Source organism: Pogona vitticeps, chromosome 4 (assembly GCF_051106095.1).
Source record: "Pogona vitticeps strain Pit_001003342236 chromosome 4, PviZW2.1, whole genome shotgun sequence".
Taxonomy (NCBI): domain Eukaryota; kingdom Metazoa; phylum Chordata; class Lepidosauria; order Squamata; family Agamidae; genus Pogona; species Pogona vitticeps.
This window is the reverse complement of record NC_135786.1, coordinates 119,646,487-120,134,073: the sequence shown is the minus strand read 5'-3', so window position 1 is coordinate 120,134,073 and position 487,587 is coordinate 119,646,487. Positions and strand designations below refer to the sequence as shown.

Here is a 487,587-nt window from a genome sequence, read left to right as displayed (position 1 = left end):
GAATTTCAGATGGGAAAAGATTTGAAAGCATTCCCACCTTACAATGGATTGGGGGTTAGGGAGATCCAGAAGGGCAATTTTGATGCTTTGGGATAGATCCAGATTTTGCTCAGTGCATTTTGTGCTTCATCCAATTCAGGTTGTTGCTGGATCAGAACTGCTAACTTGCATTGGAAAAAAAATGAAATTACTGTTTGGTTTTTGTTTGTTTGTTTCTGCACTGATAAAGGTGAAATTTAAGGGCATGATGGACCCTGAAACATTTGTTTTAATAGGGGAAAAAAGGCTGAAGTGATTTGTTCCTTGGAACTGAATAAATTTGTAAATTCAGTTTGCTTCACCCTGGAAACAAATTTGGCCATTTCACTTCAATCCACAACTCATAAAAATAGGTCTGAATTCCACTTTTGGCCAAAGTAGATGCAAAGGGTTAGCCAATAATGTCAGAACCCCCTTAAAGGATCAAACCATTTCCCCATAACCAAATGTCAATAAAGTGTCTATTTAGAACCTGACACGCAGCCCAGGCCTATGCAGTTTTCTTAATCTTTCTTGTTTTCACTTCTGTGTTTCATTCTAGACAGTGACCTTTGCTGGAAATGTCTTGGAATCACACTTTAAATTACTGCAGTTGGGAAATATACATTTGTGTCCCAGAAAAACAAGAGTGCATGTTATAGCTGCTGTAAATCTGCTGTGTGGATGGACTTGTGCTAATTTTCATCCAAGGGGGAGATGGTAGCCTCCACTGGCTAGGAGAAGGACATTTGTTGGATTTCTGAGTGAAGAGGTATAGTGCAATATAATGCTTTCAAAGAGTGACAGGATTGTGTCCTGTGTATTAGGAGGTAGCAAATGTGTCTGGTCTCTGCCTGGCTCCAACTGAGGAGAACTTGGCAGGGCTCCTGTCTATGGCTGAGCCCACCTGTGGCACTGGTGGGTGCTGCAGACATGGCCATTTGCCTAGCAACAGGAGGAGAGGGCTGGAAAACTGAGAGAAAGGGGTAGGCAAAGAAGACAGAAGGGCATGCTGCATTAAAAGAAAAGGGGGGCAAAGAAAAGGAGGAGAATTCAGAGGCGAGATGAGTGTGAAAGGCAAGGGAAGACAACCAGAAGAGCAAGAGGGGAAGATGCTGGGTCTGTAAGGAGAAAAGGGGGCAGGTGGGCAGTGAGACAACAATGCAGGCTGAGTGTGCAAGACCAGAGAGATCTGCTGCTGGATGAGAGACAAGTGGGACTGAAGAAACTGGATGCTGCTCTTCCCTGCATTTTGTTAGACCTGTCCCTCAGGCCTTTCACTTGTTCCTGGTCCTGATTTCACTGCTAACTACCTACAAGCTGGTCCTACTTGCTGTATTTCTATTCCTGTTCCCCCTCATCTGTTGACCCCTTGAGGGTGATGTAACCTGGTTGGCCTGATGAAGGTGAAATGAAAAATGAAGTAAGGTAGCTGTCACCTTTCAAAGTTGTTTCTTCAAACAGAGAAGAAATAATTCACCAGGCAAATCCAAGACATGTCTGTTCAGAAATACTGTATGCCCTGCTGATTTCAAGTGGGCTTGAAATGTTCTCGCATCCTCACTGCAGCTAAAAAGAAAGGGACAGGGGGCTTGAAGATAAAAATTAACTAGCTGATTTACTCCATTTAAACCTTTTTAAAAAGATAACATTCTACCAACCAGTTATTTAGCAGGGAGAGGATGTGGATCCTGTACCTCCTCCCAAATATCAAAGCAGGATTTTGGCTTTGGAAAAAAAAAGTTGAAGAAGCTTAGCTGTGGGCCTGAAATTATGAATACTGTATCCAGCATCCATTTCTATACAGCCAATTCCACATCCCAGTATACATGCTCCAGTGAAGGAGACATGTGTTTGTCCCCTGACAACTCATATCCCGGATTGGCCTTTAATAATTGTTTGGAACTCTCACAGTTCGCTTTAAAAAAAATCTTTACCCCCTATTTCTAGCTTTTCCAGAAAAAAAATTCTGATTTTTTTAAAAAAAGATTTTCAATAATAATAATAGTAATAATAATGTGCCATCAATTCATTTCTGACATATGGCAACCCTTTTCAGGGTTTTCCAGGTAGAGAATATTCAAAAGTGGTTTATTCTGAAAACTACAGCTATCTCTGTCTAAGAAGCTGTGCCTGGTCCCCAACAGCAGCCATGGAACTTTGGGGACTTTAATATAAATATGTTATTTTGGAGCTACCCATGAGAACTGAGTGCAGAGCTTGAGGAAGGTGAATTATCATTGAAAACTTGTTCTGTTTTTTTGTTTTATTTTCTTAATGGTCAAATAAACATATGATCTATTCCTGCATTTGTATTGTTTTGAAGATCAATACAATTGTCCTGGTTTTTTCTTCTTCCTGAGTCTGCGCAGCTTGCTCAAAGTCACATAGGTTGGCTCTACTTGCAGGAGGCACAAACTCCCAACCTCTGACTCCAGAGCTAGGTATCTAAACAACTGAGCTCTCATTTCAAACCAGACATAAATTCAGAGTGCCCTATTCAAAAGGGATTCACACAATCAGGCTGAAGAGGTATGTATTTCAAATCCCTCTAAGTACACATCAGCCCACATTACTAGCTTATGCAAAAATGTGCAAGGTTTGATTGGCAAATCAATGACATAAGGGAACTCAATTTGAAAAGAAGAAGCTATAGACTAAATATTTCATCCAACACACACAAAAAAGAAAAAAGGTACAGGGGGAGTTATCAGCCGGTCTCAAATTATAAAGACATAGCAATTTCTAACCCTTTGAAATACTAACAGTACTATTTAATATTTAGTTAGTCATCTGGATTTTACAGTGTGTTACAATTATTACTTTATTTTTTTAAAAAGAACAACAGGAATAATACTGCTTTTCCCAACATTACAGCCAGCTCCACCCATCATCGATCTACAGTATCAAAACCTTGCATTGGAGTTTGAAGAAAACACTAGGCAATGACAATAGTACAAAATAAGCCATCTGAGGAAAAGAAATTAACAGATCAATTCATATCCATATTAAACAACCTCACAACAAATACAAGTTAACCATATTAATACAGCAGTACAGAATTTTGCAGAAATCATAATAATAAGAATAAAGTTCAGTTCCATAGAAATCTTTCTTCCCAAAATAATGAAAAAAACCTGACAGCTTATGGTGTTGTTGGGTGTTTTTTTTAAATTATTGACAATATTTCTTTATGTCACCACATACTAGATGCAAATGATGGGGCCAAAATCCTCATAATTCTCTTTCAGGCATATTAAGAATTTCAAGGTTATTTGGACAGTTATTTTCTTCAGGAAAACCTATTTTGAGATGAAACAACAGTTTCCTCTGCTTGCTGAATGACCCAACCTAAGCATGTGTGAACAATCACAGATTGACGGCACCCATATTCAAGGTGGTGGAAGTTATTATCTGTCAGCTTGAGAAAGGTTTGAAACAGAAGTGGACAAAACTGGAATGGAATCAACATTCTTGGAAATGATGGGATCAGCTACAGAGAGTGATATAGTTACTGGATTTGTAGTGAGGTGGAAAAAGCGTCAACTAGAAGTACAAACAGCAGCAACACAGACAGGTGGGGTAGGAAAAACTGCTGTGGCAACTGGGTCACCTTTGTTCATGTAATGATTTTTGTATTCTGCTCCTAAAGCTTAAGTACATGGGTCATACTGCTCAGAAAAACTGTCAGAATAAAGAACTACATTTTTAAAAGCACTACACAAAGAACCTAGTGTGAACTCAAAAAAGGTGGCAAAAAACACAGAAGACTGCCGAAAAGATTGCCTCTCTCTCTCTCTCTCTCTCTCTCTGTGCATTAAAATGAAGCTTAAATGTCTATTAAATGCAAACACTGTTGGGTTGTTTTATGACTAGCAATGGACCAAGGATGCAGGATCCTCTTGACATCTCCCAATGCCACAAAGTCTGCTTTTGATCAGAAAGATATCAAGTTTTAGAAATTCAGTGAATGGTACCCACAAAAAGAGTAACAATAACATCATAAGGAAACCACTCCAGCATTTCTGGAGGAACCAGGTAGGAAATCAGAAGTTTACAACAAGCAAACTCAGAAGTTCTTTGAGCAGAAATTTGACTAAACTGAGGGGAAAGGAAAGAGAAATTGTGCATGATAACATCACTAGACCTACAGGAAAGGCAGTTACATTTTGGAGAACAGACACATGGGCAGTGGATGTATGAAGGAGAAAAATGGGCAGAAGCAAAATGCTTTGTAAGGACAAAGAGAAATCTGGGAAACTTTCAACAGGGGTTCTGCGTGCACCTGGTGCTAGGAATGAGTTTACATGCTTAGCCAATTAATTGTTTAACTGACTCTTTCCCAACAAGGTGTCCTCCTGATGTGTTGGCAAACAACTTCCATGGTCTCCTGGAAACTATAATCCAACATCTCTGGAGGACAACAATAGCAATAATGTAAGTTAATCTGTTAAAAGCTGATTTAAAAGATGCTCCAATTAATTTGGTATCAGAATTCTAAAAATATGATAGGTAATTCTTTTTTTAGTACAAGTAAGTAGAAAGAGTGGCAACAGGAATGATCTTTTGGGAGCTCCCATCATCCTGTTCTACAGTTAAGTGAATACATTTTTCTAACATGATGTCTGGGCAACAAGGGTGTGCAACAAGGGTATGCATCATTATTGTGCTGGCAGAGCAAATCAGCATTCTACAAGGCAATTCTAAAAATGGGGGCAGCCCAAACAAAACATTGTAACTTTGAAACTGGACTTTGCTCTTGCTCTGTGACATATTTAGGGAAGTTATGGGGCAAAGGTTTTTTGTTATGATTTTTTTTAAGGAAAACAGTTCCCCTCTATGCAGAAGTGAACCTAAAATATTTTGAGATTTTAAATAGCTCATATAAATTGAAAAGACCAATCTTACTTATTTTTAAAGAGCTTTTTTTTTTCATTTGTAAAAGATCCAATACTGACCCTCAAAAAAGCTCTTTCAAAAAGAAAAAACAGCAACCACTTTATAATAAACTGAATATGCATGGAACACACTTACCTCCAAGACTGTTCCAAGTAGATTTATTGTTGCACCTTCATGTGCTAGGAGGGATTTGTTTGGAGGAAAATGAAAGGTCACAGAAAAAGACAGATTTTCTTTAAAAAGTGGGAAAAAGCATACTTAGTTTAAAGAAAGTAATGGCATGACAGTGCTTCAGAAAGCGACATTTTGCCATGTATCTCTGGGGAATTCACATATAGTTTTGTAAAATATATTCAAAGTATTTCTGCAATACATTTGGAAGCAATTCAGGCTGCTAGGGCTGAAATATTGATTCTCAAAAAAAGGCCCTAAAAAAAAAGAAAATTGTGACTAACTTATAAACTAGGCATCATGGAACAGGCTTACCAGCAAGAGTGTTCAATTGTTTTGTGTTTGGGTGAGAAGTGATTAACTGATGCAAAAAGGAGAACTTCTGAGATTTTTCCCTTCGTAAATGGTAGGGAGCACAAGAGGATATCCTGTAGACCACTGGGTCCCGAGATGTTCTTGAATTACAACTCCCAGAAATCCTGGTCAGCAAAGCTAGTGGTGAAGACTTCTGGGACTTTTAGTTCAAAAACATCTTGGTACTCAAAGTTGGGAACCACTGCTGCAGACCATCTTGATTGCTGCCATTGTTGTTGCCTTTTGCTATGTAAAGCCTGGCATCCTTTTTCCTGCTGGTAATGCAGACACAATATTGTGCAGCAATATCAGTCCGTTTCCTGGCATTTTAAATCACAGATACATATATTCTACATTCATAAACTGGAAGGTTTTTTAAAGAATTAAAACTGAAAATAAATATTTGTCCCAGGATCAATGTTTAATTCATTTGAAAGTTTATGATTGCTGCAAATAAAACCTTGCAATTCATTATCTGAAGCCTCTATAACAAAGTAATGGCTCTGCTTACAATATCCTATATCATCAGGGGTAACGAGCAGCAATTTGTTCACATATCCTGAACACTCAGCAGGATAGCTCATTACCAGTTATGATAGAGACTTAATTTCTGCAGAACCCTCCCTTTTGATTTGCCTCAAAAAATCTGATGGGCGTTGAACAGAATGCCACCTGCCCTTTTCAGTGCATCTGTTACTTCCTGGATAATTGGCTGCCTTCAAGATGCCAGTCACAAAACACAATTCCATCACTTCTAGCTTTTCTTATTGAAACAAACTGAAAAACACAAGCATTTAGGAGGTGCTCTCTGGGATGACTGCTGGTTATGTTCAGCAGCTAGTGTCAGTGCCGTGACCTGAAAGTTGAGAAAATCTGTTACCTTCTCTGGATTGTCATCCTTTGGAAGGAAAGCAAATAACTGATAATGTGTACCTTTTGCCTGGAACATTGGAAGCTGGCTTTTAAGCCTGCTCTGGCTCTCCTGTGGTCCCTTGGGGCCATATACCTTTCTTTGACAATTTCCCAGGTTTTATATGGGATTTCAGATGGGAAACATTACTTACTTGAAGAATTGCACAAACCACTAGTACTGGACACCACACTTCAAGAAGGATGTTAACAAATTGGAACAAGTTCAGAGGAGGGTGGCAAGGATGATCAGGGGCCTGGAAACCAAGCCTTGTAAGGAAAGGCTGAAAGAACTGGGCATGTTTAGCCTTGAGAAAAGAAGACTGAGGGGTGATATGATAGCACTTTTCAAATATTTGAAAGGCTGTCATACAGAAGAGGGGCAGGATCTGTTCTCAGTCCTCCCAGAGTGTAGGACACACAGCAATGGGCTCAAGTTAAAGGAAGCCAGATTTCGGTTGACTATCAGAAAAAAATCCTAACTGTAAGAGCAGTACAGCTGTGGAACCAGTTGCCTCAGGAGTTGGTGAGTGGAGGCATTCAAGAAAAACTTAGATAATCACCTGGCAGATATGCTTTGATTGTATTCCTGCATTGTGCAGGGGGTTGGACTTGATGGCTTTGTAATCCCCTTCCAACTTCAGTTTTCTAGGTTTCTATTTTTCTATTCCAATCACATTTTTCCTTTGCTTTGAACTTGCATCCACTCTTCTTTCTGCTGCTGAATTGTTCCATTCCAAAAAAGAGCTTCCTTTATTTTGTTGGCCTTGGTTATTGTATTTCAATTCTACTGGGTGTTGGGGAAGAACAGCCTGTTATTCTTTTACCCAGAGTGAAGCAGGGTTTTCTCCACATAACACACATATGCAGTTAAGCCTCCCCACATCTGTCTTCAGCAAAATCAGCACAGCAATTCCCCATCCAGAACAGCAAATACTGGGTCCCACATAATCTAGCAAATGTGAAAAGGCTGTTGATCATGTCAAACCATGTTAGCCAATGCAAAGAACATAAGCTTCTCTCTTTCTAAACAACACTGTCTTCATAGATCAGTCTGGTGTACTGAAGATCCATATATAAAACCCACCCAACGTGCATCTACAAACTCCCTGGTCTCCCCCCTGCTTCTGATGAAGTTCTTTGACTCCTTCTCTTGAGTCTGTTCAGTTTTCTTTGTCCCCATAGTCATTGTACAGGACAGTCAGTGTTTGCTCTTCACAGGTCTTCTTGAGGTCCTGGCTTAGCTCCAACCAAGTGAATCCATATGGCTTGATCTCACTGTAGCGGCAGGCAAGGAATTTGAGTGATGTACGCTGAAGACCAATCTTGGGCTCCTGTAAAAGGCCATGGCACCAGGCACTGAGGTCCCCAAGCTGGGATAGGATGAGGCCGGCTTTCCTGCAGAGGGTAGAAAAAGACAGTGCACCTGTGAATGAGTGTATCAGAAAGGAAATTGTAGTGGAAAAGATGGACACTGAAAGGTGGAAACAAGGAGAAGGAGGCAAATGAGATAGGTGGAGGCTCAACTGTGCTATCAAACTCCCATCGGTGACAAATACTCTATATCAGTGGTGTCCAACCTTGGCCCTCCAGATGTTCTTGGACTTCAACTCCCAGAAGCCTTCACCACCACCTCTGCTGGCCAGGATTTCTGGGAGTTGAAGTCCAAGAACATCTGGAGGGCCAAGGTTGGACACCACTGCTCTATATCCTCTCATCATATAAGGAGATGTTTGAGTCAAGTCACAGCCCAGCAAAGCAGGCAGCCTGCCTACTTTCAGATGTCTAGTTTACAAACTTGCCTGTTTTTTATTTGGTTATTGTTCTTTTTCTTGCAACTGCTATTGCTAGAAAATGACTTGAAAGGTAAATAGCTTTCTGAAGTTCAACAGTGCTGTTCTTCCCAGCTATCTCAATCTATAGCCAGACAACAGCCTCTGAAAGCCAAACCAGATGGACATCCCCCCCAAAATTATATTCCCCCACCAATGAAAGGATTGGGTCTACAGTGTGAGGAGAGGAGTCCAGCCTCTGCTCTCCCCAACAATTTTTCCAGTGAAATTTGTATTCTGAAGCTGTTCTCTGAGTAAACATACAGATAAACATGATTTCTCTGCCATAGCACACAACCCACAGTGTGTGTGTGTGTGTGTGTGTGTGTGTGTGTGTGTGTGTGTGTGTGTTTCATTGAAAAAATAAATAGGAAACAGAAGTTCCCTGGTGCTATATCTATAACCAAGAAGAATTTCAGACAGAGGTCTCCTGTCAGCAGCTAGAAGGTAAAAAGGTAAAGGTAAAGCTTCCCCTTGACAATTTTTGTCCAGTCGTGTCCGACTCTAGGGGGCAGCGCTCATCCCGCTCTTCAAGCCATAGAGCCAGCGTTTGTCCGAAGACAATCTTTCCGTGGCCACATGGCCAGTGTGATTTAGACACGGAACGCTGTTTACCTTCCCACCGAGATGGTACCTATTTATCTACTTGCATTTGCATGCTTTCGAACCGCTAGGTTGGCGGGAGCTGGGACAAGCAACGGGCGCTCACTCCATCGCGTGGATTCGATCTTACGACTGCTTGGTCTTCTGACCCTGCAGCACAGGCTTCTGCGGTTTAGCCCACAGCGCCACCACGTGGGTAGTTTGTACATATTCAATTTTTGTTCTTAACTGATTTTCCATGGTAAATAAGCAGTAAGAAAAATAATGGAAAAAGTAGCAGAGAAACAGGGGAGGGTTATGAGTGGACAACAGTGATTTATTTATTTATTTATTTAGTATTTATTTATTTAGCATCTACTCTGGGCGGCTCACAATGAAGTGGAATAAAAACAATCAAATAATATCAATTTAACAACAGTAAGAAAATCATTCAAGAGGGGAAAAAAGGGATAAATCAGGTGGTGACCGGAGGAACCTTCATATAATTCAGCAAGAGGGTAATAAAAACTGCATCTGGAACTACCCCAAGTGAGACTTCCCTAGGGATGCTAGATACATGGGTACCAAAAGGAGGACATAGAAAGACAAAAAAGAGGACAGAGGAGGGCGTATTGAATGTTTCATTTGAATTGTTCTGGATTAAACCCGCAATCAATACAAAGTTTTTAAAATAGCTGCCAACAACTGTCTCTTAGTGAACTGACCAAGAAACAGTCATGTTAAAATATAAAAATAAATTCAATGGAGGCTTTTTTCAAAATACCAAAAAACATTATTTGAACAGCCAATTGTACCCAAACCCAGCCCAGCCTGGCTGCGGGATCCCCCGGCCACTTGCACTCTGCACAGGCTCAGAGACAGCCTTGCTAATCTGGATGTCCAAACAAGGCTCTGGTGCAGGCAGGGGGAAAGTGGCACCGGGCAAAGCTAAACAAGGCAGCTTCCCCTCCCCTGAGGGTCATAAGTTCAAGGCTGGGAAGTGTGGGAGTTGGAGTCCCCAAAAGGGACTTTGAATATACACAGTCCGGCTGCTCGCCTTCCCATCGATGCGCTCAGGTGCTGCTTGCTCCTGCCTGGCTCAGCGGGCGGTGCTCCACTCGCGCTGCCTTTCTGGGCTCCACGTGGGCTGGGCGGGGATGATTGCTGAGCACCCGCGGTAGCAGGAGGGGGTGAGGGCTGCGCTCTGGCGCTGGCAGCAGCTACCTGGGATGGGTAGGTGCGGGGAAAGATGGGAAGGGGGAGTCCTTCCACTTCTCCCCCTCCCATCCAAAATTATAAAATATACAAAAGCCTGACATTTTAAAGGTTTTTATATTTGCCTGCCTGCCGGAGGACATGTCTTCCTTTTGCCTAATGTTTGGCAACCCTAGACTCCCCCAACTGCTTTTTGAAAAAAGCAGGAGAGAAAAGTCAGAGGCAGTTTGAGATCATTTAGCCATTGAAATCATTATTTCATTTAGTGAGATCACTGCAGATGATGGCAGCAGTGACGAAATGAAAAGATGAACAGAGACATCACCTTGCCAACAAAGGTCTGCATAATCAAAGCTATGGTTTTTCCAGTAGCGATGTATGGAAGTGACAGCTGGACCATAAAGAAGGCTGACCACCAAAGAATTGATGCTTTTGAATTGTGGTGCTGGAGGAGACTCTTGAGAGTCCCCTGGACTGCAAAGAGATCAAACGTATCCATTCTGAAGGAAATCAACCCTGAGTGCTCACTGGAAGGAGAGATCCTGAAGCTGAGGCTCCAATACTTTGGCCATCTCATTAGAAGAGAAGACTCCCTGGAAAAGACCCTGATGTTGGGAAGGTGTGAAGGCAAGAAGAGAAGCGGATGAGAGAGGATGAGATGGCTGGGCAGTGTCATCGAAGCTACTAACATGACTTTGGCCAAACTCTGGGAGGCAGTGGAAGAGAGGAGGGCCTGGTGTGCTCTGGTCCATGGGGTCACAAAGAATAATACATGACCTAACGACTAAACAACAACAAAAATAGGTGAAAGTTGTTGGAGGCTTTGGTGGATATCCATTTTTTTTTCTTTTGGATCCCAATATTGCCCGTGCTCCAATAAATTCTAAACACAGATTTTCAAATAAGTATCTGCAAAGTATGCTGGAACAGTGGAAAAAATGAGATGGTCATGCACACTGTAACAACAGTACCGTATTTTAGAGTAAGCACCCCATTTTCTATCTCACTGCTATCTAGATAAGCAGTGTAGGCAATCTAGTGATTAAACATAGGAATCTGCAAATTATTTGCCTTTTCAGCTACAAGACCAAATGATCTGCTCAGAACTGGAAGATCCAGCAAGCCAGTGTTGCTTCCAAGTTTTATTACATTCCCATAGAGACTTCTTAGAGGTGATGAAATGTTCATTTTCAAGTGGCACTGGCTGCTAATGTTTGATTCCCATCTGTCAACTCTAATTTCAGATAGCTTCTTGAAAAGGAAATTAGCTCTCTTGAATCCTTCCTGGCTGCTTTAAAAATCATGTCGTATAAACCAGAAAAAAAAGACTGCTTACCTCTAACATTTGTTCATGGAATGGTCATCTCTGCATTTACACATATGGATCTACTTCTGCACAGAGTTACCATCTGGAACCTTCTGGACTGAGTATAACACATGTGCTGGTGGGCTGCTCTTCCATTCAAAAGCAGGACAACACAATGGCAAAGCATCCATTAACAGTCAGTGCAAAAGGTGCAAGGAAGGGCAGATTATATGACTGCACAGATGTCCACTCAGAGAGTAAACACTATAGGAAAATAACCTGTTTTTCCTCTCTGTGGTCTTGTGCATTCACACATATGGGCAAATAGCCATTTTAATCTTCAAAGGCCTCTACAAGGCAGGCAGGTAGGCCCTGGAACTCACTGGAATACAAAAGAGAAGCTCTCCCGAAAGAAGCAGGCCTCCAAGATCTGATGTTGATACATTGGAGTAGGAGGAAGGTCGGAGGTTGAGATGACACAATTTGGGTAAGAAAACTTTCTGCAGAAATGCAGTGGAAGCTGTCATTGTTCTGCTGGAGTGGCTTCTTGGAGCATTTGGCAAGGGAGTCTTAACCAGATGGCATTACATCATGCCTGTCACCACAATCCATTTGGTGAAGTGTTGTGAGGAGACTTGTATTCTTTTCTTATGGACCAGAATGAGTCAAAATGAATGACAAAGAGTTACAAAAACAGAGTTGTTCTGTGTACATAACATGTGAATGCTGTTTTGATATCTAGTGCATGCAAGGTGTTTATCAGAAGGGCCGAAGCTGATGGATTAAGGTTGGAAGAACAATGTCTTGAGATGTGAAAGACTGAGATGACATTTGGGAGGAGTGTGAGGTCTGGTTGAATGATGACTTTGGATAACAGTGTACAGTTGGTTCACCCACGATGAACAGAGTTCTCATGCATGGTATGTTGTAGTAATAGCCACAGCAAAAGTTAATTTGCCTGTTACAAGTTTCAACAGGGGAAACCAGAGGCTCCAAAGGCAGCTCCAGTGAAAGGACTAAAGCTGTAAAGAATTTCCCACCTGGGAATTTTTCACCTCTGAGAACATGAAAAGGAAAAATATTGTATGGCATGTAGAGACAGGTAGGCTAATAACACAGCTAGATAAACTTTAATGGAGGAAAACAATAAATCTTTCTCCTACAAGGACTACAGAAACTGCAAAACTTAATAAAAGAGAACAATTTTATGAATTATAAGTCTGATCTGTTGCAGACTATCTGTGTAGGAGGTTATGTGTTGCTGGTATTCTTGCAGCAAGAATAATTGAATAACCATATCTACAGTAGGACTGGATCCTCTACTCCAGGGGTCACCAACCCCCGTCCGCAGCCCGGCGCTGGTCCGTGGACTTGCCAGAACTGGTCCGTGGACACAAGTCTCTGCCCCTCCCGCCACCCCAGGGAGGGGGGGTGTCGCACTCCTATCTGTTCCCGCAGCGACCCTTCCCTATGGGGAAGCCACCGCGTGGCAGGCCGCCTGGGAAGCGCCAACGGCCAGCCACCAGGCTTGGGGCCGCCCCACCCAGGGCGAGCGGCAGGGGGTGGAGCACGCACACGTGTTCCTACTGTTTCCTGCCCGGCTGACTTCCCAACCGGGAAAGGTGGGCCAGGCCGGGGCGCACGGAGTGCTGCTGCTCGTCTGCTTCTGAGGCTCCAGGGGGGCAGCTTCCCCACAGCCGCTGCCGCCGCATCACCCTAGTGTGGCTCACCTTCTGGGGCCTCCCATCAGAGCCTCGCTCCCACCTTTGCAGCGGCAGCTCCGTCGCTCACGGCAGCCCTTGCCTCCTCCTTCTCCAGCAGGGAAAGCATCCGCTGCTGCCTGAGCCCCACTTTTCCCTTTCTTGGCTCGTCTTGGCCTGCCTGTTTCTCTCCTCCCCTCCCCTGAGGCACCCAGACTCCCGCCAGGTAGGAGCCCTTAGCCGTCCCCACCCAGCAGCCCTTGGCTTCCCCCCTTCCACCCCCCACTGGCCAGAAGTTTCCCAAGAAGGCAATGCTGCACACCAGGAAGGCTCGCTGCCCCGCCCTTCTGGCCAGCCCGGGGGTGGGAAGAGCTAAGGGCTGCTGCATGAGGGCAGCTACCTCGTGGGAATCTGGGTGCCCCCCAGGAGGGGAGGAGAGGGGAGAAAAACAGGCAGGGAAGGGGCTACTTCCAGCTACTGCTGGAGCCCTAACCTGGGGGCAGGTGAACAAGCCGCGAGAGCACAGACAAGACCAAAGAGAATGAGTTTGTTTCTCTCCTCCCCTTCTGTGGGGCACCAGGATTCCCGCCAAAAGCAGGCAAACAAGCAAACAAAAACCCACCACCATCGCCAGCAGCACCACTCTGCTTTCCTTCCTTTCCCCAACCCCGCCCAGCCCCACTGCCAGGTGGGTAAGCTCTGCTGGCTTGGCAAGGAGGAGGGTGCAGGTGGAGAAGACCTCTTACCCTTGCCCCTTTCAGGGGGTTGTTTTCCCTCCTCCCCCATGCATTAAATGTTTTGGGGGGCAGGTGCGTTGGTTTGCCTCATCCTGGGGAAAAGCAAGCCCCTTTTGATATAGTGCCCTGTGCGGGGAGGGGGAAGAAAGTGTTGTGGCAGGGGAAGGAGCAACCTGATGGAGGAAACAACATGGCATGATACCCTTCCCCTCTCCTCTCCAGTCTTTGCTGCTGTTGCTCATGTGTTTTTGGTTCAGGGAGGTGCTTCCTGGTGGGTGGAGTGGGGGCTGACTGCTGCCGGCTTGCATGTATATTTAGGCTCCGGGCTGCAGCAGCAGTTCTGCACTTGCCCTGGGCCACCTCTTGCCGCCGCCGCTCTTCTCCTCTCGCCTTTCCTCCTCTCTGCTCCCCTCCCTCCCTCCGCTCTCCCTGGCCAGCAGCTCCATGCTAGCACCGCCGCCATCAGCAAGAGCAGGGTCGCTGAGGGGATCGGGAGGAGTGTGTGTGTGTGTCTGTGTGGCGAGGGGCAAAGGGATGGGGGGGAGAGATGGACCGCTCAGTGGGAGAGCGCACGTGCATGCTGTGCAAGCCTCCCTGCTGGGTGGGAGAGGCAGAGCCCCCTTTCCGCGTCCTGTGGTGGGGCCAGAGGCAGCCCGTCTCTTTTTGTGAAAAATGCTGCAGGGCAAGGGGACAGCCAGCAGAAAGGCTGCTTGGTTCGGATCGCCTGCATGGGAAGCTCTGGCAGGCGAGGGTTGCGCTGGGCTTCTTGCATGGTTTGCACGCTCCTAAATTGCACAAGCGCCGTGCTGCGCTGCTGTTTGTGCACGGGGGGGGTTTCCCCACCTTCACCAGCCAGTCCGCAGATGGAAAAACGTTGGGGATCACTGCTCTACTCAGTGTGTCTGGATGTGGAGATATGGGGATAAATAATCAGTCTCAATTCTCTGGATAAAACACTGGATCAGAGAGGCAGTCGATAGAATATTTTATAAGGCAGGCTGAAGATGGTAGGGGGAAACAATTTGGGTGGCCACCATAGAGGAAAGATATCACCATATGATCACTCCTAAGGGAGATGACCCTTGTGAGCAGAGGGAACACATCAAGATGTTCCCTGTATCACAGAAAGAATCTCCCAGGATGTCACAAACTGTTCCAACTTGGCTACAGCACTATTGAAGTATCCAGTTTCACGCTGAAATGAATGCATTGATTCAAGATCACCTTCACAACTCAATTAGTCTCTTAAGTAGGTGGCGATGAAGTTCTCACTCATGTTTGTGTTCATGGGATCTGCTGAATAGGCCTGCTGGATTGTTCATTTTATCCACCATATGCACTACAATGAGGAAGATTACATGGCAGAGGTATCAATGTCAACAACAGAAGGTGAGATCCAGCAGAATTTTGGATTTTAGAAGAGGCACCTGTGTTAAGCTGTGCTAGCATATCCGGCAAAAACAAAAGAAAAATAAAAAATAAAATTAAGAAGACAATAATGTTGTGGCACCTTAAAGACTAACTGCTAAGAATGGGACTATATGGCAACTATTTATACATGGCCCTAAACCAGAGGCTATATTTGGGCGCAATGACCTTTAAGATATGTTTATATCCAGTTCTTCTCCCCGGAGGCATTATTTGTAAACAATGACAATGATTGGTGGCCAAATTAATCCCAGGCTATAGATAATGAGCAGGAACAAGATATTACTGAGTGCCTCTAATCACCAGAGGGGCATGTGAGGTGGCACTGGTTAGTTAGAAAGGACATATAGCTGGGAACACAGCAGATAAAAAATATTTTAAATTTGACAGCGGCCTATGAAATCTTAACTTATTGGGACCATTGAGATGGGTGCTCAAATACAGTCTCTGGTTTGAGGTCATTTATAAATATAGAAATAGTTGGCATATATTTATTTATTTATTTATTTGATTTGATTTGATTTGTACCCCGCCTATCTGGACCAATGGACCACTCTAGGCGGCTTCCAACATAGTCCCACTCTTATGTCTGAGGAAGTGGACTTGTCCGTATCTTCTTATGCATCCTTCAGTCTCGAGAGACTATGGTAACATGCTCTGTATCAAGGACTTGGAACAGCATCTAGAATAGCTGAAAAGGCCAATTTGAGAGTGACAATCCCTTCCACACTGAAGACAAATACAATCTGTCCCCTGTCCAGCTCCCTGATTTTGCTTCTTCCAGGACTGCCTCTTTGCCTCGGCCTGCTGGACAAGGGTCTCTTCAAACTGGGAGAGGCTGTGATGCACCGCCTGCCTCCAGGCTGAATGGTCAGATGTCAAGGTTTCCAATCTGCTGAGGTCCATTCCTAAGGCCTTCAGATCCCACTTGCAGATATCCTTGTATCGCAGCTGTGGTCTCCCTCTGGGGCGATTTCCCTGCACTAATTCTCCATATAGGAGATCTTTTGGAATCCAACCATCAACTATTCTCACAAGCCCAAGCCAATGTAGACGTTGCTGTTTCAGTAATGTATACATGCTGAAAATTCCAGCTCAATCTAGGACTACTCTATTTGTAACTTTGTCTTGCCAGGTGGGGACAACACTTATGGAACGTGTTCGGCTTCCTCTCATGCTGTGCACAACGGGTCCAGGGCTCACTGCAGTACAGGAGTGTGCTCAGGACACAGGCTCTATAGACCTGGATCTTGGTATATGCCCTCAACTTCTTATTCAGTCATACTTTCTTTGTGAGTCTTGAGAACATGGTAGCTGCTTTCCCAATGCATTTATCCAGCTTGACATCTAGGGAGAGAGTGTCAGAGATCGTTGAGTTGAGGCACACAAAGTCACGAGCAACCTCCAATTTTTGCTTAGAGATGGTAATAGAGCAGGGGTCTCAAAACATTTGCGGCCCACCGGATGATAGTTTGTGGCCCCCAACTTGCCTGCCCCCCCGAAGCGCCCATGCGTCCTCTGCTGTCAAGAGTAAAAAAAAAGCCTCGCCTCACTCGCCGGCTCTCTCCCAAGACAGTGCCTCTTGCACCCTCCATCCAGAACTTCAGCCTGCCAGCCCGCCCACCTGTCTCCCGGCTGGCAGGCTGCAGTTCCAGATGGAGGGTGCAAGAGGTGCTGTCTTGGGGGAGTGCCGGCGAGTGAGACGCACTGCCGGCCCTTTTCTCCAAGCGCCCGAGCTATCACCGAGCGATGCCTGAGAGTGGAGCTTGTTCCCGGCCCGTCCTCAAAGAGTGCCTCTTCCAGGGAAGTGGCTCTCTGGCTCTCTTTGTCTCTTGGCACCCCCAGCACCAGCCCGGCCAGCGGCCGCCTCAGCACCTGGCAGTGCTTCCTTTTCTTCTTCCTCCTCCTCGTCGTCTTGCTTCAGCCACCTTGGCTCTGGAGGCTGCCTGGGCTCGCCTCGCAAAATTTGCTCCCCTGTCATAGTGGGGGCAGCTGCTGCTGAGTGCACCTTTTTTTGAGGGTGGCCCTCAGAGGAAGGTTGCCGGACCTCCATGTGTGCATCCACGTGCGCACCTGTGGGGGCCCTGCCCTGATCTGTTTAATTTTGCGGGTATCGGTGGGGGCTTTTCTCCTTTGGCAAGGAGAATTCTGTGAGGTTTTGTTAAAATTTTATGTCATGCCCTCCTCCCCCCCCCTGGGCTAGGCGGTCGCTGGCGCTTCGTCCCTTCTCTGCTTCTTCGTCCTGCTGCTGCTGGTGGTAGTGAAGAAGGAGCTGGAGGGGGTTGTGGCTGGCGATGAGGGCTCACGTGCCCCTCCTCCTCCTTGGAGCCCCAGCCGGGCTAAGGAAACTCCTGGGCGGCTTCCTCGAACTCTTGCTCTCCTTGGCAGAAAATCTGATGTGGCCCAGCCTCACCCAGACTGCCTCCAGCGGCTCCCAGGTAAATTGAGTTTGAGACCCCTGTAATAGAGGGAGGTGAGTTCATACCCTGGCCCATGACTTGTGTTTTCTTCAGGCTGATTGTTAGTCCAAAGTATTGGCAGGCCTTGCTAAAACGATTCATGTGTTGTTGGAGGTCTTCAGCAGAGTGGGCAACAATGGCTGCATCATTAGCAAAGAGGAGGTCCTGCATGCATTTCAGTTGGACTTTGCTCTCAGTCTAGAGAGATTAAAGAGGTTTCCATCTGATCTAGTCTGGAGATAGACACCTTCTGTTGCAGTTCCAAAGGTGTGCTTCAGCATGACAGCAAAAAAGATCCCAAACAGGGTTAGCGTGAGCACACAGCCCTGTTTCACTCCGCAGTCTTTAAGGTGCCACAATGATTTTGTCTTCTTTTTCTATTTTTTTTTTAATTTACATTTTGACAGAATTTTGGACTCTTTCCTCACATGTAATTGCGAAGGCTTTCACGGCTGGGATCTAACACAGCCAAAGAGCCTGAAAAATCCACAACAACCATCTTTCCTTACATGTTTATATCACACCATGACAGAATTATCTATAGTGATTCGGACCACAATACCAGCAAGTAGAGGAAAAATCCTTTGCAGACCTTGAAGTATGTTAGAATGTCTAGAAAGACAACCTGGTATTGAGCCTCTATTGGCGTCCATTTTCCTTTGGTACACGCCTCCCAAATGTAATTGGATGCATCTATCATTGCCTTCAGATGAGGCTGGAAGAAATCAGTGGCATGTGGTGGAATAGGTTAAGGGAGAAAATGAATGAGCGAGGAACTGTAAGCCAAGGTCATATCAAGCTGAGGATTAGGTTGTAATGTTGGAGCAGACAGAATTATAGAGATCTCATGTGGAGTCCTGTTAAGTGGAGAATCACAACAGTGGATCCTATGAGTCTGAGATGTCTATAAAAACAAATCAGGATATTCAATGAATATGCCTGATTCGTCAGATATTCATTGCTTCGTATTCTTGGAGTCCAGAGAGCCCAACGAATACGAAGCAACAAATATAACCCTTTAATATTCATCCCTTCCTTCCCTATCTGCTCATGCCTTGTGGATCAGTTGTTCCTCAAAGGCAGTGGGTGATAGCTTCAGTTGGGCTTTCCCCCTCTTTCTATGCCCTGGTGGTGACATAGGAAGAGGGGGAAAGGGATCAAAGCAATTCCCCAGCTACGCTGCCTTTGCAAAGACAGTGGAGTTGGGTGATGGCATCGCTTGGGCTTTCTCCCTCTTTCTATGCCCCAGTGGTGGCACAGGAAGAGGGGGAAAGGGATCAAAGCGATCCCCTGGCTCCGCTGGCTTTGCAAAGGCAGTAGGGCTGGGTGATAGCTTCAATTGGGCTTTCTCCCTCTTTCTATGCCCCAGTTGTGGCACAGGAAGAGGGGGAAAGGGATCAAAGCGACCCCCTGGCTCTGCAAAGATAGTGGGGTTGGGCAATGGCTTTGCTCGGGCTTTCCCTCTCTTTCTATGCCCCAGCAGTGGCATAGGAAGAGAGGGAAAGGGATCAAAGCAATCCCCCAGCTCCGCTGCCTTTGCAAAGAGAAAATACAGAGGAGGAAGAGTTGATGTGGGCTGATGAGACCATGGCTCCGATTCTTCCTCTGTTTCATAATCTGAAATTAAGTGACATGGTGAGTCAGTCTGAGCTTCTCTTCATGGGCTGAAGGCCCCTCTAGTGGAAGGCAGGGTGGTGTAATTGTGTCTGCAATCAGTGGTGCTATATGGATTACAAAGGCCCACAATGACTGTATGATGTTTGAGTAAGGTAAAGTTAAAGGTTCCCCTTGACAATTTTTGTCCAGTCGTGTTCGACTCATCCCCGTTTCCAAGCCACAGAGCCAGTGTTTTGTCCGAAGACAATCTTCCGTGGTCACATGGCCAGTGAGACTTAGACACGGAATGCTGTTACCTTCCCACCGAGGTGGTCCCTATTTATCTACTTGCATTTGCATGCTTTCGAACCGCTAGGTTGGCGGGAGCTGGGACAAGCGACGGGCGCTCACTCCGTTGCGTGGATTCGATCTTACGACTGCTTGGTCTTCTGACCCTGCAGCACAGGCTTCTGCGGTTTAGCTCGCAGCACCACCACGTCCCGGTTGATGTTTGAGTAGACAGGAATATTTATCAAGACTATGATTGGTATTGTGGTATTTAAGTGAATGTTGATACAGGGTTTGATTTGTATAGTTGCAGTACTGCTCACGGTGTCAAAATGGATGGTACCTGTAATGATATGTGTTTTTTAAGCTGTTTCTGTGTTTGTTACAATGGGTTTTGTAGTAATAAGATTGTCTTAATAGCATCCATATTGAATCAAATGTCTGTGTCTGTAGTAAGGAAATTTTACATGCTGTTTTCAACTGCATAATTCTTCGTCTTATCTAGTTGCTAAGATGAGCTGAAGAGCTGAATTCCTTGTAGTCATAATAAATCCTTGCACCTGCAAGATAACAACTGAATTTCTCATGAGAACTTGAGGCGGGACAAGACACCAGAAGGCTTGGTCCTAATTGATCTTCCTGTGGAGGAAGAAGGAGGGGGAGTTTTGACTGAGTAAGAGGGGAGAGGAGAAGTGAGAGACATGCAGTTTTCTCAAAATGGATTATAACTTTTGAATGGAGCCTTTTTGCCAGCATGGACTTTTGGATTACAACTGGGATCTAACCTTTCCTGATGGACTATGGACTCACAGGATACGTAAGAAAGACAACGCCTATGCATAATTCTAGCTTAGTGTGTTTTTCTTGTGTTATTTTTCTTAGCTGGAGTTTGTGGGGTGGTCTATCTGACTTGACATGGAAATGTTACTTGTGATGAGATGGGTTTTTGAGTTAAAATCTTTTAAGGCATATGGGTTTTGTAATTAAGAAATGAGCCAGAGAGGTTCCATCTTGTTTCTTTGTATAAAGTATCTTTGCTATGCTGACAAGTTGTTTTCTAGGCGAGCAGAGAGAATGTTATTCTGAAAGCCTGAGAAAGGACTCGGTGTGATTAGATAGATGGGAATTGTTGTGACTCTTTGATAAACCACAGAAAACCCAAATAACATCTGGTGCATATGGGAAGGAAGTCATGTGATGTAACAGGACTGTTTGCCTAGTAACGAACTCTGATTGGATGACATTGTGGGAAGGTGCGATGAGCCCTTGCCAGTTACTCTTGAAAAAGGAACTTTTTGCCTATGGACATTGTCTTTCCAAGACCGACCTTTCAGTCATTCGTGACCTACTCTTCAGCCATTTGGGACTTACCCTAATGTCTTTCGAGACAGACTGGTGGCCTACCTACATGGACTGGTTCCTATGCTTTGCTGGATTACTTTTGGACTTATGGGATTTTTCCTAAGGACTGTGCATGGACTATTTTCTATGGACTGTTCTATGGAATATTCTTTATGGACTTCTTTTCTTGGAATACTCCATATGGACTATGCTCTTGTAATTTTGTAAGGACTATGGTATATTTACTGGATTTTTCTTTTCTAAGGACTATGGGACATATAATGGATTTTTACTTTTGTTTAGGGGTTTTTATTCTATAGGATCACTGAGGACTATAGCCTTTTTATAACCTACTTGGATTATTTTGTGTTTACTAATGATTTGCTGGACTGGAACTGTTTTTATTCTTTTTAATGTTTTTTTGTGTTTTTTGTAAGGTTTTTGAACTCTTTTATATTTTTCATGTTTTCTTTGCCTCACTACATCTTTGTAACTAAACAGCACAATGCTAGTTTATTTGTTTTGGTTTAATTTGGCTTTGATACTTAGTAACATGCTTTTTCTTTAATAAAATAAAGATTATAAAACTCAATTGGTTTCCTGAACAGTACACTTGTCATAGGGTCATCTGAGAGTGCTGCCTCGGCCTAGCTTACTTAGAGTCCTGTCAGTGGTGCAAGTTAAGTCTAAGGACTACAAAGCCCACTTGACCTTTTCACAATAATATCTGAGAGTACCAGGGTGTTCTTATGTGGGCAGACCTGTGAGAAGGAGTGTTGTAGCATGGCTAGCTGAATTGGACTCTTTCAGCCCATTTTAGCATGTGCAAACTCCTGATTGCTCTCTGTCCAAGCTTACACGTGTGTTTTCGAACCCGTGTTTGCGACATTACTTACTGAATTTCTTTGCTATAATCTGAATTCTGTTTAGAACTATATTTCTTAATAAAAGCAATAATGTTTAAGATGACTTGCATTGGTCTCTTGTACAAACTAGCCTAACTAATTGGCCACGAATATTTTGCTACCATATAGAGCCCAGATTTTACTTGAGTGTTAACTAATGGATTGTCTGTGTTTCTTGCCTTTTCTTAACAAAAGGGATAGACTTGATGAAAGAGAATCAGTGAGGGGCCTGGCTGAGGTTTGGGCTCATCTTAGCCCCATAAGGACTGACTGAATCTCTGGAATCTCTCTGTCTCCGGCACCCCTAAATCTCCTTGGAGACGGGGGTAGCTTACAGTACCATCAGAGAGAAAATTGTGAGTATTGTCACTGGTATTAATATGGAGACTGTGATCAGGACCAATAGCCATTGGACCAAAACACAAATGTTTTGAAAAACTATGTCAGATATCCTACTAGATGTAGCCATAAATATACACCCCATAGAAAAGAATCATGTTATCTGTAGAAACTCAGACCTTCCATTTACAAGTGCACCAAACTGCATGCAGTAAATTTGCTTTGTCACTTGGATGAAAATCCAAGTAAATCAAGTATTTGTCTGTGAGTCCTTTGATACTCAATATATGTCACCACTTTTCACACACTGACCCATGAGCAGAACTATCCCTGTATCAGTTTCAGGCCAGTTTATCTGTTATGCATTTTCCCAAAAGAATTCTGGGAATCCTAGTTTGGGGAGAATACTGAAAAATTATGTTAGAATTCACCAATCCTGAGCATTTCCCAAGGAAAGATAATTATTATTAATTCTGTTTGAATTTACAGCCGAGATACACTCCAGTGCTCTCCTCACTCTACTCTTTTTTTCTGCTCTGCCACCATTCATTTCCGCCCCCCCCCAAAAGAAAAATACCTGCATGCAGGGAAGCTATGGATCTGTGCTTTTGTTCAGAGTGGCATGCTTCACATATTGCAAAAAAAAATTTCCATACAAGTTTCAACTATCACATTTTTTTACTTGTAGCATGAATAATTGAAATAGAAAACCCACTACCATATGACCACTTCTAAATTATTTAATCCAATGGATCAGATTCCCTTAAGACTTCATGTTTCTCTCTTGAACAAAAAGAAACTGGAACTCATTATCTTTAACAGGAGTTTATCCACTTGAACACTGCATCTCTACTTTCAACACTTCTGGTTAGGTTTACTTATCTGTATGATGTGCACTGTAATGAAGAAGTCAAGACTAAAGACAAATGCTTTGGCAATTCTGCCAAAATAAATGTTATGTCAGAATCCCCAATTATTATGCAGTATATCCAAGGAGCCTCTTACCGGGGTCCCAGTTCATCCTCACATCGCCAGGTAAACTCCCCAAAGCTCTCATAGTGCTGGTTGTAGTGATAGAGGACACGATGAAGACTTGTTGAGCCCAGGTCCAACAGGGTGTTATAGGCAGTTTGTTGCTCCTTTCCACTAGTGTAGCCATTAAAGAGGTTGTAGATCTTGTCTGCTATTTCTGAATGTAAATTAAAAGAAAACAGGTGAAACATTAATCTGTCCAATAAAGACTAATCTAGAGAATGCTTCGGGCCAATGTAGTAAAGTAGATAATGATGTACTAGGACTTGGGAGATCTAGGTTCAAATCTCTGCCTGGCCATGGAAATTCACTGGGGCTGCTAACAGTAAAACCACTCTTTAAATATTGCACATAACTTGAAAACCCTAGTAGAATTGCTAGAAGTCAAATGCAACTTGTTGGCACATAACAACAACAGAGCATCAGCAAGAATATCAGCTTTGTCTTGACACAGCATGATTTATAGTGAACAAAGGAAAAAAAAAAACAATATGTGGGTGGATAGCCACACATGGGAAGTGGGGCTTGGTGAGATCTAATGCTATAGTAAAAGCAAAAGAAGGATTGAAGCAGGGATTAGCCCTGACTCCACAGGCTGACCACCTCTGTGACAGTTAGAGCACAGCATTCTTAGTCCTATGTCCATGCACTTGTCTTCTTTTTCCCCTCCTCCTTTTCTAAGTCATTCTGGAACAGGTGATGCAGCACTTGATCTCAACTAAGTGCCTGCTGAGCATACAGCCTTGTCAACTTGACTAAGAAAATCCTTCACTGGAATGTTGATGTGCAAGCTCAGTCAAGGCAGTTACTGTCATGGAGTTGAAGCACTATGGGATATGTAATCAGACAAATGTAAGATGAAGTCAGACAGGTTCTGTATGAAGAAGATTTGAAAGACGATGTAATGCGGTTTTTCTAAGTGCTAGAGTGTTTTTCTGAAAATCAGTACAGCATGGTTTGAGTTAAAGGACCAAGGAACCCGTGAAAGACTCAACATTCCGAGCTAATTGGAGAAGAGATACAACACTTTGACTTTCATGGGAACTGAGAGAGGAGGAAGGTGTTATAGCCCCTAGAAGCTAATTGGTTAACAGCCATGAAGTTTCAAGAAGAAGGGAGGAGTTAGAGAATGTAGAAAATGGATGATGGGTTATGTGAAAGGAGTTCAGAAGTTCCATTCCATGATGATGGGAGAGAAAAAAAACTTGATGGTTTGAGCATGTGGCTTGAAGGAGAGAGCATGTAAGTGAAGAGAAAGAAGGAGGTGGGGCTAGCCCACCTTAGCCCAGCTTAGTAATGTTTATTATTTTAATGGTGATTAGTTATTTTATTTAAATGTAATAAATCTTGAATATGTTCTTTATGTTAAATCTCGAGCAATATAAACTGATTCTATGAAACTCTATTTTTCTAATAAAAATTAATTATAAAAATTCTTACAAACGGACTGGTCTCTTGAACAGCAGGGTCTGGCTAAATCCAGGAGGTGGAGAGGGCCACAAGCTAGCTATCTTTAAAAGTCCCACCTAACTGAGCTGTTGTGAGTTCTAAGGAATCACAAAGCCTATGTGTCTGTACTTGCAAAGTAAAGTGTTCTTTTAAGGTCAGACTTATCCAAGGGGCTTACACTTTGCACTGCTGAGGCCTTAGGCCTCAGTTCAAAGGTGGTAGGTAAGTAGCCTGTCGAACTCTCTGACTGAGTGCTAAGCACTCCTTAGGGAGGCCTGAGCATTACAGTTACCACGTGCTTGATCCTTCTCAAATAGGTTCACACTTCACTGTTCAATCCGCTCCTCCTTCTCAATGATGAAAATAAAGACTCACCTTGAGAAAGGAGGAAGATAGCAGATATAGGAGGACTCCTTAATATCTCATAGCAAAGAGCTGTCTGCAAGGGGTAGCAAATGGTTCAGAAAGTTAAGTCAAGGTGTGGAATTTTGAGTGTATAGAGTGCTAAAAAAATTTAAGGGTGTGTGTAGAAAATACAGCCCTGAAAATATACATTGTCCTTTAAAAATAAGGTTTGAACAGATTTATACTAAAAGTCACTGCAAAACAATCAGTCAGATCACCAGCTGAATATGGAAGCAAAGTCACTGTACAATAACATTGCCTTGGAAAAGAATTTCTTTCACCTGTCAACTGAAAGTGTTTACAACTTATAAAAAAAGCCCAAGCAAAGGAGATAATTGAAAAGGTATTAAAATAATTGGTTTATATTATGTAAAACATTGCAGTATGTTAATATGACCTGAAGGTGACATTTACTGATCCTGCAATTTGTTCTACCCTATTTTATTCTTTCAGTAATTTAATCTCAGGGAACTCTCTGGCCTAGCAAAATGTGAACCCCTGTTAGTCAAAATAATGACATTGTTATGGTGTCAGCTTGCCAGATTCTGTTTTACTGGAGTCATACTTTGCCATCCCCATAAAATAAACAGAAACTTCCATTATAAATTTGTCATCTGTATATTAAGTTCTAGTACGTTAATAAAACAGCAAAAAACAATTATTTACAATTGAAGGAAAATGTAAACATCTGACAGAAATATAAATATAGGGGGGCAAGAGACATATGCATGCAATTCCACATGCCACCACACCAGACCCACCCCAGATACCAACAACACTGATACCAGGAAGTGTCAGAATCTATGGAGGACAACATGGATTTTCCTCCATAGATTCAAACTGGTTTGGCTGGGTGAGCACTTAGAATAATTTTCTGTGTGTCATTATAATATGCTTAGAGGCTAAATATTACTCAAAGATAGAATATTTTTTACTTTTAAATGATGTCTTTTACAGATGTATTCTCTGCTTTTTAACTGTACCTTTTTTGGCTATATGTTTCTGCATTTTTAGAATGCACTTAAAACATACTTTCCAGTATTTTATTGTACTTTTTATGGTCTTGTATTTTGGATTGAATTCTGACAAGTATTTGCCTGCAACTAAGTTAAATTTTCATATATATTTTGGCATTTTTATCTACAGTTTTCCATAGCTGCAAGACTTTTGGGCGTTTTCAGCAATCTTCTCCCCTCCTATGACCTCTATACTCTTTATTCCTGGATGATGCTAGCAACCTCTTCTGTTATTTACATTGCATGAACATTTTCAATTATAAACAACAACAATGTTTGCTTATATATGAATGCCCGCAGGCCAGACTCTATGTCCTGCACCTGCAGCACCACCGTTACCTTGGGCCTTCACATCATCCACTACTGGGCAAGGGGTCTTCACTGTTACATCGCTTGACTGTGAGCGCCTTCCTGTGTTATCCACACCCCAGAGTGTGAACCTGGTAACAAAACAGAAAATTTTGCCATATAGATGCAGTGTCTGTCCAGACCACCTGAGCAACAGGGGTGCTACCTCCCAATATTCCTGGTGCATCTAAACTTTAACCTTTTTTTAAAAAGTGCCTTATTCAACTTTCTAACACATTGGTTTTCATGCCAACCAACTTATTTTAAGAGCAAAAGGAATGCCACAACGAGCTAATTAAAAATTGGCCTGACTTCTATTGACACACAAGACTCTTATAAGAACAGGACTGATTATGTCATCAGCCACTGGCTTTTATCTTGAATTAAAAGTTCACTATTCTGCCCTAGTGCTTCAGCTTCCAAGCTTCTCTGGGGATCCCTTTTGACCTGGCAGAGCCTTTGGGCATCTTGGGACAAGGAAGGAGAGACTTTAGGGTCAAAAAATTATAACTACTGAAACTGTCACCAAGACTGGGACTGGTGGTGGCAATTTTTGGACACCAAAGGTTCATCCACATCGCAAAGCACCCAAAGGCTTCCCTAGGTTGAAAGGATAGAATTCAAAACTTTTAATTAAATATAAAAAGCCATGGTCGATGATGCTTTCAGCATTACATGCTAACCAGAATTCTGGCCATTAGACTGAATCCAGACTTACTTATTTGTAGAATCAAAGTTATTGGATTAATTATGACTAGGTCAAGTCTAATTGATTTCAGTCAAATCATTGTTAAGTCTAATTCAGAGATGAGCAAAGCGCAGCCTTCTTATGTTGTTGGACTTCTACTCCCAGCATTCCCACCACATATGAAAATATGTGCCGGTTTTCTGGCATCCCCTCCAGCACAACATAGAGTAATTTTGATTTATTTGATTTCACTGGAATTAGATACCATCACCAAACAATCTTATAAAAATTCTCTTTAATTCTTATAGACATGGATTTCACTGTTCTTACATCCCATATTTTTTTCCATCCCTCTGTGTTTATCACTTCCCTCATATCATGTTCCCATAAAACTCTCAGAGGATCTTGTTCATCCTTTGCTTTAATTAATATTTTGTAAATTTTACTATACCTTTCAATGCTTTGTTTTCTGCTAGATTTTCCTTTGGTAATAACATTTCCTCTAATTTTGTAACTTCCCTATGTTTACAGTTGTACAATTTTTCCTCAACCAGTCTTTTATCCACCTCTCTAATTGCAACACACTGAACCATGACAATTTCTCCCATCCTAATATGTTTTTTACTTGCTCTTTACTCCCCATCCTTTCTACCTAATCCTTTAATTCAATTACTTTCTGCCTTCTTAACACACTTTCCAGATTTTTCAGATTCCTAGGAAAGATTTCCAGTTCACTCACTGGACATAATGGTGATATTAGTGGACTGAGCATATTCTTGTACTTATTCCAAATTAATAACATATTTTTCAAGAAAGGATTACTAATTATTTACCTCTATTTTTATTATATGATTTTAAAATAATATTTTCAAGATTTAGATCTAGCTCAATTGACTCCAAACCCCACCATATTAATTTTTTAGGATGTGCAATGATATCTCCGATATGTCTTAACTGATGAGCTACATAATAATTCTTTAAATTAGGAAGTCTCATCCCTCCTATCTTTTGAGCCTTATACCATTCTCTTAATTTTAATTCTTGCCTTTTTATCTCAGTTACAAAATTTATTAATCATAAATTGCAAATCATATATCTCTTCTTCAGGTAATTCTATTGGTAGCATCCTAAATAAAAAAATAATAATATTGGGTAAAATCTTCTTTTTAACCATGGCTATTCTGCCAAACCATGATAATTTGATATTCCTGTAATCTTCCAATTTATTCTTCATTTCACATTTCAATCTCTTGAAATTTTCTTCCCCTAATCTAGGTAGATTCTTTGGTATACGTATGTACTCCTAAATACTTAAGTGAATTCCCAACCTTAATATTAAATTTCCCCCTGAATAGATCTTTTTCTTCTTTATTATAATTAAACATCTTTATCTCTGATTTCTGCCAATTTACCTGTAGCCAAGTTATCTCTCCAAACTCTGAAAAATGTAATTTTACCCTATCCATCACTCTTAAGGGATTTTCTATTAATAAAAGAGAATCATCCACAAATAAACTAATTTTAGTCTTATCATTGGTCCTTATGCCACAGATTAAATTATCTTTCCTAATAGCATCCACTAATATTTCTATAACTATTGCGAACAAAATTGGGGAAAGGGGACATCCTTGTCTAGTACCCCAGCCAAGGGATATTTGTTCTTCTGTTAGACCATCATTTGCAATAATAGATGCAGTATTTGCTGAATATAATTGCCCTGTCACATCTCTAAAATTTTCCCCAAATCCTAATATTTCTATTATCATATTCAATGCTGGCCATTCCATGCAGTCAAAGGACTTAAAAATATCTAATGAAATTATACCAGCTTTCAATTTTTGCTTTCCTATTATGTGTATGCTATTTAGAATCTTCTTGTCAAATTGGCCATTTGTCTCCCTACTATAAAGCCACACTGATTTTCTTCAATATACAGTGGTGCCCCGCATAGTGAGGTTAATCCGTTCCGGATTAACCTTCGTTATGGGGAAACATCGCTATACGGAACGGGAAAACCCATTGGAACACATTAAACTTCGTTTAATGCGTTCCTAATGGGCACAAAACTCACCATTCTGCGATGTTTCCCTATAGCGGGAGCCATTTTTGCGCCCTCGGTAAGCGAGGGCAGGGCGCGAAAATGCTGCGCGGGGCCATTTCAGGTGTCCGGCGGCCATTTTGGAACCGCCAAACAGCTGATTCCCCACTCCAGGAGTCCAAGCATGGCTGGGAAACCGGGCGCAGGGCAGCTCCAAGCAGCAGCGGGGGCAGGGAGGGTGGGGGGGGGGTCCGGATGGATTCCAGTGCTTTGCCTGGAAGCCATCCAGATCCCCCTGCCCCCGCCGCCACTGGGAGCCGCACTGCCCGCCTATCCCAGCCATGCTGGGACTCCCTGGAACAGCGGAGGGGCGGGCATCTGGGCTTCAAACCACCGCCCCTCAGCTGTTCCAAAAGGCAGGGGTTTGGGCTGCACTGGCAGAATCCCTTCTCCCGGAACAGCCCAAACCGCCGTCTTTTGGAACAGATGAGGGGCGGGCGTTTGAGCCTCAAACCACCGCCCCTCAGCTGTTCCAAAAGGCAGGGGATTGTGCTGCACCGGCAGAAGCCCTTCTCCCGGAACAGCCCAAACCGCCGTCTTTTGGAACAGCTGAGGGGCGGGCGTCTGGGCTTCAAACCACCGCCCCTCAGCTGTTCCAAAAGGCAGGGGATTGGGCTGCACCGGCAGAATCCCTTCTCCCGGAACAGCCCAAACCGCCGTCTTTTGGAACAGATGAGGGGCGGGCGTTTGAGCGTCAAACCACCGCCCCTCAGCTGTTCCAAAAGGCAGGGGATTGGGCTGCACCGGCAGAAGCCCTTCTCCCGGAGCAGCCCAAACCCACACCTTTTGGAACAGCTGAGGGGCGGGCGTTCGAGCTTCAAACCACCGCCCCTCAGCTGTTCCAAAAGGCAGGGGATTGGGCTGCACCGGCAGAAGCCCTTCTCCCGGAACAGCCCAAACCGCCGTCTTTTGGAACAGCTGAGGGGCAGGCGTCTGGGCTTCAAACCACGGCCCCTCAGCTGTTCCAAAAGGCAGGGGTTTGGGCTGCACTGGCAGAATCCCTTCTCCCGGAACAGCCCAAACCGCCGTCTTTTGGAACAGATGAGGGGCGGGCGTTTGAGCGTCAAACCACCGCCCCTCAGCTGTTCCAAAAGGCAGGGGATTGGGCTGCACCGGCAGAAGCCCTTCTCCCGGAGCAGCCCAAACCCACACCTTTTGGAACAGCTGAGGGGCGGGCGTTCGAGCTTCAAACCACCGCCCCTCAGCTGTTCCAAAAGGCAGGGGATTGGGCTGCACCGGCAGAAGCCCTTCTCCCGGAACAGCCCAAACCGCCGTCTTTTGGAACAGCTGAGGGGCAGGCGTCTGGGCTTCAAACCACGGCCCCTCAGCTGTTCCAAAAGGCACGGGTTTGGGCTGCACTGGCAGAATCCCTTCTCCTGGAACAGCCCAAACCGCCGTCTTTTGGAACAGATGAGGGGCGGGCGTTTGAGCGTCAAACCACCGCCCCTCAGCTGTTCCAAAAGGCAGGGGATTGGGCTGCACCGGCAGAAGCCCTTCTCCCGGAGCAGCCCAAACCCACACCTTTTGGAACAGCTGAGGGGCGGGCGTTCGAGCTTCAAACCACCGCCCCTCAGCTGTTCCAAAAGGCAGGGGATTGGGCTGCACCGGCAGAAGCCCTTCTCCCGGAGCAGCCCAAACCCACACCTTTTGGAACAGCTGAGGGGGCGGGCGTCTGGGCTTCAAACCACCGCCCCTCAGCTGTTCCAAAAGGCAGGGGATTGGGCTGCACCGGCAATAGCCCTTCTCCTGGAGCAGCCCAAACCGCCGTCTTTTGGAACAGATGAGGGGCGGGCGTTTGAGCGTCAAACCACCGCCCCTCAGCTGTTCCAAAAGGCAGGGGATTGGGCTGCACTGGCAGAAGCCCTTCTCCTGGAGCAGTCCAAACCCACACCTTTTGGAACAGCTGAGGGGCGGGCATTTGAGCTTCAAACCACCGCCCCTCAGCTGTTCCAAAAGGCAGGGGATTGGGCTGCACCGGCAGTAGCCCTTCTCCTGGAGCAGCCCAAACCGCCGTCTTTTGGAACAGCTGAGGGGCGGGCGTTTGAGCGTCAAACCACCGCCCCTCAGCTGTTCCAAAAGGCAGGGGATTGGGCTGCACCGGCAGAAGCCCTTCTCCCGGAGCAGCCCAAACCCACACCTTTTGGAACAGCTGAGGGGCGGGCGTTTGAGCGTCAAACCACCGCCCCTCAGCTGTTCCAAAAGGCAGGGGATTGGGCTGCACCGGCAGTAGCCCTTCTCCTGGAGCAGCCCAAACCGCCGTCTTTTGGAACAGCTGAGGGGCGGGAGTTTGGGCTGCTCCCGGAGAAGCGCTTCTCTGCTAGCAGCCCAAACGCCGGACGGTCAGCTGTTCTAAAAAGCGAGCCTTTGCGCTGCTCCTGGGGAAGTGCTTCCCCGCGAGCAGTGCAAAGCCCATTTTTTTGGAACAGCTGACCAGCGGGGCCTTTGCCATGATCGTGGGGGAGCGCTCCCCTGCGATCATCGCAAAGGGAGTTGTCCCCATAGGGGCCATCGCAAAGCGATCGCTCTTGCGATGGACTTTAGTCAAAGTCCATCGCAATGCGATTTCATCGTTAAACGGAGCGATCGCTATGCGAGGCACCACTGTACTTATCAATATATTTATTCATCCTGTTTGCCAGTATTGCAGTAAATATCTTTGCATCTTGATTAATCAGAGAGATAGGTCTATATGCTTCCGGGTCCCTTAGGTCTGTATTCTTTTTTGCTATTAGTATAATTAATGAATGCTTCCATGATGCTGCAATTGCATCTCCCTTCATTATATTATTATAGAGAGTTTCTAATTTGGTTTCGGTCCCAAAACCAGCAAAATCAGGGAGCTGGACAGGGAACAGATTATATTTGTCTTCAGTGTGGAAGGGATTGTCACTCTCCTATTGGCCTTCTCAGCCACACTAGATGCTGTTCCAAGACCTCTATTCAAAGCATGTTACCATAGTCTCTTGAGACTGAAGGATGCCTAATCTAACCTTTGAATTTGGGTAACAGCATTGTTCTGAATGTCTTATAATACAATGGTCCTAACCAATCAGCTCATGATGTTTTGCCCCATTTTAACTTGTTAATTCTATTTCTTCCTTTCTTATAGGCTGTTCCATTAAATATCTATCTCCCTCTTCGAGTTTGGTCCCTAAATGTTTCTCAACATAATTCCTCACACTTTCTTTTGTGAGTGTGCCCTCTGTATATAATCTTTGATAAAATTCTTGGAAAACTGACAATTTTTTTTCATCAAGTTGCATGTTTTCCCCCTTCTGTCCTTAATTACTCCTATAGAACCCTTCAACTTCTTAACTTGTATGGCTCTTGTCAGCATTCTTGAATTTTTATTGCTAAACTCAAGAAATCTCTCTTTAAATATATTAATTTTTTTCTGAATCTTCTCCATCTCTATGTTCTCTAGTTCTTTTTTCCTTGCTAGCATAGATGCTAAAAGATTTTTATCCCTATTCCTTTTATATCTTAATTCCATTTCCTTTATTTCTTCCTCTATCTCCTTCATATGTTTGTCTTGTTGCTTTTTCAGTTTACACGATTCCCTAATATTTATTCTTCTCATGGCAGACTTCACACAAAATACCTTTACTGCAACTCTCTTGTTCATGAATAGGCCATAATTCTGTCATTTCTTTTGTTATTTTATTCACAATAACCTTTTTTGCAAAATGTTTGTATCCATCTTCCAGAGTCTAGCTTGCTTATAATCTTTTCTTATCTTAATATCCATATTCATTAAAGCATGATCAGATACCTTTATAATTCCTATTTCTGTATTAACCACTCTTGAAATCAAATCTTTAGATGCAAACATATAATCAATCCTAGAGTAGTTTTTATGAGGTGATGAATAAAAGGTAAATCTCTTTTCATCTGTCTTCATCTCTCTCCATATGTCTCTCAAGTCAGTTTTCCATATCATTCTATTTAGAGCGGTAATAATATTATTGATCTCTTCTCTAGTGGGGTTTGATTTATCTTTTCTTTTATCCATAACCATATTAAAATCCCTGGCCATTATTATATGGCCTTTCCTTATATTCCCTATTTTTCTTAACACTTCTTTATAAAAACTTACTTATTTGGAGAATACACAATAATTAGAGTACAGTGGTGCCTCGACTTTCTTTCTTTCCAAGCCTCAGAAGGGTCATGGAAGCTAGCGATTTTGCCCCCGCTGGCACCCCGGGGGTGGGTGGAGCCTCCGAAGGGTCCTGGAAGGCACTCTCAGACCCTTCCGATGCTTCCCCCACCCCAGGGGAGCGCTGTTTTACAGTATCCGCTCCATAAGACACACACACTTCCCCCCCCCACTTTTTTGGGGGGGAAGTGTGTCTTATAGAGTGAAAAATACGGTACTTATCTTTAATTATACAAGTCTAAACAAGATAAACATTACCAGATTTTCTTGTACTTCTAATACTCTAACCATTGTAAACCTAATACTCTAGCTTTGTGCATCTGGCACTCTAACCTTGTACTCCATAATGACCGCTTATATACACAAGTGTTTAAGGACTATGATTCCCAAAAGCCCAATACACACGGTGCTCAAACCTGGAAGTTACAGTCCAAGCTTGGGAGTCAGCATTTTATGCCAAGCCAATGAGTTTCCCTCGCACTTGCATAGCAATCAGCGGAGAAATCTTGATAACAAATAGAGTGGATGGGCCCTGTGAACATTCTTTTTAATGTTAACAACCCGTAACAAAATCTTTTCGGGGCACATAGTCTGCTTACATTAATGCATACACCTAGTACATTGTCATATTTTTAAAATCCTTCCCTTCTTTTCTCTTTTCCCCTTCTTCATTTCTTCTTTTCCCCATGTCCTCTGTTCTTTCTTTTGGGTTGATTTTTTTAAATTGGTGATTCCTACACAAATAATGCCAATCCTGGCAGAAAAACAATTGATGAGTTTGATTTTTATAAGATGGTAAAGTCCATACCTATTTGCAATATATTTATGCAAATCTAGATGCCTAGTAGTAATTTGCATGATACACAAATTAGGCTGGACATAGAACAGGAAGTGGGCAAAAGTGTCTTACCTCACTCCCCGTTTCACCTTTGCATATTTATAATACTAAAGTCATTCCCTCCCCACTCCCAAACGTAAGCAGGAAGAGATGTACATAGACTTAGTGGGCACCAGGGAGACTTCATGAATGCTTCTGTGCCCATGACTCCATGCTAATATTTTTGTTTTCTATGTCTTCTGAGTGGAATTCAAGTATTTCCTGTGGGTGTAAACTCAGCCTATTAAAATATGCAAAGAACAACACAATAATCCTATAACTTGCATCCTTGTTAGCCAATGGCTAAGATCTAAGTTTATTAAGTCAAGCCTTAGGACTGAAACAATGTGCAGACAAAGATAAGCAAGGATGAACGCCATGGCTCAGCAACACAGTAGTTCAATATTGAGTTTGAACAAGAATTCTGTGCACTCTGATAACTTACAAAGTGTGTTGTGGCATTTTTAGTGCAAGAAACTCAATTGCTGGTATTGTAACTTACATGTAAGTTGTATCAGGCTCCAAGCACCGAATGATCAAAGAGATGGTTGTGGACAGCTTGTCAGGCACCTGCGCCGGCATTGCACAAGGTGACTTGGCTCCAGAGATTATGTCATCCACAAAACTCAGCACTGTCTCTAGGGAAACAGGCAAACAGCCATTATCTGAAAATACTGATGAGATATGAAGCAAGGGATACCTAGAAAAAGGAAGCTGGCCAAGCTGCTTTGCTCTTCTGAGAGAGAGCCTGTATTCAGTAAGATAAATACTATTTTAAAAGCAACCTCCCCAAATATGTTTCTTTATTTCCCTGATTTCTACATTTTGCATGTATTTGTAGATCAGAGACCTATATCACATTATGGAGAAGTCTAAAAACTGGAGGACAATTGTATTCTGGTTCACAATTTACAAATTGTGAAGTGGGTGAATGCATCTTACTATGCAAAATTAATACATTTCTCCTCTCTCCCTAGTTGCTGGTGCATCACCTTGGGTGTGCTTCTTTTTGTAATTATGTTTCTTAAGAGATAGTTTAGAAGAGGGTAGTTTTGATTTAATGTTTAAACTGGGGCTGTTTTAATAATATTGTGATTACATTATTTTCAGTAGTAAAAGAACCACCTGAACTCACCAGTTTCCACCTTTGAATGATCCAGGCGGTCTGTGACCTTCTCTTGGCGGATGAGGTAATCAACAACCTGAACTCCAATTGGTGGCTCAGAGTGCTCCCACTCAAGAATGACAAGGGAGCTGCTGGGCTCATGAACAGTGGACAACCTCAACCTGCAGAAATAAAAGTGCAAAAAAGGCAAAGCAAAACAAAGTGTGCTGCTTAAATACCACCCCATAATTCTTCAAGCACTCTCTGGGCAAGTTAATTATGCAGGTTACACATTGCCCTCCCCCCCCCCATGAGCTGGGTACTCATTTTACCGACCTCGGAAGGAGAGAAGGCTGAGTCAACCATGAGCCGGCTACCTGAGATTGAACCCTGGGTTGTGAACACATTTTTTGGCTGCAGTACAGCAGTTTAACCACTGCGCCATGAGGCTCTTCTAGGTAGGCAAAAGGTGACCCATGGCAGTCAGGCACCTGGGTTCTTCTCTCCTGTTAAGGCATTTTTGCAAACAGGATATTTAAGAAAACAAATCCACACAGAGACTTTCAGCAAACAAAGCACTGAAAGAACAAAATAAATTCTGGGTGGAAATTCTCACAAAATATGTACAGTGGTGCCTCGCACAACGATTGCTTCATACAACGATGAATTCACAGTGATGGGTTTCTTTGAGGAATTTCCCCCATCGTTTAACGATGTTCTCTATGGGGGAATTTCACTTAATGATGTCCCTTTTTTGCTCCTGTAAAAGTGTCTTAAACTGTTAGAAACCTGTTTTAAATGCTTGCAAAGGCTTTCAATGGAGAATTTAAAAAAATCACCAAAAATTAACAACGACTCAGAACAACACCAAATTAAGGTTGCATAGGGGTCAGGAGGTGGGCTAACGATTGCAAGCATTTAAAACAGGTTTCTAACATTGTAAGACACTTAAAAATGAGCGAAAACGGACATCAGAAAGGACTTCAAAAGCACTGAAGCCAGCTTCAGTGCTTTTGAAGCTCTTCCGTTTTTGCTCATTTTTAAGTGTCTTACAATGTTTGGAACATGTTTTAAATGCTTGCAATCATTAGCCCACCTCCTGAACCCTATGCAAACTTAATTTGGTGTTGGTCTGAGTCGTTGTTAATTTTTGGTGATTTTTTGTTTTCTCTCTCATTGAAATGCATTGGACGGACAGTTCAATAGAGTTCAATGAGGGAAAGACAAAAAATCACCAAAAATTAACAACGACTCAGAACAACACCAAATTAACTTTGCATAGGTTTCAGGAGGTGGGCTAACGATTGCAAGCATTTAAAACAGGCTTCAAACAGTTTAAGACACTTTTACAGGAGCGAAAAGGGAGATCGGAAAGGGCTCTTTGATCTCCGTTTCCCTTTTAAAGCTCTTTCCGATCTCCCTTCTTTTCCCTCCAATGCTTTTCAATGAGAAAAAAAATCACCAAAAATTAACAACGGCTCAGAACAAAACCAAATTAAGTTTGCGTAGGTTTCAGGAGGTGGGCTAATGATTGCAAGCATTAATCTGTTCCAATTGGAACGGATTAACCGGTTTTCAATGCATTCCTATGGGAAATGGTGTTTCACTTAACGATGTTTTCACATAACGGTTTTTTAAATGGAACCAATTAACATCGTTAAGCGAGGCACCACTGTATTTGGAGGGGGATATGCACAATTTAAATGTAATTATTATACTTTTTAAAAAGAAATGCAAAGAACTAGACATATGATTGAAAACAAGAAAAACTGATACAAATTGGAAAAGAACTGATCTTTTCATCCTTAAGAAACACTCAGGTATGTCCACATACATTCCTCTATATTGTACAGAGCAAGGAACAAATATAATATAGAAACAATTAGCACTGCCATCTGATTCTTATTGTCACTCATAAGGAGTGGCAGTTTGAAATCCAAGAGTTTCATTATGTCAGTCACTAATTTTTTGCCTTTGTATTTTCAGATTTCTCTGCAACTTGCTGCAATATTTATTTGATCTTTATTTTTGTATTCCATCTCTCTCTCTGCCAGGGCAGCTCTTGATGTAAAGATATTTAAAACTTGGTAATGAAATACATGCATTAAATATAGCAAGGGCTAAAAACAGCCAACAGTAAAACATGATTTCTATTACAAGCACTGGGTAGAGAGAACATTAGTATCTGAATGCACATTTTGGTACAGATGCCAAAATGCACCCATCATTCTTTAGAGCAGCCATTCTCAATGGGGGCCATATGGCCCCTTGCAGGGCCTTGGCACATTTGAAGAAGGATATGGATTGGAGAGAATTCTTCATTCACCACCTTATAAGGTCCATTATGCGACTTCCACAATTGTGGTTTGTCCTATATTTATTTTACATTTGCTGTGACCAACAAAGACAAAGATGAAGATGAAGAAAAAGAGGAGGAGGAGGAGGAGGAGGAGGAGAATCGCTGCTTCAGAGGAAGAATGTTCAATAGGGGCTTCAGAATGTTTCTAGATATTTCTTGTTCTTTTATGTCCTGTCAAATCACTTCTGACTTATGGAGACCGTATGAATTAGTAACCTCCAAAAGGTCTTGTCATTAACACCCCTGCTGATGTCTTGCAAACTCAAGGTTGTGGATATGTAAGACCAATCTCAAGGTTGTGGATATGTAAGACCAAGAAGTGAAACTTTTAGACAAATGAATCGCTTACAAATTCCTACTTTTCCTTCCAGAGACTACAGTGACAACACAAGGAACAGGTTCGTTCTGCTCCTTTTCTAGGAAATTCCTTTCCCATGCATGTTGAATATCAGGTATGTTTCACAGTCTATAAAAAGCATATGAAACATGCCTCAGGCCCTGAGGGCTGTTGTATTAGCTTTATTCCTACTGACTGTCTTTTTTCAGTTGGTAGGTTTCAGGTGTCCAGATCTTATTCCTGACTGTTCCATCCGCAATGTTAATTGGTTGGCTGCTCTGGAATAGGTGACAGAGCACCCCTGTAAAACCACAGCTAAGCACCCTTTGCAGTATGGACATACCTAGCTAATGCGGGACTGCAAGCTGCCTTCCCTGGGTCTCAGCTCAGTAATCCTGACCTCTTCTGTTGCTCCTGCCTGTGCCCAGGTATGTTTGGATCAATGAGTCTCTGTGCTTTTGTTGTTGTTTAAGCTGCTGTACGGAGAGGGTGGATTTTCTGGGAGCAGCAGTGGGGAAAAAAAGGATTAAATGAACTCAGGAGTCCTAGGTTTGATTCCCTGCTTGTCAGTGGAAACTTACTGGGGAAGCAGAACCACTCCATAAATATCTCAGTTAACTTGAAAGCCCTGTTAGAGTGACTGTAAGTCAAGACTTGATCACACATACCAAAAGAACTCAAGTATATCAAATTTTGCTATTGTTTAATGTTTAAAATAAATTTCCATTCACATGATGCATTGGTAACATTGATTAATTTGGCCAGTGAATCGTTTTTCCCTACCTCACCAGCATGATTGTTTTAAAATGTACCTATCACTGTATCATTTCAATCCTCACTGTTTCAGCACATGTGAAGGTTGCTGTTGGTTTATTTACTTTGGTACAGTTCAGGTTTTTGGGTGCCATGGCCACTACATGACCACTGAACTTGTACAATGTTTATCAGTAAATTGCTTGCAGCAGGAGGAAGAGCAGCACAACAACAACACAAATGTTCAGAAGGAAACATTCTTCCCCCTCTTCCCTTGCAGGCTTAAGAAAAAAATGGGGAAAGAGGGCTTGAGCAGATAAAAGGGCACTTTCTTGCTTGGAACTGTTTGAAGGAGAAACAAAGAGGCATCGCAATAACGTCTACTCTCTCTGTTTTAACTCTGCTCATCACAATACTTTGCATGTCTTTTAAAATCTACTTCCTTTTCCCAATGCTGTTCAAAGGGGAAAAGAAAAAACAAAGCCAAGAACTGAGAGGAATAAATATGTAGGAAAATAAGGAAAAGGGGAGGAGTGAATAAAGGAGGAAAGGAAAAAGGAGAGGAGTGTTGACAGAGTAGCTGTAGTACAGGTACACACCAGGGGGCGATAACCAAAAGATCTTCCCTGAGATGATGAAGACACCAAGCACCAGAATAGTGTTGATAGCAGATGTATTATTTACAGAATATACAGGTATATTTACAGCTAAGTCTTTGTTCCCAGTCCCAATGTAAAGCACAACAGTTTCCGCAGAGTTTAGTGCATATATCAGAGTCAATGTCCAGCAAATAAGTTCAGTAGTCGTATACCATACGTTCCATCCAGGTAGCCAGAGTTCCTCTTCAATTCCAAGCTCGTAGACATGGCTTCCTCCAGGATTCTCCAGCACAGGAACATGACGACTCTTCTCCACAAATACACCACCCAGCATCACCACCACCAACCCACAGATTGTGTATGCTTGGTCTGCTAGTTTTATCCCAGTATTGACCAATCCTATGATTGCATTCACAGCTGTTCCCATTACCTCAGCTGTATACATTCAAGCTTTGCTTCACTTTTACAATACTGATCCTGACAATTACTTATTGTCATGTACAAAATTTGATTTAACAATTCTATCAGGTTTAGCCCAAACCTGTCAAACTCCTCCAATTGTTAAATCATTAAATTTGTTTACTTTCATATACATCATTAAATTGTTTTCATTATTACACATTATAGTACATTCACATTTTACATTCACTTCATTTCATTCCCAACATTGTACATGTTTTTTCATGTTTAGTGGGTCCTAATACTTTTGTCAAGCTGTCAGCAACATTTTCTCAGTCTCACAATATATCAGTTTGATTAGACCATTTTCTATACTTTCTTTCACATTTTGGTACCGTATGTGTGTTTTGACCTGCTTTTTACATTTGGAGAATTTGCCATTTGTATCACAGCCTGGTTATCTTCATTTACAGATATTGGATGCTTTAAATCTATTCCTAGATCCTGGGCTGTTTGTAGAATATGAGGTCTGTACAAAGTTCTGATAGAGCTGCATATTCAGATTCAGCTGATGAAAGTGATATAAACTTCTGTCTAGCTGTTTTCCAGTTAACTATGCTATCAGCTAAATGTACAGTCATTCCCAATGTGGACCTTCTTGTAACAATGTCATTCCCATAGTTTGCATCTGCATAAGCTGTTATTATCAATTCTCCCTTAGGTTCTAAATACAATTCCTTGTTTTGGGTTTCTTTTAAATATCTTCACACCCTTTTAGCTGCTTGCCAGTGTTTCTCATTTGGCTTACTCACATTCCTTGACAATAGGTTCACTGCAATAGATATATCAGGTCTCAACCATCTATTCAAATATAATAGACTACCAATCATTGATCTATACATATCACTATCACATTCAGGTCCTGTCACATTTTCTTTTTCAAATTCTACATTTATAGGAGTTATAGCACCCTTGCAATTTTCCATATTATATTGCTTCAGTAACTTTAGTATTTTATTTCTCTGTGCTATTTTAAATCCTTTATCATACCTCTTTATTTCAACTCCTAGTTTTTAGTTTCACCCAAGTCCTTCAATTTGTAATTTCTCTTCAACATTCTAATTATGTCATTGACAGATTTCTCATCTCTTGTAAATATGGCTATGTCATCCACAAATACCAAAATTATAGCTTTCTCATCCCTTTTGGTAAATAAACATGGATCTGCTTTTCCAGGTAAAAATCCATTACTTATGAGTGTTTTAGTAAAATGCTGATTCCTCTCATACCAACTTTGCTGCAGTCCATACAGGCTTTTCTTTAGTAACCAACATTTACCTTTTTTCTCTGTTTGGTGGTAACTTCATGTAAATAGTATGCTGTAAATCTGCATTCAGGTAAGCTGTTTCTATGTCCACATGCCTCAAAACTAGATTGTGTTTGGCTGCATATGCTAACACAAACCTCAAGGTTTCTGGCCTCAGAGCTGGTGCAAACACCTGGTCACAATCACTAGTTGTCTGAGAGTAACCTTTTGCAACTAGTCTTGCCCTGTATCTCAGATTGCCATCAGCATCCCTTTTCTTTTTAAATATCCACCTGCACCCAATAATTTTAGTGTCAGGAGGTTCCTGAATTTCTTCATATACTCTGAGCTGTTTTAGAGAATTTAGCTCCTTCTCTAATGCTTCATTCCACTTATCCTGCTCTTCCTTAGGCATCTTGCATATATCTTTGTAAGTTTCAGGTTCAGCTACATTTAAACAGTAATAGGTTTCAGACTGATATCTCTCAGGTGGTCTATGTTCCCTTGATGATCTTCTAGGCATCACATTCTCCTCCTCAGGAGTTTCCCTCTCCTCTGATGTAGAAGGTAATTCACTATCTGGCTGCAGTCCAACAGGTTCTGACTCTTTATTCCCTGTTCTGGCTGTGAGCTTTCCTCATCACTTCTTTCCCCATTCTCCTGCATATCATGTGTGTGGATGATGGTCTCTGGAGGCAAACTAATTTTGTCCCAGTAAGCATGTTCGTTAAATGATGCACTACTGCTAATGACTACTTTGTTAGTTTTGGGTAAACCAAATCTATATGCTTTTCTGTTTTGCTGGCATCCCAAAAAATACATTAGCTTAGCCTTCCTATCACCCTTTCTCCTGGTCTCCTTAGGTATATGCACCCATGCAGGTGACCCAAACACATGCAGAAATTTTAAATTTGGTTTTCTTCCTGTCCAGATAGTATAAGGTATGTTGTTAATCCCACTGTGCCAAAGTATGCTCAAATAGAAATTTGCGCAAAGAATAGCCTCACCCCAGTAATGGTCTGGAAGTCTACTTCCTCTTATCATAGCCTCTGCCATGTTTTGGAGTGTTTGGCCTCTTCTCTCTATAAATGCATTCTGCGTTGGAGTGTAAGGTGCAGATTTTCTATGAGATATCCCATGCTTTCTCAATATGGACTGGAATTTTGCATTTGTGAATTCAGTCCCATTATCTGTCTGAATCTGCTTTACTTTTCTGCCTGTCTTCCTTTCCACAAATCTCAACCACTTCTCAAATTCAATGTGTGTTGAGCCTTTGTGCTTCATCAAATAACAGAATCCAAATCTAGACTTCTGGTCTTGAATTGAAAGAATGTACTTTGCTCCTCCCAAAGATGCTCTTTTAGGGCCTATTAAATCTATTGATACTAAATCTAAAATGTTGTCAACTTTTATGTTACTGTGTTTTCTAACAGGAGCACACTTTTAGCCACTTGACAGTTAATGTATTTATCACACTGCCTTAAATTCACTCCAGTTGAATTCTCTATAGTCTTATGTAATGTTTTATAATTTGCATGCCCCAATCTCAAATGGCACAAGTGAATACAATCCCTATGAGGACATACATTCTCATAGACATTGTTTGCCTTTACACTGTTCAATCTATATAGATTGTTTCTGATATAGCAATTCATTCTTTTCTCCAGTAATAACACCTGTAGAATGTGCTAATAAATCCCTCTTTGGCTAATTGGCTAACTGATAATAAATTGTTTTAGCTTTGGCACATATAATACATCTATTGGCTGTGTTAAACATGGTGATTTTACTTTACCTTTGCCCATAATTTTGGCACTTACTCCATCAGCCAACATTACTTGCTGATCAAACACTGCCTTAAAATTAGATATCAGCTTTTTATCCTTACACATGTTAGTTGTTGCCCCTGTGTCAACAATCCATTCTTCTTTGTGGTGTTTGGTATTATAAATAGTCTCAGTCAGGTTTGATGCATCTTTATCACGTCATGGTTGTTTTCTTTCTTTCTTCTTAAATTTACATTCCTTAATTAGATGTCGTCTGGAACCACAGGAAAAACATCTCCCAGGTTGGATATTCGCAGCTGTGATCTCCTCCTCCCTAATTTCACTCGGTTTGTTTTTCTCATTAGAGGTTTTGCAGTCACGTAGTTGCTGGTTATCTTTTCTTTTCTTCTCCTCCTCCAGAAGTCTACTGGTCACACTTAATACTGTCAGTTCGGCTTGTGGAAGTACTTCTAAATTTGATACAAACTGGTCATATGTTTTGTCTAGTGAAGAGAGAATTATGAAAGCTTCCTGTAGCTCAATAAATGTTATATTTTTCTCTCTCAAGTCCATTATCATTGTTTTCATTAGCTCTAAATGCTGGAGCATACTCCCACCAGTTTGCAATCTGGTATAAAATAGCCTTCTTGCAATTTGGATTTGGCTTCCAACGCTGACTCGTACAAAGAGTCCCCTTAAATCCTCCCATGCCTTTCTTGCAGAAGTTTGGCCTCTAATATGGATTAGGAGACGGTCTTCTAGAGTCAACCCAATTATTGCAAGTGCTTTAGAATTTAGTTTCTTTTTTCTCTCATTCAGCACAGCTGGTGGATTCTCAACAATGTCCCATAATGATTCCTTCTGGAGCAGTAATTGGACTTTTTGTTGCCAAGTGGAGTAGTTATCTCCATTTAGCTTCCTAATACTCAATCCTGACATTAGCATCTCACTTGCCATTTTCACAGACTGCAGACAAAGCTGTTTTTACTCATTTCTGCTGCTTACAAACCTCTTGGCTCTTCCTTCTGGATTTACTCAGGTCAGCAATCTTACTGGTATCTTCCTGGGCCCATAACCATTGACAGAGTAACAGTAGTACAGGTACACACCAAGGGGCGATAACCAAAAGATCTTCCCTGAGATGATGAAGACACCAAGCACCAGAGTAGTGTTGATAGCAGATGTTGTATTATTTACAGAATATACAGGTATATTTACAGCTAAGTCTTTGTTCTCAGTCCCAATGTAATGCACAACAGTTTCCGCAGAGTTTAGTGCATATATCAGAGTCAATGTCCAGCAAACAAGTTCAGTAGTTGTATACCATACACTCCATCCAGGTGGCCAGAGTTCCTCTTCAATTCCAAGCTCGTAGACACGGCTTCCTCCAGGATTCTCCAGCACAGGAGCACGACGACTCTTCTCCATGAATACACCAACCAGCATCACCACCAACAACCCACAGATTGTGTATGCTTGGTCTGCTAGTTTTATCCCAGTATTGACCAATCCCATGATTGCATTCACAGCTGTTCCCATTACCTCAGCTGTATACATTCAAGCTTTGCGTCACTTTTACAATACTGATCCTGACAATTACTTATTGTCATGTACAAAATTTGATTTAACAATTCTATCAGGTTTAGCCCAAACCTGTCAAGCCTATAATTTGAATGGGTTATGTAGTCATGAAAAATGTAATATGGAACCAAAATGGTTCTGTGTAAGGCTGATTTTAAATGCTGGGAGTGTTTTCTGAAAAACTGTGAGAAAATTTCTCTGACTGAGATAGCAAGGACAAAGATAAGGAGACAAGACACTACATTCCATCTTAATTGGGACCAAGATTAGAGAAGAAAAACAACACCTGTGTTCTCAAGAGAAAGAAGGATGCAACAACCCTAAATCATGATTGGTCAACACCTCAAAGGATGAAGAAGAAGAAGGATGTGGCTTAGTTAGTAGAAAAATGGAGATTGTGCCATGTGGAATGTTTCTTAGTCTTTAGAGAGGCTTTGGGTCCTTTTTTGCCCTTTTCCTTAGTTGGAATAAGGGATTGAGTATGTAGGGAATGAGAGAAAGAAAGAGGGGGGCTTCATGCCTATGCCTACCCTGAAAAAAAGCTTTTTTAGAAGTTTAGGGTTTTTTTACTTAGCTGGAATTTGTTATTCCTTTAACTGCAATATTCTATGGGAATGTAATCTATGCTTTGCTTATGCATTAAACTGAATATCTATAAAGACTTTATTTTTCAATAAAAAATTATTCTTAAAAATCCTTAAGAATGGTCTTTTGAACAGCAGGTCTGCTGAACCTGCTCCCAGAGTGGTTGCAAGGCCACGAGATTGTTAATACCAGAGTCCTATCTATCTGAGCTTTAGTGAGTCTTCGGGAACTACAAAGCCCAAGTGCCTGTACTTGCTAAGTATAATTAAGTGCAGGAGTGAATCCTTTAGGCTAGACTTGCGGGAAAGGATCGGTGATACGCCCTAGCTGGTGTTACCAGGACTCAGCCCAGCTAAATAGGGAACCCAGACACCTGGACACTCTCTAGCCAATGAACAGCACTCCCTAGAGGGAGGTTGTTTCACGACAAGGAGGAGAAAAGGAAAAGAGGGGAAGAAAAATTGAAAATGGAGAAAGGAATCAGGAAGCAGAAATTTTAAAAAGAAGGAAGGAAGGAAAGGCTGCAAGTAACATATATCACCATGTGAACTAACAGTTGAAAGTGACAGGAAAATAGCAACATATCACTTATGAATTATTCTTTTAAAAAAGGAAAAACTTAGGGCAGCAGGGATCCAGAAACAGGTTGCCAAATGAATCGATTTACAGTATATCACAGAACTGAGTACATCCCCCCTCCCTTGTGACACTAACGGGTCTCATGACACCAGGGAAGAAAAATGGTTATTTCGGCCCAATTTGGACATTGTTACTTAAGGGTGTACTCACTTTTGTTGCCGGCGGTTTAGACATTAATGGCTGTGTGTTGCATTATTTTGAGGGGACAGCACATTTACACTGTTATACAAGCCGTATACTCACTGCTTTACATTGTAGCCAAGTCTCATTTCTTCAGTGTTATCACATGAAAAGATATACTAAAATATTTATGAAATGTGAGGGGGTGTACTCACTTCTGTGATATACTGTATATGAGATGGCATACTGATTGAACTGACAGCCATTTGAATGGGCTCTGTGATATATACAGTATACCATGGGACCATACACACAAGTAAATAGATACAAAAAAGGAGGAAAAAGAAATTATTCAAATAGTCCATGTGATCAGGCGCTATTGACTTCACAGCAGATAACAACCCTGAATGTAGTGCAGCTTGTACAAAAATTATTTAAAGCATGAAACCAGCAGTTTCTAGTCATTCCCAGATGAAGCAGGTAGGGGTGTAACATTGGAAAGGCAGGGTAATGACTCTGGGCACAACCAATCTCATGTATGTTTCATGAAGCAGGAACAATCAGCCTACAAGGCACTAGAGGAAATGTGAGATATTGATTTTCACTTGATAAATGCAGCCATGGAAGCCAAGGATTGACAGTGTCTCATGCCTCATTCACAAACTAACAGAAATAATACAAATGCAGGAACAGGTGGTACCTTTATTGGACAATTAAGAAAATAAAACAAAACAAAAAGCAAGAATTTGATGATAATTCATCTTCCTCAGACTGTGCATCTAGTTCTCATGAGTAGCTCCAAAATTATATGTTTATATTAAAGTACCAAAAGTTTCATGGCCACACTTGGGGGCGAGGTGTAGCTTCTTAGGTGGAAATAGTTGCAGTCTGGAGTCTGCAAGACACTTGTGGTGGAAGGGTGTGGTTTCAGTCCCCTCTTCAGCCAGTGGTTTGGAATGTATGACCAGTCTCTGTAAGAGTCAGCACTCTGCCCCCTTCCTTTCCTCCCTATTCCATCTTCGTTTGAAACTCAAAGAGTTTCTGTTTGGCTAGGGAAAATAGGCAAGGTAACAAAAGTAAGATAAACCTCCATCACAGTTTGGATTAAAACTTTAATTAAGTGAATTTGGCTGTTCTTAGTGGCTTAACTAAATTTTAAAACCCAACTCTGATGGAGGCTTGTCATACTGTTGCTACCCTGTCATTTCCCCTAGCCAGACAGAAACTCAATTATCTTGATATCTGTTGGGTGGTAAATTCTGCCAAGTATGACCATTCCTAAAAATTCCTGGCTTGTGTGGCTGATAATTTTCTCCTACAAAAAGTGGAGAAAAAGACTTGATTCTAACCAATAGAGAGCACTTGATGGAGGGAGTGCCGATAAGGGGAACTCTGGGTGAGAGTGACCATGTTCTAATAAAATTCTTGATTTCAAAGGAAACCAAAGCAAAGTGTAGACACACATATATGCTGGATTTCAAAAAAGCCAATTTTAACATATTCAGTTTAGCCTACCCTCCACTCTAAAAGTGGTGCTGCTGAATGCCGGGTCTGTTATCCAATAAATTCCAGCTTATTTATGATCTTATTCATACCTGGCGTGCATAACCGAAACTTGGATTAGTGGGGAAGGGGCTCCTTCCCTTGCCCTTGTCTGTCCTTCCAGTTATGCTGCCCAGCACCAGGGTAGACTGGAGGGACAGGGGGAGTGTCCATTGTATATAAAAACACCCTGGAGGTTACTAGATGCTCTGCTGTGGCAAAGCCGGGTCTGGAGACCCTCCACATGTCGATAGGGGCCAGGGATGGTATTGGGATTTTGCTGGGTTACTGTGCTCCCCACAACCTAGCCACCTCCCTACCACAGCTGGTGGACTTTGTCTCCACGGCACTGCTGGAATCCCCGAGGCTTTTGGTCTTGGGTGATTTCAACATCCATGCATGGGCCGAGTCATCTGGTCCAGCTTGTGAGTTCTTGGAAACCATGGCTTCCTTGAACATGTCCCAACATATTAACGGCCCCACCCATGAGGTCACATGTTAGACCTGGTTTTCTCCAACTGGAGTGAGTGTGGTCTGTTGGTGACAGACCTTGTGTCAGTTCCCTTGTCATGGATGGATCACCACCTGGTAAAATGTAACCTCTCAATGGCCCTCCCACCTTGCAGGGAGCAACGACCCATTTTAATGGTCTGCCCTCGAAGGCTACTGGATCCTATAGGACTCCAGGATTCCATGAGAGGAATTCCAGTTGAACTGGCTGGTGCTCCTGTCAAGGCTCTGGTTGATAGCTGGTTCACAGCAGCCACCAGGGCTGTAGACATGATCATTCCTAAACGCCCCCTCCAATGCAGAGCTCGGCCAGTGCCCTGGTTTAATCAGGAGCTACGAGCAATGAAGCAAACTAGGAGAAGGCTAAAGTGCATTTGGAGACAGAAACTGACGGATCACAATAAGGTAGGGTTGTGACTAACTGTTACCTTGCTAAGATAAGGGCTGCTAATCAAGCTCACCTTGCTAACCGGATAAGCGAGGCTTCAAATCAGCAGGCAGAACTTTTCTGTATAGTTCGCAACCTATCCGGAATTGGTTGAAGTGACGGGCCCCCCTCTAGTATCTCACCCGACCAATTTGCAGCATTTTAAAAATCCAAAGTGGAGGCCATCCGCCAGGAGCTTTCTCCTTTTTTGGATACAGTGGATCGAGCAGAGATGTCCAGCGCTCGGCCTTGCTCGGTAAGTTTTGATCTCTTTCAGCCTGTGATGCCAGATATTGTAGACAAAGCGCTTGACTGCTGTCGGGCCGCCACCTCATCCCTTGACCCTTGTCCGGCCTGGCTAATCAAAGCAGGCGTATAACAACAGAATGGGCCACAACAATAATTAATGGGTCTTTTCAGGAGGGCAGGGTTCCCCCCGCCCTCAAGGAGACACTCATTAGGCCCATAAGAAAGAAAGTGAATTTGACGGCGGATAATATTGGCAATTATAGGCCTGTCGCCAGTGTTTCTTTCATTAGTAAAGTGGTCGGGATGGTGTTGGCTGATTAGCTTCAGGTGCATTTGGATGAAACAAACGCCCTGGATCCATTCCAGTTGGGCTTCAGGCCACGCCATGGTACAGAAACAGCATTGGTCACCCTGTTAGATGACCTATTCAGGGAGGCCGACAGAGGGAAAATGTCTCTGTTGGTCCTCCTAAATATCTCAGCCGCCTTTGATACCGTTGACCATGGTATCCTCCTGGGGAGGCTCTCCGAGCTGGGAATCGGTGGACTGGCGTTGGCCTGGCTCCGATCCTTCTTGGAGAATCGTCTTCAGACAGTCCAACTTGGGGAGGGGGACTCGGCCCCGTGGAGCCTCAATTGTGGAGTTCTGCAGAGCTCGACCTTCTCCCCAATGCTGTTTAACATCACTATGAGGCCGCTGGGTGGGTTCATCGGGGGTGTGGAGCATCGTGCCATCAGTATGCTGATGACTCACATCTTTACATCTCCTTTTTTCCAACTACAGAGGATGCTGTTCTGTCCCTTCAGTGCTGTCTGCAGTCTGTACTGCAATCGATGCAGGAGAACGGGCTGCGGCTGAACCCGGACAAGACGGAGGTCCTGAAGGTAGGTGGACCCACTGTCAGTGGTTTTGGCAAACTCCTTCTCTTTTGGGGGGGTGACTCTCACTGTGAAGAATGAGGTTCACAGCTTGGGGATACATCTGGACCTGGTGCTCACCATGGAAACTCAGGTGGCATCAGTGGTCTGCACTGCCTATTTCCATCTTTGGCGGATTGCCTGGCTGTGTCCCTTTCTTGACGTTGGTGCGCTTCACCACCTTGGTCCATGTGCTCGTAATCTCGAGATTAGACCACTGCAATGCACTCTACGTGGGGCTACCTTTGAGATTAATGCAGAAACTCCAAATGGTGCAGAATGCAGCGGCCAGACTTCTTAGTGGGGTGAGGAAACATCAACATATTACTCCCACTCTGGCCGCATTGTATTGGCTGCCCATTCAATTCAGCGCTGATTTCAAAGTTCTAATGATCACATACAAAGCCCTAAACGCTTTAGGACCTCAGTATTTGGTGGAACATCTCCTCCCACCTAAATCTACTCGTATCACCCCATCTAGCCAGGAGGGGTGACTGAGGAGCCTAACGCCAAGAGAGGCCCGGAAAGAAAAAACAAGACACCGGGCCTTCTCAGCAGTGGCTCCCAGGCTCTGGAACACGCTCCCCCCACAAAGATTCATCTGGCCCCCTCGCTGGGCACTTTGAAAAACCAACTCAAGACCTGGTTATATAGAGAGGACTTCCCCCCGGGCACTATGTAACTTTCTCTTTTTCTCTATCTTTATCTACTTTGTTTTGTGTAAATGTTTTAAATTGTTATTTCATATTTATTGTTTTTATTCTGCGTTTTGTGAGCCGTCCAGAGTAAACTATGTCTAAATGGGCAACATAAGCCCAATAAACAAACAAACAAACAAACAAACAGTTGGCTCCAGAGTGTATTCAGAGGTTGATAATTCAAAGAGGGTGGAAACAGCAAATGGTTTACCCCAGGGCTCAGTCTTGGGCTGTGTGCTCTTCAAGATTTTTATTAATGACCTGGATCAGGGGGTGGAGGGAATGCTAATCAAATTTGTGGATGACACAAAATTGGGTGGAAAAGCTAATACCGTGGAAAACAGGAAAAAAATTAAAATCATTTGGATAGGCTGGAGCAGTGAGTTGAAAATAATAGAATGAAATTTAACAGGGGTGAGTGCAAAGTAGTGCATCTAGGAGAAAGAAATCAAACACAAAGTTAAAAGGGGGTACAGTGGTGCCTCACTTGACAAGGATAATCCGTTCCAGCAAAATCGCTGTGGAATGAAATCGTCATCAAGCGAAAGTAAAAATCCCATTGAAATAAATTGAAAACCGGTTCAATGCGTTCCAATGGGTGAAATACCTCAGCGTCCAGCGAAGATCCTCCATAGGGTGGCCATTTTCCAGTGCCTATAATGCGAGGAATCCGTCCTAAAACACAGCGGGGAGCCATTCTGCACAGCGGGCGGCATTTTGAAGACCTGACGATCAGCTGTTTTGATCGTCGTTAAGCGAAAAATTGGTTCCCGAAACAGGGAACTGATCATCGTAAAGTGTTTTTTCCCTATTAAACACCGTTTTGTGATCGCAAAAGTGATCGCAATAACTTCATCGTTAAGTGATTTCCTTGTCTAATGAGGTAATCGTCAAGCGGGGCACCACTGTACCTGGTTTCAAGTGAGAAGGCTCTTGAAGTCATTGTAGATCACAAGCTGAATATGAGGCTACAGTGTGATGTGGCTACAAAAAAAGAGAGCAAATGCTATTTTGGCTGCATTAACAGAAATAAAGTCTTGAAATTGTGCAAGGTACTAGTTCTCCTGTATTCAGCATTGATTAGGCATCATCTTAAGTATTGTGTACACTTCAGGAAGAATGCCAACAAATTGGAACAAATTCAGAGGAGGGCAACAAGGATGATCAGGGGGTTGGAAACCAAGCCCTATGAGGAAAGACTGAAAGAACTGGGCATATTTAGCCTTAAGAAAAGAAGTATGATGGCAGATATGATATCACTTGTCAAATACTTAAAAGGCTGTCATACAGAGGAGGGGCAAGATCTGTTCTTGAATATCCCAGAGTGCAGGACACAGAACAATGGGCTCAAGTTAAAGGAAGCAAGATTTCAGCTGAATATCAGGACAAACCTCCTAACCATTAGAGCAGTACTGCAATGGAATCAATTACCTCAAGAGGCATTCAAGGGAAATTTAGACAACCAGCCGGAAGATATCCTTTGATCTGTATTCCTGCACTGAGCAGGGAGTTGGACTTGATGGCCTTATATGGCCCTTTCAACTTCATTATTCTGTGATTCTATGAGTTTCAAGTGAAGGCAGAAAAGGGGGAAAGGAAGAGGGGCAGAGTGCTGGCCAGCTTTTGTTTAGAGTGATGGGTCATACATTCCAAACCACTGGTTGAAGAGGGGACTGAAGCCATACCTGTCTCCCACAAGCATCTTGCAGACTCCAGACTCCAGCTATTTCCACTGAAGAAACTACACCTGGCCTCCAAGAGTGGCCATGAAACTTTTGGAACTTTAATATAAACATATAATTTTGGAGCTACTCATGAGAACCTGAACTTTTCACCTGTTCCTGGCTATGTATTATTTTGGGGACTGTGCAGCCTTGTACTGATTTTAAATGAACTTTAACTGAAATTACATATCAAATATTTCCAGGTCAAACAGGATAACATATTGAAACATGTCAGCTCCATTATGAGTCTTAAAAGTGAAACAAAGCTAAATGTCATGACTATCTGAAGAAGACTCAGCAAAAGTGGAGTTTAGCTGCTTATTATTCAGCCATTAGTCTCCATTGATTTCTGGTTCTGGAAGATAAACTGCCACACATAATGCCAGCTGAGCTTATATTTCTAAAAAAGATATGTAGCAAGATTTCAGTTCTGTACGTTCATGGTAGGAGACACATACACAGGGTGTGGAAGGGGTGCACAGGCTGGAAGTCCATCAACACCGAAGGCACTTGAGTCACACCGACACCAGTCCTCAATAACATCCCCACTGCCTGAACACCACAGGGAACTCATGGTGGCCTCTTGCAACAGCTGGGAAAGAAAGAGAACAGAAAGGACAGGAAGAGAATCAGGAACATAACAGAAGCTTCTTGCCACTCAAAAGGGCTGAACTGACCTCACCCTCCTCACTGCCAGGATTGTTATTCTACTCATGAATTTAAAATTTAAAAAAAAAATTAAAAAAAAATTTTTTTGCTCATCTTATATGCAGCAGGGTGGTGGTTGCACAGGGAGGATGATCCACATTCTGCCATTTTTTTCATTTGGCTTCTTGATGCCCTCGCTTATATTTGGCTTCATGATATAAAAACACAGTCATGCAGCTTTGGCTGTGTGACTTGGTCAGTACAACCAAACCAAGCTCAGAGCAATGTTTTCTGCCCTCATGTCTGAAAAGGAGCAAGATGCACAATTGCTGATGAGCCCAGGAGAGATGAAAAGCAATTGAGAAAGTGGAAAATCATAATTTCTCTTCCTAAAGCCTTTTTTTTAAAATTTATTTTGCTGTTAGTCCTCATCTAGAACATTCAGTTCAACCATCTGGTGCATTGTATAGAGATGAGGAACACCCCACACAACCCATTAAGATTTTGTTGGACATCAGCCTAGCTCATCCCACACCATAGCCTACAATGGTTAGGGCTGATGAGAGCTGCAGTCCAAAACCATCTGGAGGTCCACATATTCCCCATTCAAATTGTCCTGCAATAAATGAAATACAGAAAGCTGGTCATACTCAGAGATCTTTTGAGACAGGCCCCTAGCTTGCTGCCATTCAGCCATCATCCCATGGACATGCTATGGCATTGTCCATAAGTCCCACTTGTTCTGCTGCTTGCCATTTATATTTCACATCACAGTTTTCCCTTGTGTTCAAACAATTTCACATACATGATCACACTACACTGGGTTAGGTTTGCGTTAATATTTTTCCCTACAGCAAGGAAAGGAAAGAGGTCAAAGGAGATGGTTGTTGTGGGTTTTTCGGGCTCTTTGGCCATGTTTTGAAGGTTGTTCTTCCTAACGTTTCACCAGTCTCTGTGGCCGGCATCTTCAGGGGACAGAACTCTGTGCTCTGGTGTAGTTGGCTTCGGAGTGCAGTATTTATGGCTGTGAGATAGGCTTTTGTCTTTTTCTGTAGATAGGTGATTAGTGTGTCTTGTTTTGGGTGTATTGCTGTGTTAAGGAGAAGAGATTATCTGTCACTGTGGTTGATGGGTTTTATTAGCTGGTCTTTTGTGCGTAGTGACCCCCTGTCCTTGTGGTTGGGTAGAGTTCGTCGACCTTTTGCACACTGTATTTTTGAGAGCTGGGAGCCAAGTTTTATTGAGCTTCACACTTTTTGTTGAAGTTCTGCTGGTGCTTGTGGATTTTAATGGCTTCCCTGTGCAGTCTGACGTAATGATTGCTGGTGTTGTCCAGTATTTCAGTATTTTGAAATAGAATTTCATGTCCAGTTTGTTTTGGGTCATGTTCAGCAACTGCAGATTTTTCTGGTTGTTTTGGTCTGCAGCATCTCTCATGTTCTTTGATTCTGGTGTGGATGCTTCGTTTTGTGGTTCCAATATATACCTGGCCACAACTGCAAGGTATCCGGTGTACTCCTGCAGTGGTGAGGGGGTCCCTTCTGTCCTTTGCTGACAGTAACATTTGTTGTATTTTTGTGGTGGGCTTGAATACTGTTTGTAGGTTGTGTTTTTTCAAAAGTTTCCCCATGTGGGGACCCCCTTTGATGTATGGCAGAAATACTTTATTTGTGGGTGGCTGTTTTTCTTCTTCAGTTCGGTGTTGTTTTCTTGGTTTGATGAATCTTGTGATTTCATTTTTGGAGTAGCCATTTGCCTGTAGGGCCCAATTCAGAATGGTTGAGTTCAGTGCTGAGAAACTGAGCTTCACAGTTCTGATTTGCCCGGTCTACCAGTGTTTTGATTATGCCTCTTTTTTGCTGTGGGTGGTGGTTGGAATTTTTGTGTAGGTACCGGTCTGTGTGGGTGGGTTTTCTGTAGACCTTGTGTCCCAGTCGGAGGTCAGTTTTGCGTAGGGCCATGACATCTAAGAATAGGAGTTGGCCCTCTATTTCTTTTTCCATGGTGAATTGTATATTTGGGTGGATGCTACTGAAATGGTTGAGAAATTCTTCCAATTTTTCTTCACCGTGACTCCAAATTGCAAAGGTGTCATCCACATATCAGAACCAGACTATGGGTGCGAGGGGTGCCGAAGCCAGGGCAAGTTTTTCAAAATGCTCCATGTAGAAGTTTGCTATAACCGGGCTGAGGGGGCTGCCCATGGCCACTCCATCTGTCTGTTCATAGAATTCTTTATTCCACTGGAAATAGCTGGTCATTAGGCAGTGTTGGAAGAGGGTCTTGATGGCTTCTGGAAAGATCTGCTGGATGAGTGTCAGGGTGTCCTTTATCGGTACCTTAGTGAACAGGGATACGTCAAAGCTGATCTGTCCCCAGGGTTGAGTTTTAGGGTGCTGATCTTGCTTATGAAATGTCCTGAGTCTTTGATGTAGGATGAGGTTTGTCCAATGTGGGCCTGTAGAAGGGTCACTAGGTGTTTGGCTAATTCATATGTTGGAGAGCTGATGGCACTTACAATGGGCCTGAGTGGGATTGAGTCCTTGTGGATTTTGGGGAGTCCGTATAGTCTTGGTGGGAGAGCTTCTGTCTTGCAGATTTGTTGAAGGACGTTGGGGTGCAGGGAGGAACTCCTGATCAGCATGTTTGTTTGTTTTGTGATTTTGTTGGTTGGGTCCCGTTTCAGTTTTCTGTAGGTGATGGGGTCTAGAAGTTCTCTGATTTTGTCCTTGTATTCTTCTGTTTCCATGATTACTGTGGAGTTGCCTTTGTCTGCTGGCAGGATGATGGTGTCTGGGTCTGAATTCAGGGACTTGATGGCATTTCTCTCCTTTCTGTTATGTTGCTTTTGGGGTTTTTTGCTTTCCGTAGGATCCTAGTCACTTCCCCTCTTACTTCCTCTGCTTTTTCTTCTGGAAGATTATATAATGCTGATTCCACGTTGGCAATTATGTCTTCCACAGGAATTTTGCTGGGTGTTACTGCAAAAATACTCTGAAGATGCCGGCCACAGAGACTGGCGAAATGTTAGGAAGAACAACCTTCAGAACACGGCCAAAGAGCCCAAAAAAACCCACAACCATTATTGGGACATACTCCCCAACTGTGCACAAGATAGCTTTAGCAATGGTTCTAAACCAGTTTTCTTCAAGCTACAGTGGTGCCTCAATTTACGACCATAATCTGTTCCAGAAGATGGACGTAACTCGAAATGGTCGTAAGTCAAAGCACCATTCCCCATAGAAAGGCACTGAAATGCAATTAATCCATTCCAGCCAAAGAAAAAAAATCACCAAAAAACACTGCAAGACTCATTGGAAACGTGATTAATCCCTTTCGGCTGAAGGAGCAGAGAAGAAAAGCAATCAAGCAAGCAAGACCCATTGGAAATGCACAAAAAACAAATGGAGCAGATCAGAAATGGGGGGAAAAGCCAAAAACCAAACCCCCAAGACCCATCGGAAATGGGAAAAACACTCCAAAAAGCAACAAAAGCCCCCAAGATCCAAACAAACAAGCCCCCCAAGACCCATCACAGCACAGAAACATAACCCCCCAGCTCAAAACCACGCTGCAAAAAACCAGAACAGTTTTTAAAAAGCAGAAAACAGCACCTTACCAGGCAGCCCAAAGCCTCCCTGCAAACACACACACACACACACACACACACACACACACTCACTCACTCACTCAGAAGCAGAAGGAGGCAGTCTGAAGCCTCCTCTGATGCACACTCTCTAACTGCTGGGGTGAAAGAGCTACAAAGAAGCAGCCTCATCACCACCTTTCCCACCTTTTTCCCTGCCTTTTTCTGTTCGTAAGTGGAAGCTCCGGTTGCAAGTAGAAGCAAAATTTTGCAGCCGGAGCTGGTCGTAACTCGAAATGGTCATAAGTAGGGACGTTCGTAAGTCAAGGCACCACTGTACAATGATTTTGGAGGCATCATTGAAAGATAAATGGAAAGAAAAAGAAAGATGTAGGATCTCAGCTATCTGGTTGAAGGCTGGGATTCTAAGGGCTAGGTAGGATTTACAGACCACTCACTGAAGATCAGGGAAGATCTACCAATTCCTACATTCCTCACAGCAGATGTGTGATGAAAATTCTACAGGGAAATTCACTATGCTAAGTATTCTGTATAAGGTGTAGACATTTACTATGTAACAAGGCACTGCATGAATCTCAGATTAAGTCTAAAACAGATTAAAACAAAATTCTTCTGCTGGAGTTTTGAAACTCATGGATCTGTCTTAAAGCAACATGTGCATACAAAAAGCATTATATATATAAAATCCAAGTAGAGCATCTGTGCAGAAAGAGCAGATGTCCCCTGTTCCACTGCAATACTGTTTCATGGCATGACTCTGTTCTACTCCATCTGTTTTCTCATTTAAGGTTTTTAAAACTAATTTTCAAATATCTTCATGAAAAGTTAATCAGTTTTTAGTCCTCATCTGGTCTTCCCACATGTAGGTTCTCATTGCACAAAAATATATGTTAGCACTTATTAAAACACAAAGTATTCCACCAACTTTTTTCTGCACCATTGCCTTGCAGCATCTGTTCTATTGGTCAGTTTGTTAAATTGTTTTTAGCCATTTTAATTTTATTTTTGGTTTTGCATTGCTTTTTATTGTAAAATATCAGAGTAGTGCCTTAGCACTAATGGGAGTGGTATACAAATCAAATTAATTAATTAATTAATTAATTAATACACTAACTAACTAACTAATAAACAAATAAACACACACACATACGTACGTACGGATGTACATATGTATGTACTTGTTATGTGATTTAATCAATATACAATTGTGTGTGATAAGAATGACAAAAGGTATACAAAACAAAACAGAATGAAAGTGCCAGCAAATCTGCATTATGTGCAATGAGCCAAAAAAGGGGTCAGAAGTCAAAAATGGAAGAATGACATTCACTCAAGTTTCAGTGCTGCTCTATAGACAAGAACTGCTGGATAGCTCAGAAGTTTGAGGATGTGGCTGCAGAGCCAGAGGTTGGCAGTTTACCTCCCCATTGTGTCTTCTTGACAGAAGCTGGGCTTGATGATCCCAAGGTTCCCTTCCAGCTTTACAGTTCTAGAACAGCTAATGTGGAAGCCCCAAACCCAGGAAAAAATTAACATGGAGAAAATGTCATCAGTACAGCCATGATGAATTCAGTATTAAAAAAAACCTAACACTTCCTCTTGTTTCAAGCCCACTTCCTAGTCCAGTTTATCTCAAAACATGAACTGGTAAGGAGAAGCCAGCGGCCTCTTTCTATCTTACTTGTAAACCCCTAATACTAGAATTTCTCCTTCTTTCAGGACCAAGACACTCACCTTCTGTGTCTGATTGTTAGTGACCAGCTCATAGATGGGTGCTGCTTTGGTGACCTCCAAGAGGATGGGTTCAGCCAGAGCATCTGGGCTAGAACTCACATGACATAGAGGACAGGATGATGGGCAGTGGCCTCTACTTTGACACTCCATGCGTACACCAGCTGCCATACGCTTGGTCCCTGACTCTGATAAGCTGGTGATATACTCTGGAAAAGTGAGGACCCTGGGATCTCGCTCACTCTCTTCAGACTCATCTGAGGGGGAATTACCTGCAAGAAAAATAAAGGAATAGAATCAAGTACAGGAGAGTAATGAGCTTTCATTAGGGAGTCAGAGAGGCACAAAATACCAAGGAAAGAAAAGAGAGGTTACTTACCTGTAACCATGGTTCTTCAAGTGGTCATTCTGTGAATTCACACAAAAGGGTTAACCCAGCACCAGCGTTGGTCCTCTCGGAACATTCTCGAGCTTTAAGAGAAAAGTAACAAAGTTTAAGGCTGCCTATACTGCACATGCTCCACCCGCCCAAACCTCAGTTCCATTTATCCGCCACAGGTACCTGAGCATGAGCTAGATACAGCCAGTGATAGATAGAGGGGAGGCAGGGCGGGATTGTGTGAATTCACAGATGACCACTTGAAGAACCATGGTTACAGGTAAGTAACCTCTCTTTCTTCATCGTGGTCTTCTGTGAATGCACACAAAAGGGTGATTAGCACGCTTACTCACCAGATGGTGGGCTGTCACTGGAGGACAGACGTCAACACCGCTCTCCCAAAACTTGTCTCCTTCTTGGCCCTCAGGTCTAGTCTGTAATGAGTGATGAAGGTGGAGACATTAGACCAAGTGGCAGTCCTGCAGATGTCAGGCACATCAACGCCACATAGTAGGGCAGTAGAAGAAGCTATGGCTCTGGTGGAATGAGCCTGAAGTCCTTCAGGTGGAGTCTTACACTGAAGCTCATAAGCAAGCGAAATTGTGGAGACAAACCATCTGGAGAGCATTGAAGACGATGCTGGGAGACCCTTCTTTTTCCCAAAGTGGCAGAGGAAAAGTCTATTGGATGACCTAAAGTCCTTGGTTCTAGAAACATAGAAGGCCAGAGCCCTCCTGACATCAAGGGTGTGGAGCATGCACTCGGTGTCATTTGCAGGTTCAGGGAACAGAGTGGGAAGCAGTAAAGGCTGGTTGAGGTGAAAGTCCGAGACAACTTTTGGGAGAAAGGAGAGATCAGGGTGCAACAGTACCTTATCCTTAAAAAACTGTAGAAAAGGTTGATCAGACGAAGAGCAGCAAGTTCACTCGCTCGTCTCACAGAAGTGATGGCCACAAGAAACAATGACTTAAGAGATAACATTTTGAGGTCACACGTAGCCATTGGCTCAAATGGAGGACGAGCAAGGGCATGCAACACTAACTGAAGGGACCACTGCGGAACTGGTGGTCGAATTGGAGGCCTCAGATTAGTAAGTCCTTTAAGAAAGGATTTAACTGTAGGATGGGAGAAAAGGCGTGACAAGGTGGAGTCCTTAGGCTGGAAGGAGATGATCCCAGCCAAGTAAACTTTAAAAGTGGAAAGAGACAACTTGAAATCAAACAGGTAATGTAAGTATTGTAACAAGGTAGAAAGAGATACAGGGGATGGTACAAGACCCCTAGCTTCAGTAAATTTTAGAAAACTTTTCCACTTATAACTGTACAGCAATGAAGTGGACTGCTTTATGGCCCGATCTAACACCTCCTTGATCTCGGGGAGATCCTCCATGCCATTAGATGCAGTGTCTCTACATCTGGATGGAACACTCTGCCTGCATCCTGTGACAAGAGATCGGGTAATGTTGGCAGTCTCTTGAACCCTGAGGACATCCTCATCAGCACTGGAAACCACACTTGCCGAGGCCACTATGGTGCTATGAAGATCGCCTGCACAGGAGAGTAACGAAGCTTCACTAGAGACCTCTGTATTAAAGGAAGAGGAGGAAACATGTAGAGGAGTCCCTGATTCCATGGTATCATGAATGCGTCCCCTAACGAGTCCTTGCCTAGGCCGGCTCTGGATGCATACTTGGTGCACTTGGCATTGCGATGAGAGGCAAAGATGTCTACAGTTGGGGTCCCCCATAGGTGACAGAGGTGCTGGAAGAACTGGGTATTCAGTTCCCACTCGTGTGTTTGACATGTGAGACGGCTCAGCTGGTCTGCCAACACATTGTCTGCCGTGGCCACATGTATCGCTACAGGAAAGACATGGTGCTGGTAGCACCACTCCCAAAGGTCAATGGCAAGGTAGAGAAACGATCCTCCTTGTTTGTTGATATAGTACATGGTCGTGGTGTTGTCTGTCACTAATTGAACACCATGACCCTCCACCATGGGAAGGAAAGCTCTTAAGGCCTTGATGACCGCTATGATCTCCAGATGGTTTATGTGGAGGTTCCTTTCTTGACTAGACCAGAGAGCATGAACCTTGTGCCGTCTGCAGTGTGCTCCCCATCCTGTCGGACTGGTGTCTGTTGTCACCTGCACAGTGAGCTGAAGTGGTCGAAAAGGCTTGCCTATCCTCAGATGAGGAGGATAGTTCCACCATTGGAGTTGTTGTGCAAGCTCTGGAGTTATGCGAAGGTGTTTCATCTGGCTGGCTGTCATGGAATTGAAGAGTGCCAGGAACCATGATTATAGGGACCACAGTTTGAGACATGCATGTGCCAGAGCTGGAGTGGTGGAGGCCATGAGGCCTAACAGATGTTGAACGTGTTTCGCCCTCACGCGGGCCCTTGGCCGAAACTTCTTGAGAGCCCTTCGTATTTTTTGAATTCGTTCCCTGGGCAGAAAAATTCGACCTCTGATGGCATCTAGTCGTGCTCTGATGTAATGCACTACCCTGGAGGGTTCGAGATGCGACTTCTCCCTGTTGATGGTGAGGCCTAGTTTTGGCAGTAACCGTAGAATGAATTTTGTGTCCTTCAGGGCCTGAGTCCTGGATGGAGAGACTACCAGCCAATCGTCTATGTAAGGGTAGATGTAGATGCCATTGAGGCGTGGGTAAGCTGCCACAGGTGCCATGACCTTTGTGAATGTCCTGGGAGCTGTTGAAAGACTGAATGGTAAGGCCAGGAATTGATAAATGGTTCCCTGGAAGATGAATCGAAGGTACTTGCGGTGGTCTGGATGGATGGTCACATGGAAGTACACATCCTTCAGATCCACCACCACAAACCAATTGTTTTTCTTTAGCAGGGGCAGGATGGACTCCAAGGTCACCATCCGGAAGCGTCTTGGATGCAGGTAAGTGTTTAGGATTCTTAGATCGAGGATAGGTCTTATACCTCCACCTTTCTTTGACACGGCGAAGTACTGGGAGTAGAATCCATTTTTTAGATCTGCGATTGGACAGGTTGAATGGCATCCTTTGCTAGAAGAGATAGAACCTCCTCTTCTAGAGCAGGGTCGAAAAACGTGTGACTTACAAACCCTAAGGGAGGAAATTCTATAAATTCCAGTTGGTAGCCAGATTGGATGATTTTTAAAATCCCACGAGTCGTTTGTAATGGTAGACCAATTTGCCAGGAATGGTTGAAGGTGTGTGGTGATGTGATTTCTGTTTGTGTCTATGACAGAGTCAAAGATACTGTTTGGACTTTTTGGCAGGTGGCTTACAGGATTGCCTACGCTGTGAATGCTGAGGACGATAACTGGGAGCAGATGAAGAATCTTGAGAGGACCTCTGTTGAGGTAAGTTCTTATATGGTCTGTATTGCTGTGAGGATTGTTGATATTGGAAGTAGGACTTTCTCCACTGAAATTTAGCATATCTAGGCTGAGGCTGTATTGAGTAGGATTTTGCCGTCTTTTTGGCCTTATGTAATTCTTCTAGCTGATTATCAGTCTTGTCATTGAAAAGTCCAGCGGCGTCAAAGGCAAGACTTTCCACTTTGGTCTTGACATCCTCCAGGATGTTGGCAGATCTCAGCCAAGCATGCCTGCGTATAGTGATTGCAGACATGAGAACTCTGGCAGCGGTCTCTGTTGCGTGCCGAGTCGACAACCTTTGGTGTTTTGAAACGGTTTGTGCTTCCTCATAAGAATTCAAGAAACCCTGTCTTACATCTTCTGGGGTCATTCTGAGACCAGGTAAAACTTTGAGCCAGAGTTGTTTCTGGTATGCCCCTAAAGCAGTTTGATAGTTTATGATCCGAAGGAGGAAAGAGATTAAAGAGTAAATCTTTCTTCCGATAATCTCTAACTTTTTACCCTCCTTGTTTGTGGGGATAACGTGTGACTTTCCAGTGGGCTTAGTACAACTGGTTTCGACGATTAGAGTTTGGAATAGGGTGCTTGAGAAGAAATTTCGTGTCGTTACTGTGGACATGATAGAGGTTTTCAGTTCGTCGAGAAACAGAGGGAGAAGTAGCAGGTTGCTCCCAAAATTCTTTAATAATGTCCATAATAACTGGTACAAAAGTAAGGCTTGGAGGTGGAGACCTCTCCTGGTTGATGTCTCCAAAGATAAGGTCTTCAGAAGGAGGCATAGGTTGGTCCACTTCTAACTTTAGTGCACGTGCTAGACATGAAAGCATTTGTGAATATGAAGAAAAGTCCTCTGATGAGGAAGAAACATGGGGGTCTCCGGTATCAGAAGGCACGACGTCACCTTCAGGAAGGTCCCCTTGGCAAGGCTGAGCTGGAGGGTCAGGATCAGAGTCCGAGGAATGAGAAGAGACTTCATCAGGGTCAGAGGAAAAGGCATCCCTGTTCCCTTTACGGGACCCACGTTCGATGTCATGTCTGTCCTTCGACGTTGAAGAGTGATTCTGTTGAGAGGTTGAGGGAACGTTCAAATCAGAAGGCGCAGGCACTGCTGGTAAAGGCACTGAAGCCTTAGGATGACGGGGTTGAGGAGAGTCTAAAAAAGATAAAACATAAATGTACGTGATTTTCCTATGTTTTTGACGTTGATCAGTCGAGGTCGAAGAGGAATCAGAGGAGCTCGAATGTCATTGACGTCGGTGGTGTTTCCTTGATCGAACCCTTCCCAAGTCATCTGAAGTGGAGGAACAGTCCCGACGTCGACGTTTCAATCGGCATCGATTGGAAGAACGATGCCTCCTTTTTGATGAGCACTTCTTACAAGGGGACCTCGACCTCGAGGGCGCTGAGGAGATTGAAAGAGCCAAGGACCCCTGCCCATGAGAAATTGGGCTCTGTGGGGCAGAAGTCAGGCCTGCGGTGGCTCCAGCAAGCTGACTCGGCATCGGAGAAGAGACGCCCTGCGGGATAACCGGCTCAGCTTGTCGAGGAGGCAGAGATGGTGCTGCCTCCGACAAAGACTCACAATCTCTCGAAGACTCCTCCAAAATCGGTGATGGTAATGATTCAGATATCGGAGAAAGCTGGATGGAAGGCTCCTTTGCTTTAACCGCAGCTTTAGTTTTTGTTTGCTTTGCAGGTTTAGGAGCTGGAATTGAAGTGGTATCCGAAGTCTTGCCAGATTTTTTAGACGGAGCAGACTTTTTTTGCCCGTCTTATAAGTAGATGGTTGAGGGGAAGCTGTGGACTCAGAACAAGGAGTAGCTGACGGTGAGGCAAGCTCCATGTCCGAGGGCTTGATGGAAGACAGTGTGAATTCCCACAGATGGTATTTTAGACGTTGTTGCCTGGCTTTCAAAGCCACCTTAGTAAAAACCTTACAGTGTTTACAGGATTTTGCCTTTAATAAGTGGGCTTCTCCCAAGCAAAAAAGGCAACGATCATGCCCGTCCTGGTGTGGTATCTTCCGATCACAAAGCACACAATGGCTGAAGGGGACATAAAGCTAAGAAAGTCTATAGAGAGCCGCTGCGAGGCGAAGGGGAAAAGGCGGGAAGTCCGAGGCAGCCAAATTCGAAGGGAAAACACTAAAGAAGAGTCCGTGAAAGAGAAGGTCTGCGTCCAGGGATATGGCAGTTCTCATAGTCAGTCCAGTCCAGTCGAAAAAGCACGAAAAATCCATGGAAATAGGTAGAAAAAACAGAGCTTGAAGCAAGAGGTTCCAAATTGCTAGGCGGAAAAATGGAACTGAGGCTTGGGCATGCGCAAGTATAGGCAGCCTTAAACTTTGTTACTTTTCTCTTAAAGCTCGAGAATGTTCCGAGAGAACCAACACTGGCACTGGATTAACCCTTTTGTGTGCATTCACAGAAGACCACGAGGAAGAACTTGTGGTTTTTAGCCATGTACAGGAACTTGGCATGGATTGATTGTTTTGTCTCCTGCCTTTCTCCTAGAACTGGGATCCAAGATGAAATTCATATTAGTGCCCATTTATACTACAAACTAGAGATGGAGATGAATATGAAAATGAATCCTGATTTCCAACTGTAACGGGCAGACATAACATCACATGTCCGTCACAGCTGGGCAGTGAGTCATCAGCCTATGGTGTGACGGAGGGTGGAACTTAAGGGGAGGACCTAGTATAAAAAGGGGGGTGAAGAGTGTGTGAGAGTTTTTGGAGATGAGAGTCTGAGCTGAGAGTTTAAAGTGATTGTTAGTTTTAGTGAGTGAGAGAGCCTGTCAGTGTGAAATAGTCTGTGTGAGCCAGTGTTTATTAACAGTGATTGTTTAATTGATTCTTCACCAGTGATTTACCATTTTTATTTCTGTAATCAATAAACCAAGTTTTTGTTTTTCAAAGTTACACTTGTCCTTTTATGATTTTTAAGGATAAGTTGGTGGCAGCAGAGGTTCTTAAAGTGAAGTAGCAACCACTCTGTGAAGTGTGAGGGTGGCTGTTACACCAACATATATCACAATTCATCATATATTTGCTGTTTCATATTCATCAATTCTGGAGACCCCAACAAATACGAAGTGATGAATATTTACCTGGTTTTATTTGTCAGTTCATTGATTCATCTACAGAGGAGTTGATTCACTAAGTCCACAATGATTCAATGAGCCTACTCAAGAGCGATTCATTATGATAAGCAGCAGGATCTCAGCCAATAATTTAATTTAAGTATGAGTGATTTCAGTGGAACCAAAGTCATGACTTATTTTTAACTAGATCAGCAGTTTGGTATGATTGTGGAAATCTATGTACACTTTAGGCACTTGTAATGTCACATGTAACAATGGTCTGGCTCTTCCATGGAAGTTCAGAACAATGATGCGTAAATGTCCCATGGTAGGAAATCCTAACAAGAAAAGGAGTCAAACAGACATGGGAGTTTCTAAAAAAGGGAATTCTAAAGGCACATCTACAAACAATTCCAACAAGAAAAAAAGCCTTTGACAAGATGCCTCATTATATTCTGATTAACAAGCTGTGAGCTGGATAGAACAAGTGTCAAGTGGATACACAGTTGGTTACAGAGTCATACTCAAAGAGTGCTTATCAATGGCTCCTTCTCAAACTGGGAGGAGGTAATAAGTGGGGTACCCCAAGGCTCAGTCATGGGCCCTCTGCTCTTCAATATTTTGATTAATGACTTGGATGGGGGAGTGCAGGGAATACTTATCTAATTTAAAGATGACATAAAATTGAGTGGAATAGCTACTACTTTGGAAGACAGGAGCAAAATTCAAAAAGATCCGGATAGGCTTTTGCACTGGGCTGAAAACAGGAAAATGAAGTGCAAAGTTCTACACCTAGGGGAAAAAATAAATGCACAGTTATAAGATGTGTAGTAACACTATCAGTGAGAAGGATCTCAAAATTGTTGATCAAACGCTGAATATGAGTCAACAGTGTTCGCGACGAACAGATAGGCAGGGTATAAATGGAATAAAATAAATAAATAAATAAACAGTGTGATGTGGCTGCAAAAAAAGAAAAATGCTATTTTAGAATGCATTCACAGAAATAGTCCCTAAATCCTGTGAGGTACTAGTTCTCCTCTTTTCAGCATTGGTTAGGCCTCATCTTAAGTACTGTTTTCAGTTCTGGACACTGGACTTTAAGAAGGATGCCAACAAACTGGAGCAAGTTCAGAAGAGGGCAACAAGGATCACCAGGGGTCTTGAAACCAACCCCTATGAGGAAAGACTGAAAGAACTGGGCATGTTTAGTCTTGAGGGGGGAAAAAGACTGAGGGGAGATATGATGACACTTGTCAAATACAGTGGGGTCTTGACTTACGAACGGCTCGACATACGAACATTTCGACTTACGAACCACTCTCATAGGAATATATGGACTCGACTTACGAACTTAGATTCGAGTTACGAACTCTTTTTTCCCCTTTTTTTAAAAGCTAAGTCATCTTAGGTTAGAAGGAAAAAAGAAAAAATATCCCCCTCTAGTGGCAGAAGGTGGAATAGCAGCTTCCCATTAGTTTCTATGAACGAAAAGAGCAGATACGGATTAAATGGTTTTCAATGCATTCCTATGGGAAATGCAGATTCGACTTAAGAACTTTTCGACCTGAGAACTGCCTTCCAATACGGATTAAATTCGTAAGTCGAGACCCCACTGTACTTGAAAGATAGTCATACAGAGGAGGGGCAGGATCTGTTCTTGATCATCCCAGAGTGCAAAACACCTAGTAATGGGCTCAAGTTACAGGAAAACAGATTTAGCCCAAATATCAGCAGTATAACAATGGAACCCATTACTTCAAGAGGTGGTGAGCACTCCAGTGCTGGAGGCATTAAAGAGAAAATTGAATAACCATCTGTCAGATCTGCTCTTACTTGAATTCCTGCCTTATAGGCCCTTTCCAACTCAGTTATTCTATGATTCTATGATTATATGAAAGCTGAAAGCATGAAAGGTTTTTGAACATGTACAAGCATGCACAAAAATACTAAAAACCAATGTTTCAAACATCACCAATATTTCACCTCTGCTTTTAAATACATCATGTGGTGAAACAATCCAGTAAGGCAACTAAAACCAGGTGAAGCCATGTAGAAAAGACTGTGTGTAATCAGGTGAACACTAGATGGTGCTATTAAATCATAAAATATGACAGCTCTGAAATCTATATTATATATGGAAAACATTGGTTCCTCCCAAATGGAAGGGGGGTGTTCTGCTCCCGAGGGCATGGCAAATTTCTAAAGGGGTGTAGGAGACTATGAGATTTTTGTTAAAAAAGTTCTGCTCAGCTTAAACAAAACTTTATGGTACATATTCTTAATATAATTTTGGTTTTCTCAAGAAAAAAATCTGCATGTTTTTAACTTTAATCAAAATTTTATTATTTGTTAAAAGGAGTCTGGATAATGGCAAAGAAGAGATGCTCTGTCATGACTATTAGTGAAAAATAAAAAAAAGAAGCAGCATATCAAGTTTACTTAGATATTTCCTAAATGTGCATGTAGACACCACAAATATAAATAAATTTAACGTGCAATCAAATAACCTTATGCGGGACTGTTACTGTTCCTTTTTTCATAATGGTCCTGCTACTCAGGAGTGAGCAGCAGCTTGACAAACAGAAATATAAAGTTGGTGCAACCAGGTGAGAAGAAAAGGCTAACAACACCAGCAAGTATCCCACATCAATCAAATACTGTCTGGTCCCTCAGTGTGGAACCTGTCTTGAATGGTGTTTCTGCCCTGTAACATCTGGCCTTTTTCCTGTTCAGATGAAGCCTCATAATCCTCCATATAGCAGGAACTAAGAAGAATATTGTTTAGTAGATATTCTGAAGTGAACCAACCTTACCCACATTGATGAATCTGAACACTTTAGAACACTTATCTGAATTTTTGCAGTGCAGTTTTCAAATCAAAAATTCAAATTTTAGAGATATTGCATGCAAAAATATATACAATAGATAAAGTTGAATGCAAAAATGCCTCTAGTCATGGAAAATTTATTAAAATGCATATATTAATGGACACTGCATATAATATATGTATGTTAGGGGAAAAGGAATACATAAATTAATGCAAATATTTATGTTGCATTTTTTAAAAAGCAGATAGATGTGGAAACTGAGTGAAACAGATTTATGAATGGTGAAACTACAAGTGGGATTTTATTCCACAGAGTAGGTGAAATCATGTATGTCACACAATCAAACATGTGATCAAGCACATTACCAGCCTTTATTAATCAGTTGCAATTTACTCCTTCAACTCAGTTGATTTCACTTATTCTGGGGTAAAATCTCAATAGCATTCTGGACACTGAATATATATGGCACAGGGGCTGAAGAAAACAGATGAAAAAAGCCATTTGACCATTTCTACTCCCTAGTCCCTTAACAGGGAGAAAGTGAGACTGCATATTCAGGTCTTCTGTAACTAAAGGAGCTTTGCTACATCCAGCATGGTGTAGTGGAAGAGTGATGGACTGTCAGGAAAATACAAGGTTTGTAATAGAAGAAACTGACATCTTAAACTGAATGTGTAAAGGAAGTTGTTAATGAGCCATATCGTATAGCTGTGTATAAAAGCTGAGTCATGCTGACTGGGCAGAAAGTTAATGTAATCATGTGAGATCACCTAGGATGAGGTAAAGTTACCTGATTGGTTCTTTATACCATATATTGTACATAGGGACACACATGTAGTGTGGAGAATTGTTAGAGGACATGCTATTGGAGTATTTTGGGAAGACTGTACATATGTAATAAAGCTTTGAAGAAGAAGCTGTTGTCTTGTGTTTTTACTTCTCTGTGAGGACCTTGGAGGCCAGTGGTAACACTGCTTTACTCAGCGCACCCTGATTCCTGATACAGGAGTTCTTGACAAGAAATTCCCTGACAAAGGTTATGGGCCCAGCACGCTGAGCAAGAGAGCATGTGAATCGCTGGTGAGTGATTTGTGGGTCCTGAGGGAGCAGTCCAGAAATGCTTTGAGCTTTCAGAGGTCCAGAGCAGGTGAGCGCCTTGCTTGTTTAAGCCCAGGAGGAGTAAGAGGACAGCTAGAGACAGAAGAAAACTAATGTAAAGTTCCAAAATGCAGTCTAACTCAGCAGCTACAGGAGGATTTCCTCTAGTGAAGTTAAATGAAAACAACTACATGTCACGGTAATTAAAAATGGAGATGTTTTTAAACAGAGAGAAAACATGGACTGTAGTTCATACTCCACCCGATGACTTTGAAGAGAATGAATTAATTGAAAGGGTGTTAACTAGTATTTTGTGCTTGGAGGACACAACCTCCAATGCCTTGTGGCTATACCCACTGATGGAAAAGGAATCAGGAGTTAACCTCGAGGCAAAATCCGGAGCCAGCGTATGGAATATAGTGTTGGCTTTGTGGTCAGAAATACTCTGCTGAGATCCATTGTTCCACCTACTGCTGGGAGTGATAGAATCCTGTCTCTACAACTCCACTGATCAGTGGGACCAGTCACCCTCACAACAGAAGTCAAAGGCAACTTCTACGATAATCTGGAAGCTACTATAAAAAATTCCCAAGAGAGAACCGCTGTTCATTCTAGGAGAATTGAACGCTAGAGTTGGTGCTGATCACAATTCTTGGCCCACTTGTCTAAGCCTTTTTGGCATTGGGAAGATGAACAAAAATGGCCAACGCTTGCTGGAGTTTTGCTGTTATTATGGTGTCAGCAACATGTTCTTTAATTTGTGTCAGCAGCACGTTCTTTAATATGAAGCTTCAACACAGAATTTCCTAGAGACATCCAAGATTGAAGCATTGGCATCAGCTTGATTTGATCCTCACTAGACGCTCAAGTGGTGTGTAGATGCTCTAGAAGGCTGACTGCTGAAGAATTGATGCTTTTGAATTGTGGTGCTGGAGGAAACTCTTGAGACTCCCCTGGACTGCAAAGAGAACAAACCTATCCATTTTGAAGGAAATCAACCCCGAGTGCTCACTGGAAGGACAGATCCTGAAGCTGAGGCTCCAATACTTTGGCCATCTCATGAGAAGAGAAGACTCCCTGCAAAAGACTCTGATGTTGGGTGTGATGAAGTGTATTTTTCTAATTAGAGATGGGTTATGTAGTCATGTTTTAACCATAGAGAAATCCATTTTGAGTCTGACACAGGCTAAGTTCTGGAAAATTACTAGTAGTTATTTTCAGCTTCATGTCGCTAACCTTATCGCTGCAGCTGGAGAGAAAAACACAGCAGAGTCAAAATATCTCTAACCTGAAGTATAAACAATTCTTTGGTGTTGGTGGGAAAGTAGGGCGTACCCTATGCTAATTCTTTCCTTCGTGATTGGTCGAATATGTCAGGAAGGGGCAGGTTGGAGAAATTTACAAGAGGTTGGAAAAAGGAACTCTGTGGGAGAGAGAGAAGGGAAGAAGAGAGTTATGGGTATCTGAAAACATGGCGTTGAATATCTTTGATCCAGACGAAGGAACCTGATTTAACAATATGGACTGCGTAAGAATATCGTTTGTTTTCCTTAGTTTATAGTTTAGATTTTGTTTTGTTTAATAATTTTTATAGAAGGTGCTGAAACGTTATGCTGTTGCTTAGAAATGAAACTGTAGAGAAATGTTTTCTTTGTTCACTTAAATAAACTCATGTTGCTTAATAATTGGCCTTTCTAGTCCTTTGAACAGAACAGTTTCCCTATAGATAATGAATTTGGCCTTACGTTACCAAAATTGAGTCATTGAACAGTAAAGATACGGTATTAAGTGGTTTCTTTTTAGTAAAATCGAAACAGATTTAAATGCAGGTTCTCCAAGAGTTCATGTCCCGGAACTGTGTTTGACTCAAGCAGCTAACTTCAATCGGGAGTGAAGGAAGCCTGGATTTTCCTGTTTCATGGTTTTTGATCTCATTTATGAGACCAATAACTCACATGGTGGCTGCGGTGTTACGATCCACGGGCCTGATTTACAACCTGATTTCAGTAGTGTTACACCCGTGCTTTCTTTTTACACACAGTTTGCTTTGGATTTATCCAGATGCTGTGGTAAATTGAAGCTGAGGGTCAGGCACGGACTGGTTTCAGTTTGAAACAGGGCAGCAACACAGCGTGGGTTGTCCTGCTAACTGTTTAAATATATTTTTTTCTCTGCTCTATTTTCTTTTCAACTGAAGCCCTGGCTGAGAAGGGTCAGTTGTGGGGGCGAATTCTGTTAAAGGACTAAGTGTAAATTTCTAAAGTGAGCTTTTTCATTGCTAAGCACAGCTAGGTCACGGCACCTTATCAGGGTTTTCAGGGGAGTTTTATGGCTGGCGGTAATTGATTGCCGAAACAGTGGGAGGTTTACAGCTCAGCGGCTGCAAGCAGTCAGCATGGCTCAGCATGTTACTGAGAGGAAAACTGGCCGGAGGAAAACATCCAGCGAATTGCGTTTGCTGATGGAGGAATCGGAGGTTGACGAGGAGCAATCGATTGTTGAAGATTCGGTTGAAGAATAAGACCAATTGGATTTACAAATTGGTGGGTACCCTCAGGAATTTGACCCACTACCCATTCCAAGCCGGAGAAATTCCAGAGGGCGAGCGCAGGAGCAACATCCCCAACCCCGACCTACAGAGGAAGCCGTTGGTGAGAATCCATCTGGTGTGGGGGGGCGTAATCCAACCACACCGATGCATGCGTCTGAGGAGTTAACCCAGCTGGTTGTAGATCTAGTGAGGACCCAAAAGGAGTTTGTTAACACTTTGAATCAGGCTGAGAAAGTAAAGACTAAGTGCAGAGAGCAGAAGGTGCAAGAGCTGCAAGAACAGAGAAAGGCTAAACAGGCAATTAAAGACTCTATAGCCAGTGTGGATAGGGGAAGTCTACCTAGATACCAGGAGGGCAATTGTGTGTTGAGCTTCCTTAAGAATTTCGAGCAATCTTGCCAAGATTTGGAGATACCTAGGGACTAGTACGTTAAGTTACTCCGTACCCAAGTTGCTGGACAATTGGCCACAATAATAGCCAAAGTGGCTGAGGAAGATTATGATTGGTCTGAATTAGTTTGGGTTATTAAACAACGATTTGGTTATACAAAAGAGCTACTGAGACAGAATTTTAGAAAAATCAAAAAACTGCCTAATGAGAGTTATGCAGCTTTATCTGACAGGCTGGAATTTTTAGGAGACCAATGGCTGGACTCTTTGAAAATCAGATCTGTAGCAGATATGAGAAAGGCATTGTTTATGGAGCAATTTATGAACTTGGTCCCTTTAGAGTTGAGAAGTTCTTTGCTGGAGAGAGAATTTAAAGACCTCCAATCCCTTGCGCTGAGGACTGACGAAATGTTATCGTTTAGGAAGCCTGAACCAGCACCTAGAGCCAGAGCAGAGGCGCCTAGAGCAGAGGCACCTAAGAGACAAAGCCAGCCTGATTTTAAAAAGCCTTACTATCAAGAGTATAGGCAGACTACAACTGATCAGCGCAGGAGTTTAGCTCCAAATCAAAGCAGACCCACTTTTGCTTGTTTTAAATGCGGTGGCCCTCATCTACAAAAGGACTGTGGACAATCTCAAGGACCCCCTAGTCAAGCTAGGAAGTCAGATGTTAGGACACCGGTACCTGCGCCACGCAAATCTAAGGGAGGCACACCCAAAGTATCTCTGGTAAGCCCTAACACCCCAGAGAGCCAACAAGTACCAACTCAAAGCCAATCTGTTATGGGTACAGTGCCTAGACAGAATCAACCCAGCGTGGGTACTACCGCTTCACTAACCAGTGATAGACAGGCAGCGGTAAACTACTATGTGCCTCAAATATTAGATGTTCGTGGAGGAGAAGAATTAGGAACTATGAGACAGTCTCCACAGGGGAAAAAGTATACCCTAATGGACCCAGGTTGTGTGATCCCTGAATCTCAGAAAGAATGGGCTATGAAGACTTATTCTGAGGAGGTGATTTTGTATACTGATGAAGGACAGGTGGTTTTAAATGCTTATAGTGATTCTGGTGCTGAACTTTCTTCCATATCCCGAAAATTTTTGCACCCAGAGCTGATTTTGGACAATTTAAGGTTACCCATTAGGACCTATGGTTCAGGAGAGGTGGGAGAACAACATATTCCTCTCGCGTTCAAGGAATTATCGTTCAAAAATTGGCTTGGTACTAAACTTTGCCTCACTCATGAGGGGAAACCTGACTTCTTGCTGGGAAATGACCTCACCTATTTGAATTGAAGCAGAGCCAAGAAGGTCTTACTGTTAAAGTGGTCACCCGTTCCCAAAGCCAAAAAGCAGAGACTGGGGGTGGTTCTGATGAAGCTGTCTCTACTACAAACTTAGAACAGCAGCAACATCTAGTGGCAGAACAAGGAAATGCAGCTAATACAGAAGCAGAAACAAAGGAATCAGTGCCTATGGGGTCAGCCGAGTTTAAAGTGAAGCAAATGCTGATCCCTCGCTAGCTTCCTTGAGAGCACAAGCAGATGACTATGCTCAAAACCCAATACCACAGCAAGTTAACTTTGTGTGGGGCCAAAATGGACTTTTGTATAGAGAATATCATCCCAAATCACACTTGAACATGCAACCCACACAACAGCTTGTAGTACCACAGGAATACAGACTGAGGATTCTTGAGTTAGCTCATGACAATCCATCTAGTGGTCACCAAGGTGTGCAAAAAACTTTAAAAAGAATTTCTCAGCATTTTTATTGGCCTGGTATTAACAAAAATGTGAAGGACTATGTCAGTTCTTGTGACTATTGCCAAAGGACTGGTTATCAGACAGATAAAACAAAGTCTGAAATGCACTTGATGGAAATACCTGATCAAGTTTTCCAGTGTTTGCAAATGGATGTCATGGGACCTTTTGTTCCAACTAAGTCTAAGAAGAAATACATCATTTCTTTCATCTGCCAAGCTAGTCGTTGGATCGAGGCCTATGCGTTGAGCAATCTAAGAGCTTCCACCATCGCACGCATCATCATAGACTTGTGCTCACGTATTGGAGTACCATCTCAGATAATTTGCGATCAGGCGGGGGCGTTTCGTAGCTCCTTAATGGACAAAATTTGTGAACTTAGTGGAATAGAAATAAAATTTAGCTCCGCCTATCATCCTGAAAGTCATGGGTTAATCGAGAGAGGTCAACAAACCTTACTGAGGATGATCAAGACCATGGTACAGGTGTATGGTAACATTTGGGACGATCTGTTACCATTTGCTTTATTTGCTTATCGAAGTTCTGCTCATACTTCTCTTGGTGGTTTCTCTCCAAGTGAAGTGGTATTTGGGAGGAATCTACAAGGACCTTTGGATTTCCTGAAATCTGATTGGGAAGGTGAGATTCATACTCTGCAAGCCAAAGTTCAAGCTATCAACTATTGGCCTATTCCAAAAACTAAGAAGCAAGTGCGTTCATTTTTAGGTGTAGTTGGCTATTACAGGAAATTCATCCCTGATTTCAGTGAATTGGCTACACCTCTGACAGAGCTAACTAAGAAGAGGCAGCCTGTCAAAGTTAATTGGACCCCCGAGTCCCAAGGGGCTTTTGAAACCTTAAAAGTGAAGATTATTAATGCCCCTATACTGGAATCACCTGATTTTGATAAGCCTTTCATTTTGCAAACTGATGCTTCAGAATTTGGATTTGGAGCTATTTTGTTACAGCAAGGGGAGGATGGGAACCTATATCCTATCTCATACTTCTCTAGAAAGCTCTTGGAAAGAGAGAGGCATTATGCAATCCTTGAAAAAGAGGCTCTTTCTATATATTGGTCTCTTAATCTTTTAAGACCTTATTTATGGGGGCGTAAATTTACACTCCAAACTGATCATAGAGCCTTAGTCTGGTTGCAAAAGATGAAGTCTCAGAACCAAAAATTGTTAAGATGGAGTTTAGCATTACAGGATTTTGATTTTGAAGTTCAACATATACCTGGGAAGCTAAATGTGGTAGCAGATGGACTTTCCAGGATGTACTGCGAAGATCCAGATGTTCCTGACCGCTAAAGAAGATGGAAGATGGTTGGAGTAGTTACTGTGGTTAATAAACTAACCTGCTTGTTTCCTTTTGTATATCTGAATGGAGTGCCAAAAGATTGTATTACTGTTATTGTTTGTTGTAATCCATATATAATCATTTACTTTTAGTTGTTTTATCAATTTACTTCAAATTAGCTCAGAATAACTGTTCTGAATTTAGAAGAAATTTAGCGGGGGTGTGTGATGAAGTGTATTTTTCTAATTAGAGATGGGTTATGTAGTCATGTTTTAACCATAGAGAAATCCATTTTGAGTCTGACACAGGCTAAGTTCTGGAAAATTACTAGTAGTTATTTTCAGCTTCATGTCGCTAACCTTATCGCTGCAGCTGGAGAGAAAAACACAGCAGAGTCAAAATATCTCTAACCTGAAGTATAAACAATTCTTTGGTGTTGGTGGGAAAGTAGGGCGTACCCTATGCTAATTCTTTCCTTCGTGATTGGTTGAATATGTCAGGAAGGGGCAGGTTGGAGAAATTTACAAGCAGTTAACTTCAATCGGGAGTGAAGGAAGCCTGGATTTTCCTGTTTCGTGGTTTTTGATCTCATTTATGAGACCAATAACTGACATTTTCATTTCTAAGCAACTACTTTCCCAAGTGGGCTTTCGAAAGCATGGCTAACACCAAGGCCAGTGGAGGTGATGGCATTCCAGTTGAACTATTTAAAATCTTAAAAGACGACACTGTTAAGGTGCTACACACAATATGCCAGCAAGTTTGAAAAACTCATCAGTGGACAGAGGAGTGGAAAAGATCAGTCTACATCCCAATCCCAAAGAAGGGCAGCGCCAAAAAAATGCTCCAACTACCGTACAATTGCACTCATTTCACATGCTAGCAAAGCTATGCTCAAAATCCTACAAGGTAGAGTTCAGCAGTATGTGGACTGAGAACTCCCAGAAGTACAAGCTGGATTTCAAAGGGGCAGAGGAATTAGAGACCAAATTGCTAACATGTGCTGGATTATGGAGAAAGCCAGAGAGTTCCAGAAAAACATCTACTTCTGCTTCATTGACTACACAAAAGCCTTTGACGGTGTGGACCACAGCAAACTATGGCAAGTTCTTAAAGAAATGGGAGTGCCTGATCACCTTATCTATTTTCTGAGAAATCTATATGTGTCACAGGAAGCAACAGTTAGAACTGGATGTGGAACAATTGATTGGTTCAAAATTGGGAAAGGAGTACGACAAGGCTGTATATTGTCCCCCTGCTTATTTGACTTACATGCAGAATACATGATGCGAAAGGCTGGACTGGATAAATACCAAGTTGTAATTAAGATTTCTGGAATCTTAATGCAGATGATACCATTCTGATGGCAGAAAGTGAGGAGAAATTAAAGAACCTCTTAATGAGAGTGAAAAAGGAGAGTGTAAAAATGGTCTGAAGCTAAACATCCAAAAAACTAAGATCATGGCCTCTGGCCCCATCACCTCCTGGCAAATAGAAGGGGAAGATATGGCGGCAGTGACAGAGTTTACTTTCTTGGGCTCCATGATCACTGCAGATGGGGACAGCAGCCACAAAATTAAAAGATTCCTGCTTCTTTGGAGAAAAGTGATGAGAAACCCAGACAGCATCTTAAAAAGCAGAGACATCACCTTGCCGACAAAGTCAAAGCTATGGTTTTTCCTGTAGTGATGTATGGAAGTGAGAGCTGAACCATAAAGAAGGCTGACCACTGAAGAATTGATGCTTTTGAATTGTGGTGCTAGAGAAGACTCTTGAGAGTCCCCTGGACTGCAAGGAGAACAAACATATCCATTCTAAAGGAAATCAAGCCTCAGTGCTCACTGCAAGGACAGTTCCTGAATCTGAGGCTCCAATACTTTGGCCATCTCATGAGAAGAGAAGACTCCCTGGAAAAGACCCTGATGTTGGGAAAGTGTGAAGGCAAGAGGAGAAGGGGACGACACTGGATGAGATCGTTGGACAGTGTCATTGAAGCTACCAACATGAATTTGACCAAACTCTGGGAGGCAGTGGAAGACAGGAAGGCCCGGCGTGCTCTGGTCCATGGGGTCATAGAAGAGTTGGACACGACTTAACAACTAAACAACAACAACATGAAGCGAAGGTACAGGTGGATGACTTATGGATTTATACCAGTGATAAGATTATACAAGAATGTATACCTTGAAAGCAGTAATGATTAAATGGGCACAAAATTTTGCTTACAATATAGATACTCTATAGATGATTGAACTCGAATGTGGAATGATTACTCTAAATGGCTTAAGCCAGTAAATATGAGAGAAAATGTCTTAAAGATGTTTTATAGATGGCATTTCACACTGGTAAAATTGGCAAAAATTGTGTCGGGAGCTAGTAACTCATGTTGGAAGTGTGATAAGCAACCTGGGACTTTTTTCATATGTGATGGACATGTGACAAAGTGAAAAGATTTTGGAGACGAATAAAAGATATTACAGAAGAAATAATACAACAAAAAGTAACCTTTAAACCAGAAATGTTTTTACTGAATATAATGCCAAAAATTGTTTATTAAAAAAATTAAATACATGCTGTTACACATATTTACAGCTGCAAGGCTGATTTGGGCCCAAAAATGGAAAAATCAGGAGAAGGTGGAGGAACTGATTAAAAAATTATTGGATGTTGCAGATATGGATAGCCTTTCAGAAGCATTACGTGAGAACCCAAGAATATACATTAAAGAAAGGTGGAAAATGTTCTATGATTAGAAACAAGTGTGAGTAGAGAATATAGCATATGTTATGGATTTTAGTATGGTGACACAGCCATAGAACCACCTTCCTCTTTTTTGGGGGGGATTGTTTGTTTGTCTTTTGTTGTTTTTTTCTTTCCCTCATCTATATTTGTCTTTTTGTGAGTTTTGTTCACTTGTGCTTCATGGATGTTATATGATGTAAAAAATAAAATAAAAAAATTCCGTAAAATAGAAAAAAAGATTCCTGTTTAACAAGGCAAGGCAAGTTCACCTCATGTGTTGTAAGTGTTCCTTATGGATTTGAGTGGCTTTTTCAATCAATTTTTTCACAGAAAAAACAATGGGGGATAATGCTTGTGACAGTTGCCCCACATCACTCCTGTCACTCACAGTCTGGTTCTCATTTGCATGAGCCTATGATAGGAATGGAGGGGCGGAGTCAGCGGAGAGAAAGGGGTTTTGGCAGAGGAGAGATAGGCAGAAAGGCAGAGGAGAAAGAAGCAGAGAGGGATAGAGAAATAGTCAGGGAGATAGTGGGAAGAAATAATAATAGAGATAAGCTGGTCAAGATAAATAGATAGAGCAGGTGGTAAAGGTGCAAGATATATGATATTTGAATGAGTTGATTGTATGAATTGTATGCATTGAATAAAGAACATCTGTGATTATAATTAAAGTTAATACCTTTTGTTACGGTAGCTTGGAAGCCACCTGTCCGTCATGTCTGTAGAGGCATGTCATCTGCCAATAGCGTGACGGAAGATGGGACATAAGGAGTGGAGCCAGTGTATATAAGGGGAGTGAATGGGTGTGAGTGCTTTAGATAGGGACTAGATAGGGACTAGACAGGGACCAGATAGGGACTGGTTAGGGACCGGTTAGGGTGTTAGGGTTTGTTCCTATTGTGAAGAACTGTGCTATATAGTGAGGGTCTGTGAGAGAGTGTGTGAGTGAGTGATACTTTATTATAGCGATTGCCTTATTATTTGAGTTATTAAAGTGATTTACCATTCCTTTTGTTGTAACCAATAAACACATGTTTTTAGTTTCAAAATCATTTATTAGTCTGAAGAGTCATTTGAGGGAATGGTTGGTGGCAGCGTGAATAGAGTGAGTGTGTGAGAGTGACGTGGTACCTCCTTTGTGACGTGTGAGGAGGCTGTCACACCTTTCAATAAATCCGTTCCACTGCTGGCAGTGAGGAAAAGGGGGGATGTCCCAATTGTTATCTGCTGGTGGGAAGACATAGTGTGAGCCCTTTGTTTGGGGAAACAAGCAGAGGTTATATGATAAACATCACAAATGGTGTCCAGTGGTAGGATACAAATCTGTTCCAGTAAAGTTTAAAGGGAATTTTTCTGAGTCAGTGGTACCTATATTAGTCAGAGTTCTGTAGCAAAGGAGTGGGTGACTCGCTAGAGCTTTTGTGGAACTTGGAGGACTAAAGATAGGGAACGACTCTGAGAGAAAAATTCTGGTTGAGGTTACCTCAGGATTTGAATAGACCCAGTGGGCTAACTTAGAATTGAAGGCTTTAAGAGTTAGGAGAGCGCGTGTGGAGTAAAATTGGAAGCCAGGGTCAAAACAGGTCTGAGGTGATAGGAACAAGCAGAGGCTTGGAGAAAAAATCATAATTTGTTTGGTGTCTGGAGGCAAGAAATGTTTCAGACCAATTAACAGCATCACTGGCGTGGTGCCAGAGAAAAAGTGTAACCATCCCTAGCTGCTGAGGGAGAGCTACATAGTATCTCAAAAAGAAAAAGTATTTTAAAAAGAGGCCTGACTGTCTCTCTGCAATGTAAACCAGCTGTTATCTAAATAAATACATATACATATGCCACCTAAATGAAGTAAAAAGCTAGTAATGGAGGTAATTAATCCTCAAGAGGCACAAGGTTTACTTCATGGAGGGAAATGGAGTTCCTCTAACTGTGGAACAGGAAGAGATGAAGGTGCCTCAGGGAGAGAAAGTGATCTAAACCAGTGGTTCTTAACGTGGGCAATAATGCCCCCCAGGGGCAATTTCATTTTTCAGGGGGGTGGTAGAATGAAAAGGGGCAGTGTGGGGACAGCGGAACAGAAGGGGGCGGTAGGGGGCGCTGGAGCAAGCCAAACCTGTGAAGGCGGCTGCAGCCACGGTGTTGGCAGTGGATCCAGTGCCGGCACCGCCAGACAATCCAGCTCTTTCTGCCTGCCACGTCTCTCCTTCCTCCCTTAGGGGAGCACCGAGTGTGGATTGGGTGGAAGGAAAGGGTCTCTCAGGTCCCCGTCCTCGCCCAGTGAAGCGCTGCCTTGCACCTGGGTGGCGAGGGAGAGACGAGCCCTGTTTGTCCGTCCTGCCTTCCCACCCACCTTCCCGCCTGTTGCAAGGGAAGCGCAGAGAGAAACGGGTCGGTTTGGGGTGGCGTGGCAGGATTTCTAGGGATGGGGCTGGCTTGGGTCATCCTGGGTGGGTGGGAATTTGGCAGCTTTTCTTGTTGTCCTGTTGTGGCTGGCTGGCTGTCAGGAGGGAAGAAAGTTCACCTGGCCAACATTAAATGGCTTTGAGGAACGTCAAACTTGAGATCTTCCCCTGTCTTCCGTGTACACGGATGTGATGTGCCACTATGTGTAAATCCTCTGGGAGAGAAAGCTTTCAAATTGAACTGAGAGCACTGAGGGCAAAATCCACACGGCTGTCATAGAGAGACAAGCAAACGCACTGCGGAAAGTCAGCCGCTCCCCATTCTCCCTGAACCCTGAGGATCCATTCAGTGAAGGCGAAAAGGGCAGCATGTCAGTGGCTTGAGTATAACAGTTTGTTCAAGAAGGGGGTGGTGGGGGCACTCCAAAAGGTTTAGACTACAACTCCCACAGTCCCCTGCCCTTGGCCCACCTTCCCGCCCATTGCAACAGAAGCGCAGAAAGAAACGGGTCAGTTTGGGGTGGCACATCATCTCTCATTGAGCTATTCAGCAGTTCAGTTGTTTATTGTTCTGTTGGGTACTTGCAAAGTTGTTTTTAAGGTAATTTGTTATGGATGTTGTAACCCTCCTCCCCCAAAGTAATTTGTGTGAGTAAATGGTGCAAAGAGTGTTAGTTACTCATTACTTTCTGACTACTGTAAAGTGATTGGCATAAAACTTGAAAATTCTTCTCAAAAACTTCTGAAAAGATAATGTGAAAATGTTACATTAAACAAGTTTCGTGTGTAGAAGGTTGCTTTGGTCAACAGACTTTTGCATTATTCTAACAATGCTCCTTGAATTAAAAAAAAAATTAAAACTGCTACAAGGCAGTAGACAACCCTAATTTGCTTCTCTATTTCCTTAATACAAAGTCTACTATCTACAGAATTTCTCTCTAACTCTCTAGCTCTGCTTTTTCAAAAAAATTATTTTGAGACCCAAGTGGGTTGCTATCTTGAATTCAGGGTTCAGACAGCAGCAAAGTCAATATTCCTTTCCTTTCAAACAAATTATTATTCTAAGATTCTCTGATTCTTAAAATTCTGTTAGGACTTGTAGCTGAAGTGACAAAACCAATTGCTAGCATATTATTGCCAGCAATGGCAATAATATGCCAGCTGACATATTATTGGTCAGTATGAACACTAAGTCTTTTGGTGAAACTAGAATGGGCCATTAATACATAGTCCTGGCTATGCTTTCATCAGGATGAGGCCAGAAGCCATGGAGACATATTATTTTTAATTGCCACCCTTTAGTATCAGAGAGTTTGTGGAAGATAAAGTGAAGCTTTTATCAAGCTGCATTTTTCGAGCTTTGGAATACACAGGCCTGTGTCTAGTAAGGATCATCTTGCTGGTTGAAGGAGAAATTAGGTTGCTTCCCTACCCCAATTTTCTTTCTTCTGTGCTGTCCTCATTCTCCATTGCCACCACACCAGGCTCAGTTACCCAACTCACACTTAACAGCAGATCTGAAGTGGTCTGCAAGAGGGAGGGGCATCACTGAAAAATGTCTCCTTCCCTCTTCTGAAAGGGAACAGTGCCTTCTATCAGTGGAGTGACTTCCACTGGATAAAAACCTCAGCACCCTTTTTTCATTTTCATGTCTTGTTTTGTGTTTTGCCCATGAGTGAGTGATTGATTAGGCATCCATCCTTCAGTCTCGAGAGACTATGGTTAACATGCTCTTTATGGAGGACTTGGAACAGCGTCTAATGTGGCTGAGGAGGCCGATTCAAGAGTGACAATCCCTTCCACGCTGAACACAAATACAATCTGTCCCCTGTCCAGCTCCCTGATTTTGCTGCTTTCGGGACTGCCTCTTTGCCTCGGCCTGCTGGACAAGGGTCTCTTCAAATTGGGAGAGGCTGTGATGCAACGCCTGCCTCCAGGCTGAACACTCAGATGTCAAGGTTTCCCATCTGTTGAAGTCCATTTCTAAGGCCTTCAGATCCCGCTTGCAGATATCCTTGTATTGCAGCTGGGGTCTCCCTTTGGGGCGATTTCCCTGCACTAATTCTCCATACAGGAGATATTTTGGAATCTGATGTCAAAGGGATCTGATGTTGAGCCATCAAAAACTACAGTGCCCTTGATTCCCCCATGAAAGGACCTGATGATGTTAAGGAGTCGAGGTGGACATCCAATCTTGGGAAGTATTTTAAAAAGGCCCTCCCTGCTAACCAAATCAAAGGCCTTTGTGAGATCTATGAAGGCCACAAAGAGTGGCTGTTGTTGTTCCCTACATTTCTCCTGCAACTGTCGGAGGGAGAATACCATGTCAGTGGTGGATCTATTAGCTCGAAATCCACACTGTGATTCTGGAAAGACTCTGTCTACAAGCACTTGGGGTCTCTTCAGCACAACACAGGCAAGCAACGCTGAGAAGAGAGATGCCAGGGTAGTTATTGCAGTCGCCCCGTCTCCTTTGTTCTTATATAGTGTGACGATGTTTGCTTCATTTTTGAATTCTTGTTGTGCTCTGTAAAACATGTTGTGTGTCTCTTTGTATTGTACTTTTTTAACGTGCACTCCAGTTTGATATTATATTTTGTTTTCTCAGTTTTATGGTTTCAATTTTTCGCTCTGATTTTTGTGACTATCCTTCTGTAAAATTTTTCTTCGTGTCTTTTTAACCCTTTTTATAGTGTGCATGAATAAGTATTTTCCACGAATCTTAATTTAATTTCAGAGTTTTCGTCTTGAAATTTTTAGTTCCTGCAGTGCAGTTTGTTTTTATGCCCTTTTTATATTTCTTTTTGCATCTTAAAATTCACTTGTAACTAAATCATTAAATGTTCCTGTTTTTTTTCCCTTTGGCCATTTCATTTTCTTGCAATTGAATTTTAATTTCAGGGGTCATTGGATTTAAGTGTCTTGAATAAATAAATAAATAAATAAATAAATAAATAAATAAATAAATAAATAAATAAATAAATAAATAAATAAATAAGTAAGATATTGCCGTGGGTAGGGGGCAATGATAACATCCTCAATGGCTCAAGGGAGCGTTTCTTTCAAAAAGGTTAAGAACCACTGATCTAAACTCTCAATAGTTTGAAAATAGGAGCCTTGTGGCGCAGTGGTTAAACCGCTATACTACAGCCAACACTGCGCTCACGACCTGGGGTTCAATCCCAGGTAGCGGCTCAAGGTTGACTCAGCCTTCTATCCTTCTGAGGTCAGTAAAATGAGTACCCAGCTTGCTGGAGGGGCAATGTGTAGCCTGTATAATTAACTTGTAAACCGCTCAGAGAGTGCTTGAAGCACTATGGGGCGGTATATAAGCAGCACACTTTGCTTTTGCTGTGAAAAATGGAGGTTGCTACAGGAATTCAACTTAAAGAATTAGAAATTAGAGAAAAAGCTAGAGCTGAGGAGCTAGCCAATTAGAATTGGAAAAAGATAGAGCCAGGGAAAAGGAAAAAGCTGAGGCTAGATAAATAGAATTATGAGAGAGAGAAATGGCATTTGAGCAGGGGAAAAAGACAACTAGAAATGAGAGAAAACGCTGAGCAAGAAAACAGACTAATGGAGTTAAAACAAATGGAATTTCAAATGGAAATGAAATGAAAAGATTAGAATTGGCTGCTCAAAACAATAATAGCAATAGCATTGCTGAGGGAAATCTCTCAAAATAGATCTAAAGAAATTTCCCCAATATAGAAAAGGTGATTGCCCAGAATCCTTCCTTCTTTCTTTTGAATGCACATGCTGGGATTTTGATGTGAAAGACGACGAAAGAATGATATTGCTGAGATTCCAAATAAGTGGCAATTTATCAGAACTGTATTCACAGATGCCTCTAGAGCAGGCCTGAGACGTTGAGGCTTATGGGAAAATGGTTTATTCAAGAATGCCATCAATGCAGAACACCTGGTGTGAAAATTTCACGCCCTGACAAAAAAGCCTGATGATTATTCTCAATTGGGGGCTAAATTAGTTCAATGTTTGGAGAAGTGGATGGAATGTGAGAATGTCACTTCTTTGGAACAATTGAAAAATGTGATTGAGTTGGAGCAATTTTATTCTATTTCACCTGGGGAGTTACGCTATTTCGTAAGAGACAAAAATCCTAAAAATATACTGGAAGCAAGTGAGAAGTATGGTTCCATAAGTGAGATAAGAAACCCCAGGTTCTCTGAGGTAAAAATTGGTGGGAAAATGTGGGATGACAGGAAAAGAGGGACCCCACCCAGTAGAGAACACCTCAGGAGTACCCAAGCGACTGGAAGTCATAAGGCAAACCCTCATCCCCAGAGCTGAGTCACCTGAAACAAAATAACTCTGAAGGAAAAGTTGGCAAGGCCCCATATTTCAAACCCAGAGGAAGTAAATTATGTTATGTGTGCAGAGAGAAAGGACACTTTTGGGCCCAGTGTCAAACCCAAAAGACTAGAGATGTTAACCAGCAAAAAGGGGGAAATTCCAGTCAGCTAAAGAAGGTATTTTGTGTACAGCAAAATGGAACTTCTAAAGAAGCAGTTGAAGCTTTAACCATAGCAACAGAAGTAACAGAGAGGCGAAAGAAACCAGAGCCTCCAATGGCTAGGGTTTTCCAATGCTTTTTGATAAAATTTTATTATTATTATTATTATTATTATTATTATTATTATTATTATTATTATTATTATTATTATTATTATTATTATTATTATTATTATTATTATTATTATTATTATTATATCTCGCCTATCTGGTTGGGTCAGGACCACTCTAGGCGGCTAACAATCATAAAATGAGACATTAAAATGTATAACAATTCAACTGACAAAAACATTACACAGAACAAAAAACACAATAAGAGAGGAAGGAAAGGGCATCAGGAATTATCTGATGGGAAGGCCTGCAGAAACATCCATGTCTTTAATTGATTCTTAAAGATACCCAGCGAGGGAGCCCCGCGAATCTCAGGAGGTAGATTATTCCAGAGGCGAGGAGCCACCGCCGAGAAAGCCCGATTTCTTGTCTTTTCCTTCTGGGCCTCCCTCGGCATTAGCCTCCTCAGCCTCACCTCCTGGCTCGCACGAGTGACACGGGTAGATCTTGGTGGGAGTAGGCGTTCTGCCAAGTATCGAGGCCCTAAACCGTTTAGGACTTTATACGTAAGCATCAACACTTTGAAGTCGATGCAGAATCGGATGGGCAGCCAATGCAATGCAGCCAGAGTGGGTGAGATACGTTGGTATTTTTTCACTCCACTAAGTAATCTGGCCGCCGCATTCTGCACCACCTGTAGTTTCCGCAGCAGCCTCAAAGGTAGCCCAACGTAGAGTGCATTACAGTGGTCAAATCTCGAGATTACGAGCGCATGCATCAAGGTAGTGAGCACCCCCGCATGAAGGTAGGACCACAGCTGAGCTATCCACCTGAGATGAAAAAAGGCGGTGCGGACCACCGACGCTACCTGGGATTCCATAGTGAGCGCCAGGTCCAGATGGATCCCCAGACTGCGGACCCCATCCTTGGCGGGCAGAGTCACCCCCCCAAAAGAGAGAGAGTTTCCCAAATCCCCAGCTGTGGGGGCACCTGTGATGATTTGTGTTTTTATGTGTATTAGAATGGGATATGTAGTCCTAAGATTGTCCCAATAGCATCCATCTTGATTTAATGTCTGTGTCTGTGGTAGGAAAATTTTACATGCTGTTTCAGAGAAGCTTCGTTCTCTGGTTATCTTGTTGCTAAGGAGAGCCAAAGAGTTACATTCCTGGTAGTCATAATAATTCTACCACAAGACATAACAACTCAAGCTCCCATGAGAAAGTTAGGCGGGACAACAAGACCCAGGAGGGGGTGTTCCTTATGAGGCATTCTGGGAAGGAGAAAGAAGTTGGTAGTAGTTAGAGAAGAAAAAAGATGGAGTTTGACTGAGAAAGGACAGACATGTGCTTTTTCCCAAAATGGATTATATCTTTTGAATGGAGCTTTTTGCCAACATGGACTTTGGATTACAACTGGAGTCTAACGTTTCCTGAAGGACTATGGACTATGAAGTCACAGGATACGTAAGAAAGACAACGCCTATGCATAATTCTAGCTTAGTATGTTTTCTTGTGTTATTTTTCTTAGCTGGAGTTTGTGGGGTGGTCTGTCTGACTTGATATGGAAATGTTACTGACTGAAATGCTTTACTATAATCTGAATTCTGTTTAGAACTATCTTTCTGAATAAAAGCAATAATGTTTAAGATTGCATGCATTGGTCTCTTGTACAAACTAGCCTAACTAATTGGCCACGAATATTTTGCTACCACATATAGAGCCCAGATTAGCCTGAGTGTAAACTCATGGATTGTCTGTGTTTGTTATTTCTTCTTAACCAAGGGGATGGACTTGAGGAAGGAAAATTAGTGCAGGGCCTGGCTGAGAAATTGGGCTTGTCTTAGCTCATAAGGACTGACTAATTTTCTGGAATCTCTCCTTCTCCGGCTTCCCCTTAATCTCCTTGGAGATGGGGGGTTGCTTACACCCTCAATACCTCCGTCTTGTCCGGGTTCAACCTCAGCCCGTTCTCCTGCATCCATTGCAGTACAGTCCCCAGGCAGCGCTGAAGGGACAGAATGGCATCTCCTGCGGCTGGTAGAAAGGAGATGTAGAGCTGAGTGTCATCAGCATACTGATGACACATGGCCCCACACCCCCTGATGACCCAACCCAGCGGCCTCATGTAGATATTGAACAACATTGGGGAGATAATCGACCCCTGTGGAACCCCACAACTGAGGCTCCACGGGGCCGAGATACTCTCCCCAAGCTGCACTCTCTGGGGGCGGTCCTCCAAGAAGGAACAGAGCCACGCCAATGCCAGGCCACCTATTCCCAACTCGGAGAGCCTCCCCAGGAGGACACCGTGGTCAATGGTATCAAAGGCCGCTGAGATATCGAGGAGGACTAGCAGAGACATTTTGCCCCTGTCAGCCTCCCTCAATAGGTCATCACACAGGGCGACCAATGCCATTTCTGTACCATGGCATGGCCTGAAGCCCGACTGAAATGGATCCAGGGCATCTGTTTCATCCAGGAGCGCATGAAGCTGATCGGCCACCACCCTCTCGACCACCTTGCTTAAGAAAGAAACATTGGCAACGGGCCTATAATTGCCAATTTCGTCCGCCGCCAAACTAGGTTTCTTCCTAATGGGCCTAATGAGTGTGTCCTTCAGGGCAGATGGAAAAATGTAACCAGAATCTTCTATGCAGCTCAGGAGACGTTATTTATGTTGATGATACTAAGTATCTAGCACTAAAAGATTCATGCTCACAAGTTACATTAGGCACTCAGATATATTCCCTAAGGAAAATATGTTAGACCATGAAAACATTTCTATTATAAAGGGATTGGAGATGAAATAGTGGTGCTACCCATGGTAAAAATACCCATAAGATATAAGGGATGGTCAGGAGTTTGGAAAGCAGCCATATCTGATCAAATTCCTGCCCCATGTTAAATAGGCCTGGATTTATCTGAGTATGTGCAGAGTGTTTTGTGACCACTCACTCTGAGGAATGGCAAAATGAAGCCACTGAGGACAACAATGAAAATTTTCCTGAAATAAAAGAAGGGAGTGAAATAGCTGATCTAGTTACCATGAGGAATCCTAATAATCCATCTTTTAGACAAGAACAAAAGGAAGACCCTACATTAACTGAATGCTTTAGATAAGCTAAGGAAGGGCCCCTGACCTCTGAAAACCCTGAAAGATTCTGTATAATAGAAGACATTATATAAGAGAGGTGCTAGTGAACCCTATGAGGGGAGGGGAAAGCATTCTCTGACAGCTGGTAGTACCTTACAAATATATATAGAGAATTATAGAAAAGGTGTATAAAGATGTATTTTCAGCCTGTTTAGGTATCTCGCATACTAAGCAAAGGATTGCTCAAAACTTCTATTGGCCTGGGATGGGGAAGCAGGTCAAGCTATATTGTCAGAGCTGTTACACCTGCCAAAGACAGGGTACTGGGAATGACAAGATAAAGGCTAAGCTGTGCCCATTGCCAGTCATCTCAACCCCTTTTCATTGATTTGGCCTAGACATAGTGGGGCCTCTACCTAAAGTTACCAAGTGGGGGAATAGATTTACTTTATCAATAATTGATTATGCCATAAGGTATCTGGAAGCTGTACCTTTGTGGAATATTGAAACAGAGACAGTGGCAGATACAATAATAAATTATATGTGTCACATGGGCTTCGCTTCTGAGATAATTACAGATCTGGGACCTCATTTACTTCCAAATTAATGAAAAGATTATGACATGTCTGTGGCATTACTCACATTACGTCATCCCCTTATCATCCCCAGACCAATGGTTTAGTCGAGAAATTTAATGGTACCCTAATGAGAATGATTCAAGAATATACAGCTGAGAATCCCAATGACTGGGACCATAAATTACAAACATTATTATACGCCTATAGACCTCTACCCCAGGAAAGTACAGGATTTAGCCCTTTTGAATTACTATTTGGACAAAAAGCTAGAGGACTCCTAGATCTACTCCTTCAAAACTGGGAGGAATATAGAGGGGGGATCCTGAGTCAGTTGTCCAATACATTGATGAACTCCTTGCAACAGTTGCTGGAAATAGCAGCACAGAACTTAAAGAGCAAGCAGGGAAAGCAAAACACTAGTATGACAGGAGGGCCAGGGAAAGAGTATTTAATCCTGGAGAAGAAGTGTTAATGCTGGTAGTACCTTTCAAATATATAGAGTGAATTATAGAAAAGGTGCATGAAGACATATTTTCAGCCCATTTAGGTATCTCACGTACCAAGCAAAGGATTGCTCAAAACTTCTATTGGCCTGGGAAATAAACTTCAATTAGCTTGGTCAGGTTCATTTAAAATGATCTCTAAAATGAGTGATGTGAACTATGTACTTCAGGAGGATGCAGAAGAAGGCAGAACGGTTGTGCACGTAAATATGATTAAGCCATATTATAGGAAGGAAAATTATGTTTTGTATGCCATCAAAGAAACGCCCAATGAAAAACCTGAATTACAGTATTGGGAAGGAAGCGGTGAACCCCAGTACAACCCTGAGGAAGTAAAATTAGCCTTACTCTATCACCAGAGCAACAAGAAGAAGCAAGAGCCTTACTGCTAAACTACAAGCAAATATTTTCTAATAAGCCTGGTGTAGCCAAGGGTGTAGTGCATAAAATAGATACTGGGAATGCACACCCCATAGCTGTCACTCCTTATCAGGTAACGGGGCCATATGTTGCCAAGATTCGTGGGCTTGGGCAGCCCCAATAGTGCTGGTAGATAAGCCAGATGGAAGCATCCACTTCTGCATAGACTACAGAAAATTAAATCACATCACTGAAACAGATACTTACCTGATGCCTCATTTAGATCAGTGGTTCTTAACCTTTGTTACTCAGATGCTTTTGAACTGCAACTCCCAGAAACCCCAGTCAGGACAGCTGGTGGTGAAGGCTTCTGGGAGTTGCAGTCCAAAACTCCTGAGTAACCCAAGGTTAAGAACCAGTGATTTAGATGACCTTATAGAGACCATAGCAAGATGCCAATATATCTCAAGTTTCAACATGACTAAGGGGTTCTGGCAAATTCCCCTAGACCCCAAAGATCAAGAAAAAAAAACACTTTTTATAGCCCCCTAGGCTTGCTCGAATTCTGGGTCATGAGTTTCGGATTAAGAAATGCTCCAGCAACCTTTCAAAGACTCGTGGACAAAACCTTATAGGGGCTTAGAGAGTTCATGGTAGCATACATGGACAATATTGGGATTTATAGCTAGACCTGGGAAGAGCACAAAATTCACCTTGAAACAGTGCTACAGAGACTACATGAGGCTGGCTTAACAGTTAAAGCAAGTAAGTGCCAACTGGAGAGCTCAGAATTAAAATATTTAGGCCATGTAGTAGGTGGAGGCTTAATCAAACCCCTTGAATCAAAAATAGAGTCTATTAACAATTGGCCCAAGCCAACATCCAAGAAAAAATAAGAACTTTTCTAGGATTAGCTGGCTACTATCGTCGCTTTGTGCCAAACTTTAGTGAGATAGCTGTCTAATCTAACCCACAAACGACAAGCTGAGAAAATCCAATGGATGGCCGACTGTAAGGAAGCCTTTAACAGATGGAAGACAGCATTGACTACCGGTCCGGTCCTGAAAGCCCCAGACGTCCAGTGCGAGTTTATAGTCTTCACGGATGCGTCCAATGTCGGGCTGGGAGCTGTGCTGAGCCAAGCTGACGATGACAGAAACCATCATCCTGTGACCTACCTCAGCAAGAAACTGCAGGCAGGTGAGAGGCATTTATCTACAATTGAGTGGGAGTGCCTAGCTATAGTCTGGGCATTGCAGAAACTGAGACCACATATCTGGGTAAGACATTTTGTACTATGCACTGACCATTCCCCACTTTTGTGGCTAAAGACTATTCGGGCCAATAACAACAAATTGATGAAGTGGGCCCTACTCTTGCAGGACTTCGATTTTGAAATTCACAATGTGAAATGAACCCAGAACGTGGTGGCTGACACGTTATCTCAAAAACTAGAGGACTAACAGATGGATGGGAAAAAGTGTAATGTTGTAATGCTGTAAGAAATGTTCTGTTTGTACACTAGTTTTGAGAAGTAATTAAACTGCAATATGTTCTTGAAAAAATGGTAAGTAATGGTATAAATGTAGAAGTAATGTGAGTTGTAATAATTAATGCAAATGGTTATTATAATTGTATTGATTGGTTTAAATGTTTAAAAAAGTATGTTTGATCTGCTAAACTTAGTAAGTGAGAGAACATCTAAAATAAGATATGTAGAAGTACTGTATAACGTAAATATATTGTGTTAAAGAGTGACATGATTTAATAGTTAACATCTGTAGCGGATTCCAAAAGATGACGTCATTCCTGCATGTCAATCAGAAGATAGAGCAGGAGGGGCGGAGTCAGAATGACAGTTAAGACAGATGGAAGAGACAGTTAGAGAGGAGAGGGAATAGGACAGGGATAGAGAGAAGTAGGGACAAGAAGTTTTTGAGAGAGTGTTAGGGTTTAGGAATAGATTAGAGGGGTTAGGAATGAGAATTGAACAGTTTACATCATATTGAACAAGCAGGAATGAATGCATGAGCATAATATGAATAATACCAGTGACTGAATACATGATTTAATATAATTGAATACCAGAACAGTTATATTTGATTCTCCTTATACTTTTTGTTCTTTAATAAAAGAAAGTTTGATCAAAACCCCTGATTCCTAAGTTCTTTGAGTAGCTCCTAAGTGTGTGGGAATTGTATTGGTATTAAGAGAATACCTGGTGGCAGCGAAAAGGGCATGTTCACCTTTGAGGAGCCCAAAGATATAAAGGGCGCAAAGGGAGATCACCACAACATCTTATTGTAATGATGGTTTGGATGAATTGTTCCCTGCAGATGCTGTTGTTCATCAGGGTCAACTATAAAGTTTCCCCCATGAAATAAACTTTTCCTAGGGGGAGGTATGTGACGGTTGCCCCACATCACTCCTGTCACTTACAGTCTGGTTCTCATTTGCATGAGCCTTTGAGAGGAGTGGAGGGGCAGAGTTAGCATAGAGAAAGGGATTTCGGCAGAGGAGAGATAGGCAGAAAGGCAGAGAGAAAGAAGCAGAGAGAGATAGAGAAATAGTCAGGGAGGTAGTGAGAAGAAATAATAATAGAGATAAGCTGGTCAAGATAAATAGATAGAGCAGGTGGTGAAGGTGGCAACATATATGATATTTGAATGAGTTGACTGTATGCATTGAATAAAGACCATCGAGTTAATACCTTTCAATAAATCAGTTCTGTTGGCAGCAACCTGACAAGTGTCTGACTAAAGTTCTTGAGGTATTGTGGATAAAGGAAATCCACTGGTGGTAGTGAGAAAAAGGGGTAATGTCCCAATTGTTATCTGCTAGTGGGAAGACATAGTGTGAGCCCTTTGGGGAAACAAGCAGGGGTTGCGTGGTAAACGTTACAGTGCTGAAGCGAGTGTGGCCTTTCAAGGTCCAGGGCTAGATGTGTATAGCCCCCAAACATCTGTAATTTGCCCATTCCTGACCTAGCTCTCAGCAACCAGCAGGTACTTGATAGCTTATTAAAAATTGCTTATAGTTTGTCTTCCCAATTCAACATCTACAGGAAGTAGTCTCATAACACAGAGTAGTTTAAAATGTTAAAATTGGGTTTCTTTGATTTTAAAACAGTTTGAAAAAAATAAAATCTTTTTTATTCCTGAAGTGTTTTTATATTTTTTTATTTTTAAAAAGGCTGTAAGTGCTGATAGTCTTAGCTTAAAATGTATTATATTTCAAAGATCTCATTATGGAATAGGGATTATAAATCTTAGTTTTTAAACTCTGATTGGTCTCCAGAGATACACAGATTAACAATAATATCATGAGTTCTGCCAAAGAAGATCTGGAATCTGAGGGGTTCATTACAGCTGAGGAGAATGCTGGGCAATCAGAATTGCAGGCAGCTAAATCACCACCAGATTCTCCTCCCCCAGTCGCCAGAGTGAGGGAGAAGCTTCGGCAAGGACTCATGACATGAAGATCCAAAGCCCGCATGAATGCTTCCCATAGAAACATCAGGTCAACCAGCCCTGAGTTTTAGCAGGATGAGGTGTTTAGATGACTGCTGTTGCTATAAAATCTGCACCCAGAGGCTTGCAAGTTTGTGGAAGCAACAAGTCAAACACTTTGGCTTGCATCCATGCCCCTGTTTATCCTGGACCCTGTTCTTTGGACCTCTGGCTTTGGACTCTGACTGCTGACTATGGTTTGTGCTTTGACATTTTGGTATCTGCTTTGCATCTTCTGAACTTCTGATATTGGACTGGTTTATAGGACTGTTGCCTATTGAAACCCCCTGGGAATGTGACATATGGAGCGCTCCAACACTGGAGGCATTTAAGAGAAAATTGGACAACCATCTGTCAGATCTGCTTTGAACTATATTCCTACACTGAGCAGAGGGATTGACTCGAAGGCCTTATAGGCCCCTTCTGTGCTTCTATGATTCTATGAGATGATATAAACCAGTCCTGATTAGAGATGGGGGTATTCATATTCATATACAAACACCCCCACACAGCTGGAGGTTAGGAGGGTCCGGCCCCCTGGGGCCGGACCGTCCACTCATGTGTCCGCACTGCCATCGGCTCCGTTCTCCCTTCCAGTCACTCCAGAGCTCACAGTCAGCTATCCACATCAGCCTGGCAGGGAGACTCATCTTCCCTCCTTCTGCCAGGAGTGGATAGTCAACCATGAGCTCTGGAGCAACTGGAAGGGAGAACAGAACCAGTGGCTGCTGCGGACACATGAGTGGACAGTCCAGCCCCCAGCTGTGTCGGGATATTCAACAGTTTCCTTAAGTAATGATTACTTCAAATTTGCAACCTTAGCTGCTATCCCTGTGCAACTCAGTAAAGGCAAGTTCTCTCTCTCTCTCTTTCTCTCTGGAAGTGTTAGTGAATATACTTTTGGTGGAGCAGGAATCACATTATTAAATCAAGTCTTTCAGAGTAATGATTTAAAATGTGTTTTGAATCATGATTTAAATTAACCCACCCTGCCACATGGGGATTATTCAGTGTGATATAATGGACAGAGTAGTGAACTGGGAATTGGAAGGCTTGAGTCTAAATTCCTGTTCAGCCATAGAAACTCAATGAGGATGTAGAACCACTCCTTAAATATCTCACTTACATTGAAAGCCCTGTTAGGGTTGTTATAGTTGGTTCTGGATTCATGGCACCTCACAACAACAACCTCCCTGCCATTATATATGTCACTTTATCCTATTGTGAAACTTTTCTTTAGAGCTGAAATTCATGGTCTCTTTGCCTTTTCAAGTTTAGGTTTTCTGTGGCTTTGTTTTCCCACCACTTTGTTTTCCAGCCTAAATATGCAAATAGTTTTTGCTAAGGCTGCTAGGAGCCAGTGCTCAGGCATACATTGCTTACCTTTTGCATCAAACTTCTCTTTTCTTAAAAACAATATCCTCCCTTTTATAAAGACCCAACATGCTACCATTCATAAGGTAGGGCTTTGGAGAGGAGTGGTTATGTTTCAACCTCACTTATGATTAGTTGCTTCCATTTTAAAACAGAAATGTTTCTTTGTAAAGACAGATTCTGACCAGTTCCCAAGTTGTATAATTCATTTTGAACATTTCTATGTCATCCTTTAGTAATCAGTTTCAGGACAATAAAAACAATACATATTAAACACAATAAAAGGCAAAACACAAGCAGCGATTAAACAAGTGTGCAAATTGGCAATTTATCATCAATCAGAACCCATGAGCTTCTTTGAGACCTGACAACAGAAAATCATTGGTTCCATAGCAAGTTTATTGTACAGACAGATGGCTGACACAGATGCAGCATGATAAAATACAGCAAAAAGAAATCTCTAGATGCCCTCACATCCTGTAAAGTCCCCCAAGTCCAACTGGGTGTGTCTCTCTTGAGGTGTGGGGCTGTATAGATGACTGGTCCCTCTCTCCTATAGCAGCACCCCGAAAAGTTTTTGTAGCTTAGCCTCACTACTTGAAAATGACAATAAGAAATGGAAGACAATAGACAACCTCCCACCCTCAAAGCCCCAATAAAGAAAGCTGTTATATACACAAATTGCTTCTCTGACCAGGTTAGCATGTTATCACTGACAAAACAAGCTACTCTTAGAAATAAACTCTATGCCACTTTCTAAATTGATAATATAGAAAGTGGCATAGAGTTTCTTCCCAAGCTTATGGCTTCTATTAACCTGGTCACATGACACTGATGAAACAGCCTATAAATATATTTCATAAAGCATATGTCCAGTCCAAGTGCAGTGGTCTCGCTAAGTCAGGCAGTATATTACACACACACACACACACACACACAGAGAGAGAGAGAGAGAGAGAGAGGAGAGAGAGAGAGAGAGAGAGAGAATCATACAACAGTGAAGTTGGAAGGGACCTATAAATCCAATCCCCTGCTTGATGCAGGAATACAAATCAAAGGATATCTGCCAGGTGGTTGTCTACATTTCTCTTGAATGCCTCCAGTGTTGGAGCACGGTGGTTGCACTGTCTTACTGTTCTAACAGTTAGGAAGTTTTTCCTGACATTCAATCAAAATCTGGTTTTCTGTAACTTGTGCCTGTTGTTGCATGGTTGACACTCTGGGATTATTCAGGACAGATTCTGCCCCTCTTCTGTATGACAGCCTTTTAAGTATTTGAAAAATGTTATCATATCACCCCTCTGTCTTCGTTTCTCAAGGCTAAACATGCCCAATTCTTCAATATTTCCTCATAGGGCTTGATTTCCAACCCCCTGATCATCCTTGTTGCCCTCCGACAGACAAACAGACAGACACCCTAAAAGAATCCCTACTTTGTCACAGCATCAGGTGCACAAGACTCAGGCCAGACAGGAACTCTAGAGAGAAAAGATGTTTTACAGTCCACAATGACACCTGCCTCCAATGGCCTCCAGCCTGTGCTGGTGATTCATCACATATCTAGGCAGACAGATCTGAGAGAGATCACTACCACAAAATAATTTCAGCCAGATTTACTGATAAAAGTCAAGGTGGTTTCCTCATCTAGGATCAGGTTTGAGATGGTAACTGTTTTACTCTATAATGTACTGGCACAAGGGCACTGCAAGGTGGGAGAGTGAGTTGACAAGGCAACTGAGGCACCCCGACTGTAGCGAAGTCCAGACAGAAGCACAACTTTTGCAACAGTGCAACTCTTATCCCTCTCTTTTGAATTGCCCTGCTCTCATGAAAGTGAAGCAGGAAAGAATATCAGAGACTTTCATGGTGTGGGCAAAGGTGGCAAGATTTTCTAGTTGGGGTACAGTGGAACCTCTACGTACGAACTTAATTCATATTGGAACAGTGTTCGTACATCGAAACGTTCGTAAGTTGAAGCAAAATTCCCTATAGGAATGCAATGAAAACCATTTAATCCATTCTGGCTCTTTTTTGTTCTTACATAGAGGCGCAAGTAGAGGCATTTGTTCCCATAGGAACGAATGCAAAGCAGTTAATCCATCCTCTACCACTAGGGGGAGAATTTTTTCTTCTTTTGACCTAAGATGAACTTAGGTCAAAAAAATGGCAGGAAAGGAGGGAGGGAGGAGGGAACCCCATTTAAACAAAACCAAGCACCTTTTAGCTTAAAAAGGGGGCAGGAGAACACCTTTTAAACAGAACACTTTTTTCCGTTCGTAAGTCAAAGCAAAAGTTTGTGAATGGAGCGGTTCGTAAGTTGAAATGTTCATAGGTAGGGAAGTTCGTAAGTTAAGGTTCCACTGTATTCACTTATTTTTTGAAAGTGTACATACATGACGTGTCTTGGGATAGCCAGCTTTCTCCCCCCTCCCCCCCAAGAATGCCCATGGGAAAATAGCTATAACACAACTATGTCATTATGAGTTTTGATGAGTGATAGCTCTGGCACTGTTTCCAGGTGAATCTCATCCAGGAAGAAGCCATCCTTCTACTTGAGGTTGAGGCAAGTGTTTTTTGTTAAAGAGGAAGAAAAGGGAAACTTGTTAACCTTTGGCCACCTCACAGAAATCAAGTGTAAACCCACTGGAAAATCCTACCACTTCTGACATTCTCCCCCACAACTTTCTTTTCCCATTTTAGTCTAGGTCTTCCCTTCCCCTGCAACTTTTCTTCATAAAGCTTGCAGAATGCAAAATGCAAAAGTTCTTCTAAGGCAGTAACGTTATTAGAGATGGAGTGGAAGAATGCTGGACAAGACTACATTGATTAGCACCAGAAAAATAATAAAACATATTGAGCTGCAAATAGTTGGGAACAAAAAATAGTATACAATATACTAAATCAGACATAAAATTATAAAATGAGACAATTCCTAATAATCCTGAGACAGCTCCTAATATCAAATAAATCAGATACAGCAGGACACAAATCTTTTAAATCATCACCCTAACAGCAAGCTGGTCAATCTGGTTCCTATCACAGTCCTTTCCAAAGACTTTGGGAGAAAGCAGAAATTTTGAAGAAAGATAGCTCTAGAAATTCATGTCAATGACATTTTAGTAAGGCAAAACTAGAGACAAAGGGCAGGAATCTGCCAACTACTGAGAAGAGAGAAATCCAACTGCCCTGGTAAATAAGGGGAGTTGGGAGGATATATTTTCACTCACTGCTAATGGAGTAGCTTGTGGCACAAATCAAAAGGCGGGTTCTCACTGACACAAGAACTTTGTGAAACAACTGACTGCAATCGAACAACAGGTGTTCTGGTGACAACAGTCTGACCTGCTTTTCAACCCTACTTCTCTATCCAGCATTTGCCTTTCTCTCACAATTACTAGCCATGTGCTCTTGCCTATCATTTCCTCCAGCCCTTTGTCATGCACTTCATTTTGCAAGTCCGCATGTTAGACAAAAGCCAGAATACATCCTTCAGAAGATTACAAGCAAACTAAATACAATTTATTCAAAAATAAAAACCTATTCACAAAGCCTTATTCAGCGTGACATTTGTTCTGAATGACATCTAGAGCCACTCTCCCCACAATCTACATGGGAAAATTGGATTATGATTAACTACACTGCTAAGGATCATCTAAGATCCTCATTCCAAGCACTCTGTTGACCTGACTTTCCTTCATTAAAACAAATTGCTTGGCCAAGGTCAGAGCAGTTTGTAGCAGCTAGAAATGGTTGCTTTGAAATACTTTTGTGAAGCTTTTGAACAATATTTAAACTTCCACTGCAATAGCTGGAGGTCATGTATTTTTAGAACACTTTCATTCCTGATATTCTGAGCATATGTTCTCTTGTGTTCACTTGCTATATTTTAATTGGTTTTTATTCTCAATTTAATGCCAACTGTTCTTACTGCCAGCATCAGCTGCTCAAGCTGAGATGGTGCCTTGTCAACTTTAGTGGTGTGTATGTGTGTGAGAGAGACCACACTTTGCCTCTCACTGCTTTCTGACCGCTTGCTGGGTCATTTAAAAAGAACTACCCACTCAAACCCATTGCTTATGATTATTTTAAACCAATTTCAAGCATTGACATCATCTGAGGTAGAGAGGTAGACAGGGTGTTTGACCACTGGCTTCTAAAAACGGTCAAGCCGACAAAATAGAACAGGCCATTTCTTTCATTAATGTGTCTTTCCTTGAGGGCCAGGTTCTCCAGCCTGTGGGGGTATCTAAAAAAAAGCTGAGCCCCTCACCCCCACAGCCTGCCCCCACCCCTTCCCACTGCTGCTTACCTTGTCCTGTTGCCCCCTCCTGCTCTGCTGCCGCCTCTACTAAAACAGAAGCTAGACCAGCAGAATGGTGGTTTCTATACCAACAGCCTAGCTGCTGGAACAGAGTTCCATTGCAAACAGCAGTGGGGAAGGCATCCTTTTGGGCAAAAAAAGCAGGGGCGGAATCCCTTCGGGGTGGGACAGGTGAGAAAGCCATGGGTTCTATAGGGGCCCCCTATGGGCAACAACAGACCTCTGGGACAGAGGTTATCTATCTGTAATGGAGAATAAACATGTTATATTCAGTGGCATGTTTTCTCTCCCCTCTGCCAAACTGAGAGATTGCCAGACCCTTTCTATTTTACAGAGAAAAACACAGATGTCTTGGTGAAGCCAGGGCTTCCTGAATGCTCACACAGCAGGACACCCTTTCCTCTGTAGAAGAGGAACAACCATTGCATCCAAGATAAAATATTAAGCTCTGCTTGTCAGTTTTGAGCCTCTGAGCTGCCAACCACTTTCAACTGAGAAGGGGGAAATTCAGAGTTCAGCTGAGTCTTATCCAGCTGCTGGTCATTTTGCACAGTTATTTCAATTAGGGACTGTGTAGAAATAGATGGATTTATGTATTAGCTTAGAGCAGTGGTTCTGAACCTTGTGTACCCAGATGTTCTTGGACTACATGTCCCAGAAATCCTGGTCAGCAAAGCTCATGGTGAAGGCTTTGGGGAGTTTTAGTCCAAGAACATTTGGGGACAGAAGGTTGGGAACCACTGGTTTAGACCAGTGGTTCTTAACCTTTGTTACCCAGATGTTTTTGAACTGCAACTCCCAGAAACCCCAGCCAGCACAGTTGGTGGTGAAGGCTTCTGGGAGTTGCAGTCCAAAACTCCTAAGTAACCCAAGGTTAAGAACCACTGGTTTAGACCATGGTGAAGAGAAGGTACATCAGGATCTAATCAGATTCTAGTGGTAGGGCACTAGGTGATCAGCAATTAATTTGCCAAAGATCAGCAAGCACTTCTGGTTCTCAAGCTGTGTTATAGTAGAACTATGGTTCAAGATGCTTTGACTACAGAGGGCAGATCCAGGAGCAGTAAAAGCAGCAGGAAACTGGGGCTCCCAGAAGACCTGTTGTATACTGTGAATCCAGACGTAGTAATGTAAATAATGTAAGAGGTTAGCATTTGTATTCTTACATAAACCTTTGTTTGTTTATCAGGGCAAACCATTAAGTTTCCCCTCCTAAAACAAACTTATTAAGGGGTGAGGAATGTGGTGTCTGTCCAGGTTATGAATGTTAATGTGGTATCTGCACAGACCAATGGCAGTGCTGGAGGGGCAGAGTCATGAGATATAAGAGACTCAGTAGGAGGAGGGGGAGAGGGTGTTGAGGAGTTTTAGGAAGATTGAGGAGTTTGGTGTGGCTTTGGAGATTGGGCAGGGGATAGGTGGTTGAGAGTGGACAAGGGAAAATGTTTGTTTAAGAGTTAACAACATTGCTTGTTCTGTCAACATTGGTAACAATAAACAATTTCTATTTGGTTCTTTAAAAATGACACATTGCCTGGACCTCTATTATTAATAATAAACAATGTTGATGTAATCAAGTGGCGGCAGCTGAAAGACACGTAGCTTGTGCCCTGTGTTTGGTGAAATAATCAAGGGATAAGAGGGAACATGACAGTTGAACATAACATAAGATAATAAGAAGAGCCTTCTGGATCAGGCCAAGGGCCCATCTAGTCCAGCTTCTTTTATCTCACAGTGGCCCCACCAGATTCCAACTAGATACCTGTCAATTGATACCCCTCCCCTGCATCTGACATTTTGAGATATATTCCTTCTAATCCTGAAGATTATATATGCCAATCCTGGCTTGTAACTTCCGATTGACTTTTCCTCCAGGAATCTGTCCAATCCCCTTTTAAAGGCATCTAGGCCAGGTGCCATCACCACATCCTGTGGCAAGGAGTTCCACAGACTAACAACACACTGGGTAAATAAATATTTTCTTTTGTCTATTCTCACTCTCCCAACACTCAATTTGATTGGATGTCCCCTGGTTCTAGAACTGTGTGAGAGGGAAAAGAGCTTCTCTCTATCCACTTTATGATAATTTGAATCATGACCACCCTCAGGCGCCATTTCTATAGACTAAGAGCCCCAAACACTGTCACCTTTCCTCATAAGGAGGTGCCACAGCCCAGTCATCATTTTAGTCATTCTCTTCTGCACCTTTTCCAATTCCACTATGTCTTTTTTGAGGTGTGATGACCAGAACTGGATGCAATACTCCAGGTGCTGCCTTACCAGTGTTTTGTACAATGGCATTATAATATTGGCTGTTTTATTTTCAATTCCCTTTTTAAAGGATACCTAGCATGGAACTTGCCTTCTTCACTGCCGCCACGCACTGGGTTGACACTTTAATCAAGCTGTCCATCAGCACACCAAGATCTCTTTCCTGATCCGTCATGGACAGCTCAGAACCCATTAGCTGATAACTGAAGTTTTGATTTTTTTTCCCCCAATGTACATTACTTTACATTTTCTTATATTGAAACACATTTGCCATTTTTTCCATCCATTCTCCCAGTTTAGAGAGATCCTTCTGGAGCTCTTCACAATCCCTTCTGGTCTTCACCACCCAGAAAAATTTCGTGTTATCTTGCAAACTTGGCCACCTCACTGCTTATCCTGATCTCCTGGTCACTTATGAACAGATTGAAAAGCACCAGTCCCAAGACAGATCCTTGGGGCACACCACTCTTCACTCCTCTCCATTGTGAAAATTGCCCATTGATACGCACTCTCTGTTTCCTGGTTCTCAACCAATTCTCAATCCATAAAAGGATTTGCCCTCTTATTCCCTGAATTTTCCTCAACAGCCTTTGGTGAGGGACCGTGTCAAATGCCTTCTGAAAATCCAGATATACTATATCCATTGGTTCACCTGCAACCATATGCTTGTTGACTTTTTCAAAAAATTCTAAAAGGTTTGTGAGGCAAGACTTAGACTTAACAGAAGCCATGCTGTTTTCCCCTCAGCAAGACTTTGTATGTTTTAAGATTTTATCTTGGATGAGGCTTTCCACCATCTTCCATGGAACAGATGTCAGACTAACCAGCCTGTAGTTTCCCAGGTCCCCTCTCCTTACTTTTTTAAAGATTGGGGTGATGAGGTACCCTTCAGTCCTCTGGCACTTTGGCTGTTTTAAGGGACAAGTTGCATATTTTAGTTACGAGATCAGCAACTTCATTCCTCAGTTGCTTAATAACCCTTGGGTGGATGTCATCTTGGCCCAGTGACTTATTGATCTTCAATTTATCAGTTAGGTCTAAAACATCCTCTCTTTTAACCTGTATCTGATTTAATTTAATAGTCAGGAGGGGCTGTTCAGGCAGCAGAATCTGCCCAAAGTCTTCTGTTGTGAAGACAGATGCAAAGAACTCATTTAATTTCTCTGCAATCTCCAAGTCCCCCTTTACCTCCCTTACCATCCAGAGGGCCAACTGCTTCTCTGGCAGGTTTCCTGCTTCTAACATTATTTAAAGAAGCTTTTATTATTCCCCTATATATTGCTGGCCATACGTTCCTTGAAATTCTTCTTTGCCTTCTGTATTATCTTCTTACTATTCTTTTGCCAGAGTTTGTGTTCCTTTTTATTTTCCTCATTTGGGAAGGATTTCCATTTACAGAAGGACCCCTCCTTCAAAGCCTCTCTAACATTAACCATGCCAGCACCCTCTTGGATTTAACTGAGCTCTTCTTTCTTTGTGGTGTACACTTCCACTGGGCCTCTACTACCGTTGTTTTAAACAGGCTCCATGCACTGTGGCGAGATTGGGTTCTTTTTATCTTCCCTTTCAACTTCTTTCCAACTAGTTTCCTCATCTGAGGAAAGTCCGCCCTGTCAGCAATCCCCCATCTCCAAGGAGATACCGGGGATGCCGGATAATTGAGAGATTCCAAAGTTTAGTCAGTCCTTTAGGAGCTAAGATGAGCCCAAGACTCTCAGCTAGGCCTGACTAACACTTCTTCCTCAAATCCACCTCCTTTATTAAGAAAAGCAACACACACACACACACACACAGACAAATCCATGAGTTTAAACTCAGGCTAATCTGGGCTCTATATCAGGTAGCAAATACACATGGCCAAATCAGAAAGACTAGTCTGTTCAAGAAACCAATGCATGCAATTCTAAATCATTACTGTTTTATTTAAAAAAGGATGGTTCAGAAAAGAATTCAGATTATTGCAAAGTAATTCAGTTAGAAACATTTTCATAACAAGGCAGACAGATCACCCTCACTACTCCAGCTGGAAAAATAAAATAATTAAAAGCATTCTAAACTAGAATAATGCATAAGCATAGTCATTCTTACGTTCCTGTGATTCCATAGTCCATGATCCACCAGGAAAAGTTAGATTCCAGTTATAAACCATTTTGGGAAAAAGCACGTGTCTGTCCTTTCTCAATCAAACTCCATCTTTTTTTCAACTCCTTACCAACTTCCTTCTTCTTCCCAGAATCCTCATAAGGAACACCCTGTGATGATTTGTGTTTTTATGTGTATTAGAATGGGATATGTAGTCCTAAGATTGTCCCAATAGCATCCATCTTGATTTAAAGTCTGCTCTGTAGTAGGAAAGTTTTTCATGCTGTTTCAGAGAAGCTTCGCACTCTGATTATCTCGTTGCTAAGATGAGTAGAGAGCAGAGACTTTCGTAGTCAAAATAATTCTGCCACAAAACTTGATAACAACTCTCAAGCTCCATGAGAAAGTTAGGCGGAACAACAAGACCCAGGAGGGGGTGTTCCTTATGAAGAATGCTGGGAAGAAGAAGGAAGTTGGTAAGAGTTGAGAAAAAAGATGGAGTTGGACTGAGAAAGGTCAGACACGTGCTTTTTCCTACCATGGACTGATGGAAGTCAACTGGATTTCATCTAGAATCAGCCTATGAAGACCCAAGACACGTGAGATGGACTGTGTTATGCTTTTTATTAGTTAGCATAATTCTATTTCTTTATTTTTCCAGCTGGAGTGGGGAGGGGAGTATTCCATTTGTCTTGATATGAAAATGTACCTACTGAACTATTTTACCATCAACTGAAACCTTTTCTAAAGCAAGTCTTTTCAATAAAGCAGTAATGATTTGATCTGCATGCATTGGTTCTGGTACAGACTAGCTGAATGTCTAATTGGCCATGTGTGTTTGCTACCAAAGATTTAGAGCCAGATTATTCTGAGTATAACTCATAGATTTGTCTGTGTGTGTTGCTTTCTTAATGAAGGAGATTGGCTTTTGAGGAAGAAGTTTAGACAGGACTTTGCTGAGACCTAAGTGGCTCTGCTCAGCAGTCAGAGGTTTGTCTGGATTTCGGACTCATCCCAGTCTCCGGCACCCCCATAAATCTCTTTGGAGATAAGGGGCTGCTTACACACCCCCTCCTGGGTCTTGTTGTCCCGCCTAACTTTCTCATGGAGCTTCAGTTGTTATCATGTTTTGTGGCAGAATTATTTTGACTACGAAAGTCTCTGCTCTCTACTCATCTTGGCAACGAGATAACCACAGAGCGAAGCTTCTCTGAAACAGCATGAAAAACTTTCCTACTACAGAGCAGACTTTAAATCAAGATGGATGCTGTCAAGACAATATTATGACAACATATCCCATTCTAATACACATAAAAACACAAATCATCACACGCCCTTCCAAAATCAAGAGGTTTTGTGTCAGATTTGCTTGACACTCTTCCCTCAATATGCATGGCAAAAGGGATTGCAGCATGGTTACTATTCTCTAGTGGCTCAGTGACATTCACATCCCTAACCATATCTTGTGCACCACACAATATTAAATCCAGAGTCACCTGTCCTCTGGTGGGCTCCTTGACAAGTTGCTCCAAGGCAGAGTCCATCTTCACTGGCCTTCTTCACTGCCACCAGCATGTCAAGAAACCCAGTTTCTCTTTCTTGATCCGAGCATGCATTGGCCCAGTGGATGTGATGATAATTGAAGTCCTCCATGATTACAATCCTATCCCTTTTTGACACCTCCCTGATTTGTCTCCTCATTTCAAGGTCCCCCTCAAGTTTTTGATCTAGAGGATGACAGCACACCCCCACTAAATGTTCCAGCTCACCCATCTTTGCTTGACTCTTCGGGCATTTGATAAAAGCACCTGTGTATGGGGTCCCCCCAAGAAGAGCTGCTTGTTTCTTTCTTTTTTCCCACAGCTTCTCCCTCCAGTGGACCAACTATCACATCCCATCATCTCCCAGTCCTAATTCCTACACTGCCTTGTGAGGGCAGAGCCCATAGAGTTGGCTAGCCGTCTTCCCCGTGGCCATCATTTAGCTGCAGTGGCTTTCCTTTCCTTTCCTTTTTGTTAAATAAAGAAAGCAACCTATTGACACAGCATGGTATTAGAATTGCACAGTGTCAATAAGAGAAACATTAAAACAAGAAGATGAAAATAAAGGAGGGAATTTCTCTTAATGTCACAACCCATCTAATATGACACAAGGTTGTCTCCTCAGTTAATGCTGCCCACAGCTCCATTTGGTTGAAAACTAGCCATCTGTGCAGGCTACACAATGGGAATGGGATAATTAGGATTGTACTGAATCGTGTGTGTGTATATACCGTATTTTTCGCTCCATAAGACGCACCTCTCCATAAGACGCACCTCATTTTTAGGGGAGGAAAACAGGAAAAAATATTTTGGCAATTTTGGCTGACTGGGCCTGCAGGGTGCGGGTGGGGGAGCCTCAGAAGGGTCCGAGAGTGACTAAACGCAATTCACCTGGAGTAGGAACTGGCAATGCCACTCCAGTATCTTTGCCAAGAAAACCCCATGAACAGAAACAAAAGGCTAAAAGATATGACGCTGGAAGATGGGACCCTCAGGTCGAAAGGAGTCCAACATGCTACTGAGGAAGAACGGAGGACAAGTCCAAGTAGCTCCAGAGCTAATGAAGTGGTTGGGCCAAAGCTGAAAGGATGCTCAGCTTTGGACGTGCCTGGAAGTGAAAGGAAAGTCTGATGCTACAAAGAAAAATACTGCATAGGAACCTGAGGAATGGCAAAATGAAGCCACTGAGGACAACAATGAAAATTTTCCTGAAATAAAAGAAGGGAGTGAAATAGCTGATCTAGTTACCATGAGGAATCCTAATAATCCATCTTTTAGACAAGAACAAAAGGAAGACCCTACATTAACTGAATGCTTTAGATAAGCTAAGGAAGGGCCCCTGACCTCTGAAAACCCTGAAAGATTCTGTATAATAGAAGACATTATATAAGAGAGGTGCTAGTGAACCCTATGAGGGGAGGGGAAAGCATTCTCTGACAGCTGGTAGTACCTTACAAATATATATAGAGAATTATAGAAAAGGTGTATAAAGATGTATTTTCAGCCTGTTTAGGTATCTCGCATACTAAGCAAAGGATTGCTCAAAACTTCTATTGGCCTGGGATGGGGAAGCAGGTCAAGCTATATTGTCAGAGCTGTTACACCTGCCAAAGACAGGGTACTGGGAATGACAAGATAAAGGCTAAGCTGTGCCCATTGCCAGTCATCTCAACCCCTTTTCATTGATTTGGCCTAGACATAGTGGGGCCTCTACCTAAAGTTACCAAGTGGGGGAATAGATTTACTTTATCAATAATTGATTATGCCATAAGGTATCTGGAAGCTGTACCTTTGTGGAATATTGAAACAGAGACAGTGGCAGATACAATAATAAATTATATGTGTCACATGGGCTTCGCTTCTGAGATAATTACAGATCTGGGACCTCATTTACTTCCAAATTAATGAAAAGATTATGACATGTCTGTGGCATTACTCACATTACGTCATCCCCTTATCATCCCCAGACCAATGGTTTAGTCGAGAAATTTAATGGTACCCTAATGAGAATGATTCAAGAATATACAGCTGAGAATCCCAATGACTGGGACCATAAATTACAAACATTATTATACGCCTATAGACCTCTACCCCAGGAAAGTACAGGATTTAGCCCTTTTGAATTACTATTTGGACAAAAAGCTAGAGGACTCCTAGATCTACTCCTTCAAAACTGGGAGGAATATAGAGGGGGGATCCTGAGTCAGTTGTCCAATACATTGATGAACTCCTTGCAACAGTTGCTGGAAATAGCAGCACAGAACTTAAAGAGCAAGCAGGGAAAGCAAAACACTAGTATGACAGGAGGGCCAGGGAAAGAGTATTTAATCCTGGAGAAGAAGTGTTAATGCTGGTAGTACCTTTCAAATATATAGAGTGAATTATAGAAAAGGTGCATGAAGACATATTTTCAGCCCATTTAGGTATCTCACGTACCAAGCAAAGGATTGCTCAAAACTTCTATTGGCCTGGGAAATAAACTTCAATTAGCTTGGTCAGGTTCATTTAAAATGATCTCTAAAATGAGTGATGTGAACTATGTACTTCAGGAGGATGCAGAAGAAGGCAGAACGGTTGTGCACGTAAATATGATTAAGCCATATTATAGGAAGGAAAATTATGTTTTGTATGCCATCAAAGAAACGCCCAATGAAAAACCTGAATTACAGTATTGGGAAGGAAGCGGTGAACCCCAGTACAACCCTGAGGAAGTAAAATTAGCCTTACTCTATCACCAGAGCAACAAGAAGAAGCAAGAGCCTTACTGCTAAACTACAAGCAAATATTTTCTAATAAGCCTGGTGTAGCCAAGGGTGTAGTGCATAAAATAGATACTGGGAATGCACACCCCATAGCTGTCACTCCTTATCAGGTAACGGGGCCATATGTTGCCAAGATTCGTGGGCTTGGGCAGCCCCAATAGTGCTGGTAGATAAGCCAGATGGAAGCATCCACTTCTGCATAGACTACAGAAAATTAAATCACATCACTGAAACAGATACTTACCTGATGCCTCATTTAGATCAGTGGTTCTTAACCTTTGTTACTCAGATGCTTTTGAACTGCAACTCCCAGAAACCCCAGTCAGGACAGCTGGTGGTGAAGGCTTCTGGGAGTTGCAGTCCAAAACTCCTGAGTAACCCAAGGTTAAGAACCAGTGATTTAGATGACCTTATAGAGACCATAGCAAGATGCCAATATATCTCAAGTTTCAACATGACTAAGGGGTTCTGGCAAATTCCCCTAGACCCCAAAGATCAAGAAAAAAAAACACTTTTTATAGCCCCCTAGGCTTGCTCGAATTCTGGGTCATGAGTTTCGGATTAAGAAATGCTCCAGCAACCTTTCAAAGACTCGTGGACAAAACCTTATAGGGGCTTAGAGAGTTCATGGTAGCATACATGGACAATATTGGGATTTATAGCTAGACCTGGGAAGAGCACAAAATTCACCTTGAAACAGTGCTACAGAGACTACATGAGGCTGGCTTAACAGTTAAAGCAAGTAAGTGCCAACTGGAGAGCTCAGAATTAAAATATTTAGGCCATGTAGTAGGTGGAGGCTTAATCAAACCCCTTGAATCAAAAATAGAGTCTATTAACAATTGGCCCAAGCCAACATCCAAGAAAAAATAAGAACTTTTCTAGGATTAGCTGGCTACTATCGTCGCTTTGTGCCAAACTTTAGTGAGATAGCTGTCTAATCTAACCCACAAACGACAAGCTGAGAAAATCCAATGGATGGCCGACTGTAAGGAAGCCTTTAACAGATGGAAGACAGCATTGACTACCGGTCCGGTCCTGAAAGCCCCAGACGTCCAGTGCGAGTTTATAGTCTTCACGGATGCGTCCAATGTCGGGCTGGGAGCTGTGCTGAGCCAAGCTGACGATGACAGAAACCATCATCCTGTGACCTACCTCAGCAAGAAACTGCAGGCAGGTGAGAGGCATTTATCTACAATTGAGTGGGAGTGCCTAGCTATAGTCTGGGCATTGCAGAAACTGAGACCACATATCTGGGTAAGACATTTTGTACTATGCACTGACCATTCCCCACTTTTGTGGCTAAAGACTATTCGGGCCAATAACAACAAATTGATGAAGTGGGCCCTACTCTTGCAGGACTTCGATTTTGAAATTCACAATGTGAAATGAACCCAGAACGTGGTGGCTGACACGTTATCTCAAAAACTAGAGGACTAACAGATGGATGGGAAAAAGTGTAATGTTGTAATGCTGTAAGAAATGTTCTGTTTGTACACTAGTTTTGAGAAGTAATTAAACTGCAATATGTTCTTGAAAAAATGGTAAGTAATGGTATAAATGTAGAAGTAATGTGAGTTGTAATAATTAATGCAAATGGTTATTATAATTGTATTGATTGGTTTAAATGTTTAAAAAAGTATGTTTGATCTGCTAAACTTAGTAAGTGAGAGAACATCTAAAATAAGATATGTAGAAGTACTGTATAACGTAAATATATTGTGTTAAAGAGTGACATGATTTAATAGTTAACATCTGTAGCGGATTCCAAAAGATGACGTCATTCCTGCATGTCAATCAGAAGATAGAGCAGGAGGGGCGGAGTCAGAATGACAGTTAAGACAGATGGAAGAGACAGTTAGAGAGGAGAGGGAATAGGACAGGGATAGAGAGAAGTAGGGACAAGAAGTTTTTGAGAGAGTGTTAGGGTTTAGGAATAGATTAGAGGGGTTAGGAATGAGAATTGAACAGTTTACATCATATTGAACAAGCAGGAATGAATGCATGAGCATAATATGAATAATACCAGTGACTGAATACATGATTTAATATAATTGAATACCAGAACAGTTATATTTGATTCTCCTTATACTTTTTGTTCTTTAATAAAAGAAAGTTTGATCAAAACCCCTGATTCCTAAGTTCTTTGAGTAGCTCCTAAGTGTGTGGGAATTGTATTGGTATTAAGAGAATACCTGGTGGCAGCGAAAAGGGCATGTTCACCTTTGAGGAGCCCAAAGATATAAAGGGCGCAAAGGGAGATCACCACAACATCTTATTGTAATGATGGTTTGGATGAATTGTTCCCTGCAGATGCTGTTGTTCATCAGGGTCAACTATAAAGTTTCCCCCATGAAATAAACTTTTCCTAGGGGGAGGTATGTGACGGTTGCCCCACATCACTCCTGTCACTTACAGTCTGGTTCTCATTTGCATGAGCCTTTGAGAGGAGTGGAGGGGCAGAGTTAGCATAGAGAAAGGGATTTCGGCAGAGGAGAGATAGGCAGAAAGGCAGAGAGAAAGAAGCAGAGAGAGATAGAGAAATAGTCAGGGAGGTAGTGAGAAGAAATAATAATAGAGATAAGCTGGTCAAGATAAATAGATAGAGCAGGTGGTGAAGGTGGCAACATATATGATATTTGAATGAGTTGACTGTATGCATTGAATAAAGACCATCGAGTTAATACCTTTCAATAAATCAGTTCTGTTGGCAGCAACCTGACAAGTGTCTGACTAAAGTTCTTGAGGTATTGTGGATAAAGGAAATCCACTGGTGGTAGTGAGAAAAAGGGGTAATGTCCCAATTGTTATCTGCTAGTGGGAAGACATAGTGTGAGCCCTTTGGGGAAACAAGCAGGGGTTGCGTGGTAAACGTTACAGTGCTGAAGCGAGTGTGGCCTTTCAAGGTCCAGGGCTAGATGTGTATAGCCCCCAAACATCTGTAATTTGCCCATTCCTGACCTAGCTCTCAGCAACCAGCAGGTACTTGATAGCTTATTAAAAATTGCTTATAGTTTGTCTTCCCAATTCAACATCTACAGGAAGTAGTCTCATAACACAGAGTAGTTTAAAATGTTAAAATTGGGTTTCTTTGATTTTAAAACAGTTTGAAAAAAATAAAATCTTTTTTATTCCTGAAGTGTTTTTATATTTTTTTATTTTTAAAAAGGCTGTAAGTGCTGATAGTCTTAGCTTAAAATGTATTATATTTCAAAGATCTCATTATGGAATAGGGATTATAAATCTTAGTTTTTAAACTCTGATTGGTCTCCAGAGATACACAGATTAACAATAATATCATGAGTTCTGCCAAAGAAGATCTGGAATCTGAGGGGTTCATTACAGCTGAGGAGAATGCTGGGCAATCAGAATTGCAGGCAGCTAAATCACCACCAGATTCTCCTCCCCCAGTCGCCAGAGTGAGGGAGAAGCTTCGGCAAGGACTCATGACATGAAGATCCAAAGCCCGCATGAATGCTTCCCATAGAAACATCAGGTCAACCAGCCCTGAGTTTTAGCAGGATGAGGTGTTTAGATGACTGCTGTTGCTATAAAATCTGCACCCAGAGGCTTGCAAGTTTGTGGAAGCAACAAGTCAAACACTTTGGCTTGCATCCATGCCCCTGTTTATCCTGGACCCTGTTCTTTGGACCTCTGGCTTTGGACTCTGACTGCTGACTATGGTTTGTGCTTTGACATTTTGGTATCTGCTTTGCATCTTCTGAACTTCTGATATTGGACTGGTTTATAGGACTGTTGCCTATTGAAACCCCCTGGGAATGTGACATATGGAGCGCTCCAACACTGGAGGCATTTAAGAGAAAATTGGACAACCATCTGTCAGATCTGCTTTGAACTATATTCCTACACTGAGCAGAGGGATTGACTCGAAGGCCTTATAGGCCCCTTCTGTGCTTCTATGATTCTATGAGATGATATAAACCAGTCCTGATTAGAGATGGGGGTATTCATATTCATATACAAACACCCCCACACAGCTGGAGGTTAGGAGGGTCCGGCCCCCTGGGGCCGGACCGTCCACTCATGTGTCCGCACTGCCATCGGCTCCGTTCTCCCTTCCAGTCACTCCAGAGCTCACAGTCAGCTATCCACATCAGCCTGGCAGGGAGACTCATCTTCCCTCCTTCTGCCAGGAGTGGATAGTCAACCATGAGCTCTGGAGCAACTGGAAGGGAGAACAGAACCAGTGGCTGCTGCGGACACATGAGTGGACAGTCCAGCCCCCAGCTGTGTCGGGATATTCAACAGTTTCCTTAAGTAATGATTACTTCAAATTTGCAACCTTAGCTGCTATCCCTGTGCAACTCAGTAAAGGCAAGTTCTCTCTCTCTCTCTTTCTCTCTGGAAGTGTTAGTGAATATACTTTTGGTGGAGCAGGAATCACATTATTAAATCAAGTCTTTCAGAGTAATGATTTAAAATGTGTTTTGAATCATGATTTAAATTAACCCACCCTGCCACATGGGGATTATTCAGTGTGATATAATGGACAGAGTAGTGAACTGGGAATTGGAAGGCTTGAGTCTAAATTCCTGTTCAGCCATAGAAACTCAATGAGGATGTAGAACCACTCCTTAAATATCTCACTTACATTGAAAGCCCTGTTAGGGTTGTTATAGTTGGTTCTGGATTCATGGCACCTCACAACAACAACCTCCCTGCCATTATATATGTCACTTTATCCTATTGTGAAACTTTTCTTTAGAGCTGAAATTCATGGTCTCTTTGCCTTTTCAAGTTTAGGTTTTCTGTGGCTTTGTTTTCCCACCACTTTGTTTTCCAGCCTAAATATGCAAATAGTTTTTGCTAAGGCTGCTAGGAGCCAGTGCTCAGGCATACATTGCTTACCTTTTGCATCAAACTTCTCTTTTCTTAAAAACAATATCCTCCCTTTTATAAAGACCCAACATGCTACCATTCATAAGGTAGGGCTTTGGAGAGGAGTGGTTATGTTTCAACCTCACTTATGATTAGTTGCTTCCATTTTAAAACAGAAATGTTTCTTTGTAAAGACAGATTCTGACCAGTTCCCAAGTTGTATAATTCATTTTGAACATTTCTATGTCATCCTTTAGTAATCAGTTTCAGGACAATAAAAACAATACATATTAAACACAATAAAAGGCAAAACACAAGCAGCGATTAAACAAGTGTGCAAATTGGCAATTTATCATCAATCAGAACCCATGAGCTTCTTTGAGACCTGACAACAGAAAATCATTGGTTCCATAGCAAGTTTATTGTACAGACAGATGGCTGACACAGATGCAGCATGATAAAATACAGCAAAAAGAAATCTCTAGATGCCCTCACATCCTGTAAAGTCCCCCAAGTCCAACTGGGTGTGTCTCTCTTGAGGTGTGGGGCTGTATAGATGACTGGTCCCTCTCTCCTATAGCAGCACCCCGAAAAGTTTTTGTAGCTTAGCCTCACTACTTGAAAATGACAATAAGAAATGGAAGACAATAGACAACCTCCCACCCTCAAAGCCCCAATAAAGAAAGCTGTTATATACACAAATTGCTTCTCTGACCAGGTTAGCATGTTATCACTGACAAAACAAGCTACTCTTAGAAATAAACTCTATGCCACTTTCTAAATTGATAATATAGAAAGTGGCATAGAGTTTCTTCCCAAGCTTATGGCTTCTATTAACCTGGTCACATGACACTGATGAAACAGCCTATAAATATATTTCATAAAGCATATGTCCAGTCCAAGTGCAGTGGTCTCGCTAAGTCAGGCAGTATATTACACACACACACACACACACACACACAGAGAGAGAGAGAGAGAGAGAGGAGAGAGAGAGAGAGAGAGAGAGAATCATACAACAGTGAAGTTGGAAGGGACCTATAAATCCAATCCCCTGCTTGATGCAGGAATACAAATCAAAGGATATCTGCCAGGTGGTTGTCTACATTTCTCTTGAATGCCTCCAGTGTTGGAGCACGGTGGTTGCACTGTCTTACTGTTCTAACAGTTAGGAAGTTTTTCCTGACATTCAATCAAAATCTGGTTTTCTGTAACTTGTGCCTGTTGTTGCATGGTTGACACTCTGGGATTATTCAGGACAGATTCTGCCCCTCTTCTGTATGACAGCCTTTTAAGTATTTGAAAAATGTTATCATATCACCCCTCTGTCTTCGTTTCTCAAGGCTAAACATGCCCAATTCTTCAATATTTCCTCATAGGGCTTGATTTCCAACCCCCTGATCATCCTTGTTGCCCTCCGACAGACAAACAGACAGACACCCTAAAAGAATCCCTACTTTGTCACAGCATCAGGTGCACAAGACTCAGGCCAGACAGGAACTCTAGAGAGAAAAGATGTTTTACAGTCCACAATGACACCTGCCTCCAATGGCCTCCAGCCTGTGCTGGTGATTCATCACATATCTAGGCAGACAGATCTGAGAGAGATCACTACCACAAAATAATTTCAGCCAGATTTACTGATAAAAGTCAAGGTGGTTTCCTCATCTAGGATCAGGTTTGAGATGGTAACTGTTTTACTCTATAATGTACTGGCACAAGGGCACTGCAAGGTGGGAGAGTGAGTTGACAAGGCAACTGAGGCACCCCGACTGTAGCGAAGTCCAGACAGAAGCACAACTTTTGCAACAGTGCAACTCTTATCCCTCTCTTTTGAATTGCCCTGCTCTCATGAAAGTGAAGCAGGAAAGAATATCAGAGACTTTCATGGTGTGGGCAAAGGTGGCAAGATTTTCTAGTTGGGGTACAGTGGAACCTCTACGTACGAACTTAATTCATATTGGAACAGTGTTCGTACATCGAAACGTTCGTAAGTTGAAGCAAAATTCCCTATAGGAATGCAATGAAAACCATTTAATCCATTCTGGCTCTTTTTTGTTCTTACATAGAGGCGCAAGTAGAGGCATTTGTTCCCATAGGAACGAATGCAAAGCAGTTAATCCATCCTCTACCACTAGGGGGAGAATTTTTTCTTCTTTTGACCTAAGATGAACTTAGGTCAAAAAAATGGCAGGAAAGGAGGGAGGGAGGAGGGAACCCCATTTAAACAAAACCAAGCACCTTTTAGCTTAAAAAGGGGGCAGGAGAACACCTTTTAAACAGAACACTTTTTTCCGTTCGTAAGTCAAAGCAAAAGTTTGTGAATGGAGCGGTTCGTAAGTTGAAATGTTCATAGGTAGGGAAGTTCGTAAGTTAAGGTTCCACTGTATTCACTTATTTTTTGAAAGTGTACATACATGACGTGTCTTGGGATAGCCAGCTTTCTCCCCCCTCCCCCCCAAGAATGCCCATGGGAAAATAGCTATAACACAACTATGTCATTATGAGTTTTGATGAGTGATAGCTCTGGCACTGTTTCCAGGTGAATCTCATCCAGGAAGAAGCCATCCTTCTACTTGAGGTTGAGGCAAGTGTTTTTTGTTAAAGAGGAAGAAAAGGGAAACTTGTTAACCTTTGGCCACCTCACAGAAATCAAGTGTAAACCCACTGGAAAATCCTACCACTTCTGACATTCTCCCCCACAACTTTCTTTTCCCATTTTAGTCTAGGTCTTCCCTTCCCCTGCAACTTTTCTTCATAAAGCTTGCAGAATGCAAAATGCAAAAGTTCTTCTAAGGCAGTAACGTTATTAGAGATGGAGTGGAAGAATGCTGGACAAGACTACATTGATTAGCACCAGAAAAATAATAAAACATATTGAGCTGCAAATAGTTGGGAACAAAAAATAGTATACAATATACTAAATCAGACATAAAATTATAAAATGAGACAATTCCTAATAATCCTGAGACAGCTCCTAATATCAAATAAATCAGATACAGCAGGACACAAATCTTTTAAATCATCACCCTAACAGCAAGCTGGTCAATCTGGTTCCTATCACAGTCCTTTCCAAAGACTTTGGGAGAAAGCAGAAATTTTGAAGAAAGATAGCTCTAGAAATTCATGTCAATGACATTTTAGTAAGGCAAAACTAGAGACAAAGGGCAGGAATCTGCCAACTACTGAGAAGAGAGAAATCCAACTGCCCTGGTAAATAAGGGGAGTTGGGAGGATATATTTTCACTCACTGCTAATGGAGTAGCTTGTGGCACAAATCAAAAGGCGGGTTCTCACTGACACAAGAACTTTGTGAAACAACTGACTGCAATCGAACAACAGGTGTTCTGGTGACAACAGTCTGACCTGCTTTTCAACCCTACTTCTCTATCCAGCATTTGCCTTTCTCTCACAATTACTAGCCATGTGCTCTTGCCTATCATTTCCTCCAGCCCTTTGTCATGCACTTCATTTTGCAAGTCCGCATGTTAGACAAAAGCCAGAATACATCCTTCAGAAGATTACAAGCAAACTAAATACAATTTATTCAAAAATAAAAACCTATTCACAAAGCCTTATTCAGCGTGACATTTGTTCTGAATGACATCTAGAGCCACTCTCCCCACAATCTACATGGGAAAATTGGATTATGATTAACTACACTGCTAAGGATCATCTAAGATCCTCATTCCAAGCACTCTGTTGACCTGACTTTCCTTCATTAAAACAAATTGCTTGGCCAAGGTCAGAGCAGTTTGTAGCAGCTAGAAATGGTTGCTTTGAAATACTTTTGTGAAGCTTTTGAACAATATTTAAACTTCCACTGCAATAGCTGGAGGTCATGTATTTTTAGAACACTTTCATTCCTGATATTCTGAGCATATGTTCTCTTGTGTTCACTTGCTATATTTTAATTGGTTTTTATTCTCAATTTAATGCCAACTGTTCTTACTGCCAGCATCAGCTGCTCAAGCTGAGATGGTGCCTTGTCAACTTTAGTGGTGTGTATGTGTGTGAGAGAGACCACACTTTGCCTCTCACTGCTTTCTGACCGCTTGCTGGGTCATTTAAAAAGAACTACCCACTCAAACCCATTGCTTATGATTATTTTAAACCAATTTCAAGCATTGACATCATCTGAGGTAGAGAGGTAGACAGGGTGTTTGACCACTGGCTTCTAAAAACGGTCAAGCCGACAAAATAGAACAGGCCATTTCTTTCATTAATGTGTCTTTCCTTGAGGGCCAGGTTCTCCAGCCTGTGGGGGTATCTAAAAAAAAGCTGAGCCCCTCACCCCCACAGCCTGCCCCCACCCCTTCCCACTGCTGCTTACCTTGTCCTGTTGCCCCCTCCTGCTCTGCTGCCGCCTCTACTAAAACAGAAGCTAGACCAGCAGAATGGTGGTTTCTATACCAACAGCCTAGCTGCTGGAACAGAGTTCCATTGCAAACAGCAGTGGGGAAGGCATCCTTTTGGGCAAAAAAAGCAGGGGCGGAATCCCTTCGGGGTGGGACAGGTGAGAAAGCCATGGGTTCTATAGGGGCCCCCTATGGGCAACAACAGACCTCTGGGACAGAGGTTATCTATCTGTAATGGAGAATAAACATGTTATATTCAGTGGCATGTTTTCTCTCCCCTCTGCCAAACTGAGAGATTGCCAGACCCTTTCTATTTTACAGAGAAAAACACAGATGTCTTGGTGAAGCCAGGGCTTCCTGAATGCTCACACAGCAGGACACCCTTTCCTCTGTAGAAGAGGAACAACCATTGCATCCAAGATAAAATATTAAGCTCTGCTTGTCAGTTTTGAGCCTCTGAGCTGCCAACCACTTTCAACTGAGAAGGGGGAAATTCAGAGTTCAGCTGAGTCTTATCCAGCTGCTGGTCATTTTGCACAGTTATTTCAATTAGGGACTGTGTAGAAATAGATGGATTTATGTATTAGCTTAGAGCAGTGGTTCTGAACCTTGTGTACCCAGATGTTCTTGGACTACATGTCCCAGAAATCCTGGTCAGCAAAGCTCATGGTGAAGGCTTTGGGGAGTTTTAGTCCAAGAACATTTGGGGACAGAAGGTTGGGAACCACTGGTTTAGACCAGTGGTTCTTAACCTTTGTTACCCAGATGTTTTTGAACTGCAACTCCCAGAAACCCCAGCCAGCACAGTTGGTGGTGAAGGCTTCTGGGAGTTGCAGTCCAAAACTCCTAAGTAACCCAAGGTTAAGAACCACTGGTTTAGACCATGGTGAAGAGAAGGTACATCAGGATCTAATCAGATTCTAGTGGTAGGGCACTAGGTGATCAGCAATTAATTTGCCAAAGATCAGCAAGCACTTCTGGTTCTCAAGCTGTGTTATAGTAGAACTATGGTTCAAGATGCTTTGACTACAGAGGGCAGATCCAGGAGCAGTAAAAGCAGCAGGAAACTGGGGCTCCCAGAAGACCTGTTGTATACTGTGAATCCAGACGTAGTAATGTAAATAATGTAAGAGGTTAGCATTTGTATTCTTACATAAACCTTTGTTTGTTTATCAGGGCAAACCATTAAGTTTCCCCTCCTAAAACAAACTTATTAAGGGGTGAGGAATGTGGTGTCTGTCCAGGTTATGAATGTTAATGTGGTATCTGCACAGACCAATGGCAGTGCTGGAGGGGCAGAGTCATGAGATATAAGAGACTCAGTAGGAGGAGGGGGAGAGGGTGTTGAGGAGTTTTAGGAAGATTGAGGAGTTTGGTGTGGCTTTGGAGATTGGGCAGGGGATAGGTGGTTGAGAGTGGACAAGGGAAAATGTTTGTTTAAGAGTTAACAACATTGCTTGTTCTGTCAACATTGGTAACAATAAACAATTTCTATTTGGTTCTTTAAAAATGACACATTGCCTGGACCTCTATTATTAATAATAAACAATGTTGATGTAATCAAGTGGCGGCAGCTGAAAGACACGTAGCTTGTGCCCTGTGTTTGGTGAAATAATCAAGGGATAAGAGGGAACATGACAGTTGAACATAACATAAGATAATAAGAAGAGCCTTCTGGATCAGGCCAAGGGCCCATCTAGTCCAGCTTCTTTTATCTCACAGTGGCCCCACCAGATTCCAACTAGATACCTGTCAATTGATACCCCTCCCCTGCATCTGACATTTTGAGATATATTCCTTCTAATCCTGAAGATTATATATGCCAATCCTGGCTTGTAACTTCCGATTGACTTTTCCTCCAGGAATCTGTCCAATCCCCTTTTAAAGGCATCTAGGCCAGGTGCCATCACCACATCCTGTGGCAAGGAGTTCCACAGACTAACAACACACTGGGTAAATAAATATTTTCTTTTGTCTATTCTCACTCTCCCAACACTCAATTTGATTGGATGTCCCCTGGTTCTAGAACTGTGTGAGAGGGAAAAGAGCTTCTCTCTATCCACTTTATGATAATTTGAATCATGACCACCCTCAGGCGCCATTTCTATAGACTAAGAGCCCCAAACACTGTCACCTTTCCTCATAAGGAGGTGCCACAGCCCAGTCATCATTTTAGTCATTCTCTTCTGCACCTTTTCCAATTCCACTATGTCTTTTTTGAGGTGTGATGACCAGAACTGGATGCAATACTCCAGGTGCTGCCTTACCAGTGTTTTGTACAATGGCATTATAATATTGGCTGTTTTATTTTCAATTCCCTTTTTAAAGGATACCTAGCATGGAACTTGCCTTCTTCACTGCCGCCACGCACTGGGTTGACACTTTAATCAAGCTGTCCATCAGCACACCAAGATCTCTTTCCTGATCCGTCATGGACAGCTCAGAACCCATTAGCTGATAACTGAAGTTTTGATTTTTTTTCCCCCAATGTACATTACTTTACATTTTCTTATATTGAAACACATTTGCCATTTTTTCCATCCATTCTCCCAGTTTAGAGAGATCCTTCTGGAGCTCTTCACAATCCCTTCTGGTCTTCACCACCCAGAAAAATTTCGTGTTATCTTGCAAACTTGGCCACCTCACTGCTTATCCTGATCTCCTGGTCACTTATGAACAGATTGAAAAGCACCAGTCCCAAGACAGATCCTTGGGGCACACCACTCTTCACTCCTCTCCATTGTGAAAATTGCCCATTGATACGCACTCTCTGTTTCCTGGTTCTCAACCAATTCTCAATCCATAAAAGGATTTGCCCTCTTATTCCCTGAATTTTCCTCAGCAGCCTTTGGTGAGGGACCGTGTCAAATGCCTTCTGAAAATCCAGATATACTATATCCATTGGTTCACCTGCAACCATATGCTTGTTGACTTTTTCAAAAAATTCTAAAAGGTTTGTGAGGCAAGACTTAGACTTAACAGAAGCCATGCTGTTTTCCCCTCAGCAAGACTTTGTATGTTTTAAGATTTTATCTTGGATGAGGCTTTCCACCATCTTCCATGGAACAGATGTCAGACTAACCAGCCTGTAGTTTCCCAGGTCCCCTCTCCTTACTTTTTTAAAGATTGGGGTGATGAGGTACCCTTCAGTCCTCTGGCACTTTGGCTGTTTTAAGGGACAAGTTGCATATTTTAGTTACGAGATCAGCAACTTCATTCCTCAGTTGCTTAATAACCCTTGGGTGGATGTCATCTTGGCCCAGTGACTTATTGATCTTCAATTTATCAGTTAGGTCTAAAACATCCTCTCTTTTAACCTGTATCTGATTTAATTTAATAGTCAGGAGGGGCTGTTCAGGCAGCAGAATCTGCCCAAAGTCTTCTGTTGTGAAGACAGATGCAAAGAACTCATTTAATTTCTCTGCAATCTCCAAGTCCCCCTTTACCTCCCTTACCATCCAGAGGGCCAACTGCTTCTCTGGCAGGTTTCCTGCTTCTAACATTATTTAAAGAAGCTTTTATTATTCCCCTATATATTGCTGGCCATACGTTCCTTGAAATTCTTCTTTGCCTTCTGTATTATCTTCTTACTATTCTTTTGCCAGAGTTTGTGTTCCTTTTTATTTTCCTCATTTGGGAAGGATTTCCATTTACAGAAGGACCCCTCCTTCAAAGCCTCTCTAACATTAACCATGCCAGCACCCTCTTGGATTTAACTGAGCTCTTCTTTCTTTGTGGTGTACACTTCCACTGGGCCTCTACTACCGTTGTTTTAAACAGGCTCCATGCACTGTGGCGAGATTGGGTTCTTTTTATCTTCCCTTTCAACTTCTTTCCAACTAGTTTCCTCATCTGAGGAAAGTCCGCCCTGTCAGCAATCCCCCATCTCCAAGGAGATACCGGGGATGCCGGATAATTGAGAGATTCCAAAGTTTAGTCAGTCCTTTAGGAGCTAAGATGAGCCCAAGACTCTCAGCTAGGCCTGACTAACACTTCTTCCTCAAATCCACCTCCTTTATTAAGAAAAGCAACACACACACACACACACACAGACAAATCCATGAGTTTAAACTCAGGCTAATCTGGGCTCTATATCAGGTAGCAAATACACATGGCCAAATCAGAAAGACTAGTCTGTTCAAGAAACCAATGCATGCAATTCTAAATCATTACTGTTTTATTTAAAAAAGGATGGTTCAGAAAAGAATTCAGATTATTGCAAAGTAATTCAGTTAGAAACATTTTCATAACAAGGCAGACAGATCACCCTCACTACTCCAGCTGGAAAAATAAAATAATTAAAAGCATTCTAAACTAGAATAATGCATAAGCATAGTCATTCTTACGTTCCTGTGATTCCATAGTCCATGATCCACCAGGAAAAGTTAGATTCCAGTTATAAACCATTTTGGGAAAAAGCACGTGTCTGTCCTTTCTCAATCAAACTCCATCTTTTTTTCAACTCCTTACCAACTTCCTTCTTCTTCCCAGAATCCTCATAAGGAACACCCTGTGATGATTTGTGTTTTTATGTGTATTAGAATGGGATATGTAGTCCTAAGATTGTCCCAATAGCATCCATCTTGATTTAAAGTCTGCTCTGTAGTAGGAAAGTTTTTCATGCTGTTTCAGAGAAGCTTCGCACTCTGATTATCTCGTTGCTAAGATGAGTAGAGAGCAGAGACTTTCGTAGTCAAAATAATTCTGCCACAAAACTTGATAACAACTCTCAAGCTCCATGAGAAAGTTAGGCGGAACAACAAGACCCAGGAGGGGGTGTTCCTTATGAAGAATGCTGGGAAGAAGAAGGAAGTTGGTAAGAGTTGAGAAAAAAGATGGAGTTGGACTGAGAAAGGTCAGACACGTGCTTTTTCCTACCATGGACTGATGGAAGTCAACTGGATTTCATCTAGAATCAGCCTATGAAGACCCAAGACACGTGAGATGGACTGTGTTATGCTTTTTATTAGTTAGCATAATTCTATTTCTTTATTTTTCCAGCTGGAGTGGGGAGGGGAGTATTCCATTTGTCTTGATATGAAAATGTACCTACTGAACTATTTTACCATCAACTGAAACCTTTTCTAAAGCAAGTCTTTTCAATAAAGCAGTAATGATTTGATCTGCATGCATTGGTTCTGGTACAGACTAGCTGAATGTCTAATTGGCCATGTGTGTTTGCTACCAAAGATTTAGAGCCAGATTATTCTGAGTATAACTCATAGATTTGTCTGTGTGTGTTGCTTTCTTAATGAAGGAGATTGGCTTTTGAGGAAGAAGTTTAGACAGGACTTTGCTGAGACCTAAGTGGCTCTGCTCAGCAGTCAGAGGTTTGTCTGGATTTCGGACTCATCCCAGTCTCCGGCACCCCCATAAATCTCTTTGGAGATAAGGGGCTGCTTACACACCCCCTCCTGGGTCTTGTTGTCCCGCCTAACTTTCTCATGGAGCTTCAGTTGTTATCATGTTTTGTGGCAGAATTATTTTGACTACGAAAGTCTCTGCTCTCTACTCATCTTGGCAACGAGATAACCACAGAGCGAAGCTTCTCTGAAACAGCATGAAAAACTTTCCTACTACAGAGCAGACTTTAAATCAAGATGGATGCTGTCAAGACAATATTATGACAACATATCCCATTCTAATACACATAAAAACACAAATCATCACACGCCCTTCCAAAATCAAGAGGTTTTGTGTCAGATTTGCTTGACACTCTTCCCTCAATATGCATGGCAAAAGGGATTGCAGCATGGTTACTATTCTCTAGTGGCTCAGTGACATTCACATCCCTAACCATATCTTGTGCACCACACAATATTAAATCCAGAGTCACCTGTCCTCTGGTGGGCTCCTTGACAAGTTGCTCCAAGGCAGAGTCCATCTTCACTGGCCTTCTTCACTGCCACCAGCATGTCAAGAAACCCAGTTTCTCTTTCTTGATCCGAGCATGCATTGGCCCAGTGGATGTGATGATAATTGAAGTCCTCCATGATTACAATCCTATCCCTTTTTGACACCTCCCTGATTTGTCTCCTCATTTCAAGGTCCCCCTCAAGTTTTTGATCTAGAGGATGACAGCACACCCCCACTAAATGTTCCAGCTCACCCATCTTTGCTTGACTCTTCGGGCATTTGATAAAAGCACCTGTGTATGGGGTCCCCCCAAGAAGAGCTGCTTGTTTCTTTCTTTTTTCCCACAGCTTCTCCCTCCAGTGGACCAACTATCACATCCCATCATCTCCCAGTCCTAATTCCTACACTGCCTTGTGAGGGCAGAGCCCATAGAGTTGGCTAGCCGTCTTCCCCGTGGCCATCATTTAGCTGCAGTGGCTTTCCTTTCCTTTCCTTTTTGTTAAATAAAGAAAGCAACCTATTGACACAGCATGGTATTAGAATTGCACAGTGTCAATAAGAGAAACATTAAAACAAGAAGATGAAAATAAAGGAGGGAATTTCTCTTAATGTCACAACCCATCTAATATGACACAAGGTTGTCTCCTCAGTTAATGCTGCCCACAGCTCCATTTGGTTGAAAACTAGCCATCTGTGCAGGCTACACAATGGGAATGGGATAATTAGGATTGTACTGAATCGTGTGTGTGTATATACCGTATTTTTCGCTCCATAAGACGCACCTCTCCATAAGACGCACCTCATTTTTAGGGGAGGAAAACAGGAAAAAATATTTTGGCAATTTTGGCTGACTGGGCCTGCAGGGTGCGGGTGGGGGAGCCTCAGAAGGGTCCGAGAGTGACTAAACGCAATTCACCTGGAGTAGGAACTGGCAATGCCACTCCAGTATCTTTGCCAAGAAAACCCCATGAACAGAAACAAAAGGCTAAAAGATATGACGCTGGAAGATGGGACCCTCAGGTCGAAAGGAGTCCAACATGCTACTGAGGAAGAACGGAGGACAAGTCCAAGTAGCTCCAGAGCTAATGAAGTGGTTGGGCCAAAGCTGAAAGGATGCTCAGCTTTGGACGTGCCTGGAAGTGAAAGGAAAGTCTGATGCTACAAAGAAAAATACTGCATAGGAACCTGGAATGTAAGATCTATGAACCTTGGGAAGCTGGATGTGGTCAAACAGGAGATGGAAAGAATAAACATTGACATCCTGGGCATCAGTGAACTAAAATGGACAGGAATGGGTGAATTCAATTCAGATGATTATCATATCTACTATTGTGGGCAAGAATCCCGCAGAAGGAATGGAGTAGCCATCATAGTCAACAAAAGAGTGGGAAAAGCTGTAATGGGATATAATCTCAAAAATGATAGAATGATGTCAATACGAATCCAAAGCAGACCTTTCAACATCACAGTAATCCGAGTTTATGCACCAACCACCAATGCTGAGGAGACTGAAACTGACCAATTTTATGAAGACTTACAACACCTTCTAGAACTGAATTAAGGAACCTTGTAATGATGGTGATAGAGGAGAGTGAAAAAAACGGTCTGAAGCTCAATATCAAAAAAACTAAGATCATGGCCACTGGTCCTATCACCTCCTGGTAAATAGAAGGGGAAGATATGGAGGCAGTGACAGAGTTTACTTTCTTGGGCTCCATGATCACTGCAGATGGAGACAGCAGCCACGAAATTAAAAGACGCCTGCTTCTTAGGAGGAAAGCGATGACTAACCTTGACAGCATCCTAAAAAGCCAACACCTTGCCAACAAAAGTCCGCATAGTCAAAGCTATGGTTTTCCCTGTAGTGATGTACGGAAGTGAGAGCTGGACCATAAAGAAAGCTGACCACCAAAGAATTGATGCTTTTGAACTGTGGTGCTGGAGGAGGCTCTTGAGAGTCCCCTGGACTGCTAGGAGAATAAACCTATCCATTCTAAAGGAAATCAACCCTGAGTGCTCATTGAAAGGACATATCCTGAAGCTGAGGCTCCAATACTTTGGCCATCTCATGGGAAGAGAAGACTCCTTGGAAAAGACCTTGATGTTAGGAAAATGTGAAGGCAAGAAGAGAAGGGGACGACAGAGGATGAGATGGCTGGGCAATGTCATCAAAGCCACCAGAATGGGTGAATACTTTATTATGATCAACAGATCAGATGTGAGCCACCAGAATGAATTTGACACAACTCCGGGAGGCGGTGGAATATAGAAGAGCCTGGCGTGCTCTGGTCCATGGGGTCACGAAGAGTCGGGCACGACTAAATGACTAAACAACAAAGCTTGATATCCATCAGCCGGCAAAGCAAGCCTTGGGATGAAGTCACACAAAATCTTCCCAAGCAATATCCTGATGAATCAACAGCCATCTTGTAATAATTGGATCATAGATCCAGTCAAGATTAATGGTTGAATTTGCACGACAGAATAAGAAGCCCACTTTATCATTGCAGATGGTGGAGTTGTCCTGTGTTTTAACCGTGTTCAGGGGTCTCCTCCTCTGGCCTTCTACATCTGGGATTTCTGAAAGCTAAAGGCACTATTAGGAAACAGATCTGGGACACAGTCCTCCAGCTCAGCAGAGTGTGGGTTCCAGATTACTCACAGCAAAATCACAAGAAGGTTTTCATCCCAGAAGATTATCTTTGTAATTTAGAACTCATTGGACATCAGAGAGCTATTACCCTGGCCCATTTCAATGCTGTGCCATCAGCCTTCAATGCTGTGCCATATGCATCTTTCCTTTAAAAAGATGTGTATGTACCCCTTAAGACTAACATTTTTGCCCTTACCAATCTGGCATGGTAGCAACTGTGGAAGACATCCTTTTATATTGTTCATTTGATAAGGATTCCCACAGTCCAACAGGGTCCTGGAAGGCACTCTTGGACCCTTATAACCCCAACAAAGCCTGCTTTGATGACACAAACATTTATTGGGGGTGGGGGTGGGGGAAAAAACACTGAAACCAAAGTGGCTCAAGTACTGGATAATTCCCCCGTTTCTCACCACCACCACCACCTCACTGCACTGATCCAGACATACTAATCAATTCAAAAATATATTTCTCTCACGTGGGAAGGGCACTCAGGTAGAAACACGGCTTTGTTTGAGGTCTTTTCACTCATTAATAAGACTGAATGTTTTTTTAAAGCCTGCAAGAAACCGTTCAATCAGAGCAACCCGGGGCTGGAAACAGTTTCAGATTAAAACCATTTCCCTGCTAAAAAAGAAGAGTCACATTGTGGTTTGTGCTTCCCCGTTTTAGCTCTTCCAGCTGTTTGAATGTGGATCCGTTTCCAACTGGTTTTCTGGGAGGGGCAAAAAGATGTCCCCAGAAGTCAGTCAGTCTCTCTCTCTCTCTCTTGCTCGCTCGCTCTCGCGCGCACTCACTCGCTCTTGCTCTAGCTTGCTTGCTTGCTTGCTCGCTCTCACTCGCTCTTGCTCTTGCTCTTGCTCTTGCTCTCGCTCGCGCGTGCCCGCACACACTCGCTCTCTCTGCTCCCCTCCACCACTCCTCACCTCATCCCGTCTAAAATGACCGTGCATGGGCGAGAGGGATGGGCAGCCACTCTAATTCCAACGCTGAGCAAGTGCATAAGGCAGCAGCTGGAGCTTTCAACACACTCCTGGGGCTGGCCAAACCACACACCCTTTTACCCAGTTGCCGCTGCTGCTGGGAATTGGCTCCGGGCAGCGGAGGGTGGGGGCGGAGAATTGCCCTATGTTGTATTGGGACTAGGCAGGATATGAAGGGCAGCTAGTCCTCAACTGGGGAGATGCACATCCCAAAGAGTTTGGGTTTTATTTTATTTTTCCCCACGAACCTTTCAAAAGGCTGCAAATGAGGCCAACCTGGGCGCTCCCTCCCAAATACTGCAGAAGGCAGGGGTCCCCCGGGAAGGCGGCGGCAACTATGGAATGAAACTTGGGCAGGAAGAGAAGGTGGCTCATTCTCTGCCCGGGAAGGAGTGGCGCGGAGGTTTACGCTGCCTTCTCAATCGCCCTGCCTGCAAGCTCTGGTTGCTTTAAAAACGGAAACTGGGCTTCCTGTTAAATGCCCCGTGTGCTCGGCAACCAACTATATTCCACCGCCACCCCGCCTCAGAAAGGTTCTGGAACCTGGCTATTTCACCCCCGCTGGCCCCGCAGGGGTGGGAGGAGCCTCCAAAGGGTCCTGGAAGGCACTCTCGGACCCTTCCGAGTCTCCCCCCACCATCCCCCACTGGGAACTGGGGAGCGCTGTTTTGCAGTATTCCTTCCATAAGATGCAGGCACTTTCCCTCCCTCTTTTTGGGAGGGAAAAAGTGCGTCTTATGGAGCAAAAAATAGGGCAGGTTGTTTTTTAAAATGATCAACCTGGGATTACCTCAGAAGATCTGCGTGTGGATAAAGGACTTTCTGACAGATAGGACACAGTCAGTAAGGATGGGATCTCACCATTTTTCTACCCTGGTACTAAGTACAGGAACTCCCCAGGGTTGTGTGCTAAGTCCCTTCCTCTATTCCCTGTACACACATGATTGCACCCCACTGTATAACACCAATGCAATTATTAAATTTGTGGATGATATGACAGTGGTGGGGCTTATAAATAAGAACAATGAGTCTGCTTATAGAAAGGAAGTACAAGGGTTGATACTTCGGTGTAAAGAAAATCATCTCACACTTAACATAAAAAAAGTAAAGAACTCATAATTGATTTTAGGAGGAAGAGAAGTGTACATTTACCACTGTATATAAATGACGAGGAAGTGGAGAGAGTTGGTAGTTTTAAATTTCTGGGTACTTACATCTCAGAGGACCTCTCATGGACTATAAATGCCAATATGCTAGTGAAGAAGGCACAGAAGAGGCTGTATTTCCTGAAAATGCTCGGCAAGTTAAATTTATCTCAGCATTTGCTTCTATCATACTATTGTAGCACCATTGAGAGTGTCCTAACCTAAGGTATTCTGGCATGGTTTGGGAGTAGCTCTGTAGCGGACAAAAAAGCTCTACAGAGAACCATTAAAATTGCCCAGAATATCATCGGGCTCCAGCTACCAACCCTGGATGACATCTTCACATCCCGCTGTCTGAGGAAGCCACACAACATTCTGAGCGACTCTTCCCATCCTGCTTATAACTTTTTTGAACTGTTGCCGTCTGGTAGAAGATATAGAACAATTAAGACTCGGACCACACGTTTTCTGAATAGTTTTTATCCCAGAGCTATAATAGCACTTAATAATGAGCTTAAAGACCACCAGTAGTGAAGAGTTAGTTGGACTGTGTTACTTGGCCTGTGGTGTAGATGTTTGTATTTGTAGTGGGGACTTTTAGTGGGTGAGGAGTGTTGGGGGATTTTTTAGTGGGTGGGGAGTGTTTGGGGAATTTTATGTGTGTGCATGTGTCTGGTTTCTGGGTGTCTGTGAATTTCATTGTATGGGTATACCGTGTATATACTTACAATGACAATAAATAAATAAATAAATAAATAAATAAATAAATAAATGCCATATTTTTCGCTCCATAAGACGCACCTCTCCATAAGACGCAACACATTTTTAGGAGAAGAAAACAGGAAAAAAATAATCTGGGAATTTTGGCCTGCTGGGCCAGTGGGGATGAGGGTGGGGGAAGCCTCCAAAGGGTCCGAGAGTGCCTTCCAGGACCCTTCATTTAAGATGACAGCATCAGAGCTGAACAAGAATATACTATTAAAGGGCATTAAATTAAATACAGTATATCCTCCTACAACTTCAACCAGAATTTCAGACCAACTGTTATTTAGTACAGCTCTCAAGTGGAGCAGAATAACAAATCACACAATTTGCTTTACCTTCTTTGAATGCCAAATGGAGACAGGTGTGATGAGATGGGATTTTGAGTTAAAATCTTTTAAGGCATATGGGTTTTGTAATTAAGAAATAAGCCAGAGAGGTTCCATCTTGTTTCTTTGTATAAAGTATCTTTGCTATGCTGACAAGTTGTTTTCTAGGCGAGCAGAGAGAATGTTATTCTGAAAGCCTGAGAAAGGACTCGGTGTGATTAGATGGGAATTGTTGTGACTCTTTGATAAAGTACAGTAACCCAAATAACATCTGGTGCGTATGAGAAAGAAGTCATGTGGTACAACAGGACTGTTTGCCTAGTAACGAACTCTGATTGGATGACATCGTGGGAAGGTGCGAGAAGCCCTTGCCAGTTACTCTTGAAAAAGGAACTTTTTGCCTATGGACATTGTCTTTCAAGACCGATCCTTCAGTCATTCGTGACACATGGGACTAACCTTTACTATACTGGATTACCTATGGACTTATGGGATTTTTCCCTAAGGACTATGCATGGACTATTTTCTATGGACTGTTCTATGGAATATTCTTTAGGGACTTCTTTTCTTGGAATACTCCATATGGACTATGCTCTTGTAATTTTGTAAGGACTATGGTACATTTACTGGATTTGACTTTTTTAAGGATAATGGGACTTTTACTGAATCTTTCTTTTTAGTACAGGATTCTTGTCCTACAGGATCACTGAGGACTATAGCCTTTTTATAACCTACTTGGATTATTTTGTTTTTACTAATGAATTACTGGACTGGAACTGTTTTTATTCTTTTTAATGGCTTTTTGTGTTTTTGTAAGGTTTTTGAACTCTTTTCTATTTTTCATGTTTTCTTTGCCTCACTACATCTTTGTAACTTACCAGCACAATGCTAGTTTATTTGCTTTGGTTTAATTTGGCTTTGATACTTAGTAACATGCTTATTCTTTAATAAAATAAAGATTATAAAACTCAATTGGTTTTCTGAACAGTACACTTGTCATAGGGTTATCTGAGAGTGCTGCTTCGGCCTAGCTTACTTAGAGTCCTGTCAGTGGTGCAAGTTAAGTCTAAGGACTACAAAGCCCACTTGACCTTTTCATAATAATATCTGAGAGTACCAGGGTGTACTTATGTGGGCAGACCTGTGAGAAGGAGTGTTGTATCTTGGCTAGCTGAGTTTGGACTCACTCAGCCCATTTTAGCATGTGCAAACTCCTGATTGCTCTCTGTCCAGGCTTACACGTGTTTTTGGACCCGTGTTTGCTGACAACAGGTGATAAAGAAAGCACTCATGCACAAGCTATGAAGTTTCCCCCAGAAATTAATTCTATCCCCCAGATTCCTATCAGAAAAATTCCCAAAATGGCACACAAATATGCTTCTGCTGGAGAGACTACTGGAGCTGTCCCAGCAAATACACTTATTACCAATATAGTACCAGACTCCTAAAGAAACAGAATTCTCTGGTGTGGTGGGAGAGGGCGGCTGGGGGCAGAGGGAGAAAGCACAACTGGTATTTATATGTTGGCTTTTTTTCCCTCTACAATTCTGTGTGCAGGAAACCAGGATGTTGCTGAAGACATTATTAGTAATATACAAGTGCTTTTGCGGTCACTGGAGAGAGAGAAAAAAAGAATGTTCATGGATAAAAGGGAAGTAAAGGAATGCTAAACTCAGACTACAGTACTAGAAATTTCATCAAGATGATGTATTCCCATCATGAATATATCCAAATATAGCTGGAGGTGGAAAATGCAAGTTTATACTATGAACAAAGCACCAAGTATAGCATGAACAAAAGCAGCCTATTTGGATTTAAACCTATTTAGAAAATGAGACTATATCAACTCAAATCCAAACACTTCACCAGAAGTGATATACAGACCATATTCTCCAATACCTATTGTCATGACAAACATACAGATTTACACTTCACTTTTACTTTGACACTGACATATTCCTTTAAAAGCAAGATGTTACCATTTATCAGTAAAAAGCACTAACTAGAATATTTCACACTCTCTAATAATCCATTCTACCATGTTTAGATGTATACTTTCTACATATTTCAAAAACCTCATTGGAAGATAGATTTTTCAGTCAGCTATACAGAAAAATCTATCTCACCCCTGGGCTACCCTGAGATACCAGAGAAGCCATACAAGCTTCTCTGCATAATGGCAATCCCCATGCCATACCCAACTGGTCTCTTTAACTTCTTCCTTGCCATTTTCACTCCCAATTCACCCTTCCACTTTCTTTTCTGCTGGACTCGCTAGGAATGAAGGGAAATGCTGAGCTTCAATTTTGCCTAGACTCAAACACATTGTGGTAACAAAGATTTGCCTCTTAATTCTGTTTCTACAAAAACTAGTTGCAGTCACCCAGAAAGTACTTTGCACAGGCTCAGAGGGAACAGACTGACCAAGCTTTGGAGGTCCCTAACTTAAACTGACATCTCAGCTTTCCCTTTTTAAAAAGGCTACAGCTGACTTCCCTTAAAAACTCACATCTCTTTAAAAAGCTTTCACACCTTAACTCTGCCACTCAGTCCCATTGTTTCCCATGGCTCTTCCAGATGTGGTCACTTTCAATGGGCCAGGCATTAGTCTTTGTACCAACAGACTCATCACTAAAGATGCACTTTATTTTGACTCAGAGGAGAGCAGCAGACATGCCATCAGCCACAAAGTCCCCCAAGAGCCACACTAAAGGTGAAGGGATTGGAGCTGGGGGGGGAGAAGAGGGAAAGAGTGGAAGGATTTGGGAACTGAGAATGAACCCACTTCTCATTTGTACTGTCAATGCAAACTCTTCTCCCGAGTACAAAGGAAGTCTTAAGGACGCCAACAACTAAGTTTAGAGGCTAATTCCCAATCGTGAGTGGTTGCAACCGGCAGCCCCAAGGGGGGTGGAGGAGGGTTTAAAGGCACAGCGCTCTGCAATTGTTGCAGGGCTTCCACTCAACTTGCCACAGCAGGCGCGACAAAGAGGCAAACCAGCTCCCTTCTCCTCTAGTTTTTGTCCTAGCAGCATGAGCCTCGCCAGCCCTTCTGGTAAGGCAGTGCTGGGCTCTCTCTGCCTGCCCATCTCCCTCTCCACACACTCGAGACCATCCAGCCAAAAAGCTGCCTCCCGGGAATTCTGCCTCACACCCCCTTCCCTCCAGCCCGCCCCTTTTCTCCCGCCAATGTGCCCAGGCAAAACAGGGACTCCTGCAACGTGGGGAGGTGCAGACCGGCCACCACTGCTGCTGTTGAGGGAGCAGCCGAACAAGTGCGGTGTGTCTGCGCAGCAGGCGAAACTCCCGAGACCCAGCAGTGCGAGCGAGTCTCTGAGTCTCTGCTAGCAAAGAGGATAGCTGCCGCCATCTGCCGAGACCCAGCAGTGCAAGCGAGTCTCTGCTACCAGAGAGGATAGTCGCCGCTGGCTCTGCCAAGACCCAGCAATTCGAGTGAGTCTCTGAGTCTCTGCTAGCAGAGAGGATAGTCCCCGCCATCTTCAGAGACCCAGCAGTGCGAGCGAGTCTCTGCTAGCAGAGAGGATAGCCGCCACCAACAACCCCTCCCTCCATTTTACCTTTTCCCGGTCATGGAATCCAACCAAAAAAGCCTCAAAAGCTAGCGATTTCACCCCCGCTGGCCCTGTTGGGGGTTGGGGGAGCCTCCCAAGAGTTCTGGAAGGCAGATTCGGACCCTTGGGAGGCTCCCCCCCCACGGGGCCAGTGGGGGTGAAATCGCTGCCTTTGCTCCATAAGACGCAGAGACTTTCCCAGGCACGTTTTGGGAGAGAAAAAGTGCGTCTCATGGTGCAAAAAATATGGTATGTATAAACACATGATTCATATATATATATATATATATATATATATATATATATATATATATATATATATATATATATATATATATATATATATATATATATATATATATACACACACACACACACACACACACACACACACACACACATATATGTATATGTATGTGTGTGTGTCTGTGTGTGTGTGTGTGTGTGTGTGTGTGTATAAAGTACAGTGGTGCCCCACATAGCGAGGTTAATCCGTTCCGGATTAACCTTTGCTATGGGGAAACATCGTTAAGTGGGACGGGGAAACCCACTGGAACAAAGTTTAATGCGTTCCAAATGGGCCCCAAACTCACTGGTCTCCGATGTTTCCCCATGTTGCGGCGGCCATTTTGTGTGTCCCGACAGCCATTTTGGGTGTCCCGGCGGCCATTTTTAGTGTTCCGGTGGCCATTTTTAGTGTTCCGGTGGCCATTTTGGGTGTTCCGGCGGCCATTTTGGTTGTCCGGCGGCCATTTTGGAACTGCCAAACAGCTGTTCCCCCATCGCAATGCGAGGATGTCCTCACATTAGCGATGGGGAAATCCGCATCGGTATGCGGATTCTTCGTTAAACGGTGCACTCGTTATGCAAGGCACTACTGTGTGTATATATATATATAAAAACCAGGAGCTCCTAGCACTGTGGCAGAAAGGAGCAGGACAGCTCTTTAAAGGGGCAGGATGGATCAATCTAAGCAGAAGTGTGTATGGATGCCACAATTTATTTCCCACCAAACTAATTTAGATCCCAACAGCAATCTGTACATCTATCTGGACAGCCCCTATGAAGGTTTAAACCTCCAGCCTAGGCTCTGGGTGTATGTGTGTGAGAGAATGCTTGCCAGCGATGTTGGCGATGGTATATGTGTATGGGAGGAACAGAATGGACTATGAAGGAATGTATGGAGAGAATATTTGTCAATTTACTTGGAAAGTGTTCTTTTTTTAAAAAAAATCATTCCCAGACTCCAAAATATGTGAACAAAATGGATAAATATTTATTTGACAAATAGGTTGGTGAATAAAGATTTAACCTGAAACAGAAGGGGGAAATGGTCACTCTCTAGATAGGGTAACTCTTGAAAGCTGGTTATCAGTGGAATTAGAGAGGCACGAACTAGCATATAGTCAATAGTGCTGGATCCTTGGCTGACATGTACGTGAACTCTGAGGGATGATCCTCTGGAAAAGTGCCATTCAGAAGGTACAACCCCAACTTGGAGGCTACCTTAGCCAAATACAGTCCTGCGAGGTTTGAGTATGAATCTTTAAAAAGCCTAGGGAGGGGGAGAAATGTATGAGAATCATCCAGATCACTAAAAAATTCCTTGTACTTAGATTCAAGATTAGTATCATCAGGGCACAGGCGTGCATTAAAATCTTCTAGGAGTAGCACCTTTGCCTTGGGGTGATCTACTAATAGGTTTGCTATATATGTCTCTAAAGAGCTCCAGGCTTCAGTTATTTGTAGTTTTAGAGTGAGGGGGGGGGGGAATATACTTTTATTAAAATTAGGCTATCTTCCCTACTTTCCAGGACTATTGCCATAGCCCTTGAGTCCATGGGAGTTTTTTCTTTACATTTGAAATTTAGGGTATCTAAGATTAAAAGTGCCAACCCTCCTTTCATCCTTCCTAGGCCCTCTCCCCTTCTGACTTTTACCCAATAATTGTTGTACCCTTGCAAGGTGATTTCTTGGTTGGTCCAAGTCTTTTGAATTGCTATAATATCAAATTTCTGGCGGTCAAAGGGATTATCATGTGAATTTGTTAAACAGCGAAACCACCCTGCAGCATTCCATGAGAGTATTTTAAGCGGGGAGATTAATATTTGTCATTCCGTTTTATCAATTGTATTTATACCCCACCTACCTGGTCAAACAAACACTCTAGGCAGCTGAGTAGGTAGTGAGTGATTGTGCCTCTTCCATGAGGATGTCAGTTTAGGCTTGGACGATGACAAAGGGACCGATACATGCTTCTTGTTTCAACCTCTATTTTGCAAAGAAGGAGGTTGAGAGGATTCGGAAGTAAGAGGAGCTCGCTTTTGTTGCTCGGTATGACACCGTTTGAAATGTGCTTGCCAGACAGAAGGGTAAAAAACCTGGTATGGCATCATCGGGAAAGGGGGAAAGGCCCTATACAGTGCCATAGGTCTCTGCGGGGAGACATGCTTCCTTTTCTCCGTTTATTTTCTGGGAGAAGGAGGGGCAGTTTCGGGGTTGGAAACTGAGATTTCAACTGCCTGCCCTGATGTTGGGTTGGAACGGGCCAAGGCCAGGCTGGGCAGGTGCGCAGCCAGGAAATGGCCAATACTCAGTGTTAGGCTCGATGTCATAGCAGAGACTATTATTTGCTGAACCTCCTCCTGATCAGAGGCAAAATCATGAGCGTCCCTCGAGGATTCCTCCAAAATGGAAGAGGGGAGAGATGGCTGAGGGCAGGAGGGTTCATTCATTTTCGGGGGTTTTGTTGCTGATTTTTTCTTCGAAGGAGGATCAAGCGGTTTAGTGGAGGATTTAGCAGACAATTTTGGCTTAGACATTTTCTCTTTTTTGTGCTTTATCCTTAGGTGGGTTGGAGACCGGGGTTTCAGGGGCAGTCTGAGCTGTAGGGAGTCTCTCGCCCGATGAAACAGGGGATCTTACCATTTCCCTGGAGGGGGAAGAAGGATTCATTGCAGTTTGCCAAAGGTGAGATCTAAGCCTCTGTAAGCGTTTGAGTGCCGGCCGAGTGAGATTTTTGCAGGCGGCTCAAGAATGAGTGGGGTGAGATTCACCCGGACAGAAAAGACACTGATTGTGAGCGTCAGAGAGAGAAATCTTATTAGAACAAGAAGTGCACCATTTGAAAGGAAACTGGTAGGCCATAAGAAAGGGAAGGGGGAATCAAAAAGGCAGGAAAAGGCAACAAAACAGAGTAAAAGAGAAGCAGATAGCTCCAACTGATTAGGAAAGAGTAAAGAAAATAAGAAGGAGAAAACAGTAGCCCTGAAAAGGGCCGTTTGGGCAATTAGCTTCAAAAAGGCTAAAGAGAAAGCTCAGTCTTCCAAAGGAGAACCATACAGCTTGGCGGAAAAAAGGAACTGCGGGGAATGGAGGGAGGGAGGAGCATATGCCTTGTGGGGGAATCACACCACTAAATTGTTACTTTCAGCTCTAGAATCTTCCGAGAACGTCAGCGCAGGCGCAGACAAGGCCCAAGGCACAGAGGCCACGAAGAAGAAGAACCTGATTTCTGACCTTTTTGCCCAGAATTAGCTTTGGTATAGCCTGAGAGTCCAGTCTTCTAGAGTCAAAGAATTGTCTACTGCCACTCTTATGTACAAATTGTGATTACCTCAGACCAAAATATATTGGCATTAACTCCTCTCAGCCAGTCTGCAAAAGCATATGTTGTGCTATGCAGAGAGCTAGGGGACAAGGTGAGCAAACAAATTCTAATGTCAAGTACACATGTTGGAACTGGAGTGAGATTGCATCTGACATAAGGGAAGAAGGAGCTACAAGTCATTGCCCATTCTAGGTCCTGCTGTATGCATGTTGCTGCCTGAAACAGGAAGTTCTCTGACATATGTAAGTATAGTAGTCTAATTTAGGGAATGTAGTACAGTTTCAGTAGCTCACATCCATCCAAGAGAGGGGAATAGGCTTAGTGAGAACTTAGCTGTTCCCCACCATGGGCCAGGCTATGTCACCAATGGAAGAATGAGTTCTGTTCTTTTCCTTGCCAGCAGTTTATCTTGACACCTTATTCTATGAATGGTATGACAGCAGTCTATGATAACTTGTTACAGAACACAGGTCTAAACAGAAGGGAAAAAAATCTGAGGACATGAGAAAACCTTAAATCTCAGCTCAGAGAGCAGAGGTTTGTGTAACCAAGTCTTATTATGAAGGCCCAGAGATAAATCTTTGTGTCTCATTTAATAAGACCATTTCTCTCCCACTGACTGTTGTCCATGTCTAAACATTTCACAAAGAATAGGCCTGGAGCCAGTGCCTTATTGAAAGAAACTCCCACAAAGAAAACAAGTCTTTTAAATTGGGAAGGGGGATGAGCAGCCTGAAAATATAGGGCTTTTCTTAGCCTCCCCATTATGCAGGAAATAGACCACTTTAGGAGAGCTTTGAATTGCTGTTTAGTAGGCTCCAGGGAGAAAGCAGCAGTGACAGAGAATGGTTCTTCTCTTGCAATTTTTCAATCGATATAAAGCTCTTGACATACACTGAGGGGGAAAGGATACAGAAAGAAAGCGAAGCAGAGTGTGGCAGGTGACAGGACTGAAAAGAGACTGAAATGAGAAATGCAGTACAAAGAAAAGAGAAAATGTGAGATCTAAAGAAACAGAGAGGTTATGAATGCTGTTGCTTGAAACATGAAAAGCAGAAAATGCTGCATGTTAGAAGTGCTTGATGCAGAGTGTTGATGGAGGCAGGTGGGCAGGTAGGATATAAGAAAAGAGTGAATTCAGGTACATCTCCAAAGCTAATGCAGGAGTAAATTCTACTAAGTAATGTTATACACAAAAACCGGAGCTGGTTTCAGCCACATGGAATGAGAGCTGAAGAGGACCTTTGCTGTTGCTGCTGCAATGCATCCTCAAGAATGCAATGTTTAACCCTGCTTAACCCTGCAGTGGTACAAGCCCTGAAATGCCCTTCCAGCGCCTGTACCACTAGAGGGTTTTCAGGCTATACTGTCATAGTAAAAATGGGCCTGGAATACCCAAAGGGGAATCAGTGAGCAGTAGGTAAGACAAGCAGGAGGGGGGAGTTTCAGGCGAGCAGCTGAAAGATTAAGCACCATGCTCTCTTCACTTCTTTGTTCTAGAGCATCATCTCTTGAAGGCACTTTTCAATTGAGAAGATGTTGCCCAGCCATTGTTTTACATGTTGCTGTAGAGTCACAAGTAGTTTGGGAAATCATTGGAAAATCATCTAGTTTAAATTTAGAATGGACAATCCATTAAGTGCCTCTGCCAGATATTGATCCAGCCATTCAAATACAGTATTCAAAACATAGGTACTGAAAAAAGTTACTCCTCTGGACTGCAACTCCCAGAATCCCCCAGCCAGCAGCTGTAGTCCAAGAAAGACACTCTCCAGTCTATGACAAAAACTATCAGTCTGTATGACTCTGTATAAAAACTGTATGAAGACCTTGCAAAATTGCAGAACAACATATGAAAGGCCAGATGTGTAACCCAGACCAAAAATGCAAGCACAATTAATATGCCCAGAACAATTCACAAAGGATATTGATATCACTCTAAAAGTGTTCAGAGAGGCATCCATGGATTCTTCACCTACACTTTATTGTTAAATAAGCCTGTGAGGTACATTAGACTGAGAGATTATCCCTTCAAAAGAGGTCCCAGTGAATTTAAAGCAGTCAGAATGTGTACCACACCTAGTTCTCAAATGAAACTCATAGTTGGAAGTTCAGGTGTTCTTACCACCTCAATGAGGTACTCAACATTTCCTACTGTAGTTCATGGGACAGCACTCACACTCTATCATAGAATTCTGAAACCATAAATTCAGTTTCCATACAAAAACATTTCCCTGCTAAACAGGTGGTAAAAGGTCTGCTTATTTTGAATTCTCTGGATGTCTGTCCCTCTGCCACTTTAAATGTGACTCCACTTGGTGGACCTTATGATTCTAGTCAAAAACCAACCACGTCCTCTAATCCTGAAGTGTTTCCATCACCAGTTTAGAAGACAATGGAGAATAGGAAGAGCTGAGTATGTGAGGGCAGGTATGGCCCATTAACTGCAACTCTGAGAAAAGTCTGACATTTTGCTATAGAAGGCATTCTGAGCTGCATGGAAGCAGACAACGTGTGTGACTCAACAAAAGAAAACTGAGATGCTGCTACTTCTTGTTAAAAAAAGGAAGAGGTAGTGTTGTGTGACCAGATAAATGGCGCCACAGGCAGGAGGGTTGTATCCTCATCCCCAACACCCTGGAATCTCTGATTTTGTTGTGCCACAGTAGCCATCTTATTTGGCCTGCTAGGGCAAACTGAACCTGTCTTGGGTACATGCTCCAAATATCCCAGCTGAATTTTGCCACTTATGGTCATAATGAAACAGTGAGGGTGTGATCTTATGGACATATATAGCTTGCAGTTTGGACTGCTTGTGGCACAGTCTGGTTTGAGCAATTTCCTGGCAATCACATGACACATAAGCAATAGCACTACCCCAATCTGTGCTCAAAGTGGATCATCTTGCTCTAGGAAAAGGGCTACTACTTCAGGGGACAGGCTAGAGTGATTCCCTGATGCCTTGAAGCGTTACTTTTAAGGGAAATTACTCCTGAGAAAGAACAAGAAAAAGGCTATGAGGTCCTCAAGATCACACAAACATAAGTATGGGTGATGTATTTTATTAGACCGCTTAAGAAATCAAGCAAATTGCAAGCTTTTGTGGAGAAAATTCCACTTCATCAGGCTTAGCATGAACCCTTCACTGCTTACAGTTCTGTTCTCGTTGGGCAATATGTTTCTTCCTTGGCATTGTGTTAACACACACCTGAATGCTACAGACCACCAAACTGCTAAAATTTTGGTTTTTATAGAGGTGGTCACACTTGCTGATGATCTATTACTCTAAGGCATTTGGTTCACAGCACTTGACTGCTACTTAGCCTCTTAATCCCTTAGGAAGCAGTAAGGGTGTATTTATGTTGGCTTTATTTTTGTTAACTAAATCATAGCATGGTGTAATATGTCATGTGATGTTGTTCCCCTGAGGTTATATTTACTTAATTTTCAGACCTGCTAAGGACCAGATGATTTTTATTGAGTTCTGATAACGTAAAACCATAGAATTCAAAGAGGGTGGACTTTCTTTTTCACATAACTATATAATGTATTCCTTGTATAGAACCTTTTTGGCAACAGAAGATAATTAACCTGATTTTTTTCACAGCTGGTATCTGCCATTCTCTGCAACTCTCTCTCTGAAGTTAAATAGAACAACAGCTGTAACCCTCCTACCTTTGCTGATGTCTTCATATTCCAGCCAGAGCTGCTTTTGAACCTGCTTGTTGGGATACCATATAGAACAGGACTCCTCAAAGCCATAGATAGCTTCCTGTATGTAGTGGTTGCCAAAGTGATCCAGGAGAGCCACAAAATCTCCTCGGGATGTAGCTCCATCCAGAGAATGAAGAGCATTACTGAATGCTGCAGAAGACAGAAGGACAGCAAATGGCAGTTTAAGATGGACAGGTAGACGGGACAGAGAAGGAGTGTGGCAGAAACTCCCTCCTTGAAAACACAAAGACTGATTCATTAAATTAGAAATATTTGCATCTAGCCTCCTGTTCTGATAGGGACTGACTTGTCCCCATGACAGCCAAAATCAGAATAAGTAGCAAATGCTTGGAGGGGTATAATACATCAAGCTCCCTTGGGTTCGATGCAAGGTCTGGAAGTGTACTGGTAGGACCTGAAGGCAACAGCAATTGGTTGATGTTTCTCTTGAGTGCCAGATACTCAGACAGTCCCTGCTCTTCCACATGGAGGTTCCATTTATCCATCAAGGTTATCAACATTTGACAAACATGTCTTCTATATTTATTTATTTGTTTAATTTATATGCCACCCACACTACCCAAAGGTCTCTATAGAAGGATGTAATCACTTTTTTTCAATTTATCCTTTTGCCATTGCCACACATTGTGCCAGTCAATTTTATGATTTGTCTAATTGTATGTCGTATGAAGAGCATGGAGTTCTGTGTCTAGTTATGCTGGTGATATGACCACAGAAACTATCTACGGACAAATGCTGGCTCTACGGCTTGGAGACAGGGATGAGGAGCAAGCCCTAGAGTCAGACACAACTGGACTGTTTCAAGGGGAACCAAATGAAGAAGCAAATTCTTATATCTGTTTTGAACCCACTTCTATGGATGACCATGATCTCAAGTTATAGTATTCAGTGAAAACGAACAACAAAAATTATGCTTGTGTGCTATTAATATTGTTTTAAAGGAACAAATATATTTCCTTAGCAACAGCAGGCTTTCACTATTCAGTTGGCTGTTCTTATAAAAACACTTGTGTCCAAAAGTCAAATTTTGATAAAGGTCAGTACTGAGCATATTTAATGCTACCATCAAGGTAGGAGACCAATACCAACTCCCCACCAACACCAGAAAGTGCAATTGTAACCTGCGTTAAAGGTCCTGCTGCTGAAATTTCAGCCCTACCTTAGCCCCCACCCCACCCCACCGACACCCCCTTCCTATTTAAAAAAAAAACCTTCTGCCTACCAGCCGCCGATCAGCTGATCGGCAGCTGATAGGCAGTCACCCCACACACAGCCATCCCACAGCCACCCCCACAGTCTACCCCCACCCCTTCTTCACCCTACCTTTTTAAATAACCCCCGCACAAATCGACAAATAACTTCATTATTCATCACTTCATGGGGGCAACTTCGTGCTTCATGAGTTGTCAACTTTTGACGACTCACGAAGCAGGACGACTCACCAAAATGGTGAGTTGTCCCCATCTCTAGTAAACACCTATCTTGTTCTACATTGATCATATGACTAAGGGTACTCAGGAGCTATAAGTACAAAGCTAGAGGCATATAGCCCTGGGAAGGAAATACCTTAATGTTTATATGCGTTTTTTTTTTTAAAAAAATCTCCTAATTCATGCTTCTTACAGCAATCTACAGATTAGAATACCACTATCACACTTTCTCAAATTTTGCAGATCAAAGTATGTACCAAAATGTATATAAAGTTAAAGTTAACATAATTCTAATATATATTAGAGTGAAATGCTTACTAAAATGCCATTTTTGTGAAGAAACACATTTGAAAAAGTTCTACAAGAATCCCATGTTGATGAATCAACAGGCTGATCTGTGTATCCCTGTCTTTGAAATCCAAAATGCTGATAAAATCCATGGGCTAAGTCAGGCCATGGGATGTTTCCAGCTATCAAGGTCTGGCCCAAACATGTTGCCTTTTTTTTTCTAGGTCTACTCTCTATTTTCTTGGGTGTGGAGAGAATTAGGAGGAATGTAGCCAGGACTGAGCCCTTTAAATCACCTTAACACTTTCCCTAATTAATCTCAGTGGTTGTTATAATCTTAAACCCACATCTCACATCTGAGGATGGATGTAACATACCTTGGGAGTTAGTCAGCTGGTTGAGCCGAACATGGTACATGACAGAACGCACATTCCAGTGTTGCAACAGGGGATATCCAGACACCTCACTGAAATTCACCATGCCTATGACAGGAAAGAAAAGGTAAACATGGCTTCACCAAAGGGAACCAGCAGATTCACAAAAACACACAGCCAAGGATTGTAGTGGAACCAGGGCTCACAGGGACAACACACTGGGACTTTTTAATTGGCTGGGATGACTAGCTGGGAATGGGGTAGGTTTTCCTAGCAAAAATATGTTATTGAGAGATGTTTCTGTTCTAGCACTAAATATTTGACTTAGCCTGGCCAGATCTCATTATTGCATTAGTGTCAGCAAATCAAAATAAACTGTGTATTACACCATGTAGCTGGCTGGATAGCCCAGCAGATTGAACCAACTGATTGTGGAGCCAGGAATCTGAAGCGGGACTCCCTACCATGCCTCCTGGAAAAAGACCCAGCCTATTTCGACTTGGAAAAACTACACAGTCCCAGAACATCACTGGAAGTAAAAAAATGATAAAATACTTCTGCGTACTTTGTAATTAGAAAATCTTGGGGGAAAACAGAATCATTATTAGATTATTTAATTATGTAATATGCTGCTGCTTCTGTGTATGAGTGTGAGTGGTGTGCTATACTTATACCAATGCCTGTTTTCAAAGAGGTTACTGTGTTCCTCTACTGCAGAAGAAACAAAGAATTCTCTGGCAGTGGTTGTTGTGGGTTCTTCATTGCTCTTTGGCCGTGTTCTGAAGGTTGTTCTTCCTAACGTTTTGCCAGTCTCTGTGGCTGGCATCTTCAGAGGACTGGAGTAGCACTCTGTGCTCTGGTGCAGTTTGTTTTCAAACTGAAGATGCCAGCCACATAGACTGGCGAAACATCAGGAAGAACAACCTTCAGAACACGGCCAAAGAGCCCCCCCCCCCAAAAAAAAACCCACAGCAACCATTAGATCCAGGCCAGGAAAGCCTTCACAAATGCAATTATCTGGCACCTCAAAGGCTAGGAAATCTATTAGGAGCTATCAATCTATTAACCTATCTGGAGGGGGGATGCGGATAGAGATGTAGATATGCATCAGTACAGCTTCCTCCGTTTTAGACTCACTGAGGTTGTGATTTGGGAAGAATCTGTAGTTAAAAATTTGCCATTATATCTATGCCAAGGGTCATGGGTATACACAGCATGTGGCAATGATGTGGGCTTGCAAGCTTCAATTATCCCCCTTGAAACAAAACTCCCAACATTTAGGAGTTCTAGGTAGGTAGTATAGTCAGATATCCAGAATGCTCAGTATGAGCTGCTGGGCGACTTTCAAGATTTATTTATTTGTTATTGGATTTTTATCCTGCCCTTCTAGACAGAAGTCTACTCACTGCGGCTCACAATATATTGTGCACAAACAAGTTAAAAACAACAATTAAAATCTACAATAATACTATAATCAAGATGGGAATAAACAACAAAACCAAGAAAAGTAAAAGTCAAGTATTGGCAGGAGGGAAGGCTTGCCTAAAGAGCCAAGTTTTTAATTGGCTCTTGAAAACACCCAGTGAGGGTGCCAGGCAGATCTCTGGCAGCAAGCTGTTCCATAGTCAAAGATGGCTGGGGAACCTCAGCTATGGAAAAAGGCTAAAGCATGTCACGTTCCCAGGGGATTTCAACAGGCGACAGTCCAATAAACCAGTCCAATATCAGAAGTCCAGAAGATGCAAAGCAGATACCAAAATGCCAAAGCTAGAACACAAACCATAGTCAGCAGTCAGAGTCCAAAGCCAAGGGTCCAGAGAACAGGGTCCAGGGTAAGTAGGAGAGTGGATGCGACCCAAAGCGTTGACTTGTTGCTTCTACAAGCTATCGATCAGGATAGGAGGCATGGAACTGTTGTACAAGGTCGGGGGTCTGTAAGTTACTTGCAGTTTCCCATGATCAATCCTCAGGGCCATAGCCCTCCCAGTCCACAAGGTACTGAAGGCCTCCCGGGTGGATTCGGGAGTCTAGGATCTGATGAACTTCGTATTCTTCCTTGCCATCAACCAAAATAGGTGGAGGTGGAGCCAGGGGTGGAGGTCAGGCAGGGTCCGGTGCTGCAACAGGGACAAGGAGGGACCGATGGAAAACTGGGTGAATACGGAGAGTGGCTGGGAGTTGTAACCTAAAAGCAACAGGCTTTATTTGATCTGTGATTAAATAAGGCCCCACAAACCAAGGGTCCAACTTGTGTGACTGGCCAGGTCAGCGTAGATAACAGGTGGAGAGCCAGACCTGGTCCCCTGGTTTCAGAGGTGGCCCTTCTTGCCGTTTTCTGTCAGCCGCTGTCTTGTAGGCATCTTTAGCTTGCTAAAGCTGCTCTCGGAGTAACCTTGGAGAGCCTGCAACTCACGTACATGAGTGTGAGCAGCAGGAACTCTGGTTGATGGCAGGACAACTGGGTAAAAATGAGGGTGGTATCCATAGGTGGCTGCAAATGGGGTCTGTTTTGTGGATGAATGTATAGCGTTGTTGTAGGCAAACTCAGCCAGGGGTAGCAATGTAGCCCAATCATCTTGCTGATAGCAGGTATAGCAATGTAGGTACTGTTCAAGAGTGGCATTAGTACACTCGGTCTGCCCATCTGTTTGAGGATGGTGCGCTGACGATAAGTGCACCTGGGTACCTAAACTGGTGTGCAAGGCTTGCCAGAACCGGGAGATGAATTGGGAACCACGATCCGAAATTAAGTCTGTTGGGAGTCTGTGTAAATGAAAAACATGTTGAAGGTAAAGCTGAGCTGTTTCAGGAGCTGTGGGAAGCTTGGGACATGGGACAAAATGATTGATATTGGTGAACAGGTCCACTATTACCAGAATGCACCCTTGTGACTGTGGGAGGTCAGTAATGAAGTCCGGAGATACTGTGTCCCAAGGGCCAGCTGGTGTGGGTAGTGGATGTAGCAGCCCTGGAGGTTTGGCTGGTATGTCCTTGGCTTGACAACAAACCTCACAGAAATTGACATAACAAGCAACGTCAGTGTGAACCCAGGGCCACCAGAACTCCAGTGTGAGTAGGTGCAGTGTCTTATATTGACCAAAGTGTCCTGCAGGAGGGGAATCATGGGTCAAATAGAGCATGTTGGCTCATCATGGTCTTGGAGGGACATACAGGCGCCCTGGGTGCAATAGGAGACCCTAGTGGTTAGCAAAGTCTTCAAAAGGGCCCCCCTGGAGTTCCTGCAAGCGTTGCTTGGCCCAGGGATCTTGACCTTGGCTGGCCTGGATTTTCTCAGCCAAGGACAAGCGGGTTGTAGTGGCTGCGAAGACTGAGGGTGATAGGATAGGTGCAGTTGGAGACTCTTTGGAGGGTGATACCGCATATTCCAGTTTGTGGGAGAGGGCATCAGCTTTCTGATTCTGGGTCTGTAGGATATAGGTAATGTGGAAGTCACACCGTGAGAAGAGGAGGCTCCACCTGAGGCGTCGGGCTGTCTGCAAGTGTTCCAAATTCCAGTGGTCAGTCAAAACTTGACGGGGTGATGGGCTCCATCAAGGTAATGCCTCCAGACCTCAAAAGCGGTTTTGATGGCCAGGAGTTCCTGCTCCCAGATGGTGTAGTTACATTCTGAAGGTGTGAACTGCTGGGAGTAAAAGGCGCAGGGCTACAGTGGCTGTGAGGGCTCCTGCCGCTGGGACAGCACTGCACCCAGGGCAACACTGGAGGCATCCATTTCCACAGTAAACAGTAGTTGGGGATCTAGATAACGCAGGATTGATTTGGTTGTAAAATGGGTTTTCAGGGTGGTGAAGGCATGGTCTGCCTCCGGAGTCCAAAGAAATGGCTCTTTGGGCCATAGGAGATGGGTCACATGCGTGGTTATGTCTGCATAGGCTGCTATAAACTGGTGGTAATAGTTCACAAAGCCGAGAAACTGTTGCACATCTTTACAGTTCTGGGGCTTCTGCCAGGTCAGAACTGCTTCTGTTTTCTTTGGGTCCATCTGGATCCCTTGGGGTGACACAATGTGGCCTAGGAACGCGAATTCCTGCAGGTTGAACTCACACTTCTCCTGCTTGGCATAGAGTCAGTGATCTCGTAGTCGTTGTAGGACCTGACAAACTTGTTCTGTGTGCTGAGTGGGGTCTCAGGAGTAAATCAAAATGTCATCCAAATAGATGCTCACAAAGCGATCAAGCAGGTCTCGGAAGATGACGTTCATGGACTGCTGGAAGACAGCCAGAGCATTGGTCAGGCCAAAAGGCATGACCAGGTATTCATGTTGGCCATAACGAGTCCTGAAAACCATCTTCCACTCGTTGCCTCCATGTATTCTCACCAAATTGTAGGCACCGTGGAGGTCCAGCTTGGTATAGACCCGTGCCCCCTTAAGGTGATCCAGGAGCTCACCGATCAATGGCAGGGGGTAGCGGTCCAGAATAGTTATTTTATTCAAGGCCTGGTAATCATTGCAGAGGCGGAGCTCTCCGCCCTTTTTTGGACAAAGATAATGGGTGCAGACGGGTGACATGGACAGTCGGATAAATCCCAGTTTCAGGTTTTTATCAAGAAAGGCCCACAAGGCCACGGATTCTGGTTCAGACATAGGGTAGATCCGCGTCACAGGAAGGGGTGCCTCAGCACCAAATTGATGGCACAATCATAGGGTCAATGTGGGGATAGCTGGTTGGCCCCCTTTTCCTCAAAAACATCAGCAAAGTCCCTGTATTCCGGAGGTATCATGGGACTGTCTGTTGGTCCTGCTGCAGCCAGTGGCCAGTGGAACCAGATGCAGACACGGATCCCTGAAGCTCAACTCCCCTTGTGCCGTCTACTAGGGGGTTATGCGTTTGGAGCCAGGAAAGTCCCAAAATGAGCGGAAAGTGGGGCATACATGGAATGTTGAATTATAGTTGTTGTTGTTGTTGTTGTTGTTGTTGTTGTTGTTGTTGTTGTTGTTGTTGTTGTTGTTGTTAATTTGATTTATATCCCGCTCATCTGGTCAGATCGACCACTCTGAGCGGCTTCCATAAAAAGTATACAATAAGCATAAAAATTTTACAAATAAACAGCACCACATATAATAACACAAAAAAAAAATAGATGAGAAGAAGAAAGAAATTAAGTGTTGACAGGAGGGAAGGCCTGAACATATTAGCTGACTCTTAAATGTGCCCAGCGTAGGGGCCGCACGAATCGCTGGAGGAAGGTTATTCCAGAGGTGAGGAGCCACCGCCGAGAAGGCCCGATTTCGTGTTCTTTCCTTCCGGGCCTCCCTCGGCATTAGGCTCCTCAACCTCACCTCCTGGCTCGTGTGGGTGATCCGGGTAGATCTAGGTGGGAGCAGGCGTTCCGCCAAATATCAAGGTCCTAAACCGTTTAGGGCCTTGTATGTAAGCATTAACACTTTGAAGTCAATGCGGAAACGGATGGGCAGCCAATGCAGCTTGGCCAGAATAGGAGAGATATGATGGTGTTTTCTCACTCCAGTGAGGAGTCTGGCCGCCGCATTCTGCACCACCTGAAGTTTCCGCGTCAGCTTCAAAGGGAGCCCCACATACAGCGCGTTGCAGTGGTCTAATCTAGAGATTACAAGTGCATGTACTAAGGTAGTGAGCGCCCCCGTGTCTAGGTAAGGACGCAGCTGGGCAATCCGCCAAAGATGAAAAAAGCCAGTGCGGACAACCGACGCCACCTGCGTTTCCATGGTGAGCATCGGGTCCAGGTGTACCCCCAGGCTGTGAACCACACTCTTCGCGGCCAGGGCCACCCCCCCAAATGAGAGAGAGTTACCCAGGCCGCCCACAACAGGGGCACCCACCCTCAGGACTTCCGTCTTGTCCGGGTTCAGCCGCAGCCCGTTCTCCTGCATCCATTGCAGTACAGCCTCCAGGCAGCACTGAAGGGACAGGACGGCATCACCTGCAGTTGGTACAAAGGAGGTGTAGAGCTGGGTGTCATCAGCGTACTGATGACACAATGCTCCACACCCCCTGATGACCCCACCCAGCGGCCTCATATAGATGTTAAACAGCATTGGGGAGATAGCCGACCCCTGTGGAACCCCACATTTGAGGCTCCATGGGGCCGAAACACTCTCCCCAAGCTGCGCTCTCTGGGGTCGGTCCTCCAAGAAGGAACGGAACCTGGCCAGAGCCAAGCCACCAATGCCCAACTCAGAGAGCCTCCCCAGGAGGATACCGTGGTCGACGGTATCAACGGCCGCCGAGATGTCAAGGAGGACCAACAAAGATATTTTACCCGTCGGCCTCCCTCAACAAGTCATTGTACAGGGCGACCAATGCCGTCTCTGTACCATGGCACGGCCTGAAGCCCGACTGAAATGGATCCAGGGCGTCTGTTTCCTCCAAGTGTGCCTGAAGCTGGTCAGCCACCACCCTCTCGACCACTTTGCTCATGAAAGAAACCTTGGCGACATGCCTATAATTGCCAATTTCGTTCGCCACCAAACTAGGTTTCTTTCTTTCTAGGTTGCTCCTGATGGTGTTGGATCTGGAGAATAATCGGATAGGTTTCCTGGGTCACCGGGCCAGACTGGAGGAGATGCCCATCTATGGACTCAACTAGGGTCAGGGTCTCTTTGTCCTGTACAGGGATCTGGTGTTGTTTCACGAAGGCCGTGTCAATGAAACAGCGGTCGGTCCCAGAATCAAGCATGGCATAAACAAACAGCCAGCGCTATCCGGTAAGCAAAGTTTCACTGGCACAAGGAATGGACCCAAGATATTAACATATCTTAGCTGAGGGGACTCAGCTAAGTGCCCCATGTCTGGGGGTCCACTCAGACATGGGGCAAATCTTTTACTGATGATGGTAGCACGGAGCCGGGGGTGCACTACTTGGCCAAGCAGCCGGAAGCGAAGTGTTCTGCTCCCCCACAGTACAGGCAGAGATTCTGAGAACGGCATCGGGTTTTTTTCCTCATGGGCTTAGAATTCTCTTGTCCAGTGCTAATGGGCGTTGGGGGTGGCTGCGAGGGATGGGAACCGCTCCATACTAGGTGTTGACTCTCTAGGCGGCCATCAATGTGAAGACACAGTGTGATTAGTCCTTGCAGCATATTGGGTTGGTCTACATGCGCCAGCTCATCCAGGATATCATCAGCCAACCCTTCCATGAGAGCTGCCTCATTCTAGAGCAATGGTGTCCAACCTTGGCCCTCCAGATGTTCTTGGACTTCAACTCCCAGAAATCCTGGCCAGCAGGGGTGGTGGTGAAGGCTTCTGGGAGCTGTAGTCTAAGAACATCTGGAGGGCCAAGGTTGGACACCACTGTTCTAGAGCAAGTCTTGAGCCTAGAGTCTGAACTTAGTGGAATACTGGGAAACTGAACCCTTACCCTGTTTCAGGACCCAAATCTTCCTATTGGCAGTAGCAGCTTGCAAGGGATTAGCAAAGACTGCTGAGATATGGTCCAAAAAGCCCTTGTAGTTGGTTAACAGGGATGAAGGAGCAAGGAGTAGAGGAGTAGCCCATTTAGCTGCCTGTCCCTTGAGAAGGCTGACTATGAAGCATACCTTGGTTTTGTCTGTGGGAAATTCTCTAGCGTGCAGCTCAATATACTGTTTACACTGTGCCAGGAATGCTGGGAACTCCTCCACCTTTCCTCCAAACTTTTCTGGAGGAATCACAGGGCACTTGACCTGGGAAGCAGCGTTGGCCTGGGATTGCAATTGTTGCTGCTGAAGCTGTGCCACCGTTTGTGTAAGAAATTGCACTTGAGTAAGTACAGCATTCAATTGACCAGAACCTTTGCTTGCTTCTCCCTCCATCTTGTGGAGAGAGTGTGGGGTGGAAACAATCTGTCATGTTCCCAGGGGGCTTCAACAGCTAACAGTTGAATAAACCAGTCCAATATCAGAAGTCCAGTAGATGCAAAGCAGATACCAAAATGTCAAAGCCAAAACACAAACCGTAGTCTGCAGTCAGAGTCCAAAGCCAAGAGTCCAGATAACAGGGTCCAGGATAAGTAGGAGCATGGATGTGAGCCAAAGTGTTGACTTGATGCTTCCACAAGCTTGCAAGTCTCTGGGTTCAGATTTTATAGCAACAGCAGTCTTCTAAACACCTCATCCTGCTAAAACTCAGGGCTGGTCGACCTGATGTTCCTATGGGAAGCATTCATGCGGGCTTTGGATCTTTGTGTCATGAGTCCTTGCCGAAGCTTCTACCTCACTCTGGCTACTGGGGGAGGAGAATCTGGTGGTGATTCAGCTGCCTGCGATTCTGATTGCCCAGCATTCTCTTCAGCTGTAATTAACCCCTCCAATTCCAGATCTTCTTCGGCTGAACTCATGACAAAGCAGAAGGAAGGGGGGAAGGGACAGCTGGGGAGAGAGAATCACTTGGTGATGAGCAGCCAGGAGCGAGATAAAAATGAGGGAAAACAAGGCTTTGAGAAGCTGGGCGACTGAAGAAAAAGGAGACAAGTCCTGAGTTGACACCCCAGAGGATTTGCTGCTTCCAGATGGAGCGGCACGTCTTTCCTCAGCTCGAAGGGCAACTGCCAACTGACAGCAGAGCCTTGCCCATCTGTCATCCTGAACAGGAAAGGAGGAGGAGGAGGAAGGGACAGGCTGGTCATCCAGAGCCTTCTTCAGGGACAGTATAAACCCTGTTATAACTGCAAATAAAGCTCCTACATGTTTAACTCCTGAAACTGAGCCCATGGAGTTTGTGCCAGAGAACCAGCCACTGCTAGCTCTGTAGCACCAGAGGCTGGCTGCACCCAGAGATAAAGAATCACACACACATGCACCATCATCCCTTACCTGGAACCAAAATTCTTGCAGTTGAATTCTGCTAAACAAGCTGGCAACGGGTATATGAGTGTACACTGCCCTTTCTTCAAAAGCCAACCTTCAGACCAATGTAATTCACATCAACATTCTATAGAGATATGAGATTCCTTCACTCCCACCCCATATAATACTAAGATTCAAATGTTCCATGGAAATGGGCTTGGTATACACAGCTGGTTCCAAGAGGACCTGGCAAACTGCAACATATAAGAGCCTTTCTTTACAGTTTGTGGTTTGTGCAGAATAAAATACATATTATTCCACTATCAGACATATAGACCATTCCTGTTTGGGTCTGCCTTGATTTTATTCAATTCCTCTGAGATTATGCTTGTTTCTTAGACTTTACAAACCTTGCTCCTGAAACAAGAAAAGCAGTCATGTGCTACATAATGGCCAATTACCTTCATTCTATTTCCCAAGTGACAGCAGCCCAAATTGCTTCTAAGCAGCCCAACTTCCCAACATGCTTAATTAGAAAAGATGCCTAATTAAATGTAGCCTCAGACAGCATACACTGCAATACAGGTGTGGGAGGAGGTAAAAAATGTGTGTAGGCAGCACAAGAAGGCTTTGTTTTAGAGTAGAAGCGAGGAAGAGAAGCACTAATTATACCAAAGAAAGGTCTGTGGGTCAGCAACTCTTCAGTAATTAAAAACATAACTTGAAAGGGAATTTGCTTATGCTTGGTTTTTTTTCTCTCTCTCTCTCTCCAACTTAGTCTCAGCTTCTGAAGATAACAAACTTCTTTTCCTTCCCTCTTTTTCCCCCCTCAAAGGTCATTCCCAAAGGCATGGCTCCACGATGTTAATTTCTCCACTAATTACATTTTTAATGAGCTGTCTCCATGCACACCAGAGTGGGCATTCAGTTATATGCTCCCATGAGGAACTTCCAGTTTTTAGCCTTTGTCAAGAGGTGTGGGCATAAAGGCACTGAGGAGGCTCAGGCCTGTGAAAGGCAGCTGGAGGGGAGGAGTCAGGGGTTGCTGTCTAGAAATCAGAAATGTTGAGTACCTCAAGCCAATGTGAAAAGGGGATGGCCCACCCCACCTTACACAGAACCTTCCACCTAATCATGACTCCAATCATACCACTATGATGGGGCAGGATCCCTAATGCCATGCCCTCTGACGCTACCATTTTAGGTTCTCTACCAATTCACTCAGTTGCTGATCCACACATGTACATGCATATGCATGGCATAATGAGCAGTAAAGCTTCATAACCATGCTCAAAAGCACCCAAACTAGCATGGTCTATTCAGTGTGATTTCATGTTCTGTCTTATTCAGACATGAGGAAAATACTATTTCACTACCATGTTGCATTAGCGTTTGATAGCTATTCTTTGAAGAAACCTGCCTCAAATAAACTGCTGCTACAAGATTGTGGAACAAGACTGTATATAAGATTGTATAGAACCTGAAAAAGATGACAGGTTAAACCACATTGAGCATATCCCAATAACACTCCTCCTTCTGAACTTCCTTTTGAGGTGTTGCCTCCCCATTAGGGTGTACATGTGTGAGAGAGACAGGAGGGAGAGAGATAAACAGAGGGGGAGAGAGGGGGAGAGGGAGAAACAGGTGGGCAAGCAGGCAGGCAGAGAATTTTGGGTGCTATCCCTCCATTTCAGGCAGCAGGTGGCAGATCACATCCATTGAGTGAAATGAAAAAGGTGATGCTTTTTTTTATTTGTGGGATTTTTGTTCCCTGATGAGGGAACATTCAAAAATGATATCTCCCATCTGATGTCTGAAGCTCTACAACCCACTCTACTATCTCAGGAGTCTAACAGCTCATTCTGATGCATTTGTACTGTAAATTAAGCTTAAGAAGTAGTATTTCATTGGGTTCCTGAACATTCATTATTTAGACCCAGCACATGCTGGAGGTGCTGCCGAGCTGAGGCTTCAGCAGCGCAGCTCACCTTTTGCCTCTCTCCCACGGATAGCGCAAGACCTTAAGGTATCACGATAGTGGCTGGAATAGAGGGGGGAGCACCAAGTTATTTAAGGGGCATTCCCCCCTTTAGCCACCCTCTTCTTTTTCTGGCATCGAGAGAGAAAGAGCTCCGTTGTTGGCTGTGAATTTGGATTGTGTCATCGAGGCTCGAGCATTCCTGAAGGAAGGGAGGGTAGCATCGGCTCCCTCCCAGGGTGCTGTTTAATTACTTATTAATTGTTGAATTAATATGAATAACCTTTGAGTGTGCGTTGGCAAAATAAACTCCAGCTTTACTCTCTGGTTAAATATTCATCATAGGCATCCTTCAGTCTTGAGAGATTATGTCCACTGATGGAAAAGGCTTCAGGAGTTAACCTTGAGGCAAAATCCGGAGCCGGAGTCCCAGAGGCAGTTCGTGTCATTCTGTCAACTCCTGCGACATTGCTGAAACCAGTTGTATTGGCTCTTGCCTTTCCATTTGACTATTTCAGTGACATGGAGAGGGGGGATTTGCTGCTTGGGTAACAGCCTATCCTCCAGCTTCGCGTACAGCGTCAAAACACTAGACGCTGTTCCAAATCCTCCATACATAGCATATTACCATAATCTCTCGAGACTGAAGGATGCCTATGATAATGAATTTGAATAAGTGACTACCGGCTGTGTGTAGGCTGTGAAGTGCAAGCGGTGGCAGTGGCGACTGTTACATACAGCACTGATGTTACCTGTCTGTCATGGGTTTGGAGGGAAAGTTCCATCCTATGGGGAGTGGAAGGCGGGACATCAGGAGGAGGGGCTGTACTGTATAAATATGTGAAGCCTGTGTGGTGAGACACACACTAAAGGACACACTGAGGAGATACTGAGAGACACTGGGTTGTGACGAAGCAGCAGCTGGGAAGAAGAAGCTGTTGTGGGAGTCTGTGTGTCAGACAGGGTACTACTGTGTGTCAGAGTACCAACCTGATAGGTTCAGGTGTCTGTTGGTTAGCCAGAACTGATAGGTTCAGGGTCTGTGCTTCAAGTAAGGTTCTGTGTGAACCAAACTGTATGCTTGTATGAGTGAGAATAAGCCACGTTACTTTATGTTATTCACCTGATTGTTTTATTTACCCTGTGTGTATTTAAAATAAACCTTATTCTTTTTATTGTTAAAAAATCCATCCCTGGTCTGTGTGACTTCTTACAGGGAATGGTTGGTGGCAGCTTAGTGTAACTGTGTGACATATCCCAGTAGGTCTGGGTTTGTCACATTGATTGGTGTCCAGCGTGTGGGATACGACTGGTCCAGTTGTCCAGCGGTCCAGCAAAGCCTTGGCAAGTGTGCCCAGAGCAAGGGGGGTCTAGTCAGGGACAGTCTGAGGCGCGTAGGTAATCTTCTAGGTGTACCTCACGGGGAGGTGCGCTAGTAGAAGAACGTGCCAACTGGGGAGACTTAGATTAAGGTGCTCTGAGGCAGCCTAGTTTTGGCGGGAAAAAGCTGAGGCAAAACTGCGTAGCAACAGTGAGCTAGCTTGCCAGCTGAGAGGCCCAGCAGAGGGGGGTAGGCTCTGACTCGATACTGTTGCAAGTAGTGCTGAAGAACAGCAGCAATCTCTATAGGAAAGCTGGTTCTGAGGCAAGAGGAAAAAAGTGGTCGTTTTATTTTGAGGCTTGACTTTTTAAAGCAGCCTGTTCTGAGGGGGGATTATGCCCTTGACTCGAAGCCAAGTAGCAGACATGAGTGAAGTGAAAGACCCCCAGATTGACCGAGGTTCTGAGGATGAATTTGGCTCAGTGCAGGGTGACAGCACAGGAGAGCAGAACCCAGAACTCAGAAAATTGATCCTAGCCCAACAGAATGAACTGAGGGTGAGGGAAATGGAAATCAGAAGAAAAGAAAGAGCTGAAATCAGTCAGGCAGAGGCAGATGCCAAGACAAGGGGAATGGACATGAGGATCAAACAGATGGAACTGAAACTCCAAATTAGAATGGTACAATTAGAATTGAAGTTCCTAAATAAGTTTATTAACAATTTATCAGTGGAAGAAATGTCAAAGAAAGAAAAGTATGAGGCTCAGGCCAGACAAAGTGAGCAAGATCTTGAAAAATATAATCAGCAAAAAGACATTAAATTAAAAGAAATCAGAGATAAGACGGAAGAAAAAGTAAAAGAGATAAAAGCTAGGGCTGAGGAAGAAATTTTACAGATCAGGGCTGAGTTTGAGGCCAAGCAAAAGGAGCTGGATTTGAGAATAAAAGGGAAAAGCCAGCAAGGGGGAGGGGCCCATGGTGAAGGGAAGCCCTCAGACATGAAACTAAGACCTCAGATTTTGGAGGGAAAACCAAAACAAGAGGAGAGAGAATCAAAATACACCAGAAAATGCTATTTCTGTCAGGGAAAGGGTCATCTAATCTCAGAGTGTGAGAAATTAAAGCAGCTAAAAGGAATGGTGCCTCAGGATTCTAGTCAGACCAAGCCAAAAGCTGTGTTCTGTGTCCAGAAAGAGCAAGGCTCAGTGTCACTGAGGGAGCCTGTTGCCATGGCTACTCAGTCTGGGACAGTTACATCGGCTGATCAGGCTGAGGAAAATGGTCCTCTTATAGAGGTAAAGCGCTGCTTGCTGGTGAAAACAGATTCTCAGTTGTTTGAGACAGCCGGGGTGGACGTAGGAATACTTGACCGTCAGTATAGGGGGCTGCGGGACACTTGTTCCCAGGTAACCCTGTGCCATCCAGATATTATTCCTAGGGAGTTTATAATCCCAAATGAGAGCATAAAGGTGGCAGGGATTGAGGGGCAGGTAATCTCTCTGCCAGTAGCAGAGGTACCTGTCAACTTTCAAGGCTGGAGGGGAGCTTGGCGGCTAGCGATTTCATCGACTCTGCCAGCAGCCGTGCTCGTGGGAAATGACCTGGCTGAACATGTGAAACGGGTGCTAGTGATTACACGCTCACAAGCCACCACAGGGACAGTTCAGGGGGGTAATGATGAGCCAGAGACGGAAGCAGAGGGGAGTTCAGAAGCTGTGGTGGAAACCTTAACCACAGACAGCAGATTTGGACAGGAGCAGAAGGCAGACGCCACTCTCCAAAAGTGTTTTGAACAGGTGACTGACGCCCAGCTAACACCTGAAACCCCAGTGAGATTTCTGGAGGAAAAGGGGATTTTATATAGAGAGACCCTGAGGAATGTCTCAAAAGGGGGAGATGGGATCAGAAGTCAGCTGGTGGTACCTGAAAAGTATCGCCCCATGATCTTACAAAGGGGTCACTCTGACATGTTTGCTGCACACTTAAGGGTGAAAGAGCCCCTTGATTTGATCAAACAAAATTGGGAGCAGATCACCCAGGATGACCCACAAGACGTTGTGACATACATAGACACCTTGATGAATGACCTAAAGAGAAATCTAGAGCTGGCAGCAGAAAACCTGCAAGCTCAGAAGGTCAGACAGAAAACATGGTATGACCACAAAGCTAGAGAGAGGCACTTTGACCCAGGGGAGGAAGTGCTTTGGCTTAGGCCCTGCAGAGAGAATAAACTGCAGCTCAAATGGGCAGGACCATATAGGGTCATTTCCAAGTTGTCAGACCTGAACTACCTAATAGAGCAGGAGGAGAACCAAGCAAGGAGGGTGGTTCATGTGAATGCCCTAAAACCCTACTACAGAGGGGAACAGAGGGTTTTATTCGCGATAAAAGCAGCTGAGAGTGAGGAAGCTGAATTACCCTTCTGGGAGGGTAGAGGGGAAGTAAAATACAACCCAGAGGAGGTAAAGATCAGTCCTGCACTCACCCAAGACCAGCAGCAAGAACTAAAAATGCTGCTTAGTAAATATCAACAGGTGTTTTCCAACAAGCCGGGGATAGTGAAGGGAGTGATGCATCGGATCCACACAGGGGATGCACCCCCGCAGGCAGTATCCCCATACCGAGTAACGGGACCCTATAGGGACAAGGTGCGGAAGGAGCTGGACGAGATGCTGAAGGAGAACATAATCGTCCCCTCTTCTAGTCCTTGGTCCTCTCCGATAGTCCTTGTGGACAAGCCTGATGGGAGCATTAGGTTTTGTGTTGATTACAGGAAATTAAACCGTGTAACCACTCCTGATGCCTACCCAATGCCCAGGCTAGACAACCTGATTGAAACCATAGGGGGTTGTCGGTTCATCTCATCATTGGACCTGGTAAAGGGATATTGGCAATTAAGAATTGATCCCAGGGATCAAGAAAAGACTGCATTTTGCAGCCCTTTTGGTCTCTATGAGTTTCGAGTCCTGAGCTTTGGTCTCAGAAATGCACCAGCCACATTCCAAAGGCTGATGGACCAGACCTTGGCAGGGCTCAGTGACTTTACAGTGGCCTACATTGACGACATAGGGATCTTCAGTAATACCTGGGAAGATCACCTGATACACCTGGAGTTAGTGCTGCAGAGGTTAAGTGCAGCAGGGCTAACAGTAAAGGCCAGCAAGTGTCAGCTGGGTAGCCCAGAAGTAAAATACCTGGGTCATATGGTAGGGGGAGGAGTGATAAAACCCCTGGAGGCCAAAATAGAAGCTGTTCGTGATTGGCCTAGACCCAACACCAAGAAAAAGGTCAAATCATTTCTTGGGTTGGTGGGCTACTACAGAAAGTTCATCCCGAGGTTTAGCGAGATTGCGGCTCCGCTGACCGATCTGACGAGGAAGAAGGCTGATGACCGCATCCCGTGGACCAGCGACTGTGAGGCGGCGTTCCAGAGGTTGAAGGAGGCGTTAATCAACTATCCTGTCCTGCGTGCTCCAGACTTCGGCCGGGAGTTCATCATCTACACCGATGCGTCTAACAGCGGGGTAGGAGCAGTTCTGTGCCAGGAGGATGAGAATGGTGACCAGCATCCAGTGTCCTACCTGAGTAGGAAACTTCAAAAAGGTGAGAGACATTTGGCAACCGTGGAGAAGGAGTGTTTGGCCATAGTCTACGCGATCCAGAAGGCCAAGCCTTACATCTGGGGAAGACATTTTGTTCTGTGTACTGACCATTCACCATTGCAATGGTTAAAGACAATGAAAACCCACAATAGCAAACTTATGAGGTGGGCTTTGAACCTACAGGACTATGACTTTGAAGTGAAGGTGGTCAGAGGGTCAGTGAACTGTGTTGCTGACGCCTTATCAAGGAGACCTGAAGAATGAAGACGGCGAAAGAACATGGACTATATGTGTATATAATGATGACAAAAAGTTAATGTACCTGTTTTCTGAATTTGGGTTTGTATGAATAAAGGTAAATTGATGTAATGTATATGGTAAATGTTTAAATGCATAATTGCTATGGTTAACTTAGAGTATAAGGATAAGTAAGTATTATATGGTATGTATAATTGTTGTTGTGTATTTTATTCAGGTTGTTTTTTGGTGAAAAGCACCTTAGCTTTCCCCCTACAAAACAACTTATAAAGAGGGGAGGTGTTACATACAGCACTGATGTTACCTGTCTGTCATGGGTTTGGAGGGAAAGTTCCATCCTATGGGGAGTGGAAGGCGGGACATCAGGAGGAGGGGCTGTACTGTATAAATATGTGAAGCCTGTGTGGTGAGACACACACTAAAGGACACACTGAGGAGATACTGAGAGACACTGGGTTGTGACGAAGCAGCAGCTGGGAAGAAGAAGCTGTTGTGGGAGTCTGTGTGTCAGACAGGGTACTACTGTGTGTCAGAGTACCAACCTGATAGGTTCAGGTGTCTGTTGGTTAGCCAGAACTGATAGGTTCAGGGTCTGTGCTTCAAGTAAGGTTCTGTGTGAACCAAACTGTATGCTTGTATGAGTGAGAATAAGCCACGTTACTTTATCCTATTTACCTGATTCTTTTATTTATCCTGTTTGTTATTTCAATAAACCTTGTACTTTTGTTTATTAAAATCCATTCCTGGTCTGTGTGACTCCTTATAGGGAATGGTTGGTGGCAGCATAAATACATGGTGGCATAAATACATGTGACTGGGATATGTCACAGCGACGTGGCCCACACCAGCCGTGATCAAGCATGAACGGGGCTTAATTTTTTTTTAAAGGGAGAGGAGAATAATCAAATAATATATATAACATTTATACAATTGTAGGCTTGGGGTCTCAGTGCAGGCCGCTGGATTGGGCAGCGGGGACTCGGCCTGGGCCTTTGAGTAGTGGTTAGGCGTGAGTGGACTTGATGCAATTCTAGGCCTCAATCATTACTAATTAAATCCATAGCCCCCCCCCCCACTTCTCTTTGTTCATAGCAGCTTTGAAGGTGGACCTGTGGAGGACTGGATTGATGACTAAACCCATATCACACTGCGCCCCAGAAACGGACATGACTGGACTAAATGTGAAGGGGAACCTTTACCTAAGAAGCTGCAGGACAGATGTCGCAAGTGCATTGACTTGCTGGGCAAATATGTATGGCAGTTACAGCTTCCTAGCTCAATGTTTTCTGGGAAAGGCTCAATACTTATCAGCACCCCCTTGTAGAGGAAGGTGGTGTGCCGGCATGTGACCCAATGAGTAGCATCAGAACAGCATTACCCGGGATTTGACATTCATGGAGTTCTTCGCAATAGTGGGAGCACTTTGGCTATGGGCTGAAGAGTAGTCAAATTCAGTAGTATGATTCTGGTGTAACAATCAGGTGGTTGTTTACATTATAAACAACCTTACATCACATTCAGAACAGGTAATGACATCAGTCAGGGCGTTTACATTACGGGCACTGCAGTTTAACATACTAGTGCATGCCTGGTATGTACCAGGTTTTGAAAATAGGATAGCTGAGCGGTAGAGTCCAAAAGATACCAGGGCCCACATATTGCCTCTGTCATTAGAGTTCATTTGTAGGCAGTGGGAGCTCTTGTGTGCTATGAAAGGGTCCTATTTAAAGTGGCATTATTATTGACTTTTTTGGGGCTCTTAGAATTAGTGAGGCAGATGCATCTCTGGAAAGAAAGACAAGTCTAGGCTAGCCCTGCAATGGCAGGGTGTTGAAGAAGGGAAGGTGCAAATTCTTATTCGGTGATCCAAGGCCAATCAGCTAGGCAAGGGTACCCAAATCACCCTAGGGCAGTGCAGCATGAATAACATCTGCCTTGTGAAAGCCTCACAGGCATATTTGAAGGTTAGGGGAGAGGACCCTGCTGATTTTCTTCAGCATACTGGTGGTGAAATATCAGTTTTGGAAACTGGGGGATTTAGCATTAGGCAGGGTAGGGTAGAGATCCTGAAGCTGAGGCTCCAGTACTTTGGCCATCTCATGAGAAGAGAAGACTCCCTGGAAAAGACCCTGATGTTGGGAAAGTGTGACGGCAAGAGGAGAAGGGGACGACAGAGGATGAGATGGCTGGACAGTGTCTGCGAAGCAACCAACATGAAATTGACACAACTCTGGGAGGCAGTGGAAGACAGGAGGGCTTGGCGTGCTCTGGTCCATGGGGTCATGAAGAGTCGGACACGACTAAATGACAACGACGGCGAGGGTAGGGTAGGAACAATGCAAAGAAATAGAGGAAAATAATAGAAAAGGAAAAACCAGAGATCTGTTCAGGAAAATTGGAGAAATTAAAGGAACATTTTGTGCAAAGATGAACATGATAAAGGACAAAAATGGTAGGGACCTCACAGGAGCAGAAGACATCAAGAAGAGGTGGCAAGAATACACAGAGGAATTATATCAGAAAGATTTGGATATCCCGGACAACCCAGATAGTGTGGTTGCTGACCTTGAGCCAGACATCCTGGAGAGTGAAGTCAAGTGGGCTTTAGAAAAGCTTGTCTAACAACAAGGCCAGTGGAGGTGATGGCATCCCAGTGGAACTATTTAAAATCTTAAACGATGACACTGTTAAAGTGCTACATTCAATATGCCAGCAAGTTTGGAAAACTCAACAGTGGCCAGAGGATTGGAAAAGATCAGTCTACATCCCAAACCGAAAGAAGGGCAGTGCCAAAAAAATGCTCCAAATACCATACAATTGCACTCATTTCCCACGCTACCAAGGTTATGCTCAAAATCCTCCAAGGTATGCTTCAGCAGTATGTGGACTGAGAACTCCCAGAAGTACAAGCTGGATTTCAAAGGGGCAAAGGAACTAGAGACCAAATTGCTAATATGCACTGGATTATGGAGAAAGCCAGAGAGTTCCAGAAAAACATCTACTTCTGCTTCATTGACTATGCAAAAGCCTTTGACGGTGTGGACCACAGCAAACTATGGCAAGTTCTTAAAGAAATGGGAGTGCCTGACCACCTTATCCATCTCTTGAGAAATCTATATGTGTCACAGGAAGCAACAGTTAGAACTGGATGTGGAACAATTGATTGGTTCAAAATTGGGAAAGGAGTATGACAAGGCTGTGTATTGTCCCCCTGCTTATTTGACTTACATGGAGAATACATGATGCGAAAGGCTGGACTGGATAAATACCAAGTTGAAATTAAGATTTCTGGAAGAAATATCAGCAATCTCAGATATGCAGATGATACCATTCTGATGACAGAAAGTGAGGAGAAATTAAAGAACCTCTTAATGAGAGTGAAAAGGGAGAGTGTAAAAATGGTCTGAAGCTAAACATCCAAAAAACTAAGATCATGGCCTCTGGCCCCATCACCTCCTGGCAAATAGAAGGGGAAGATATGGCGGCAGTGACAGAGTTTACTTTCTTGGGCTCCATGATCACTGCAGATGGGGACAGCAGCCACAAAATTAAAAGATTCCTGCTTCTTTGGAGAAAAGTGATGAGAAACCCAGACAGCATCTTAAAAAGCAGAGACATCACCTTGCCGACAAAGGTCCACAAAGTCAAAGCTATGGTTTTTCCTGTAGTGATGTACGGAAGTGAGAGCTGAACCATAAAGAATGCTGATCGCCGAAGAATTGATGCTTTTGAATTGTGTTGTTGGAGAAGGCTCTTGAGAGTCCCCTGGACTGCAAGGAGAACAAACCTATCCATTCTAAAGGAAATCAAGCCTCAGTGCTCATTGAAAGGACAGATCCTGAAGCTGAGGCTCCAACACTTTGGCCATCTCATGAGAAGAGAGGACTCCTTGGAAAAGACCTTGATGTTGGGAAAGTGTGAAGACAAGAGGAGAAGGGGACGACAGAGTATGACATGATTGGATAGTGTCATCGAAGCAACCAATATGAATTTAACCCAACTCCGGGAGGCAGTGGAAGACAGGAGGGCCTGGAGTGCTCTGGTCCATTGGGTCACGAAGAGTTGGACATGACTAAATGACTAAACAACAACAACAACAACAAGGGTAGGTCCAAGGTATGAGTTTTGGCTCACACTCCTTCAGAACTGGTGCAGCCTCACTGGGTTATACCTTGCAGGAAATCAAGTGTTTGGGTCAGTGATCTTCATCCAGTTACCGCAGATATATAAGAACACTCCCTGACGTCTAGGCAGGGGCCTGTTCTTGTTATATCTTCACAGGTCCCATAGGGTCAGAGAGACAGAGGCACATTGTGATTATCGGCCACAGCTATGTATACTGGGCAGAGTGTTATGCGGCTGCATCCCCATGGGGGAGCAATCTGGGTCTTGGAGCCAGACCACACGTTGCATGTAACGGGATGCGCGGCATGCTGTGGAGCCAGCTTTGCAGGGTGGTGGCCTTTGGCCAGTCTACACCAGATGTGTTGGTGGTACACCTTGGCGGCAATGATTTGGCCAGGCATCCTGGAAAGGCGCTGATCCTGGATGTTATACACAACCTGAAATGGTTGAAGGCCAAGCACCCGGCCATGCGTATTGTGTGGTTCACGATCATACCTCGATTGGTGTGGAGAGACGCCAGGTTTTTCCTCAATGTTAATACGGCACACAAGGGTGTTAACCATGAGGTCTGCAGAGCAGTCAGCTGTGGCCTTGGATTGGTGATTGGTCACCAGAGGATCTGACTGTATAGGCCTGAGTTTTTTCGAAATGATGGAGTCCATCTGTCCGATTTGGGTTTGGATGTCTTCCTGGAAGACATCAAGGGGGGCCTGCTTGTTGAGCTTGAGCGGCTCGATGGAGGGCATGGGATTAGCTGAGCTAGTCCCTATGCTGTGGCGGGTAGTGCAGAAAAAAAAAACATTTTTTCTGGTGAGTCTCACTGCAAATCAGGTAAGCTAACAGCCCATTGGACTTCCCAGCGCTGTGGATCATACAATTACAGTATTTGGGGGAAAAGACGGGCTGTACCAACATTCATCAAATAAAGATGGCTCGAGGTTCGGGGGTGGGCAAATTACAGCCAGCCGGGTTCTTGCTGTCTTCAAGACCACGAGAACCCGGGGCTGGGGACTCACCTATTTGTTGATTAAGTGGTATTTGGAGACCTCTGTGATTTACCTGTTTCCGCACTACAGCAGGCCTCCCTTTGCCAAAGGATAGCAAATTTGAATTACAATCAATAAAGTGTGGCCTGTGTTTTAACCCATACTATTTTGTCTTGCGTCTTTATTCCGGGGTTGGGAGGGCAATAAAATATCATGAAGGCTGGTTCACTACTCTTCATGCTCTCTATAAAAAGAAGGATCTCCAACTAAAATAGAATGGGAGAAGGGAAAAGAAAGTGGCACCAAATAAGTGTCAGTCAATGATCTGAGGTCCTTGGCAAATCACAAGTTGCTATGCTACAGAAATATACAGTTTTTAAATGTTATTGCAATCAGTAACAAAGCAGAGCTAGGACAAGTTACATTTTTATTACATCTCCTAGAATCTTGGGTGTTGAACCTAACAAAGGTTTGCTTTCTCCATTCTGCAGCATGGTGAGCTACAGGCAGTATTTCATCTATGACTCTAACATCCAGGCACCCTCCAGCTCTCTGCTGGCTTCCTCCTCCTGTGCTGCCCCCACTCCAACTTTCATTACATCTTTCTGCCCATGCTTACAACTCTAAACTAGGTACACACACATACCCATTTGTCATGCAAGTGTCTTCTATATCAGTGGTTCCCAACCTTAGTTCTTCGACTAAAACAACTTCCCAAAGTCCTCACCACTTGCTAGTCTGGCCAGGATTTCTGGGAGTTGTAGTCCGAGAACATTTGGAGACCCAAGATTGGAAACCACTACTATATACTATACCATGAGATTTCTTTTGTGCAGGGGCAGCCCATAATGTATCATATGAATTATTCTCTGAGAATCTTGGTGTGGTGATTACTTTACAAATAGGGAACTAGTACATCATGGAATTTGGAGACTATACTTCTGTTAAGACATCCTAAAGTCACATTTGCCCTTTTTTGCAACCACATTGCACTGCTGGTTCATATTCAGGATTTGATCTACAACAATTCCAAGATCCTTCTCATTCGTAGTATGACTGAGCCAAATATCCCACATCTTATAACTGTGCATTTGGTCCCCCCCCCCCGTGTAGAACTTCACAATTATCCCTATTAAATTTCATTCAGTTATTTTCAACCCAGTGCTCAAGCCTATCAAGATCTTTTTGAATTTTACTCCTGTCTTCTACTACCTTGAAATTGTGAGTCATCCAAAAATTGGATAAGTATTCCCTGCACTCCCTCATTCAAGTCATTCATCAAAATCTTGAAAAGCACTGGGTCCAGGAATGATCCCTGGGGTACCCCACTTGTTACCTTCTCCCAGTTTGAGAAGGAGCCATTTATAACCACTTTCTGAGCATGATTGTGTAACCAACTGTGCATCCACTTGATACTTGTTCTATCCAGCCCACAGTTAGTTAGTTAGTTAGTTAGTTAGTTAGTTAGTTAGTTAGTTAGTTAGTTAGTTAGTTAGTTAGTTAGTTAGTTAGTTAGTTAGTTAGTTAGTTAGTTAGTTAGTTAATCAGAATATCATGAGGCACTTTGTCAAGGTCTTTGCTGAAATCAAGATACATTACATCTATAGCATTCCCACCATCTACCAGGGAGGCTACCCAATCTAAAACTGAGATAAAATTAGTCTGGCAGCATTCGTTCTTCTCAAATCCAAGTTGGGTGCTAGTTATTACATCATTGTTTTCAAGGTATTTGAGGAGCGACTGCATTTGTATTGTTTTGAAAATCACATGTCCTTTTCTGATTTTTTTCATCAATTCATTATTGGCAAAGATTTGAGGTCCAAGCTGTGTGTTTGTGACTGTGCATTGTCCAAAAGAAACCATCGAAAGAACAATATATTTTTCTCTTCCAGAATGTAGAATCCCCTGAGCAGGGGATTCTGACCAGGGGATACTGAGCAGGGGATTCTGGGATCTGTATTTTTTAAAAAAGAATTTCTTGAACCCTTCTTTAGGACCAAGGATGACTTGTGAGGTATTATCCTGAGCATTACTGTAGTAAGCAACAAATTTCCATGCAGTCATCCAATGGTCCCTCTCCTAAAAAGAGCAACATTTCTATAGTTAAGCCCCCTCTGCTACATCCTTGAGAACAAAGAAGACTATGTTTTTTTCCCCAATCACGTTCACTTCAGCATATTCAGCTGCTGAGCATATTAAAGTGATTTTTCTCCCTAAAGTGATTATGGCACATACGGAGGACTTCCTTACTCAGCGCTTCCTGCTCCCTCATGTGCTTTCAGAGTAATGCTTTATCTGCTTATTTTGGTGAATAAAAATTCCTTTTATTCATTTTTCTAAAAATGTACTCTACCAGCCAAGAGAACCAAGGAAGGAAAATCCTGAGATAAAGGATAAAACTATTATCTTTTAAAAGTTCTTTTTCTTTAGTGATCTGCATTTCATTCAATTTTTCAGCAAACACAGAACTTCTCTCTCTTCTGCCCAACTAAACCATGCCATAGTTACACATCACTAATATTTATCCAGATTACCCCCCCTTAAGAAAAAGTTTCCTCACTATGAAAAGGCATTATAATCAAATGTTTCATATTACTGTTGGTGTTGTTCCTACCATATGTTAAATTTATTGGCTGCTTTTTAACCCCCACCACCCTCAGCATAGCTAATATAAACAATGGGTGAAGTCCTTTTGTTTAGTGTAAACTATAACAACTAGAGCAGGCCTATTTGAATCAATGGCATACTACTAAGGAGTTGGTTCACCAAATCCCCACAGATTGAATGGGCCTACTCTAGTTGTGACTTATAATGCTAAGCTATAGGATTTCAGCCTTTGTGCGATTTGAGAGGTCAAATGATGTTACATCTGCAACTGTGTCGCTCTTATCGGAGATAAGAGATCAGAAGGACAGGAGGAGACTCAGGCTGGGATCACTCACCAGTCAGAAAATCTGGATCAGGGGTTGGCTCAGAAAGTTCCTCTTGGCACTGGTTCTCTAGAGGAACAGTGGCCAACACTAGTCCATCTGGGAGCTGTTGTTCCAAACCACGAGCAAAGTTATTCCGCCTGTAGAAAAAGAAGGAAACAGAGAGGCTGTTCATATATCTGTGAAACCAAAAACATCCATTCAAAAACCTTGAGGGGTTAAGGTGGACTCCTCTCTAAAGGAGTATAGACAATATAATCAGTGTCAAAGAAGCCATCAAGTCATAGAAGTGCAAAATGCCCATGGTTCCCAGGGCATACTTTATGGCTGTAGCATACTTTATGGCTGTAGCATTTGATTAGAGTTCAGAAAAGGCACCTTTTGGGATTCAGTCTCGAGAACTACACAGCCTATGAACCTCTTGGCTGAGGAATTATGGGAAGTGTACTATAAAAATATAATTAGTCTAGCCTCTAGGAAGCTGTATGAGGGTGGAGTCATAGAATCATAGAATTGGAAAGGCCATGAAGTCCAACCCCTTCTTCAATTGAAGATCAAAGAATCATAGAATAATGAAGTTGGAAGAGCCCTACAAGGCCATCTAGTCTAATCCCCTCCTAAATGCAGGAATACAAATCAAAGGATATATGCAAGGTGGATATCTAAATTTCTCTTGAATGACTCCAGTGTTGGAGCAATCACCACCTCTTGAGGTAATTGATTCCATTGCCCTACTGCTCTAAAAATTAGGACATTTTCCCTGATATTCAGCTGAAGTCTGGCTTCCTGTAACTTGAGCCGATTGTTGTGTGTCCTGAACTCTGGGATGATCACGAACAGATCCTGCTCATTTTCTGTATGTGTATGTGACCAGCTCCTACCCAGGCTTCTTAAAAAAACCTTCCTTTAAAGCAGGGGTCTCCAAAGGATGGCCCGTGGGCCACATCCAGCCCACCTTGCCTTTTAATCTGGCCTGTGCATGCAGGTGGGCAAGAGTGTTTGTGTGTGTGCATGTGGGTGTGCGTGCATATGGGTGGGTGGGCAAGCAGACGTGGGATTGCCGTTAGGTGGGCAGATGGAAGGGCAGGAGGAAGGGAGGGAGAGTGGTGTGTGTGCAGGTGGGCAGGAGTGCAGGCAGGTGGGAGCATGTCCGTACATGCACATCCCTTCAGCCATTGAAAATATAAGAAATATATTATGTGGCCCTGTGGCTTCTGCCTAGGACATGAATATTCATAGGCTATCTGCATAGACCAATGGGTGTGCTGGAGGGGTGGAGTCATGAGATATAAGAGACTCAGCAGGAGGAGATAGAGAGTTGAGCAGATTGAGAGTTTGGAAAGTTTTGGGAATTTGGGTGGGAAGTGGCAGTTGAGAGTGGATGAAGTAGGAACTCGATTATTAATAATAGGTATTGTTGATGATATCAATTATTTAAAATCTTAAAATGATGCTGTTAAGGTGCTACACTCAATATGCCAGCGAGTTTGGAAAACTCAGCAGTGGCCAGAGGATTGGAAAAGATCAGTCTACATCTGGATCCCAAATAAGGGCAGTGCCATAGAATGCCCCAACTTGACCTTATCTGGATAAAACCGGAGATAAGGGTAATCATAATGCAAAGCTGCAGGTTTACTGGCACGATGAGCAGATGTGATAGCTGTGATGAGATGGGATTTTGAGTTAAAATCTTTTAAGGCATATGGGTTTTGTAATTAAGAAATGAGCCAGAGAGGTTCCATCTTGTTTCTTTGTTTAAAGTATCTATGCTATGCTGACAGGTTGTTTTCTAGGCGAGCAGAGAGAATGTTATTCTGAGAGCCTGAGAAAGGACTCGGTGTGATTAGATAGATGGGAATTGTTGTGACTCTTTGATAAACCACCGTAACCCAAATAACATCTGGTGCGTATGAGAAAGAAGTCATGTGGTGCAACAGGACTGTTTGCCTAGTAACGAACTCTGATTGGATGACATCGTGGGAAGGTGCGATGAGCCCTTGCCAGTTACTCTTGAAAAAGGAACTTTTTGCCTATGGACATTGTCTTTCAAGACCGATCCTTCAGTCATTCGTGACACATGGGACTAACCTTTACTATACTGGATTACCTATGGACTTATGGGATTTTTCCCTAAGGACTATGCATGGACTATTTTCTATGGACTGTTCTATGGAATATTCTTTAGGGACTTCTTTTCTTGGAATACTCCATATGGACTATGCTCTTGTAATTTTGTAAGGACTATGGTACATTTACTGGATTTGACTTTTCTAAGGATAATGGGACTTTTACTGAATCTTTCTTTTTAGTACAGGATTCTTGTTCTACAGGATCACTGAGGACTATAGCCTTTTTATAACCTACTTGGTTTATTTTGTTTTTACTAATGATTTCCTGGACTGGAACTGTTTTTATTCTTTTTAATGGCTTTTTGTGTTTTTGTAAGGTTTTTGAACACTTTTCTATTTTTCATGTTTTCTTTGCCTCACTACATCTGTGTAACTAACCAGCACAATGCTAGTTTATTTGTTTTGGTTTAATTTGGCTTTGATACCTAGTAACATGCTTATTCTTTAATAAAATAAAGATTATAAAACTCAATTGGTTTTCTGAACAGTACACTTGTCATAGGGTCATCTGAGAGTGCTGCCTCGGCCTAACTTACTTAGAGTCCTGTCAGTGGTGCAAGTTAAGTCTAAGGACTACAAAGCCCACTTGACCTTTTCATAATAATATCTGAGAGTACAAGGGTGTTCTTATGTGGGCAGACCTGTGAGAAGGAGTGTTGTATCTTGGCTAGCTGAATTTGGACTCATTCAGCCCATTTTAGCATGTGCAAACTCCTGCTTGCTCTCTGTCCAGGCTTACACGTGTTTTTGGACCCGTGTTTGCTCGCAATAGCAACGAGAAATGCTATCTTAAAGGTAAGTAGAAAGGTAAGGAGAAAGGAAATATCTACGAACAACTTGACCTTATCCAGATAAAACTGGAGATAAGGATAATCATAATGCAAAGCTGCAGGTTTACTGGCACAATAAGCAGATGTGATAGCAACAAGAAATGCTGTCTTAAAGGTACGTAGACAAAGATCAACTGAAGCTAAAGGCTCAAATAGGGCCTTGGTAAGTTGCTGTAGGACTACTGTTAAAGACCATTGAGGAGAAGGTGGGCTTTCATCTGGATACATGTAAGATAAAACCTTCAGGAAACACTTCAGAGTAGGGTGTCTGAAGAACTGAGCTGCTGGGGAAGTTTGGTAGTTGATAGGAAACAACTGCAGCAAGATAAACCCTCAAGGAAAAAAGAGAGAGGCCCTTGGTTTTAAGATGAAGCAGAAAACGGAAGATGGTGGAGAGAGGGGGATTGACTGAAGGCATTGTAAAGGCTTCAGTAAAGGATTGGAATTTCTTCGATTTATACAGATAAACTCTCCTAGTTGAGGGTTTCTTTGCCTGACAGAAGACATTCATCAGGGAGATAAAATCCTCCATGCTGCCAGGTGCAGAGTAGGGAGCTCCGGGTGAAGAATTTGAGCCTTGTTCTGCATGAGCAGGTGAGGCAGACAGGGCAGGTGATGGATGTCTGATGACAGACTGTGGAGAACCAGGAACCAAGGTTGTTGCGGCCACCATGGAGCTAATCAAGATAGCATTGGGTTTGTCTTCTTAAAGCCAGACTACTACTTTGAAGAGAAGAGGAAATGATGGAAACGGGTAAGTAAGGCTCCTGGGCCATAGCCTACAAATGCGTCTCCACGTGAGTGCTTGCTGACTCCTGCACGGCAACGTTTGCACTTCTGATTTGTCAGGGAGGCAAAGAGGTCAATGGTGGATGTGCCCCAGCAATTAATAATAATAATAATAATAATAATAATAATAATAATAATAATAATAATAATAATAATAATAATAATAATAATAATAATAATAATAATAATAATAATAATAATAATTTCTTGTCATTGTAAGTATATACACAGTATACCCATACAACGAAATTACAGAGAAGGAGAAAGACAGAGTGGTCTAGTTCCCATTTGTGAGTTTGGGATTCCTTGTGACTGAGATCTGCCAGATTGTTGTCTTCGCCGGCTATGTGTATTGCTGTGAGGTAGATATGATGTGACAGACACCATTCCCAGAGGTCAACTGCAAGATACAGGAGGCTTGGAGAATGAGTGTTGCCTTGTTTGAGAATATAATACATTGCTGTAGTGTTGTCAGTGGCAATTTGCACCATCTTGCCTGCAAGATGGTCTCTGAAAGCCTTACACACTTTTATCACTACTAACAGCTCTAGTTCACTGATATGGAACAATTTCTCTCTTTCTGACAGGCATGAATTTTTAGGGATTTGCAGTGAGTGCCCCAGCCTGTGAAGCTGGCGTCAGTAGTGACTTGTATTTGAGTACTTGGTTGTTGGAAGGGTCGTCCCATTGTAAGGTTTTGGGTAGAGTGCCACCAAGAAAGTTGGGTGGTGAGTTCCAGAGTGACCCATAATAGGGTGTGAGGAGGGTCTGTCAGTGGGTCGAAAAAAGAAAGGAACCATGCCTGGAGTGATCTCCTTTTGAGGCATACATGCTGTACTACAGATGTCATTGATGCCGTCGTGCCTAAGACACATTGAACTGTTAGTACGGGTATAAGCGCATGAGGGGTGAAGGTGCATAGCAGGGATGTCAAGTTGCATTGCTTGTCTCCTGGAAGGAATGCTCGGGCATGAGTAGAGTCTATGAGTGCCCCTATGTATTGAACAGTCTTGTGGGCTGTAACCTGGACTTTTGTATGTTTACAGCAAGGCCAATACAGTGGTGCCTCGCTTAATGAGTGCACTGTTTAACGACGAATCCGCATAGCGATGTCGCGATGTTTAGATAGGGAAAAACTCACATTGCGATGATCGGTAAGCGTTTCGCTTACCAATCTTCGCATTGCGATGTTTTTACAGCAGCTGATCGGCGGTTCCAAAACGGCCGCCGGACGCCCAAAATTGCCGCCGCAAGTGTTTTCGCGCCCTGCCCTCACTTACCGAGGGCGCGAAAATGGCGGCGCTATGGAGGAACATCGCTGAACGGTGAGTTTAGGGCCCCATAGGAACGCATTAAACTAAGTTTAATGCGTTCCTATGGGGTTTTTTGATCCGTTTAGCGATGTTTCTGCATAACGACGATTAATCCGGAACGGATTAATGTCACTATGTGGGGCACCACTGTATCGCGGAGAAGAGACAGTGTAAAGTGGATAGCTTGTTGTGCCTTGTGACAGGAGCAAGCTACAAGGAGCCAGTCGTTGTTGTATGGAAAGATGAGGATCTTGTGAAATCTGAGGTAAGCTGCCACAGGGGGCATGCATTTGGTGAAGACCCTGGGAGCTAGTGCAAGTCCAAAGTGGAGTCTCTTGAATTGGGAGGCTTGAGTTCTGAGCTGAAAGTGGAGGTAATGCTTATGAGAGGGGTGGAGGGATACATGGAAGTGTCAGTTAAATCTATGACTGCGAACCAGTCATTCTTCCGGAGCAGGGGAAGGATGGACTTGAGGGTCACCATATGGAATTTGGTGGTAATGATGTAGTGATTTAGCTCTCTGAGGTCGAGGATGGGACGGAGACCTCTGGGTTTCTTTGCGGACGGTGAAATAATGAGAGAAAAACTTCTGTCTATTTTATATACTGGTTCTATGACATCCTTGCAAAGTAGGGCTTGTATTTCATCTTGCAGAGTTTGCAATGGAGGTGTGACAGTGTGTGATGGCAGCGGGAGCTGATGGAACTGAATGTGGTACCCATTTCAGATGATGGAGAGGACCCAAGCATCCGTGGTGATGGCTTCCCATGCAGGTAAGTGTTTTCAGAGGGCAGCGGTAGAGATATGATCTGTTGTGATCTCAGCCGGCTGGATGTCAAACATGATGCTTAGTCTTGTGATCATTGTGCCTAGTCACAGTTTGTTGACGTGGTTTGGCCCTGTAAGGTTGTTGTTTGAAGTAGGGTGTATAAGAAGTTTGCCTATGAGGTTCCTGATGGAACGTCTGGTAGGAGTTGTAGGGGAGTCACCATTGAGTCTGCTGGGGACGTTGCTGGTATGAGGGGTAGACTCCCCAAAGTCTGGTGACTGATCTCTTTTTCTGGGCATTTTCCAAAATATCACCTGTCTCCGCATTAAAGAGACCTGTCCCATCAAAGGGGAGGTCTTCAATGCATGCTCTTGCATCTTCAGCAATGCCAGCTGTTCTCAACCAGGAAAAACACCAAAAGGCGAAGGAGGTAGCCATGGATTTAGCTTTGGTGTCTAGAGTATATCTGGCCAAAAGCATTTGTCATTTGGCAACTGAAAGTCCTTCTTGCTGGAATGTTTGAGCTAGAACCTTTTTGTCCTCAGGAAGTGCCTCAATGAAGGTGGACATATTGTCCTAGAGGAAGCGCTGATAGGTGCCCATGGATCCCTGGTAGTTAGCAACTCTCATGGCAAAGGCAGCTGAAGAATAAAGCCATCTGCCCATCGAGTCAGTTCTCCTGCTGTCTTTATTGGGCAGTATGAGGACTTGATGGTGTTGAGATTAAGATTGGGAAGCTTCGACAAAGATCAGGTTTGGGGCTGGTTGTTTTTGGAGAAAAAATGCTCCCAGATCATGGACCCGATAAAGGTTGTCTATGCACTTTGACACTGAGTTGGATGAAGCTGGTTTTGTCCAGGAATGTTCAGCAGTGCTACGTAGGGAAATGTGGACCGGAGCAGTTGTGGAGATTGGATTGTAGAGATGATCCACAGGTTCAGTTGTGGGTCTATGTATTTGAAGATGCAGGGACTTGACCATCCGCACCATCAATTGTGCATGAATTTGAAAATCCTCTGCTGGAGATGGAGGGTCGACATCTGCTAAATCGGACTCAGGTGAAGTCAGCAAGACGGCGTTTACGGTCTGTTCAGAATGGTCGACATTGTGTCTAGACTCCATGGATTGATGATCAACATCGATGTTGAGGGGCTGTGCCTCAAAATATTGGTGTTGATGTTGAGATGTCAATGTCGGAGTTGTGTCCATGGACATCAGTCGGTATTGAGGATTGTCCATGGGCAACGATGTCAATGGAACGTCCATGGGCAAAGGTTGATATTGAGGATCATTGATATCAGAGCCGGTCTCTCGGTGGTGACAAAATGGAGGCTTGATCAATGGTTGATATTGAGGATCATCGATATTGGAGCAACTATCTCAGTGGAGACAAAATGGAGGTTGTTGTCGAGGTAGTAAATGTGTTGATGGACCACATTGGATGGCTGTGGAGTAAATAGTTGCTGGTGATGCCAAGCGGGATGATTGATCCTGATCCACTTGGGCCAGGAAATAGCGGCCTACCGGAGCTGCAAACGCACTCTGACCCGAAGAATATGGATCGGCTGTTCTGGATCTTTTAGATGCTGGCTGATAGGCAGTCTGTAACCGGTGATGATGCTGATGGTGTAATTTGTTTTTCAAAAGTTCCATCTGCATCTTCTTCTTGATATGGGTGTCAGTAGAAGAAGCCAACTATCATGTTTCTTTTGTTTTCTGCCCCAATTATATTAATCCATATGCTTTCAGTGGGACAACCAAGCTTATTGTCCTGAATTTCTGTGCAGGGATATGTATTTTTGATAAACACTGCAACTCCATTTTTGATGAATTCTTCTTTTACTGAATATCCTTCAATTGCTGTGTTCCAGTCATGGGAATCATCCCACCAAGGTTCAGTTATCCCTATCAATTCATATTCACTCTCCTGAACTAGGACTTTCAGTTCTTCTTGTTGGTTTCCCATACTCCTGTCATTCGGTTATAGACACCGGAGACTGTGATCTGCAGCCTGCTTTATTTCTTACAATTTTAAAAAGATCATTGTTGTGTCCCATTAGAGATGCTCGGTCTATGTCTCTTTTTATACACAAGCCTTCATCTATGTTTACCTCTGGGTTTGCTTTTCCCATGCAGTAGGGAGTCTTCTACTACAACTACTTTTCTCTTTTTCTTTTTGTAGGGTGTGAGTTCAAGTGACTCTGTTTTGCTGAGCTTCAGCCCTTCTCATGTCCTACTGTGGAGTCTCCTCTGCATGCTGTCTGGCAGACTCTTCAAAAATCTGCAAGCTGTTTTGCAGTTTCACTGATGAAGAGTACCTTCTCCTTCTTTTGCTCCTAACTGTGGCACTTTTTCTTGATGCATCCTGTGCTATGTTTCTACTCTCCTCAGCATTCTCATCCACTGCTTTGTTTTGCTGTTCTACCACCTCCAATTAAATTTTTTTTCTTCCAAAGGTGCTACCAGTTTGCACTTGCTGCATGTGAATGCTGTGTTGTTTTCTGGCAAAAAGACAAACATTGCACACACCCTGCAGGTCACCACCACTGAAGTGTTTCTTCCTTGAATCCCTGTTATTTTTTGGCTTTCTTCTGTTTGTCTATCAGTGCCCTTTCCTTTGTGCTGTCTATCTCAAAGGCTGCTGGGAAAGTCCACTAACATATATATTATCAGTAGATTAAACATATTACAGAGAGAGAGAGAGAGAGAGAGAGAGAGAGAGAGAGAGAATCCAAATTAGGAAAAAAAACATTATTGGCCTCCCCCGCTGAACTCCTCTGTTAAACTCCTGTTTGCTTTCCCAGTTCACTTGCTCCTGTCCCTTCCCTCCCTGGGGTCTGACTCTGCCGTGCTCTGTTAGGAGTCAGCAAACTAAAAGGACTGCCTAGTACTCCGAGCTGCTGCTTACTGTCATCAGCAGTTATCAGGTGATGACCCTTTCCCTTAAGCTGAGCACACAATGCTTCTGAATGGTGCACTCCCAGGTGCTTCTCCAAGTCCCTTGCTGTTCTTGATTTTAATCCCTACCTCTCTGCCTTGCTCTCCACTTTTCTTTTGTCTCTGTCTCCAGTAAATCCTTTCTTTACTACCTCTCCCCCATCAAACTCCTGTTTTGATCTTCCTGTTATTTTGCTTCCTGGGGTTGGAATTAGTTTTATCCCTCTGTTAGGAGCCAGCAAACAGAAATGTGCCTTTATGTAGTCACCAGCTTTACCAATACTCTGTTTGTATCACTTGAAATTTCATAAAAGCCAATCTTGGAACCTCCATGTTCATTTTTCAACACATAATAAAAGTTCTATTCAGTCGAATAACACAATTCAGTGGAGAAAGGGCTTCAAGATACACTTTTCTAACCTCATAAAAACACCTCTGCTTCCCACCTCACACTGGTCTTAAATTATCTTTGGCCTTCTCTTTGAAATCAGATTATTACCCCATTGATTGAAAACATCCCTGGCTGATCAGAAAAAACTAGACTTGAGTATCTCCTCTCAGACAGGGATTATAAGATATCATACAAGGTACCTGGGTTCTATCTGGTGATTCTCAAGTTTCAGAAATTTCCCCATACTTGACTCTGGTATTGGCATGGAGGGTTTTGAATCGCTTGTATACTTGTTTGTTTCATACTTGTTGTATGCTTGTTTGTTTTATGTCTATGTTTGATGTTTTGCAATCTCGCATTGCAGAGATTGTGTGGATCTGGGTTGTCCACTTCTCTGTAGGAGAGGTCTAAGGACTGTAAATAAAGAATTGATTGATTACAAGTTGGCTTTTAAGGAGATCATCACCCCACTGATCAAAGAAAAAATAGACGTGAGATTTTTGATATAGACTCCAAGATCATTTATCAAATAGCCAGATTTTGCAATATTCAGGTCTCGGAAATTACATAGTAACTAGATACTAGATTTTAAATTGTGTTTTAAATGCCAGTTTTTTTATGAAGCACGGGGAAGGAGTGAAAATTTCTCTGGCCATGCACAAGAAGATATGAAATTTCTCTTTGTATGAGAGGATGCTGATAAGTATTGAGCCTTTCCCAGAAAAAAATGAGCTAAGAAGCTGTAACTGCCTCACTATTCTACATATTCCCCCAGGAAGTCAATGCACTTGAGACATCTGTCCTGCAGCTTCTTAAGTCCCTGCAAATAAAATTCTTCAGACTGCTGGTGTAACCACTCATTTGCAGCATTAGTTGCCTCCAGAACACTCCCAAATCGTTGTCCCTTTAAGTGTTTTTTGAGTTTGGGGAACAGATAATAGTCAGAAGGAGCCAGGTCGGGAGAATAGTGTGGATGGGACATCACTTGAAAGCCGAAGGACATCGGTTTTGCCATTGTTTCACCTGCAGTGTGTGATGAGGCATTGTCATGCAACAAGATGACCCCTTTGGAGAGCTTTCCTCAACATTTTTCCTTGATGTTTTGCTTCAACTTCATCAATAAAGCACAGTAATATTTTACATTGATGGTTTAACCCTGTTGGCGGTAGTCCACCAGCAGAACTCCCTTCTTATCCCAAAAAACTGTTGCCATTTGGTTCTGCACCGACCTTTGCATTTAGAACTTCTTTGGCCTGGGGAAACCACTGTGCCTCCATTCCGTAGACTGTTCCTTTGTCGCAGGATCATAACAGTAGATCCATGTCTTATCACCAGTTACCAATTTGCCCAGGAAATCTGACTCATTTCTTGCAAAATGTTCCAAAACAGCCACTGATGACTCCACACATGACTTCCTCTTTTGTTTGTATGTCAAAAGTTTGGGGATCCACTTTGTTGCCAGCTTTCTCATTTCCAAGTCATTGTGGATAATGGCACCAAATCTCTCATGTGATATTCTCAGATATGTAGCAATACTTTTGGCTAATATTCGGTGGTCCTCCATGATCATGTCATGGACGGCTTCCACATTTGCAGGCACAAAGACAGAAACAGGCCTTCCACTGGGTTTCTCACTTTCAACACCGAAATGACCAATTTTAAAATTGACAACCCAATGTTTAACTGTTGCATATGAAGTGCAGATCATCACAGGCAGAGCATTCACACTGTACCTGCTCTCAACAAGATGCTGGCCCATGTCTTTTAAGTTGCCTAATTGGATAGATTTTGCCCTACTGATTTTTTTGATATCTTGGAGTTTTAAAGTGTTCTCTAGCGGCACTCCCAGAAACTCTGAACTATACAGTTTTCTTCAACTGATTCCAAGAACTCAACATTTCCTATACATGTTTCCTTCCTTTACATGTATTTGTACAAGACATTAAGCTAGAGTTAGCTCTAAGCACATCAGGAACACAAGAATATAAGTTATCTTTCTTGTTTATGCTAGAAAAGCACTATGTACACCACAGTGCAGTGTATGGTGTATGAACTGCATATATTCCTGAGATTGCCAGTGCAACTTTCCAGACCACACTATGACAACAACAGCAACAACAGCAATAACAAACAACAATGAGAATTCTAAAAATAAAAATCACATATCAAAAATCTTTCAGAGTAACTGGTTATCAAAAGGTTGTTTCAGATGTGTGTTCGAGGTCCAAAATGTTTTTTTTCCAAACTAGAAGGGGCCAAATAATATCTCCAGTTTTGAGGAAAAAAGAAAAGAAAAAAATCAGCAACTTGCAACTTATGTGTGTATGAAAATTGGGTGGACGTGTTCCCTGAAACCCCGTGGCTGCCTATTCCAATGTATGTGGATACCATTCTACAGATAGAAACCAACAAGAACAGGCCTAGGAAGCAACAGATTCAGCACACACCTGTACAAGTAGATGCATCAGGACCATGAAGAATCAGTAGAGTAATCCTGATAGAACAGCTCCAATGTCACTTTTACCTGAATGCCCCCTTCAGCACCTGCCCAGGTGCCAGCTCATGGGTTTGATTGTTATAACCATAGAACATCTCCCCAAAAAGAGTCTGGTTCATAGGCAGTTCACGGCTATCTTCGCAGTCACCACCCTCTGGACAGGATTCAGAAATCAACTGGCATGATCGCCCATCCACACCTAGCTTGTAGTCTTCAATGCATCTGTTATAGGAGGGAATGTGAGTGAAATTATTAAAGCTTGTTTTGTGAGTCTTTCAGAGGGGAAGATACTTAGCCTTGAAGAATAAACCAGCACTGTTAATTGTAGCCATGTAAAAGAAGAGCCCACATGCAAATCATTTTATATCACCATATGGCTGAGAGAAGGCATCTCCTGTAATGAAGGTTAGATTCGTACTGTAGGTCTAACATAGCGATTTTCAATATTTTAAATCCCAGTCAACCACTTCCAAATTAACCTTTGTGTCAATCAAGAAACTCCTGCAAGTGGTGAAGAATTCTGGGACAGATCCTAAAGCATCCCATTCCCCAAATATAGATGTGTAGTGCTTGAATTGCCATCATCCTTCATCTACATGGTTAGTGAGCATGCTAACTGGGGAAGATTGGGGGTGGTAAATCAAAGCTTTTGGGAAGTACCAGGTTGGGGAAGACTGCCATAAAATATGCTATCAGTTTGTATAAAAACTAGAGAATGCAAAGCAATATGTGAAAACACCAGTTCACCTTTATAAATCCTCCCAGTTAAACTGAAAGATGTGCAGAGCAGAGCAGAACAGAAAAGTAACTGGGGGGAGGCTGTGCATTGCAAAACACAGAACATTCCAGAAAGGAAGATGCCAGTACCTTCAGGATGTGATCCAGCCTACTCCTTCATGGAAAGATGCACAAGAAATTTTGTGAGTTTAGGAATTAATGTATGAATACTCTCCTATTAGAAGGAATTGTGCTATATCATTATTATAATTTATAGATCAGTGAGTTAGAGATCTGGCTGCAAAACTAGAAGCTGGGGGAATGCAATTTCTCACCATGTGGCCTTAGGCAAGCTGCACAGTCCCTGAACTGGCCCAAGAAAGGAATAGTAAACCACTTTTTACAACTCTATACTTGGAAAACTCTGAAAAGGGCAATGATAATGATTTTCAGCCTATTAGTTTGAAAGGAAACTAGTAGAGATGAGTCCCAGAAAGGGATTCTGACATAGCAGGAGAATAACTGCAAGTGGTGCAATCTAGTTATGCTAATATGGGGAAGCAAGCATAGACAGATCTAAATATCAACAGAGGTTTAATAAAATATGAAAATTACTCCATCTTTCTAGAGGATGCTGGAGATAAGCTTTTGTGGAACTTACCCACAGAACATAAGGATATTGTATAAAGTAGGATCCTCTGGCAAAGGCACCATCTGCTGAAGACACAGCTGCTCACAACCACCATTGAATCCATCTGAGCAATCCACACCAATGTGGCGATCATAGCAGCCAGTGCCATCTTTCATGGGGCTGAGGCCTGGGGGGCACTGGCAGGACAGAAAACAGAGCAACACATCCAGAGTTAGTTACAGAAAGCCACAGAACTCCTGCTTCCTATTTCCTTCATTGCCACAAAACAACATTCATGAAAGACAATACAGTATTATAATCGCACCTCAACTGGCTGTGTTCCAATAATAATTTTATGATGACAAACCTCATTGCATATCACATCTGGGTAGCTCACAGCACTGTAGTTCATGAAAAAAAATCAATTAATATCCCATTGCTTCTTCTTTGTCAAAATCAACATTAGGATTTGTGCAGCCATTTCTTCTATTTCCTATTTCTCTTTCTTGAAACTGTTTCTTGAAACTCTCTCTCCTTCTTGTCTGTTTTGTACTGAGTTCTTTCAACCAAATAATTATCCAGCATCATCCATACTTCAAGCTCATAACCTCAGTAGTACCTTTGCCTCCTCTTTCATTCTCCCTGTTGTTAAATATGAATTGTTTTCATCTTTGTAATACATACACTGTTCATCCTTTCTTCTCATTTGATGCAGCTGAGTCTCTTGCTCTCTCTCATTATTTTTCACCTCAGGCTCTTTCAGACTTTCTTCCATGTAGTATTTACATCTTGTTTCTCAACCTTGATTCTTAAGTCTGCCCTGGTCTATGGATTTATATAGCTGCTTTCCAGACACCTGCTGCTCTGGACCACATGACAATGGCAATGGAGAGGAAGCACTCTGAAATTCAACGCTGATATGGCCAAGCCTGTGCCCTTGCCCCCTTTCTCACTGCTTCATAGTCCTCTAGGAACCAGGAGATGTACAGAGGGATTTGTACTTGGCTCATGTATTTAGGATGTAGCCCGAAGGGATTCTCAAGATCAGAGCTGGAGAACATGCCCCTCCAGATAGTGCTGGACTTTAAAACACCTCTCAGCCCCAGGCCATCATCACCATCAGTAATGATGAACATTGTAGTTCAAAAACATCTTAAAGACCACAAGTTTCCTAATTCTGCTCGTACCTGCATCTGAAAACTTGGAAGTACCTATAGTATCTCTAATCACTCTCAGGAAGAGCAGTGGGTTTGCCCTGAACTCCAAACTATATTCCCTTTGTATATTTGACAAAATGGCAGTACTTTTATTTATAGGGTCAGCTATGAAACAGATTAATCAAAAGCTGCTGGTTATCCAGGGACTTTTTACCAAACTTCCAAGCTTGTTTGAGCTTTGACCCAAGTAGCTGAACTCATAAACAAGTCTGACTGTAGTGAGTTAAAGGCCAGCTACTAGACTGGAGTCAAGGAGGTTTCCCTTTCAAATAGAACACTTTCTAGAACATAGCAAGGAGAGCTACTGACTGCTCTCTGATCTCTTTTGTGTGTTTCAACTCATATGGCATTAACAGAGAATGTGTTTCTGAAATGCTTCACCTACTCACTCTCACACATACTTCTGATTATGGAAGATCATGCTGCTACATGACACAGGTTGCTTATTGATACTAGTTCTGCAATTTCCAAAACAAATGGCTCCCTTTGGGCTCACTTGAATCTCATCCTGCCCCAGGTTGCGCCTCGCTCTTCAGTGCCAGCTGGATTACTGAAGCATAAAAACACTTAGGCATTTTTATGTGTTAGCACTCCACAAGCAAGCCCAGATGTTGGAAATGATAGCAAAGAGGCAAATGAGGAGCCTTGGGAGGCTGCTCAGCACCCATCCCCATCATAACTTCCCATCTGGCTGACCAGATTTGCTAGCACGTTGGGGGTTGGTAAGGGAGTGTGTGCGTCTTTATATGTGTCTCTGACTGATGTGACTTCATGGCCAAGGAGCCAGCATGGCACAAGAGCTTTGAAAAATCACAGAACTTAGCAGGAAAACTTTGTTTTACAGTACTGCCCCCATGTCATTCCCCATTCATTTTCATGGATCTTCCACATGAACATCTGTCAGAGGGCTGTTCCCTCAGTTTGCAAAATTGAAACAATAAAAGAAAACTGTGGCTTTGTATGGTGCTGCCTATGACTCAGCCTATGCCTCACTCAACTTGCCCCATTCACCAATGCACAAATTATCTGCATTGTATCACAAATATCACTCAGGTGATATAATAGCACAAATGTGGACAAATGGTGTACACTTTATTTCTGTCTGCTACCAATGTAAATGTGGCTTTTAATCTCACTGTTTTCTCTAGATATTGCACTTAAAATAAGTTAGGATGACATTTGGGTGCCTTTATAGTTGAGGAGTGAGAACAATATGAATGGGGTAAGGATGTGTTACCATGTCTTGCCATCACTGCTCCCTTCCTGGAAGATTCTAGCATGTTCTCCATAATTCCAAGTGAATACTTGTCAGCTATGAGATTCCAATAGCTACAACAATATAAATCCTTGTTTGGCCTCCTGTATGACATATAGGAGGGCCTGGCATGCTCTGGTCCATGGGGTCATGAGGAGTCGGACACAACTCAATGACTAAACAAAAATGACATATACAAGATCAACAAAAAATGTACTTAAGGCCTGCAAGAATCTGGAAAAATCATTGATGCACAATGGAAACAAAGATATTGATGATGAAGACTTGTGCTTTGAACTTATAGCAATAGCTCCAAGACTTCCAAAGTCTATGCCACCACAAGGAGTACTTCTCTTCATAGTGCAACAAAAACTCCTGGATAGTGTGCCTAATGTTTTTGTTGCTCTAAGGATCCTTCATTACACTTCCAGTGTCAGTGGCTAGCGGTGAACGCAGTTTCTCAAAGCTCAAGCTCATAAAACATATTTACACTGAACAATGTTGCTAAGTAGACTAGTTGGTTTGGCAGCTATATCAATTGAACATGCCGAAGCATCACCATTGACCTGAAGGAATCAGTGACAAAATTTACAAAAGAAAAGCCACGGAAAGTGAGATTTTGATGTGGCAAAATTAGAAACATTTAAGAGACATTACAGTTCATAGGAGTATTCAAAATGATTTGTGTGCTAAAGTTGTTTTGTATTTGAGAAAGAAAATTGAAGACTGTTCTATTGAAGAAGAAAAACAGCCACCCACAAATAAAGTATTTCTGCCATACACCAAAGGGGTCACGGACCACATGGGGAAATTTCTGAAAAAACACAACCTACAAACAGTATTCAAGCCCACCACAAAAATACAAAAATGTTACGGTCAGCAAAGGACAGAAGGAACCCCCTCACTACTGCAGGAGTATACCAGACACCGTGCAGTTCTGGCCAGGTATACATTGGAACCACAAAACGAAGCATCCACACCAGAATCAAAGAACATAAGAGACACTGCAGACTAAAACAACCAGAAAAATCTGCAGTAGCTGAACATGCCCTAAAACAAGCTGGACATGAAATTCTATTTCAAAATACTGAAGAAAACTACACCAGAGCACAGAGTGCTGTCCTCTGAAGGTGCCGGCCACAGAGACAGGTGAAACGTTAGGAAGAACAACCTTCAGAATACGGCCAAAGAGCCCCGAAAAACCCACAACAACCAACTGTTCTATTACTTGTTCTCTCAGTTTAAAAAAAATAAAAATTTAACAATTCCAACTTTTGTAGTTTCATACAATTTGTCTGTTTTTGAAAATTGGGGGGGGGGGGGAGCAAGTAGTTAGTCTTGCCTAGGGCACAAAAAAGCCTGGCATCGGCCCTGCTCGCAGCATGAGATCAAATCAGAGTAAGCAAAGTGATTCTGACAGTGTACTCTAGAATAAATGAAAAGCATTTCAATGACATCTTAATGTTTTAAGTGTATTTTTATATCTATTCTTTTCCTTTTTTTAATCTGTAGAATGCTATCATCCTTTTTAAAGAAAAGGGACTTAATGTGCTTTTTTAACTGCCACCCTCAAAAACTGTTAACAATTTTTAGTGTACCCTCTTTTGTTGTTTTGTATTATCTACGGTTCTTGTTTTTCACTTTTTTAAAAAATTAAGGAATCAGGACAAAAAAAACCCTTATAAATGATCAATTATCCTTGCAGGTTATGGCAGGTTTCAATACCATCAGTTTTCCTCACTGCATTGGGTGGTGGATGGATGTCATATTCCCATTCTCTTTAACGGTCATATTGGATACCCAGATATTGTGTATGATGTACGTATTTTAAAATCATAATTCCTGCGAAGGATGAGGCATGAGCGAACACTTGGTCCTGGGAATCCACATCTAACTCAATAATGTTCAGACTCCACTGATTATTTTAGCCAGCAGCACATATCCACAGTGACCACAGTGATGAAACCATATCCAGCAAAAGCCACTGAGGCACAGAGGATGTTCAACCCTATCTTTAATAGCATGCAATATTGTTGAACAAGCCTTTGGGAGGTTGAAGGAAAGATGGCACCAGATATCAACACATCTGGAAGTTGCACAGGAGAATTTTAACTCTGTTAATGCTTCCTGTGTGGTGCTGCACAATGTCTGTGAGTCCAAAGGGCATGTGGTCGTTGGTCACACTGAAAGTTCTGAAATGATCATGGATAGGCAGGCCCATCCTGCAGACCCACTTCATTTAACAGATTGGTAGAAAACTAATTGTATATTGCAGGACAGAAATGAATCATTTAAAATTACAGGACAGAATTTAGATAAATAGTAAGAATAATTATATAATCACATTATGAGCTTCACAAATTTGTGTCAGCATTGCACATTATTTACCAGCAATTACAGGCATTTTTACTGTAACTGCAGTAATGTAGGCCACTACAAGGCAGCCTTTGATACCGTCGACCACGGTATCCTCCTGGAGAGGCTCTCCGAGCTGGGAATTGGAGGCTTGGCACTTGCCTGGCTCCGTTCCTTCTTGGGGGACTGTCCCCAGAGAGTACAGCTTGGGGAGAGTGTTTCGGCCCCGTGGAGTCTCAATTGTGGGATCCCACGGGTTGATCATCTCCCCAATGTTGTTTAACATCTATATGAGGCCGCTGGGTGGGGTCATCAGGGGGTGTGGGGCTTCGTGTCATCAATATGCCGATGACATCCAGCTCTACATCTCCTTTTCACCAACTGCAGGTGATGCTGTCCTGTCCCTCCAGCGCTGCCTGGGGGACGTACTGCAATGGATGCAGGAGAATGGGCTAAGGCTGAACCCGGATAAGACGGAAGTTCTGAGGGTGGGTGCCCCCGTGGTAGGTGGCTTGGGTGATTCTCTCACGTTTGGGGGGATCACCTTGGCCGCGAAGAGTGGGGTTCGTAGTCTGGGCATAAACTTGGACCCAACGCTCACCATGGAATCGCAGGTGGGATCGGTAGTCCGCACCGCCTTTTTCCATCTTTGGCGGATTGCCCAGCTGCGACCCTACCTTCACACGGGGGCGCTCACCACCTTGGTACATGCGCTCATAATCTCAAGATTATACCACTGTAATGCGCTCTATGTGGGGCTGCCTTTGAGGCTGATGCGGAAACTCCAGGTGGTGCAGAATGCAGCGGCCAGACTCCTTACCGGAGTGAGAAAACACCATCAAATTTCTCCAACGCTGCCCGCTTTGCATTGGTTGCCCATCTGTTTCCGCGTCAACTTCGAAGTTTTAATGCTTACTTATAAGGCCCTAAACGGTTTAGGACCTCGATACTTGGTGGAACGCCTACTTCCTCCAAGGTCTACCCGGATCACCTGCGTGAGTTAGGAGGTGAGGCTGAGGAGCCTGATGCCGAGAGCGGCCCGGAAGGATAAGACACGAAACTGGGCCTTCTCGGCAGTGGCTCCTCGCCTTTGGAACAATCTCCCTCCTGAGATTCGTGCGGCTCCTACGCTGGGCATCTTTAAAACCCAATTAAAAACATGGTTGTTCATTCAGGCCTTCCCTCCAGCCATTTCTTGATTTTCTTTTCTTACTCTCCCTATTTTTTTGTTTTGTATTTGTTGCGTTATATTGTTTAATTTTATACTGGAAGCCACTTAGAGTGGTCCACTGGTCCAGATAGGTGGGGTATAAATCAATCAATCAATCAATCAAATAAATAAATAAATAAATAAATAAATAAATAAATCAGTCAATCAATCAATCAATCATAGAATCATAGAATCGCCATAGGGTTAGAAGGGACTTTGGAGGTCTTCTAATCCAACCCCCTGCCCAAGGCAGGAGACCTCAGACCATCCTGGATCTCATACCATCCGGGACAGATGGCTATTCAATCTTTTCTTGAAAACCTCCAGCAATGGGGCAACCACAATATCAGGAGACAAGCTGTTCCAGTGCTTAATGGTTCTCACCATCAGGAAATTGCTCCTTATTTCTAGGCTGGATCTCCCTCTTGACGAGTTTCTACCCATTGGTTCTTGTCCTACTCTCAGGTGCAATGGAGAATAAATCGATGCACTCTTCTCTGTGGCAACGCTTCAGATATTGGAAGACTGCTATCATGTCTCCCCTCAGTCTTCTCTTTGTTAAGGTAAACATACCTAGTACTTTTAGTTGTTCTTCATACAATTTAGCCTTCAGTCCCCTTACCATCTTTGTTACTCTTCTCTGCACCTCTTCCAGGGCCTCAGCATCTTTTTTGTATTGTGGTGACCAGAACTGGACACAGCACTCCAAGTGCAGCAGCACCAACACAGTAGAGTGGTACTATCACTTTTCATGATCTTGATGCTATCCCCCTGTTGATCAGCCTAGAACTGTGTTGGCTTTCTTGGCAGCTGCAGCACGCTGATGACTCATGATTAGGGAGTGGTCCACCAGGACACCTATCTGTGCCTCTGGTTTTTCCTGCCTAAGTGTAGGACCTTACTTTTCCTGCCACTGAACATCTTATTGGATAGGGCCCAATGTTCAAGTCTATCTAGATCATTCTGAATGTTGAGTCTATCTTCCAAAGTATTAGCAAGTTCCCCCAGATTTGTGTCATCAGCAAATTTGATAAGTGACCCTTCAATCCCCTTATCCAGGTCATTTATGAAGATGTTGAAGAGCATTGGGCCCAAGACAGAACCTTGAGAGACCCCACTGCACATTTCCCTCCATGTAGATGTGGTCTGCTTCTCACCACTTCATTCCTCATTGTCAAGTTCAGTGACTAGGGGTTAGTGTTCTGGGATTGGTCCTAGAGATTATCCTGCAGATTTAGTTTAAAGCTCTTTGGATGAGTTGAGTGAGATGTCTGCCAAACACATTATTCTCAGTTCTTGTGAGGTGAAGCCCATCTCTTGCCAGGAGCCCTTCATGTAGGTGGTATAACCCATGGTCCAGAAATCCAAAGTTTTCTTGACGGCACCATCCCTTGAGCTAGTGGTTTATCTCTGCAGTCCTCCTCTCCCTCATTGGATGTTGACTCTCCGTCGGAGGTACAGATGAAAATACCACCTGAGCACCCAGTTCTTTTGCTTTCCTGCCCCACTGCTCATAGTCTCTTGATATAGTATATCACAGAAGTGAGTACACCCCCTCACATTTCCTAAATATTTTAGTGTATCTTTTCATGTGGCAACACTGAAGAAATTACACTTGGCTACTATGTGAAGAACTAAGTATACAGCTTGTATAACAGTGTAAATGTGCTGTCTCCTCAAAATAACACAACACACAGCCATTAATGTCTCAACCGCTTAAAAAAAAAGTAAGTACACCCTTAAGTGACAATTTCCAAATTGGGCACAAAGTGCCAATATTTTGTGTGGACACCTTTATTTTCCAGCACTGCCTTATCCACTCCTCCATGATAACATCACAGAGCTGGTGGATGACCTTGCGCACCTCCACCTTCCGTTTCAGGATGCCCCACAGATGCTCAATATGGTTTAGGTTTGGAGACATGCTTGGCCAGTCCATCACCTTTACCCTCAGCTTCTTAAGCAAGGCAGTGGTCATTTTGGAGTTGTTTTTGGGGTCATTATCATGTTGGAATACTGTCCTGCGCCCCCGTCATGCTCTGCTTCAGTATGTGATAGTACATGTTTGCATTCATGGTCTCCTCAATGAACTGTAGCTCCCCATGACACTCCCACCACGCTTGACTATAGGCACAACACATTTCTCTTTGTACTCCTCACCTGGTTGCTGCCACATACGCTTGACACCATCTGAACCAAATAAGTTTATCTTGGTCTCATCGGACCACAGGACATGGGTCCAGAAATCCATGTCCTTATTCTGCTTGTTTGCAGCAAACCGTATGAAGGCTTTTTTTGTGCATCACCTTTAGAAGAGCCTTCTTTCTGGGATAACAGCCCTGGAGACCAATTTGATGCAGTGAGTGGTGTATGGTCTGAGCACTGACAGGCTGACCCCCCACCCCACCCCTTCAACCTCTGCAGCAATGCTGGCAGCACTCCTATGTCTATTTCCCAAAGCCAACCTCTGGATATGACAGTGAACACGGGCACTCAACTTCTTTGGTCAAGCATAGTGAGGCCTGTTCTGAGTGGAACCTTTCTTGTTAAACCACTGTATGGTATTGGCCACTGTGCTGCAGCCACGCCCTCCTGTCTTCCACTGCCTCCCGGAGTTGTGTCAAATTCATGTTGGTAGCTTTGGTGACACTGACCATCCATCTTGTCCTCTGTCGTCCCCTTCTCCTCCTGTCTTCACACTTTCCTAACATCGGGGGCTTTTCCAGGGAGTCTTCTCTTCTCATGAGATGGTCAAAGTATTGGAGCCTCAGCTTCAGGATCTGTCCTTCCAGGGAGCACTCAGGGTTGATTTCCTTTAGAATTGATAGGTTTGTTCTCCTTGCAGTCCAGGGGACTCTCAAGAGCCTCCTCCAGCACCACAAAAAACTGTTAAAAACTTGGCTTTACAACACAAATGGAAAGGCAGATTTTTTGCTGTCAGTTTAAACTGCCTTGTACACTGCTGCCACTTGAGCACAGGAGGCAGAGAAAGAGGTGGCCGGAGTGGCTGGGAGGCCCCTTCTGGCACTTGCTGCTGCCACCAGTGGGATAAAGGGGTGAAAGGAGAAGGTCCTATCTTCCTCCTCTACAAGCCTCCTCTGTGAAGAGCAGCAGCAGCAAAGCTGAGTCATTGCAGCTGAGCAGGCACTGTGCCACCCTACAAGAGGGTCATTTACTTTAGCACTGCCCCAGCTTACATTGTGATCTAGGACACAGTGGCCAGTTTCATTGCTGAGAAGCTGTGGCATGGCCCTTGTAGCCAGCCCGGAAGACCTGCAGTAGTGAAGCTGGGTCACTGTGACGAAGCAGGTGCTGTGCCACCCAGCTGATGGGTGCTCGAGCTGGGCTGCTGCATCCTGGACTGTAGTGCTGCTTCTTTGGGCTAGCTCCTGGGGCCACACCACAGCTTCTGGGCAGTGAAGCCGGCCATTGACTCCACTGCAGCAGCTCCAATTCACCACCCATCAGCTGGGCAGTGTGGCACCTGCTCAATGGCAGTCACCTAGCCTCCACTGCAATATAGGATGCAGTGATTGGTTTTGGTGCCCAGAAGCTTTGGCACAGCCTCAGAAGCTACTCCAGAGGAGCACTGGAAGCAAAGCTGGGTTGCTGCTGCAGCTGGGCTTCACCTGCCATCATCTGGGCAACTAGAAATGGTAACAGCAATTTATAATCATGACACTGACACCTATTGTGTGGCATCTTGTTAATAAAACTGGGCTCAAAGATGTGGGATTAGTCCTTGAAAAAGAAGGCTTTGCCTTGTACACATTGTCCTTTGTGGATTGTGGCATTAGTATAACCCTAAGATCCTTTAGTTTCATGGTTCAAATTAAAAGATTAACTCAAGTTGGGTATGGATGTAGTGTAGCTTACAGAATTTCGATGTCATAATTCAACATGCTGGAACTCTAAAGAATCCCCAAGCAAATACAGCCTAATCTTCATGCCCTCATTTACTCAAGAGGTTACCACATAACACTAAATTAAGAGTATACAAACCATACAACCAGTGGAATCCAATTTTCTGTCTGCAATGCAACGGAAATTCTTGCTACAGCCACCATTGTCCTTGGAGCAGTCCCGAACGGGCCCAAATGAATCCAGAAGTACCTCAAGGCTGTCAAAGGAGGAGGAAGTCATCAGCTCCTCTCTGCAATGGAGAAAAATACAATTTGTATAATAGCTTAAAAATTATAATTAATACAATATATTACAGTGGTGCCTCAACTTACAACCTTCTTGACTTATGACCAAATCGAGTTATGACTAGCTCTGGCTACAAAATTTTGCTTTGACTTGCAACTGGAGCTTTGAGATATGATCAGACAAAAGGTGGGGAAAAGGCAGGGAATTTAAATTGCTAATTGTTGGTCAGCGAAGAGGCTGCTTCTTTGTAGCTCTTTCACCCTGACAGTTAGAGTGTGTGCATTCGGAAGAGTCTTTGGACCTGGCGCTGCTTTCTGCTTCTGAGTGAGTACATACGTACAGGGTTTTGCAGTGTGGGTTTAAGCTGGGGGGGTTATGTTTCTGTGCTGTGATATATATTTTTTGGTGTGGGTTTTTTTCCGGCCCGAATGGATTAATTGCATTCCGATAGGTCTTGATGTGTTGTGGGTTTTGTGTGTGTGTGTGATTTCTTTTTCCGGCCCCAACACACTCCAATGGGTCTTGCAGTGTTTTGTTTTTTTGGTGTGTGTTTTTCCAGCCACAGCTTATTCTGATAGGTCTTGTAGTGATGTTTTGTTTTTTGGTGTGTGTTTTTTTTCAGCCCCAATGCGTTCCGATGGGTCTTGCTCTCTCTGTGTGTGTGCGTGTGTTGACTATTTTTCCCAGCCCCAGCATGTTCCAATAGGTCTTGCTGTGTTGTGTTTTGTTTAGTTTTTGTGATTTTCCCCCCGACCCCAACACATTCCGATGGGTCTTGCAGTGTTGTTTTGTGTGTTTTTTTGGTATGTGGGGTTCTTTTTTTCTTTCTTTTCCTTTCTTTCTTTTTTTCTTTTTTTGGGGGGGGCTGAACGCATTCTGATGGGTCTTGCACTGTTTTTTGTGGGGGGTTTTGGTGGTTTTTTCCTGGCTGGAACGGATTAATGGGGTTTCAATGCATTCCTATCGGAAATGGTGCTCTGAGTTACCACCAACTTGAGTTACAATCATCTTCCGGAACGAATTAAGTTTGTAACTCGAGGCACCACTGTAGTATTCCTGGGTAATATGAGCAGACAGATTTGTTGCACCAAATGTCATCTAGCCTGAGTGATTTAATTTTTTGAAAACTGAATTCTTAAATTTTAAATGGGATTTTTAAAAAAATATATATTGTAATTTTTTAAAAAACTAGATGATTACAGTTTTAATTTATAATTTAATTTAATTTAAAATGTCAAGGATTTCACTGCCAAGTAGAATGTAAATTCTAACTGTATATTTGAGACAATGTATTCATATAATCATTTTTTCCCAAAGTTTTGTAGATATGGTGGAACAACCTTTGGATTGGGCCTTAATTTATGGGTTTTTATAGCCTCTAGTATGGAGTATGGAGCGCAATCCTTCTGTGTCCTCATGTTCCCAGCCTAGAAAATGTAATCAGAATTTAAACCATATTGTCAGAGATACAAAATTTGAGAACAGTTATAATAAGAAATAACAGAGCTCCTAAGCCCTATTTTCCACTTCTAACTGAAGTAATTGCTAGAGTTTCCCTAGTCCAAATCGTGACATAATTCTGCAAATTCTTAGAGGTCCACTTAAAATATCTAGGATTGCTTTCAATAGTTTACTTAATCGGTGATGATTCCTTTACATGGCTATCTTAGGCTCTGACCATCTGCGTCTCTTTTGTTGACAGTCAACCCCAATCTTTGTCTCCAAAAGTGGACAGATTAACTTCTCCCATATGAACCTGCCCCAAATTATAAGATCTGTTTCATGGTCCTTTCCTGCTTATCCCTAGGTTGAATACTAGTAAGAGGCACCCCAAATATAGAACACTGGGACACCTCAAATAAAAATTAGCCATGCCAGGTAGGCTGGGGAAACACTCATTCTTGATGTGTCAACACTTATTTTTAATGGGCAACCGGTGGCTGCCACTTTAATTGGTCTCTTTTGATTTTAGATTACTCCTTTTTCATTCTTTCATTGAACTCTTGCTTATTTATCACATTACAGAGGTATTTAAATTGAAAACTGATTTGGTAACTTTGATTGGAAAGTGATATACATATATTACATATATATTAAAAAGATAATTGAACTACAGTGATCTTGATATATACTTTAAAGAAACCTAAACTACTATTATCCTCTCAATTTTTTCTTAGAAATGAAATTGACTTGCCAATACTTGCAATGAACTGCAGTTAGTTTCATAATGCATGATTTGTACAATGCAAGAGAAAACAGCCATAGTTGAAGATTAAGAAATAGGCAGGCTAGAGATAATAAGCTTCCTCACACTACAATTAGCCATCCTTTTAATGTTTTCTCATATGTCAAGCAACCAGTGCCAAACCAGGGCTATTGCCACAGGAGAACGGTAGAGCTGTAAATGAGAAATGGCATGTGCATAGAGCTTAGAACATATGAAATAACAACATCACTATACTTCATCATCCTTTAGGAGAGAAGCTCTTACACAGGCCCTTGACTTGTAAACCGCCCAGAGAATGCTTGAAGCACTATGGGGAGGTATATAAGCAGCACGCTTTGCTCTTTTGCAATAATCCTAATAATCCTGAAACTGCTGAGTTGGAAGGGATGCTATGGATCATCAAGTCCAGCCCCAGCCAAGGAGGCACAGAGGGGAATCAAACTCCCAGCCTCTGGCTCTGCAGCTGGATATTAAACCACTGAGCTATTCCTAAGAATTGTTAGCTTTTTAAAAGAAGAAAGTGGGGAAAAATGGAGGTTGCAACGCCCCAGGCTTGTTTTGGCAGATTTATTCTATTTTGGTCATCCTGGATTATCTCTTCCTGAGATACAGAGAAGGATTTAAAAAGCACCTAATCCCTTCTCTTCCTGATCTTTCATTTGCTCCTAGTAATGGAGCGAAGTCCTGAGCTGGCATTTGTCAACCTGACATTTGCCTCTACCATATTTTGTTATGCTTGTGTGATTTTTCTGACTTTTTCGGGATGCCCGCAACCTTTTTGTAGAACAGTCCACATTACAGGGCCACACATGTCTCCTTACCTTTCTCTGTCCCTTGCCTTTCTCTATCCCCCAAACTATTGGGCAGGAAGCAGCAGCAGGGAGACTATCCCTATGAGAGCAGTTAGAACACAGTCTCAGAGAAAGGTGGGGACTAGAGGAGCATGAATGCCATTCAGGTGGATAATGAAATTTGAATATGGAACAGGAACTAAGGGGCCAGCAAAAGACTATATGGAAAAAGAGGGAATTGAAGGAAAGACAGAGAAGCATCTATGAGGGAGGATAGCAAATGAGAAAGGTCATAAGCTATCATGGCTGGAGTCAGAGGACAAGGCAGTTTCATAAAATCTGGGAGATTCTTCTGCCACCTCTCCTCATTTGCCAAGAGCCCCCAGGTTCCACCTACCGGACCTCAACGGCATCCTCCATCACTGTCATGTCTGTTTTGCACTTGGCAGATGGATTGATAGCCAGTTCAGCAGGTGGGATCACAAAGCTCTTGCTCAGAGGCAGCCACATTCCTTCCCCAAGAGTGTAGGTGAATCTGGAGCCAGAGGAGAGGAAAATAATGTGCTGGTATATACAGAATTCACGTTCCTATTGATTGTGACTGATTTTGCAATAAATAAAGCAGGCTAATGTTAGAAGAGGTGAAAATCAAACATTTGAGAAACACAGCTACTGAGAAGGCCTTATAACATAGGTTTTAGCTCTTCGTAGGAGTTCGTAGTTTTAGAACTAAAACTGGTAGTCTTACTTGAAACTTTAAAAAAGATGTAGATATCCTTCAAGAATCTAAAACTGAAGCGCAACAAGAATCTATTAAGCTGAACTGGAAACAAACTCACTAAATGCATGGTGGATTTTGTGTAGTTCTGTAGAGCATGACTGACTAAGACTCTTAACCATTCCCACCCAACACAGCCATGCTGAATTAGACTGGCTTGTTTTCAGTGATGTCATCACACAGCCAAATCTGACTAGCCACATGGCAAGGTCATCATGCCAAGGAAGAAGGATGGTTCTGTTGACTGTGGCTAAAACCAAGAAGGTACAAGGTCAGTCACACATAGAAATTACCTCCTTGCATGCTGAAAAAGATCACTTGTGAATATTTGGTAGAACTTTACCTAATTCAGGCTGTACCCATAATATAAAAAATAAACAAGTGATAAGGAGAAGGGGTAGTGTATATGGCCACAGTAAACCTTACCTGAATATCTTGTCAGAAGGCTGTTCTCCCAGCACCAAATCAAATCCACGCTGGAATATAGTATATGGCCATGGCCTAGAGAAAGACAATGCCATAGCATCCATTAAATCTTCTATACTTTCGTAACAGTTCACACTTTAGACCCAATTCTTCTCAGCTTCACTGTTAGAAATGTCTTCCTTAGTATAAAACTGGGCCCAAAACAGATATGATGTTTGAGAATGTAGGAAAGAAAGACAGAATGACGATATGGAACCTCATTTTTTGTTTGCTTATTAAGCTTATGTTGCCAACATGCAGACTAAATCAGATAAGAAAAGACTTAAATCCAGGTTGTTTTTCCAGACAGCTGTACAAGGAATATGGCATCAATCTTCACTGTAGGGTGGTACTCCTGATTAGGGCTCCATTCATGGTTATGTAACATGGAAACAAGTTCATCATTAAGAAGTAATTTAACTTTCTTTGAAATATGGTTGTGATGTCCAAACATTGTGTTAGTAACTGTCACGCACCCCCAGTGACCCTTGTGTGTTTTGTCCCTCACCCAGGTTCACCTTTGGACTTGTTTTTTACCCTTTTTCGCTGCCCCCAGAGGATATTATCCTCACTATATCAATTATGAGTCTCACACTCTTGCTGCCAAATAAAACAAGGTTTATTTAAGGATAAATAAGTGAATCACAGAAGGAAAATCATGGATGTTCTATTATCATTCATTCATTAAACATGGATTTGATTACTTATAAGCTGGCTTGTACTCATTTACTTTAATCAAGATCTCAATAGTTTCTGATGGTCAATGTACTTCTAATTCTTTTTAACTCTTTAATATTCTCTAACTAACCAACTGTCCAATATCCTGTCTAAACACTTCACAGTCTCCTCCCTGTCTAAACGCTTCACCATCTTTTTCCTAACTGTCTCCCTGTCTTTCTCTAACTGCCTCTCTGGCAGTCCCAGTTCCCTTGACCCCGCCCCTCCTGTCCTGTCATAGGCTCCTGTACTAGAGCTCTAAAATGACTGACAGGAGTGATATGTGGGCTGTCCGCCAAAGTAACAACTCCCCAAGCACCAGACTGAAAAGGTGGAGTCATGGGCTCAGACAATGTACAGACCACTTTGGCAGCAGATCTTCTGCCAAAGGGGAAGTGTACACTGATATTTTCTTTCTGTGCAGAATCCTGCATGCAGCAGGATGTCTTTCATTGCCTCCCCAGTGCATTTTCCCCCCTCTGCGCACTAAATGAACAACTCAAAATTCAAAATGGCTCTTAAACTGACAACATATAGCAGTAGTCAAGCATCAGATACGAATGGATGACTGCTTCAGGTGGGAAATGAAGATTTTCTGTGGTATTCAGGAAAGTGTAACAACATTCAAGCAGTTTTGGTGTCAGTAAACAAGACAGATGATAATCTTTTAACAGAAGCCAGCACACATGGAAGGAGTATTAGGGTTTGAGACTTCCATTTCTCCTTCATGCACTTGAATTAGCCACAAAGAGATTTATTTATTTATTTAACTGGTAATAGCTGGGAACACAAGCTGATGCTTCCAGAATACAAATTGTATTTATTAGAAATCATAGCCAGGTGATGGTTGGAACCAGGATTCCACATTACATCGAAACACATAAAAAGAAACCTTAAATTGGCATTAAACCCTGAAGCTTTAGGATGATATTTTTTGACATCACCAAATATCATCTAGAAATTAAAGGCTGCTGAAAGGCTAATAGGAAATATAATAATAGTGTGATGCTACACATTATTAAGAGGAAGGTAGGAACTACATGTTTTCAGATAACTTGCAGTAAATGTTTTACCATGGGTTGTTTGCAAAGCAGAGTGAAAGTGCTTGAAACATCCATCCTGTTTTAATGTATGGGTTTATAAGTGACTGGATGGCAGCAGTGACACCCAAGGAGTGCAATGGTGGTGGCGGCAGTTGTGGGAGGGATCTCTCCTAGCATCAAAGATCCCTCTGCCTCTGCTACTGACCCCATTGCACTCTCCAGACTGTTGCTGCCCTGCCACCTAGTGGAAAAGCTCTCTTTCCTGGGTGACCTGTGTGATAAGCTTGGTTATGAAAGTTCATAAAATGGTTTATAGATGGGATTTGTAATCACAAAGTTAGCCAAAATGAATTCATCTGGTTTCTGTGTGTGAGTTGAGAGTGGAAATTTCCAAAGTTGTAGTTTGTTTTAAGATGTAGTTTTTCCTGAAGCTGGAGGGGAGGTCCGCCCCCTTTTTCTTTTTTGTTAGCTAGATGTTTTATTATTTTTGTTTGTTTCAGAGGAATTCTATCTCCTATCAATGGGGATGGGATTGGAAATTGTAAATATGCTTTGCTATGCTTTGCTTAAACTGATTTCTCTCAGAACTATATTTTTCTAATAAAAATGAATATGCCTAACCTCTGCAAGTTAGCTTCTTGAATAGACACAAGCTGTATAACAATTGGCTTATCCAAATTGATGTATTTTACAAGGTCACGTAACTTAACGCTACCAATTTGGGTCCAACTGATTTATGAGTGCTAGAAGGATGGAATTCCCTGGTACTCACGTGTGTGGCTTGGTTCTCAATGAAATCGGTCAGACTTGGTGCCAGAGTAAATTTTAGCTACCCTAAGGCAAAACTTACGGACCCAGTTTGCCTGATAAAGGAGCGATTTACTTTGGAACCTCTCTGCCCGTGGCTGAGCAATTTCTTAGGAAATTGACTTTGCTGGCAACCTGTGGAAAACTGGTGGCCAGCGAGCACCTTGGCAAGAGCGGTAGCAAGAGTGGAGGAAGGGCTCCCTGACCATCAAATATGTCACTGCTCCTGACACCACCACTGCTCCTGTCACTGCCATTGAACTGCCTGCTGAAGTTAAAGCCCTAGAGAGGAAGGCTATTTGGACCTCAGCTGAATCCTGATCCGTTGCTCTCTTTACTACTTCTCATAGGAATCCTTACTTCAGTTTAAAATGGTGCTTATTTGATATTTTAAACTACAGTAAAGCTAGCATGATGTGCAGGATTGAAACTAACTTCACATTCCACACTTTTTTAAGATGTGTAGTTGCAGGCTAAATTCAATGAATCTTTCACCTTGGTAAGTGAGTGAGGATATCAGCCAAAAACTCTGTATAAACAATATGTCATTTGGGTCTGGAGGTTCAAAGACAGTTCAATTCTGGGCTTGTCCAATGCTCTGTGAAAAAAAGTTAGATAACGTTCTGATGTATGGTTATTTCTCATTACTCATTAAAAATGAATAGCATTTTAAAAGAACGTGCAAAGATTATAAGGTGCAGCCAAAACTGAGTTAATTTAAGTCACCTGATCCAGTTTACTCCAGTTATAATATCTGATTCAGTTCCTTATCAACCTGAGGTAAGTTTACCCACTGTTGAGATGGGAGCCAGGGCATTAACAGTCTGAGCAGCAAGGTGGTCTGGGTGCCTCCCTATCTTTTTAGGGGGGCACTCTTTCCATTAAGAATGAGGTTTTTAGCTTGGGTGTGCTTTCATTCATTCGTTCGTTCGTTCGTTCGTTCGTTTATTTATTTATTTATTTATTTATTTATTTATTTAGGACAAATCACTATCAATGACATCTCAGATAGCATCTGTGGTCCAATCCACTAATTTCCACCTAAAGCAGATCGCCATACGTCCTTACCTTGACACCAAGTCCCTCACTGTGCTGATGCATGTGCTGGTAGTCTTGACATTAGACTACTGTAATGCCCTCTATGTGTGGCTGCCCTTGGGACTGCTACACAGACTGCAATGGGTTCAGAATGTGGCAGCCAAACTTCTGAGGGGTTAGAAAATATCAACGTATCTCCCCCCACCTGGCCCCTTTACACTGGCTTCCTGTTTGCATCCGTACCAATTTCAAGGTAATGGTACTAACCTATAAGGCCCTAAATGGTTTGGGACCTCAATATCTAACTGAAAGCCTCCTTCAAGTTAGATCTGCCCACCCTATAAGATCATCCAAGGCCGGTTACAGAGTTCTGACCACGAGAGAGGCCCGGAAAACAACCACTGGAAATCAGGCCTTCTCGGTGGTAGCGCCACAATTATGAAACTCTCTTCTGCCCAAAATCTGCCTGGCCCCTTCACTGGGCGTATTCAAAAAACTACTAAAAACCTGGCTATTTAGACAGGTCTTCCCGGAACAAACTACAGTGGTGCCTCGCATAACGAGCGCACCGTACAACGACGAATTCGCATAGCGATCCCTTTTTTGGGATCGCTAATGCGAAGGCATACCGGCAGCCCCAATGGGCAAAACTTGCATTGCGAAGATCGGTAAGCGTTTCGCTTACCGATCTTCGCATTGCGATGTCGGGAAATCAGCTGATCGGCAGCTCCAAAATGGCTTACTGAGGGCGCGAAAAATGCTGCCGGATGGGGGAAACTTCGCTAAACGGTGAGTACAGAAGCCATTGTAACGCATTAAACTAAGTTTAATGCGTTCCAATGGCATTTTGCGTCCTGTTTAGCGATGTTTCCCCATAGCGACAGTTAATGTGGAACGGATTAACCTCGCTATGCAGGGCACCACTGTACACTTTGATACAAAAGTGTCCAATAATATAACTACTATCATACTGCCATGCTCCATGTTCTTATATTTTTCTATGCTTTGGTATTTATTGTATTGTAATTTTCTCCTCACTGCACTTTATGATTTTTTATTTTCACCCTTATATATTGATGTTGTTATTTGCTATTTTGTTACTTTTTTGTTTTATGTTATTTGTTATAAACCTTCCAAAGTGACCTTGGCTGCCAGATGGGCAGTATGTAAATCAAATAAATGAATAAATAAATAAATAAGGAGACACCTCATTCAAGACAGTTATTTGAATTCAAGTTTTTGCAGAGAACATACTGGCTAAGTTCATTTAGTCCAAACTCTTGAAACACAAGCCTCCAAAGGCAGGACCAGGTCACTTGCAAGACTGTTGTGTAAGCACAGGGCTATGGTGTAACCACCACTCAACTGCTTTACACAGCAACAAGATGAAAGCAATACTGAGTAGCTCAAAGGAACTTTCAAAATTTGCTGGAGTGGGTGGGGGAATCTAAGGTACTTTAACCTTCATTTAACCTTCATTTTACAAAGACCTGAAAGCAATTGCCATCCCATTGGATTCCATTAAGTAAATTATTTATTGCTAACAAGCAGATTTTAGTCATCCTTCAGTCTCAAGAGACTATGGTAACATGCTCTGAATTGAGGACTTGGAACAGCATGTAGTGTGGCTGAGAAAGCCAATACGAGAGTGAAAATCCCTTCCACACTGCAGACAAATACAGTCTGTCCCCTGTCCAGCTCCCTGATTTGGCTGGTTTCAGGACTGCCTCTTTGCCTCGGCCTGCTGGACAATCTCTTCAAATTGGCAGAGGCCATGATGCAGTGCCTGCCTCCAGGCTGAACGCTCAGATGTCAGGGTTACCCATCTGTTGAGGTCCATTCCTAAGGCTTTCGGATCCTGCTTGCAGATATCCTTGTATCACAAGCTGTGGTCTCCCTCTGAGGTGATTTCCCTGCACTAATTCTCTATACAGGAGATCTTTTGGAATCGGACCATCAGCCATTCTCATGACATGCCCGAGGTAACGTAGATGTTGTTGTTTCAGTAATGTTGTTGTTGTTGCTTATCTTGCGTTGCTTTCAGAATTTTGTCTCTATATGTGGTTTTAATAAATCTAATTTGTACCTCTTTTGGGAGATGATTTTTTAAAATAAATACTGAAGATGTTCTTTTGGCCGCATCTATATTCCACTTAATTTCATCCTTCTCACAATTTGCTCAGTCTGATAGTAAATCAGTTGTAACTTTTAAGAGATCTTCATTTTGAGTTTCTGGTACATTCTGTATTCTCAAAATATGTGATGCATTCTCCTTCTGAATTTGAGTCATTGGTTTTTCATGTTGGTTTCGTCTGGTTTCAACTTTTCCTAAGTCCTTCTGAAGTTCTATTAATTTTTTCCATTTTCTTTGCCAATCTAACTGTCTTCTGTATTTCTTGATTTTGCTGTGTCATATCCTCTTTCATTTGCCCCAATTGTAAATTCTTGTCCTCCTGTTGTTTGGAGAGGTCAGACACTTTAATTTTCAGAGCTGAAATATCAGACTTCATTTTATCAAATTTTGTATCAAAATGGGCTATCTGTTGGCTAAGCATAGTGCTCATGAGCTTCTCAAAATATTCTTTCATTAATAAAAAATGAAAGGGTTTCTTGCATCAATCTCAGTGGTGTAGATTCTGGTGCCAGACTTCCTTACCCCGCCTTAGGTTTTGCAGCCATTTTTGTATTTTCAAAAAAGACCCTTTATATGACAGTTCTCCAATATTCTCCACTGATATCTGTTTCCCCCTTCTTATATAAACTACAACAATCTAGGACATTAGAAATATGGAAATATGGAAGGATATGAGAGCAACCAACAAATAGAGATCAAGCAACCAACAAATAGAGATCGCCCAATATACACTGAATCAAACAAAGAGTCAATGTTATTAATGAAGAGGGAAAACTTTCCTTGGCCACCTCCAAACGGGGAGAATATATCCTGAAAATAATAAGTATAGTAAATTTTACTCTGCTTCAAGGAAGCTATTTATGTCTAGATTTGACAAAGGGGGGGAAAAGAGACAAAAGTCAGCTAGTTCAGAGTTCTGGGCACCTTTCCAGAGATTGAGTAGAAAAAGTTAAGGGGAGATAAAGCGGAAAAGAAGCTCTTTGTCTCTTTCAGCATCGCCACAGAGTTTCAGGAACAGCAGGAAAATTAAAATAGCAACCCCCCCAAACTACTTTTCCAACTCCTGCCCCAAACATGCTCAACAAAAAAAAATCAAGAAGAAAGAAAAATAGAATTCCATCTATTCCCTTTTGTAATCCACAGAGGGATCGCTTCGTTTACGAGCAGCCTCCATTTTCTACTTTCATCTCTGTACCGGACATATTGGTTTCTTCAGGCGTAAATAAACTTCAGGTGGGTCTATGCATAATCTAAATGATTAGAGTTCGGAGACTGTTCAATAACATTCAATAATATCCAGCAGGTCTCTAGGAGGGAACTTTTCAGACAAATAGTTCAGCAATTCAACAGGCTAAAAGTCTCTTTTAATGAATTTCTGTGTTTCCTCATGTCCTATTCAGCTGTCTGCTTCTGAATTGCTTTCAATGTTCAGTCTTACAGCCTACTACTCCCACCCACCTACCTTCATGTATCAAAATGAATTTCCAAGTGTTCAGCTCACATGTATTAATAAAAATAAATTTGCTTACAGTGGTCTCTGTAAATCTGAGATATAATTGCGTATCCAATCTCCTCCAACCTTCTAGACTGCGTCAGTTTTTCAGACCTGTACGGAGTCCTGCTAAAGAGAATGCCAAATGTCTGGGATAGGGAGGTAGCTCAGGGCTCTTCCCCCCCTCTTCTCAGATGGCACTTCTCTTCTTTGGATATATTTTCCTCTCCTGGAAAATTTGATTAGGCTATCTCAAGCCTACAGAACTTTCATCAGCAGTTACAGTTAGAGAACTCTCATTTCCAACCTCCATCCATCTTGGCCCCACCTCCCTCCTCCCAATGCTTCGACCCTGGATGTCTCCAGGAAACTCTGCGTTGAAGCTTTGTAATAAGTACGTGTTGCTGACACAAAGACCATAATATCAGCAAAAATCCAGCAGGCATTGGCCATTTTCGTTTCTCTTTCCAATGACAAAACGGCCGAGACAAGTGGGCCAAGAATTGTGATCAGCAGCAACTCTAGCATTAAAGTCTCCAAGAATGAACAGCAGCGCTCTCTCGGGGATTTTTTATAGTAGCTGCCAGATAGTCGTAGAATTTTTCTTTGATTTCTGTTGTAGACGAGTGTTGGTGCATATGCAATAATGAGGGTGACCGGTCCAGCTGATGAGTGGAGCTGTAGAGACAGGATTCTACCACTCCCCACAGTAGGTGGAACAGTGGATCTCAGCAGAGTATTTCTGACTGCAAAGCCAACACCATATTCCCTGGTCTCATTCAATGGTTTTCCCTGCCAGAAGAATGAGAAGTTTGTTTTTTTGACGGATCCCGTGTCTGGCAATCTTGTCTCTTGCAGGGCAACAATGTCCATCTGCAGCCTACTCAGTTCCGTGTCCATGACAGCTCTCTTGTGCACGTTGTCTATTTCCTGCAGGTCATCAGAAATGCCAGGGGTCATTGTCCAAAAATTCCAGGTGTCCAACTTTAGGGCAGAAGTTTTCTTAAAACTGTTGCAGGGTTATCAATCTGCTTGTTGGCTTTCACCCTAAACCCCATGAGGTTAACAGACTGTGGCGAGGTAGCACCTTACTGGCTGTGGACTGCCCAGCCTAAGGTGGGCAGTAGCTATCTAGTGAGGTGCAATGACCTCTCCCACCATTGGAAGTAGCCCCTGGTGTCATGCTCTACACCAATCAAGCAAATACTTATAACTGGTAACTGCTACTTCCTGTGTTATTTCAACACGGTATGTGAAGCTGGAGTGTCCTCTCCAGAGCACAAAGCCTTGGTAAAATAATGTAGAGGACAGGCTGTTACCCAAGCAGCAAATCCCTCCTCTCCACGTCACTTAAAAAGTCCAATGGAAAGGCAAGAGCCAATACAACTGGTTCTAGCAACATCGCAGGAGTGGTCAGAACGACGTGAACTGCCTCTGGGACTTCGGCCCCAGATTTTGCCTCGAGGTTAACTTCATCAGTGGATATAGCCACAAGGCAGTGGAGGTTTGAAATTGGAATTTTCCTTCTCCTAGATGGGGCTGCCTTCCAAGGCTGATGAGCCTCACCTTCCCGGCATGCTCCCTAATAGTACAGAGATTAGAAACACAGGCCTCAAGCTGCCAGACCTTAATCAGAACATAAAAGCTTGAAGTACACACTGAGAATGCAGCGATATTGGGAGGCCTGCATTCACTTAGTTCATTAATAAGTGATTGGCATTCATGTTCTCAAACTCTGACTAGGTTTTTATACTAAAGACCAGCTGGCAAACTTTTAGATTAACTGAATTGAGTGTTTGGCATTAATTTTAATATCAGGAATAACATATACACTCTAAAAGTTCCTTTAATGCTGGTTTCTATAAGCCATCAACTTGTTCAAATCTAAGTAGTTTTCTTTTCTTTACATAAATGTGGGTTCTCAATGAAAACTATGTAGGGGGTCTTCTTTGAAATCACCTCTGATTATTTTTCTAAGATCCCCTTGGCCTGCACAGTTAGTAATCAATCTATTCTGAGGGACTTGGGGAGCTATAGCCCAAGAAACTTAACTTTCTCTTGCTCTACAACAGTAGTAGGAAGATGGTAGCCTTCATCAAACTCAAATTTGACAGGTGCCCCGCCCCTTTTTGGCACCTGCAAGTGGAAGGGGAGGGACTTCCGGCATCCAGGCTCGACCCAGGCCCCTTCCGGCGGAAGGGGCGGGTCGAGCGGTGACGTCAGGGGTTGTGGAGGTCCCCGTGGTCCTATAGGGGTCTTTTCCTAGAGTCCAGGTCCCCCATGACCCGAAGGTGGCCTGAGGATTGGTCCCCGAAGGGCTGTGCCACCCCCGCGGCCCTGTGGGCCAATGGGGAGCGGTTGAAGGGGTTTGGCTAGAAAAGGGGTGGCCGTAGGACATGTCCCGGCTTGCCCTAGGCCCTGCAGGGTGGGAAACTCCCCAGCGTTTGCTGGAACGCTATAACCGTGGTTCCGGGTCCCTTCTGCACGCGCTTGCAGCTCTTTGCAGAGGTCGTGTGGCTTTGGAGACATGGCGGACAAGGGAAACCAAACTCCCAAACACAGGATAAGGTTTGGCATGTGGATGATGAGGATGATGCACTTGATTGTGATTGTGGACACGGGCCAACCAGACACCTGGAAGCTGCAGGTGTCATCGTTTCAACAGAGAAACTGTCCTGAATGACTATATAACCTGCAAATATATCCTGTATTGCGTGTATTTCTACCTATACAGTCTGTAGAAGCTAAAATATCTGCCCTTTCTTCTGGCTATTCACAAATCAGCTATGAAATTTTCTAAAACAAGGTTTTGACCTGGGTTTTTTTTTTTGCCTCCCCCTAAAGAGAGGCTTCAGACCGCCGGAAGGGGCCTGGGTCGAGCCTGGACGTCGGAAGTCCCTCCCCTTCCGCTTGCAGGTGCCAAAAGGGGCGGGGCACCTGTCAAATTTGAGTTTGATGAAGGCTACCATCTTCATACTACTTACAACTCCAAGCTGAAAGAGTAAGTAGCTTTGTAGAGACACCAGCCACAACCACAAAGATGAAACCCTTTCACCCATCTGCCACAAATTAACCTGTATAATAAAGACCAGACTAACTGCTGGCTGAAATCATGGTGGCCATCAAGCACCAGCTAGCCTCTGCATTAGATGATCTTTCCTTATATTATAAGAAGAACCAGCTGAAACCAAACCCTTTAAAACACTGCACTTTCCACTTGAAGAAAAGAGAAGCAGAGAGGAACCTCCAAGACAGGTGGGAAGGTAAGATTTTGGAACAATGCCCTACATTAAAATATTTGGGTGTCACTCTGGATCGAACCCTAACTTACTAAAAACATTGTCTCCACACCAAACAGAAAGTTGGCATCAGAAATAGCATACTTAGGAAACTGGCTGGCTCAGATTAGGGTGCATACCCACAGACAATAGAAACAATAAGCTCTGTCCCTGTGCTACTCCACAGCAGAATAGGCTAGTGCCAGATGGCATAAATCAGCACATGCCAAATGGATCTAGCTGCCTGAAATCTACCCTCATTGAAAAAGTCTATTATTTGGCAAGCATTGCCCCTCCAAAAGTACATCAAGAGCACCAAACTCATCCACTTCATGGACACCAACCCCATAGACAATGGCTGAAACAGAGGAAAAGTTTGTACACATCTCTCAAAACTCTAAATACAGTGGTGCCTCGCAAGACAAATGCCCCGCAGGACAAAAAACTTGCAAGACAAATGGTTTTGGCAATGGGGTTGATGACTCGCAAGACTAATGTTCCTATGGCCATGCTTCGCAAGACGAATGTTTTCTGTTTTTTGTTCCTGCCTCACGTTTGCTGATTTTTAAATGTTTTTCTCTGATGTTTAAAAAGTTAAAGTTTTTTGATTGAAATTTTTGAAATTGTCTGCACAGTATGTATGGCTTTAAAGTGCACTTAATAAACCCTTTGTAAACCAAATTTGACTTTGTTCTGACCTTTTTTGCCCATAGGAACACATTAGTTAGATTTCAATGCATTCCTATGGGAAAACGTGTTTCACAAGATGAATTTTTCGCAAGACAACATTAACTGTGGAACAAATTAAATTCGTATTTCAAGGCACCACTGTATTAATCCAGAAGAGGTTAAGCTAAATCTATGGAGAAGAAAAACAACAACACAACATGCCAAATACATGAGTGCTGAGGAGTGTCTTCCACTGAGACAAGACTCTTGCTGGACCGTCTGGAAGTCATTTAATAGAATTTGAAGCAATATAGAATCAAAGAATAATCATGTGAAATGGGCTAGATACAGGACAAATTTTCTGTGACTGTGGAGAAATTCAATCAATACAGAACTTACATGCATGCAATTTCTGCTCCAAAATATGTACAAAAGGAGATCTGGCAAATAGCCAAGGCCATTTCTGGTCAAAAATAATCTAATAATCCCAACATTTTAATTTGCTTTTAATTTCACCGATATTTCACATATGTCCATAATTTTAAATTGTACAGAAAAAAGAAAGGTCCAGACAATGACTTTTGCCTCACACAGAAAGGAGTTAAGCGCAGGAAGATCCTTCAGATAAGCTTCCAGTGATACAGGACTGGTTAGAAACTATTTTGCAGAAGAGCCCCTCTAAACAGCATAGGCAGGCCAGAGTCCTGTCACTAGGATCTACTAAACTTTACTGTTGGTGTACTATAATCCTTCTCTGCCTAACACCTTACCCTGACCTCTTCTCCAGATTGGCAACTGAGAGGTCATACAATACTTCTCAAGGATAGAGGTCCAGACATACCCGTATTTTTTGCTCCATAAGACGCACCGGACATTAAGACGCATCTAATTTTTGAATACCAAAATTTTAAATAAAATAAAAATAAATAAACAGAGCAAGTCACACACTGGGACTGCAAAAAAAAAAAAAAATCACCAAAAAACAAAGCAACATAGAAAGATACCCCCAGCCCAAATCTACCCTCCAAAACCCACCCAGAACATTTTTTTAAGTAAAAAGCAGCACCTAATTTTTAAATACCAAAAAATAAAATAAAAATAAATAAACAAAGCAAGTCCCACACTGGGACTGCAAAAAAATTACCAAAAAACAAAGCAACATAGAAACATACCCCCAGCCCTAATCTACCCTCCAAAACCCACCCAGAACATTTTTTAAAAAAGTAAAAAGCAGCAGCTTACCAGTCCAAAGCCTCCTGGAGGTCCTCAGAAGCCAGCGATGATGGCGAGGGGGCCCCCCCCGTGGGGCCTTCGGAGGCCTCAGGAGGCCTCAGAAGCCAGCAATGGTGGCATGGAGGGGACAGTATTCGCTCCATAAGATGCATACACATTTCCCCCCAATGTTTTTGGGAGAAAAAGTGCGTCTTATGGTGCAAAAAATACGGTATATTAATGTATCTTGATACTGAAAATGTTAACATTACCAGAACTCTATCACTAAGCATATTCAATCAGCAGTGAAGTAAACCTAATGGTTGATTATGCTGAAATAACTTCAACCCCTTCAGTGTTGAGATAGATCAAAATATGTCTGTTTCTAAGTTACATTGGTCACTTTCTATTGTCAGTCAGCAGAAGCTGTAGGGCTTATTTGCACCTAGCTGATTGCTAGCCACAGATTTACATCAGAAATGGCCACTAAAAGTATCAGTTTTGCTTTGGTAGCCCATCTACCAAACTGAAGAAAATTCTCTACAGGAGAAGTTTATTTCTGGGAAAGTAGTATAATATCCAAATGAGAAAACTTATGTCCAAGAAAAGACAATCTGATTCATGCACAGCATATGGCTAAGGGCATCTCACACAATACTTTTGTAAAGCACACCCTTAAGGTTATTCTACACATTCCAAGAATTTGCCACCAGCTACAACTGAAGATGCAACCCAAGCCAATTCTGTTTTTTATCCCCAAATGTCCCTGTACAACGTGTATTTACAAACATAATGTTCACATTCATGCTATATTTTTATGTTTACATGTTTAAATAAAATTTGTGAATTGGGTAGTACAGGTCACCTATCATTTCATTCATTCATTCATTCATTCATTCATTCATTCATTCATTCATTCATTCATTCATTCATTCATTCATTCACACACATGCTTACCACCCCATCAGTGTCAAAGCACTATTCTGGGCAGTTTACAAGCAGTTAAGACAAACTACACACAGAGAGAAAAAACCCTAAATAAAACATAGATACAAAAGCATATTCTAAAGAATTAACAACCAATGGCACAGACCAGTTTCCAGACTGAAGCAGGACTGGAGGTGAGGCATTCAACTAAAGTCAACATGAAAGGCCTCATGTTTTTAATAGCCTCCTAAATGAATACAAGAAGGGGACCAGGTGAAGCTCCTCTGGGAGTTGGTTCTATGCTAACAAGCAAAAGGCAATTAATAGAAGAATCATTACAAAACATTTTATAAAAAATCCAGATACTTCCTCCCATTTTACTTAACACTTGTTAAATGCTGCTTAGCACTCTGGTTGGTTGGTACGTTTTTAAACTAAATTTACACTTTAGCACTGCCATTATGGTAAATGACTTTCCATCATGTCATCATCATAGACAGCGAATGAATTATATGCTGGACAGAATGTTCCCCAGCTATTACTATCCTTTTGGCAAGTCTCTGTCTCTCCACTTATCCTCCTATTGTGAGAATACACTGATTACATTTTGGGTTCAATTCTCAGTAATAAAGAGGAAAAAAGTAGATCTGAGAAGCCAGTGTGGGAATTGTGTTGGGATGGCTTCAAATGTTCACTTAGCCATAAGACCTCCTGGTGGAGCCTGTGATAGCTATTACCTTTACTATTACCTCAAAGTTCCATTGAGCTTTTAGCTTGCCCATTTCCCTCAAACACACTGAGAGAAAAAAGTCTTGCTCCTCCTTTGCTATCATTGCTTTCTCCACATGGAAATAAACATGTCTGGAGAGGTGCGGCTCCTAGTTGTAAGTAAGCTCTCCATGGGATGAGAATTCTGAGTTTCGAGGTTCTTTTTCTTGAGGAGAGGTTACACACCAGCAGTAATTAGGAATGTGAAATTCATGTGGCGTTTCTAAATCCTAATTATCCAAGCATTCCCCAAGCAAAATGCTGGGAAGCAAATGTCAGCAACCCCCCACCTCCAAGGAGATACCGGGGATGCCGGAGAATGGAGAGATTCCAAAGTTTAGTCAGTCCTTTAGGAGCTAAGATGAGCCCAAGACTCTCAGCTAGGCCCTGACTAACAATTCTTCCTCAAATCCACCTCCTTTATTAAGAAAAACAACACACACACACACAGACAAATCCATGAGTTTAAATTCAAGCTAATCTGGGCTCTATATCAGGTAGCAAATACACATGGCCAAAACAGAAAGACTAGTCTGTTCAAGAAAGCAATGCATGCAATTCTAAATCATTACTGTTTTATTTAAAAAAGAATGGTGCAGAAAAGAATTCAGATTATTGCAAAGTAATTCAGTTAGAAACATTTTCATAACAAGGCAGACAGATCACCCCCACCACTCCAGCTGGAAAAATAAAATAATTAAAAGCATTCTAAACTAGAATAATGCATAAGCATAGTCATTCTTACGTTCCTGTGATTCCATAGTCCATGATCCACCAGGAAAAGTTAGAGTGTAGTCGTGATCCAAAAGTTATAATCCATTTTGGGAAAAAGCACATGTCTGTCCTTTCTCAATCAAACTCCATCTTTTTTCTCCAACAACTTCTTCTTCCCAGAATTCCTCATAAGGAACACCCCCTCCTGGGTCTTGTTGTCCCGCCTAACTTTCTCATGGAAGCTTGAGGTGTTATCATACTTTGTGGCAGGTTTATTTTGACTACGAAAGTCTCTGCTCTCTACTCATCTTAGCTACGAGATAACCAGAGAGCGAAGCTTCTCTGAAACAGCATGAAAAACTTTCCTACTACAGACACAGACATTAAATCAAGAGGGATGCTATCAAGACAATATTATGACTACAAAACCCATTTTGGCATCTCATAAAAACACAAATCATCAAATGCCACCTCTGATTATCGTTAAAATTCAGAGCAGTTAATCTGATCTAATTTTAAGAAATCAAGCATAAGTAACTAAACAGTAATTCAAAGTAACTAACTGGTTATATATCAAAATTTGACTACAGATTCACTATTACAATACTGAAACATAACACACTGTTGAATACATTGTTTCAACGTTCAGGTTCATAAGAATCTTCACAGTACATTCTAGAAAGACCATCTGCCACAACATTCAATTTACTAGGAATGTGTTGAACTTCAAAATCAAAATCTTTCAATGCTAGACTCCATCTCAACAATTTCTGGTTCTGAGATTTCATCTTCTGCAACCAAATTAAAGCTCTGTGATCTGTTTGGACTGTAAACTTACACCCCCATAGGTAACATCTAAGTAAATTTAGAGACCAAAATATAGAAAGAGCCTCTTTTTCAGGTACTGCGTAATTTCTCTCTCTTTCCAAGAGTTTTCTAGAGAAGTATGAGATAGGGTGAAGGTTCCCATCTTCTCCTTCCTGTAACAATACGGCTCCAAGGCCTAATTCAGAGGCATCTGTTTGTAAAATGAATGGTTTGTCAAAATCAGGGGATTTCAGTATAGGTGCATCCATAACCTTAGCTTTTAAAGCATCAAAGGCACCTTGACACTCTGGTGTCCACTTTACCTTGACAGGCTGTCTCTTCTTAGTGAGCTCTATCAGAGCTAAAGCCAAATGACTGAAATCAGGAATGAATTTTCTGTAGTAGCCAACGAGGCCCAAAAACGAGCGTACCTGTTTCTTAGTTTTTGGAATAGGCCAATCATTAATAGATTGCACTTTGGCTTGCAGAGTCTGAATTTCTCCTTGCCCAATCAAATGACCTAAGTACATGACTTGCATCCATTGACATTTGCTGGCTTTGACTGTCAGTCCTGCTTGCTGAAGTCTGGACAAAACAGTTTCAATGTGCGACATGTGAGAATGAAAATCAGAACTGAAAATGGCAAAGTCCTCAAGATAAGCACTTGCAAAAGGTAAACCTTGTAAAAGTTTGTCTATCAACCTTTGAAATGAAGCACCAGCATTCTTCAAACCAAAAGGCAAACGTCGGAAACGAAAAGTTCCCACGTGTGTGATGAAAGCGGTCTTATCTCATGAATCTTCGGCCAAATCGAGCTGCCAATAAGTATTCTTTAGATCGAGAATGCTGATAAACTTAGCCTTTGAAAGATGTTCAATTAAATCATCCATTCTAGGTAATGGGTATGGATCTGGAACAGTAACACTGTTTAACTTTCTGTAATCAACACAAAATCTTACTTCCTCGAGAATTTCACCCAGAGCGTTACGTTTTGGCACCAGTACCACCGGAGAAGCCCAAGGGGAGAATGACGGTTCAATCACCCCCAAAGATAACATCTTTTGTATCTCTTGTTCAATCTGGATAGCATGATTACCAATTGCTCTATATGGGCTAGACCGTATGGGCTGGGCATTGTTCTCAGTAGTTATCACATGACTGATCAGATTGGTGTAACCTGGTTTATCTGCAAACACATCTTGGTATTGTTCTAAAATTTGAAACAACCTTTCTTTCTGATCAACGGTACCTGTTAAAACAAGATTATCAGACCATGTACCTGCATCTTGCAATTCAGTCAACATATCAATAGGTTCATTTGCAGCATGAAAATATTCAGCATGACATTGAAAAACCATTGCAGATCTATCTTTGTACAGTTTCAAACTATTGACATGGTAAAGAACAGGTTTCTTATTAGAATCCAACATTTTGACAAGATAATTGACATTTCCCAATTTTTGAACAATTTCACCTGGACCTTCCCAGACAACTTCTAACTTAGAAGGTCTGAGTGGGTTCAGAACAAGTACCAAATCACCCACAGAAAATTCCCTGTGTCTGGATCTCTTGTCGTGGAAGAACTTCTGACTTGCTTGAGCGTCCAACAAATTGTCTCTGGCCAACTCCTGGACAGCCAAGAGTTTCTCTTGAAGTTTTCTGACAAAATCAGCAACTGGCACAGTACTACTTTTAATCACACCTTCCCAATCGGATTTCAGGAAGTCCAATGGTCCTTGTAGATTTCTTCCAAATACCACCTTACTTGGAGAAAAGCCACCTAACGAAGAATGAGCTGAGCTACAGTAAGCAAACAAAGCAAAAGGCAAAAGTTCATCCCAAATGTTTCCATATTCTTGGGTCAATGTTTTAATCATCCTAAGCAAAGTCTGTTGACCTCTTTCCACCATACCATGAGATTGAGGATGATGGGCCGTGCTAAAACTGATGGTTATTCCACTTATCTCGCAGATCTTACGCATAGGTTCACTTGTAAAAGCTCCTGCTTGATCACAAATTATTTTGGATGGTACTCCAATACGTGAGCACAAGTCCACGATGATTCTAGCTATGGTGGTAGCTGTAAGGTTGCTAATAGCATAGGCTTCGGTCCACCTACTGGCTGAACAGATGAAAGAAATGATGTATTTCTTCTTAGATTTAGTAGGAACAAAAGGTCCTAGCACATCCATTTGCAAACACTGGAACACTTGGTCAGGAATCTCCATAATCTGCATTTCGGCCTTTACCTTGTCAGTTTGATGGCCTGTGCGTTGGCAATAGTCACAAGAACTGACATAGTCCTTTACAGTTTTTGAAATACCAGGCCAGTAAAAATGTTGAGAAATCATCTTTAGGGTTTTTTGTATTCCCTGGTGCCCACTACTCGGATGGTCATGAGCCATTTCTAGTATTCTCTGTCTATATTCAGTAGGCACAACTAACTGTTGAATAGGTTGGGCATCCAAGTTGGATTTGGGGAAATATTCCCTGTACAAAAGTCCATTTTCACCCCACAAAAAGCTAACTTGCTGATGCGCAGGACGTTCAGCATAGTTGTCTGCTTCTGTCCTCAAAGAAGCTAGAGTGGGATCATTAAGTTGTTTCAGTCTAAAGTCAGCTGATCCTGTTGGAGTCACATCCTCCATTTTAGTTTCAGTTGTAGCTGCATTATCAGGTTTGGTCACAAGAGGCTGCTGTTGCATAAGGTCTCCATCTGAGCTATCCTCAGTGGATTCCTCCTCCAGTTCAGGATCACGCATCTCCCTAATTTGAGAACGGGTGACTACCTGCATCGAAGCTGCATTTTGACTTTGCATGTGATCCAAAAAAGCAAGATCATTTCCAAGCAGAAAATCAGGTTTTCCCTCATGAGTTAGAATATGTTTGGACTCAGACCAATTCTTGTAAGTTACTTTGACATATGCCAAAGGGTCATACTTCTGCTCAGTCTCTTTAGACCCATAAGTTTTTACTGGACATCTCGGGTTATTCAGAATCAAGGTGGGGTCTAGCAAATGTCTGTTTATCGAAGAAATGTCGGCACCCGAGTCACAAAAAGCACTTAAAGCCATATCACCTCCAGGTGTGTGAAGAAAAACCACCTCAGAAAATGTGTGGGTTTCCCAGTCCCTTTGTGTAGTTGGTACTATGCAATCAGGATCCATAATGGAAAATTTCTCTCCTGATGCTGTCTCTTTTACAATTTCTGATGAAATTGCAGCTATTTGTAAGTCCAAAACTCTAGGCACATAGTGGTTTACTGCTGCCTGCATTCCACTGGCTTGCGAAGGGGTTACAGTTAAGTTAACTCCTTCCTGACTCTGTGAAGGCACAATGCTTGACTGATGAGGCACAGAAACTGCATTACTGGCAGCTGGCACTTGCTGAGTTCCCGCTGGCACAGAACTTATATACGCCATCTTGGGAGTGCCTGTTTTAGATCTGCGTGGAGCTGGGACAGGTGTTTTTCTAGCTGGCTCCTTAACTTGGCTAGCTGGCACATTCAACCTTGGGCAATCTCGTCGCAGACGAGAGCCACCACAGTCAAAACATTTAAGAGGCATTTTACTATGGCTAGGAGCTAGGCTCCTGCGTTGCTCAAATGAACTTTGCCTGGGCTCTTGAGAAAAAGGCTTTCTAAATTCAGACTGACTCTGTCTCTTAAGGACTACTGGTGCAGTCTTTACCCTAACAGCTGGTTCAGGCCTTTTAAAGGACAGAATTTCATCAGTTTTTTAAAGCAAGGGTTTGCAAGTCTTTGTAGTCTCTCTCCAACAAAGTACTCCTTATCTCTGAAGGCACCAAATTAAGAAAATGCTCCATGTACAACATAGTTCTTAAATCCTCAAAGGTACTAACGCCCAAGGAGCTCAACCACTGATCACCTAGATGTTCTATCTTGTCAGCTAGTGCAGAATAACACTCATTAGGCTGCTTTTTCAGTTTTCTAAAGTTCTGCCTCAGTATTTCCAAAGTAAAACCAAATTTTCTCTGCACCACGACTTTAAAAACATCCCAATCCCTTTCTTCATCAGACAATTTGGCTACAATGTTGGCAAGTTGCCCAGAGCACTGCGTAAGCATTAATTTAACATACCAGGCCTCAGGTATCCTAAGGTCTCTGCACGCATTCTCATAGTTTGATAAAAAAAATAAGATATCATCGCCATCATGGTAATAAGGTAGATTGCTTCTATCAACACTGGCTATTGAATTCTTAAACTTCTCTTTTTCCTTCAGCTCATAAACCAAATGCTCCACCTTCCTCTCTCTGTACTCCTTCAATAAACATTCAGAAATTTTTGATTATGAATAGATTGAGTGTGACAAGCAACAAAATCTGCAAACATCATTGTTAACTTATCCACTGGTGATAGACTCTTGTTAGGATCAGGCCCCTCAGCACCGGCTGCTGCTGCTGCCGCTGCTGTCCAATCAGAAATGTCCCTGGCTGGCACACCCTTTCGGATTGGAGTGCTGGTGTCCTCCATGTCCTCTGACTGCTCCATTTGCCTCAATTTAGACCAAGCTGGATCTATGTCAGATCCAAGCAGTTCCTGGATGTCCTCTGCTGGGAGCTTAGCCATTATGCTGCCCTTTTGTAATTCCCTTCTTAGTTGTGAAGAACCATAAGTAATCCTTTGCTTAGCTCCACTTTGAGTCAAGACGCTGTGCTCAACAGCCTCCAAAAGCTGTTGATGCAAGGCCTTCGTAGCTGTACTAACCAAAGGCAGTCTAGCAGATGCACCACCAATCTTAACTGTTCTCTGAGTCACGAAATGCTTTCCAGGTAATTCCAAGAAATCCTGGTTCTCAAACTGTTCCTCCATGCAAACTGCGTTCAAATCAGCAGCTGGTTACCAAAAAGAAAAATCCTTTCTCTCCAAAAAGCCTTTCAACTCTCCTGCCACTGCAGCCGAAGCGTTAGGGCGGGGGGGAAAGCCATAAAACCATAAATCTGTCTTGACAAAAAAAACAGATCTACCTGGAGCTTAAAGAAGTGTCTGCTGACTTGTATGAATATGCATCTCTGAATTCTCAGAACATAACATAACCATAAACACATACAGGATTGGTCTCTTAACAGACTTCGCCCGAGAGCTACGTCTTATCAATAAGACCCTTAGCTGAAAAGAAAAATGGAATTTAGCTGATTTATAGCCCTTCAAAGTAAACAACGTGGAAGAAATTCCTCTGCCAAGGCTTGGAATTTCTCAGCTGCGAAAAGCACATGCATCGAGATGCCTGCTGCTTTCAACTTAAGCAAAAGTAAACGCAATAAATCAAAGCCCGTGTTTCGTGTCACCGCTGCCAACCATGTCAGCAACACCCCACCTCCAAGGAGGTACCAGGGATGCCGGATGTGGTAAAAGCGTTCCTTAGAACTGCCTTTACACGAGACAGAGAGGGATTCAGAATGATCAGTCCCTATTGCCTGCAAAATCGGGTCCTGTAATTTTGCTCTAGGCGACTTCTCACTCCTTCACCCAAGTCTGTCTCGATTTTAAATAAATAATCTGGAAGGTCTGCTCTTCCTCTTTTATTACTTTAGGACCCTCATTTGGTAGCGTAATGTGGCCAGATCAAAACAATCCTAGTTCTAAAATATCCAATTTACTACAGTAGCTTGGTCTAAACAAGGAGACAGCTTACAGACAATTTGTCTTTTTATATTTTATTACAAAAGATATCATTTCAACAAGCTCATTTTAACGTCATTCAGTATTTCCAAATTATTTCCAAAATAACCCCCAGCCTTAGCCACCAGTCATTTCCTCTATAAAGTGAAAATAATGAACTGTCTAACTATATCTTAAATAAGCATTCTTACGCAATCTCAAAATAAAGTCCTGTCGGCTCCATTTCTCTCGGTGTCGTGTCTCTCCCTTCCATCTCTTCTCCGTCCTTCTCCCCCCGTCTCTCTTCGCCCATCTTTCTTAAATTAAGAAGTTATGTCCTTGTCCATCGGAGTTGAGATAAGATAAGGGTCAGCTTGCTCTTCTTAACTCTTTTTTTTTCTTTAGTTGGAGAAGAAGTGACCTTGTACATTTTTCTCTCTAATTAGCACCTGGACACAAGCAGATTTCTAGCTTTTTCGTTGCAGCTCTGAAATAAATCCTATGAAATACAACTCTATTCTATTTTCATAATCAAATTCATGACACCGGAGAATGGAGAGATTCCAAAGTTTAGTCAGTCCTTTAGGAGCTAAGATGAGCCCAAGACTCTCAGCTAGGCCCTGACTAACAATTCTTCCTCAAATCCACCTCCTTTATTAAGAAAAACAACACACACACACAGACAAATCCATGAGTTTAAACTCAAGCTAATCTGGGCTCTATATCAGGTAGCAAATACACATGGCCAAAACAGAAAGACTAGTCTGTTCAAGAAAGCAATGCATGCAATTCTAAATCATTACTGTTTTATTTAAAAAAGAATGGTGCAGAAAAGAATTCAGATTATTGCAAAGTAATTCAGTTAGAAACATTTTCATAACAAGGCAGACAGATCACCCCACCACTCCAGTTGGAAAAATAAAATAATTAAAAGCATTCTAAACTAGAATAATGCATAAGCATAGTCATTCTTACGTTCCTGTGATTCCATAGTCCATGATCCACCAGGAAAAGTTAGATTGCAGTCATGATCCAAAAGTTATAATCCATTTTGGGAAAAAGCACATGTCTGTCCTTTCTCAATCAAACTCCATCTTTTTTCTCCAACAACTTCTTCTTCCCAGAATTCCTCATAAGGAACACCCCCTCCTGGGTCTTGTTGTCCCGCCTAACTTTCTCATGGAAGCTTGAGGTGTTATCATACTTTGTGGCAGGTTTATTTTGACTACGAAAGTCTCTGCTCTCTACTCATCTTAGCTACGAGATAACCAGAGAGCGAAGCTTCTCTGAAACAGCATGAAAAACTTTCCTACTACAGACACAGACATTAAATCAAGAGGGATGCTATCAAGACAATATTATGACTACAAAACCCATTTTGGCATCTCATAAAAACACAAATCATCACAGCAAATACAAACTCCACTGAAATTAATGATTAATGAAGTACCATCCTCACGTTGGGGATGCAAGAAAGAAAGGGGGACATATCTGCATATGTGGTGGATATGTGAAATGGGGCAGAAGGAATAGGAACAATTTAATTCGTTCCGCGGTTAATGTCATCTTGAGAAAAATTCATCTTGCGAAATGCATTTTCCCATAGGAATGCATTGAAATCTAATTAATGCGTTCCTATGCACAAAAAAAGTCAGAACAAAGTCAAATTTGGTTTACAAAGGGTTTATTAAGTGCTCTTTAAAGCCATATATATTGTGCAGATGATTTCAAACATTTCAATCAAAAAAATTTAACTTTTTAAACGTCAGAGAAAAACATTTAAAAATCAGCAAACATGAGGCAGGAACATCTGCCTTCACTGAAACTGAACAGAAACAGTCACTAACAGTCCTTGGATTGTGCAAAACTCTTCAGAAAGCGCATTGTAAAGGGATGTACACATACAGAAACCAACAGTACAGAAACGTTTTGCATTTCACATTTTAAAGTGAACAAGTGAGGCTGAAGTCTCTAAACCACCAGGACCAGTGTTTTAAGTCAGGAAACCGGAAGCAGACAGAACTGTCTCCACATCACAGCAGCAGTCATTTATGTTCCCAGAGCTGCAGAGGGGCTCTCTGGCGATGGCCCAAATGATGGTCAACTGGGAGAAGGCTTTAAGGCTTGACCTTCTAGGAGGAAGAGGAGGAGGAAGAAGAAGGCATCTGGGCACCGCTGGTAGAAGCAGCAGGTTCCTCTTCCTGTCTTGGCCTCTTCGTGAGGAACCTTTCCATGGTCAGCTGCTTCTGCCACCTTTTCAGCATCCCTCTGAAAGGGGACATGATCCTTTCATCATATGTGTTTGAAAGGTCATATGCCAGAGCATTGTCTGGATGGTACCGCTGTGCTTGAGTCTGCCACTGTTCTAAGAGCTCCTACAGTTTAGTAGTGGACAGCTGTTCCTTGCCTGGCTCTTCTTCCTCTTCCAAAGAGGAAGCCTCTGTCTGCAGTTTGACCAGCTCCTGGGTGGACAGCTCCCAGTTGTGACCCTCCACCAGTTCACAGATGTCCTCCTCTATGACCTCAAGGCCCATGGTCCTCCCCAAAGCAACAATGTCCTCCATCACTGTTGACTCTGGTGCAGGCGCAGAAGCATCAGAGTCACTTGCTGCCACATAGTCTGGCCACAGGTTGTGCCAAGCAGAATTAAGATTTCTCTGGCTGATCCCGTCCCAGGCTATGGTGATCAACTTCAAGCAGCTGACAATGCTGAAGTGGCTCCTCTAGAATTCACACAGGGTGAGGTTGGTGCAATCAGTCACCTCAAAGCAGCACCTGAAAAGCTCCTTGGTGTACCGTTTCTTGAAATTGGCAATCACCTGCTGATCCATTGACTGGAGTACTGGGTGGTGTTAGGCAGCAGGAACATGATTTTAATGAAGCTGAACTCCTCTAACAAGTCTTCCTCAAGACCTGGAGGATGAGCAGGAGTATTGTCCATCAGGAGTAGGGCCTTCATCGGCAGGTCATTGTCCAGCAGGTACTCCTTGACGGCAGCGCCAAAACCCAGTCCACAAACAGGACACGTGTGACCCAAGCCCTAGCGTTGGATCGCCACAACACGCCCTTCACCTTGTGCTTCTTGAAGGCCCATGGGTTTCTTTGTTCACCTTGTGCTTCTTGAAGGCCCATGGGTTCTTCATCTCACCAGCAAGGGCTTTATCTTCAGGTCCCCACTGGCGTTGGCACAGAAGAGGAGAGTCAGACAGTCCTTCATGGGCTTGTGGCCAGGCAGCTTGGTCTTCTCTTGAGTGAGGAAGGTCCTTTTGGGCATCCTCTTTCAAAAGAGCCCAGTCTCGTCACAGTTGAAGACCTGCTGTGGAAGGCAGCCCTGTGTTGTCATGAACTCCAGGAACTCTGTGGCAAAGTCCTCAGCTGGAGGAACATCGGAACTGGCAGCCTCTCCATGCCTGACCACGCTGTGGATTCCAGCTCTGGTTTTGAAGCATTCAAACCAGCCTCTGCTTGCCTTGAAGTCTTCTGGCTTGACTGAGGTTCCTGGCTCTTGCTGCACGAGGTCTGCGTACAAGGCCTTGGCCTTCTCGCAAATGACAGCCTCAGTCACTGTGTCCCCTGCACGCTGCTTCTCTTGCATCCAGATGAGCAGGAACTTTTCCACCTCCTCCAGAACAGCTGGCCGGTTCTTCGCGATCCTGGTGACTCCCTTGGCTACATCTGTTGCAAGGATCTTCTCCCTCATCTTAAGGATTGTTCCGATGGTGGATGGGTTCCTCTGGTACTCCCTGGCAAGGTCTGTCACTCACATGCCTCCGTTGTGCTTCCTGATGATGTCCTTCTTCATCTCTAGAGTAATCTTCTCCTTTGCCATCTTCCCGGCCTCTGCAGAAGCAGCCTTCTTGGGACCGATGTCAACACAGCTGCTACGTTCATGAAAACAAAAGGCAATGCTTCACATCCACTTCCCACACACCTTCCCACCCCTGGCCAAAACTGCCCTGGACAAACAAGTGGCATAACACCCCCCCAACACAAGCTAAGCCCCCTACCTTTCCTCTGCAACTTACTAAAAAAATGGCATAACACCTCACAAGCTAAGCCCCCTACCTTTCCTGTGCAACTTAAAAAATTAAAATGACGTAACACCCCACCAACACAAGCTAGGCCCCTACCTTTCCTCTGCAACTTACAATTTTTTTTGGCATAACAGCCCCCCTCCCACCAACACAGGAGAACAAATGCACACCCTACCTTTTGCTGGCAAAAAAAGTTCTGAAAACCTTCAATTTCTCCAAAGACAGGATGCATCCACAACATAGACCACACCAAACACAGGATGCGCCCTCAACACAGACCACAGTTGCTTCTCTCGAAGTCAACCTTGGAACTGCACGTGGAAAAGTGAACCCAGGATGCATTGGGGAGGCTTTTTAAACCTCCTGGCACAATGCACAATGCATCCTGGGTATTAACAGTTGAGATTTAAACCAAAACAACAACAACAAAACAGAAAACATTCGTCTTGCGAAGCACGGCCATAGGAACATTCATCTTGAGAGTCATCAACCCCATCGCCAAAACCATTCATCTTGTGAGTTTTTCATCCCACAACACATTCGTCTTGCGAGGTACCACGGTACTTGGCACCAGTTAATTAGAGATATGGTTTATCATATGTTGGCAAAAAACATGTATGAATCAAAAATAAATTTACAAAAATTATCACCACAGAAAAAGCACAAAGATATAAGTAGTGATATATAACTGTGCAATCAATCTTCTGTTGTTTCGTGGTGCTATAAGACTGAAAGTTTTACTGTCCTGCTTTCCTACTTCCATTTATCATGGAGGCCCCTGGCTCATGAGGCTAAAAAACAGGGCCAAGCCAACCAAACTGGATGATCAGTGTCTCCTGTGTACAACAGGTATACAGTATGTGTTTTCTGGGCAGGAGGGCCCGTATCTAGTTGCCAGCATTCTAATAGCAGGTACCAGGTGATGGGGAAAGAGTTCTGTCTCTGGAATCTCCACAGAGATGCCCCCAGCTAAAGTGGACCACATTAGGCTAGATGGAGAAATCACCTGACAAGGCAGATTCCATGTTGCTTGTTCTCTGCAGAGGCAAACTCAAAGCACTTAGCTGCAGCAAGCAAGCTTTACCTATGGGATATGGGCATTTGAGGTTCTTTCTAAGAACACAAGAGTCCTGCAATGTCAGAGCAAAGGGCTACCTGGTCCAAATTTCTGTTCAGACAATGGTCAAACAGTTGTCTGTTGGAAAGCTACCAGTAGCACCTACGGGCAATTGCACACTCTGTAACACACTCATGTATGTATCATTCAATGATACATGGAGGTTTGTTGCCTCATGGTACCACAGGTGGCATACAGTAATCCTGAAAACTGCCATTAATGTCCTGACTACCATGAATATATATAATCTCATTTTAAATGTGTCCATTATGGTCACAATCACTACATTTTATGGCTGTGAATGCCACAATAATTGTGTGAGGAAGTACTTCCTATCAGTCCTGAATCTCCTACTTTTCACTTTCACTAGTGGACCCTGGGTGCTGATATTTTCTGCCTATCCACTATAATCACATGTGCCTACTTTATCATGCATATACCATGTGTACCACTCTTTCTGTGGTACACAGCTTGGGAATAATTGGACTAACAAGACAAGCATAGGAAGAGAATATTGGCAGGAAAGGGATGGAGAGAAGGAATTACCCATCAAAAGCTTAACAGGCATCAAACATAAGGACACAAGTATGAAGAAAGGTCAGGAGAGAAACTGAGATTAAAAATATTAATTATTGTAAGAGGAGGGCACTAGGCATGAAAGCAGGGTTTTGAAACATTAATGTTGGGTGCATAAATACAGCAAAAATGGATAGTAAGGAATAAAACTATGAAAACAATATGATACAATCATATACTTGTCTGAGTCTCATTGTATTCAGTAGGGCTTATTCCCATATGAGTGCATAACAGATTGTAACCTTAAAAACAAGTCAGCAGTGATTAAATTTAATGCCACAAAGAAGAGGGAACAAGGGAAAGAACCACATAAGGAAAACAGATGATCATAATAAGAAAGGGAAAAGCAGAAAAATATTAAAAACTGATCAGAGAGGCTGGCAGATGCAAGTAAGAATATTGCAACAGTCAAGTCTAGATATTAAAGAAAACGGATATGTGTTTTTGCAAAATAACTGTTAATGACCAGGCATGGTCAAAGTCATGTTGCAGCCTGAGGCAGAGAAGCAAATGGCATTCATCCCCTACCCAAATCAAGTACAGAATATAAAAGACAGATGGTAGGGCCATCCCTAGTTCATAATGAAAATGAGTCCACCAAATCATTTCCTGCTGCTTTCCATTCCTGCAACAGGCAGCCCTTACTAATATGGGGGGAAATTGTTTAGTTCATAATTTAAACACAGGCTCTAATTCTTTTGCTTAGTGTAGTAAATTGCTCTAGAGAAGGCCCACTGAATCAATGAGGATTTGGTGAGTCCACTACTCCATAAGTTCCATTGATTCAAATGTGGCAACTTTTAACTATGACTTATAATGCTAAGGTAAGTCACAGTTAAGTAAGCCCATTGGAATCAATGATACTTACAGAGGAGTTAATAAATGCCCATTGATCCAAGGAGTCTACTGCAGTGCAATTTACTGGGGTAAGCAATAGGATTTCAGCCATCATTTACACTTCAGAAACAGATAACACAGACTGGTGTTTCATTACCCTTCTGTTTTGTATTTTTCAACATTTTATCTTGTACTTTGCTGCTCTAAAGGCTTCATATGCTGTGAAAACAATTGTATATTAAAAAGCATATATATACTGTAAAGAGAAATTGTGGTTTATATATTTTCTTGGGGGGGGGGAGTGCATATCTGAGGTGCAGTAGCCAGAACTCTACTTCATATACCACATCTGTCAATGTGTGATATTGTCATTTGCTTTTCTATTCCTTTCAAAAAACAACAACAGCAAAATAGCATAGAATTTGCTCTTTTTACTACATATGCACACTCAGGAGATATTTTCATCAATTTCAGTCTCTAAATGCTTTTGCTGCTTAGCCAAACAACAACAACAACGAAGCTGGCAGGGCCACTAACATACCAGCGGTGGGTGGGGGAATTCTGGGAGCTGCAAGTTTTCTAAGACCTGGTCTTCCTCCATCAGTTGCTCATTCATTCATTCATTCATTCATTCATTCATTCATTCATTCATTCATTCATTCATTCATTTATACCCTGCCTATATGGACCACCGGACCACTCGAGGCTGCAGCCTTTTAAAGCTTTTTCATTACAGAAACACAGAATTCCATTTTATGTCCAATTTGGTCACTCAGATTGTTCCAGTGACTTGGAATGAGGTGACTGATTTATAGATATGGCTCTTTAAACTCATAAAAACCTATCCTATATACAACTTCTAGCCCATGCACATCACCAAGGGCACCTTGGAATGTGATCTGTTTACAGAAGGGGTCAGCATTTTGCAGCCTCCTATGCAATTTTTACAGCCTTTGCTGTTCATATTTGCTGCTGCTACTAAAATCATTGCCAAAGCTGACAATGTTACTACAGCCAAAAGATGTAACAAGTATTTGCAAAGGCTTTTATGTCTGGTATCTAATGGTTGTTGTGGGTTTTTCGGGCTCTTTGGCCGTGTTCTGAAGGTTGTTCTTCCTAACGTTTCGCCAGTCTCTGTGGCTGGCATCTTCAGAGGACAGGAGTAGCACTCTGTGCTCTGGTGCAGTTTGTTTGGGGGTAGAGTATTTATGGCTGTGAGATCAGCTTGTGTCCTTTTCAGGAGATGGGTGATTATGGTGATCAGTGTTTTTTTTGGGTGGGTGTATTGTTGTGATAAGGAGGATAGTGTTGTTAGCTGGTCTTTTGTGTGTAGTTTTGTGTGTAATGATGGGATGACAGAACTGATAGCTCTAAGCTGAGGCACTAGACAAGGTTGCCCTCTTTCCCCAATTCTGTTTTGTTTGATTATTGAAATGTTAGGAAATTGAATAAGGAATGATAATTTAATTGATGGTATGGGAGAGAATAATAAAATAAAGATTATTTATTTTGCTGAATATTCCCTTTTGAAAGTAAAAAACCCATTAGAAAGTATGGATAGAATTAAAAATCATTTAGAAACATTTGGAAAAAATAACGATTATTTGTAAATTGACAAAAATCTGAAATAATGTTATTTGATCATAATAAACTAGAACAAGAAAAGTTTGCAGTTTTATTTTAAGAAAGTCTCTAAAACATCAAAGATATGGGATTTGAAAAGTTAACGAAATATGGATCTCTTATGTATTTTGGTTTACTTTTTCTTTTTGTTTTGCCTACTCTTTTAATGATTGTTGGAGGAATTTCCCCCCATTTCCTTTATTGTTGCCTGGAGCACCTGCCTGACTTCCTGCATGTCACCTGGTAGACTGCCTATACAATTGGACTGAAGCTACCAAAATGGTGGAAGGGAGACCTGTTCCCAAATTCCCCATATTTTGGGAGTTTGGATGGGGCAGGGGGTTGATTATTTTTTCCCTTAGTAAATGTGTCTGTTTTATTTTGATTATGATCATGACAATCACTTCTCTTTCTCATCTGTACTATATGTCCTGCTGATGAATTGAGAAAGATGGTGATATTACGAGAAATTGGAAGAGTAAACCACTATTATTGACTGCATTGGTTTGTGGATAATTGATTTTTCTTTCTCATGTACTGTGTTGCTGCCACCTGTTAGAATTGAGAACTGTCTGTTGTCTTATCCCTGATTTTCTTGGGAGGGTAGGTAGGTGGAGATTATTTTTGAAGATTCTATAGGGCTTAATTAGCTCTAGCACCAGAAACTAAAATAGGAAAAACAGAAAAGAAAAGACCTAAAAGATGTGCGTATTTCAGAGTGTACCAAAAGAACCCAAAATAATCTAAAAGAGGTGACCCCCCCGAAAGACCCCAATAAACAGAATGAAAGCTTTCCCTTGAACATCTCTACTCCCAACAGTTCAAATGTGTCTGACAAATCAAATAGGTTGAGCACTTCAGAGATATCACCACTAAGTGGAATGGAAGATACAAGCCAGGTATAGTTACTGGCCCAAATAATTTTTATTTAGTTATGCTGGTTTAGCATAAATGCATAACTTTTGAAGTGAATTCCCCTATGTTAAGAAATCACAGCAGACATTATCAGCTGCATATTGATTTTTATGACTAAGCATGTAACTAATGATGTCCACAGTGATTTCTTATCTCAGGACTATTTGCCTCCAAAAGTTACAATCCCGCTTTATGATCTGTTCCAGAATTTTGCCTGGGATTGATGTCAGGTTGACTGGCCTGTAGTTCCCAGATTCCTCTTTTTTGCCCTTTTTGAAGATAGAGATAACAACCTCCAATATGCAGATGATACCACTCTGATGGCGGAAAGTGAAGAGGAATTAAAGAACCTCGTAATGAGGGTGAAAGAGGAGAGTGCAAAAAACGGTCTGAAACTCACCATCAAAAAAAAAAACACCACCTAAGATCATGGCCACTGGCCCCATCACCTCCTGGCAAATAGAAGGGGAAGATATTGAGGCAGTGACAGATTTTACTTTCTTGGGCTCCATGATCACTGCAGATGGAGACAGCAACCATGAAATTAAAAGACACCTGCTTCTTGGGAGGAAAGCAATGACAAACCTTGACAGCATCTTAAAAAGCAGAGACTTCACCTTGCCAACAAAAGTCTGCATAGTCAAAGCTATGGTTTTTCCTGTAGTGATGTATGGAAGTGAGAGCTGGACCATAAAGAAAGCTGACCGCCAAAGAATTGATGCCTTTGAATTTTGGGGCCGGAGGAGGCTCGTGAGAGTCTCCTGGACTACAAGGAGAACAAACCTATCAATTCTAAAGGAAATCAACCCTGGTGCTCAGTGGAAGGACAGATCCTGAAGCTGAGGCTCCAGTACTTTGGCCATCTCATGAGAAGAAAAGACTCCTTGGAAAAGACCTTGATGTTGTGAAGGCAAGAGGAGAAGGGGACGACAGAGGATGAGATGGTTGGACAGTGTCATCGAAGCAACCAACATGAATTTGACACAACTCCGGGAGGCAGTGGAAGATAGCAGGGCCTGGCATACTGTGGTCCATGGGATCACAAAGAGTCAGACACAAATAAACAACTAAACGATGACGATGAAGATAGGGACAATACTGGCCCTCCTCCAAGCATCTGGCACCTCACCCATTTGCCATGATTTCAAGAAGATAATGGATAGCTGTTGTGGCGTTCACCCTTGTGCCCCTTTTACTTGACCTTTAAGCCTCAGAGCACACGAAGGCAAACACTCCCTTCTTTTACACTTGCTGCCACCAGGTGATCTCTAAATCACCATTACTTCAGAAAGATTCAGGTCCACACTTCAAGTTCTTTTAAATAAAACTTTGGTTTATTTATTACTGAGATTCATAAATATCTTCAGTAGCTAATCACTCCTCAGAATTTCCCAAACTCCACACTCTGTTACTCTGTCTGGCTTTTCTCTCCTGCCTGACTCTTATATTTCTCTAACTCACTCCATTATGATTACTGATTGACTCTGACTCTCTGCCTCTGACTCTTATAGCATCTCTCTTGGCTCCGCCTCTCAGCAACATGGATATGCATGAACCATTACATAAAACATGAACCATAGACCTAATAATTGGGGAACGCTACAGCTGTTCTGAGAGTTCTTCAATCATTTCCTTCAGTACTCTTGGATGCAGTTCATCCAGCCCTGGAGATCTGAATTCATTCAAGGTGGTAAGGTATTCCTTGACAATTTGTATATCTGTCTCCAGCTGAAATCCCTCCCCCGTTGCACTTCCAGTTTGTTTGGAAATTCATAGTCTGTCCTATGGGAAAAGACTGAACTAAAATAGGAATTGAGCACCTCTGCCTTTTCTTTTTATCATTTTTCCATGTCCATTTTGGAGCTGTGCCACTATGTCTTTTGTTTGTCTTTTTGCTACTCCCATACCTGAAGAACGCTTTTTATTGCTTTTAGCATTTCTAGCTAACCTCAGCTCATTCTCAGTTTTTATCCTCCTAATGCCACCCCCCCAGGGGGACGTGGTGGCGCTGCGGGCTAAACCACAGAAGCTTGTGCTGCAGGGTCAGAAGACCAAGCAGTCGTAAGATTGAATCCACGCGACGGAGTGAGCGCCCGTTGCTTGTCCCAGCTCCCGCCAACCGCCAACCTAGCGGTTCGAAAGCATGCAAATGCAAGTAGATAAATAGGGACCACCTTGGTGGGAAGGTAACAGCATTCCATGTCTAAGTCGCAGTGGCCATGTGACCACGGAAGATTGTCTTCGGGCAAACACTGGCTCTATGGCTTGGAAACGGGGATGAGCACCGCCCCCTAGAGTCGAACACGACTGGACAAAAATTGTCAAGGGAAACCTTTACCTTTACCTTTTAATGCCATCCCTTCATTTCCTTGCTACTTGTCTGTAATCCTTCGTGGCCTGGCCTTCTTTCCACTTCCTGTACATATCTTTTTTTGGTTTTAAGGTCCTCCCTGAGCTTTTTGTGAAGTGGCATTGGCCTTTTTTGCTGCCTCCCACCTTTTTTCTTGTTGGAACTGTTTGTAGTTATGTCTTTAGAATGTCTTTTTTTTAGAAATTCCCACCCTTCTTGGGCTCCTTTCTTGTTAGGATCTCCTGCCATGGAACCTTACTTATCCTTATTCTGAGATTAGTAAAATTGGCTTTTTAAAAATCCAACAGAAGTGTGCGGCTACACTCTGCTTTCGTTTCTTTTGAAATCAAGAATTCTAGAAGGACATGGTCACTCTTGCCTAGAGTTCCCCTTACTGCCACTTCACCCACCAAGTCATCTCTGTTGGTCAGAATCAAGTCAAGTATTGTACCCCCAGCCAGTTCAAATTGGACTTCTTTTCCCTGATCTGTTTTTCAACTGATCAGGAACAACTGTTTGAATTAAGCTTCAATTTGCTCATCCACGTCCATTCCATTAGTGACCCTAGACACTGGTTTTGAACTAAGACAGCTTCCTCAGATTTGGATAGAACACAGAAAGAGTTGGATGACATCAGCATAATGATGGCACTGAATTCCAGTACTCCATATAATCTCTTCCAGTAGTTTCATGAAAAAGTATGGAGGACAGAACAGAACCCCAAAGGCCAACAGTGATAACATTGGGCAGGAGCATCCCAGCACACTCCCTTCTGATTTTGGTCCTCCAAGAACTGGAGCCACCACAAAATAGTGCCTCCATGTCACATCTCAGAGAGGGTGCTTAGAAGGGACCCATGGCTTCTATAATGTTCTGCATTGCCAACAGGGACACAATTTCCTGTCCAATTCTCAGTGTAGATCACCCACCAATCACCAAAACTATATCTGACCCCTAGTCAGGCTGAAATAGATAATCTGATTTATCCAGAGATCCTTGGCACTGAGAAGCCATCACATACTCAAATCTCTTGTCTAAGAATGCAATGTTGGAGATTGGCTGATAGGTATGATAACATTCAGCAATGTTCCTACTATTGCCTCTTTTAAGTCAGCCAATATCCTGTCTTGATGTAAGGAGCAACATGCTCTCTTGGCCAGTGTCCCCAGTAACCTTTATAAGTCAGAAAGTTAATGGATCTTAAATGAATGGTTCTCGCCACTCTACATGTCACCTCCATCAGACAGGATAATGGGATAACCAAGGACTAAAAAGGGATCACATCTCTAGCGATCCTGTCCAAATTCACAGGCTGTAGAGACTGTGGGGTATCTCTCATCACTACACAATCAAGGGCCAAACTTTCATCCACCAAACCTGTATCAAGTACAACATCCAAATCAGAGGAGATCCAAGTGAGGGTGCAATCAGCTGGGCATTTGTCCTGCTGTTTGATCCAGGCTGGGGACTGACTGGTTTGCTCCATCTTTTGGTGACCACATGAAATATATACCATCATGAACCAGCCCACTCCTAATCAATACATACTGTGGCATTCACCCAGGTCATGAATATTCATATGCTATTTGCAGAGACCAATGGGAGTGCTGGAGGGGCGGAGTCACGAGGTATAAGAGACTCAGCAGCAGCAGGAGGAGTTTAGATAGACATAGAGAGGATTCTAGAGATAGAATCATGGTTGGTATGTGGGATCTGAGACACAGAGCCTCATGGATCCACCAGATTTTTACATAGGATTCTCCCCAAACTGCTGTCAAATCATAGGGTCCATCTATGTCCACAGACTACAACACAGAAACCACAGATCCTGCAGCACATGGCTTTGCTGTGGTGCAAAAACATCAATTTAAGGCATGGATTCTCATTGATCAGCAGGATTTTTATATGAGATCTGCTTCAAGCCACTGTCAAATCATAGTCCCCCATCTTTACCTACAGACTGAACAGTGTTGGGAATAATCCTACATAAAAATCATGTGGATCCATGAGGATCCATGCTTGGGGACCATGTTTTTGTGGTCTGGGGATGATCCTGCATAAAAATCATGTGGATTCCTGTTTTAGCACAACTGCAAAGCCACATACTGAAAAACCCATGATTTCTGTGTTTCCATCTGGAGGTACAAATAGGATCTGTGATTTGACAGTGGTTTGTGGAGAATCCTATATAAAAATCATGTGGCTCCATGAGGATCCATGTTTTTGTGCCATTGCACAGCCATGCACTGAAGGAGCCATGATTTCTGAGGTGTAGTCTGTAGGCATAAATGAGATCTATCATTGGACAGAGGGTTAGGGACGACTGCATCTAAAAATCATATGAAATCATGAGGATCCATGCCTTATATCCATGTTTTTCTTCTATTGAAAAGCCATGCACCAATGGATACCTGAATTGTCTCTTGTAGTCTGCAGGCATATATGGCGTCTATGATTTGATGGTTGTTTGGCAAGGATCCTTCATAAAAATCATATGAAATCAAAAGGATCTTATTTTTTTGATCTGGCTTTTACCTAGACCAGTTCTGAGGGCCAATTTGTTTGGCACAAGGGGAAGAACTGTAGGTGGGACAAAGGAAGCAGATTCTTCCTCATGCCTTTCTTGCTCTCCCTTCTCAATTTACTCATAGCAACAATTTCTACCCCTTTGTATTGTGAGATGGTAGATAGTATCAGAAGCAGAAATTTGAGCACCAGCAGTAACCAGGGTGGCAGTGGCAAGATTTGCAGGGAGGAGGCTGACAAGAAGTGGCCATTGTCTATCTCTCCCCTCTGGGGGGGTGTATGCAGAGGTGAGAGCGTGAAAGAGTTGTCTGGGGCTGGGATGCAGAGCAGGTGAGCAGTCAGGGTGAACACACACAGAAGTGGACAAGGGGAAATGAGAGAGGGAAGGGGTTCCACTCATGAAGGGTGAGCCAGCAGATCAGCCCACCATTCCCGCCCCCCACAAAATGATGAACCTGGATGATTGGACAGCTGGAAAAATAAATATCAAAAATAATTCACCCACTACATACAGCGATTTAAAATCCCATGTAGTCTCCTGCCCCAATAGAAAGCACAGTTTAAAATCAAATTATAACTTGTCCCATTAGGATGCACACACTAACATGAAGACCACATGACTACCACATGATTTTAAACCGACTTCAAATGCCCTGATTCAGCTCTTGATTCATTTCAATATTATAACCATGCTCTCATTTTAGTTAAGAATTTTCAGTCATAGGCTCTCTCTAACATCTATTTATGGACTAGGATCTTTTGTACACATATGACTATAGACCTTCCTCAGCAAGAGTCCACCAAAAAGTAACATTTTTCTCCTGTAATTAAAAAGAGCAAGCAAATGTATTCATGACTATTAAGGTCTGCTTAATAATGAATGATACATGTTCAATAAATATTTAAAACTTCATTTTTAGGACCTAAGAAGATGTAGCATCCACCCTTTGTTAGGTATAAGTCATGAAACCGCTGGGAGAGGTCATCAGGAGGTTTGGGCTGAGGAGTCAGCAATATGCTGACAATACTCAGCTCTACCTCTCGTTTTCCATCAATCCAGGTGAGGTGGTTTCTGTGCTGAACTCGTGTCTGGACCTGATAATGGACTGGATGAGGGTTAATAAATTGAAACTCAATCCAGACAAGACGGAAGTGCTGTTAGTGGGTGCTTCACCGGACAGGTTGGAGGGCCATTTCCCTGCCCTGAATGGGGTTACACTCCCCCTAAGGGACAGGGTCCGCAGCCTGGGGGTGCTCCTGGGCCCCAGTCTAACTTTGGAAGCCCAGGTGGACTCGGTGGCCAGAGGCGCCTTCCTTCAGCTGCGGAAATTATACCAGCTGCGGCCCTACCTGGCCGAGCGGAGTCTCATGACAGTTACACACGCACTGGTAACATCTGGTATTGATTATTGCAATGCACTCTACGTGGGGCTGCCTTTGAAGACGGTCCGGCGACTGCAACTGGTCCAGAATCGAGCTGCGCGGCTGGTGAGTGGTGGAGCCGCTAGAGATCACATCAAGCCGATTCTGTTTAATTTACATTGGTTACCAGTTGCTGCCCGGGCCCAATTCAAAGTGCTCGTTTTGACATATAAAGCCCTAAACGGCTTGGGCCCTGGATACCTGAAGGACCGCCTCCTTCCATATGAACCTACCCGGCAGTTAAGATCTAGCCAGGGGGCCCTTTTGAAAGAGCCATCCCTTAAGGAGATAAGAGGGAGGGCTTGTAGAGAAAGGGCCTTTTCAGCAGCTGCCCCTAGACTATGGAATGCCCTCCCGACTGAGATTCGTCTGGCGCCGACGCTGATGACATTTCGGCGCCAGGTCAAAACCTTCCTGTTCCAAATGGCTTTTAACTGAAATAACATCAAATGTGGGTCTGATGGCAATTTTTAGAATATATATTTTAATTGCATTTTAATTATTTTGCCCTTTTATTTTGTCTTTTTATTGTATTTTAAATGCTGTAAGCCGCCCAGAGACCTTCGGGTAGTGTGGGCGGCATATAAGTTAAATAAATAAAATAAATAAATAAATGTATTATTCATGTTCTAGGCAAATGTGGAGAGGCGGAGCCAAGAGAGAGAGAGAGGTTAAAAGGCGGAGCCTGAGAGGAGTTAGTCAGTCAGGAGTGAGTCAGTGAGTTAGTCAAAGTCAGAGAGGCAGAAGAGATAGAGATTGAGTTAGAGACTGGTTAAGATAGATAGAGAAGGTGAAAATTATATGGCAAGAGAATACAGTCATGCCCCAGTTGACGATTACCTAGTTAGATGAGGAAATCGCTTAACGATGAAGCTTTTGCAATTGCTTTTGCAATTGCAAAACGGTGTTTTATTAGGAAAAAACCGCTTAACGACGATTTGGTTCCCTGCTTCGGGAACTGATTTTTTCGCTTAACGATGATCAAAACAGCTCATCGTCAGTTCTTCAAAATGGCCGTCCACTGTGCAAAATGGCTCCCCGCTGTGTTTTAGGACGGATTCCTCGCATTACAGGCATCGGAAAATGGCCGCCCTATGGAGGATCTTCACTGGACGCTGAGGTATTTTGCCCATTGGAATGCACTGAACCGGTTTTCAATGCATTTCAATGGGATTTTTACTTTCGTTTGACGACGATTTCGTTCTACACCGATTTTGCTGGAACGGATTATTTTTGTCAACCGAGGCACCACTGTAGTATGTGTGATGAACTTGTTTATGAAAGTTAAATAGTGATTTGCTTTATGGGTACAAAGTTAGTCTGGAAAAATCCTTTTGATTTCTGTGTGTGAGTTAGAGAGGTAAAATTTCCAAGGACGGTTACTTTTGCAGTTTGCAAACTCTGTGCAAACTCTGTGCAGCTCAAGGTGACCTTTATATTGTAACCAAGCAACTATCTTAGCCCAGAAGGAGCAAGGACATAACTCTTTATATAAGATTCATGGGAAGGAGAAGAAAAAACAATTCCAGCATGAGAGGAGAGGAGGTTTTCCAGCATGGAGAGAGTTAGAAGATGGACGTCAGAAGAACTTTATTTTTGGAAAGGACAGTAAGACTGACTTCTACCTAATAGAATCTACAGTTTTGTTGAAAATGTAGTTTTACTGGAATTGGAGAGGTCAGCCTTCCTCTAATTATAATAGTTAATGGTTTGTTATTTTCATTTTTTATAGAGGAATTCCGTCTTTTGGTGATGGCTGGGGTTGGAAATAATTGATAGGTCTTGTTTTACTTGCTTAAACAAATTTCTTTCTAATCTTTATATTTTTCTAATAAAAATATAAAAATGCTAAATGTCTGGAAGTTGGCTTCTTGGATAGACCATAAGCTACAATAGTTAATTGGCTTATTTAGGTTGATATGCTCAATACGGCCACGTTTACTTAATGCTATCATTTGGGTCCTACATATTAAAGAGTGCTAGGAAGATTAGATTCCATAGAACTCCTGTAAGTGTTTTTGTTCTTTCTTAAATCGGGTCAGACTTGGGAGAAAGAGTGTTCAGCTGTCCTAGGGTAAAATTAATGGACCCGTTTTGCCTGGTAAAGGAGCTGATAATTCTGGACCCTCTCTGTCTCGTGTAAAAGCAGTTTCTTAGGAAACTTGGCTTTTAGGACAGTATGCACATCTGAAGAACCTCTGTGATTAATTAATTGGCTTCACTTCCATAAATAAGTTTTGTTTGCATTCACCATACAAGTGTCTGTTCAAACATCATTTATTTTGTGGATTGAGCTAATCCACTGGTGGCAGTGAAAGAAAAACACGACTGGAAACTTTGTGAGGGCACAAAATATAGGTGCCTCAAGGAGGTGAACATCACAGAAGCATATCTCCTTTTCAGATTTGTTCTAATTGTAAAACCCTGCAAATTGAAAAAATATTGCCAAAGACAGCACAGCATGTTAAACTAGTAAATCCATAGTGGGAAAGAACACATTTAAGGTACATTTTTATTAATGAACCAGGGGTGCAGGGAATGCTTATCAAATTTACAAATGACACAAAATTGGGTGGAATGGCAATACCCTGGAAGACAGAAACCAAATTCAAAATGAGCTTGATAGGCTGGAGCACTAGGCTGAAAACAAATTCAACAGGGATAAGTGCAAAGTACTGCACCTCAGAAAAAGAAACAAATTGCACCATTACAAGTTGGTTGATACCTGGCTCAGCAAAACTATGAGTAAGAAGGATCTTGGAATTGTCATAGACCACAAGGTGAATATGAGCCAACAGTGTGATGTGGCTACAAAAAAAAAGGCAAATGCTATTTTAGGCTGCATTAACACAAGTAAAGTTTCCAAGTTCTGCGAGGTACTAGTTCTTCTCTATTCAGCACTGGTTACTCATCTTGAGTACTATATCCACTTCTGGGCACCATACTTCAGGAAGGATGATGACAAATTGGAACAAGTTCAGAGGACAGCAGCAAGGGGGCTGGAAGCCAAGTCCTATGGGGATAGACTGAAATAACCGGGCATGTTTAGCCTTGAGAAAAGAAGACCGAGGGTACATATGAGAGCACTTTTTGAATACTTGAAAGGCTGTCATACAGAGGAGGGGCAGGATCTCTTCTCCATCATCCCAGAGTGCAGGACATGCAACAATGGGCTCAAGTTACAGGAAGCCAGATTTCAGTTGAATATCAGGAAATCCTTCCTGTTAGAGCAGTATGGCAATGGAATCCATGACCTTGAGAGGTGGTGAGTGCTCCAACACTGGAGGTATTCAAGAGAAGCTTAGACAACCACCTGGCAGATATCCTTTGATCTGTATTCCTGCATTGGGCAGGGGGTTAGACTCGATGGCCTTGTAGGCCCCTTCCAACTTCATTATTCTATCATTCTATAAACACAAAGGAACAAAAAACAACAGAGAAAAACAGTGGTGGCACTTTTGCACATAGCACCTGCTTAACGGACATTGGCTAGGAAATTGTCCACTGCTTTCTGTATAACTGATTTGCATTTGATTACAATTTTGTCTCAACTATACTGTTCACTGTACAATCCAGGAAGAGTTCATGGACTATTTTATGCAAAGAACAAGCTCTCCCCCTTTATGTGCTCCAGAATCAGCACAATCCTACATAGCTCTCTGTTCATTCACAATCTCTGGCCTGCATTTTCTCATCTCCTGTGCTGCCTTTAATTGCTAAATTGGCTTTAAAATGAAATTCTGAGAAGAGTCTGGAGATAAGAGAATGAGCCAGCAGCCCCTTCCTAGGCCCCAGTTCAAAGGAATATCTGTTTAGGGCTGGGAAGCAAATGGCAGAGACTTAACATGCTTCTGCATCAGTCCTCTGGTGCATAAGGACACAGCAGGGGTTGCTGGGAAACAGAGTCTTTGATGATCCACTCTCCTTGCTGTGAAGACTAATGACTTCAAAAAAGGCATGCTATCACTGATAGGAGTGCACTGAAAGTGCAATTAGAGAAGAGAAGTAAAGTTTTTGCCCATGGCTCTAAAAATAAATTGCTCTTTGCATTGGAGAATTTTAAGTAGGATGGATGGAAAGAGGAGGAGTGGGGCAAAACTCAGCAGAGCACAGATAATCCTTTGCCAAGGGCTCCTCCATGGTTGCCATCTCTCGAGACCTGGAACGTATCCCAAATGTTTGGCAATTGCGACTGGTGGGGGGAGTCTTGGCACTCCAAATCTTGGCTCTGCATTGTACCTGCACAAGCAGACACGGCACTTGGCTGTTATGGTCATCAGCGTCCTGAATGAACCCTTTCTTTATACCATCTCAATTTTTCTCTTGTCATTGTCCATTATAGAACTGAAGTCTTTTTCATGGTAACTGACTTACACTACATACTTCTGTCCGTACAGCATTGGATGGAGGCAGAAATATAGCAAGATATGGACAAGAGAAAAGAAATTTACAAAATCTGTTTACTGTTTAATTATAGCTGGGATGAAAATGAAAGAGCTAAAACAAGGCTGTACAACAGCAATGCATAGACTATAGCCCTCTGCAGACTAGTATCTGCACAGGAGTCCAAAACGACTTAAGTATACTGTCCCCCATATATGGCCAGACCCAATTACTGCTGCCACCACACATCGCTCCTCAAACACATACATACCCTTTTTTTATTATGGTATTGTATAGAGCAGGGCTATGGGCAGCTAAAAAGGTTCTGCACTCTGCTTCCACCCTACACAGATCCGAATTATGGCTTTCAACTGTGGTTTTAAAGCAGCCATGGTCTCAATCATGTATGCAACGGGTGTGTGCTTGTTCTTAGAAGCAGGCTGGAGGTGCTAAACCCTTCTTCCCACCCTGAGTTCACCTCTCCACAGTTCATCCCTGAATGTCACTAAGAGTGCAATCAAGTAGAGAAACAGGTTGCATATTGAACGGCATTTGGAATGCTCTGGTGCAAGCTATTTTTCTGGCAATCACACAACACAGGAGATTGTGAACCAGCCTGACACTGGGACTATATCTGGCTAGGAGAAAAGTGCCCAAGGAATGTGACTGCAAAGAACTACACAGCAAAAGGGGGTATGGATTCTGAACGCATCACCAGTGCTTTTGCTACCAAATCTAGCTCTCTCTGTTTTATATTAGACTGGCAAACCCTGGTGCTTGAAATCAATTCATTGCCCATGTCTCTCCTTTCCTTTACCCAAGCTTTTTCCCCACACAAGTCTTTTTTTCTTTCTTAATCCACTGCAGTATTCACCCCAATGTTTGTAAAGATATTGAAGGAGAGTGGGATTTGTAGTCAATGAGGACAAGAGAAAATTGAGTCTGTTAGGTTTCAAAGTGACATGACTAGAAGACATTGGAATGTGGTAAAGACTGAGAGTCTGTTTTTCCTAATTTACAGCTAGGCTGGTACAGAGTGAATCCTGATAAGCATGCAAGGTCAAGGAGGCCTAGTGTGAAGACCCAGGCCTCCAGTCTAATTGGGAAGGAGATAATGCACCTGCATCTCCATGAGATGGGTGTAGAAAATATGGAGGAGAAGGGATGTTGGGAGCTCTCTCTTAGCTTATGCCAAGCTGAAAGGGGAATTCCTGATGGATTGCATTATGTAGCTGGATGCTTACAGAATGTAGAATGGTAAGAAGGAGGAGGGGATTAGCCCACCACAGCTTAGATCTTAGAGTTTCTTGTTTTTAATGAGAAGTAACTGCTTTATTTAACTATTGTAACCTTTGAACATGTTATTATGCTACTGCTTAAGCAAAAGAAATGTTTCTATGGATCTTTATTTTATAATAATAAAAAACCTCATTGAGGACTAGTCTCCTGGACCAGCAGGGTTTGGCTAAATCCAGAGGAGTGGAAAGGCCATTAACTGGCTACTATAGAGAAGTCCTATTTAACTGAGCTGTTGTGAGTTCTGAGGAATCACAAAGCCCATGTTCAAGTACTTGCAAGGTACTGAGTAAAGAGCTTTTCAAGGGTCAGACTTGTCTATGGCACAAATGTTATGCACTACTGAGGCTTGAGGACTTACCTCAGTACAAAGTGATAGATTTGGGGCCGAAGAGACTCTCTGACCGAACGCCTTACTCTCCTTAGGGAGGTTTGGTCACTCACAATGTTTACTTCCATTCATAGCAAACGGAGCTTCCTTATATCAATTTCGTAATTACAGATAAAAATTTCACAATTACATTTGTCATGAGATGGGATATTTGGTTGAGAACTTGTACTGAAGATGGGTTATGTAGTAGTGAACAATGTAAGAGGGATTCCATATTGGTTCTCTGCATAGATGATTTCTGCAATGCTAACAAAATATCTGCTAGTAGGAGGATGGGAGAATGCTCTTCTGAAGGCCTGAGAAGAACATTCCACGATAAGAGAGATGGACTTTGTTGTGGCTTATTGCAGACCACCAAACCCAAATAACAACTGTTACCCATGAGAAAGAAATGGAGCAGAAAGTCAGGAGGTAAAGAAGGACTGTTTACCCAACGTCGTACCGTGATTGGATGACACCGTGAGAAGAGGAAGATAAGGGATATGCCAGCTAAGCTTGAAAAAGGAACTTTCACCTATGGACATGGTTTAGTTTGATCAGTACACTATGGATTATTAGGATCAGTACAATATGGATTAGTTTTTAGAGAGATGTGATTATTAGCAGTAGTAAAATTAATAGAATATTTCTTTTACAGGATTTTTCTTTTTACAGGATAATGATGGACTTTGGACTTTTACACTTATTTGGATTATTTTCTTCATTTTGCTTTCCTTATGAATTACCTTTTTGGATTAGAGGGGAGGCATCTGCCTTTCTGCCTTCCTAACCAGTTTTTTACTTGATTTCTTAGACTTTCGGAACTTTTGCTATTTTAATACTTTTATATTTTTCATGGATTCATTACAATTTTGTAACTAACCTGGAAAATGATCATTTGCATGCTTTAGCATAAACTGACTATTTCTTTATGGAATTTTCTATTTTCTTTAATAAAACAATGATTATAAAAATCAATTGGTCTCTTGAACAGTAAGCTGTCCTAGGTCATCTGTGAGGGTATTGCCTCAGCCAATTTTACTTAATGAGTCCTAACCTGTGGAACTTAGTATGTCCAAGGACTACAAAACCCACATGGTTTTCTATCTGAAATATCCTAAGGTACAAGAGTATTCTTTTTAGGGCAGACTTGTATGAGGGTGTTGTGCACAGGCCTTGCTGGGGTTCCAGGACTCACTCCGCACCATAAGGGTGTGCAAACTCCCAATTACTCTCTGTCCGCCGATTAGGTAACTTCTAGGGGGGACCTGGGTCATTACATTCAGCCATGGTTTACACTTAAAACAACATCATTTTAAAAGGACAGTTATGTCAGGTAGCAAATTTGTACAGAATTTCATGCTTTTTGATCTTACCTTTTCAGATATCTTTCTGGATAAATAAACACAGAAATGTTTGTAGGGGTGTGGGGAAACCTAGTTTAATCCCATAGATGGGCTGCCATCATAGATAATTTAGGTCATAGTGGTAGTCTTGGGAGATTCTAGGCCTCTGATGCAGCAAGATGAATAGGTGAAGCCCTGAGAAGGTACAGGTGATCTTTGGGTAGACGAGGAGAACAGAGGTGATACAGGTTAAAATAATGCCACTATTTTGCTACAAGATCCTCAACCTTGTTGGACACATTTTTCAAAACATATTCATTTCTTTTTAGGCTATTGTTATAGAGTAATGCTTTATCTTTTTTTTTCCGTCTCTAAATTATTCTGAGATAATTGGTGAACTTCTGAGAATTGCAGTCCCCAATTTTTTTTTAAAAAAAAAATCCTCACAGCTGGTCACAGAGATGCAATGGTTCCCACCCCAACACTTTTCACTTAATTTCACAACTTGGAAATATTATTCTTTTTAAACTTACAAACATTCCCTACCATACACCCCTCCAAATCCCCCAGTCATGGCTACTGGTCAATTCTGAAAATGTAAGCTCCTAAAAAGTGAGGTTTACACGCTCTAGTTCCTCCCCCTGAGACAGAGACCTGAGACAAACATGAATCAGGTAAGGAATATGATAGTATCACAGCTTCACACCATCCAATATGTCAATGAGATGAAGCCAGTGAGATTAGAGAATATTCCTTGTCGCAGGGCAATGAGGCCAGTGGATCCCAGATAGATTTTCCTGGCACTGAAGATGTCCTGATGCCCTTAGGAACCCCCATCCATTTCCCCATAACCAAGAGAGTGGAGGGACATACAGAACTTCAGGAAGAGGGCATTAATTGTCCAAGCTTCATCCCAGGGGCCATTTACAGCCTGACGGATGATAGTTTGTGGCCCCAGCCTTGCCTGCCCCCCCACAAGCGCCCACACATCCTCTGCTGTCAAGAATAAAAAAAGCCTCACCTTATTTGCTGGCTCTCCCCCAAGACAGCGCCTCTTGCACCCTCCATCTGGAACTGCAGCCTGCCAGCCAGCCCACCTGTCTGCCAGCTGGTAGGCTGCAGTTCCGGATGGAGGATGCAAGAGGTGTTGTCTTGGGGGACAGCCAGCGAGCAAGGTGCACTACCATCCCTTTTCCCCGAGCGCCCGAGCCGCCACCGTGCAATGTCTGAGAGAGGAGCTCGCTCCTGGTCCATCCTCAAAGAGCGCCTCCAAGCCGCCAACAGCAGCTGCCGCCACCTCTTCTTCCAGGGAAACAGCTCTCTGGCTCTCTTTCTCTCTCAGCACCCCCGGCAGTGCTTCCTCCTCCTGCTCGCAAAGTTTGCTCCTCTGTCATGGTGGGGGTAGCTGCTGCTGCTCAGTGTGCCTTTTTTGCTGGGGGCCCCTCAGAGGAAGGTTGTCAGACCTCCGTGTGTGTGTGTGTATGTGCGCGCGCGTGCATGTATGCACGCACACATCTGTGGGGCCCCCACCCCATTCTGTTTAATTTCATGGGTACGAATGGGGGCTTTTTTCCTTTGGCAAGACGAATTCTGTCAAGTTTTTTTTAAAAAAATTATGTCATGCCCTCCCCCCCCCCGGGCTAGGCAGTGGCCGATGCTTCCTCCCTTCTCTGCTTCTTCGTCCTGCTGCTGATGGTGACGGTGGTAGTGAAGAAGGAGCCAGAGGGAGTTTTGGCCTGCGACGAGGACTCGCACACCCCTCCTCCTCCTCCTCCTCCTTGGAGCCCCAGCCGGGCTAAGGAAACTCCTGGGCAGCTTCCTCAGGCTCTTGCTCCGCTTGGCGGAAAATCTGATGTGGCCCAGCCTCAACCAGACTCTACCTCCAGCGGCCCTCAGGTAAATTGAGTTTGAGACCCCTGGTCTAAAATCATCCAGCCAACTCCAGGAAAAAAACAGAATGCAGAGTATTAATTTGAAGCTCAACACATTGTACATGATGCCACTTAAGTAACTTATATAAATTGTAGATATCAGCCCAAATCCTGTTGTGTAGCTTCACCAGTGAAGATCTAACTGAGTGTGTGGGAAATTGTTCAAATTAGAACCTAATCACTGAGACAGCTTATGTACTAAGGAAAAAAGGGTTCTAGCCTGCTGGCATACATAGGAACGTTAAGTATAGATTAATTATTCCTTCATACCTTTTAGGCACACTATCGTAATCACAGTCATGGTGGTTACAAATGTCAATGGAGAGCAGAATTGGAATTTCCCCTTTACCCTTCCTCTGCAGGTTTATGACTGAAGTGGGGATTCTAATCCATGTTAATTAATGGGAGTAGCAGACCAGCAAATGTAATTAAATCAACATGCAGTGTAGTCTTACATGAAGCCAGACAAGCACCATAACATTGTGTTGCTGATGGTTAACTCCACAGGCTTCCTGTTCTCTGTCACTCCCCCACCCCCACAATGCCCAATGACATGGCTTTGGTAAGTGAGACCAGCAGTTTGAAGCTCTTTTGAGATACTAGCTTGTTTGGGTAATAGCAACCATAGTATTGCAGTTCAGATACAAGGAGAAATTATAACATTATCCCAGGACATGTTAGATCAATACAAATGAGGAAGGGAGAGGCAGTTTGCGCAAAGACTGTGATTGTTTTGGCTTAGCCAAGGTGGCATGTGCATCTATACTGACAATATTGTGGTGACCGGAACTGGACACAGCACTCAAAGTGTGGCCTCATCAGTGCGGTATAGAGTGGTATGATCACTTCCCATGATCTTGGTGCTATCCCCCTGCTGATGCAGCCTAGAACTGTGTTGACTATTGTCAAGCCAGGTACCTATCCAGTACCTGCACATCTGGTTTTCCTGCCTAAGTGCAGGACCTTACTTTTCCCACCAATGAACTGCATCTTATTGGATAGGACCAAATGTTCTAGATCCTTCTGAACATTGAGTCCATCTTCCAATCTTCCAAAGTATTAGCAATTTCCCCCCAGCTTTGTGTCATTAGCAAATCTGATGAGTGCTCCTTCAATCCCCTCATCCAGGTCATTTATGAATATGTTGAAGAGCACTGGGCCCAAGACAGAGCCTTGAGGGATCCCACTACACACTTCCCTTCACATAGATGTGGTTCCATTCAGGATTACATGTTGAGTGCAGTTGGTCAACCAGCTGCAAATCTATGTGGTAGCTGCACTGTCTATCCCACTTTGTTCTATCTAACGCAGAAACAGGTTGTGGTCTACCTTATCAAATGCCTTACTGAAGTCTAAGTATACTATATCCACTGTGTTTCCTTGGTCCTCTAATTTAGTCACTTTACCAAAGAAGGCAATAAGATTTGTTTGGCATAACCTGTTCTTAACAAATCCATGTTGGTTTCTAGTAATCGCCTTGTTATTTTCTAGGTGTTCACAAATCTGCTGCTTGATTATTTTTTCCAGAATTTTCCCAGGTATTGATATCAAGCTGATTGGTCTGTAGATTCCTGGATCCACTTTTCTCCCTTTTTGAAGATTAGAACCACATCAGCTCTTTTCCAGTCCTCTGGCAGTTTCCCCGTGCTCCAGGACCTCTCAAAGATTTCATTCAGTGGTTCCAAGATCACATCTGCCATTTCTTTTCATACTCTGGGATGTAAACCATCCAGTCCAGGAAACCTGAACTCATTCAAAGCAGCTAGGTGTTCTTTTACCACTTCCTGACCTATTTTGACCTGCTTCCTTTCCCCTGTCTCCCACAGTGCTGCTTTTGACAGGGTGGACCAATTGTTCCTTTTGCATTAATACAGATGCAAAAAAAAAGCAGGTCTGCTTTCTCCCTGTTGCCTGTCACCTTCTTGTCATCTTCTCCCACTAGAGGACCAACCATTTCCTTGACTTTCCTCTCGCTCCTTATGTGTTGAAAGAAACTGAGTCTTAGCTCATTCTGAGCCTTAGCCTTCCTGACTCCATCCTGACTCCATACAGTAATAAATCGGTCACCTCTATACTGTACCAATGATCTGTTACTACCTACAAATAGTAAACAGTTCCTCAGAATTCTAGTTAGCAAATAAAAAACAACAAAAGAAACCCTACAGATTCACTAACTGCATGGTATGCACCTACCTTGCAAGGCTATCACTACACATACAGAAACTGAGATTATTGCGCAACTAGATCCAATCTAATAGTGATGTCATATTCATTAGACTATAAAACTGAGCCTAAACAAACCAGTTTCTACAACTTTTTTCCATAAAGGAAACAAGCACTGTCCTCTGTGCTCTGCCACTAAGAAGCATCTCCAGTACTGTTCAATTCTTTAAGGAAATCAGTTAATGTAATTGTATGCCAACACGTCTGAGTCCATGTATATGAGAAGATAATGGTATAATTTGGTGACTCTGAGCATGCACAGTGTCTCTCTCCATCTCAACACCAAGCAACCACAGTTCCCCAAGGTACTCTTAGGATGGATATGAAGGGTTTCCAGGAACAAAGAACCAGACAATCTTGACTCCCAGCCTGCCCACTCTAAAAATCAAACATAAAATGTTTTTGCAGAGTCTGTGTATGGCAGTGGTTCCCAAACCTTTTGCACTAGTGGCTCCTTTGATTTATAGGCCACTGGCCACAGCTCCCCAATAAAATATTTAGGTGTGATGGGGGGCGGGTAGAAGAGAGAGAAGCCCAGCCTGAGTAATACTTCCATTTTACATCCTGAAAATAATTTATAATTATAGAATGTTGCAAAGTAGTATACTAATAAGATTGAGTTTCACCTCTCCCTTCTCCCCCCCCAACCAAAGTATTGTACTGGGCAGCTGTAGTCAGTGGCCAGTAAGGAGCTTGGTGGGGGAGCTGGAGGAAAAGGAAGGGAAGGAGCAGGGAGGCAAAGAAAGGGAGAGAGGGAGGGGTAGCAGGGGAATGAATGGAGGGGAAAGGAGGTAGTTTGTGCCACCAGAGGAAGTGGGTGTATGGCTGGAGACTAGCAGGATGTGGCCAGCAAGAGACAGGCTTCGAGGAGGAAGGAAAGAAAAAGATAAAGCAGAGATCTGATGGGGAGAGAGAGCAAATGGTGCAGCAAGAGAAGGGAAAACATGGGGGAAATAATGAAAAAAGCCAAATGACCCGGTTGGGAGGGATGCATGGCAGCAGTGGCAGCAGCCTGGATTGCAGAGAAGGCAGAGGACTGAAATAAATGGAGGGAAGGCAGAAAGGAAGGCAAGAGGGAGGGGAGGGAAAATTGAGTAGAAGGGTGGGCAGAGAGGCAGCTGTGGGAGTGAGTCAGGGGACAGAACGGCAGCTGGAGGAATCCCTTACATAACCAACCAGGCTGCCCCCCTCCTCACCCTCCATTGCTCTTGTAGAGCAAAATGGCTGGATTGGGGCTTCCTCCACTCTATCTTCAAACTATTAATTTTCAAAAAACTATGACATAAACATAAATCACATAAACCAAAATACAAATTAACTGTGTTGTCCACCACCATAGATGGGACCTCTTGCAATAATCTTCTTTTTCCTCCATCTATTCTTCTTCTTTTATTGTCCTCTTCTCCAGAACTGCGTTGATTCTTGAATTGGAGCTTCCCCTTTTCCTCTTGTTAACACATATTCCAAAAATCTGCCCCATATATCATAAAAAGTGTTCTTTTTCAACTCTCCTTTCTTAACCTTTAAATTACAAGTTAGCTTATCATTTATAGCTCTATTCCATATTCCATATTTCAGCATATATATTTCGAGATGACCAGATAGGCGGGGTATAAATAGAATGAATGAATGAATGAATGAATGAATGAATGAATGAATGAATGAATGAATGAATAAATAAATAAATAAATAAACCATTCATCCATTCAAAATTCATATTTTGATTTCCATTGCCTAACTACTATTAGTCTAGCTGCTGTTAATAAATTGGTAATCAATTCTTGAGTCATCTTATCATATTCCACATTCTCAAATACTGATAACAAAGCAATCTCAGGATTAAATTCTATATTTTTTCCACATGTGTAATTTAATTCTTTAAAGATTAGTTTCCAAAATCTTTGTACTTTTTAACGTTCCTACCACATATGAAAATATGTACCAATTTCCTTCTCACATTTCCAACAGACATTCAGATAACTACCATTACTCTGCCTCAAGTCTAGTTGGTGCAGCAGCAGCAGCAATGAAAGGCTGGGCAGGGGCAGTGTGGGAGACAGCAGAGGCAGCAGTGGTGACAGCATGCGCACAAGCGAGAACAAAGTGCTGGACCTGCAGAGTCATCTTGCTGCTGCGGCCTTCCCAACAGCCCTTGAAACGGTTTGGGAGGACGGGAAAGGGGCAGGATGGTGGGGGGGAGAGGGGGCAAGGCAAAGCTGAGGGGAGGTGTGATGAGTGCCAACGAAATCTTCCCCTCTCCTCAACCAACTCTTCATCTCCACAGTGCACCTGTAGAGGTTTGATGGCACCCCAGGTTGCTGCAACACAGTTTGGGAACCCCTGGTGTATGCTGATGCCATCTGGATGCTCAGCAATGGGCCATCCCTGGCCTCACCTCCCTAAAAAAAACTTGCTGGCTCAAGTTAACTTCTAGTCCAGAACATGCCACTGCCTCCCATCAGAACTCTGTTGGTTCCTGCTCTAGTGATGGGCTGCCTCTCAACCCTTACTAGCTTTCTGCCCATGGCATTTATAAGACAAGAATAAGTTCCCAGGAAACATTCTTAAGGGCATGCTACGTGTCATATGACCAAAACACCTACCCTTGGTTTGTGCCCCATTCATTCCTGATGCAGAGATGTTTGTGCACTGGATCCTTCATGTAACCTTCATAACAAAAGCATTCGCCTAGAAGTAGAGGAACAAACAAGAACAGGAAAGTGAATGAAAGTGGAAGTCAACTCAGGGCAGAAAATGTGCGTCTGAGGTGGAATTCATCATTTCAGGAATTGTTCGGAATGGAACCAGAAGAAACATAGGGCTTTTATACAAGTCTACAGTGAGGCTGCATTTGGAATACAGTGTATAACTCTGGCAATTTCATCTCAAAAAGGATATTGCTGAGCTGGGAAAAGTACATAAAGTAGCAAACAAATTGATCAAACAATTTGAGGAGCATGAAATGGCGTCTGTGGATTTCTAGTGTAACACTTGTGCCAGTGGCTTAATGAGTACATCTCTCTTCTACTGCTTCCAAACATAAGGAATTAAGACAAGAAGGTCTGTGTTCTAATTTGACAAAGGGACTCCAATTGAAACTCCTTACACAGCGAGTTATAAGGCTACTAAACAGGTTGCCAGTAATCTTACTTATAACCAATGTTCCTTCTAATTTTTAACCATGCAACTCCACCCCTCTTCTGTGTTGTGACCAGAACCAAAGGGGCTGGAAATACTCACATGGTGAGGGCAGTGTGTGCTTACACCTTAGAGGGAACCTTGCTTATAATTAAACTGCTTAATACATCATTTTATTAAAATTTTATAAAGCCAAATATATATTTTGTTAGAAACCTCTCTCAGATTACAGAGACAGGGCCTTAAGAGGGTCTGCATGCTGATTAGTTCTTAGGCCTTTTTAAAAACTTAGCAACTAGCATTACAAGCCCTTTCATCTTTAATTCATAAAGGAAAAAACTGCAGGCTTAAGCACATATAATACAGTAATAGTTAATAATTATGTCCTGTTGAGTCTCTTCCAATTTACAGTGACCCTGGCCAGGATTTCCTAGGTATGGAGCAGAGATGGGGACTCATGACTCACGAGTCACAGTTGAGTCCAACTTAAGTTGCACTGGTGACTTGACTCACACTTGACCCACAGGTTTTGGAGGGACTCGTGACTCAATTTGTGACTCATCCGTTTGTCTGAGTCATTTTGTCAAGTCCCTATGGGCCCACACCCCCACCACCATTGACCTACCTGTGGCCCCAGCCATTATCTTCAAAGGTAGCAGGTGCGGCTTTCATTCCTGGAGCCAGGCTGCTATGTGCACCCACACATATGCTGGCCAGCTGACAGGTTGGTGCATTCCCAAAGACAGTGGGCTGGCTCCGGGAATGGAAGCTTGGCCTGCTGCCTTTGAAGATGGCAGCAGGTGTATCAGCAGTAGGTAGGCTGATGGCAGGGGGGCAAAGGCAGGGCCAATGGTGGTGGTAGTAGGGTGACAGGAGGCCCAAGTCTTTTGGGTCCCAGTCCCGAGTCTCAAGCCTCAGGGGGGCAGGGCAAGCAACCTGAGACTTGGACTCGAGGCTTGGGACTTGGTACCAAAAACTCACATTCAGACTTGGGACTCGGATCCCAAGACTTGCCAGTATAGAATACCCAGAAGTGGTTTACCAGTCCCTTCTTCTACTCTAGGATTTTGCAGCTTGCCTAAGGTTACAGGGGTTGGCTCTTCCAATGGATACTCAATTTCTAACCTCTGGCTCCATGGCTAGCTATTTCAACTCACTAGCCATATGTAATAGGAAATGAATCCACTGAATATAATGGGACTTTCTTCTGAGTAAGCACACAAAGCCTCACTGCCTGTGTGGTGCATTCTGGACATGTGTAAAAGAAATGTATACATTGCATACAAATGTATGCTGCCCAGAGTAGACCTTTGGTCTAGATGGGTGGAGTAGAAATCAAATAAATAAATAAATAAATAAATAAATAAATAAATAAATAAATAAATAAATAAATAAATAAATAAATAAATAAATAAATAAATAAATAAATAAATAAATAATGCAGGATTTAAAAGTGGATATAAAGACATGTTTCTTCTCACATATCATTAAAATGAAATTGTTTGGGAGCTGGTACAAGGCTAAGAAAGACGTTATTTAGACAATGTATTGGAATTTAATGCTACAAGATACATATCTTCTCACCTTTCCACCATTCAGCCTAAATAAACACCTATTCAGGGAGTTGTCCTGATGAATACCTCATTCTCCAATTATTTTTGAGGAAACAACAATACATGCTTCTGTTCATTTCTTCTATATCTGTGCTCTACATATTTAATGGCAGCTGAGTCTCAAGCCTAGAAAAGTTAGTTATAGGTGGGGGAACACCCCTCCCTAAAGTTGCTAAACTGTTATCTGATTCTACAGTAGTAGAGAACACTCTCCTGGATGACATCACAGCTGCTTCTGAGAGGAGCCGTGGATACCCAATTCTTCCTCTTTCTCATAGTGATAGGGAGCTAACTTCAAAGCCTTTCTTTGGGCCAATCCTAATGGCATTATGTAACTATTGTCCTATCTGAACTGTCAACTACCTGTATGTCAGGATATTGTAATTTTTGTAGGCCTGAACCTGGATTAAATGTGTTATTAATGAACTGCCATTATGAACAGATGTGTGACTGCTGAGTCACTGTGACTGATGAAGAGATGACGCAATGTCTGAAGATGAGATGATACCCAGGTGCAGAAGATGATGTAATGTGTCCTGTGATTGGACTGAAGAAGCTTTGTAAATGTATATAAGAGAACAGTGTGTACATATCTTTTTCTTCTCTCTCTATCACTTGCTGCTATCCTCTATTCCGGTTTGTCTGATGATTGCCTGCTACACCAAAGTGCTGCCTGTCTGTATATTTGTACATTTTGTATAATACACCTGTCTTGCTAAAGAAGAAGAACGTGTCAGTGTCTTCAATTAACTCTGCATATTTTCCTGTCGATAAACCAGACACTGTATAATGTCAACTATCTGTGAGCTTGCAAGGTTAATACAAGAGAGTTCTCCTGGGGGCATGGAAGGTCTTCTTTTTCTAGTCGCCCATCAGGAGCACTGTTGGCAGATGTCCGACAAAAGGACGACATGTCCTCCTTCTCGGGCTAATGTCCTCCGTCTGGCAGGCAAAGCAAAAAAACTTTAAAATGTCCGGATTTTGTATCCCCACCCCCTGTAGCCGAACCTCAAACTGGAAGCCACCTCTCCCTCCTTCCTCTACTTGCCCTCCATCCCTCATACCCTTCTCCCCGTTTCTTCTGTCTTGTAACACAGATGCTACAATTTCTATTACTCCCAACCTCTCTTCGTCTCTCTTCCCACACTCCCCCCGCTCTTCACCCTCCCATTTCACCTCTCTGGCTTAACAAAGCAGCCATTAGATGAAACACCTGCAACTCTTCCCCCTCCAATTGCATTCCTTCCTGACATGGCAATCTCCTGAAATGATTAACTGCATTCCTCAGATTCTCACTTGTGTTTTTTCTGTGGTTCCTAATGAAGGAGATAGAAATCGTGAGAATTCACATGAGGGAAACTCAGTAAACAGCACCCCAATTCAAAACACCCAAACAGCTACTATTAAAAGTGTCCCTATTGAACCTCCTGGTCACCAATTCATTACAACTAAAGGGGTATTCCCTCTTCTTCCTCAGAACTTCAAAACAGCTGTTAAAAAGCACTTCAGAATTTGGCAGCAGCGCACAGCTAGAATCTAGATACAGAAAAGATAAAATAGAAGGTTTCTATTCAGAACAAACGACATTTGATATATTTTTATTAGGCTCAAAAGATAAAATAATTAAGAAAATGTATAATTTGTTAGAAAATGCAATGAGATGGTTAAAGAATGTATGATTAAGTGGGCATAAAATATAGGACATAATATTGATATTGATCAATGGTTGCAAATATGGAAAAATAATACAAAGCTTACAAAATCGGTTAATTTTAAGGATAACATATATAAGATGTTTTATAGATGTCATATGACTCCAGAAAAATTGTTGAAGATGTATACAGATGTATCAAATGTCTGTTGGAAATGTGAAGCACATGTGGGAAGCTATTATCATATGTGGTGGACTTGTAGAGTAGTGAAACAATATTGGATAGGAGTGCATACTGTGTTACAACAAATATTGCTTTGTAAGGTTCCATTAACCCCAGAATTGTTTTTAGTGAGTATGATACCAGATAATATCAATAAAGCAAAGAAGTATATAGTTATATATATAGCCACCCCAGCCAGAATTCTCTATGCCAAAATGGGAAAAGTCCAGTGGTACCGAAGCAAGAAGTTCTTATGGAGAAGATAAGGGAAACGGCAGAAATGGACATTCTATCAGAAGTGATGAAGGACTGTCCTTTACAAAAGGCGAATGAAAGATGGGGCATTCTACAAATGATTAGAGTCACCAGACAGTGCTTGAATAACATAGATTAAAACATGAACTAAAATCTGGAAGGCAGAAAATAGTAGAAAAGCGGAGTTTGAATTCTGATATTGCAATATGAATAGAATGGATGTTAGTATAGTTTTGTTTCCCCTCCCCTCCTAACCGCAACCCTTTTTTCCCTTTTACCTTCTGTATCCCACACCCTAACCCAAGTTATCAAAACAATTAAAAAAAATTGGCAGCAGCACATCATAATGAATCACTGACTGCAAACACTGTAGGTCTCATCCTACAGACAGACTGGCCAGTACAAGACAGGAAAGTTGCCAACTGCATCTCTATGGGTGCTTCAAAATGTGGTTTGTCTAACTCAAACTTCATTCCACATCACTATCTTAAGAACTGTTTGTTTGCAATTCCAATGGCATCACAAGACAGGAAAAAATCTGATTTTACAGTCCCTGTGTACAACAGTTCCCATTCTCAACACCACTGCAAGGTCTTGCCACAGGGAATGTGGTATGCCGGTTCTCTGAATCTAACCATAGAACAATGTTGTCTGAAAAACCCTGAACTCCTTGGCTATCATTCCATGGATCAAACTTTAGTGACAAGTCAATTTCTCTCTGCTTCTCTTTCTGAGTCTGTGACTAACTGCTTTCAGAAAACAGGTTTTTACATGGTTCCAGAGGAGGTACTAACAACATCTCAAAATTTTTATTTGGCAAACAACATCATGGAAACTACATGTTACATGTTTTTACCAGAACTACACAATTCCATCTACAAACTTACTGCAGAGTTAAAAAGCCTCATGGCAACCTGCATTTACTCTGTACCGCTCCTTATCAGAAGTACAGTTCAGCTGCCTCCTCTCAAGGTCACTGCCATGACTCATTGCCTTGATTTTTTTAAACACTTCTTCAGAAATGTTTATAAAACTCTGACTGCCATAACAGGCCTTGTGGTCAATAAATGCCAACATACCAATTTACAGACTGTGAGTGCTTCTGCTGTTACTTACCTCTTTCCATGACTGGCTCACTGCCTAATCACACTGCTTTTTCAGATTGCATTCCTGACATGCACTTTAATCCTTTTCTGACCTTGGAAAACTTTCCTGCTGTTAAATCACAACTTTTTTTACAGCTGACATTCGTAATGAACTGCGGGTGTATTTCAAAACAACAAAAACCTTGCGCAGACTCCTTTCCTCATCTTCTGTCTCTTGACAATAATTTCTATTTCCGCCAGAGGGCTACACTAGACTTTTTTCCTTTTGATGATGTTCAAGGAATAGATGCAAGCCTAAAGAATACCATTCACTTTCTTGATTTCTCTTCAATTTCTCCAGCTTAAGTCCCTTTACAGGTGGTGGTGAAAGAAGAACCATACTCTTTTGCATTTCTCCTTGCTACTCAAATGAAAAACAGAGGAACCAGATTCAAAGATTTCCATCAAGGGTCCATAGCATTGTTTCCACTAAAATCATTTAACTGTCTCTGCAGGTCAGCGCAAGCTGTTGCCAATAGAGAATCCTATGGAATGGCTGCTGGAGATTTATAAGCAGCCCACTGACCTTTATTTGAAGGGTTCTTTTCATTTATTAATCTCAAATTGCAGCCAAGCTGCTTTGTTTACTCCCACAGGTCCTTTGTGGATTCCAGCTCAGTACATGAGGCCTTATCGTGGAAAGGATGAGCTGGCATTGCAACCTGCAGAACCCCATTCCAGATTTCCACCCAGTGATGACCCTAGAGTGAGACCAGATGGCAACACACCGTCGCAAACGCCCAGCCAGACCTGAGGGCACTCAGCCAAAAATCACTTGGGGAATGCTTATCTCTCAGTTCTGATGCGAAGCATAATCTCAGCTGTCAGAACATCCCAGAGACTCCTGAAACATTTCTTGCAGCAATAATTTCTCAGATAAATGCTAACTCTCTGATGCTCCTCTGCTGTTTCCTCATTCTTGGAACTGTTCCAGTAGGTGTCGCAGAGGCTTGAGAAGATCTGCGTGTGCATCTGCAATTAAATGTCCGGGGAAAATTAGCCAACATCATGAACGTTTCTCACTTTTGCCTGCAGGAGGCATATGCCATGCATGGTCTACTGGGAACTTGGTTAATTCCTGTCTGTAAGGAACCATATGACATTGCTAATCATACATCGTTGGGTCAATGGTTTAACGCTACTCTCGTTAAGTACACTAATTCTCATGAATGGGGGCAAATAACAAGAACGCTATCCATTGATGCTTTCTCTCTTTACACTCCTTTTGTAGCAACCAATGAAAACACCACTTGTGCTAGAGTAGTAAACTGCTCTTCTGACAGATGTGTCACAACCATGAAAGCCACATGGAATTGCTCACATGCTGTCAACATTATGTACAGCTGGGCACACATCATCCTGCCACCAGGCTGGTTTTTTACATGTGGTCAACATACGTTTAGCTACATTCAAGCCAATCTGTCAGACACACAATGCTGCCTCAGTAGATTAGCAATCAACTTAATGCAACATTCTGCTTTGCAGAACGCCTTGCCTCAGCTGAGACTGGAAAACTTATCTCTTGATAGTACCTGTAATGGTAAAGTTACTCTGTTATCCAAAGCAGAATATGTTTCACTGGCCACATCACTTGTTGGTGTTCCTGGCCTAGCTGTTCATAATGCTCGTACTCTTGCAAACATTGCGTGCACCTTAGCTAAGACCATTAACCACACTTTCATTGCTATTTCCCCACTGAATCAGGAACATCAACTACGTAATGCTATTTTAGACAACTGTGCAGCATTGGATTATCTCATGTTGTGCAATCATATGATGATGATGATGATGATGATGATGATGATGATGATGATTAATTTGATTTGTACCCCGTATATCTGGACCAATGGACCACTCTAGGCGGCTTCCAACATAAAATTTAAACAATAAACACAGCAAGTGCAGAAATAATACAAAACAATTATAATATACAGTGGTGCCTCGCTTAGCGAGGTTAATCAGTTCCGGATTAACCCTCGCTGAGCGAATCCATCGTTAAGTGAAATAAAAAAGCCCATAGGAACGTATTAAAACTGATTTAATACGTTCCTATGATATAATAATATAATTTATTGTCATTGTAAGTAGATACACAGTATACCCATACAACGAAATTCACATGAACGAAATTCACATGAAATTCACACTGTTCTGCGAGTTTCCTCCATTGCGGCGGCCATTTTGGATGCCTCGTTAGCGAGGCAAAACAGCGGTCGCCATTTTGTTTTAGCGGCGGCCGTTTTGGAACCGCCGATCAGCTGTTCGCTATGCTTTGATCGCGTCCGCGCGATCATCGCATAGCGAAAAAAGCCCATAGGGGCCCTCGCTGAGCGAACGCTCCAGCGACGGCCCGGGACCCCTCGTTGTGCGGTTTCATCGCATAGCGAAGCGTTTGCTATGCGAGGCACCACTGTAAATAGAAAATCAAGAATTGACTGGAGGGAAGGCCTGAGTGAAGAACCATGTTTTTAGTTGGATTTTAAAGATGCCCAGCATAGGGGCCACGCGAATCTCCGGAGGGAGATTGTTCCAAAGGCGAGGAGCCGCCGCCGAGAAGGCCCGGTTTTGTGTCTTCTCCATCCGGGCCGCTCTCGGCGTCAGGCTCCTCAGCCTCACCTCCTGGCTTGCGCGGGTGATCCGGGTAGACCTTGGTGGGAGTAGACGCTCCGCCAAGTATCGAGGTCCCAAACCGTTTAGGGCCTTATAAATAAGCATTAAAACTTTGAAGCTGACGTGGAAACAGATGGGCAGCCAATGCAATGCGGCCAGCGTTGGAGAAATATAATGGTGTTTTCTCACTCCGGTAAGGAGTCTGGCTGCTGCATTCTGCACCACCTGAAGTTTCCGCATCAGCCTCAAAGGCAGCCCCACGTAGAGCGCGTTACAGTGGTCTAATCTTGAGATTACGAGCGCATGTACCAAGGTGGTGAGCGCACCCGTGTCAAGGTAGGGTCGCAGCCGGGCAATCCGCCAAAGATGGAAAAAGGAGGTGCGGACTACCAACGCCACCTGGGATTCCATGGTGAGCGTCGGGTCCAAGTGTATGCCCAGGCTACGAACCCCACTCTTCGCGGCCATGGTGACTCCCCCAAACATGGGAGAGTCACCCAAGCCACCTACCACGGGGGCACCCACCCTCAGAACTTCCGTCTTGTCCGGGTTCAGCCGCAGCCCGTTCTCCTGCATGCATTTCAGTATGGCCTCCAGGCAGCGCCGGAGGGACAGGATGGCATCACCTGCAGTTGGTGCAAAGAAGATGTAGAGCTGGGTGTCATCAGCGTACTGATGACACGATGCTCCACACCCCCTGATGACCCCGCCCAACAGCCTCATATAGATATTAAACAGCATTGGGGAGATAGCTGACTGCTGTGGGACCCCACATTTGAGGCTCCACGGGGCCGAAGCACTTTCCCAAGCTGCACTCTCTGGGGGCGGTCCTCCAAGAAGGAGCGGAACCAGGCCAAAGCCAATCCTCCAATACCGAACTCAGAGAGCCTCCCCAGGAGGATACCGTGGTCGACGGTATCGAAGGCCGCCGAGATGTCAAGGAGGACCAACAGAGATGTCTTGCCGCTGTCGGCCTCCCTCAACAAGTCATCATACAGGGCGACCAATGCCCGACTGAAATGGATCCAGGGCGTCTGTTTCCTCCAAGTGTGCCTGGAAATGGTCAGCCACCAGCCTCTTGACCACTTTGCTCGTGAAAGAAACGTTGGTGACAGGCCTATAGTTGCCAATTTCGTCCGCCGCCAAACTAGGTTTCTTTCTTATGGGCCTAATGAGTGTCTCCTTGAGGACAGAAGGAAATCTGCCCTCAAGGAGAGACCCATTTATTATTGTGGTAGCCCACTCTGTTGTTATCGGCCTGGCAGCTTTGATCAGCCAGGCTGGACAAGGGTCCAAGGAGGAGGTGGTGGCATGACAGCGACCAAGCACCCTGGCCACAGAATCAGGCATGACAGGCTGAAAAGTGTCAAAGGTTACTGGACAAGACAGAGCGCTGGACATCTCTACTCGACTCGGTTAGCGAAGAATGATATACATGCAGCCTTTACCTTATTCAGGTAAAGGTTAGTTGCGACCCTAACAGCTATCCAATTATAATCCGTCGGATTCTTCCTCCATCTACGCTCTAGCCTTCTCCTAGTTCGCTTCATTGCTCGAAGCTCCTGGTTAAACCAGGGCGCCGGGCAAGTTCTGCGCCGGAGAGGACATTTGGACGCGATCGTGTCTATGGCCCTGGTGGCAGCGGTGGACCAGCTGTCAACCAGGACGTCGACAGGAGCGCTAGCCAGGTCAGCCGTAATCCCTCTCATGGCATCCTGGAATCCAACCGGATCCAGTGGTCTTCGAGGGCGGATCATAGAAATAGGTCCCTGCTCCCTGCGAGGGGGAGAGCCACTGTGAGATTACATTTTATCAGGTGGTGATCTGACCATGACAAGGGGACTGACACTAGATCCGTCACCATAAGATCAGGCTCGCCCCAATTGGAGGAAAAAAAACAGGTCTAGCATGTGACCACCCATGTGGGTGGGGCCGATGACATGTTCAAGGAAGCCATGGTTTCCAGGAACTCAAAAGCTGGCCCTGAAACCTCTGTCCCCGCATGCACGTTGAAATCACCCAAGACCAAGAGCCTCGGGGATCCCAACAATGCCGCGGAGACAAAGTCAGTCAGCTCCGGTAGGGAGGTGGCTGGGTTGCGGGGAGCGCAGTAACCCAGCAAAATCCCTATACAGTGGGGTCTTGACTTAAGAACGGCTCGAGTTAAGAACATTTTGACTTAAGAACCACTCTCATAGGAAAATATTGACTTGACTTACATACTTAGATTTGAGTTAAGAACTAAAAAAAAACCACGTGGGAGGCAGGGAAAGTGCAAAATTTGAACTTTCAGTTAACTGTTGGCCAGTGAAAAGGGTGCCTGTCTGCTTCCTCACTCCTCCCAGCGTTTAGAGAGTGGACTGGGAGACAGTCTTCAGACTGCCTGGTACTGCCTGGACTGTATTTTCCCTGCCTTCCCTGAACCTTTCTTGACCTAAGAAAAAAAGAAACAAAATATCCTCCTCTAGTGGTCGAAGGCGGAATAGCAGCTTCCCATTAGTTTCTATGGACGGAAAAGAGCAGATACGGATCAAATGGTTTTCAATGCATTCCTATGGGAAATGCAGATTTGACCTGAGAACTTTTTGACTTGAGAACCGCCTTCCAATACGGATTAAGTTCTCAAGTCAAGCCCCCACTGTACCATCCCTAGCCCCTATTGACACGTGGAGTGCCTCTAGACTTGGCTTTACCACCGAGGAGCGCCTAGCAACCTCTAAGTTGGATTTATAAACAATGGCTACTCCCCCCCGCCCCTCCAGTCTACCCTGGTGATGGACCGCATAACCGGGCGGGCAGATGAGAGCCAGGGGAGGACCACCCTCCCCATTAAGCCACGTCTCAGCTTAATGGGCTGGCTACCTCGGTACTGAGGGGTGGTCATAGTGTCAGAACAATGAACAGCCTTTAAGCATCCGTTCATTGTTCTTCTAACACGAGTAGGGACTGCGCCAATGCCATATCTCCCTCTACCCGTGATCACAGGGATGATAAAATGCCCCTCAGTGGGCGAACAGGCCTTCCACTCCATGTCCAATGAAGGAAAAGAAAAAGAAAAAGAGAGAGAGAGAGAGAAACACCCAATCCCTAAGTTAATAAAACAAATATATACTATAAAATAGAAGAAATACAAAAACAATAAAAATCCCAAATGAAAGCCACCATGTGTATACAATTAAAATAAATTTTAACAGATCACGTGCTAAAGCCCCACATATAATCCTGGTCCTCTCTTCTCCTCCACACAACTTTGTCCATTCAATAATGTCAGTTTCGATGTTATTTTGGAAGTTATAAAAACTGATATTAGAGGTGGCTTGAGAATGTTATTCGTGGACCTTGACTCAGAGTTCTCAGTTCTGAGCATAAAGGTGAGCCAAGTTGTTTCAGTCACTTGCCCTACCCATCCCGTATGCGGGGGTTGAGCGCCGCTGCAGGTGTTCCAAAAGAGGGGGAGTGAGCGAGCCAGCTCTAGCGAAGGTCCCGTCCCCTCGAGATCCAACATGGCTTCTGGCTTTTAGAGCCTCCCTCCCCTCCCAGCCAGGTGGCTGGTGTTGCAGAAGGGGTGGGGTAGCCCAAAGCAGCAGCAGCAGGGTCCCAGTCCTGAAGGCCGAGGGAGTGCAGACCAGAAATACTCCAGACACGGTCACTCACCCTGTGCCTGGGGACGGCAGCTATCACAGGCAACTCCCCCGACGGCAGGAACGCTGGTCTATCAGGGCCCTGGCACATGCTTCCGGCTTTTAAAGCCTCCCTTCCTTCCCAGCCAGGTGGCTGGTGTTGCAGAAGGGGTGGGGTAGCCCGAAGCAGCAGCAGCAGCAGCAGGGTCCCAGTCCTGAAGGCCGAGGGAGTGCAGGCCAGAAATACTCCCAGACACGGTCACCAGCGTTCCTGCCGTCGGGGGAGTTGCCTGTGATAGCTGCCGTCCCCAGGCACGGGGAGAGTGATCGTGTCTGGGAGTATTGGTTGTGAATCCTTTAATAATCTCTGTTGCTTCAATTTATCTGACAATAGTCATGCAGTAAACAATCAGCTTGCTCAGCTGAAACAGCTTGCTAAGAACGTACAACAAGACATACTTCCTTCCTGGTGGGACAGCTTATGGTCATGGCTTCCCAACTTCAGATCGCTTCGCACTGTATTAATGTATGCAATTATAATTTTCGCACTCCTTGTAATTTGCTGTTGTTTTATTCAATGCATTCCAACCTTTTTTTCAGTAATTACTGCTTGTTGCAAACCTCCGCCTTCTGGCCTTTGTAAAAAGGACTTATATGTACTCCATAAGCATATTAAAGAATATATACCTTTAATTAATAAAAAAGAAAAAGGGGAAATGTGGGGTAACGCCCCTCCCCAAAGTTGCTAAGCTGTTGTCTGATTCTACAGTAGTAGAGAACACTCTCCTGGATAACGTCACAGCTGCTTCTGAGAGGAGCCGTGGATACCCATTCTTCCTCTTTCTCATAGTGATACTATGGGGCCAATTCTAATGGCATTATGTAACCATTGTCCTATCTGAACTCTGTCAACTATCTGTATACTGTCAACTATCCATGAGCTTGTAAGGTTAATAAAACAGAGTCCTCCTGGGGGCGTGGAAGGTCTTCTTTTTCTAGTTGTCCATCAGGAGCACTGCTGGCAGACATCCTTGTGTGTTTGTGGCTGACTTCTTTAATTTCTCTCTCTAAGACTATTTGCTATCCTAATTATCTGGAGATTGCCTAACTATCAGAAGATACTGCCTAACTAACTATCAGAAGAGCCTCGTGGCGCAGTGGTTAAAACGCTGTACTGCAAGCTAAAACTGTGCTCACGACCTGGGGTTCAAATCCCAGGTAGCCGGCTCAAGGTTGACTCAGCCTTCCATCCTTCCGAGGTCGGTAAAATGAGTACCCAGCTTGCTGGGGGGCAATGTGTAGCCTGTATAATTTAAAAAATTGTAAACCGCCCGGAGAGTGCTTGTAGCGCTATGGGGCGGTATATAAGTCCAATAAATAAATAAATAAATAAATAAATATAAATGTCAGCCTTCTCATTTCATGACCCTACAGTTATGTGCCATCAGGTCAGAAACAAATTGTAGCAACCTTAACAGGGCTTTCAAGGACAGTTAGATATTTAAAGAGTGGTTTTACCAGTTCCACTCTCCCAGCGAGCTTCTATGACCAAGTAGACATTTGAACCTTGGTCTCCAGAATTCTAGTCAATCACTCTATCCATTACATTACACTGGATAAAGCCCAGGATAAGCACTGCATGTATGTATTTCTAATGCTCTGATTGTGCTGATGCAAAAGAAAAAGTCTGTATTTGTTAATTAGGGAACAGTAAACTGCATGATTTGGAGCAAAGAGTGGTCGTAACTGACTAGATAGGTGGGATATAAATTCAATAAATAAATAAATAAACATGTCTAAAATGTATATTTAAATATGTTCACTGATTCCACACAACCTAAACCTTTCTTTTAAACTATCAATATTATATTAAATTCAGTTGCTTTTACTGTTGCTGAATACTCTGTTGATGGCAGATTTGTTTAGCTTGTGGAAGGACTGAATAGCTGTTTAACACAGTCAGAACCATTTGCTTACTGCCAGAAGATACCGCTGAAAGTGTCAAAAAATTAATTAATATGAGGTGTTTTCCATGATGGAGATGAGATCGGAGGCTTGGAAAAACTGTATCCTGATAACACCAGTCTTGAGAGAACTGAGAATAAGACTGCACAGGAAAAAGAAAGGCACCTTGAGCTTTCTCTGAATACTGAGGTAATACATTGAATATTCCTTGTATTTGTTTGGATTCCTTTGAAGAAACCTAATCAATTGTATTAGTACTGGTTCAACTAAACATTTTATTATGTATGTATATGATGCTGATGGGCTCCACAGATTGTTTGCTGACAATAGTGTGGAATATATGTCTCTGACTCTTATGTGCAAATTAGGATGGTGGACTGATCCAACAAAGCTTGGAGTTCACCTGTTGCCTCACAAGGGGATTTTGGAAGGGACTGTTCCCCAAATGCTTTATTGCCTCAATTTGCTTTGGAAAAGCTCCTTTTCTGTTCTAATGACATTCATTTTGTGCATGGTTTGGAAGTATCCGAGATGTCTTTTTCTATTCTATCTTTCAATAGCATTCAACAGACTCTTACACACAGCAGTAGGCAATGTGTATTTGAGTACATTGAAGGATAGGGTGAGGAAATAAATAAGTTTAGAAGCAAAGTCAGACATAATGTGTGACAAACTCTGCCCTATACATTTCTGTCAGTCAGCTGAAAAGCTTTTAGTATCATATTGATGAACTTCAAAGCAGCCTTTTCCTGGCTCACAATTCAAATCTTTCCCTCCATAACAGAACAAAGAACCAGACATTGTCTTTGTGAGTGAAAGATCAAGTCTAAGTCTGGATCAAGTTCCCATTGCTACATTTTCTGAAAACAACCAGGGTCTGCAAGACAATCAGGTCATCAAACAGCCAAAAGAACAAAAAGCTCAACAGAAGCTCTTCTCTCTTGTTTAAAAAAGCCCACACATATTTTTTTCAGAACCTGGGAATTTAGAAATATCCTCTGTAAGTGTGCTCCATGCCCTCCTTCTGAGAGGCTTGTTGGCATTGGCAGCTGCTATGGCAGATGGCTGTGAATAAATGGGATGCCAGTTCTCTAGTAGAACACAGACATGGTCAAATGAATAACTTACACTTGCAAGAGGGAAAAGAGATGCCTCTTTGGAGCACGAGCAGAAGAGAATGGGTCTGACCCATCTCAGGAGACTCAAATTTTTAAATGAAGGGGTTCAGTCTGCTAGCACATAAGTTGTGCCTGCTGAAAAGGGTGACAGGTTTGTTTTTAAAAAGCTCAGTCTCAGCCTCATAAATGTGTCTGTACTTCACATATATAAAATTTAAGGTTTTGTTCCCAATATCTCCAGTTACAATATCTCTAATAGCAGAAATAACTTTTTGTGAAGCTGTCATAAGTTCAGCCGAAGAAGATCTGGAATCTGAGGGGTTAATTACAGCTGAGGAAAATGTTGAGCAATCAGAATTGCAGACAGCTGAATCACCCACCAGATTCTCCTCCCCTAGTAGCCAGAGTGAGGGATAAGCTTCAGCAAGGACTCATGACAGGAAGATCAGAGGCTTGCATGTATGCTTCCCATAGGAACATCAGGTTGATCAGCCTTGAGTTTCAGCAGGATGAAGTGTTTAAATGACTGCTGCTGCTGCTATAAAATCTGCATGGAGAGGCTTGGAAGTTTGTGGAAGCAACAAGTCAACACTCTGGCTTGCATCCATGCTCCTGCTTATCTTGGACCTTGTTCTCTGGACCCTTGGCTTTGAACTCTGACTTCTGGCTACAGTTTGTGTTTTGGCATTTTGGTATCTGCTTTGCATCTTCTGGACTTCTCATACTGGACTGGCTTATTGGACTTTTTCCTGTTGAAACGCCCTGGGAACGTGACAGAAGCCTGAAGGACAGCAATTAATATAATTTAACATAGTAAAGGCTATTTCCTATGTTCATGTGACTTATGGTAACACCATGTTGAGAGAATTATGGGGAAACCATCTTGTTTGAAAAAGTCTTTACAATCAGTAGAGAGCCTGTAGAACTTGGTAACATTCTCCTGATTCTCAGTCACACAACCAAAGACAAGCCCCATTGATCCCACAGAAATAGACCAACATTCACATTGTACCCCCTTACCTGTTTCAGGGTCACACTCATGTTCACAGGGGTCAAGGAGTCGTCGGGCACATAAGTCCAATGCCCAGGGCCCGCTGGAGTTTTGCTGAGAGAAAAGAATCACCTGGGCAGGGTTTAACCAGTCACTGGCATCCAATTGGCTGCCCTCTAGCAAGATAAACCGGCTTCCTGTAAGGTACATAAAAAATGGAGACTTGTTACATTATGAAAAAACTGCCTTTCAAAGGCTTGTGTCTCCACCCCAGCTCATGTAAGGTCTATATCATCTTTGAGTTGCCCCATGCCCCTTTGCTCTTTATGTTAATATCTGCTCATTATTATTAATTCCAAAAACAAAGCAGGAAAAAAGTCTATAAAATGACTGAGCATTTTGAAAAATGTAGGCTTTTGCAGTTTAAATTTCATGTGCAAATGCACCTCAAGAATTGTTCTTCTTAGATCATTTCCAAGTCCAGATTTTCTTTACAAATAACGTTGTGTCCTCCAATTAAATAGAAAGCACAAAACATTTGCTATCCAGTTGTTCATTTATTAAGTAATATCAGTATGGCCTATGCCTGGTAAAGTCATGGCCACCCAGCACATCCTTCCCAGAAGGAAGCATTTGTTCCTAAACTACAAGAAGCTGCAACCAGCTCTTTAAAAGGAAGGGGGGGGGAATCTGTGACCAATAAGCAATATTCTCCCCTCTAGTCACATCTTAGCACCAAGAAAGTTTGGTTTTAAACTCTGCAGTTCCCATTCTCCTGCTTATACAGAAGCAGCTACTTCTCTCCAGAGATGTGGGGTCTCTCCATTATACTCCAGAAATCATTGGGAATGGTTATGGTTTCTCAGAAGTACTTGTCCCAGAAAACTAACAGGCATGCTGGACTGGATCCAAATCAACATCACGGTCCCAGTCATGCAGCAATGGCACCATTTGTGTGTGCTAGGCTGAGGTACAAATGGCCTTTCCTGGAAAATGAAGCCTTCCCTACTTTGCCCCTTTACATCACTTTTTGGAGGAAGCTGGGATAGCAGGCATACTTCAGACACAGCCTGAACATCCCAGCTTGAGCCTTGGCCATAGATGCTTTCACACAAGTCTCCTGCAGGAATCTTAGTTCTTTTCACTTTCTCAATAGAATCTCCAAACTTCTCTGGCCCTGTGTATATTGTACTAAGAGTGTGGTTGCATTATACATTTATAACATTTTGGCATGATCTTAACTACCATGGCTGTGCCCTATGAAATTCTGGAATTTGTACCCTGCTGATACCCTTAGGTTTCTCTTCAAGATTGCTTTTGTGTACTCCTGGAACTACAGCAAGGCAGTCTTAATATCTCACCAAACTACAAATAAAAGAATTTCACAGGATGGAGCCATGGGCCAAAATCCAAAGCTGCACACAGGAAGGAAATGAGTAGCATTTCTCCCCTCTTGTAGGCTCCCCTTCATACAACTAGGTGCACCATTGATCTCATGTCTGGCTTTACAATCACTGCAAGATCAGGCACATGAAGGAGAGCCTGCCAGAAGCAGGAAATGCTTACATCATGACTCCTATAAGAATCATTTCACATGTCTCATAAGACAGTTCACATGGGAGGAACAGACCAAGCTGATGACACAGCTAGTGACACTGATGAGTGTCATGATAGTCTTGCTTACATAGCTCCTTGGTGAAATCACTGAAATGGCAAAGTGAATAGCATTCTGGCCATTGCAATTAAAGTGGCATCAAACTGCTATAACTGTATAGTCTAGATGTGATACAAGTTGGCTTCGATGAGAAGATGTAAGTAGCCAACAAATCTGAGGCTGAAAGCTAGCCAAATTGCCTGTCTGAGAACTCCAGTGATTTTTTAAAACACACACACAAACATACACACATATCTAAAATGTTTACTTTTGCTGTCTCCTTGTCCTGACCTGGTTTCAAACAGGCCAATTTGCTTTACAGGAGATCATCTATATGCATGAACATGCACACACACAACCTCTGATACTGATCTAGCAGAAGGTGAAGAAGGATAGCAGGTAGAACTGGTTTACCATCAGCAATGAGATGCTCTGGAACATGCAATATTATCTTGACCACAAGGGGGCAGTTTACATGGGAGGCACAGACCAGGCTGATGACACAACTGGTGACGCTGATGAGTGTCAGGGTAGTCTTGCTGACAGGGCTTCTTGGTGAACCCACTGAAATGGCAAAAGCGGGGAGGGGAAAGAGGAAGAAGAAAGTCTCATCATGAGATAGGCCATGTGCCACCTAACACAACTATAGACCACAACAAGATTGAAACAAAGCAAATTAACCTCAGGGGGAGAGTTAATGGAATTAACATGTAATAAACAAATTATGCAATTTGTTGGAGGTGTAGCCTACCCCATTCCAAGCTCAGAATGAATGACAATATACTGTACTAATTATTGCACTCTATGCTGCCCTGTGTCTCGCTACAATCAGAATTGTAAAAATATAATACACCAGCTCTGGAAGATGCACAAGCCAAAATTTGTTGGTGCATTTAAAATTGCAATTCTATACCCATATATTTGACGGTCAGAATTAATGAATTCAATGAGACTTACATCTGAGTAGGCACATAGTGTAATAATTCTAATATTCTGGGAAACCTCCTTCAGGCAAAAATAATATATGGTGGCCAGAATCCTCTTGGTTATTTAGGCTGACATGAGTACACTGGCATGCATTTAGTTAATGAGTTGGCACTTAATCAATCATGACGAAGTACACAAGACTTGACTAGATGCAATTTGCCAGTGCACCCGACATTAGTGTAAATAACCAATAGGTTTCTTACCAACATGATCAGTACAGTGTGATCAATACCATATCAATTACATACATTAAATTCTGTGGGAGAATCTATCCTTGAATATTTTCACTTTATTCATGCAGTGAAGAAAATAACAGGACCTTTGTTATAAGCCTCATATTATTCATGAGCACCTAAATCTTTCTCTTGCTCTATTTATAACAAAAGTAGTAATATCACAAATAAATGGTGTCAGAATTCACATATATTATTTGCATATTACTGACAACACCATGTAAAATATTATTTCCATATATCGTTAAGGGTTTCAGACTGAAACGTACTTGCTTGCCTACGGCCAACTGAGTCTTTGGTAGACATAAAATTGAACTCAAGATCTTCTACTCCGCACATTCTTAGCCATTAAGATACATGCCTGTCAGTTGTTCCTATCTCTAAACTTAAAAATCTAAACTTAAAAATCTTTTATATATATATATAAACCCACCATGACACAAGAACTATGAAGCTGCTTTCATTTCAGCCTGCCTTTCTTCAAGGCCCGGTTGGTCAATTAACTTGGTCCAGAAGAGACAAATAACCAGCAAAAAGAAGAGAAAGATGTATGGAAGAAAAATCCCTGGATTAACTCTCTGTCCCTATAACAGGTGCTTCACCAATGCGATGGGAGAGAGAGGCTGGCAGGACTAACCAGAAATAAAAGCACAAAGAATTCTGAACAGCGTGGCTAAGCCTCACGTGATGCTGGCTATCTGTTTGCTTGCATTTCCAACAGTACCACTGGAGCAGCTTTGCACCAGTAAGCAACTTCTGGGCTAGAAGTGTGTTCTTTCCCTCCTCTTCAAACTAGAACAAACACAGCTGTTCCCCACTTATGAGGAGAATTTTCAGACCACTGTAGAAGCAGTAGGTGGTGGAAGACAATGGAAGTGAGAGTTATGGAGGTTGGCAAGGAGATACAGAGACACTGAGATGATATGCAAATTCAAGAATAGGTGATACCTTTACAGACCACTTAAAAATCACCATATAATATGCGAGCTTTCATGGATAAAGATGTGGCTTTCGTAAGATGAGACATAGAGCCAGGGAAGCATGGAGAGAAAGGTAGGGTCAGGTATATACCCAGAGGATGCATCTGAGTGACCTGGATGTGTCCTGTCTCTTCAAGGCGGAAAACATCTAACATATGGACTGAACTTTACCATTTGCCTCAATTGCTTTGATTTACAAATAGGATGTATAATTTCCAGAAGCAGTGTCAGCTGGCAGACTGTACCCTAAGTTGTGACTAAGAACAGCAATACCCCTCATTACTAGCCCACAAATACAAGCACTGCAAGCTCCTTGGGGTAATTAATGGCAGTTTATAGAGTGTTTCACTTCACCCACTCCCTCCAAACTGGATCTATCACTGTCTCTGACATGCACTTCTGAGTGGCAGCCTCTATCCATGTCCCTTGGGCATCAGGGCATCCTGCCATCTACTATCTCTGACAACCCATATGGTGTCTCAGCAGGTCAGGAGCAATGCTCAAATATGCAGGAAGTACAACACAACACAACTTGAAGTCTTAGACAAACTCATACTTAGCAGCTTTTAATTCCTGACCTGGGCTATAGGAGATCTGAAAAGCATGGATTGTATGTGTGTGTGTGTATTTTAGCCAACTGCAGGGAGGCTCTCTTTTTGTATCAAAACTGAAAATACAATATGTTGCTTAAAAATATTCAGTTTAAATTGCTGAGTTTCAAACCAAATGAGTAGGGGAAAGGGTTTTCTTCCAAAAAACCCAAACAATCCCAAAATCGAAAACAAAACAGCAGAACGCTTTTGTTTTTCTGTCTGCATATGTGCTGAAGAAAGGCTTGGATTATAAATCTACCACTTTTTAATCCACTCAGTTATGAGACAACTGAAGCTGAAAGTTAAATCCTTCTTCAAAACTCACATTAGACTTGACTCCCAAACAAGGCAAAGCACAAGTGCAAAAAACTTTGCTTCATCCCTTACAATCCTTCCTTCTCTCCCAATCCACACTCCTCCTGATCCTTGCCTCAGTTGTTCAGTGTGAACAGGAAATCTATTTGCACCTGTTTAAAGTACTGCATACATTGGCAACCAACAAGAGCTCTTGAAAATCCTTCCTAGAGCCTGTAGCAAAGATCCATTTGACTTTGGGGCAAGAGAGAGTGACACCTCATCAAGCTTAAAGAGTTCTGCCTGTTTTCATTTCCCTGCCATTTTCCAGAATTTACTGCATGCCCCTTTAGTCTCTCGGTGTTAATTCTTCTACATGCTTGACCTACATTGTTCACTGCCATATTTATTTTATTCCTTTTGCTTTCTTGCTAGCATCTATCTATTATATCTATATATACATATATGTCTTATTTTCAGGAAAAGAAAGATATTAACCAATGCTAAGGAAAATTCAACTATAGTTTCAGAGAGAGAATAAAATGGCAGCAGTGCTTTCCAAGGATTTACACTGCAACTCTCATGGGAACTACTTGTTGGAAACAAAGAGCACAGATGCTGGCTTTCTGCCTGGGCAACATTTCCCAACCCAACAGACTTCTTAATCTGTGTCATGCACAATTCCTTTTCCCCTAGTTCTGAAACGGAGTTTAGCACGCAGATGCACATATAGCCTTGTTTCCATTGAACAAAGGCTGGTCACTTCAGGGCCAAAACAATCTAATCAGTTTTTGTCCTTTTCACAAGAATGTCTAAGCCTGTTTTAAGAAGCATCAGCGGAAAATCAAGAAGTCACCAGAGAATTCAGTTCAAGGAAAAACCACCAATAAACATCTCTGCAACAGTCAGATGTGACCTATTATGATCTGAAAAAAAAAAGTTTTCTTTTTGGAAGGTGTTTATTAACGTAGTCCAAAATGCTGTTGTGTACATTATGCCAGTGTAAGGGTAATCATCCTCTTCATGGATTGCTGCCTTGTTGTGGCAAAGGGGCTTGAGTAATTCAGAGAAGCTATGGGCTATGCCGTTCAGGGACACCCAAGACAGACAGGTCATAGTGGAGAGCTCTGACTAAACACAATCCACCTGGAGCAGGAACTGGCAAGCCACTCCAGTATCTTTGCCAAGAAAACCCCATGAACAGAAACAAAAGGCTAAAAGATATGATGCTGGAACATGAGCCCCTCATGTTGGAAGTCATCCAACATGCTACTGAGGAAGAGTGGAGGACAAGTACAAGTAGCTCCACAGCTAATGAAGTGGTTGGGCCAAAGCCGAAAGGATGCTCAACTGTGGACGTGCCTGGAAGTGAAAGGAAAGACCAATGCTGCAAAGGAAAATACTGCATAGGAACCTGGAATGTAAGATCTATGAACCTTGGTAAGTTGGATGTGGTCAAACAGGAGATGGCAAGAATAAACATTGACATCCTGGGCGTCAGTGAACTAAAATGGACGGGAATGGGCAAATTCAATTCAAACGATTATCATATCTACTACAGTGGTGCCTCGCTAGACATAATCTGTTCCACTGAAATCGCTGTTTAGCGAAATAACTGTCTAGCGAAAAGCATTTCCCCATTGGAATGCATTGAAACCTGTTTAATGCGTTCCAATGGGGAAGAATCATCATTGTCTAGTGAAGACCGGCCATAGGAAAGCCGCTTTGCGAACCACCGATCAGCTGTTTAAATCGCTGTCTTGCGAAGCTTAGGTCCCGAAAACACCTGTTTTGCGAGTGTGAAGGGAGCTGTCTAAATCGTCGTCTAGCAAAAATCAGTTTGCGAAGCAGGGACCAAACATTGTCCAGTGAAATTCCCCCATAGGAATCACTGTTTTGCAAATCACTATAGCGATCGCAAAAAGTCAATGTTTAGCGAAAAAACTGTCATGCGGGGTAACTGTCTAGCGAGGCAGCACTGTATTGTGGGCAAGAATCCGGCAGAAGACATGGAGTAGCCCTCATAGTCAACAAAAGAGTGGGAAAAGCTGTATTGGGATACAATTTCAAAAATGATAGAATGATTTCAATACGAATCCAAGGCAGACCTTTCAACATCACAGTCATCCAAATCTATGCAACCAACCACCGGAGCTGAAGAGGCTAAAATTGACCAATTCTATGAAGACTTACAACACTGACACCTAATTAAGATGTTCTTCTCATTATACGGTATGGAATGCTAAAGTAGGGAGTCAAGAGATAAAAGGAATAACAGGTAAGTTAGGCCTTGGAGTTCAAAACGAAGCATGGCAAAGGCTAATAGAGTTTTTTCAAAAGAAGAAGCTGGTCATCACAAACACTCTTTTCCAACAACACAAGAGGCAACTCTACACATAGACATCACCAGATGGGCAATACCGAAATCAGATTGATTATGTTCTCTGCAGCCAAAGATTAAGAAGCTCTATGCAATCAGCAAAAACAAGACCTGGAGCTAATTGTGGCTCTGATCATCAGCTTCTTATAGCAAAATCCAAGCTTAAACTGAAGAAAATAAGAGAAACCACTGGGCTACTCAGGTATAATCTAAAACAAATCCCTTATGAATACACAGTGGAAGTGAAGAACAGATTTAAGGAAATAGATTTGGTGGACAGAGTGACTGGAGAACTATAGATGGAGGCTCGTAACATTGTACAGGAGGCAGCAACAAAAACCATCTCAAAGAAAAGGAAATGCAAGAAAGCAAAGTGGCTGTCCAATGAGGCCTTACAAGGAGAAGGGAAGGGAAACAAAATGCAAGGGAGATAGGGAAAATTACAGAAAATTGAATGCAGACTTCCAAAGAATAGCAAGGAGAGACAAGAGGGCCTTCTTAAATGAACAGTGCAAAGAAATAGAGGAAAATAATAGAAAGGGTGTGAAGGAGAGAAAGAGAGTGAGCCGTCCTCCACAGTCAGAGGAGCAGAAAGAGGAACTGAGTGTGTGGAGGGCATATTAGTGAAGGTTGAGCCAGATGATAGGGAGGGACAGAAGCCTAGAGAAGTGTGTTCGACTGACGAGAGAGGGGAGGAGCTTGATTTGATGATATGGGAAGATATAAATGAGGATGAAAAAGCGGGAAGTTTTAGAGTTGTGAGAAGTGAGCCGGCTGATAAGAAAGATAGATCAGTGCAGACGGAATGGAGTATGGGCCAGGAGAGTTTCCTCAAACTGCTTAAAGAATTCCCGAACTTACAAGTGGATGGAGGATTACTGCCGGGACCTCCAGATTTCTTCGCGTGCGGGCAAGAGGTAGATCCCCTGGAATGGACTGTGATGGTTTACCCCCGGCAATCAGTGTGGGGGGAGGAGGGTGATCCGTTCCAGTCCCTCTTTACTCCAGAGTCAGCGGGAGGGGGACTGGGCGAGACACCCCTGTTGTGGGATGGTTTGCGCAGTCAGGACCACACGGATTCGGCCTATGACCGACCGGGAGCGATTTGGGCCAGCCTCCCCAATAAGAAGAAAAGATACAGAAATGAATACACAACTTTGGAGTTATAAGTTGGTACCAGAGTTAAGTTTAATGGACCCATTCAAGCCAGCTGAGTTACGTTTATTTACCAATAAAACGGATTCTGTTAGAAAAGAACAACAGCCTCCTGTCCTTTTTCCCGCTCTGACCACGGAACCGCCCATGGCAGAACCAACCCGTATTCACAAAGGGGGAAAAGAGAGATCTGTTCAAGAAAATTGGAGATATTAAAGGAACATTTTATGCAAAGATGGATATGATAAAGGACAAAAATGGTAGGGATCTCACTGAAGCAGAAGACATCAAGAAGAGGTGGCAAGAATACACAGAGGAATTATACCAGAAAGATCTGGATGTCCCGGACAACCCAGACAATGTAGTTGCTGACCTTGAGCCAGACATCCTGGAGAGTGAAGTCAAGTGGGCCTTAGAAAGCCTGGCTAACAACAAGGCCAGTGGAGGGGATGGCATTCCAGTCAAACTATTAAAAATCTTAAAGACATAAGAAATTTATTTGTCATTGCGCTCACAAGTGGGTGCAACGAAATGAGATGACACTATTAAGGTGCTACACTCATTTTGCCAGCAAGTTTTAAAAACTCAGCAGTGGCCAGAAGATTGGAAAAGATCAGTCTACATCCCAATCCCAAAGAACGGCAGTGCCAAAGAATGCTCCAACTATTGTACAATTGCACTCATATCACACGCTAGCAACGTTATGCTCAAAATCCTACAAGGTAGGCTTCAGCAATATGTGGACCGAGAACTCCCAGAAGTACAAGCTGGATTTTGAAGGGGCAGAGGAACTAGAGACCAAATTGCTAATATGCACATCTACTTCTGCTTCATTGATCGCGCAAAAGCCTTTGACTGTGTGGACCACAGCAAACTATGGCAAGTCCATAAAGAAATGGGAGTACTTGACCACCTTATCTATCTCCTGAGAAATCTATATGTGGGACAGGAAGAAACAGTTAGAACTTGATATCAAACAACTGATTGGTTCAAAATTGGGGAAGGAGTACAACAAGGCTGTATATTGTCCCCATGCTTATTTAACTTATATGCAGGCTACATCATGCGAAAGGCAGGACTGGATGAATCCCAAGCCGGAATTAAGACTGCTGGAAGAAATATCAACAACCTCAGATAGGCAAATGATACCACTCTGATGGCAGAAAGTGAGGCGGAATTAAAGAACTTCTTAATGAGGGTGAAAGAGGAGAGTGCAGGAAATGGTCTGAAGCTCAACATCAAAACAACTAAGATCATGGCTACTGGTCCCATCACCTCCTGGCAAATAGAAGGGGAAGATATGGAGGCAGTGACAGATTTTACTTTCTTGGGCTCCATGGTCACTGCAGATGGTAACAGCAGCCACGAAATTAAAAGGCACCTGCTTCTTGAGAGGAAAGCCGTGACAAACCTAGACAGTATCTTAAAAAGCAGAGACATCCCTTGCTGACAATGATCCACATAGTCAAAGCTATGGTTTTTCCAGTAGCGATGTATGGAAGTGAGAGCTGGACCATAAAGAAGGCTGACCACTGAAGAATTGATGCTTTTGAATTGTGGTGCTGGAGGAGACTCTTGAGAGTCCCCTGGACTGCAAGGAGAACAAAACTATCAATTCTAAAGGAAATCAACCCTGAGTGCTCACTGGAAGGACAGATCCTGAAGCTGAGGCCATCTCATGAGAAGATAAGACTCCCTGGAAAAGCCCCTGATGTTGGGAAAGTGTGAAGGCAAGAGGAGAAGGGGACAACAGAGGACAAGGGGGTTGGACAGTGTCATTGAAGCAACCAACATGAATTTGACCAAACTCTGGGAGGCAGTGGAAGACAGGAAGGCCTGGCGTGCTCTGGTCCATGGGGTAGACTGTGTAGCTCACATAGTTGCCTTGCAGATGTCAGAGAGGTCCACCCCTCTGAGGAATGCAGTGGAGGAAGCCACAGCCCTGGTTGAATGGGCCTTCACAGTGCGTGACAGAGGCGTGTGTGCTAGTTCATATGCCAGTTGGATAGTCAAGATGATCCACCGAGAGATCGTCTGGGATGTTACAGGTGCTCCCCTGGAATGACCTTGATAGCTGACAAACAGCCTATTTGAAGTGCGGAAGGATGCGGAGTGAGAGACGTAATAGGATAGTGCCTGCTTGACATCCAGGGAGTGCAGAGAACACTCAAGACATGAAGTTGGTGCAGGGAAAAATGTATAGAGAACAATAGGCTGGTTCGAATAAAAATAGATGGCCACTTTAGGTACAAAGGAAAGGTCTGGATAGAGGATGTTACCTGATCTGGGCGAAACTGAAGAAAAGGAGGGTCCACTCTAAGAGCAGGAAGCTCTCCTGCCCGATGTGCAGAGGTAATGGCAAGGAGGAAGGCAGTCTTCAGGGTGAGGAGTTGTCAGATGCCGTAGCCAGGGGTTCAAATGGAGGCCTCATGAGGTGATTAAGCACGAGTTGACCACTGTGGGGTGGGAAGCTTGTAATCCAGGTGCATGTTCTTTAAGCCATGCAGGAACTGTTCGAGAGTGGGATGGCAGAACAAAGTTGCTGCTTCTGAAGAGTGTGGCACCACTATTGCTGGCATATAAACTTTCAGTGTGGAATGAGACAGGCCAAGCTGGAAAATATGGAAGAGGACCTGGAGGACTAAATCGAGAGAGGTTGGCTGCACAGGTAAGTGGTGTGAGGATGCAAATGTGCAAAAGACTTTCCATTTGTAGGACTACATTCCTGTTGTAGAATGTTTCTGCGCATGGATTAGGACGTCGGCTACAGAAAGGGTATCATCCATCCCGTTAAGTGAAGGGAGTCCAGATCCGGGTGGAACATTCTGTAGTGATGCAAGGTCAGAAGGTGAGGGATTGCCAGGAGTCTAAGATACTCCACTGGCCAGGGTGGAGAACCACAGCTGGCGACACCACCAAGGGGTGATGAAGATGGTGTTTGCATTCCAGTCAGGAGCTTTTCGAATGCCTGAAAAGCCTTAGAAACCACAAGCAATTCCAGGTGTTTGATGTGGAGACGGGTCTCGGCCGCAGACCATAGGCTATGGACAGTCAAGTACCCCGAGTGCACACCCCAGCCAGCCAGATTGGCATCCGTGGTCACCTGTACTGCCAGAGCCAGAGGGCTGAACGACCTCCCCACCAAGAGGTTCAACCGATGACCCCACCAGGTCAACTGTGACCTCTAGCAGCTTGGATGGGGGACTGAACAGAGGATTAAAGAGAGAGAGGTACCATGCCTGTAGGAACCTCATTTTCAGCTGAGCATGCTGGACTACCATCATGGTAGAGGCCATGAAGCCCAACAGATGCTGAGTTTGGTGGGCCAATACCATAGCTCCCGGGAGAAAAGAACTTAACATAAGCTGGATCTTTGCTGTCTCGTCTACTGGGAGAAATGCATGGCCCAACAAGGAGTTGAGCGGTGCTCCGATATAAGATAACAGTTGAGTGGGCTGTGGTGTGGACTTCTGCAGATTGACCTGGAGGCCTAGGGCCAACAAAAGAGAGTCTTGTTCAGCCAGGGCGTGAGGTAAGGGAACACTGTGATACCCTGCAAATGAGGATGTGCTGCTGCCAGGGCTAAGCACTTCATGAATACCCAAAGGCAGTTTACAGCCTGAAGGGGAGGGCTTTGAATTCATAGGCCATCCCTTGATAGAGAACCTTAGAAAGCGGATGGATACTGATGAACCAATCGTCCCACCTTAGCATCTGGATAATGCTGTCGAGGAAGATCATATGGAAACATCAGTGAGTGATATAAGAGTTTAAGGGATGGAGGTCCAAGATGGGGCATAGGCACCCTTCCTTCTTCGGAATGGTGAAGTAGCGAGAAAAGAAGCTAAGTGCGATATCTGGGTTGTGAACTTGTACAATAGCATCCTTTTGAAGCAGGGAGTCAACCTCCTCCTCCAACGGGGGAGAGGGGTTGGTGATCTTGAGCAACCCTGTCATAGGAGGAGTGTCTAATTTGATAGCGTAGCCCCTGGCTATAATTGTGAGAACCCAGGAATTGAAGTGATGGTCTGCTAGTTGCGGAAGGAGGTCAAATGAATAGAAGGGTTGATTGCTGCTGGTGGGTAGGAAAAGTCAAAGGCCCTACCTCGGTTTTCAGTCAGGGTGATGCGTTTGTTGGCAAGGGTGCTATTTGCCTGCCGCCAGAAGGGCATTGATGGAAACCTGGAAGCCTGCAGTCTTTGATGGTCCTGAGAAGATTTGTAGGGGTAAGGTTGGCGCCAGGTATTTCATGAATGGTACTGCTGGTTGGTATATGACCTGGCTGTCTTCCTGAGCTTCAGCAAGTTGTCCAAGATCTTGTCCGTCTTGTTATCAAACAGACCTAACCCATCAAAGGGGAGGTCCTCGATCCTGGACCTTGTGTCCTCTGAAATAACTGCTGAGCATAGACAAGCATGACGGCATAAGGTCACCACCGTGGCTATCTGCTTTGAAGCAGCATCCACCACATGCTGAGCAGCTATTTGTTCTTGCCATGCCAGCACCATAGCTTCCTGATGGCATTTGGAGTTGCTTCCAAAGCTGACAAAGCCTTGTTCCACAGGTGGTGATGATATGCCCCAATCACTGCAGAATAATTCACCACCCTCAGGATAAAGGAAGCTAAGGAGTAGACTCGACAGCTGAGAATGTCCCGCTTCCTCCCCTCCTTGTTGTTCGGTGTTGACACCAAACAGTTCCTAGCCCTGTGTGGTGTTGACCACGGAGCTGGGGAGAGGATGTTTTGACAGATAATCCGTGTTGTACACATGCATTTTGTAGAGGTTCTCTACCCTTCTTGGTATTTGGTGGGACATAGAAGGCTTCTTCCAAGATTCCCTCACAAGTTTCAGGGGCAAAGAGATAAATGCAAGGCAAAGAGGAGGGGTTTGGTCCTGAATGATATCCTCATAAACTTTATCCACATCCTCTACCACCAGTTGATCAATGGCCAGGTCTATCACTTTTGTAATCCAGCGGATCAGCTGCAAGAAATACGAGTAATCCTCCGATGGAGAGGGTGGATGGTTCTCAGCTACATCCGAGCCCAGGGTCGAGACTTTCAGTGGAGATACCTTGTCGATATCAATATTGGAAGCCTCCAACTCAGTGTCAAAGTCATCGGGGACATGCTCAGGGGATGGTGAGAGGGCATCCTGGTGGGCCTCTGGTCAGTACATTTTGGGCGACATCAAATGATCTGTCCTATTCTCCCGTTCAGGCCTCTGAGGAGGCAAAGCAGGTGAAGCTGAAGGTTGGGAGGCAGAATCCGGCCAAGAATGATGGCTTGAAATCTCTTCGACTGTGCTGGGGGTAGGAAGTCATCTGGGAGGGCTCTCTTGGTATACCTCCTGTAGCGAACAGCCTGGCCTCACCTGTCTGTCACAGCAGGTGAGAAAGAGTGAAGAAAGAGCCAATGAGAGGACGGAAGGCGGAGCCAAGGGAGAAGGGAGTTGGATATAAAGACTGGTGTAGGGAGTCTGAGAGAGATTCTGGTAGGGAGAGACTGTGTGAAACTTAAAAGTGAACTAAGAGTGAGTTAGAGATCTGTAAGAGCCAAGATTGAAACTGAGGGTTAAAGTTATAGGAGATTTGATTCAAATACAAGTGATTGGCAGCCTATGATTTTTCTCTTGAATATTAATCATATATTAACTTCCCTGATCTAATAAATGGCTTAAGTTTTAAAAGCACACATGTCTCCATGATTAAATGGTATTCAAGCAGTAAAACCTGGTGGCAGCAAAGAAGGAAGAAGAACAAGAACCTTGTGAAGGCCTGGGGGGATAGGGGCTTGAGAGGAAATCACCACACCTCCATTACACCAATTTGGGCCAGTAATCCTCTAGGTAAAAGTAGCGGTCAGCAAACTGTCAATACCAGGGGGACAAAGGCAATGGTGAAGGAGAATACAGCCCATAATAGCAAAGCGCCGGTCAGTGGTGATAGTATGACTTGGGCTTATATGGCACAGCATACCTGGTGAGTATCGGGCTCAAAGGCCTCAGCCTCATAGTGATAACGCTGGTCGTAATGCCAAGCCCTCTGCAATCCATGATGTGTATAATAATAATCTGAAGGAACTGCCCAATACCGATAAACATTGGGCTCGGCTGGAGGCTCTAGACGGTGAGTCTTCTGTTTCCTCTTTCTAGGAGCCTCCGGCAAGACAGAGACCAGTAGTGACATTGACACCCATCCTGATGACGAGCCCGGAAGAAAACACGGGCTAACCTGCACCAACTTCTGCACCTCAGCCGAGGTATCTCCCCAGTCTGGAGACTGACAAAGTTGTGGGGATGGCGTGATAACCTGCCTCAGGGGAGGAACTTCCTCATCTCCAGACAGTATGCTGAGGCACACCAACTCATGCTGCAGTCGATAATCGCCGACCGCGAGGCCTTCTCTGAAGGCTTTTTCTTCTTCGATGCTGAGGCCAAAGACGGCTTCGGTATCAATGCTGGCATGGTCGACCTCAAGCTCAAGGAGGATGCATGTGACTTTGCTGCCATTTTAAATATTTTTTGAGAATGGCCGGCACTTGAAGAAGGCTCCAAAGAGCGGGCTTGAGAAGGTTCCATGGCTGGTTCTGGGAGGGGCAAAGAGACTTCTCCCACAGAAAAGAGCGAAGGCACTGAAGCCTTAGTTTAAGCGCCGGCTTTGTAAACTTTTTACAAGCTGCACAAAGGGCCAGCTGATGCTCTTCTCCCAAACAAAACAGGCAACAAGAGAGGCTGTCTGATAAAGTTATCTTTTTCGGGCAGGTTTCACACCACTTGAAGGTGGCCTAAGTAGCCATAAACAAAAAGCACAGAGCACGGGTATGAGGAAATATACTGTATTTTTCAGTGTATAAAATGACACTTTTTCCTAAAATAATTAGAGGAAAATTTGAGGGTTGTTTTATATATGGGAAGCAGTTGTGTGCGTGCTTGGGAGCCTCTTGCTACCACCACTGCCTCATGACTTGTCCCCTCCAGTGGCTGAGGCAGCAGCAGCAGGAGGAGGAGGAGACAGAAAAGGAGGCAAAGTAGCATTCGCACGTGCTCAGGTGCGTCTTGCTACTGTCTCCCCCGCCTGCCTGATCACCATCTCCAGTGGGACTCACGGGCTCAGCTCACATCAGCATCTTGTCCCCTTTGGTGGTGGAGGCTGCAGGAGGCAGAGGCGAAGGAGCAGTCACACGTGCTTAGGTGCCTCTTGCTGCTGCTTCCCCTGCCTGCCCAATCACCACCTCCCGTGGGACTGATGGGCTCAGTTCACGTCACTGCCTTGTTTCCTCCAGTGGTGGAGGCAGGCGGAGACAGAGGTAGAGGCGGAGGTAAATAAGCACTCATGAGCGCTTGGGCACCTCGTCCTGCAGCTGCTGCCGGATCACCTCTCCAGAGATTGTCTCCTTAGGGCAGGGGACAAGGCGGTGAGGTGAGCTGGAGGTGAGCCCCGGCAATTGCACTGGAGAAGGTGATCGGGTGGGCAGCAGAGACAGCAGCAGCAGCAGGAGACGGAGGTGGAGGAGCAGTTGCCCATTAACTGCTCCTCCGCCTCTATCAAGGGTCAAAATTAAGGGGTCGTTTTATACATTGGGGGGTCGTGTACATGGAAAAATATGGTAACTCAGTTTTATGCTTCTTGTTTCACTCATAGGTCCAAGGCAGTGTCAAAAATCTGAATCAAAAGTCCAAGAGGTCCAAAGGTAAGTTGTTCCGAAATGGGAATAATTTTAGCTCCAAAGCCAAGAAGCTGCTGCAGTGGCAATGAAAACGGCACTGAGGCACTCGGTGCCGGGGCCAGGGTTAAGGGTAGCCTGTGGGAGGTCCCGGCACCATGTGCTTAAGCTCTGGAATTTTCCGAGGCTGCTCTGTGCAGGTGCACTAAAATCCATTAGTGTGCATTCACAGAGACAACAAAGAAGAACCACCAGATTCAAAAACCCTCAATGTGGCAATCATCTATACTGTAAGACATCACATTTAGCAACCAGCTTTTAAACATACTAGTTTAAAGGAAGCAAAACTTATTCTTTAAATATTTAATCAATGCCCTCCCCAGTCCTTTCCATGGCTTGGTTTCTCTATAACAGCAATTTCCTTGACACTACAGAATAAGGTGCCTTAGGGATCCTATAAAATGCAAGGAAAAGAGACAGGGCTTGGGTTTCTAAGAACTCATCCAGACAGCTCATGCAGAGAGAAATCTATCACAGAAATATGTTTATTGGTCTGGAAAAGATGATGGATCATGTTGGCTCCGCTGGGAGCCCTTTTTGAGAGAGGGCTTCAAATAATTTAAGCCTTACATTGTGATATTTAGTTACATCTACATTTATCCAGAACAGTGGCTTTAACAGTTTCTACCTTGAGGAAATCCTTTCTGCATCAATTCATTACTTAAAAAAACAATGAGCAGAATCCCCCATTTCTCTTTCCATGGAGTTTTGGCAGAGAATGCAAGAGGAATGGAAAGCACGCTCCATTGTTGACATCTGGGGGGGGGGGGGAGATATCAGCACCATTGTCCCAGGGAGAGAAAATACCCCATAACCATCATGCCTTTTCTAACAGCTTCTAACAAGAACTTAGTGACCATTCAAACAAAAGCGAGCCAGGCACATAGCCAGCACACATAAAGGCCAACTTGGCCTTGAAGAGTCAGCAGTGCCTTTGGAAAGACTTCTGGCCCGTGTGTCTTTTGTCTCATTGTGCTTGCTATTTCCTGGTCACTGTAGCCACATACCCCTGCTTCGCCGCCTGCTCCTTGAAGGGTCCGTGTAAAAGGTCAGCTGAGGATCATTGTCTGCTTCTGTGCCAGAATCCCCTTCAGGGTTCAGAAATGCAGAGCCAGCTACATTGAGAAACAGAAAGGAAATAGTTGCCAAAATGAGCTGTAAGCAAGTTCTTGCACCCACTTGCCATATCATATAGCTGTGCAATAAAGGTTCATACTACCGTATGTACAAAACGTGGTTACTTAAATTACATACTGTATTTTACTAGTCTTACGTACGAGCATACTTTCAAGTAACCTTTTGTCTGCCAACCTGCATGATACATACAATTCTGTGCTTTTGGTTCCCTCCATTCTTTTTTAAAAAGAACAGCTGCCACAGAAAGGCACATGAAGATGGGTTGCATAACTCTTCCTCCATGACATTTTTCAGCTCGGGAGCTAGGGGGTTTTCTTGCCACTGATTGAAAACATACAGGACTGCCATACATTTTCTATATCTTTTCCTATGTAGGTGCCAAAGTGCAAGGGAAAGGAATTTGGAGCTAAGAGATGGCAAAAAGGAAAAGGAAAACATTTAAGCAGTTATCTGTGTTTGCTTGTCCTCCACTCACACCTTGCCTATATCGCTTTGGGCTAAAATAAAAGATAGAGGTGATAAATTCACTCACTTTGACATGGAGATGGAACCTTGCACTCTGGTAAGAAAAGGCAAAATAAAAAGGGAAAGTTCAGTAATGCTATGAGCCAAACCCAATTTATTAAGAGAAGGCCAAGATGTGGATGTACTCTAGATATTACAACTGTATACACAGACCATAATGGGAACAAGATCTAATATGCTGACACAGTACCATCAATAATACTAATAACACTAACTAATACTAAACCTAAAGCTGGGCTCATCACTATATTTAGCAAAGTACATGCCGAGAAAGGGTCTCAGGGCTGTAATTAGGGTGGAGCAAGTGGGGCCTTGCTCCAGGGTACCAAAATTTAGAGGGCACTGAAATCTAAAGGTGAATTCACTGGTGACTGTTAGAAAAATAAATAGCAACACCTCCCAGCCCTATACATTTTTCCATTTTTAAAAGCATAACCTTTCTGCTTCTTTTGGGGTTACACCATGGTTTCTTCCTCCACTTTCATAGATGGCTTGTGACCCTGGCTCATGACAGAGAGGGTAGGAGATGGTGCTGTTTCCCTCAGGTGCCAGACTGACTGATCTACAGCTCCAGAAGTTCTGTATAGTGTAAGCAACCTAGTGTGCAAGTGTCAGTGGAAACATAACCACCACTATTTGAAAGGACAGTTAGTTTTGCTCCAACCAAAAGACATAGCAGTCCTCTTAGTATCCCCAAAGTGTACCTCTTGATGTAAAACTTGAACTTAAAATGTGCTGGTATCCTTCCAGCTAGTTTATACATATACAAGAAAATCTATAGCACAATCTATTCAAGAACTAATTTTTATGTATTTATAAAACAATTTCATGTCTTGGGTCAACACCTAATTCCAAGGAGGTCACTTCAGTTCTAAATGCTGTAGGTGTCTGGTGTCTGTAATAGACTGGATGAGGATGAATCAGCTCAGACTTAGACAAGACAGAGATGCTTCTGGTCACTTAAAAGGCTGATCAGGGACTAGGGTTTCAGCCATATGCTGGATGGGGTTACACTTCCCTGAAAACACAGGTTTGCATTTGGGTGTACTCCTGGATTCACCCCCGTGCCTGGATGACCATGTCTCAGCAGTGGCAAAGAGTGCATTTGCAAAGTTAAAACTAGTATCCTAACTGCACCTATTCCTGGAAATGAGTGAACTGGCTATGGAGAGATATTCCTTAGTTACATCCTGCTTGGATTACTGTAATGCACTCTACATGGGGCTTCCTTTGAAAGGTGTTTGGAAGATTCAGTAGGTCCAGAATGCCACCACTACATTATTAATCGGGGCTGGTTATAGGGATCACATAATGCCTCTGTTACAACAGCTTCAATAGGTGACAGTCCATTTTTGGCACAAGTCAAAGTACTGGTTTTGACTTATAAAGTCCCAAACAGCTTGGTTCCAAGCTATTTTAAATACCACGTTTCCCTTTATGAGCCTGCTTGGGTTTTAAAATAGAGTTGGTGGTATTTGTATATGAATACCCCCACACAGCTGGAGTTAAAGAGGGCGTCCACCGCTGCCGGCTGGCCCTGCTCTTCCTTCCCATCGCTTCAGAGCACCTGATCAGCTAGCCACTCCTGGCAGAAGGAGGGAAGTTGAGTCTCCCTGCCAGGCCAACAAGTGGCTTGCCAACTGGGCGCTCTGGAGCTATGGGAAGGAAGAGGAAGGGCCAGCCGGCAGTGGTGATGCCCTCTTTAACTCCAGCTGTGCTGGGGTGTTCATATTTGTATACAAATACCCCCATCTCTATTTCAAAATCATTAGAGCAGTGGTGTCAAACTGTGGCCCTCCAGATGTTCTTGGCCTTCAACTCCCAGAAATCCCGGCCAGCAGAGGTGGTGGTGAAGGCTTCTGGGAGTTGAAGTCCAAGAACATCTGGAGGGCCACAGTTCGACACCACTGCATTAGAGGATGCTTTCTCCTGGTCCTACCACTCTCACAAGTGTTTTTGATGGGGACATGGGAAAGGGTCTTCTCTGTTGCTGCCCCCAAGCTATGAAACTGCTTCCCATGGGAGGCCAGGCTGCCCTCCCCCATACTATTCCACAAGCAGACCAAAACCTTTCTCTTCAGGCAGGCTTTTTCTCAGTAACTGGGTTCCAAAAAACATGACATTTTAAAAAAAGTTTTATGTTAATATTGTAATCTACCATGGGTCCTCTTGAAGAGAAAGGCAGGATATAAATGTTCTAATGAACTAATAAATAATAACTGAACATAATTATTTTATAGATAGGAACATGAAACTGAAAGTGACATACTTGAAGCTACTAGGTCAGCCTTCAGTAGTTCTAAGTAGACATGGGGAATGAATAAAAAAAGAAATTGCAGTATTCATCAGAAATTGCTGATTTGTGTAATACTCATCACTTTGTATTTGTCAGTTGTGGAGGCCCTGACAAATATGAAGTGATGAATATTTACCCTTTTTATTCATCCATTCATTGGCTCTGGGCCCAAAGAGCAAGCTAGGGTTTTGGAACTGTTGAGATTTTGATATGAATATGTATTAAATGTAAATGTTGTACAGTTGAAAATAAAATGGCTGATTTTACCTGAGTCATTGTACTGATTGTATTCATGTGTAGTTACCAAGGTTTGAGACTTAATGTTGTACAGCTGTGGTACATGCTGAAACTTTGTGTAACTGAAAATGATGTAATGTGTTTTCTGACTGGTCTCAGAACTGTACGTAAAGTCAAGTGTAAAGGGGACATTTTATTTGCTGTAAGTCAGATCAGTTATTTCCTATACTATGTGTTGTATCATATCATGTTATGCTGCCAGATGAATGTCTATTCTCTATGTAAATAGACTAAGTTGATATTTTACTCTCTCTATGTCATAGTGTCTATGCATACTAATACCTCCTTACTCTGCTAATGTTCTGAGAATACACATTTAACCAAAATTCTCAACAGTAATGGCTGTTCCAGCAGCCTAGTTTGCTCACTGTTATTATTGGCCCACTAAACAGCTGTTCAGCAGGCCCACTCTCTCTGCCCACACAGCCCACCCCCGGCCCCTTCTCACTGCCCCCTGACACCTCCCTACCTTGTCTTGTCACAATTGCAACTGCCATCGCTGCTGGCAGAAAGGAAACTGCCATTTCGATGGGCTAGCCTGGCCTCTTTGCTTCTGACCATGGAAGCAGAGAGTCTGTCTGCAGACTTGTGCCTGGCTAACCTGCTCTCTCTGCCTAGTGGCCTGGCTACCATGGCCTCTCAACCTCTGATCAGCACCTTGCAGAGTCAGAGAGGCCAGGCTTTCCTGCTGGAACTGCAGCTTCAGTTCCAGTGCCCTTGCCACCAGCAGACCAAGGTAAGGAGGCAAAGGAAGGCAGTGGGAAGGGGGTGGGGGCACAGGCTGTCTTAAAAAAGATGAACTGATGAACCAATTCATGGTTCATTGGAAATTCCTGGGGAAATTTGCGGGTCATGGGTTTTGGCGGTAACAATTTGGGACTGTTACTACTTTAGAAAAGGAACCTTCTGCTATTTCATTCCCCCACAACTGGGCATTGTTATGGAATTACATGGGAATGATGGTGTCAAAAATACTATGCTACCAAACAGGCTTCAGTAACCTTGCTAAAGCTAAAAGGTTCTTGGTATGATGGATGGAAAAATTATGTATGGATGGGGAAAACTATGCCTGCATGGCAAAACTATGTTTGCTACCTTGACATAAAGAAGCAATGGTAGATGAGGGAGGGAGGGAGGAAGAAAGGAAGAAAGAAAGAAAGAAAGAAAGACCAATACAACACATTCAATACTTTCCGCACCAATCACAAAGGCAATCTTAACCAATTAGTGAACTTTTGAACCATCAAAGCAATTCCACAGACACTTTAGAACAGGCTTGTCCAACCTGCGGCCCGAGGGCCGCATGCGGCCCAGGTCAGCTCGTAATGCGGCCCAGTGCAATTTTTTTATTTTAAAAGAAATTCCAAAGTTTCAAGTTACACTGCCGGCGCTTGAGGCCGGAATGTGGCCGGGGCATGTCCGGGAGAGAGGGAAGGAAGGAAAGAGTGGGAGGGGAGGGGACGGGGGGCTGCGTGACTGCATTGCGCCATCCCCGTCAATAGGTGGACCCCCTCCCGGCCCCATAAAGCCGCTGGAGTCGAAGCTGGCAGCCTATGCTGTCTGAGATCGGAGCTGCCAGTAAGCGTGCTTGGAGCGGGGCTGCGGAGGACGGCTAGGACTGCCCCCCCATGCGGCCCAAACCAAATGTATGTGCGGCCCAAACCAAATTTTCATCTTCTAATGTGGCCCAGGGAAGGTGAAAGGTTGGACACCCCTGCTTTAGAATGATCCCAAGATAGTAGGGGAAAAACCAGGGAAAAGGGAAGCCTATTTTGAAAATCTTTAGCCAGTAGCCATGCTGGCTGAGGAATTATTTGAGTTGTTGTACTTTAAAAAGGAACTTTTCCAAGCCTTTGATTTGAGCACTGGTGAAAAAGTTGCAACACTTTAAAAATAATAAAAAAGCAGAACACATGAACAGCTGAAATCTGAAGAAAACTAAACAGGGACAGCTGCAAGGTATGGCTGTAAGGTGTGAAGGCATGATCAGGAGAAACAAACGTATAAGGAAATATCCCCAAGTGACATGAACATACATTCATTCATTCATAGGCATCCTTCAGTCTCGAGAGACTATGATAACATGCAGATTAGCACACACCAACATGGTCCTTAAACCTAAACCAACACAGTCCTTTTGCGTTTCTCAACAGCTCCCAGCTAGTCCTGGGAATCCTAGGTCTATCAGAACACTTCTCAGAGGCCCATGTCTGAGACTGGCACTCTCATCCCCACAATGCCTCATCAAAAATCTCTGGACAGTACCTCGTGACTTGTTATTGATCCGCTTGCGCTGGCTGCTGGAGGTATGAGACAGCAGTGTAGCCTGCTGATGGTTGGAATCCACAGGACTAGTGGCGATGATGTTATCCTTGTATTTGTTCATCAAGGACAGCTTGGCATTGTCACTTCCTGAACAGGAAGAATTTAAGGCAAAAACTTTAAGAAAAGGAGACAAAAAATGGGAGAAAGGGAAAGAGAAAGAGAAGGGGGAAAAGAGAGAATATTCATTTCCAGCTACATTAGGGTCATCTCTAGAAGTTAATGCAGTTGGCAATAGGGGGTGAGAGCCCAGTGCTGTAATTCACCATTAACACTACCAGAGCAGATTCCCTTTTCTACCCCTCCCCTAGAAACAGACATTCCCCCTAGTAACAGCAGTAAAATCAAAAGGATCGTCTGATCTTAAAATAAGAGTCACTCTAAACATAGTCCCTGTGGAGAATGCAATAGAAAAATTGAACAAGCTATGGAATGCTAAGACACTGCAATTGAGATTTATCTTGGCTTTCTCATTGCTCTAGATGTTACTACTGTATGATTGATTCTAAAAGATAGGAAGAATCATAAAATCACAGAATTATGAAGTTGGAAGGGGCCTATAAGGCCATCAAGTCCAATGCCTGGCTTAGTGCAGGAATCCAAATTAAAGCTAATCTGACATATGGTTGTTCAATTTTCTCTTTGGTACTCCAAATTTCGGTGACCATTCCCTGCTATTGTTCTGGACACCAACATCAAGCCAAGAAAAGAAAAAAAAGAGGACAAGATATGTGTGACATACATGAAAAGTTGGCCCCATATGATGGGTTGACAGTAAAAGTGAATTGTAGGTATAGAAGCACTGAAGAATAATGACCTAAATGCAATACCAATGCCTCAAACAAATCACACATAACTCTACAAGTACACACAAACTGAGACTATGCCCCACCTGGCGTAAGATCCATGCCCGACTTTTCATTGCAGCCCTGTAGTGAGTCCAGAGTTCTGGTAACCTGGCTGGCAAAGTCTTCGCCGCCATTCATGCATTCTCTTTGCAGGTGGTGACGCAAGTCAGTAATGTCATACTCATAGCCATCTAGGATAGGGGTCTCTCGGATGCTCAGAGTCCCACTTGAGTTGTGACCCTGTACCCGGGCATTTCGGAGGCTCTCACGGCCATGGCCTCCAATCAGCACCGAGGGGATATAGTGAATTTCATTGGCTGCCTCTGCACTGGCACTCTTCTGGGGTTGGGGCACTCGTCGTCGCTTGCACCAACGTCGGCGTGTGTAGAGGATCATAACCAGGCATAAGATGGAAAGCAGCAAGGCAATCATACCTCCCTATGGAAATAAAAATGGCACAGATTTCATATAGCTTCAAGAAAAGGCACTGAATAATTCCAGTGCAGGTGAGAAGTTATGTATTCAATTCAGTTACACTTCCAGGATATAGGACTCAAGAGAGTTTGGCTCCTAGGCAACTTCGCCTCAGGCAAAGCAAGATTCCACTACTCAAGGCTTCAGAAGAAAGCATGGACACACCTGATTCTGAAACATAAAAAGTCATAAGGAATTCAACAAAGCTTTGCACAATTTGTAGATAAAATTTCAGTAATGACCATAGCATGGCTTAATTTAGCAGTTATCACCACAAGACTAGAGTTAGTGTGCTCAGCACCACTGCAATAAATGGGAACCATAGTCATCAGCTATTCCCACTGACTCCCAAGAGCTCTGTGAAGAAAAGTCTCCTGCTGGATTGTGCCTTCAATGCTAATTAGATGACCAAGAGTAGATTTTCAGATGTGCCCCCCTGGGCATCAGGAATATATAAAGGACTGCTTGATGCTTGAGCTGCCAAATTAATTAGTCTGATATTTGGAATCAGTTCCTATAATGGCCATGCTGTTGGAGCCAGGCCCTTATGAATCCAGTACTTCACAATACAATTGAGAATAGCTCTTACAACTTTAAACTTCCACTTAATATATTCTCAAGCCCCTTAAATATAACTACATTATTTTTATACCCATCAGTCCAAGGTCCAAGTGGAAAACAAGCATTTCATCCCAATTCTGTGGAATGAAGGATTCCATTGAAGCTCAAGACACAGGTTAAGAGCACAAAAGTATATCAAGTTTCTTCTAGCTCTACAAATATGCTGAGGGGTGGGGGCAGGTGGCAGGTAGCAGGAAGCCAAAGCTAAGAGAAAAATACTAGCCAAGATTGACAGATGAAGAAGACATAGTCCCTAATTTCATGGGCAAAAACAGTGACCAAGAAAGGATCAAAACAAAGCAGGAAGAACGTGCTGATTGGAGGTAGCATTTATGGCCAACAGGATCCAGGCAGTTGTATCAGACCCTATGAAACCCACATGGAAAAGAGGTTCCAATTAGATAAATTGTATGATCCTCTAAAATAGAGAGGTTACTTATCTGTAACCATGGTTCTTCCAGTGGTCCTCTGTGAATCCACACAAATGGATTTACTGCCCCTGCATGGGACTTCTCAGACTATTCTAGAGCTTAAAAGACATAATTAGTAGGACGTTGCCCCGTGGTGTGCATGCTCCATCTGCCCGTTACCTCAGTTACGAATGTCCGCCGCTGTCAAAGCTCTGAATTCCACAAAGCTCAAGTCAACATGTGATGGGCAGCAGGGAGGCTGGGTGGTATGTGTGGATTCACAGAGGGCCACTTGAAAACCATGGTTACAGGTAAGTAACCTCTTTTTCTTCTTTATGGCCTCTGTGAATCCACACAAATGGGTGACTAGCAAGCTCACTTACTGGAAGAAGGGCCATCACACCAACAACGAAGTCAGCACAGCTCTTCCGAAACTTGCTTTCTTCTTGGCCCTGACATCAAGACGATAGTGTGACACAAAAGTCGAGGGTGTAGACCAAGTGGCTGCTTGACAGATGTCAGGGACTTCAATGCCATGCAACAACGCTGTAGACGTTGCCATCGCTCTAGTAGAGTGTGCCTTTAGCACCTCTGGTGGAGTCTTGCCTGCCAATTCATAAGCCAGCGTAATGGCCGAGACAATCCACCTCAAGAGAGTCTGTGAGGAGGCAGGAGAACCCTTTTGTGGGCCATGGAAGCAGACAAAATGTCTTGGAGACAAACAAAAGTTTTGGTTCTTGAAACATAAAATGCCAGGGCACAACGAACATCAAGAGAGTGGAGCATGCACTCAACGTCAGAAGATGGATTGGGGAGAATTAGAGGCTGATTAACGTGGAAATCAGAGATCGCTTTTGGAAGGAAAGACACATCTGGGTATAACACAACCTTGTCAGAAAAAAATGAATATAAGGGGAATCAGCTCGAAGAGCAGCCAGGTTGCTTCCTCGACGTGCAGAGGTTATCACCACAAGGAACAATGTTTTGACAGAAAGCAGTTTGAAATTTGCAGAAGCCATAGGCTCAAAAGGAGGGTGAGTCAGTGCACAGAGAACGACCTGAAGAGACCACTGAGGAAGTGGAGGTCGAACAAGTGGAGGCATATTTCGCAGTCCTCTTAGAAATTTCTTCAATGTGGGATAAGAGAACAAACGGGAAGCTTCAGAACCTTCAGGCTGGTAAGAAACTATTGCAGAAATATAAACTTTTATTTATTTATTTATTTATTTATTTGATTTATATCCTGCCCATCTGGTATATGTATACCACTCTGAGTGGAATGGGCTAAACCTTGGCCAAACAGGTAACAAAGGAACTTAAGGAGGATATCCAAGGAAACTGGAACCGTGGGTAGATTATGTGTTTTAGCAAATTTGATAAATGAGTTCCATTTGTAGGAATACAATAATTGAGTGGATGGTTGCCTCGCTTTATTCAGGACTTCAGCCACTTTGGGAGAATTCTCCACTGTGAGGTGCAGAGAGGTGAGGTCAGGATGGCAAATCCAACCTTCCTCCTGAGTGAGTAGGGAAGGTTGAAGTGGTAACCTGAGAAATTTGGAGGTCATGGTCCTGAGAGTGGTGAACCATAGTTGACGAGGCTACCACAGTGCTATTAATATGGCATCTCGATCCAGCTGACGGATCCTGATTAGCATCCTCTGGATGAGTGGAAAGGGTGGAAACAGGCAAAGTAGAGTGTCATCCCAATCCACCATGAAGGTGTCGCTTAGGGAGTCTTCTCCTCTTCCCGCTCTGGAGCAGTATCTGCTGCACTTGATGTTGCTTTGGGTGACGAAGACATCTAGGCCTGGCGTCCCCCACCGACTGCAGAGAAGAGCAAAGACGCTGCCGTTGAGTCTGGCCCACTCACGAGTCTGACAGCTCAGATGGTCGGCAACCTCGTTGTCTTCTGTAGTGACATGAAGAGCCACTGGGAAGATGTGGTGATCATAACACCATTCCCACGGCTGGATCACTAGATAAAGAAGATGTAAGGAGTGGGTACCACCTTGTTTGTTGATATAATACAGGGTGGTCATATTGTCCATGATGACTTGGACCCCGTGGCCAGCTATCACGAATTGGAAAGCTCAAAAAGATTTGATGACTGCTAACAGCTCTAGTTGATTGATGTGTAGCAGTTTTTCTGAGGTTAACCACAACCCGTAGATCTTTTGATGACCGCAGTGTGCCCCCCATCCCGTCGGGCTGGCATCTGTTGTGACTTGTCCGGTAAGTTGGAGAGGCCTGAATAGGTGGCCTACCAGGAGGTGAGGGATAAAAGTCCACCAGATTAGTTGATGAGCCAACTCTGGGGTCACTGGAAGATGCTTGATGGTCTACCAGAGGGTTGAACTGGGACAGGTACCATGCCTGTAAAAAGAGTTGCAGGCTATTTTGGATGAAACCAATGCCCTGGACCCATTTCAGTCGAGCTTCAGGCCACACCACGAGACGGAAACAGCACTGGTCGCACTGTTGGATGACTTATTGAGGGAGGCTGACAGGGGCAATATGTCCTTGCTGGTCCTCCTCGACATTTCAGCAGCCTTTGATACCGTCAACCACGGTATTCTCCTGGGGAGGCTCTCAGAGTTGGGAATCGATGGACAGGCATTTGCCTGGCTCTGATCCTTCTTGGAGGACCGTCCTCAGAGAGTCCAGCTTGGAAAGAGTGTTTCGGCCCCATGGAGCCTCAACTGTGGGGTTCCACAGGGTTCAATCATCTCTCCAATGCTGTTTAACATCTATATGAGGCCGCTGGGAGGGGTCATCAAGGGGTGTGGGGCTTTGTGTCATCAGTACGCTGATGACACCCAGCTCTACATCTTTTTCACCTTCCTCAGTGGATGCCGTCCCATCCCTTGAGCGCTGCCTGGAGGCTGTACTGCGGTGGATGCAGGAGAATGGGCTGAAGCTGAACCCGGGCAAGATGGAGGTCCTGAGGGTGGGTGGCCCCTCCATCTGTGGCTTGGGAAACTCCCTCTCTTTTGGGGGGGTGACTCTCACCATGAAGAGTGAGGTTCGCAGCTTGGGAATACATCTGGACCCGGCGCTCACCATGGAGACCCAGGTGGCATCAGTGGTCCGCTCCGCCTATTTCCATCTGCGGAAGATTGCCCAGCTGCATCCCTATCTTGATGTTGGGGCGCTCACCGCTCTGGTCCATGTGCTCGTAATCTCAAGATTAGACCACTGCAATGCACTCTACGTGGGGCTACCTTTGGGGTTGTTGTGGAAACTTCAAATGGTGCAAAATGTGGTGGCCAGACTTCTCACTGGGACGAGAAAATACCAGCACATCTCTCCCATCCTGGCCGCCTTGCATTGGCTTCCCATTCATTTCCACATCCACTTCAAAGTGTTAATGATGACTTATAAAGCCCTAAACGGTTGAGGACCTGGATACATGGCGGAGCGCCTTTTCCCACCTAGATCTACCCGAATCACTCATTTTAGCCAGGAAAGATTGCTGAGGGGCCTAATGCCAAGAGAGGCCCGGAAAGAAAGAACAAGAAACCAGGCCTTCTCGGCAGTGGCCCCTCGACTATGGAACACCGTGCCGCTGGAAATCACCCTGGCACCCTCGCTGGGTGTTTTTAAGAGTCATTTAAAGAGCTGGCTCTTCAGGCAGGCCTTCCCTCCAGTCAATACCTGATTTTATTTTTTCTTTAGCTTTCTCTCATCTTGATCTTCTAATTTGCAGTTTAATTATGTGATTGATTTATATATACTTGATGATTTTATTTGATTATATTTTATGTTTTATTCTTCTTTGTAAGGCACCCCAAGTAGACTCTGTCTAGAGGGGCGGGGTAGAAATCTAATAATAAATAAAATAAATAAATAAAGTTATAATCTTTAGTTTTGCATGCTGAATGATCAATGTAGTTGATGGCATGTGACCTAATAGGTGCTGTGCATGGTGAGCGGTGACTGTGCTGAAATGCAAGAAAGGGCGAATGGCATGTCTTAATTTAATTATTCGTTCTGGAGGGGTAAACACTCTGGCTGCAACAGAGTCGAGATGTGCTCCGATATAATCTATGGTTTGAGATGGCTGCAGATGAGATTTCTTTTGGTTCACTTGTAGTCAGAGCTCTGCTAAAGCCTGTAGGATGAAGGCCGCATCCCAACCAATCATCTATATATGGGAACACTGTGATGTTGTGAAGATGAAGCTATGCAGTGACAGGAGCTATGCATTTTGTAAATGTCCTTGGAGTGGTAGACAGGCCGAATGAAAGGGCACAGAATTGGCATGCAGTGTCCATGAAGCAGAATCGAAGGTATTTGAAATGATCTTTGTGGATTGAAATATGGAAATATGTGTCCTGAAGGTTTATAACCACGAACCAATCCCCTGGTTGAAGAAGAGGGATGACTGATTCAAGGGTGACCATGTGGAAATGCCTTGGAAGGATGTAAGTGTTCAGCAGACACAGGTCTAAGATAGGATGGAGTCTCCCATCCTTTTTGGGCACTGTGAAATAGTGTGAGTGGAAGCTGTTCAGAATGTCCTGGGAGGGCACCTTCTGAACAGCACACTTCTGAAGAAGGAGCCAAACCTCATCCTCTAGAGCAGGTATGTTGTAGGTCTGACATGACTGAGAGAAGGAAGTTCCGTGAATTCCAGCAGGTAACCAAAATGTATGATGGGTAGCATCCAAGTGTCCTTGGTGATAGTGGACCACTTGCTGAGAAAGGTTGCTAATCGGGGGTGATGATGATAGACTGGTGGAGGAGAGCCAAAGGTATTGTTTATTCTTCCCCATAGGTCTTCAGAAACCTTGCCTATGCTGAGCTGGGGCCTGAGATCTGAAAGGCGGAGCAGCGGAAAATGGTTGAGTGAAGCTGGACCTTTCATGAACTGGAGGTTTGTACTGGCGGTAGGGATGTTGGTACGACTGATGAAATGTAAATTGCTTGCGCCACTGATTGCGCTGTACCTGGGTTATTGTTGGATGGTATGAGATTGGGTTGTCTTGCGGATCTTATGAAGGTTCTCCATTACCTCATCGGTTTTCTTGTTGAAGAGGCCCAATTGTCAAAAGGTAAATCCTCAATATGTGTCCTAGCATTGTCTGTGATCGCAGGTGATCGCAGCCACGCATGTTGCCTAAGGGCGATAGAGGAAGCCATAGATTTTGAGGCAGCGTCAGCCATGTGTCAGAAAGCCAGGTGCTGCTGCTTGGCTAAAGTAGTGGCTTCTGACATCTTATGGCAATGGAACAAATTACAGTGGTGCCTCGCACAGTGAGGTTAATCCGTTCCGGATTAACCCTCGCTGTGTGAAAACATCGCTGTACGGATCAAAAAAAGCCATTGGAACGCATTAAACTTAGTTCCAATAGCAGCTTTACTCACCGTACAGCGATGTTTCTCCGATGGCCGGCAGCCATTTTCGCGCCCTCCCCTTGCTTAACGAGGGCGCGAAAACGCTGCGCACGGCCATTTTGGGGCTTCTGGCGGCCATTTTGAAGCCACCAAACAGCTGATTGGTGGGTCGCAAAGCAAAGGTCGGTAAGCGAACCGCTTACTGACCTTCGCTCTGCGATTTTGAGCCATAGGGGCCGTCGGTGTGCGATCGCATTTGCGATCGCTAGAACGGCCCCGTTGTGCGGATTTGTCATTCTACGGTGCACTCGTTGTGCGAGGCACCACTGTACCTTGAGAGATGGTGAGTGCTCCAACACTAGAGTCATTCAAGAGAAAATTAGACAACCACATGGCAAATATCCTTTAATTTGTATTCCTGCATTGAGCAGGGGGGTTTGGACTCAATAGCCTTATAGGCACCTTCCAAATTCTATGATTCCATGAATTTTTACTCTAATAATTCAGTGCCCAAGGGGAATTTACATTTTTCTTCCCTATTCCTTTGAAAGAGATATGGTACCTGAGGTATATTCATACGTGAAATATGGAATAACACTCAGAAGCTGTGTATCAAATTTGGCTCTGAAATCTTGGTGGTTAAAAAAGACCACAGTAAAAATGAACATGTCCACTTATATGTATAGCGAGAATGCCAAACAAGCAAGTAAGCTGCTTTGCTCTTTAATTATAATTTATGTTCTTTCATTGTAAAGAAGAGAAAGAAGAAAACAATTCTTTTAATAATTCTATAAAATTCTCTTGAATACCCACATTCTTTACTGCCACCCACTTGTGATCAGGATTATTTAGAAACACAAAGTTAGTGCTGTATGGCAGTTGATGACATTAGAAAAATGCAACTACAATTATATAGTTCTCTTGAAATTGCAGTCTGATCCAGAAGGAATATTTAACATCAAAGGTCACCTTCAGGTGCACTCCAAATTTAGTGAAGCCTCACACACACACAGGCTTTCCTTGTCTGACTGGTACAAGTCACAGTGGGTCAAACACTGTCACCTAGCAACTGCTCATTACACTTTTAAAAATGCAAATATTCTCCTGAAATGCCACACATTTATTTTGGACCAAAAATTACCACCCACGCAAAACCAATATGAAACCCAAATGCTCTTCTCATTCCACCAGTAATCTAAAAGAACCAGTGTGGATGGTTTCCTTGATAGTTCCAGAAAAATAATGAGTTCCTTGTTCTTTGTGAACCAAGTTACTTCCGTAGAAGTCTCAAAACTATGTACAGCAAATAATCATGCTCCACTGAAAGCAGATATGTCAGCTGCTGATAGTACCGTTTTTAAGAGTGTGAAAGAACACTGGTTGAAATACACATAAACTTTCTTCAACAGAGAAACCCTGGACCCTGCACAGTTGATCTGCTTTGTTCCCAAGCCTTAGAAGGGAAGCAGAAAAACTAGGAAAATTATCAGTAGAAAGAGCAGAGAGATGATAAATTCCAAAGCAAATTATGAATGAAGAACAATAGCTGGAACTGGAAACCCTCAGAGACAGAAGATGAAAGGAGGATCTGACAGCAGTTCTCATGTACTATCTGAAACTCTTTCTTTAAAAGGCAGGCAGGCAGGCAGGCAAACACCTACTGGGGATCAAGAAGAAAAGAACAGGAGCAATAGCTTCTCAGGTAGCAGTTAAACTACTATCTAATATGTAGATAGCAGTTTTTCTCAGGTGCTCCAAGTGTTTCATGTCCATTATTTATCACTTTTTTTAACCCTGTCCTTCCTACAATGTGTTCAGGGCACTGTATGTAGCTTTCCCACTACCACTTTGTCCTCAAAACAACCCTACAAGGTAAGTTAGGCTGAGGGCAAAACTTGTTCTGTTAGGTGGACAACCTAACATTGTGTGCTGTGGTGTTGCATATTTTCTAGGAAGAACACATTGGCCTGTTATAATATAATAATAAATAACAGTGTGAAGTCATTTCAGGATTTTCCAGGTAGAGAATACTTAGAAGTGTTTTACCATTCATTCCCTTCTTCTGGGGGCACCCTGGGACTGGGCAGCTTGCCCAAGGTTACACAGACTGGCACTATTCACAACAGGCACAGTGAGGAATTGAATTCCCAACCTCTGGCTCCACAGCCAGATATGGGCCAGTATTATTATTCCCATGTTACAAATGGGAAAGGTGAGACTGTGAGAATGGTACCCATCTCTAACAAGTGGGAGCAGCACAGAGAGAGAGAGAGAGAGAGAGAGAGAGAGAGAGAGAGAGAGAGAGAGAGAGAGAGAGAGAGAGAGAGAGAGAGAGAGAGAGAGAGAGAGAGTCAGTAACAATCCTGAGTGCCACTGCTGCTAAAAAGCTTTCTGCCTCTCAAGGAAGGACCCAGCCTACATCTCAGGAGTTCTATCACACAGTCAATAGGCAATTACTGGGACAAAAATTCTCTAAATGCTCTTGGCAGGGTGTTTTTGTTTTTTTTGCTATTTCTTAAATTTTTCTCCAGGAATAATCAAAAACAAAACATGAGGGGGAAAAGTCAGCTGCCAGTTAGTAATATAGGAAAGATATTAAAGTTCTCATTAAGGCAGGCTTCATTAAACAGCCCCATCCTCGATATCAGTGCTGATGACACATTGTCTCCAGCTAATTATCTTCTCCTGGAAAAAGGAACTGTAAAATTCTGTAACATCACTTAAAAAAAGAAAACTCTACTTTTCCAACATTTTTCTTTTGTTTCCTTTCCTCATTCTCTGAAGTTTCTCTAGGCCTGTGCCTTTACCTCCCCCTCCCCATATACACCTCCAACTTGCTCTTCTAAAATGTTTCTGTGATGAAATCAACCAGGATAGTAGGGTTGTGAGAAGAAACTTTTCTTATAATGAAAGGTTTGCACCTGCAAAGACACTCAGATCCATATACACTAGAAAGCCAAAATTTGGCTGCAGATGAACTTTGGGCGTTTTGCAAAGCTTGGAAGCAGCTAAAAAGCCATTAGAATTTAAAAAGCCAGTCAAACCTGTTTCCCAAGAGGTAAAACAGGTCTATCCCAGTAACACCAGGAGGCCAGCCACTTCAGGTCCCCCTTTAAAGTGTTATTTGTGTGGAGGGGACCATCTCTGAGGAGACTGCCCTAAAGTCGCTGCTCAACCAAGCCAACCACCTAAAACTCCAGCCAAGCTGCCTGTCCCTGCGCACACACGCCAGACGCAAGTTGAAATTTCTCAGTTACCCAGCGAAAGAAGGAGACCCATTCACCAATGAGAGACTTCTGCCAGAATGGATTCAAGCAATGTACTCAAACCACCAGGCTTCACCAGCACCAGCAGCCCAAAAAGGAGTTAATCCCTTACAAGCTCAGAGGCAAGCAAGCGGAGACAAAGAGGCCAGATTGGTTCAGTGTCCCCTGAATGAAGTTTCAGAGGCACGAGATGCAATGCCACTCAGGCGGAGTTAAAGTCTACCCAGGCTAACTTCAAAGGAACAAAAGATAATTCAGAAACCCCTCAGGCAGAGCAGCCTCTCCTTTCCAAACTGGTTTTGCCAGATGAAAAGCAAGCTGCATTGCCTGAGGAGGCACAAGCCATTCCTTCGGACATTGACTGCTCAGAGGGGGAAGAGACTGTTATTCAGACGATAGGTACAGATGAATTCAAAAAACACCAAGAACTTGACCCTTCTTTGACAGCCCTAAGATCACAGCAAGTGTTGAGTCAGAACAAAACCGTAAGTTTTTTCTGGGGCCAAAATGGGCTTCTGTATTGTCAATTTGCCCAAGATTCTAGGATGGATGTAGAATTGTCCAAGCAACTAATTGTCCCTAGAGAATATCGACAGCGGGTGATAGAATTGGCCTGTGGTACCCGTTTTTCTGGACATCAGGGATGCAAAAAGACTTTACAGAGAGTTACTCAGCATCTTTACTGGCCAGACGTAGCAAAGAATGTAAGGGATTTCGTTTCTTCCTAGGATGTATGCCAAAGAGTGGGGCACCACACTGATAAAACTAAAGCAAGAGTTCAGGCAACTCCTGTTATAGGTGAAGTTTTTGACTGTCTTCAAATGGACATTTTGGGACCTTTCTTGCCTTCTAAATCACAGAAATGTTTTATTATCACATTTGTCTGTCAAACTAGCCAATGGGTAGAAGCTTACCCTATTGCTACTATTTCTGCTAATTCCATTGCCAAAGTGTTTCTGGAGATTTGTGCAAGGATTAGAATTCCATCTGTATTGATTTGTGACAGAGCTTGTGCTTTTAGAAGCGAGCTGATGAGAAAAGTCTGTGAAATTAGCAAAATAAGAATAAATTTCAGTGCCTCATATCATTCAGAATCCCATGGATTGGTGGAGCACACTCAACAGACTCTGCTCAAAATGATTAAAACTTTTGTTCAGGACTTTGGGAGAGGTTGGAACAAAGTTCTCCCTCTGGTCCTCTTAGCTTACCAAAATGCACCTCATGAGGCCTTAGGCGGACTTAGCCCAAGTGAGGTGGTGTATGAAAAAAAATTGTATGGACCTTTGGATTTGTTGAGAGCTGACTGGGAAGGTACCATCTAGTCCAGTTCATTGTCTGTTACTGATTTTATGTATAATTTACAAGTGAAGCTGAGAGCTATTCAGGAAATGGCTAAAGAAAATATCCAGCAGGCCCAGGCTAAGCAAAATTATTTTCATGATCGTAAATCAAGGCACAGAGAGTTTGAAGTGAGAGATTCTGTTCTCCTCTTGAACCCACTCAGACCAAATAAACTAGAGGTTTCCTGGGAGGGCCCAGGAAAGGTTTTACAATGTATTGGGACTTTGGAACTATTTTGCTCAAATACCTGGTTCTGGAAGAAAGCCTATTATTTATCTTGTCAACAGCCTGAAACCCTATCGAGACAGAGCAGCTGTAATTCTGAAGTGTCAAGCTGCTTGTATTAGGCCAGAGCAGGAACCTATGGACATTTTGTCTGATTTGGAAAATGCTAGAAATTGGCTGGACAAATTTGTTCTTTCAGGTACTCCTGAGGAGCAGGAGTGACTTTCTCAAATTCTGGAACAATACCAAAGTGTTTTTTTCTGACAAACCTCGTTATACTAAATTTGGTTACTCATGCTATTGATACTGGTGAGAGCTGGTTCCTACAGGGTTATGGGGCATCATGCTGTGCAGATTCAAAAGGAGATTCAAAAGATGTTGGAATTAGATGTGATAGAACCAGCAATGCTGCATGGGCCAGCCCTATTGTTATTGGGCCAAAGAAAAATGCTTTGGGACAAGTTTTGGATGGGGTCAGATTTTGTGTGGACTACAGGAAGCGGAACAGCTTAACAGTTCCTGATCTCTACCCTTTACCTAGGATGGATGACCTCATAGAATGCTTAGCTAGCTCCTGGTTCATAAGCGTATTGGATCTGAGTGCTTGTTATTGACAAGTTTCTCTTGAAGAAAAATTGAGAGACAAATCCAATTTCATAAGCCACGTGGGAATTTGTCGTTTCAAAAGATTGCCTTATGGAATGAAAAACGCAGGAGCAACTTTCCAGAGGATGATGGACAAACTGTTACATGACTTACCCTTTGCTTCTGCATATTTGGATGACCTAGCTATTTTTAGCCCTAATTTTGCTACACATGTCTCACATTGAAACTGTGTTGTGTAAATTGCAGAATGCTGGTCTGACAGTCAAAGCCAGCAAGTGTCAGTGGATACAAGGAAAAGTTTTGTATTTGGGTCATTTGACTGGACAGGGGGAAATTCAACCCTTGGAGGCCAAGATAGAAGCCATTCAGAACTGGCCTAACCCTGCTTCAAAGAAACAGGTTCAATATTTTGGGGCTTAATTGGTTACTATAGGACATTCATTACTAATTTCAGCGATTTGGCTTCACCTTTGACAGAGCTTACTAAAAAATGAATGCCTGTCAAGATAAAATGGACACCAGACTGTCAGGGGGCATTTGATGCTTTAAAACAGGCTTGTCCAACCTGCGGCCCGTGGGCCACGTGCGGCCCAGGTTGGCTCATAATGCGGCCCAGTGCAATTTTTTATTTTAAAAGAAATTCCAAAGTTTCAAGTTACACTGCCGGCACTTGTGGTCAGAATGCAGCCGGGGCACGTCACAATGGTGGGGGGGGGGGGAGAGGGAAGGAAGGAAGGAGAGGGAGGGGAGAGGGTGTGTGTGTGAATGCATTGTGCTGTCCCTGTCAATAGGTGGACCCCCTCCCATCCCCATAAAGCCACCAGAGTCGAAGCTGGCAGCCTCTGTTGTCTGAGATCGCAGCTGCCAGTAAGCGCGCTTGGAGGCCCCCCATGTGGCCCAAACCAAATTTATGTGTGGCCCTAACCAAATCTTCATCTTCTAATGTGGCCCAGGGAAGGTGAAAGGTTGGACACCCCTGCTTTAAAAGCTATAATTGTTTCTGCTCCTATTCTGAAATCATCTGATTTTGACAAGCCTTTTGTCTTGCAGACTGATGCTTCTGATTGGGGATTAGGAGCTGTGTTGTTGCAAAAAGGGGGTGATGGGATTTGTCATCCAATTTCATTTTTTAGTAAGAAGTTACTAGCCCATGAAAGAAATTACTCTGTTCCTGAAAAGCAAACCTATTCAATTCTTTGGTCACTTCAGCATTTATGCCCATATCTTTGGCGGTGCAGGTTTACCCTGCAAACTGACCATTGTGTGTTAATTTGGTTGCAAAAGATGAAATCTCATAACCAAAAATTGTGTTGGAGTTTAACTTTACAGGATTTTGATTTTGAGGTTCAGCACATTCCTGGGAAGCTGAACGTTGTCACAGACAGCCTGTCCAGGATGCATTGTGGAATTTCAGATGTGGCAGATGGTTGAATAAGTTATTTTTGATTCACTGGTTCTTGAGCATAACCAGAGTGTTATTCTGTTTTATTTACTAACATGACTGTTTTCTATTTTTCAGGTTCCTAGAATTGCTTAACCCAGAGTTCTATATTCAAATGCTGCTGTTAGAACGTTTTCTACCTCGATGCTTTGCTAGTTAGAATGCATAATTAAATTTTTTGCATTTATTTTATTATGTAATTTTAACACAGAGTTAGTAGTTACTAGGCCAAAATATGTAACCCAGCTTGTAGTCAAACATGTAGGCTTAAAAATAACCCTATATTTTTGAAATTCAAAGGGTGTCATGTCATGATGATGGGATATATAGTCAGAGAAATGTAAAATGGAGTCAGACAGGTTCTGTGTGGAGATGATTTGAGAGACATTGGAATATGTTTTTCTAAGCATCATGAGAGTGTTTTCCTGAAGACCGTTACAGCCTGGATCAAGATTGTGTGAAGGCCGAATTGTGAGGCCCATGGAAGACTCAACATTCCAAGCTAGTTGGAGAAGAGATGAACAACACCTGGACTCTCATGGGAACAAGGGAAGGAGAGAGGTGGTACAATTGGTTAACAGCTGGATTTGCCATGAAGAAGGGAGGAGTTAGAGAATGTAGAAAATGGACAATGGGTTATGTGAATTGTGATTCAATGTGATTCAATAAAATGGAATATGATTCTGATGGTTCATGTGTTGATCTGGATTCAATTCCATGAAGAAGAGAGGATATAAGTAAGGAGAAAGAGGGTGGTGGGGCTAGTCCACTATAGCCCACCTTAGTTTAGCTTTTTAGTTTTTATTATTTTGAATGGGAAATAGTTATTTCATTTAACTGCAATGATCTTTGAATATGTTCTTGATGCTAATGCTTGTGCAATATAAACTGATTCTATGAAACTCTATTTTTCTAATAAAAATTAACTATAAAAATTCTACAAAAGGACTGGTATCTTGAACAGCTGGGTCCGGTTAAATCCAGGAGGTGGAGAGGGCCACAAACTAGCTACCATTTAAGAGTCCTACCTAACTGAGCTTTAGTGAGTTCTAAGGAATCACAAAGCCCATGTGCCTGTACTTGCAAAGTACTAAGTAAGAATAAAGTGTTCTTTTAAGGTCAGACTTGTTTAAAGGGCTTATGCTACACGCTGCTGAGGTCTTGGGACTTGCCTCAGCACAAAGGTGGTAGGTAAATGGCCTGTCAAGCTCTCTGACAGAATGCCAGCAGCCCTTTAGGGAGTCCAGTGCATCACATCTATTATCAGATGTTTCACTTCAAAATTATTCTTTCAATACAACGCTACCTCAAGAATGACTGATAATTAAAGAAGAGCAATACCCTTAGATTGGAGGGCAAATTGCATACTCACCATGACCGAGATGTGAAGAATTCTTAGCTCTTCTTCTGCTGATTCACTCTGGGGTTCCTCTGTGGGTTCCAAGCCAGGCAGGCTGGGAGTGCCATCTTGATGATGGATATGAAAGAGCAGTGTGCCATTTTCTAGCCATTGCTGCCTCCAACGCACTAACGGGATATCTTCTGTGTTGCCTGAAATCTCTGTGGACAAGGAAAGAAGATCAATGCAACCCACAAAACAAATGAACAGCCTCCTAGCCCCCCCCAACATCTTTCCCGAATAATACCCTGTTTCCCCAAAAATAAGACCTAACTTGAAAATAAGCCCTAGTATGATTTTTCAGGATGCTCGTAATATAAGCCCTACCCTAAAAATAAACATACAGCACTGATGGTACCTGTCTGTCATGGGTTTGGAGGGAAAGTTCCATCCTATGGGGAGTGGAAGGCGGGACATCAGGGGGGAGGAGCTGTACTGTATATATATTTGGAGCTTGTGTGGAGAGTTGGAGTTGGAGTCTGTGTGTCAGACTGAGTACAACTGTGTGTCAGTTAGTACATACCTGATAGGTTCGGGTTTCTATTTAGGTAGCCAGAACTGATAGGTTCAGGGTCTGTGCGTTACCTTAAAGGGTTCAGTGGGAACCAAGCTGTTGTATGTGTGTGATTGGGGTTATGCCACGTTACATTATCCTATTTACCTGATTCTTTTATGTACCCTGTTTGTTGTTTCAATAAACCTTGTTCTTTTGTTTAGTAAAATCCATTCCTGGTCTGTGTGACTCCTTATAGGGAATGGTTGGTGGCAGCATAAATACATGGTGGCATGCTCCAGTAGGTCTGGGGTTGCCACATTGATTGGTGTCCAGCGTGTGGGATACGACTGGTCCAGTTGTCCAGTGGTCCAGCAAAGCCTTGGCAAGTGTGCCCAGAGCAAGGGGGGTCTAGTCAGGGACAATCTGAGGGCGCGTAGGTAATCTTCTAGGCTTACCTCACGGGGAGGTAGGCTAGTGGAAGAACGTGCACACTCGGATTGGGGGGACTAGATTAGGGAGCTCTGAGGCAACCTGTTTTGGCGGGAAAGGGCTGAGGCAAAACTGTGTGAAGTAACAGTGATCTAGCCTGTAGGCTGAGAGGCCTAGCAGAGGGGGTGGATTCTGCCTGGCAACAGTTGCAAGTTGGTGCTGAAGGAACAGCAGCAGTCTATAGAAGGCTGTTTCTGAGGCAAAAGGAAAAAAGTCGTCGTTTTATTTTGAGGCTTGACTTTTGAAGGCAGCCTGTTCTGGGGGGATTATGCCCTTGACTCGAAGCCAAATGGCAGAAATGGGGAAAGTGAGAGAACCACAGGGAGACCAAGGTTCTGAGGAGGAATTTGGCTCAGTGCAGGAAGAGAGCACGGGAGAACTGACCTCAGAACTCAGGAAAATGCTCCTAGCCCAACAGCATGAACTGAGGGTGAGGGAAATGGAAAAAGAAGAAAGATTAGAGAGAGAAAGAATGGCGTTGGAAAGGGAAGAGAAACAGGAAAGGGAAAGAGAGAAACAAAGACAATTTGAAATGGAAAAGGAAGAGGAACAGGAAAGGGAAAGGGAGAAACAAAGACAATTTGAGTTACAAAAAATGGCGTTTGAGCTGAAGAAGCTGGAGATAATGAGCAGAAATGGGAATAACAATAATAATGGGGGGAACCCAGGGAATGGGGAAGGCAGCCTGTCTAAAACTGACCTGAAGAAATTCCCTGTGTACCACAAGGGAGATTGCCCTGAGGTGTTCTTTTCCCTCGTGGAAAGAGCGTTTGTAGACTTCTCAGTAAGGGAAACTGAGAAGATGACCATTATGCGATCTTTGATCAGTGGCAGCCTGGCAGAAGTCTATGCAGAGATGCCAGTGGAACTGCTGAAAGACTTCGCTGAGTTTAAAAAACTGGTGTTTGCCCGACATGGGATAAATGCTGAACAGCTGAGGCAAAGATTCAGGTCACTCACAAAAAAAACGGAGCAGACTTTTACCCAAGTGGGGGCCCAACTGGTGAGGTTGCTAGAGAAATGGCTGTCTCAGGAGGGGACAGAGACCTTCCAGCAGCTCAAAGACCTGATAGCGCTGGAACAATTTTATTCAGTCCTGTATGGGGAACTAAAGTTCCATGTGAGAGAGAGGAAACCTAGAACTGTGACAGAAGCGGCAGAGATCGCAGATTTTATTTACCAAACAAGGAAGCCCTTAGGTGCTGAGGGGAAATCTGTGGGTAAGCCCAAAGAAACCTACAGCAGGTACTCTCAGGGACCAGGGAAAAACCAGCAAGGGGGAGGGGCCCATGTTGAAGGGAAGCCCTCAGACATGAAACCACCAAGACCTCAGATTTTGGAGGGAAAACCAAAACCAGATGAGAAAGACTCCAAAAACAGCAGAAAATGTTATTTCTGTCAAGGAAAGGGCCATCTAATCTCAGAGTGTGAGAAATTAAAGCAGCTAAAGGGAAATTTGCCTCATGATTTGAGTGGAACCAAGCCAAAAGCTGTATTCTGTGTCCAGACAGAGCAAAGCTCCTTGCCACTGAGGGAGCCTGTTACCATGGCTACTCACTCTGGACCAGTTACATCTGCTGATCAGGCTGAGGAAAATGGTCCTCTTGTGGAGGTCAAGCGCTGCTTACTAGTGAGGACAGATTCGCAATTGTTTGAGACCACAGGGGTGGACGTAGGAATACTTGACCATCAGTATAGGGGGCTAAGGGATACTTGTTCCCAGGTGACCCTGTGCCATCCAGACATTATTCCTAGGAAGTATATAATCCCAAATGAGAGCCTGAAGGTGGCAGGGATTGAGGGGCAGGTGATCTCACTGCCAGTAGCTGAGGTACCTGTGAGCTTTCAAGGCTGGAGGGGAGTTTGGCGGCTAGCGATTTCATCAACTCTGCCAGCAGCCGTGCTCGTGGGAAATGACCTGGCTGAACATGTGAAACGGGTGCTAGTGATTACACGCTCACAAGCTACCACGGGGACAGTTCAGGGGGGTACTGAAGAGCCCGAGGTGGAAGCAGATGAGGGTAGTCCCGAAGCCGTGGCAGAAACCTTAACCACGGACAGCAAATTTGGCCAAGAGCAAAAGGCAGACGCCACTCTCCGAAAGTGTTTTGAAAAGGTGACAGACACCCAGCTAACACCTGAAACCCCAGCGAGATTTCGCGAGAAAAAGGGAATTTTATATAGAGAGACCCTGATGAATATCTCCAAAGGGGGAGATGGGATCAGAAGTCAGCTAGTGGTACCTGAAAAGTATCGCCCCATGATCTTACAAAGGGGGCACTCTGACATGTTTGCTGCGCACTTAGGGGTGAACAAAACACAGCAGAGAATCACACAAAATTTTTACTGGCCTGAAATAGGGAAGCAGATCAAGGAGTTCTGTAAACAATGTGATGTGTGTCAGAGGCAGGGGAATAACCATGACAGGACCAAAGCGAAGTTGTGCCCTTTGCCTGTGATTGACACCCCGTTCAAATGTATAGGAGTGGATATTGTGGGACCTTTGCCCAAGGCCACAAAGAGGGGGAACCGGTTCATTCTCACCATTGTGGACCATGCCACGAGGTACCCCGAAGCCATTCCCTTGACTAACATCGAAACTAACACAGTGGCAGATGCCTTGGTGGGGTATATGTCCAGGATGGGATTTGCCTCAGAAATAATCACAGATTTGGGCACATCGTTTACATCAAAGCTCATGAAACGGTTATGGCAAATCTGTGGAATTAAACACAAGGAAACCACTGCCTATCACCCCGAAAGTAATGGGTTAACGGAGAAGTTCAATGGGACTCTGATGCGCATGATTAGGGCTTACTTGGCAGAGAATCCAAACAATTGGGACCAGAAGCTGCAATCCCTTTTGTTTGCTTATCGATCAGTGCCACAAGCCAGTACCGGGTTCAGTCCGTTTGAACTTTTGTTTGGGAGAAAAGTAAAAGGTCCACTTGATTTAATCAAACAAAATTGGGAGCAGATCACCCAGGATGACCCACAAGATGTTGTGACATATATAGACACTTTAATGAATGTCCTGAAGAGAAACCTAGAGCTAGCAGCAGAAAACCTGCAAGCTCAGAAGGTCAGACAGAAAACCTGGTATGACCAGAAAGCCAGGGAGAGGCACTTTAACCCAGGGGAGGAAGTGCTTTGGCTTAGGCCCTGCAAAGAGAACAAACTACAGCTCAAATGGGCAGGACCATACTGGGTCATTTCCAAGATGTCGGATCTGAACTACCTTATAGATCACCTGAAACACCTGGAGATAGTGCTGCAGAGGTTACGTGCAGCAGGGCTAACAGTAAAGGCAAGCAAGTGTCAGCTGGGTAGCCCAGAAATAAAATACTTGGGTCACATAGTAGGGGGAGGAGTGATCAAACCCCTAGAGGCCAAGATAGAAGCCGTTCGTGATTGGCCCAGACCCAACACCAAGAAAAAAGTCAAATCATTTCTTGGGTTGGTGGGCTACTACAGGAAGTTCATCCCGAGGTTTAGCGAGATAGCGACTCCGCTGACCGATCTGAGGCGGAAGAAGACTGATGACCGCATCCCGTGGACCAGCGACTGTGAGGAGGCGTTCCAGAGGTTGAAGCAGGCGCTCATCCATTATCCAGTGCTGCGTGCTCCCGACTTCGACCGGGAGTTCATCATCTACACCGATGCGTCTAACAGCGGGGTAGGAGCAGTTCTTTGCCAGGAGGATGAAAATGGTGACCAGCATCCAGTGTCCTACCTGAGTAGGAAACTCCAGAAAGGTGAGAGACATTTGGCAACCGTGGAAAAGGAGTGCCTGGCCATAGTCTACGCGATTCAGAAGGCCAAACCTTACATCTGGGGAAGACATTTTGTTCTGTGCACTGACCACTCACCACTGCAGTGGTTAAAGACAATGAAAACCCATAATAGTAAACTTATGAGGTGGGCTTTAAACCTGCAAGATTTTGACTTTGAAGTGAAGGTGGTCAGAGGGTCAATGAACTGTGTCGCTGATGCCTTGTCAAGAAGACCCGACGAGTGAAGACGGCGAAGAAACCATGGACTATGTATATTTTGGGGACCAAAAGTTAAATGTACCTGTTTATTGAACAGGCTTGGTTTGTATTAATAAAGGTAACTTAATGTATTGCAAATATTAATGTTTAAATGCATAAATGATATGTTTGACCTAGAGTGAGTAAGTATGGGATTGTGTTATAATGTATAACTGTTTTGTGTTTTGATCCTGGTTGTTTTTTTGGAGAAAAGCACTTTAGCTTTTCCCCCGCAAAACAACTTATAAAGAGGGGAGGTGTCACATACAGCACTGATGGTACCTGTCTGTCATGGGTTTGGAGGGAAAGTTCCATCCTATGGGGAGTGGAAGGCGGGACATCAGGGGGGAGGAGCTGTACTGTATATATATTTGGAGCTTGTGTGGAGAGTTGGAGTTGGAGTCTGTGTGTCAGACTGAGTACAACTGTGTGTCAGTTAGTACATACCTGATAGGTTCAGGTTTCTATTTAGGTAGCCAGAACTGATAGGTTCAGGGTCTGTGCGTTACCTTAAAGGGTTCAGTGGGAACCAAGCTGTTGTATGTGTGTGATTGGGGTTATGCCACGTTACATTATCCTATTTACCTGATTCTTTTATGTACCCTGTTTGTTGTTTCAATACATGTTGTAACCTGCGAGAGTAGTGCTATGATAGTAATGGGAGCAGGATACAAGATGGACGGACGGACGGACGGACGGACGGACGGACGGATGGTGGGTGTTCATGTTAAAAACTGCAGATTTTAACAATATACCTGCCTTATCTTCACTGTACAACCCAGCGAGGAATGTTGGAACAGGGGCAGTTAACAGCTGTTAAAGCTGACATCAGGGTAATGGCCAGGTTTTCTAAACAATCTGCCAGGCACTTGGCATTTCACATTCACCAAGCATTTCACATTGGAGAATGAGAAATAGAGAACATATCCATGCAGGCTAGGTTAAATGGACAATTGAGGTGGGATGGAAGGATGCATTAGACAGATGAGATGGACTTAAAGCTGTTCCTGGAGGTTAATTTGTTTAAGTGCTCATTATCAACAAGGCAGGCAGGGCAAAGAGAATGACATATTATTTTAACAAATACAACCTTGTCACATGGAAGCAAGATGGGTGGTAGTCCATTATCTATCCAGAGGGAAAACGTGAAGGCTAGCTTTTGGTACATTTTTCACTTCCACATTCCAAATAAGCCCATTAACTTTTTGCAATTTTCTCTGAACAGACTAATATTAGACAATATGGTACTAGATATCATAGTAACTCTAGTTTCTACTTCTCATGACTGGAAACAGTGGCTGTAATCCTCTTACATTTTTACACCTCTGTTAACATAATCTATGTAAATCTCAGAGACAAATTTCTGCATGTTAAGACATAAGCATGCATATTTGCCATTGCCCTTTGAGTTGTAATGCTTACACTGATTTTTTACCTTGCAGCAAGTTGGCCAGAAGATTTATATTGATTTCATTATGCCAGATAATGTAATTGATAGGATTCTGGCCAATGTTTGTAAATATGCAGGCATCATTTACAAAAATGTCCCAGAGTTCAGAGTTGCAGAACTGAGCTGCTATATTCCTACATGGCAGCCCTAACTCTTTCGTGACCTCTTTCCCATGAAGACAAAAATACAATTATGTTCTCTTGTTAGTGTTACTTTTGACATTAATATGACCCTGCTGAATCAAAAACTCTATTATACTTACTATATCATCATCAACATCAACATGTGCCAGCAAGTCAATTCTACCTTATGGTGAACTTTTCCAGGGTTTTCCAGGTAGACAATACTTAGAAGTCATTCACCATTTCCTTCTTCTGGGGTGCTCTGAGACTGTGCAGTTGCCCCTGGCCACACAGGTTGACTCTACTCACAGGAGGCACCATGGAGAATTGAGCTCCCAATCTCTGGCTACACAGTCAGATACCTAAACCACTGAGCTATCCAACCAGCTCCCACTATAATCTCCTCTAAAACCAGGCAATTCAACCCCCCCATCTTTGCTCCAGTCTTTCCAGCATTAACATACTGCTACATGCTGCAGCACTTTACCAAACTATGCTATGCTCATTGCTTAATTTCACATCGGAAAATGAGAAATAGAGAGTTCACCTACATTTAATTCTGATTATTTGAGTTGTCATCTATAAATTCACACATTTGGGTTTAATTGCACCTGCGCAGAGGTCCTCAGAACGTTCTAGAGCTTTTGAACACATTCCCCAGAATGATTCTCCTTTATGTGCCTACTCTGCCCAGCTTGGAGAGCCACTCAGTTCTTACAAAGGAGGCAGCCGTCAAAATAGAAAACAGAAATATGTGATGGACAGAGGGAGAAAGGGTAGGGTGTGTGAATTCACAGATGACTACTCGAAGAACCAAAGTTACAAGTAGGTAACCTCTCTTTCTTCTTCATGGTTTCCATGAATCACACACTTGAGGGATTCACTAGATACCTTACTGGCTGGTGAGACATCACAGAAGAACAGAAGCCAGTACAGTTCACCCAAATGTCACGTTCACCTTGGCCCTGACATTGAGCCTATAATGAAGTGAAATGCTCTGTGAATATCTAGCAGCATCTAACACCTCTGAGGACTGTGGAGATGGATATAGACCTGGTTGAGGGTGCTCTAACAGGGCCTGGTAGAGACTTGTATGCAAATTGGTACACCAAAAGGGATGGTATTGATCAGCCATTTAGAGATTGTCTGAGAAGAGACCAGGAGAACATTAGCAAAGCCATGGAAGCTGAAAAAAAGTCAGTTGGATTTGCGAAAGGCTTTGGTGCAAGAACAAAGAAGATGAGGACATAATGGACATCCAAAAAGTGCAAGGAACGTTCTAAGTCTGTGGAAAGCAATGGAAAAAAAGGTGGGTAGAATGAGTGGTTAGTTTAATTGGAAATCAGAAAGAACTTGAGGAAGAAATGTGAGGTCTGGATAGGGAGTGACTTTATCCGGGTGGAACTGGAGGAAAGGAGGGTCAGCTAGTTCACTCGCTCATCTAGCAGAGGTGATGGCAACTAAGAAAAGGGTCTTGAAAGGAAGCAGTCTCTCATTATTAGTTGCTAGTGGTTCAAAGGGTGGACAAATTAGGCAATAGAGAACTAGTTGTAGTGACAACTGGGAAGGTGGAGGCATATGTTTGGAATATACACTCCCCACCCACTAAAAGTCCCCCACTAAAAATACAAACATCTACACCACAGGCCAAGTAACACAGTCCAACTAATTATTCACTACTGGTGGTCTTTAAGCTCATTATTAATTGCAATTATAGCTCTGGGATAAAAACTATTCAGAAAACGTGTGGTTCTATATCTTCTGCCAGAAGGTAACAGTTCAAAACAAATTATAAGCAGGATGGGAAGAGTCTCTCAGGATGCTGTGTGACTTCCTCAGACAGTGGGATGTGAAGATGTTATCCAGGGTTGGTAGCTGGAGCCCGATGATATTCTGGGCAATTTTAATGGTTCTCTGTAGAGTTTTTTTGTCCGCTACAGAGCTACTCCCAAACCATGCCAGAATGCCATAGGTTAGGACACTCTCAATGGTGCTACGATAGTAGGACAGAAGTAAATGCTGAGATAAATTTAACTTGCCAAGCATTATCAGGAAATACAGCCTCTTCTGTGCCTTCTTCATTAGCATGTTGGCATTTATAGTCCATGAGAGGTCCTCTGAGATGTAAGTATCCAGAAATTTAAAACTACCAACTCTCTCCACTTCCTCACCGTTTATGTACAGTGGTAAATGTACATTTCTCTTCCTCCCAAAATCAATTATGAGTTCTTTAGGTTTTTTGATGTTAAGTGTGAGATGATTTTCTTTACACCAAAGTATCAACCTTTGTACTTCCTTTCTATAAGCAGACTCATTGTTCTTATTTATGAGCCCCACCACTGTCGTATCATCCGCAAATTTAATAATTGCATTGGTGTTATACAGTGGGGTGCAATCATGTGTGTACAGGGAATAGAGGAAGGGACTTAGCACACAGCCCTGGGGAGCTCCTGTACTTAGTACCAGGGTAGAAGAATGGTGAGATCCCATCCTTACTGACTGTAGCCTATCTGTCAGAAAATCCTTTATCCACATGCAGATCTCCTGAGGTAATCCCAGGTTGATCATTTTAAAAAACAACCTATTTGGTAGAATAGTATTAAAAGCAGAGCTATAATCCACAAACAACAGCCTCGCATAAGTTCCCTGTTGTTCTAAGTGGCTCAATACAGTATGGAGTACAATGGACACAGCATCATCAGTAGATCTATTTCTCCTGTATGTAAATTGCCATGGGTCCAAAGAAGGTGGAAGACTAGCCTTAATGTAATCCAGCACCAATCTCTCAAAACATTTCATCATAACAGATGTTAAAGCTACTGGTCTATAATCATTGAGAGATACCTTAGCTGACTGCTTGGGGACTGGCACTATAATAGATGTCTTCAGGCAAGTGGGGACAGAACACTGCAACAAGGATAGATTGAAAATATAAATACTTATGAATTATTAAAGAAACATCTGTAATTAATAAACCTGTTTTAAGAAAAAGTGAAAACTGAATGGACCTTCATCTTTCCTAAGTACATTGATTTAGTGATCAACTAGTGGCAGTGTGTGAAAAGGTGTTTGGTTTGCTTTCATGTGCTCTGTTTGGAAGAGAAACAGGGGCCACGAGGTGCAAACGCCACAATGCTGTGATGAGATGTGTTTTTATGGGTAAGCCTGTCTCAATAGAATCCATTTTAAATTAGGATTTCTGTGTAGTTTCTGAGATGAGCCACAGCGGCTATCTCTTATCTAGTTGCTAAGGAGAAACATTCCTGGTTGCCAAAGCATTTCGGTAGCTCTCGTGGGAATATGGGGCGTGACCTGTCCAGAAGTTTCTTGCCCTTGGGAACTCTGGGAAGAAGAAGAAGCGACAGAGAAGAGAGAGAGTAGAGTGTGTTCCATCATGGATTACAAATATTTTTCCTCTACCATGGACTGAGGGGAAACACCTGGATTGCATCTACATCAGCTTGTGAACCCAGGACACATGAGATGGACTATGTTACTCTTTATATTAGTTAGCATAGTTTCATTTCTTTATTTTTCTAGCTGGAGTGGGGGAGGAGGTATCTGTGCCTTGTATTGAAAATGTACCAACTAAACTGTCTTACAAACATTTGGTTTCTTTACTTTAACAACTTTTAATAATAAAACAGTAATGATTGATTTCTATCTAGAAGCATTGTTTCTTGTTCAGACTAGCTGAAGAATATTAATTGGCCTTATGTGTTTGCTACCAAAGATCTCTAGAGCCCAGATTAATCTGAGTATATCTCATGGTTATGTCTGTGTTGGCTAGTTGGCTTAAAAAAGGAGTGTGGCTTTTGGAGAAGAAGGAATAGACAAGACCCGGTTGAGATCCCCTGGGCTCTACTCAGCAGTACTGTGGTTTGTCTGTCTTTCGTATCCATCCCATTCTCCGGAACCCCCCGAAAGTCTCCTTGGAGATATGGGCGGTGTTCTCGCATGGTGGCAGCGGTGGGACGGAACGCGTGCTTTAGTGTGATTTATGGTGTTTGCTGTGGAAGTGAAGCTGCATGCATTTTTCCGGAAGCCTTGGCTGAGGGAGTGCGTGCATGCTGACAGGCTGTAAATTAGCCAAATTGCTTTTCTCTTTCTAGCTAAGGATCTTACAGAAAGAATTAGCTGCAGCGAAGTCTGTTAAGAAGCAATGCTCAGATTTTAACAGACATTAAAATCTGTTTAATTTGGCTATGAGTGGGCATTTTCAGGCAAGGTAGCGATTGCCTCTTTTGAAGCTCCAGGTAGGGCTGTTTAATGGCTTGCCCTCACCCTACAGTTTAGGCTGCAGGGGTGGGGAGAGGATATTTCCTTTTGGAATTGATTGGCGTTGGCATTGGATGTGGCTTGTATGGAAGGAGACGACTTTTTGCAGTTGCCTAGTCAGCGGTTTGTGACTCAGAGAACAGTTAAGATTGGAGGGACATCTGCTGGTCAGTCTGGAATTACAGTAAAGAAGGCTTTACACTAGGAGATTTTGGAAGCAGTTGAGCACAGCGTTTTGACTCGGAGCGGACCTAAGCAAAGGGTCAGTTACAGTTCTCCACAGCTACGAAGGGAATTGCAAAAGGGCAATTTGATGGCTGAGTTACCACCTGAGGAAGAGGACCTTGCCTCTGATTCAGATCAGGCTGAGGACATGGAGGATACCAGCACAGGGGAAGTGCCAGACAGGGGAAGGCCTGATGAAACAACAGGAGCAGTAGCAGCAGCAGGTGCTGCAGGGCAAGACCCTAATCAGAGTTTGTCAGCAGTGGACAAGTTAACCCTGATGTTTACTGATTTTGTTGCATGTCACTCTCAATCTATTCGTAATCAGGACCTGTCTGAGAGATTACTAAAGGAGTACAGACAGATGAAGATCACAAATCTAGAGGCTGAAAGGAAGGAAAAGGAAGCTTTTAAAAAATCCATAGCTAGGGTTGATAGAAGTAACCTGCCTTATTACCATGATGGCCAAGATGTCTTAGCAGTTTTGGAGCTATTCGAAAAATCGTGCAGAGACCTTAATATTCCTGAGGACTGGTATGTTAAGTTAATACGTACTCAGTGCAGTGGTCAGCTTGCCAACATTGTAGCTAAATTACCTGATGAAAGAGTGGAGTGGCGTGTTTTTAGAGAGGCAGTGAAGAAAAAATATGGTTTTACTCCTGAGATACTTCCTCAGAACTTTAGAAAAATCAAAAAACAACCTAATGAGTGTTATTCTGCATTGGCTGATCGGTTAGAGCAACTAGGAGATCAATGGTTGGACTCATTAGGCATTAGAACCTTCAAAGATTTGAGAACAGTGATGTACATGGAGCATTTTCTTAGTTTGGTACCTACAGAGATAAGGAGTACTTTGTTGGAGAAAGAATTCAAAGACCTGCATGCCCTGGCCTTAAGAACTGACGAGATACTTTCCTTTAGGAAGCCTGAACCAGCTGTTAGAGCAAAGACTGCTCCAGTGGTCCCTAAAAGACAAAGTCAGCCTGAAGTTAGAAAATCTTTTTCCCAAGACCCCAGACAAAGTTCTTTTGAACCACGAAGAGCCTAGCTCCTAGCCAGAGTAAAACACCTCTTAAATGCTATGAGTGTGGTGGCTCACATCTGCGACGTGATTGCCCAAGGTTGAATGTGTCAGCTAACCAAGATAAGGAGCCAGTTAGAAAAACTCCTGTCCCAACTCCACGCAGAAATAAAACAAGTACTCCCAAGATGGCGTATGTTAGTTCTGAGCCAGTGGGAACTATACAAGCGCCAGCCACCAGTACTGCAACTTCTGTGCCTAACCAGTCAAGCATTAGGCCTCCACAGAATCCAGAGGGAGTTAGCACACCTGTAACCCCTTCTCAAGCCAGTGGAACACAGGCCAAGGTAAACCACTATGTGCCTAGAATTTTGGACTTACAAATTGCTGCAATTTCATCAGAAATTGTAAAAGAGACTGCATCAGGAGAGAGGTTTTCTGTTATGGACCCTGAATGCATAGTGCCAGATGCGCAGAGGGACTGGGCGACCCGGTCATTCACTGAAGTAGTCTTCCTGCACACACCAACAGGCGATATGGCTTTGAGCACTTTTCGCGACTCGGGTGCCGACATTTCTTCGATAAGTCGACAGTTTCTAGACCCCACCTTGATCCTGAACAACCTGAGGTGTCCAGTAAAAACTTATGGGTCTAAAGAGACTGAGCAGAAGTATGACCCTTTGGCATATGTCAAAGTAACTTACACGAATTGGTCCGAGTCCAAGCATATTTTAACTCATGAGGGAAAACCTGATTTTCTGCTTGGAAATGATCTTGCTTTTTTGGATCACATGCAAAGTCAAAATGCAGCTTTGATGCAGGTAGTCACCGGTTCTCAAAGTAGGGAGATGCACGATCCTGAACTGGAGCAGGAATCCACTGAGGATAGCGCAGATGGAGACCTTACCCAACAGCAGCCTCTTGTGACCAAACCCGATAATGCAGCTACAACTGAAACTAAAATAGAGGAGGTGATACCAAAGGGATCAGAGGACTTTAGACTGAAGCAACTTAATGATCCCACTCTAGCTTCTTTGAGGTCACAAGCAAACAACTATGCTGAACGTCCTGCACAGCAGCAAGTTAGCTTTTTATGGGGTGAAAATGGACTGTTGTATCGAGAGTACTACCCCAAGTCCAATATGGATGCCCAACCTGTACAGCAGTTAGTGGTGCCTTCTGAGTATAGACTAAGAATTCTAGAAATGGCTCATGACCATCCTTCTAGTGGGCACCAAGGAATACAAAAAACCCTCAAGAGAATTTCTCAACATTTTTACTGGCTTGGTGTTTCTAAAACTGTAAAGGACTATGTCAGTTCCTGTGACTTTTGCCGACGAACAGGCCATCAAACCGACCAGGTGACAGCCGATATGCAAGTTATGGAAGTTCCCGACCAAGTGTTAAAGTATTTGCAAATGGATGTGCTAGGACCATTCGTTCCTACTAAAACCAAGAAGAAGTACATCATTACTTTCATCTGTTCCGCTAGCAGATGGATAGAAGCCTATGCTATTAGCAACCTTACAGCTACCACCATAGCTAGAATCATCATTGACTTGTGTTCACATATTGGTGTACCATCCAAAATCACTTGTGATCAAGCAGGAGATTTCACAAGTGAACTCATGCGTAAGATCTGCGAGATAAGTGGAATAACCATCAGTTTCAGCACGTCCCATCATCCCCAATCCCATGGAATGGTGGAGAGAGGTCAACAAACTTTGCTTCGGATGATTAAAACGTTGACCCAAGTATATGGAAACATCTGGGATGAACTCTTGCGTTTTTCTTTGTTTGCCTACCGTAGTTCAGCACATTCTTCACTAGGTGGTTTTTCCCCAAGTGAGGTGGTCTTCAGAAGAAATCTACAAGGACCATTGGACCTCCTAAAATCAAAATGGGAGGGCGTGGTTAAAAGTAGTACTGCCCCAGTTGCCAATTTCATCAGAAAGCTTCAAGAGAAACTCTTGGCTGTCCAGGAGTTGGCCAGAGACAACTTGATGGACGCCCAAGCCAGCCAGAAGTTCTTCCACGACAAGAGATCCAGACACAGGGAATTTTCTGTGGGTGATTTGGTACTGGTTCTGAACCCACTCAGACCTTCTAAGTTAGAAGTTGTCTGGGAAGATCCAGGAGAAATTGTTCAAAAATTGGGAAATGTCAACTATCTTGTCAAAATGTTGGGTTCTAACAAGAAACCTGTTCTTTATCATGTCAATAGATTGAAACTATACAAGGATAGATCTGCAATGGTTTTTCAATATCATGCTGAATATTTTCATGCTGCAAATGAACCCATTGATATGTTGTCTGAATTACAAGATGCAGGTACATGGTCTGATAATCTTGTTTTAACAGGTACCGTTGATCAGAAAGAGAGGTTGTTCCAGATCTTAGAACAACACCAAGATGTGTTCTCAGATAAACTGGGTTACACCATGTGATCAGTCATGTGATAACTACTGAGAACAATACCCAGCCCATACGGTCTAGCCCATATAGAGCAATTGGAAATCATGCTATCCAGATTGAACAAGAGATACAAAAGATGTTATCTTTGGGGGTGATTGAACCGTCATTCTCCCCTTGGGCTTCTCCGGTGGTACTGGTGCCAAAACGTAACGCTCTGGGTGAAATTCTCGAGGAAGTAAGATTTTGTGTTGATTACAGAAAGTTAAACAGTGTTACTGTTCCAGATCCTTACCCATTACCTAGAATGGATGATTTAATTGAACATCTTTCAAAGGCTAAGTTTATCAGCATTCTCGAGCTAAAGAATGCGTATTGGCAGTTAGATTTGGCCGAAGATTCACGAGATAAGACCGCATTCATCACGCACGTGGGAACTTTTCGTTTCCGACGTTTACCCTTTGGTTTGAAGAATGCTGGTGCTTCATTTCAAAGGATGATAGACAAACTTTTACAAGGTTTACCTTTTGCAAGTGCTTATCTTGATGATGTTGCTATTTTCAGTTCTGATTTTGATTCGCACATGTCTCACATTGAAACTGTTTTGTCCAGACTTCAGCAAGCAGGGCTGACAGTCAAAGCCAGCAAATGTCAATGGATGCAAGGGAAAGTCATATACTTAGGTCATTTGATTGGACGGGGAGAAATTCAAACCCTGCAAGCCAAAGTACAAGCTATTAATGATTGGCCTATTCCAAAAACTAAGAAACAGGTACGCTCGTTTTTGGGCCTAGTTGGCTACTATAGAAAATTCATTCCTGATTTTAGTCATTTGGCTTCGCCTCTGACAGAGCTTACTAAGGAGAGACAGCCTGTCAAGGTAAAATGGACTCCAGAGTGTCAAGGTGCCTTTGATGCTTTAAAAGCTAAGATTGTGAATGCACCCATATTGAAGTCCCCAGATTTCGACAAACCATTCGTTCTACAAACCATTCGTTCTACCCTGCGTCTTTATATAATATAGGGTGTTGTTGTCCATAGCAATCTGAACAACATGGCTGAAGATTAGAGGGTCAAAAGTTTGAAAGGCCTTTCTGGTGGCCAAGATTTCTAAGTGGTTGATATGTTCCCTCTCAGCGTGGGGCCATAGACTATGAATTTTGTGGTGTTTGCAATCAGTTTCCCTCCCATGGGACATTAGTAGTGACCTGAATGTCGAGATGAAGGAAGTGGAAGGGTCTTCCCACCATTAGATTGGAGATGTTGCTCCACCAGTTGAGTTGGGCAGCAAGCTCCTCAGGCACCTGGAAGAGTTTGGATGAATGGTCTCATGTAGCATTGAATTAGGGTGAGGAACCATGCCTGATGGGATCTTATTTTGAGATGAGCATGTTGTATTATCAATGTGGTGGAGGCAATGAGCCCCAGCATGTACTGTGCCTAGTGAGCTGTGACAAAGGTCAGTGGTTAGAAGCACAGGAGAGACGTGTGAAATTTTCAATTCGCTCCTGAAGCAAGAAGTATCACACTCGATGTGAGTCTAGCTGTTCTCCTATATAGAGGATGAATAGAGATGGTTGGAGGAATGATCTGAAGAAGCTGATTTGAAGGCTGATATCTACCAGAAGGAAAACAGTAAAGGTGACATTCTGTGTTACAAACAGCTATGATGTCACCTGTCCTTCAAGGTTTAGGCTGGAGTGTTAACATCCAATGGTGGTCGGAAGGCGGGACATCAGGGGGAGGAGCTGGGATATATAGGGGTGTGTATGTGTGTGAGGGTCAGATCAGGATCTGTGAGTGTTGAGATGAGATAGTGATCAGATTGTGTGGAGATAGGAGTCTGTGTGAGCTAGAGCCTTTCTTTATGTGATTACCTGATTTATTTGTTATACCAATCTTAATGTACCAATCAATAAACTTTAGTTATTTTGTTTGAAATCCATTCCGGCCTGAAGATACTTATTGCAGGGAATGGTTGGTGGCAGACTACCAGAAGAGTAACAGTGGAGTGATGTAGCGACCTTCCTTTGTGAGGTAGAAGGAGGCCGTTACAAAAATTTGGTGGCAGCTTGTGGGATACGAAGAGATCCAGTGAAGCCTTGGCTGAATCGCGCCCAGAGCAAGGGTATTTTAGTCAGGGACATCCGATTGGATGCGTGGGTGACCTTCTAGGACTTGTCTCAAGGGGAGAAAGTCTAGTAGAGGGGCACTGAAACTCAGACTGGGGACTAAGATAGGGAAGCTCTGAGGTGACCATCTTTGTGGGAAGAGTGATCCAAAAGGCAGAGGCTGTGGTGGGGCTGGACTGTCCTGAGTTTAGTGGAACTCTGAGGGGACAGAGCGGAAGCCAAAAGACAGCAACGCTGAGGGAACTCTCCATTTAGACAGCAGAGCCTGAGGAGAGGCAGAGCTGTGTGAATTAAGATTGGTACCAGAGACAGAGTAAAGAGAATTCACTCTGTTTAGTAAGAGGCCTAGCGAAAGGGGCAGGAGCCCAGTTACTGTTTCTATCTGTCAGTGCTGGAAAGGACAGCGACAGTATATCTCACAGACTCAGAGAAAAAAAATAGTGTTCTTTTAAACTGAGGCTTGAAAGTAGAAAACAACCTTTTGGGTGAAAGATTATACCCTTGACAAGGAGAAAAATGACTGAACAAAGCCAGTTTGAGGAGGCAGTTGTCTCTGAGGAACAGTTTAGTGAGGAGGATGGAAGAATTCTCTCAGTTCAGGAGAAAGGGGCTTCAAGTGAAGAATTAGGAGACCTCAGGAGAATTGAGTTAGCGCAGGCTCATGAATTGAGAGTGAGGGAAATTGAGGCACAAATAGAAAGGGAAAGAATAGAAAAAGAGGTGCAAATGGAGAAAGAAAGACTAGGAATAGAGAGAGCACGAATGGAAAGAGAAGCTGAAAGAGAAAAAATGGAAATGGAAGAGAGATTACAGAGAGAGAAAATGGCATTTGAGCTACGCAGACTTGAGTTGATGAATCAAAATAATAAGAACAATATGAATTCAAGTACTGTTGAGGGTCAATTGTCAAAAGCTGACCTAAAGAAATTTCCAGTCTATAAGAAGGGAGATTGTCCCGAAAGTTTCTTTTCCCTTTATGAGAGAACGTGTACAGATTTTTCTATAAAGGAGTCAGAAAAAATGACAATTTTGAGATAATTAATTAGTGGAAGCCTGGCTGAGGTGTACGCTGAAATGCCTATTGAGTTAATAAAGGATTATTCTGAGTATAAAAAGCTTGTATTTGCCCGTCATGGCATCAATGCTGAACAGCTTAGGCAAAGATTCAGATCACTCACCAAAAAACCAGATGAAACATTCACACAGTTAGGAGCAAATTTAGCTAGATATTTGGATAAATGGTTGGCACAGGAGGGAGTGCAGACATTTCAAGAATTGAAAGATATTATAGGGCTAGAGCAGTTTTATTCTCTTCTACAGGGGGAATTAAAATTTCAAGTCAAGGAAAGGCAGCCTAAAAACTTGAAAGAAGCCACAGAGATTGCAGATTTTATAACACAGATCAGAAAACCAATATATTCTGAGGGGAAAAATGTGAGGAAGACAGGGGAAAATTATAATAGATTCTCTCAGGGACACGTTAGGAGCCAGCAGGGTGGAGGTAGCCATTTTGGAGGGAAGCCCTCAGAGCAGAAACAACAGAGACCACAAAATTTGGAGGGAAAGGGAAAATTTGATGAGAAATACTCTTGGAACAGCAAAAAATGTTATTACTGCCAAGAAAAAGGACATTTGGTCTCAAATTGTGAAAAACTAAAACACAGGAAGGAAAATTTACCTCAGAATATGAGTGTAAACAAGCCAAAAGCTGTTTATTGTGTTCAGAAGGAACAGAGAACTCCCCCGCTGGAAGGGACCGTTGCCATAGCAACACCAGCACCACTTGATACAACAGCTAAGTGCTGTGATGAAAGTATCCCTCTGGCTGAAATAAAACACTGTCTTCTGGTTAGAACAAATTCTCAACTTTTTGAGGCAGCTGGAGATAATATTGGGATTTTTGATCATCACTATTTAGCCCTAAGGGACACTTGCTCACAGGTGACCTTGTGTCATTCTGATATCATACCCCAGGAGTATATATTACCTCAGGAGAGTCTGACAATCAAAGGAATAGGGGAAGAGTTAATCGTTTTGCCAGTAGCTGAAGTTTTTGTGCGTTATAAAGGATGGCAGGGAAATTGGAGAGTGGGGATTTCTTCGCAACTGCCAGCTGCTGTTCTTGTGGGAACAGACTTGGCTGAACATGTTAAGAGGGTGTTAGTTCTTACACGTTCACAAGACCAAACAGAGACAGCTAAGGAAGTTACTGATGTTCAGGAGGTGAGAGAAAATGAGGGTAGACAAGAAGCAGAAGCAGTTACACTTGAGTTACCTAAAAGCAGTATATTTTCACTAGAACAAAAAGAAGATCTTACTTTAAAAAGTTGTTTTGAGAAAGTGACAGGAGTGCAGTTAACCCCTGAAACTCCAGAGAGGTTCCGCATCAAGCAGGGAATATTATACAGAGAGACACTGACAAATATCTCAAAAGGGGGAGATGGGATTCGAAGTCAGATAGTGGTGCCTGTAAAATATCGCCAGATGATCTTAGAAAGGGGGCACTCTGACATATTTGCTGCACACTTAGGAGTAAACAAGACCAAGCAAAGGATCACACAAAACTTTTATTGGCCTGAGATAGGGAAGCAAATTAAAAACTTCTGCCAAAGATGCGATGTTTGCCAGAGACAGGGTAACAACCGTGACAGAACCAAAGCCAAGTTATGCCCATTACCCGTGATCTCTACTCCATTTAAATGCATAGGTGTGGACATTGTAGGGCCATTGCCTAAGGTCACAAAGAGGGGAAACAGATTTATTCTCACTATTGTGGACCATGCCACTAGATATCCTGAGGCTATTCCCTTAAGTAACATAGAGACCAACACAGTAGCTGATGCCTTAGTAAGTTATATGTCTAGGATGGGCTTTGCTTCAGAAATAATAACAGATTTAGGAGCATCTTTTACTTCTAAGCTCATGAAACGATTATGGCAAATCTGTGGGATTAAACATTTAGAAACTACCGCCTATCATCCTCAGAGCAATGGGTTAACTGAAAAGTTTAATGGGACCCTAATGAGAATGATCAGAGCTTACTTGGCAGAGAATCCAAACAACTGGGATCAGAAATTGCAATCACTATTATTCGCTTATAGATCAGTGCCACAAGCCAGTACAGGTTTTAGCCCATTTGAACTTTTATTTGGGAGGAAAGTGAAGGGACCACTTGAGTTAATTAAACAGAATTGGGAACAGATCACAGAAGATGATCCACAAGATGTAGTTACCTACATAGACACGCTAATGAATGACCTGAAAAGGAATTTAGAGTTAGCTTCAGAAAATCTACATGCACAGAAAACTAGACAGAAAACCTGGTACGATAAAAAGGCGAGGGAAAGACAGTTTAGCCCTGGAGAGGAGGTACTTTGGTTAAAACCTTTCAAAGGGAACAAGCTACAATTAAATTGGGCAGGACCATATAGGATTATTTCAAAAATGAATGACCTAAACTACATTATTGAGGAAGAAGAACACCAAGGCAGGAGGGTAGTTCATGTTAATGCTCTGAAACCTTACTATAGGGAGGAACAGAGAGTTTTATTCGCAATGAAAGCTGCTGATAGGGAGGAACATGACTTGCCTTATTGGGAAGGTAGGGGTGAAGTTAGGTACAACCCAGAGGAGGTGAGAATCAGCCCTGCCCTCACCCTAGATCAGCAGAGAAAACTGAAATCGCTAGTTACCAAATATTATAAGGTCTTTTCAAACAAGCCCGGGTTAGCTAAGGGAGTGATGCATAGGATCCATACTGGAGATGCACCCCCGCAGGCAGTAACCCCATACAGAGTAACAGGACCATATAAGGACAAGGTGCGCAAGGAGTTGGATGAAATGCTCAAGGAGAATATCATTGTACCATCTTCTAGCCCTTGGTCCGCTCCGATAATTCTGGTTGATAAGCCGGATGGAAGTGTTAGGTTCTGTGTTGACTAAAGGAAACTAAACCTTGTGACCAAACCTGATGCTTACCCTATGCCCAGACTGGACAACCTGATTGAAACTATAGGGGGTTGTCGATACATCTCTTCATTAGACCTAGTTAAGGGTTTTTGGCAGGTGAGGATTGATCCTAGAGATCAAGAGAAGACCGCTTTTTGTAGCCCTTTCGGTTTATTTGAGTTTCGAGTCCTCAGTTTCGGCCTAAGGAATTCGCCAGCCACGTTCCAAAGGCTGATGGACCAGACTTTACAGGGCTCAGTGATTTTACAGTTGTGATGATTTGTGTTTTTATGTGTATTAGAATGGGATATGTAGTCCTAAGATTGTCCCAATAGCATCCATTTTGATTTAAAGTCTGTTCTGTAGTAGGAAAGTTTTATATGCTGTTTCAGAGAAGCTTCGCTCTCTGGTTATCTCGTTGCTAAGCTGAGTGGAGAGCAGAGAGTTTCGTAGTCAAAATAATTCTGCCACAAAGTATGAAAACAACTGAAGCCCCATGAGAAAGTTAGGCGGAACAACAAGACCCAGGAGGCATTCTGGGAAGAAGAAGAGTGAGGAGAAGAAGAGAGAAGAGAGATGGAGTTTGCCTAAGAAAGGGGCAGACACGTGCCTTTCCCATAATGGACTGGTTTTCATCTAGCATCAGCCTTTGAAGACCCAAGACACGTGAGATGGATTGTTTATGCTTTTTGTTAGTTAGCATAGTTTCATTCCTTTATTTTTTTAGCTGGACTGGGGGAGTGGTGTGTTCCGTTAGTCTTGAATGAAAATGTACCTACTGAAATATTTTACTATCAACTGAAACCTTTTCTAAAGTAATTCTTTTTAATAAAAAAAACAGTAATGATTGATTTCTATGTAGAAGCTTTGTTTCTTGAACAGACCAGCTGAATGTCTAATTGGCCACGTGGGTTTGCTACCAAACTTTCAGAGCCAAATCATTCTGAGTATATCTCATGGTTATGTCTGTGTTGCTTTCTTAATAAGGAGATTGGCCTCTGAGAAGAAAATTTCTATGTAGAAGGAAGAAAATTTAGACAGACTTTGTAAATTGGCTAAAGTGGTTTAACTGTTTATGAATATGGGTTTGTTGAAATGTTGTTCTGTATATGTATATGGAAATGAGTTGTGTGTAAGTATTTTTTGATGAACAGAACAATTTAAGTGTATGTTGAATATTGATGATAAGTATTTGAAATGGAAGAAATGCTGTAATGTGTTGTGATGTTTCAGAGTGAAAAGATGATTAATGTGGTAAGTATTTGGGTAATGTAATTTTATGGAAATGTGTTGACTCTACTCCTAGTTGTTTTGGGAGAAAAGCAATCTAGCTTTCCCCCACAAAACAACTTATAAAGGGGGGAGGTATGTTACAAATAGCTATGATGTCACCTGTCCTTCAAGGTTTAGGCTGGAGTGTTAACATCCAATGGTGGTCGGAAGGCGGGACATCAGGGGGAGGAGCTGGGATATATAGGGGTGTGTATGTGTGTGAGGGTCAGATCAGGATCTGTGAGTGTTGAGATGAGATAGTGATCAGATTGTGTGGAGATAGGAGTCTGTGTGAGCTAGAGCCTTTCTTTATGTGATTACCTGATTTATTTGTTATACCAATCTTAATGTACCAATCAATAAACTTTAGTTATTTTGTTTGAAATCCATTCCGGCCTGAAGATACTTATTGCAGGGAATGGTTGGTGGCAGACTACCAGAAGAGTAACAGTGGAGTGACGTAGCGACCTTCCTTTGTGAGGTAGAAGGAGGCCGTTACATTCTGTTCTGCCTTTAACTGAGAATCTTGAATTAGCCAGGCATCTATGAAGACAGTGATGTTGTGAAGACAGAGGTATGCAGCAACTGCAGCAAGACACTTTGGGGCAGTGTACAGTCCAAAGAGAAGGGCTTTGAACTCGAATAATGTGTCATTGAGTGCAAACCTTAGGAGTCTATGGTGGTCAGGTCATATACTGATGCGCAATTATGCATCCTTTAGGTTGATGACCATGAACCAGTCCCACTTCCTTAGAAAAGGAATGATGATTTCTAAAATTACAACATAAAAGTATTTGGGCTTTATATAGTAACTGAGGTCCCTGAGGTCTAGAATGGAGCAAAGGCCCCCATCAAACTTGGGACTGTGAAATCATGGGAATAGAAGTCGTTGTGTCCTTGAGAAGTAGGGGTGTGATTTCCTCTTCTAATACAGAAGATGTGTTATGAGCCTTTAAAAGCCCATGAGTGAGAGGGTAGGGAATTTGATTGCATCGTCTAAATGAATTACAGAAAGGACCCAGGAACTGTTATTTGTTACTAGATTGAGAGGTATAGAGATAATGGTTAAATTGCCGCACTGTGGCCAAAACTGTGCTCACAACCCGGGGTTCAATCCCAGGTAGCTGACTCAAGGTTGACTCAGCCTTCTATCCTTCTGAGGTCAGTAAAATGAGTACCCAGCTCGCTGGGGGAGGGCAATGTGTAGCCTCCATAATTAACTTGTAAACCACCCAGAGAGTGCTTGAAGCACTATGGGGCGGTATATAAGCAGCATACTTTGCTTTTTAATATGGTATGTGGGGCTGACAGGAGGTGAAAGGGACAAATTTGCCAATGAGAAGAATCAAAGATGTTGTTTTGTTTTCTTTCAGGTCACCTGGAGGAAGGTTGGCAGAACTGTTCGTTGTGGGTTTGTTGGCAGTAGAACTGAGAAGAGGAAGAAGGAGCTGGGTTCCTTTGTCTGTAGGTTTGCATTGTTGATAGGTGAAAGGGCGGCAACATTTAGTATGGGGTGGTGGTGGTGATAATACTGTTGATTATAGAATGATATACCCTTAGTTGTTTTTCTTATTTTGTCACCCATTCTGAAGAGGCCAACACTATTGAAAGGCAAGTCCTTGATATGTGACAACTGTGCTCAGTCTTTGTCAACAAAGTGGTCTTTGTTGCTACACAGCCCCAAGAGGCTACCCTGTGTTAACAGTGTCATTTTTATCATGTTTAGGATTCTGGTCCCAGGAAAGGCAGGCTCAGAGCCAGCACAGAAAAGGCTTTTTCCCTGCTAGTGCCAGTTTAACAATTGTCACTGATGAATGAGATCTGAAAGCAAATCTACTTCAACTCAGACAGAAAGCTCTAACAGAGAAGCTTTTAAATATATCAATATGCCAAATAAAAAGAAAGATGGGAAGCTGATTATCCTTACTGCAGCACATTAATTTTTCTTTCTGGAAGGGAGGGAGGGTGAATCTGTCAAAGGGTCCAAAGATCAGAAATTCTCAGTGACTGAGCAACGTCAGAGACTTTGGAGGTTAATCAAGCATGCTCCAGACATACAAGAATTGGATAATGTCATAAATCTGTCCACGTCTCAAGGAAATGGGGGCAATTAAACCTGCAGGTGTGTATAGTTGTCAAATTGATAATCTATATAAATCAGCAAGGTCTTGAAGGTGGCAGGCTGAGTACGGCTGAGAAGAGGAGATCACTCTCCTGTGGAAAGGAAAGCACTGAGAGAAATCCATTTCACCTTCACCTTCTACATTCATGGCAATCATTCTGTCAGCAGCAGTGTATGCCAGGGACTTAAAGGAACTGGTAGAAAACGATGACAAACATCAGACAAGGAAAAAAAAAACCAAAACAACAAAAGACAAAAACATTGATGCAGCTTGAAGAATAAGTGCTATATTTTTATTTATTTATTTATTTATTTATTTATTTATTTATTTATTTATTTATTTATTCCTTCCTTCCTTCCTTCCTTCCTTCCTTCCTTCCTTCCTTCCTTCCTTCCTTCCTTCCTTCCTTCCTTTCATTCATTTATACCCCGCCTATCTGGTCATTGCGATCACTCTAGGCGGCTTACAACACAAAATACAAGAACCATATAACAAAGGAATTTTTACACAATTTAAAAATTCTATAAGATGGGAAGCAAACGAAATAAATCATAATAGAGAAAGCAAGGGAGAGAGTCAGGAATTAACTGAGGGGGAAGGCCTGCCGAAACAGCCACGTTTTTAGTTAGTTTTTAAAAATACCCAGCGAGGCAGCCGCGCAAATCTCCAGAGGCAGATTATTCCAGAGGCGAGGAGCCACCGCCGAGAAGGCCCGGTTTCTTGTTTTTTCCTTCTGGGCCTCCCTCGGCATCAGGCTCCTCAGCCTCAGCTCCTGACTCGCGTGAGTGACACGGGTAGAACTAGGTGGGAGTAGACGTTCTGCCAAGTATCAAGGCCCTAAACCGTTTAGGGCTTTATACGTAAGCATCAAGACTTTGAAGTGAACGCGGAACCGAATGGGCAGCCAATGCAGCACAGCCAAAATAGGAGAAATGTGATGGTATGTTCTCGCTCCACTAAGGAGCCTGGCCGCTGCATTCTGCACCACTTGGAGTTTCCGCGTCAGCTTCAAAGTTAGCCCCACATAGAGCGCATTACAGTGGTCTAATCTCAAGATTACGAGCGCATGCACCAAGGTAGTGAGCGCCCCCACATCGAGATAGGGTCGCAGCCAGGCTATCCGCCAAAGATGGAAAAAGGCAGTGCGGACCACCGATGCCACCTGAGTCTCCATGGAGAGCGCCGGGTCCAGATGGGTCCCCAGACTGCGGACCCCACTCTTTGCGGCAAGGGTCACCCCCCCAAACGAGAGGGAGTCGCGCAAGCCGCCATCAGTGGAGGCACCCACCCTCAAGACCTCCGTCTTGTCCGGGTTCAGCCTCAGCCTGTTCTCCTGCATCCACTCCAGTACGGTCCCCAGGCAGCGCTGGAGGGACAGGACGGCATCACCTGCAGTTGGTGTAAAGGAGATGTAGAGCTGGGTGTCATCCGCATACTGATGACACGACGCTCCACATCCCCTGATGACCCCACGCAGCGGCCTCATAAAGATATTAAGCAGCATTGGGGAGATAATCGACCGCTGTGGAACCCCATAATTGAGGCTCCACGGGGCCGAGACACTCTCCCCAAGCTGAACTCTCTGGGGACGGTCCTCCAAGAAGGAATGGAGCCAGGCAAGCGCCAGGCCACCAATTCCCAGCTCGAAGAGCCTCCCCAGGATACCGTGGTCGACGGTATCGAAGGCCGCTAAGATGTCGAGAAGGACTAACAGAAAAGTTTTTCCCCTGTCAGCCTCCCTCAATAGATCATCGTACAGGGCGACCAATGCCGTCTCTGTTCCGTGGCGTGGCCTGAAGCCCGACTGAAATAGATCCAGGGCATCCGTTTCTTCCAAGAGAGCTTGAAGCTGATCGGCCACCACCCTCTCCACCACTTTGCTCATGAAAGAAACATTGGCGACGGGCCTATAATTTCCAATTTCGTCCGCCACCAAACTAGGTTTCTTTCTTATGGGCCTAATGAGTGTTTCCTTGAGGGCAGAAGGAAACCTGCCCTCAAGGAAAAACCCATTTATTATTACAGTGGCCCATTCTGTTGTTATCGGCCTGGCTGCTTTGATTAGCCAGGCCGGGCAAGGGTCAAGGGAGGAGGTGGTGGCTCGACAGCAGTCAAGCACCTTGGCCACCGAATCAGGCGTGACAGGCTGAAAGGTGTCGAAAGTCACCGGGCAAGATGGAGTGCTGGACATCTCTGCTCGACTCACTGTATTCAAAAAAGGAGAGAAGTCCCGGCGGATGGCCTCCACTTTAGATTTTAAAAAGGCTGCAAACTGGTCAGGTGAGAAACTAGGGGGAGGCCTATCACCAAGACCAGTTTCGGATAGGTCGCGCGCTATACAGAATAACTCCGCCTGCTGATTGGACGCTTCGCTTATCCGGTTAGCGAAGTAAGTTCGACAAGCAGCCTTTACCTTAGAGAGGTAAAGGTTAGTTGCGACCCTGACAGCTATCCAATTATAATCCGTCGGGTCCTTCCTCCACTTATGCTCTAGACTTCTCCTATGTCGCTTCACAGCTCGGAGCTCCTGGCTAAACCAAGGCGCCGGGCGCATTCTGCGACGGAGAGGGCATTTAGGTGCGATCATGTCTACGGCCCTGGTGGCAGCCATGGTCCAGCTGTCAACCAGAGCGTCAACAGGAGCGCTAGCCAGGTCAGCCGTGACCCCTCTCATGGCATCCTGGAATCCAACCGGATCCAGTAGCCTTCGAGGGCGGACCATGAAAATAGGTCCCTGCTCCCTGCGAGGGGGGAGAGCCACGGAAACTTTACATTTTACCAGATGGTGATCTGACCATGACAAGGGGAGCGACATGAGGTCGGTCACCACCAGACCACACTCCAGTTGGTGGAAAAGACCAGATCCAATGTATGGCCACCCACGTGGGTGGGGCCGTTGACATGTTGGGACATGTTCAAGGAAGCCATGGTTTCCAGGAACTCAAGAGCTGGTCCGGACTTCCGGCTTGACGTCGTGATGATACAGTCCAGGGAGACAGAGCTCTGCTCCCCGAGACTGCTTTTCAGCATGCTAGGGAGCCCCAAGGGGCTTAAGTCACCCCGGAGAGGTGACGAGCGAGGGGGAGATACCTGTAGATCACGAAGATAATGGCAATTGTCTTCGTTTGATCCAGGAAACTCCCCAAACCAGCAGGAGGAAAACAAACCGCTTGCTTGCTAGCAGTTTGTCCAAGTCATCGGCTGCCGAAGAAAAACAGCACTAAGTTTTCGATATTTTACATCGTGTTATCAACCTGGGTGAGACTATTTTTCTTCCCCTTTTACTAACTCTATCAACATTCCTGACTAAAATAACTCCTTAAAAGAAAGAAAGATTCTAAGCCGTCCCCTAGCTGGTGAAAGGAAGCGGCGACAGAAGAGAGGAGCGGTCCGCTGCTCTGAAGGGGAGGCTAAGAAGACACGGCAAGTCTATCCTATTGAACATTAATCTGTATTTGTTAGAAACTCTTCGAAAGCAATAGAGGGGAAATAACGGGTGTTTTTTTGGACCTAATATTGCAAATGGAGATCAGGAATCATCTTTCCAGGCATTAAAGAGTGGACGCAAACTCTGAAACTTTGTTGTGTCTAAACAGTGGAAGTGGCGGTGAGCCCAGATGAAGAGCAACAGTTATCTCTTACGATGACCTTGGCTTAGCTAAAACTTTTAAAGCCTGTTTTTTTTCTGTTTGCCTTTTGGACCTGCAGCTTGGATTAATTACAGATGATTACAGACAATTAACTCTTGGATTACAAATAATAAACCTGATGGCTTTCAGATCGAGCTGGATTTACAATTAAAAACTCTAGATCATCTGGTCAGATTTGGATATATACGTTGAGAACTGGACAGTGGGAATAATCCTTGAAACTTTGTTATATCAAATTGTAAAATTGTAAAGCTAATAGTTTGCTTAGAATATAGAGCTGTGATGATCAGGTATTATTGATGCCCACTGAATATAAGGTATTGCTGATATAATGATATACTGACAATATTTGAATACCTAAAGGGTGGAAAAGATAGTGTAGTAGATCAATGGAACTTTGGAGGGTTGGTCTGATATTTGGGGGAAAATATTCATAATGAGTCTACCAAATTTATCTAAAACTGTTAAAAAAACAGCCTCTGCACCATCATCTGGGCCTCCCAGTCCAGTAAAGCAAAGGTCTATTGATACAATGTTATTTCAAGAAAAATTTCAGAAAGATCTACAAGCAACACTCCAAAAGATTCAAGATACAGTTGTATCGCACCAAGAGGAGACAAAGAAAAATCAAGAAGAATCAAGTAGAAACCATGAAGAAGCCAAGCTCAATCAACAGAAATTGGAAGAGAAAATGGATAAAATCAATGAACAGATCGGGATGATGAATACGCAACTCCAAGATATTCAGCAAAATTCTATAAAGAACCAACAAAGAATTGAAAAATTGGAAAATAAAGCAGAAGAAACAGAGAAGAGACTGGATGAACTGAAAAGAGAAAACCACAAACTTGTTCAGGATAATAAAAATTTACAAGACTCAATTGCAGTGATGGAGATGGAAAGAGTCTCAAACATTCTTAGATTTCAAAACATACCAGAAGATAAACAGGAGGACTTACCAGAACTGATGGCAACCATTTTGGCAGAGGCACTGGGAATTGAAAAAGAAGAGTTGGAAAGTGAGATAGACCAAACATATAGATTAAATTCAAGCTATGCGAGAAAGAATAGAATACCACGTGAAGTACATGTAAAGTTTGTGAAAAGATCGACAAGAGATGAAATACTGCGAAAGGCCAGTGAAGAACCAATACAGTACCACCAAAAGGAAATTGTGGTATTGAAACAGATACCTTGGAGAATAAGAGAGGGGAGGAAACAATATCAATTTTTGACCACTAAATTGATTAGGAAAGGAGTGAATTTCAGATGGCTGGTACCTGAAGGGATCCTGGTCAATTGGAACTCAAGAAGACACAGACTTGACTCCATCCAAAAAGCAAGAGAATTCCTTGAAAGACATATAACCTTCCTTGAAGAAGAAGCACAGGGACAAGATATAAATGAAGGAGAAAGTAGAAAGAAGAGAGAGAAAACACCAGAAGAGGAGAGTGAGCTAAGTGAAGAAGAGTCAGAAAAAGGATACTGAACAAGATTTGAACAAAACACAAAGAGAAAAAAGGAACACTAGGGCAGTAAAACCTAAATACAAGTAAACAAGATGGAGAATGAAATTGGGATCTTCTTAGTGAACATTAACGGTTTGAACGCACCAAGAAAAAGAAATCATGTTTTTTCAAAACTAAAAAAAACCAAAGCAGATATAATTTGTCTTCAAGAAACACACATCAAACAACAGCATTACAAATATCTGATCTACCCGAAGATTGGGAAGCTCTACTACTCAGCTGCACAACAAAAGAAAAGAGGAGTAGCTTTGTATGTGAAAGAAAAGTTAAACTCTAAACATATCTATTCTGATGAAGAAGGGAGAATCTTAATGGTAGAAATAACAATAAATCAAAAAAAGGTCTTGATGATAGCAATATATGCACCTAATAGTAAACAAGAAAAATTTTATCGTAAGTTATACAAAACAATATTGGAAAAAGAATACCAAAACATCTGCATATTAGGTGACTAATGCAATTGTAGATGAGAGATTAGATTATAAAAATGGCAAAAAAGGGAAAAATGGAAGGAGAAGACTGCCAAATCTTTTCTTTCAGATGGCAGAAGAACTAGGACTACAAGATATATGGAGAGAAACAAATACTAAAAGCTCTCAATTTACCTTCTATTCAAATAGACATAAATCCTGGTCGAGAATAGATATGATCTGGCTATCCTCAGAATTAAAAACTGAAATACAGGAAGTAGAAATAGAAACCAATATTTGGGCAGGCCATAATCCAATGAAAATGCAGTGGAAAGGAGAGAGAAAAGAAAAGACAAGATGGACTTTAAATCAGGAAATTTTGAAGGATAAAGAATTTGTGGAAAGAACTAAAAAAGAAATGGAACTCTTCTTCAAAGAAAATAAAAAAGAGGAAACATCCCTGCAGACAATCTGGGACACAGCTGAAGCATACTTCAGAGGATTGGCCATATCATATATAGCCAAGAGGAATAAAAGGAAAAATCAACAACTTACAAAACTGAAAGAAGAACTCAAAAAACTGGAGCTAGAGCTACAAAAAGAACCGCAGAAGAAAACTCTTAAAAACCAGATGGAGATAGTGAAACATAAATTAATAGAATCAGAAGAATTAGCACAACAAGTCAAAAGAGCTAAACAAAAATTCTTCGAGAATGCCAACAAACCTGGAAGATGGCTATCCTATAGATTGAAAAAAGAAAAACAAAAAAGACTGATAACGAAGCTACAAGATCAAAACGGAGACCTCCAATATAAAAAAGAGCAAATAAAAAATAACTAAAGAATATTATGCTAATCTCTATGACACTCAAGAAGTTTCTCTTGAAAAGATAATACAATATATTAAAAAAGCAAATCTCCCTAAAGTACCAGAAAACATTAAAAATCTCCTAAATGAGAAAATAACAATGATGGAAGTAACGGAAGCAATTAAAAAACAAAAAAATGATAAGACTCCAGGACCAGATGGATTACCAGCGGAATTTTATAAATCCTTCCAAGATATAATAAGCTTACCAATAAAAGAGGTCTGCAATGAAGTCCTACTAGAAGCTAAAATACCCAAGACATGGCTAGAGGCATATATCACGTTAATACCAAAAGAAGATACGGACTCCACACATATAAAAAATTTTAGACCAATATCACTGTTGAATGTGGACTATAAAATCTTTGCAGTAATTATAGCGGAAAGACTGAAAAAGTTTTTAATGGAGTCCATCCACTCAGACCAAAACGGATTTTTGCCAAAAAGACAACTAAGGTATAACCTAGGGATAATTTTGGACATATTAGAATATTATGAGGTACATTCAGAGAAGCAAATGGCATTAATCTTCTTGTATGCCCAAAAAGCCTTTAATAATGTGAACTGGCAATTTATGATACAGCAAATAAAAGCTATGGATTTTGGCAAAAACTTTACAAATGTAATTGAGACAATCTACAATGAACAAATAGCTAAAGTAATTGTAAATGGTGAACTGACGGATAATATTAATATAAAAAAGGCACAAGACAAGGATGTCTGCTCTCTCCATTGCTATTTATATTAACTCTGGAGGTATTAAATAGGAATGTGAGGAACGACCCAGAGATTAAAGGTACCAAAATAACGGACGAGAGCTACAAACTACAAGCATTTGCAGATGACTTGGTGTTTATATTGGAAGACCCATTGGAAACAACATTGAGACTACTGGACAAAATTGATGAATTTGGGAAAGTAGCAGGATTGAAGATAAAGAAAAAACTAAAGTTATAGTGAAAAACTTAACAGCCAAGCAAAAAAATCAACTCTCAAAGATATCAGATTTACAAATAGTTTAAAAAGTTAAGTACCTAGGAATATATTTAACTGCTAGATGTGTAACTATAAAAGAAGATAATTATATGAAACTATTTAACCAAATAAAAATAGATCTAGAAAAATGGAAAAACTTACAACTATCACTATTAGGAAGAATTGCAACAATCAAAATGAACATTTTGCCAAAGCTACTTTTCTTGTTCCAAACAGTGCCAGTGAAAATAGAGAAGAAATATTTTGACGATCTAAACAAAGTGATACTACAATATATTTGGCAAGGGAAGAAAGCCAGAATCAAACTAAAAATGCTCCAAGAATCCAAGGAAAACGGAGAATTTGGTTTACCGGATTGGACCTTATATTACCAATCATCTGCTCTAACTTGGCTGAAAGAATGGATTAGCCTGAAAAACAAGAGACTTCTGTATTTAGAAGGACATGATCTACAGTTGGGGTGGCATGCCTTTTTATGGTATCAGAAAGCCAAATCTCATAGGTATTTTCAAAACCATTATATTAGAAACTCCTTGTATATAATATGGGAAAAAATAAAAATGAAAATGTACACGAAAATACCAGGATGGGTTTCACCCATAGAAGCATTTGTTCATCCCAACCTTTTGAATGTTAGAAAATTTTTGACTTATACAGATATTTTAGACAAAGATAGGCAATTAAAGCCAAAACAAGACCTTATAGACCAGGGGTTAGATGCATCGTGGTGGTCTATAATGCAAATACAATCAAGATATGAACGGGACCTAAAAATGTACGATTTTTATAAAGAACAGACAACTTTTGACCAAATAATGTTAACATCAGATGACAAATTAATTAGGAAAGTATATAAATACCTTCTAAATTGGAAAATGGAGGATGAACAGGTCAAAGAAACGATGGTTCAATGGGCAAAAAATTTTGGGCACAATATTGACTTAGAAAAATGGCAAGGGCTGTGGTCTAGAAACTATAAGATGACAATGGCAACATCTTATAAAGAGAATCTATATAAAACGTTTACCTTCTGATAGATTAGCTAAGATGTAATCTAACAGGTCAAGTAAATGTTGGAAATGTGATTAAAAAAAATTGGAACCTATTATCACCTCTGGTGGACTTGTGATAAAGCAAAAAAATTTTGGTACAAAATACATACATGGCTTGTTAAAATAATCAAAAAACATGTAGATTTTAGGCCAGAGCTCTTTCTGTTAGGTATAATACCAGAAAGTGTTGATAGACAAAATGTGTATTTAATACTGCATATTCTAACAGCGGCAAGGATTATTTATGCACAGTACTGGAAAAATGAAGGAACACCTACGGATGAAGAAATAATTAAAAAAATATTGGACTGCGCCGAAATGGACAGACTAACACTGAAAATTAAAGGAAAAGAAGATACAAAATATTATCAAACATGGGACTTATTCTATCAATGGTTAGAAGGATGTTGTATAGATTAGGAGTGTAATGTGTGTAATAGTTGTTTTACAAAGGATTATAAGCTGTACCCTGGTGACATGATGTTAAACCAATATGGATGGATTTATATAATTAAAAAAAGTTTTTTAAAAAAGAGCTGGTCCGGTAACCTCTGCCCCCGCATGCACGTTGAAATCACCCAAGACCAAAAGCCCTAGGGATCCCAACAGTGCCGCAGAGACAAAGTTGGCCAGCTCCGGAAGGGAAGTCGCTGGGTTACAGGGAGCGCGATAACACAGCAAAATCCCAATTCCATCCCTGGCCCCAATCGACACGTGGAGTGCCTCTAGACCCGGCCTTACCACCGAGGAGCGTCTGGTAACCTGTAAACTGGATTTATACACAATGGCTACTCCCCCCCCCACCCTTCCAGTCTACCCTGGTGCTGGACGGCATAACCGGGCGGACAGATGAGAGCCAGGGGAGGACCCCCCTCCCCGCCAATCCACGTCTCGGTTATGCATGCCAGGTCTGCATCCTTCTCCACAATAAGGTCACAAATTATCTGGGATTTATTGGACACAGACCTGGCATTCAACAGCAGCAGGGATAGAGTGGAAGGCTGGCTGGGCTGGCTGCCTCGATACTGAGGGTTGGTCACAGTCTCAGAACAATGAACAGCCTTCAAACATCTGTTCATTGTTCTTCTAACACGAGTAGGGACTCCGCCAACGCCATACCTCCCGTTACCCGTAGTCACAGGGATCTTAAAAGGTCCCTCACTGGGGGGCAGGCCTTCCAATCCATATCAGGGAGAGAGAAGGGGAAGGGAACAAAAAGAAAAGAAAAAAGGAAAAGGGGGAAAAAAGAGAAAAGAGAAAAAACCAATTTACAAATAAATACAAAATCAAAATACCAAAATTAACAGAAAACAGTGCGATCAAATTATATAAATTACTTAATATGCATATAATAAAAATACATAACCCAGTTGTAGTATAAACTTAGTAACAATTAAATTAAAGGTTTCCCCCTTTCTATTCTTTTCCTCTGTTTCTTTGCACTCTTCATTTAAGAAGTCCTTCTTGTCTCTCCTTGCTATTCTTTGGAATTCTGCATTCAATTTTTTGTACCTTTCCCTATCTCCCTTGCATTTTGTTCTCCTTCTCTTCTCTACTATTTGTAAGGCCTCGTTGGACAGCCACTTTGCTTTCTTGCATTTCCTTTTCTTTAGGATGGTTTTTGTTGCTGTCTCCTGTACAGTGTTACGGGCCTCCATCCATACTTCTTCAGGCACTCTGTCCACCAAATTGAGTTCCTTAAAACTGTTCTTCACTGAGGCCTATACCCTGCTACAATCTGGAGATGCCAGCTCTGTCCTCACATGTACTCTGGCAGTACAATTACAGGACCCAACAGTGCCACACATAACATTACAGGCATTATTATTTGTTCCTCTGTTAATGTGATCCACGCCAGAGGTCCCCAACCCCTGGTCCATGGACCGGTGCTGGTCCATGGGCTTCCTTGAACTGGGCCGTGGACACAGATCTCTGCCCCCGTACATGCACACACAGGCATGTCATGCTTGCAGAGGGAAGTGCTGTGCTTGCGGAGGGGCATGTCATGCTTGTGGAGGGGTGTGTCACGCTTGTGGAGGGGCGTTACATAACAAGTATCCAGAGGGAGTCAGCTGAAATAAAATATATGAATATGTTTGATACCCACCTCAGAGGATTAAATACTAGTAAAGGATTCTGAAGCCATTACAAAGTATAAAATATTACAATAATTACGTGGCATTCTGCTGTTACAGTGGTACCTTGCAAGATGAATGCCTCAGGCAATGAAAAACTCGCAAGACGAAAGTGTTTTGCAAGTTTTTTTGGTGCCCTGCAAGATGAAGATATCCATAGGAATACATTGAAATTTAATTAATGCGTTCCTCAGTGGAGCGCGAAGATACCATCACATTTCTCCTATTCTGCATTGGCTGCCCATTCGGTTCCGCGTTGACTTCAAAGTTCTGACGCTTACATTTAAAACCCTAAACAATCTGGAGATGCCAGCTCTGTCCTCACATGTACTCTGGCAGTACAATTACAGGACCTAAACGGTTTAGGGCCTCAATACTTGGCGGAACGCTTACTCCCACCCAGTTCTACCTGTGTCACTCATGCAAGTCAGGAGGTGAGGCTGAGGAGCCTGACGCCGAGGGAGGCCCGGAAGGAAAAAACAAAAAACCGGGCCTTCTCGGCGGTGGCTCCTCACCTCTGTAACAACTTACCTCCTGACATTCGCGCAGCTCCCTCACTGGGTATTTTCAAGAAACAACTGAAAACATGGATGTTCAGGCAGGCCTTCCCCCCTTCCCCCTTCCCCCTTTCCACCTAATAATTATTCTTTTTTCTTTCTGCTACAATATACCCTGTTTCTCGCCATCTTTGGGGAAAAATTATTCTATCTTTTAATTATGCAAATTATGTTATGTTTGTGATATGTTATTTGTTTAATTTTTTAGTGTGTGTTGTAAGCCGCCTAGAGTGGTCACAATTGACTAGATAGGTGGGGTATAAATGAAATAAATAAAATAAAATAAAATAAAATAAAATAAAATAAATAAATAAATAAATAAACCAGATATCTGCTCAAGAAAATTGGAGCTATTAAAGGAACATTTTGTGCAAAGATGGACATGATAAAGGACAAAAATGGCAGAGACCTCACAGAAGCAGAAGACATCAAGAAGAGGTGGCAAGAACACACAAAGGAATTATTGTGATGATTTCTGTTTTTATGTGTATTAGAATGGGATATGTAGTCCTAAGATTGTCCCAATAGCATCCATCTTGATTTAAAGTCTGCTCTGTAGTAGGAAAGTTTTTCATGCTGTTTCAGAGAAGCTTCGCTTTCTGGTTATCTCGTTGCTAAGATGAGTAGAGAGCAGAGACTTTCGTAGTCAAAATAAACCTGCCACAAAGTATGATAACAACTGAAGCTCCATGAGAAAGTTAGGCGGGACAACAAGACCCAGGAGGGGGTGTTCCTTATGAAGAATTCTGGGAAGAAGAAGGAGTTCTAAGATGGAGTTGGACTGAGAAAGGACAGACATGTGCTTGTTCCCAAAATGGATTATAACTGGAATCTAACGTTTCCTGGTGGTTCATGGACTATGGAATAACAGGAACGTAAGAATGACTATGATTATGCATTATTCTAGTTTAGAATGCTTTTAATTATTTTATTTTTCCAGCTGGAGTGGTGGGGGTGATCTGTCTGCCTTGTTATGAAAATGTTTCTTAACTGAATTACTTTGCAATAATCTGAATTCTTTTCTGAACCATACTTCTTAATAAAGCAATAATGATTTAGAATTGCATGCATTGGTTTCTTGAACAGACTAGTTTTTCTGATTTGGCCATGTGTATTTGCTACCTGATATACAGCCCAGATTAGCCTGAGTGTAAACTCATGGAATTGTCTGTGTTTGTTGCTTTTTCTTAATAAAGGAGGTGGATTTGAGGAAGAAGCGTTAGTCAGGGCCTAGCTGAGAGTCTTGGGCTCATCTTAGCTCCTAAAGGACTGACTAAGCTTTGGAATCTCTCCATTCTCCGGCATCCCCGGTATCTCCTTGGAGATGGGGGATTGCTGACAATTATACCAGAAAAATCTGGATGTCCTGGACAACCCAGATAGTGTGGTTGCCGACCTAGAGCCAGACATCATGAAGAGCGAAGTCAAGTGGACTTTAGAAAGCATGGCTAACAATAAGGCCAGTGGAGGGGATGGAATTCCAGTTGAACTATTTAAAATCTTAAAAGATGATGCTGTTAAAGTGCTACACTCAATATACCAGCAAGTTTGGAAAACTCAGCAGTGGCCAGAGGACTGGAAAAGATCAGTCTACATCCCAATCCCCAAGAAGGGCAGTGCCAAAGAATGCTCCAACTATTGTACAATTGCACTCATATCACACGCTAGCAAGGTTATGCTTAAAATCCTCCAAGGCAGGCTTCAGTAGTATGTGGACCGAGAACTCCCAGAAGTACAAGCTGGATTTCGAAGGGGCAGAGGAACTAGAGACCAAATTACTAATATGCACAGGATTATGGAAAAAGCCAGAGAGTTCCAGAAAAACATCCACTTCTGCTTCATTGACTATGCAAAAGCCTTTGACTGTGTGGACCACAACAAACTATGCCAAGTCCTTAGAGAAATGGGAGTGCCTCACCACCTTGTATACCTCTTGAGAAACCTATATGTGGGACAGGAAGCAACAGTTAGAACTGGATATGAAAGAACTGATTGGTTCGAATTTGGGAAAGGAGTACAACAAGGCTGTATATTGTCCCCCTGCTTTTTTAAGTTATATGCAGAATGCATCATGCAAAAGGCAGGACTGGATGAATCCCAAGCCGGAATTAAGATTGCAGGAAGAAATATCAACAACCTCAGATATGCAGATGATACCACTCTGATGGCAAAAAGTGAGGAGGAATTAAAGAATCTTTTAATGAGGGGTGAAAGAGGAGAGTGCAGAAAATGGTCTGAAGCTCAACATCAAAAAAACTAAGATCATGGCCACTGGTCCCATCACCCCCTTCTATTTAGCTTCATTTATTGGAAAAATATTTTTAGATATTTTTAATAATATTTCTTCCAATCTCTGATGTTGACACAAAAGGTAACATTAAATGTTTTGAAAACCTTTTTATTTATTTATTTATTTATTTATTTATTGAAAATGGGAGTTGAGGTTTGGTGACATTACACTCAGTTGGAAAATAAACACCTACAGATGTATGGTGAACCCTTTCCGCTAAATGTATATGATTTTCAGGCATATTAAATGTGCACAACCTTTTTGGGGCATTATTAGATAAATTAGCTGTGTATTTTACTTTCTTCTTCTTTTCTTCTTTTAAATTTTAAATAAGACTGAGTTGTAGCTCCCAGGAGCAGTATGGCATTTTGGGACTATCTTTGCCCTCAACATAACTGTGAAGATCCCTTGGAAGGATGTTGTTTCCAGAGGCATGCCTTAGAGGGCAGATATGGCTGCCCTGCAGATGAACACACACACACACACACACACACTCCCCCCCCCCGCAGAAATATGCTGTATTATCATGTAGCATCAATTCTAAGTCATTTTGGCTGGCTTCTTAAAGTGACAAAACAGCTCCCTGACAGTAGCAGCTTCACAATGTCTGAAGGTTTTTTTTAAAAAGAACAGGAAATAGCACCTACTTACTTTTTTAACATTGAGAATAACTCCTGATTTTTTTTTTGTCCCCTTCTGGAGCATTGCCTTTCTGCTGTTCTCTTCTAGTCCAACTTCCTGGAAAAAGTCCCTTATGATTCCAGCAGCACTTTGGAAGGAAACCCCAAATATACCCATGTGCATGAACGTGTACACACACATTTCTGTGTTGCCTGTTGATTTGTTTAACACTTTATCTTGGAGATATCAGTTCAAAGGTAACTTTGTCTTCTGATGTTTTATAAAACAAGTATCTGCTATCATTACAATTAGTCTTTTCCTGTATTGTTTAACCTTGTTATCTATCTGCTTTACCACAGCTGTTCAAAAGTTGTGCTGGTGTGTGCAGAAGACCCTAGAGTCCTCTGGAATTCTCTTTGCTCCCCTTGGAAAGAAACAAAAAGAATCCAGCCACAGACAGGTGCACAGGAGAAGGAAGGCAGGGCAGAGACTTCCTTTTAGCAGCTGTTGTTTGTACTATTAGCATGCTCCATTTCAGTCCCTGTTGAAGCTTCATTAATTCCCTGCATAAAGACAGAGCACGCACAAGGTAGCATTTGTCATAGGACTTTCAGCAACTTTGGCAGTGTTGTAGCACATGTATCTTGACAATCAGGCTGTAAAACAAAATAAATGCACCCATTGTTTTGCAGTAAAGCACATCACTGAGCACAGAAAGATAATGTTTCAAATCACTGATGCATTCATGTGCAAAGTTACTTTCTGCACCCCCCTTTGAACTGAATGAGAGCTTCACAGAATCAAAGAAGGAAGGAGTGAGGATATGGGAGACCAAACAGTTGCATACCAGTTATGTGGATTCTTTGAAGCAGGCCTTGACTGACAAAATGGTGAACAAGTATTTGCTATTTTTTTCAAGTTCATAATAAGAGAAGTGCAATTCTGAACCACTATTGCTCAGTACCATCATTAGCCACCTAGAGTGGTCGTTTTGACTAGGTAGGCGGGGTACAAATAGAATAAACAAACAAACAAACAAACAAACAGAAGCTGGCGTTGAAAGCAAGCATGCTAACATGTAGCCAGATAGAAAAAAGTGTGCATTGCACCTCTGTGGGGAAAAAGTTAGGGAGATTTTCCTGACCTTTTTAGGAAACAGGTTTCACAAATATAGGGCAATCACTATAAATCAGGGTGACAAACGTGTGGCTCACTGGATGTTGCTCTTGTGGTGTAATACATGCATTTGTTACTAGTATGATTACAGAGGAGTGGCCTTGTTAAAATGGTGGTGTACTATAACTCAGCCCAAGTCTTGGTTCGTGGTTCTCTGTTGTGGATGTTGAAGCAATAGTGAGCTGGACAAGAGGACAGAGTCTTTGGTATTACAGGAGGTAGCTTGTTGTTTTTGTATTCATGGTACTAAAAAGTTAGCACTATAGTTACTCTTTAGAAATGTAAAGGTAGGAAATTACTTATTAAGTGATATAAATATAAGGTCAATGTTCGACTTTTCTGGGACTACTTTCTAAAAGTTACTTTCCAAGCTCTTGTATATATACTAATCCCACCAACCCCTGCAACTGCTGCTGCATCACATGTAATTCCCACATTCTCTTCTAATTATGCGATACTAGACAACCATGGCTGTGATGAGATGGGTTTTTGAGTTAAAATCTTTTAAGGCATATGGGTTTTGTAATTAAGAAATAAGCCAGAGAGGTTCCATCTTGTTTCTTTGTATAAAGTATCTTTGCTATGCTGACAAGTGTTTTCCAGACGAGCCGACAGAATGTTATTCTGAAAGCCTGAGAAAGGACTCTGTGTGATTAGATAGATGGGAATTGTTGTGACTCTTTGAGAAACCACAGTTAACCCAAATAACATCTGGTGTGTATGAGAAAGAAGTCATGTGGTACAACAGGACTGTTTGCCTAGTAACGAACTCTGATTGGATGACATCGTGGGAAGGTGCATTAAGCCCTTGCCAGTTACTCTTGAAAAAGGAACTTTTTACCTATGGACATTGTCTTTCCAAGACCGACCTTTCAGTGATTCGTGACCTACACTTCAGCCATTTGGGACTTACCCTGATGTCTTTAGAGAGAGTTTGGTGGCCTACCTACATGGACTGGTTTCTATGATTTGCTGGATTACTTTTGGACTTATGGGATTTTTCCTAAGGACTATGCATGGACTATTTTCTATGGACTGTTCTATGGAATATTCTTTATGGACTTCTTTTCTTGGAATACTCCATATGGACTATGCTCTTGTAATTTTGTAAGGACTATGGTATATTTACTGGATTTTTCTTTTCTAAGGACTATGGGACATATAATGGATTTTTACTTTTATTTAGGGATTTTTATTCTATAGTATCACTGAGGACTATAGCCTTTTCATAACCTACTTGGATTATTTTGTTTTACTAATGATTTCCTGGACTGGAACTGTTTTGATTCTTTTCAATGGCTTTTTGTATTTTTAATAAGGTTTTTGAACTCTTTTATATTTTTCATGTTTTCTTTGCCTCACTACATCTGTGTAACTAAACAGCACAATGCTAGTTTATTTGTTTTGGTTTAATTTGGCTTTGAATATTTAGTAACATGCTTTTTCTTTAATAAAATAAAGATTATAAAACTCATTTGGTTTCCTGAACAGTACACTTGCCATAGGGTCATCTGAGAGTGCTGCCTCGGCCTAGCTTACTTAGAGTCCTGTCAGTGGTGCAAGTTAAGTCTAAGGACTACAAAGCCCACTTGACCTTTTCACAATAATATCTGAGAGTACCAGGGTGTTCTTATGTGGGCAGACCTGCGAGAAGGAGTGTTGTAGCATGGCTAGCTGAATTTGGACTCTTCAGCCCATTTTAGCATGTGCAAACTCCTGATTGCTCTCTGTCCAAGCTTACACGTGTGTTTTCGGACCCGTGTTCGCGACAATGGCCACATACCATATTTTTCTATTTATAAGATACCCCGATGTATAAGACGACCCCCACTTTTCTAACCCCAAATTAGAAAAATTGATTGCTGCTTTCGCTGACAATTCATAAGCCCGGGGCTTATCAAAAGGAGTGGGAAAGCAGTGGTGAAAGGGCTGCAGGATCCCTTTGACCACTGCTTTTCCCCTCATTTTGCTAAGCCCTGTGGAGAGGGAAAACAGGGGGAAAGCGGGGGGGAAGCAGCGATCAAAGCCCAAAAGGATCACTTTGATCCCTTCCCCCTCCACTTGTTTTTGTTCTCTCCTCAGCTTGTGTTTGTGTTTAGTCGTTTAGTCGTGTCCGACTCTTCGTGACCCCATGGACCAGAGCACGCCAGGCCCTCCTGTCTTCTACTGCCTCCCGGAGTTGTGTCAGGTTCATGTTGGTTGCTTCGCAGACACTGTCCAGCCATCTCATCCTCGGTCGTCCCCTTCTCCTCTTGCCATCACACTTTCCCAACATCAGGGTCTTTTCCAGGGAGTCTTTTCTTCTCATTAGATGGCCAAAGTACTGGAGCCTCAGCTTCAGGATCTGTCCTTCCAGTGAGCACTCAGGGTTGATTTCCTTTAGAACTGATAGGTTTGTTCTCCTTGCAGTCCAGGGGATTCTCAAGAGCCTCCTCCAGCACCACAATTCAAAGGCATCAATTCTTCGGCGGTCTGCTTTCTTTATGGTCCAGCTCTCACTTCCATACATCACGACAGGAAAAACCATAGCTTTGACTATTCGGACTTTTGTTGGCAAGGTGATGTCTCTGCTTTTCAAGATGCTGTCCAGATTTGTCATCGCTTTCCTCCCAAGAAGAAGGCGCCTTTTAATTTCAGGGCTGCTGTCTCCATCTGCAGTGATCATGGAGCCCAGGAAGATAAAATTTGACACTGCCTCCATATCTTCCCCTTCTATTTCCCAGGAGGTGATGGGACCAGTGGCCATGATCTTAGTTTTTTTGATGTTGAGTTTCAGACCGTTTTTTGCACTCTCCTCTTTCACTCTCATTACAAGGTTCTTTAATTCCTCCTCACTTTCTGCCATCAGAGTGGTATCATCTGCATATCGGAGGTTGTTGATATTTCTTCCGGCAACCTTAATTCCGGCTTGGGTTTCTTCCAGTCCAGCCTTCCGCATGATGTATTCTGCATATAAGTTAAATAAGCTGGGGGACAATATACAGCCTTGCCGTACTCCTTTCCCAATTTTGAACCACTCAGTTGTTCCATGACCAGTTCTAACTGTTGCTTCCTGTCCCACATATAGGTTTCTCAGGAGACAGATAAAGTGGTCAGGCACTCCCATTCCTTTAAGAACTTGCCATAGTTTGCTGTGGTCCACACAGCTTACTTCTGTGTATAAGACAACCTTCAATTTTTAGTCTAAAGATTTTAGACAAAAGTATAATCTTATACACAGAAACATATGGTAATGTATCGGATTATGTCACAGAGCTACATAGCCTTACAACTTTAACTATGCACTGGTATTGCTAAAGATGTATAGATCCCACAAGAAAGAGAAATGCTTCTGACTCTGGCCCTATGACCAATTCCAACTAATCAAATACCAAGGATCCTTGAAAATGCTGAAGAAGATTATCATTTTTCATTTCAGATGAATTTTTTCATGAAACTGCTCACACTGACTTTGGCTGTACAGTCGCATCCCATTCAAATACTGATAAATATTACTCTCTACTTACTATGTTAATTGGTTTTGAACTAGAAAATTCACGTTTCCTATCACCTGTAAACTCAGTTCATGCAGTGCGCATTCTCTCAGCTTCTTCCTTACTCTATGTAGGTGATAAATAATAGCATTCTATTTTACAAATGTATGATATTTATTTATTTATTCATTATTTATTTATTAAATTTATACCCCACCCCTCTAGACCATGTCTACTCGGGTCAGCTTACAACATAAAAATCAATATAAAATATATATAATAATTAAAAATACAATTACTATATTAAGACAATTAATTTAAGAAAAAATTTTACTAAGATGGGATAGGATAAGGAAAGAAGAAATAAAAACACTTAGCTGACTGGAGGGAAGGCCTGCCTAAATAGCCAAGTTTTTAATTGTCTTTTAAAAACACCCAGCGAGGGTGCCAGCCGAATTTCTGTTGGGAGGGCGTTCCAGAGCCAAGGGGCCACCGCCGAGATGATTAATGATTTGTAGGATATGATATGTATATGAATATATATATATGTAATATGTAATATATATGATATAATATATTGATGTAACATGCATAAAGAATGACATATGTTGTTGTTGAAAGTGGGAGTGATAGTGATGATGATAAACAGATAAATAAAAATACTACCATTATCTCTCAGACATTAGGAACAGACTGTTCTGCTTCTTCCCTCCCCTGTTCCTGTTTCTTTTGTTCTCCACTAGTCTGTACCGCTTTCTCTCTGCTTACTGCTGTCACATACACATTTGCCTCACCAGCCTGCTACGGGCTATCCCTCATTTCTATTCTTTCAAAATAAGGTCCAGCATACATCAATCAGAAAGTGAAACTGACTTGTGTCACTACAATGAATCTCCCCAGCAGATGGCTGGTGTAAAATCACAAGCTGTCAGTTGTCTAGCTGCCTTCAGCACATTAGCAAACAAAGGGACAGAAACAAAGTTGATGAGAAGCAAGGTGCTGGACTTGAGACCTAGTTTGTGACCATAAGATCACATATTTTTGCTCTGCATTAAATTAATCTATCACCATTGCCCAGATCCTATACAGGGATGGCCATGTTTATCCAGTTTCCTAGCCTTGTCACATCTTGTACCCCTGTTTTGCATGCATCTGCAACTTTTTTTTAAAAATGCAATATGTATGCTCAAATATGCATCTTAAGGTACATGCCTTTTCCATCAAAATTAACCTTAGCACATTTAAGCAGCTATGAACTGCAACGCTTCATTCAAAGATGTACAAAATATGTTGGATAGGTAAAATGCACATCAGTTTGAATGATGCAGATAGGAACATTTTATGTTGAAATTCACAATAGTTGAATTCTACACTCACTGCTAATTCTACATGAATGAATCTTTTTTCATATATTTCAAAAGAACCATTAGTATCACAGAAAGACAAATACATAGAATTAAAGGACAGATAACATTGAATCTGAACAATGAGAGCTATGTCAGGATATTAAAATTGTCTGCCTCCTTTCCACTGCTCCCTTCTGCCACCAGTTATTTCAGATGAGCCTTAAATCAGCATTATCAAAGGCTCTGCCAAGACAATTTCTATAAGCACACAACATCACTCCTACCCGGGTAAATTAAGGCTAGAGTACTAAGATCTTGGTTAGCACAGAATGCAGGAAGGTGTTTTAGACTCTGTTGTACTACCAACGACATCACTAAGAAAACATAAAAGAGATTGTGGACTAGAGAGCTCACTTATTCCACTTGGATTATGGATTAATTTCAGCCTTCAGATCAGACCATTTAAAATTAAATCAATTCCAAATTAGTTCTAGGGTTTGAGGGGATCTAACAAACTCCAGGTAAAACACAGAATGGCAGAAAAACAGGCTTTGGGACAAGCTTACCACAATAGACATGGTCTAGAGGGGTGGGGTAAAAATCAAATAAATAAATAAATAAATAAATAAATAAATAAATAAATAAATAAATAAAATAATCAGAGAAGTAATAAGAAAATACGAACAACAGGCAGCCATTTCTGAAACTTCCATTACTACTGGCTGTATTGGTTCTAGCAGGCTCAGCACACAGAAAACAAGATCTCTCAGTCACTAAAACATCTGTAAGGGCTCATTAGCATTCTAGCAAGGGCCAACAAGTTGAAAGCACATGCTGCTTTCTTGAAAAATGCTGACAAGCATCAAAGACCTTCATATTTTTCTCTCTTTTTTAGGGATTGTTCCAAATTTGGGAAAGAGTTTGACATTTCATAGTATGAAAAATACTGATCGAATAACTGCTTCCTCTGCTTCTAATTTGTCTCCCAGAGGCAATAGTACAGATATGTATATTAATTAGAATACATTAATATCTCATCATTCTACTGAAAATACAGTATTCAAATCATCTGGTTTAAGCTTGAATTTTGCTATGAGAAGCTGATGATCAGAACCACAATCAGCTCCAGGTCTTGTTTTTGCTGACTATATAGAGCTTCTCCATCTTTGGCTGCAGAGAACATAATCAATCTAAGTCTTTTATTTGATCAGGGAAGTAAATAAATGATGAATATTCATAGGCTATATCACAGGCTGCCAATCACTTGTATTTGAATCAAATCTGATATAACTTTGAAACTCTTCTAATCCTCTGTTTCAATCTAGGCTCTTACAGTTCTCTAATTCACTTTCCAGTTACACACAGTCTCTCTCTCCCTGATCTCCTCGCAGACTCCATCCACTAACCTTTATATCCAGCTCCCTCCCCCCTTGGCTCCGCCTTCCATCCACTCATAGGCTCCTTCTTTAATGTTCTGTGGTGACGGACAGGTGAAGGCAGGGCCATTCGCTACACACCTTCCCCCTTAAAATGTTGTTTCATGGGGTAAAACCTATAGTGGTTTACCCTCATGGACAATGAGGCACTTCAATGTAGTACACCATCAACTTCACAACATTACAATCAAACCTTACTGCCTCTGAACATATGTAATAATTAAACAACTTATATGCTTGTTATACATTAAACCTTGTGATTCAGCTACTAGTTCAATTACAATACACACCACTTCAATCAGATACACAGGTGCCTATTCAATAAAATCACTAAACATTTTTAATACTCTAATTGCTGGAACTGCCCATGTGTTTGTGGCTTTGATTGTTCTGACAATTCTTTAACTTTTGTGTGCAGGATGTTATCTGCTTCTAGTATTCCAAGTTATTTATAATTTTCATCACCTGATAGTGATTTCACAATATTGCCATTTTTAAACTCTGTTTCATCTAGTTTTTGGATCTTGCCACATTGTATAGACAGAGCTGCACATCTGTCAATTCTAAATTTCATTTGAATATCTCCACTAAATATTTGCACTTTGTTTAGTAGTGATTCTATCTCCATATAACTTTTTGCATATAGTTTTAGGCCATCCATGTACAACAAATGATTGATTTTTATTGCTTGTTTTGAAAAATGGTTACCCGTTCATCATCCTCATCCTCATCCTCATTTGCAAATGACACCAATCTGAAATAGGTAGAGATTTTGTATATCTTGGTTCCATCATCAATCCAAAGGGAGATTTTCTCAAGGCTAAACATGCCCACTTCTTTCAGTCTTTTCTCATAGGACTTGGTTTCCAGCCCTCTCATCATCCTTGTTGCCCTCCTCTGAACTTGTTCCAATAGCATCCTTCTTGAAGTGTAGTATCCAGAAATTGACACAGAACTCAAGTTGAGGCCTAACAAGTGCCAAATAGAGGGGAACTAGTACCTCAGAGGATTAGGAGACTATATGTTAATGCAGGCCAAAATAGCATTTGCCTTTTTTGTAGCCACATCACACTGTTAGTTCATATTTAGCTTGTGATCTCAGATACTTCTCACTTGTAGTATTGCTAAACCAAGTATCTCCCATCTTGTTACTCTGTATTTGGTTTCTTTTTCTTAGATGCAGTACTTTTCTCTTATCCCATTTGATTTTCATTCTGTTGTTTTCCTCTCAGAGCTCCAGCCTATCCAAATCATTTTGAATTTTGTTTCTGTCTTCCACGGTATTAGCTATTCCTTCCAATTTTGCATCATCTGCAAATTTGATTAGCATTCCCTGATTCCCTCATCCAAGCCATTAATTAAAATGTTGAAGAGCGAACAGCCCAGGACTGAGCCCTGGGGTGCCCACTTGTTATTTCCACCCAATTTGAATAATCATCTTCTGGAGCCAACTGTGTATCAACCTGACAGTTGTTCTATCAAGCCCACATCTCGTTAGCTTGCTAATCAGAATATCATGCGGAACTTTGTTAAATTTTTTTGGTGAAGTCTAGATATACTATGTTTACAGTATTCCTTCTATCAGAGATGTTACCTGATCAAAAATGAGATCAGGTTAAGTGGACAGAATTTGTTCTTCACTAATCCATGTCAAGACCATGGATTAGTGCATTATTATTGCATTGTTTTCTAACCCAGCAAGATCCTAATGCCATCTGTAGCCCCAATCGTCCGCCTCCCTCTTCTTGGGGGACCGTCCTCAGAGAATACAGATTGGGGAGTGTGTTTCAGCCCCGTGGAGTCTCAATTGTGGGGTTCCGCAGGGCTCGATCATCTCCCCAATTCTGTTTAATATCTATATGAGGCCGCTGGGAGGGATCATCAGGGGGTGTGGGGCCTTGTGCCATCAGTATGCTGATGACACTCAGCTCTACATCTCCTTTTCATTTAATTCAGTGGATGTTGTTCTGTCCCTTGAGCGCTGTCTGGAGACTGTACTGCAATGGATGCAGGTGAATGGGCTGAGGCTGAACCCGGATAAGACAGAGGTCCTGAGGGTGGGTGGCCCATCCGTTGGTGGTTTGGGAAACTCCCTCTCTTTGGTGTGGGGTGACTCTCACTGTGAAGAGTGAGGCTTGCAGCTTGGGGGTCCATCTGGATCTGGCGCTCCCCATGGAGACCCAGGTGGCATCAGTGGTCCGCTCTGCCTATTTCCATCTGTGGTGGATTGCCCAGCTGCTATTTTGATGGTGGGGCGCTCACCACTCTGGTCCACATGCTTGTAATCTCAAGATTAGACTATTGCAATGCACTCTACATGGGGCTAACTTTGAGATTGATGCGGAAGCTTCAAATGGTGCAGAATGCGGCGGCCAGACTTCTTAGTGGGATGAGAAAACATCAGGATATCTCTCCCACACTGGTTGCTTTGCATTGGCTGCCCATTCATTTCCGAAATGATTTCAAAGTTCTAATGATGACATATAAAGCCCTAAATGGTTTAGAACCTCAATATTTGACGGAACGCCTTCTCCCACCTAGATCTACTCATATCACTTCTCACAGTCAGGAGGAACAGTTGAGGGAACTTACTCCGAGGGAAGCCCGGAAAGAATGAGAAATCGGGCCTTCTCGGCAATGGCCCCTTGACTATGGAATAGTATACTGTCTGCGATTCGCCAGGCTCCCTCGCAGGGTGTTTTTAAGAGTCAACTTAAGAGCTGACTCTTCAGGCAGGCCTTCCCCATTGTCAGTACTTGAGCTTTACTTCATATTTTAATTTTCTGTCTTTAATTTTTCATTTCATCGCTTTTCCATCTTGAGCTACAATATTATTACTATGCTTAAATTGTGGTTGTATTGAGTGTTTGAATTGTTTTAATTCTATTTTGTTGTAAGCCGCCCAGAATAGACTATGTCTAGATGGGCGGGATATAAATTCAATAAATAAATAAATAAATTCCTCCTTTTTGCCCTTTTGAAGACTGGGACAACCTTTCCCCCTCCTCCAATCATCTGGCAGCTTACCCATTTCCCACGCTTTCAAGAAAAGAACGGATAGCAGTTCTGAGAGTTCTTCAGCCAGTTCCATCAGAACTCTCGGATGCAGTTCATCCAGCCTTGGAGATCTGAACTCGTTCAAAGTACTAAGGTATTCCTTGACTATTTGTTTATGAATTTCCAGCTGCAGTCCTGTCCCCTCCTGTGGGAAGTCATTAGCTACATTCCATTTCAGTGACTGCACACACTCCTGGCGGAGAACGGCGGCTCTCAGCGGGTGGGGTAACCTCTCATTCTTCCCTTTTGCTTAGAGTTAGAGCATTAGATCAAAGGGTTTCTCCGGCCAATCCTAGTGGTGATTAGGTAACCAGTATCCTATCTGAATTCCCACAACATACTATTTAACTCTTGCTGTTTTAATAAAAAGAGTTCTCAAGGTGTTGCCCGAGGCTCCGCTGGCTTGGACATCTTGTCAACTTCTTTGCATATTCTTTGAAGGCTAATTGCCTTCCCTTTGTTCCGTGATCACCTACATCTGGTGCCCAATGTGGGGCCATCAAACAAAGCCATAAAACAGAGGCTTTAAACGGACTTTTGAAAGGGAAATCAACATTGCCCGAAGCAATCAACACAGCTTACCTCACCCAGCACAGGTTTCAGACACATCTTTACATCCTTTCTAGGATCCCGGTGAGTATTCAGTTAAAAAATAGACATGGGAAACTCCCTTTCACCACTTCAAAAAAGACATTAAAAGGATTTGATTTATCTACTTCACAGCGAGGGTCATTCTGACATTTCTGACTTAATAGAGGATTTATTGAGAGAAATAAGTACTTTTTGTTCATGGTATCAGGAGGCAGGAAGCTTTAAGCTTTCAGATTGGGATAAAATGGGAAATAAGCTTCACAAGGACCCTGTGGGTTCAGTAAAAATTCTCCACACATGGCATCTTTGCTGGGATGAGATTCAAAAGATCACAAATCCTTTGTTAACTCAGTCATTAACTGATCTTCCAACAGCTCCTCAGATTTTGCCACCCTCCAGGCCACCTGATCTCCATGAAAATAGAAAGGGTCTCCCCACTTACGCAGCTTCTGCTGCTTTTCCTACAGTCCTTTCTCCTGTTTCTCCTTTCCTTTCTCCTCCACCCCCTTCCCTCTCCCCCCTCCTCACTCAGTGTCACGTTCTCAGGGGCTACAACAGCAGAGTCCGATAAGCCAGTCCTATGTCAGAAATTCAGAGAATGCAGAGCCGATATCCAAATACCAAAGCCAACTCACACAACGTAGTCCAGGGTCAGAGTCCAAAGCCAAAAGGCACAACTTAGTCCAGGGTCAGAATCCAAAGCCAAGGGTCCAGAGAACATGGTTCAAGATAGTCAGGAGCAGGGATGCAAGCCAGAGGTTTGACTTGTTGCTTCCATGGACTTTCAGCCATCTGAGACCTGTTTATATAGTAAAAACAGTCCTTGAACTGCTGGAAGCCTTTTCATCCTGTCAGAACTCAGGGCTACTTGATCGGATGTTTCTGCAGGCAGCCTTCAAGCGATCCTCTGACGTTTTCATCATAAGTCTTCCCTGAAGACTTATGATGAAAGGGCCCTCAGCTATCTACTGGGGTAGGAGAATCTGGAGGCAATTCAGCTGTTTGTGTTTCTAATCACTCAGCATTCTCCTCAGCTAGAGTTAACCCCTCAGGTTCCGGATCTTTGGCTGCACTCATGACACTCAGCAGTGCACCAAATGTTATCTGATGGTATAAGGTAAAGGTAAAGGTTCCCCTTGACAATTTTTGTCCAGTCGTGTCCGACTCTAGGGGGCGGCGCTCATCCCGCTCTTCAAGCCATAGAGCCAGCGTTTGTCCGAAGGCAATCTTTCTGTGGTCACATGGCCAGTGTGATTTAGACACGGAACACTGTTTACCTTCCCACCGAGATGGTATGGCCAAAGGCAATTCAGGGGACCTTGCCGATATCTTCCCCCTTATGTCTGTTTGTCCTGTGGTTTGTAACAACCAGGGACACTGTGTTCATGAAAACTCAAGTGAAGGTAACTCAGTGAATGCTACCTCAGTTCAAGAAATCTGACCTGCTACTGTTAAAAGTGCCATTCATGATTTAATCACAGCCGAGGAGGTCAACTAACAATTCCCTCTAGTTGTCTCTAATTCTCTAGCCAATTGCTGAGACAAAAAAGACCTTCACATAGCCCCAGAAAAGATGCAAACCACACCTCCATTTCTTTATCTAGGACACAAATTGTTGCAAGCTACATCTTCCCTGTTCTTACCAGAACTAAAAACTCCATCTCAATTTACATTAGTACAGTTGCAACAGTTCTTTGGGCACTTAAATTGGGCTCATCCATTTTTGTGCCTTTCTACCCACGAATTGCAGCCTTTGTTTAATGCACTCCGGGGACTTCAGTCTCCTGCTGACTCCATACCCATCACCAAGGCTATGAAACATGCCATACATCAAATTAATGCAGCCTTGTGACGTACCTTGATCAATCACATTCCTTCTATTGATCCCTTGCAGCTGCTTATTTTGAACACTCCCTAATTGCCTACTGGGTTGTTGTGCAGCCTGAAATCTGTCAATGCCATTGCTATAGCAGAATGGCTTTATTTACCGAACACCTCCCCCAAAAAATGTTTACTCTAAATGCAACTACAGACCTTGTAATCAAAGGATGCTATCATGCCACACAACTCACAGGTTGGGATCTTCTGTGTTGTTACTTGCCTATTTCCAAAGCTGACCATGATCATTTAATGTCTACATCACTAACTTATCAGATTGCTTTTTCAGACTATATTGGTGACATATGTTTTAATCCTCCTAAAGACCCTCGCTTAGCATTTATTCAGCAAGTACCCTTTCGCTTTCCCTCTCTTTTCTCTGCTACTCCTCTCCCTGATGCTCTAACTATTTTTTACCGATGGTGCACCTACCAGAGGTGTGGTTACCTTTCAGCAACCCCCAGGAACCTGGAAAACCCTTTTCACTTGTACTCAAATCTCTAGTCAACGTGCAGAATTGGCGGCTATCGTTCTTACCTTTCAAATGTTTCAAGATCAACCTTTAAATCTCACTGTAGACACTAAATATGTATTTAACCTTCTCACTCATCTCTCACATGCCTATTTTTCTCCTGCTCTTGATGTCTTACTTTCCCTGTTTCTGACCTTAAAAAATGTTCTTGCTGCCAGATCAAAACCTTTTTTGCAGCTCACATTCAATCTCATACTGGATTTCAAGATGCTATCTCAGAGGGAAATCATTGTTCAGACTCTGCATTTGCATTCCTTATGTCCCTTCTTTTCCAATCCTATTGACAGCCATTCCTTTTTTCATCAGAGTGCTAAACAACTCCATAAGCAATTTTCTATTCCGCTTTCTCAAGCTCGAGACATTGTCTTCTCCTGCTCTTCCTGTTCCATGTTTTCCATTTCCTTTCCTTTTGATGCCGTTAACCCACTAGGAACAGGTGCTAATCAGCTTTGGCAAATGGATGTCACTCATGTTCCTACTCTTACGCCTCTTTCTTATGTTCATTTAACTATTGATACTTATTCAGGATACATCTGGGCTATCCCTCTTCACGGCAAGGCCTCTCGCCATGTCATACAGCATTGTTTACATACATTTGCAGTTATGTGCCTGCCTCAAGCCTTAAAAACAGACAGTGGCCCTGCCTATACCTCTCACGCTTTTACCACTTTCTGCAATGAATGGGACATTTGACTTTCCAATGGTATTCCCTATAGCTGCACAGGACAGGCTATTGTGAAAAGAGCACATCACTCTTTTAAATTTCTCTTTGCAAAACAAACAAAAAACAGAGGGATCAAGCCCCAAGATGTTCCAGATATAGTATCAATAGCATTGTTTATTTTAAATCATTTATCTGTATCTGCAGGTCAGCATAATTTGTTGCCAGTAGAGAAACACTTTTGCAAAGAAATCCCCATGGGAACGGCTGCTGGTGACTTATAAGCAACTTCCTGACACTCAGTCGGAGGGTCTAGCCCCTATACTAACATGGGGTTGCAGCTATGCTGCTGTGCTTACTCACACAGGTGCTTTGTGGATCCTGACTTGGTGTGTGAGGCCTTATCGTGGAAAGAATGAGTTGGCATCACAACCTGCGGGACCCCATTCTGGAATTCAATCTAGCGATGACTCTGGAGCAGAACCAGATAAAGTGTGCATCGTCGGAAGCGCCCGACCAGACCTGAAGGCACTCAGGCCAAAGTTACCTGGGGGATGTTAAAGACACTGAGTGCTGATGCAAAAAGAACTCTTAAGCCAGCAGCAGATCCAGGAGACTCCTGAAACTTTTCTAGCAGCCGTTGTCTCACAGCTGAATGCCAAGTCTGTGATGCTGTTGTGTTGTGTTTTCATTTATGTAATTATGCTCTTCATACTCTTATAATTTGCTGTTGTTTTATTCAATGTATAACAACCTTTTCCATAACAACTACCTGTTTCAAAGCTTCACCTTATGGCCTTTGCCAAAGAGTTTTATACATGTAATTCACAAATATATGAAAGAATATATGCCTTTGCTTATAGGCAAGAAAAGGGCCCTTTTCTTGAAGAGGAAGCTGAGGCAAGAGGTAAGCTCTGTTTTGGCAGCACAATTTATTTGGGGAGGTATTTTCATAGGCTGACCTTTCCTCTCACTGACCACATAGTCTGAGGGGGGGGGTTAGATTTAAATGAGCATGAGCAAAAGTGCGCGCCTAATGGCGCATGAAATTCTCTGACTCTATTTTTTACTCTAATCTAATAAATAGGAAAGCCAAATAGCATTGCATACACCTGGGGGGCAGGAAAGTCTTAGGGGGTAGGCCATACTTCCGTACTATTAGGGAGCAGGCCGGGTAGGTGGCGCTCTTCAACCATGGAAGGCAGCCCATCTAGGAGAACGAAAACTCTGATTTCAAACCTCCACTGCCTTGTGGCTATATCCACTCATGGAAAAGGCTTCAGGAGTTAACCTTGAGGCAAAATCTGGAGCCGGAGTCCCAGAGGCAGATGTGTCATTCTGGCAACTCCTGTGACATCGCTGGAACCAGTTGTATTGGCTCTTGCCTTTCCATTGTGCTATTTCAGTGACATGGAGAGGGGGGAATTTGCTGCTTGGGTAACAGCCTATCCTCCATATTACTTTACCCAGGCTTTGAGCTCTGGAGAGGATACTCCGGCTTTGAATACAGCATTGAAACAACACGGGAAATAGCAGTTACTGGTTAGAAGTCTTTGCTTGACTGGCATACAGCATGACGCCAGGGGCTACTTCTGATGGTGAGAGAGGTCACTGCACCTCACTAGGTAGCTACTGCTCGCCTTAAGCTGGGCAGCCCCTAGCCAGTAAAGTGCAACCTCGCCATAGTCTGTTAACCTCACGGGGTGCGTGGGATTTAGGGTGAAGGCTGACAAGCAGATCGATAACCCTGCACCATTCAACAATCATAAGAAAACCTCTGCCCTAAAGCTGGGCACCTAGAATGTATGGACAATGACTCCTGGCTTTTTTGATGACCTGCAGGAAATCTATGACGTGCGCAAGAGAGCTGTCATGGACATAGAACTCAGTAGGCTGCAGGTGGACATTGTTGCCCTGCAAGAGACGAGATTGCCAGAAATGGCATCTGTCGAAGTAGAAAAAATCTCAAACAAACAGCAACAGAGCATGGGCAGAGTTCCTACTCCAGTCCTCTGAAGATGCCGGCCACAGACTGGCAAAACATCAGGAAAAACAATCTTCAAAACACGGCCAAAGAGCCTGAAACACCCACAACAACCAAAAAAATCTCATTTTTCTGGCAGGGAAAACCATTGAATGAGACCAGGGAATATGGTGATGGCTTTGCAGTCAGAAATACTCTGCTGAGATCCATTGTTCCACCTACTGTGGGGAGTGAAAGAATCCTGTCTCTGCAGCTCCATTCATCAGCGGGACTTGTCACCCTCATTAGTGCATATGCACCAACAATGTCTTCTGCAACTGAAGCCAAAGACAAATTCTATAATCATCTGGCAGCTACTATCAAAAGAATCACCGAGAGAGAGCCGCTGTTCATTCTCAGATACTTTAACACTAGAGTTGGTGCTGATCACAATTCTTGGCCCACTTGTCTAGGCCATTTTGGCATTGGGAAGATGAAAGAAAATGGCCAACACTTGCTGGAGTTTTGTTGTTACTATGGTCTTTGTGTCAGCAACACATTCTTTAATACAAAGCTTCAACGCGAAGTTTCCTGGAGAGAGCTAAGATTGAAGCATTGGCATCAGCTCAATTTGATCCTCATTAAATGCTCCAGCCCTTTGACATCTGTAGTGAAACAGGGCTGTGTCGTCATGCTGACCCTGTTTGAGATCTTTTTTGCTGTCATGCTGAAGCAGACCTTTGGAACTGCAACAGAAGGTGTCTATCTCCAGACTAGATCAGATGGAAAGCTCTTTAATATCTCTAGATTGAGAGCGAAGACCAAAGTCCAGCTGAAATGCATGCAGGAATTCCTTTTTGCTGATGTTGCAGCTGCTGTTGCCCATTCTGCTGAAAACCTCCAACAACTTATGAATCATTTTAGCAAGGCCTGCCAAGACTTTGGATTAACAATCAGCCTAAAGAAAACACAAGTCATGGGCCGGGGCAAAGACTCACCTCCCTCTATTACCATCTCCACACAAGAATTGGAGGTTGTTCATGACTTTGTGTAACTTGACTCAATGACCTCTGACACTCTCTCCTTAGATGTTGAGCTGGATAAACACATTGGCAAAGCAGCTACCATGTTCTCTAGACTCACAAAGAGAGTATGGCTTAATAAGAAGCTGATGACATATACCAAGATCCAGATCTATAGAGCACGTCTCCTGAGCACACTCCTGTACTGCAGTGAGTCCTGGACCCTTTGTGCACAGCAGGAGAGGAAGCTGAACACCTTCCATATGCGTCTCTGACGAATTTTTGGTATTACCTGGCAGGACAAAGTTCCAAACAGAGTAATCCTAGAATGAGCTGGAATTTTCAGCATGTATACATTACTGAAACAGCGACATCTACATTGGCTTGGGCATGTTGTGAGAATGGCTGATGGTCGGATTCCAAAAGATCTCCTGTATGGAGAATTAGTGCAGGGAAATCCCCAAAGGGAGAACACAGCTGCGATACAAGGATATCTGCAAGCAGAATCTGAAGGCCTTGGGAATGGACCTCAACAGATGGGAAATCCTGACATCTGAGTGTTCAGCCTGGAGGCAGGTGGTGTGATAAGCTTGGTTATGAAAGTTCATAAAATAATTTACTGATGGGATTTGTAATCACAAAGTTAACCAAAATGAATTCATCTGGTTTCTGTGTGTGAGTTGAAAGTGGAAATTTCCAAAGTTGATTCCTAGCTGTACATCTGTACTGTCCAGCATGGTCTTATCACGTAACTAAGCAACCTGGCTAGTACAGAGTGAGGAAGACTAAACAACTTTCCCTGGGCCTCATGGGAACAAGAAAGGAGGAGATTCTACCACAAGGGAGACGGAAGATGGATGCCAACATACAGGACTTGGCATGGACTATCTAATCCAAAGGACAGTAAGCCTGAGTTTTTCCTATTGAGAAAGTTTACTTTGGATTTTCCAGAAGCCTGATGGAATGTTGTTTTGATGATGGACACTAGGACTTGTAGTTTGTTTTAAGATGTAGTTTTTCCTGAAGCCGGAGGGGAGGTCCGACCCCCCTTTTCCTTTTGTTAGCTAGATGTTTTATTATTTTCGTTTGTTTCAGAGGAATTCTATCTCCTGTCAATGGGGATGGGATTGGAAATTGTAAATATGCTTTGCTATGCTTTGCTTAAACTGTTTTCTCTCAGAATTTTATTTTTCTAATAAAAATGAATATGCCTAACCTCTGTAAGTTAGCTTCTTGAATAGACACAAGCTGTATAACAATTGGCTTATCCAAATTGATGTATTTTACAAGGCCACATAACTTAACGCTACCAATTTGGGTCCAACTGATTTATGAGTGCTAGAAGGATGGAATTCCCTGGTACTCACGTGTGTGGCTTGGTTCTCAATGAAATCGGTCAGACTTGGTGCCAGAGTAAATTTTAGCTACCCTAAGGCAAAACTTACGGACCCAGTTTGCCTGGTAAAGGAGCGATTTACTTTGGAACCTCTCTGCCCGTGGCTGAGCAATTTCTTAGGAAATTGACTTTGCTGGCAGGCGGTGCAGCACAGCCTCTCCCAATTTGAAGGTACCCTTGTCCAGCAGGCCAAGGCAAAGAGACAGTCACGAAAACAGCAAAATCAGGGAACAGGACAGGGGACAGATTGTATTTGTCTTCAGTTTGGAAGGGATTGTCACTCTCAAACTGGCCTTCTCAGCCACACTAGACACTGTTCTATGACCTCTTTCAGAGCACGTTATCATAGTCTCTTGAGACTGAAAGATGCCTAATCTTACATATAGCATTCCTTCTGAAATTCATTGGTATGCTCTAGTAGCCAGTGTATAGTTGTAATATAATCTCTCGTGCCTCTTTATTTAGGTCATCTATTTGATTTCTGTAGAGGCTATTTGCTAATGTACCACGTTACCATAGTCTCTTGAGACTGAAGGATGCCTAATCTAATGCCATCCTCATAAAACAACACAGTTTAGCTTATGATTCAGGATAAATGGGAGAATAATGCTAATACATTATTGACATCCAAAAATGAAAAAGATGCCCAGCAATCAAGAAAGGCTTTGTTGCTGGGCAAATCACTATATTTCCATAACACAGTAGCTAATACTCCAGTTTGAAATTTAGTATGGAACAATAATATGCACTGAGAGACAAACAGGGATGGTGTAACCCTGTTGATATCCCTGAACTTCTCAGCATTTGATACCATTAGTTACAGGATCCTTACAGTAGAATTCAAAGGACAGATTGTAGTGTTTTCATTGATTCCTGACCAATTGAACTGCTAAGATAGTACAGTGGACCCTCGACTTACGCGTGGCTCCACTTGAGAACTTTTCGAGGTACGGACTTCTCCAGCCACAAAATTTCCCATCGACTTGCGGCTGGAGAATTGACCTATGGACCGGAAGGGGGAGGCGGGAAACGTGCCAAATTCAAATTTGGCACTTTCCCTGCCTCCCCCATCTGGTCTGTAGACCACCGATCATGGCTCCGGAGGCCTTCCAGGGCTTCTCCGCCGCCATGGGAGGCCTCTCAGAGGTCCCTCCACCGCCGATCGTGCCTCCAAAGCACAATCAGCGGCGGGGGGGGGGCCTCCAAGAGGCCTCCCATGGCAGTGGAGAAGCCCTGGAATGCCTCTCGGAGGTCCTCCTTGCTGCCGATCGTGCCTCTGTAGGCCTCCCAGGGCTTCTCCGCCACCATGGGAAGCTTCCCCTGGTAGGCCCGGTCTACTAGGCTTTACCTGGTGGTAGACTGGGCCTACCAGGGGAAGGCTTTCCCTGGTAGGCCCAGTCCACCCTGGGAAAGGCTGCGTTGGTGGGGGTGGGGGACTTCCAAGAGGCCTCCGGCAGCAGCAGGGAAGCCCTCGGAGATCTCGGACAGTGGCGATGGCGGCAGTGGGGGACCCCTGGAAGGCTTCAGACTGGTAAGGTGCATTTATTTTCATTTTTTGTGTGGGCGGTATTTTTTTATTCGGCTGGTTATGGATTAATGGGTTTTCAATGCATTCCTATGGGAAATGGACCCTCGACCTACAGACTTTTCGACCTGCGGCCACCGTTCCAATACAGATTAAGTCCGTAGGTTGAGGGTCCACTGTACTGGGGGACCAACACTCTTCCCCTAGTCCAGTGGCCCATACCAAGCTGGGATCCTATGGATTTCATTCTGTCCCTCATGCTATTCAGGATTTAAATGAAACCACTGCATTTATCTGCGGAGTCATGAATCACTCTTTGGCACCTGCAAAGGACTGGATGAGGCAAAGCAAAGTTAAATGTAATCTTAAAATGACAGAGTTACATTTGGTAGCTGAAGCACCTGATTTCAGATTATGTATACAACGTATCTTAGATGGTAATGCACTCCCCTTAAAAACCAACTTCATTTCTAGATCCAGCATTCTTGTCAGATGCATGAGTAACCACCTTCACGCCATCATGTGGATTCGATCTTATGACTGCAGGTTTTCTGACCTTGCAGCAGAGGCTTCTGCAGTTTAACCCGCAGCGCCACCATGTCCCTTAAAAAGTAAGGAAACCCCCCCAAGACCCATCAGAAATGGGGAAAAATGTCAACCAACAAATAAACCCCCGAAGAACCATCACAGCACAGAAACATAACCCCCCAGCCCAAAACCACACTGCAAAACCCTCCCAGAACAGTTTTTAAAATGCAGAAAGCAGCACCTTACTGGGCAGTCTGAATCCTCCTCCGATCACACTCACTCTAACTGCTTAGGTGAAAGAACTACAAAAGAAGCAGCCTCTTCAACTACCAATGGTTAGTAGTTTGAATTTCCCATCCTTTTTCCTTGCCTTTTTCTGTTCGTAACTGGAAGCTCCAGCCGCAAGCTGAAGCAAAATTTTGTGGCCAGAACTGGTCGTAACTCGAAATGGTCGTAAGTCGGGACGTTCGCAAGTCGAGGCCCTGCTGTATTTGTATATGAATACGAATACCCCCATCTCTATTGTGCCGTACTCCAAGGGACCTGTAGTAGTGGACTCCAGGGCATCATCCAGTTAGTATGTCACTATTTCATCCTTCCTGCTTTACCAACTGAGAGTGGTCAACCTACTGCTGCAGCACTGGGCAACACCAATAGCTTTCTACACGATCTCAATGGCATGTGCCACAAAGGAGGCTGCCCCACCCTCACCAGCGTCAGCACCTGTCCTCCACTGATGTTTTCTTTCTTCCCAAGAAAGTGGAGGGGGAAAGCACTTTCCTTGCTAGAATGTGGAGGGAGAAAGCAGGAATCAAAGTGCTTTGATGATTCCTGCCATCCCCCTTCACTTTTTGCGAAGAAAGTGGAGGGGAAAAGCACTTTCCTTGCAAGAAAGTGGAGGGGGGAAGCAGGGATCAAAGCGCTTTGATCCCTCTCCCTCCATGTATAAGATGACGCTCAATTTTTAATCTAAAGGTTTTAGACAAAAGTATCATCTTATACACAGAAAAATATGTTAAATATCCCTCTTTCACAGTGGTGCCAGTTGCTCTGTTATCTGGGCATTCAATTGCTACAGAAATGCTTTCCCCAGAAAACAAGAAAAGTTTGTGGCTCAGTCTTGAAGACGCTGATGAGGGGCGGGACATTCCCCAGACTCACAATGGCTCAGCACAGAGCCTTGATGACCTCCTTGGATGGTTTCAGAAGTGCCATGACTGGAGCTGGAGTGGCTGGAATCCCTATCTCTACCTCCAGAGCTACCTAGTGAAGCATGAGTCACTGGTCCATGGAGTGCCTCAGTGTGACATATGTGCTGTTTCACCTGGTGTCCACTGTACACAAGGTGCTGCTCTGGAGCACCTAAATCCTCCTGCTTCTCAGGCAGCAGGCAACTGTGCAAGAAGTAGCTGATAGGAAGCTCATGAAGCTCCTTTGCCTCCTTGTCATGGGTTGGCTTCTTTGATCTCAGAGGCAGAACATGCTTTACCACAAGGTGAAGGTTGTGAGCAAGATATATGCTGGTTTTCCAACCCTGCAGCCTCTGGATTACCCATCTGTGCAGAACCAGAGAGAAAAAGAGAGGCTCCTTTATCGTTTGCTCCTGTGGAGGGTGAACCAGCTTCAGTGCATGAAGGCATCTCACCTGCCCCTACCCATTAGAGGTGGTGCCTGCTGCTGCCTTACAGTGTAGATTTGCCTTGTTCACTTTCCTCAGCCTCCTCCACCTATACCATGGCATAGGTATGACTGTAGCACCAGCTCATGTTAGAATTGCTAAGGTGGCTCAGACCTATCCCTCTGCTCACTTGGGTCTCTCACAGGTTGCACACAGAAAAACAGTGGTCTGCTTCATTCAACTGGGAATGCTTCCAGATGCCAAGAGCCTCCTTGGGGCCACAGGCAGCAGGAGGAGCAGCTGTTAACAGATTCTTCCCCCACCCCCTTACCAGTCTTTTGATGCCTGGTCCCTGAATTTGATAATATGGAAGTAGACAAAGTCCACTGGTTTGTACACCTCCTTCCCAGAACCTTTTTGCCCAGCTACTGTATTTTTCTGTGTATAAAAAAACAGTTTTTCCTAAAATCATTAAGAGAAAAAATTGAGGGTCATTTTATATATGGAAAGAGATGGAGGTGGAGGAAAAGTAGCAGCCGCGCTCGGCCACCTCTCACAGCTGCCCAGTGACTGCTGCCACTGCCGCCCGATTGCCTCCTCCAGTGTGACTGCCAGGACTCATCTCCAGCTCACGTCACCACCTGGTCCCCTGCCTGAAGGGTGCCCATGTGTGGTGCTGGAGGAGATGATCCAGCGGCGGGGGCAGCAGCAGTAGCAGCAGGAGGTGGAGATGGAGGCAAAGGAGCAGCCACGCTCAGCTGCTGCCCATTGACTGCTGCCACTGGTGGATCACCTCCTCCAGCACCACTCGCGGGCTCCCTTTGGGTAAAGGACAAGGCCGCAACATGAGCTGGAGGTGAGCCCTGGCAAGTCGCACTAGAAGAGGTGATTAGGCGGCGGAGGCAGCAGCAGCAGGAGGCGGAGGAACAGCTGCGTTGGGCTGCCCCTCATGGCTGCCCATTGACTGCTTCTCCACCTCCAGCAAGGGACAAAATTAGGGTGTTGTGTTATATATTGGGGGCTCATATGTACAAAAAAATGTGGTATGTCTCTTACTAGGCCAAACTTCAGAACTCCAGTGCACAGTACAAAAGAAGAGAAACCCAGTGCACAGAGTCTGGCCAGACAAAGATGCTCCTCCAGCCCAGCACCAACGTAAGTGCCAGTCCTGCAGACAGAGGAAAAAAGGAAAACCTTGCTTACCCACCCACCAATTCAAAAAGCAGACAGCAAGCCAGGCAAGCGTAAAATACGGCAGAGAGTCCCTTTCTGGGTCCAACAGCAGAATGGAGGAAATTCAAGGAAGGCAGACAGCAGTCCATCCCAATCCCTCAGTCCACACATACACGCACAACAGAAACTCAAAATAGTTGCTGAAACTCACCAAAATATACATCTGCCACAGAATAAATTAAATACAGAACTACTACCATAAAGCGATCAGGGAGAAGCACCTCTTCCTCCAACAGAAGCTATCTAGCAAATAGCAACAATACAATCCCCAATTCAACTTTAAACAGAATAAAAGTAAAATGTGTGTGTTTGTATGTGTAATTCTGTAACACACACACACACACACACACACACACACACACACACACACACACACACACACACACACACACACAAAGGGAAAAGGAAGCACAATACATCTCCCTCCACCACACACAGACTGGGGAAATAAAAATAGAAATAAAAGCCCCCAACCTCAAATCCCTACATAGGAATTGGAGGTTGGAGAGATTTCTCTCCCACAACCATTTTGATGTTGATGTCTTCAATTCAGCAGCATAGGCAGCAGTCCATCAGGTCAAGGGTAGGCACTCCAGGCAAAAATGAAGAAATTTGGAGACAGCGGCGGGGGAGGGAATCCCTGAATAAATCAATAAAATAGTGTAAAAAGGAAGAGAAAGTGTGGAATCCAAAAGGGAAAAAATTGAGAGAGAGTGGTCAAGGAGAACAGGACAGGAACTGCCTTAGCATACCAAACTTATCACCAAGTAGCAAAAGAGCTGCAATTTCAGTTTTCCAGGCCCTTTTAAAGAGTCAAACTTCTTCCTCCTCTCCTTCCAGGATGTTCTCTGAATCCTAATTAGCAGCTAACAACCTTTGTCCCAAGACTTATGATGCTATATTAATGAGTTGCAATATCAATGAGGCAGTTTTACATATTTCAAGCAAAAGTAATTGGAATGATACCTGAAATTTTTATGATACTTTCTTTCATTAAACCAGATGATTGGGATTTTAAAAACTCTCTTTTGGAAATTAATGAAAGACTCCAAAACCAAAAGGAAGTTTTTCTATGTTTTTCTCATTTAGATTAATCCAAAATTCCCATCCATCACAAATACTCTGGAGATAAGGACTGGAGAGGGTGAATGCATGCTCTATGACTTGTAGAAGAGATATCTCCCTGTACCATAGGGAGAGTCCCCTACATGCACTGCATGCTCTAAAATTCCTTTCCCTGCACTCTATGTTTTATCCTCAAGTCTTTTAGAACCTTATTAGCATAGTATGGGGAGGCTTCATGAAGAGTAGTGAAATAAAATAGACCCTTTTGCCCCTCCTAAAATGTTATCTTCTTTAAAAATCTTGAACCGCACAAGAGAACTATTATTGAGAGTCAAGGATGTACTGTAACATTTCATTGCAGAAACCCAAATAAAATTTTATTTTTATTTAATATTATTAGTGAAAATAATAATGGAAAAAACTGTAATGGTAATAAGTGACATTTGAGTCTAGTGACTTGCATAAGGAGTTACTTCTAAAGAAGTAGCTTTCTAAACTGAAAGCATCCCCATAGTCTTACAGTAGTCCAATCTGAAGGTAATTTGGGCATAAGTGACTGTGACAAGTTCTGTCTTTCTCAGGAACAATTATAGCTGATGAGGCAGATGAAGTGGGGGCAGGTGGTTACTCATGCGTCTGACAAGAATGCTGGATCTAGAAATGAAGCTGGTTTTCACATATATTTTACATTTAATTTTTTCCCAGACTTTTAACACAGAATTCCTTATTACCGTATTTTTCGCACCATAAGACGCACTTTTTCCCCACAAAACAGGGGGGTGGAAAGTCTGTGCATCTTATGGAGCGAAGAAAACAGATTATATTTTCCTGTTTTCTTCTCCTAAAAAATTGGTGCATCTTCTGGAAAGGTGCGTCTTATGGAGCGAAAAATACGGTATATTTCTTTCAAAAAATTTATGGGTTTTAGTCCTTCCATACCATAAAAAGGCGTGACAGCTCCACCTGGACATTGAGCGTGTCCTTCTAAAGTCATGTCCTTTTAAATATAATATTATTTTGTTTTTTTAATTTTAACCATTCTTTAATCCAAATTAAAGCGCTCGCTTGATAATATAAATTCCAATTTGGCAGACCAAATCCTCCCCTTTCTTTTGCATCTTGTAGTAGTTTATGTTTGATTATGGGTGTCTTCTTTCTCTTCTAGTTTAATTGGTAAATTCTGGAAGAGGAAAATTAATTTTGGAAGAATGTTCATTTTCACCGTTGTGATTTTACCTAAAAAAAGATAATTGTAATTTCTCCCATCTTGCCAATTCTTGTTTTATCTGCTCAGAAGGTTTTCCATAATTATCTTATTTCAATGAGGAACATCCAACGGTCAAATTAATTCCTAAATACTTTACTTTCTTTGCTATTTGGATTTATGTGTTTGATATAAGTTGGGTCTTTTGTTTTTGGGTTAAGTTTTTGGTTAAAATTTTTGTTTTTTCTTGATTCATTTGTAGTCCAGCTACCTTGTCATATTCCTTAATTTGTTGGAGTAAAATTGGAGCTGTTTCTATTGGGTTCTCTAGAATAAAGACCAGATCATCCGCAAATGCTTGGAGTTTATAGATTTCATCTTTAATCTTTGTTCCTTGTATTTCTTCATTCTCTCTAACTTCTCTATTCAGTATTTCCAATGAAAGAATAAACAACAATGGGGAAAGTGGGCATCCTTGTCGTGTTCCTTTGGCAATCTCAATTTTGTCTCTTCCTTCTCCATTTACAATTATTTTTGCTGTTTGTTTTGTATAAATTAATTTTATCATATTTAGAAAGTTTTGTCCAAAGTTCATCACCTCCAGTTGTATCTTCATAAATTCTAAATTTAAGTTATCAAAAGCTTTTTGAGCATCTGAGAATAAAATAGCCATTTGTTTTTCCAGATGTACTTCATAGTATTATTGAATATCTATTATTATTCTTATAGTATTCTTTAATTGTCATTTTGGGAGGGTTTTTTTTCAATTTCTGATGGGTCTTGGGGGGTTTCCTTGTTTTTTAGGGGGTTTTTCCCATTTCTGATGGGTCTTGCACAATCTGCTTGCTTTTTTGCTTTCCTTTCTTTGCATTTCCGATGGGTCTTGCACGATCTGCTTGCTTTTTGCTTTGCTTTCTTTGCATTTCTGATGGGTCTTGCACAATCTGCTTGCTTTTTGCTTTGCTTTCTTTGCATTTTCAATGGGTCTTGCACACTTCGCTTGCTTCCCCCCCCCCCGTTCGGCTGGAAGGGATTAATTTTGCAGTAATTTGGGGGGGGGGGTGATTTTTTTTTCTTCAGCCAGAATGGATTAATTGCATTTCAATACATTCCTATGGGAAATGGTGCTTTGACTTACGGCCATTTCAAGTTATGACCAGAGTTCTGGAGCCAATTAAGTTCGTAAGTCGATGCACCACTGTACCCCATACAGATGGACATAACTAGGGTCCAGCCCCCTGGGGCCGGACCATCCACTCACCTTCTGCTGTTGCTGCGGGCTCCGTGCTCCCTTTCTATCACTCTGGAACTTGCGGTCTGTGAGCCACTCCTGGCAGGAGGCAGGAGGACGAGCCTTGCTGCAAGGTCGAAGAGTGGCTTGCAGATTGTGAGCTCCAAGCGATAGGAATGGAGCCCCCTGAGGGCTGGACCCTCGTTATGTCCACCTGTGCAGGGGTATTTGCATAAGAATATGAATACTCCCAACTCTACTGCACAGAGAGGAGGTAAGTGTGACTAGCCTCGCTGAAGTTGCCATAGAGTGGCTGTTTTGCCCCCCCCCCCAAAAAAACAGCATGGCGAGAAAATGCATCTATTCTGTTGCTGAGGATGTCCTAAGCTGACAGCAGTCATGGCTTATGACAGAGTGGAAGAGCGGTTTTCCTCAACGTCAGTCTGCTTCTTTTGGGCTACCTCACCCTCCCCACACAGTGAAAGAATGTAGGTAAGTGGCCACCACCACAACTGCCAGTGCCAAATGCTAAACAGGGAGGACAGAATAAGGAAAAAGTCCTTCTCAGTGCCAAAGTCTCTCAGCCTTTCTAAAGGAATAAAATAGACTTCCAAAACAGTAAATGTTCAGAACAAGGAAATGAAAAGTTTCTGCTTGTAAATAGGAAAGGTATAATTTTTACACACCAAAATAATTAGTTTCTTTAGAAAATAGAAGACTGCACTGAAAGAAAAAAAATCCCATGATAAATAGGAGATTTACTCATTTTGGACCAAGAAGATAGGTAGTTTGAGAGAGGGGTCAGGGAGGCCATACATGTGCATATAGAAAATCCCTCACTCAGCAGGGATGGAGGCCTTAGATACAATCTGTCTCCTATTTATCATGCTGCCCTTTCATCCATCCCCAGAAAGATTAGGACCACACACACCAGAAAGATTACTGTTAACTACTGTTAACAATCCATGACAATGGGTGGAGAAGGACTGCAGAAGTGGCATTATCCCTCACCCTCAGTCCTTTGTCCTTCTAATAAGCCTAGTCAGACCAGGGGGAAGTGAAACCAACATGGAGAATATATCAGGGATCTCCTATCAACTCTCCTCACACTAAAGCTACTTGGATGAGTAGTGAAATGTTTCAACCTACCAAAAAAGAAGTCCAGTTTCCATGACTCAACTTGCAGATAACCTCACCTATATGACAGACACACGTACTTCAAAATTCTACAACTGAAGATTGGATGATAACAGGCTGCACATTTCTGATAATAAAATATCATCAATAGGGCAATGAAGGCAGTGATTATTGACCATGCCTTCCAACAACATGACTGGTAGATTTTTTTATTATAAAAGTAATTAGTAGTTAATATATAACAATGAACGTAAAAATGCACAGAATAGAATATATTAATATTTGAGCAGATATGAAAAAATAAGTCTTAAAAGGTAACTGTAAAAAAAGGGGGGTGTCTTGTGCCAACCAGAGAGTTAAACAAGAAAGCAAATAACTGCCTTTGGCTTCTGTCAAATCCTGTTTCAAACATGTAAATTGGATTTGGAGATGGAGGTGAAAGGAAATGCGACCCACAGGGATCTGCACTCCACTGCAGAGTTAACAGAGATGACGGGGAGGTAGACTGAGTGGGTGATGTGGACAATTGCTGACACGTGTCACGTCTCACTGCCTCCGGCAGAAGCAGAGCACTATGTAGCTCTAATGGAGACACACAGAGTGTAAATGCTTTTGCTGCCTGTCAGGATAATTAGCAGCAACAAGCAGGACTAGAAATGTTGAGAAGTGACAGGTTAGCAAGTCCGGCCAACCAGGAGCAGTACCATTGCTCCTCATATCATTCTAAGAACCATGATTCTACCTGCCTTGTTTCTAATTATATCATGCAGATTTCCACAATAGTTTCTCTGCAGCAAAGGAAGAACAACTTTCACCAAAAGGAACATGAGCGGTGGTCTCTTTGCTGTGGCAGTCTAAGAACATAACAAGAGTCTTGTGGGAACGCAGTAAACAGGCTTACCTAATCCAGTATTCTGTTCTAAGCAGTAGCCAATCAGATGCCTCTGGAAGGATTTTAATTAGCATGTTGAAGCATTAACTCATCAGCACCTGTTTATGCTAAGCATCTGTCTTTGTATTATCTGTGTATTATTGTTTGTGGGGCCACCTAACTTAGAGGAGGTACCAGGAGAAAGTTTATCTCTGCCCCCCACACAGTCCCTCAATCCAATCTGGATTTGGTCTTCCAAAGTCTTATCACTCATCATGTTGTGTCATCCTTCACTAATGTAATCTGCACTAGCAGCATCCATTGCTAGATCTTGCAGCAGTGACAAATGCCATAAATGCACCTGCACAGAGTCTTATCTGGAATCTTCTAGAGCTCAGTAACATTTGATGGGAACCCTGTCTCAACTGCCCTACACATGCCTACGCATGCCCTAAAACATATCTCTCTGTGTTGATATCTAAAACCAAGGGAAGTAAGTGTGACAGAATGTAGAGAGGCAAGTATGAGTTCACAGACAAACAACTGAAGAACCAGTTACAGGTAAGCTACCTATCCTCCTTCTTTATAGTCTCTGTGAATAAAACAAATGGGTGACTGGCCAACTCACTTTATCAGAATAAACATAATACCAGTAAAAATCAGAACACAGTACAACTAAAGTCAACATCCCCCTGAGCTTGAAACTTCAGTCTATAGAGAGACACAAAGGTTAGTGGGCAAGGCCCTGTAGCTGCTTTGCAGATATCAGGTGAGAGAAATCCTTGAGAATTCAACAGAAACAGTGAGAACACAAAGGACCAAATCTTCTTGTCTAGTTACACTGGCATAATAGAAACAACAAACTTTGGGAAGTAAACTACCTCAAGTTAAAAAATCTCTGTACGCTTTATCTGTTGCATACTGAATTGTGTGACTCAGCATGCAAAATACTGTATCCATAGAGCTTTCCTACCCTGAGGCAATTCTGCACCATTTGCATTGCTAGGCAGGGAGACTTTGGCCACAGAGTAACTCTCCTGACCAACAACAGAGGAAGAGAGCCTCCAGATAATTTTGTCTTCAAGCAAAATGTGTGGCACTTGTGATTGCAAGCCAACACAAAGAGGTCCAATGAGGGAAAAGGTGATTTATCTTTGGGCGATCCATAGATACTTATAATAATTTTGCAACTGATAGGTGGAGACCCTATAGGATAACCCCCTTTACCTACTTGTCAGCTAATAAGGATTTTTCTGTACTTTATTTCCTTGTGGTTAAAAGGCTTGTCACACTGTTGTCTTAGGGTCCCTCGCTCTGAGAGACCCGGGAGATATCACTCAAAATAAACAACACTTGTTCTTAATCTGCTGAGTATGTGTGTGGTCAGTCGCAACTGCCTGACTGTACAAGAGTGTTTCAATACTCCCATATCTCTTATATCTGGCTTACAGAATGGTGGTAAATGCGAGCAGCATTTAAATTGGCTTGAGGAGGTGATTCCAAAACCACTTTTTATCACCCCTCTGATGACTGACTGAACGAGATTCTCAGGTTGTGGTTGATCAATGGGGAGAGATGACGTGGTTGCAGACCTCCTTGCTGGCATCGTTCCTGTTTGAACGTGGAGCTCTCCTGACGTGTCTAGTCCACCAGAGGGCCTGACCCGGGATCTCCTTCTCAGACTCAACAGACAACCCACCTGCTTGAGGGACCATTGGCTCTCCAAAGGTGGTGGTGGTTTTGGTGAGTATTCTGACACCTGAAAAGATCTTGTTTTGGGGGCTTGAATCTGAGATTGTGTGTTCCACAAATATTCCTGGGGTAGTCCAAGGTTCCTCCGTCTTGATATCGGGAAGGGAGACATGAACTTGGAGCTAGGCTTTGCAGCTGATGAGCTGCAGGACCTCGGAATCAGCACCCCGATATCCAGGGCAGATACCCCTACCTGCATGAGTGTGTGATTGTGGTGCGATAGCTGCATTTGGAATCCATTAGAGTGAGGACAATAGAGAAAGCTCAGCCATGGGAAATGAGTATTCTTCCCGCAGAGCCTCTAATGAGGGGGGTGGTCAGACCCCTTTGGAAATAGTCTCGAAGCATTGGGACTAGGGAAAGGAAGGAAGAAGGAGGAATTGGTTTGGATGTGCCAAACAACATGGCCATTTGGCAGGATCCAGGGCATCCCCAACTGGCTGCTGGAGGGAACCTTTGATGAGTTGACCATTAGTAATCATCTGGATTTTTTCAGATACGTAGGCCCCGAAAGGAACTATGATGCATTCTACATGAAAGTGTTTTTAGATGCTGTTCAACACTGTAAAGGGAACAGGCTCTTCTGAAGGGAGAGATGGAGGTTCAGGTGATGGGGATGGAAAGTTAAAGGTCCCAGAAATTGTAGGGTCAGGCAAAGAGACAGTCCCTGAGTTGAGAACTCTCCTACCCTCACAGCTGTCAAATCTGCCACCCCCATAATCCAGATATAATGCTGGAGGAAAGGGCGCCCCTATACCTGAGGACCCCAACGTGTCCATCAGGAGAAGACAAAGTGCCCCTATATCCAGTGGCTCCAACATGTCCACCAAAGGAAACCCAGTTGGAAGGCACAGTTCTACCCCTTCAACTGGAGGCAAGAGCATTCGTAGACCCAGTCACCCATAACACAGCATATGAAAATACATACTAATACAGGTCATGGACACCCATAGAACTACTTCAACTAAAGGCTCTAACAGGAACCTTTACCTTCAATCCTCAATGAGTTACAGCTGCACTGGAAAGCTTGTTCAATACCCGCTTCGTCGCCTGGGAGGATGTTAAGACTGCCCTACCACTAATTCTCAATGAAGTGGAGAAACAGTCAGTTATAGAAAAAGCTAGGAACCATGTGGCATATTTGAGAATTGCAAATACAGTAATCACTTCCCAACCCCGGAGGAGATGGTCCCATGGCAAATACCACCTCCCATAACCTGGGATCCAAATAATAGACACCCTATAACCCAGGCCTTCTATGGGGGTGAGGTAGCTATCCGGATGTTCATCCAATGCATAATAGCTGGTCTCAAGAAGACAGCAGTCCCTAAAAATTGGTGGGACAAGGTTGAGGAGATCTGGCAGGGTGAAAAAGAGGAGCCCAGAGGGTTTCTACAGAATCTGAGAGATGGGATCCGAAAACATACCTCTCAAAGTCCAGATGACCCAGGGACCATACTGCTAATACGCCACCTTTTTATGACCCACTCTGTTCCTGACATAAAGCGGAAACTTTTAAAAATGCCAGGAGCTATGGGACAAAACATCTCTGACCTTCTAGCTGAGGCCCAGAAAGTATTTCAAGCCCGGCCCGTAGAGAAGGAAAAGATCAAGGCTAAAGCTATGGTCATGGCTGTCCAGATGGCCAACCAAGCCGAACCCCCAGCACAGAATAAAGACAAGGGTGGAAGTGTACGGAAGGGACCATGAACACGAGAGAAAGAGCGCATCTCTGTGGCAAAGGGCCAGTGTTCCCATTGCCAAGGTTTTGGCCACTGGAGGGCGCAATGTTCTCAAAATATCAAAAAGGGTGATAAAAGGGACAGGAGACAAGAAAAAGGAGCCTACCACAATTTGGAAGAGGAGTCAGAGGCAGACAAAGGACATACCCACGGTGCCTCAAATAAAATTATGGGTAGGAAATAAACTCAGGACATTCTTGATTGACACAGGAGCTCAATTTTCTGCAATATCGAACCCAGTTCCACATAGAAAAATAGACACAATCACAATCATAGGCACTACTGGAACACAACTGGCCTCCTGGCTTAAAGAGGTTCCCTGTGACCTGCCCGGGGTTTCTGATACCCATGCAGACTTCCTTTTGTTGCCTGAGGCATATACCAACATAATGCGCCGGGACTTACTGTGCCGCACTAGAGCACTGACAGATTGCCAAGAGGATGGCCAAATTTTAGTGACTTTCAGGACTCCATTGGACTGTTTGAGAGGCCTGGCAGAGATGCAGGCCCCCGGTGGGGGGTCATACACTGATGTATTCCATAAAGGCTGAGGATCTAGAAGGAGTAGATCTGGGAGTCTGGGATACGGGCCACCCTGGCTGAGTGGTGACAGTAGTCCCTATATATGTTCAGCTCAAGCCAGGAGCAACCCCAGTCCAACTTCATCAATACCCAATTAAACAAGCATTAGCAGAAGGATTGTGCAAAACCCTGTATGACTTGCAAGATGCAGGTGTCTTGGGAGAAGTGCAGAGCCCCTGGAATACCCCAATTCTGCCAGTCTCCAAGAAGGACGGAACTGTGAGATTGGTTCATGATCTCAAGGAAGTCAAAGCTGCTATCCAGGACTTGCCCCAATTGGTTCCTGATCCATATCTACTCCTCAGTAGTTTGGGGCTGGAGAGAGCCTGGTTTACCGTCCTGGATCTAAAGGACGCATTTTTCTGCATCCCCATAGATGAACCTAGTTCTCAGATCTTCGCTTTCACATGGAAAGATGCTTCAGAAGATGCTCCCTATCTCCTTAGGCTGGAAGCGTCTTCCACAGGAATGGAAAAATTCCCCTGTGTTGTTTTAGCAGGCCCTGGCTAGGGACCTCAAAGATTGGAGGGTCCCCCAGGGAGGTGCCCTTACTCCAATACATGGACAACCTGCTGCTAGTCTGCCCAGACCAAGAACAGTGTCGGGACTTGACTGTGGATCTTTTGAACTTTTCAGCTGAGAGGGGGTATTGAGTCTCAAAGAAGAAGGCCCAAATTGTAGAAAGAAAAGTCCAGTTCCTAGGCCATGACATTTCTCAGGGCTGCCGACGTTTGGCACCTGAGTGAATTGAGGCCATTCAGCAACTCCCCATTCCCATAACCCCAAAAGAACCGAGGTCCTTCTTAGGATTAGTGGGCTTCTGTCGCCTTTGGATTTGGGAGTATGGGACATACACCCAACCCCTGTACAGAATATTGCAGGCAGCAGAAGAAGACCAGGCTCCCACTCTGCCTAGCCAGAAAGAAGTGACAGCTGGAGTAAGGAAGCTGAAAGCCTGTCTTACAGAGCCCCCAGCACTCTGGCTTCCAGAAATCGGAGGATCTTATAGTTTGTACACAGATGAGAAACAGGGTGTGGCACTTGGAATTCTAGTCCTCCTCAAGTCAGCAGGGCCAGGAGTGATAGGATATCTCAGTAAACAGCTTGATGGCACAGCCAAGGGATGGCCAAGCTGTCAGTAAACAGCTTGATGGCACAGCCAAGGGATGCTGCATTCATCCTGGTCATTAAAGTTGACTATGGGAGGCAAGTTGGAAGTTGTGTGACACCATGCCATCCAAAATTTGCTAGAATCCCATGGCCACCTCAGGGAGGTTGCTCAAAGTCCAAGCTTTGCTGCTAGAAACAGGAGGTCTCTTTGCTTAGGACAGATAGGTGGAACCCAGCCACATACCAACAAGCACATGGACTCTCTGATAAGGCCGTTGTCCAAACCCCACACGATTGTCTTGGAGCAGTGGATTTGCAAACCAAAGCTCGGCCTCACCTCAGAGACGAGGAGTTAGATTTCAGTGACTATGTCTGGTTCTCCAATGGTAGCAGCTTTGTGGAAGATGGGGTAAGGAAGACAGGTTGGGCAGTGGTTGAAAAAAGGGGGGAAGTGGTGCTGTCAGGAGCTCTCCCGGCATGTTGGTCAGCACAAGCAGCGGAGCTATCTGCTGGTGTCAGAGCCCTAGAGACTGCCGAAGGAAGAGCTCTGACCCTCTATACGGACAGCAAATATCTCTGGAGTATTTTGCATGCCCATGGTCAACTGTGGAATGAAAGAGGTCTGCTCACTACTGTAGGAACCCCTGTCAAACACAGCAAGCTCATCCAACACCTCCTCCATGCTGTTTGCTACCCTGGTCACTTAGCTGTTATACACTGTAAAGGCCACCAGAGGGGGACTCTACCACAGCAATTGAAAACCGTGCTGTTGATGCAGAAGCAAGGCAGGCAGCAGCTGGAGACCAGGTGGAATCCCCAGTCCTCTTTGTAGGCCTGGACCTTCCGGAATCCCCTTCGTATAGTGAGAAAGAGTAACAATGGGCAAAGGAGGGACACCTGACTTGCCAAGATCAGTGGTGGGCAGACAGCAACACCTGTTCGCTGGTCCCCAAAGGGATGATCCCCTCCTTGATCAGGAAACTGCATGAAGAACAACACTTAGGGGAGGAGAACTTGATAGTTCAATGGAAAAAATCTTTTCTCACCTAGGTACTGATATGGCTCATCTTGAGAGGAATTGTAACATCATGTTTGGCATGCCAGAGACATCAACAAGTTGCATGAATTAGCCACTCATATTACTCAGGATAAAGGTTTAAACTGGAGCTGGCTGACCAACTGGATTCCAAATCTGGGGTGGTTAAGGACAGTGTTTGTGAGATTTGTATTCCTGAACCTTTGTATATTTTTTTACCTGCTGCTGTATTCAATTGTTACCTTTATGCAAAATCTGTATTCGAAGCAAAGTTCACAAGACAGCTATTTTTGAATCAGATAAGCTACACCATGAGTTTATAGAGCTTGCCTTAAGGTTTGTGGCAGAATGCCCATGTCACTTCTGTCTATCATAGCTGAAGCTCAAGCACAGGAGCCTATGAGCAGACAGGAAAGGTGTAGTCAATTAGACAGTTAGACAGAGGGAGACAGAGAAATAAGGGGGAGTTGATGGAGAGTTAGAGAGGAGAATAGAAGAGTTGGAGAGTGGAGAGAGACTGAGAATGAGAATTGTGAGGGAGATAAATTGAATAGTCAAGATAAAGAGATAGAGATTATTAATGAGTTGGTTAATGCGAATAGGTAAATACAACACCTGAATAAACAAACGTGTAATCAAATACAAGAAGTTTTAATGAGTGATCCTACATAATGATAAAGGAACATCTGTGTAGCGGATTTCAAAATATGACGTCATTCCTGCATGTCAATCAGAAGATAGAGCAGGAGGGGCGGAGTCAGAATGACAGTTAGAGGGTTGGACAGCTGGAAGAGACAGTTAAGGACAGTTGAAATGAGAGAGGGATAGAGAGAAGTAGGGACAAGAAGATGTGGAGAGAGTGCTAGGGTTTAGGAATAGCTAAGAAGGGGTTAAGAAAGGAATATTGAAAGAGTAAAAACATATTGTACAAGCAGGAATGAACACTTAAGCATAATACGAGAAACACCAGTGATTGAATACTTAATATATGCATATCTGACCCAGTTATATATTTGATTCTCCATATGATTTTGTTCATTAATAAAAGAATATTTGATCAAACCCTTTGATTCCTAAGTTATATGCTCCGCTCCTATGTGTGTGGGAATTGTATTGGTGTTAAGAGAATACCTGGTGGCAGCGAAAAGGGCGTGTTTACCTTTGTGGAGCCCAAAGATATAAAAGGGCAACAAGGGGGATTGCCTTGGAGAGCGGAGAGAGACTGAGAATGAGAATTGTAAAGGAGATAAACTGAATAGTCAAGATAAAGAGAGAGATTATTAATGAGTTGGTTAATGCGAATAAGTAAATACAACGACTGAATAATCAAACGTGTAATCAAATACAAGAAGTTTTAATGAGTGATCCTACACAATGATAAAAGAACATCTGAGATCTAAATACCAAAAGATAAATAAACAAGTTATATTGGCAGCATGTGTCTGCTGCATATATGGTGCAGTGTGGGTGAGAGATATTCACCATGGTGGCAGCAGAAGATGAAACGTATCCAGAGAGTGAACCTTGGTTTGGGGAAAACAAACCTGGAACACTGGGTGGAATGTCACAGTGGTTACTAGCGGTGGGATACGATTAGATTCCAGTAAGCAGAGGTAAAAAGAGAAATTTTCTAAGGTATCTAGTAGTCAGGGAGGTTTGTTGTGAAGGAGTGGTTAACTCTCTAGAGCTTTTAGTGAAAAGCTTAGTAGGGAGACGCAGATCTTGGGAGAGACTAAGAAAGGAAAAGACTCTGAGAAAATATTCTGTGGCTTGAGGTTACCTCACAATTAGATTGGAAAGACCAGTGGGCTAGCTTTAGATCCCAAGCTCTAAGAAGGGAGCGCTGAGGGGACAAAAGCAGGAACATATCTAAGGTGACTGAAACTAGCAGAGGCTTGAAAAAAAATTGAATATATATATATATATAAATAATCCTGAAACAGTTCGGTGTCTGGAGGTAAACAGATATATTGTCTCAGACCAAGGAACAGCGTGGCTCGGTGCCAAAAGAAACAGAGTAGCAATCCACGGCTGCCAATGGAGAGCTACAGAGTAACTCTCTAACCCAGAAAGAAAAAACATTTTAAATAGAGGCTTGACTATCTCTACAGAATTAACCAGCTTATGCAAATCAATACACATAAACATGCCTCCTAATCGAAGGAAAAAGGTGGCAATGGAGGTACTAATCCTCAAGATTTACCTCATGAAGTGGAGGAAAATGGAGTCCCTCTTGAAGTATCTGAACATGAGGAGACCCAGGAAGATGATGCCTCAGGGGGAGAAACTGTTTTAACCTCTCAGGGGTTTCAGAAATGGAAATTACAGCAGGTATTTAAATTAAAAGAATTGGAAATTAAAGAAAGGGCTAGGGCTGAGGAAAAAGCTCAAGAATTACAGCTCAGAGCAGAGGAAAAAGTTAAGGAACTACAGCTCAGGGAAATGGAAATGAGAGAAAAAGCTTGGGCTGAAGTGAGACAAATAGCATTAAGAGAAAGAGAAATAGAGTATCAAATGGAAATGAAAAAGTTAGAAGTAATGGCTCAAGATAGTAACAACAATAATAATACAAATCCTGAGGGAAATTTCTCAAAATTAGACCTAAAGAAATTCCCTCACTTTAGAAAAGGTGATTGCCCCGAATCATTCCTTATTTTGTTTGAGCATGTATGCTGGGATTTTTTGATGTGAGAGGGGAAAAATGAATGATTGTGCTAAGGTCTCAGATAAGTGGAGATTTAGCAGACATTTATTCCCAAATGCCCTTAGATCAAGCCAGAGACTATGAGGCTTACAGAAAATTGGTTTTCTCGAGGTTTGGGATCAATGATGAACAGCTGAGATGAAAATTCCACACACTGACCAAAAAGCCTAAGGAATCCTACTCTCAATTGGGGGCAGATTTGGTTAGATGCTTAGAGAAATTATTAGAGCAGGAGAACGTCACGTCACTAGAAGAAATGAAAAATATAATAGGGCTAGAGCAATTTTATTCGATCCTACTTGGGGATTTGAGATATTTAGTCAGAGGCAAAAAGCTCACAAAAGTACAAGAGGCAAGTGAAACTGCTGACTATATAACGGATATAAAGAACCCTAGATTCTCTGAGGTAAAAATTGGCGGGAAAGTGTGGGATGACAGAAGGAAAGGACCAAAAGATTGCCTCAGGAACAATCAAGCAAGCAGAAGCCATTTTAAAGGCAAGCCCTCAGATCTGAGTCACCAGAAATATAAGAGCTTTGAAGGAAAGGGTGACAAGTCCCCATATTTCAAACCCAGAGTCCCTAGAACATGTTATGGGTGTGGGGAGAAAGGACATTTTATTGCTCAGTGCCAGACCACCAAGAATAGAGAAGTTGGGCAGCCCAAGAAAGTATATTATGTACAACAGAAGAGAGCTAAGGAAGACATTGAATATGTTGCCATGACAACCCCAGTGACACAAAGGCCAGAGAGCCAGCAGGAGGAGCCACCTATAGTTTGGGTAGTTCAATGTTATTTTATAATATATGATCAAAATCTTCTGCACGGTTCAGTCGATAAGATTTATGTTAATAATATCAAATATCTTGCTCTCAAAGATTCATGCTCATAGGTGACAGTGTGTCATCCAGTGATCATACCCAAAAGAAACATGCTGGAAAATGAGACCATTTCTATTAAAGGGATTGGAGCTGAAATAGTGAAGCTGTCATTGGCAAAAATCCCCATAAAATATAAAGAGCAGACAGGAAATTGGGTAGTAGGCATATCAGATCAAATTCCTGCACCTTGTTTAATAGGCCTAGATTTATCAGAGCCTGTACAGAGTGTTTTGGTAACAACTCGCTCCCAGGAAAGGCCAATTGAAGATACTGAAGAGAATATGAGGAATCCTGAAATAATAGAAGGGAATGAAACAGATGAAACAGCTGATCTAGTTTCTATGAGGAATCCTAGAAATCTGTCTTTCATAAAAGATCAAAAAGTAGACCCTACCTTAAATGAATGCTTTAAACAGTTTAAGAAAGGGCCCCTGACCCCTGAAGACCCTGAAAGACAGTGTTAAGAAACACCTATTGTACAGAGAAATACTAGTGAACCCTGTGAGGAGAAGGGAGAATATCCTCAGACAACTAATAGTACCCTTCAAATACAGAGAAAGAATTATAGAAAAGGGACATAAAGATCCATTTGTGGCTCATTTAGGGATCACACATACAAAGCAAAGAATAGTCTCAAAAATGAGTGAAGTGAATTATATAATTCAGGAGGAGGGAAGTCAAAAGTGGTTCATGTAAATATGATCAAAACTTATTATAGGAAAGAAAATGTCTTATATGCCATTAAAGAAGTGGACAACAAAAACATGAATTACAATATTGGGAAGGAAGGGGCGAACCCCAATATAACCCTGAAGATGTTAAGATTAGTCACACTCTAATGCTAGAGTGACAAGATGAAGTGAGAGCCTTGCTGCAGAAATACAAGCAAGTCTTCTCAAATAAGCCTGGTGCAGCAAAGGGAGTAGTACACAAAATAGATACAGGAGATGCACCTCCTCAAGCTGTTGCATCTAACAGAGTAACAGGGCCATATGTAACCAAGGTTCACCAGGAACTAGATGAAATGTTGAAAGAAAAAAATAATTGTTCCTTCATCTAGCCCTTGGGCAGCTCCAACAGTACTAGTGGATAAATCATCATCCTGTAACTTACCTCAGTAAGAAACTGCAGGCGGGCAAGAGACATTTATCCACAATTGAACGGAGTGTCTAGCAATCGTGTGATCGCAGAAACTCAAGCCATACATATGGGGAAGACATTTTATACTTTGCACTGATCATTCCCCACTTCTGTGGCTGAGAACTATAAGGGCAAATAACAACAAGCTGATGAGATGGGCTCTACTTTTGCAGGACTTTGATTTTGAGATTTGGAGTGTGAAAGGAATTCAAAACATGGTGGCCGACAAATTACCTCAGAGACCAGAAGACTGACAGATGGAGAAGAAGAAAGATGCAACTTGAAATGTTATATAAAATGTTCTACTTATGTATAAGTATGAGAGGTAATTCAAAATGTAATTTCTATATCAATTAATGGTAAGTAGAAAGAAAAGTAACAGATTTGTATTAAGTAAAGTGTAAGTAATGCAAAGGTTGATTAATATAATTTAAATGTTTAAAGTAATAAGATTAACGTGCGTTAAATAGTAATAAATAATTACAAGCATGCTTAGATACTTTATAAAAGAGGAAGAATATAAATATTGCTTAAAACAGTAACTGATAATCATATTGGAACAATGTTTGAGATAAATTGTTTGTTGCTTCATACATTGTTCATTAGGATAAACTACTATAAGGTTTCCCTCAAGAAACATCTACTTCTGCTTCATTGACTACGCAAAAGCCTTTGACACTGTGAACCACAGCAAACTATGGCAAGTTCTTAAAGAAATGAGAGTGTCTGACCACCTTATCCATCTCTTGAGAAATCTATATGTGGGACAGGAAGCAACAGTTAGAACTGGATATGGAACAACTGATTGGTTCAAAATTGGGAAAGGAGTACGGCAAGGCTGTATATTGTCTCCCTGTTTATTTAACTTATATGTAGAATACATCATGCGAAAGGCTGAACTGGAGGAATTCCAAACCGGAATTAAGATTGCCAGAAGAAATCTCAACAACCTCACATATGCAGATGATACCACTCTGATGGCAGAAAGTGAGGAGGAATTAAAGAACCTCTTAATGAGGATGAAAGAGGAGAGTGCAAAAAATGGTCTGAAGCTCAACATCAAAAAACTAAGATCAGGGCCACTGGTCCCATCACCTCCTGGCAAGTAGAGGGGGAAGAGATGGAGGCAGAGTTTACCTTCTTGGGTTCCATGATCACTGCAGATGGTGACAGCAGCCATGAAATTGGAGAAATTTTGCAGGAAATCAACCCTGAGTGCTCAATGGAAGGAAAGATCCTGAAGCTGAGGCTCCAATCCTTTGGCTATCTCATGAGAAGAGAAGATTCCCTGGAAAAGACCCTGATGTTGGGAATGTGTGAAGGCAAAAGGAGAAGGGGACAACAGGATGAGATGGATGGAGTGTCATCAAAGCTACCAACATGAATTTGACCCAACTCCAGGAAGCAGTGGAATACAGGAGGGCCTGCTGTGCTTTCATCCATGGGATCACGAAGAGTCAGACATGACTAAACAACGAAAAAACAAGTACTGTATATGGATAAGGCATCTGCAGAACTCTGTAGAGGTGAATGAGAGTTTTTTTAAAAAATCCACATGTGCCACAGAGCCCATCCTACATCCAAAAGCAGAGTTGCACTTTCTGAAAAGTCAGGGGAAGTGAGGGAAATGAAAATTGGTCAGGGAACGTGTGATTAAAATATATTCAAGCAGTGGATATTTGACCTGCTGCTGCAAGAGCATGATCTGTTCTTCTAGCAACTGGAATAGAGAAGTAGCAGAATACAAGTAAAATGTAATAATGTCCTTTCCGAGCAATACCTTTTTCTCAGCACCACCCCCAGTAACCAGCCTAATGTGTTTGTTTAGCTCCCACCTTGCATGATTTCCAAGGTCTGCCTGTACCATTTGCAAAGCAAAGCTAGTTTAAATGTTTAGCAAGATGCTGTGAGCCAGATATAAAAGATCTGGGAGTGCTGAAACACTCTTGTACAACCAGGCAGATGAGATTGACCACACACATACTCAGCAGACTAAGAACAAGTGCTGTTTATTTCGAGTGATATCGCCAGGGTGTCTCAGAGTGAGGGACCCCGAGAAAACAGTGCGACAAGCTTTTATGCCTTTTAACCACAAAGAAATAAAAGTACAGAAAAATCCTTATTCACTGACAAGTAAGTCAAGGGGGTTATCCTATAGGGTCTCCACCTATGGGACAGCAAAGGGGCAGGTATTTCTAAGTATTCAGGAGGCAGCTCCCCTACCTCTGGGTTTCTAACTAACTTGGAGCAAGCCGTTTCTCGGAAAAGTTTCAAGAGGAAATCAGGTAGACAGGATATTCATGGTCGGCCGATATAAACCGCAAGCTAGCAAGTAGATACTTTCCTAGCACCAAGCAAGCTGGTACTTTCCAAGCACCAAGCAAGCACAGGATATTCGTGGTCAGCCGATATAAACTGCAGGCTAGCAAGCAGGTACTGCACCAAGCAAGCTGGTACTTTCTAAGCTCAGAGAGCCAGAGAAAAGCAAACTATTTCTTATATTTTAGCACAGGCAACCCTTTTAGAAGAATGCTGGTCTGGGGTCTCGTGGAAGCGTCCTTCAGCATCTTGCGTTTTCTGCTCACAGATTTCCCCCCTTTAGGATGCTTTCACAGACCCCATAGGCTGCTGTGACGTTCCACTGTTCCCCGTTTGTTGTTGCAGCCCTGTCAGGTGAGGAGGGAAACTACAGGGGATACCCTGATAGAGGACACCAGGGCTATAGAGGAGGACAGGTAAGAGGCAGAAGGGGCTACCACACATCCTCGACAGGGAACAAGTGCAGGGCTTGCCACCAGGAAGGGCACTGGGCCAACTCATGCCCTAAAAGGAAGATCAATCATATCATATTTGTCATCAAGAGGGACACTGGGCAGATTCCTGCCCCCAAAGGGGATGGCGTCCTCTGGGCCGATGCCCTCCCTAACCATCTGCTCAAGAATTTGCCTTGAAGAAGAGAAGGAAGTCTGACAGGGCCCTGGGGTATTCCGTCTCCCACCCGGAGACCCTGTGGTGGAATGAGGAGTGGGCGGTCAGTCAGTCCCCTTCCTTATAGACACCGGGGTCACTCATTCGGTCATTACCACACTCCCTCCCAGAAGAGGGTGTCCCACCCGCAACGTAATTGATGCGTCTGGTGGAACGAACCAGGTACCTGTCCTACCCCCCATGGAAGTTCGAATCAAGGGCTGGACCCTTGATCACCAATTCCTCTTTATAGAACACTGCCCAGCTAGTCTGTTTGGGAGGTACCTCCTTATGAAATTAGAAACGAAACTTACTTACTTACTTACTTACTTACTTACTTACTTACTTACTTACTTACTTACTTACTTACTTACTTACTTACTTACTTACTTACTTACTTATTTTATATGCCGCCCACACTACCCAAAGGTCTCTGGGCGGCTTACAGCATTTAAAATACAATAAAGATATGTAACAATTAAAATACAATTAATATATATATAAAATCGCCATCGGACCCACAGCTAATATTATTTCAGTTAAAAGCCTTCTGGAACAGGAAGGTTTTGACCTGGCGCCGAAATGTCATCAGTGTCGGCGTCAGACGAATCTCAGTCGGAAGGGCATTCCATAGTCTGGGGGTAGCTGCCAAAAAGGCCGTTTGTCTACAAGCCATCCCTCTTACCTCCTTGAGGAATGGCTCTTTCAAAAGGGCCCCCTGGCTAGATCTTAACTGCCGGGTAGGCTCATATGGAAGGAGGTGGTCCTTCAGGTATCCAGGGCCCAAGCCATTTAGGGCTTTATATGTCAAAACAAGCACTTTGAATTGGGCCCGGGCAGCAACTGGTAGCCAATGTAACTTATACAGAATCGGCTTGATGTGATCTCTAGCAGCTCCACCACTCACCAGCCGCGCAGCTCGATTCTGGACCAGCTGCAGTCGCCGGACCGTCTTCAAAGGCAGCCCCACGTAAAGTGCATTGCAGTAATCTATACGGGATGTTACCAGTGCATGTGTAACTGTCATGAGACTCCGCTCATCCAGGTAGGGCCGTAGTTGGTATAGTTTCCGCAGCTGGAGGAAGGCGCCTCTGGCCACCGAGTCCACCTGGGCTTCCAGTGTTAGACTGGGGTCCAGGAGCACCCCCAAGCTGCGGACCCTGTCCCTTAGGGGGAGTGTAACCCCATTCAGGGCAGGGAGATGGCCCTCCAGCCTGTCTGGCGAAGCACCCACTAACAGCACTTCCGTCTTGTCTGGATTGAGTTTCAATTTATTGACCCTCATCCAGTCCATTATCAGGTCTAGACACGAGTTCAGCACAGAAACCACCTCACCTGGATTGGTGGAAAACGAGAGGTAGAGCTGAGTGTCGTCAGCATATTGCTGACTCCTCAGCCCAAACCTCCTGATGACCTCTCCCAGCGGTTTCATGTAGATGTTAAACTTGAATTTGATTCGGAAGGCTGCCACGTTACTTTTGGCAACCTGCTTTCCTTATGACTCTGAAAAATCCCCCACTAAAATCCCCTCATGAAGACCAGCTTTTGGTTCAGGTTACCAACAGGGTTGTTCCATGGCTTTGGACAGATGGCATATACAGTGGCCACAGACACTGATGTGGATGAGGTGTGACCCTTGCCACTGCAAAGTTCAGCTCAAAAAGCCAAATTGGTTGCTTTGACCCGAGCCTTGACGTTGGCTCGTGGCAAGAAAGTTAATGTTTATACTAACTCCCACTATACCTTTGGAGTGTTGCATGCCTTTGGAGGACTTTGGAGGAAAAGGGGATATAGGACAGTAGAAGGAGAGGAGATCAAACATTTGAAGGAGGTACAGGCTTTGCTTGCGGCAGTACAGCTGCTGGCCAAAGTGGCTGCGGTATATGTAAAAGGACATGGGAAAGAAGAGGATTTGAGAATTCAGGAAGGAAACATGTTAGTGGATGAGGTTGCTAGAAGGACAGCGGAGGGGAACTCGGGGCCTGAACTAGCCTTGGCTGTTCTCTTGGCCCCAGCAATCAACTTGCATGCCCCTCCCCGATATACCAGAAGGGAAAGATGTAGGACCCTTGAGAATAAGGGCACCAAGGGAGACAGTGGCTGGTTTTACACAGTTAATGGCAAGCTGGTCCTCCCAAAACATCTTACCCGGCACTTCATGTGGGAACTTCACAGGCACACTCATGCTAGCCCTTAGGTTATGCTGGATAGTATCCATCCATGGGCTTCTGGCCACAGGCTTACATCCTTGGTGCAAGATGTGGCCTTGGTCTGTGAGGTATTCTGTAGGAATAACCCTCAAACTGGCATTCGCAAGGGCCCGATGGGTTCGCAACCAGGTGCCCAGACAACTGTGTCTACACAAGTCTCTGAGCTGAACCCAAGCTGGTGTTATAAATATTGTTTGGTTTTTGAAGACACCTTGATGGGGTAACCCGAAGCAAAAGAGATTGTCCAGGTCTTGTTTAATGACATTATTCTCCACCACGGAGAAGGCTGTCCTCTGATAATGGCCCCCATTTTGTTGCTGATGTTTTCATGGAGGTTTCCACATTTCTGGACATCGATTGGAAATATCATGCGTCCCACAACCCGCAGTCCTCTGGGCAAGTGGAATGCCTGAACCAAACTTTGAAATCACATTTATGCAAATTGTCACAGGAAACAAAGCTGTGGTGGATCGATCTGCTTCCCCAATCCTTGCAAATTGGCAATCAGCCCCTACAAAGTGATGTATAAGAGACCCTTTGTGGTCACTTCCATTGGTAAGCATGACACAGCGGCGCCATTAGGGGGTGGGGAGGATTTGCATAACTATTTGCTTAGAATCTCCTTACTCCTACAGGAGAATCACCAGCTGCTTCTTGAAAAGGACTTACAGATTCTTGACCAGCTGCTCTACCCCTTTGAGCCAGGAGATTGGGTCCACACCAAGTCTCTGTCAGATGCCCTGCTTGATGAGAAGTGGAAAGGCCTGTTCCACATCATACTCATCACCCTTCTCCTGCACACAATCAAAGGACTTGCTGCTTGGGTCCACTACACCCATGTGAAATGCACTTCCCCTCCCTTGCCGCTGCTCCACCCTGTAGCGTTCAGCCCTGCCCTCACCTGTCCGTCACAGCTGAGCAGTGGAAAAGGAGCCAATGAGGGAACGGAAGGTGGTGCTAAAGCGGGAGGGGCTGGGATATAAATGGCGATGTATGGAGCATGTGGGGAGATTCTGAGATTTGTGAGTCTGTGGGCCTGTGAGCCAAAAAGTCAGTGAGAGTAGGGTTCTCTGTGTTAGTGAGTTCAAGAAGTGAGAGATATTGATTAGCAACTTGTGATTTACCTATTTTATTTTACTGATCTAATAAACAAGTTTAAGTTTCAAAGTCTCACTGAGTAATTGGTATTGAAAGTGAAATATTGGTGGCAGCAACTTGTGAAGAAGAGTGAGCACTTCCTGGAGGCCTGAGATAATAGAGGCTTCAGCGCGCTTGCAACATAAACTGGTGGCAGCGGTGGGATACGTACTTGATCCAGTAACACCTTGGAGTAGAAAGGTTCCCAGAGCAGAAGAATATTTTAGTCAGGGAATCTGAGTGGAAGAGTGGGTCAATTCCTAGAGCCTCCTCAAGGGAAGAAGGCTTAGTAGGAGGGCTCTGAAACTCAGATTGGGAGGCTAAGATAGGGACAGGCTCTGGGGAAACCATTTCTGGAATGAGTTTACCCCAAGCAGAATCTGTGACCGGTTGGCTAGCTTGTCCTGAGCTCAAAGGATAGTTCTGAGGGGACAAAGCGAAGGCCAAGGGCAGATAAGCTGAGGGGGCTCAAGTCAGCTAAAACTGTGAAAGGTTGAAGCTTTTATTTAGGGTTATTTGGTGCCTGAGGCAGGGAGAGAAACTCTATCTTTGGTGAAAGGCCTGGCTGGAAGACAGAGGCCTAGACACAGTAGCTTACCAGTGGATGAGTGCTGGGAAAGCAACTATATAACACAGACTCTCACTGAAGAAAAAAAGTGTACTTTTAAATTGGGGCTTGAAAACTGAATAAGAAGCCTAACATGCCTTCCACACGTGGAAAGAAGGCTGAAAAAGTGCCTACTGAGATGGCAGTTTGTTCAGATAAAGAAAATGGGGAATCTGAGGAAGAAATTACCTCAGAAAAAGAAATGGAGACCTCCAGGGGGAAGGACTCAATAGAATTCAAAAAGTGGAAATTGGAGCAAGCTCAAGCACACGAATTCAGGATGAAACAAATGGAGGTAAACATTAAACAGAGAGAAATGGAGCTAGAAAATGAGGCCAGATCTGAGGCAAGAGAACTAGAAATAAGACACAGAGAAATGGAGCTAGAAATGAAGGCCAGATCTAAGGAAAGAGAACTAGAGAAAGAGAGAATGGCATTTGAGATTAGAAGGCTGGCGCTGGCAGCTCAAGCTAATAATAACAACAACGATGGCCGATCTAATTCTGAGGAGAGACATATGTCCAAGGCAGACCTTAAAAGATTCCCAGTATTTAGAAAGGGGGATGACCCTGAATCCTTTATGATTATGTTTGAGAGAGCATGTGAGGATTTTGAAGTAAGGGGATCTGAACACATGATGGTGATGAGGTCTCAAATTAGTGGAGGCTTCGCGGACATTTACACAAAAATGCCAGTGGAATTAATAAAAGATTATGATGAGTATAAAAAGCTAGTTTTTGCTCGATATGGCATCAATGCTGAGCATTTGAGACAGAGGTTCAGGGCTCTGACAAAGAAACCTGAAGAGTCTTACTCTCAGTTAGGGGCAAACTTGACCAGATATCTGGACAAATGGCTTTTACAGGAGGGAGTTGAGACAGCACAGGATCTTAAAAACATCATTGGACTTGAGCAGTTTTATTCACTCCTACCTGGAGAACTGAGGTATCTAGTCAGGGACAAGAAACCCAGAAATTTGCAAGAGGCGGGGGGAGGCCGCTGATTTTATTTCCCATAGTAGAAAACCAATCTTTTCTGAGGGAAAAGTTGTGAGGAAAACTTGGGAGGACACAAATAAAAATCCCAGAGGGCAGTTTAAGAACCAACAGAAGGTTGGGGGCCATTTTGTAGGTAAGCCCTCACATGCTAACCAGATCAGAAACCAGAATTTGGAGGGAAAAGGAGTTAAGAGCTCTGGTAATGATCAAATGAACTTTAGAACTTGCTTTCGTTGTGGGGGAAAGGGCCACATTTCAACCCAGTGTGGTAAAAACAAAGAAGTTGGCCCACAAAAGGGAAATTTGCCTAAGCCTAAAGCTGTATACTGTTTACAGTAGGACCAGGTTAACACTCAGAGGGAGGAGTTAGGCACCATGGCAACCCAGGCTGAGCTCCCTACACAAGCTGAGAATATAGAACCAGATCTTCCTGTGGCAGAAATTAGGCATTGTTACCTGATTAAAATGAACCAAGAGCTTTAGAAAACGTCTGCTGATAGTATTTATATTAATAACAATAAATATATGGCTCTGAAGTACTCATGCTCTCAAGTAACCTTATGTCATCCTGATATTGTCCCTCAGGAATACATGTTGAAAGGGGAAAGCATGACTGTTAAAGGGATTGGAGAAGCAGCTGTTACTCTGCCAGTCGCTGAAATACCCATCAGATATCAAGGGGGGAAGGAAAATGGAGGGCTGGTGTAACTGCGCAATTGCCAGCGGCGGTTTTGATTGGGATTGACCTCTCTGAGCATGTGAAGAGAGTTTTAGTACTGACTCGTTCCCAAAAGGAAAAGGAAAGGACAGCTGAGGAAAAAGATGAAATTCCTGTGGAAATAATGACAGACAATGACTCAGACCCAGCTGAGTTAATACAGTTTAGTAATCCCCAAAACAATACATTTACTCAGGAACAAAAGGCAGATTCCACACCAAAACACTACTTTGAAACCATTACTGAAGAACCATTAACCCCTGAAAGACCTGAAAGGTTCCTGATAGAGAAGGACCTCTTATATAGAGAGTTCTTAAGGAATCCCAGGAAGGGAGGAGAAAATCTTCAGAAGCAGTTAGTGGTTCCTTTAAAATATCGTCAGAAAATAACAGAAAGGGGACACTCAGGCGTATTTTCTGCTCATTTAGGTACAGTGGGGTCTCAACTTACGAACTTAATCCGTATTGGAAGGTGGTTCTTAGGTCAAAAAGTTCTTAGGTCGAATCTGCATTTCCCATAGGAATGCATTGAAAACCATTTAATCTGTATCTGCTCTTTTCCGTCCATAGAAACTAATGGGAAGCTGCTATTCTGCCTTCTGCCACTAGAGGGGGATATTTTTTTATTTTTTTCCCTTAGGTTCAGGAAACCAGGAGGAAGGCAGGGAACAGTTTGCAAAGCACTTTAGAAATCTTTTTTTTAACGAAGCCAATTTTAAATCATGTTTTAAAGCATGGCAGGCTTTTTAGGTGCTGAGCAAGCCTCCCCAAGCCTCTTCAGAGCCAGCCCATCAGCTGATAGGCGGGAAGAGGAGGGTGCAGGAGCGGGGGAAAATCACAAAATGGCTGCCAGGCTCCCTTCTGGGTGTCGGCTTTTAGCTGTTTCCTGCTCTTTTTCTTGCTGTTTGGGGGCTACCAAGGCCTGGTACGTGACTTCCTTTTTATTTATTTTTAAGTTTCTGACCCTTTTTTCCCCTCCAGAAGCCTCTAAGGGGAGGGAGGGGGGACTTTTTTCCTGTTCATAACTCGAGGGAAGTACGTATGTCGAGTCCTTATTTCCCCTATAGGGCGGGTTCGTAAGTTGAATTGTTCGCAAGTAGAGTCGTTCGTAAGTCGAGACCCCACTGTATTACTAAAACTAAACAAAGAATAGCACAGAATTTTTACTGCCCTGAGATGGGGAAGCAGATAAAAGATTTCTGTCAAAAGTGTGATGTGTGTCAAAGGCAGGGGAATAGCAATGATAAGACTAAAGCAAAGCTATGCCCTTTACCAATTATTTCTACCCCGTTCCAACGCATTGGTCTGGATATTATAGGACCATTGCCCAGTCACCCAAAGGGGGAACTGATTTATTTTAACCATTAATGATTATGCCACACGGTACCCTGAGGCTATTCCTTTGAGGAATATTGAGACTCATACTGTGGCTGATGCCTAGCTTAGTTATATGAGCCATATGGTGTTCGCATCTGAAATAGTTATTGACTTAGGATCATCTTTTACATCAAAGCTCATGCAGAGATTGTGGAATCTTTGTGGGATTAAACATGTCACTTCCACCCCCTATCATCCACAAACTAACGGCCTTGCGGAGAAATTCAATGGAACCCTCATGCGCATGATTAGGGCCTACTCTGCAGAGAATCCTTACAATTGGGATCAGAAATTACAACTTCTGCTATATGCTTATAGGTCTGTACCCCAAGAGAGCACTGGGTTCAGTCTTTTGAGATTGTTTGGGAGAAAAGTGAGGGGACCCCTTGACTTACTCAAACAAAGTTGGGAGAAAATACAAGGATCTGATCCTGAAAAAGTGATTTCATATTTAGACAACCTGATGAACACTCTAAAAAGAAATTTGGAGCTGGCTGCTGCAAATTTACAGGGGCAGCAAAAGAAACAAAAAGTCTGGTATGATAACAAAAGCCAGAGAAAGAAATTTCAATCCCGGAGATGAGGTGCTACTGCTAAGACCTCTCAAAGGGAATAAATTACAACTAAATTGGGCAGGACCATTCAGGATAATTGCCAAAATGAATGAAATTAATTATGTCATCAAGGAGGATGGAGAACCAGGCAGGAGAGTGGTCCATGTGAATATGATCAAGCCCTACTACAGGGAGGATAACATGGTGCTGTTTGCCATGAAAGAAACAGACAATGAAAAACATGACTTACCATATTGGGAAGGAAGGGGGAAAGCAAAATATAACCCTGAAGATATCAGAATTAGTCCTTTATTTTCCCCTGAACAACAAAACGAAGTGAGGGCCTTGGTAATGAAATACCAACAGGTCTTCTCCAGCAAACTAGGGTTGGCGAAGGGAGTGGTGCACCCCCACAAGCGGTCACTCCTTATAGGGTTACTGGGCCATATGTCGATAAGGTGCGCAAGGAGCTGGACGAAATGCTAAAGGAAAACATCATTGTTCCTTCATCCAGTCCATGGGCTGCTCTTATAGTGTTGGTGGACAAACCGGATGGCAGCATTCGATTTTGTGTGGACTATAGGAAGCTGAACCATGTAACCAAGCCGGATGCATATCCGATGCCCAGATTAGACGGCCTAATAGAGACAATAGGGGGATGTCAATACATATCCTGCCTAGATCTAACGAAAGGGTTTTGGCAAGTGAGAATAGACCCCAAAGATCAGGAGAAGACAGCCTTCTGTAGCCCTTTTGGTTTATATGAGTTCCATGTCCTGAGTTTTGGATTGAGAAACTCACCAGTAATATTTCAGAGACTCATGGACAAAACGCTGCAAGGGCTTAGCGACTTCACAGTGGCTTACATTGATGATATAGGGATCTTTAGTCATACCTGGAAAGATCACCTGTATCACCTGGAGACAGTGCTGCAGAGAGTGAAAGCAGCTGGGCTAACAGTGAAAGCTAGCAAATGCCAGCTGGGTATCCCCAAACTGAAATATTTAGGCCATATAGTAGGGGGAGGTAGAATTAAATGCCTAGAAGCCAAAATTGAAGTTATTAGCAACTGGCCTAGACCCACCACCAAGAAAAAGATCAGATCTTTTCTAGGGTTAGTTGGCTACTAGAGGTTTAATACCCAGATTTAGTGAGATAGCCGCTCCTCTATCTGACCTAACACGCAAGAGATAATAGAGGCTTCAGCGCGCTCGCAACATACCCCCCTCGCCATCTCAGCATAAGCGGAAGCCAAAGGACCAGTGGACTGCCACAGGATTGGACAGTCTTTGTTTCCTCTTTAAGAAGGTGACTACTTAAGTGGACTAATAAACATGCATGCTTTCTCTTTCCGCTCTTTCTCAGACTATGGACTCAGTGCTTATTGCAAAGGGGGGAGGGGGTTGATGATGATACTATGGTTAAGTTACACCAGGAGGTCATACAACATGTGTCACTCCCCACTTGTTGGATTTGTAGCTTTTTCCCATTCCACGATCGTCTTGGACTGTCGTCTGGGCTGGTACCCCTCACCATGGATGATTGATATAACATTCTAGGAGACTAGCATTTCCCCTTTTTTCCTTAAAGGACCCCAACAATATAGAGCCATATGTTTTAAGAATACTTTGGGGTGAATGTAAAGCCTCGATGTTTGAAAAAAAAAATAATTTGACTTTCGTATGGGACAGTCATGGGTGGATGTTGGATCAAGAACCCATCCCCTTTTTAAACCATAGTCATAATAGTACTAAATATACTAAATATACTCTGTATTCCCTATTCCTCCAATACCCAGAAGGAAGGCAACAGCCAAAAGCTCTAATAGTTATGGCTCTTTACATTTTGCAATACACCACGCCAGTCCACCTTGAATCTGGATTTTGCTGATTGTGTGCCTTAAAAGCTCTTAAAATACTTCCATCAACACGGGAAGGTGTATGCACTGTTGGCCAGGCTATGGCCAGGCAGCATGCACTACCAGCCTCTCTCAGCCATGCAATGTTATTCCCGAACTACCCAATGTCCCTCCAGGACTTTGTCTAAACCCTGGAAATGGCCTTTTTCTGTTTGTAAGTGGAAGCTCCAGTCGCAAATAGAAGTAAAAATTTGTGGCTGGAGCTGGTTGTAACTCGAAATGGTCGTAAGTATGTCATGACACCACTGTATTGATATTATATTTAATTGTTATTGGTTTGCTTGTTTGTATACTTGCAAAATTTACCACTGTCTGTACCACTTTGTGTTCCTCTTGTACTACGCCTGATGTCACCTCTGCCATTGGGCATGGGGCAGATTTAAATTCAGCCATTTTACTACACTATTGTCAGAATTTTAAAAGGGGAGAGTGATACAGGGTAAAGATGAAACTACATTTTAGAACTGACAAGGCAAGAAGATAAAGTACAGGCCTTGGAAAGACCTAACCATGAAACATTCACACCTCAAAAGTATTTACGGCTGATATAGAATAACAATGTAACTCTTCTCCTTTGCTCAACCACCTTTTTGATGTAACAGATGTCCCACCATTGGAATGCCTGTAGGAGGAAGCCAGCAATGATTGTTGTAACATTCACAAGTGATTCACAGTATTGAAGGCCATATATCAGGACCCAGGAGGAAAACACATAAACATACCAATAGATAAGGGGAAATGGATACTCTTGTCCCCAGACTTTCAGGCCCATCTTGGACACAGGTCAAGGAGAAATGGGGGCACAATATGCATATTTACATGTAACCAATAGATTAGCTTAGTTGGCAACATTTGCCCAATGAGGGACTGGATCCAAAGTTGGGATAAAGGTAAAGGTAAAGGTAAAGGTTCCCCTTTTTTGTCCGGTCATGTTTGACTCTAGGGGGCGATACTCATCCCCGTTTCCAAGCCATAGAGCCAGCATGTGTCCGAAGACAATCTTCCGTGGTCACAGGGCCAGTGTGACTTAGACACAGAACGCTGTTACCTTCCCACCGAGTGGTCCCTTTTACTTTACTTTATTTAGACTTATACCCCGCCCCTCTAGACAAAGTCTCCCTATTTATCTACTCGCATTTGCATGCTTTCGAACCGCTAGGTTGGCGGGAGCTGGGACAAGCAATGGACACTCACTCCGTCACGTGGATTCAATCTTACAGCTGAAGATCTACAGACCTTACAGCACGGAGGCTTCTGCAGTTTAACGCGCAGCACCACCACATCCCTTGAAAGTTGGGGTACAAATGACCAATAGAATTGTAGCATTTTATGACTCTTTCTCTGCATCAATATAAAATGTATGTACCTTATATGTTCGGGGTCTTCTCTGCTTTTAAGGGAAGTCCCAGCTGACCTTTCTTGCTCTTTGCTATTCAAAGTAAATTTGGACCTTTGGTTCAGCTGTTGCGTCTTTGCCTGATTCCTTGCCGGAAAACTGAGACCCGGAACTGGCTGGTAACAAGACCATGCAGGAGCGGGACTAAAACTCAGACGGACTGAAACTCAGCCAAGCAGAGGTACTGAACCTACGCCGTATAAAAAGACAGGAGTAGTTGTAACAGGAGACTTCCTACTGAATGGATGGAAACTGAAGTATGCCGGGAAGATCTATGGATCCACCAGTTGTACTGTTTCCCTTGAAAACAGATAAGGGATCTGGAAGTTGAGTCATGGCAACTGGATTTCATTCATCTTAGGCTGAAACATTTCACTACTCATCCAAGTAGCTTCTTCAGTCTGAGGAGAGTTGGTAGTAGATCCCTGATATATCCTTCATGTAGGTTTCAATTCCCCCTGGTCTGAATAGGCTTGTTAGAAGGACAAAGGATTTGGATGAGGGATAATCCCACTTCAGAAGTCCTTCTCCACCCATTGTCATGGGTCATTAACAGTCTTTAACAGTAGTCTTTCTGGTGTGTGTGGTCCTAATCTTTCTGGGGATGGATGAAAGGGCAGCATGATAAATAATAAGGACTGGAAAGAATGTGTTTGGCCACAGCATGAAGCACTTCATCAGGAGGGCTTTCAACTGAATTGGAAGGGGGAAGAAAAGGAAGCACAGAGTTAAAGATAAGTGAATCCTTACTCCCAATAAGACTCAACTGGAATTTAACTAAAAGTTGGTGGGATTGCTCCCCTGATTGGAATACAGCAATTGAATGATATAATTTGTTTAAAAAGAACACTGAGAATGGAAAGGGAGGTGGAGTTGCAGTAAAAAATACACATCTCTGAAGAGAAATACAGGAGGAGGAGATTGGCTGTACCATTGAGAGAATCTGGATCAATCTAGTTGGGGCAAAAAACAAAAGGAGCATCAAGCAGAAGATGTGGATGAAACTTTTGGGAAAAAAATGCAAGCATGTCAAAGAGACATTATGTAGTAGTGATGGAGATTTCAATTATCCTGAAATCTATTGAGAGGCAAATTCTGCCAAGTGTGGTCCTTCCAAGAAATTCCTGTCTTCGGTGGCTGATAGTTTTCTCCTAAAAAAAGTGGAGAAAGAAACTAGAGGACTATCTATCCTTGACTTGATTGACCTGATTTGATTAACCAAGTTGTCTCTATTGGTTAAACTTGGTGGAGGAAGTGGCAATAAGGGGAACTCTGGGTGAGAGTGACCATGTTCTAATATAATTATTGATTTCAAAGAGAACCAAAGCAGAGTGTGTGCTGTATTTCAAAACAGTGAATTTTAACAAACTTAGGTCAATTGCATGTTAGGTAGGAGATCCTGACAAGAAAAGGAGTCCAAGGAGGGTGGAAGTTTCTAAAACTGGAAATTCTAAATGCACAAGTACAAACAATTCCAACAAGAAAAAAAAGTGAGACAGCAAAAAAAACAGACCAGCGTGGCTTCAAAAAAAGCTCAGAAAGGACCTAAGAACAAAAAAAAAAGACACATATAGGAAGTGGAGGGAAGCCCAGGCCACTGAATATAGACAAGTAGCAAGGAATTGCAAGGATCATATTGGAAAGGAAAAAGCTGAGAACGAGCTGAGGCTAGCTAGAAAAACTAAAAGCAACAAAAAAAGCATTATTCAGATACGTGCATAACAAAATACAGTGGAGTCTCGACCTACTTATGGACTTTTCGACGTACGGACAGCTCCAGCTGCAAAATTTCGGATCGACTTGCGGCCGGAGCTTCGACGTACGGACCGAAAAGGCAGGGGGAAAGGGCGGGAAATTCAAACCGTTGGTGGCAAAGAGGCTTTAGCTCTTTCGCCCCAACTGTTTGTAAAAGGGAGGCGATGGGAAAGCCCAACCAGAGCAAGTGAAGGGCAGTGCAGCAGCGATGGGGAGAAGGTCTTGCTCCCCAGCTGGGGAAGCCTATTAAAGAGAGACTCCCTAGCCATTGGTGGGAACCCACCTCTCCCCCCCTGCTCAGCGCCCAATACCGATGGATTTCCCCCGTGGCTGGGCCTCTTACATGCAGGTGAGTTCTCCCTGGCTTCCATCACCGCTAAGGGGAATCTCCTGCCGCCCAGGGGCTCTTCGGCGCGGTGGTAACCGATGCCGGCCAGCCCTCGCCCATGCTGATGGCTATAGGCACACTGGTGTGTGTGTGGCCGCCGCAGGAAGAGCAGCGGAGAAGCTGCAAAGCTGCCCGGTGGGGGGAAAAGCCCTGATCGGCTCCCGCCTTTCTCGCCCCCCCCCAGCTTCTCCACTGCTGAAACCACCATTGGGGCAGCCCTTTGGGAGAAGCCAGGTGGCAGGAAAGAAAGGCAGGAGCCGATCCAGCCTTTCTCCTCCAGCGTGCGGCTTCTCCCGAAGTGCTGCGCCTGATGGTGGTTTCAGCAGTGGTGGGGAGAAAGGCAGAGGGGGTGGCCAGGCTCGGCTGCCAGAGCCTTGGCCCGGCAGTGGGGGTTAGAATCCAGGAGGCCTTCTGGCAGCAGCGGTGCAGGTAAGGTTCTGCTTTTTGCTTTTTTAAAAACTTTTTTTGTCTTTTGCAGGGTGGGATTGGGCTGGTGGGGTTATGTTTGTGTTTGTTTTGGGTTTTTTGCAGCCCTAGGGGCTTGCAGTGTTTTAGTTTTGGGGGGGTATTTGTTTCCTGTGGGTCTGTGCTGGGTCTGTGCTTAAATGTGCTGGGTTGCAAAGACTGGGCTAAGATGTGAGTTGCAGACTCCTGCCTGTCTGTGTTTGGCAGATTGTCTTCTCCCACCCAGATCTACCCGAATCACCCGCCATAGCCAGTAGGGACGGCTGAGGGGCCTGATGCCGAGAGAGGCTCGGAAGGAAAAAACTAGAAACCGGACCTTCTCAGCGGTGGCCCCTAGGCTGTGGAATGCCCTCCCAACAGAAATTCGGCTGGCACCCTCGCTGGGTGTTTTTAAAAGACAATTAAAAACTTGGCTATTTAGGCAGGCCTTCCCTCCAGTCAGCTAAGTCTTTCTATTTCTTCTTTCCTTATCCTACCCCATCTTGGTAATTTTTTTCTTAAATTAATTGTCTTAATTAATATAGTAATTGTATTTTTAATGATTATATATATTTTATATTGATTTATATGTTGTAAACCACCCAGAGTAGACATGGTCTAGAGGGGCGGGGTATAAATAAATAAATAAATAAGTAAGTAAATAAGTAAGTAAATAAATAAATAAATAAATAAATAAATAAATAAGTAAATAAATAAGTAAATAAGTAAGTAAGTAAGTAAGTAAGTAAGTAAGTAAATAAGTAAATAAGTAAATAAGTAAATAAATAAATGTTTTTGGTGATGAATTCTGTGGGTCAGGCATTCTGGCTTGCAAAGACTGGACTAAGATGTGAGTTGCAGACTCCTGCCTGTCTGTGTTTTTGGTGAAGAATTCTGTGGGTCAGGCATTCTGGCTTGCAAAGACTGGGCTAAGGTGTGAATTCCAGACTCCTGTCTCTGTGTTAAAACATGGTTTAAAATTGGCTTCGTTGAAAAAAAAAATTCAAAAGTGCTTTTAACACTGTTCCCCGCTCCCCCTCTCCTTTCCTGAACTCTTCTTGACCTAAGGAAAAAAGAAAAAATATCCCCCTCTAGTGGTAGAAGGCGGAATAGCAGCTTCCCATTAGTTTCCCATTAGTTTCTATGGACGGAAAAGAGCAGATACGGATTAAATAGTTTTCAATGCATTCCTATGAGAAATGCAGATTCGACCTACAAACTTTTCGACCTGTGGACCGCCTTCCAATACGGATTAATTACTTGTCGAGACCCCACTGTACAAAGAAAAGAAACAGTGGTTCAGCTACTCAATGAAGATGGAAAAATGATCAGAAGACAAGGAAAAGTCAGAAATGCTCATTTCCTATTTTAGCTCGGTCTTTTTCCAAAGGACAGACTATGAACTTCTGGACAATTGTAAAGTACAGGTGGAGAAGTCAAGATCACAGCTAGAGATTGATAAACAAATAGTCAAGGAATACTTCACTACCTTGAACAAGTTCATATCTCCAGGGCCAGATTAACTGCATCCAGCAGTACTGAAGGAGCTGGCTGAAGAGGTCTCAGAACCACTAACCATTATTTTTCCTGAAATCATAGGAAATAAGTGAGCTGACAGATAATTGGAGGAGGGCTAAAGTTGTCCCTATCTTCAAAAAGGGCAAAAAGGAGGAAACAGGGAACTACAGACCAGTCAGTCTAACAACAATTCCAGTGAAAATTCTGGAACAGATTATTAAACTGTCACCATGTAAGCACTTAGAAAACAATGCAGTAATAACTAGAAGCCAACATGGATTTGTCAAGAACAAATTCTGCCAGACAAACCTGATCCCATTTTTGATCAAGTAACCTCTCGGATAGACAGAGAGAATGCTGTAGACATAATATATCTTGACTTTGGCAAAGCTTCTGACAATGAGGTCTAGGGAATCCAGCCATGGCTGAGGTAGCCGCCGTGGGTCAGATCCAAGCCGCGGGGGGGAGGGAAAAAACGGATAATCCGTTCCAGTTGGAACGGATTAACCGGTTTTCAATGCATTCCTATGGGAAATGGTGCTTCACATAACAATGTTTTCGCATAACGGTTTTTTCCTGGAACCAATTAACATCATTATGCGAGGCACCACTGTATCTACATTTTTTTCTGCACTCTCCGTTAAAGAGGTATGCTCAGTCTGAGGAAGTGGACTTTATACATCAAAGCTTGCAATCTGTTAATTTTTTAGTGGTCCAACAGAAGGTATTACCCAGTTCTGCATTTCTGTAAAACTGAGGAATCACATGGTTTTTCCTTCTTCTTTGGCACAGTTTTGTATCAGTTTTTTCCCAGTAAAATATTATATGCAACCTTGTACCTGAGCAGGCATCGCCTCTTTCCTTTTAGACAATTCCATGTTTTAAGGGTATCTCTGAAAAGCATTTCTCAAAAGGAAACAGATGTACATCTAGAAATACACAACAATGACTCTGGCTAAAGACCATACCTGTTAAGCACCCATAATTTTCTCAATTCAACTGAGAAATTCAAGGGAGCCATGACCACATGTACTGTTTCTTTTTCCCAGGACAACTGTGCAGTGGCAATACATTGGATCTCAGTTTTAATTCTGAAAGGAAGGCTTGCCCCTTTTCACTCATATACTGCTTTTTTCAGCATAAATTTACACACCCACGAACTCTAAGCTGCTCTTTGCTCTGCTAGAGAAAAGCAAAGATGCTGCTGTATGTTTTCCTCAACATGTCACCAACATCTTGCAAGAGATTTGGTTTGAATAGTGCAAGGGAAATGGTTAAATCCTCCAATAGCACCACACCCCAACCCCATTCATGCCCCCACTCTGCTATATACACAGATGGCTTGCTACAGATTGATTTAAGAAGGCATCAGGTGATTTAATCACATATCTCCTTTCATTTCAGCCAGTAAAGGTAGGAATAGTGCTCCCTATAAAAACTCAAGGCCACTACAGGACTAATCTATGGTTTCCTTGCCACCCTATTCAGAATGCTGCCTCGACTTACGAACATCCCTACTTACAACCATTTCGAGTTATGACCAGCTCTGGCTGAAAAATTTTACTTCTAGTTGCAACCGCAGCTTCCACTTACGAACAGAAAAAGGCAGGGAAAAAAGGTGGGAAATTCAAACTTCTCACTGTAGGTGGCGACGAGGCTGCTTCTTTGTATCTCTTTCGCCCCAGCAGTTAGAGAATGTGCATTGTCATCAGAGGCTTGGGACTATCTCCTTCTGCTTCTGAGTGTGTGTGTGTTTGCAGGGAGGCTTCGGGCTGCCTTGTAAAGTAAGGTGCTGTTTTCTGATTTTTAAAAACTGTTCTGGGTGTTTTTGCAGCGTGGTATTGAGCTGGGGCATTATGTTCCAGGTGGGTTCCTTGCTTTTTGGATTCCCCCCATTTCCGATCTTGACCGATCTGCTTGATTGCTTTTTGCTTTCTCTTGTTTGCATTTGCAATGGGTCTTGCGCAGTTGATTGGTTTTTGGTTTGTTTTCTTTGCATTAGATCTTCAACGCTTGATTGCTTTTTGCTTTCTCTTGTTTGCATTTGAAATTGGTCTTGCACAGTTGATTGCTTTTCTTCCCTCCCCTTCAGCTGGAAGGGATTAATTGCATTTCCGACTGGTCTTGCAGTGATTTCTTGTCTGTGTGTGTGTGTGATTTCTTTCTTCGTCCAGAATGGATTAATTGCATTTCAATGCATTCCTATGGCAAATGGTGCTTCAACTTATGACCATTTCGAGTTACAACCATCTTCTGGAATGGATTACGGTCGTAAATCAAGGCACCACTGTATAGGGCACATGAACAGATTGAATGGACCACTATAATTAAGGAACAGATTACTCACTTTCTAAATGTTGTCTCTCTGATGGGGCTGATACAGCAATTAGTCTGCTCATTAACATGTATGAACTCAGGACCAACAAGGGCTGGCCCTCCAATGTCAGGATTTCCCAATCACATTTCCCAATCCTGTCTACATCACAACACCATCCATCTGTCCAACACTAATCAGTTCTCAAATGAAAATAACAGTTGCTGTGTCCACCCAGTGTCCTTTGGTTTATTTTCCCAAAACCACAAGTCCACCCTCACCTCATGCTGCCACCAGGTATTATTCCCTCAATACCACATAGATAGATCTTGGACACATGCTGCCAATACAACAGATTTATTGATCATATAGCTGTTATGCAAAGCACAGATGTTTAGGATTATGCATGAAATATCATTTGATTTCACTTTGGTTTGTGTATGTTCTTTTTTCACTTTTTACAATATTCTTTGACAATCTGTTTATTCTCTATAATTTAGAAATCTTTCCTATTCTCTCAATTCAATCTCCTAACTCTCTCTCAATACCCTATCTCAAACCTCTTTTTTCCAACTCCCCCTCTCTAACTGCCTGACTAACTGTCTAACTGTCCTCCTGGTTCCGCCCGCCCCCGTCCTCTCATAGGCTCCTGTCCTTGAGCTCACCATGATGGACAGGCGTGATGTGGGGGTTCCACCACAACGGTGTTCTGAGATCCTCATTGAATAAAGATGTCAAAGACCACAGCTTCAGAAACAGGTACTCATAATTAGCTATCTCTGGTCCAAAACTTTATTCTAAAGTCATTACCACACCAGAGAGATGACTGCCTGCAAGATCAGTAGCGGAGAACTAAAACTGCACATATCAAGATTATCTTCAGGAACTGCACAACACACATGGCCATTTAGATCCTCCCCTGGGAAACAATCCTGGGAAACCTAGGGGAAACAATCAGAGGAAATCCAAAGAAGAGGATTATCAAACCTTTAGGTACACTGGAAAGCTGAACTGGAACTATTTGGCTTTGCTGTAACTGATTCACATCCTGTACCATGTCTGAAATCACAATCAGTGCCCACACAGGGACTGTGGATTGTTTCAGGAGCTCACTGTTCAAAGGGGCTGTGATACAAATTGCATTCCAGCCCACAGCCTCCCTTCTTTCTTTCCTTCCTTAGTTGATGCCTCTTCGAATCCTGTTATGGTTCCTTGCAATGCCACTTAGTTTGTTCCAGAAAATGTGGCAGCATTCTAAAGTTCTTGTTAATGTGTGAACAGATGAACACCTACCACTGGGATGTTTTTCATTTCATCTGGGTTGTTTCTTTTTGGTTCATATTTTGTTAAAAATTTTGTATATTGTACAGCAGTGCCTCACTTAATGAGCGCACCGTTTAACGATGAATCTGCATAGTGATGCATTTTTTGCGATCGCTAATGCAATCGCATCGCGATGTTTAGATAGGCCAAAAATCGCATTGCGATGATCGGTAAGCGTTTCGCTTACTGATCTTCGCATTGCGATGTTCTAAAAACAGCTGATCGGCGGTTCCAAAATGGCCGCCGGAAGAATTAAATGGTCGCCCGCTCCATTTTCGCGCCCTGCCCTCACTTACTGAGGCGGCGAAAATGGTGTCTGGATGGGGAATCTTCGCTTACCGGTGAGTTTTCGCCCCATAGGAACGCATTAAACTCCGTTGGGGTTTTCAGTTCCGTTTAGCGATGTTTCCGGATAGCGACGTTAATCCTGGAACGGATTAACGTCGCTATGCGGGGCACCACTGTATATGTATCAATCACCCTGCCTTAGCTCATGTATGAGATTATTTGCATGCACCATTGGGAGTTGTTGGGAGGCGGAGCCAGACAATCTAGAAGGGAGGGGTGAGGCAGATAAGAACAGTTAGAGCATCAGTTGGAGTTAGATAGTAGGAGAGTCTGAAGTGAGAAGTCAGTTAGAGAGTCAAGAGTTAAGGGAGGCAGTTGAGAGTGTGGAACTTATAGAGTTAAGTGTGAAACAAGTTATTACAAAACTACTGAATACTTTAAAGTCTTTGAAGAACCTGTTTGTGTGAACTGTATCCAATAAACCTTTTTAAACTTTACACGCAGTATGGACCTCCATCTTTCTAAATAAATATTGTTGACAGAGATCAACTGGTGGCAGCGTAAAAGAGAACGTGGCGTGGGCCTCAGGCTAGTGAAATAATCTGGGGACCCGTAAGGGGCACGTCACAGTATATACACATTCGATCTAGCACTGATACAGGCAAGGATAAGCATGGTATTCTATTTAATTTTATACCTTGTTTGACACCTTTCCCCATTTCTCCATGAATTTTACACTCCACTACAGCAATGCATAAATACACTTCTATGGATGTTGTCTTGGGAAGGTGGTTAGTGGATCATTACTGTGATGATTTGTGTTTTTATGAGATGCTAGAATGGGTTTTGTAGTCATAATATTGTCTTGACAGCATCCATCTTGATTTAAAGTCTGTTCTGTAGTAGGAAAGTTTTTCATGCTGTTTCAGAGAAGCTTCGCTCTCTGGTTACCTCGTTGGTAAGATGAGTAGAGAGCAGAGACTTTCGTAGTCAAAATAATTCTGCCACAAAACATGATAGCAACTCTCAAACTCCCATGAGAAAGTTAGGCGGGACAACAAGACCCAGGAGGGGGTGTTCCTTATGAGGAATTCTGGGAAGAAGAAAGAGGTTAGTAAGGAGTTGGAAAAAGATGGAGTTGGACTGAGAAAGGTCAGATACTGTATGTGCTTTTTCCCAAAATGGATTATATCTTTGGTATGGAGCCTTTTTGTCAACATAGACTGATGGAGGACAATTGGAATCTACCTGACCTGTTGGACTACGAACTGGGAAATCCCTGGAAACGTGAGAATGACTGTGCTTATGCATTATTCTAGCTTAGAATCCTTTTAATTATTTTATTTTTCCAGCTGGAGTGGTGGGGGTGATCTGTCTGCCTTGTTATGAAAATGTTCCTAACTGAATTACTTTGCAATAATCTGAATTCTTTTCTGAACCATCCATTTTTAAATAAAACAGTAATGATTTAGAATTGCATGCATTGGTTTCTTGAACAGACTAGTCTTTCTGATTTGGCCATGTGTATTTACTACCAGATATAGAGCCCAGATTAGCCTGAGTTTAAACTCATGGATTTCTCTGTGTGTGTGTTGCTTTTCTTAATAAAGGAGGTGGATTTGAGGAAGAAGCGTTAGTCAGGGCCTAGCTGAGAGTCTTGGTCTCATCCTTAGCTCCTAAAGGACTGACTAAACTTTGGAATCTCTCCATTCTCCGGCACTCCGTATCTCCTTGGAGATGGGGGATTGCTGACATCCAGGATCCTCCACCTTGGATAGAATAAAGAAACCACATCACAGAGGAGCGTGCACACAGACAGCAGCAGAAGTGTAGAAGGGAGGGGGTACAGTGTAGAGCAGCCTCATCAGATGACCTGCTTGGCCATATGAGTGTGTATGTGCACACTCTCACACCTCTTCCCTAGCACTACTGCTGTCTGGGTGTTCAGACCAATTTGTCTCTATTGTGGTCCTGCAAGAGGCTAGCCCGTGTACAAGGGCTACTCTTTAAGTTTCTGACACCCAAGATAAGAGAAGCTGAGTTACAGGGCTTAGAGAGAGATGGGGAGGTAACAGAGTTGGCTTGAATACTGTTCTTAGACGGAGTAGCCGTTGTTTACAGAAATACCTTGTAGGTTACGAGGCGCTCCTCGGTGGTGACGCCAGGCTTGGAGGCCCTTCATGTGTGGATTGGAGCCAGAGACAATATTGGGATCTTGCTGGGTTACCGTGCTCCCTGCGACCCAGCCACCTCCCTACTGGAGCTGGCGGACTTTGTCTCCGCGGCACTGTTGGAGTCCCCGAGGCTTCTGCTCCTGGGTGACTTCAATATCCATGCGGAGGCAGAGTTTTCCGGTCCAGCTCTTGAGTTCTTGGAAACCATGGCTTCCTTGGATATGTCCCAACAGGTCAACGGTCCCACACACATGGGCGGCCATATGCTAGACCTGATTTTCTCCACTCAGTGGAGTGAGTGTGGTCTGATGGTGACTGACCTGGTGTCAGTCCCCTTGTCATGATCAGATCACCACCTAATAAAATGTAACCTCTCAAAGGCTCTCCCTCCCTGCAGGGAGCAGGGACCTATTTTAATGAAGCAAAACAGGAGATGGCTAGAGTGCATTTGGAGAAAGGAACCAACAGGTTATAATAAGATAGCTGTCAGGATTGTTACCTGGCTAAGGTAAGGGCTGCCAGACGATCACACTTCGCTGACCGGATAGGCGAAGCTTCCAATTGGCAGGTGGAACTTTTCCGCATAGTTCGCGATCTATCCGGAATTGGTCTGGGTGATGGGCCTCCCACTAATATCTCACCTGACCAATTGAGCAATTTTTAAATCAAAAGTGGAGGCCATTTGCCGTGAACTCTCCTTTTTAAATACAGTGGATCAAGCAGAGATGTCCAGCAATCCACCTTGCCCGGTGAGTCTCGATTTCTTTCAGCCTGTGATGCCAGATTTGGTGGACAAAGCGCTTGATCACTGTCGGGCCACCACCTCCCAACAGCCATCAAGCTGTGGTGGGCGGCATCATGCCACCAGTATGCTGATGATACGCAGTTCTATATCTCCTTTTCACCTACTTCAGTGGATGCCATTCTGTCTCTTCAGCGCTGCCTGCAGACTGTATTGCAATGGATGCAGCTGAATGGGTTGAGGCTGAACCCGGACAAGACAGAGGTCCTGAGGGTGGGTGGTCCCTCCATTAGCAGTTTGTGTGACTCCCTTTCTTTTGGGGGAATGACTGTCACCGCAAAGAGCGAGGTTTGCAGCCTGGGGATACATCTGGACCCAGTGCTTACCATGGAAACCAGGTGGCGTCCGTGGCCCACTCTGCCTATTTTAATCTACGGTGGATTGCCCAGCTACAACCATATCTTGATGGGGGGCCCTCACTACTCTTGTCCATGCACTCATAATCTCGAGATTAAACCATTGTAATGCGCTGTACGTGGGGCTGCCTTTGAGGTTGATGTGGAAACTTCAAATGGTGCAGAATGTGGCAGCCAGGCTTCTTAGTGGGGTGAGGAAATATTAGCATATCTCCCCAACTCTGGCTGCTTTGCACTGGCTGCCCATCCATTTCCGCATTGACTTCAAAGTGCTAATGATGACGTATAAAGCCCTAAACGGTTTGGGACTTCGATACTTGACAAATCGTCTTCTCCAATCAAGATCTACCCGAATCACCCAGCATAGCCAGCAGGGACGGCTGAGGGGCCTAATGCCAAGAGAGGCCCAGAAAGAAAGAACAAGAAACCGGGCTTTCTCAGCAGTGGCCCCTCGGCTATGGAACAGCCTTCCAACAGAAATCCATCTGGCACCCTCACTGGGTGTTTTTAAAAGCTATTTAAAATCTTGGCTATTTAGGCAGGCCTTCCCTCCAGTCAATTAACTGAACCTTAGTCTTTATCCTTTTAAACTATTTCATCTTAGCTATGTTTTAAAATAAGTGTCAAATTATGTTTTAAATGATTTTATGATATTTGTTATATTGTGACATTTTTATTATGTGTGTAAGCTCTCCTGAATAGATTTTGTCTACAGGGGCGGGGTAAAAATCTAATAAAAGTTAAAAAGTAAAAAAGCTGCCTTGATTGTGGCAGGAGGTGTGTGGTGTGAATTTAAAAAGCAAGCAAGGGGGAGAAAGAGAAAGAGAACACAGGACTCCGTGATGCTGCACTCTCTTTTTGCAATATATACACACTTGTCTACTCATATTGTCTGAGGAAGGGGGGTCGTAAATATGGGGAAGACTAGTAATCACAACCCAGCAATAAAGTGACAGGGTGAACTAGTGCTAGTCTCATCTATGTAATAATTTTTTTAAAAAATAGATGATGGGATCCTGAACATCATGTCCCAATGGTCTATGGCATTGAAACACCACCTACAGAAAGACACACACCATCTTTACAAGATCACATGGGGAAAGGCCTGTTTGTGGCGATTTCCTCCAAAGCCCCTATCCCCCCAGGCCTTCACGAGGCTTTCATTCTTCTTCTTTCTTCACTGCCACCAGGTATTACTGCCTTAATACCATTTAATCATGGAGACATGTGTGCTTTTAAAACTTAAGTCATATACTGTATTAGATTACGGAAGTTAATATATGATTAATATTCAAGAGAAAAATCACAGGTTGCTAATCACTTATATTTGAATCAAATCTGCTAAAACTTCAAAACTCTATTAACTCTCTGTTCCATTTATCGTTCTTACAGATCTCTAACCCAGTCTTAGTTCACTTTTAAGTTCCACACAGTCTTTCTCTACCCGAATCTCTCTCAGACTTCATACACCAGTCTTTATATCCAGCCCCCTCCCCCCTTGGCTCCACCTTCAATCCACTCATTGGCTCCTTCTTCACTGTTCTACTGTGACGGACAGGTGAGGGAAGGGCTGTTCACTACACTGTTCAATTCATTTCAGTTTGAACAGGTAGAAGCACCCAGTGGTAGAGAAGAAAAGCCATGGTGGGAGCAAAAAAGGACCAGGCGGATTTGAATTAGCCTTTGCATCATGCAGGAATTTAAAATCAATCAGTTCCACCCATTTTATATACAGAGCAAATTCTGCAGTCTTTGACGGTTTGTTGGGCACTTTATATAGAAGACAATTCATACTCAAAAGAACATAAGAATATAAGAAGAGTCCTGCTGCCCATCTAGTACAGTTTCCTGTATCTCACAGTGGCCCCACCGGATGTCTCTGGAACCACATGAGACAATACCCCTTCCCTGAATCTGGCATTTTGAAATACCTTCCTTTTAAGCCTGGAGATTATAAATCCCCATCATGGCTTGTAACACGCGGTTGACTTTTCCTCCAGAAATCTGTCCAATCCCCTTTTAGGCCAGATGTCATCACCACATCCTGTGGCAAGGAGTTCCAAAGACTAACAACATGCTGGGTAAAGAAATATTTTTCTACCCCGGACGTTCTCGGACGCCTGGAAGTCCGAGAACGGCTGGGGAAAGCGGTGCGGGGAGACTTCAAGCATCGGGGACAGGGTGGGGGTGGATCGGGAAGCTTGAAGCCTACCCGTGCCGCTTACCCAGGCCGTTCTCGGACTTCCAGAAGTCCGAAAACGGCCTGGATAAGCGGCGCGGGTAGGCTCCAAGCCTTCCCGATCCCCCCCACCCTGTCCCCGATGCCGGCAGCCTCCCCGCACCGCCTACCCCGGCCGTTCTCGGACGCCTGGAAGTCCGAGAACGGCCTGGGTAAGCGGCGCGGGTAGGCTTCAAGCCTTCCCGATCCCCCCCCCACCCTGTCCCTGATGCCGGTAGCCCACCCGCGCCGCTTACCCCGGCCGTTCTTGGATGCCTGGAAGTCCGAGAACGGCCTGGGTAAGCTGCGCGGGTAGGCTTCAAGCTTCCCGATCCCCCCCACCCTGTCTCCGATGCTGGTAGCCTCCCCGCGCCGCCTAGGTGTCCGAGAACGGCCGGGCTAGGCAGCGCAAGGAGGCTTTAAGCGGCGGGGACAGGGGGGATCGGGAAGCTTGAAGCCTACCCGTGCCGCTTACCCTGGCCGTTCTCAGACTTCCAGAAGTCCGAGAACGGCCTGGGTAAGCGGCACGGGTAGACTTCAAGCCTTCCCGATCCCCCACCCACCCTGTCCCCGATGCCGGTAGCCTCCCCGTGCCGCCTACCCCGGCCGTTCTCGGACGCCTGGAAGTCCGAGAACGGCTGGGGAAAGCAACACGGGGAGGCTTCAAGCGGCAGCTGCAGGGTGGGAGGGTGTCCACACCCAGCCTCCCTCCACGGCTTGGATTCAAGCCTTGGGGGGAGGCTGGGAGGGTGGTGGGATTGGGATGCCTTTCAGGCATCCCGGGCTTGGATCCCACCCGCCGCCGGTTACCCTTGGGTAACCGGCGGCGGGTGGGATCCAAGCCCGGGATGCCTGAAAGGCATCCCAATCCCACCACCCTCCCCCCGCGGCTTGGATCCGAGCCGCAGCGGCTACCCCAGCCATGGCCGGACTCTAGGGAGTCCAGCCATGGCTGAGGTAGCCACCGTGGGTCAGATCCAAGCCGCAGAGGGAGGGAGAAAACCGGATAATCCGTTCCAATTGGAACGGATTAACCGGTTTTCAATGCATTCCTATGGGAAACGGTGCTTCACATAACAATGTTTTCACATAATGGGGTTTTTTTTGGAACCAATTAACATCGTTATGCGAGGCACCACTGTATAACATTTACTTAGACACACAGTTCTGAGCCACATTCTGTCTTGCTTAGTGGCTTGGTCATCAGCAGTAAAGACTAATTAATGGATAATAAAGATAATCTAGAAATGTAACACTTGGTCCATAAACACTTGTTTTCAGAAGCTGCCTTCAGTGCCAAAACTTCAGTGCTGGAACATACAAGGAGTAACAAACAATTCCTCTGAACATATGCAGAACGACCATTTATTTCTAGAGCTAAAATACTGTCCCTAAGTGCATTCTAAATGTATGTTGCATACTTACTGAGTATGCAGAAAAGCCTTATACAGTGGTGTGATAGAGCCAGCTCACAGCATTGAAGCCATAAGACTCTCTGAATAGCAAGGGCTATGGCATCACCTGAGCAGACACACACACACACGTGCACATACACTAGCTTTCCTGACCCCTCTGGGCTTAGCTGGAAGGACACAGAGAGTTATGGCAGGAAATCTGTTAGACAAGCCTACTCAGGCTAAGTTCCACTGAATTTCATAAGGCTTATCTCTGAGTAGGTTCACACAAGATTGCAGTGTAAATGATTTGGAACTTAAAAGACTGCAAGTCCTCTTTCCTAGAGGTATGTTCCATCCATTGAAAGGACTTAAAGATATTCCATTGAATTTCTTTCTGCCTCTGAGTGTGGCTTCTTTCCCATCTCCTTGAAGCTGTTCTTTTTCTATCTCTTCTGTGTGCCTGTGTCTTTTGTCTGTGTCTGTACGTTTTTCTCTTTGTGACTTCTCTCTTAGCAAGCAATCAGATGAGCATATAGTTCTCTATCTGCTTCATTTTTGGTGCAGTTTGATCCACCCTATTTTCTGGTGGCCACCAGTGTTTTATGAGTGATCTGACCTGCCCATTTTGCAAATTATTTGCTCCTTTTTGACATGCTAGGGTTGCAGTTTATTTTGTGTCATTGGAAGCACTCCTGCTTACCCTGTTCTGCAGTTTGTGTGATTGTTTAATTTGCTCCAAAATAGAGCTGTGGACAGCATTCTTTTCTGTGCCAACTATGTGACATATGCAGGGGGTTCTGACTAGAGATGGGGGTATTCGTATTCATATATATGAATACAAATACCACCGCACAGGTGGACATAATGAGGGTCTGGCCCCATGGGGCTGGACCTCCACTCACCCATCCGCTGCTGCCACTGGCTCCGCGATCCCTTCCTATTGTTCCGGAGCTTGCAGTCGACTAGCCGCTCCTGGCAGAAGGAAGGAAGATGAGCCTCCCTGCCAGGCTGACGAGTGGCTACTCAACGACAAGCTCCAGAGCAATTGGAAGGGAGCACGGAGCCAGCAGCAGCAGGGGGCCGGACCCTCATTATGTCCACCTGTGTGGGGGTATTTGTATTTGTATACAAATACCCCCTCTCTAGCTGTGACAGTAGAAAGGATAGCAAATAAACCCTCACTTTTATTTCCTCTTCACACATTTTTAAAAACATACTCCTATACAGCATGGTTTAAGATATAAGGAACTATCCATGCTAGTTTGTTGTTTTACTATAGTGCTATATCACTAATTCAATTAAACAAAAAAGGGACGTTGCTGTAGCCCATGGAATGACAGCAGTGACAAAAGGTGAGGAAAGGGAGGGGAAGAGGTGTCACTCAAAAGGGGGAGAAATTGGAGTGATCTGAAGTGCTATCTGGATCCTTCTGTGAGAATGGAAGGATTGCTCAAGTGCAAGATGAAAAAATCATACCAAAGATAACAGCCTTTTAATCATGACCAGATCACTCCAGATTTCTCTTACATCCTCAGCCTCTTGCTTTCCACCTCAGTTCCACTTTCCGGCTGTGTTTCTCTTCCTGCCACTCCTCCCTTTCTCTTTATGCTCTCCCTTTAGCTCCTCTTTTTCTCTCCCCTGCTGTGGCTCTTTCTCTTTCCCTCCCTTTCTCTCTGAATTTCCGGTCCTCTCAGACATACTTTCTGTGGTTCCTCATTCTCTCCCTCCCTGTGCCTTCTCCCATACCCACAAAATATGGCTCCTCTTTCTTAATCTTTCTCTCTATGTCTTCAGTGCAGCCCCCCTTGCAGCTATTGCTTCTCCCCTCCTGTGGTTCCTCTCTCCCTGTGGAACCTCTCCACACACACAAACCATCACACACAAAAATACACACATACAAATAAACACACAGAGTACTCCTGCTTCTTGCCCTTTCTCTCAATAGTTCCATTCCAATTCTCTCCCTCTCTTTTTGAGGCTCCTCATTCAATCTCTATGACTTCTCTCATACTTTCTCTCTCAATGGGGCTGCACATGATCTCTGTGTCTTTCTGGCTCCCGCTGTCTCCTCATGGTCTACTCAAGAAGTCTAGGTAAATTGGTACAGAACACTTCAATAAGCATGTGTAGACAGAATTTTGGAAAGATTTTCCATATACAACAAACATTTTTAAGGTTGTGTATCTTCTAAACAACAAGATGAATCAATTTCAAATAAAGAAAAAAAAAGCAAGCAAAAATATTTTCTTTTCAGGAAGCAAAGTTAGATGTTTGAAATATAACCACATGCCTGTAAATAATGGTCACAAAAAGTTGAGGGGCAGGAGCAGGGAGACAACCTTTTTTAAAAAAAAATTAGAACTGCAAATATACTTGTCCAAATGTCTCCCAAGTTTGACATGAAGTAAGCCTGTGAAGTCTCCTTCATGGATTGTTGCCTTGTCATGACGAAGGGGCTGAAGTAATTCAGATAAGCTAATAAGAGCCTGAAAAACCCACAACAACCATTAATTCAGATAACCTATGGGCTATGCTGTGCAGGGGCAGCAAAAGAAACAAAAAGTCTGGTATGATAAGAAAGCCAGAGAAAGAAATTTCAATCCCGGAGATGAGGTGCTACTGCTAAGACCTCTCAAAGGGAATAAATTACAAATTGGGCAGGACCATTCAGGATAATTGCCAAAATGAATGAAATTAATTATATCATCAAGGAGGATGGAGAACCATGCAGGAAAGTGGTCCATGTAAATATGATCAAGCCCTACTACAGGGAGGATAACAGGGTTCTGTTTGCCATGAAAGAAACAGACAATGAAAAACATGACTTACCATATTGGGAAGGGAGGGGGAAAGCAAAATATAACCCTGAAGATGTCAGAGTTAGTCCTTTACTTTCCCCTGAGCAACAGGGGAAAAGGGCCTTGGTAATGAAATACCAACAGGTCTTCTCCAGCAAACCAGGGTTAGCCAAGGGAGTGGTGCACAAGATTGACACAGGGGATGCACCCCCACAAGCGGTCACTCCTTATAGAGTTACTGGGCCATACGTCGATAAGGTGCGCAAGGAGCTGGACGAAATGCTGAAGGAAAACATCATTGTTCCTTCATCCAGTCCATGAGCTGCTCCTATAGTGTTGGTTGACAAGCCGGATGGCAGCATTCGATTTTATGTGGACTATAGGAAGCTGAACCATGTAACCAAGCCGGATGCATATCCGATGCCCAGATTAGATGACCTAATAGAGACAATGGGGGATGTCAATACATATCCTGCCTAGATCTAACGAAAGGGTTTTGGCAAGTGAGAATAGACCCCAAAGATCAGGAGAAGACAGCCTTCTGTAGCCCTTTTGGTTTATATGAGTTCCGTGTCCTGAGTTTTGGATTGAGAAACTCACCAACAACATTTCAGAGACTCATGGACAAAACGCTGCAAGGGCTTAGCGACTTCACAGTGGCTTACATTGATGATATAGGGATCTTTAGTCATACCTGGAAAGATCACCTGTATCACCTAGAGACAGTGCTGCAGAGAGTGAAAGCAGCTGGGCTAACAGTGAAAGCTAGCAAATACCAGCTGGGTATCCTCGAACTGAAATATTTAGGCCATATAGTAGGGGGAGGTAGAATCAAACACCTAGAAGCCAAAATTGAAGCCATTAGCAACTGGCCTAGACCCACCACCAAGAAAAAGATCAGATCTTTTCTAGGGTTAGTTGGCTATTACAGATGGTTTATACCCAGATTTAGTGAAATAGCCGCCCCTTTATCTGACCTAACATGCAAGAAGAGTGCAGATAGTATCCAGTGGACCAGCAGCTGCGAGGAGGCGTTGGTGAAGCCGAAGGAGGCATTGATGACCAACCCAGTCTTAAGAGCTCCAGATTTCTAGCGCGAGTTCACCATCTTCACCGATGCATCCAGCACCGGGTTAGGAGCCGTGCTGAGCCAGAGGGACGACAGCGGAGAACTTCATCCCATGGCGTACCTGAGCAAAAAGCTGCAGGCGGGCGAGAGACATCTCTCTACCATTGAAAAAGAATGTCTTGCAATAGTGTACGCTCTTCAGAAACTCAAGCCATATATATGGGGGAGACATTTTGTCCTGTGTACTGACCATTCCCCATTATTATGGTTAAGGACCATAAAAGCCAACAACAGCAAACTGATGAGATGGGTCTTGATTCTTCAGGACTTTGATTTCGAGGTACGCGTAATTAAAGGGACTCAAAACGGTGCTGCAGATGCCCTCTCAAGAAGACCCGAAGGCTAAATACGAAATAAAAGGACTCTAGTATAATGGTGAAAGCAATAAAATGTTCATGTACACATTTTTAAATGTTGTATGCTGTGTATTCAAAAGAAATTATATGTAAGTATTTTAAATGTTATGGTATGTTATTAAGTATGCACCTGTATAGACAATTGAAGTGTTGAGGCATGTAATGGATCTAGTAACTGGATTGCAAAGTTAAAGTATAACATGCAGGTAAGATGTTGAATTATTGTTTATGTTCAAATGTGATAAGTTTGAGTGTAAGGTTGTGTAAATGTTGGGGTAAGTTTGAGTGTAATGTTGGGATGATGACATATTGTAAAGCTCCTCGTTGTTCATGAGGGTAAAGCACTATAGCTTTCCCCCATGAAACAGCTTGTTAAGGGGGGAGGTATGTAGCGTTCAGCCCTGCCCTGACCTGTCCGTCACAGATGAGCAGTGGAAAAGGAGCCAGTGAGTGAATGGAAGGTGGTGCTAAAGGGGGAGGGGCTGGGATATAAATGGAACTGTATTGAGTTTTAGAGGAAGATCGGTGAGTCTGTGAGAGAGCGAGACAGTGAGGCAGTGAGAGTAGGGTTCTGTGTGTCAGTGAGTTCAGCGAGTGAGAGAAATTGATTAGCAACTTGTGATTTACCTATTATATATTACTGATCAAATAAACAAGTTTAAGTTTCAAAGCAACACATGTCTCAGTAAATAATTGGTACTAAATTGGTATTGGTGGCAGCAACTTGTGAAGAAAAGTGAGCACCTCCTGAAGGCCTGAGATAATAGAGGCTTCAGCGCGCTCGCAACAGCTGCAAAGAAAAATATTGCATAGGAACCTGGAATGTAAGATCAATGAACCTTGGTCAACTACAAGTGGTCAAACAGGAGATGGCAAGACTAAACATTGACATCCTGGGCGTCAGTGAACTAAAATGTACGGGTATGGGCAAATTCAATTCAGATGGTTATCATATCTACTATTATGGGCAAGAATCCTGTAGAAGACATGGAGCAGCCCTCATAGTTAAAAAAAGAGTAGGAAAAGCTGTATTGGGATACAATCTCAAAAATGATAGAATGATTTCAATACAAATCCAAGGCAGACCTTTCAACATCACAGCAATCCAAGTTTATGCACCAACAACTTCTGCTGAAGAGGCTGAAATTGACAATTTCTATGAAGACTTACAACACCTTCTAGAACTGACACCAAAGAAAAAAATGTTCTTCTTATTATACGGGATTGGAATGCTAAAGTAGGAAGTCAAGAGATAAAAGGAAAAACAGGTAGGTTTGGTCTTGGAGTCCAAAATGAAGCAAACGCTAATAAAGGTTTGTCAAGAGAACAAGCTGGTCATCACAACCACTCTTTTCCAACAACACAACAGGCAACTCTAAACATGGACATCACCAGATGGGCAATACCGAAATCAGATTGATTATATTCTCTGCAGCCAAAGATGGAGAAGCTCTATACAGTCAGCAAAAACAAGACCTGGGGCTTATTGTGGCTCTGATCATCAGCTTCTTATAGCAAAACTCTAGCTTAAACTGAAGAAAGTAGGAAACACCACTGGGATAGTCAGGTATAATCTAAACCAAATCCCTTATGAATACACAGTGGAAGTGAAGAACAGATTTAAGGAACTCGATTTGGTGGATGGAGTGCCTGTAGAACTATGGATGGAGGCCCGTAACATTGTACAGGAGGCAGCAACAAAAACCATCCAAAGAAAAGGAAATGCAAGAAAGCAAAGTGGCTGTCTAACGAGGCCTTACAAGTAGCAGAGAAGAGAAGGGAAACAAAATGCAAGGGAGATTAGGAAAGTTACAGAAAATTGAATGCAGACTTCCAAAGAATAGCAATGAGAGACTAGAGGGCCTTCTTAAATGAACAGTGCAAGGAAACAGAGGAAAAGAATAGAAAGGGGAAAACCACAGATCTGTTCAAGAAAATTGGAGATTAATATTTTTTGCAAAGAAGAACATGATAAAGGACAAAAATGCTAGGGATTTGACACAAGCAGAAGACATCAAAAAGAAATGGCAAGAATACACAGAGGAATTAAATCAGAAAGATCTGGATGTCCTGGACAACCCAGATAGTGTGGTTGCTGACTTTGAGCCAGACATCCTGGAGAGCGAAGTCAAGTGGGCCATAGAAAGTATGGCTAACAACAAGGCCAGTGGAGGTGATGGCATTACAGCTGAACTATTTAAAATCTTAAGAGATGATGCTGTTAAGTGTTACACTCAATATGCCAGCAAGTTTGGAAAACGCAACAGTGGCCAGAGGATTGGAAAAGATCGGTCAACATTCCAATCCCAAAGAAGGGCAGCACCAAAGACTGCCCCAAATATCGTACAATTGCACTCATTTCACATGCTAGCAAGGTTATGGAGAAAGCCAGAGTTCCAGAAAAAACATCTACTTCTGCTTTATTTACTACGCAAAAGCCTTTTACTGTGTGGACCACAGCAAACTATGGCAAGTTCTTAAAGAAATGGGAGTGCCTGACCACCTTATCAATCTCCTGAGAAATCTATATGTGTCACAGGAAGCAACAGTTAGAACTGGATATGGAACAACTGATTGGTTCAAAATTGTGAAAGTACAACAAGGCTGTATACTGTCTCCCTGCTTATTTAACTTATACGCAGTATATATTATGTGAAAGGCTGACTGGATGAATCCCAAACTGGAATTAAGTCTGCTGGAAGAAATATCAACAACCTCTGATATGCAGTTGATACCACTGATGGCAGAAAGTGAGGAGGAATTAAAGAGCATCTTAATGAGTGTGAAAGAGGAGAGCGCAAAAAACGTTGTGAAGCTCAACATCAAAAAAACTAAGATTATGGCCACTGGTCCCATCACCTCCTGGCAAGTAGAGGGGAAAGAGATGGAGGTAGAGTTTACCTTCTTGGGTTCCATGATCACTGCAGAGCCATCAATTTGCTGACAAGGGTCCGCATAGTCAAAGCTATGAATTTTCCAGTAGCGATGGATGGAAGTGAAAGCTGGACCATAAAGGAGGCTGACCGCCAAAGAATTTATGTTTTTGAATTGTGGTGCTGGAGGAGACTCTTGAGAGTTCCTGTTCTCTTACTCATTCACATTGTGGCTTGTTTTATTTTATTTTATTTTATTTTATTTTATTTTATTTTATTTTATTTTAATTTATTTATTTATTTATTTATTTATTTATTTATTTATTTAATTTATATGCCGCCCACTCTACCCAGAGGTCATTTTAACAGTTGTTGCAAGCTATCTTTTATATCTAGAATGGAAAGGTAAAGTGTATATGTTTTTAACAGTCAGCAAACATACACGGTATATGTTATGGTAGAGCTCATGTATATATATCCCAATACAGTGGTGCCTCGCTTAACAAGCGCACCGTTTAACGACAAACCCACATAGCGACACGTTTTTTGCAATCGCTAATGCGATCGCATTGCGATGTTTAGATAGGCTAAACATTGCATTGCGATGATCAGTAAGCGCTTCACTTACCGATCTTCGCATTGCGATGTTTAGAAAACAGCTGATCGGCAGTTCCAAAATGGCCACCGGGTGCAAAAAATGGCCACCCGCAGTATTTTCGCGCCCTGCCCTCGCTTACCGGGCAGCGAAAATGGCGGGAATCTTCGCTTACCGGTGAGTTTTTCCCCAATAGGAATGCATTAAACTCCGTTCCTATGGGTTCCCCCCCCCGCATAGCAACGAATCTGGATAGTGACGTTAATCCTGGAACAGATTAACGTCGCTATGCCGGGCACCACTGTATAACTAAGATGTAACAAGCTTGGTTGTTGTGGGTTTTTCGGGCTCTTTGGCCGTGTTCTGAAGGTTGTTCTTCCTAATGTTTCGCCAGTCTCTGTGGCCGGCATCTTTTCCCTGTTTCAGCATCTCAGGAAGTCATCTATAACATTCTGGTAGGTTTTATTTATTAATTAATTTAATTGGTTTGCGTTGGAACAACACAAAAAAAACAGAAGGAAAGTCAAATCTGATACAATCCCACACAGAAACCCAAAAATACACTGTCTAAATCGTAAGAAATTATTGCTTTTCAAGCATATGATGCTCCTTTAATTTGTATTTAGACACACCTGTCACAAGTAAGAGGTGTGGGCAATATAGTAATCACACTTGCAAGCACTTAAGATGGAGAAAAGCAGACAACCTTCATGGTGTGTAACACTGAGCATGGTGAAAAGAATGAAGTGTAAATGTCTGTGGATTTGAGAGAAAAAATTGTGGGAAAACATTGACAATCTCAAGGCTACAAATCCATCTCCAGAGATCTTAATGTTTCTGTGTCCACTGTGTGCAATATCATCAAGAGGTTTACAGCCCATGGCACTGTAGCTAACCTCCCTGGATGTGGATGGAAGAGCAAAATTACTGAAAAATTACAACGAAGGGTTGTTTGAATGGTGGTTACAAAAGCCAGATTAACTTCCCAACAAATTCAAGTTGACCAGCAGACACAGGATATAACAGTGTCAGCTCGCACTATCCATCACTATCTGAATGAAAAGGGACGCTATGGTAGGAGACCCAGGAGGACACCACTGCTGACACAAAGGGATAAAAAAGCAAGACTGGAGTATGCCAAAACTTATGTGACAAAAACCACAATCCTTTTGGGAGAATGTACTGTGGACAGATGAGACAAAAGTAGAGCTTTGTGGTAAAGGACATCATGACACTGTTTATAGAAAAAGAAATGAGGCATTCAAAGAAAAGAACACATTCCCTACAGTCAACCATGGTGGAGATTCAAAGATGTTTCGGGTTGATTTGCTGCTTCTAGCACTGGATGCCTTGACTGTGTGAATAGTATCATGAAATCCAATGATTACCAAAGAATTTGGGGGTGCAACGTAGTGGCCAGTGTCCAAAAGCTGAGACTCCACCAGAGGTCATGGATCTTCCAGCAGGATGATCACCCAAATCACACTTCAAAAAGCACTAGAAATGGTTACAAAGAAAGCTCTGGAGAGTTCTGAAATGTCCAGCAAAGAGTCCAGATCTGAATCCCATAGAACACCTGTGGAGAGATCTCAAGTCAGCAGTTGGGAGGAGGCATCCTTCAAATTTGAAGGCCCTGGAGCAGTTTGCAAAACAGGAGTCATCCAAAATTCCAGTAGAGAGGTGTAAGGAATTCATTCATGGTTACAGGAAGTGATTGATTTCAATTTTTTTTTCCAAAAGGGGTGCTACCAAATATAAAGTTAAGGGTGCCAATAATTTTGCACCCTTAACATGTACCCTAGGCATATTCCTGCTATTCTCATGTTCTAACAGTAAACTCACCCATCCTACCCGTATCTCATCAAGATATATGGGATATTCTTCAATGGGTGAAGTGGGATGAATGGTGAGATAAACCAATAGGATTAAACTAGATGCCTGCAACCCATCAGCTTCCATTCAACACCACTACAGAAAAGTTAGATAACCTAATGCTGCTCCCTAGTTTAAAATCTTTCCTTTACTCTAATTTTTAACCTGACTTACCTACAGGGTGAATTTGATTTAAATCAAATTGATTTAAACCATTTAAATCATGGTTTACATTCTAAAAAATCAGATTTTTTGATTATTTAAATAAGATAAAACTGACTTTTTAAGTTTAAATTAATTGCTTTCTTTAAAAATCCACTCTCCTTACCTAAAACTAAAATAAAACAATTTATTTATCAAAAAGGACCAATGAGAGTAAAGAAGGAATCAAAACGAGAATTCATACGCATACAATATAGAAAGGTAAAGATCTAATACAATGTCTTTTTTCTGGCAGTGACCTAACGACTTCCCACACCCTGCAATATTTCAAAGATAACACCTTTTCTTATAAGAAACATTACTACCTAAGGTTTCTCCATCTGCTGAGATGTTCTATTCATAGGAGGTACTAACCAGTAGTATTTTATTAAACTAAAAATAAAAGTTTTTAACTGTTTTAAATGTAAGAATTCATAATAGTTACAAGTAGAGGGAGGATTTCTAAGCCAGTTCACATTTTCTCTGCAACCTACATTTGAACTCATAAGCAAGTTCAAACATGTTTATGAGTAATCTGGTCTTTCTGCCCATACTACTCATAAACATGTTCAAATCCACCCATAAATTCAAACCTAGGTTGCAGGAAAAAATATGACATTTGTGCAAGTGGAGGGGACAGGATTGCAGCTGAAGATTGATAAACATATAGTCAAGGAGTACCTTACTTCTTTGCACAAGTTTAAATTTCCAGGGCCAGATGGACTGCATCCAAGAGTACTGAACGAAGTGGCTAAAGAATTCTCAGAACTGCTGTCCATTATTCTCTTCAAATCATGGGAAATGGGTGAGGTGCCGGATGACTGGCTAATGTTGTCCCTGTCTTCAAAAGGTGAAAAAAAGGAACTTGGGAACTACAGACAGTATGCAAGCACCTAGAAAGCAATGTAGTAACAACTAGAAGCCAACACAGATTTGTCAAGAACAAATCCTGCCAGATTAATCTGATCTCATTTTTAATTGGATACCCTCTCTAAAAGACAGTGGGAATGTTATAAACATAGTATATCTTGTCTTTAGCAAAGCTTTTGATAAAGTACCATGTTATATCTTGATCAGCAAGCTAACTCAGTGTGGGCTGGATAAATCAACTGTCAGGTGGATACACAATTGGTGACAGAATCGTACTCAGAGGGTGATGATTAATGAATGGCTCCTTCTCCAACTGGGTGGAAGTAACAAGCGGGATATCCCAAGGCTCAGTCCTGGGTCTGGTGCTCTTCAACATATTTATTAATGACTTGGATGGGGGAGTGCAGGGAATTCTTGTCAAATTTGTGGATCACACTACATTGGGTGAAATAGCTAACACCCTGGAAGACAGAAACAGAATTCAAAATGATCTGGATAGGCTGGAGCACTGTGCTGAAAATAACAGAATGAAATTCAACAGGGATAAATGCATAGTTTATCTATGAATACCTAGGAAAAAGAAACCAAAAGCACAATTAAAAATATAGAGGATACCTGTCTCAGCAATACTACAAGCGAGAAGGATCTTGGAATTCTCGTAGATCACAAACTGAATATGAGCCAACAGTTTGATGTGGCTACAAAAAAGGCCAGTGCTATTTTAGACTGTGTGACGGTTGCCCCACATCACTCCTGTCACTCACAGTCTGGGTCTCATTTGCATGAGCCTATGAGAGGAGTGGAGGGGCGGAGTCAGAAGAATATAAGAAGGTGGCAGGGAGAAATAGAATAGGTAGAGAGGGAAGCAGAGAAAGAAGCAGAGAGAGAGATAGTCAAGGAGATAGTGAGAAATAATAATAATAGAGGTAAGTGGTCAAAATAGATAGAGCAGGTGGTGAAGGTGGCAAGATATATGATATTTGAATGATTTGATTATATGCATTGAATAAATAACATCTGTGATTCTGATTAAAGTTAACCCCTTTCAATAAATCAGCTCTGTTGGCAGCAAACTGATAAGTGTCTGGATAAAGTTCTTTACACGTTGAGAATAAAGGAAATCCACTGGTGGCAGCAAGAAAAAAAGGGGGAATGTCCCAATTCTTATCTGCTGGTGGGAAGACATAGCGTGAGCCCTTTGTTTGGGGAAAACAAGCAGGGATTATGTGTTAAACATCACATTAACAGAAGTATAGTTTCCAAATCCTGTGAGGTGCCAATTCTCCTGTATTCAAGCAAGCAAGCAAAGTAAGTTTATTGCATGGCACACAGGCCATTGCAACATACATCAGGTAAAACAATATAAAACAATATAAACAATATAATATAGTCCATTACAATATAATACAATAGAATATTAAAAGCCATTTAAAATCGAATCAAGTTGATTTCTATTACAGCACAAACTCTTAATATCTAAGGAGAGGCAAAGGCGGATGGAAGACATTAACCAATGCCAGCAGCAAGTACTTATCACAAGAGGAATAACCCCAAAGATACAGTTACTTAAGTATTGACTTAATTGATAGAACTGCCTTTACACGAGACAGAGAGGGATTCAGAATGATTAGTCCCTAATGCCAGCAAAACCGGGTCCTGTAATTTTGCTCTAGGCAACTTCACACTCCTTCACCCAAGTCTGTCTCGATTTTAAATAAACAATCTGGAAGGTCTGTTCTTCCTCTTTATTACTTTAGGACCCTCATTTGATAATATGGTAATGTGGCCAGATCAAAACAATCTTAGTCAAAAATATCCAATTTACTACTGTAGCATGGTCTAAACAAGGAGACAGCTTACAGACAATTTGTCTTTTTATATTTTATTACAAAAGATAACATTTCAACAAGTTTATTTTAACGTCAATTAGCATTTCCAAAATAACCCCCAGCCTTAGCCACCAGTTATTTCCTCTATAAAATGAAAACAATAAAATGTCTATCTTAAATAAGCATTCTTACGCAATCCTTTTGATTAAAGTTCTGTCGGCTGCATTTCGCTCGGTGTCGTCTCTCTCCCTTCCATCTCTCCTCCGTACTTCTCCTTCTTCTCTCTCTTTGCCCATCTTTCTTAAATTAAGAAGTTATGTCCTTGTCCATGGAGTTGAGATAAGATATGGGTCAGCTTGCTCTTCTTATCTCTTTTTTTTTCTTAAGCTGGAGAAGAACTGACCTTGTACATTTTCTCTCTAATTAGCACCTGGGCATAAGCAGATTTCTAGCTTTTTCGTTGCAGCTCTGAAATAAATCCTATGAAATACACTTCTATTCTATTTTCATAATCAAATTCATGACAGGGGTAGGGGATAAAGATTTCATTTTTAACAATGAAGAGATAAACTGTGCCCTTTGGAAAGTGACAAATTTGTCTCTGTCGGAAAGTAGGATCTTAAGCTTGTCTTGTTCAGAATTACTAGAATGTTTTTGTAAAGTAGGATTAAGTTTTTCACAATAGGTCTCTAATAGTGGACAATAGAAAACTGCATGTGTCAAATTCTCCACTGATTTTTGATCACAAGAACAAACTCTCTCGTAATATGGAATTTGTGTATAGCATCCTAATAAACTGGCTAGTGGCAACATATCAAAACTCATTAAATCAGTAAAATAAAATGGAAGATTTAAAGGCAAAGGTAAAATGTTCTTGTATAACGTGGCCATTTTTAGGGTGCCTAACAATCCTAAAACAGTTTTAACCCAGTGGTCGGACAATCTCTGTTTCAGTAAAAGTTTTGAAGTGGGAAGGCCAAGGTGTCTCACATACTCTTCAGAGAAACCAAGCTTAGCAGCTAGATGCAGTACAAAAAGTTTCCATGATCATCTCCCCATATGATGTTAATAAAAATTCTGACTGATGAACAAAATGTTCAGACAGTAGTTACAGTTGTGTTCAAAATTATTCAACCCCCAATGCTGTAAAGGGGTTTAGGGACTATAGTGTACATTTGGAATTGTATTCAGAATGAAATCCTACAAGGACGTTTTAAAGAACCAAATGCAACTAAAATAACATCAATTGTTTATGTAATACAGTAGTAAATGTTTCTTTTGTGGTTTCTTCATTGCCACAATTATTCAACCCCTTAAAGACTACCACTCTGAAGAAGAGAGGTTCATTCAGGTGTTTTCGATCAGGTACTGAAAACACCTGTGGATGTCACCGAGCACCAATCAAGCATAATAAGCACCAATTAGGCAGCTTTAAAAGGACTGTGATACTCAGCTCCTTCTAGACATTTACTGGTGTGGTTACAAACATGGTGAAGTCAAGAGAATGGTCCAGGAAGACAACAGAAGAGGTGATTTGTCTTCACAGGAAGGGCAATGGCTATAAGAAGATTGCAAAGAAGTTAAACATACCAAGAGACACCATAGGAAGCATCATTCACAAATTCAAGGCAAAGGGCACTGTTGAAATGCTACCTGGTCGTGGAAGAAAGAAGATGCTGACTTCGACTGCTGTGCGCTACCTAAAGCATAGAGTGGTGAAAAGTCCCCGTGTGACTGCTGAGGAACTGAAAAAAGATTTGTCAGATGTGGGTATAGAAGTTTCAGCTCAGACAATAAGGCGCACACTGCGTAATGAAGGTCTCCATGCCAGAACCCCCAGGCGCACCCCCTTGCTGTCTCCCAAGAATAAGAAGAGTCGACTGCAGTATGCCAAAAGTCATGTGGGCAAACCACAAAAGTTGTGGGATAGTGTTCTGTGGACTGATGAAACAAAATTAGAACTGTTTGGGCCCATGGATCAACGCTATGTTTGGAGGAGGAAGAACAAGGCATATGACGAAAAGAACACCTTGCCTACTGTGAAGCATGGCGGAGGGTCAATAATGCTTTGGGGCTGTTTTGCTTCTGCAGGTACAGGGAAGCTTCAGCGTGTACAAGGTACCATGAATTCTCTTCAGTACCAGGAGATATTGGATGAAAATGTGATGCAGTCCGTCACACACCTGAGGCTTGGGAGACGTTGGACCTTTCAACAGGACAATGATCCCAAGCATACCTCCAAGTCCACTAGAGCATGGTTGCAGAGGAAAGGCTGGAACATTTTGGAGTGGCCATCGCAGTCACCAGACTTAAATCCGATTGAGAACCTCTGGTGGGACTTAAAGAAAGCAGTTGCAGTGCGCAAGCCTAAGAATTTGACTGAACTGGAGGCTTTTGCCCATGAAGAATGGGCGAAGATACCCGTAGATCGCTGCAAGACACTTGTGTCAAGCTATGCTTCACGTTTAAAAGCTGTTATAACTGTAAAAGGATGTTGTACTAAGTACTAAGACTGAATGTCACTTGGGGGTTGAATAAAAATTAATAATGATGTGAGCACAGAAAAGACATTTGTGGTTATTTCATTATAACCTTAAGGTTATATTTCTCTGACCTACAAGTGCCTCTTTCATGTAAATGTAAGCAAGATGACTGAATGATCAAAATCAATGTCAAAATGGCCAAAACATTCAATTTCAGTGGGGGTTGAATAATTCTGAACACAACTGTAACTTATTAACTTATAGTCTAATGTCATTATTTATGTCATTATTGACATTAGTACCAGTTCTAATCTAAGAAACACTGAGGGGGCTGAAGGGGGGACTGTCAGGATTAATCGAGCAAATTTATTTTGGATTACTTCTAGGGAGGTTAGGTTTCCTTTTCCCCATATTTCAGCTCCATATAGGATCTGGGGAAGTACAGTGGTGCCTCGCAGGACAAAAAACTCACAAGACAAATGGTTTTGGCAATGGGGTTGATGACTCGCAAGACAAATGTTCTTATGACCATGCTTCGCAAGATGAATGTTTTCCATTTTTTTGTTCCTGCCATATGTTTGCTGATTTTTAAATGTTTTTCTATGGTGTTTAAAAAGTTAAAAAATTTTATTGAAATTTTTTAAATCATCTGCACAATATGTATGGCTTTAAAGAGCACTTAATAAATCCTTTGTAAACCAAATTTGACTTTGTTCTGACTTTTTTTTGCCCATAGGAACGCATTACTTAGATTTCAATGCATTCCTATGGGAAAACGCATTTTGCAAGACGAATTTTTCACAAGAAAACATTAATCGCAGAACGAATTAAATTCATCTTGCGAGGCACCACTATAGCTTGCTTTTGTAAATTTCACGGATGGGTGGGACCAAATGTCCTCCTTTAGTTAGCTCTTTCAAATTTCTGCTTTGCAAAGTCAGTTTGAGCCACGCAGGAGCCTGACTGGTGGAACATCATACCCAAATGTTTATAATGAGTTACCTGTTCTACATTCTCCCATCCATTGACCATTTATGAGTCTGAGGTCTTCTGTTGAAAACCATAATTTTGGTTTTCTCATAGTTGATATTATGGAAAATTTCCATACAAAAGTTACTAAATTGTTTCATAATTTTCTAAGTATTCAGCACTAGTTAGGCCTAACCTTGAGCATTGTGTCCAGTTCTGGACACCACACTTCAAGAAGAATGCTGACAAACTGGAACAAGTTCAGAGGAGGGCAACAAGGACTCAACACATACCAGTCTAACTGGAGAAAAGATAACGCACCTGCATCATCATGAGAATTATGGGTGGAGAGTTGTGTTACGCCTCTTTGAAGCTAATTGGTTTACAGCTATGAAGTGTCAAGAAGAGGGAGGTGTTAGGAATGTAGAAATGATGGAGGACAGGAGGTGTTAGAGAGCTTCTCTTAGCTTATGCCAAGCTGGGAGGAATTCCTGATGGATGGAGAAATGTTTACAGAATGTAGAATGGTAAGGAGAAGGAGGGGTGGGAATAGCCCACCATAGCTTATATATATAATATTTCTTGTTTTAATAAGAAATAACAGCTTTATTTAACTATTGTAATTTTTGGACATGTTTTTATGCTACTGCTTTTGCAAACAAACTGTTTCTATGAATATTTATTTTCTTAATAAAAATAATTATAAAAACTCATTGAGGACCAGTCTCTTGAAACAGCAGGGTTAGAATAAATCCAGAGAACTGGAAAAGGTTGATAACTAGCTACCTTAGAGAAGTCCTACCTTACTGAGCTGTTGTGAGTTCTGTGGAATCACAAAGCCCATGTTTAAGTATTTCCAAAGTACTGAGTAAAGTGAAGTGTTCTTTAATGATCAGGCTTATCCCTGGTACAGATGCTCTGCTCTGCTGAGGCTTGAGGACTTACCTCAGAAAAAAGAGATAGATTTGGGTTCAAAGTGGCTCCCTGTCCAAACTCCATACTCTCTTTAGGGAGGCTTGGATGTCACGTAACATTTTTCAAATACTGTGGGGCCTTGACTTACGGACTTCCCTATTTACGAAAATTTTGAGTTAAGAAAAGCTCCGGCAGCAAAATTTTGCTTCGACTTGGAGCTGGAGATTCCACTTACAAATGGAAAAGGGCAGGGGGAAAAGTAGGGAAATTCAAACCGTTGTTGGCAAAAAGGCTGCTTCTTCACCCCAGTGGTTAGGAAAAGGGAGGCTCAGCCTTCTGGGCTTCCACCACTGCTGCCACCGTCCCCAGGAGGTGAGCTGCCGGACCATCCCGGCGGAGCTCAGCCTCCTGGGCTTCTAGCGCTGCCGCCGCTTTACCTTCCTGGGCTTAGGTAAAGGTAAAGTTTCCTCTTCCCCTGCACTCATTTCCCACGCTAGCAAGGTTATGCTCAAAATCCTACAAGGTAGGCTTCAGCAGTATGTGGACTGAGAACTCCCAGAAGTGCAAGCCGGATTTCGAAGGGGCAGAGGAACTCGAGACCAAATTTGCTAACATGCGCTGGATTGTGGAGAAAGCCAGAGAGTTCCAGAAAAAAATCTATTTTTTTACCTTCCCACTGTGGTGGTACCTATTTATCTACTCACATTTTTGCATTTTGCATGCTCTTGAACCGCTAGGTTGGTGGGAGCTGGTGTGAGCTCACTCCATTGCATGGATTCAATCTTACAACTGCAGGTCTTCTGACCTTGTAGCACAGAGGCTTTGGCAGACAAGCCACACGGTGGCGGAAAAAGGCCAGGTGGGCTCTCAGAGGACTACCCCCAACGGTGGTTGTGGCGGTGGAGAAAGCCCAGGTGGGATCCCAGAGATTGCAGTGGCAGAGAAGCTGCAAGGCGGCAGAGGAAGCTCAGCCTCCCGGGCTTCCACTTTGCCCTACTGCCAGGGAGGAAAGGCTGGCCAGGGGGGCGATTTGCCAGACGCAGACACGGACTGCAGCCTGGCCAACTTTCACCGGCCCTGCTCTGCTTCTCTCGGCTCTGGGGCACCTAGGCTCCTGGAGCCCTATGCGCAAGAGTACCGAGCGACCCTGGGATAGGGCTCTTGCCGCCGTGGAATGGGGCGGCAGGGCGGAGGGAAGGAGGGAGCCTCACTCCTGTCCCACTCAGCTGCCTGTGTGTCCCCATGAGACTTCCTCCCCGGACAATTGTCCCCCAGGATGGTGAGGTAATGGATGGTGGTGCTGGAAGCCCAGGAGGCCTCCCGGCGGTGGAGGTCACAGCGGCAGCGGAGCCAGGGCCAGGAAGCAGCAGTGGAGGTAAGGTGCTGCTTTTAGCTTTTTACAGTTTTGGGCAGCTTTTGCAGGGTGGGATTGGGCTGGTGGGGTTATGTTTACATTTCTTTTTAGATTTTTTTTCAGGCCAAAGGGCTTGCAGTGTTTTATTTTTGTTTTTATTTGGGGGGTATTTTTTTTCTTCCGCCAGAACGGATTAATCGGTTTTCAATGCATTCCGAAATGGGAAATGGTGCTTCAACTTACGAAAATTTTGACTTACAGCCACCGTTCCAATACGGATTAATTTTGTAAGTCGAGGCACCACTGAACTTGAAAGGCTGTCATACAGAAGAGGAGCAAGATCTGTTCTCGATCATCCCAGAGTACAAGACACAGAACAATGGACTTGATTCAAGATTTTTTTGTTATTGTTTTGGATTGTTTGAGTGGGTTGGGGCTGTAAAAAGAAGAAGGGATGCTAAAAGTTAGGAGGGAAGGCATTAGAATACAGTGGTGCCTCGCTTAGCAATTGCCTCGTTTAACGACGTATTCGCTTAGCGATGAGGTTTTTGGAGCGATCTTGCGCTCTGTTTAGCGATGTTTCCAATAGGGGAATTTCGCATAGCAATGTTCGGGACCTTGCTTCGCTTAGCGATGACAGTTTAGGTCCCCTGTTTCGCTTAGCGATGTTTTTGACAGCTCCGTTTTCACTATTTTTAAAAGGTGTTAAATAGTTTTAAAAGGGTTTAGAGTGCTTGAAATTGTTAGTGCAATTAATAAACCCTTTGTTAATCAAATTTGGCTTCGTTGTGACTCTTTTTGAATTTTTGGTGATTTTTTTCTCCCCCATTGAAATGCATTGAAAAGGTTTCAATGCATTCCAATGGGGGAACCGTGTTTCGCTTAGCGATGTTTCCTATGGCGATTTTCGCTTAAAGACGGCAATCCGTTCCCATTGGAACGGATTATCCGGTTTTCAATGCATCTCTATGGGAAAACGCGTTTCGCTTAGCGATGTTTTCCCATAGCGATGAATTTTTTTGAACCAATTAAAATCGTTAAGTGAGGCACCACTGTATATATATAGATAAATATAAGAAGTGGGGCAAAATACTGGCTGGGGTCCAGACTGGTGGGAGTGGTGTCTCCCCCCCTCCCAGAGCTCCCACCAAACATTAGTGGGACGCGGTGAAATGGGAGGGAGGAAAAGAGTTTATATGTAGGTAAGAAGGATAGGGATAGGAAATTGGTGGTAGGTGAATGTATTTATTTTTAGTTGTTTTTGTTTTTGTTTCGTGGGATACACAAAGGAACCAAATAAGAGGCAGAAGATGGAATGGATATTGGGAAAAACATAAGGGTAGCGACTTTAAATGTGAAAGGCCTAGGGTCTGTATTAAAGAGAAGGAGGATAGAATTATTATTAAAGAAAAATAAAGTTGACATTATCTATCTACAAGAGACACATCAATCAAAGGATGGAGTCAACAAATTGAAATTATAAAACATTCACATATATGAAAAACATTTGGGACCTCTAAATCTAGAGCAGTAGCAATATTAATATCTAAACATTGTGAATTTGTGGTAAAAGAAGTAATAAAAGATAGCAAAGGTAGATATTTGATAATTCAAGGACAAATGGGGGAAGATTATACATTAGTAAATGTGTATGCACCGAATATGAATCAAGGAGAATTTTATAAAACTGTGATTAAAGAAATGGAAAAGGTTAGGAAAGGATATCATGGCAGGAGATTTCAATATGGTTCTGGATAAGGTGAAAGATAAATCCACATGTAAAAAAGATGAGTTGAATAAAAGAGGTATTCTCTTAAGTAGGATATTAAACACTACGGATTTGAAAGATATATGGAGAGAACTGAAGGGGGACGAAAGGAGGTTTACATATTATTATTCTGTACATAATAGTTATTCTAGAATAGATTTTATTTTTATATCACAAAATTTAATTTCAAAAGTAGTAGATATGAATATTAATGTGATAAAAATAATGGATCACGTGTTGATGGTGATGGAGATGAAAGTTAAGAAGGACTATAAAGAAGCTAGGAGATGGAGAATAGACTCCAATATTTTTCAGCATACAGAGGTTGTAGATAAAGTTAAGAAAGAATGGTTGGAAAGATGGTCATTTAATGAAGCAGGTGGGAATAAATAGGAGTGTTATGGGACACTATGAAAATAGTTATGAGAGGAGTTGCTATAAGAGAATCCTGTAGACTAAAAAAACTGAGAGAAGAAAATATTTTAAAAATTGAAGAATCATTAAAGGATTTGGAAAGTAAATATTTTATAGAGATAACAAAAAATTGCTAGAGATTCAAGCTAAAAGAAAGGAATTAGAAGGTTTAGAGCTAGAAAACGTCCAGAGGGACTTAATATACGCTAGGAGGAATTTCTTTGAATATAGTTATAAAAATTCAAAACTTTTAGCTAGAATAATTCAAACTAAAAGAACAAAAAATTGGAATAATTAAAGACAAAATGGGAAATAATTGTAGTTTAATAAAAGAAAAATTAAAGATAATAGAGGAATTTTATCAAAATTTATATAAAGGTAATAGTGTATCAAAAGAAGATATAGAAAATTATATTAAAGAGAATGTTAAGAGTAAATTATCAGATAATGATAAAAAGACTTAGATTAAGACATAAAAGAGGAAGAGATTATAGAGATTATTAATACATTTTAAAATGATAAAACTCCAGGTTTTGACGGATTAGGATCAGAATATTATAAAACGTTTAAACCAATATTGATCCCTAAGCTAAAAGTACAGTGGAGGATTTTTGCAGAACGGTGAGTTTTTTGGGCTTCTTTGTTCCGCACAGCGACGAATCCGTATAGTGACGATTTTTGCTGCACTGATTATCATCGCTATGCGGGGCACTGCTGTACTCTATAATGAAATATTGGATGGAGAGAGAATGCCAGATTCTTGGAAACATTCATTAATAACTCTTATCCCAAAGCCTAATAAAGTTTTAATAGACCCAAGTTCATATAGAACTATTTCACTATTAAATCAAGATGCAAAGATTTTTACTGCAATACTTGTGAATAGAATGAATAAGTTTATTATAAAATATATTAAAGAGGATCAGAATGGTTTTTTAAGGGTAGATAAATGAAGAATATAACTAGGAGGGTCTTGAATATTATATACAATATAGAAAAAAATAAACTGAAGGCAAGTATTTTATCATTAGATATATTCAAGGAATTTTACTGTGTGGAATTGCCAACATTAAAAATTTTGTTAAAGGGTTGGCATTTTGGAAAGAAATTTAGGGAGATAATAGACCAATTATATCTGGAGAATACCTCTGGAGTAACAGTTAATGACAGGATGACAGAACAAATAGCTCTAGGCCGAGGTACTAGACAAGATTGCCCTCCTTCTCCAGTTCTGTTTTGTTTGATTATTGAAATGTTACCAAATGTAATAAGGAATGATGATTTAATTAAAGGTACGGGGAAAGGAATAAAATAAAGATTAATCTATTTGCAGATGATTCCTTGTTGACAGTGAAAAATTCGTTAGAATGTATAGATAAAATTAAAATTCATTTCAAAAAATTTGGAAAAATAACTGGAATATGTGTAAATTGGCAAAAAATTGAACTAATGTTGTTTAATCCTAATAGAGTAGAACAAGAAAGGTTGGTTGAAAATATGATTTTAAACTATGTAAATCAATTAAATATTTAGGAATAAATCTAGCAAAAAAATTCAAAAAATAAAGGAATATAACTATAACAAACTAAAGGAAATGATTAAAAACAAATTACAGGAATATGGTAATTTTAAGCTATCTTGGTTCAGAAGGATCGCATTGATAAAAATGAAAATCTTACCAAAAATTAGTTACCAAAAGTTCGGTGTCTAGTCACACTGGCCATGTGACCACGGAGGATTTTCTGTGGACAAACGCTAGCTCTATGGGTTGGAAACAAAGATGAGCACCACCGCCTAGAGTCGGACACGACTGGACAAATTGTCAAGGGAAAACTTTGTTGTTGTTTAGTCGTTTAGTCACGTCCGACTCTTCGTGACCCCATGGACCAGAGCACGCCAGGCCCTCCTGTCTTCCACTGCCTCCCGGAGCTGGGCCAAACTCATGTTGGGCGCTTCAATGACACTGTCCAACCATCTCATTCTCTGTCGTCCCCTTCTCCTCTTGCCCTCACACTTTCCTAACATCAGGGTCTATTCCAGGGAGTCTTCTCTTCTCATGAGATGGCCAAAGTATTGGAGCCTCAGCTTCAGGATCTGTCCTTCCAGTGAGCACTCAGGCTTGATTTCCTTTAGAATGGATAGGTTTGTTCTCCTTGCAGGCGAGGGGACTCTCAAGTGTGTCCTCCAGCACCACAATTCAAAAGCATCAAGTCTTCGGCGGTCTGCCTTCTTTATGGTCCAGCTCTCACTTCCATACATCACTACAGATTTTAAACTCAGTTTAAGATGTTATTTAACACCATTAAAATTAAATAAAATTAATGGCAGTCATCCGAATGTCTGTTCGAAAGGTGAGAAAGAAATTGGTACGTGCTTTCATATGTGGTGGGAATGTGGAAAAGTGCAAAGATTTTGGAAACAGATTTTTAAAGAATTAAGCTATATATGTGAAAATGATATAGAACCTAATGCTGAGATTGCTTTGTTATCAATATATGAAAATGTGGAATATGACAAAATGACTAAAGAATTGATAACCAATTTATTAACAGCAGCTAGACTGATTATAACTAGGCAATGGAAATTAAAAGTTGAGTTGCAAATGGAAGAATGGTACAAAGAAATATGGGAATATAGCAATAAATGATAAATTAACTTATAATTTAAAGGTAGAGAAAGGAGAGCTGAAATTTTTTTTTATGAAATATGGGGTAGATTTTTGGAATACATGTTAATAAAAGGAAAAAGGAAAGCTCCAAATCAAGAATAAATGCCGTTTTGGAAAAGAAGACAATAGAAGAAGAAAGAAGAAGAAAGGAGGAGGAGGAGGAGGAGGACGACGACGACGACGATGGCGGCAAGAGGTCCCGCATACGGTGGTGGGGAACACAGTTAAAATGTATTTTAGTTTATGTGTTATATGTTTTTATGTTATAGAAAATAAAAAACTATTTTAAAAAAAGATCTGTTCTCGATCATCCCAGAGTGCAGGACACACAACAATGGACTTAAGGTACAGGAAGCCAGGTTTCAACTGAATGTAAAGAAAAACTTCCTGTTAGAGCTAGTGGAACTACTTACCTCGAGAGGTGGTAAGTACTCCAACACTGGAGGCATTCAAGAGAAACCTAAATGACCACCTGGCAGATATCCTTTGATTTGTATTCCTGCATCTAGCAGAGGGTTGGACTTGATGGCCTTATTGGCCCCTTCCAATTTCCCTATTCGGTGATTCTATTATTCTAAGTGTTTCTAAGGGTCATCCATCAAAAATAAAGGGTCTGAGCAACTATCACTCACACCTGTAACCTGCTGCTGGGAGATCTTCAACTAGATAGCTGCATTTCTTTTGTCATCCCTTGCTGACAGGACAGCTGTATAGCTACTGTAAGTTATGGCCTGGGAAATGGCGAGTAAAAATATTTATTTAGGATTTATAATCAGCCTTTCTCCCAAAAATATCTCTCAAGATCATTGCTATTTTCTTTTCTGTCCCTTGTCACAGATAGTCTGTGGATAAATATTTTCCCAGTCTCCTTTCTCCTCAAACACCTACACTAGGACAAAAAGCAGTGTTCTGCTTACATCCACTATAAAAATAAACTCAGGGTTCCTCCAAATAAAGCGTTTGTTCTCCTCCCCACCCTGTGCTACTTTGGTGTCACTTGGTGCAGAATGAGCCCAAAGCCTTCCAGGGTTTCATTCAAAACATATTTTTAAAATCCCATTCATATTATTCTTTAGAAATCAATATCTCTTTATGTAACTGTTCAAAAAAGCTTGAAAAACTTTTTAAAAAGACTTTCTCTCTTCAATTTTGCTTTATTTTAGTGGTTAAATTTAATACATTCAACCAGTCTTTGGAAGCAGACATCCACTGCCAAATCAACCATCTTTAAAAATAATTCCTTTATAAATTCTGAGAACCCCTTTGAAAGATCTTCTCTGCTTTTGGGGGGGGGGGTAAGTTTTAGTGGTGGGTTTACTGCTCAGACTGAGTTTCCAGTTCAACTCTTTGGTAGTGGACATACATTGTTAGTACACTTTGAAAATTAATTATCTTCAGAAAGAACTTTTTTAGAAATACTTAAGAAATCCTTGGAAAGCAATCTTCTATTATTTATTATTTATTAGTTACATTTATAGCCCGCCCATCTGGGCGGGTCACAACATATCAAATCTAAGTACAATTTTAAATCGTAACAACATTTTACTAAAAAAACACAATAATCCAGATGGGAAAAGGAACAGAGAACAAAATCAGGTGGTGGATGGAGGAAAGGCTTGCTTGAACAGCCAGGTTTTCAGTTGGCGTTTGAAGATGCCCAGGGAAGGGGCCATATGGATCACAGGAGGGAGGCTATTCCAAAGATGAGGAGCTACCACCGAGAAGGCCCGGTTTCCTGTTTTTTTCCTTCTGGGCCTCCCTCGGCGTTAGGCTCCTCAGTCTCACCTCCTGGCTAGATCGACTGATATGGGTAGACTTAGGTGGGAGAAGGCGTTCCGTCAGGTAACTAGTCCCTAAACCGTTTAGGGCTTTATACATAAGCGTTAAAACTTTGAAATCTATGTGGAACCGAACAAGCAGTCAGTGCAAGGCGGCCAGAGTGGGAGTAATATGTTGATATTTCCTTACCCCAGTAAGAAGTCTGGCCGCCACCTTCTGCACCATCTGGAGTTTCCACACAGATCTCAAAGGCAGCCCCACGCAGAGAGCATTACAGTAGTCTAATCTCAAGATTACGAGTGCATGGATCAATTCTCTGCTGAATTATGTTTTTCGTTTGGTTTAGTGGTAGCTTAGTGGTAGAACTGAAACAATTTGGCCTTAGAAATTCTTGCTGTGTCAGTTTTCTGCCCCAGGTACAAAGTGAAACACAACAAAACAAAGCGTTAGCATTAGGAGAGTTTAGGACGGGAAGGGCATTTGGTTAGCAGCACTAGGCTGCTATTTAGCCTCTTAATTCCTATGGAAGCAGTATGGGTGTAATTAGTTTTTCACACATGGCTTCTCCACTTTGGCTTTATTTTTGTAAAACAAATCATGACACCGTGTAATACGTCATGTGCTGTTGTTCATCTGAAGCTGTGTTTACCTAATTTTCAGACCTGTTAAGGACCAGATGTTTTTTATTATCTCCTGACATGTAAAACCACAGAACTCAAAGAGGGTGTGTTTTCTATTTCACATGACTGTATGTGTATTCGGTATGTGTATTACAAGTTATCTTAAGGGAAGTGTATTAAGTATGTGTACACATTTCTCTTAAAGATCCAGTCAAGACCTTCGTTGTCGTTCAGTAGTGTCCGACTCTTCGTGACCCCATGGACCAGAGCACGCCAGGCCCTCCTATCTTCCACTGCCTCACGGAGTGGTGTCAAATTCATGTTAGTTGCTTCGATGACACTGTCCAACCATTTCGTCCTCTGTCGTCCCCTTCTCCTCTTGCCTTCACACTTTCCCAACATCAAGGTCTTTTCCAAGGAGTCTTCTCTTCTCATGAGATGGCCAAAGTACTGAAGCCTCAGTTTCAGGATCTGTCCTTCCAGTGAGCACTCAGGCTTGATTTCTTTTAGAATTGATAGGTTTGTTCTCCTTGCAGTCCAGGGGATTCTCAAGAGCTTCCTCCAGCACCACAATTCAAGGGCATCAATTCTTCGGCGGTCAGCTTTCTTTATGGTCCAGCTCTCACTTCCATACATCACTACAGGAAAAACCATAGCTTTGACTATTCGGACTTCTGTTGGCAAGGTGATGTCTCTGCTTTTTAAGATGCTGTCAAGGTTTGTCATCGCTTTCCTCCCAAGAAGCCGGCGTCTTTTAATTTAGTGGCTACTGTCTCCATCTGCAGTGATCATGGAACCCAAGAAAGTAAAATCTGTCAACTGTCTCCACATCTTCCCCTTCTATTTCCGAGGAGATGATGGGACCAGTGACCATGATCTTAGTTTTTTTGATGTTGAGTTTCAGACCGTTTTTGCTCTCTCCTCTTTCACACTCATTAAAAGGTTCCTTAATTCCTCCTCATTTTCTGCCATCAGAGTGGTATCATCTGCATATCGGAGGTTGTTGATATTTCTTCCGGCAATCTTAATTCTGGCTTGGGATTCATCCAGTCCAGCCTTCCGCATGATGTATTCTGCATATAAGTTAAATAAGCCAGGGGACCAATACAGCCTTGTCGTGCTCCTTTCCCAATTTTGAACCAATCAGTTGTTCCATATCCAGTTCTAACTGTTGGTACATGTCCCACATATAGGTTTCTCAGGAGATAGATAAGGTGGTCAGGCACTCCCATTTCTTTAAGGACTTGCCATAGTTTGCTGTTGTCAAAGGCTTTTGCATAGTCAACGAAGCAGAAGTAGATTTTTTCTGGAACTCTCTGGCTTTCTCCACAATCCAGCGCATGTTAGCAATTTGGTCTCAAGTTCCTCTGTCCCTTCGGCTTGCACTTCTGGGAGTTCTCGGTCCACATAGTGCTGAAGCCTACCTTGGAGGATTATGAGCATAACCTTGCTAGTGTGGGAAATGAGTGCAAATGTACGGTAGTTGGAGCATTCTTTGACACTGCCCTTCTTTGGGATTGGGATGTAGACTGATCTTTTCCAGTCCTCTGGCCACTGCTGAGTTTTCCAAACTTGCTGGCATATTGAATGTAGCACCTTAACAGCATCATCTTTTAAGATTTTAAATAGTTCAACTGGAATGCCATCACCTCCACTGGCCTTGTTGTTAGCCAGGCTTTCCAAGGCCCACTTGACTTCACTCTCCAGGATGTCTCGCTCAAGGTCAGCAACTACATTGTCTGGGTTGTCTGGGATATTCAAATCTTTCTGATATAATTCCTCTGTGTATTTTTGCCATCTCTTCTTGATGTCTTCTTCTTGATGTCATGTCCATCTTGGCACAAAATGTTCCTCTAATATCTCCAATTTTCCTGAACAGATCTCTGTTTTTTCCTTTTCTGTTATTTTCCTCTATTTCTTTGCATTGTCCATTTAAGAAGGCCCTCTTGTCTCTCCTTGCTATTCTCTGGAAGTCTGCACTCAATTTTCTGTAACTTTCCCTATCTCCCTTGCATTTGGTTTCCCTTCTCCTCTGTGCTATTTCTAAGGCCTTGTTGGACAGCCACTTTGCTTTCTTGCATTTCCTTTTCTTGGGGATGGTTTTTGTTACTGCTTCCTATACAATGTTACGAGCCTCTATCCAAAGTTCTTCAGACACTCTATCTACCAAATCTAGTTCCTTAACTGTGTATTCATAAGGGATTTGGTTTAGATTACACTTGACTAGCCCAGTGGTTTTTCCTACTCTCTTCAGTTTAAGCTTGAATTTTGCTATGAGAAGCTGATGATCAGAGCCACAATCAGCTCCAGGTCTTGTTTTTGCTGACTGTATAGAGCTTCTCCATCTTTGACTGCGGAGAACATAATCAATCTGATTTCAGTATTGCCCATCTGGTGATGTCCATGTGTAGAGTTGCCTCTTGTGTTGTTGGAAAAGAGTGTTTGTAATGACCAGCTTGTTCTCTTGACAAAACTCTATTAGCCTTTGCCCTGCTTCGTTTTGAACTCCAAGGCCAAACTTATCTGTTGTTCCTTTTATCTCTTGACTCCCTACTTTAGCATTCCAGTCCCCTAGAATGAGAACATCTTTCTTTGGAGTCAGTTCTAGGTGTTGTAAATCTTCATAAAATTGTTCAATTTCAGTCTCCTCAGCAATGGTGGTTGGTGCATAAACTTGGATTATTGTGATGTTGAAAGGTCTGCCTTGGATTCGTATTGACATCATTCTATCATTTTTGAGATTATATCCCATTACAGCTTTTCCCACTCTTTTTTTGACTATGAGGGATGCTCCATTCCTTCTACGGGATTCTTGCCCACAATAGTAGGTATGATAATCATCTGAGTTGAAATCGCCCATTCCTGTCCATTTTAGTTCACTGATGCCCAGGATGTCGATGTTTATTCTTACCATCTCCTGTCTGACCACCTCCAGCTTACCAAGGTTCATAGATCTTACATTCCAGGTTCCTATGCAGTATTTTTCTTTGCAGCATTGGACTTTCCTTTCACTTCCTGGCACGTCCACAGCTGAGCGTCCTTTCGGGTCTGACACAACCACTTCATTAGTTTTAGAGCTACTTGTACTTGTCCTCCGCTCTTCCTCAGTAGCATGTTGGACACCTTTTGACCTGAGGGGCCCATCTTCCAGCGTCATATCTTTTAGCCTTTTGTTTCTGATCATCAGGTGTTCTTGGCAAAGATGCTGGAGTGGCATTGCTAATTCCTACTCCAGATGGATTGCATTTAGTCAGAACCCTCCACTATAACCTGTCTGTCTTGACTAAGTGTGAAGAAATCATAAAGAAATTGGAAAAAGATATAAAGTGGTGCCTCGCATAGCGAGGTTAATCCGTTCTGGATTAACCTTCGCTACGCTGAAGCATCGTTGAACGGGGCAGGGAATTCCAAATGGGCCGAATACTCATCGTTCAGCGATGCTTCTTAATGGCCGGCAGCCATTTTCGCGCCCTCCCCTCGCTTAACGAGGGCGCGAAAACGCTGCGCGCGGCCATTTTGGGCCATTTTGGCCGTCGAACAGCTGATCGTCGGGCTTCGTTTTGCGAAACGCTTACCGATCTTTGCAAAGCGAATTTTCCCCTATCAAAAAAACGTTGAGCGATCGCATTAGCGATCCCAAAAAAGGGATCGCTATGTGATTTTGTCGTTGTACGGTGCGCTCGTTAAGCGAGGCACCACTGTATATGGGGGAAAGAGAAAGGAAGAATGGGTGTAATTTATAGAATTTTGATAGATCAGGGAGAACAGTTAGAAGTTTTAAAAATAGTATGGGAGACAAATATAAGAAAGATAGATAAAAAAAACCTTAGAAGGATTTTTTAAAAATATGCTAATTAGGATAAGAGAAAATTATTATAAAATATTGTAGAGGTGGTATTGATATATGGATATGCACAAACACAGTTTTAGAAGCAGAAAGACTTTTAGAATTAACTAGAAGAATGCAGCCTGTATTTGTATAAGGTTTTTCCTTGTCTCTTACCTTCTGCCCATTCACCTTTGAACCACCAGATGGCCAGTCTTAGGAATATCACCAAAACACAAAACCATCAGGGAGCCGGAGATTGACATTTGGGCCCAGGTAGGCAACATAATTGTATCAATAATAAATAAGGAAGATGGACTACACATTCCTTCAGACAGTGAGGCGCATCTCTGGGGCAGACCAAAGGTGAATTGGGGCATCTTACGTATACCTGAAGGGAACCAATAACTCTGTATTTCTTGACATCATTACCCAATTGGGAACAAGATCCTAATTTTAGGAGAAGCTGACCAATACTATTGTAGAACTTTATGGTTCTTTGTTATGTTATAAAATATCTGTACACTGTATTTTCAGGGTCTTCTCTTCTTGTAAGAGAAGTCCCAGCTGACCCTGCACTGCTTACTCTCAATAAAATTAGATTTTGGTTCATCTGTTTATGTCTTGCCTGATCATTTGCCAGAGACCAAATTGGGAAACGGGCTTTCGCCTGTAACAGTATTTAACATCATTAAATTAAATACTATAGACACTAAATAGAAATGTTGGAAATGTAACAAAGAAGTTAGTACATCTTTTCACATGAGGTAGAACTGTGAAGTTATAGAAAACATACGAGTTAAACTATTTGAAGCAGAATTGGGATTTTCAGTTGTAAGAATGGTATACATACATACATACATACATACATACATACATACATACATACATACATACATACATACATACATACATACATACATACATACATACATACATACATACATACATACATACATACATACATACATTTGGGGGAGAATAAAGGAGAAGGAAGATTATGCTTGTAAATAAAAGTAGGTAAAATATAATGGCCCTTAGGGTGCACTAGTATTTTGTTTTCATATATTAAGTAAGGTTATGGGTTACTAATACATGTATTTTGTTTTATATTGTAATAAAATAAAGAAAAAAGAATGAATCAGCCCATCCCTGCAGCAGACCAAACAGCAGGCTAAATGGCCATGTAACTTGTAACACATACCTAATACACTTAAAAATGTTTTCCCTTCCTCAGCTATTCCATGAAGCTGAGGAAGTATTTACTTTACCAACATTATGAAGTGGTCCTTTTCTTAAGCCAACTGACAATACTGGCAAATTTAATCAATCAATCTTTATTTTGCGGTCTCCGACTCATTAAAATACATACATGTAATATTTAAAATAAGTGGAAGCAATTAAAACATTTCAAGACAGTTAAAACAGTATAAAGTAATAAGATTGATTACCCATATGGTGTTTTTTATATTAATATTATTTACAATCAATCAATCTTTATTTTGCGGTCTCTGACCAATTAAAATACATACATGTAATATTTAAAATAAATGGAAGCAATTAAAACATTTCAAGACAGCTAAAAATAGTGAAAATTAATAAAATAGATTGCCCGTATGGTTGTTGTAGGTTTTTCGGGCTCTTTGGCCATGTTCTGAAGGTTGTTCTTTCTAACGTTTCACCAGTCTCTGTGGCCGGCATCTTCAGAGGCCAGGAGTAGCACTCTGTGCTACCGTGCTACCAAAGCAGAGTGCTACTCCTGTCCTCTGAAGATGACAGAGACTGGAGAAATGTTAGGAAGAATAACCTTCAGAACACGGCCAAAGAGCCCAAAAAACCCACAACCATTAGATCCCAGCCGTGAAAGCCTTCGCGAATACAGATTACCCATAAATTGCTTTTTTTTTGTTTTGGTGTGTTTTTTTATGATGGGGTTAGGTAGAGGTCAAGATTGTTTTTTTGTATTCTTTGAGCAAAGAGAAGGAATTTGGCCACTGATTCGGTGGTTATCTTGTTTGTGTTGCTTAATAAATATTTTGTATGCCAAATCAGAGTCCTACCTGAGAAGACATTAATTATGGGCTTGAGGAATTTGATACGCTCATTTCTGTAAAAATTACACTCAAAAAGGACTTGCTTCAGTTTAATTTCTCTATCCTTACAAGGGCATAATCTTTTTTCGTAAGGGAGTGCCAGAATATCGCCCATCTAAAATTGCGGATTGGAGACAGTTAAAACGGGCTCTTGAGAAGACGTGCCTGTATTTTGGGATAATCAAATTCTCTAAATACCTAGCACTTTGGGAGAAATTATAGTTTAGGCCAAGGTGCAAGATGGAGCATGTTTTGCAAGCCATTGAAATAGAATACTGTACTGGACGTCAATGTCCCTGATCCACTTTTCTAAGATAGAGTTGGCTGCCCTGGATTCCTGGGCATAAAGAAAGTCCAAAGAGAGCCCTAGTAGATGCAGTTTGGCTGGAGAAGCTTTAAGCCATGAGCTGTTATGGACATCTTTCTGTAGAAGGTTAAGATATCCCATATTACCTTGTTCCAATATCTAAAAGCAAAGAGCAAAGCACTGCATTCTCGTGATGTTAGAACAGTCTCTAATCGTAAGGCAGCTGCAGGGACACATCTTGGTATTCCCAGAATGGATCTTAGAAAAATTAAAAGAACACTCTCTAACTTGTGTGAAATCCTAGGATCCAAGCTGGTATACAATATAACAGTTGGGACAGAATCTTGAGCTTAAAGACTTGGATAACAGCTTTACCTTAGTAAAGAAAAAACGCAAGATAGCTTTCTGCATGTTCTGGGCTGCTTGGATTATGGACCATCTATGGGCAGCCCAGGAAAGTTTATGGTGGAATGTAATACCTACATACTTTAGCTGTTTTACTTGCTCAATGCAAGAACCATTAATTGTCCATTTTCTAGGTCAGGGGTCAGGGAACTTTTTTACCTTTTACCCCCCAAAAAATGTACATTACCCCCTTGATTCGAAAGGAAGGAAATCATACATTATTTGAATTAAAAATATTATCGAATCTACACAGGCTGTGTACCAAACTAGCAGGATGCACCAAATTTGATAAAGATGTGCACTATTTTTGCTGGAACACATTGCACTCCAGCCATGGTGTGGTATAGGGAGTTGTAAGGTGTCCAAAGTGCCTAGCAAGTTGCATTAAATTTTTGCTAGCTTGTAGAGGATTTAATCATCATCAGTGGCTCCCAGAGTGGTCCTAGCAATGACATGCTTGCTAGAGACAGCCAACGCAGAATTGGGGGGTGGGCTTTCCCTACCACTTTAATCATTCTATGTGTGGTGTGCAAAAAGGAACAAACCAGGCTAAAGTTCATGTCATACACCCTGGTGCCACAGCCCAATATCAAAGGACCAGTGTGCTTTATTTATCATCAACAATGGAAAATTCAGCAGTGGCCAGAGGATTGGAAAGGATCAGTCTACATCCCAATCCCAAAGAAGGGAAGTGCCAACTACCATACAATTGCACTCATTTCACACACTAGCAAGGTTCTGCTCAAAATCCTACAAGGCAGGCTTCAGCAGTATGTGGACCAAGAACTCCCAGAAGTACAAGCTGGATTTCGAAGGTGCAGAAGAACTAGAGACCAAATTGCTAACATGTGCTGGATTATGGAGAAAGCCAGAGAGTTCCAGAAAAACATCTACTTCTGCTTCATTGACTATACAAAAGCATGGCAGAAAGTGAGGACTTAAAGAACCTCTTAATGAGGGTGAAAGAGGAGAACACAAAAAATGGTCTGAAGCTCAACATTAAAAAAAAAAACTAAGTTCATGGCCACTGGCCCCATCACCTCCTGGCAAATAGAAGGGAAAGATATGGAGGCAGTGACAGATTTTACTTTCGTGTGCTCCATGATCTCTGCAGATGGAAACAGCAGCCACGAAATTAACTCTGCTCATTACCCCCAGGATTTTCACTTTTACCCCATTTGGGGTAATTTACCCCTGTTCCCTGACCTATGTTCTAGGTGTTACAGACTGAGGGAAAACCATAATTTTGGTTTTCACATAATTTATAACCAATTGGTTGTTCTTACAGTAGGTCATAAATGTTTATGATAAGCCGTTTAAGTCCTATTGTCGATAGGGACAGAAGAACCGGATCATCTGCATAAAGCAGCAGGGGGCATTTGGTCTGTGCCAATCTTGGAGGATGGAAGTCTGTTTCAAGACACCACCCAAGTAGATCATTTAAGTACAGGTTAAATAATGTGGGGGCTAATATACAGCCCTGTCGAACCCCTTTATTAGCCTGAATAGATTTTGTCAGGTTTCCTTCTGGACCACATCTAACACGGAGTGTGGTGCCCTGATAAAGACATTTAATAAGATACAGGAGTCTCTTATCTATAGAGGTTTTGTATAATTTTGACCATAGGATGTCTCTTTGGACAGAACCAAAGGCTGATTTTAAGTCTATGAATGCATGATAGAGGCCATTACCATGGGAGGACATATATTTCTCCGCAAGATGGCTCAAAATCGTACAGCTGATCTACCCTTTCTAAATCCTGCCTGTTCCTTCCCCAAGATATTTTCCTCCTTTATCCAAATAAGTAGTCTTTGATTTAAACGATTAGAGTACAATTTACCCAGCACAGAGAGTAGACTAATTGGTCTGTAGTTGGTTGGGTCTCCTCTTTCTCCTTTCTTAAAGATAGGTATTATTATGGCTTTGGACCAAGCGATGGGAAATTTAGCTGAGTTATTGATAAGGGTAAACAAGTTTGCCAACAAAGGTGCCCACCAATCCATGTTAACCATTAGTATTTCAGGGAGAATGACATTTGTTCCTGGGGCCTTTCCTGATTTCATTCTTCTAATCAGGGTTTTTGTTTCAGTCACTGTGATTAGTCTCCACGGAGGAGTGTCATTTAAATTTATAGTTGGAGAGAAATCTGTTGAGTTCTCTTTAATGTCCCCGAATGGAGTAGAGAAATGCTATTCCCAGATGTCTGTTGGGATGTTACAACTGAGCTGGTTCGAGGATGAGCTCAGGACATCAGTGACAAGAGCCCAGAAGAGATTAGATATTTTATTTAAAGTGCATTCTATTAATGCATTCCATCCCTTTTGAATTGCTTGTCTCTTTTTACATGCTATTAATTGTTTATATTTCTTTTTTATATCATAATATTCTGCGGGTAATACGTTTAGGTTTTCCTTTCTATAGTTGTTATATACCTCTCTCAGTTGTTTTTTTGATAACATTCCCTGTCAAACCACTTGGGGCCACTTATCTTTAATGAGGCTTGTGGAAGCAATTGTTTGGAGGTTAGGGCCGTATTCATTGCATTGATTAGGACTGGGTAGTTGTTTATGGCAGTAGTGGCATTTGTGGCTCCTATGATTGAATTTTTTAGGGACTCCCCCTCAGCGGAGCCAAAGAAGCCTTCTAGCTTATTGTGGGTTTCCTCAGTCCAGTGCAGTGGTTCTTAACCTTTTTGAAAGAAACGCCCCCTTGAGCCACTGAGGAAGTTATCATCACCCCCCCTCCCCACGGTGATGATATCTTATTTATTTATTTATTTATTTATTTATTTATTTAAGACACTTAAATCCAATGACCCCTGAAAACAAAATTCAATTGCAAGAAAATGAAATGACCCCAAAAAGTAACATTTAATGATTTAGTTGCAAGGGAATTTTAAGACGCAAAAAGAAACATAAAAAGGGTATAAAAACAAACCGCAATGCAGGAATTAAAAATTTCAAGACGAAAACTCTGAAACTAAATTAAGATTGGAGGAAAATATATATTCATGCACACTGTAAAAAGGCTGCAGCCATCTTCACAGGTGTGGTTTGCTCCAGTGCCCCCCTATCGCCCCCCTTCTGCTCCAGCGCCCCCACACCACCCCATTTTGTTCTACCGCCCCCCTGAAAAATGAAATCGCCCCCTGGGGGGCATTATCGCCCACGTTAAGAACCACTGGTCCAGTGTATTCTTTTTTGTTTGAAGCTTAGAAATTTATCTTGGAGATGGAAGTTTTGCACTCAGATGGACAGATTGTGAAAGTAGCAGGGTGGTATTAAGGGCAGGTGGTCACTATCCAGCCTTAGACCTACAGAAAATTCCAGTACCTCTCTAGATAAAGAGTGGGAGATTAGCACAAAATCCACAGCACTGCTTCCATGTCCTGATACATACGAGAATTCAGGGGGTTCGTCATAGTGGGGGTTCCCGTTTAATATTATAAGACCAAGGCAAGTCACCATTTGGATTATACAGATACCACCATAATTCACCTTAGTATCTTTGAACATTCTATCATAGCTAGGGGAAAGATCTCATTGTCAACTGCCCCTCATAAACTAGAAGAAAAGAGTGTGATGTTATTTGAGCGTAATCTTGCATTAAAGTCTCCCATTATGAGTAACTGGGCTCTAAGGAGTTTGCATTCTAGTCCTATTATAAAATTTCCAGGTCTTCCCAAGTTTGTTTTGTACTTTTCTGAGATGAGAAGGGTGGGATATAAACACTGACCAAAAAAGGGGTCTTAGGCCCACAGACTATATGCCCGGCCATTGCTATTTTCCCACAAGTGGGGAGCCAGTTGACAAATGCCTGGAGAGCAGTAGATATCAATAATGCTAAACATGCTTTAGTTCTACCTTTCCTTTTGGTGATCTCAGCGTGCATATCATATACAACATATCCACATAGTTTGACTTGTTTGGTGAACCGTGTTTCCTCAATAAAAATTATATCATAAGCCCTCAGATGTTCCAGAAAGTTGGGATCATTTTGCTTTGAGGTCCACCCTGCTATGTTCCGTGAGATAACTTTGAGTTGATCATGTGTTGCATTCAAGATCTCCCCCTTTATCCCATGGATAGCTATGAGGTTGTGTGGAACAGATTCCAGCTATGCTGTCATTATGCTGCAGGGCTTGTCAATTTATCTTAGTAATATCTGGAAAGTTTCTCTGGGCTTCATCTAGGGGTGCCTCGGCTATCAAGTAGAGCTCAGGATGGTTCGCAGGCACTGTCAAGTTAGAACTGAATGTCCTTTTGTTTATTGTTATCATGGGCTCCAGAGGGGGTTTAACTCTATCCTTAGTCTGTGTCACTACTGGGGAGCCAGGTACGGGCAATTGATGGTTTGCTGGGTCTTCGCTGGTATATGGCGGCTGTCCCAAATTCCTCAAAGTTGCAACCAGACATTCCAGTCGGTATACTAAAGACATCTGCTCACAAATTGGCAGTCTCCGCCTCCTCTTCTGGCCAAGCAAGACCTGGAATGATCTTTTTTGTTGTATGGCTATAATCCTTGCATTTTTCTGTGGGACAACCGTAATCATTTTGCAATACTGGCAAATTGACAGTGAGCTGGTGCAGATCAAATAGGATCACTTGAGGTCAGTGTGCCATTTGGATGTGAGAATTGCACCATACCTGATTTCCTAGCAACGTATTTAGTCTGCTTGCAGCCCAGCCATATAGACAAGCCCAGAGCAAGTCTGTCTCTGTCTATACTATAGCACCTAAGTTTACAAGAAGGGGTGCACAGGGGTGCTCCTTAATGCAACAAGAACTACAGAGACAAATAGCATGTTGGGGAAAATATGGCAGTTCTCACCCAATATCATTGTTTTCTGTGCTCAGAATTCTTTCAGTCATTCAGTCACTCAGCTGTCTAAATCCTCAAGTTGTGTCTCACACTGTATGCATCATACATAGATTCACCATCTCAGTGACACTTCAGCTTACATTTCATTGTTAACCATTCATAGGCATCCTTCAGTCTCGAGAGACTATGATAACGTGCTCTTTATGGAGGACTTGGAACAGGGTCTATTCGACGCCGTATGCAAAGTTACAGTGTCCTCTCCAGAGCACGAAGCCTGGGTAAAATAATATGGCTTTTACCCAAGCAGCAAATCCCCCCTCTCCATGTCGCTGAAATAGTCCAATGGAAAGGCAAGAACCAAAACAACTGGTTCCAGCGTCATTGCAGGAGTTGCCAGAATGACATGAACTGCCTCCAGGAATCTGGCTCTGGATTTTGCCTCAAGGATAACTCCTGAAGCCTTTTCCATCAGTGGAAATAGCCACAAGGCAATGGAGTTTTGAAACTGGAGTTTTCCTTTACCTAGATGGGCTGCCTTCCCAGGATGACAAGCTCAACCTACCCAGCCTGCTCCCTCATAGCTTTTTTCTTTAATTTTTTTCACTCTTTTCCATCACCCTATTTAGCAAATTATCTGGATAATTATTGTATATTTTAATTAGCATGATTTTAAATAATCTTATTTTACCATCATGTATTTTAACATTGCTTTGTTATATTTTATGTTTATTAAATTCTAAAAATGAAAAATACTGTAAGGAAATGGAAGAAAACTGAGAATTGTAGTTATGCAAAAATGGAGTCTGTTAGGTTCTGTGTAACATGAATTCAGAAAGAGATGTTTTTCATGAGCTTGTTATGCAGAGTTGTTTGTCAAAGTCACAAGGTTACACAGTCCAGGAAAAGAAGACAAAACAAGGGACCAAGATAAGACACCTGTAGCATGAGAACTTTGGGCGGTGATCAGAGTGATCTGAGTTACACCTACTTGAACTTAATTGGTGTCAGCTTGGAAATGTAATGAAGAAGGCGGTCCTAAAGCAGGGGTCTCAAACATGCGGCCTGCGGGCCATTTGCAACCTGCCGGACAATAGCCTGTGACCCCTGCCTTGCCTACCCCCTCCCAAAGCACCCACGCGTCCTCTGCTGTCAAGAGTTTAAAAAAGCCTTGTCTTGTTCGCCAGCTCTCTACCAACACAGCGCCTCTCGCTCCCTCCATCCGGAACTGCAGCCTGCCAGCCAGCCCACCTGTCTGTTGGCTGGCAGGCTGCAGCTCCAGACGGAAGCCGCAAGAGACAACATCCCGGGGGAGAGCCGCCGAGCGAGGCACACTGCTGGTCCTTTTCCCCGAATGCCCAAGCCGCCACCAGGTGATGCCTGAGAGCAGAGCTCATCCCTGGCCCGTCCTCGAACAGCGCCTCCAAGCCACCAACAGCAGCTGCAACCACCGCTGCCTCTTCCAGGGAAGCAGCTCTCTGGCTCCTTTTCTCTCTTGGCACCCCCAGCACCAGCCCATCCAGCGACTGCCTCAGTGCCCGGTGGTGCTTCCTCCTCCTCTTCATCCTGCTTCAGCTGCCTCAGCTCTGGCGGCTGCCTGGGCTCACCTCGCAAAGTTTGCTCCTCTATCATGGTGGGGGTGGCTGCTGCTGCTGAGTGCACTTTTTTTGAGGGGGGCCTCAGACGAAGGTTGCCAGACCTCTGTGTGTGTGTGTGCATGTGCATGCGTACTTGTGGGGGGCCCACCCCATTCTGTTTAATTTCGCTGGTACCGGTGGGGGCTTTTCTCCTTTAGCAAGATGAATTCTGTGAGGGTTTTTTAAAAAAAATTATGTCATGCCGTCCTCCCCCCGACTAGATGGCCACTGGCACTCGCTTCCTTCCCCCCTTCTTCATCCTGCTGGTGGTGGTGGTGGTGGTAGTGAAGAAGGAGCCGTAGGGGGTTGTGGCCAGCGGCAAGGGCTCATGAGCCCCTCCTCCTCCTCCTCCTCGGAGCCCCAGCCAGGCTAAGAAAACTTCTAGGTGGCTTCCTCGGGTTCTTGCTCCACTTGGTGGAAAATCTGATGTGGGACAGCCTCACCCAGTCTGCCTCCAGCGGCCTCCAGGTAAATTGAGTTTGAGAACCCTGTCCCAAAGAGTTTTTAAATGAAAGGATTTGTGTATGTATACAAGGGTCTGTAAATGCTGTAGAATGTGAGACAGAGAGGCTTGTTTTTCTTTTCAGAAAGAAGGGGGGGAAATAGCCCAGCTACTAGATGACAACATGTAGTGGTGTAGAGCAAAGATCTAGCACCACTATACCTAGCTGTTTTTATTTTAATTAGAAATTGTAAGTTTATTTAAACATTGTAATGATAGATATGCGCAATGCTTATGCTTTAAAGCTACAACTGTTATGTTAATTAATCTATTTTACTTTCCTAATAAAAAATATAATTCTTCAGAGGACTAGTCTTTTGCTACAGCAGGACTAGTATCTAAATTCAGTATGGATGAAAGAAAGGTAATAGTTGCCACTGTAAGTTAAGATGCCCTGCTGTCCTACTTGGTAAGGCTGTTGTGCATTTTTTTTTCTTTTTTTCCCCAATATCATTTTTATTTAATTGGAACATATAAATCTACCAATTACAAACAAATATGCAATATAAGATTTTTTTAAAAAAAGAAAAAGAAATGAGGAAAAAAGGAAAAAAGATCCCCCTCCCCCTTTGAGGACAGAGATTCAGACCTCATTGAGTCCCAAATTTCCCAAGTTTCCAGACAGCATTGAAAGAGAAAGAAAAAAAAAACATCAATCATTTTGCCCTATCCTTTGATCTGTCCCTGGGCCCAAACATATATTAAATTCCAACTTTGCTCTGCATAGTCCCTTGGTCATTCTCATAGTGCTTCTGAGAGTGTATCTAGTTCTGTAATGTACAACAGCTTCTTCAGGAACTCCTCCATTGTAGGTATGTCTTCACTTTTCCATTTTTGGGCCCAGAGTAACCTAGCCGCTATACAGTGGTGCCTCGCTTAACGAGTGCCTCGCTCAACGATGAATTCGCATAATGATGGCCTTTGCTGGAAATTTTGCCACCTCACCTAACGATGTTTCCTATGGGGGATTTTCGCATAACGATGTTTGGGACCTTGTTTCACTTAACGATGACAGTTTTAGGTCCCCTGTTTCGCTTAACTTTTTTTTTGACAGCCCTGTTTTCGCTATTTTAAAAATATTCTAAAATGTTTTTAAAAATGTTTAAAATGCTTGGAATCGTTAGTGCACCTAATAAAACCTTCGTTAAAGTAATTTGGCTTTGTTCTGAGTCTTTTTGAATTTTTGGTGATTTTTTTTCACCATTGAAATGTATTGAATAGGCTCCTATTGGAACGGATTAACCGGTTTTCAATGCATTCCTATGGGAAATGGTGTTTCGCTTAACAATGTTTTCACATAACGATATTTTTAATGGAACCAATTAACATCGTTATGCGAGGCACCACTGTAAATATATACATCAAACAATATTTGATTTTCTTGTCAGTAATTTCTGGTATAATATTTAGTAGTGCTATTTCAGCTGTAACCAATAACCCCTGGCTTTTTCACATGTCTACCACATATGATAATTTCCTACTTTTTTTTACATTTCCAACAAATACTGCTTCTACCCTCTGACATTTTTGCCAGTTTTGCAGAGGTATAGTGCCATCTGTAAAACATTTTGAGGATATTTTCTCTTCAGTTTACCAGCTTAATCATTTTATAACAATCTTTCCACATCATTGTCCGGTGATCAATATCAATATTATAACTGAAATTTCTTGCCCATTTTATCATTGTCTCCTCTACCCTCTCATCCTCCAGATCATATTCTAATAAGTATGTATACTTTTTTATTATTTTCTCATCACTGTAAATCCACAGTTTGTCCAACTGGACTTCACCCTCAAAAAAGCCCATATTTTTATCTTTTTTATATCTTGATTCTAGTTTATTCAATGACCACCAATCTGTCGCCACCCCGAGTTCTTCTAATTCTTGCTTATTTTTTATATTTTGTTCTCTATTAAGTAATTCTTTATAAGTTAGTAACATTCATTTCCGATTCAACACTTTCAACATAAAAGCTTCCATAGGAGCTGCCCATATTGGAATTTTCTTATATGTTTGTGCTTGAAATTTATGCCACACTAGACCCAATGCTTTTTTTACAATATGTTCCGTAAAGTGTGATTGTTCCTTATATTTCCCATACCACACATATGCGTGCCAGCCCATACTTAAGTCATGCCCCTCCAGTTTCAGTAATCCTTGGTTTATAAGAATTATCCAAATGAAGTATTTGAAATTTAGTAATATTGGTAGATTTTGAAAGAGGAATACAAGTTTAGGCAAGATCATCATTTTTATCGTTGCAATTCTTCCCATCAGTGACAGTTGTAGCTTACTCCATTCTTCCAGGTTTTTCTGAGTTTCTTTCTGTATTCTAAAATACTTTCATTAAGTTGCTGGGTTTTTTGGTGATGATGACTCCTAAATATTTGATTTTTTGTACTACTTCAAAATTATTTTCCCTCACCAGTTTTCCAACTTCTTCTTTGTTTTTAATCATAACTTTTGTTTTTGTTTTTTGATAATTGATTTTAAAACCTCCCACTTGTCCATAGTCTTCTATGATTCTCAATACTTCCTCTAGGTCTCCCTGAGGATTTTCAAGTATTATCACCAGATCTTGTACCTTGAATTCTTCACCTCTGATTTTTAGTCCTTTAACTCTCTCATTAGCTCTTATCTGCCTATTTAGGATTTCCAAAGTTAGTATAAATAAAAGAGGGGATAGCGGACAACCCTGTCTTGTGCCTTGTTCAATCGATATGCTCTCCATTAAATTCCCGTTGACCTTAATCCTGGCTTCCTGCTTAGAGTATATTGCTTTGATTATTTGTAGAAATTTTCTTCCACTCCCATTTTCTTTAGTTGTAGCATCATAAATTCCCAGTTGACATTATCGAAGGCTTTCTCTGCGTCTAAAAAGATTAGCATCATCTGCTTTTCTGGATGTAATTCATAATATTCTAAAATATCTATTATTGTCCTTATGTTTGATGACAATTTCCTTTTAGGGAAGAAACCTGTTTTGTCTTTATGTATTATTTCTCCCAATATTTCCTTTAATCTTGATGCCCAGATGGTTGTAAAGATCCTATAATCAACATTTAGGACAGAGATTAGTCTGTGGTTCTTGATTTTATTCTTTTCAGTCCTCTCTTTATGTATTAACATAATATGTGCCTCTCTCCATGAATTTGGTATTACCGCCCTTAGACTCGATATCTTCGGTTAACCTCTTAAACTGAGGACTTAAGATTTCTTCAAACACCTTATAATATTCAGCTGGTAGTCCATCTGGCCCAGGGGATTTCCCACTTTTCTGTTTTTTCCAAGCCTCTTGAATCTCCTCCATTGTGATTGATTTAATTTCTCGAGTTGTTGGGAGTCAAGCTTCCTTTTTAGGGTTTTGTTCAAGTACTCCATTTGTTTCTCCTGCTCTACATCTCTGACCGCCGAAGAATTGATGCTTTTGAATTGTGGTGCTGGAGGACACACTTGAGAGTCCCCTCGCCTGCAAGGAGAACAAACCTATCCATTCTAAAGGAAATCAACCCTGAGTGCTCCCTGGAAGGACAGATCCGGAAGCTGAGGCTCCAGTACTTTGGCCATCTCATGAGAAGAGAAGACTCCCTGGAAAAGACCCTGATATTAGGAAAGTGTGAGGGCAAGAGGAGAAGGGGACGACAGAGGATGAGATTGTTGGACAGTGTCATCGAAGTGACCAACACGAATTTGGCCCAGCTCCGGGAGGCAGTGGAAGACAGGAGGGCCTGGCGTGCTCTGGTCCATGGGGTCACGAAGAGTCGGACACAACTAAACGACTAAACAACAACAACTTCTCTTTTCTTATAGAGGCTGCCATAGAATTTTGCTATTTCTTTTTCAATCTCCTTTTGTGTGTGCATTCTAAGGAAACATAAAGCCTATGTTTTATTGCTTTCAAAGCAATCAAAGGTTAACTTTAAGATTCAGGCTTGTCTATGGGGCTTGCTATGCACTTCTGAGGCCTAGAGGACCTAGCTCAGGAAATAAAGGTAGTAGTTTTCCCCCCAGAGAGACTCCCTGACTGCGATCTTTGTCTCTTTAGGCAGAAAGGATCATTACAAATACAATCTTGGAATACAGACAATGTTTCCCCAGGGCCACCTGTTGCAGGATAATATCTAAAGCACTGGCCAGTTTTGCTTTTGTGGAAGCTTTTCTGTGGAACTATTCACTTCCCTGTCTCTATATACTGTATGAAAACTGTTTAAGGTCTCAAAAGGTCTGAAATGTATTCAGTTATATTGTACAGATGCTAAGGCTTGCGTTGGTTAGCTTTATCCCAGTATTTAGGGTTGGGGAAGAGAGACAGGAAACGGAAGAAGCTAGTTTGAAATCCAGGACCCTCCTAGGTATTAACAGCTGATCCTCCAGTAGGACGGAAGATTTTTTTGTGAGACATAAAATAAAAACAGTGAAGAACAAAATTTATATATTTAGCAAAATTCTGCACCATCAGGAATAAGAAATGCAGAAATTCCAGGGTGCAGTACATTACTGGGCTTCATCTAGTGGGATGGAATTCAAGTCCTTGCTCAGTCATAAAGCTAAATGGGTGAGCTTCGGACAGTCTCAACTGAATTAACCTTACATGGATTTCTGTAAAGAAAAGTAACAATTTGATTGTGAGGGGAACACTCCAGGTGCCCCTAGCTGACTGCCTGTACTTGCCCCGCACCCCCTGGCAGGCCAAACATAAACTATGGTACCCAGGCCACAGAAAGAGAAATGAAGGCCTCAGGCAGGAGAGAGGAATCATGGAGGGAGTGCAGACAAATCGCACCTGGGTGAGGAGACAGGGATCAGGCCTGGCTGGTGAGAGTCCCCTATAAGAGAGAAAGAGGGGAATAACTCATCCCTTTCAATAGGATATAAGGGAGAGGAGTGGGGAGAAAAGGAAGAAGACCCTGAGCTAGTGTTGTACATCTTGAACGAGGAGGATGTGATAATCATCCAGAACCCCTAGACAGGGGCATAGGCCCAAGTGGGCCAATAGGTAAGGATCTAGTAGGGACAATCCAGTCCTCAATCACCCATTGATTCTGGTCCCCTCACCAACTACATTGACCAGTGTTCAGCCCCTACTCTTGAGGAGGAAGTAACAAAAGAAGCCCCTGGGGTATCAGCAGAAGGGACTTGAGGGACCCAGACTATGATTGCAAGTGTCTAGACATAAACTAATGATGCCTCACAACAGAAAAGTGATACCTGTCTGATTAGAAAACAGATTCTGGCAGGATTAGAACAAAATCATGTGGCACCCAATGAAAGCATGGAAAGAAGCTATCTGTTCCTGATACCCGACATAATGGACATGGTGCTGGAGAGCACACCAAAAGGTAAGTGGAGAGAAATCAGTAAATAGAGCTGCCATCAATATTCTATGCTCAAATCATGTGATTTTATTCTTTTCTGAGACAGAGGGAAACATCCTGAAAATTCAAATCAAACCCTGTGATGTCTCACCCGAGGACTACTTACCAGGACACATAGCTATTGAAGTGATGAAGGCTGCTCATTCAGAATATGTCCCCAGCCTGGTCAAGGCTGCTCATTTAAGAAAAGGCTGTATGGTTTCTGTATACAAAGAAAGTTGTGTGCCACAGGCAAGAGAGGTACAGTTCTACCATAGCACACCTTTTTCTGCAGTGGCAACTCAGCTCTGGAACTCTCTCCATACAGAGAATTACCTTATATCATATTTATTGTCTCACTAGTGCAAAGTGAAGGTTGTGCTTTTAAAATCACCTGGTTGAGCTGTTGCTTAATCATAGACTGCATTTTCTGTTATTTTTGTTTGTACTAGAAGCTGCTCTTGGAAGGTGGTCTTAAACAAAGAATGCTAAATGGAAGTATTTATTTCTGCAAGAAATAAATAAGTACAACAAATCTGACCAGGTATTACACTCAAGACTGGCAGAGTATATAATGGTACCAACTCCTGAACTAGCTGCTACTAAATAGAAACTGCTACCAACAGAACCCAGGGGATTTGGCATCCCCTACTCTGTGCTGTTGTGCTGTTACAAGAAACGGCAACATCCAAAATCTCTTCTTTCCCCAATTCCGCACCACCACTAAACCAGGCGATTGAGTAATACTTGAGAGGAACAGCCACCTCCCACTCACTAAGCATAATCATAATCCTAAAAGGGGACTGTGCCAAATTGTCCTGAGCCAGGCAAGGACACCAAGGGGTCAGTTTCACCACTTCAGGCTACCTGTTCCTTCTTGGTAAGGTGACTAGCCCACCAGAAATGCCAGAGAGAGAGAAAGCAGAAGCAAGAGCAACTGCTTTTTGCACCTGACAGCTGGAGGGAACCATGGGGGGGGGGGGGGGGCAGAGGAGGCTGCAAGGAGCAACAGACTTGATAACCTGACCTTTGCTGTCAGGGACATTAGGGCTGGGATATCTGGGCCCTGAAGTCGCATCCCCAAGCACTGCGCCCCCCCCCAAACTAAGGCCATTGCCACTGCCTCCACTTACCTGCCTGCCACTTCCAGGTAATGGAGCAGAGCCAACTTCATTTACTACGCCACCCAGAGACAAACACACAGTGGAACCTTCAAGAGATACTCCTTTCCACTACTCCCAATTTGCTATCACCTACAAGCGAGGTGGCAACAAGCAACAGCAGTGGAGTCTTTTTTACACTCACTCCTTCAGGTAGTCAGGTAGGCCTCATAACACCAGCTGTGCATCTCTCTCTCTCTCTCTCACACACACACACACACACACACAGAGAGAGAGAGAGAGAGAGAGAGAGAGAGCAAGAGGGAGACAGAACACCTCCTTCTGTCAGCTTCCCTTCAGAGGCCTGTCACCCAGCTGGGCAACTGAGCAGTGAGAGGGCATCCTCAGGCAACTCCGTTTGCCCGCCCTCCAAGTGGAGAAGGCAACTGGGAGGACTGGGCCTATTCCTAGCGGCCACATTTCCGGTAGAAACCTAATCCAGCGGCGGGCGCCTAGCAACTGCCTCCTCGTTTGTGGCCTACTGCAGGCCAACCGCCTAGGCCTCCCCCCCCCCGCCCCCGCCGCTGCCGCCGCCGCCGTCCCCTGTCCTCTCGACTCGCCCTCCATGCATGGGAAAAAGTAACCGCTCCTCTCCTTGACAACCACCTCTATGAGAGCTCTGCTGCTCGCTCAGGTGAGCAAACCGTGGAGGCGACTCCAAGGAGCAGCGGTCTTTTTCTGAAAGGTGCAGCGCCGGGAAAGACTACACCCGCTGCGGTCACGACGCATCAAGTACCAAGGGCCTCGCGAAGCCTGCGTATGCTCGATGTATACGAGCAAGGTCATATGCCAGGGGAATACAGGGAAGGCGTAACAATTACTTACATGCAGTGAAGTGCCTTCTGAGGAAATTAGGTGGATGCATAAAAAGGGGGAATTGAGTACTAATGTGACTGACATTTACGGAGGCCTCCCGTTTCTTTGCAAATAGGCCAAGGGCCGGAGAGACTCACCCAGGACGAAATAGGGAAGCTCGGTGTTTTCCAGATCGTCAACCACCACCATTTCGCCGGGAAAATCGTTGCGCACCGAGAAAAGAAGCTTGGGCTCGGAGGCCGAGGGGCTGTGCATGATGCTCAGGTCGTTCTCTCTCAGGAAAGGCAGCGCCGACACCGTGATGCTCTTCAGCTTGCACTCCATCTCCTTGGAAGGATCACTGTCCGCCTCCGCCGGCCCGCCGGCGGCGGCGGCTGCACCTGCGCTGGCAGCGGCCGCCGCGGCCGAGAAGTACCAACAGCAGCCGCCGAAATAAGATAGTAAGATGCCAAAGCGAGCTAAAGCCATCTTGGGTATCTTTCGCGTCGTTTCTGCCTTGCCTTGCAGGCGCAGAGAAGCCGGCCGAGGGGGCGGGGAAGAAGATTCCTGGTCCAGAAAGGAGCTTGCGGTTGCTGTTTGGCGATGCAACGCGACGGGGCGGGAGGAGAGGCGGGCGGGAGGAAGGCTCTTTGTCTGCGAGCCGCTGCAAGGGAGGGAAAAGCAGGCAGGCGGAGGAGAGACTTAGAAAAGCGGCTTCCTCTCAATACTGGCTGCCTTCCTTTGCCTTGTATCCTCCTCAGCTCGCTCACGCACGCAGGCTGCTAGTCGCGACTCACGACCTGAGTTATACTGTACAATGCTAGTCGCTGGTGGGTTGGGGAAGGAGAGGGCAGTCGCTTCCAACTGCATTTCCTGTCGCCCTACAAATTCAGTGGGACATGCCTGAGCAACTAGAGGAGCTCTGGAGGACCAAAGATTTATGCAGGCCAACATCCTTTTCTCTACAAGGGTCAGCCATTTTACGAGTAACTGCCTCTGAACATGGATGTTCTGTTTAGCTATTGTGGCTAATAACTGTGGGTTGACCTAAACCCTAATAAATTTATTGGATTCCTTTTAAAATCATCTCTGATATCCCAACCATCTCTTTCTCTTCTAATCAAATAGAAGAAATCATTAGTTTTGAGATTTGGTAGTTGTTTTTGCTTTATACCTTATAAAGTCATGCTGACTTTAACGAGTAAGAAACAACCTTAAAATTCCAGGACTATTAACAGAATTGAATAAATAAAGTGATGCTTTCTTCAGGTTGATAGAAATGTTGGTCTATTAGTATCTCTACTTTAAAAACAAAAACATACATCTGTAATTTTTTTTACAAAAAGATTGGTTAGGAGAGGTTTTCTCAGTAATACCATAGAGCCTCAAACATGACATGAATTAGGGCTTCAGTGTGTCCTGTTGCCATGCTGCCATATTCTTTGGTTCTATTTATAGAACTCACTTTTAAACCTTACTATGTGTGTTTCCCAATTAAAACAGTTACATAACTGCAAAGTATGCAGGTATAGTCCAACCTACCCTTCCATCAAAATTCCTAAACAGAGCTGGTTACAGGGAGAATAGAAATTCCCTGTTACAATAGATCCACTGGTTGCCAGTATATTTCTAGATACAATTTAAGATCGTTTCTTTCTCTTTAAATTCAGTTATATAGCAAAATCAATTAAAAGCTGTTTCAAACTATAAAGCCCTAAATCATTTGAATCTAGTCTCCACTTATGAGTCTCCCCAGTTTTAAGATCTTTTTGGAGAGTTGTTTTTCTCCATCTCACAATCTTCAAAGGCATGCTTGATGTGGAAATGAAAAAGGGCTCCCTGGCTATGGAACTCCTTTCCATGGAAGACCAGTCTGGTCCCATCCCTACTGTCCTTCTGCCAACAGGCAAAGACCTTTCATTTTGTTGCTAAGGAAGGGGTTCAAATAGGAGAGGTAATTTCTTTTTTTTTTTAAAGTTTGTTTTGTTTTAAAAAACATTTTATTTCATACTTTTAAAACATTAATATTTTAATATTAACATATTAATATTAAAATATTAATAGATTTAAATTTTAAAATGTTGTATTTATTGTATTTTTATAAGCTTAACAGCTGTGTTTTCAAAAATTGTGCAAGCCACCTTGGGTCTCTCTGTAGGGAGAAATGTGGGATATAAGTAAAATAAATACAATTCTGCAATTGAGATGAAATACTGCTAATAAAACTGCTGCACTCATCACTAGCCATAAATGCTTTTAAAAGCACTCAGGGACTAATCCGCTTCTTAACAAAGACAATTGAAAATTTCCCAATGCAAATAAAATGTGGACCTTAGTTACCTTCAAAAGTTGGAAAACTGTTGTAATTTAGTCAGGCTGCTGTGCAATGAATGAATACGTTTAGAGAAGGGGTACTTAATATGTGCAATTATGAATGAATTAATCTCCTGATGTAGCCTATTAAGCTTTCAACTGTAGTTCAAAACTACATTTGGGACATTTTCTGACATTTTAAATTACTTCTTATAATTATATTGAATTCAAACATTTTGAGCAGTTTTGAATTTCATAGTTTGTTAATGTGCAGTTCATAATGTGTGACTTTAATGAAAAAGAGTATAATTGGCTTGAGCAACCTTAGCATTTTCAGGGTATGCAGTAGGGCATAAACGTATCCCACTGATTTGGATGGAATCACACAAAATAATCAACTGCCAAATATGAGGCCTAATCAATCCAATATTAAGCATGTTATATAATCTGTCACATTACTCTTTTGCTGATGTGTCCACTAATTCTGAAAGTCTTGAGGAGGAATTTGTATAATCAAAACAGAAATGATATTTCAAATGGTAATGGGGACAGCTATGGAACAGTGGTAATTGTGGAAAGTTACGCTAGTGAAATATCTGCCATAGACAATGCCTGTGACATTCAGACTAACTCTTGCTAGTGCTGCATGAAAGAAGGCAATTGCAGAATAGAATGAGATACTAGCATTCTGGTAATTTCAAAATATTTTGCTTTAGAAATTACAAACCCAATGAAAACAGTGTGGTTCTAATAGGTTAGATGTAGCAGTTCAGGCCTATAATGCAGAATCTTAGGTAAAGATTCCCCTTGACATTTAGTCCAGTCGTGTCCAACTCTAGGGTGTGGTACTCATCCCCCTTTCCAAGCCATAGAGCCAGTGTTTGTCTGAAGACAGTTTCCGTGGTCATGTGGTCAGCGCGACTAGACATGGAACGCCGTTACCTTCCCACCGAGGTAGTAGCTATTTATCTACTCGCATTTCTACATGCTTTCAAACTGCTAGGTTGGCAGGAGTTGGGACAAGCGATGGGAGCTCACTCGGTCGCATGGATTCGATCTTACGACTGCTGGTCTTCTGACCTTGCAGTACTGAGGCTTCTGCGGTTTAACCTGCAGCGCCACTACGTCCCTTCAGTATTAATATTACTTCATAATATTAGCCAGAACTCATGGAAAGCCTATCAAAATAATCATCTTTCAGGTTTGCAACGATAGTAGATGAAGAACTAAATAACTTTATACAAATATCCAAGAGGAAATCAACCACACACTAAAACTGGATGTGCTGATAATCACAGGTGATTAGAACACAAATGCAGGAAATAAAGGAGGACCAAATGTTGCTGGAGACTTTGGCTAGGAGTCAGAAGTGAGGCATGAGAGCTAATAATTTATTTATTGGAAATGCATACTTCAGGCAACTTAAGAGTTATCCATACACATGGTACATTAGCAAATGGCCTCTACAGAAATCAAATAGATGACCTAAATAAAGAGGCACGAGAGATTATATTACAACTATACACTGGCCACTAGAACATACCAAAGAATTTCAGAAGGAATGCTATATGTAAGATTAGGCATCCTTCAGTCTTGAGAGACTATGATAACATGCTCTGAATAGAGGTCATAGAACAGTGTCTAGTGTGGCTGAGAAGGCCAGTTTGAGAGTGACAATCCCTTCCAAACTGAAGACAAATACAATCTGTCCCGTCCAGTTCCCTGATTTTGCTGCTTTCGTGACTGTCTCTTTGCCTTGGCCTCCTGGACAAAGGTATCTTCAAATTGGGAGAGGCCGTGCTGCACGCCTGCCTCCAGGCTGAACACTCAGATGTCAGGGTTTCCCATCTGTTGAGGTCCATTCCCAAGGCCTTCAGATTCTGCTTGCAGATATCCTTGTATCGCAGCTGTGGTCTCCCTCTGGGGATTTCCCTGCACTAATTCTCCATACAGGAGATCTTTTGGAATTCACCATCAGCCATTCTCGCAACATGCCCGAGCCAATGTAGACATTGCTGTTTCAGTAATGTATACATGCTAAAAATTCAAGCTCATTCTAGGACTACTCTAGTTGGAACTTTGTCCTGCCAGGTGATACCAAAAATGCGCCGGAGGCAACGCATATGGAAGGTGTTCGTCTTCCTCTCCTGCCATGTACAAAGCGTCCAGGACTCACTGCAGTACAGGAGTGTGCTCAGGACACAGGCTGTATATACCTGGACCTTGGTATATGCCAAAAGTACAACACTATCTGTACTTTATGGATTACAATACAGACTGTGTGGAGCATGAAAAGCCGCATACTATTCTACAACAAAATAAGTGTGCCACAATATTGAATTTGTTTGATGCATGTGGACAAGAAGCTACCCTGAACAAGAGGGTAGGGATAGAATGGTTTCCCATCAGCAGAGCATCAAAGAAGTGTGTGTTTTATCTTATTATCTCTTCATTCTATAAGCAAACTACAGAATACTGTGTTAAATTCAGAGGAAGAAGGAATGAAAATGGCTGGGCTAAAAGATACAAAAAAGATAGGACTGTGAGTTTCTTTGAGGGCAAAGTACAGGTCGACAGACCGTGAATATACAGTGGTGCCTCGCTTAACGGGTGCCCCGTTTAACGACCAATCCGCATACCAATGCGGATTTTGTGATCGCAAAAGTGATCGCATTGCGATGTTCCCTATGGGGAAAAATCACTTTGCGATTTTCCCCCATGGGCCCCATTTTCCCCCAGCTGACCGGCGGGGGCATCGGAAGGACCACGGGGGAGGGCACCCCCATGGTCCTTCTCAAGCTCCCGCCGGTCAGCTGGGGGAAAATGCCAGTGGGAGCTTGAGAAGGACCACGGGGGAGCCCTCTTCCTCCGAGGAGGCAGCGGCGGGCGCTCATCCCCAGGCCGGCAGTGAGCGGCGCTTCGGCCAGCTCACTCCTCCCGGGGCGGCGGCGTCAGCGGGGGAAGGGAAAGAGCCCTGGTGCAGCCGGGCGTCTGGCTCCGCCTCCCCCTTCACCCTCTTCTTCGAAAGGCCGGCAGCCGGCCGGCTTGTTCCTCCCGGGGCTAGCCCTGCAACGGAACCTACCATTGCTCCTGCTTCTTGGTCTGAGCCCTCAGTTCCATCGGCTCCCACTACTCCCAAGCCAAAGACTTCTTCAACATCGATGTCAACCTCGATGTTGTTGCCCTTGGTCTCCACGAAGGACCACTCTCCTAAGAAAAAGGATGCAGTTAAACAAAAGAAAACTAAACAGGCTTCTAAGTCTCATCAACCCCGTGAACCTCCACTGGTCCACATTTCCCTTCTGTCCCAGATCTTGGAGGAATCATCATGGGACATCCCGGACCCAGACTCCCTTTTGGAAGCTGGAGAGTCAGGACCGCCTCTTCAGGTTCAAGCTTCAGCATCAATACTGAGCTCATCCCCGTCTCATGACCATTCTGAGGCTGATGGCCCATTCTAGCTCCATTTCTATTGGGTGGGCAACTGTGATTCAACTCTCCAACTCGGATGCATCGGTTCCTCAATCTCCTCCACGTAAGCAATCTACTAAACATCGCCACATCATCCCAACAATATTCTCAGTATCGGGAAATGATTCTTGTTCCTCGTCCATCTCAGTGCCATCCGACTTTGGAATATGGTGAAACCCTTTATGCGGAGGTTAATCAGCACAGTGATTGGCATTGATACTGACTGGACGAGTTCGATCGTCACTATGTCAAGGACTATTACGGATGGCCTAAGTGCGTACATTATGCTTATACCTCTCCTGAGTCTTCTCAATCACCGTCACCACCTCCTGCTCAGCACCAACGTTGAGCTTACTACCAGCTCAATCCTGTGTTACCGGTACTGATGAAATCTGCTTCCAAACACGGATTGCCTCAAACTGACACTCCTCGACCAAAGCCGGTACTGTCGATGCACTCATGCACATCCTCAGTACCACCTACCTCGGCATCATGGCCAAGTACTATTATTCATATGTCCCACTCATCCCGCCATGCTTCAATGTCGATCCCGCAGGTGTCAACTTCAGCTCATGCATCTCAGGCTCGTCACCATTCTCCTTTTCCGCCTCTATCTCCAGAAGTTCTTCAATCTTGACGGCTTCTGAGCAGGAGCAGGATCCCCCTTCTGAAGCTTCAAGAGAGTCTCCATTGAACTTACCAACACCTGATTCAGATGTGGCAGATATTCATCCGTCATCCCCCATCTGATAGATTAGCTAAAATGTACTCTAATAGGTCACGTAAATGCTGGAAATGTCATAATAAAACTGGAATTTATTATCACCTTTGGTGGACCTGTGATGAAGCAAAAATATTTTGGAAAAAAATACATATATGGCTTGTTAAAATAATCAGAAAACATGTAGATTTTAAACCAGAAGTCTTTCTATTAGGTATAATACCAGAAAGTGTTGATAAACAAAATGTATATTTTATGCTGCGTATTTTAACAGCCACAAGGATTATATTCTCACAATACTGGAAAAATGAAGAAACACATACAGATCAAGAAATAATTAAAAAGATATTGGACTGCGCTGAAATGGATAGACTGACACTGAAAATCAAAGGAAAAGAAGATGCAGAATATTATCAAACATGGAACTTGTTTTATCAATGGTTAGAAAGACGTTATATAAATTAAGAGCTTAATATGTATCATAGTTGTATTAACAATTGATTATAAGCTGAACTCAGGTGACACAATGTTAAATAAGCATGGGTGGATTTTATAAATAATAATTAAAAAAAGAGAAAAAAGAGAAGGCAAGAATACACAGAGGAATTATACCAGAAATATCTGGATGTCCCGGACAACCCAGATAGTGCAGTTGCTGACATCCTAGAGAGTGAAGTCAAGTGGGCCTTAGAAAGCATGGCTAACAACAATGCCAGTGGAGGTGATGGCATTCCAGTTGAACTATTTAAAATCTTAAAAGATGATGCTATTAAGGTGGTACACTCAATATGCCAGCAAGTTTGGAAAACTCAGCAGTGGCCAGAGGATTGGAAAAGATCAGTTTACATCCCAATCCCAAAGAAGGGCAGTGCCAAAGAATGCTCCAACTACTGTACAACTGCACTCATTTTACACGCGAGCAAGCTTATGCTCAAAATCCTCCAAGGCAGGCTTTAGCAGTATGTGGAGCGAGAACTCCCAGAAGTACAAGCTGGATTTCGAAGGGGCAGAGGAACTCGAGACCAAATTGCTAACATGCGCTGGATTATGGAGAAAGCCAGAGAGTTCCAGAAAAACATCTACTTGTGCTTCATTGACTACGCAAAAGCCTTTGACTGTGTGGACCACAGCAAACTATGGCAAATTCTTAAAGAAATGGGAGTGCCTGATCACCTTATCTATCTCCTGAGAAATCTATATGTGTCACAGGAAACAACAGTTAGAACTGGATATGGAACAACTGATTGGTTCAAAATTGGGAAGGGAGTACAACAAGGCTGTATATTGTCTCCCTGCTTATTTAAATTATATGCAGAATACACCATATGAAAGGCTGGAATGGAGGAATCCCAAACCGGAATTAAGATTGCTGGAAGAAATATCAACAACCTCCAATATGCAGATGATACCACATTGATGGCAGAAAATGAGGAGGAATTAAAGAACCTTGTAATGAGGGTGAAAGAGACCGCAAAAAAATAGTCTGAAGCTCAACATCAAAAACCTATCACATCCATCAAAAATCACTATATTAACAAAGTCCATTTCCTCCTCCTTCATTCGCCAGTGAGTCTGCCACAATATTATGAGTCTCTTTTGTCCACATTTCAATTTTTCTCAGTCCAAGCTTTATGACATAAGATTTCTCTCTCAACACCACGTTTTAGTCCTTTTCGAAAGTCCAAAACCGTAGTCATGGTGGAGTGGTAGTACTCATCAAGGAAACATCCTACCCTCCTGCATGGCTTGAGATATGGTGGAGTCCACCTTCCTCTGTACCTTCACAATACTCACGGATTACTGACAGCTGGGGTTCCTCATCAACCTGCAGCTTTCCTCTTCGGAATGTCCTTGGATGAAGGATCTTGCAGTCATCCTCCTGGCTTGGCACAACCCCTGTCTCGAATCTGGACCCCTCCATGATGGTGATGCCTCTCCGGCACTCGGAACCTCTCCATACGCGGTCAGCCACCGGCGCAGTCTTCAATCTCTCTTTCCGCCGTGTGATTTTAGCTGCTCTACAGAGTTTCACCTCTTCCTCTGGAGCTGCTATTGTGATGCTCTTGGTTAAACCTTTTAGGTAGGGCTTCGCAAGATTGAGCCTAACTCGCAACCCTTTTGCACTTTGCACCACTGGCAGGGTTAGGCTATGTCTCAACCTATTTAGTGTTCAATAGGTCATCCCTCTGCCTTCACAATATGGCCATGCATGTTTTCTTTTGAGTCTCCCCTCCCCTTCTGGGATTCCCTAAGGTCTTCCTATACAAAAGGTCTTTTTCTAGGAAGAACCTTTCTGGACCCTCAGGGGTAAACTGAGCTTCGCCACCTTTCTTACAACCTTGATCCAACATGGGATCTGGTTTCTGTTCCCTTTTAACTGTACTTTCTAGGGGAACCGTAACAGGTATTAATCCAGCTGTAGAAACCTCTTCCCTCACCAGCTCTGTTTGAATTTCGCCCTTATCCTCTGCTTTGTCTTCTTCTTTCTGTTGGGAGTGAATCTGCACTAAAACACTTTTGACATGCTCAGTGAGTTCGATCCCAATTAAACAAGGCACTGGCAATCACTCAGCTACACCTATTCTCCTTTCCACCTTTGATATCTTATAGGTACCTCAGCCACTGACATGGTAATTAGTTCTGCAGCTATTCCTTTTAACTGTCAGGCTTTCACCTTTAAATATGTTCTCTGAAGTGATTATGTCTGGAGGACAAAAGTAACTTGAGAGCACGAGTCTTTCAGAGCCATACATTTTGTCCCGCTTACAGCAGTGGAAGAGGTGCCCGGTGGAGGAGAAATGACAGATCGGGTCCTGCCTTCTCCCCTACCGGGCACCTCTTCCACTGTTGTAAGCACAATCGGGGCAGCCCTTTGGGAGGAGCCAGGCTGTGGAGAAGGAAGGCTGAAGCCGATTCAATCCTTCCCCCCCACCATCGGGCACAGCGCTTTCGGAGAAGCCTCCCGGTGGGGGGGAAAGATTGGATCGGCTTCAGCCTTCCTTCTCCACAGCCCGGCTTCTCCCAAAGGGTTGCCCCGATTGTGCTTACAGCAGCGGAAGAGGTGCCCGGTGGGGGAGAAGGCAGGAGCCGATCTGTCATTTCTCCTCCACTAGGCACCTCTTCCGCTGCTGTAAGCACCATCGGGACAGCCCTTTGGGAGAAGCTGGGTGGTGGGGGAGAAGGCAGGAGCCGAGCCCGTCTCCCCCCCCGAGGCTTCTCCCAAAGTGCTGCGCCCGATGGTGGGGGAGAAAACTGGATAATCCGTTCCTATTGGAATGGATTATCTGGTTTTCAATGCATCTCTATGGGAAAACGTGTTTCACTTAGCGATGTTTTCCCATAGCGATGCTTTTTTTGGAACCAATTAAACTCATTAAGCGAGGCACCACTGTATATAGATGTATATAAACAGAGAAAGAGAGGCACCTCAGAGAGGAAACGACAGGTGTTCTAATCTTTAAGGTCCCTCCATCCGTGCCCTAACAAAATTTGTTTATTGCCAAGTGTTTTAAAAACTCAGGTCCTTCGCTGACAACTTTTCAAACCTGTTTCTCCTTGCTCCTTCTTCACACTGATATATCTACCAGTCAGTAAAACACCATCTATTACAAATATAAGCAAATTCTGCCAGTCTTTGATACCTTGAAGACTTATTCAGAGAATTAACCTAGAACAAGGATGGGCAATTTTGAGTCACCCAAATGGTATTAGACTGCATCTCCTATAATCCTGTACCATTAGCTATATTGATTAAGGCTGATTTGACACATAGCCCAACAACTTCTATAGGACCAAGGGTTGCAACCTCTGATACAGTGAAGAGATTGTATCTTATTTATTTTATTTTTTATTTATTTATTTTATTTATACCCCGCCTATCTAGTCATTTCAACCACTCTAGGCAGCTTACAACATAAGGATAACAAGTTCTAAAAAATATTATAACAATTAATTAATTAAATGATTCTATAAGATGGGAAAAATAAAAATAAATCAAATAAAATATCTTCACAAAATACTATTGCATTACAGTAAAGAATATTTCTTAAGAATTCGTGCTTTTTGGAATACAAAATGCTTTGTCCACAGAATCTATTTTCATTTTCTTTTTTAAAAATTATGAAAAAGCAGTAGCAAACAGCAACAAAACAACCTTGTGTATCGTTTGGTAGTGGTGCTCTCTTTTTCCAAGTATTGCCTTTAAAAGGTACTTAGAGTTGGAAACCTGATCAATTTTTAAATCATATAAATGGGTTAGTAATCTAAGCCCACCTGCCACTACTATCTGCTGTCAATTAATGTCTCTTTTCTACCAAGCATTCCCATTTACAGGGGAAAAATAGTCTCTTTCCATGGTTGCTATGTGAAAATGCCTACAACAGTGGTAAAGGAAATGACAGCTGTCAACACACAAAAATGTCACATTATGGCTGTATCTATTCAAGGCTTTTCTGTTTAGCAAAACACTGTTTTTTTCTGATGCTACAGAGAATGGGACAGCTCATGCTCTGTATTGTCTTACTGATACAAGAAAAGAGAAGTTCAAACATTATTTGGAGGGTAGAAGGGTGCATCTTCTCTGCTAATGGGTTGTTTTTTATTCCTGAAGAAGATGGATGGATGCTTCTTGGTTATATGTATATGATAATTCCACATTTGCTGAACCCTGCTAGGAGTTCAGACTTGTAACAGTGTCTAGCTTCCTGGTGGCATTGCTCTTAGCTTCTCTGACAAAGTCAAAACCACCACCACTTTAAGGTATTAAGTTTTTGTTTGTTTGTTTGTTTGTTTGTTTGTTTGTTTATTTATTTATTTATTTATTTATTTATTTATTTATTTATTTATTTATTTAACTTATATGCCGCCCACACCACCCAAAGGTCTCTGGGTATGCATCCAAAACAGAAACAGTTTAGTTTACTTTAAGGAACAGCCAAAATGGCAAAAGAAATAGGTACATGGCATTATAAGAGTAAAATGTTCATCACTGACATCAGAAAAGAGTAGAACACTTACAAGCAGAAGTGAGTGGGTGGCCATCAGTCCTGAGAAGGTGCTCCAGATGAAAGGCAAGATCTGGTCCACAGTTTTTACTCCTCTTCCTTTTCATTTTATGCCTAGTTTGATGTCTCTTATCTAAACATTCTACAATAATCCTAATGATTGACTTTCAGCCCATCATAGACCTTTTCCAGCAATGGAATTTTCCTTTCTATTCTCTTATATATTTTGTATAATGTTTTTACATCTTGGGGTGACTCTATCCTGCAGTTGTTCTTCAGGACTTAGGACCATTGCTTTACCTACTGTTTCTTCCTTCTGCATTTTCTTTTGTGTTCTGAACTAATCTAAGTTACTTCACAAATTCAGCTAGTTTAGATCATAATTTTATTTGTACAATCAACAGATCAGATGTTGTTTATATCAAAGATTAGCTAAATAACTTCTAAAATCTATCTTGATTTTAACGATTGATTATAATACTCTTATCTGACTTATCTTCTAATTGTACAGTGCTGCCTCGCTTAGCGATTGCCTCGTTTAACAATGTATTTGCTTAGCTATGAGGTTTTTGGAGCGATCTTGCGCTCCGTTTAGCAATGTTTCCTATGGGGAAATTTCGCATAGCGATGTTCAGGACCTTGCTTCGCTTAGCGATGACAGTTTAGGTCCCCCTGTTTCACTTAGCGATGTCCGTTTTCGCTATTTTAAGTGTGTCTTAAAATGTTCAAAAACTGTTTAAAATGCTTGGAATCGTTAGTGCACCCTGTTAAACCTTTGCAAACTTAATTTGGCTTTGTTCTGAGTCTTCATTAATTTTTGGTGAATTTCCCCCCCCCCATTGGAATGCATTGAACTGTAGTTAATACTCTAGTATTAATTCAAAAGAAAAAGGATGCCTCCACAATCAGAAGATTGGGAAACACTGGCCTACACTGTGGGTTCTCTGTTTCCCCACCCCCTTACTTTGTTAGAAGTTGCTGTTTACCAAACCAAATCTTACTGCCCAACTCTGCATTTTCTACACTTAGTGGCAACAGTCGTCCAGGGTTTCGAACTGGAATCTTTCCTATCCAGAAGCTAAATGGCCAGCCATCCTTTGTGCATTTAAAACATGGAGAAGTATATGGGGTTCCATGATGATTTTAAAACCTTGGCACACTTATAAAGGAAGATGTTGTCTGCAAAGGAGCTTGGACCCAAGGGCTTAAAAGTAAAACTCAGCATGTTGATTTTTGTCCAGAAATGGACTGGTGCCCAGTGGAGCTGTTGTAACAGGGGAGTTACTGTGTGTAGGTAGGTAGGTAGGTAGGTAGGTAGGTAGGTAGGTAGGTAGGTAGGTAGGTAGGTAGGAAGGAAGGAAGGAAGGAAGGAAGGAAGGAAGGAAGGAAGGAAGGAAGGAAGGAAGGAAGGAAGGAAGGAAACCTCTATTGGCCTAAATAGAAATTGGACATAGTCACTGTGGTTTGTTAGGTATATAGGCATATATATACATATATAGGCATCATGAGGGCAGAAAAGTATTAGACATCCTTAAAGGGACAACGGTTCGTCTCCTAACAATAGTATCAAGGAAGTCTGCAACTCTTTCTACAATTTCATCTCAGCCGCCAGCATATAGAAAATTTTATCCAGGTCTGTCCTCCTTTCCATCTTTAATAAAATTGAGGCTATCAACCTTGACCAGCCGATCCAGTGAAGTGGGCAGTGCAAAAACATATGAACAAGGGTTTCCAACACCCCCTGTTCACATGGGCAGTGCCTTTATGAATAGGGAACTGCATTAAATTTGCCATATAATATAGCAGTAGGCATGACATTGCTTCCGGCCAAAGAAAAGACCCTACGTTTTGGGGGGCATTTGAGCAAGAAAAGGTAGGCAGCAGGCTTACCCATTTTTGGAGGGATATGGAAAAACAATAGTGAACAGAATTTATTGGCAGCACTACAAAGGTCATGGAATTCTTCTTTTAATAATTTGGAAAGCTAGCTCTTGACTTAGAGCTCCAAGGTAGTCACTATCTGTGGCGTTCACCCAGGTCATGAATATTCATATGCTATTTGCATAGACCAATGGGAGTGCTGGAAGGGTGGAGTCATGAGGTATAAGAGACTCAGCAGCAGGAGGAGGAGTTTAGATAGATAGATAATAGAGTTTTGAGAGCAGATAGAGAGAAAGGTTTGAAGAGAAAGGAAGATAGTTTGAGTTTGAGCCAGAGCAAGAATTTAAGGAGTGAATAGTCAGAGTGTTATCTGTATTAGTTAAGATAGAAAAAAAATACTGAAGCTTTGTGTAACTTTAAGAATGTGCTTAAGAACTATCCCTGAAACAACTTGTAACCATAAACCTGTTTTTATTTCAAAGTTAAGTACTGAATAGACCTCAGTCTTTCATAGGAAATATAGTTGGTAAAGAGATCAACTGGTGGCAGTGTGGTGTGGACGTGTTGGGATACTCATGTGAGCTCTTTGTTTGGTGAAACAAACAGGGGACACGGGGTAAACATCACAATTAGTTCCAATGGTGGGATACGAAATAATCCAGTAAAGCCAAAGTTTAAAAGTGATTTTTTTGGGAGTTGTAGGTATCTTTTAGTCAGAGGTCTGTGATGAAGAAGTGGGTGACCTGCTAGAGCAGGGGTCTCAAACGCAATTTACCTGGGGGCCGCTGGAGGCAGAGTCTGGGTGAGGCTGGGCCGCATCAGATTTTTAAAAAACACCTCACAGAATTGCCTTGCCAAAGGAGAAAAGCCCCCATTGGTACCTGCGAAATTAAACAGAACAGGGTGGGGGCCCCCCTCAGGTGTGCACGCATGCACACAAACACACACACACGGAGGTCCGGCAACCTTCCTGTGAGGGCCCCCCTTAAAAAAGGCACACTAAGCAGCAGCAGCTACCCCCACCACGACAGGGGAGCAAATTTTGTGAGACAAGCCCAGGCAGCCTCCAGAGCCAAGGTAGCTGAAGCAGGACGAACAGGAGGAGGAAGAGGAGGAGAAGGAATCACCGCTGGGTGCTAAGGTGGCTGCTGGCGGGGCTGGGGCTGGCGAGAGAGAGAGCCAGAGAGCTGCTTCCCTGGAAGAGGCGGCGTTGGCAGCTGCTGTTGGCAGTGCTGTTGGAGGCGCTCTTTGAGGATGGGCCGGGAGCGAGCTCCGCTCTCAGGCATCACTCGGTGGTGGCTCGGGCACTCGGGGAAAAGGGCCAGCAGTGTGCCTTGCTCGCCGGCTGTCCCCCAAGACAGCGCCTCTTGCACCCTCCATCCGGAACTCCAGCCTGCCAGTCAGCCCGCCTGTCTGCCAGCTGACAGCAGAGGATATGTGGACGCTTCAGGGGGGCAGGCAAGGCACAAACAAGGCAGGCTGCAAATGGCCCCTGGGCCACATGTTTGAGACCCCTGTGCTAGAGCTTTTGGGGAAAAGCTGAGTGGCAGGGCTTCTGAACCCAGATCTGGGGGAACTAAAGATAGGGAACTGGCTCTAAAGGAAATTTTCTTTTTTGTTTACTTCAGGATTTGAGAGACCCAGTGGGCTAGCTTGAAATCCAATGCTCTGAGAGAAAAGGGAGCAGTGGTGGTTAAGAGTGGAAGCCAGAGCCAGAGCAGATCTGAGGAGATAGGAAAATAAAAGCAGAGGCTTGAAAATAAAATAAAATAATAAAATTTTGGTGTCTGAGAGCAAGAATAGCTGAGACAGGGAGACACAGTAACTGAAAGGTTGTGAGCTGGAGAGCAGCAGAGAGAGCTGCTGAGTGAAGCAAGAGCAACATAGTTACTGGAATAAACAGCAGAAAGACAGGTCCTTTTTAAAAGCAGTACAGACATTAAACACGAATTCACTCAGACTTAAACATGCCACCCAAATGAAGCCAAAAAGTCAAGAGACACAAAGTTTACCTCAGGAAGTGGAGGGAAATGGAGACCCTCTAGCTCCAGTTGAACATGAGACTGATGAGGGTGCCTCAGAAAAACAAGGTGTTCTAAGCTCCCAAGATTTTGAAAAATGGAAGTTGGAACAAGAATACAAACTCAGGGAACTAGAAATTAAAGAAAGAGAAAGAGCATGGGAACTAGAAATTAAAGCCAGGGCTGAAAAACAAACCTAAAGAAATGGAGCTCAAAGAATTAGAGATTAAGGAGAGAGAGAGAGCTGAGTCCAGACAAAGGTAATTTGAGCTAGAAAACAGGCAAAGGTGCAACTGGAATTAGCTGCTCAATATAATAATAACAAATCTAATGAGGTAAATCTCTCAAAAATCAATCAATCAATCAGACCTTTATTGGCATAGACAAAAATCAATCTAAAGGAATTTCCTCAGTATAGAAAAGACGATTGTGCTGAATCTTTCCTAATTTCATTTGAGAGAACTTGTTGGGACTTTGAGGTAAAAGATGATCAGAGGATGATAATTTTGAGATCACAAATAAGTGAGGTGTTAGCTGAGTTTTATTCTCAGATGCCTCTGGAACGGGTAGAGATTTTGAGGCATATAGAAAAATGGTGTATTCCAGATTTGGAATTAATTCAGAGCACCTCAGAAGAAAATGTTGCGAAATTTCAAAGAAAACTGAGGAGTCTTTTGCCCAACTTGGAGCACATTTAAATCAATATGAGAATAAAACTCAGCTAACACCCCACTTATTTGTGATCTCAAAATTATCATCCTCTGATCATCTTTTACCTCAAAGTCCCAACAAGCTCTCTCAAATGAAATTAGGAAAGATTCAGCACAAGCCCCTTTTCTGTACTGAGGAAATTTCTTTGGATCAATTTTTGAGAGATTTACCTCACTCGAAATGACCAGATAGGCGGGGTATAAATAGAATGAATGAATGGATGGATGGATGGATGGATAAATAAATAAATAAACAAACAAACAAACAAACAAACAAACAAACAAATAAATAAATAAATAAATAAATAAAATATTTTAATAGGTGGTTGGAGCAAGAACATGTCTGTTGCATACCCCCAGTGACCCCTGTATGTTTTGCCTCTCACCCAGGTTCACCTTTGGACATGATTTGTTCTTTACCCCTTTTTCGCTGCCACCAGAGGATATTATCCTCACTATATAAATTATGAGTCTCACACTCTTGCTGCCAATGAACACAAGGTTTATTTAAGGATAAATAAGTGAATCACAGAAGGAAAATCATGGATGTTCTATTATCCTGCATTCATTAAACATGGATTTAATTCCTTATAAGCTTGCTTGGACTCATTTACTTTAATCAAGATCCCAATATTTTCTGATTGTCAATGTACTTCTGATTCCTTTTAAGTCTTTAATATTCTCCAACTAATTTTTATTTATTTATTTATTTATTTATTTATTTATTTATTTATTTATTTATTTATTTATTTATTTGATTTATATCCCGCCCATCTGGTCTGGTCGACTAACCAACTGTCCAATATCTAGTCTAAACACTTCACAGTTTTCTCTCTAACTGTCTAAACGCTTCACCATCTTTTCCCTAACACTCTCTCACACACTCTTAACTGCCTCCCTGGCACTCCCAGTTCCCTTGACTCCTCCCCTCCTGTCCTGTCATAGGCTCCTGCACTGGAGCTCTGAAATGACTGACAGGAGTGACGTGTGGGCTGTCCACCACATAGTCACTTCCTTAGAACAAATGAAAAATGTGATTGGATTAGAACAATTTTATTCCATTTTGCCAGGGGAATTGCATTATCTGGTCAAGGACAAAGGTCCTAAAAATATATTATAGGCATCTGTGCTGATTCCATTAGTGAGATTAGAGCTCCTCCATTTTCGGAGGTAAAATTGGTAGAAAAGTATGGGACAACAGTAAAACCAGTAAACACAAAAGGTACCTCAGTCAGGCACAAGCTAAGGGAAGCTGTTTTAGAGACAAACCCTAATTTCCAGAGCACAGTCATCTGAAATCTCATAGTTCTGAGGGAAAAGTTAATAAGGCCTTTTTTTTTTGACCCAAGGCCAGTAAACAATGCTATGCGTGGGGGGAGAAAGATCATATTTGGGCTCAGTGTGAGATTCAAAAGACTAGGGATTTTAACCAGCATAAAGAAGGAAAATCCAGTCAGCCTAAGAAGGTGTTTTGTGTGCAGCATAATAAGACATAGCAATTGGCAGTTGAAGTTGAGGCTTCTTTCCGCTGTAAGCACTCAGCTCTCCTAAGAGAATGCTGGGGCCATAATAGAGAGGTTCCAGAGTCCAGTGTACCCCTATTTAAGTTGAGATGAGTCCTTTTCTCAACTAGGCCATCCCACTGGCACCCTTTCCCCAGGTCTATTCCCACTTAACAATTAACTGAGAAAATCAAAGATAAAACCATGAGTCTCAGAGTCTGCCAAGACCAGCAAAACTCAGGTAATTAATTGGATTCAGTAGCATACTTGTGGCCTAAAAAGAAAAATAATTAAGCAGATTATCTGCCGGTCGCAGAAGAAGCTGAAACCAGCCAGAAAGTAGCAAAGGAGCTTTGTCTGGCAATAAGTTGTAAATAAGGCAATAAAGTAATAAAGTAATAAAACAAAGGGTACTTAAAGGAAAAAGAGTAAATGAACAGATTTGTACTGGAGAGCTTTACTTACTTACTTACTCACCAGAGATCTACAGACTATAGATATGCTGCATTTGAAATCCTAGCTCTTTTTAAAATCTGTGTCACATAGTTAGATAAACTGAAAGTAAGAAATAACTCTCTCCCTTCTAGCCTGCCTGTGTCTTTGTATAATAAATCTTAAATGCCTGAGATTATTGTTGGAATAGGGATGAACTGAAGGAAATTAGAGGGAGATTAACTTGATATATATATACATAAAGAAGAACCCTACACTAGATGGGCAGGCAGTGATTTATGAAGGGCAGATTGCAGGCACGATGCACAACGTGCTGTGGATTTATAATTCAAGGTGCTATGTGGGAGTTGGGCGGTAGCCAGCTCACTAAACATGAATATGGGTTTTGCTTCTGGTTTGAGGGTCTCACTGCCTGTAGTTTAACTTGGAGATACAAATTTGTTGTGTTAAGGGGGAGTTGGGCTTGGCAGGCCCTCTTGACACGAAGATTGGAAGATTTTGGAGCTAGTGATTTGGAAGATATGAACTGATTAACAAGAGAAGAACATATCTACCTTGTTGGGAGTTGGGAAAGCTGAATTTACATAACTGATTTATGAAAGTCTAAACTATTGGGACAAGGCTATGTTATGAATATATACTGTATACTTTGTAATACAGCTAGGTTTTATATAAAGTGAGAAATATAAGGGCAAATTCAAGAGAAAGGGCTAAATAGAATTCTGTTTTTAACATAAAGTGTTGTTTTAAGCAAAGGTCATCCCTAAGCTATAGAGAAGACCAAGTGAAAAGATGATTCTTCAGGACAAGCGACAGGTCTATCAAAATTAATAACCTAAGATTATTTTAAGAATTATATGCAAGACATCCAAATCAACATCAAATAACTGACGGAGCGGATGAAATCTCAGACCTTAGAGATTAAAGCAGAAACGTCAAGCCTCAAAACAGAAATTGGAAAAAATATGGAGAAGATAGACAATTTCACCCAAGCAGTGAGAGCAATGTATAACAGAACTGGAGCACAAAATGGAAGAGACAAAGGAGAGACTTTCAGATCAGAAATGCCTGATGTACTTGGAAATGGAACGTGCATCATATTATCTAAGACTTCAAAATATTCAAGAGGAAGAAGCCGAAGACTTAGTAGATTCTCTAAGTCATGAATTAGTCCCACAAATGTTGTGTTTTGAAATAGAATTTCATGTCCAGCTTGTTTTAGGGCATGTTCAGCTACTGCCGATTTTTCTGGTTGTTTTTGTCTGCAGTGTCTCTCATGTTGTTTGATTCTGGTGTGGATGCTGCATTTTGTGGTTCCAATATATACCTGATCACAACTGTAAGGTATCTGGTATACTCCTGCAATGGTGAGGGGGTCCCTTTTGTCCTTTGCTGACTGTAACATTTGTTGTATTTTTGTGGTGGGCCTGAATACTGTTTGCAGGTTGTGTTTTTTCAAAAGTTTCCTCATGTGGTCCGTGACCCCTTTGATATATGGCAGAAGTATACATTATGTTAGACTGCACAGGGAAGCCATTGAAATCCACAAACACCAGCAGAGCTTCAACAAAAAGAAGAAGAAAAGAAAGTCTAAAACTCAAGAAAGTCTGGCTCCCAGCACTGAAAAATACAGCCTGGAGTTCAATTTGCATAAGATTGGTAGTATTTGCCTAGGGGAAGAGAGACAAATACCCAGCTGTGTCTGTTGGTGAATGGAATGACCCCTGCTTTGTCTGTTTGCTCCCCCAATCTAGATTGGAAGGCGAGATAACCTACCCTGGTGAAGGAAAACCTGGCCAGCATTATTCCTTTACAGAAACTCTTTGAGGGAACAAAAAACATTTATATATATGTATAAATCTGGCTGTGTTTTATCTTTCCAAACTGTATTCTGTGTGATCTGATTAGAGTTGTGTTCTTGCATGTTTCATGTATTACCATTGTCCCTTCAAGGTTGTCCATCAATAATAGCACATGAATTGTGAACAGGTAGACATACATAGGTCACCGGGCCGCTATGAACTCTGCCACAGTACAGTGTGAAAACCTTTCAGGAGTTGTACCTAGCCAATGGAATAGCTACTGCAGTGAAGCCAGACAGGCTGCATCTTTGGTCTCCCGCCCCCCTTCACTTACAGATCAAAACTTTTATTTAACCAAAATATTTTAAAGTGATTCAGAAGTGCACTTCTGTTGGTGGAATGGGAGTTTCTAGTCCAATGTTTGTTTTTCCCCTTCCCCACTCATGTTTCCATGCACCCCATTCCCAAAGAAGCTCTTGCGATCTGGAAAACATGGTATGTCTAGCTTTTGGGTGGCATGGAAGGCTGCCAAGTGGGAGATAGAGGGAAAACATTCATTGTGTTGCTGCTCATTGTGCTGATGCCCAGATTTGAGCTCACATCAGGTTCGTGGCATTGTGTTCTACTTTGAACTTTTCTTTATCTTACTGTTTTTATGTAAACTGCCCAGAATAGTACTGTGCATTAATGGAGCAGTATATAAGCACAACAAACACACAAAAACAGACAATGGATTTAAGTTATTTGCTGCCATCTTTAGTCTTGTATTGAGTCATGTGCATTTTTGTTTATATGCTATCCTTGCAATGAATAGTCTTCAAAGTCCTGAAAAGGTCTTTCCAAAGGCACTTGTAATTATGTACTTACTGGTGGCTCCAAAGTTCAATAGTAGATTGAATATTTAATAAAATTCCCTTCCTAGGCTATAGTTTGTATTAATGCTGTCATGCCAGATCTTTACAAGGAAAATGATTAAAGAAAGCACTTACACCTCTTCTGTGTGATGATTTGAAGGATAGTGGGATTTGTAGTCAGAGAAAAATGGAGTTGGTTAGGTTCTGTGTGAAATTATTTGAAGGCTTTGGAATTTGTTTTTCTGTTAGCTTCGTACAGCATGAATTTAGATAAGGGATGCAAGTTCAAAGGAGGCCCAGTGTGGAGATTCAGCACATACCATCCTAACTGGGAGAAGATAACGCACCTGTATCTTCATGAGAATTATGGGTGGAGAGTTGTGTTACGCCTCTTTGAAGCCAATTGGTTTACAGCTATGAAGTTTCAAGAAGAGGGAGGTGTTAGGAATGTAGAAATGATGGAGGATAGGAGGCGTTAGAGAGCTTCTCTTAGCTTTGCCAGCTTGGAGAGGTTTTTTTTAATGGATTGAGCTATGCCAAGGAATGTTTACAGAATGTAGAAATGGTAAGAAGGAGGAGGGGTGGGAATAGCCCACCATAGCTTAGATCCGTAGTATTTCTTATTTTAATAAGAAATAACAGCTTTATTTAACTATTGTAATCTTTGGACATGTTTTTATGCTACTGCTTTTGCAAATGAACTGTTTCTATGAATATTTTCTTAATAAAAATAATTATAAAAACTCATTGAGGACTAGTCTCTTGAAACAGCAGGGTTAGAATAAATCCAGAGAAGTGGAAAAGGTTGATAACTAGCTACCTTAGAGAAGTCCTACCTTACTGAGCTGTTGTGAGTTCTGTTGAATCACAAAGCCCATGTTTAAGTACTTTCAAAAGTACTGAGTAAAGTGAAGTGTTCTTTAATGGTCAGGCTTGTCCCTGGTACAGATGCTCTGCTGAGGATTGAGGACTTACCTCAGTAAAAAGAGATATATTTGTGACCAAAGTGGCTCCCCGTCCAGACTCCATACCCTCTTTAGGGAGACTTGGATGTCACATTGTGAAATATTCTTCTTCATAGCCAGATGGTAGTCTGTCTCAGTATGTTGGAAAAAGAAAAAAACAAGCAAACCCCCTTACCACAACCAAAATATTGTAGCACATTAAAGACTAACCATTTTATTTCAATGTGAGGTTTTATGGATAAAAGTCCACTTCTACAGATAGGTAAAGGTAAAGGTTCCCCTTGACATTTAGTCCAGTCGTGTCTGACTCTAGGGCACGGTGGTCATCCCTGACTACAAGCCGTAGAGCCAGCCTTTTGTCTGTAGACAGTTTCGTGGTCACATGGCCACCGCGACTAGACACGGAATGCCATTACCTTCCCAACATGGTGGTACCTATTTATCTACTTGCATTTGTATGCTTTTGAACTGCTAAGTTGGCAAGAGCTGGGACAAGTGACGGGAGCTCACTGTGTCGCGTGGATTTGATCTTACGACTGCTGGTGTTCTGACCTTGCAGCACAGAGGCTTCTGCAGTTTAACCTACAGCACTACCATGTCCCTACTACAGATAAAGGAGTGCAAATGTTACCCTTTTCTTTTGCCAGTAAACGTATTGTGTATTTACAGCCTTTGGAATGCTTTTGAAAATGAGGCTTAGGCATGTTCCAGTTCTCCAAATGTCATTGTACTGCAGTGTCCGCTGCTCACCACTGGCTAGGCTAATGGGAGTTGCAGTTGATAAACATCTGGGAGAACATAGTCTACTCACTCGTAACCTTAAACTTTGTGGCGTAAAGCCTCTACTAAAAATTGAGGCAAACAACCTGGTCCCCTTTAGATGTTTTAGAGTTTTCGATCAGTGGTTCTTAACCTTTTTGAAAGAAACGCCCCCTTGAGCCATTGAGGATGTTATCATTGCCCCCCTACAACAATATCTTATTTATTTATTTATTTATTTATTTATTTATTTGTTTGTTTGTTTGTTTGTTTGTTTGTTTGTTTGTTTATTTATTTATTTATTTAAGACACTTAAAATAAAATTCAGTTGCAAGAAAATGAAATGCCCGGGGGGAAAAAAACAGGAACATTTAATGATTTAGTTACAAGTGAATTTTAAGATGCAAAAAGAAATATAAAAAGGGCATAAAAACAAACTGCACTGCAGGAACTAAAAATTTCAAGACGAAAACTCTGAAATTAAATTAAGATTCGTGGAAAATACTTATTCATGCACACTATAAAAAGGGTTAAAAAGACACAAAGAAAAATTTTACAGAAGGATAGTCACAAAAATCAGAGCGAAAAATTACACACACACACACACACACACACACACAAAGATGAAGAGCACAAAAAATTGAAACCATAAAACTGAGAAACCAAAATATAATATCAAACTGGAGTGCATGTTAAAAAAGTACAATACAAAAAGACACACAAAATGTTTTACAGAGCACAACAAGAATTCAAAAATGAAGCAAACATCGTCACACTATATAAGAACAAAGGAGACAGGGGCGACTGCAATAACTACCCTGGCATCTCTCTTCTCAGCGTTGCTTGCCTGTGTTGTGCTGAAGAGACCCCAAGTGCTTGCAGACAGAGTCTTTCCAGAATCACGGTGTGGATTTCGAGCTAATAGATCCACCACTGACATGGTATTCTCCCTCCGACAGTTGCAGGAGAAATGTAGGGAACAACAACAGCCACTCTTTGTGGCCTTCATAGATCTCACAAAGGCCTTTGATTTGGTTAGCAGGGAGGGCCTTTTTAAAATACTTCCCAAGATTGGATGTCCACCTCGACTCCTTAACATCATCAGGTCCTTTCATGGGGGAATCAAGGGCACTGTAGTTTTTGATGGCTCAACATCAGATCCCTTTGACATCAGATTCCAAAATATCTCCTGTATGGAGAATTAGTGCAGGGAAATCGCCCCAAAGGGAGACCCCAGCTGCAATACAAGGATATCTGCAAGCGGGATCTGAAGGCCTTAGAAATGGACCTCAACAGATGGGAAATCTTGACATCTGAGTGTTCAGCCTGGAGGCAGGCGTTGCATCGCGGCCTCTCCCAATTTGAAGAGACCCTTGTCCAGCAGGCCGAGGCAAAGAGGCAGTCCCGAAAGCAGCAAAATCAGGGAGCTGGACAGGGGACAGATTGTATTTGTGTTCAGCGTGGAAGGGATTGTCACTCTTGAATCGGCCTCCTCAGCCACATTAGACGCTGTTCCAAGTCCTCCATAAAGAGCATGTTAACCATAGTCTCTCGAGACTGAAGGATGGATGCCTAATCAATCACTCACTCATGGGCAAAACACAAAACAAGACATGAAAATGAAAAAAGGGTGCTGAGGTTTTTATCCAGTGGAAGTCACTCCACTGATAGAAGGCACTGTTCCCTTTCAGAAGAGGGAAGGAGACAGTTTTCAGTGATGCCCCTCCCTCTTGCAGACCACTTCAGATCTGCTGTTAAGTGTGAGTTGGGTAACTGAGCCTGGTGTGGTGGCAATGGAGAATGAGGACAGCACAGAAGAAAGAAAATTGGGGTAGGGAAGCAGCCTAATTTCTCCTTCAACCAGCAAGATGATCCTTATTGGACACAGGCCTGTGTATTCCAAAGCTCAAAAAATGCAGCTTGATAAAAGCTTCACTTTATCTTCCACAAACTCTCTGATACTAAAGGGTGGCAATTAAAAATAATATGTCTCCATGGCTTCTGGCCACATCCTGATGAAAGCATAGCCAGGACTATGTATTAATGGCCCATTCTAGTTTCACCAAAAGACTTAGTCTTCATACTGACCAATAATATGTCAGCTGGCATATTATTGCCATTGCTGGCAATAATATGCTAGCAATTGGTTTTGTCACTTCAGCTACAAGTCCTAACAGAATTTTAAGAATCAGAGAATCTTAGAATAATAGAGTATTTGTTTGAAAGAAAAGGAGTATTGACTTTGCTGCTGTCTGAACCCTAAATTCAAGACAGCAACCCACTTGGGTCTCAAAATAATTTTTTTGAAAAAGCAGAGCTAGAGAGTTAGAGAGAAATTCTGTAGATAGTAGACTTTGTATTAAGGAAATAGAGAAGCAAATTAGGGTTGTATATTGCCTTGTAGCAGTTTTAATTTTTTTTTAATTCAAGGAGCATTGTTAGAATAATGCAAAAGTCTGTTGACCAAAGCAACCTTCTACACACGAAACTTGTTTAATGTAACATTTTCACATTATCTTTTCAGAAGATTTTGAGAATTTTCAAGTTTTATGCCAATCACTTCACAGTCCCAAAGGTTTTACAGTAGTCAGAAAGTAATAAGTAACTAACACTCTTTGCAACATTTACTCACACAAATTACTTTGGGGGAGGAGGGTTACAACATCCATAACAAATTACCTTAAAAACAACTTTCCAAGTACCCAACAGAACAATAAACAACTGAACTGCTGAATAGCTCAATGAGAGATGATGTGCCACCCCAAACCGACCCGTTTCTTTCCGCGCTTCCGTTGCAATGGGCGGGAAGGTGGGCCAAGGGCAGGGGATTGTGGGAGTTGTAGTCTGAACCTTTTGGAGTGCCCCCACCACCCCCTTCTTGAACAAACTGTTATACTCAAGCCACTGACATGCTGCCCTTTTCGCCTTCACTGAATGGATCCTCAGGGTTCAGGGAGAATGGGGAGCGGCTGACTTTCCGCAGTGCGTTTGCTTGTCTCTCTATGACAGCCCTGTGGATTTTGCCCTCAGCGCTCTCACTTCAATTTGAAAGCTTTCTCTCGCAGAGGATTTACACTTAGTGGCACATCACATCCGTGTACACAGAAGACAGGGGAAGATCTCAAGTTTGACGTCCCTCAAAGCCATTTAAAGTTGGCCAAGTGAACTTTCTTCCCCCCTGACAGCCAGCCAGCCACAACAAGACAACAAGAAAAGCTGCCAAATTCCCACCCACCCAGGATGACCCAAGCCAGCCCCATCCCTAGAAATCCTGCCACGCCACCCCAAACCGACCCGTTTCTCTCCGCGCTTCCCTTGCAACAGGCGGGAAGGTGGGTGGGAAGGCAGGACGGACAAACAGGGCTCGTCTCTCCCTCGCCACCCAGGTGCAAGGCAGCGCTTCACTGGGCGAGGACGGGGACCTGAGAGACCCTTTCCTTCCACCCAATCCACACTCGGTGCTCCCCTAAGGGAGGAAGGAGAGACGTGGCAGGCAGAAAGAGCTGGATTGTCTGGCGGTGCCGGCACCGGATCCACTGCCAGCACCGCGCAGGACTGAATCTTTTAGGTCAGACTTGTGAGAAAGGATTTATGATACGCCGTAGCTGGTGTTTCTAGGACTCAGCCAGCTCATAAGGGGTACAGTCTCTCTGGCGGACACTTTCTGGCGAAGGAACAGTGCTCCTTCATGTGATCTCGTGCTCCTGACATGAACAACCCCATAAGATGTAGGAACATAGTGCTTCACTTTTCACCATTACTCCATTTTGTGTAAAACAAACAAACTTGTACAATTTGATGTTATAAGCATGATTTGTAAGAGGTTTCACAGGCATGTGTTAGCTCAGTCTTCCCTGCCTACTTGCAAAACTAAAAACAAAAGCCAACAACCCTCACATTAAATTCCTGAAATTCTTTTATCCTGCACTGAGTCCTCATAATTTATAGCTATCCATTGACTAAAATGGAAGTTTTTACTCTTCAGATCCAAGGTCAGCAGCCAGGGAGTAGGGATGGGTGTGAAAGAAGGAAAATTAGAGTATGGTCTGTAGCCAAAACTTTTTGTCCTTTCCCTTGCAGTCTGAACATCTGGTTCCCAGGAGCCACTTGGCTAATCCTAATGTTTAATTGATTGATGTCCCCCAAATCTCTGAATCCTTTCTGCTCCCAAGGCTTTCCACAGCCTTAATCTCCAATGCTCTCTTCTGTTTCCCTTGCAGAATCAAAACACTCTATAGCTCCCTCTGCCCAGTCTGGTTTCTTGGCTTCTCCTCCTCCTGTATTCCAGAAGAAAAGCGAACAGGGAGATTTCTTGGTATACTATGCGTCACTCTAACTCAGGTCAGTAATATGTTTTACTAGGAGTACTCTGAGAAGTGAGAGATGATAACCCTAGGTTTCATCTCTAACACTCTAAAGTATATTGGCAGAAATTCTGTTGTGACCACAGAGGTTACCTACTTTTTCCTTGTCTCTTTTGCCCGTCTGTTGGCTGTTAAAGGGCCAGCAGAGGGTGCCTTCCCAGAAGGCTGGATTTAGCTGAGTGGCTTCCAGTTGCTGACTGTCCTTAAAGATAATAGCACACTCTTAATATCCTATGGTGCCTGACCTTTTATTTGTGTGCGTAATCAACATGTTTGGCTGGTATTTAATTTAGTTGAAATAAAGCAATAAGTATTATTATTTTGTGGCCAAAGGAAAGAGATCTTCCCATGCTCTTTGCCTGAGAGATGCAGAAGCCCCCTTTCACAATCTAGCAGTGACCAAAGAATGGGGAAGAGAGAGATGAATCAATTGAGGTGCAAGAGATGGGGAGGGTGTCCTCAGGAATCTCATAACTTTCCACCCTAAATTTTCTTTTTTTTATGTGTATCAATGTAGCAATATTAAAAAAGAGAGAGGAAGAGAATCGCCCTAGCCCTTTTATTTTGAATGCATTCATAAAAGCATAAAGGCTTATTCTTGATTTCTTCTTCTTCCTCTCTGAAGGAAAAAATGGAGCAGGGAGGTTTCTTTGTGTAAATGTCACTTTAGCCAATTGTTCACTGAGAAGTAACAGAATTAAATTACTTTAAACAACACTATGTTGTGAATTTTGAAATTCACACTTATCCTACGATCCCTAGAACCACTTCTTGGAAAATCCAAGCATTCAGGCAGCTGAATTAAGTCTTTTATTGACAAACTAGTCCTAGCAGCTTTCACTACCATCCAATGTCTTTTGTACACCTAATGAGTCTTTCTTGCTAATTCAAGACAAAGATACCCCAAATATGTTGCAAAAATAACAGGCATAACTTACAATAATGTATTGGTGCTGGCAAAATCTATCCTCACTCAGTCCCTTTCAAGCTACATCAAGGATTACTCCTAATATCAGAGGGAACAGGGAAATTGAGGGGTGGAGACAGATTATGTTATAGTCCTTGCTGATCAAAAACTTCTGTTACCTTTATCCTCTGAGCCCAGGCTCAACTTTTAAGTGTATCAAGCAGCCCTTAGTATGTTCTGCTATGATGCTCTGCCCTTTTAAGACACTTCTCTGATGCAGATATCTGGTTATGGGGCTCATGTTTTTTAAACTTTCACAGCCAGTGTAAGACAGACTTGGCTGTTCATAAACATGAGCAGAGCTACTGTGGAGTGATAGAAAGATTATGAGACCTGGTTTAAAATATTTACCCATCATGGGTTCCACTAGGTGACTTTGAGCTCCATTCCCCTCTTAATTTACTTCATAAAATGGTTTTGAGGGAAGATGAAAAAGATATGGTTCTTTGCATGGTGTTCTGGGTTCCTTAGGTGAAGGGTGAGATACAAGTGTAATAATAACAGATAAACAAAGGCTGAATAAACGTTTTCTAAAACAGCCTTGGGTATTCCTTATTTGCATAGTTTCACCCACTCTGCCACCAAGCTTCTCCCAGCTTGTTACTGTCTCTTTCCCTAGAGGATATTGCTATTTAGAAGAGCAGGCAACCATAGCCTTGAAAATCCTCTACAGAATTAATATAGGAAATACTGGTTTGGGAAAGAGAACAGCTTTTCTTCTTAGTACCATTTTCTTCTTCAGCTGTCAAAAATGGCTTACAGAATAGCTGTGGGGATCACCTCTGCTGCCTACAAAGTTCAATTTTTTCAACTTCCCTGGAAAACAAATTCATATCCCCTTCATCTCTATGTCTCTCCTTTGAATTGTATAAAATTGCAACCTGCAGAGTTTGTTTGAACCAAGCAGCTTCCTGCTTGGATTACCATGGTCTGTATTTTTGTCTAATGTTAGAAATCAGAACCACCCAGAAATATGAAATGATTTTTAAAATGTAAGGTATGTTAATTAAATGCTTCTGACTGGGAGGCTCTTCTGACATGGAAATGAACTCCCCAGGAAGCAGATGAAGCACCAGAGCTTCACCCTCTCAAAACTTTCAGTAAGTAGCAAAAAGCTCTGAAACGCAATCATTTGTCACTCTTGTTACTGAAACATGTTACATCACATGGATCGTGGAAAAACTACCAAATAATCAGTGATAAACCAGGTACAGTGGTGTCTCGACTTACAAACTTAATCCGTATTGGAATGGTGTTTGCAAGTCGAAATGTTCGTAAGTTGATGCACCATTTCCCATAGGAATGCATTGAAAACCGATTAATTAGTTCCAACTGAAGAAAAAAAATCACCAAAAAAATAAAAAGAATACAGGAAAGCCTGGTCAGAAGGCGCTCTGTTGCTGAGGTTTAAGAAGAAGAAAACTTCCAGAAACAAACACTAAAGCCACCAACAAGAACAGCACAGAAACATACCCGCCCCAGCCAAAACCCACCCAGAACAGTTTTTTAAAAGGAGAAAAGAGCAGCTTACCTCCCTGCAGACACACACACACACACACACACACACACACAATTCACTCCAAAGCAGGAGGCTCTCCCAAGCCTCCAACAACAACAACACACTCTCTAACTGCTGAAAGTGAAAGAGCTACAGTACAAAGCAGCCTCATCGCCACCTACAATTAGAAATCCTAATTGCCCACCTTTTTTTCCCTGCCTTTTTTCTGTTCATAAGTGGAAGCTCCATTCACAAGTCAAAGCAAAATGTTGCAACCGGAGCTGTTTGTAAGTCGAAATGTTCGTAAGTAGGGACGTTCGTAAGTCGAGGCACCACAGCAGCAAATATTCTACTATGCAAGACCAAAAGCATAGATGGGAATTTCCTCCATGTCCATAATGGTTCCTGTTCTGCTCCTACCTCCTCTGGCTGCTGATATTTTTAAAGGATGAATACTCCTCTTCAAATGCATATATAAACTGAATGTATGATCTAATCTGGCCCTGATTGTGTGAATTTTGCTGCATTCCATTTGAGGTGATAATGGAAATAAAGGACAAGCAGTAGTGTTCTCACAGGCTAGGCATGGCTTTTCCGCTTTCTCTCCCCTCCCCCCCAACCAATTAACTCTTCCTGACTTGACCTGGCCATTAATGCTTCCAGGGCAGCCTTGAGTATTTGCCCAGACAGCAGTGATAATTATGACTTTGCTTATGAGGTTCTGTAGAGTTGACTTTGCCCCCAGGTTGCCTGTCCTCTAGATCAGTGGTCCCCAACCTTTTTAATACTAGGGACCGGTTTTCTTGAAGACCATTCTTCCAAGGACCGGTGGGGGGGGCGGTGGGCTGCCGCCACCAGCGTCTGTGAATGGGGGCGTCCGTGCGTGGGGGTACTTGTTATGCAGTACTGTAGTATGTTATGCATTAAGCACCATTTCCCATTGAAATGCATGGGAACAGGATTAATCCATTCCAGCATTTCAAAAAAATACACAAAATAAATAAAAATAAACAGAGCAAGTCCCATGCTGGGACTGAGAAAAAAACACCACAAATCCAAAAACAAAACAAAAAAGTTCAGAAAAATAACCCCCAGTCCAAACCCCACCCAGAAGAGTTTTTAAAAAGGAAAAAGCAGCATTTTACCAGTCCAAAGCCTCCTCAACCTTGTGGACTTCCATAGCTGCTGCTGGGAGGCCTCCGGCAGGCCTCCCACACTTCCACCACTGCCTGGAAAGTGAGCAGCATTGACAGGCCCAGGGGCGGAACGTAAGAGCCCGGGAAATTCAAATGGCCTCCCCACTGGGCTCTGTCTCCAGCTGCTGGGTCCGTCTGCGGGGGTGGTGGAAATAGTAGCCTTCCTCTGGTACGACTGCACTGCAAACATGCAGTTCCCGATGGACGCACATTTAGACTGGCTTTCGGGGGTGTTGGTGGAGGTGGGGCGGGGGGGCGGAGGCTGTAATATCCTTCCTTCCCGCCTCTCCCTGGAGAAAAGGAGCTTTCCGGGAGGGGATGGTGAACAGGAAAAGGGTTCGGGAGGGAAGAGCTCAGCCAGCACGCACTCTGTCTGCCTTCCTCGCCTCGAAAATATGCAGCCACCCCCTGAAGGCTTCCTATGTATGCATTTAGGCTTCACCGACTTTTGCCAATGCCCAAGGAAAGTCCGCGCAGCTGCGCCTCCGATCCTGGACAAGGCGCATTTCCAAGGTAGTAACTTTTGTGAAGACCAAACTACCCCAGCTAGCCACCCCAATCCTCACATGGCAAGCTTCCCCGTCTGGTGAAAAAATCAGATCTGTTTCCGAGACAGGGACTCTCCTTCCTTGCCACGAGAAAGGGACCCGGACCCTCTCTTTCCACCGCCCCCCCAACCAGGACTTCGGTTTTGGAAATGTGGAAAGCCCAGTCATTCCAGGCTTGCGCCCCGCGCAAGTTTGAGGTGCTTTCTCCAAACTCCCACTAATCGTAGGAGAGACCCTTTCCAAAGAGAGAGAGAGAGATTCAGCCCTGACAGGGCAGACGAGGACAAAGCGGCCGCCCTGAGGGGAAGAGGTGGCGCGAGCTCCCTCCCTCGCGGTGGCGGTTTTGGCAGGACAATGTGCAGCCGGCGGGGACTGAGGGAACTGAGACCAGGAGACAGGGAGGAGGGCGGGGGGTGCACCGGCAAGATGCAGGAAAGGCTGAGAAAGCGGGACAAGGAGGCTGTCCGGGCGGTCCTGCTGCACTGGAGGAAATGGCTTCCCAGCCACCTCCATGCCCTCTCATGCAGCGCGATGAGTCCTTGCTGAATGGCGAGTGCAGCCAGGCAGGTGGGCAGCCCTGGGCGAGGATTGACTGCCATCCCCCTGTTACAGCCAGCTATGATGTCTCCTGTCCTTCAAGGTTTTGGAGGGAGTTTAACATCCAATAGTGGGAGGAAGGCGAGACATCAGTGGGTGGAGCTGGGATGGATATATATTGGGGAAAGTGTGTCATGATAAAGTGGTGCCAGCGTTGTGGGATTCGAAAAGATCCAGTGAAGCCTTGGCTGTGTTGTGCCCAGAGCAGGGGTTTTAGTCAGGGAAGTCTGAGTGAAGGTGTGGGTTACCTTCTAGGACGTGTCTCACGGGGAGAACGTCTAGTAGAGGCGCGCTGAAACTCAGACTGGGAACTAAAGATAGGGAAGCTCTGAGGAAACATTTTGGCGGGAAAAGCGTCCCAAAAGGGCAGAGGCTGTGGTGTGGCTGTCCTGTCCTGAGTTTGTGTAACTCTGAGGGGGCAGAGCAGAAGCCAGGAGACAGCTACGCTGAGGGAACTTTCCATTTTGGACAGCAAGCCTAAAAAAGAGAGGCAGAGCTGTATATTTTACGATTGGTACCACAGACAGAGAAAAAGAAATTTTACTCTGTTTATTAAGAGGCCTAGCTGGAGGCTGAAGCCTGGCAACAGTAGCTAGCTTGCCAGTGCTGGTAGAGCAGTAACTGTAGAACAGACCCACTGACAGGAAAAAAGTGTACCTTTTAAAATCAAGGCCTGTAAGTTGGAACAGAAGCCTGAGGGCAAATTATGCCTCTAACCCGCAGTCAGGTTGTGGAAATGGGGGACCAGGAAGACCCAACACTAGTGGATAATGGGTCTGAGGATGATTTTGGATCTGCGCAAGGGGATATTGGTGGTGAACAGACAGCAGAATATAGGAAAATGCACTTAGCGTATCAACATGAACTTAGGATGAGGGAATTAGACTTAAGGGAAAGAGAGAGTCAGAGACAAGTGGAGGAGAGAGAGAGAGAAAGGCAAAGACAAATAGAGAGTGAGAAAATTGCTCTGGAAAAAGAAAAGATGGCATATGAGATCAGAAAACTCGAGTTGTTGGATCGAAATAACAATAATAACTTGAGTCCAGATGGTTCTGAGGGACGCCTGTCAAAGGCTGACCTGAAGAAATTCCCAGTCTATAAAAAGGGAGATTGTCCTGAGGTTTTCTTTTCTCTGCTGGATAGGACATTTATAGATTTCTCCATGGAAGAGTCAGAAAAAATGACCATTGTGAGGTCACTAATTAGTGGTAGCCTGGCGGAAGTCTATGCTGAGATGCCAGTCGAATTATTAAAAAATTACCCAGAATTTAAAAAGCTTGTGTTTGCCCGTCATGGCATCAACGCTGAACAGCTGAGACAGAAGTTCAGATCTCTCACCAGGAAACCTGATGAAACCTTTACACAGTTGGGTGCCAACTTGGTTAGATATTTGGATAAATGGTTGTCTCAGGAGGAGGTAGAGACATACCAGCAATTGAAGGATCTTTTAGCTTCAGAACAGTTTTATTCTATCCTACATGGGGACTTAAAATTTCAAGTTAAAGAAAAGAAGCCGAAAACCCTTAAAGAAGCCTCAGAAATTGCTGATTTTATAACCCAGATCAGAAAGCCCATATATTCTGAGGGAAAATATGGGAAGAAGGCAGGGGAAAGTTAGGGTAGATTCTCTCAGGGACAGGTTAAGAGCCAGCAGTGTGGAGGTGGCCAGGTTGAAGGGAAGTCCTCTGAACAAAAGCAGCAGAGATCTCAAGTTTTGGAGGGAAAAGTAAAATTTGATGATAAATATGCTGTGAATAACCGAAAATGTTATTTTTGCCACGAAAAGGGGCATGTAATCTCAAACTGTGATAAACTAAAACACATAAAGGGAAATTTGCCTCAAAATTTGAGTGGAAATAAGCCAAAAGCTGTGTATTGTGTACAAAGGGATAAGGGAGCTTCTCCTCTGAAAGAGACTGTTGCCATAGCATCCCCAGCAAAACTTGATACATCCGATGAGGGCTGCTCTGAGGAAGATGGCCCCCTAGCTGAAATCAAACATTGTCTTCTGGTTAGGACTAATTCCCAACTTTTTGAGACAGCTGGAGATCAGATTGGGATTTTAGATCATGAATATCTGGCCTTAAGGGACACCTGTTCTCAGGTGACTTTGTGTCATCCGGATATTATTCCTACGGAGTGCATACTCCCCCATGAAACCCTGAAGATTAAAGGTATAGGAGAAGAGTTGATTACCCTGCCAATGGCTGAAATATTAGTGCGTTATAAAGGCTGGACGGGTAATTGGCGGGTCGGAATTTCATCGGAGGTGCCGGCAGCCGTGCTCGTGGGGACTGACCTGGCTGAACATGTTAAGAGGGTGTTAGTTCTTACACGTTCCCAAGACACCACAGAGACAGACAGGGGAGTTGCTGAGGTGAATGAGGAGAAAGCAAATGAGGGTAGACAAGGGGCAGCAGCAGTTACAATTGAGTTGCCCAAGAGCAGTACCTTTTCAAATGAACAGAAAGAAGATATTACACTTAAAAATTGCTTTGAGAAGGTGACAGAAGCACAGTTATCACCTGAAACTCCAGAGAGGTTCCACATCAAACAGGGAATATTGTACAGAGAGACACTGATGAATATCTCAAAAGGGGGAGATGGGATTAGTGTCTTGATAGTGGTGCCAGCAAAATATCGCCAGATGATCTTGGAGAGGGGACACGCTGACATATTTGCTGCACACTTAGGAGTAAACAAGACTAAGCATAGGATCATACAGAATTTTTATTGGCCTGAAATAGGGAAGCAAATTAAAGAGTTCTGCAGAAGATGCGATGTTTGTCAGAGACAGGGAAATAACCGCGACAGAACCAAAGCAAAGTTATGCCCTTTACCCGTGATCTCAACTCCATTTAAGTGCATAGGTGTGGACATTGTAGGGCCATTGCCCAAGGCCACAAAGAGGGGGAACAGATTTATTCTCACTATGGTGGACCATGCCACGAGGTATCCAGAAGCTATTTCCTTGAGTAACATAGAGACCAACACAGTAGCTGATGCCCTAGTAAATTATATGTCAAGGATGGGATTTGCTTCAGAAATAATTACAGATTTAGGAACAACGTTTACCTCAAAGCTCATGAAACGTTCTATGGCAAATCTGTGGGGTCAGGCATACAGAAACCACCGCCTATCATCCGCAAAGTAATGGGTTAACTGAAGAGTTTAATGGGACCCTGATGAGAATGATCAGGGCTTACTTAGCAGAGAATCCAAACAATTGGGATCAGAAATTGCAGTCACTGTTATTCGCGTACAGATCTGTACCACAAGCCAGTACTGGTTTTAGCCCATTTGAACTTCTGTTTGGGAGGAAAGTGAAGGGACCACTTGAGTTAATCAAACAGAATTGGGAACAGATCATAGAGGATGATCCCCAGGATGTAGTTACCTACATAGACACGCTGATGAATGACCTGAAAAGGAACTTAGAGCTAGCTTCAGAAAATCTGCATACTCAGAAAGCTAGACAGAAAGCCTGGTACTACAAAAAGGCGAGAGAAAGACACTTTAGCCCTGGAGAGGAGGTGTTGTGGTTAAAGCCTCTCAAAGGGAACAAGTTACAATTAAATTGGGCAGGACCATATAGGGTCATCTCAAAAATGAATGACCTGAACTACATTATAGAGAATGAGGAACACCAAGGCAGGAGGGTGGTGCATGTTAACTCTTTGAAACCTTACTATAGGGAGAAACAGAGAGTTTTATTTGCCATGAAAGCAGCTGATAGGGAGGAGCATGACTTGCCTTTCTGGGAAGGGAGGGGTGAAGTTAAATACAACCCAGAAGAGGTGAAGATCAGCCCTGCACTCACCCTGGATCAGCAGAGAGAACTGAGATAGTTAATCACCAAATACTATAAAGTCTTTTCAAATAAACCTGGGGAGGCTAAGGGAGTGATGCATAGGATTGATACTGGAAATGCACCCCCGCAGGCAGTATCCCCATACAGGGTGACGGGACCCTATAGGGACAAAGCGTGTAAGGAGCTGGATGAGATGCTCAAAGAGAAGATTATAGTTCCATCTTCAAGCCCTTGGTCCGCTCCAATAGTTTTGGTAGATAAACCAGATGGGAGTGTCAGGTTTTGTGTTGACTATAGGAAGCTGAACCTGGTGACCAAACCTGATGCCTACCCAATGCCCCGGCTGGACAACCTGATTGAGACCATAGGGGGTTGTCACTATATCTCTGCATTAGACCTGGTTAAAGGGTTTTGGCAGCTGAAGATTGATCCTAGGGATCAAGAGAAGACCGCTTTTTGCAGCCCTTTTGGTTTGTTTGAGTTCCGTGTCCTTAGTTTTGGCCTCAGGAATTCACCAGCTACATTCCAAAGGCTGATGGACCAAACCTTAGAAGGGCTTAGTGAGTTTACAGTAGCCTATATCGATGACATAGGGGTCTTCAGCAACACCTGGGAAGATCACCTAAGACACCTAGAAGTAGTACTGCAGAGGTTAGGTGCAGTAGGGCTGACAGTGAAAGCAAACAAGTGCCAGCTGGGTAGCCCAGAGATCAAGTATTTGGGTCATGTTGTAGGGGGAGGAGTAATCAAGCCCCTAGAAGCAAAGGTAGAGGCTATACGTGATTGGCCTAGACCCAATACAAAGAAAAGAGTCAGATCATTCCTTGGTCTGATAGGCTACTATAGGAAATTTATTCCTAGGTTCAGCGAGATGGCGGCACCGCTGACCGAGCTGACGAGGAAGAAAACCGATGACCGCATCCTGTGGACCAGCGACTGTGAGGAGGCGTTCTAGAAGTTGAAGGAGGCGCTAATCAACCATCCAGTGCTGCGTGCTCCAGACTTCGACCGGGAGTTCATCGTGTACACCGACGCATCCAATGCCGGGGTAGGAGCTGTCTTGTGCCAAGCAGATGACATCGGAGACCATCATCCAGTGTCCTACCTTAGCAAAAGGCTGCAGAAAGGAGAGAGACACTTGGCGACCATGGAAAAGGAGTGTCTTGCGATTGTTTTTGCAGTTCGGAAATTATCGCCTTACATCTGGGGAAGACATTTTGTTCTTTGCACTGATCACTCCCCACTGAGTTGGTTAAAGACAATGAAAACCCACAACAGCAAACTGATGAGGTGGGCTCTGATGTTGCAGGAGTTCGACTTTGAGGTTAAGGTCGTCAAAGGGACAGCGAACTGTGTGGCTGACGCCTTATCCCGAAGACCAGAAGAATGAAGACACCGGATGGACAATGGACTGTGCAACTTGGCAAAAATGGTTGAAATGTTTCTAAACATGTGTTGTTTAAAATGTTGTTATGTGTTTGCATATGAAATGAATAACTTAAATATAGGTTGCATAGTCTTGGTAAGTGAATTGAAATAGAGGTAAGCTGGTAATGTGTTTTTTATGTTTTGTAATAATAAGTGATTTATGGAAGTAAGTATGTTTGTATTGCAATGTTAACCTGTTGATTTTGCTCCTGGTTGTTTTTGGGAGAAAAGCAATTTAGCTTTCCCCCGCAAAAACAACATATAAGGGGGGAGGTGTTACAGCCAGCTATGATGTCTCCTGTCCTTCAAGGTTTTGGAGGGAGTTTAACATCCAATAGTGGGAGGAAGGCGAGACATCAGTGGGTGGAGCTGGGATGGATATATATTGGGGAAAGTGTGTCATGAAGGGGTTCTGTTTTAAGTT

General features: G+C 42.9%; 2 protein-coding genes and 1 long non-coding RNA gene across 7 annotated transcripts; 2 read left to right on the top strand and 1 right to left on the bottom strand.

The window, feature by feature from the left end:
• The first annotated feature begins 866 nt into the window (after nt 1–866).
• Nucleotides 867–1,046, top strand: LOC144588885 (uncharacterized). Its single transcript, XR_013544628.1, has 2 exons — nt 867–927; nt 980–1,046. It is a non-coding gene; the product is annotated as an uncharacterized LOC144588885 (long non-coding RNA).
• A 1,770-nt stretch (nt 1,047–2,816) lies between these two features.
• ASTN1 (astrotactin 1) lies at nt 2,817–450,965 on the bottom strand. 5 transcript variants are annotated; one of them, XM_078392393.1, is made up of 24 exons: nt 450,458–450,965; nt 297,026–297,213; nt 281,975–282,368; nt 281,026–281,199; nt 276,175–276,201; nt 275,513–275,620; nt 260,572–260,721; nt 258,533–258,700; nt 242,778–242,862; nt 191,960–192,034; nt 191,153–191,290; nt 187,591–187,741; nt 177,582–177,748; nt 176,231–176,425; nt 164,561–164,688; nt 140,588–140,692; nt 138,433–138,621; nt 57,757–58,025; nt 52,226–52,359; nt 35,287–35,438; nt 34,654–34,789; nt 26,321–26,421; nt 23,085–23,268; nt 2,817–7,749 (listed from the first exon to the last, which is right to left on the bottom strand). In XM_078392393.1, exons 1-24 carry the CDS (start codon nt 450,786–450,788, stop codon nt 7,515–7,517), a joined length of 3,984 nt encoding a protein of 1,327 aa, XP_078248519.1. In that variant the 5' UTR covers nt 450,789–450,965; the 3' UTR covers nt 2,817–7,514. The 5 variants fall into 5 exon arrangements, with proteins under 5 accessions (XP_078248519.1, XP_078248517.1, XP_072854307.2 ...); XM_078392391.1 differs by having other exon boundaries at nt 281,026–281,172; nt 450,458–450,914; XM_072998206.2 differs by lacking the exon at nt 276,175–276,201 and having other exon boundaries at nt 450,458–450,914.
• On the top strand, nt 60,944–63,730 carry LOC144588884 (uncharacterized). The gene is made up of 3 exons (XM_078392394.1): nt 60,944–61,041; nt 61,405–61,488; nt 62,717–63,730. The coding sequence occupies exons 1-3, from the start codon at nt 61,036–61,038 to the stop codon at nt 63,032–63,034; spliced, it is 408 nt and encodes a 135-aa protein (XP_078248520.1). The 5' UTR covers nt 60,944–61,035; the 3' UTR covers nt 63,035–63,730.
• Nucleotides 450,966–487,587: the final 36,622 nt, after the last annotated feature.

Excerpts from the sequence above, each read along its gene's own strand:
- LOC144588884 (XM_078392394.1), top strand. Across the intron at positions 61,489-62,716 it reads TTGAGAGGACCTCTGTTGAG|TCGAGGTCGAAGAGGAATCA; the intron begins GTAAGTTCTTAT and ends GACGTTGATCAG.
- ASTN1 (XM_078392393.1), bottom strand. The coding sequence starts at position 450,788 with ATGGCTTTAGCTCGCTTTGGCATCTTACTATCTTATTTCGGCGGCTGC. Across the intron at positions 275,621-276,174 it reads GGTTCCATCTCCATGTCAAA|CTGGCTCTGCATTTCTGAAC; the intron begins GTGAGTGAATTT and ends TTCTCAATGTAG. Across the intron at positions 23,269-26,320 it reads GGATGATGTGAAGGCCCAAG|AAATAGCAGACAAGATCTAC; the intron begins GTAACGGTGGTG and ends ATTTACATTCAG.